Here is a 483,818-nt window from a genome sequence, read left to right as displayed (position 1 = left end):
CACACTAGGCAATTTAATTAATGGGCAAACAGCCCTGTGGTGGATTTTTCCAATAGAGTGGCACGAACGAGTAAGACCCATCTTTGCACATAGCTTGTTGGCACATCACTCTGGCTGCATTACAAAAACAGAACAGAGCCGTATGGTTCCTGGAAAGTAATTCTTTGGCAGGGCTCTAGCCTCGGATGAATCCACATAGAAAAAGTGCTCAGGTGGCCCTTTCTGGTGACAGGGCACGGGGTGGACAGCAGCGGATGTGTGTTGAATGTGTGTGTGTAATGGTGCAAGGTCCTGAGTGGGGAGGGAGGATGCATGCGAATCCCGACAGACCCATAAGCACAAGGTTGTAAATGATTCCTGCTTCCCCTGCTTCCTCTGCTTCCGTAATCCATTCATTTAGCCATCAAATGTGCAGTACCCTGCCTATCTATTGCATACTCAGCACTGAACAAAGAGTTTTGCATTAGTGAGCGTAAAACATGAACTTTTAAAGGATCAAAATAATGTCCATGCCTTTGATAAGCTTCTAGTGCAGATAAGGAAGTCATTTTGCAAGAAGTTATTAACAAATGTTTATTGAGTGTCCATTCTTATGCAGTGCGGGTGCCTGACAAGCTCCAAATTGAAATATTGATACAGTACAGCATAGAAACACAGATATTAAACCCCATTTTATTGACATGGTCAATGTTATCCAGGAGTGCAAAAGTGATGGGGGTGGGGCAGAGGGGGGAAGTGCTGCTTTTAAAACTGCTCCAAGATTGTGGTCAGTGTTAAAGTTGGAATCAACTAAAGAATAGTTCAAGGAATTTTTTCCAGAAGCCTTGGTTTTTTAAAAGAATGGGCAGGAGGACAAACTCCCATCTTAGACGTTAGGCTAATCAGGCATTTGCACTGTTCTCAACATTAGGACCTGTTCTGGGTTGAGAGGCCCCACTACCTTAATTTCAATGTCTCTAAAAAAGTCTAGGTCAAATATGAGCCTTAAGCACACTCAGTGTTTTATGGCCTGCTTAACAGAAATGTCCTCAGCACCGTGGCTGTGGTTTCCATGTTCTTGCCCTCTCCCAGCAAATAACAGGAGCAACCCCACTGAGGACATTTTAAAGAGTCCTAGAATCCCCCTTTTCTATGAAAATGTCTTCAGGAAACCCAAGACTTGTGCTTGTGATCTTTGCACCCCGCCCACACCCATAGTGCATCAGCCCCTGAGAGCAGGCAGGAGGAGCTGCCCAGGCTCCCTGCCAGTGTTCAGCCTGTCCCCTGTGGTCTCCTGTCCCTCCGAAGCTGGTCCTTTGTACCAGTGCGTGCCTTGGCTGCTTCTAGCATCATTTCTCCAGGCATGGACGTTGCCACATAATGCAGATCTGGATCTGCTCACTATCACACAGTGATTACGACAGGAAACTGGAGCAGCGGCAACAGACACTAAAGGAGGAAAGAACAAGGCTACTCAAGGGTGCTTCATTGTTGCCCTGTTCCTGATTCTCTGACAGCGCCAACTCTGCCTATCAGCTTTGCATGCAAACCCAAACCCAGATGTCCATCCAGCTTGTCCCAGAAGCCTTCAAAAAGGCGCTCTGCAAAATTACTCCTACAGAGAGACCAAAACACACCTGGGTTTCACCCTGTCCTTAGCTTGGATTTTATGCAAGACATTTATCCTGTTTGAACCTTAGTTTTCTTATTTCAAAATAAAAAGGTAGGACTGGTGACTTCTAATGTCCTTTTCAGCTCTAACTTTCTATGACTCTATGTATGTAAAAGCCAAATGAAAAAAAATTCAATCAGAAGCCATTAAGAGTTGCTGCCCAGTAGACGAATGAACAGAATCAGTACTGGTATTTTTCAGGTAATTAGCACAGAGGTAGCATAGTGTACACAGAAGAGTCTTGGAGTCAAAGGACCTGAGTTCCAAACCACCAAACAGGCATTGTGCTCTACAGAAGTGGGGGGAAAAAATCATGATTTTGGAGATGAGTTCCAATCCTCGTTCCATTACTTGCTAGTTGTGTGACTTCGTAACCTTGCTGAATCTGTTGCTTCATCAATAAATGAACATAAACAATAACGTACAGGATTATAGTTTAAGATTTAGAGACATAGAGCTTAAGATTTGTTAAACTTTAGACCATTGTGGGAAGTCAATAAACATTAGTTCAGGTAAGTGGTTTTTCTTGGATCTCTTAGAGAAGGAGAACTGACATATTCTTGAGTTCCAGCTTTGTGCCAGAAACTTCTGTGACTTTAACATTTAATTCTGATGAAGTAGCTACTGTTTTTTGAATTTTAACCTAAATCTGCTTTCCTCAGATGTAAAATGAACATAATAATACCTTTCCTACTCAACACAAAGAGTTCTTGAGAAGATTAAAAGAATGCAATATGAAAACGCTTTGCAAATTGTCAATTTTTATATAAATGTGAACATAACAGCTATTGTTTTATTAAACATTCTTTATAATACCATGAAAAGAAGGCTCAATTACACAACTTGCATTTATTCAGATCCTAGTATTTGGCCACTTATTCAGAACATGGTCTCCGTGCTGAGAGGCTGTATCACCAAGGATGCCAAAATAACACCCAGTTAACGAATGAGAATTGTTAGAAACAGCAGAACACAGAGACTTCCAGAGGAGCTAGAATTGGTTCATTGTAATAGAAAGTAGTTCAAAGAGAGTGGTCTGACTTAAAAGACAAAAAGATTTAAGGTAGAGAAATGAGAGAAGGGAAGACATTTTATATAAAGGAAATGGCATGAAAACTGGAACAGAGGCAGAAAAAAAATGCCTCTTTGAAATCTGTGAAGAAATTAGGATTCCTGGTCTTGTAATTTACAGGGACATGAAGTAGTATTAACTCATTCATGCAGTACATATTCATTAAGCAGTTACTATGTGCCAGGCACTGTTCTAGGTGCTGGGGACCCATCAGTAAACAAATTAAAAGGTAACCGCCTTGAGGAGCTTATATTCCTGTGAGTGGGGCAGAGAATAAATATAATAAATTAATAAATTATACAGTATGTTAGAAGGTGATGAGTGCTATGGAAAAAAGAAATAGTAGAGCAGGGTAGGGTGACAGGGTGAGTGTGACCAGGCCGAGGAAGTAGGTGACCATATAAGATAGGCTGATCAGGCTAGATTTCATTGAGAAGCTAATATTTGAGCAAAGGCTTGAAGGAGGTGAGGGGGTCAGCCAAGCAGCTAAACAGGGAAAGAACTTCAGGCAGAAGGAAAAACTGAAGTAGTGGTTCTCAAAGTGTGGTTTCCATCTGGACCAACAACATTAGCATTATCTAGGAGTTTAGAAATGCAAAATTTCTGGGCCCATCCCAGACCTATTGAATCGGAAATTTTGGTGGAGTCCAGCAATCTTTGCTTTAACAGGTTTTCAGGGTTCTGATGTTTTCCAAAGTTTGTGAGCCACTGAGCAAGAGCAAAAGTCCTAGCTGGCTTGTGTCAAGCTTGTGCCAGGCTTGCACAAGGTCAATGTGGCTAGGATGAAGTGAACAGGAGGGAAAGAAGTAGTAGAGGAGGTCAGAGAGGTAGTGGGATGGGGAGGTGGGGGTGAGAAACTGAAGAGATCCTGTAAGGTTTTGTTGGTCATTGCAAGAACTTTGGTTTTCACTCTTGTAACCGAGAAGTTGGCATTTAACAAATGATTATGATTATTGAATCACTACGGAGATGTTTCTTTTTACTTTCTGGTGTATTCGAGTGGCCAGAGGGAAATACCTGAAATTTCTGAATTGTAATCCAGCCTCCTTGATCTCTGATAACGATTCTATACCTATGTAGCCTTTATCTTATGATTGTAATATCCTTGTGACAATACTGTGTGACGGTTGCACAAAACTGTAAATGTAATTAAGAGAGCTGAGTGTGAATGTAGTTGAAAAAAGAAGGTTAGGGTCATGTATGGCACTAAGAGAAAGCTAAAGGATAAAAGCTGGGACCGTATAACTTAGCAAAACCTAGAGTGGACAATGATGGTGGTTAATTGAACGAATTTAAGAAAATCCTTATATTAACTAGACCAAACGTATGTCACTATTGCAAGGTGTTAATAATAAGGTGGTATATGGGGAAAAATACAATTAATACAAACTAAGGTATATAGTTGACAGTAACAATGTAATATTCTTTCATTAATTGTAACATAGGTACTATACCAAAGCTAAATGTCAATGATAGAGGGATATAAGGGACATGGGATTTCTTTTTTTTTGGAAGAAATGAGAATGTTCTTATATTGACTGTAGTGTTGAATGCATAACTATGTGATTATACCAAGAGCCATTGATTATACACTTAGGATGGATTATATGGTGTGTGAATAAACCTGCTTAAAGAAAAAAAGCCTTGTGACTGACCTTCACTTGTACCCTCTTATCCTGTTTTTTCAACTTTAGAGTCTTATGATCACTACAGACAGCCCCTCATGTCTATTAATGAAAGGCCCTGAGTCAGCCCAGAACTAACCCACCCCAATTCCAAAACTATCTTTCCAGACAAAGCTGGATCTAACCAAAATTGGCCTGCCTGACATGCACAGTGGCTTAAACTTTAACCTGTACCTATAGGTGACGTATACCACTATAATACTAAAAATCATGCCCATCATAATATTAAGGCAGCCGTGTTCATACATATATCCTGCAACTAAGCATGTAATCAATCTGCACATGCTCAATAATTAGATCATCTCTAAGCTCATCATCTTGAGCCACTGTGCTCATTATCCTAAAACCTGCCCATCTTTCGATAGTATAAAACTGCCAGAGTTACTGCAGTTTGGGGAGACAGATTTTTGGGCTGATAGGCTACCTGATCTCCTGGTTCACACTTAGAAATAAACTCTTTCTCTCTTTGAAAACCCGGGTGTCTCAGGAATTGGTCATCTGAGCTCATTGGGCAGAGAACCCACCACTTTTGATCAGTACTACTCTGAGTGAAATGAGGAGACACTGAAGGATTATGAGTAGCCGTGACATAATATGATTAGTGTTTTGAAAGGATCACTCTGCCTACGATTAAGAATAGATCATAGGGCAGGAAGGGCAAGAGTGGAAGTGGGAGACCTGGTAAGAGATTTTTGCAGCAATCTAGGTAAGAGATAACAGTGGTGTGATAGTTAGGTTCATGTGTCAACTTGGCCAGGTGATGGTGTCCAGGTGTCTGGTCAAGCAAGCACTGGCCTAATCGTTACTGCAAGGACATTTGTGGCTGGTTTATTAAATCATCAGTCAATTGGCTGCACCTGTGACTGGTTACACCAACAAAGGGCGTGTCTTCCACAATGAGAGAAGGCAATCAGCTGGATTTAACCCAATCAGTTGAAGACTTCTAAGCAAGACAGATAAAGGGCCTTCACTTCTTCTTTGGCTAGCCAGTGAAGCGTTTCCTGAGGAGTTCATTGAACACCTTCATCAGAGATGCCAGTTTTCCCTACGGAATTTGGACTTGTGCATACCCACAGTTGCATGAGACACTTTTATAAAATCTTATATTCATAGATACCTCTTGTTGATTCTGTTTCTCTAGAGAACTCTAACTAATACAAGTGGTTTGGATCACTATAGGTAGTAGCAGAGGTGGAGAGAATGTTTGGAGTCTGGATGTATTTTGAAGAGAGAACCAAGAGGATTTCCTGCCAAAATCATTGTGGGATATGAGAGAAAGATGTTTCTGGCCTGAGACACTGGAAAATTGAGTTGCCATCAACTGAAATGGGGAAGGATACATGGGGAAGTAGATTTGGAGTGGGGGTGGGGAGGTGGGGAAGGTATTTGGAAATGTATTGAGATGTCCACTTAACATCCAAGTGGAGAAGTTGAGTAAGCAATTGGATACATGAGCCTGTATTTAATTGAAGCAACCTGTCATCATGCTTCATATCTTCTGAGTCAGATCCACCAAGATCACTAAGAACTGATTCTGCCTCTTTCAAATCAAGGGTGATATCAGAATTGTAAGTCGTTTCACTGATAATTTTTTTACAGTCTACATATCCAAAAGGTAGGTTTCTTTTCCTGACCAGCTAAAATACCCCCTGGACTCAGTACAGGAGACTTACACCAGAGAAAGAACATCTTGGCTTTGAAAAACTGGGGGTAGCATGGTATTTTGCTCTTCAGACCTTTGGTGAGAATCAATAGAATGCTCTCATACCAAATTTTTATCTAATGTTCTACCTACATGGTAACTGAGGCGCTTTCTCAAGTTAAAAAATGTATGGTAGCTTTAGCTAACCTTGCTCGGAGCACATGACAAGAAGCTCCGATCACAGAGTAGGAGAAAGTGTATGTTACCAAGAAGTCAAATGCCTCACCATAATTAACTGTTTTATCAACTGCTTTGAAAACCTGTCATTGGGAATTTCCAGAAGAAAAAGACTTAGGTTTTCCAGCTGAGACTGTTTGGAACCTGGTTGCTGGGGTTTCTATAAACTAAACTATTATTAAACATTTCCATCACTGAAGGGGGTCATTAGGTGTGCAAGTCCATTTGATTTAAATTCCTATTTGTTTTGATTGTGGGTCTTTATATATATATTTGTGTCCCTAAGACAGAAAAGAAGATAATGACATTTATGGATCTTAAACATGTATTTTCTCAAAGGTTCAAATGAGTAGAATCACTAGGGCTGCAATAAGAGGTAGAAGATTAGAGCCTAAATATTTTGCCTGAACAGTGGCTCCTCATTTTATTTCCCAGCTAATGAAGATGACCAGGGACTGTCTGAGAGAAGCAGTTCTTCCCTTTTATTCATCCACCTGTCACATCTCAATATTTAGTTCTGTTTGGACCCTCATGGCAAGAGGATGAGGGCTGGGAAGTCCAGGGTTCCCTGCCTACAAAGGCAGTTCTGGGGTGCAGACACTGGGTTCAGAAAGCACCGAATGCCTACAGACAGTGTGCTGTCGAGCACTCAGGCCTTTGACAGGGGCAAGGGGGCAGAGAATTTTTTACAGGAGAACTGGCCTATGTTGACTTGGTCCCACCCTGGCTTTGTGCCTCATCTTCTTAACATCTCCTGCCAACTTAGTTCTCAGATATATGCTGGGATTATATACCTGGGATTCTAATTTAAGCAGGTATCTGACCTCAGACCGCCTCAACTCTATTTTGGTTTCAGGGACTAAATGCTTGTGTCCAGCCCCAGCTTTCTCCAGCACCAAACTTAACCTGCCCCTAAAGTCCCCATAGCCAAAGACCCCATGACCCCCTCCTCCTCACTCACCTCAGGCTCAGAGGTTTCCCTTTGCTTGGGCCTGTCTCCCCTGGTGCTTCTCTCTGGAGTCCTTAAGCAGCAACTTCAACTGCTTTGCCTACTCGTTTCTCAAGGTCAGACCCCACAGCACCTTAGCAATGTGTGGTTCTCCAAGCTTGGCAATATGGCCTGTCATTCCATTTCAGGAATAAGAAACCAAAATTATTATAGTTGATGAATAATAACCCCACTTACTCACAGGAGCATTGAGAAAGCCTTCCCCAGGCGAAGTAATTCCAGCCATCCTTCTGACGCCACCGCGGTGATGAATCACAGAGGCTGCCGCCAGGGGCATGGTATTTTGGAGCTATGCACATATGACTGAAGACATAGGACAGGGATGGGGGAGAAAAAGACATAGACCTGCCCAGGGCAAAGGATTCAAAGGTCACCTTTACTCCCCTCCTGAGACCCTGTGACAGCAAAAATATTCCCTTTACGTTATTTGATAGTTGGGAGTGGAGAAGAAAATTCAGCCACTCTCACACACTGTCAAAGCTGTCACCTACTCAGCTAACATCCCCCAATGATAAAAGGCAGCACTTTCTTCTTGTTTCACCAGTATCTTAAAAGTTCCCAATGAAGGTATCTTTATGAAACAAGATAATTACATGTAAAGCACTTGAACAATGCCTGGCACATATTAAGCATTCAATACGTGCTATACATACCGTAAATGCTAGCTGTAATTATTATTTTTTTGTCTCCGGTCTGCAGTAGAATTCAGTGCCATTTGCCACCTCAGACGCCAATATCTTAACACCTCCCACTCAACCCCCACCACCACCAAACATACATCACCAGGTTAGATCTGAAAAACAAAAATCTTAAGCATTATAATCAGATCATTCAGGGTATGCTAGTTAGATTGCTTTAAAAACAAAACAAACAAACAAAAAAAACTCAAAATGAAACTACCCAGGGATGGGGAAATAATTTTAAATGATAACCAAATGTAAGTGGGGACCTTGTTTAGGTCCTGATTCAAAAACCAACTTAAAAAGACACTTTAGAGACAATCAGGGAAATTTAATTACAGACTGGGTATTCAAGGATATCAAAGTACTGTTGTTAATTTTGTTAGGTGAAATAATGGCATTGTAACTATATGAAAAAAAGTCCATATTTTTAGAGACTCAGAGGTTGAAATAACACAATGGCTGGAATTTGCTTTAAAATACCTCAGCAAATTAAAAAAGGGGGGGTGGTGGTGGTAGATAAAGCAAATTGGCAAATACTTGATAATTACTGAACATGGGTGATGGGGATATAGCAGCTCCTTATACTATTTTCTCTACTTCACTGAATTGGGTCTCATACAAAAAATTATAAAATGCTGACCATTAGTCTTTAGGCCTTAATTTTATGACAGCAGAAACTCAAGGCTGTGAGGCCATGAACAACTAACTAATTGTGAGCAGTTGATAGCAATGGATGCCATGAGGGGTGGTTGACACCTGGGCCAGTGGTGAGAGTAATGGGATGTAGAGTGGTAAGAGGTTTGGGTGAGATTCGATTTGTGATCCCCGGGTATATGGGGAGGGGTGGGCAGTAAAGTGAGACCAGCACTGTGGCAAGGACTGGGGAAGAGGAGAGGGTGAAAGATCCAACATAAACAGATGTCAGGTAAACCACCTCTGCTTGCGGGGGGTGGCATCCAGCTGTTTTGCACCCAGGCTCTCCTTGGAGTGAGCCAGTCTCTTTCCAGCAGAGGTGGGCTAGTCTCTCCTTGTAAAACAGAGAGAATTTGTAGAGAGTAAAAATATGGCTTGCCACTTTCCCCAGAGTCCCAATACTCTAAAATGTCAGGCTTGTCTCAACAATGCTCCTTAGGAATGGGCTTGGTGTGGTTTGAGGCGGTTTGGGAAGGGCCCTCTCTGCTTCCTTAATACTTCCTTCCTTCTCCCTTTACCTACAATTCTATTTAAAAGGGCCAAGGTCTCTTATTTAATAGTTTGAGTTAGGTTTACAATGTTAACATTCTTAGGCCGTGACTGCAGCTCAATCCCCCTATGTGGAAAGGACCAAGGTCACATTGTTCCCTCCCCTGCTGGTAACGACCAGCAGGCAATAGAGGGCTCTGGGCACAAAGTTAACTCCCGCCTTCCCAGTGTTGCCAAGTGCTGATTGGCTGAGTCGACTGGACAAACGGAAGGGGATGGAGCCTGTGCAGTCACGAGCCACGCCCACTCACAGGAAACACCCATGAAGACCGAAGGGGGCTGTGTGTGAGGACCTCTAGCTCTTTCACTCGGGTGTCAGGGATGTCTCTCCTCTCCCAGGCCCCATTTACGAAAAAATGTCACATGCTTAACATGTGCCTAGTAACCAAAGACACTCCTTGGGTGCCACCTTGGCCTAATCACTTTCCTTTTGCAAGCCTCAGTTCCAGACTTGTTCAAATGGAGAGAGAGAAGGATATCATACTCGCCTATTCCTCCCACTCTGGAGTTTTATAAGAATTGATAAAATAGCAAATGTCCTTGAACACCTGGCTAAAGATACCTTTATATGTAGTGGGAATGACACCATTTTCTTTACCTATTTTCCTCACATGTCTGTTCCATTAAATATACATGGCTGGGAAGTATAAAGGAATTCCATTTCTTTTCCATTGTATTATTTTCTGACTCAATCAGTTTTTAAAGGAAAGATAGGATGTGCTCTCACTAGCAGTTCAGTGAGCAAGGTTCCAAGTGGACTGAAGTAAAATGATGTTTATCTTTTACGTGGAGCAATGGGAAATAATGTCATCTCTTTGTCAATCTTCCAGTTCCTGCAAGTGGGAATCCTGCAAAACACTGGCCTCACGTAGACCATGACAAAGCATTGAAAGGATAGGGGTTCACCCAGCAACGGCAATTCCCCTTTTATTTTGATAACATCCCCCTTATTTTCTTTGGGGACTTATTCCTCCTGACCCCTCAGGTCCTGGTGAGGCTGTCAATCCTCACCAGGGGCTGTCAAGTCCCTCCCTCACCTGGCTCCACTGGGGAATGTGTTGACCCCCGTTGACCTAGCAGAGCACCATCCTGACTGTTGTCATTAGCTTAGAGGTAGGCAAATGACCCAAGCAGGTCAATGGGGGCTGTTGAAGGCTGGCACTGCATGTCTATTCTGCAGTGTGTCTTTGCTGGTTCTGATCTGGGCTGCAATAGATCCCTGCCCTGGCTCTGAATGGTAGTTCCCACTCTCAAACCCAGCCAGGGCAGCTAGATCCTCAGGTGCTTTGTGCCTGGCCCATTGCTAACCAGACCATAGTCAAGGCTCAAAAGAGATGGAACCTTCTGTGGCTTGTCAAAGCCAGGCCTCAGGCAATACTTTTGGACCTGCTGAAGTAGGGATGAATCAATCTACCTGAGAACTGAGTATCCCAAAAGGAGGACTCCCCAGGAGCAGAAGATTTGGGACTAGTGACCTGGGCTCTGTGCTAAGACCTAAAGATCCTTGAACTGTATCATCTGACTGGCTTTGGCAGATCTCAAAAAGACCCATTTCACCCTTTTTTTTCCAGGGCAACAGATGCCTATGCACAACTATACCTGACTAACCAGGCAGGGACCACGCAAAAGATTTTTTGAAGAAGAAAACGGATGCCTCAAGGTGACTTGTAGTCACCTCTGCACATAGCAAACTCTCATAACTTGTAAGTACTTCCCTCAAGGCCCACAGTGTTTAATCCCTACTGTTTATACTCAAATGTTCTGGATAATAATAGTTTCACTAGAAACAACCCAGTATCCAGAGGTAAAGGCATGGCACTATTTGGACCAGCATGTACTTGGCATGAGAAATACGCTAGGCCTTTCTATAGGGCAGACCAAGAAATATGGGCTTCCCAGATAGGTCAAGAAGTTAGCGCCCTTCAAATTGGTTTAGTGCTGGTGGGGGATGACACTGTGGAGGAGTGCTGCATTTATCTGTCTTAGGAGGACATGGTCTTCTTCACCAAGTAAGACCAACTTACATTTTACAGTTACATGTGGAGTCTTGTGTTGAACTTATTTGACACCGTATTTCCAGTTTATTCCTAAAAGTACTCTTTAGAAATTGGCACCAAGGCAGCTGTCTGTCTGACCTGCCTTGGGTGATTCTACATTTGGGTGATTCCTTCTTTCCACCCTCTTTAAGTGGGTCATGCTGTCTTCCGTCAGGGGGTGATGGAATACATGAATAACGGAACCCCTGTGGATAAAGCCTAATCTGCAGCTGTCTGCACCATCTGCAAGGTGTTTAGGGCTTTCCTGCCAGCCTGTCTCCTGAGGCCTCACACCACAAGGCACTGTCAGGAGTCACATGGCCTCACTTGGACTCCTCTGGCGTTTTAATGCTATAATGCTGATGAAAGCTTGAACCAGTTTATGACCTCCTACTAATAAAAATGTTGGCATGGATGGACCTTTTTTATCCTTTTGGCTGGTGATAAAACAGTCTGCAATTCCAGTTTAGAACCACTTTTGACTCAAGGGGTTTCGTAGCCAGAAGTAAATTGTTTTTTATCTCTCTCCCGGTGGTCATCTGAATTTTATGTTTAAATGTTCTCCTGTCAAAGAAAATATCCCAGATATAAAGTATGACATTTAGCCAAGGTATTCTAGGGAGATAGAGAATGGTATCTAAGTTGGATTAGTTAATGTAAAAATAAAATTATATTCCTTTACTTGGGTTTTGCTTCAAGCCACCTTTCAGGCATGTAATACCGAAAACATTACAGAAGTCAATGGCAGGCCTTTGAATTGCCTGAAATGGAGCAACAATGAGCAATCAGTTATTAAATACTATTTTAAGGGATTCTAACATGAGAAGGCAAAAAAAAAAAAAATCTCAGTTTCCAGCTCTGTCTTCTGGAACACAGCAAATAAGATGAAATAGGATCAGGAAATAGAGCCATATTCATTTAAGAAATGCAGCTAGAAATGGTCAAGAATTCGCATTATCTACGCAGACGGAAGCAATCAGCAGTGAAGGGTAATCAACTGTTCAGATTTGCCCAGGACAAGTCACAGACCACAGACCATGGCTAAAATACACTGTCCAGGTATTTTTATGGGTGATGCATATTACTTGTCTCAATTTCTTTGTCACTTAATAAAAGAAGGGTTAAAATCTTCCCCTTCCCCCTCAGAATTGTTAGGGGAAAAAAAAAAAACAAACTGCCTGAATCCATTGCTAGGCAATTTGCAAATGTGAAATGCTATAAAATTATAAATAATAGCTTTGAAGTGATTTTCATGCAGCTGGTAGATCTTACCTGGCTGACACCAAGGTCTTACTGTGTAACTATGAGAGCTTTCCCTATGGAAAACATAGCCCATTGTGAATAATTTTACCTTTCTTTCATTTCTGCTAATGCTAAGCGACCTCTCAGAACAACACAGGGCAAACTTAGCTCCAATTTTGTTTAACCCTGCTGGATGCTGTCAAATTACAGACTTCTTTTTAGGTAAGCATATTTTTGTGGGCTGTGGGAGACCTGTAATTCTTTTTTGTTGTTTTTTTTTTTTTTTTCATGCAAACCATTTATAGCTTTGGGTGGTGTCAGGTCCACAGGGTGCCTACAGTGGTGTCATGCAACCAAAGGGCTTCCCACATGATCGATCCGGGACACAGTGGAACCAGGGCCCCATCCAAGTGAGTCCCTGTCCACGCGCTCCCAACTCCTGCTGCACACACACCCTCTCCCCAACCAGGGCAGCTGCTTAAGGAGCCTTTTACTTCTCTCTCTGCTTCTGATTCAGAGGTTTCAATTACCAGCCAGGTTTTCTTTTCAACGAGAGAGCTATTGTTTGATTCTGTGCATTCATCCATCCATAAGCACCTCAAATCTGTCTGACTTGCCAGCTTCAGAACCATGGCAACAGCACAGTTTTGTGTAAGAGTCCTAGATTAGGAGGCAAAACCTAATTTTTAGGTCCAGTTGTGCCATGGCTACACTGAGACATCTCAGGCAAATTTCCCAACCTCATAGGACTTCTCTTTCCTCATCTGTTAAATGAAAGGGTTGGATTAAGTGAGCTCCAAAACCCCTCTAGCTTCTAAACTTCTGTGATTCAATACAAGTGTGCTAACAGGTGGGGAAAATGGGACAGATAGGGAAGACAAAGAGAGACTGAGGGAAGGTCCCAGAAATAAGGTGGAACATAGGGCCCTGGGAGAAAAAGTGGCCAGAGAGAGGTCCTCAGGTAAAGGGCTGGCTGACCAACCATTGAGAACAGGCATTTCTGCCATTTCGTTTTAAGTATGGTGTGCCCTGCTGTGCTATGGTGGGATTGTGCTCTTCTCCTACCATCACCCCAAACATTTAGTAAACACGCTACCCACCAGCCATCCACTGGTGGCAATGTGCAGGAAAGAGTGCTATGAAGTCAAAAAAGATAACAGTAAGAATATTGGTTCTAAGGGAGCAACTCAGAAACCCATTAAATTGAAATCTGTTTATAAATGGCTTGTTTTCTTAATAAACAAGCAGAACAACTGAGTTCTATAGTTCTCAGTGGGAGACCCTGAATTTGCCAGGTAGTTCTAACAAATGCAGGTTCTTGAAATTGCTGCACATGGCATGGCTACCCTTGGGAGGACACATGGAAGTGGAAATCACCACTGATGACTGGTCTACACTCCTGGGTCCTTTGTTCTTTATCTCAGGGATCCAGGAACTCTACTGGGATCTGATAGCTCCTCTGATTATAACGGATCTCATTAATTGAAGCAGCCTCCAGAGGAAGATCATTTACTACCAGAACTCTTTAGCTCCTGCTCTTATTGGTGGGCCTGAGTTATTGCTACATCCTTTACGCTAATTAACTTCTTGGGTATAGTACACAAAGGAAAATAACAGTATGTAGTCTGTTCCAGATTCTTTCATCCTGGGGTCCCCAGAATCCCAAGGCTATGCACAATAGTAATAAGGTTCTAAAAGCTGCTTTCAATTTAAAAGTCATATTGAAAATTACGAACTTCACTGAGTCTGCTCCATCCTAGCTCACTATACTTAGCAGGAATTTTAAATGATGCCTGGCCAGAGATTTTCTCAGATCCAAATCTCTGTTGACTGTTTAATCCCACTGTCAGCTACTCTTATATTCCTGACCCCCTTGTCTCTCCAGATATTGGCGTATATTTTGCATTTGGTCTCTATAATTTTTTATTGTGGAAAATTTTAGATATAAATAGAAGCAAAGGGTATTTTAATAAAATCCCATGTGCCCAACACTACTTTTCAATTCATTTGCTGCCTAACTATATTTGCTGCCCAGAACAGATCATTTTAAACAGCCTGCCCCATATACAACAAAATTATTTTTGATAAAACTTATGAAATGAAACAAATAGAATAGAAATGCAGACAGTGAACACTTTCACATTGAATTTCATATATAATCATACCAGTAAAAAAATAAAAATAAATATGACAGTACCAAAAAGGATAAAAAAACCACAATATTTATTCAGCAGTGTTTATAACTCCCTAATAGTTTGAACTTTGATCCTTTTTGTCACTGCCTGATGAAACTATATTTTATGCACATAATTGTCCAGTAACCAATAAGCAAATACCAGTAAAACTAAAATGTTTTTAAAAGGTCCAGTTTAGGCAACTACTAAATCATAACACAGATGTAATGTTTTATTTTCTTGATTCATTCTTCAGTTTTAAAATAATAAACAATCAAGAAAGGAAAATAAATTTCAACTTTAAAGATACTATCCCAAATCAGTAAAATGTTTCACATATCAGCTAAAACCTTCACTTACCAACAATAAAACTACATCTTGTAGTTCATTCTCTATTTTCACGATTTCAATTTTATACACAAACGTTCCAAAAGGTCATACAGAATGGCAGAATTGAAGTAACTCAAGTTCTCATTCTTTGGTTTTTTACAATCACTGTGCTAGCCTAGTTTATTTCGAATCCACTTTTTAAAAGCAGAAACATGTAGTTCTACAGGGTTAAAAATGTGAAGTACAGCAGAAATGAGCTGGGAGGATTCCAAACTATTATGGACTTTCCTTATTGTTTTAAAATTCTCTACAGGCAATGTACCCTTTGATTGTCTGTTCTTAGGGCGAGCTGCTCCCACTGCCCTGGGTCTGCCTTCGCTTCCTATCTTTTAACATGCTGCCTTTTATTGTTGCCCATGTCTCTCTCATAGGGGCTTGGGGCACCATATTTTTCTCATTACTCTGCCCCACCCCAGCCTTTTTCTTAAGGTTCGTCAGTTTCTAGCCTCCTTGACCTTGTTCACACTAACTTCAGATTGGACCAGAAAATTCAGCTTTGACAATTCTGCAAGGTGTATTATTTTCTGGTCATGCAGAAAAGACCTCTCTTTAATAAAACCGTCTATTTTTTTCTTTCTGCTTTCAGATGGATTAACTAAAATAGAAGCTTGTTTCTTTTAAGACATTATCGAAAGCCTCAAGAAGCAGCCAACATATCCAAAAACCCCACCTGGCATCTTTCTACAGAGTGTTCCAAATCTCCAGCCTCAGTAGGCATATTGTCTGAGTCAATGGGTTGATAGGAAACAATTTAACCAGTTGCTTTGCTGCCTTCTAGCAGAGTTGCCATCTTCTGCCTGGAGAAAGAGGGAGTCCTAGCAAACTGATTTCAGCTAATTCCACATTTTAGGGACTGTTACTTTAAATACTCCACAAGTATTTGCCAGAATGCCAAACTGAAAAGAGATTAACACAAATGAATTTTAATAATAGCTGGACATCAATAAAACAAGTTGAGAGCCATGATGTGGACAAGGCAGGTAAGTAGGGCTAGACCAAGACAGATGCTTGCCTGAGGAAGGTACTAATTTGGCACCTCTTCAACCAATACTCTAGATATTTGCTCAATGTTTATTGAGTGAGAGAGGAATATTTTAAATTTTCCATTTGAGATCACTGTCTAGTTTGGTGGGAGTACAACCAAGCTACATTTTAGTTGGTTATGTAAGAGTTCTCTTGTACAGATCTGCATTAACTGACACCCTATATCCAATGTAGCCTATTAATGTTTTACTGTCTACTTATTAATTGGTGCCCTGGGCATCTACCCAGCTGCCACACTCCTTAATCCAGATTTAGATCAGGATAAAGAAAAAAATAATTAGGAGCTTAGGGTGGGAGAGTAAGATAAAGCTTGGTGGACTATGGGCTATTGCCTTGTTTTTTGTTTTTGTTGTTGTCTGTTTTGTTTTATTACTGCTGTGTTAACTGTTATGTTCCACTTTATTGTGACTATACCCTGTAATTTCCAAAGTAGTCTGTGGCAGGACCACTGTTAAGTATGCTAGAGAATTCTGCAAACTAACCTAATATTAGTCTTTTAAAAATTCTTTTTTGGGGTCCTTTAAGTGTGTGCAAGAGTAATTTAGAGTTTGGTGCCTCCAGATTTAATTTGGTATGTCCCCTCAGTCAGTTCTGTATCTAAGCCAATTCACAGATCCATAACCTCTTACTTGAAAGGGAGGTTGGATCATTTTGAAAAATGTCCCTGCAACACTGCAACAAAAATATACTGTAAATCTTCCTAAAAACCTCCTAAAAAGGATCTACATTCATTACTAGACTGGTATACAGGGAAAATTTCTAGACCTGGCTCTGCAGTGGGGCGAATAGTGTTCCCCCACATCCTTGAATTCATTTCTACCTGAACCTCAGAATGTGGCCTTATTTGGAAATGGCCTTTGCAAATATAATTAAGGTAACATTTGACATGAGAGATCATACTAGATTATAGTGGGTTCTAAAAGAGAAAAGAATACAAGAGACACAGGAAAGGAGACCCTGTAAAGACTGAGGCAGAGATGGGGGCTCTGCCGCCACAAGCCAAGGACTGCCAGAAGCCATAGAAGCTGGAAGAGGCAAGGAAGGGTCCTCCCCCAGAGCCTTTGGGGGGAGCATGGCCCCCAAAACACCTTCATTTCAGATTTTTGGCCTCCAGAACTGTGACAGAATAAATTTCTGTTGTTTTAAGTCACCAAGTTTGTGGTAATTTTTTTAGGCTAGCCCTAAGAAACTAATACAGGCTCTAACTTGATGCTAATCCCTGAGCCCCCAAAACCCATAGAAGTCCACCACTCAAAGTGGGGGTTTATGGAGCTCAAGTAATAAATGAAATTTGACCCAAGTTCATCTCACAGGAACGTAATGGGTCTATGGACCCACGCTATGGTCGTTTCCCAAGTTCTTGAATGTACAATTTGAATGGTCATGCTAGGTGTTCTAGTTTGCTAATGCAGCTGGAATGCAAAACACCTAAAATGGATTGGCTTTTATAAAAGGGGGTTATTTGGTTACACAGTTACAGTCTTAAGGCCATAAAGTGTTCAAGGTAACACATCAGCAATCAGGTACCTTCACTGGAGGATGGACAATGGTGTTCAGAAAACCTCTGTTAGCTGGGAAGGCATGTGGCTGGCATCTGCTCCAGAGTTCTGGTTTCAAAATGACTTTCTCCCAGGACATTCCTCGCTAGGCTGCACTTCCTCAAAAATGTCACTCTCAGTTGCTCTTGGGGTATTTGTCCTCTCTTAGCTTCTCTGGAGCGAGTCTGCTTTCAATGGCCGTCTTCAAACTCTCTCTCATCTGCAGCTCCTGTGCTTTCTTCAAAGTGTCCCTCTTGGCTGTAGCTCCTCTTCAAAATATCGCTCACAGCTGCACTGAGTTCCTTCTGTTCATCAGCTCATCTATATGGCTCCACTGATCAAGGTCCACCCTGAATGGGTGGGGCCACACCTCCATGGAAATATCTCATCAGAATTGTCACCTACAGTTGAGTGGGGCACATTTCCATGCAAACAACCTAATCCAAATGTTCCAACTTAATCCCCACTAATATGTCTGCCCCACAAGATTGCATCAAAGACTATGGCTTTTTCTGGGGGACATAATACATTCAAACCAGCACACTAGGCAACTGACAGAATCCCCACAGTGGCTTCCTGACCACAGAGCGATGGCATTTAAGGTAAGAAGGGCTGAGTAGAAACACCTGGAGAACTCACTCCTTATCAAAATAATAAACCAAAAACAATACTGCATCCTTGCAGGGAATTGCTTACATTGAATTCTTTTTGGTAGGGGATGCAAGATGCAGCAATTGTCTTTTACCTTGGTTTCATTGATTTGGCATTTGTGAGACAAATTCTCAAAAAGTCCTTCTTGATTTAATAAAATTTGGTATTCGTAATAATCAGATGATAGTGTAAGACTTACCTCCATTGATTTCTTCCACACATAGATAAGAACTTATAAGAGCATATTCTGGTTGCTCCTAGGCTGAATTTATAAAAGCATTAGCTGATTGCTCCTGAATCTGGCCTCACCTACAAAGATAAGACTGGATATAAAAAGGTGTGGGAGGTGGGAGGAAGAAGATTTAGTTGCTAGGTTGCTCTGGAAAGGATTCTACCAAAGTAATCCATGGGTGTGCCAAGCCAAACAAAAGGGATTTAAAGACCCGTTGAGAGACCGGCTGAGACCTTGGCCCTCCTGAGAAAGCTAAATAATAGTAATAATAGCTAACGTTTATTGAGTACTTACTAGATGCTAGGCACTTTGCTTAGCATTTTCCATGCTTTATCTAATTTAACCTTCACAATAACCATATGAAGTAGGTACTAGCTGAGTAATTTGCCAAGAATTTGTAAGTGACAGAGTTGGAACCACATTGCAGTTTTATCTCCCCAAGAGTTGAGCAGAAGGAGCAAAACAAAATAAGAATATAACGTCAACCAGGCTCAAGGTAAAAGGAATCAAGAGAATGGAGTGAGTAGATGGATGAAGCAACTGAAATCAGGCGATTCAGGAGACAGCACTGGACATGTGAGAGCCACGTGTATCGCAGCAGGGCAGGGGGAGTTTCTGGGTGCACTGTGCAGACAGGAGCCAAGGCAGAATCTAAAGTATCATCCGAGGTCTGGAGGGCACGTGGGCCAGCGAGGCTCTACCGCAGGCCCACATGAGAAGATGTTCCTCTTAGGGTCTCTCGATAACGAAAGAAACACTAGAAGTCACTTTTAAAGACGCTTGGCTTTTGGATTTTGGACTACCCCTCAGAGTCACAAAGAAATAGAGATGTGTTCCTTCTCTGTCCCAACAACCACCAAAGTGGTTTCATTGTGTAATTCTGCATGGTTGATAGATCTCTGAAATACCTTGTATAAAGCTTTGCCATTGCTGGCCGGGTTAATGTAGAAAACATTCAGCTCACTAAATTCTCAGTAACATTTATTTTACAGAATGTAAAACCTGACCTCCTACAAATTAGGTTAGGATCCAGCCTTACACAATAGTCAAGCTGCTTTTAAAAAGTGTGCACATTTAAGTTTGGGGTTAATTAAATAGGATTTTAAATATCTGCTTAATCCAACTCATTGGTTCTTTAGGAATAGCAAAGAACAATAGCTTACATTTTTTTTTTCAGGTTTCATATTGTAAGTCAGCTTAGGGTAGGGAAAGTCTGAATTGGCCATTCTATTTTCAGTTCCACAGCAGGGTGCAAACCTTCCTCCTCTTGTCTGAGTCACTGTATTCTAACCTCAATAAATTAGTGATAAGAGGAAAGGGCACAAAAAGGTTATCAGGAGCCAGGGTTATCTGGTGTATTTGCTCTGCTCTCCCTGGCACCTTTTAGGGGTTGTGAGCACTCTCCTCTTTTCCATCTGTCTTTTTTTTTTTTTTTTTTTTAATTCCTAGTGTGCTTTTAGAATGGGAGCTCAGAAGGCATTTGGCTGAGGAATACTTGGAAAGACCAAACTAGAACTACAGTGGTGTCCAGGTACCCGGTGGCAGCCCCGACTACCAATTAGTGGGAAGTTGGGCCACACAGGGAAATCTCCATGACCACAGAGATGGGCACTAGGGAAGAACAGGCAGTCATTGTCAGGACAATCCAGCCAGGGAAACAGGTGGTGTTGCAAGAGGTGGGTGGAGTACACAGAAGGGATTTTGGGAACAGGAGATCCACGGAGATCCAGACATATAGACAGCGGGTTGTCTGGCGGCTTGGAGCAGGTGCTTTGTACAGGCCCTGTGGAGTAGTTGGGTACTCAGTCTGGTGGAGGCTTGTCTGCGAAGACCTTTCTTGTCATTCTCCATCCTGATCTGAGAGAAGCTGTGGGTGTACCAAGGGCACAGCAGGAGGATGGAGCCCCATCAAGTTGATCCAGCAAGTGGGAAGACTCATAATCATTAAAATGATTTTTAAATTAGGGTTCTTTTTTTCCCTTTGGCCTTCCCAGACTGTGCAGGTGTCATTCAGGAGACCAGCCACCCACTTTAGCCTTGGTGTGGAGATTGGCCTGCAAGGGCTCATCAGAGTTCTTATTTTCTTTTCAGGAGGCAGCTACAAGGAGGGCTGATGCATAGACCAGGTAAAGCAACCCAGGTGTCCTTGGCAATATCTGGTGGGAGGAAAAACACATGGGGAAAAGACTGAACTGACCGCTTTTCTGGGTGAGAAGATATATGAACACATTTTCTACTTCTAGTCTGGTGATGTCTGGACACTTAAGTAATATGGCAGTTACCCAGATCAAGGGGGTGACAGGGAGGGACCTAGGGTACAGAGGTACATGGGATAAAAGGTAATAGAGGGCATATGCTTTATGCCAAGCTTTAAGAATGCTGTAACTTGGGGATTTGTGAAGCCCTCAGTCAAGCAGAAGGATAAATGGCAGCAGGGGGAGCAAGTTTGATAAGAAAGTCTGGTGATCAAAGCAAGGAAGCAAACCCGAGGCTAATAAGGGACACTGAGTATAAAGCTGGGGACCAAAAATCCAGGGAGAAATCTTAGGGAATAAGCGCTATTTGATTCTGGATGGGTGAATACAGAGGGAGGTGGCCAGACAAATATCTGAAGCAGGGTCATGGCCCCAGGCTGATTTTTCTCACCTGTTTGAGGTGTGACATATGGTCAGGCCACTATAGCTAGAGGGACATAGACAGGCACAGCAACAGAATGAAACAAACAGCAGAGTCAGTTTAGTGCTGAGTGTTTTTGTCTGGTTAAAGACTAATTTCCTAGTTCCAAAGGTGGTACTGAGGGCAGGTCTTTTTTTCAAGCCAATCGTTTTAGTTTCCTTGGCTGCTCAAGCAAATACCATGCAATGGGTCGGCTTAAACAATGGGAATTTATTAGCTCATGATTTTGAAGCTAAGGGAAAGAATAAATCAAGACGTCAACAAGGCAATGATTTCTTCCTGAGACTGGCGTTCTGGGACTGGCTGCCAGCAATCCTTGGTCCTTGGCTCCTCTGTCACATGCAATACACATGGTGGCCTTTCCAAGCCTCTTCGGTCTCTTCTGGGTTCTGTTGAACTTCAGCTTCTTGCTTTCTGTTTTCTCTCTCTGTCTGAATTTCATTCTGTTTATAAAAGACTCCAGTAATAGTTTTAAGACCCATCCTGATTGGGGTGGGCTACACCTTAACTGAAGTAACGTCATCAAAAGGTCCTGCTTACAATAGGTTCATAACCATAGGAATGGAATAAGTTTAAGTATATGCTTTTCTGGGGTACATTCAGTCCAAACCAACACACCAATTAAAGACAACTGTTAAACCATAATTACATGGAACCTTGAATAGGGAGTAAGATCTTCTTGGTTTGTACAGGTTAGTGTAATGTTGCAATATTTCCCAGAGTAAATTAAGCAGAGAATAAAAATATATTTGCAAAGCCCCCTTGAGGGACTGGGGAAAAATGTGGAAATATTAAACTTCCCCATCTGGGGAATTCTTGATATTCTCGCAAGCATTGGAGACTACAAATTTAATAGGTCAAGCCTTTAATCTTGGGGCTTGCCCTTATGAAGCTTGTTACTGCAAAGCAGAGGCTAAGCCTATTTATAATTATGCCTAAGAGTCACCCCAGAAAATCTCTTTTGTTGCTCAGATGTGGCCTCTCTCTCTGAGCCAACTTGGCAGGTAAACTCACTACCCTCCCCACATGACTCCCAGGGGTGTAAGTCTCCCTGGCAACATGGGACATGACTCCTGAGGATGAGACTGGCCTGGCATCATGGGATTGAGAAAATCTTCTTGGACCAAAAAGGGGGAAGAGAAATGAAACAAAATAAAGTTTCAATGACTGAGAGATTTCAAATAGAGATCTGAGGTCATTCTGGAGGTTATTCTTATGCATTACATAGATATCCCTTTTTTGCTTTTAGTGTACTAGAATAGCAAAAAGGAAATACCTGAAACTGTTAAATGGTAATCCAGTAGCCTTGATTCTTGAATATGATTGTGTGTAACTATATAGCTTTTATGGTGTGACTGTGTGATTGTAAAAACCTTGCAACTGGCACTCCTTTTATCCAGTGTATGGACAGATGACTAAGAAAATAAAGACAATAAATAAATAAATAATGGGGGGGGGGAGATAGAGGGTATGGGACATTTGGGGTTTTCTTTTTTATTTTTATTTTTGTTCTTATTTTTATTTTTTTGAGTAATGAAAATGTCCAAAAGATTGATTGTGGTGATGAACACTATACGAGACAGCATGAACCACTGATTGTACACTTTGAATGATTATCTGGTATGCGAATATATCTCAATAAAATTGCATTTAAGAAAAAAAAATACAACTATTAAAGGTAAATACAAAAGCAGCTTGATTATTCCCTCTCTTAATCTCCAGATCTAATGGGCAGTAAGGGGGGATTCCCAGCCCAAGAGAGAATAAAGGCTTGCAGCTCTCACACCTCCTGGCAGGGTGCAAAGCATGCTCTCTCGGCAGAGAGGGGATTGTGCCATCCCAGCCTCCTGCAGGCACTGGGGCAGGCTGTGTCCAGATCCTCCAGTCTGAGAAGGGGAAACTGGTGAGTCACCAACTTTATAGAGGGTTTAACAGTAACAGTTCAGATGGAATTCACATTCTGTCACCTCAGACTTCCAGAGAGTAAAACTAGAGATCATCTCTGTCATGGGGCTGCCCAAGTACAATCCTTATCTTTCTGAGTACAGCCAGGTATTCTTAGCCTAGGTCTCCCATGCACAGGATGACCATATCATTTATCATTCAAACTGGATACTTTTGAGAGTGAAAGGGGGCATGATTAATTATGCTGGGAAAAAAATAGGTGTAAATTTGGATGTCTCTGGCAAATCGAGATTCGCTCATGCACTCATTGTGCCACTCAACTCATGAGCAATAACCCAATTCTTTCAGTTTTATTATGAAAAGCTTGTCATGCTTTTAAACTTAAATGTAGCATTCAAGTCTAAAGTAGGGTTGCTAGACAAAACAAAAAAAAAACAAACAAAAAACAAAAACAAAAACAAAACAACCAGGATGTCCAGTTAAATTTGAATTTCAGATAAATAAGTGAATAATTTTTTGTATAAATATGTCCTAAATATTGCATGGGATTTATGTATACCAAAAAAGTATTTGTCATTTATTTGAAATTTGAATTTAACTGGGCATCTACTATTTTATTGCTACTGGCATTCTAGTCTAATGTTAAACAACTGCAATACACCCCAACTTTATCATCTTGCTTACAACATAAGCCCTTTAGTCTTCAGCTGATTTAGGGCATAGTTTGGTTGCCAAAAGGAGAAAGTGGAGGGAGCTGTCCTTGGGGTCCCAGTTACAGAGCTACTGAAATCAGCTTCTTTAAATTTCTCTGGACCAGGGCTAGTTCCCAATGCTTAGTGTGAGCTGGGCTGGCTGCTTCTCCCTCTTTATACTCACCTTTGCTTGATCTCTTAGGCCTGTGGGGCTCAACCCTCATATCAGAATCACCTGGGGAACTTTTAAAAAACCACCTATGCCTGGGCCCTACTCCAGACCAATATAAATCAGGATCTCTAAGGGTGGAACCTGGCATCCAAGTTTTTCAAAAGCTCCCCAGGTGATTTTAATGTTCTAATGAGCATTATAGTCCTATGCCGTCCCTATGAACCCAGTGGCCTCAGTTCTGTTTGATTTCTTTCCTTCAAATACCCTCCCTGTAGTATTGTCAATTTTATAGTCCAGAAGACAGGACTAGGACACATGGTCCATGTCCAGCATGGTGGCATAGATAAGATGCACCCGGAAGGGGTCCTCATCCATCCAGGACTTTGTTCCATGCTAACTCCTGGCTCTAGACAAGCCTCCAACCTGCTCCACCCTCTCTTCATCTTTGATGTTCCCTGTGTCCTGTTTCTCTGTAATTCTCAGTTTGCAGCTGGTCTCCTCCTTTCAGGCCCATCAAAGGTGGGTCCCTTTGGCCTAGACCCAGGAGCCCCTCCAAAGAACTGTCTCTGCAGGCCATCCCGATGCCACTGGCTGCTCTCCTGGGCCACACCCCTCCCTGGCTCCTGTCCCAGAGGACCAACCCCTTGACACTTAGCCTCTAGGAAAACCAGATTCTGCTTTTCCAGAGCAGGGGTGAGCAACCCTTCAAGAATGGTGTGTCAAAGTGCCAATTTCCTTCCAACAAGCTGGGAAAGGCTCTGCTGACAGGCAGCAGGCAGGAGTAAGTAGTGATTTGCCTTCCAACAGTAGCTAGAAGGGCCTGGGAGTGGCACTCTGCCCACACATCACTGAAAATTGAATCTCCTGCTCTCTTTGGAATTCAACCCAATAAGCTCACATCCTTGATTTAGGCAATGACCAACTCAGTGCCCTAAGCAAGGTACAGAATTCATTCATTCATTCATTCACTCAACATTGATTCACTGAACGCCCACCACAAGTGCTATGCTATATGCTGGGTGTACAGCGGTGAACAAAACAAATATGGTCCCTGGAAACTAGGACTCCTGCCATCTCATCACAAATAATTGCAAAGAATACAGAAGAAAACTGGTATGAAAACACTTGAGCAGGACAACAGGGAGACTGAAGGGCCTGAACACGCACACAGTCTTGTCAAATGTGGCATTTCATCCAGTGAACAACCAACTGCACTGATCTCTGTGGCTCAAAGCTGCAAAAATTATTTAATGAAACAATAGTCTAGTGCAAATAGAGCTATTTCTTAAACACAGCACCTGCAAGTCTGTTTAGAAAGAAGCCTCCACCATTCACAACTGTCTATCGAACAGATGCTCCAGTATGTCTCTCACCACCAAGGTTTTAGGCAACAAGACAGAGCAGGCTTGAATGTCTGCAGCATCCGGAGCTTCGCAGGCCACATCTTGTCTGTGCCCAGAGGCTGCTGCCCCTCTCCCCTGTTCTTTTCTCAGAACAGTAATGATTTTTTAGAGGCATAATAAGGAGGGCTTGTGTTGAATTATTAAACAATGAGCACTAAAGAGTATGTTTCTTTTACCTCTAGCTTTTACCAGTCAGTATTCTTGTACTAAGGCAATGATTTGTATAACACTGAAGCAGATTATTTCTTCTTAGAGTATTTTATAAACTTAAAAAAAAATCTCATGCTCTCCCTTCGTTTTCTGAAATTCAGAATAAATTAAATATCGGGGGAAAAAGGGACTAGAACAAAGCACTGCTTTGTTTTCAAACCAGACGCACAACCTGCGCCCCTTGAGATCTAGCAGGCGAGCACGTGGGAGTATGAACTCCCCTCCGCCACCCCCAGTTCCTGAGAATCGTTTTAAGTGGTTATACTAGCATTAACTGTTTTCATTTGTGGGTAACTTTTCATTAGCATTTTTAGCGGTAAACATTTTCTATGTGAAATAAAATATGAGGTGTGACCAATGAAATAATGTCACAGACTTTAAACAAATAAACCAGAATTTATGGAACCAAATGAGCATTATGTGTTTGAAACGGCCACTTTGAGGGTCATATACATTTCTAGGGAGCCACCACTGCTCGTTTAGGTGTAGCTCAGGTAAGAAGCATGAGCTTTGGAGCCAGGTGACCTGATTGCAAATGAAAGTTCCGCCACATTTTGGCTGCGTGATTTTGACCTAGTTGCTGAACCTCTCTCTGAGCCTCAGTTTCCTTGCTGGTAAAATGAGAAAAAGGACATTTAAAAAAATGTACATAAAGTACCTGCACCTCTCAGGTAGTCAAATGAATAGTTATTGATATCATAATTATCACTAATGGCATGTTCTTTTGAATTGCGTTAAAAGATGTTTGAGAATGATTTTTTTGAAAATTCCAAGTCATTTAATGTCAAATTAGGAGAATAAAAGTGGATAATAAATGACTGACAATTCTAGTTTTGGTGGGTAAAAAATTTTTTGTTGCTATAGTTATGAGCCTAAATCTTTATGTGGCTTATATAAGAGACTCTGAAGTCAACTCCAAAAGATGTTTCCAACATATTCTGAACCACCACACTCTTTGGAGTTTGTGCATGGGCTCCCCGGGTGGCCACTTTGAAGTGGATACACCTCCTTTGAATGTTTATGCAAGCTGTGTAGTATTAAACAAATTCTCTTTGCTTTACAGTCACATCACATAAATATTAAGCCCCATACAAGCAGCTTAATTGTTGCAAGTTCGCCTTCCCATTTCCCCCATATTCTGATATATGTCTTTCCTTTTAAAACTGAGGTGTGTAATAACCAGACATTAAAAAAAAAAATGTCCTCCCTTTAATTTCTGAACCTTCATAATAGAAGCAGGAAAATTAGACCCAGTTCCTGCTACCAAAAACGACCATGATCATTTTCAATTTCAGGAGGCTTTCAGGTTTCCATTTCCTCATCTCACCCCAGATGCCTGGCATAAGTGATAGCAGCAAAAACAAAGTCTGTTGCATTTTTGGAATGATATTAATGCTTAAGCAGCCCGGGGACTGCACAGTTAGGAAGGGGCCCCTCCCCCACTATGTTTTTAATCCAAAGAGCACAGAGCAAAAATGCGCCTGAAGAACTTTTTCCAGGAAGAGTCACCCAAATGCATTCTAATCCACAATTATCCCCCTGCTTGCCATTCCCTGCCCCCACCATCTCTGTCTCTGTTTCCCCCAAGGAAAATCACTTTAAGTGTTAGGCAATGATATTACACAATAGAAATATTAACCCAGTGTTTGTCTAGGAAAATTTAAATGGCACCGCTGAACTCTACCCTCGGCTAAATCATGTTATTGTCTCTAAGTGGATTTTAAAATTGCTCCCCCTAGGGTCTTCTAGGGTTTGTAAATATGAAGGTATTCATCCAACCAAAAACATTTTATGTTTATAAGCAATTTAAGATTCAGCATGTCTGGCAATTCACATTATATTTTAAGGGTGTGAAAATGCAGCACTAAATGTGAATCTGTGTGCTGTGTAGGGGAACTTTTGAACCCTTTACTGTCATCTTGAGGCCTTTAAGATGGAAACTCTTGAAGATGTTGGATTATAAAGATCATTCTCTCGTTTCTGGGACTTGAGAACATTATGAGCTTAACAATTGCGAGATCACAAATGAAGGTGCTTTGAGCTCAATGGAAGAAGGGTTTATTGTCAACACAGATAATTCTATTTCTCTAGTAAAATCATACTGTGCCTCTTTTCATTAAAAGATCCGTATTCACCCTTCCCCTCCCCTAGAGCTGATAGGACTCATCCCCTGGATCTAGAGTGGTTGGCAGCAACAGGCATAATGAATCTCGCTGGTGTGGTCAGGAGGTTGGTTACAGGGGAATTGAGCAAAGAAGGAAGCATATTGAGGTTAATGGGATCCAGTGACAAATATGGAAAGAGGGAGGCTAGATTGAACCCTATGGTGTTGGACTGGAATTGAAGGTACTAGTTAGAACCCTTGGGTTTTTAATATCGATAGATTAGATAGAGAAATTGACAGATATATGTGTGGAGTGTGTGCATATGTATAAATATGTATGTATGTGTGTGTATAGGATACAAATAGCCTAGCTTTATCTGTAGAGCATGCTCGGAAGCAAAGACATCCAAATGTAACAAACCCACCTAGCACCCACATTGTGGTTTCAATGTGCCATTCTCCATTAAAAGGAACTAGGGCTCCTTCAAGAAATGGCTGATTCCAAGTTGTGGTAGGCTGAAATATACTCCTCCAAAACATATCTATGTCTTAATATCTGGAACCTGTAAATATTACTTTATTTGGAAAAAGGGTCTTTGCAGGTGTGATTAAATTAAGGATTTTGAGATGAGGAGGTTATCCTAAATGCTATCACAAGTGCTGTCACAAGTGTCCTTATAGGAGGCAGAGGGAAATGACAGACAGAAGAGCAGGAAGCAGAGTGATCGTGGAGGCAGAAACGAGAGGGATGAGGCCACAAGCCAAGGCGTTCCAGCAGCCACTGGAAGCTGGAGGAGAGAAGGAAGGCTTGACCCTAGAGCCTCTGGGAGCAGCGTAGATTTCTGCCCAATTACACAGGTTTGGAAATTCTGGCCTCCAGAACTGTGAGAGAATACGTTTCTGTTATTTTAAGCCACCACGTCTGTGATAATATGTTAGAGCAGACACTGAAAACTAAGATACAGGGCTAGGGCAGGGAATGAACAAAATGAACCTGGAACATCTCCTTGTGCCCGAAAGTAAGGTGATGCACAAAGAATGATGGAGCCATTTCAAAGGGATACAGGAGTCAGCTTGAAGGGTCTCCTGTTGGCCAAAGTGGGGGCAATCAATAAAAATAAATATCAAGAATATTATATTGTAACCCATTGAATAAAATAGGAGTCCTTGAGTCCAAAATGATATAAACAAATAAACAAAAAGGGAAACTCCTACCTCATAGTGTAATGCCGAATAATAAATATAGAAAGAATGATGGAATTAGAAAATCACATTTGGCAACCATCATAGTGAAAATTGATTTAGGCAACAATTATCAATGGATGCTAAAACTATTGGATGGATGTTTGATGACAAACAGGATATTTACGTCATCTCAGTGTATTGCCCAACAGAATATTTATTAATTGCTTACTTAATTAATAAGTTTAAAACAATTAACCTCACTATAGAGAGAGGACAAACACCATCTTAATTAAGTGACCAAATTTAACTTCACCAGTAATGGGACAAATCAACATCATGTGCCCCTTTGTTCTGAGAAGAACAAAACATCACTCTGTGATATTCCTGTCTAGATGCTTAGCCTAAACCTAATCGTGAGGAAATATCAGACAAACCCAAATTGAGGAATATTCTACAGAAGACTGCCCTTACTTTTTGAAAGCATAAAGGACATGCAGAACAGAGAATGGCTGAGAAAGGGTTCCACATTAAAGGAGGCCAAAGAGACATGACAACAAAATACAAAGCACAATCCTGGATTAGATTCTGAACCCATAACGGATGATATTGGGACAATGGTAAAATTTGAATAATGTTTGTGGATTAGATGGCAACATTGTATTAATGTTTCTACTATAGTTCTGTAGGAACGAGTCCTTGTTTTTAGGAAATTCATACAAAATATTAAGGGATAATATTTTAAGCCTGCAACTTTCTCTTAAATCCTTCAGAAAAATAATGTATATAAATACATAGAAAGAATGAGAGACAAATATGGTAAAATGTTAATTGGGGAATCTTGGTGAAGGGTATGTGGGAGTTCTTTGTACTATTCTTGCAACATTTTTGTAAGTTTGAAATTATTTCTAAATAAAAAGTTAACAAGGATCATTTTTCTACTTGGTACCTTATCACTTCTATTCAGAATATTTACAGAATGCCTACAGCATTGTAAAGAAAAATGAAAGGGCACTGGAGAGAAAGATGGTGACTCTGTGTCCCCCTTGGGCAGGTAACTGCAACCTCTCGGAACCTCAGTTTCCTTGGCTTTATTGTTCTCTTTCTATACCTAAAGCAATTGGTTTCACTATTTGGTTTATTTCATATTTTAAAAAGGTACCACCAATGGCATAGTTAAAAATCATCACTAGGTCTGTTGAAAGAGCTGAAAAAGAGTTCAGACTTCAATTAGAAATATGAGCAAAATGGATCTGGGTAGGACTAAGGCAAATCAGGCCAAAGGGTAAAGGATGATGCTGACTTTTGTGCGAGACCAAGGAAGGAGATGTTTATTTGGTGCAGGATCTATATTTTCTGTAGCACACTAGATAATTTAACTTCTATGATCAGTTTGTTTGAACATTATAGGTGCAGGGAGCTTTGAATGGCAAGTGAGATTTGGTAAATTTGTACAGGCTGGGGTGAAATCCCGATACATCCCAGAGTAATATGGACAGATAGTAAAAGAGTATTTGCAGGGCCTCCTCTGAGTAACTGGGGAGAAATGTGGAAATGTTGGTCTTCCCCACCTGGGTTATTGCTGATTTTCTTGGAAACATTGAGGACTGCCAATTTAGTGAGCCGAGCCCTCAATCTGGGGGCTTTCCCCTGTGAGGCTTGTTGCTCCAAAGAAGAGGAGGCTAAAGCCTAACTATAATTGCACCTAAGAGTCTCCCCCAGAGAGCCTCTTTGTTGCTCAGATGTGGCCCCCCTCTCTCTCTAAGCCCATCTGGCAGGTGAACTCACTGTCCTCCCCCCCTACATGAGATGTAAACCCCCCTGGCAGCATGGGAAATGACTCCTGGGGATGAGCATGGACCCAGCACTGTGGGACTGAGAGGATCTCCTTGACCAAAAGGGAGAAGAGAGATGAAACAAAATAAGGTTCCAGTGGCTGAGAGCTTTCAAGTAGAGTCATGAGGTCACTCTGGAGGGTATTATGCGCTATATAGATATCACTTTTTAGTTTTTGGTGTGTTGGAATGGATAGAGGGAAATACCAGAAGCTGTTGAACTGCAACCCAGTGACCTTGATTCTTGAAGACGACTGTATAACTATGTAGCTTGCGCAGTGTGACTGTGTGATTGTGAAAACCTTGTGGCTTGTACTCCCTTTATCCAGTGTATGGACAGATGAGTGGAAAAATGGGGACAAAAATAGATGAAGAATGGGGTGGGATGGAGGGGATGGAAAGACTTAGGTGTTCTTTTTTGCTTTTGTTTTTATTTTGGAGTAAGGAAAAGGTTCCAAAATTGGTTCTGCACAACTGTATGATGGTGCTGTGAATAACTGTACACTGTGGATGAATGTAGGGTGTGTGAATATATCTCAATAAAACTGTATTTTAGAAAAAGTAAATGAACAATGAGGGGAAGAAGAAAATGGGATGTTGGGGTGTTCTCTTTTATTTTAATTTTTATTAAATAAATTAATATTTTATTAAATAAATTAAATTTTGCACTTTTAATGTCTTGCACATAAATATTTGTTAAGTGAATAAATATGCCAGGCTCAATCCTACACATGTTTAGATGTAGCATTTACTTCTCATAAAACCCCAGGAGATATACTGATTTTATAAATGGGGAGACTGAGGCTCAGAAGAATCGCTTGGCAGGTCAAAGGCCACAGAGCTAGTTAGCAATGCAAACGGAAATCAATCCAGTGTTCCTGCCTCCCTGTGAGTTCCTATGGAGACAAATAACGTTTGTGGCTGTTATGGATTGAAATATAGATGCACCTACTCTGGAGTTGATTAACCTCCATGCTGAGTACACCGTCATAGATGTGTATTTCTTTTCTTCCTCCCAATTCCTGAGTCTGTGAACACAAGTCTAGGGTGCTTAACAAAAGATAGAGTCATTGGACGTTGTTTCTTTGCCTCCTCCTGGGGAAATGCTTTAATTAAGTTTTAATCATTACCAGTGGAGTCTGTGTTTCTTTACTTATCCACGCCTTCAGTGAACACTTATTAAACACCAATTGTGTGTTAATGTTAGCCTGATTCACATATGGACGCAAAGACCTCCAGTCATTATCAGAACCTTTTAATCTTTTCATTGGAGTCACAGGAGATTCAGCCTTTTGTCTAAGAACACAGTTACAAATGAGGAACAAACAGCAGAGCTGTGCCTGTATGTTCAAGGTTACATGTTATCATTGTTCCTCCTAAGCAAGGCGTGTAAACCCTTGTAATTGGAAACAGGTTTCAGGTACAATAAACAATGTGCTTCCTTAACTCAGATGCACTAAGGCATTCAGCAAGTTGTTTACCCCTCAGGTATTCCTTATTCAGCAGTTTTCATACAATAGTGATACCTTTACATTCTCTAATGCTCTACCTTCTCAAAGGTAATAAGAAATCGAAACTGTGTGCTGCTTAAATGAATTCATTTGTGTGGAGAACAAAGCCATTTTTATATACCCCGGCAATGTCCATTTGACTAGAAGCCAAAACATTTTACACAAGCAGCAGAATCCATCTCCTGAAATTGATTCAGCTTTTGTCTGATAGGAGGGGGGAGGGAAAAGAATTGCAGTTGGAAGCAGTCCCAATTACAAAAGCAATTCTTTAAAGTGTTTCTTCTCCTGGCTTCACCTTAAATTATGTTAATGGAGCAGTAAAGTTTAGTAAGAACAAACAGAAGTGGGTAAAGGAAAGCTGGGAGTTTTCATTTATTCAGTCAACAAATACTGAGCGCCCGCCATTTGGAAAACACCACATTTACCCTGTGGAAAGATTAGCCAGACAAAAGTTCTGCGTTCAGGGAGGGCATGATACAGCAGGCAAGTTAACAGACATGCACACTCACTGACACACACGCTGACATGCACACACACGAGTATATTACTCTCACTATTCACACTCACTATCTGAACTATTGCTTCCCAGACTCAAGAACTGAATAGATCCTAGATAAATTTTTTAATAAATCCATCTCTACCCAAACTTCTAATTCTTGCTTTCCAAAACTCAGGAACCTCAGATAATTTGTATCTGAACTCTCTATGCAAACAGTCTCCAAACTCAGGAATCTGATTGGAGTGGCTAGCAGGATGCTTGGTACACCTGTAAACATAAATGTTATCAAAGTGGCCCAAATGCCAGGAAGCTTGGAGGATTATGAGATACCTTCCTATAGGATAAATTTCATGGAGAAGTTATTTTAACCAAGCCTTGCAGGATTGTAGAATTTCTTGTCTCTAACCTCAATGCCATTGGGCGATCCTTCTATTTGTCCCTAATTGGCTCTCTCTCCAAAGTCCCCTGGCAGTTCTTCTAAACCTTTCCCTACTCTTTCCAAGTCCCCTATGTTAGGTTCAGAGCCATTCAAGAATCCACACAAATGCAGCGAGTCATGGTTTAAGTAGAGAGTTTAAGGTTTATTAGAGGAAGAAAGCAGAAGAAAGCAGGTGGGAGCCATCAGAAAAGAAAGAAAGGAAAAATGGCTTTGACCCTCTTTCTGAGAGCAGCATTTTTTAAAGGAAAAGCCCACGTTGGGTATTGGAGGGGAAGGTCCTGCTGAGGGTGTTCTGGGCCTCGATTGGGTGAGGGCGTATCAGTTTCTGCTGACTGGTTACTAGCGTTTTAACACACTACTCTTCTTTGGTGTGCACTATATTATCTATGTGGAGGAAGCAGGCCTTTTGGCTTGTTTGCGGTCATTCATCTTTATGGGCATATCTGATCTGGCCTTGTCTGCCTCCTGGAGTCTAGGTGCCACTGTGACTGGGATTCCTAAAACAGCCTTCAACACTTAGTTTATGGCACACCTGGTATTTATGAGATAAGCAGCAAGGCCCGTGGATCAGACATTGCTTCTATATGTTAGACTCTTTTTCTGGGGCCTGACACCCTAACTCTACTGCCCACTCATTCACTCTCAGCAAATGGCATTGCCTCTTACTTCATAGGGAAAATGGACAGGGCCTGGCAGCTGTGAATCACCTCATTTTCCCCACCACATTTCCTTCCCACCAACCTTTCTACATCTTCACTCATCCTTGTCTCATTCCTGTCTGTCTCAAAGGAAGGATCCCCTAGCAGGATGCTTTATTTGTCCTTTGAATTCCATCCTCTCTCACCCCCTGCTCCAAGTCTATGAGTCAGTGGTAAACATCTATCTTTTTTTCTGTCTGCCCGGCGTCCCTTCCTTTTCCAACTCCTCTTCCCCCTTTTCACATGGTTTGGGCTGTCAATAACGTGTGACCCTGCCTTCCCCAGAACTGGGTGGACCCATAACCCAAACAAGGCCAACTCAAGTCTGTTTTGAAGGTAGATGTGGTTACAGAAGAGCAGAGTTAGTTGCATTCTTTCCTGAGCTTGCCCGCTGTGAGATCACTGTATACCTAGCCCTCTTACATGCAGTGAGCCCACCTAAGAACAGGGCTAAGGAGAGGCAAATAATGCAATAAAATAGAGAGCTAATGTACTGACAGCTTTGTTTTTTAAAACCTTGGATTTTTCAGTTATATGAGCCAAAAACATCCCTTTTTATATATGGTTGTTTGAACTGCGTTTCTGTTGTTTGCCATCTAGAATTCTGATTAAACTAAGGTTCTTGCTCCATTAGTCATAACTTGGCTCTCTCCAGTAACTTAGGTCTCTCCCCTCAAAACTAATTCCTTCCTTTCAGCCTATACACATCCTTCAGACTCCACCACTCCAGGAAACTCTCTGATTCTATAGCCACTGCCTGCTCTCACCCTCCTTCCCTTTATATGCACAGGCCAGGCCTGGGTGGTGTCAAAGTTTTCACTAGTCTGTGGCAAAACAAAACAAAACAAAACAAAAAAAGGATACTGCAGCTAGGCTTTTTTTAAAGTTAGGTATATTGAGTTTTAATTTTATACAGCAGAATTCACGCTTTTTGGTTATTGTATTAGTCTCATAGCAAATTAACACACACCTGGTGGCTTAAAACAGAAATTTATTCTCTCACAGTTCTAGAAGCTAGAAGTCTAGAATCAAGCTGTCAGCAGGGCCACACTCCCTCCAAAGCTTCTAGGGAAGAATCCTTCCTCATCTTGTTTTGGTTTGCTAAAGTTGCCAGAAGGCAATATACAGAAATGTGTTGGCTATTACAATGGGGATTTATTAACTTACAATATACAGTTCTGAGCCCATGAAAATGTCCCAATTAAGGAATCCATAGGATGATACCTTCTCTGAAGAAGGGCTGCCGGCATCTGGGACACTTCTGTCACATGAGAAGGCACATGGCTGGCGTCTGCGGGTCCTTCAGCTCCTGTTCCGGTCACCTCCTCTCTGAGCTTCTGGGGTCCTCTCTTAGCATCTTCAGGACTTTTCTCTCTGAGCTCTCTGAGTTTTTCTGTCCTTTGTCCTCTCACAAAGGACTCCAGCAAAAAGGATTAAGACCCGTCTTGAATGGGCTGGGTCACATCTCAATCAAAACAACCTAATCAAAAGGTCCCACCCACTGTAGGTCACCCTGGCAATGCAGGATATGACTCCTGGGGATGAATCTGGACCCGGCATCGTGGGACTGAGAGTATCTTCTTGACCAAAAGGGGGATGCAAAATGAGACAAAATAGTTTCAGTGGCTGAGAGATTTCAAATGGAGTCGAGAGGTCACTCTGGTGGACATTCTTATGCACTATATAGATAACACCTCTTAGGTTTTAATGTATTGGAATAGCTAGAAGTAAATACATGAAACTACCAAACTCCAACCCAGCAGTCTGGACTCCTGAAGACAATTATATAATAATGTAGATTACAATGGGTGACGGTGTGATTGTGAAGACCTTGTGGATCACACCCCCTTTATCTAGTGTATGGATGAGTGGAGGAATGGGGATAAAAACTAAAGGACAAATGGGGTGGGATGGGGGGGATGATTTGGGTGTTCTTTTTTCACTTTTATTTTTTATTCTTACTCTGATTCTGATGTAAGGAAAATGTTCAGAAATAGATTGTGGGGATGAATGCATAACTATATGATCGTACTGTGAACAGTTGATTGTATACCACGGATGATTGTATGGTATGTGAATATATTTCAATAAAACTGAATTTAAAAAAGAAAAGGTCCCACCCACATGGGTGCATAACAGCTCCAAACAGCACATGCCACTTCCGAGGTTCTGGTGGCCCCGACATTCTTTGACTGTGGCAACAAAACTCCAATCTCTGCCTCCTTCTTCATATGGCATGCTCTTCTGTGTACAGGTGTCTATCCCTGTGTCCTTTCTCCTCTTCTTATAACAACATCAGTCATATTGGATTAGGGCCCACCCTAATCCAGTATGACCTCAATTTACTTGATTACATCTGCAAAAACCCCATTTCCCAATAAGGTCACATTCACAGGTACCAGCAGTTAGGACTTCAACATGTCTTTTTAGGGGACACAATTCAACTCATAGCAGATACAGAGTTCTATGAGCATCCAAAAATGTATACAGTTGTGTAACCACCACCACAATCAAGATTTAGTATATTTTCCTTATCCCCATTTCTCTCCCACCAAATTGCATCATGCCCCTTTGAAGTTAATTGTTCCCCCAGACCCTGGAAAACACTGTTCTAATTTTGTCCCTATAATTTTGCCTTTTCCAGAATATTATATAAATGGAGTTATACATTATGTAGACTTTTGTGTCTGGATTCTTTCACTTAGCATAATTATTATGAGATTCATCCATGTTGTTGTGTGTTTCATTAGTTCATCTTTTTAATGTACCACAATTTGTTTATCCATTTGTCAGTTGATGGAACATTGGGTTGTTTTCAGTTTTTGTTGATTATTAATAAACTGCTATGAATATTTGCATACAGAACTTTGTAAGGATATATGTTTTTATTTCCCTTGGGTAAATATCTAGGAGCAGGGTTGATAGGTCATATGTAAATATATGCTTAAATTTATTTTAAAAAAATCCTGCCAAACTATTTTCCAAAATGACTGTACAATTTTACATTCCTACCAGCAATGTATGAGAGTTCAAATTACTCCACCTCCTTGTCAGCACTTGGTATTACCTGGTTTTTGTTGTTTTTGTGAGTTTTGTTTTTGTTTTGTTTTTGCCATTCTAATGGGTGTGTAGTGATATTTCACTGTAGTTTTAATATACGTTTTCTTAATGACTAACAATGTTAAGCAAGCATCTTTTCATGAACTTATTTGCCATCTGTATTTCTTCTTTTGCCCATTTTTAAAATGGGGTTTCTTGTGTTCTCATTGAGTTGTGAGATTTCTTTATATATTCTGGATACATGTCTTTCACCAGATATCTTTTGGCAAATATTTTCTCCCAACACGTGGCATGTCTTTTAGTGACATCCAAAGAACAGAAGTTTTAAATTTTGATGAAGTCCAATTTATCAACTTTTTTTCTTTTATAATTCATGCTTTTCTTGCCCTAAGAAATCTTTGTCTAACAAGTGATTTTGTTTCTTTAAGTTCAGCTAGGCTTACTTAATGAAAAGCATTTTAAATTTATTCTGAGATTTTATTTCTTTCTTTGTTGGATTGAAATATCTTTTTAAAAATAGTAAAACAGTGACAATAAGGATGGAAGTTAGTATTGTCTGTGTGTGTGCACGTGTGTGTGCATGTAAAACAGAGTTGACTGATGATACCATGTTGGTGTCATAGGTCAGGTTCCCCAGGAAACAGATGGAAATTTGCATGCAGGAATGCATGCAGGAATTTTATTGCAGAGTGCTATCAGAAACAACTCCATGAAGATGTGAGAGAAGCAGGGTTGAGGAGAGGGAAACACTGAATTGAGATGTCGTTGCAGCAGAGGCCTCAGCTGACTCCATGGGGAGTCGTGGAGCTGTGATGGCCCTAGAGTAGTGGGCAGGGTCTGAACCTTTGTCCTTCACCCCAACCCCCCACCCCCCATCAAATGAGATAATGTGAGAAACTAATATAAAATGTGATACAGAGGGGGGAAATATTAAATATTTGAACTGTACAAAGTCTTGGTGAGCCCAAGGCAATCCTTCTATAAGAACAAATAAAACAATACCAATTGGTCATTTGTGAAATCCATTCTGTGGTTCTGTGAACTCTGCCGCCTAGCAGCCATGTATCCTGGCAACAGTCTCTGGGCTTCCTGCCTGGTTTGCATCATCCCCCCAGGGTAAGAACATCACTTTTACCTATTCTGTTCTTTCTTACCCTGATGTGAAAAGGAGCATCCATTTTATCTGACTGCAAATACTGTTCTTCTCAGCTGACAGATCTGGGTAAGAAAAAAACTCTCAAGGGGAAAAATTCCCAAGCTGAGTAGTGAATCCAAGGGGATGTGGACAAGGCGTTGAATGAAAATTTTAATAAAGAATATAAATCTTGATGATGTGTGGGAAATGCGATTTTGCTTGTTGTAATTTACATACTTGGTTGTCACCCATGTATCTTCAAGCTGTCTGCCCCACTTCCTGCATCACTGCCAGTCTCAGCAGAAAAGGCAAGCAAAGGCTCAAAGTCACCCACCTCCCAGTTTTGCAAAAACAAATCCAAAGCTCTAGTAGAAGAGTGAGAATTTTCCTTCTCCAAAGAGGTCATCCTGGCCCTTTTAGTCATCTCAGCAAAAAGTGTTCCTGAGAGTTGGCGCTGTCACAAGAGATGAGATCTATTTGCTGTCATATTTTTAATCTGATCCTCTCAAGAGGAGGAAACTAAGGTCATTCAACCAGCTTGTGGCAAAACCAGAATTAGAGCTATAAAATCAGAGCGATCCTTGATTCTCCAGTCTTTCCCACTCTCACATCCAATTAGTTGCTAATTTATGTTATTTTGACCTAAAAATATCTCTCAAATTTATCCCTTATCCCGTACTTATCATTGATGCTGCCTTTGATTGGTGCCACCTAATCTGTTGGACAGGTGCTGTGGCATCATAACAGGTCTCTGCCTTTCTTTCTTCCATTGCCAGTCCATCCTGCACACAGCAGCCAGAGTAATTGTTTTCAAGCATAAAACTGATAACTCGTTTCTCTGCCTAGTTCTTTCAATAGCTCCCATTCCCTTTCATGATAAGGTCTAAATTCCTTAGCAATACATATAAATGCCATCCTTAGGATGACAGCATTTGACTGCAAGCACAAATTAATAGTTTTTTTTAAATGTGATTTTATTGAGATATACTCACACACCATATAATCCATCCAAAGAATAGTAGTTTTAACTCTACGGACATTTATTGTTTTCTTAGCAAAAAGGCTTAAGGTAGGCAGTCTAACCATTGGTCTGGTGATCAGTGATGTTGTTGAAGATCCCAGCACTTTCTCTCCTTTCTCGCTTCCATCCTTGGTGTGTAGTTTCATCCTCAGGGCTCTCACTTGTGGTCACCAGGTGGCTGCTGAACTCTAGATAGCATGCCCTCACTCTCCACCATCCAAAAAAGGAATTCCTCCTGATACAAAAAAAAAATTTTTTTTTTTAATCAGGAATGAAACTTTTCTAGATGTCCTCCACCAGACTTCTTATATCTCTTTGACAAGCCTTAGACCAAGCACTATCATAAAAGGTAAAGGGAATCACTACAATTGGTTGATGTCAATTGTGACATATGCTCTGACCCTGGGCACTCTGCCACCTGAACAAAATCAAAGTTCTGGTAGCAAGAAGAAGGAAAAATGGCTCTTGGGGCACCAACCTACAGGGTGTGCTCCAACCTACAAGGTCCTTTGTGAGTTAGCCTCTACCTCTAGCTTTATCTTCTCCACTGTCCTTCATAACAGCCATTCACTCTAGACACATGGAACCATTCACACTTCCCAGAGCAGGCTTCCATGCCTTCCACATGCTGGTCCCCCTGCCTGGAACATCCTTCTCTACTTTATCCTCTTATGAATTCCTGTCTTCAGGGGAAACTCAGCTGAAGTGTTATTGCCTTTGTAAAGCCTTTCCTGATGATGCAAAGCACCATCAGTCACCCTTGACCTTTCCTGGTCCAGACAGTGCCTGGTACAATCTAGGTGCTCAATGAATCCTTTCATTGTTCAATTGTGCTGCTATTTTCAGCCTTCAGATAATTGGCACTGCTTGCAGCTTGAGTGAAATCATTACTTTCGTCATAGAGCTAATAGATTCCTTAGTATATAAAAATGTAAGAAGCTTTCTCATATGGAATGTGATTTTGAGGGAGCTGAAATACCCTAATGTAAATTTTAGTCTCATAGTATTCTACCCAATGATATCTATGATAAATAATTCCCTTTCACTCCTGCGTGTCTTGCATACTCTTTCTTGCTATCAGGCAAATTATTTTTATGCATGTTATATAGAGATAAGGACACTTAGAAATGCTAATTTGTACTGGGGTTAATACTAGCTGAGGTGTGCATACAGAAATTTATTCAAATGTAAGCAGTGAGATAGAATGGGAAAGATGACAGAATCTGAAGTAGAAAATGATAAACTGTCAGAGTGCAATTAATCGCAGAGTGTGGGAAGCAAATTCAACATAATTTCAGGTGGTAAAGAAATTTAACCTTAAATAACATTAATGTATGAGAAGCTTATTCAGTTTTCAATTCTCTCTATTCTTGTGGAAAAAATTCCCTTTGATATTGTATCTTTAACACCTTTCTAATAGCAAGTGGCTGGTTCATCAGGCTTCTATGTCTAAGACTCAGTGAAGTCTAAGACTCAGTAACTCTAAGAAATCCATTCAGGAATCAGGAGACTGAGGAGACAGAGTAGGGTTGACCTAAACTTAGGAAGTTATTCCTAAACCCCAGGTCCAAAGGACATTGTTTCCTCAAGGAATGATGGCTGAGAGTGATGGAGACTCACCTGGCAGGTGAAACTGAATGGAAAGAAGAGGAGACTGGAAAAAGCCAGATTCCATGAATATCCTACATAGTTGTAACTTGCTGAAATGTAGGTAGTTATAACTGTGGAAAAAGTGGAATAATAGCCGGCTGAAAGTGTGATAATTTGGATAATTTACTAAAGAAGAGTGGGAATAGCAAAAGAAATGAAGGGTTAAGGGTGGTTTAAAGGTTGTCCTTTAAAAAGTGCCTGCAAGAGAGATTCCAAAACGAGCCGAGAGATCACTCTGGTGGGCACTCTTACGCACACTTTAGACAACCCTTTTTAGGTTCTAAAGAATTGGGGTAGCTGGTGGTGGATACCTGAAACTATTAAACTACAACCCAGAACCCATGAATCTCGAAGACAGTTGTATAAAAATGTAGCTTATGAGGGGTGACAATGGGATTGGGAATGCCATAAGGACCAAACTCCACTTTGTCTAGTTTTTGGATGGATGTGTAGAAAAGTAGGGGAAGGAAACAAACAGACAAAGGTACCCAGTGTTCTTTTTTACTTCAATTGCTCTTTTTCACTCTAATTATTATTCTTGTTATTCTTGTGTGTGTGCTAATGAAGGTGTCAGGGATTGATTTAGGTGATGAATGTACAACTATGTAATGGTACTGTAAACAATCGAAAGTACAATTTGTTTTGTATGACTGCGTGGTATGTGAATATATCTCAATAAAATGATGATTAAAAAAAAAAAAAAAAGTGCCTGCAATCCAAAGACACATTAAAAAAATCATACACCATGACCAAGTGGGGTTTATTCCAGGCATGCAAGGATGGTTCAACATAAGAAAATCAATCAATGTATTACAACACATTAACAAGTCAAAAGGGAAAAATCAATTGATCATCTCAATAGGTGCTGAAAAAGCATTTGACAAAATCCAACATCCCTTTTTGATAAAAACACTTCAAAAGGTAGGAATTGAAGGAAACTTCCTCAACATGATAAAGAGCATATATGAAAAACCCACAGCCAGCATAGTCCTCAATGGTGAGAGACTGAAAGCCTTCCCTCTAAGATCAGGAACAAGACAAGGATGCCCGCTGTCACCACTGTTATTCAACATTGTGCTGGAAGTGCTAGCCAGGGCAATCCGGCAAGACAAAGAAATAAAAGGCATCCAAATTGGAAAAGAAGAAGTAAAACTGTCATTGTTCGCAGATGATATGATCTTATATCTAGAAAACCCTGAGAAATCGACGATACAGCTACTAGAGCTAATAAACAAATTTAGCAAAGTAGCGGGATACAAGATTAATGCACATAAGTCAGTAATGTTTCTATATGCTAGAAATGAACAAACCGAAGAAACACTCAAGAAAAAGATACCATTTTCAATAGCAACTAAAAAAATCAAGTACCTAGGAATCAACTTAACCAAAGATGTAAAAGACCTATACAAAGAAAACTACATAACTCTACTAAAAGAAATAGAAGGGGCCCTTAAAAGATGGAAAAATATTCCATGTTCATGGATAGGAAGACTAAATGTCATTAAGATGTCAATTCTACCCAAACTCATCTACAGATTCAATGCAATCCCAATCAAAATTCCAACAACCTACTTTGCAGACTTGGAAAAGCTAGTTATCAAATTTATTTGGAAAGGGAAGATGCCTCGAATTGCTAAAGACACTCTAAAAGAGAAAAACGAAGTGGGAGGACTTACACTCCCTGACTTTGAAGCTTATTATAAAGCCACAGTTGCCAAAACAGCATGGTACTGGCACAAAGACTGACATAGAGATCAATGGAATCGAATTGAGAATTCGGAGATAGACCCTCAGATCTATGGCCGACTGATCTTTGATAAGGCCCCCAAAGTCACTGAACTGAGTCATAATGGTCTTTTCAACAAATGGGGCTGGGAGAGTTGGATATCCATATCCAAAAGAATGAAAGAGGACCCCTACCTCACCCCCTACACAAAAATTAACTCAAAATGGACCAAAGATCTCAATATAAAAGAAAGGACCATAAAACTCCTAGAAGATAATGTAGGAAAACATCTTCAAGACCTTGTATTAGGAGGCCACTTCCTAGACTTTACACCCAAAGCACAAGCAACAAAAGAGAAAATAGATAAATGGGAACTCCTCAAGCTTAGAAGTTTCTGCACCTCAAAGGAATTTCTCAAAAAGGTAAAGAGGCAGCCAACTCAATGGGAAAAAATTTTTGGAAACCATGTATCTGACAAAAGACTGATATCTTGCATATATAAAGAAATCCTACAACTCAATGACAATAGTACAGTCGGCCCAATTATAAAATGGGCAAAAGATATGAAAAGACAGTTCTCTGAAGAGGAAATACAAATGGCCAAGAAACACATGAAAAAATGTTCAGCTTCACTAGCTATTAGAGAGATGCAAATTAAGACCACAATGAGATACCATCTAACACCGGTTAGAATGGCTGCCATTAAACAAACAGGAAACTACAAATGCTGGAGGGGATGTGGAGAAATTGGAACTCTTATTCACTGTTGGTGGGACTGTATAATGGTTCAGCCACTCTGGAAGTCAGTCTGGCAGTTCCTTAGAAAACTAGATATAGAGTTACCATTCGATCCAGTGATTGCACTTCTCGGTATATACCCGGAAGATCGGAAAGCAGTGACACGAACAGATATCTGCACGCCAATGTTCATAGCAGCATTATTCACAATTGCCAAAAGATGGAAACAACCCAAATGTCCTTCAACAGATGAGTGGATAAATAAAATGTGGTATGTACACACGATGGAATACTACGCGGCAGTAAGAAGGAACGATCTCGTGAAACATATGACAATATGGATGAACCTTGAAGACATAATGCTAAGTGAAATAAGCCAGGCACAAAAAGAGAAATATTATATGCTACCACTAATGTGAACTTTGAAAAATGTAAAACAAATGGTTTATAATGTAGAATGTAGGGGAACTAGCAATAGAGAGCAATTAAGGAAGGGGGAACAATAATCCAAGAAGAACAGATAAGCTATTTAACGTTCTGGGGATGCCCAGGAATGACTATGGTCTGTTAATTTCTGATGGATATAGTAGGAGCAAGTTCACAGAAATGTTGCTATATTAGGTAACTTTCTTGGGGTAAAGTAGGAACATGTTGGAAGTTAAGCAGTTATCTTAGGTTAGTTGTCTTTTTCTTACTCCCTTGTTATGGTCTCTTTGAAATGTTCTTTTATTGTATGTTTGTTTTCTCTTTAACTTTTTCTTCATACAGTTGATTTAAAAAAGAAGGGAAAGTTAAAAAAAAAAAAAAAAACAAGGAAAAAAAAAAGATGCAGTGCCCCCTTGAGGAGCCTGTGGAGAATGCAGGGGTATTCGCCTACCCCACCTCCATGGTTGCTAACATGACCACAGACATAGGGGACTGGTGGTTTGATGGGTTGAGCCCTCTACCACAGGTTTTACCCTTGGGAAGATGGTTGCTGCAAAGGAGAGGCTAGGCCTCCCTATGGTTGTGCCTAAGAGCCTCCTCCCGAATGCCTCTTTGTTGCTCAGATGTGGCCCTGTCTCTCTAGCTAAGTCAACTTGAAAGGTGGAATCACTGCCCTCCCCCCTACGTGGGATCAGACACCCAGGGGAGTGAATCTCCCTGGCAACGTGGAATATGACTCCCGGGGAGGAATGTAGACCTGGCATCGTGGGACGGAGAACATCTTCTTGACCAAAAGGGGGAGGTGAAAGGAAATGAAATAAGCTTCAGTGGCAGAGAGAATCCAAAAGGAGCCGAGAGGTCACTGTGGTGGGCACTCTTACGCACACTTTAGACAACCCTTTTTAGGTTCTAAAGAATTGGGGTAGCTGGTGGTGGATACCTGAAACTATCAAACTACAACCCAGAACCCATGAATCTCGAAGACAGTTGTATAAAAAGGTAGCTTATGAGGGGTGACAAGGGGATTGGGAAAGCCATAAGGACCACACTCCACTATGTCTAGTTTATGGATGGATGAGTAGAAAAATAGGGGAAGAAAACAAACAGACAAAGGTACCCAGTGTTCTTTTTTACTTCAATTGCTCTTTTTCACTCTAATTATTATTCTTGTTATTCTTGTGTGTGTGCTAATGAAGGTGTCAGGGATTGATTTGGGTGATGAATGTACAACTATGTAATGGTACTGTGAACAATCGAAAGTACGATTTGTTTTGTATGACTGCGTGGTATATGAATATATCTCAATAAAATGAAGATTAAAAAAAAAAAAGACATAATGCTGAGCAAAATAAGCCAGGCACAAAAAGACAGATATTGTATGTTACCACTAATGTGAATTCTGTGAAAAATGTACAATGTTTTATAGTGTAGAATGTAGGGGACCTAGAGATACCAATTAGTGGAGGGGGAATGATAATCTAATAAGAACAGATAAATTATGGAGGGTAATCTCAATGTTATGGGAATGCTCAGGAATGATTATGGTTTGTAAACTTTCTTGGATATAGTAAGATCATGTTGGAAGCAATAGAGTTATTTTAGGTTTTTTTTTTCTCTTATTCCTTTGTTTTCTTAGGGGTTGTTAATTTTCTTGGGGTATGGTAGGAACATGTTGGAAGCAAAGTAGTTATTTTAGGTTATTTGTTTTCCTTAATCCATTGCTTTGTTTGAAATGTTGTGGGGTTTTTTTGGTTGTTGTTTGCCTGTTTGTTTTTAATTTTTTGATAAACAAAGTTAAAAAATTGAAAAAAAATCAGTAGAAAAATGGGAGTAAAAACTAAATGACAAATAGGGTGGGATGGGGGGATGGTTTGGGTATTCTCTTTTCACTTTTATTTTTTATTCTTATTCTGATTCTTTCTGATGTAAGGAAAATGTTCAGAAATAGATTGTGGTGATGAACGCATAACTATATGATCATACTGTGAACAGTTGATTGTATACCATGGATGACTGTATGGTTTGTGAATATATTTCAATAAAACTGAATTAAAAAAAAAAAAAAAAAAAAAGTGCCTGCAGAGGAAACCCATGGAGATCCCAGGGCATTTCCCTTTGGACCATTTCCCAAGAAATTTGGTCATGGCACCAAGTACAGCCTGCTAGGACTTCTCCTGTGACATCTCTGTTTTTTGTTGTTGTCGTTGTTTGCTTGTTAGTTTGTGTTTTTTACTTTTGCACATGAAAATTGTGTTCTGTAAACCTCAATAGGTCACATTTTGAGATTAGACATTGGAAAACTAGTGACTGCCAGATTTTAAAACATGAGGAGCCTCTAAGTCATCTCAACTACTTTCAAGCAGAAGTAACCCAAATTGAGCTCTCAAAACTGATTGCAAGACTCAATAAAAGTGCGATAGAACCTTGAACTCAAATGGTCTATTTCCACGTTACCAGGTTTAGTAAGTGGCATTCCACTTTCTACAGAATGACAGTGGCTTGGAGCCATTTAAACAAGGCAGGTAGTAGAAATCATTGGCATTCTGCTGCCTGGCAGGTATGGCCAGCAAATGAAAAGACACAGGAAGTGTCTATGTAGACATAGAACAGAACCTCGAGGAGGAAGCTACTCCTATCAATGGAATGAGACTTGGGGGGAGTATATATGCTTATAAGGAAGAACACTAGGGCTCTATATTAAAGAAAAAATTCAAAAAGAAGGAAGAGAGGAAGAAATTGAAACCTCTAGGGTTAAATAGGATGTATTAAGTTGTTTAGACTGTTGCTTCCAGGAATCTCTGCCTAATTTCTTTGAAATATGACTCAGCTCCTTACCCAGAGGCATGTCTGTCCTTGTTCTGCCAGAGCTTTAAAATATTTGCTTAGGCTTAGTTCAGGTGTATCTAGCCATCTCCTTTACAGGCCAAGAATCACAGAAGACCAGCATACTTGGCTCATACACACCTGAAAGAGGGAAGTTTTGATTCTCTTGTGACTTTCTTTGGCCCCGCCATCTGGGGCTGCTTCTGTTATCTTTTGGCTGCCACCATCCTTGTGGTCCTTGGTTTTCTTGGAATTTGCGTGGTTGAGGGCTAGGATCTGGGGGCAGCCTGGGCAGAAGAGGAGGACTGGGTAAACTACTGTGCTTGTTTAACGAAGGGCTGTCTAGCCACTTGTTCTGGTTTACTAATGCTGCCATTATGCAAAACACCAGAAATGGATTGGCTTTTACAAAGGGGGTTTATTTAGTTACACAGTTACAGCCTTAAGGCCATAAAGTATCCAAGGTAAGGCATCAACAATAGGTTAAACTTCACAGAAGAATGGCCAATGGAAAACCTCTGTTAGCTCGGAACGCATGTGGCTGGTGTCTGCTTGCTCCTGGGTTGTGTTTCAAAATGGAGTTCTCCAAAATGTTGTTCTTGGGGCGTTTTGTCCTCTCTTAGCTGCAGCTCCTCTTCAAAATGTCATTCTGAGTTGCTCTCAAAAATGTTACTTACAGCTGCACTGAGCTCCTCCTATTTGTCAGCTCATTTATATGGCTCCAATGATTTAATTCAGACCCACCCTGAATGGGTGGGATAACACCTCCATGGAAATTGTCCAATCAAAGTCATCACTCATGGTTGGGTGGGTCATATCTCTATGGAAACATCCAATCAAAAGGTCACACCCTAATCAAAAAGATTAACCAATCTGCCCCAACAAGACTGAATCAAAGATAATGGTGTTTGGGGGGCCATAATACATTCAAACCAGCACACTGTTTTAGTCAAATACCCCTCTTTCAATTCAGAAAAATTATATGTCCTTCTAAAAATCTCAGATCTGGAGTTGCTAGAGGGTGCCTGGCAAGGACAGTCAGAGCAAAACTACACAGGAGGAATGGTGGACTTTTAGTCTGGCCATCTCCTCTGGGTGAGGCTGTGTTCCTCTTACTCCCTCAGGGTACCCAGTGGACTCCACTGTCAAAACCTCAGGAATGAGCTAATGAACTCATTCACACAGGTGCTATTACAGGTCTTAAAACAAAGGGATTAATGATATTTTTGACATCCAGGCCTATTAGTACCAAGGAGAGAAAGGTGTTTCGGAGGCTAGGAAAGCATTCTCCGTATCTCTCTGATATTGCACCTCATAGGATTCAGCTTAGCAATAAGACTGGCTCTAAACCATGCCTGGCAGAATTTGCTTGATATTCAAAATAAGTACAGAGTCCCCTCTTTTCTGAACTAAACTCATAATGAGCACAATCAAAGCTACCCATTATTGAGCACTAACTAATGTCAGACAGTTTGCTAAGGACTGTATGTTATTTTTATTTTCAAAATTAGATAAAATATCATTTAGGATTCTCTTGATTAATTTGAACCAAAACACAAAGGGAATTTATTGGTCCAAGAAACTGGGAAGTCCAGGCAAAGGGCTGGCTTCAGATATGACTGAAGTCAGACAGTGTCATCAGAACCCAGTCTCGCTCCATCTCTTGGCTCAGACCTGTCTTCCTTTGTGTGTTGGCTTTGTTCTCAGGTTCTTTGTGGCGGCAGGTGGCTGGAGCTGCTCCAGTCAGATAGTATTCCAGTGTCTCTTTTCAGCAAGAAATACAGAGCCACACTTCTCAGGAGCTTCGTCCCAAGCGCTCAGATGCGCTTCCATTAGATGGTGTCACATGCTCAACCCTGAAACAGTCACGTGGCAAGGGGCGTAAAAGACTGTCCTGAGTCATGTGTTGCATTCCTGGAATGGGTTGGTGGAGCAGGTAGGGGTGGAGGGTCCCCAACTGGGTGAGCTACAAAAAAATTTCAAAACCTCTGTGTTAGTATTCCAGTTTGACATATGAGGAATGTGAAGCTGGGGTTTTGAGCAACTTACCCTAGGTCACAGCTAATGATTGGCAGAGCAGGGATTTGAATACCGTATGTTATAGTTAACAAGCCATAATTTTTGTTCCTTTTATTCAGAGGAAATGTGTTTTCTTTTTTTAATAAATAAAAACAAGAATGCATAATTAGAGTAAATCAACTAGTCAATGCCAAGTGTTCCATAATGAAAATCCCCCCTGACTTGTTCTGTAAATTCATCTCAAGGGACAGATTAGGAGCCCTCTAAGGAGATATAACTTTCTTTCCAATATGCCATTGGCCAAATTCTGCTGCCAAGAGAAAGAAGGGGAATGGCAATTGATTAAAGATACAGGACATGCTTTTGACTTCATCGTCAGAATGATCTGAACCAAAAACTCTGCTAACTTCAAGAAAATCAACATATTAAGTGAATTCTTAATATAATTTTGACCTTCTTAGACACTCTGAAGGGGCTCAGTCATTATTGTTTTTGTTCTGAACTCTCAACCACAAGCAGCCATAAAGTCTGTTATTAAGACCTTATCACATTGACTCAGGGCTGTGTCCTAACTAGGGTTGGGAGAGCTGTGGTGTGCTGTCCAGACAGACCACTCAATTTACAGTGAGCAGAGTGTCCTGGACCTGGCACTAATTCACTACTTAACCTCAGGGAAATCACCTAAACTTGCTGGTTCTCACTTTCTTAATCTATAAAATGATGTTAACATTTTCTTTTAGGTATTTATGAAAGTCAGATGTGAGAATGTTCTTTAAAACTCCAGAACAATTTTTAAACCCTAAAGCATTTCACAAATATGAAATATTATCATCCTCCCAATCCCATCATCCATGAACTTCATGGTTGCCTTTTCATATTAAAGCAGAGTCTTAAGAGGCAGGTCTAAATCAAGTTAGAACTGAAGTCTGCAACTTCAACAGCTGATTCTGGACTAGGTAACAACTGCCTATTTAATAAGGAAATAATGGCCCGCTGAAAAACAAAACAAAACAAAATAAAGCAAAACAAAAAACACTAATGTGTTTTATTAGATTGAAATGCAGAAAGAGTGTGATAGAAGTGTGGCATCGAGTTCTGAAACGAAATTAGCAGTTACCAAAACTCTGTATCATCTGTCTCAAAACTTGCGACTTCTAGATCTTTAACTCTTATCAAGGAGATACCCTAGGGTCCTCAGCACCCCAAGTCTATCACCCAAAATATGACCAAATGCTCTCAGCAGGGAGCAGGATGGAAGAATGACAATCAGTTTTACTGAGATCAAGTTAGAGCAGAATAGCAAACTATACCAAGAACAGAGACTTTCAGACACCAAAGTGCTCACTGCTTGGGTAGATCTGTGGCCAGGCCTACAGCTGGGAAGAGGATGACTTCCAGTAATATTGGGGAGCCATCTTCATTCCCAAACCTTCACCCCCTGCCTAGCTTCAGCAGAGCAAAAAGAACTTGAGCCAGATGACCAAAGTTAGTACTTCCTGGCCTTTCCTGACCTTCCTCACTTCTTAAGTGTTGACTGAGCACCATTTGTGTGTTGAATGGGTTGTTTATAGGATTGGAAGCAGAATGCCTACTGTGTTACCAGGTCACAGGCACTAGAGATAGTGACTACGAAGCAGAGGCTTTGACCTTAAGGAACTTCCCAACTCAGGGAAGACAGGTGGCTAGTTGGCCTGCAGAGATAGTGCCTCAACTAAGAACCAAGGAATGGATCAGATCCAGTCCCTTGGACAAGCAGTGAAAGTGAGGGGTATCCAAGGCCAAACAAAGAACACTGTGAGCTGAGGAAGGACACAAGAGACCAGAATGCGTTTGGAACTTTATATACATGTGGCTCTAGCACAAGCACACGTGGCTGAGAGGAGGCTGGAAAAGGAGGCCAGAAAGGTAGGCAGGGGCCAGATCATGAAGAACCTTGACAGTCACATTGTAAAGTTTGCCTTCATCATGAGGGCAATGCAAAGGCATTGTAGGGTTTTAAGCACAGAAGTGACATGATTAGATGTGCATTTAAATAATAACAAGAAATATGTGTACCAAATAAAATTTGGAAAATAAGAAAGTCACAAAAATGTACAATAGTTTTATTGAGTGTCCTGGGCATCCTATAGCTCTAGCAAGAAGTAATTTCTTTATTCTTTCTCCTGCTGTTCTAAAACACCCATTCTAGAATGAAAACCCTACAAAATCCCATAGCTTTTTTTGATCCCATTTAGTAATAAAAATTCTCTCATTTGGATACTGTAAATGTCCTGCCAAGTCTAATATTAAACATTTGATCTTTTATTTGTTTTAAAACTTCCCTCCTCCATCTAGCTAGGATCGCCCCAGCTTGAGGTGGGGAAGGGGTGCATGGGTGTTTTTTCTCTCTTCCTCTTCTACCTGCTAACTGCTCTTTCCTGAGTCAGGGCTTTGGGGAAAGAAAGGGAGCAAAGGGCACAGACACATGTGGCTGACACAGTTGTCATCTGGTGTGGCATTTGAACCTTGAGATCCTCATTCTAGGGACCCCTGGCTATAGTGCCCTCCAGCTCACTTCACCCTCCAGGTGGTTCTCTTGGGTGTTGTCCCTTTTGTGATGGCTCTTGATGGGTCCCATTCATTCCAAAGCCCACCGAGCAGCAAAATGCAGCTCGCTGCCAATGAGTTCTCTCTCTTCATTTGGCTGCCAGGCAGTTCCTTTCAGCTGAGGTTTTACATTGAACTACTCCTGATGACAGTCAGTCATCAGTCCCTGTAGTCCCTCAAACTCCAGGGGAAACATGCCAAGATCTGCAAATGGTTCTCATGAAGTCCCTCATTTTGTTTAAGGTGAAGGGATGTTTCCCGTGGCAGGGTGAGGGTAGGTGGATGGCTTGTGGAATACACAGCATCAGGAACACTCTCTGTAAAGAAACCCTCACTTCTGGCTTCTCATACTTCCCAAAGCATTTTTCTAGCCTCAATTCCATAGCCTGAAGACGAGTGATGGGCTAATACTGGCAGAGCCCATTTCACAATCTCTTTGCATACCCTGCACAGATAAGTGCTCTAGCACTTCATTTTAGGAATGTGAGGTTACCTGCCAGCTTAGGACCTACCACAGTATCTTTAGCCTGTGGAGGCTTGAGATAATTGGAGGAGTAATTTTCTGTAAAAAATAAAAATCACACATAATCTCACCAGATTTTTTCCTCCTTTGAAAACAGTTTGGTGTGTATCCTTCAAAATTATCTTCTGTGCTTGTACAAATATAAAAGATTAGATAGAGATGAGATAGATAGCTATAGATAGATGAAATGATGGAATGGGATAGATGAGACGATGAAAAGAGCTAGATGATAAAGATAAGTAGATTTAGATGAGATAGATGATAGGTAGAGAGAAGACAGAGAGATAGTTTAAAACACAGTTACAAATTATTTGACATTCCTCTCACTGAGAGGTGGAGTTTATGTTTCCTCTCCTTGAAGTGGGCTTGTGATTGCTTTGACCAATGGAATGCAGTGGAAATGAAGCTATGCGACTTCTGAGGCTAGGTCATAAAAGGCCGTGAAGCCTGCACCTTGTTCCTAGGAACATTAGCTCTTGAAACACTGAGGCACCATGGAAGAAGTCTGCCTACCCTGAGGCCACACAGAGGTACTCTGGTCGACAGTCCCTGCTGAACCTGTCCCCAGCATCCCAGCTCGGGTGCCAGACATGTACATAAAGAAGCATCTTGGTAGCAGATCTTGCAGCAAGTCATCCCAGTTAAAGTCCTAGATAACATAAGGCATGTAACGCCAACCATGCTATGTCCTGTTCAAATTCCTGACCCACAGAATCCGTAAGAATAAAATGGTGGTTGTTTCATGCCACTAAGTTTTGGGGTGGCTTATTATATAGCAAGAGATAACAGGAACAGGCAATTAGATATATACATATTTGGAAGTTCATTTAACTGCCAATGGTAAGGATGGATTAGAAGGAGGCAAGATTGGGGGCAGAAAGACAAGGCGAGAGGCTTTGCAGTAATCCACGTGAAAGATAAAGGCCAAATTGAGGTAGTGGTAACAGGAATGGAGAGACAGGGCCCAGCTGAGAAATATGCAGGCTCAATACATCTGCCCCACAGGCCAGTATCAAAAGTATGATGCATAAGAAATGGTAGAAGGTACAGGGTAGCTACCCCTCTTATACTGTGAATGTACGACTCCTTCAGCATATCTTAGCTTTTCGCTATGTGTAGAGGAAGCTTTCCAACCCCAGGCTATGATTAAATGGTTTAGTTCCACACACAAAGGGCTCTGATAGTTAGGCTGTAGATTACATTAATCAATGCATTTCGTTTTATCTTATACGCTTAGTTAAAAGCCTCTTATACTTAGAAAGAAAACATATGCAAAATAATGTACAAATTAGTAGAGCCTTGTCATTTTAAGCTGAGCCCTTACAACCCATCAGTGAACAAAGAGGCCCCTGGATGAGCAGGGTCAGTCCATAGCAATCAGTTTCTCTGGTTCCAGCCTCCTTGCAATAGGGCAGTGGGGTGGGGTGAGAAGGATCAAGTGTACAGAACCACAGAAAGATAGAGAAAAATTGCATCCAGTCACCTCGCTAACACGTTTCAAATGTCACTAGGCTTGGACTGTGTAACAAAATGTGCAGGGAGATACAGTTTTCATTCTTAAAAGGTACGTACATTTGCATAGACAAAGGGCCCAAAGCATACGTGCCCAGAATGGTAAAGGTTATTTTCTCTGGGGAATGAGGTTAATTCTGTTTTGGTTTGTTTGATCCTTTGGACTTTCTTGTGTTTCCCAAGTTTCCTGAGTATATATTACTTCCAACATTTTCAAAAAATGATGTGATATAGAAAATCATTAGGTCCTAGCAATTTCATGTATTTCGCCCATGCTTATCAGTGCTAGGGTCTCCTGCAGGCTCCACCTCAGATCATCCTACTATTCTTCATCTTACCAGACTAGGAGATCACAAATACTACTTCACAGACAAAGTTTAAGAGCCTTCTGATTTTCCATTTCAGAATTCTTTTCTGAGCATGTCTCTTCCTGCGGGACACTGATTACGTGCTTCAACTTGGCGGGCCTGGGCTGGGGGACCTGATCAGCCCCTGGGGAGGGTGGTGGGCACGGGCGACAGCGCCCTCCGCAGCCCCCCGGGCCTGGGAAAGTGAGGCCGGAGGCAGGCCCCATTTCCTCACCCAAAATAACACTGTTAGGGGAGGCTTGCCGGAGGGAACCGCCTTTTCCCCACCCCCTTATCTTGCCCGGACACTCCCTGTTGCCAGTGCAACTCCCATTACCACCAGTGCGCATACATTGTTGCCAGACACCGTTACCGGAGCAACTCTCGCCCCTTTTCAATCAACCTCCGCGCCCTCTCAGAACCAATCCAAGCCTTTAACCTCTACAGCTACCCCGCCCTCTAAACGCCTGATATAAGCTTGTACTCTCCCCTAATAAACTCTCTCTCTCTTGGCTTCTTCACCCTAAAAGAACCGTGTCCCGCCTGTTCCTTTCTCGCCGCCCTCCATACTTTGCACGCCACCCCGCCGGGGACCTGGCCAAGTCCCCCGCCTCGCCCTCGCCTCCGGGAAAGAGCCCCCGCCGCCGGTACCCTCCAAGCAATCCTGAGAGCCTAGGATTTAGCAACCGGCCGCCACCCCCCCCCCCCCCGACGAATCAACTGCGACCGCATCTTCCAACCTTCCCCGAGTGCTCAGGACAGCCTCTGGATCTCCCAGGACCTCTCTACAGTGCAGAGTCTGTGGTTGTGGTGCTCAGGAGCTAATGCCTTGTGTTCCTAAACCATTTCTTTCTATGGCACCTCCTGCATTCCCCCATCCCCCACCCTCCCCTCCAAATGCCTACTTCCTAGGTAGATCTCAGTTAGATGTCAGAAACGGAGACAGTAAATATCAAACTAATTCACAACATTTGAATAGCTAACATCTTTACACTCACTGGGTTTTAAAAGAGGTTGCCCAGTTATATTACTGTGTCTCCACTTGGCGTAGTAAAGCTAGTCAAACGCAGACTTTCACACTCCCATTAAATTCATGTATAGGCCGGTCACAACCTCTTTTAGCCAAGCAGGGAAGGTTTCCTGTCACCAGGCGCCACTGCCATTAATATCAGATAGAGCAGCAGCTAATTCAGTCATGTTGATGGATGTACAGACGGTACCCAGACTCATCTGCAGTCAGAGCTACAGAGCTGGAATGGGAGAAACAAATTTCCTTGTGGCCTGAAGTGCTCCAGGTCACCCCTAGTTACGAAGAAAATGATATGAGTCTCTGCCTCTTCTAAACCAGCTTATCCAGAGTGCTGCGCCCAGTTCAGCCACTAAATAAAATAGGTGGAGACAGACTGTGTGTTGTTTCACCCCATTAGTCCCAAAGAGCTAACTCTGAGCAGTTACAAAAAGCACATCAAGCCTATACCCAACAGGAAAAGAAATGCAGACAAGCTTCTGAGTTCTAGCCAGTGAGCCAACTCAAAATCAAGGCTGAACCTGCCCAAGGGAATACCTTCACTGGGGAAACTTCAGATGATCTGGAGGGTTTTCCGTGGTTTCTTTCTGTGGAGTAGAGGTGGGGATTTTTTTTTTTTTTTAATATGCCAAGATTTCAGTCATTAAACAAACATTTATCAGTACCTACTATGTGTCCAGTATTGTGCCAGCCACTGACACTTTAAACATGAATGTGGCCCAGTCCCCACTATGAAGGAAGCTACAATCTAGGTGGGGGTGGCAGTGTGTACTGTTGCAAATGATTAAACCAACAGTAATAAAATCAAGTCCTAAAAGAGATAATAGGAGAACAGAGTGCTTAAGTCCTCATGCCAAGGCGAGACCAAATGGAATGGGGGTGGGTGCACAGAGGGTTACTGTGAGGCAGGGAGGAGCAGACGACTCTGGAGTGAAGTCTTCAAGGATAATTAGTTAAGCAAGTGGACAAGTGAGGTGCAAGGAGAGGGAGGAGATGAAAGAGAATAGAGCATGTTTATCTACTAAGGATAGTTCCAGCTCTAGGTTTATATATCAGTTTATTTTTCTTTTCTTGCTTGCTCAGTTCTAAAAGTAAAACTAAGTGGGAGCAATATCCTATAATGCTTGAAATTGAAATGGCACAAACTGACCTGTTAATTTCACACAGCTAAGCTCATTCCAATCTTCACTCGTCTGCTGTTAGCCTTTTGGGTTCATACATGTCCTAGAAGACAGATCAGAAAAATGAAAAAATCATGTGAGAGTCAATCCTTTTTAAGCAGTTGGTTTATATTTTATACTCTACTTCCAAAGAGATTCAGAGGAAACAATTAATGTATCTGTTTAACTGATCTGGTTAAAAGCGTTGTGAAAAAGTTGGAAACTAAAAGCTACATTTCAACTTTATTTCCTCAAGCTATCCCTTTCCTCAATTATCCTGGTAATTGGGAGATAATTCTAGAATATGCCACATCCACTCCAAAGCATATTCACAGGAAAAATACCAGAGATGTGGCTCTCTATTCTTTCTCTCTAAATAAAGCCTTCCCAGATGACCTAAAGGCAACCAAAAATATTTTTATATGGCAAACTGAAAATACATTTATTCCTTTTAAACAAATTTTAAAAATTACAAGCAATATATGCTTATGGATTAAAATACAAGTACAAAAGGGAATAATAGTCATTCCCCAATAATCACAGTCAACAGTTTGGTGAATCTCCTTCCATTGTTCATATTATACAACAAAATTATACTGGGGATCATGGCATCTCCACAATTTCCATATTGGAGATCCTCAGAAGAGACAATCTGGAAAGGCTAGGGGAGAAGTTACATCTGCATAGTAAGTCGCTTGTATTTAGATTGATATTGATTTGGCACAGCTTGGAGCTGGAGGTGATTATAGGGTGAGCTAAAGGCCTCCCATGGCCAGCCACGGCAAGCACAACTTGCTTTTTCTATGTAAAAATTCCTTGGAAAAAACAACAACAGTGGAATAAAAGGCAACAATAAAAAATAATGAGGATACTCGTTGTATTCTGATACAGTTTGATCTCCAAGATATGCTGTTAAATGAGGTATAGAAGTATGTATCATACGTTATCATTTGTTTAAAAATCAGGAAAAAATTTGTATATTTGGTTGGTATATGCATAGCCTAAATCCGGATTTAGAAGCTGATTGTTTCTGGGGATAGTAACTGAGTGCCTAGGGACAGATGTGGGAAGGAATCTTTTCCTCCTATGCCCATTTGTACCTTTTACATTTTGAACCATGTGAATGTGTTATATATTCAAAAATAAAATAAAGAAATAATAAGTAAATATATGTTCTCAACATCTCACCATGTCACGAAACATGTATGTAGGTCTATTGCCTTCTTTAATAATAGTCACGTAGAATTCCATTGTATTTAACTAGTTTTCTGTTGTTAAACAGTTAGACTGTTTCCAGTTTTCACCAAGCCTTCTTGCATACACATCTTCTGCTCATAACATGAGAATTTCTGTAGAATAGATTCATGGAAGGGGAATTTCTATATTTGATGGAAAATGGTCCTGAATGACCATAATTTAGCATCCAAACCAGAACACATTTGAGAGAGAAAGTGGGTGCTATTAATTATTATGCTGGGATGACAGGCATAAACCAGGATTATCCTGGGAAAATTGGGACATTTGGTTACCCTACTAATTATTAGTGTAGACATTATTAATAAGAATAAGAGCACTGAAAATTTAAGACACCTCTGCAAACAGCTTAAGAAATTTCAATGATCCTCCTTTTATTCCTCCAAAACCTACTTTATTACTCCCACAGTATTACACTGAGAGTATATCAGTCCTGTAGCCAGTTACTTGTCAGATCTTGTCTTCATGACAGCAAACGAAAGATTTAGAAGAAAAAGAGAGAATTAGCTTCTACATATTTTGCACTATTAAACTTTTCATTTGAAAAGGGTTTCTAAACCAGGAATCGTGGAATAAGGAAACGATATGGGCAGAGAAAAAAAGTGTTTTGGAAAATAGTAATAGAATTTTATCACAAAACATTTGCTTCCTGTAAATCCAGGCTCAGCATTTCCTGATTAGCCCAGAAGTTACACAAAAGCAATGAAAAAGATCCTAGCATATTGAGTTTTCTGAGGGCTGTGACAAGTTCCAGCAGGTCAACTGTCAGGGAGTCCCTGGACTAATGTTGATTTTTATGGCTCAACCAGAGAACATATATTCTCTTTGGAGTCCTGTAAAATGCTTGCAGGTCTTGGCCTACTTCTTTGGTTCCATGTTGCAGGTCCAAAATCTGGAATGCTAGACATTTAGCCTCTGTGAGTGTGGTCTGTCATATGTGTCACTCTCCAAGACAGTTGGGAAAAAGCTTTTTTCGCTGCCAGGCAGGATCAATCTCTGGTGAAAATATGTGATTCAGGAGACGACTGATTGTTCCAAGTGGAAAAGGATAGCCCATCACATACCTTGTATGTGTGTGTTTCCATCCCTCTAGCAGTGCCCTTTGATGTTCATTAAGGATTACATTCCTTTTTCTGCCTGTTATCAGGCTTAGGAAGAAAGCCCTTGACGGGTTAATGAAATGCCCAGCACACTGAAACATCTGTCTTGTGTTTCTCATTGAGAGGCTTTAACAGATCAGCGCTGAGGTGTTGAGAAGTGTGTTTCTAGCTAATGGCAAGATGTTGAAAATGCCTTAGAGCCTTACACTCCACTACCTGAAGGCAACTCCATTCAGCTTTTGTCCGTTGACTGCTAATTCAAAATGTGGTCATGATTGCCTATCCCTCCCGCCCCCCCCCCCCAAAGGCTGAGTTAGCTACAACAACATACCGTTTTCGTAGTAGCAACTATTAACCTGTACCCTGATTTTTTTTTTTCAGGAATGGTGATGGGCTACAATATATAGCACTATCCCCACTTTCTCACCTAGACTTTGTTTTAATTAAGGTGTGCATTGCCAAAACATTTGAGAGGCATTGTTTCTGTGAAATGGATGTTTTTCCCCATCAAAAGGTCTCTGAAAGCTGAAATAGATCTGTTGGTTTTGACAAAGAAAGAGAAGTAAGGTGTTGTTAAATTAAAAAGATAAACAAAACTGGCTGAACAGTGTGTATGGCAGATCCCACTTATGTAAAAATATGTATAAATATAATATGTGTTAGTATATGCCTAGAAGAAATTTGTAAGACTATGAACCATATTATTAATAGCTGTTACGTCTGGAGGTGGGATTGCCAGGGCTTTTTACTTCCTAAGACATCTGCATGGTTTGCTTTTTATAAAATAAGCATCTGTTATCGTTCCAGTCTGAAAGGAAAGGGGGACACAAAAATAAAGTTACTCAGAAGGAGCAGACTGATTTGTATCTTAGTCCTATGATCAAACTAGCTAAGCATTTTGAGCTCAACATTTGAGATGAACATTAACAGTGGGGAATGAACAGACTGTGATGTAGAAGGCAGCACTATTATATATTAATAAACACATATAAATAAATAATATATATAATATAACAAGTATCGTAAATGCTTCTCAGGGCAGAGGAAAAGAACTAATGTCAGGGAGACAGAACGTTCTACAGGTATTTCTCATTAAAAATAAGCTTGTTTAAAAAATAAACTCATTTTATTCTGCTTCAAGAAGTTTTTCAAACTCGCAGAATTATTTGAGAAGAGTACTTGTTTTGGTAACATAATCCAAACCCTTGGTTTAGGAAGATTTCAGATAAAATATGTCAGGCATTAGTTAGTAGTGCCTGACAGCAAATTTTTGATACATAGAGTATAGCAGGTCTAACATGCTATTTATATCTGATCTATCATACTATTTCTCTATGATTTGTTTTTTTGTGTGGTGGACTACAAAATAAATAGGTTTTGGAGATTTAACCTGAGTTCAAATTTCCCCTCCATGCTATCCTTGCAATTTGATCTTGAACACATTCCTCAACCCCTTTGAGCCTCAGTTTTTGGAATTAAATGTATCCTGAAACAATAACTACACTGTTGTGTTGTTGTAAGGATGAAACTAGTAAATATGAAAAATAATCTGTAAAATGTATTTTGCAAACTCTAAAATGCAATGTAAATCTTCTTGCTGTTATTGTTGTTTCCTGTTCGTGGATGAAGGAACGAGTGAGAGAATATTATTCTAGGCTTTAAGCAGAGAGAAAGAGAGAGGGGGACAGAGAGAGAGAAATTGAGGAGGGAGGAGAAGGCCTCATTCTAGTACCTTCAGGTGGGGAGTTTCTTAAGCATGAAAGTGACTCAGGATTTAAAAAAGAAAAAAAGTAAGCAATAGTTGAATGAAGGTCCTAGAATTAGAACAATGCTGCAAAATTCTGAAATTGCAACGCACACGCACACACACACAAATCACATGCAGCACCCTCCATCCCTTAGAGCTCATCTCAACTGTCACAGCCTTTGGGAGGCCTTTCCTGATTTCCCTGGCTGAGTTAGGAACTCCCCCTACATGATCCACAGCAGGACCCCGGGAGGGTCAGTCATGAAGATGGCATGAAAATACTTGCTTCCATCTGACATTCTACTGCTCACCCTACCCAGGGAATCAGTTCTAGGATGTTCTTTGCACAAGGATGGCTTTTAACGGGACTTGGGGTTGGCTCCTGACCCAAGGTGTCCCATCCCATGAAGACCTGGTGCAAAAAAATTATCAGGGCCAATCAGATTCTCTTTCAAAGGAATTCAGATTAATAGTATCAACAAGAATTTGCCTGTTGGAGAGAGGAGCCACCTGCAGAGCCAGTTCCTTTAATGATATGCCCCAGAGTGACAATTCTGTGACCCAAGTCTACTCTTGGTCCCACAGTTAGGAAACAGGTAAAGTCAGGTATTTACTCAAGAATATCTTCGTTATCCTGTACAGGTGGTTTTGGAGTGTGTAAGTCCAAGTAAACTTTTCAGAGAGACGTTTAAAAGCCCTTCTTTTAGAAATAAGTTGATCTGGCAGCTTGTTTTTAGCTAAATACCTGTTGCTTTTTCTTTCCTTCTCCTGCAGCTCTGCCCACTTTTCCACTTCCACATGACACTTCTGATTAGCAATATAGACACAAGTAACGTGAGGCAGCTCAGAACCAAACAGTTCAGATGTGAGTCTGAAGGCCAGGAGAGAGGTGGGGACCAGGGATCTAGATGTGGAGGTGAATAGCAGAACTGTTGATTTAAAAACCATGAGAGTAGATGAGAATGCCCAATGATCACGCACGTGATTAGAAGAGCTTAGAACAAACCTGGTAGATATAAATGTTTAAACAATGGGCAGCAGAGGAGGAGCACTCAGAGAAGAGACCAATGTAGAAGTTATTAGTATTCTTTTTCTAAGAGGTTTGGAAGGTAGAGGCAGAATTCAGGTTGCAGTGTGTTTTAAAGTGAAGGTGAACTAAGAAAGTAGAGCAGTGATTGCTGATAACCCTTTTAAGGAGATTGGTAGAGAAGGAAAAGTGTCCACACAGGCTTGGCATCCTTAATTGCTCCTTTTCCACCCATAGCCAAGACTGCAAGCATCCTATAAATAGGGTCTTGACTCTGGGTGTCAGCACCTTGAGAATTCTCTTTCTGCTCTGGCTCCCATTCAATGTCACAAAACTTTTGGCTCAATCTTTCTATCCCTAACTATAGATCCTTAAATCGCATACATTGCCCCCCTTCTCTGTCCAGTAACTTTGGATTGATACAGTATTTAGCTGTCTCTTTGGTTCTCACTCCATATGACCTGGGATGCTATCTTCAGTTCCTTCTAAAATCCATGTCCTGGGACCCTACCAATTGGGCACCCAGACCCCTGGCTCTTGCCCTCCCTGAGCCTCCCACTTTGCCCAATTTGGAGAAGAATTGGTTTAGGAGAGAGAGTGAGCAGAAGATGGAGAAAGATAAAGTCAAGGGAGGGGTTGTCAGTTGGTTTCACTCTGAGAGAGACTTGAATGTGTTTAAAGGTTAAACAGAAAGAACCAGAAGAGGAGGGGAGGTTAAAGATAGGAGAGTGAAGGCAAAGCTGACAGGGCAAGTTTCCTGAGTGAGTGGGAGGAGGTTAAAGATAACGGTGGAGGCCTTGACCAGAGGACGGGAAGCCTGACCCTTTAAGATAAGAGGGAAGGTGGTCACAGTGAGGATGAGTGCAGTTAAGTTTGTAGAAAGTGAGAATCTGCTAAAAGTGAGGGGTGTGGAGGTTGGGCTGGAGGTTTGAAGACTTATGAGGGTTTGGACCTTCACTCAAGGGAAAGGGAGAGAGAACTAAGCAAGAAACAGAATTATTGAGTAACATTGTGGGACTAGTAGAAGCTGGAGACCCAGCACTTGCAGTGGGGCCTGATACACTACCAAGTAATTTTCTCCAGTGGTGCTTTAGCCCATGAGGACCATCTCTCATGAGTCAGTCTGACCATCAGTCCTGGTGGTAAAGACCAGAGTTCCCAGGACCTGCTTTAGTTCCAGCTCAAGTTCAGATGTCCAATCCTTGTGACACTGGAGGAGTCAGAATGGAAGAAACTAATCTCTGCTCAGCTCATCTCTTTACCTTGTGAAAAGGGAAGTGAATGGCCTACAGGCCATGTACATGAATTTGACAGGAGAATAGTAGGCTACATGGAGAAATTACTCTTTTACATGATCGAGCATCCCCACATGCTACGTATAAGCCCTTCCCTGACTGAGCCCTGACAGAGACCCAGCCTGGTTGCCAGGCTTCCTGCTTCAATCAGAAATTCTGATGACCCTCCCCCGGCTCCTCATTTTCCGGTGGAGGCTGAGCATGTGGCTTTCCTGGTCTGTTTGCCCACAAAGAGCAGGGCAGTGCCCTGAGTAAAATCTATGAGCCATTCTTGAGCAGGCTGCGCTTCATGAAGAGAAGTTTGATTCAAGTGGAGAGCACTCCTGGGCCATTCATAGGCTCCAGCAGGGTTAGGATCTGGTCAGCCCCTCTGAAGCAGGTCTCTGGATCCTGGCCGGTGAGCCGCCTGTAACAGCGCTGCTCAGCATTTTGTTTCCAACAATGTGGCTGGGCCCCTCCATGAGGAGCTGTCCCAGAATGCTCAGGCGCTGAAGGCACAGCTGCCATTGTTCTCTGGGATGAAGGACCACTCTGTACAAGGGTGCCCTGCTTGGAATGTCCTGGCAACTTTGTGGTTACATGAAGCCAAAGTTCCCTTATAGCCTCATGCCCTGTGAGCTCAGCAGTTTCACTGTGCTATTCATTACAGACCAATCTGGATACATGGCTACCTACCCACCATCCCTTCTTGAAGTGATGGAATGCTCCAAATCTACCTCTGGTGGTCATTGTGGAGTAAAAATCATTCTTTTGAAAATATTCTCTTTCTGATTCTTGCTGGTGCTGGGCCTGGCATGGCTGCCAACGCAAGACCTTGCCATGACCTGCATCCTGAGTGGACAGCTGCTCTTCTTGTAGGTTCTTCAACCATATCAGGCTCGCCCCACCCAGCCTGGTCTGGCCTCTAAATCAGGAGCGAATAGAGCAATGTTATGAGCAAAAGGCCAAAGAGTAGTGCCATTGTCCTCAGAAACCAAACTCTGATGAAGCAGTTCTATTCTTGGGCAAAACTCAAAGCCAGGGACCTTCAAGAATTAAGAGAGAAAAATCAATTCTGTTTTTCTTCGTTTGCTTACCATGTGCCAGGCACTGTGGTAGGCATTTTACTTTATTTTAGGCAAATAGTATGTTACCCTATTTAACCTTCATGACTCTCTGGTAGTTTTTACAGTTGTCCAAGGTCATCCAGATAGTAAGTGGCAGAGACAGATACTATCAGCTCCAGTCTGGATTCTTTTTACTGTGCTTCATTTTCTCCATGGAAGATGGTGGGAATGGAATGCTGGCTTCTTTTCTTCTCTTTTTTTTTTTTGACAATCCACTTGTGCCAGTGCTGTGCTTGATGAAGTGGGTACAGCTCTTTGAGGATGAGCTTCCTGCTTCTGACGGATCCTCTTCAAGGCCCTTCAGATTTGTATATAATCTCCACTGTTCACCCCAGTAATCTGACAGCCAAGGCAGAGGAGCTTGAACTCTGGTAGAGAAGTGAGCAGAATTGTTTCTCATTCTTTCAGACATTCATTTGTTCATTCACGTACAGTAACTGAGCCCTCCTCCTTTGCCCCCTGAGCTCCATGGCAATTGCCACACCACCTGCCCCTACTTCCACCTCCTTTTTGTCTCTCTGTGGCCAGCAGAATGTAATGAAAAGACAACTGAGAGGTTATGTGCATGATGAAAAGAAAATAAATTATTTCAGGGTAGCATGCTTTCTGAAATAAGATTTCAGTGTATTAAACAAACAAAAAATGGCCTGGTTGGCCAATTATCTTCTCTGTCCAAGAATTATTTTATTACTTAATTCAACCATAAGGTCCATGTAGCTAACTACCAACAGATAAAAGGAAGAGGGTCATAATGAAGCGGAGGCTGTGCAGTGAAGTCACTGATCCCTTTCCCTGAAGGTTATAACTGTGGGATATGTATAAATTCATGGCTGTATTTGATGCTGTGCCTAAAACATGGTCTCAAAAGCCAGAAATGCAAGTCAGTTTGGCAACAAAATAGCTAGGGAAAATGGCCTGTCTTGGAATCCGAAGATGCTACAGCTGAAGGAGTCTGTTGGTCACCTAGTCCAATCTTCTTGTTTGACAGATGAAAAAACTGAGGCCCAGAGATGCTAGATGAAAGACACTCACATAATTAAGGCAGAGTTGGGTCAGAAACCCAGGCCCCCTAGCTGCAGGTTTGGGGCTTTCCCACTACATCCTAATATTTTGTCTATGGTTTATTTTTGGAAGTTATTTTTGTTTACTCACTTATTTAGTTTGAAATGTCTGTTTTTATTATCTTTTTTGTGGTTGTTTTAAAAAGTTAACAAAAATATACCTATTGTAAAGAAATTAAAAGCTAGTATATAGAGTGAAAAGTAAATCTTCCCTTCACTTCTCCTTCCCAAGTATATTTTTCTCTCGAAGAAACCTCTGTTAATTGGCCAGTGTATATTCTTCCTGATTTTTTTCTATGTGTTGACAAGCATGTACATTGTTTCCTTTTTTACAAATGATATCATATCGTTTTGAGGCTTGCTTTCTTCATTTAACATTTTTTGTATCAGCCTAGGGACCTACCTCATTCTTTTTAAAAATTAAGATATAATTCACAAAACATAAAATTCACTATTTTAAAGTGTACAAATCAGTGGTTTTAGTATATTCATTATGTTTCATATGTTCCCTATATTCACAATAGTTGTCACCCCTATCCAGTTCCAGAACATTTCCATCACCCCCAAAAGAAAAAGAAACCTGCACCTATGAGCAGTGAATCCCAGTTTCCGCCTCCCCACCAACTCCCGACAACCACTAGTCTACTTTCTGTTGGATCTGCCTATTCTGGACATTTCATATAAATGAAATCATACAATATGTAGCCTTTGTGTCTGGCTTCTTTCACTCAGCATAATATTTTCAAGGTTCATCCATGTTGTAGCAAGTAACAATACTTCATTCCTTTTTATGGCTGAAAAATACCACATTTTGTTTATCCATTCATCTGTTGATGGACATTTGGATTGTTTCCACTTTTTGGCTACTACAAATAATTCTACTATGAACATTTGTGTACACGTTTTGTGTGAACATACGTTTTCGATTTTCTTGGGTTCATTCTTTTAAATTACTGCACAGTATTCTATAATTTGAATTTACCATGTAACCATTTCTTCTGTTGATAAGTATTTATGTTTCATTCATCTTTTTTTCTATTATAAATAATGGTGCAATACATATCTCTGTGCATATTTATTTGAGAAAGGTAGTAGAGTGGTGAAGTGAGCACTCTGAATCCTAGCACTGTTACTTAATATTTGTGTTAACTTAAGCAAATTGTTTAATCTCTCTGTATCTCAGTTTCCTCATTTGTAAAATGGGATAAAAATAGAATTTAGCTCACAGATTAAAAAGTAATATAAATAAAACAGATAGGGCTTGACACATGATATATGTTCAATAAATATTTCTGTAGGTTAGATTCCTAGAAATAGAATTGCAAGGTCAAATTATTTATATTTATAATTTTGAAAGGTATTGTTAATTGCCCTCCAATAAGGTTATACAAGCTGTAATGAAAAATGCCTATTTTCGCACACCCTTGCCAATTCTGGAAATCATTAAGCTTTTTGATTTTTTAATTTTAGTTTTATCTATCTCGTAGGTAAGAATACCACATTGTTCCTATAATTTGCATTTCCCTAATTACAACTGAGGTTAAGTATCTTTTAATATATTCACTAACTACTTGTACTTCTGTGAAATGCCTATTTACATCTGAAGGCACATTTTTCTATTGATTTGTAGACTCTATATATAGTTACTAACCTTTGTTATATCTTTTGAAAATATTTCATCTCAGTCTGGTTCTTGCTTTTCAACTTTATTAATGATGTCTTTTGCCATTTTGAAGTTCTTAGTTTTTTTGTCTAATATATCAATCTTTTCCTTTATGATTTCTAGGTTTATGCCTTCTTTGGAAGGCGTAAGGCCTTCCAACCCCAAATGTGAAAAAATATACTTTATTTCCTCCTGATACTTTATAACCCTGTTTTTACATTTAGCCTTTGAATTCATTGGGATGTTATTTTTGTGTATAATGTGAGGTGGAGATTTAACTAATTTTTTTCTTTATGGCTAGTCAATTGTTGTAACCTATTTATTGAAAGTCCATTTCTTCTCAATTATTTGAAATACCATGTTTAATATATGTTTATTGTAGTCATGCGTTCAAAAATGTTTAGTGCCTAGTATGTTCCAGGTACTATGAAGATTTGTAAAATTTTTATGAGCTTTTACAGTATTCTCTATTTTGCTATTACTCACCTCTGGAATAAACAGTCATTGATATCAAAGCCCGCTACATCCACACAAACAGAGAATTACTGAATGTAGCATCCATTTGCATTCTTTTCAGATTACACTTTATTCAACTCATTCTATCCAGACTACACTATTGTAATAATACATGTATAAAATTAGCATTCTTTTTTGCAGACCCCTAAGATGTACCTATGTCTGAGTACATGGGCACATGGCAATTTTGATTGAAAGAAAAAATTATGTGGTTAAAAATGTATGTCCTCCTCCCAGGGATATAAATCTCCCTGGCAATGTGGGACATGACTCCCGGGGATGCACCTGGCCCTGGCATTGTGGGATTGAGAAAGCCTTCTTGACCAAAAGCAGGAAGAGAAATGAAACAAAATAAATTTCAGTGGTTGACAGATTTCAAATAGAGTCGAGAGGTTATTCTGGAGGTTATTCTTATGTATATAGATATCCCTTTTTAGTCTTCAGTGTAGTAGAATAGCTAGAAGGAAATACCTGAAACTGTTGAAATGCAACCCAGTAGCCTTGTTTCTCGAAGACAAGTGTATAAGTATATAGCTTATATGGTGTGACCACGTGATTGTAGAAAACCTTGTGGCTTACACTCTCTTTATCCAGTGTAAGGACAGATGAGTAGAAAAATGGGGACAAAAAAGTAAATGAATAATAGGGGGAGATGGGGGAGATAGGCTGTTTTGGGTGTTCTTTTTTACTTTTATTTTTATTCTTATTTATTTATTTTGGAATAATGAAAATGTTCAAAAATTGTGGTGTGAATGCACAACTATGTGATGATACTGTGAGCAACTGATTTACACTTTGGATGATTGTATGGTATGTGACTATATCTCAATAAAATTGCAAAGAAAAAAAAAATGTGTGTCCTCTTTGTACTTTACAAAAATACTTTGCAACTATCTTTGAGATGGCTCTGATGGGTGAGCACAGCTTCCCTTGGAGAGGAAGCCAAAAGCCTTCCTTTGCAGCCATTGTGGAAGGTGGAAACCCTGCAAAAGGGCCCTCCAGACATCTCACCCTCACCTGCTCACCCACGAGAGAACCCCCTAGTTTCTAACTTAAGGACTCAGAACAGGGCTTTGCAGTCAGAGAAGCCTGGATCTCACTCCAGAGTCTGCTCCTTCTGCAGACGGCAATCTTAGACCAATTAAATTCTACAAGCCTCAATTTCCACATCTACTAGGAGGTGATAATAGTAGCTATTTCATACGACAGTTGGATGGATTAATCAGATAATACACATAAAGGAGTTAATACTGCATATGGAATGTAACTATTATTTGAGTAATGGTTAATAATAACCCCATAATGCAAAATTCTCCAAAAAATGTTATTATTTTCAAAAGTTAGTTTCACTGCTGCAAACTTGGTGTGAATTTCCCCATATTGTGAACTTATTTTGAATCAGTCAAAGGTGCCAGCAAATTATACTCCCTGGATATAGGGTTTCATGCCTTGAAACTTGAGCTCACAGAATGAAAAACTAGCAGGATATGCTCCATATGAAGGTTTGATGCTTATTTAGTTGATTCAAAAGAGTATTCATAATTTTCTTATTGAAATATATGGCAGTTTTAAACACAGTACCCCAAAGTAAACTAAACCAGCAATTTGGCCTATTGCAGAGTTGAAAATTAAATGTTCAAATGATTATCAGAATGTAATGTTTACAAATTTTGTTATACAAAAGATTTACTGATATGTAATTCACATAGCATACAATTCATCTATTCAAAGTATACAATTCAGACATATTCAGAGTTGTGCAGTCATCACAATGATCGATTTTAGAACATTTTCTCCTCCCCCCAAAGACACCATGCACCCATGAGCAGTAACCTGCACTTTTGTAATTATTTTATATGACTTTATTTCTTCTGAAGAAGCTGAGAGAATGAAGGCGATCAAGTATTTGTGACGTTTATTATTTACCTGTTCCATTAGCCATTTCTGATTTTCTTCCTGTGTTCTGGTGGATCTGAGTTACTCCCTGGCATCATTTCCCCACCTCTTTTGTGCTGTTATTGGCAAATATATTACATTTCTTTGTTACTGGACCAGCAATACAATTATATACCCATTGATTTATAAAATTGCTTTTTAAATCGGTCAAAAGAATAAAGGAGAAGAAATATGCATTAAAAAAAAATACTTTGCAACTATTTCTTGTTTTGGACTCTATAGAATTTAACAACCAGAGTGGAAGAATACCTTTGTGGGGCTATGAAGTGGAACTTACCTACAAAAAGAGAAATGGGAAGACTTCCTCCCTACGTGGGACCCGACTCCCAGGGGTGTAAATCTCCCTGGCAATGCAGGATATGACTCCCGGGGATGAATGTGGACCCGGCATCGTGGGACTGAGAATATCTTCTTGACCAAAAGGGGGATGCAAAATGAGACGAAGTAGTTTCAGTGGCTGAGAGATTTCAAATGGAGTCGAGAGGTCACTCTGGTGGACATTCTTATGCACTATATAGATAACACCTCTTAGGCTTTAATGTATTGGAATAGCTAGAAGTAAATACCTGAAACTACCAAACTCCAACCCAGCAGTCTGGACTCCTGAAGACGATTATATAATAATGTAGATTACAAGGGGTGACAGTGTGATTGTGAAGACCTTGTGGATCACACCCCCTTTATCTAGTGTATGTATGGATGAGTAGAAAAATGGTGATAAAAACTAAATGACAAATAGGGTGGGATGGGGGGATGGTTTGGGTGTTCATTTTTTACTTTTATTTTTTATTCTTATTCTGATTCTTTCTGATGTAAGGAAAATGTTCAGGAATAGATGGTGGTGATGAATGCATAACTATATGATCGTATTGTGAACAGTTGATTGTATACCATGGATGACTGCATGGTTAATGTGAGTATATTTCAATAAAACTGAATTAAAAAAAAAGAAATAAAGGGATCAAAAAAAAAAAGAGACAGGAAGAAGTGGGAGCTCTGTCCCTATTTTTAAATTGAAAGAGCAGTGGCTAAGGAACACAAATGTATGTAACTTCTGGTGGGTGGCCTCTCCATTGGCTATATTGTGAAGGGGTCCATCTTTGTCTTCTCTTATCCTTTTCCATTCCCTCCCTCCTTTGCTGGTTTTCTTTCAGATGCCCACATGTTCCTGTCCTCATGGGGGCCCTGCTTCTCATGACGTCCCTCAGAAGGAGTCGATCACAGGTAGACATGGGCTCTGTCCTCATAACCACTCAAGCTTTCAGGCTGATGAACAACCGCCATCTTGAATATTGCTGGTTGCCCCACCAGAGGGGAGAGACCTCTGGAAAGTCTGTCATTGGCAATTAAAAATTCAACCTGAAAATGTCACAAATTACTTCTGCTCACAACTCACTGGCCAGAACTGGTCACATGGCTCCACACAACCATGGAGGGACCAGAAAGTATAACCCTACTCTGTACCGAGAAGGTGAAGAATTCAAAATATTCAAGTGAGCACCTTGAATAAATGCCACAATGGTCTAAGTTAGAGAGAGCTGGAAAGAAACAAGGGAAAAAATAAAGGAGTGGTAAAGAAGTGTCAACATGCTTCTAGGTATCCAGCAGGTCCAGTTGAATTAGGAAGATGTGGCTTCAGAAAGGCATTTCATACTAAGTAAGCCTGGAACAGGATTCCAAGGAAGGCTGTGTTTTCTTAAGAAGCTGGTAGCATTTTGAGCAAAGAGTGCATAAGAATACTGTTCTTTCTCATCAGACATTAATTTAATCCTGATGTGAGGAGTTTGTATAGATCATCCAAATATTAAGTCACCAAGCCAGAAGGTATTTTGAATGCCTTTGAGGAAAGGCAGAGCTGTCTGTTCCTGAATAAATGTCTGCCCAACCCCCACCCTCGGTAAAGACCCTTAGTATGTGTGTGTGCACTTCCGAGAGAGAAAAATCAATACCTTCCTGGAGAGATGGAAATTGAGCTATGTCAAGGCATACATTCATTGTCTGACAGCACCTTTCTGCCAAGGATCTAATATATTGATCAAATTTCCCTAGCAGAGCATCCCTGCAATAAAAAATAGCAAGACAGGCTAATGGTAGGAATGTTGGCTATACATTTTTTTTTTTTTTTTTTGAACTGTCTCCTTTACCAGAAAAATTAAAACTTGAAATATCTATGCAGGGCACTGACCCTCCTGATGAGTGTCTGCAGTTTCTGGCAGAGGTCACAAACAACACGCTCTCTTATCTGTTTCTGCGGTCTACCTGCTCTTTGCTGAGGGTGAGAAATGGTTTTCTCCGTTGGAGCACTCCTGTCAAAGGCAGGGTTCCCCCTGTTCCTCTTCTTTACCCCACCTCTTCTGCCCAACCCCCCTCCTTCGCTGAGCCAAAGTAACATTCCCCTTTTCCCCAGTAACAGCAGCGGTGTGTGGGTGGCTATTTGGCTGCAGCTCTATATAGCTACAGAAGTTGTACCTTTCCATTGTGCACATGCTGTTTTGATTGCTCAAGACCTTTATTATGGTGGTGGTTGTTGTTAAAAGGTCGGGGTGATGATGGAAAGGAGGAGAAATGGCTCTCTGCGTGGCACGGCTCTTTCAGGCATGCTCATTCCCAGCTCAGAGTAATGACACACAAGCATGAGGGGTAATGGCTGAAACTGTTCACCCTTGATGAGACTGCTTTCAGCCACTAAAGAGGAAGGGACATGGAGAAGCACAGGGAGGATGTGCCTGTACTTTTAAATAAACTGCCTTGTGACGCAGAAGGCCTGTGAAACACAGTAGTTATTTAACCCTAGGTACATGGAAAATTACTCACATGATTTTGGGTTTTTTGGATTTTTTTTGGCCTAATGACTCTACTAATCCAAAGGGAAATTATTCCGATTAAATGACTAATCTAAAACACATTTTTCAACTGTGTCTTGGGCAAGGAAGTATCTAAAGAGAGATAATAATTTATTATTTAACATTTCGACAGGTCCACAGAAGTAGGAGTCATTTCAAGTGCAAATAAAGAACTGTGCTATTTTTAACACCTCCTAGATTTTAACAGAACCTAAACCAGGCTTTGTTAGAAGAAAAGACAGGTTTATGGTCTTTTCCTCTCAGGTTTTCAATAAAGATTTGATAATCAAAATAATACGTAAAAAGAAATTTCTGAATAGATGTACCTGTTAAAAGAGAGAAATTCTACAGATAGTTAAAGAAGATTTCAAATAATGTAATATTACTTTGCTATAATAAGGATATTATTTTCCTTTGTATATGAGAAATATTATCCTATTGGGACATATCATTCAATGTGCAACAAATCTAATACAGGGCTTTTAACTTTTTGCAATGTTTTCAAATATTTCATACACACTACTTTATTTGATAAGCATGCATTCTCATCAGATAGGGAGGGAGGGGAATTATTATCCCCATTTTATTGATGAGGACATGGAGACCAAGGTTGCAGAGCAAGATAATAATAGAGTTGGAACATACTTCCCAACAGCTAATGTACTGTAACATACTACATTTTTAGACCTAAAAACTTACCACATTTTTGTCATACACTTACCTTCATTTTCTTTCTTTTCTCTGGGACTGAATTTGAGCCCATAGAAGTCCTTGAAAAATTTTGATGTATAATGTTTTTATCATCTTTCTGAGGGAGTGACAGATGAGGTTTTCTTCTCTTTGTTGTGAGAATGGATTTTATGTTGCAACTTCACAGGCCCAAAAGGGGAGAATTAGCCTGGTTTTGCCTTATACTACTTTCCAGTACCATTGCTTGAAGTAACTTATACTGTGATTAATTTCAGTAATGATGGAGGGATTAACATGGGCATGTCAAGTTAGATTTTCACAACTCCAAAATAAGAGTTTGAGTAATAATACCTTTATGTAACAATCTGCTTCTTATCCCTTTTATTTTTCTTATACTGTGCAGTTTAACTTTTTACTATCGCACATATTTTGTTTTAAAATCTGGTTTCATCAATGTATCATAAATAAATTGAATGTGGGGGTTCTCATTTCTTTTGTATCCCTACATCTAAAATCTTTTAATCTTTAGCTTCCTCCTGAAACTTTCTCCATTTAAAAATATTTCATACTCCATTTTTTGCTGAATACTATGTATTTATTGCCTGCCTTCCACGTTGTCTTCTTAATACTCTGCAAGTGTCCATGCTAATTAATTCCTTCATTTATGCATTTAGACATCTCCACAGCTAACATGTATTGTGCTTCAATAATTCTTGTCACATTGTGCTGTAGTTATCTGTTTCTCCTTCCAGGTTTGAACTCTCTGACGGCAGATACTGTGTGTCTATAATCTTTTCATCTTGGGGAATAGCTGGTACATAGTTGGTGTTTACTGACATGCCAGGTACCTGTCAGGTAATGACTAAATGTTAATTAGTGGTAAAGAAACAACACTGATTTCTTTTACTTTCTGTTTTAATCATTTTTCTCATAAACGAAAGGCTTGAAATATTTAAAAGAATGAGACTCTACCTTTTGGGTGGAGTTTAAAATTGCATTACCTTGCAAGACTCCATTTAGATAAAACAAACAAACAAAAAAACCTATTTTTTGGATGGCTGGATATTGAATCCCCCTGAAGCTATTAAATATTTTATCAATAGGCATAATTTTTTCAGTAGGCTGATATATGCATATTATAATGGTAGGAAACCTTGGGTAGGAATCAATATATACTATATTTTAAATCCTGATAGAAGAAACAGAAAATGACTTTTAAAAGAAATGGATAATTATTTCTATGTTCATTTGAAATTCTGCCTCTGGTTAAAATCAAGTGGCCTTTTTGAAATCATTGGAACAGTAATAACATGCCACTAAATGCTTTTGCTCATTCAATTTTTCATTGGCTTTAAAACCTGGAAACTTTTGAAATACACATCAGGCAGGAGGGTGGTGTGGAGAATGCCTTGAGGTCAGGGCTTTCAGTCTCTTGGTTGCTGTCTGAGGTTTCTGCCAAAGGCCATGAAATATCCCTTCATTAACTGGTTCTTGGTTGCAAATATAATTAAGAACTAGCCATAGTCCAAAATGTTGTGAAAGGATAGCTGTCTCCTGTGGTGGAAAGATAGGGCAAAAGATGCTGCTACTGTAACAGGAGTCCTGTACAATCCCTCTCCTCATTGGTGAGGATTTAATTTAACAAAATGGCTTGGAATAAAGCAGATTTGTGATGCTGGTGGTTTCTGACAGATATCACAATCTTTTGCAGTGCTGGCATGTGCAGGGCATGGTGGCTTGATTCCACGGGGTGGCAAAACCCCTCCCCAAGAACTCTCATGGCAGGCCAGTTCGGTGCACGTTTGTATACACGGTGGCACAGCTATTTTTTTTTAAAGTCATCCCTTCTCTTCCCAGTTGTCCTGCACAGGTCACTCAAGGGTGACAGGAAGTTTACTCCTCCTTGAAGGCTGAAACTGCTGTTGCTGCCACTGCCAAAACAAACCTCAGAGAGACAAGATTTGAACCTGGCTCACTGACTGCTGTCTCTAGACTCTGTGGCACCACTCAGTTTGGGGAAGAAGAAAATACACCTGGTTGCGTTCGAGTCTAGAATTGTAATGAACTTAAGGTGTCCAGATGTATCCTTTTAAAGGGATTGACCCAGTGTTCCAGGAAGCCTTTTGAGAGTAATAAATTATTTACCTTTTCCAAAGGAGATAGGAATAAGAAATCTTCAATTGTGCTCATAGAGATTAGATTTTTAGATAGCAAGACCTTCTTCAAGCAGGGCGGAGGTAGCTGTTTATTTTACACCAAACACATCCTCGGTAGATCTTTGTTTTCACCTAGGTCATTAGTGTATAGTTCTGATTATTCCAAGGTCCCTTGAGCACACCAATTACACTTTGCTGAAGTTGGATGGCGTAGTTAAAAGAAAAATTCAAAACCATCCTGGGCTGGGAAGGAGGGATTTCAAAATACTAATATTTGCCCCTGCAGGATTTGTTACGGCTGATAACCCCTTCCATTATGCAACTCTCCCCTCCTTGGCTCACTATACAGACTTGAACCGTTTGCCAATACTTCTCTTCACAATCCTTGCACTAGTCAAACTGGTCTCCCTGCCATTTCCTGAACATACTATCGAATAAATATTTATCAAGTCCATGCTATGTGCCAGAAACTGTGGTACGTGTTCTACATAAACAGGAGCTCTTGAAGGTAATTCGTAATTATCCATTCTTTTATTTAATCAAGAAATACTTAATGAGTACCTACTATCTGTGAAGGATTCATAGGAATCAACCAAATGGCTGGGGTTAAGGGAAGAGTCTGGAAGAGTGAGAGCATGGCGGCATGGACTGCACAACAGCGTTCCTGGTTCAAATACTCGCTTTTTACTTACTTTCCTTGTAACTTTCATGCCTCTATTTCCCTATCTTTAAATGGGGATAGTAACAGTATTAAGCTCTTAGGTTTTCATCCTGATAAATGAGTTTCTGTGTGCCTGGTAAATAGTAAGAAGTATATAAGTTGCAAGTGTTATTTTAACAAGAAAATGAAGGTATTTTGAATTACTCTCTAGCCTAGAGTATAGCATGTAAGAAGCACAGGGAAAGAGGTGAGGCTAGAAAAGCTAATAGCACTTGGGTTATGAGGGGAGGGAAGGGTATCTTGTAAACATGTGAAGGACTTCCTTGATCTTTCCAGCTGTAGGAAGTCGTTGAAGGGTTTAAGCAGAACAGTGACACAATCACTGTTTGTATAGGCCAGGCTGGTGGCCGTGCAGATAAACCAAAGTGTGTGGGCTGGTAAGAAATCTCGGAGGTAGAATTAATGACAGTTGGTTATGGATAGAAAGTATGAATTAGGAGGAGGAAAGAATGAACAATGATTATCTGGACTAGAAAGGAGCCAGGCTACCTCTTATATCCACGTAACAGAGAGAAATCCAGCATACCTGTGGATACATGAGAATTGACAGGCTTGAGGTGAGAGTTGAGGGAATATTTTCCTAAGACTCCTCGTAGGAAATTCCTCCATAGGAATTGAGTGCACCTGCTAGGAGTGTGCTGGGAAATGAGGGTGTTGGACATTTGAGGAACATGAACATGATCTGAACTACAAGCTGCAGAGAATGAGAGAGAGCATTTGCTAGAGACTTGCTCTAGTGTCAAAACTCTGGTGAGGTTAATGACATTTAATTTTTAATGGCACTGACTGCCTATGTGTGAGGTTTTCTCAGCAGCTCTTGGCCTCTGGAATGCAAAGGAGACATGAATAGCTGAGAGCATTAGGATCAGGATAATCAGATGAAAATAATAATGATACTATGTAACATTTATTGAGGGCTTATTATACACCAAGCACTGTTTCGGTTTGTTTGTTTTTTTCCCAGACTCTCATTCTGTCTCACACACATCTATTTTTTAATTAGAGTGTGCTGTAGCTGCTGTTTGGTTACCTTTTTTCACTTCATGTATCTTGACAATTCTTCTTTCTCAATAAATGTAGACTCATTCATTCAAACTGCATGTTAAATTCCTTCTGTGTGTCAGGCTTTGTATTAAGCTACATCACCCAACAAAATAAAGACTCCTGCCCTCCTGGAGTTTATACCTGTGAGTGGGTCAGAGAGACAGATAATGAACAGCAAAAGTAGACTTTATATTATGTTAGAAGGTGAAGTGCTATGGAAAACAGAAAACGTAGAGTAAGGTAAGAGGGATCAGTAATGGAGTAGGGGCTCCATTTTATTTCCATTGTATGCCTAGGCCTTTTGCCTTGTTTTGTCCTGCCTCACCCCATCCTGCTAAATGACCAGGTGTGGAAGCCAGCCGTGACCATGGCATTGCACCCTGGGGTCCAGGTCAGTCAGACAGAGCCACCTGCGGAGGTCTAGATGGCATGAGGAAGGGAAATTTAGTTTGCCCATTTATAGAGTTCCAGCCAGGAAGGACCCCACTATCCCTCTCCTCTCCCTCTTGTAGCTCCAACATCTATTTCTGTTCTGACATGAACAATTCTATAGATTCACTACAGCATGGTGAAGTTAAGGGCATGGACCACTGTTGATGACTCAGTCCTATCTCCAATGTTGCCATTCTAATCTTCTTTCACAGCCCAGACCCTGGTCAGCAGTGTCTCAGATATGCTAACCCAAATTAGCCAGGTAAGTGTTGCCCATGATTTCCACTTTTGCCCCCACCCACAGTGCTTAGTATCTGATCTGCTCAGCTATCACAGAAGATGCCAGAGAGCAGAACCTGCCCTCAGGCTCAGCAGTATGTTCTGGAAAACAAAGCAGCTGTTTTCTCAGAATGCATCCCTATTTGCACATCTGGCTAGCCTCCTGTTCCCCTCCACAGCAGTCATAGGCAGTGCCCAGGGACATAATCCTTCAGAACCAGGCCAGAAGACCTTCTCATGAGGAATCTCACCCAGACACAGTGGGGCCCACGTGTTCTGACCTTCCCATGGCTCTTGCAGCTTGATCTCCAGACAGGAAATGCACCACAAAAGCCGAAGGGGAGTTAAAAAAGACAGCTCCACATACGAGTTCAGGAAGCTTTGTGTTTTATTGCCCCACCTTTCTCTCACTTCCTGTCAGCTGAACAGAGCAAGGAGCCAAGGACTGAGGCTTCCAAGCCAGGATGTCTTCCTCAGTTAGGGGAATAAAGCCACACCCTAAGGGAAAGAGGCATTCTTTTGACATTATACGCTGCTCCTAGTTTTTATCCCAGCATGATGGTTGGCCTGTGTCTAGATCTTCAGAGAATATGTATCAACTTCTATTAAGAACCACATTTGTTTGGGCTGAGGGAGGCTGCTGATTGAGAAAAATGAGGCCCCTAAAATAGGCCCCTTCACCTCTTTTCCATGGGCCTCTCAGAAACTTTTCTCATCCCCTGCCTTATGAACTTCAAACTTGGTTTCTTAACTGCCATTTCCAGACTTCATTGTATTCTAACGATCTTTTTTTAAAATGCAATTTTATTGAGATATATTCACATACCATAGTCTATCCAAAGTGTACAATCAATGGCTTGCAGTCTCATCACATAGTTGTGCCTTCATCACCACAATCAATTTTAGAACATTTTCATTACTCCAGAAAAAGAGAGAGAGAACCCAAAACATCCTCTACCCTTTATACTCCCCATCATTGACCCCTAGCATTGATGTGGTATATTTGTTGCAGTTGATGAAAGAATAGTAAGATATTACTGTTAACCATAGCCTATAATTTGCAGTAGGTGCTTTTTTTTTCCCATATACCCCTCTATTATTAACTCCTTATAATAGTTTTGTACATTTGTCCTAATTCATGGAAGAACTTTTTAATATTTGTACTGTTAATCACAGCAATCATCCACCACAAGATTTACTGTGTTATACAGTCCCATGCTTTAACCTCTGCCTTTCATTCTGGTGACATAAATGACTCTAAACTTCCCTTATCAACCCCATTTGCACACCATTCAGCACTGTTAAGCACTGTTTCAAGGGCTTTACATACATTATCTCATTTAATTAGATGCAGGCAGTTCTCAAAGTTGTGTGAAATGTACTAATTAATGGCACATTAAGTGACCAAATTCAAGTCAGTAATTAAAAGTTTAGCCGTTTGGCATGTTATTTATATGATTGTTAAATGTGAATTGTGTTTCTCTAGCCTCAAAAATCTGTGGGGAAAATGAGGGCCAAAATAGCAGAACAAAACAAAATGTTTCTCTGGCTCTGTCCTATTCACTCTGAAAAACTCTCCTCAAATTCTTTCCTGCTTGTTCTGAAAATCCACAGAGGTCATGATCTAGTCCTCTTATGTGCACATGCTTTTCCCCTCTCCTGTTTTGGTTTGTTACAGGATTGTCTCCCATGCTACCCCAAGGCCAACATACTGCTGGTAAATGCTTCCAAACATGCAAAGAAGCTGCCAGAGGGACAATGCTCACCAAAGGCACCAGTGTCTCCTTGATGCCGCTGCAGTGGGGTGTGCTCGTCTGCGCCTTCTCTGATCCAGGTGTGGCTGGTCTGCTGTGTCCATTCTCTCTCACGTGTCCACTGTGGCTTGACCCCCTATTTGTGTCTCCCCCACTTAGAATGCAAAGCATCACACTTTGTTTGTTTATTATTTTTTATAAAGATTTATTCACATACCATACAATCATCCAAAGTGTATAATCCGTTGTTCACATTACCATCATATAGTTGTTCCATTATTTTTTAATATTTTCCTTGTACCAGAAAAAGTGAAAGCAAGAATAAAAAGTTAAGAGTAAAAACAGAACACCCAAATTGTCCCTCCTGCCCTATTTTTCCTTTAGTTTTTTTGCCCGTTTTTCTATTCATCCATCCATACACTGGATAAAGAGGAGTGTGGTCCATATGGCTTTCCCAATCACATTGTCACCCCTCATAAGCTACATTTTTATACAATCATCTTCAAGGCTACTGGTTTGTAGTTTGATAGTTTCAGCTATTTACTATTAGCTATTCCAATTCATTAAAACCTAAAAAGGGTTGTCTATATTGTGCGTAAGAGTGCCCACCAGAGTGACCTCTCGGCTCCTTTTGGAATCTCTTAGCCACTGAAACTTATTTCATTTCATTTCACATCCCCCTTTTAGTCAAGAAAATGTTCTCCATCCCATGATGCCGGGTCTAGATTCCTCCCCGGGAGCCTTATTCCATGTTGCCAGGGAGATTTATACCCCTGGGTGTCAGATCCCACGTAGGGGGGAGGGCAGTGATTTCACCTTTCAAGTTGGCTTAGCTAGAGAGAGAGGGCCACATCTGAGCAACAAAGAGGCATTCAGGAGGAGACTCTTAGGTACAATTATAAGCAGGCCTAGCCTCTCCTTTGGGGTAATAGGCTTCCCAAGGGCAAGTCCCGTGATAGAGGGTTCGGCACATCAAACCGCCAGTCCTCAATGTTTGTGAGAACATCAGCAACCATCCAGGTGGGGAAGCCCAACACCTCTGCATTTTTCCCCAGCTCCTCAGGGGGGCTTTGCATATTGCACTTTGTTTTTGCCCACTCTTCTGCAGGTCCTGCTCCCTAGGCTCAGCTGGGCTGGAGGACAATTGAAGTGACAGATGCTATGTGGGATTTAATCATCCCTTCCCGTGACACTTGCTTTGAGCCAGAGTCCTTGAGCCAAACTTGGGAGCCTCACCTCTCTTTACCCTTAGTCAGATGGCTGTTATGATGCCCCTTGGTGCAAATAAAACCTCTTCTATACCCAGACATGCCCAGAAATGTCAACAGGAATCCTGGAGTGAATGTAGCTTAGCTTCTCAAACCAAGAGTACTGCTTCCTATGATATATATTTAAATTAAAATTTGTACAAAGCCTTGTGGCTCACACTCCTTTTATCCAGTGTTTGGATGGATGAGTAGAAAAATGGGGACCAAAAACTAAATGAAAAATAGGGTGGGGGGGATGATTTGGGTGTTCTTTCTTACTTTTTATTTTTTTATTCTTATTTTCACTTTTTCTGGTACAAGGAAACTGTTCAAAAAATAGATTGGGGTGATGATGAATGCACAGCTATATGACAGCACTGTGAACAATTGATTGTACACTTTGGATGATTGTATGGTATGTGAATATATCTCAATAAAATTGAATTTAAAAAAATTTAAAAAAAACTGTCTCTATAGAAAGAAGCTTATCATGAATAACTGTCGGGTTAGTCTGTTAACTGGGCCTGCCACTCAAGCTTTGAAATAACATCTTCTATCCTATAAGAAAGGACTTTCTCCATACACTTCAACTTTAGTTTCTACTCCTTCTAAGCCTGCTACGTTCAATGAGAGGTTTTATTTCAGTCTACAGCCCTTTGGTCAATCATATCCTCTCACTGCAGATAATGCATCCATGCCCAGTAATATTCAGCAATAGTACTTCTTTATTTCTTTTTCTTGTAAGAGTCTCTATCATTAAAGTAATTACAAATGTTTGTACCTACTCCTCACTATGACAGTTTTCACTTTTACCACTGTAAAAAAAAAGGTTGACTGTAGTCATACCTGGGTGTCTTTGATCTAATCTTCCTCCAGGTGTGATACCTTTATCCCTACCCAAAATATCAATCTAAAGTTGGTTAATCAAGTAACCAAAGAACAAATACTTTTCGAGTGCCTCTTATATGTCCTATACTAGCAGAAAACAGACACAAGGAAATTACTTTTTTGGTAATTGTTATTTGAAAATCTTCAAACTCAGAGGATTTAAATCTTCCATTCAAGAAACACTGAATACTCACTCTGTCAGGTACCATGCCGGGCACTAGGAGCTACAGCAGAAAGCAAAACAGATACAATCTCTAACTTCTTCAAGTCGACCTTCTGGTGGAGAACCCAGATCTTAAACATATAATCATACAAATAAATGTATTATCACAAACTTTAGTAAGAACTGTAAAAGAAATTTACAGGGTGGTATGTATGATAGGCAGAGCCTAAACTAGATTGGGCATGGATGGTCCTGATATTTAAGTTGAAGTCTGCAGGATGAATAGGAAGAACATCCCATGCAGAATAGCTCATGCAAAGGCCCTGAAGTAGAAAGGGGCTTGGTGACTCAAGGAAACTGGAGAAAAGACCAGTGAAGCTGGAGCACAGTGAATTAGGAGGAAGGTGGGACCAGATGAAGGGGAGAGAGGGCAAGCGCCAGCTCTGTAGGGCAGGGTAAGATTCTGGATTCTGTCATAACTGGCATCGGATGCACTGAAGGATTTCAAGTAGGAGGAAGGTGTGATCAGATTTAGGTTTTAAAAGATCACTCTGGCTGTTGTGTGGACAATGGAGTAGAGACGGAGCCAGAGTGGAAGAGGGACATCAGCTAGGAAGCTATTATTGCAGTCCAGGTAAGAGATGATGGTAGCTTTAATGAGGCTGATGCCTTAGAGACTGGGAAGAGGGAACAGATTCAAGAAATGATTTGGAAATAGATTCAATAAGGTTCTTTTTTTTTTTTTTTTTTTAAATTCAGTTTTATTGAAATACATTCATACACCGTACAATCATCCATGGTATACAATCCACTGTCCACAGTATGATAACATAGTTTTGCGTTCATCACCACAATCTATCTCTGAACATTTTCCTTACATCAGAAAGAACCAGAACAAGAATAAAAAATAAAAGTGAAAAAAGAACACCCAAATCATCCCCCCATCCCACCCCATTTGTCATTTAGTTTTTATCCCCATTTTTCTACTCATCCATACACTAGATAAAGGGGGTGTGATCCACAAGGTCTTCACAATCACACTGTCACCCCTTATAATCTACATTATTATATAATTGTCTTCAGGAGTCCAGACTGCTGGGTTGGAGTTTGGTAGTTTCAGGTATTTACTTCTAGCTATTCCAATACATTAAAGCCTAAGAGGTGTTATCTATATAGTGCATAAGAATGTCCACCAGAGTGACCTCTCGACTCCATTTGAAATCTCTCAGCCACTGAAACTATTTTGTCTCATTTTGCATCCCCCTTTTGGTCAAGAAGATACTCTCAGTCCCATGATGCCGGGTCCACATTCATCCCTGGGAGTCATATTCTGCATTGCCAGGGAGATTTACACCCCTGGGAGTCGGGTCCCACGTAGCGGGGAGGGCAGCGAGTTCACCTGTCGAGATGGCTCAGTTAGAGAGAGAGAGGACCACATCTGAGCAACAAAGAGGTACTCAGGGGGAGACTCTTAGGCACCATTACATGCAAGTTTAGACTCTCCTCTGTGGTAATGAACTTCATAAGGGCAAGTCCCATGCTCGAGGGCTCAGCACATCAAACCGCCAGTCCCAATGTTTGTGACAACATCAACACCAGTCCAGGTGAGGATGTCCAACACATCTGCACCTTCCCCCAGATCCTCGGGGCTGGGGAGGGGGAGGCTGTAAATATATTTTTTATTATCTGCCCAAATTACTCTGGGATGTGTCACTATTTCACTCCAGCCTATACTAACCTACCGTATCTCACTTCCTATTCAAAGTTCCATGCAATTGTGGTGTTTGAACAAATCGACTGTAGAGTTGTACCGTTTAGAAAATTTAGATCCTGCACCAAATAGATATCTATTCCCTTGGTCTCATATGGAAGTTGAAGTTTTAAAACACAATCAGTTTCAACCTTTACCCTTTGGCCTGGCTTGCCCTGGTCTTAACCAGACCTGCTTCATTCATATCACTAATTGAAGTCTGGGCTCTTTTTCAGCCTTTTTTTTTTTTTTTTGACAGTGGCTGTATGCACTAATACTGACATTCATATCTGCCGAGCTCTAGCTCTGAGTTTCAGGTGTCTCAGAGATATGCATTGTTCCAGAGACCAATCAGGTTATACGCTAGGGGATCAGCATCTCAAAGTTTAGAGATAGGCATTACAATTCAGGGATAGAGTTAACTGCTGTAAGAGCTTACAATCTAGGGACTATTACAATTATTATGTCCACATTAGGCTGTGTTCTAAGATTCAATTCTGAGTTTACACATTGTAGTTAATCCATATTGGTGAGGCATCATCCCTCTCACAATGTTTTCTCCAACACTTTTACTCCTATATATATATTTTCCTACAATTTTATAGAGTTGTATTTACAAACCATACATTTATCCACAGTGTACAATCAGTTGTTCATGGTATCATCATAAAGTTGTACATTTATCACCACAATCAGCACTTGAACATACTGATTACTACAAGAAAAATTGTTTTTTTTTTAGCAACAAGAAAAAAATGATAAAAAGAAAAATGTCATACAATACAATATACTAGTAAGGACAGCAAACAACACCACTACCAAGAATCCCATATTCCTCCCCTATATCCCCCTCTCATATACATTTAGCATTGGCATATTGCCTTTGTTACATTTAATGGAGGTATATTACAATGTTACTTTTGACCATAGACTCCAGTTTGCTTTGATTATGTTTTTTCCTGAATACCCTCCACTTTTCAACTTTCTACATGGTTGACATTCATTTGCTTTCCCACATGCAAAAACATTTTTATATTTCAACAAGGTTCTTTCTAGGGTAATATGAAAAGAAAGTATTAACGGCTATAGATAACTGAATTATTTAGGTTCTGACACAAATAATCAAAAGTTAGTCACCTGTTCAGTGGAGTCAGTACTGTCCCAGTACTTCTCAGCATATACAATTAAACAAGACCCAAATCCCCAATTTATGTGCACATAGAAAAATCACCTTTCATTGTAGTGCATGCCTTGCCTGGGGCTGTGTGGATTATTTCAGGAAGTTCATTTGAAAGTTGCTTTTATTTTTTTCGAGCTGTCATCAGAAACCAGCTTTTAGAGATATACAGAGAGCAGGACCAGGAAATGATGAATGTTTTTCTTAATTAAGAAGCCACTGTCTTGCTTGGTGTCTCCTCCCCCATTCTTTGCTTCTTCCTTGACATTCACTAGCAAGAGCCCGTAGGAGTTATCTTTAAAATACACCTGCCCAATAGACACTCAAATCTATATTCCTTACACACTCCCAGTTGCACTGACATACTCGCCCCTTTATGCAGACACACCCATCTCCCTATCTCCCCGGATCCAACTGATTCTTCTCATGGCCCTCTTTTCCCTCCTTCCACCCAGACCACAGTTCCCAGAATACAGCTGGAAAGACATAAGATGGAATGTACTATAAATTGGTGGGAAGGATAAGCTGGGCATCCCTTACCGGTTTTTCTTAATATCAATCTGTCATGCAAAGGAGAGGAACTCCACTCCCTTAGAGTCAATTCAAAACATCTCCCTGTTTTGATGGGAGTCAGGGCTTTTGGCAGCTTGTGGAGGGGACTTGTAGGAGGGGGTCTTGTCTCAGAGGCCTGTATCCCAGTGTCAGAAGTACTAAAGTCTTACAAGATAGGGATACACTTTAGCTCCAACCTCTAGCTTCCTCTAACTTCTCAAATATGTAAACTTAAAAAGACAAAGGAATTACAAATGTAATTCCAAATGTTGACATTAGTTCCCTCTGGGTGATGAGCTAGAAGCTCATTTTTTCTGCTTCTTTACACTTTTCTGCACTTTCTAAATTCTTTACAATGAGTGTGTATTCATTTGATAATTAAGAGAAAAAAAAAAACAGTATTCCCCTGAGGTTGGGAATTTTTGATTTGCTATCCTTCCCACAGAATGGAATAACAAAAGGCTCTTATGTATCCCAGTAGGACAACGGAATCACAGCGGCAGGCCTGATCACAAGACCCCCACTTCCTGAAGGCTCCAGACTTCTCATTCTCCTAGATAGTCTATTTTTCTTTGCTTGTAGTTCTCTCACTCCAACTGAAGTTCCCAACCATCCCAAGTACTGGAAGGAGAGTCCAAATTCTGATGACATGTTTTTCTTAGAATGGATCTGAATGGATCAAAAAAAAAAAAAAAAAAAAAAAAAGGGCCTCCTTATCACTTGAGAAAAAAAGCATACAGTATATTAACGAACCTATTTACGTGCTATGTGGAGTCTACTATGTTAAGTGCTGTTAAAAATGAATAAAATAAGGATGGTTCCTGTCCCTAAGGAGCTAGCTGCAATTTGGGAAATATTATTTCTCCAACTTTAAAGACATAGTGTTGGCAGAAAACAGTGATTCTTTTTTTTTGATCAAGATGTCTGTGGGATTCTTAAAAGACAAAGCCATACCAAAGTGAACTACAGGATGGCTTGCAGCAATTTTTATAGCCTGGAAAACACACACACACACACACAGAAAAAGCTCTTTTAACTAAACAAAACAAATAATGCAAACCACTATTCCCCAATCGCTTTGATTCAATAACAAAATAACCTGTATCTTACACTTTTTCATTCATTGCAGGGTTGTTTTATTTGTTCTGTTTTGTGGTCAGTCTTAGGCACAGATAAACCACTCCAGCAATTTTAAGCAGCAAGGGCTGAAGAAAGGGAAATAGGTGCTTACGAAGTCATTGGAAGGGCTGGGGGAGTGGGCTGCTGTCTGAGGAATCAGGAAGGCCCTGGAGAAAGTCCTGGCTCCAGGGTGTTGTTCATGCCTCATCTAGTTTGGTCACAATATCACCTTGGTGCCCTGTAACCTAAATATAACTTACAAAGTTTACTACCTCCAACACAGCTATATAAAATATTACAAAAAAAGGAAAGAGTAAACAAAGGAAATTGGTTAATATAGACATAACAAAGCAAGGAAGAAAATTGGGGTAGCTAGAACAGACCTTATTTCTGGTCTCAAGCCCATAGTTGGTATTTAAAACTTTCTTTCACTCCTATCTCATGCTCCCTTTTTTTTTTTTTAACCCTCAGCCAGCTACTCTGTTAGTCATGTTACTGTGCCTAATGGGTTAATTCAAACCTTCATTCTGAGAGTTCTGAGTCCTAGCTGATACTGCCTATATTGGGCTATGTCTTCCAGTAACTTTCACCACTGGACAGAGCAGCACAAGGAAGGTGCCCTAAAGGTTCCCCTTGGTTACAGACCCAAGCGTACCTACCAACCCTCATCTGTAGCAGAAACTCTGTTACCCTTTGAAAATTGAGGCCAGTCACTTCAACAACATAGGAACTCCCTCTTGCTTGTTGGTTTAACATACTGAAGAGCTAATATTGGCTAAACAGCTGTCTCAACTCACTTTAATGGAACCACTGTTGAGTCCCCCAGTTGGAAACAATCTTTCCCTGGTTATTAAGCCTTCTAAACCAGCAGAGAGCCGAGAATCATGAGGAAGGGACATAAAAACTTTGTGATTGGGTCCTTAAGTGTAGTAGTGAGTGGTGATACTCCCATTCCACTCCTTTGCTTTTAGACTCATGTTGTCTGACTGGGAGAGGTAGCACCATATATTGGCTACTGATTAGAGCATCATCTCATTCTATACATAGCATCCTAACTTCTCAGAGTGGTATCTAATAGCCGGTACCATAACTGTCTACAATAGGCTATTCCACCAGTCCATAAGGGCATATGCTATAAGGAATAGGATACATAGTAAGACCAGGCATCTTCCTTTCACTTCTTCTGGAGAAGAAATATTGAGTGGGACACCGTGATGGTGAATAAAAGCATTCAGTAAGTTCACAGATGGTATTGCTGGTAGAAACATGGTTGGAAGAAAGGGCAACTCTATATATAGAATAAGCATCTATTCCAGAGAGAGTAAGTAGCTGTTTATTCTCATCCCTATCCCCCATGATGGAAAGAGATGAATGTAACCAGCCTGCTACCAGATACTTGAATGGTCCGGCCCCATCCAAACTATGGTACCATATTAGGGACTCAGCATTGGTCTCTGCTGCTGGCAGGTTGAAAAATTATCAGTTGGAAGATTAATTTTGATAAGGGGTAGGCCATATTTTGAGCCCTGAATATTCTCCATTCCTGCTCCTACAGCTCTTTATGCATAGCACATTGACCAGGCATTGGGGTGGCTGGGGAAAGAGGCTGACTGACATCCATAGAGCGGGTCATTACATTATGTGTATCCGATTATTGAGAGCCTGCTAGGCAACAGTCATGGGCAAATTTCTTACTCTCTGACCCATTCAGGGTTCTTGGCTACAAACATAAAACCTGACTCTGGTTAACTTAAACAGAAATCAATTTTATTATGTTAAGTAAAATAAAACGGCTGCCTGCAATGGGCATTGCTGGGAGGAACCCCCTTCTGAGAAAGGATTTTCCAGAAAACAAAAACAATTGAAAAAGCAAGGGTTTTCTGAGAATATGGAACAATGGAATGCACTCTACAGAACTGCATATAAGCAACACCTGGTAATAAACCAGTTATAGCCCATGAGCGACAACTTATCAGAGTGGACAAGCAAACCTTACCAATCAATGTGTATCTGTTCCTAACTTTATAGGACCTACCTATGTAAAATAGAAACTTAATGTCAGCCAATCGGAATATTTCCTCATATGCTTCTACATTTGCCTTGCATAAGCTCCACCTTTCTACTCCCACAGTAGAGCTTCTTTCTACTTTCTAGATGAGATGTTCTCTGATTCATGAATCTCTTAATAAAGCTGTGAGATCCTAAATTACATGAACAGTTTTTCTTTTAACAATTAGATGGCATAAGGTAGCTCACAGGATCAATGTGAAGGCAGGTAAAAGAATGTAAGAAGGCCGGAGCCAAAAAAGGCTCATAGCCAACTATTTGGTTAGGACCCTGCCTTTGGAAGTTCAACTTTGGATGCCATTTTCACTGTTGGACTCTTAATCTGTTGCAGCCTCTGCGAATCTGCTCTTTCTATTGCTGTGTATTTCAGTACTTTCTCATGAGGCAAAATCTCTGGCAGAGGCATCTGATTGGCCAAACCTGGGCCACCTGCTCCCTGCCAAGGTGTTGAGATGGGGATAACTGCCCACATTATGCCAAATGGGAGGTGGAGTCTTGCCTTGCAAGACCCAAGGGATGAGGGATTCTGCCATCTAGGAAGATAGCTACAAATGCAGATAGCTAAAACCTGGTGAATGCCTCAGTTTTCTCATCTGTATAATGGAGATCATCATAATTCCCACAGACTCACTGTGAGGATTCAACTAAATAATGCATGCAAAATACAATGAATCTTAGTTTTGTTATTGCTATTGTTTCTATCATTTTTCAATGTTTTATCTCCTTGTCCTGAGGGCTATTCCTGTAACCTTTAATCCTGGATCAATCCAACTCTCTTTTCCCTTAATTCCTATTCTTGGATTGCTGAGAACTGCTGGAGTAACTGGTAAAACCATGCCAGTTGATTCTATCACAAATGAATAGTTTCCAACCTCAAGGAGCCCTTATTGCTATTCACACATCTCCTGCTCAACCCTGCCTGCTCCCATTTTTCCAAGCAAATGGATGACCGGTCTCCTTCTTTAGAGCAATTTGGCCCCCAACTACACATCTGACCTCATCTCTCTTCTGCCCATCTATCTACAAATTCATATATCTGTACCTTCCCCGCACCCCCAACTCATAGGATGTCAGGTCTTTCCTCTCCTCACTCCTCCATCCCCATAGGTTTTCAAATTTATTTGCAAGTCATCTCCTTTAATTTTTTAATTGAGTTGGCATTCACATAACATAAAGTCAATCATTTTAAAGTGAAGAATTCAGTGGCATTTAGTACATTCCCAACGTTGTAAGTCCATTACCTCTATCTAGTTCAAAACATCTCCATTACTCCAAAATAAAACTTGTACCCTTTCAGCAGTTGCTCCCTATCCCATCCCCTCTTCTCCTTTTAAGGGCTAATTCCTTCCACTGTTTATACTCCTGATCCAGTTACCTTCTGCTTTCTCTGAGCCCTTGTTTGAGCTTACATTCCCTGAATTTTCTCTCTCTCCTGGTCTGCTGTGATTTGCAGTATCAAACGCTGCAGAGACACTTTTTCATGCTCATTGTACATCACTAGTTCTGGGGTTATTTAAATAGGACTTGTATTGTTTTTGTAAATTTGACAAATGTACTTTGTAAAAATTGAACACAACCAGAAAAGTGCAAGAAGTAAAAATCACTTGATATCGCTAACTCACAGATAACCATTCTGGACATCCTTCTTGATCCTGTCTATTTAAATGCAAGTATATTTTATGACTGGTTTTACATAAAGAAAATATGTCCCTTTTCTCTTCTGTATCATCCATTTTTCTTTCTACACTGAATCATTCCCATCAGAATACATACATAAAATCATTTTCCCATCTTAAAACACACACACACACACACAACTCTCTGTTATCACATTCCAATCCAGCTATCACCTGACTGCTCCCCTTTACAGAAACATTTCCTGAAAGAATGATCAATTCTCACTATATTGGCTTCCTTTCCTAATCTCTTTACTGTTTGCTCCAGAGCTCTGTCCTCAGACCTCTTCTCTTTTCTATTTACACTCACTCTCTGGGTGATCTCATCAGAGTCTTAATGGCTTTAAATTGCATTTTTACTTGGTTGACTCACAAATATATATCTCCATCCAGGGCCTCTCTGTTGATTTCCAGACTCCAAATTGTCTATTTGACTTTTCCACCTGGATATGATAGGCAGCCTCAACATAGCACGCCCCAAACTGAACTCCTGAGTTCTACTCCTTACCCCAAACTTGCTCTTTTTGCAATATTCCCTGACCCGATTTTTCTAGTTACTCAGGCAGAAAATCTTGGAGTCATCCTTGATGCCACTGTTTTGTTCACACCCCACATTTAATCTATCGTCAACTCCTGTTGGATCTATCTTCAAAACATATTCAGTTTCCTTTTGGTCCAAGCCATCATCATCTCTCCCTTGGATTATTACAAGTGTCTCTACTTACCTCCCTGCTCTTTCTCATCTCCCCTGAAGACTGTTTTCACACAGCAAAAAAATATAAATCATATGATGTCACTTAAAATCCTCCAGGGACCTGAATTCACTCAGTCTGAGTCTTAACCTTGGCCTACAAGGCCCTAAGTAATTGGGCTCCCAGCTACCCATGGGACCTCCTCTCTCTCCCTCTAACACTCTTTGGCCACGTTGACATCCTTGCTGTTCCTCCAGCACACTCAGCACGTTCCAGTTTCTGGGCCTTTGTACTCGCTGATACCTCTGCTTTGAAACCCCTTTGCCTCCCTCCACTCTTCTGCTTCCCCTATATCTCCAACCCATATTCACATAGTTCTCTCCCTCCTTCTTTCAGGTATCTGGTGAAAAAATCACCTCCTCAGTGAGGCCTTTCCTGACTACCCAATGTAAGAAAATTGTATGGCATTCTTTCTATCCTTTATCCTGCTTTATTTTTCTCCATAGCACTTATCCACATTAAACTGTTGCATACTGGTTTTTTTTTTATTGTCTGAATCCTTCCTTTTGACAGCATGCTTCATGAGGTCAGAGACTTTTATTCACTGCTGTATCCTCAGTGCCTAGAACAGTGCCTGGTAAGTAGTAGATGTTCAATAAACATACAATGAGTGAATGAACATTATAAATGCTCTTTTGTAATTTAGAAAATAGTCTAGTTCCTTAAAAAAAAAAACAAACAAAAAACCCTCAAGATGAATGTGATGATTAGGTTCATGTGTCAACTTGGCCAGGTGACGGTGCCCCGTTGTCTGGTCAAGCAAGCACAGGCCTAACTTACTGTGAGGACATTTCATGGACTTAAATCATCAGTAAGTTGATTGTATCTATGGCTGATTACATCCACAATCAACTGAGGGGAATTTCTTCGGCAATAATGGACATTTAATCTAATCAATTGAAGTCTTTAAAAGGAGAAGTGATGAATTCAGCAGTCAGAAGAGAGAATTTCCATCTCTACTTCAGCTAGCCAGCCTCTCCTGGGGAATTCATCGAAAACCTTCATTGGAGTTGCCAGCTTCCAATCTGCCCTATGGAATTTGGACTTGTGCATCCCTGCAGTTGTGTGAGACACTTTTATAAAATCTCATATTTACAGAAATCTGTTGGTTCTGTTTCTCTAGAGAACCCTAATACAGTGAACTTAAACAAAATTGTGCCAAAATAAAACATTTCTAGAAATAACTGAATTGAATCTTTTGAAACCTCATTTGTAAATTCTTTACATTAGATTTTTTCAGGGGAGGTGGTCATTGCCTGGGTACAATTGTCTAAATGTTTTTAGGTTGTGGGAACTTTTGAGAAATGAGGAAAGCTATGGACGCTTTCTCCAGAAAAATATCTATATAACACTCAAAATTTTGCATGTAATTTTAAGGAGGTTGTTCTACTTTGCTAATGCTGCCAGAATGCAAAACACCAGAAATGGATTGGCTTTTATAAAGGGGGTTTCTTTGGTTCACAGTTATAGTCTTAAGGCCATAAAGTGTCCAAGGTAACACATCAGCAATCGGGTACCTTCACTGGAGGATGGCCAATGGTGTCTGGAAAACCTCTGTTAGCTGGGAAGGCACGTGGCTGGCGTCTGCTCCAAGTTCTGGTTTCAAAATAGATTTCTCCCAGGATGTTCCTCTCTAGGCCACAGCTCCTCTTCAAAAGGTCACTCTCTGTTGCTCTTGGGGCATTTGTCCTCTCTTAGTTTCTCTGGAGCAAGAGTCTGCTTTCAACGGCCGTCTTCAAACTGTCTCTCATCTGTAGCTTCTGTGTGTTCTTCAAAGTGTCCCTCTTGGCTGTAGCAGCTTGTTCCTTCTGTCTGATCTTATATAGTGTGCCAGTAATTTAATTCAGACCCACCCTGAATGGGTGGGCCAACACCTCCATGAAAATTATCCAATCAGAGTCATCACCCACAGTTGGGTGGGGTGCAAAGAATTACAATCTAATTAACACTGATAGGTCAGCCCACACAAGATTACATCAAAGATAATGGCATTTAGGGGACATAATACATTCAAACTGGCACAGAGGTCATGGACCCTCTCCAGCCCATCTATTGAACCTCTATTCATTCTATAAATCTATCATATCTTGAAGCTGGGCTGTGCCCCGTATAATCCTGAGTCTGGGCTCCAGTGAGAAAATAATGCTTATTCAGCTTTGTTGGGAAGTGTAGCTTAAGATTGATCCCCCTGCAGGTCACCATGATCACCTGTGTCATTTTCTCAGGCAACACCCTGACTTTATATTTATCATACATAATTCTAAGTTTTAGAACAGTTACTTCGTGATAAGTATAACCATCCCAAAACTTAAAATTATGTAAAATAAACATAAAGTCTTCAGTTTCAGCACTCATGAATTTCTGGATAATAGCTGAACATGATACAGTCTCACTCCTGGTCATCTTACAACATCTGCACAGAGTGAATACAACTTGATATATGCAAAACCAAAATGCTGTTCACTGCTCAGTCTTCTGTAGTCCTTCATGCAATTAAAACCATTTTCTCTAAGGTTACTAATGACTCCCTGGTTGCTAAATCCAATGGCCTAGAAGTCGCCCTACTCAACTTCTCCATGACATTTGACATTGTTGATCACTGCCTCCTTTATGAAACTATCATCTTTTTATTACTTCCTTGACACTACTCACTCCTACTTGTCTTGCTGTCCACTCTGGCCACATCTCAGTCCTCTTCCTTGTCCCATCTTCTTCATCAGGCTCACTAAACAGGATGTTCCCTTGCCCCCTTTTCTATTCCATTCTAAGTTCTCTCTCTAAGCAGACTTAATAGAACTTAATTATCGCTTAAATGTGGATGGCTTCCCAGTCTTCAGCCCTAATCTCTCTTGCCAGAGCTCTTGATCCATATTTCCTACTACAATACTGCATGTCCCATTGATTCCTAATCATTTATACACATCCAATAATGACACAAATCTGCTCCTTTCTTTCATTGTCTCACTACACAGCATCAGCATCTACCCAGTCCCTACAGTTAGGGTCACATGTCACACCTCGCTCTGTCCATCACTATGACTGGTTTGTATTGTTGCATTAACAGTCAATATAATGTAGTGGTCAAGAGCAAGGACTCAGTCAGATTGCCTGGATTCAAACCCAGCTCTATCACTTACCAGGTGGGTGATCTTGAGCAAGATGCCTAACCTCTTATCTCCACATACCCACCTTTAAAACGGGGATGTCTTAGTAGCTGCCTCTTGGGGTTCTTGTGAGGATTAAATAACTTTGTAAAGCACTTAGAGCAGTGTCTGACAAAAAGTAAATGCTACATAAGTGTTTGTTAATAAATTGGTCTCAGTTTTGTCCCCATTCCAGTCCAACCTCTGCTTACAGAGGTTTTTGAGGGCCAGTGTGCTGGTTTGAATGTATTATGTCCCCCAGAAAAAGCCATATTCTTTGATGCAATCTTTTGGGGCAGACATATTAGTGGGGATTAAATTGGAACATTTGGATTGAGTTGTTTGCATGGAACTGTGCCCCACCCAACTGTAGGTTACTTACTGATGAGATAATTTTCATGGAGGCATGGCCCCCACCCATTCAGGGTGGGCCTTGATCAGTGGAACCATATCAATGAGCTCACAAACAGAAGGAACTCGGTGCAACTGTGAGTGACGTTTTGAAGAGGAGCTACAGCCAAGAGGGACACTTTGAAGAAAGCACAGGAGCTGCAGATGAAAGACAGTTTGAAGACGGCCGTTGAAAGCAGACTCTTGCTCCAGAGAAGCTGAGAGAGGACAAATACCCCAAGTGCAACTAAGAGTGACATTTTTGAGGAACTGCAGCCTAGAGAGGAACGTCCTGGGAGAAAGCCATTTTGAAACCAGAACTTTGGAGCAGATGCCAGCCACGTGCCTTCCCAGTTAACAGAGGTTTTCTGGACACCATTGGCCATCCTCCAGTGAAGGTACCTGATTGCTGGTGTGTTACCTTGGACGCTTTATGGCCTTACAACTGTAACTGTGTAACCAAATAAAACCCTTTTTATAAAAGCCAATCCATTTCTGGTGTTTTGCATTCTGGCAGCATTAGCAAACTAGAACAGCCAGTCATTGTGCTAAGTGCTTTATATGAAGAAACTCAATCCTCATAACTCCTTGTGAGGGAGGTGTTATTATCCCCATTTGAGATATGAGGAAACTGAGGCTTTAGTTTACTAGGTCATACAGCTAGTAAGTGCCAGTGTTGGGATTTAATTCATGTCTGTCTGTTTCCAGAGCCCGTGTTCCAAACCAGGAAGCTACACATTGCTGTTTTCCCAAACCTGAGCTAGTCAGTACTTAAACTCCTTCAAAGACCCACTCACTGCCTAGGCTATCATGACTATTCCTCCACAATCTTGTTCCAATTTAACTGTATTTCCTGCAGCTTCCCTCCATCTGCCCTGCCTTTCTCTCAACCCTTCCCTCCTGACCTCCCTAAGTGCTTTACAATGTTATTTAATCCTCACAAGAACCCCAAGAGGTAGCTACTAAAACATCCTTCCTTCCTTCTTTCTTTACTGTGCTCTATCAACACAGGCACCATGATAAATTGGAGAGAACAAGAGAAACAAACAACTTGTCTCAAGAAGCTCCTAGTCTGACATAAATTATTATTGACAATACAGAGCAATCAGGGTTATGTGGGAGCCAGGGAGTCAACCTACCCAGACTGACTTAGGGAAGGGAAGGAGAAAGGAGAGTGTTTTCAAGGAGGGAACATTTAGATACCTTAAAGAATATTCTGGTCAGACAACATCTTGCCTTTCTTTAACAGTCCCTATTCTTTTTGCTTTTTGCTTTTGAGATCCTTGGGGGGTGTTTTTCTCCCTGCCAAGATTGGATTTCAAAACCACCTTCTCTGTGATGCCATCCTCTACGTACTGGTCAGTTGGTTGGTTCTCCTTGTAGATAACTTAATTATATCATGTATTACACTGCTGTCTAGCTATTTGTTTACCTGCCTTTTTTTTTTTTTTTTTTTTTTTTTTTTTTTTTACTAGATTGTGATTTCCTCCAGGGAAAAGACAGAATCTTACTTGTTTCTAGAATATCATAGTGCTCTATCAAGTTTTGTTAAGTGAAGAGTTGTTTGCCCATTCACTAAAGAAAGTCTAAGGCAGAGGCACCTTCTGATTCAGAATAGAACCATTCAGAATATACTTCATAGTACCTAGCAGTATGTTCTGCAGAGAGTAAGTGTTCAACAAAGTATTTGTTGGTGCTTTTAGTGAAGCTCCATTATTGGAAATAGTGCAAGGGATATAGAAACAACTGTTAACTCAATTTCAGTAAATAAACTAACATTTTCATGTCTAATTGCATGGCAGGGCTCTGGATCATTCTTAGGAAAAATGAAGAATTTTTGGTTTTGGAACTAGTATTGAGGATTTCCTTTCTTGCCTAGGTTTGGCAATGGATCCAACATCTTCTGCAAAGTTAACTCATGGAGGTATGGAGCTGCTGGGAGTAGGAGTATGAAGAACATGTCATGGGTCTACAAGAGTTGCTGCCAAGAGTCCACCATTCCTGTCCACAGGGATCTGCAGGGTCAGCAGCCTCTGCTACTTTCATGTCTGGCTAAAGGCCTAGGACTCTCTCTAGCAGTTGCCCCTGGTGTCCGTCTTCCTAGGCACACTTCACATGCAGTTTTGCCTCCTTCCTGGAAGCAAAGCCCTCTTTAGTACCTGTCGCTATCTCCCAGCAACATTTACCTCCAGTAGAGAAGAATCTTTATGGTGGGCAGGCTAGCATGGGGCTGAGATGAGAGAAGTCCTCACTCTTTTTTTTTTTTTTTGGACCTTGATTACCCTTTTAAGAGGGATTTATGCTTTTGTTGTATAGGAAGACTCTTAGGCTATGCCTGTTTTTCATCATGCCTCATTCTTTTCCCAAGTAAAAGACCCCCTACTGGCAGGGAGAAATAAAAGACCCAAAATTGCGAGAGTTAAAGGACAAAGTATACATTTAGAATTGGTACATGGACAGTGAGTCCTCAATAAATGTTGCTATTATTACTATTCAGGGCTCCTCCACCCAGGGCAGGAGCTGGTTTCTGTCCCAAATCAAGCCCCCTAGGACAATCATTCCCACACTCAAAGTAGTGCCTAGCTGTGTGGAAGACTGCCCAAAGATAGTTCAGCCTTGATGTGATATCCATTTCTGGTCTTCCTGCAGGTAGAGGTTGCTACTGTTCCCTACCTAGGGGATTCTTCTTTTTCCCAACGTTGATTTTTCTCTCAGCACCACCAGCTCCCCTCAGGAAGCTGTGTAACATGTTCAGTTGGTATTCCCCAGTCCGGGCTTGGGTCCAGACGTTGTTGTTGTCCTTTCTGGCAGCCCTGGGACTAGACAATTGCATTGAAATTCAGGAGCAGCATGCAAGTTTGGGTACTGCTGTCTTTAATTAAATTCAACAAGCATTTATTGAGCACCTAGAGAGTGCAAAATGCCTTTCCTTAAAATACATTTGGCCTTTAACATTTGGTCTTTCAGCTACTCAATCTGGATAAATGCTAAGCCATTATTCTTTTATGAATAATAAATATTAAAATAGGAAAATGTTTGCACAACTCTGTGTAAATATAAACCTCTTGTGTGGATTATTGTTGCTACAGTATTAATATTAATTGCAATAACAACACGCTGCTTCCCAGGCAGGCGGTAGGGAGCAGCTGTAAGACTAACAGGAGCCAGACGGAAGAGGTCAGGGGAGGTGCTTCCAGCACGTCCGGCCCAGAAGGGGCGGGGCCTTAAGGAATGCACCCGAGCCCCTCCCCTTTCGTCGGTGCGGCGTAGGCGGTTACCATGGGGATGACGTCTAGTGGGCGGGGCGGGGCGGGGTTATGGCGTGGAGGAGGAAGATGGCGGGAGGGCAGTTCTGAGGAGACCTCGGCGGCGGCAGAGGAGGAGAGAAGCGTAGCGCCGCGCGGCGCCGGGGCCCATGTGGGGAGGAGTTGGAGTCGCTGTTGCTGCCGCCGCCTGTAGCTGCTGGACCCGAGTGGGAGTGAGGGGCAAGCAGCAGGATGAAGTTCGCCGAGCACCTCTCAGCGCACATCACTCCCGAGTGGAGAAAGCAGTACATTCAGTATGAGGTACCGGTGGCGGCCGGGGTGTGGGAGGATTCGGAGGGGCAGCGATCTCGCCCGTCCCGACCTCCTCCGCCGTCTCCGGCTCCTGCTGCCTCCCTGCACTCGGGAGGACTTTGACCGAGTGCCGCGGGGAGCCACTGCGGCATCCCCGCCGCGGCCGTCCCCTCCCCCCTCCCCACTGGCCCCGCTGTCCTTCCCCTCCCCCGCAGCCCCGTTGCCGCCGGGGTAACGGATATGCGGACGGCGGGCGGGGAGGAAGGGGCACGGCCGGGGCTAGGGAATGGGGGTGCGAGGGCGAGCCGCAGGTGGGGGGAGTCGCGGGTGCGAGGGCAGCCCCGGGTCGCGGCGGTTGCGTGCTAATCCCCCTCCTTCCCTCACAGCCTGACCTCTTGTCCCCACCCTGAGCGAGCGCCCCCTCGCCAAGGTTAGGTTTTGTTTCTCCTGGCTCACCTCGCACCAGTGAATCCTTCTCTTCTGAGATAAGCCCCTCCAGTGATTTTTTCGAGTCTCTGATTCTGTAGAGTCCACTTGCCCAGCAGTGACAAAGGCTTTGTAACAGGATTGAAACTTGATTTAAATGTATATCACGGGTACAGTGATTACAGTATGCAAACGTATGGTGATAAACTATTCTGATAATAGAATGGGGACTCTTCTTTTGACCGACTGCCTGAAGTACACAAAGTAATCGCATCTTTGGTTTTGGCTCTTGTGTTTTGGAATGGAGTGAAAGGGGAAGAGGAAGGAGCAAAGAGAAGAGAATTATTAAAATTCTCAGGTTTTTCTCTTCTTAGATTTTTGTTATTAAGAAGAAAATTGCTGTATTTTGAACAATGTGCTTTTAAAACATAGGTATGTATTATGGAAATCATGCTTCACTCTCCCCAACCCCCCATTTCTGTGATAACAGTTTCTGGAGAGTATTTATTAGACAGCGATGAGGAACATGCCATTACCTTACATTAATATAGGGAAATGTAAAGATAATGAACCCATTTATATACTTAGAAGGCAAGGTACCTGAAGGACTTTACTCAAGGGGTCATTGTCAGTAGCTGGTGATTCAACTCCTGGATAGAGACTTATCTGTAACCTCCAGGAATTCACATGTGTGTTAAATGAAGGAACAAAGAATACAAAATCAATATGAACACACATATGCCAACTGGATTTTATGAATTAAACTATTTTAGTTCTCTAATTTCTGTTTAAGTCCAGTGATAAGATGCTTAGGCAGTAGCAGGGAGTTTAGTCATGTAAACATTGTAAGAATAGAAGAAAGATAGGGAAAGGGATAAATTAAGGTTAAGATTGTAAAATAAATTCACTTGTAACATAAAAGTATTTGATTATTGCCAGAAATGAAAGGCCTAGAATTGATGCTTTCTTGTCACTTAATTTTCTTATAGTGTTTTGCTACCACATTTTGTAAATAAGAATGAAATAAAAGAATACTAAAATTTCAGCCTGTAGAGTTTTTGATTTATTGTTTCTAATAACATTCTGTCAGTTTTAAAACCTTGGCCAGAGTCCATACAATTTTTTTTTTTTTGCAAGAAAGGTATCGGTCTTTCATCTTTCTAGTAGTAATTTTCAGCACCACTGCCAGTTCTTCATAGAGGCATAAGCATACTGAAGTGACATCTTCCACTTGTTATATAGTATTGTCTGCTTGAATTGGGCAGAAGTAATAGTGACTGGATGTATATACTCTGATTAATTTTAAGTATTGCAGCACTAAACTGTTTCATAAAATTGTATCAATCTGGAATATTTAGTGCTAAAAGGGGAAGCATAAAATTTAGTTTGGAAACGAAATACCCCCTGATTTGTAGTGTCATCTTTGTGGCTGGAGTAACCATGGATTCTGGGATTCCTCATTCACACAGTCCATTTGGGTGCTAGCTCTAAATGGCTCCCCTAGGTTGGTCACAGAGGGACAAAATTCCTGAGCCTATGTGTGACTGAAGTGTCTTTCTTGGGCGGATTCTAAATTGTTTTTTGAAAAATTCGTTCATTGTGATAATTGAAATTTGATTCTGTAGAGAGACCCTAGTGTGTGACTCCTGACCTGGATAAGTGCATTGTTTGGAAGGCAAAATTAAGTAAGGGACACTTTTCCTTTGTGAGTTGGAGCTATTAAAGAAATTTTAATAGGTTTGGAGTCTGTGTTGTGTATTGTTTCTCAAGAGTTCCTTGAAAATAATAAAGAGGCAATAAAAAAAAAAAAGAGTCTTTAGAATCTAGGAATTTTGGCCACTTTAAAACTTTGGGGAATAAAGGACATCCATAAAAGGTGTGTTAGTCTTTGCTAGAGAAAAGAACCTTCTCATAATGCAATAATATATAGTTCCTCATAAAGAAAACAATGTTCTTGAAACACTTTTAGTAGAGGAGACATTTGGATTTGGTTTTTAAGCACTGATGGTGAAATTTTGGTGTACTATTCCTGATTTTTAGCCTTGGGTTTTTTTTAAGGCTGTGCACCAGCATGAGCTTTTCAGGTTCTTTGGTTTTTGTCATTTTGCTATATTAATATTATTTGAAATTAGCAAGGCATTGAGCATTAAACAGAAGCTGAAAAATTTGTTTTACATCTATAATTGTATGCAATCTTATGTGTATACATGGTCACACATTAAGTGCTAGTTCTTTTGTAAGTTAGCCATGGAGTCCTGGGAAATCTTTTTTTGCCTTTCCAGGGATCTCTCCTTTTCTATAAGAATATGGGCGTGGGGCTTTTTAAGCTTCATTCTAGTTCACTGAATGAAGTTCTATGATTTAACTTTTAATGTTTTTTATTCCTTGGATTGTTAAATTTTTTAAAGCTAGTGAGTCATTGATATCCTGAAAATTATTGTAGTTTTTAATTTGAAAATGAGTTGCAGAGTTCATAGATTTGGTCTCCTTAGGAAGAATAATAAAGCATAAAAGCATAGAGCAACATGGAGAAACCAAATAAAGAAAATGTATTTGATCCAAGTTTGTGAATAGTTTTTACAAATAAATACCAATGACCAGAATCTATCCCTTTCCCCAGTAATATATTTGTGTAAATCTTGACATATGAAATAGAGCATCGATAAATCTTTATAGGAACACTTTTTTTAAAAAACTTAGAATCGGTGATTATGTATTTTAGAACTCTATAATTGATTAATCAAGATTAATTTAGAGCAGTTTCAGCCAAATAAATGAATGACCATGTTAATATTTTGCAGAATATTAGCAAAACAAGCAAATATATTTGGTGCCTTAGGCTTCTGATTTGTGTTTTCTTTCCTAGGATCCTGTATTTCTTTGGTTCCTCACGAATCAGGAGTATTTTTTCTCAATATATTCTGTAGTTTTGCAAGATACTAAAATAACGAGGTTGGTAAATTAGAGGATTCTAGGGCTGAAAGGAAATTTAGAGATTATCTACCTTGTATTTTCTGGTAAGGAAACTAAGCTCTGGAAAGGTTATATTACTTCTCTAGGATTTGTGTGTGTGTGTGTGTGTGTGTGTGTGTGTGTGTGTGTGTGTGTGTGTGTATTAGTTTCTTGAGCATTAAATGTGTAAGCACTGGGAGTCAGGTCACATTAGCTTTGTGACTGATGAAATCATTTCTTCTCTCTTGGCTTTAGATTTTTCATCTTTAAATTGAGAGGACAGGACTTCTTGGTTATTAAACTCATTTTCTAAGGACCCATCCCTCTAAATTTCTGTGCTTTTAAACAATTTAATTATATTTAGTATATGAAGAGGACAGAACTTAAAATCTTATTATTGCATGAAGGGTATCCCTTTTAAAAATTTTGGTGAAATTTTAATCTGTGAATGGAAAGTGTCCCAGTTAAACTCTTTTATTTAGCTTAAATAACTAAAAGTGATAGTCATGGATTACTTCTTTGTTGCTGGGTTTGGAAGGGAGAGGTCCTGCATAACTGCACTTCCCTTATTTTCAAGTGTAAGCAGACATTGCTATAACATTATTATGATTTTCATTTATAGAACTTTCCCATGAGAACACTTGTGATGCAAGGTTCAATTTCCCAATGGTATTATCTTGATTAGTTAGGGTTAACTTGCCTTGCTGGGACTTGTTTGAAATTTCCAGTTTGGCCACCCGATGGGGCACAAACCACACTTTTATTTTAAGGCCCTTCCCTTGCAAATGAAAGTACAATATAATATATTTAAGTTAACAGTGTATATGATTGTGTCAGTGAGATGCCTGGCATTTACAAATGTTTCTGAAATGAATGAGTGAATGTTTTGTAAGACAGGAAGCTATAATTGTTCTTTATATCTTTGTGAAGTGTTTTAGGTTTAATATTCTGGAAAGATTTATACTTGTCCATTCATCCCTGAAGGTTGGTTTTCGATCAACTTATGGGTGAAGGCCCAGATCATAAGACCCTGAGAATCTTATTTGACCTGGGGTGACCAGGAAAAATTAGTCCTGGCTTCAAATTCAGTCCTAATCAGGAAAGCATTTGAGAGACTGATTGAGTTATAACGACAAGGGGTTTCAAATATATTTGAGTTGTAGGCCCCAGTGGAGGGTTCTCCAAACTCTGATGGAGTGAGAGAAGATAGTATTAGAACTCAGAGTTATGTTTATTTTTATGTATAAAAAAAGGGAGAAATAAAGTTTTACTAATATTTAATGAATGGATTGATATTGTACCCTCATTTACGAGGGAAAGAGAGGGAAGGATTGATAGTGATTCTGTCCTTTGTTCCCTTTCAAGCAAATGGCAATTAATTCAGTTTATGGATGCAAATCTAAACTAATTTTTGGATATTATTAGTTTTAATGAAACTGACCCTTATAAAATGGATATGACTTTATACTCCTGTAAAGAAACCTTAACAAATAATACCAAATGGCAGAACTGACAGTTTTACTTCTTGTATTGGCTTTTTGTCAGCAAATTACAGATAAAAAAACACTTTGATAAACCTGGCAAGAAGTTGGCCAAAAAATTTAAAAATTAACATAACTCTTTGAAATAAGATTTTACATCCACTGCCATCCACAACGAACTTCATCCTAAGTATATATTATATATTGTGAATATTCTGCCTTTGTGAGGTATATTTTTAGCATGTAGCGGTTATAATCAAGTCTTAAAATCACCTGAATCCTAAATATTGAACCTGACCTTTGAAATACTATATTATGTTAAACTAAGATTTTAAAAATAATGAAACTTCTTAGCTAACTTAGTCTCTAAAAGTATTATTGATGATTATTTTTGAGAGATCAAAAATATTTTCGTACTATTCATAAATGAAAGTAAAAAACATTTTATTTCATCCTTGTCTCATCTTTTTAAAACTTGTTTTTAAAACTTGTATGTTCTATAATGTGCAAAGTAGTAGATGGATGAAGATATAAACAACTGTACATATACTGGAGATGCATAGTAAACTTTTTTTGGAAGGAGTATGCTATAAAAAGTTTGGAAGACTTTACCCAAGTTGTGTGTCTTAACTAAAGCTGGTTTGTGGGTTGCCTGGTATTGAGCTGGTCTTTGGGATTGAGTGTTGTCACAATTCACCACGGTTCTTGCCCAGTTGTATTCCCTTTTTAGTCTTTCCCTTAATAAATAAAAGAAGCCAAGTAGTAAGAACTCATGAACAAATGCCATTAAAATTATTCTTTCATTCAACAATTACTTAATAGGAGTCCTACTATTTGCTACAGGCTGATTTATCATTGAATTCTAGCAGTTTCATTACCTTAAAAATAGAGAAAAAACAAAACACCGTGTTGTGTGTGTTTTGGTTTTGTACTTCATTTAACATCCAGTGTTTTCAAAATAAAAAAATCGTATAGAAGGGAAAGATTGCAGATTAAGGACTTGGAACATGGTTAAAAATTTGGATCATTGTGTAAGTGATATTGAAGACTTTCTCCTTTGCTTTTCAAACTTTTTTAAATGTTTTTTTTTTTTTTAATTTTATTTTGAAATAAATTCAAACTTACAGGAACAGTTGCAAAAACAATACAAACCCCATACAAAGAACTCCACCATACCCTGACCCCCCCCCAATACCCCGATCCACCCACTTTAACATCCTGTTACGCCACCATTTCTTTCTTTCCCTCCCTCACTCCCTATCATCCATCATCTATTGCTCTGTCTTCTGAACATATGAGAGCAAGCTGCACACATCCTTGAACCAACAATATAATTCACATATACATTTCCCATGAACAAGAACATTCTTTTATGCAATCCCATTAAGTGCAGCTAAGAAGTTCAAGACATTCAACATTGATACAAAGCTTACATTCTATATTTCCTTTTTTTTTTCTTAAGTCCCAACTGTGTCCCTTTGAGCTTCCTCTTCTCCATCCTCAGATCCCATCCAGGATCATCCTTGGCATTTAATTGTCATTATCTATTTAGACTTTTTTTTTTTTTTTTCCCAATTGTGGAAACATATATACAGTCAAAATCTTCACATTCCAACCCCTCCCTAGCATTCCATTAGTGGGATTAATCACATTTAGAATGTTGCAATGCTATCACCTTCCCACCATCCATTACTAGAAGTTTCCCTTCACCCCAAACAGAAACTCTATACTCATTTCTTAACTCCCCATTGCCCCTTCCCCCACTTCTCATAACTCATACTCTGCTTTTCATCTCTATGGTCATATTCTCTGATACTTCCTTTGTGTTTACTGTGGGGCTTAAATTTAGCCTCTTAAATCCATAACAATCTTGTTTTTCTTTGATACCAACTTAATTTCAATAGGACACATAGTCTGTTTTCCTATACTCCTCCATTCCCCCACCTTTATGTAGTTCTTGTCAAAAATTACATATTTTACATTGAGTCCAAAACCACTGATTTATCATTACAGTTTATGTATTTTTGATCGTGTAGGAAGTAAATGGTGGAGTTACAAATCAAAAATACAGTAGTATTGGTATTTATATTTACCATGTGATTGTTACTGGAAATCTTTATTTCTTCATGTGGTTTCAGTCATTTGTTAAAGGGAATGCTCAGTTACCTTTAGCATTTCTTGTAGGACTGATGAAGTCCCTCAGCTTTTGATTATCCGCGAATGTTTTCATCTCCCCCTCATTTTTACCCTCCAGTTGTTTGTGAATTTTCTAAGTCTCTGATGGTTATTGACTTCTATTTGTATTCCGTTGTGGTCAGAGAATGTGCTTTGAGTATATTGAAAATTTTTTTTTTTTTAATTTATTGAGGCTTGTTTTATGTCCCAGCATATGGTCTATTCTGGAGAAAGATCCGTGATCACTAGAGAAGAATGTGTGTCCTGGTGATTTGGGATGTAATGTTCTATATATGTCTGTTAAATTTCTCTATATCTCTCTGTCCTTTCTTTGTTTCTCTGTTGGTAGGGCTCCCTTTAGTATCTGAAGTAGGGCAGGTCTTTTATTAGCAAAATCTCTCAGCATTTGTTTGTCTGTGAAAAATTTAAGCTCTCCCTCAAATTTGAAGGAGAGTTTTGCTGGATCAAGTATTCTTGGTTGGAAATTTTTCTCTCTCAGAATGTTAAATATGTCATGCCACTGCCTTCTTGCCTCCATGGTGGCCGCTGAGTAGTCACTACTTAGTCTTATGTTGTTTTCTTTGTATGTGGTGAATTGCTTTTCTCTTGCTGCTTTCAGAACTTGCTGCTTCTCTTCAATATTTGACAGTCTGATCAGAATATGTCTTGGAGTGGGTTCATTTGGATTTATCCTATTTGGAGTTCGCTGGGCATTTATGCTTTGTGTATTTATATTGTGTAGAAGGTTTGGGAAGTTTACCCCAACAATTTCTTTGAATACTCTTTCTAGACCTTTATCCTTCTCTTCCCCTTCTGGGACACCAATGAGTCTTAAATTTGGATGTTTTATTTTATCTGTCATAACCCTGAGATCCGTTTCGATTTTTTTGACTTTTTTTCCCCATTCATTCTTTTGTTCTTTCATTTTCCATTCTGTGGTCCTCAAGGGCGCTGAGTCGTTGTTCAGCTTCCTCTAATCTTGTATTGTGAGTATCCAGAGTCTTTTTAATTTGGCCAGCAGTTTCTTTTATTTCCGTAAGATCTTCTATTTTTTTATTTACTCTTGCAATTTCTTCTTTATGCTCTTCTAGGGTCTTCTTTATGTCCTTTATATCCTGTGCCATGCTCTTCTTCATGTCCTTTATGTCCTGTGCCATGCTCTCATTGTTTGACTTTAGTTCTTTGATTAATTGCGCCAAGTACTGTGTCTCTTCTGATCTTTTGATTTGGGTGTTTGGGTTTGGGTTCTTCATATTGTCTGGTTTTATCATATGCTTTAAGATTTTCTCTTGTTTTTGGCCTCTTGGCATTTGCTTTACTTGATAGGGTTCTTTCTGGATATAAAAAATGTCGCTCTCTAATTTGTCAGATCTACAGCTTGGTGGTGTACACTTTCTCTAACTAGCCAGCAGATGGCATCTGCGAGTCACCTATTCCCCTCAAGTCAGTTTCCCCCAACTTTGTCTTTGTGGTGTGTGGGGATCTGATTCTTGTGGGGTTCAATTGGTGCACTTAGTTTGGGTGTGTTGTTGGTGCTGTCCGCCCTGAATGTGGGGCATGTGTCTGGGTGGTTAGGGAGGCAGGGCAGCTTTAATAATCAAACCTGGTGTTCCTGGAGATTTAAGGCTGTTGCAAGAGTCTAAGCCTTCATTTCAGTCTTGCCACAGATTGTCTCTGCCACAGACCCACAAGTCCTTGGCATTGGCGTAGGGTCCCTGGGGTTTCCGAGTGGGTCCCCCTTCCTAGCTGTGGTCTTCCAGGACCTCTGCTGAGGGAAGGCTGTGCCATGTCACAAGTGCGTGCTGGCACTCCAGGGAAGCCCTGGGCCGCTGGGCTGTGCAGGGGCGTTCCCAGCCTGCTGTAAAGATGGTTGAATTGGGCATGTTAATTTCCCCCTTTTTGCGCAGCTCCGCCTTCCCAGCTCCAGGACGATTAGCTGTGGGTGCACTAAAGGCCACTGTCCATGGCTGATATTGTGGCGTGTGTGTGGTGCTGTGGGAAACACTCCCTGTCACACTGGGTTTCTTGGCGTGGCTCTGGGTTGTGGGTCCGGCCCCAGCTAGGAGTGTTCCCAGCCCGCCGGGGTGATGGCTGCAAGGGGTGCGGTTTCTTTTTCATTTTGGCTCCCCTGGCCCCGAGTCAGTCAGCAGCGGACTACCCTCCACGCTAGACACCGAGAAGTTGGCACAGCCCGCCCCTGATGTGTTTCACTGTGCGGTTCTCACTGTCATAACCGCAGCTGCTCCCAGGTTATTTTTTTATAAAAAAGATATAATCTGTCTCCAAACGCCATCCCATGGTTCCCCCACACTGTAGCGCGGCCGCCGGACGTTTAGCCAGCTCACTCAATCGTTTCATAATGCAGACTCCCAGTTTCACCAAATGCACGGTCCCTGTGGATTTAGCAGACCTTATCCAGCTGGTGCATCACTGGAACTGGTGTTCTGGGTCACTTTCTGGCTTTTATCTAGTATTTTCACGGAGGTGTTTTTTTGCCCTGTCTCACCTAGCCGCCATCTTAGGTTCTCCCTTTTTTAAATGTTGTATGCGTTTAAATTTCAGTTGGTTATAGGGGGAAATTTAACCACCTATTCTCATCATCAAGTAAGTATAAGGACTTATTAGAAAATCTTTTCTAATTGATTATTTGGTAGAGGTCAGAGGAAAGTATAATTAACTTGCTGTAAACATAACTTACAATTTTCATATTCTCTGTAACAAGAGGGACAGTATGTTGATTAAGAAAACAGTGATCTCTTATTATTGAGGGTGGGATATAGTATAAAGACCTGGACCAGGGAGATCTGAGTCCTTAGCCTTGGTCTGTTACTGACTATTCATCCATAATTCATTATCAAGTGATTTTTGAAGATTGAGGAATTAAAATGTAATCATAGAGGAAAATGAAAAGTTTTTAGATTATTGTGTATCTAAGCTAAATTTGTCAAGTTGCGGTTTACAGAGTAATCCGTGTAGTGGGTAGGTTGTTTCCTATACCATACAGCACTGGTTCTAAAACTTTTTGGTCTCGGGACCACTAGAAACCTTTAACAAATATTGAAGATCCCAATATCTATCAATATTTACTGTATTAGAAACTAAAACTAAGAAGTGTGTTAAACATAAGAATATAGAGGCATACCTTCTACCGGCCATGAGAGAGGTGACATAGCATTTCCTGTGGCCTCTGGAAGACTCCACAGTATACTCATGAAAGAATGGGAGTGAAAAAAAGCAAATGAAGTTGTGGTATTGTGAAAATACTTTTGACCTCTTGGGTCCCCTGATAGAATTCTAAAGGGCCCCTGGACGATACTTTGCAAGTAGCTACCTTAAAGCACAGGATTCTTTTCATAAAGTTTGTAAATGGCCTCAGAAAAGGCCCTGTAGCATTATGAAGCACGTGAGAGGCTAAGGGAATCCCACAGGTGAAAATTCTCTGGTATTTGCTGCACAGCAAAGAACTATGGAGAAAAGAAAGTTTGGTTTACCTGGATTTCGAGGGATCCTCAGTTCCACACTCTTTATTTGAATTGAATTAGTGGAAACATGGTTCAGTTTATCATTAAGGAGGAAAGGAATTAACATTAATGTAACAGGTAGGAGCCAGGTGTCACCTGCTTTATATAGTATCTCATTTAATTTTTACTACAAGTTTTGCTAGATAGATGATTTATTATCTCCATTTTACTAATGGGGAAACTGAGGATTAGAGAGATCAGGCAATTTGAGCAAGGCTCCAAATCAAATCTGTCAGGCTATGGGGCTCTTGCTTTTATAAGGTTCTAGTTTGCTAATGCTGCCGGAATGCAAAACACCAGAGATGGATTGGCTTTTATAAAAGGGGTTTATTTGGTTACACAGTTACCGTCTTAAGGTCATAAAGTGTCCAAGGTAACACATCAGCAATCGAGTACCTTCATTGGAGGATGGCCAGTGGTGTCTGGAAAACCTCTGTTAGCTGGGAAGGCACGTGGCGGGCGTCTGCTCCAAAGTTCTGGTTTCAAAATGGCTTTCTCCCAGGACGTTCCTCTCTAGGCTGCAGTTCCTCAAAAATGTGACTCTTAGTTGCACTAGGGGTATTTGTCCTCTCTTAGCTTCTCTGGAGCAAGAGTCTGCTTTCAATGGCCGTCTTCAAAGTGTCTCTCATCTGCAGTTCCTATGCTTTCTTCAAAGTGTCCCTCTTGGTTGTAGCTCCTCTTCAAAATGTCACTCACAGCTGCACTGAGTTCCTTCTGTTTGTCAGCTCATTTATATGGTTCCACTGATCAAGGCCCACCCTGAATGGGTAGGGGCCACGCCTCCATGGAACTATCTCATCAGTTATCACCTACAGTTGGGTGGGGTGCATTTCCATGCAAATCTAATCAGCACCAAAATGTCTGCCCCACAAGACTGCATCAAAGAATATGGCTTTTTCGGGAGGACATAATACATTCAAACCGGCACATAAGGGAATTGTAAATAGCTGGTGAAAGTAGTGGTAGCAATAACAAGTCTTCTTTTTTGAGTACTTACTCTGTCAGACATGGTGCTGAGCATTTTGAAAATACTTTGTTTCATTTACAGGTGGGGGAAACTGAGTCTTAGGTATTATGTAACTGATTGTGTTGATTCTGTTAATTGAAGGTAGCAGAGATGAGATTGTAAGATCCCATTCTCTTAACTCCTGTGTCATACTGCCTTGTGAAAAATCAAACAATCAATTCATTCATTAATACATATATGCATTTAGGCCTGGTTTGACCTGTTCTCTAACAGCACTGTTTTAACCTGGCTAATGTTTTTAGTTCCAGGTCTCAGTATGAAAAGTGTGGCCTGGAGGGCAGATTTCACCTCTGTTAATTTATAGTTCCCTCAAGGTTATCAGTGTAACTATTATTGGGCAGGCAGCTGGTAAGGAAAGGACATCATGAAGATAAGCCATAAGAAAAAAGGTAATAAGATATAGTGATAAGTTTAAAAAGAGGAAGATCAAAGTGGATGCAGCTGTTGCCATGCCACAATTGAGGCATTTGACTCTAGATCATAGGTCATGTTATGTTAGACCTGTAAGGAACTCCAGAGGTTATTTAGCCCAATGCCCTTTTTTACTTAGGTGGCAAGTGAAGTCCAGAGAGGTTAAGCAATTCAGCATCACATGGCTAGTTTAGTGGCTGAGTTAACACAATCACTATGATTCATTTTATTGCTCATTATTTTACGTCTTATACTACTATATGTAAATAATAAATACAAAGCATGAACTCTGGAGCCAGACTACCTAGGTTCATATCCCATCTGCACAACTTACTTGCTGAGTGATCTAGGCCAAGTCACTTAATCTTTCTGTGTTTCAGTTTCCTCATGTGTAAAATGGGGATAATAATAGTGTCCATAGGACTATTGTGAGGATTAAATGAGTTAAACTATGAAAAGTGCTTAGGACAATATCTGGCTTATGATGAGATAAATAATTTGCTGTTAAAATTATTTCTCTTGCAGACCTCCAAGTTATTAAATAATGTTAGGTTAACAATATCTTGGATTCTCTAATTATCTTTGTGAGGAAACTGAGCCTTAAAACTTGTCCCTGTGGGTTTGTTCAGTTCAAGTTTTCTTGGAAAATAGCTTTGTTGATTTTAACTGTTACTTCTGTTATTTGTGACATTTATTTTAATAAACTGTCCTTAACCTTTATGTACATTGTAAGAAAACCAGGTGAGAACAATTATGTAATTGTGACTTGAGTTCTCCTTACAGCTTGTAACTTATATTCATTTCTGTTATAGGCTGTCTCTGTATTCTTAAGTATGTGTAAATGGCCTAATTAAGTTTTTAGTGAATATCTAATTTTAGTTCTTCTCAATTTTCTAGTGAATATTTAATTTCTAAATACATTTTTTATTGTGAAATTTAACATACGTAACAGTGATAACCTTCAAAGTACAATTTAACCAGTAGAGAGCAAATTTCAAAGATTGTTATGGGTGGTTACAGTTCTACAATTTCAGTTATTTTCTTATTGTGAAATACATGCAGAAAGGTGATAACTTTCTAAGTACAATTTAACAAGTAGTTATATAGGTAATTTCAAAGAATGTTAAGGGTTACAGTTCCACAGTTTCAGTTATTCTCTTATTGTGAAATATAAGATATATACAGAAAGGTGATAACTGTCAAAGTACAATTTAACGAATAGGTATAGAGCAAAAAATTTAACCCTAGAATTAGTTTTAGACTTCAAAAAGACCTTCCTAACCTGTTTGTTTCACCAATGAATAAATAAGTCAGGGCAGAGAGGCCCAGAAATGTCCGAGTCTCACAACTGGCTTATAGCAGGGCATGGAATAAGAATTTTGGGCTCCTACTCACTGTTATACCAAGATGAGGCTCATCACTGCTGCATAAACATTTATTTGCTTTAAACTTTATGAAGGAATTTTCTTTTTGAGTTAATGTGGATTTAAATGTTCTTGCTATTGATAATTCAAGTACTCTGCACCAATAAATTTATCTGAATCTAACCAGGTCACATTAACAACTTTAAGAAGTTCTCATGTGTGCCAATTAAAAGACTGAATAAATTATGAGATTCACATCTTAAAAGTGTTGACTGTTATTGTTTACTCAGCTATAGAAAATTACCCATTGCCCAGTTTAAGTATGGTTACAAGTAGAAACCTATCTTGGGTGAGGAGACAGACTGAGGAATTATGGTAAGACCTGAGGGATCAGGTAGAGATGAGAGCAGGACTCAGGAAAGTTGAAAAAGAATTTCTGATTCTTTCTCTGAACCATCCTCATATAATACAAGTTACCAAGCCAAAATCAGGCATATTTGACTAGGGAGAAGATCAGAATATGTACCATGGTAATTTAAATATTCATATGTCCTCTCTCATTTTCTTTCTTTTTTTTAATAATAAAACAATAATGATAATAAAAGCTAACGGTTATTGAATGCTTCTGGTGTGCTAGGCATTTTATAGTTAATCCTTACCCTCTAGGTGTTGTTATTCCTGTTTCAAGAAGGCAGTGAGTCTTCTCATAGGTCCAGAGTTAGAACTATAATTCAAACACAGGTGTGTCTTATATCAGAGCCTAGATTTTTAACATGTTATTATTTTTGTCAGGCATCATGCAAGGTGCTGGAGTAGTAAAGATAAGTAAGAATTATTCCCTTTTTAAAGGAGCTGATAACTGGGTAGTCGTAATCATAGTATACTGTTGATTTTGCAATGGAGAGCAAAGGAATTTGTCTTGAAAGAATTCACAGAGGTGGTATTCAAAGTGGGTACTAGAGGTTCAGTAGAATTTTGTCACATGGTAAAGAGGGGAAAGGGTGTGTTCTACAGCTCTATGTTATTTTTTTATTCTAATAATATATAAACAACCTAAAATTTCCCCTTTTAACCACATTCAAGTATATAATTCACTGGTGTTATATACATTCACAGTGTTGTGCTACCACCATCCATGACCAAAACTTTTTTACCACCCGAAGCAGAAATTCGGTACCAATTAAGCATTAACTCCTCAACACCCCATTCCTATTCCTACCCCGGCCCCTGGTAACTGTATTCTAGTTTTTGACTCTATGAATTTGCTTATTCTAATTATTTCATATCAGTGAGATCAGACAATATCTGTCCTTTTGTATCTGGCTTATTTGCTGAACATGATGTCTTCAGGGTTCATTCATACAGTCACATGTATCAGAACTTCATTCCTTTTTATGACTGAATAATATTCTGTTGTGTGTATATACCAGATTTTGTTTATGTATCTATTCATGGACACTTGGGTTAAATTTCCATCTTTTCTCGATTGTGAATAATGCTGCTATGAACCTTGGTGTTTGAGGTCCCTGCTTTCAGGTTTTTGGATGTATACCTAGAAGTGGGATTTCCGGTTAATATGGTAATTCTGTATTTAACTTTATGAGAATTGCCAAATTGTTTTCCACAGCAGCTGTTCCATTTTACAATCCCACCAACAGTGAAAGAGTATTTCTATTTCTCTGTATCCTCTCCAACACTTGCTATTTTGTTTTTTGTTTTTTTTTTAGTAGTAGCCATTCTAGTGAGTGTGAAATGGTATCTCATTGTGGTTTTGATTTGCATTTTCCTAATGACTAATGATGTTGAGCATCTTTTCATATATTTATTGGCTGTTTGTATATCCTCTTTGGAGAAATATCTATCAAGTATTTTTCCCCCTTTTAAATTGTTTTTTTGGTTTGCTTTCTGGTGTTGAGTTGTAAGGATTCTTCATATATTCTGGACATTAAACTCGTATCAGATATATGGTTTCCAAATATTTTCTCCCATCTTGCAGGTTGTCTTTTTACTTTCATGAAAAAGTCCTTTGATGTACAAAAGGTTTAAATTTTGATGAAGTCCCATTTATCTATTTTTTTCTTTTGTTGTTCATGCCTTTGTTATAAAGTCCAGGAAAAAATTGTCTGATGCAAAGTCCCGAAGATGCTTCCCTATATTTTCTTATAGCAGTTTTATAGCCCTGATTCTTATATATAGGTGTTTGACCTGTTTTGAACTGAGTTTTTTTGTATATGGTGTTAGGTAGGGATCCACCTTCATTCTTTTGTATATGGATATCCAGTTTCCCAGCACCATTGTTGAAGAGACTATTCTTTCTTAATTGAGTGGACTTGGCACCCTTGTTAAAAATCAGTTGGTAATAGAAACGAGGGTTTATTTCTAAACTCTCAATTCATAATCTACCTGTCTATCCTTATGCCAGTACCATGCTGTTTTGATTTTGATGGCTTTATAATAAGGTTTAAAATCAGAATGAGTCTTCCAACTTCATTCTTGATTTTCAAGATGACTTTGGCTATTCTGGGCCCCTTACCCTTCCATATAAATTTGACGATTGGCTTTTCCATTTCTGCAGAGAAGGCTGTTGGAATTTTGATTGGGAGCATTGAGTCTGTAAATCACTTTCTGTAGAATTTACATTTAAAAATATTTAGTCTTCCATTTCATCCACACGGAAGTCCTTCCTGGTTTAAATTTATTACTAGATACTTGATACTTTTAGTTGCTATTCTGAATGGTATTTTTAAAATTTTCTCTTCAGGTTGTTCATTACTGGTATATAGAAACAATACTGATTTTTGCATGTTGCCCTTGCAGCCTGCCTCTTTGCTGAATTTATTAGCTCTAGTGGCTTTGTTGTGGATTTTTCAGGATTTTCTCTCTCTACAGGATTATGTTATCTGCAAATAGGGAAAGTTTTACTTCTTAATTTCCAATTTGGATGCCATTTATTTCTTTTTCTTGCATAATTGCTCTGGCTTAACTTCCAGTTCAACCTGGAATAACAGTGGTGGCAGTGGACACTCTTGTCTTGTTCCTGATCTTAGAGAGCTTTCATTCCTTCATCATTGAGTATGATGTTGGCAGTGAATATTTTTCATAAATGCCCTTGATCATGTTGAGGAAGCTTCCTTTTATTCCTAGTTTTTGATGTGTTTTTATCAAGAAGGGGTGCTTCATTTTCTTTTGTCAATTGAGATGATCATGGTTTTTTTCTTTTGTTCTATTAATGTAGTTGTATAACATTAAATTGATTTTACATTATACCACCCTTGCCTACCTGGGATAAATCTACTTGATAATGGTGTATAATTCTTTCAATGTGCTGTTGAATTTGGTTTGCTAGTATTTTATTGAAGATTTTTGCATGCATATTCATAACGGATTTTAGTCTGTGATTTTCTTTTCTTGTGATAACTTTATCTGGCTTTGGTATGAAGGTAATGTTGACCTCCTTGAATGAGTTAGGAAGTGTTCTCTCTTCAATTTTTTTGAAAGATTTTGAGCAGGACTGATAATTCTTCTTGGAATGTTTGGTGAAATTCACCAATGAAGCCATCTGGCCCTGGGCTTTTCTTTGTTGTTGTTGTTGTTGTTGTTGTTTAATTACTGATTCAAAATCTTTGTTATTGGTCTGTTGAGATCTTCTATTTCTTCTTGAATCAGTGTAGGTAGTTTGTGTGTTTCTAGGAATTTGTCCATTTTGTCTAGGTTATCTGATTTGTTAGTGTACAGTTGTTTGTATTATCCTCTTATAATCCTTTCTATTTCTGTGCAGTTGGTAATGTCCCCCTTTCCTTTCTGATTTTAATTATTTGCGTCCTCCCTTTTGTTTTCTTTTGTCAGTCAAGCTAAAGGTTTGTCAATTTTATTGCTCTTTTCAAATAACCAACTTTTGGTTTTGTTGATTATTGTTTTTTATTCTTTATTTCATTGATCTTTGCTCTAATCTTTATGTTTTCCTTCCTTCTGCTTGCTTTCAGTTTAGTTTGCTCTTCTTTTTCTGGATCCTCCAGTTGTCTGGTTAGATCTCTGATATGAGATCTTTCTTCTTTTTTAATGTATGCATTTAAAGCTCTAACATTCTCTCTCAGCACTGCCTTTCTTGCATCCCATAATATCCCTTGTGATTTTTTTTTTTTGATGCATTGATTTTTTTTTAAGGGTGTGTTAATTTCCAAATATTTGTGAATTTTCCAGTTCTCCCTCTGTTATTAATTTCTAGCTTTATTTCATTGTGATCACAGAATATCATTGTAGGATTTCAGTATTTTTTAATTTGAGACTTGTTTTGTGACCTAACATATGGTCTATCCTGGAAAATGATCCATAGGAACTACAGAAGGCTGTGTATTCTGCTTCTGTTGGGTTGTTGTGTTTTATATATGTCTGTTAGATCATATATAGTGACCTTCTTTGTCCTTTGTAACAGTCTTTGACATAAAGCCTGTTGTATCTGATATTAGTATAGCCACTTGTAGTTCATGATTTTTTCTTCTGTCAGCTCCAATCTGCTGTTGAAACCCTCTAGGGAATATTTCATTTCAGTTTTTGTGGTCTTCGACTCCAGTATTTCTGTTTGGTGCCTTTAAAATTTTTCTAGTTGTTTATTGAAATTCTCCTATTGTTCATTCATTGTTTTCCTGATATCTTTAGTTTTTTCTGTTTTCCTTTATCTCCTTGAGCATATTGAGGATCATTTCTTTAAAGTCTTTTTTCGATATACCCACAGTCTGGTCCTCTTTGTTGATGGTTTCTTGATTTCTATCTTGTTCCATTGGATGAGCCATCATTTTTTGTTTCTTTGTCTTGTAATCTTTAAAATAATCTGTACATTTTAATATTTTAAAGTGTAAATTCTGGGATTTATTCATTGGGCTGTCTGTGCCTTAAGTTTGTATCCAGCTATTGATATGAGAGATTTCCCTTGAGTGCCAGGAGCTAACAAAAACCAACAAACAAATGCAATAAACACCTTTCACAAGTCTTTGCAAATTGGTTGGTACTCTCCTTCAGAGTTTATCCTCTTGTAATATCCTGTATCCTCTCCTATCAAGAAGATCAACCCAAGGCAATGTGAAATGAAAGGTCCTCTTTGTCTTTTGTAATTCTGTGTCTTTTCCTGTGCTTGTGCTGGCTCCTTGCCCTAGGAATTCATTTATAAGATTTTGAATGTCCCCTCTACTCCTTATGAGATGAACTTTCTCCCTCTTTTATGTGTTCTATTTTATGACAAAAAGCAGGTAATCTTTTGCCCCAGGCTGCGTTAACTTGTTTCTTAAACTGCTTTAGCTATTTGCAAGCTCCTTCTGCTTGCAGATCTAGTTCTGGAAGGGCAAGCCTGAAATGAGTTTTCTAGTTCAGTCTTTCAAGCTGCCACCCGATAGATTGGCACTGATGTACAGGCACTCCAGTATGCACATAGGGGTTACTTTGCTCCTTCTGGAACAGGGCTAGGGACCTACAATGAGAGCACAGAGTGACTCCACAATGCGACAGAGAAGGGAGTGGGGGGGTGGGCCAGGATGGGGACCAAGTGCTTCTCCTACCATTTTTAGAGCTGCATGTTCTTGATTAGGGGTGCACCCAATTACTGCAACCCTGTAACTGTTTTCTGGAGTTTTGAGGAAGATGGCTCTGCCAGTTTTTGCTGGTTGTTCAAGGATTCTCGAGCATCGTAGCCATCTTGGTCAACTGGAACTCTTTTCTTAATGCTTTAATGCTGACCTCCTCTCTTCTTCTTCACTTTTTTAAAGATATGTTAATACTGCCTAAACTGGTCTAAAAACCATTCTGTTGCTTAACTTTGCATATATCTCCAGATCTGTTGTTTCTGGTTTTAGAGTTTAGTTGAAATCCAACAGACAAATTGAAGTTCTGGTTTCATTACTTATCACTTGTTAGAACCTTTGGTTCTATCTGTAAAACAGTACAAATGCTTACATTTCTCTGTTATTTGTTATTGAGATATAATATGTAGGTAAAACACCAAGCCTGTATGTTGTAGGTAATGATACTATATTTTATTTATCAAACCAGGCCAGGTACTGACTGCTGTAGGTTTCATAATTGATCCTAGAGTTCCAGTTACAAGGTTGGCCAGTTCTCCAAAGTATTGCCATTGGCAGTCTTCTTCTTAACTGTCTTCTGGGGATGGCAGCATTGGTGATTGTCTTGTTTGGGTAGGTCTAGAACAACACTGTCTCAAAGAACTTTCTGTGATAAAGGAAGTGTTCCATATATGCATTGTCCAGTATGTAGTCACTAGCTATATGTGGCTTCTGAGCACTTGAAATGTGGACAGTGTGACTGAGGAACTGAATTTTTAATTTTAATTAAATTTTTAAATTTAATAGCAGTTTGTGTCTAGTGGCTATTGCACAGGTGTAAGACTTTTGCTACTTTTATAGCCATGACAAGGAGGACAAATAATCCCAATTTAGTTCCCTCTCACTGCTTTGTGTATGTATATACATGTGTGTGTATGTATCTTTCTCGTTCTGGAGCCCTCCTAGGATTTGTGGCAGCAGAGGTCAAGTTCCTAGGCCTGCCTATGCTGTTAAGTGGTGTTGGGGATTGAATCTTGTCCCCTACAAAAGGCATGTTCGGATCCCAACCACTGGTCTTGTGGATATGAACCCATTTGTAAACAGAACCTTTGAAGATGCTGTTAAGGTGTGCCCAGATTAAATGAAGGTAGACTTTAATCCAGTATTACTGAAGTCCTTATAAGCCAGGGAAATTGGACACAGAAGGAAAAAGCCATGGAGAGCAGCTAGAAGCTGGAAGGCAGCACAACCCAAAAGAGAAAGGATTAGATGCTGTCGTGTGCCAGATTGCCATGTGAAGCAAAAGCCAAAGAACCCTAAAGATTGCCAACTGGCCAGAATATACTGACCTCAGAACGAAGCCTCTGAAACAATGAGACAACAAATTCATGTTGTTAGGCCAACCCGTTGTTTTAGCAGTCAGATAGTTAAGACGTTTGGCAATGCCTGTTTAGCCTTGGATCAGGTTTGTTTGTTCATTTGTTTTTTAATCCCCTTTCTGGCTTCAATCTGATTTCTAAAATGTAGGGCAATGTTTCTCAAAGATTGGTTCAATGACCATTTGCATCAGAATTATCTGGATTGCTTGTGAAAATGCAGAGATGCTAACATCTGGACCCTATTAAATTGAACATTGGAACAAGACAGGCAGTATTCTAGTTTCTTCAAGTTATACTTTTCTGTCAGGCCTATGCTTACCTGTGGGTGTTATGGGAGTTAGATGGAGAAAGGAATGGGGATGGGAATTTGGTTGTTTACAGTTCTGTGCCTCTCACCTCTATCCTCTGTTGAGTTTGGAGGCCACCCAGTCCTCCCATCCTTTAATCTGATTTCTTCAGAAACAAATCTCAGGCTCCTGGATGTGGGGTAGGGAGGATGGAGGGTGTGGTGGTAGTGGTGCGAGGGTGGGGGGTGTAGTGTGAGACTGGGAGTGTGGGTTAACTCCACCTTCTAAGGCAACTGGTACTTCTAATTCCTGCAGTGTTCTGGGGTTTAGCAGCTGTAATTGGCTTGCTTCCTATCGGGATCCCCTCGGAAGGTGTTTCAGGTTGCAGCTTTTCAGTTCTAGGTCACTTTACTACTCTCTCTCTGTTTCTGTCTTCCAAAATTTTTTGAAACTCTTACCTACTATCTCCTTCCCTGTTCTCTTTTTCCTAATGGGTTTATGCTTTAAAGAAAAATTCCTGTATTGTCATTTTAGTGGGGCTTGGGGAAGGAAAGGAGATTAACGTGTGTTAAAATCTGTCTACTTTACTGGAATGTTGACCCCACCACTATCCCCCACCCCAAGTTTTTATTAACTTAGAGTTATTTTATCACAATATTATTACAGTTAATTGGAATAACTATGGGAGGCACTTTAAACTACATTTGAGAGTGATGATGTTTCAAGATTTGTCATTGCAAATGAATGTTGTTTTGATTCAGCTATAGTTTGCAATGTACTGCACATGAATATTAGGCATCCAAAAACATTTGGTTTGGTTTGACAATATTTAGTAAGATATATCAGAGTGGAAAAGGGGAGATTATTAGTTGGATTTGAGGTGAAAGCTTTGAACTTTTTATTTTTAATAACAGAAAGTGACTGAAAGGTTATGAAATCTGTCTGATATAAAAGGATGAGAAAGAGAGATTTATCAGAGCATAGTTAAAGACAGTAAACGGAGAAAATAAGAACATATCACATTTGTCCCCTACAGAGTGAGACTAGAGTGCTGAGAATGAATGACATTTTTAGAGCAGTTGCAGGTTTACAGAAAAATCATGCAGAAAGTAGAGTTCCCGTATATCTTCTCCCCACAGTTTTCTCTGTTATTAACATTTTGCATTAGTGTGGTACGTTTGTAACAATTGATGAACCAATATTGTTATAATCATATTATTAACTAAAATCTATAGTTTACATTAGGGTTCACTCTTTGATTCTTGATGGCAACCAGTGGTGTCATCCCAACGCCGCTCTATGCTGAGTTTTCTGGGAAAGTTACTTAGCCTTTCTGAGTCCTGTTTCTAGTGGGTACAATGGGGATGATAATTATAATACTTCCTGGGATAACTGAAAGGATTAAATAAGAGAATGGATGAGAGAACACTTTGTGAACTAGAAAGTAGCAGATACTTCCATTTCCCCCATCCACAGAGCACTGAAGTTAAGAGAGGGGCTTTGGAGCCAGACTGCCTGGGTTTATGTCCCAGCACTGGCACTTAACTAACTCTTTGTTTCTTGAGTAAGTCACCTAATTTCTCTATGCCTCAGTTTCCTCATCTGCAAAATTGGGATACAAAATTAAGGATACCTCAAATGGTTTTAGTGACAATTAAATAAATGAATTAACCATGCAAAGTGCCTGGTTATTAGTAAGCACTGTATCTGTTCTATTTTTTTTTTTTTTAAATAATTTCATGTTTATAGAAGAATTGCAAGAATGATAGATTACATTTTTTGAGTAAACATTTCTTTCTTTTTTTAAATGTTTGATTGTCATAGTTTATTTTATTTTTACAAACTTTTTGTTTTGAAATAATCTTGAACTCACAGGACACTTGCAAAAATAATATGTACTTCATGGGGAGAACTTTTCATGTATTCAGAAAACGTATCTCTATGTTCTCAATGGGTAGAACATATCTCTTCCCCGCTATGTACCCAGAGGCACCAATTTTAACATTTCCCCATCTTTGCTGTATCAACCTGTCTGTCTATATTTTTCTATCTATGGGTTGGTCTGTCTGTCTGTCTGTCTATCTGTCTACTGTTTTCTGAATATTTGAGAGCAGGTTACATGCATTGTACTCCTCGAACACATAATACTTCCTTGAATATTTCCTATGAACAAGGATGTTCAGTTATGTAATTACCTTAAGTTAGTTTTCTTTTTTTTTTATCTTCATTTTATTGAGATATATTCACATACCACGCGGTCATACAAAACAAATCGTACTTTCGATTGTTTACAGTACCATTACATAGTGGTACATTCATCACCCAAATCAATCCCTGACACCTTCATTAGCACACACACAAAAATAACAAGAATAATAATTAGAGTGAAAAAGAGCAATTGAAGTAAAAAAGAACACTGGGTACCTTTGTCTGTTTGTTTCCTTCCCCTATTTTTCTACTCTTCCATCCATAAACTAGACAAAGTGGAGTGTGGTCCTTATGGCTTTCCCAATCCCATTGTCACCCCTCATAAGCTACATTTTTATACAATTGTCTTCGAGATTCATGGGTTCTGGGTTGTAGTTTGATAGTTTCAGGTATCCACCACCAGCTACCCCAATTCTTTAGAACCTAAAAAGAGTTGTCTAAAGTGTGCATAAGAGTGCCCACCAGAGTGACCTCTCGGCTCCTTTTGGATTCTCTCTGCCACTGAAGCTTATTTCATTTCCTTTCACATCCCCCTTTTGGTCAAGAAGATGTTCTCCGTCCCACGATGCCAGGTCTACATTCCTCCCGGGAGTCATATTCCACGTTGCCAGGGAGATTCACTCCCCTGGGTGTCTGATCCCACGTAGGGGGGAGGGCAGTGATTTCACCTTTCAAGTTGGCTTATCCAGAGAGAGAGGGCCACATCTGAGCAACAAAGAGGCATTCGGGAGGAGGCTCTTAGGCACAACCATAGGGAGGCCTAGCCTCTCCTTTGCAGCAACCGTCTTCCCAAGTGTAAAACCTATGGTAGAGGGCTCAACCCATCAAACCACTAGTCCCCTATGTTTGTGGTCGTGTTAGCAACCATGGAGGTGGGGTAGGCCAATACCCCTGCATTCTCCACAGGCTCCTCAAGGGGGCACTACATCTTTTTTTCCTTGTTTTTCTTCTTTTTTTTTTTAACTTTCCCTTCTTTTTTTTTTTTTTTTTAAATCTTCATTTTATTGAGATATATTCACATACCACGCAGTCATACAAAACAAATCGTACTTTCGATTGTTTACAGTACCATTACATAGTGGTACATTCATCACCCAAATCAATCCCTGACACCTTCATTAGCACACACACAAAAATAACAAGAATAATAATTAGAGTGAAAAAGAGCAATTGAAGTAAAAAAGAACACTGGGTACCTTTGTCTGTTTGTTTCCTTCCCCTATTTTTCTTCTCTTCCATCCATAAACTAGACAAAGTGGAGTGTGGTCCTTATGGCTTTCCCAATCCCATTGTCACCCCTCATAAGCTACATTTTTATACAACTGTCTTCGAGATTCATGGGTTCTGGGTTGTAGTTTGATAGTTTCAGGTATCCACCACCAGCTACCCCAATTCTTTAGAACCTAAAAAGGGTTGTCTAAAGTGTGCATAAGAGTGCCCACCAGAGTGACCTCTCGGCTCCTTTTGGATTCTCTCTGCCACTGAAGCTTATTTCATTTCCTTTCACATCCCCCTTTTGGTCAAGAAGATGTTCTCCGTCCCACGATGCCAGGGCTACATTCCTCCCCGGGAGTCATATTCCACGTTGCCAGGGAGATTCACTCCCCTGGGTGTCTGATCCCACGTAGGGGGGAGGGCAGTGATTTCACCTTTCAAGTTGGCTTAGCTAGAGAGACAGGGCCACATCTGAGCAACAAAGAGGCATTCGGGACGAGGCTCTTAGGCACAACCATAGGGAGGCCTAGCCTCTCCTTTGCAGCAACCGTCTTCCCAAGGGTAAAACCTGTGGTAGAGGGCTCAACCCATCAAACCACCAGTCCCCTATGTCTGTGGTCATGTTAGCAACCATGGAGGTGGGGTAGGCCAATACCCCTGCATTCTCCACAGGCTCCTCAAGGGGGCACTACATCTTTTTTTTTTCCTTGTTTTTCTTTCTTTCTTTTTTTTTTTAACTTTCCCTTCTTTTTTAAATCAACTGTATGAAAAAAAAGTTAAAAAGAAAACAAACATACAATAAAAGAACATTTCAAAGAGACCATCACAAGGGAGTAAGAAAAAGACAACTAACCGAAGATAACTGCTTAACTTCCAACATGTTCCTACTTTACCCCAAGAAAGTTACCTAATATAGCAACATTTCTGTGAACTTGCTCCTACTATATCCATCAGAAATTAACAGACCATAGTGATTCCTGGGCATCCCCAGAACGTTAAATAGCTTATCTGTTCTTCTTGGATTATTGTTCCCCCTTCCTTAATTGCTCTCTATTGCTAGTTCCCCTACATTCTACATTATAAGCCATTTGTTTTACATTTTTCAAAGTTCACATTAGTGGTAGCATATAATTCTCTTTTTGTGCTTGGCTTATTTTGCTCAGCATTATGTCTTCAAGGTTCATCCATGTTGTCATATGTTTGACGAGATCGTTCCTTCTTACTGCCGCGTAGTATTCCATCGTGTGTATATACCACAGTTTATTTATCCACTCATCTCTTGAAGGACATTTGGGTTGTTTCCATCTCTTGGCAATTGTGAATAATGCTGCTATGAACATTGGCGTGCAGATATCTGTTCGTGTCACTGCTTTCCAATCTTCCGGGTATATACCGAGAAGTGCAATCGCTGGATCGAATGGTAACTCTATATCTAGTTTTCTAAGGAACTGCCAGACTGACTTCCAGAGTGGCTGAACCATTATACAGTCCCACCAACAGTGAATAAGAGTTCCAATTTCTCCACATCCCCTCCAGCATTTGTAGTTTCCTGTTTGTTTAATAGCAGCCATTCTAACCGGTGTTAGATGGTATCTCACTGTGGTCTTAATTTGCATCTCTCTAATAGCTAGTGAAGCTGAACATTTTTTCATGTGTTTCTTGGCCATTTATATTTCCTCTTCAGAGAACTGTCTTTTCATATCTTTTGCCCATTTTATAATTGGGCCGACTGTACTATTGTCATTGAGTTGTAGGATTTCTTTATATGTGCAAGATATCAGTCTTTTGTCAGATACATGGTTTCCAAAAATTTTTTCCCATTGAGTTGGCTGCCTCTTTACCTTTTTCAGAAATTCCTTTGAGGTGCAGAAACTTCTAAGCTTGAGGAGTTTCCATTTATCTATTTTCTCTTTTGTTGCTTGTGCTTTGGGTGTAAAGTCTAGGAAGTGGCCGCCTAATACAAGGTCTTGAAGATGTTTTCCTACATTATCTTCTAGGAGTTTTATGGTACTTTCTTTTATATTGAGATCTTTGGTCCATTTTGAGTTAATTTTTGTGTAGGGAGTGAGGTAGGGGTCCTCTTTCATTCTTTTGGATATGGATATCCAACTCTCCCAGCCCCATTTGTTGAAAAGACCATTATGACTCAGTTCAGTGACTTTGGGGGCCTGATCAAAGATCAGTCGGCCATAGATCTGAGGGTCTATCTCCGAATTCTCAATTCGATTCCATTGATCTCTATGTCAGTCTTTGTGCCAGTACCATGCTGTTTTGGCAACTGTGGCTTTATAATAAGCTTCAAAGTCAGGGAGTGTAAGTCCTCCCACTTTGTCTTTCTTTTTTAGAGTGTCTTTAGCAATTCAAGGCATCTTCCCTTTCCAAATAAATTTGATAACTAGCTTTTCCAAGTCTGCAAAGTAGGTTGTTGGAATTTTGATTGGGATTGCATTGAATCTGTAGATGAGTTTGGGTAGAATTGACATCTTAATGACATTTAGTCTTCCTATCCATGAACATGGACTATTTTTCCATCTTTTAAGGTCCCCTTCTATTTCTTTTAGTAGAGTTATGTAGTTTTCTTTCTATAGGTCTTTTACATCTTTGGTTAAGTTTATTCCTAGGTACTTGATTTTTTTTTTTTAGTTGCTATTGAAAATGGTATCTTTTTCTTGAGTGTCCCTTCAGTTTGTTCATTTCTAGCATATAGAAACCTTACTGACTTATGTGCATTAACCTTGTATCCCGCTACTTTGCTAAATTTGTTTATTAGCTCTAGTAGCTGTATCGTCGATTTCTCAGGGTTTTCTAGATACAAGATCATATCATCTGCAAACAATGACAGTTTTACTTCTTCTTTTCCAATTTGGATGCCTTTTATTTCTTTGTCTTGCCGGATTGCCCTGGCTAGCACTTCCAGCACAATGTTGAATAACAGTGGTGATAGTGGGCATTCTTGTCTTGTTCCTCATCTTAGAGGGAAGGCTTTCAGTCTCTCACCATTGAGTACTATGCTGGCTGTGGGTTTTTCATATATGCTCTTTATCATGTTGAGGAAGTTTCCTTCAATTCCTACCTTTTGAAGTGTTTTTATCAAAAAGGGATGTTGGATTTTGTCAAATGCTTTTTCAGCATCTATTAAGATGATCAATTGATTTTTCCCTTTTGACTTGTTAATGTGTTGTAATACATTGATTGATTTTCTTATGTTGAACCATCCTTGCATGCCTGGAATAAACCCCACTTGGTCATGGTGTATGATTTTTTTAATGTGTCTTTGGATTCGATTTGCAAGTATTTTGTTGAGGATTTTTGCATCTATATTCATTAGGGAGATTGGCCGGTAGTTTTCCGTTTTTGTAGCATCTTTGCCTGGTTTTGGTATTAGATTGATGTTAGCTTCATAAAATGAGTTAGGTAGTGTTCCATTTTCTTCAATGTTTTGAAAGAGTTTGAGTAAGATTGGTGTCAGTTCTTTCTGGAAAGTTTGGTAGAATTCCCCTGTGAAGCCATCTGGCCCTGGGCATTTATTTGTGGGAAGATTTTTGATGACTGATTGGATCTCTTTGCTTGTGATGGGTTGGTTGAAGTCTTCTATTTCTTCTCTGGTCAGTCTAGGTTGTTCATATGTTTCCAGGAAATTGTCCATTTCCTCTACATTATCCAGTTTGTTGCCATACAGTTGTTCATCGTATCCTCTTATAATTGTTTTAATTTCTTCAGGATCTGCAGTTATGTCACCTTTTTCATTCATTATTTTGTTTGTATGGGTCTTCTCTCTTTTTGATTTTGTCAGTCTAGCTAGGGGCTTGTCAATCTTGTTGATCTTCTCAAAGAACCAACTTTTGGTGATATTTATCCTCTCAATTGTTTTTTTGTTCTCTATGTCATTTATTTCTGCTTTAATCCTTGTTATTTCTTTTCTTGTACTTGGTTTAGGATTGGTTTGCTGTTCATTTTCTAGCTTCTTCAGTTGATCCATTAGTTCTTTGATTTTGGCTCTTTCTTCCTTTTTAATATATGCGTTTAGTGCTATAAATTTCCCCCTTAGCACTGCTTTTGCTGCATCCCATAGGTTTTGGTATGTTGTGTTCTCATTTTCATTCGTCTCTATATATTTAGCAATTTCTCTTGCTATTTCTTCTTTAACCCACTGATTGTTTAGGAGTGTGTTGTTTAACCTCCAGGTATTTGTGAATTTTCTAAGTCTCTGATGGTTATTGACTTCTAATTGTATTCCATTGTGGTCAGAGAATGTGCTTTGAATAATTTCAATCTTTTTAAATTTATTGAGGCTTGTTTTATGTCCCAGCATATGATCTATTCTGGAGAAAGTTCCATGAGCACTAGAAAAGTATGTGTATCCTGGTGATTTGGGATGTAATGTCCTGTATATGTCTGTTAAATCTAATTCATTTATCAGATTGTTTAGGTTTTCAATTTCCTTATTGGTCTTCTGTCTGGTTGATCTATCTATAGGAGAGAGTGATGTGTTGAAGTCTCCCACAATTATTGTGGAAACATCAATTGCTTCCTTTAGTTTTGCCAGTGTTCCTCTCATGTATTTTGTGGCACCTTGATTGGGTGCATAGACATTTACGATTGTTATTTCTTCTTGCTGAATTGCCCCTTTTATTAGTACGTAGTGGCCTTCTTTGTCTCAAAACATCCCTGCATTTGAAGTCTATTTCATCTGAGAGTAATACTGCTATACCTGCTTTCTTTTGGCTGTAGCTTGCATGAAATATTTTTTTTCATCCTTTCACTTTCAGTTTCTTTGTGTCCCTGTGTCTAAGATGAGTCTCTTGTATGCAACATATTGATGGTTCATTTTTTTGATCCATTCTGCGAATCTATATGTTTTAATTGGGGAGTTTAATCCATTTACATTCAACGTTATAACCGTGAAGGCATTTCTTGAATCGGCCATCTTATCCTTTGGTTTATGTTTGTCATATTTTTCCTTTCTGTCTATTAATATCCTTTATTGTACCCATACCGAATCTCTTTAGTACTGAACCTTTCTCCAAGTCTCTCTGTCCTTTCTTTGTTTCTCTGTCTGTAGGGCTCCCTTTAGTATCTCCAGTAGGGCAGGTCTCTTGTTAGCAAATTCTCTCAGCATTTGTTTGTCTGTGAAAAATTTAAGCTCTCCCTCAAATTTGAAGGAGAGCTTTGCTGGATAAAGTATTCTTGGCTTGAAATTTTTCTTACTCAGAATTTTAAATATATCGTGCCACTGCCTTCTCGCCTCCATGGTGGCTGCTGAGTAGTCACTACTTAGTCTTATGCTGTTTCCTTTGTATTTGGTGAATTGCTTTTCTCTTGCTGCTTTCAGAACTTGCTCCTTCTCTTCTGTGTTTGACAGTGTGATCAGTATATGTCTCGGAGTGGGTTTATTTGGATTTATTCTATTTGGAGTTCGCTGAGCATTTATGATTTGTGTATTTATGTTATTTAGAAGATTTGGGAAGTTTTCCCCAACAATTTCTTTGAATACTCTTCCTAGACCTTTACCCTTTTCTTCCCCTTCTGGGACACCAATGAGTCTTATATTTGGACGTTTCATATTATCTATCATATCCCTGAGGTCCATTTCGATTTTTTCAATTTTTTTCCCCATTCTTTCTTTTATGCTTTCATTTTCCATTCTGTCATCTTCGAGGTCACTGATTCGTTGTTCAACTTCCTCTAGTCTTGTACTATGAGTGTCCAGAATCTTTTTAATTTTGTGAACAGTGTGTCCAGAATCTTTTTAATTTTGTCAACAGTTTCTTTAATTTCCATAAGATCATCCTTTTTTTATTTAGTCTTGCAATGTCTTGTTTATGCTCTTCTAGGGTCTTCTTGATTTCCTTCATATCCTGTACTATGGTCTCATTGTTCATCTTTAGTTCTTTGAGTAGCTGCTCTAGGTGCTGTGTCTCTTCTGATATTTTGATTTGGGTGCTTGGGCTTGGGTTATCCATATCGCCTGGTTTTTCATATGCTTTATAATTTTCTGTTGTTTTTGGCCTTGTGGCATTTGCTGAACTTCATAGAGTTCTTTTAGGATTTGTAGACCAATTGAAGTCCTTGTCTCTAATTTATCAGATCTACAGCTTCGTGGAGTACACTTTCTCTAACTAACCAGCAGGTGGCGTCCACGAGCCACCTGTTCTCCACAAGCCAGTTCTCCCCTGCTTAGCCTTTTTGGTGAGTGGGGGAGTGAGTCTTGTGGGGTCCAATTGGTGTACCAAGCTTGCGTGTGTAGTTGGTTTTGTCTGCCCTGTATGTGGAGCGTGTTTCTGGGCAGTCAGGGAGGGGGGGTGGCTCTAACAATCAAATCTCCCTGGTGATCCTAGATTTTTAAAGCTGCTGCAATAGTCTAATCCTTCAGTTCAGTCCTGCCACAGTTTGTCTCTGCCACTGACCCACAAGTCCTTGGTATTGGCGTATGGCTCCTGAGACTTGCAAGTGGGCCCCTCTTCCAGGCCGTGCACCCCGGGTCCTCTGTTGAGGGATGACTGTGCTATGTCAGAGGTGAGTGCCATCCCCCCAGGGCAGTTCTGGGCTGTTGGGCTGTGTAGGGAGGCTCCCAGTCTGCTGAAATGATGGCTGAATGGGGCTTTGTTAATTCACACTGCTCTAGCTTCCCAACTCTGGGACAATCAGCTGAGGTTGCAGGGAAGGCTAATGTCCACGCCCAGTTTTGTGGTGTGTACCTGTTATTTGAAGCACTTCCATCACACTGGGTTGTCTGGGGCAGTTCTGGGCTATGGGTCTGGCGATGGGCAGGAGTGTTTCCTGTCCACCAGGATGATGGCTGTGAGCAGACACTCCCCTTTTCTTGGGAAGTTGTGGTGTTTAGTGAATTTTCTCAGCCACTGGATTATTGCGTTTTGTCTCAGAGCTCTCCTAGTTCTGCTCTTGACTTGACCTGCCCAAATTGCAAGTCTTTGAAGCTTTCTGTATTGGGCTTCTTACAGTAATTGTTTTAGAAAAAGAAAAAAGGATTAAAAAAAAAAAAAAAAAAAAAGGGCCCTCCTCAGAGATCTAATGGGTTAGAGACAAAGCAACCAGGGCCATTAAGGAAAGGTCCACAGGGCAGAGAGATCAGCTTTTCTTCGGGATTTGCATATGTGCCTCAGGGCCCTTCCCCTTTCTATGTTCACCAGAACTCCAAAAATCCTCCGCTTTTATTTTGGAGTTTTTCGTGTTGTTTTTTTTCTATGCCTGTCTCCTCTCTGCTGGGCTGGCTGCTCTCAGATTCTCTGGTGTCTGGTCTCAGTCTATCTATGGTTGGAGTTTGGATCAGTAGAATGAGTTTCCGATAAGGGCTGCCACTGCCGTTCTCCCTTCTCTTTCCTGGAGCTGACAGCCCCTCCTCCCACGGGACTGAGCCTGGCAGGGAGGGGCGCGGGTCCCCTGGCCGCAAAAACTTACAGATTTCGCTGATCTCAGCAGTTCCACGTTTTCATGAGTGTTGTATGAAGTATGCCCGAAGTCAGATTGCTCTGTGGTGTCCAGTCCACGCAGTTCCTGGCTTTCTACCTACTTTCCTGGAGGAGTAACTAAAACATACAGCTCACCAGTCTGCCATCTTGCCTTAAGTTAGTTTTCAAGTCCAAGAAATTTAACATTGATATAAAGCTTACATTCTGCAATTTTCTTGTGTCCCAGTAATGTCCTTTTGAACCTTTTAGATGCTGTCCAGTATCATATATTTCATTTAAGTGTCATTAATTCTTTAGTTTATCTTTTTTTTTGAATTGTGAAAATATATGAATAACATAAATCTTTTCATTGTAACCCCTCCCCCGAAAACCATTCAGTGGGATTACTCACATTCAGAATATTATAGTACCCCCGCCACTATCCATTACTAGAACTGTCCCTTTACCCCAAACAAAAACCCTACACTCATTTTACGTTAATCCCTGTTGCTCCTACCCCCTCATCCCTGTAAACCTGTAATCTACTGTCTGTCCGTATGAGTTTGTATATTCTCTGGTATTTTCTTTGTGGTTACCATGAGACTTAAATTTAGCACCCTAAGTCTATAACAGTCTCATTTGCCTTGATACCAAGTTAACAACTTCGGTGGCATCTATAACTATGTTCCTATACTCCACCATCCTCCCAGCTCTGTGTAGTTCTTGGCACAAATTATTTATTTATACATTATGAGTCCCAAATCCTTCATTTATCATTACATTTTAAGCATATACCCTTTAGATCCTGTAGAAAGTAAAAAGTGGAGTTTCAAACAAAAAATACGGTAGTACTGGTATTTATATTTTTCCATCTCAGAGATCTTTATTTCTTCATGTGGTTTCAACCAGTTGTCTAGTGTCCTTTACTTTCAACCCGTAGAACTCCCTTTAGCATCTCTTGTAGAGCTGGTCTAGTGGTGACAAACTCCCTGAGCTTTTGTTTTTCTGGGAATGTCATAATCTCTCCCTCATTTTCTTTTTTTTTGTGAAGTGGGTTTACTGAACAATCATGCATATAAAATACAGGATTCCCATACACCACCCCACCACACACTTGCGTTGGTGTGGAGAATTTGTTACAATTGATGATAGTACTTTTTTGTAATTCTACTATTTTTAACAGTAGTTATATTTGTTATAATTGATGAATGATTATTAAAGTAGTGCTATTAACTGTTGTCTCTAGTCTGTGTAGGGGTATTTTCCCCCCATATTCCCAACCTATTATTTATTATTATTTTTTTTTTCACGCATGTCTTCATTTTATTACTAATCTAAGGGGGTTGTCGGTCACAAGGTTTTTACAATCACATGGTTATTATAAGAACTGTATAGTTATGTAATCATTATCAAAGATCAAGGCTACTGAATTACTGTTTAGCAATTTCAGGTTATTTCCTTCTGGCTACTCTGATACACTAGAAACTAAAAAGAAATATCTATATAATGGGTCAATAGTCATACTCATTTGTTAAATCATAACTTTTCCATTACAACTCCTTGTCCTTTGATCATTCTATCAATTTTCAGGGATATCTGGACAGTGACTGTTCTAACTTCTTCATTCTAAAAAGGGGTGTTGACATACAGGGTAGAGGGATGAAACTGATGTTCTTGAAGAGACTTGTACCTCTGGGTTTCAGGGCTTATCTGGTATGGAAACAACCTGGAGGCTTTAAGTTTCTGAAAAAATAAACTTTATAAATACAACTTTTATAGAGTCTTAGATAGAGCACAGGGTATTCTTTAGGGTTTTAGGAATACCATTGGTTGGAGCTTGTCATACTTTGGCAAATTGCAGTATCTGACTGAAGCTTGCGTAAGAGTAATTTCCAGAATGTCCTCTTCATTCTATGTGAAATTTCTAAGCCAGTGAAACTTTATTTTGTTTCATTTCTTTACCCCCTTTTGGTTAAGAAGGCACTATCAATCCCATGATGCCAGGGCCAGGCTCGTCCCTGGGAGTCATTTCCCACATTGCCAGAGAGACTTACACCCCTAGGAATCATGTCCCAGGTAGGGGGTATCTCCCTCATTTTTGAAAGAGTGTTTTGCCAGATTTAGAGTTTTTGATTGACAGGTTTTTTTTTTTTTTTAAATTTCAACACTATATATGTCATCCTACTGCCTTCTTGCCTCTATGGTTACCAGTGAGAAATAAACATTTAATCTTATTGAGACTTCCTTGTCTGTGACATGTTGCTTCTCTCTTGTGGTTTTCAGGATTCTCTTTTTATCTTTGGCATTTGACAGTTTGTGACATGATGTGGTGTGGGTCTTTTTGGGTTTACCCTGTTTGGAGTTCTTTGAATATCTTGGATTTGTGTACTCATGTCTTTCATTAAATTTGCGAAGTTTTCTGCCAGTATTTCTTTGAATATTCTCTCTGCCCCTATCTTTTTTCTCCATCTGGGACTCTCACAATGCGTCTGTTGGTATGCTTGATGGTGTCTACAGTTCCTCAGACTCTGTTCACTTTTATTCATTCTTTCCTTTTTCTCCTTCTCAGACTGGATGAGTTCAACTGTCTTCTTCTGCCAGCTCCAATATTCTGTTGAACCCCTCTAGAGAGCTCTGTTTGGTTCCTTTTCTTTTTTAAATTTTTATTAAAAATTTTTTTATTGTGAATTTTAGCCTATATACATAACAATGATAGTTTTCAAAGTACGATTTCACTAGTAGTTGGAGAACAAAAAGAATGTCATGGGTTACAATTCCACAACTTCATCCATTTCTGTTATTGTAAAATATAACATACATACAGAAAGGGGTCATCTCTCGACATATAGCTCAACAAGCAGTCATATAGGTAATTTGAAAAATTGTTATGGGTTACAGTTCCACAGTTTCAGTTCCTTCCTTATTATGCTATACAAGGTATATACAGAAAGGTGAAGACCTTCAAGGAACAATTCAATGAGCAGCTATAGAGCACATCCCAAAGGATGCTACAGGTCAGAGTTCCACCATGTTATTTACCTCCTTCCAGCCATTCCAGTACCACAGCATCCAAAAATATATATATAATTACATAAAGTTTCTTATTCATAAGCCTTCGTTCAATCTTATTTTGTTTGCTCCTACCCCTTCCCCTCACTTAATCTCTTTCTCCATCTTTAGGGTGTCTAGGCAGTGAGAACCCTAACTTGTTCATATTGAAAGGGGGTGTCGACGGTATGGGGAAGGGGCCACATCTGATGATAGGTCTTAAGGAAGCTGTTGCCTCTGGATTTCAGGACTTGTCTGGTATAGACACACTCTGGTGGATTTAAGTTTCTAAAAGGTAAAACTTAGTGAGTGCGTCTTTTATAGAATCTCAGGTAGGGCCCTAGGTATTTGGGGACTACTTTTGGTATGGGCATGGCTCACCATGGCCATTTGGGATGTCTAGATGGAATTGCAGAAGAGACCTCTCCAAGATAACCTCTCAACTCTTATCGTTTTTTTCCCCCCACTTTGGTCAAGTAGGCATTTTCAATCCCATGTTGCCAGGGCCAGGCTCATTCCTGGGAATCATGTCCCATGTTACCAGGGAGATTCATTCCCCTGGGAGTCATGTCCCTCGTGAAGGGGGGACGTTAATGAATTTATTTGCCAAGTTGTGTTTAGAGAGAGAAAGGCCACATCTGAGAAACAATGAGGTTCCCTGGAGGTACCTCTTAGGCATAATTACAGGAGGGTTCAGCCTCCTATTTACAACCCTAAATTTCACAAGAGCAAGCCTCAAGTCGAGGGCTTGATTTAAGTAGTGGGATCCTAACTTGACTTAATATATATTCTATCCCAAGATAAACAGTCATTTTCTTCCATTATCTTCTCTTAGTTGTACAATCATCATCACTCTCAACTTGAAACAGTTATCATAACATAATACCACCCAGAGCTCTTATCAGCTGCTAATTATTCATCCCTAGTTTTAGTGTAGAGTTGGTAAGATATTTCTATTAAATATAGTCATTAATACGTAATGGGTAGTTTTTCTCATACCACTCTGTTCTTAACCCTCTGTATCCTCTAACACTTATTTAGGTTTGCAGTGCCACTCTGTGGGTTACTTGCTTTTAAACACTCATTTACGAACATGTTCACTTTCAATGCATCATTGATACTTATAATTCCATTAACGAACCATAGTCACTTCTGACCATTCCTATACCATTAAGATCACCCTCATTATCACATCTCTACATATTAGATTATTGTTCCCCCTTCATTAGTTTCTGACTATCTCTAGGTCCCATGTATTCTACATTATAAGATACGTATCTTACATTTTTCACAGAGTTCACGTTAATGGTAACATACAATATCTCTCCTTTTGTGTCCGGCTTATTTTACTCAGTGTTATGTCTTCAAGGGTCATCCATGTTGTCATATGTCTCACGATCTCGTTCCTTCTTACTGCTGCATAGTGTTCCATTGTGTGTATATACCACATTCTGTTTATCCACTCATCTGTTGAAGGACATTTGGATTGTTTCCATCTCTTGGAAGTTGTGAACAATGCTGCTATGAACATTGGTGTGCAAATATCTGTTCGTGTCACTGCTTTCAGATCTTCTGGGTATATACCAAGAAGTGAAATTGTAAATCGTACAGTAATTCTGTCTAGTTTTCTGAGGAACCATCAAACTGTCCTTCAGTGTGGCTGTACCATTATACAGTCCCACCAGCAATGAATAAGAGTTCCAGTTTTTCCACATCATCTCCAAGCATTTGTAGTTTCCTGTTTGTTTAATGGCATCCGTTGTGATTGGTGTGAGATGATATCTCATTGTGGTCTTGATTTGGATCTCCCTAATAGCTAGTGAAGATGAACATTTTTTCATTTTTTAGCCATTTGTATTTCGTCTTCAGAGAAATGTCTTTTCATATCTTTTGCTCATTTATAATTGGGTTGTGTGCTGGTTTGAATGTATTATGTCTCCCAAAACTCCATTATCTTTGATGTAGTGTTATGTAGGCAGACACATCAGTGTTGATTAGATTGTAATTCCTTGAGTGTTTCCATGGAGATACGACCCACCCAACTGAGGGTGATGACTCTAATTGGATAATTTCCATGGAGGTGTGACCCCACCCATTCAGGGTGGGTCTGAGTTAGTTCACTGGAGCATTATATAAGCTCAGACAGAAGGAGCGAGCTTGCTACAGCCAAGAGGGACACTTTGAAGAATGCACAGAAGATGAGAGAGGAGCTGAAGCTTACAGAGACATTTTGGAGATGGCCTTTGAAAGCAGACTTTTGTTCTGAAGAAGGTAAGAGAGGACAGACACCCCAAGAACAACTGAGAGTGACATTTTGAAGAGATGCTGAAGCCTAGAGAGGAACATCCTGGGAGAAAGCCATTTTGAAACCAGAACTCTGGAGCAGACACCAGCTACATGCCTTCCCAGCTAACAGAGGTTTTTCGGACTCCATTGGCCATCCTTCAGTGAAGATACCCCCTTACCTTGGACACTTTATGGCCTTACGACTGTAACTTTGTAACCAAATAAACCCCCTTTATAAGAGCCAATCCATTTCTGATGTTCTGCATTCCAGCAGCATTAGCAAACTAGAACAGGTTGTTTGTACTATTGTCATTGAGTTGTAGAATTTATTTATGTATGCAAGATATTGGTATTTTATCAGATTCCTGATGTTCCGGTTTGCTAATGCTGCCTGTTATGCAAAATACCACAAATGGGTTAGCTTTTATAAAGGGGGTTTATTTGGTTAGAATGTTACGGTCTTAAGGCCATAAAGGTGTCCAGGCTATGGTGTCAACAAGTATACCTTGACCGAAGAAAGGCCAGTGGTGTCTGGAAAATGTCTGTTAGCTGGGAAAGCATGTGGCTGGCATCTGTTGATCCCAGGTTGTGTTCCATCTCCTCTCTCAGCTCCTGTGCATTCTTTAAAGTGTCCCTTTTGGCTGTAGCTGCATCTGGGCCTGTGTGGCTGTTTTCAAAGTACTCCAGTGATTCAATAAAGACCCACCCTGAATGGGTGAGGCAACACCTCCATGGAAATAATCCAAAGAAAGGTCTAACCCACAGTTGATTGAGTCACATCTCCATGGAAACACTGAACCAGTAGGTTCCAACCTAATCAACACTAATAAGTCTGCCTCCACAAGATTGCATGAAAGAATGTGGTGTTTTGGGGGGCATAATGCATCCAAACCAGCATACATGGTTTCCAAATATTTTATTCCATTGAGTTGGCTTTCTCTTTACCTATTTGACAAATTTCTTTGAGTTCAGAAGCTTTTAATTTTGAGAAGTTCCCATTTATCTGTTTTTTTCTTTCGTTGCTTGTGCTTTGGGTGTAAGGTCTAAGAAGTGACCTCCTAATTCTAGGTCTTGAAGATGTTGCCCTACATTATCTTCTTGGAGTTTTATGGTGCTGTCTCTTTTATTGAGGTCTTTGATCCACTTTGAGTTAACATTTGTGTAGGGTATGAGGTAGGGGGGTCCTCTTTTATTCTTTTGGATGTGGATATCCAGTTCTCCCAGATCCATTGTTGAAGAGACTGTTACGTCTCAGTTCTTTGGATTTGGGGGCCTTATCAAAGATTAGTTGACTGTAGATCTGGGGATCTATTTCCAAATTCCTCATTCAGTCCCATTGGTCAATATGTATATCTTTGTGCCAACACTATGCTGTTTTGACTACTGTGACTTTATAGTAATCTTCAAAGTCAGTCAGTGTTAAGTCTTCCAACTTCGTTTTTCTTTTTTAGAATGTTTTTAGCAATTCAAGGATCTTTCCCTTCCCAATAAATTTGATAACTAGCTTTTCCAAGTCTGCAAAGTAGGTTGTTGGAATGTTGATTGAAATTGCATTGAATCTGTAGATGAGTTTGGGTAGGATTGACATCTGAACATTTAGCCTTCCTATCCATGAACATGAAATATTTTTCCATCTCTTTCAGTCCCCTTCTATTTCTCCTAGTAAAGTTATGTAAGTTTCTGTGTAGAGGTCCTTTACATCCTTGGTTAAGTTTATTCCTAGTACTTGATTTTTTAGTTGCTATTGACAATGATATCTTTTTCTAGAGTGTCTCTTCAGTTAGGTCGTTTCTAGTGTATAGGAACATTACTGAATTTTATGCATTAATTTGTATCCCACCACTTTGCTAAATTTATTGGCTCAAGTAGCTGTGTTGTTGATTTCTCGGGGTTTTCCAAATATGATATCATCTGCAAATAATGACAGTTTTACTTCTTCGTTTCCAAGTTGTGTGCTTTTTATTTCTTTGTCTTGCCAGATTGCTCTGGCTAGAACTTCCTGCACAATGTTAAATAATAGTCGTGAAAGTGGGCATCCTTTCTCAGTCTTGATCTTAGAGGGAAGGCTTTTAGCCTCTTGCCTTTGAATACTATGCTGGCTGTGAGTTTTTCATATATTCCCTTTGTCATATTGAGGAAGCTTCCTTCAATTCTACCTTTTGAAGTGTTTTTATGAAAAAATGATGCTGAATTTTGTGGAATGCTTTTTCAGCATCCAATAAGATGATAATTTGATTTTTCCTTTCTGATTTGTTAATTGTTGTATTATATTGATTGATTTTCTTACGTTGAACCGTCGTTGCATGCCTGGAATTAACCCCACTTGGTCATGGTGTATGTTTTTTAAATGTGTCTTTGGATTGGATTTGCAAGTATTTTGCTGAGAATTTTTGCATCTATATTCATTAGGGAGTTTGGTCTGTAGTTTTCCTTTCTTGTATCACTCTAATACCATCTGGTTTTGGTATTAGAATGACTTTGATTTCATAATATGAGTTAGGTAGTGTTCCATTTTCTTCAATTTTTTGAGAGTTTAAGTAAGATTGGTGTCAGTTCCTTTTGGAAACTTTGATAGAATTTCCCTGTGAAGCCATCTGGCTCTGGGCTTTTATTTGTAGGAAGCTTTTTGATGACTGATTGAATCTCTTTGCTTGTGATTGGTTAGTTGAGGTCTTCTGTTTCTTCTCTGGTCAGTCTAGGTTGTTCATATGTCTCCAGGAAATCATCCATTTCCTCTAAATTGTCTAGTTTGTTGGTGTACAGTTATTCATAGTATCCTCTTATGATTTTTTAAATTTCTCCTGATCCACAGTAATGTCCCCTCTCTCATTTATTATTTTGTTTATTTGGGTCTTCTCTCTTTTTGACTTTGAAAGTGTAGCTAAGGGCTTGTCAGTCTTGTTGATCTTCTCAAAGAACCAACTTTTGGTTTTATTCATTCTCTATTTTTTTTTGTTGTTGTTCTTTATATCATTTATTTCTGCTTTAATCCTTGTTGTTTCTTTTCTTCTACTTGCTTTAGGATTAGTTTGCTGTTCATTTTCCAGCTTCTTCAGTTCCATTACTTCTTTGATTTTTAGCTCTTTCTTCCTTTTTAATGTATGCATTTAGAGCTATAATTTTCCCCCTCAATACCACCTTTGCTGCATCCCATAAGTTTTGGTATGTTGTGTTCTCGTTTTCACTTGTCCCTGATATTTAGCAATTTCTTCTTTGGCCCACTGATTGTTTAGGAGTGTGTTGTTTAACCTCCAGATATTTGTGAATATTCTAGGTGTTTGATGGTTATTGACCTCTAATTGTAATCTATTGTGATCAGAGAATGTGCTTTGAATAATTCCAGTCTTTTTAAATTTATTGAGGCTTATTTTATGCCCCAGCATATGATCTATCCTGGAGAAACTTCCATGAGCACTAGAGAAGAATGTGTATCCTAGTGATTTGGAATGTAATACTGTTCTAGTTTGCTAATGCTGTGGAATGCAAAACACCGGAGACGGATTGGCTTTTATAAAAAGGGGGTTTATTTGGCTACACAGTTACGTCTTAAGGCCATAAAGTGTCCAAGGTAACACATCAGTAATCAGGTACCTTCACTGGAGGATGGCCAATGGCATCCGGAAAACCTCTGTTAGCTGGGAAGGCACATGGCTGGCATCTGCTCCAAAGTTCTGGTTTCAAAATGGCTTTCTCCCAGGACGTTCCTTTCTAGCAAGCTTGCTCCTCTTCAAAACGTCACTCACAGCTGCACTGAGTTCCTTCTCTTTGAGTCAGCTCATTTATATGGCTCCACTGATCAAGGCCCACCCTGAATGGGTGGGGCCATGCCTCCACGGGAATATCTCATCAGAGTCATCACCCACAGCTGGGTGGGGTACATTCCAAGCGAATCTAATCAGCACCAAAACATCTGCCCCACAAGACTTCATCAAAGATAATGGCGTTTGAGGGACACAATACATTCAAACTGGCACAAATACTCTATATGTGTCTAAGTCTGATTCATTTACCACATTGTTTAGATTTTCAATTACCTTATTGGTCCTCTGTCTGGCTGGTCTATCTATAGGAGAGAGTGATATATTGTCGTCTCCCACAAATATTGTGGAAACATCTGTTGCTTCCTTCAGTTTTGCCAATATTTGTCTCATGTACTTTGGAGCACCTTGACTGGGTGCATAGACATTTATGAATATTATTTCTTCTTGTTGAATTCTCCTTTTTATTAGTATATAGTGTCTGTTCTAGTTTGCTAATGCTGCCAGAATGCAAAATGCCAGAAATGGATTGGCTTTTATAAAAGGGGGTTTATTGGTTACACAGTTACAGTCTTAAGGCCATAAAGTGTCCAAGGAAACGCATCAACAATCGGGTACCTTCACTGGAAGATGGCAAATGGCGTCCGGAAAACCTCTGTTAGCTGGAAAGGCATGTGGCCAGCATCTGTTCCAAGTTCTGGTTTCAAAATGGCTTTCTCCCAGGATGTTCTTCTCTAGGCTTCAGCTCCTCAAAAATGTCCCTCTTAGTTGCTCTTGGGGCATTTGTCCTCTCTTACCTTCTCCAGAGCAAAAGTCTGTTTTCAAAGGCTGTTTTCAAAATGTCTCTGTAAGCTGAAGCTCCTCTCTCAGTTCCAGCACCTTCTTCAAAGTGTCCTTTTTGTCTGTAGCTCCTCGTCAAAATGTCACTCTCAGCTGCACTGAGTTCCTTCTGTTTGTCAGCTCATTTATATGGCTCCACTGATCAAGGCCCACCCTGAATGGGTGGGGCCATGCCTCCATGGAAATTATTTGATCGGAGTTATCACCCACAGCTGGGTGGGGCGCATCTCCAAAGAAACAGTCAAAGAATTACAATAGAATCAACACTGATAACATCTGCCCACACAAGATTACATCAAAGATAATGGTGTTTGGGGGGACATAATACATTCAAACCAGCTCAGTGTCCTTCTTTGGTCTCTTATGACATCCTTGCATTTAGTCAGTTACATCTGAAATTAATATTGCTACCCCTGCTTTCTTTTTGCTGTAGCTTGCATGGGATATTTTTTTCCATCATTTCACTCTCAATTTCTTTGTGTCACTGGCTCTGAGTCTCTTGTAAGCAAAATATTTCTTAATCCATTCTTCCCATCTGTATCTTTTTTTTTATTGAGATTGGTCACATTCCATGCAATTATCCAAAGATCCAGAGTGTTCAATCAATTGCCCATGATACCATCATAAAGCTGTGCATCTATCACCACAATTAATTTTTTTTTGAGTTTTTAGAACATTTTCATTACTCCAGAAAAGAAATAAAGAGAAAGAGGGAAAATAAAGGAAACTTAAATCCTCCCATACCCCTAACCACCTCCCCTCCATTATTGAATCATAGTATTGGTATAGTACATTTGTTATTATTGATGAAAGAATGTTAAAATACTACTAACTGTAGTATATAGTTTGCAATAGGTATACTTTTCTCCCTATATGCCCCTCTATTATTAACTTCTAGTTATAGTGTCATACATTTGTTCTAGTTCATGAAAGAGATTTTTAATATTTGTACAGTTAATCACGGACATTGCCCACCACAGTATTCACTGTTTTATAGATTCCCATCTTTTAACCTCTAATTTTCCTTCTGGTGACATACATGACTCTAAGCTTCCCCTTTCCACCACATTCACACACCATTCAGCACTGTTAGTTATTCTCACAAAATGCTACCCTCCCCTTTGTCCACTTTCAAACACGTAAGTTCAAGCTGGTTGAACATTCTGCTCATAATAAGCAACCGCTTCCCATTTTTTAGCCTTATTGTATATCCTGATAACTTATATTTCATGTCTGTGAGTTTAGATATTACAATTATTTTATATCAGTGAGACCTTGCAATATTTGTCCTTATGTGTCTGACTTATTCCACTCAAAATAGTGTCCTCAAGTTTTCTTCATCAACCCATTTTTTTTAAGACGGTTTTGTTCATACCACATACATTCTGCCTTAATTAAACAATTGATGGTTTCCTGAATAGTCACGTATTTATGTATTCACTACCCTCACCACTATCTATATAAGGACATCTCCATTTCTTCCACAAAGAAGGAGCAAGAGTCAAAGAAGGTAGAGAGACAAAAGAAAAAGAAAAAAGAAAGAGAGAGGAAACCAAACAAACCAAAAATAACAGAATATGACAGCTAGGAAACAACAAAAGGAAAGGTAGCATTAAACTAGAGTGGAATAGAGTCAGACAGGATCACCAATGCCAAGAGTCCTTTGCCCCTCCCTTATGTCCTCCTCTTATATGCATTTAGCTTTGGTATATTGCCTTTGTTACATTAAAGGAAGCATAATACCAAATTTCTGTTAATTATAGTCTCTAGTTTGCATTGATCGTATTTTTCTCACAGTACCTCCCGATTTTTTAACACTTTGCAATGTTGATGTTTTTTCTCCCTTGTGTAAAATCATATATGTACATTTTATCATAATTATTGAGCACTCTAGCTTTCACTGAGTTATACAGTCCCAGTCTTTATCTTTCCTCTTTCCTTCTGGTGTCCCACATGCTCCTAACCTTCCTCTTTCAACCATACTCAAAGTCATTGTTCTTCAGTGTACTTACATTGCTGTGCTACCATCACCCAAGATTATGTTCCAAACCTCTCACTTTTCTCTTCTCCTCTCTGTCTGTAGTGTTCCCTTTAGTGCTTCCTGTAGCGCAGGTATCTTGTTCACAAACTCTGTCATTGTCTGTTTGTCAGAAAATATTTTAATCTCTCCCACACATTTGAAGGACAGTTTTGCTGGATGTAGGATTCTTGGTTGGTGGGTTTTCTCTTTCAGTATCTTAGATATATCACAGCACTACCTCCATGGTTTCTACTGAGAAATCTGCACATAGTCTTCCTTTGTATGTGATGGACCACTTTTCTCTTCTTGCTCTCAGGATTCTCTCTTTGACTTTGACATTTGATAATCTGATTATTAAGTGTCTTGGCGTAGGTCTATTCAGATCTATTCTTTTTGGGGTTATGTTGCACTTCTTGGATCTGTGATTCTATGTCTTTCATAAGAGATGGGAAATTTTCATTGATTACTACATCTGTTATTGCTTCTGCCCCCTTTCCCTTCTCTTGTCTTTCTGGGACACCCATGACACATACATTCATGTGTTTCATGTTGTCATTCAATTCCCTGAGACATTGCTCGTATTTTTCCATTCTTTGCCTTATCTGTTCTTTTGTGTGTAGGATTTCAGGTGTTTTGTTCTCCAGTTCCTGAGTGTTTTCTTCTGCCTCTTGAGATTTGCTGTTGTATGTCTCCATTGTGTCTTTTGTCTCTTGTGTTAATCCTTTCATTTCCATAGATTCTGCCAGTTGTTTTTTTGAACTTTCAGTTTCTACATTATATTTACCCAGTATTTTCATCATACACTTCATCTTTTTTGCCATATCTTTCTGAATCCTTTTGAATTGATTTCACATTAGTTGTTTCAATTCCTGTATCTCAGTTGAAGTGTAAGTTTGTTCCTTTGACTGGGCCATAACTTCATTTTTCTTAGTGTAGGTTTTAGTTTTCTGTTGTCTAGGCATCTGGTTTCCTTGGTTACCCCAATCAGGTATTCCCAGACCAGAAGAGCCTCAGATCTCAGACGGGGACAGTATTCAGTTTCAGGTCTCCCTGAGGGTGTGTCTTAGAAGACTGACACATCCTGTGGCCTGAAGCCACAGTGCTTTTCCTAACTTGCACAGCATGTGGTGCCTGTCAGCTTGTAGCTCCTGTTTGGTATAAGGAGGTTTGGCCTTCTTAGTGCTTAGTTTCTGTTTTGGCTGTTTTCCCCCAGGCCCTGGGGTCTGGTTCTTAATGGGAGGCTGGTAGTAGGGCTGGGCACCACCTCCTTCCTCTTAGGTAAGACAGACCCCTTAGGGGGTTTTCCTTTGCATTTAAGTAGGCCCTTTTTCTCTCTGTCTCTGCTATCTCCACCCTTGTCTGGGTCAGAGAGCTGTGAACTGAAAAGGGCTGCGGCTTTCTCCTCTCAGCTGTGCAAGTTGAGAGAGAGAAAAAGGGAAAGATAGCTCCCCTTCAGTGCGAGTCCACAGTTCCCTCAGCTTTATCCTCCAGCCAGAGATAGCACCCGGTCCTCTGGGCTCTCGCTCCTGGCACAGAGAAGTCTGCTTGTATTGAGCAGCCCACGTTTGTTAATCAAAACCTCAGTTGGAGCTGGACTGAGTTATATTCAGTTGTTCAGAGAGTGCTGCTCTCTTTCATAGTGAGGTTTTGCAGTTTGTGCTGCCATGGGGGAGGGGCTCTTGGCGTGGGTCCACAGTCTTTACTTACAGATTTTTGCTGCAGTCTCAGGCATTCCTCTCACTCCAGGCTGGTGTATGATGTGTGGACAGTCACGTTTTTTCCCCAGCAGTTATTGCAGGTTATTTAATAGTTGTTCTTCATGGTTTATTGGTTGTTCCAAGGGGACTAACTAACTGCCATCTACTTTCTCATATCCCTATCTATATCTTTTAATTGGGGAGTTTAGTCCATTTGCATTCAGTGTTATTATTGTGAAGACAGTTCTTGAATCAGCCATCTTATCTTTTGGTTTTTATTTTTTAGATGTAATTTTTCCCCTCGCTCTATTTCCTTTAAGGTACCCTTACTAAAACTCTTCAATTCTTTGCCATTCTCCAGACCTCTCTCTCCTTTGTTTTTTTCTCAGCCAGTAGATCTCCCTTTAGTATCTCTTGTAGTGTAGGTCTCTTGTTAGCAAATTCTCTCAGCATTTGTTTTCCTGTGAAAATTTTAAGTTCTCCCTCAATTTTGAAGGGGAACTTTGCTGGATAAAGAATTCTTGGCTGGCAGTTTTTCTCTTTTAGAGTTTTAAATATGTCATACCACTGCCTTTTCGCCTTCATGGTGCCTGCTGAGTAGTCACTACTTAGTCTTATGTATTTCCCTTGTATGTGGTGAATCGATTCTCTCCTGCTGCTTTCAGAACTCTCTCCTTCTCTTCACATTTAACAATCTGATCGGAATATGTCTCAGAATGGCTTTATTTGGATTTATTCTATTTGGAGTTCATTGGCATCTATGATTTGTGTATTTGTGTTATTCAGAAAGGTTGGGTAGTTTTCCCCAACAATGTCTTTGAGTACTCTTCCTAGTCCCGTACTCTTCTTTTCCCTTCTGGAACACCGATGATTGTTGTATTTGTGTTCTTTGTGTCCTGTCATTTCCCAGAGATCTATTTCTGATTTTTCAGTTTTTTTCACCATTTGTTTTTTCATACTTTCACTTTCCATGATGCTATCTTCACGTTCACTGATTCTTTTCTCTGCCTGTTCAAATCTAGTCTTATGTCTCAAGACTCTTTAATTTGATCAACAGAATCTTTTCTTTCCATAAGATCTTCTATTTTTAAAACTTACTCTTGCAAATTCTTCTTTATGCTCTTCTAAGGTCTTCTTCATGTCTTTTATATCCTGAGCTATGATATTGGTGTTTGTGAGAACTTCTTTGGTTAATTGTTCCAAGTTCTGTATCTCCTCTGGCTTTTTTAATTTGGGTTATCCATATCCTCTGGTTTCTTCATATGGTTTATGATTTTCTGTTGTTTTTGGCCTCTTGGTATTTGCTTATCTTGATAGGGTTCTTTTAGGATGCACAGGCTTATTTGCACATTTTTCTGTAATTTGACAGAGTTACAGCTTGTTGCAGTGCACTTTCCCTAATGTACCAGCAGATGGTGCTCCTGAGTCACCTTTTACCTTCAAGCCAGTTCTCCCCAATTTTGTCTGTGCAGTGAGTGGGGGTTCAAACCATGTCAAGGTCCAATCAGTGCACCAATGTTCTGCATGCATTGGGGGCTGCCAGCTCTGTCAGTGGGGGGTATGCCCTGTACAGTTTTCCAGGGAGTCTGCCTTAGGACAGTCGTCCTGGCCATTCCCAGGGCTGCAAGTGGAATACTCTAGGGCTGCAGACCTGCATGTCTCCCCCTCCAGCTGAAATGCCACACTAGCCCTCTCTGCAGGGCTCCCACGAGTTCCTGGGATTGGGAGAAGGTTCCTGGCACTTCTGTGTGGCACCCCTCCCTCTAGGCTGTGCACACCACAGGCTTCTGTGGTGGAAGAATTGACGCCATCACAGGCCTGCTGAATCCCCAGTTTCCTCAAGGAAGCTCTCAGCTGTGGTGCTGTGAAGGGTTGTCTCCCATCTGGCTTCAAAGATAGTTGCTCGGCATGTGGAAAACTACCCCCTTCTGCAATTGTGTGCCTGCTGCAATGGCCAGTTTCTGGCATAGGGGCTCTTGGCCATGGGTCTGTGAAGGGTTATCACCCATGTCAGGTACAGAGTCGGGTGCCTGGGGCACGGAAGGATACTCCCCACCACACTTCTCTGCGGCTGTGGCTGCCAGTTCCCCTGTGGCTTTCTGGACTGAACACTCACCTGTCTCTGAACATGGCCTCTAAGTTTCTCCAAGTACACAGGCACTGTTGGTGTAGAAGTCTCTGCCCAGCCGATGGAACCCTGGAGCCGCTGTTCTGGAGCACTTTCTGTCCTTTGTCAAGTGTTTTTCATGGAGGAAAATTTTGCTCTTTCTCTCCTTACCGTCATCTTGGTTCTCCCTGGTTCCTTTCCATGATTTCCATCTCTCAGTTGATATTCTCTTTGTGTTCATCTATTGTTTTCCTGATTTCCTTTAGTTCATTGTTTATGTTTTCCTTTAGTTTCTAAGCATACTTAGGATCATTGTTTTAAAGTCTGTATCTGGAATGTCCCATATCTGATTGTCTTCATATATGGCTTTTAATACTTCAGTTGTCTCCTTTGCCTGGGTCATCACTTACTTTCTTTGTATGTTTTGTAATCTTTTTTGAAAACTGGACATTTTGATATTTTTATATGCTGTCTTTGGAATTTAGACTCTGAAGGGCTTGTTCCTTAAGCTTTTATCCTGCTATTGTCATGACAGAGCTTTCCTTGAATGCCAGGGGCAAACAAAAGAGAAAAAAAGAAGGGGAAAAAAGAAAGACTTCTCCCAGTCTTTGCAGATTTCACCTGTGGGAGTACTCTCTTTCAGAGCTTATCCACATAATAAGTTTAGAAAATAGCTCCAGCCAAAATGTAGGGGCCTCCCTGATCTCTCTGGCATGTCTCTTGTCTTGGGCAAAAGCCTGTGGTCTGAGGAATTCCTCTGTTTGCATGGATACAGATATTCCCTAGGAAACAGTGTCCTTGAAGTCCTGGACACCGCACTGTGTCCTGCAGCCAGCAATCCCTTGCCCCAGGCAGCATGACTTCACTGCTCTCCCACAGAGTTCTGTAGAAGAGCTTGGTGAGCCATATTCTACATGCAAGGTGTGTTCTGGGACTGCAAGCCCCTCAGGTCACCACCTGACAAATTGGGCCAGACATAAATGCTCCCAGAATGTGCATGAGGGTTACTCTGCTCCTTCCGGAACCAGGACCAGGGATGTGCATTGGAATTTTGGGCCTGCTCTACATCGAGTCTGTGAGGTGATAGCAGGGGGACCAGTTCGAGCACCATGAGATCCTACTGCTTTTAAGTAGCCTTTTTCTTGATTCAGTGCTTGCCTTGTTACTATAATCCTTTAACTGTTTTCTGGAGCTTTTAGAATGATGTTTCTGCTGGTTCTTGCTGGTTGTTTAATGTTTCTGTGGGTGGATGAAGCCCTGAAGCATCTCATTCTGCCATCTTGACAGGGCAGACCAACATTTCTCTTTTTTTAATAAGGTAAGTTTATGGTTTGAAATAGGAGTATCTCAGACTGTGCTGTCGTTAGATACTTGCTAAAGGGGACTACAAAATGTTTTCTCTAGGATTTCTTTGCTTAGTATCATGGCCTTTAAAAATTCACTTCTTGATTATTGGAAGATGGCAGACTGGTGAGCTGTATGTTTTAGTTACTCCTCCAGGAAAGTAGGTAAAAAGCCAGGAACTGCGTGGACTGGACACCACAGAGCAATCTGTCTTTGGGCATACTTCATACAACACTCATGAAAACGTGGAACTGCTGAGATCACCGAAATCTGTAAGTTTTTGCGGCCAGGGGACCCGCGCCCCTCCCTGCCAGGCTCAGTCCCGGGGGAGGAGGGGCTGTCAGCTCCAGGAAGGAGAAGGGAGAATTGCAGTGGCTGCTCTCATCGGAAACTCATTCTACTGATTCAAACTCCAACCATAGATAGACTGAGGCCAGACACCAGAGACTCTGAGAGCAGCCAGCCCAGCAGAGAGGAGACGGGCATAGAAGGAAAACAACACGAGAAGCTCCAAAGTAAAAGCAGAGGATTTTTGGAGTTCTGGTGAACACAGAAAGGGGAAGGGCGGAGATCAGGCCTTGAGGCGCATATGCAAATCCCGAAGCAAGGCTGATCTCTCTGCCCAGGGCACCTTTCCTTAATGGCCCTGGTTGCTTTGTCTATTAGCATTTCAATAACCCATTAGATCTCTGTGGAGGGCCGTTTTTTTTTTTTTTTTTTTTTTTTTTTTAAATCCTTTTTGCTTTTTCTAAAACAATTACTCTAAGAAGCTCAATACAGAAAGCTTCAAAGAATTGAAATTTGGGCACGTCAAGTCAAGAGCAGAAATAAGAGAGCTCTGAGACAAAAGGCAATAATCCAGTGGCTGAGAAAATTCACTAAACAACTCAACTTCCCAAGAAAAGGGGGGTGTCCGCTCACAGCCACCATCCTGGTGGACAGGAAACACTCCTGCCCATCGCCAGCCCCATAGCCCAGAGCTGCCCCAGACAACCCAGTGTGACGGAAGTGCTTCAAATAACAGGCACACACCACAAAACTGGGCGTGGACATTAGCCTTCCCTGCAACCTCAGCTGAATGTCCCAGAGCTGGGAAGGGGGAGCAGTGTGAATTAACAGAGCCCCATTCAGCCATCATTTGAGCAGACTGGGAGCCTCCCAACACAGCCCAGCAGCCCAGAACTGCCCTGGGGGGACGGCACTCACCTGTGACATAGCACAGTCATCCCTCAACAGAGGACCCGGGGTGCACAGCCTGGAAGAGGGGCCCACTTGCAAGTCTCAGGAGCCATACGCCAATACCAAAGACTTGTGGGTCAGTGGCAGAGACAAACTGTGGCAGGACTGAACTGAAGGATTAGACTATTGCAGTAGCTTTAAAACTCTAGGATCATCAGGGAGATTTGATTGTTAGGGCCACCCCCCCTCCCCGACTGCCCAGAAACACGCCCCACATACAGGGCAGGCAACACCAACTACACACGCAAGCTTGGGACACCAATTGGGCCCCACAAGACTCACTCCCCCACTCACCAAAAAGGCTAAGCAGGGGAGATCTGGCTTGTGGAGAACAGGTGGCTCGTGGACGCCACCTGCTGGTTAGTTAGAGAAAGTGTACTCCACGAAGCTGTAGATCTGATAAATTAGAGATAAGGACTTCAACTGGTCTACAAACCCTAAAAGAACCCTATCAAGGACAGCAAATGCCACGAGGCCAAAAACAACAGAAAATTATAAAGCATATGAAAAAACCAGACGATATGGATAACCCAAGCCCAAGCACCCAAATCAAAAGACCAGAAGAGACACACCTAGAGCAGCTACTCAAAGAACTAAAGATGAACAATGAGACCCTAGTACGGGATATGAAGGAAATCAAGAAGACCCTAGAAGAGCATAAAGAAGACATTGCAAGACTAAATAAAAAAATGGATGATCTTATGGAAATTAAAGAAACTGTTGACCAAATTAAAAAGATTCTGGACACTCATAGTACAAGACTAGAGGAAGTTGAACAACGAATCAGTGACCTGGAAGATGACAGAATGGAAAATGAAAGCATAAAAGAAAGAATGGGGAAAAAAATTGAAAAACTCGAAATGGACCTCAGGGATATGATAGATAATATGAAGCGTCCGAATATAAGACTCATTGGTGTCCCAGAAGGGGAAGAAAAGGGTAAAGGTCTAGGAAGAGTATTCAAAGAAATTGTTGGGGAAAACTTCCCAAATCTTCTAAACAACATAAATACACAAATCATAAATGCTCAGCGAACTCCAAATAGAATAAATCCAAAAAAACCCACTCCGAGACATATACTGATCACACTGTCAAACATAGAAGAGAAGGAGCAAGTTCTGAAAGCAGCAAGAGAAAAGCAATTCACCACATACAAAGGAAACAGCATAAGACTAAGTAGTGACTACTCAGCAGCCACCATGGAGGCGAGAAGGCAATGGCACGATATATTTAAAATTCTGAGAGAGAGGAATTTCCAGCCAAGAATACTTTATCCAGCAAAGCTCTCCTTCAAATTTGAGGGAGAGCTTAAATTTTTCACAGACAAAGAAATGCTGAGAGAATTTGCTAACAAGAGACCTGCCCTACTGGAGATACTAAAGGGAGCCCTACAGACAGAGAAACAAAGACAGGACAGAGAGACTTGGAGAAAGGTTCAGTACTAAAGAGATTCGGTATGGGTACAATAAAGGATATTAATAGAGAGAGGGAAAAATATGGCAAACATAATCCAAAGGATAAGATGGCCGATTCAAGAAATGCCTTCACGGTTTTAACGTTGAATGTAAATGGATTAAACTCCCCAATTAAAAGATATAGATTCGCAGAATGGATCAAAAAAAATGAACCATCAATATGTTGCATACAAGAGACTCATCTTAGACACAGGAACACAAAGAAATTGAAAGTGAAAGGATGGAAAAAAATATTTCATGCAAGCTACAGCCAAAAGAAAGCAGTTGTAGCAATATTAATCTCAGATAAAATAGACTTCAAATGCAGGGATGTTTTGAGAGACAAAGAAGGCCACTACATACTAATAAAAGCGGCAATTCAGCAAGAAGAAATAACAATCGTAAATGTCTATGCACCCAATCAAGGTGCCACAAAATACATGAGAGAAACATTGGCAAAACTAAAGGAAGCAATTGATGTTTCCACAATAATTGTGGGAGACTTCAACACATCACTCTCTCCTATAGATAGATCAACCAGACAGAAGACCAATAAGGAAATTGAAAACCTAAACAATCTGATAAATGAATTAGATTTAACAGACATCTACAGGACATTACATCCCAAATCACCAGGATACACATACTTTTCTAGTGCTCACGGAACTTTCTCCAGAATAGATCATATGCTGGGACATAAAACAAGCCTCAATAAATTTAAAAAGATTGAAATCATTCAAAGCACATTCTCTGACCACAATGGAATACAATTAGAAGTCAATAACCATCAGAGACTTAGAAAATTCACAAATACCTGGAGGTTAAACAACACACTCCTAAACAATCAGTGGGTTAAAGAAGAAATAGCAAGAGAAATTGCTAAATATATAGAGACGAATGAAAATGAGAACACAACATACCAAAACCTATGGGATGCAGCAAAAGCAGTGCTAAGGGGGAAATTTATAGCACTAAATGCATATATTAAAAAGGAAGAAAGAGCCAAAATCAAAGAACTAATGAATCAACTGAAGAAGCTAGAAAATGAACAGCAAACCAATCCTAAACCAAGTAGAAGAAAAGAAATAACAAGGATTAAAGCAGAAATAAATGACATAGAGAACAAAAAAAACAATAGAAAGGATAAATATCACCAAAAGTTGGTTCTTTGAGAAGATCAACAAGATTGACAAGCCCCTAGCTAGACTGACAAAATCAAAAAGAGAGAAGACCCATATAAACAAAACAATGAATGAAAAAGGTGACATAACTGCAGATCCTGAAGAAATTAAAAAAATTATAAGAGGATATTATGAACAACTGTATGGCAACAAACTGGATAATGTAGAAGAAATGGACAATTTCCTGGAAACATATGAACAACCTAGACTGACCAGAGAAGAAATAGAAGACCTCAACCAACCCATCACAAGCAAAGAGATCCAATCAGTCATCAAAAATCTTCCCACAAATAAATGCCCAGGGCCAGATGGCTTCACAGGGGAATTCTACCAAACTTTCCAGAAAGAACTGACACCAATCTTACTCAAACTCTTTCAAAACATTGAAAAAAATGGAACACTACCTAACTCATTTTATGAAGCTAACATCAATCTAATACCAAAACCAGGCAAAGATGCTACAAAAAAGGAAAACTACCGGCCAATCTCCCTAATGAATATAGATGCAAAAATCCTCAACAAAATACTTGCAAATCGAATCCAAAGACACATTAAAAAAATCATACACCATGACCAAGTGGGGTTCATTCCAGGCATGCAAGGATGGTTCAACATCAGAAAAACAATCAATGTATTACAACACATTAAAAACTCGAAAGGGAAAAATCAATTGATCATCTCAATAGATGCTGAAAAAGCATTTGACAAAATCCAACATCCCTTTTTGATAAAAACACTTCAAAAGGTAGGAATTGAAGGAAACTTCCTCAACATGATAAAGAGCATATATGAAAAACCCACAGCCAGCATAGTACTCAATGGTGAGAGACTGAAAGCCTTCCCTCTAAGATCAGGAACAAGACAAGGATGCCCGCTGTCACCACTGTTATTCAACATTGTGCTGGAAGTGCTAGCCAGGGCAATCCGGCAAGACAAAGAAATAAAAGGCATCCAAATTGGAAAAGAAGAAGTAAAACTGTCATTGTTTGCAGATGATATGATCTTATATCTAGAAAACCCTGAGAAATCAACGATACACCTACTAGAGCTAATAAACAAATTTAGCAAAGTAGCGGGATACAAGATTAATGCACATAAGTCAGTAATGTTTCTGTATGCTAGAAATGAACAAACTGAAGAGACACTCAAGAAAAAGATACCATTTTCAATAGCAACTAAAAAAAATCAAGTACCTAGGAATCAACTTAACCAAAGATGTAAAAGACCTATACAAAGAAAACTACATAACTCTACTAAAAGAAATAGAAGGGGACCTTAAAAGATGGAAAAATATTCCATGTTCATGGATAGGAAGGCTAAATGTCATTAAGATGTCAATTCTACCCAAACTCATCTACAGATTCAATGCAATCCCAATCAAAATTCCAACAACCTACTTTGCAGACTTGGAAAAGCTAGTTATCAAATTTATTTGGAAAGGGAAGATGCCTCGAATTGCTAAAGACACTCTAAAAAAGAAAAACGAAGTGGGAGGACTTACACTCCCTGACTTTGAAGCTTATTATAAAGCCACAGTTGCCAAGACAGCATGGTACTGGCACAAAGATAGACATATAGATCAATGGAATCGAATTGAGAATTCAGAGATAGACCCTCAGATCTATGGCCGACTGATCTTTGATAAGGCCCCCAAAGTCACCGAACTGAGCCATAATGGTCTTTTCAACAAATGGGGCTGGGAGAGTTGGATATCCATATCCAAAAGAATGAAAGAGGACCCCTACCTCACCCCCTACACAAAAATTAACTCAAAATGGACCAAAGATCTCAATATAAAAGAAAGTACCATAAAACTCCTAGAAGATAATGTAGGAAAACATCTTCAAGACCTTGTATTAGGAGGCCACTTCCTAGACTTTACACCCAAAGCACAAGCAACAAAAGAGAAAATAGATAAATGGGAACTCCTCAAGCTTAGAAGTTTCTGCACCTCAAAGGAATTTCTCAAAAAGGTAAAGAGGCAGCCAACTCAATGGGAAAAACATTTTTGGAAACCATGTATCTGACAAAAGACTGATATCTTGCATATACAAAGAAATCCTACAACTCAATGACAATAGTACAGACAGCCCAATTATAAAATGGGCAAAAGATATGAAAAGACAGTTCTCTGAAGAGGAAATACAAATGACCAAGAAACACATGAAAAAATGTTCAGCTTCACTAGCTATTAGAGAGATGCAAATTAAGACCACAATGAGATACCATCTAACACCGGTTAGAATGGCTGCCATTAAACAAACAGGAAACTACAAATGCTGGAGGGGATGTGGAGAAATTGGAACTCTTATTCATTGTTGGTGGGACTGTATAATGGTTCAGCCACTCTGGAAGTCAGTCTGGCAGTTCCTTAGAAAACTAGATATAGAGCTACCATTCGATCCAGCGATTGCACTCCTCGGTATATACCCGGAAGATCGGAAAGCAGTGACACGAACAGATATCTGCACGCCAATGTTCATAGCAGCATTATTCACAATTGCCAAGAGATGGAAACAACCCAAATGTCCTTCAACAGATGAGTGGATAAATAAAATGTGGTATATACACACGATGGAATACTACGCGGCAGTAAGAAGGAACGATCTGGTGAAACATATGACAACATGGATGAACCTTGAAGACATAATGCTGAGCGAAATAAGCCAGGCACAAAAAGAGAAATATTATATGCTACCACTAATGTGAACTTTGAAAAATGTAAAACAAATGGTTTATAATGTAGAATGTAGGGGAACTAGCAGTAGAGAGCAATTAAGGAAGGGGGAACAATAATCCAGGAAGAACAGATAAGCTATTTAACGTTCTGGGGATGCCCAGAAATGACTATGGTCTGTTAATTTCTGATGGTTGTAGTAGGAACAAGTTCACTGAAATGTTGCTATATTATGTAACTTTCTTGGGGTAAAGTAGGAACATGTTGGAAGTTAAGCAGTTATCTTAGGTTAGTTGTCTTTTTCTTACTCCCTTGCTATGGTCTCTTTGAAATGCTCTTTTATTGTATGTTTGTTTTCTTTTTAACTTTTTTTTTCATACAGGTGATTTGAAAAAAGAAGGGAAAGTTAAAAAAAAAAAAAAAAAAAAAAAAAGAAAAAAGACAAACAAGGGGAAAAAAAAAAAAAAAAAAAGATGTAGTGCCCCCTTGAGGAGCCTGTGGAGAATGCAGGGGTATTCGCCTACCCCACCTCCATGGTTGCTAACATGACCACAGACATAGGGGACTGGTGGTTTGATGGGTTGAGCCCTCTACCATAAGTTTTACCCTTGGGAAGACGGTTGCTGCAAAGGAGAGGCTAGGCCTCCCTGTATTTGTGCCTAAGAGTCTCCTCCTGAATGCCTCTTTGTTGCTCAGATGTGGCCCTCTCTCTCTGGCTAAGCCAACTTGAAAGGTGAATTCACTGCCCTCCCCCCTACGTGGGATCAGACACCCAGGGAAGTGAATCTCCCTGGCAACGTGGAATATGACTCCCAGGGAGGAATGTAGACCTGGCACCGTGGGACGGAGAACATCTTCTTGACCAAAAGGGGGATGTGAAAGGAAATGAAATAAGCTTCAGTGGCAGAGAGATTCCAAAAGGAGCCGAGAGGTCACTCTGGTGGGCACTCTTATGCACACTTTAGACAACCCTTTTTAGGTTCTAAAGAATTGGGGTAGCTGGTGGTGGATACCTGAAACTATCAAACTACAACCCAGAACCCATGAATCTCGAAGACAGTTGTATAAAAATGTAGCTTATGAGGGGTGACAATGGGATTGGGAAAGCCATAAGGACCAAACACCACTTTGTCTAGTTTATGGATGGATGTGTAGAAAAGTAGGGGAGGGAAACAGACAGACAAAGGTACCCAGTGTTCTTTTTTACTTCAATTGCTCTTTTTCACTCTAATTATTATTCTTGTTATTTTTGTGTGTGTGCTAATGAAGGTGTCAGGGATTGATTTAGGTGATGAATGTACAACTATGTAATGGTACTGTAAACAATCGAAAGTACAATTTGTTTTGTATGACTGCGTGGTATGTGAATATATCTCAATAAAATGATGATTTAAAAAAAAAAAAAATTCACTTCTTGATTGAGTGTGAGAGATTAGAAAATACAGTTGTTTAGAGATCACTGATACTACGATTTTGCAGTAACCCGATGAGCTTGGGTGTGTCATCTTTAAACTGGGGGTAATCATAAATGTAAAGTACTTAGAACAGTTTCTGGCACATATAAGTTATACGTAAGTATTAGTCATTATTATATATCTACCCCTGGTTATTTGAAACCAACAGTTGAGTAGTAGTCTAGCTGATTGATTTACAATTTTAAAGAGATGGGGTAGTGGTCAGTGAAACTATAATTAGGAAAGAACAATTTGAATACTGTTCATTCAACTATTATATGAATGGATGTTGAAAGAATTTTCCTTTTTTTCCTAAGGTGTGGTATTGCATAAAAGAACAGAAAGTTTATGTTGTTACTTGTTGGTTATTGATGGAAGGAAAAAAAAGATGTAATTTATGTATTTTTGAGTTTCTTTTGTTTTCTGTGGAGATGAAAAACAAAAGAAAATTGATAACTTTTTCTTTTTTCCTTTACACTTTTGTTTGAGAGCCTCGTTAGAATTTCTGAAGTGACTAGTGAGCATACAGTATTAGAGTAGAAAATGATTCAGGGGAAGAAAAGATTGCCAGATGCAGTATTTTGAAGTTCTCTGTGCCAGTTTGGATGTATTATGTCCCCCAAAATGCCATTATCCTTGATGTAATCTTCTGGGGGCAGACGTATTAGTGTTGATTAGGTTGGAACCTGTTGGTTCAGTTTTTGTATGGAGATGTGAACCACTCAAGTGTAGGTGATAATTCTGATTAGATCATTTCCATGGAGTTGTGTCCCTACCCATTATGTGTGGGCCTTGATTAGTTTACTAGAGCCCTATGTAAGTGCTCAGAAAGAAGGAGCTCAGAGCTTCAGCCAAGAGAGAGCAACTAAGAATGACATTTTGGACAGCTGCAGCTAAGAGAGGGCAAAACACTCCAAGAGCAACATTTTGGAGAATGCCATTTTGAAACACAACCTGGGAACAAGCGGATGCCAGCCCCGAGCCCTCTGAGCTAACAGAGGCTTTCCGAACACCAATGGCCATCCTTCAGTGACGGTACCCCCTTACCTTGCACAGTTTAGGGCTTTAAAACTGTAACTTTGTAAGCAAATAAACCCCCTTTATAAAAGCCAGTCCCTTTCTGCTGTTTTTAATAGGGTAGGTTTTATGTAATGTGCATTTATCATACTGTTGCTTGACCAACTTTAACTTTAATTACATTGACTTTAAATTTTTAACAATATATCAATCATTATAATAATGATTTAATGTATATTTTGTTAACTTACCCCATCAAACACACTGTCCCATTAAAGTAGTATCTTTTCTTCAAATTATGTAATTTGCAAATACACACAATATTACAGTACTTAGGTCTTTTTATTCTTATTAGTAATTGAAATTAAGTAAAAATATCATAGGAAAAGATAAACCTTTCAAAGGTTATTAAACACTTAACTTACCAGGTTTTAGTGTATGGCACAGTTATTTATGTAGGTGCTTCAATATTTAGGCATTATATGGAACTTTGATGACTAACTGTAAATAGGAAGTGAAGCAGAGAATTCATAAAACAATTTAAACCTAGGGAAGATGGTAGAGAGTAGTTACTTTGGGTGAGAGTAAACTAATAAAGTTAAATTATAAATATGCTGATTGTAGGTCTGAATGTTTACACATAGAGATGTGTAACTATAATTTGAAAAATTGTATCAAAATATGATTTATTATAATTGAGGTGGTAAAGTATTAATTCACTAAGGGTAAGTATGTAAGGCAGAAAAATAGCTAAGGGCTGAACTTTTCAGAGAAAATCTTGAAAAATACATTGTCACAAGAGTCAAAGATCTTAAGGATGAATGGATTTATCAGCCCTGATACAGCTGTAGAGAAGATAATGAGAATGAGTGTTGAAATTGTCACAATTTTACTGTATTATCTTTTAGGAATAAAAACTTTAACTGTTTTTATAAAGGCAGTCCAGAGATGTTGCTTATGATCTAATAACATGTGACATAAAAACGTTTGCCCAATATATTAGTTATCTATTACTGTACGAGAGATTACCTCAGAATTTAGTGGCTTAAAATAATAGTGAACATTTCTGTGTGTCAAGGCACACAGTTTCTGTACATCAAGAATTTGGGAGCAGCTTAAAGGTTTTTTTCTGATGCAGGGTGTTTCATAAGGTTGCAGTCAAGATTTCAGTTGGGGCTGCCATCATCCCAAGGCTTGACTGAAGCTGGAGGATCCAGTTCTAGCATGACTCACCTACGTAGCTGGCAGATTTGTGTTGGCTTTTGTCAGGAGTCCTCAGTTCCTTACCACTTGAAGCTCTCCATAGGACTTCTTGAGTTTTTTAATGGCTGGCTTCCCTCAGAGTAGATGATTCAAGATAGAGCAGCAGTTTCTTTTATGACCTAGCCTTGGAAGTCACAGTCCATCACTTCTACAATATTCTATTGATTAAACTGGTCAGCCCTATCAATATGGGAAGGGACTACACTGGGGGTATTATTGCTACCAGGAGGGAAGAATCCCTGGGGGTCATTTCAGAGGCTACCTGCCATACCTGACTTAAAAGCTACTGGTTTAGAAAAGTTGTAGAAGTTGAAGGGAGAGTATGAGATAATTGGGAGGCCAAATAAGAGATAAATCTTAGGAAATAAGATCTCATACCAAATAATGGACTATTCCTTGTCTTTTTCTTAAAAGAGACATTGATTATAGAATGAGCCAGACACTTAATAACCATGCTAAGTCTCAGGACTTCAGGAATCATATTTACCTCATAGAGTTGTGAGACTCTTTACACTTCCACCATTTCAATTCTTTCCTTCTAGTTATTCTAATACCCTAGCAACTAAGAAGAAAATTATACAGAGATTTAGTATGTATAATCCTTTGTTAAATTCCGTCTTGTCTTTTGCTACCCCTTCCTCTAGTTTAATCATTTTGCTGAACTTCATGGATGTCTAGGCAGTGACCACCCTTACTTGTTCTTGTCACAAAGGGGTGCTGACATGGGAAAAGGGAACACATCTGGTTGATGTTCTTGGAGAGATTGTTGCCTATGGATTTTGGAATTTAGCTGGCATATGAGTTCTTTGGAGGATTTAAATTTCTGAAGAATAAACTTAGTGAGTGAAACTATTATAGAGTCTCAAATAGGGATCCAGGTATTCTTCAGGGTTTTAGGGACTGCTGTTGACTTGGGTGTATCATACTGTGGTTATTTGGCAAATCTAGCTGGAACTTGCATAGGAATAATCTCCAGGACAGCCTCTTGATTCTATTTGAATTCTCTTAGCCACTGAAACCTTATGTTTTTTGCTGTTCTTTCTCCCCTTTTGGTCAAAAAAGGCATTCTCAGTCCCTCAATGCCATGGTCAGGCTCATTCCTGGAATCTGTGTCCTACGTCGACAGTACATCTGAGGAGTACTGTCCCACATTGTGGGGATGGGGAGAGGTGAATTTATTTGCAGAGTTGGGCTTAGAGAGAGAAAGTCCACATTTGAGTAACAGAAGAGGTTCTCTGGAGAAGACTCCCAGGCATAAATATAGGTGGGCTTAGCCTCCCCTTTACAACCATCAGTTTCACCAAAGCAAGCCTTAGGATTGAGGGCTTGACTTATAAAGTAGGGTGTTCCTGAGTTCACTTAACATATGTTATGTCCATGATAATCCATGTGTATCTCAAACTGTCATCACTTAGTTGGTGTAATCCTCATTTCTCTCCATTTTAAACAGTTCTCATGACCCAACACACCTCATAGCTCTTTTCAGCCCTTGGTTATTTGTCCTCAGTATTTGTGTGGTACTAATATGGTATTCCTATTAATTATCATCCCTAATATGTAATAGGTAGATTTTTCCCATATACCGTTCTGTTATCAACTCTCTGTACTAGTGTCATACCGTAGAAGTAAATCATGCAAGCACCTATCTGTATTTGCAGTGCTGATCTGTGGGATACATGCCTTTCAACTACCTCTTTCAACAATGCTTTTCAATCCTATTCACCTTCAATACAGCTCTGTTAATTATAATTCCATTAACAAACCGTCATCACCCCTGTCCATTCCCATACCTTTGAATTCGTCATTAACATATCTGAACATATTAGAGTATCATTATCCCTCACTAGTTTCTGTCTATCAGTAGGTCTCCAATTTTCTGCGTTACAAGACATTGATCTTCCATTGTTCAGGAAGTTCATAGAAGTGGTAAAATACAATATCTCTCCTTTTGTGTCTGATTCATTTCACTCAGCATTATATCTTCTGGGTTCATCCATGTTACCATATGTTTCAGGACCTTGTTGCTTCTTACAGCTACATAGTATTCCATTTAGGTATAGACCACATTTTGTTTATCACTTGTCTGTTGAAGAACACTTGGATTGTTTCCATCTCTTGGCAATTGTGAAAAATACTGCTATCAAATTTGGGTATATACCGAGAAATGGAATTGCTGGATTGTAGGGTAATTCAATATCTAGTTCTCTGAGAAACTGCCAAACTGTCTTCCACAGCAGCTGCACCATTATACATTCCAACCAGCAATGAATAATAGTTCCAATTTCTCCACATCCTCTCCAGCATTTATTCTTTCCTGTTTGTTTAATGGCAGACATTCTAATTGGTGTGAAATGATATCTCATTGTGGTCTTGATTTGGATCTCCCTAATACCTAGTGAAGATGAACATTTTTCGTGTGTTTTTTTAGCCATTTGTATTTCCTCTTTAGAAAAATACCCTTTCATATCTTTTGCCCATTTTATAATTGGGCTGTTTGTACTATTGTTGAGTTGTAGGATTTCTTTTTATATGCAGGATCTCTCTTATCAGATATATTCTTTCCAAGTGTTTTTTCCCATTGAATTGACCCACTCTTCACCTTTTTGACAAAGTCTTTTGAGGCACAGAAGCTTTTGATTTTGAGTAGTTCCTATTTTTCTATTTTTTCTTTGTTGAAGATACTTTGGGTATTAGGTCTAAGAAGCTACCTCCTATTACTGGATCCTGGAGTCATTTCCTTATATTATCTTCTAAGAGTTTTATTGTGGTGTCTTGTGTATTTGATCCACTTTGCGTTAATTTTTGTATAGGGCGTGAGGTGGGGGACCTCTTTCATTCTTTTGGTTATGGCTGTCCAGTTCTCCCAGCCCCATTTGTTGAAGAGACTGTCCCAGTTCTTTGGATTTGGTTGTCTTATCAAAAATCAGTGGATCATAGACCTGAGGGTCTGTTACTGAACTCTCATTTTGATTCCAGTGATCAGTATGTCTATCTTTTTGCCAATACCATGCTGTTTTGACCACTGTGGCTTTATAGTGGGCTTCAGAGTCCAGAAGTATTATTCCTTCCACTTTGTTCTTCTTTTTTTAAGGATGTTTTTGGCAATTCAAGTCCCCTTTTCCTTCAAAATAAATTTGATAACTAACTTTTCCTTGCCTGTAAATTAGGTTGTTAGAATTTTGATTGGAATTGTGTTGAATCTGTAGATTGCTTTGGGTAAAATGGTGTCTTAATGACACTTAGTCTTCCTAGCCAAGAGCACAGAATATTTTTCCACCTGTTTGGATCCCTTTTTGTTTCTTTTAGTAATGTTTTGTGATTTTCTGTGTAGAGGTCTTTCATGCCCTTGGTTTATTCCTAGATACTTGATTTTTTAGTTGCCACTGTGAATGAAGTTTTTTTTTTATTGCCTGTTCAGTTACGTCATTACTATATTCCTATACATTACTAATGTATAGGAATATTACTGACTTATATGCATTCATCTTATATCCCGCCACTCTGCTGAACTTCTTATTAGCTCAAGTTGCATTGTCGTCACATTCTCAGAATTTTCTAAATACAAGATCATATCGTCTGCAAATAATGACAATTTTACTTCTTCCTTTCCAATTTGGATACCTTTTATTTCTCTGTCTTGGTGAATTGCTCTGGCGAGAACTTCTAGCACAATGTTGAATAATAGTGATGACAGTGGGCATGCTTGTCTTGTTCCCGATTTTAGGGGGAAGGCGTTCAGCCTCTCACCATTGAGTACTATGCTGGCTGTGGGTTTTTCATATATACCTTTTATCATGTTGAGGACGGTTCCCTCAATTCCTACCTTTTGAAATGTTTTTATCAAAAAGGGGTGTTGAATTTTGTTAAATGCTTTTTCAGCATCTATTGAGATCATTATTTGATTTTCCCCTTGTTATTTGTTAATGTGTTGTATTACATTAATTGATTTTCTTATGTTGAACCACCCTTTCATGCCAGGAATGAACCCCTCTTGGTCATGGTGTATAATTCTTTTAATGTGTCTTTCAATTTGTTTTGCAAGTACTTTGTTGAGGATTTTGCATCTATATTCATTAGGGAGCTTGGCCTATAGTTTACATTTTTTTTGTAGTATCTTTTTCTGGTTTTGGTAAACAGTGTTGGTATCAGAGTGATATTAGCGTCATAAAATGAGCTAGCTAGTGTTCCATTTTCTTCAGTTTTTTGAAACTGAGCAGAAGAGGTGTCTATTCTTTTTGTTAAGTTTGGTAGAATTCCCCTGTGAAGCCATCTGGCCCTGGACTTTTATTTGTAGGTAGATTTTTGATGACTGATTGGATCTCTTTGCTTGTGATTGGTTTGCTGAGGTCTTCTATTTCTTCTCTGGTCAGTCTAGGTTGTTCATGTATTTCCAGGAAATTGTCCATTTCCTCTCAATTGTCTAGCTTGTTGGCATACAGTTGTTCATAGTATCCTCTTATAATTTTTTTTGTTTCTTCAGGATCGATCGTAATTATCCCATTCTCATTTCTGGTTCTGTTTATTTAGATCTTCTCTCTTATTTGTCAGTCTACCTGAGGTCTGTCAATCATGTTGATCTTCTCAGAGAACCAACTTTTGGTTTTATTTATTCTTTTTTTTTTCTCCAGCTATTTCAGGTTTAATCTTTGTTATTTCTTTTCTTCTACTTGCTTTAGGGTTAGTTTGCTGATCATTCTCTAGCCTCCTCAGTTATTCAGTTAGGTCTTTGGTTGTTGCTCTCTCTTGCCTTTTGATATATGCAGTTATAGCTATGAATTTCCCTCTTGGCACTGTCTTCACTGTGTTATAGCTATAAATTTCCCTCTTGGCACTGCCTTCAATGTGTTTATTGTACATTTGTTTGTGAAAGATCTGGTTCCTTCGTGGTTATGGTCAGAGGAAGTGCTTTGAATAATTACAGTCTTTTTAAATTATTAAGACTTGTTTTGTGCCCCAGCATATGATCAATCATGGAGAACATTCCATGGGCACTAGAGAAGAAGGTATATCCTGGTACTTTGGAATGTAATCATCTACATATGTCTGTTAAGTCTAATTCATTTATCATGTTATTTAGGTTCTCAATTTCCTTATTTGTCTTCTGTCTAGTTGTTCTACCTATAGAAGAGAGTTGTATATTGAAGTCACACACAGTTATTGTAGATGTGTCTGTTGCTCTATTCAGTTTAGCCAATGTTTGTCTCATGTATTTCGGAGCTCCTTTGATTGGGTGTATGAACATTTATGATTGTTATTTTTTCTTGGTGAATTGTCCCTTTTATTAATACATAGTATCCTTCTTTGTCTCTTATGACATCTTTGCATTTAAAGTCTTTTGTCACCTATTGGTATGTAGGTACCCTGGCTTTGTTTTGGTTGCAGCTTGCGTAGAATATATTTTTCCATCCTTTCACTTTCAATCTCTTTGCGTCGCAGGGTCTAAGATGAGTCTCTTGTAAAAAGCATATCAACAGGTCATAGTTTTTAACCCATTTTACCAGTCTGTGTCTTTTAATTGGAGAGTTTAATCCGTTCACATTCAAAATTATTACTGTGAAGGGAGTTCTGGAGTCAGCCGTCTTGTCCTTTTGTTTTTAGTTGTTGGATCTATTTTTTTCCCTCTCTGTTTTACCCTTAGTTTATCCTAATACTCTTCAGTTCTGTGCCCTCCTCTTGTTTCTTTTATTCTGTTTCTTTTATTCTCTTGTTTCTTTTATTCTCAGTTGGTAGAGCTGTCTTCAGTATTTCTTGCAGGGCAGGTCTCTTGTTAACAGATTCACTCAGCATTTGTGAAAATTTTAAGCTGCCCCTCAATTTTGCAGGAGAGTTTTGCTGGGTTCAGAACTCTTGGATGTCAGTTTTTCTCTTTCAGAATCTTAAATATGTCATACCACTACCTTCTTGCTTCCTTGATGCCTGCTGAGTAGTCATTACTTAGTCTTATGTTGTTTCTCTTGTATGTGGTGAATCACTTCTCTCTTGCTGCTTTTGACAATCTAATCAGTATATGTCTTGGAGTAGGTTTATTTGGATTTATTCTATTTGAAGCTCACTGGGTATCTTTGATTTGTGTATTTATGTTGCTTGGAAGGGTTGGGAAGATTTCCCCAACTATGTCTTAAAACGCACTTCCTAACCCTTTACCCTTCTCTTCTTCTTGGACACCAATGATTCTGATGTTTGTTTGCTGTATGTTGTCCATCATATCTCTGAGATCTGTTTCAAATTTTTTTATTTTATTCACCATTTGTTCATTTGTGTGTTCACATTCTATTGTCCTGTCTTCTAGTTCAGCTGTTCTTTCTTCTGCCTCTTCCAATCTGCTGGTGTGTCTCTAGTATATTTTTAATTTCATCCACAGTGTCTTTTTTTTTTTTTTTTTTTTTTTTAATTTTTGTTGGGTTGTTTAGATACCATACAATTATCCAAAGATCCAAAGTGTACAATTGGTTGCCCCTGGTACTCTCATACAGCTGTGCATCCATCACCACAATTAATTTTTGTTCAATTTTTAGAACTTTTTCATTACTCCAGACAAGAAATAAAGTGAAAGATGTAAAAAAGAAAGAAAAAGAAAAGGAAACTCGAATCCTCCCATATCCCTAACCAGCCCCTCTCAATTGTTGGCTCGTAGTGTTGGTATAGTACATTTGTTACTGTTCATGAAAGAATGTTGAAATACTACAAACTATTATATATAGTTTTCAATAGGTATATGTTTCTTCCGTATATGCCCCTCTATTATTAACTTCTAGTTGTATTGTCATACATTTGTTCTGCTTCATGGAAGAGTTTTCTAATATTTATACAGTTAATCATGCACATTGCCCACCATAGGATTCAGTTTTATACATTGCCATCTTTTGACCTCCAACTTTCCTTCTGGTGACATATGACTCTGAGCTTCCTGTTTCCACCTCATTCACGCACCATTCGGCACTGTTAATTATTCTCACATCTTGCTACCGACACCTCTGTTCATTTCCAAACATTTAAGTTCATCCTAGTTGAACATTCTGCTCATACTAAGCAACCCCTCCCCATTCTTAAGCCTCGTCCTATATCTTGGTACCTTATATTTCATGTCTATGAGTTTACATATTATAATTAGTTCTTATCAGTGAGACCCTGAAATATTTGTCCTTATGTGTCTGGCTTATTTCACTCAGTATATTGCCCTTGAGGTTTTGTCATCAACCCTTTTTTTTTTTTTAAGATGGTTTTGTTCACACACCATACATTCCATCCTACGTAAACAATCAATGGTTCTCTGTATGGTCACATCTTTATGTGTTCACCACCTTCACCACTATCTATATAAGGGCATCTACATTTCTTTCACAAGGCAGGAGGGAGCATCAAAAAAGGTAGAGAGGGAAAAGAAAGAGGAAAAAAAGGACAGCTAGGAAGTACCAAAAGGAAAATTAACCTTAAATCAAAGTAGGGTAAAGAGTCAGGCAACGCCACCAATGTCAAGTGTCTAACATGCCTTCCCTATCCCCCCGTCTTATCTGCATTTACCTTGGTATATCGCCTTTGTTACATTAAAGGAAACATAATGCAATGATTCTGTTAGTTACAGTCTCTAGTTTACATTGATTGCATCCCTCCCCCAATGCCTCCCCATTTTTAACACCTTGCAAGGTTCACATTTGCTTGTTCTCCCTCGTAAAAGAACATATTTTTACATTTTATCACAATTGCTGAATACTCTAGATTTCACCAAGTTACACAGTCCCAGTCTTTATCTTTCCTCCTTTCTTTTGGTGTCTCACATGCTCTGAACCTTCCTCTCTCAACCATATACATAGATATCTTTGTTCAGTGTACTTACATTGCTGGGCTACCAGCAATTGTGTTCCAAACTGCGCACTCCTGTCTTCTCCTGTCACTCTGTAGTGCTCAATTTAGTATTTCCTGTAGGGCAGGTGTCTTATTCACAAAGTCTCTCATTGTCTGTTTGTCAGAAAATATTTTGAGCTCTCCCTCGTATTTGAAGGACAGCTTTGCTGGATATAGGATTCTTGGTTGGCGGTTTTTCTCTTTCAGTATCTTAAATATATCACACCACTTCCTTCTTGCCTCCATGGTTTCTGCTGAGAGATCTGCACATAGTCTTATTAAGCTTCCTTTGTATGTGATGGATTGCTTTTCTCTTGCTGCTTTCAGGATTCTCTCTTTGTCTTTGACATTTGATAATCTGATTATTAAGTGTCTTTGCATAGGCCTGTTCAGATCTATTCTGTTTAGACTATGCTGTGCTTCTTGGATCTGTAATTTTATGTCTTTCATAAGAGATAGGAAATTTTCATTGATTGTTTCCTCTGTTATTGCCTCTGCCCCTTTTCCCTTCTCTTCTCCTTCTGGGACACCAATGATATGTACATTCTTGTACTTTGTTTCATCCTTAAGTTCCCAGAGACGTTGCTCATATTTTTTCTTTCTTTTCTCCATCTGCTCCTTTGCGTGTAGGCTTTCAGGTGTTTTGTTCTCCAGTTCTTGAGTGTTTTCTTCTGCCTCTTGAGATCTGCTGTTGTATGTTTCCATTGTGTCTTTCATCTCTTGTGTTATGCCTTTCATTTCCATATATTCTACTGGTTGTTTTTTTGAACTTTCAGTTTCTGCCTTATATATGCCCAGTGTTTTCTTTACAGCCTCTATCTCTTTTGCAAAATCTTCTCTAAAGTTTTTTAATTGATTTAGCATTAGTTGTTTTAATTCCTGTATCTCAGTTGAAGTGTGCGTTTGTTCCTTTGACTGGGTTATAGCTTTGTTTTTCTTAGTGTAGGTTGTAGTTTTCTGTTGTTTAGGCATCTGACCTCCTAGTCCACCCCAATCAGGTTTTCCCATATGAGAACAGGCTTAGGTCACAGAAGGAGATAATATTTCACTATCTGGTTTCCCCTGATGGCTTTTCTTAGAGGATTGAGATACTTGTGCTTTTCTGCCTGGCAGATCCACCTGTCAGCCTGTCACTGTCTGTGTACGAGGGTGTGGCCTGTGGCTCTCCTCCCCCAGGCATTGGGGTCTGGTTCCGGAAAGACTGAAAGATGGGCAGTTGAGCTGGGCCCCTCCCTTTCCTCTTGGGAAGCTGTGCCCCCTCCAGAGAGGTCATCTGAATATCAATAAATTCTTTGTTTCTGTGACTCTGCTGATCAAAGTGTTTTGATTTTAAAATGGCAGAGGCTGTCTTTACTGCAAAGTGCTGCGGGCTGAGAACCGCTGAGGTTTTCTCCACAGAGAGAGAAAGGGACAGAAAAACTCCCAGGTTCACCCGTCAGCCAGAGATAGTGCCCGATCCTCTGGGCTCCCCATCCTGAGACACATATGTCTCCCGACTCTCCCAAGGTCAGTTGTCACCAAAAGCGTCTGTCTGCTTGTTGAGGATTTGCTGTCTGTATTGAGCATTTAACATTAAAACCCCAGTTGGAGCTGGGCTGAGAGAGTGCTGCTCTCTAGCACTGCGAGGCTTCTGTGAGGGAGGGGCTCTCGGCTCTCAGCACGGGTCTGCAGTTTTACTTAGAGATTTTATGCTGTGATCTTGGGCATTCCTCCCAATTTAGGTTGGTGGATGATGAGTGGACAGTCACATTTGTCTCCCCACTGTTATTCCAGATTATTTGCTAGTTTTTTGGTCATTTATAAATTGTTCTGGGGGTGACTAACAGTCTTCCACTCCTCTCTATGCCGCCATCATAGCTCCTCTTTTCATCCACAGTGTCTTTTATTTACATAAGATCTGCTATTTTTCAAATTTATTCTTCAAATTCTTCTTTATACTCTTCTAGAGTCTTCCTGATTTCCTTTATGTCTTCAGCCATCTTGTTGAAGTTCTTTGGCAGATTTGTTTGTACTTCTTTAATTAATTGCTCCGTATTTTACGTCTCTTCCAGCTTTTTAATTTGTTTGTTTGGCTTGTCCACATTTTCTGGACTCTTCAAGTGCTTTGTGGTTTTCTGTTGGCTTCTGGAAATTTGCTTGTTTTGATATGGCTATTTTAGAAAATGCAGGATTATTTCGGCATTTGTACATAATTTGGGAGAGCTATGGCTTGCTGGAGTGCAGTTTCCCTATCTTACCGGCAGGTTGTGCTCTCAAGTCAGTCTTCCTTGAACTTCTGTGCATTGGGCGGAGTCCAAACCGGGGCAGGGGGTGGGGAACCAATCCGTGTACCAAGTCTTCATGTTCACTGGGAACTGCCTGACCTGGGTCTGCATTGTAGGTCCTGAGCAGTTAAGCATGGATTCCGCTCAAGGCACCTTGAAAATCAAAGGTGCCTCATTCCCTGACTCTGTGCACCTGTGAGTCTCTGGGATGTGGGAGGGGCTTCTGATGGGTTTGTGTGGCCCCATCTCCTTTCCCTGCCCCTTGCTGGTACATTCCCCCAGACTTCCATGGGAGGAGAGCAAACACTACCTCCCAGGTTCCCTCCCAGGAACTCCTGGCTGTTTGGTTGTGGAGGATCACCTCCCCAGCTAACCTCCAGGATAGGTGCACAGGAGTGAAGAGCTGCTGCTCACTCCCTTGCCTGGTGGTCCTCTCGCTGCTGTTGGCCCTGTACATGAACATGGCCAAACTCACCCCATCCCTCAAGTCACTGCCTCTTGTGTTTTTGTCTACCTCCTTTCCACGTACTATGGGGGACCCTTTATGGCCAGTAGCACCCTGAAACTGTGGTCCCAGGCATTCTCTGGCCCTTCTCTAGTTTCATTCACAGAGGAGAAGCCTGTTCTGCCTCACCTATTCCTCCGTCTTCCCGAAAGTCTTCGGGTGTAGGCAGTTTAAGTGACCTATATGTAGATGATTAAAATTTCCATTTTAATCTCTTACTCTGACCTTTCCATTCTAATCTCTTACTCTGACCTGTCTTCCAAAAGGCAGGTCTCTATTTTCAGTTTTCTGTGGACTGTCACATTTGTTTGGATACTTGAAGTAGTTTGTTAAAACACCTCTCTTGCTTTTGCCCATGTTTTTTATTTTATGTTTTCCTGCTTGTTTAATATTATCACAAATCATCCTTTTTTAAAACCTCATTATGCTTTGTTTATTGTTTTACTTCAGTACTTAACACATTGTATTATAATTTACCTACTTACATGTCTGTTGTCTTGTTTGAGTCATATTTGTTTCTTTAGGACTTTGCATAGTGCACGAAGTAGACATTTGATAATGTTTGTTGAATGCATGAAGGTTAGTAACTTCCTAAAAGATGATTTCCTTAACTAATCTAGAAATAGTTATGGTTTGCCTCTTATATACAAGTTACTATATAATAAGGTGGCTAAAACCCTGCCATTATAGTCAAATAGGAAACAAGTGACACAGATAAATAATAAAAATGTAAGGTAAAAATATTGAGTGTTGTAAGTGGTTTCAAATAGAATACTAGAGGACTTCAGAGAAGGGAAAGATGATATTTAGCTGAAGGAGTTGGGAAAGGATAAAGGATATTAAATTTGATCTGGATTTTAAAAGGTGGTTAAGATTTATAAATTTAGTTTTAAAAGTTGGGGGTGGGGGTGGATTCCAGGTGGAGATAATAACTGTAAGCCGAGGCAAAGATAGAAGGAATACTGAGGTCTCCAAAATAAGTAATAAGTAATCCATTTTTGCGTGAGGGCCATGTTGTGAAAATGAGAGTGGTTTTCCCCATTTTGGAAGCTAAGCCTGGAAAGATAAATTTGGACTGTTCTGGATGACTTAGAGGTTAGTGGAGGTGGATGGACTTTATTTTGTGGCCAGTAGGAAATCCTTATAGGTATCTGAGCAGGAGAATCAGACTGGTGCTTTGAAAAGATTGATCTGACAGCAGTTTGTAAGTTGTATTAAGAAAGATGAAAACTTGTAAATGTTAAACCAGTTAAGAATCTGTTGAAGGAGTTCAGGGAAAAGGCTAGTGACAATAAGGAGATAGGAGAGAATGAATACAAAAGAAGTTGTGGTAGTGGAGTTGACTCACCCAGGTCACTGAATGCAAGGGGATAAGAATGTTAATTCCACAAGGGCAGAATTTTGTGTTTTCCTTACTGATGTGTCCCAGGTAACTTAGAACAGTGCCTGGCACATAGTAGGTGCTCAATAAATATTTGTTGAATGAGTGAGACAGAGGTGACTTAGATTGTGAATCTGTGTTTGGGTACTGGAGATGACCTTTACAGACATAAAGAACATGGGAATGCTATTGCCCTGTTTTGAGGCATATAATTTGATTTATAGTACTGTCTTTTGCACTTTATTATCAGGAGTACATTACTCATTTCTAGATGAGACAGAGAAACCAGGTCAGGTGTAACTGACTTGCAGATTATTCACAGACTACTCAGTATTTTTGGTGAAAAAAAATAAAAAGGAAGTACAAAAAGGTGGAAACTGAAAGAGACAATTGGAGAATGTTTCTGGGGTGCTATAGATTAACACATAATGTGTATGTTTAAAACACACACACACACACACTTTATTATTCAGAAGTTCCATTTGGAAAAGTTCAGATTAAAAGGTGTCTGATGGAAATTTTATCCAATTATTAGGTACTGTAAACAGGGGTTATGACTCCTTTAAAGGTTTATGAGAACAGATATTTTTTGCCCTTTTCAAATGTTTGTGTTTACTTTATTGTTTATTAACCAGCTAATTAAATTGCAATGTGCTAATTTGAATGAATGTTGAAGTAAATGAGAAGGACATAGGTTAGATAGTTTACTGATGGAGGTGATCATATTTATAGGATATTATATGTGAGGCTAGTGGTGAGCTGATAGGGAATAGGTGTTTTTCTAGCTTCTGTTCTTTAAAATGGTCTGTGAAACCTGTCTGCATTGGAATATAGGTTAGAGATGGTCTACTGTGGGTCATTAAAAATTAACATAAAAAATTTGTATCGAAGTTCTCATTGAATATACATGTAAAGTTTAAACTATACCTGTCTTGTACGATAGATAAAACTTTTGAAAGTTTTAATAATTGTTTTAGATAGAATAATTTCATAGACCTGGGAGATCCTGTTATTTAAAGTATATTCAAACTGGGATCAGCATTTATTTTCTTAGGAGTCTCTACATTTCCTATGAGAATTAAAAATATTGTGTTTTTATGTCAGTGATCATCTAAGATATAATAGGAGCATGTTTTAGATCATCTGGGTGACCATCTTAGAAGCTAGTAATGCGAGGAGGTTGCAGTACAAATGTTTATTCATTTATGTTTGTTTGGTCATGTTGGCTGTATGTAGTACAGTACTACTTTGTGATGAGCTAATAAGAAGTGAGGCATATCTAATGCATAAATGATGTATACATACCAAGTAAAGGGCCAAATGATGCCGGAGGCCACTGTATGAAGTGAGTTTTGTGGTAGTTCACATTCTATTAGCTAACATACATTGAGCATTTTCTATATTCTTAGGTAGCATTCTAAGTACTTTTTATGTATAATTATAAATCATAATATATTACATTATAGGAATGTGTATGAGTTATTAATCCTCACAAGAGACCTATGAGGTATGTGCTATTACAGATCTTATTTTACAGTTTCTTATTTTACATGAGGAAACAAGTGCATAGAAGTTAATTTGCCCGAGGTTATTATGTAGCTATTAAGTGATAGTTTGTTTTCATACATATTGTCTGACTCCGTAGTTCTTAACCGCTCTGCTATGCTACCTCAGTTAGAGATAGATACTAGGAGAATTATGTGTCCTATTTGACACAAAGTAATATAGGCAATCCGTGATTAAAAGGATGTGTATATCAGCACTGTTTTCATGTTACAAGTTGAGAGTTTGTTTCAACAGAATAGCATCTTTTTTCCTGTCATATTAACATTGTCCCTTGAGTAGTACTGGTTTTGTAATTAGAATTGAATTTAATTTGTAAGATTTTACTGTTATATAAAGTTGTTTTAAGCACCAGGAGCTTTAGTTTGGTTTATTTTTATGCATAGTTCAATAAAATTGTAACAAATAATTCTAACGCTAATCAGTAGAGATACTGATGTAAAGGATTTCTTTGAAGCTTTTGGAATCAATGAAATCTTTTATAATGCACATGAGTACATATTTATTACACAAATTCAGAGTTTTATATAAAGTATTGGGTTTCTTAAAGTAAAACAGCATGGATTGAGAAAACTCTTTGAATATGTTGTTTTGTGTGTTTGATGTACTGCTTCCATCCCAGGCAAGTGCTCTGGGTGACTCATACTATGGACAAATATCCATAGGTACTAATATAGACAATACCTTGTAGATTTTTCCCCCCATTCCCTAGTTCCCATATGGGAGCTGTTATTTTGTAACAGGTATAGAACGATATCCTGTTTATGGAGTTCTGTAGAGACTACTTCTGCCAATAACATAGAGAATTTTATTCAGAGGAAAATTGAAGTAGAAAGAAACAAAAAGAGTTACCATTATTTCATTGTTTGGATTTAAATAAAATTGATTCATTTCATATATATATATATATATATATATATATATATATATATATATATAGTGAATTTTAACATACATACATAACAGTGATAACTTTCAAATACTATTTTGAAAGTAGTTAGAGAACAAATTTCAAAGAATGTCATGGGTCACAGTTCTACAAGTTCAAGCATTTCCATTGTAAAACATAACATACATACAGAAAGGGGTCATCTCTTGATGTACAGCTCAACAAGCAGTCATATAGGTAATTTCAAATATTGTTATGGGTTACAGTTCCACAGTTTCAGTTCCTTCCTTATTATGCAATACAAGGTGTATACAGAAGGGTGAAGACCTTCAGGGAACAATTCAACAAGCAGCTATAGAGCACATCCCAAAGGATGCTATAGGTTACAGTTCACCATGGTATTTGCCTCCTTCCAGTCTTTCCCAACACCCCAGCATCCAAAATACATACATACATACTATATATATGTATATATACACATATAGTTTCATTATTCATAGACCTTTGTTCAGTCTTATCTTGTTTGCTGCTTTGCTGCGACCCCTTCCTTTCACTTAATCTCTTTCTCCATCTTCAGGGGTGTCTAGGCAGTGAGCACCCTAATGTGTTCATATTGAAAGGGGGTGTCAACAGTATGGGGAAGGGGCCACATCTGATAGTTGATTTTAAGGTGGCTGTTGCCTCTGGGTTTTAGGACTTGTCTGGTATAGGAACACTGGTGGATTTAAGTTTCTGAAAAATAAAACCTAGTGAGCAAATCTTTTATAGAATCTCAGGTAGGGCCCTAGGTATTTGGGGACTACTTTTGGTAAGAGCATGGCATACTGTGGCCATTTGGGTTGTCTAGCTGGAGCTTGCATAAGGGAAACCTCTAGGATTGCCTCTCGGTTCTATTTGGGATTTCTCAGTCACTGTGACCTCAGCTTGTTACCTGTCTTTTTTCTCCCTTTTGGTTAAGTGGGCATTTTCAATCCCATGCTGCCAGGGCCAGGCTCATTCCAGGGAATCATGTCCCACATTGCCAGGGAGATTCATTCCCCTGGGTGTCATGTCCTGCGTGGTGGGGAGGTTAATGAATTTATTTGTTGAATTGTGTTTAGAGAGAGAAAGGCCACATCTGAGCAGCAAATGAGGTTCCCTGAAGGTCCCTCTTAGGCATAATTATAGGAAGACTCAACCTCCTATTTACAACCCTAAATTTCACAGGAGCAAGCCTCAAGTTGAGAACTTGATTTATTAAGTAGTGGGTTCCTAACTTAATATGTATGCTATCCCAAGGTAAACGGTCAGTTTCTTACATTATCTTCACTTAGTTGTACAATCGTCATCACTCTCAACTTTAAATAATTATCTTAACATAATATATTCCAGAGCTATTATCAGCTGCTAATTATTCATCCCTAGTATTAGTATACAGTAGGTAAGATATTCATATTAAATATAGTCATTAACATATAATGGGTCATTTTTCTATATTACTCTGTTGTTAATCCTCTGCACCAGTGTCATACCTTATAAGTATATCATGCTAACAGTTATTTAGGTTTGTGTTGCTACTCGGAGGGTTACATGCCTTTAAACAACCATTCATGGAAGTGTTTGACTTCAGTGTATCACTGATACTTATAAACCCATTATGATTCAGTTTTATAATCAGAATGAAGACCGACAGCATTTTTCTCTTTATAAAATCTTAATTTCTTTTTTTAAACTTAATTTTGTAAGTTTTCCTTTAGGAAATTTAATTTATTTTCATTATAGAAATTCTACTTAGTGTAGAATTTCTACTTAGAGATTCTGCTTAATGTAATTTGTTAATCATCTTTAAAGTAATTTTCTCCAAAGAAAATCTTCTGAATTCAAGAACTGTTTTATTGAGCTCATACTGTGTACAAGCCACTCTGTTGGGAATTGATGGTTTCATTTGGTTCCTGATAGCATCATTGGATTTTGGTACACATGACTGTTTTACCCCAGAAGTAGAAGAACTTGGTTCAGACATTCGAGTCTCTGATATGAAATAATAGATTTATTTCCTTAACTGTTCCATGGCTGGATTTATTTGTTCCTTTGTTCTTATATTTTTCTACTATTTTTTCCCCTCAGAGATTTCAATTTACTCTGCTTTCAGCAATCTTCTCTGCATTAACCCTCTTAAAATGTTCTATCAGATAACTGTAATATCGTTGCCATACTCCATTTGTATAGGACTTATTTCACATTTATTTATTTATTTATGTATTTATTTATTTATTTATTTATTTATTTATTATGTTTTACCCCCTTTTTTCTATTCATCCATCCATATACTGGACAAAGGGGAGAATATGAGCCATATGGCTTTCCCAATCATGTTGTCACCTCTCATAAGCTATGTTGTTATACAATTGCCTTCAAGATTCAAGGGTTCTGGGTTGTAGTTTGATAGTTTCAGGTATTTACTGCTAGCTATTCCAATTCATTAGAACCTAAAAAGAGTTATCTACATTGTGTGTAAGAGTGCCCATCAGAGTGACCTGTCGGCTCCTTTTGGAATCTCTCTGCCACTGAGGCTTATTTCATTTCCTTTCACATCCCCCTTTTGGTCAAGAAGATGTTCTCCATCCCACGATGCCAGGTCTAGATTCCTCCCCAGGAGTCATATTCCATGTTGCCAGGGAGATTTACACCCCTGGGTGTCAGATCCCATGTAGGGGCAAGGGCAGTGATTTCACCCGCCAAGTTGGCTTAGCTAGAGAGAGAGGGTCACATCTGAGCAACAAAGACGCTTTCAGGAGGAGACACTTAGGCACAATTATAAGCAGGCCTAGCCTCTCCTTTGCTGTCAGAGTCTTCCCAAGGGCAAGTCCCGTGTTAGAGGGTTCGGCCCATCAAACCGCCAGTCCCCAATATCTGTGAGCACATCAGTAACCATCGAGGTGGGGTAGTCTAACACCCCTGCATTCTCCCCCAGCTCCTCAGGGGGCTCTGCATATTTTTTCATTTTTTTTTTTTTTTTACTTTAATAACTATATCAAAAAAAAATAGAAAAAAATACAATAAAAATATTTCAAACCAATGAAAACAAGGGAATAAGAAAAAGACAACTAACCAAAATAACTACTGTACTTCCAACATGTTCCTACTGTACTCCAAGAAAATAACCTAATATAGCAACATTTGTGTGAACTTGTTCCTATAGTTATTTCTGGGCATTCCCAGAATGTTAAATTACCCACAATAGCTTATCTGTTCTTACTAGGTTATCATTCTCCCTTCATTAATTGCTCTCTATCACTAGTTCCCCTACATTCTATGTTATAAACTATTTACTTTGTGTTTTTCTATGTTCACGTGAGTGGTAGCATATAATATTTCTCTTTTTGTACCTGGCTTATTTCGCTCAGCATTATGTCTTCAAGGTTCATCCATGTTGTCATATGTTTCATGACATATATATACCACATTTTATTTATCCATTCATCTGTTGAAGGACATTTGGGTTGTTTCCATCTCTTGGGAATTGTAAATAATGCCTGCTATGAACATTGGCATGCAGATACCTGTTCGTGTCACTGCTTTCAGATCTTCTGGGTATATACTGAGAAGTGAAATTGCTGGATTGAAGTGTAACTCTATATCTCGTTTTCTAAGAAACTGCCAGACTGACTTCCAGAGTGGCTGAACCATTATACAGTCCCACCAACAATGAGTAAGAGTTCTAATTTCTCTACATCCTCTCCAGTATTTGTAGTTTCCTGTTTGTTTAATGGCAGCCATTCTTATTGGTGTGAGATGTTATCTTGTGGTCTTAATTTGCATCTCTCTTATAGCTAGTGAAGCTGAACATTTTTTCATGTGTTTCTTGGCCATTTGTATTTCCTCTTCAGAGAAGTGTCTCTTTATATCTTTTGCCCATTTTAAAATTGGGCTGTCTGTACTATTGTCATTGAGTTGTAGGATTTCTTTATATATGCAAGATATCAGTCTTTTGTCAGATACATGGTTTCCAAAAATTTTTTCCCACTGAGTTGGCTGCCTCTTCACCTTTCTGACAAATTCCTTTGAGATGCAGAAACTTCTAAGCTTGAGGAGTTCCCATTTATCTATTTTTTCTTTTGTTGCTTGTGCTTTGGGTATAAGGTCTAGGAAGTGGCTGCCTGATACAAGATCTTGAAGATGTTTCCCAACATTATCTTCTAGGAGTTTTATGGTACTGTCTTTTATATTGAGATCTTTGATCCACTTTGAGTTAATTTTTGTGTAGGGTGTGAGGTAGGGGTCCTCTTTCATTCTTTTGGATATGGATATGGATATCCAACCCTCTCAGTTCATATTGGATTTGATCCATACATTATACCTTCCTACAATTTCTGACACACCCTTACTGCTGGTGGCGTTGAGCATCTTTTCATGTGCTTTTTAGCCATTTGTATTCTTCTTTGAAGAGATGTCTGTTCAAGACTTTTGCCCATTTTTAAAACAGTTTTATTGACATATATTCACATATCAAGCAAGCCATCATTTTTTAGTAATGAAAATATTCTAAAATTGATTGTGGTGGTAAATGCATATACTGTAAATATACTAAAAGCCATCAGTTGTACACATTGAATGATAGCTGAACTTTTAGAATCCATTGTGTGAAAAAGTACACTGTGACAAAACAAATTACTGCATTTCGTGGATTCTGGATGCATGTTGTCCTATCCACATGTAATCACCTCTGAAATTGTGGTGCCTGTTACAGACATCATAGTTTAATTGGTACTGTTTTTCTTTCTTAATGGTACATAATGGGATTAGTTTACTATTCTTTTTCTTTTTCCTCCATGTATGCAGTTACGTCTTTGATTTTAGGTCTTTTTTAATGTGGGTGTTTAGTGCTATAAATTTTCCTCTCAGCGCTGTTGTAACTGCATCCCATAAATTTTGATATGTCGTATTCTAGTTTTCATTCATCTTGAGATATTTACTGATTTTCTGCTTTAAGAGTGTGTTGTTTATCCTCCATAGATTTGTGAATTTTCCAGTTCACTGCCTGTTAATTGATTTCCACCTTCATTCCATTATGGTCAGAGAAAGTGGTTTTTATAATTTTATCTTTTTATATTTTTTGAGACCTGTTTTATGACCCAACATATGGTCTTTCCTGGAGAATGATCCGTAAGCACTTGAAAAGAATGTATATCCTGCTGTTTTGTGGTGAAATGTTCTGTATATTTTTTGTAGATTTAGCTCATTTATCTTTTTATTCATATTCTCTGTTTCCTAATTATTCTTCTGTCTAGATGTTCTGTCTATTGGTGAATGTGATTTATTAAAGTCTCCAAATATTATTATAGAGATGTGTATTTCTCCCTTCAGTTTTGCCAGTGTTTGTCTAATGTATTTTGGGACACTGTGATTAGGTGTGTAAATATTTGATTGTTATTTCTTCTTGGTGGATTGCTCCTTTTATTACTATATAGTGTCCTTCTTTGTCTCTTGTTATGGCTTTTGCCTTAAAGTCTGTTTCGTCTGATATTAGTATAGCTACCCCAGCTCTTTTTTTGGTTTTTATTTGCATGGAATATCTCTTTCCATCCTTTAACTTTCAATTTATTTGTGTCTTTGTGTCTAAGATCAGTCATCACTAAAAGCCTCTATGTGCTTGCTGGGGGTTTGTAGCTTGTATTCAGCAGTCCACATTTGTTAATTAAAACCCCAGTTGGAGCTTGGTTAAGCTATATTCGCTTTCTGGGAGAGTCCTGCTTTCTACCACAGTGAGGTTTTGCATCTCAGCCTGCCATGGGGGGAGGGGGCTCCCAGCACAGGTCCGCAGATTTTACTTACAGATTTTATGCTGTAATCTCAGGCATTCTTCCCAATCCAGGTTGGTGTGCGATGGTGGACGGTCATGGTTGTCCCTAGCAGATATTCCAAATCATTTACTGTTTGTTCCTGGTTGTTCATTAGTTGTTCCAGGGAGACTAACTAAATTCCACTCCTCTCTATGCCACCATCTTGCCCCCTTCTGTTTCTGTATACTTTTAAAATGCGGTCTTTTTGGTTCCCCTGAGGTTTATATTACATGCTACATCTGTAACGCACTAATTTGAAAAGATACAAACTTAACTTCAATAGTATTCACGTTCTCTGCTCCCATATCCTTCTGTTTCCCCTCTTTACCACTTTATTTGTTGTTTTTGTCCCACTTTAACATTTTATATTTTACACATCCCTTACCAGGAAATATGCTTTTTTCCTATTCAATTATATTCTGACTCTTATAGGAATTAAATAGTAGAGTTGCATATTTAGCATGTAGTATTATTTGGGTTTTGCATTTACTCTTTTAGTTACCCTTGCTGATGATCTTCATTTCTTCACACTACTCCAAGCCACTTTATCTCTTTTCCTTTCAACTTGCATAATTCCCTTCCGTAATTTTTGTAGGGTAGGCCTTTTGTTGACAGACTCTCTCAGTTTCTGTTTATGTGTGAATATTTTAAATTCTCCCAAATTTTTGAAGGGCAGTTTTGCCAGATAAAGAGTTTTTGGCTGGAGGTTTTTCTCTTTCAGTACCTTTCGTATATCATAAAACTGGCTTTAGTCTCCATGGTTTCTGCCGAGATATCAGCACTTAGTCTTAATTGAGGATCCTTTATATGTGAAGAATCATTTTTCTCTTGCTGCTTTCAGAATTCTCTCTTTATCTTTGGCATTTAACTCTCTGATTAGTATGTGTCTTGGAGTAGGTCTATTAGGATATATTCTGTTTGGAGTACATTGCACTTCTTGAACGTGTAATTTATGTCTTCTGTAAGAGTTGGGAAATTTTTGGCCATTGTTTATTCAGATGTTCTTTCTGTACCTTCTCTCTTTTCCTTCTGGGATACTGATGATGCATATGCTTGTTTCCTTCATGCTTTCATTCAGATCCCTGGGACACTGCTCAGTTTTTTATATTCTTTTCTCTATTTGTTCCTCTGACTGTATGATTTTGATTGTCCTGTTTTCTAGTTTGCTAATTCTTTCTTCTGCCTGTTCAAATCTGCTGTTGTATGCCTTTAGTGTATTTTTAACCTCTGCCATTATGCCTTTCATCCCCATAATTTCTATTATGTTTCTTTTTATGCTTTCAAATTCTGCTTTATGCTCATTTTCTTAATATCCTTTAGCTCTTTATCCAATATTTTCCTTCATCTCTTTGAATTGATTTGGGAGATTTGTTTGAACATCCTTGAATAGTTGTTCCAAATTTTGTGTCTTTTCTGAAGTTTTAACTTGTTCTCTTGAGTAAGCCATATCTTCCTGTTTCTTAATATGACTTGTAATTTTTTGTTCATATCTAGGCATCTTATCTTGATGGGTTAATTCTGAAGGTCAGTTTCTCCCTCTTGTGTAGGGTCTTATTGTCAGTTGGCTTAGTGTTAAAGCTTTTCTTTGATACTTGTTCCAATTTATTCTAGAACTTCAGTGTTCTTGTTTGCTAGTGCTGACAGAATGCAAAACACAAGAAATGGATTGGCTTTTATAAAGGGGGTTTATTTTGTTACAATCTTAAGGCCATAAAGTGTCCAAGGTAAGGCATCAACAAAGGGTATGTTCACTCAATAAAGGCCATTGGCATCCAGAAAACTTCTGTTAGCTGGGAAGACACGTGACTGGCATTTGCTTGCTCTCAGGTTGTTTCAAAATGGTGTTCTCCAAAGTGTTGCTCTTGGAGCATTTTGTCTTCTTTTAGCTGCAGCTGCTCTTCAAAATGTTACTCTCAGGTGCTCTGGAAAATGTCACTCACAGCTGCTCTGTGTCTGGGCCTGTTTGGCTCTTTTTAATGTACTCGAGTGATCCAATAAAGACCCAGCCTGAATGGGTGGGGTAACATCTTCATAGAAATAATCCAATGAAAGGTCTTGCCCACAGTTGATTGAGTCACATTTCCATGGGAACACTGAACCAGTAGGTTGCAAAGTAATCAATACTATTCTGCCCCACAAGATTGCGTCAAAGATAATGGCATTTTGGGGGACATAATACATCCAAACTGGCACATTTAGAATAGTCCATTCTTTTAAAAAGTCAGTTTTATTGAGATATATTCACATACGGTACAATCATCCATGGTGTACAGTCAACTGTTCACAGAACCATCATATAGTTGTCATCACCCCAATCTATATTTGAACATTTTCCTTACACCAGAAAGGATAAAAATAAGAATAAAAAATAAAAGTAAAAAAGAACACCCAAGTCATCCACCCCATCTTACCCTATTTTTCATTTAGTTTTTGTCTCCATTTTTCTACTCACTCACCCATACACTGGATAAAGGGAGTGTGATCCACAAGGTTTTCACAATCACACTGTCACCTGTTGTAAGCTGTGTAGTTATACAGTCATCTTCAAGAGTCAAGACTAATGGGTTGGAATCTGATAATTTTCTGGTATTTTCTTCTAGCTATTCCAATACACTAAAACCTAAAAAGGGATATCTGTATAGTGCATAAGGGTGCCCACCAGAGTGACCTCTCAACTGCATTTGAAGTCTCCCAGCCACTGAAACTTCATTTTGTTTCATTTCGCTTCCCACTTTTGGTCAAGAAGATGTTCTCAATCCCATGATGCTGAATCCATGTTCATCCCCGGGAGTCATATCCTGTGTTGCCAGGGAGATTTACACCCCTGGGAGTCAGGTCCCACCTAGCGGGGAGGGCAGTGGGTTCACCTGCCAAGTTGGCTTAGCTAGAGAGAAAGGGCCACATCTGAGCCACAAAGAGTTACTCAGGGGAAGACTCATAGGCACAATTATAAGCAGGTTTAGCCTCTCCCTTGCAGTCACGAGCTTCATAAGGGCAAGCTGCAAGATAGAGGGCATGGCACACCAAAAAGTCAGCCCTCAATATTTGTGAGAACATCAGCAACAACCCAGGTAAGGAAGTTCAACACTTGCGCATTTTCCCCCAGCTCCTCAGGGGGGCCCTGCATATATTTTTTTATTCTCTGCCCAAATTACTTTGGGATATGTTGCTGTAGAATAGCGCATTTTTAACTGTCCAGAATTTGTCAGCACTTCATCATCTGATTCTTGCCCTGGATATGCATACAATTTTTCAGGTCTTTCTTTTTGTGCAGTTGTTTCACCTCCTTGAATAATGTTCCTTTCTTCAGTTCCATCCCTGAGAATCTTGATTTGTTCCGTTTGTTTTTCTGCAGAATTTTCTCCCTATCTCCTATGACTTGTTTAAATTCTCTGCTTCATTCAATGCCACATTTCCCTTACACTTTTACATTTTGGGACCCGTCGTCTCTTACAGAAGTTCATGTTAACCCCCTCCACCACCTTTTTTTTTTTTCTCTTCTTCTTTCTGTGAGGCTTTTCTACCTCTGATTTCTTCCCCGTTTGTGTATCCTGCTCTGTGTAGCCAGCTTGGGTCAATCTAGAAGGGTGGGTCACTCCAGAAAAGTCAGTTTTGCATTTAGGTGGCCCATCCAATAGAAACTGTATTGAGTGAGCACACTTCTTGCCAACAGTTCTACTGCAGTCCTCCCCACCCAGGGCCCTTTTGTGTGCAGCAGTCCTTAGTGGCTATGTTCAGCGGCTATCTTCTGCCCTTGGTCCCTGCGGACTTGTGTCTCGGTGCCCGGATATGAGTGGGTTTTAACTCACTGCTGTGAGTGCCTTTATATAGTATGTGCTCATGATGGGAGGGACCCATGCCGCTGCCTCTGACTGACTTCCAAGCTGTGTGGGACCAAGTGAGGGGGATGGGAATTGCCCGGTAGGTCTGGGCAGAAATTTCCTACATGATATTTCTTTTTCTTTGATTCGTTGTTTGTGGAATCTTTCTTCAGTCTCTACTGTCCTTCAGATGTAATTTGTCATTTTATTTGCTGAATCTCTGTGTAGCCATTTCAGGGGAAGCTGACATTGCCATGTCGATGACATCACTGCTGTTACTATTTTCTTTTGACTAAATTTATAATCTCTCAGGTTATTTTTCATTCTTTTTCAAATGCTCATTAATTTTTATTTTTAAGGTGTACAGATTAGTTGTGCTCTCTCTTTTTCTTTCTCTCTCATCATGAGGGTTAGATAGTACTTGATTGATATGAAAGTCTATGTTTTAGTTTCCTGGGCCGCTCAAGCAAGTACCGTGAAATGGTTCAGGTTAAACAGTGGAATTTATTCACCCACGGTCTGAAGCTGGGAAAAAGTGCAAATCAAAGTGTCATCAAGCAATGTTTTCTTTTTGTAAACTGTGGCTTTCTGGGGCTGCCTACTGGTGATCCTTGGTCCTTAGCTCCTTGTCACATGGCAGTGCCTGTGGCAGCCTCTCCTGGCCTCTGTACTCTTTTCCATGTTCCGTTGAATTTCAGCTTCACCTGCTCCCTGTAGCTTTCTGCCTACCTGAATTTCATTCCACTTACAAAGGACTCTAGCAATAGGATAAAGACCCACTGAGGTGGGCCACACTTTAACTGAGGAAACCTCATCAAAACGTCCTACTTACAGTTGGTTCACACCCAATTGTAAGGAATGAATTAGATTTAAGTACATGTTTTTCTGGGGTACATACAGCTTTAAACCACTACAGTGTAGTATTTGGATTGTACCCAATTAAAGTTAATTGCAGTATTTCGCCAAATTCTTGATTTAGGGAACCATACGTAGTTTTTGTTTGGATATTGAAAGAAGTGATTGTTTAGCTTCATATGCCTTCAATATGAAGATTATTCATGATTTTATGTATTTGTTTTCTTTCTTTCTAATAGGCTTTCAAGGATATGCTGTATTCAGCTCAGGACCAGGCACCTTCTGTGGAAGGTAAGAGGGATTAATCTCTCAGTCATATAAAATCTCTTTTTAAGGAAAGATGTTTTAAACTGGGAAGTATAAAACCAATATGATAACCTGCCCTATTATGTAAATCTTTTTTTGTTTTCTATAATATGTATTTTGATCATTTTATATTTCAATCGAAATTTTCTTTTATCTATCTCACATTTACCCTGTGATGGATCTCTTATAATGCCCTTATATCACCTCAGGACTGTAAATCAGAGATACTGGTTTAGAGTCAAGGTTCTGATCTGGGTAGTTTTACCCATTGTATCTCTCTCACTCCTTGTATTTCTCTCTTCCTCTCCCTCCCTCTCTCTGTCACTCCCTCCTTTCTTCCTTCCCTCCTTCCATGTGTCCTTCAGTGTATCTGTAGTCCCCAATTAATCTGGGCAATATAGCTTTTCCCTTCTATTTATGTTATATCTTTAGAATGGGCCTTGGAAAACAATGGAGCATGTTTACTCTGTGTATGTGTGTGTATGTGTGCAAGCATGAATATGTAAGCATCTGCACATTCTGGCAGTCATGAAATAACTGACCTGAGAGTGGTAGTTGCCTCTAATTATCTTTATTGATCTTTTCTGTTGTCTCAACTTCTGCTTACCAGCTCATTCTTTATGGGTGAACCTTTGATAGATTTGGAGAGATCTAAGTAAAAGTTGTAGGAATACTTCTGTCAGTAAATAGTTATGAGCTAATTCAACAACTGTTATCTTTTTTTTTTCATTTTTGTGTGTTCTCATTTTATAGATGAGAAATATGAGACTCACAGAAGTTATGTAATATTCAAGAGCCCACATGTAGTAACTGTAAAGTCAAATGGGAAATATAGATAATTTTGAATCTCAAGTGCATGTTTTTTCTGTGTTACTGTTCCCACTCCCATTCATTTGAATCCCAACATCAGTCTATTGTTCATTTGTTCACTCAAAAAATATTAGTTTTCTTCTCTCTGGTAGGCTCTATGAAAGCAATTTTCTCATAAAACTTTTCTTGATAATTTGATAATACTGTTGGGAGATAATTCTTCCTGATTCTTTCATTTCTACAGAAGTCTTTCTGGGCTACTTTTTGTTTGTTTGTTTGTTTTGTTCATCATATAGGTTTGTACTCGTCAACCACAGTCAATTTCAGAACATTTTCATTACTCTAAAAAAAGTAAAAAAAAAAAAATAAAAAGGAACCTCCAAAACATCCCACACCTGTCACCCTCCCCCCATTATTTACATATTTTTTTGCTTTATTTTATTACTCATCTGCCCATACAGTGGATAAAGGAAGCATCAGTCACAAGGTTTTCACAATCACCCAGTCATATGATATAAGCTATATAGTTATGCGATCATAACTGTCGACAATCAGGGCTACTGCATTACAGTTCAACAGTTTCAGGTACTTCCTTCTAGCTATTTTAATACGCTAGACACTAAAAAGGAATATCTATATAATGTATGAGAATAACCTCCAGAATGACCTCTTGACTCTATTTGAAATCTCTTAGCCACTGAAACTTTATTTTGTTACATTTCTTTTCCCCTTTTTGGTCAAGAAGGCATTCTCAATTTCATTGTGCGAGGGCCAGTCTCATCCCTGAGAGTCATGCCCCATGTGGAATGAGGGTGGGGGGAGTGTGGTGAGTTAATTTCCAGAGTTGGCTTAGAGATACAGGCCACATCTGAACAATGGAAGAGGATTTCTGGGGGTGACTCTTAGGCATAGTTATAAGTAGGCTTAGTTTTGCCATTGGAGAAATAAGTTTCATAGGGGCAAGCCTTCAGGTTGAGGGCTTGATGTATGATATTGTGAGCCCCTATTGCTTAGGAGAATAATAGGAATTCCCTAGGTGGGGAAGTTTAATAGTTCCTTATTTTTCCCCAGTCCCTCAAGGGGACTTTGCAAAAACTTTTTTATTTTCTGCCCAAAATATTCTAGGATGTATTGGGGTATTAACATTAGCCTGTACAGAATAACAAGAACTCATTCTCTATTCCAGGTTCCATGTAATTACAATGTTTAAATAAACTTACCAGACAGGTTAAATTAGATGATGTGCTAAAGAAAAAGTAAATTTTGTACCAAATAAATCTCTTTTCCTTTGATCTAACACAGAAGTTGAGTTTTAAAATACAGCCAATATCACCCTTTACCCTGTATTCTAATTTACCTTATTCCTGACCAAGTCTGTTTCATTCATATATCTAATTGTAGTCTGATCTCCTGTTCAGCTTCTTTAAGAGTTGCTGTATCAACAACTATTTCTTGAGTGAGTGCTCCTTTTGAGGTTGGGTATTCTTTTAAAATTTTACATCAGAGTTTTTCAAGAGAGATGAATGACTTAGAAATTATATGCCAAAAATATTCTAGATAATCTCTCTATGAGACACCAAAGTAGAATAGTATGAAGTCATTCTAATGACAAATCATTGGGGTCTTATTTTTATGACATACAATAGATGCTGAAGTTGTTTAATAAAACTATAGATCAATTATTAAAAATCTCATTCTCTTTAATAATGTAGAAATATATATCTTTTATCACTGACCATTGGGAATTCAAAATGTGCTTTCTTCCAACATCTGAAGATATTTTCCCTTATATTTTTCACAATTTTTTTCTTTTTTTTTAATTAGAGAAGTTGTAGGTTTACAGAAAAATGATGCAGAAAATAAGAATTTCCCATATACATCCCCCACTCACATTTTCCCTATTATTAGTACTTTGCGTTACTGTCTTTGTTAAAATTGATAAAAGAATATTATTATAATTGTACTGTTTAGTTCATAGTTTACATTAGGGGCCATTGTGTTTGTTGTCCCATTTTTTTTTTCTTTTTTTTTTTTAATTTTTATTCCAGTAACATATGCAACCTAAATCAATCATATAATTCAGTGGTGTCTAATTATGTTTACATTGTTGTGCTGCCATCACCACCATCCATTGACAAAATTTTCCACACCTCAAGCAGAAACTCGGTGGCAATTAAGCATTAACTCCCTATTTCCCTTACCTTTTAAAAACAGGGTATTGACACTTAGGTATAAATTAGTTTTGTTAATATGTCACTGAATTTTGTGGTATACTGTACTGTATTTAATTCTGTAATATTTAATCTCAAGACACTTAAAATTTATAAAAATATTCAGTTTTTTATTGGTTTATTATATCTTATATGTCCTGAAGAGTGAGTGACTCCTCAAAATCTTTTAACAATGTAAGTAAAATGCAATTACTTGGAAGTTAAACTGATTTCCCCATTCTTTATAATTTGCTTTAATATTCGTTCTTTTGATTTTATTGTCAAGGTAGGGCTAGTTATCTTTAAATTTTTAAAAAGCTTTTCATAGGTGTTTAACAAAGATACTCTGAAATATGTTGAATATTATGGTGATCTTGATTCATCTCCTTCATGGAGAGCATGTTCCTAGTAACTTTTCACTTACTTTCAGCTATTATTGGAGAAAAACTTTTCTGTGAAAGCATGCCGAAAATGACAAATATTTATGGTTAAGAACTTTTTCTTTTATCTCATTGGCAGAGACATAAACTTCTTTGGACTCTTATTATACATGGGGTATTGTAGACTGATAAAGCAAGAACACTTGGGAAGTATTCTGCACTTGTTCTTTCTTTCTACTTTCATTTAAACAGGCTATAAGGCCATGTGGCTTTTGTCTTTTTAAACATGAATTTTGTTTTTTATTTTCTGCCCAAAATATTCTAGGATGTATTGGGGTATTAACATTAGCGTGTGCAGAATAAGAAGAACTCATTTATTGGAATGGAGTTTAAGGAGACAGTATTTGATATAGTGTTGTGGTTAGAAAAAGTTGTTAAAGGGATTGTAACTATGTCCTTCATTTATATTGTTATTCTGTATTAATTGACTGTCTTTTGAATGGTGCTTATTAATTTAGATGATAATTTCTGTATTTCTTTTATTCTTGTTAAAAATTTACTGGCCTTGTATTTCTAGACTTTTTTGTTTAGCAGGTATTCATGAAATAATACAGCATATGCACATTCATCAATAAAGCCCAAGATAGAACTTTAAACTTTTAACATGTTACAAAGAAAAGGAAATATTTATAGGTCTCAATTATTTTTTGAAAGTTGTCTCTTTTCTCCGTTCTCCTTTTTTCCTGCACCTTAAGTTTGAGGAGGCTTAAAACCTTGGTGCCAGAAAGCAAGTTTCTTTCAGTCTTAAAACTTTAATATACTATAAATTAATTAGTGGTTCTCAAATTTGGCTGCACATTAAATTCATCGGGGGGGGGTGTTTTGATAATTACAGATACTTTGTCCTCATCTTAGAGTGATTAAAATAGAATCTGGTTCCAGTCATAGATGGTTTTACAATCTCCCCAGGTGATTCTAATATATAGCCAAAGTTAAAAACTCTGTGTCATAAACCTTATTGAATAATGTTAGATTACTGTGGTTCGTGATAACCTTCTTTTGTTCAATAATTAGCCATTTGTTTATAGGCTTCTTAATTTCATTGATAGTTTGATTATTTTATAAGGTCCTGGGAGTATTTCCCTCCCTGATTATAATACCTAGAGATTTATTTTTAAAATGTTTGTTGTATTAAGGTGAATCTAATTGGTATAATAGATATACCTATTTAAATATGTTAAATGTAACAGCATCATAATTAGAATTAAAATCATTTTTACTCATTTGTTATTTAAGACCGGGTATATTAAAATAAAGTATCTGCCTCATATTTCCCACTCTAGTTTTGTTTAAGGTGGAGTGGATTTATAATTGAAAAAACAAAAGGTGACTTGATATGGATTCTTAGAAGTAAAATGGTTTATTAGATTATAGCATATTAGATAAAAGGAACAATATATGAAAGTTTTTGTCTATAAGAAATCACTACAGATACTATTTTTATAGCAGGAAATTATTTCCTTCTGTCTTAGTAGGGCATATCAAGATAATGGCTTTACTCTTCATTGATAAAGTGGGGTTTTTCCTATTTAAAAGTAAAAACAACTGAAAAGAATTTCAGTATATCAAGAAATCAAGGGGAGGCGGGGCAAGATGGCAGACTGGTGAGCTGTATGTTTTAGTTACTCCTCCAGGAAAGTAGGTAAAAAGCCAGGAACTGCGTGGACTGGACACCACAGAGCAATCTGTCTTTGGGCATACTTCATACAACACTCATGAAAACGTGGAACTGCTGAGATCAACGAAATCTGTAAGTTTTTGCGGCCAGGGGACCCGCGCCCCTCCCTGCCAGGCTCAGTCCCGGGGGAGGAGGGGCTGTCAGCTCCAGGAAGGAGAAGGGAGAATTGCAGTGGCTGCTCTCATCGGAAACTCATTCTACTGATTCAAACTCCAACCATAGATAGACTGAGGCCAGACACCAGAGACTCTGAGAGCAGCCAGCCCAGCAGAGAGGAGACGGGCATAGAAGGAAAACAACACGAGAAGCTCCAAAGTAAAAGCAGAGGATTTTTGGAGTTCTGGTGAACACAGAAAGGGGAAGGGCGGAGATCAGGCCTTGAGGCGCATATGCAAATCCCGAAGCAAGGCTGATCTCTCTGCCCAGGGCACCTTTCCTTAATGGCCCTGGTTGCTTTGTCTATTAGCATTTCAATAACCCATTAGATCTCTGAGGAGGGCCGTTTTTTTTTTTTGTTTTGTTTTGTTTTGTTTTGTTTTTTTTTTTTTTAAATCCTTTTTGCTTTTTCTAAAACAATTACTCTAAGAAGCTCAATACAGAAAGCTTCAAAGAATTGAAATTTGGGCACGTCAAGTCAAGAGCAGAACTAAGAGAGCTCTGAGACAAAAGGCAGTAATCCAGTGGCTGAGAAAATTCACTAAACAACACAACTTCCCAAGAAAAGGGGGGTGTCCGCTCACAGCCACCATCCTGGTGGACAGGAAACACTCCTGCCCATCGCCAGCCCCATAGCCCAGAGCTGCCCCAGACAACCCAGTGTGACGGAAGTGCTTCAAATAACAGGCACACACCACAAAACTGGGCGTGGACATTAGCCTTCCCTGCAACCTCAGCTGAATGTCCCAGAGCTGGGAAGGGGGAGCAGTGTGAATTAACAGAGCCCCATTCAGCCATCATTTGAGCAGACTGGGAGCCTCCCAACACAGCCCAGCAGCCCAGAACTGCCCTGGGGGGACGGCACTCACCTGTGACATAGCACAGTCATCCCTCAACAGAGGACCCGGGGTGCACAGCCTGGAAGAGGGGCCCACTTGCAAGTCTCAGGAGCCATACGCCAATACCAAAGACTTGTGGGTCAGTGGCAGAGACAAACTGTGGCAGGACTGAACTGAAGGATTAGACTATTGCAGTAGCTTTAAAACTCTAGGATCATCAGGGAGATTTGATTGTTAGGGGCCACCCCCCCTCCCCGACTGCCCAGAAACACGCCCCACATACAGGGCAGGCAACACCAACTACACACGCAAGCTTGGGACACCAATTGGGCCCCACAAGACTCACTCCCCCACTCACCAAAAAGGCTAAGCAGGGGAGATCTGGCCTGTGGAGAACAGGTGGCTCGTGGACGCCATCTGCTGGTTAGTTAGAGAAAGTGTACTCCACGAAGCTGTAGATCTGATAAATTAGAGATAAGGACTTCAACTGGTCTACAAACCCTAAAAGAACCCTATCAAGGACAGCAAATGCCACGAGGCCAAAAACAACAGAAAATTATAAAGCATATGAAAAAACCAGACGATATGGATAACCCAAGCCCAAGCACCCAAATCAAAAGACCAGAAGAGACACACCTAGAGCAGCTACTCAAAGAACTAAAGATGAACAATGAGACCCTAGTACGGGATATGAAGGAAATCAAGAAGACCCTAGAAGAGCATAAAGAAGACATTGCAAGACTAAATAAAAAAATGGATGATCTTATGGAAATTAAAGAAACTGTTGACCAAATTAAAAAGATTCTGGACACTCATAGTACAAGACTAGAGGAAGTTGAACAACGAATCAGTGACCTGGAAGATGACAGAATGGAAAATGAAAGCATAAAAGAAAGAATGGGGAAAAAAATTGAAAAACTCGAAATGGACCTCAGGGATATGATAGATAATATGAAACGTCCGAATATAAGACTCATTGGTGTCCCAGAAGGGGAAGAAAAGGGTAAAGGTCTAGGAAGAGTATTCAAAGAAATTGTTGGGGAAAACTTCCCAAATCTTCTAAACAACATAAATACACAAATCATAAATGCTCAGCGAACTCCAAATAGAATAAATCCAAAAAAACCCACTCCGAGACATATACTGATCACACTGTCAAACATAGAAGAGAAGGAGCAAGTTCTGAAAGCAGCAAGAGAAAAGCAATTCACCACATACAAAGGAAACAGCATAAGACTAAGTAGTGACTACTCAGCAGCCACCATGGAGGCGAGAAGGCAATGGCACGATATATTTAAAATTCTGAGAGAGAGGAATTTCCAGCCAAGAATACTTTATCCAGCAAAGCTCTCCTTCAAATTTGAGGGAGAGCTTAAATTTTTCACAGACAAAGAAATGCTGAGAGAATTTGCTAACAAGAGACCTGCCCTACTGGAGATACTAAAGGGAGCCCTACAGACAGAGAAACAAAGACAGGACAGAGAGACTTGGAGAAAGGTTCAGTACTAAAGAGATTCGGTATGGGTACAATAAAGGATATTAATAGAGAGAGGGAAAAATATGGCAAACATAATCCAAAGGATAAGATGGCCGATTCAAGAAATGCCTTCACGGTTTTAACGTTGAATGTAAATGGATTAAACTCCCCAATTAAAAGATATAGATTCGCAGAATGGATCAAAAAAAATGAACCATCAATATGTTGCATACAAGAGACTCATCTTAGACACAGGGACACAAAGAAATTGAAAGTGAAAGGATGGAAAAAAATATTATATGCAAGCTACAGCCAAAAGAAAGCAGGTGTAGCAATATTAATCTCAGATAAAATAGACTTCAAATGCAGGGATGTTTTGAGAGACAAAGAAGGCCACTACATACTAATAAAAGGGGCAATTCAGCAAGAAGAAATAACAATCGTAAATGTCTATGCACCCAATCAAGGTGCCACAAAATACATGAGAGAAACATTGGCAAAACTAAAGGAAGCAATTGATGTTTCCACAATAATTGTGGGAGACTTCAACACATCACTCTCTCCTATAGATAGATCAACCAGACAGAAGACCAATAAGGAAATTGAAAACCTAAACAATCTGATAAATGAATTAGATTTAACAGACATCTACAGGACATTACATCCCAAATCACCAGGATACACATACTTTTCTAGTGCTCACGGAACTTTCTCCAGAATAGATCATATGCTGGGACATAAAACAAGCCTCAATAAATTTAAAAAGATTGAAATTATTCAAAGCACATTCTCTGACCACAATGGAATACAATTAGAAGTCAATAACCATCAGAGACTTAGAAAATTCACAAATACCTGGAGGTTAAACAACACACTCCTAAACAATCAGTGGGTTAAAGAAGAAATAGCAAGAGAAATTGCTAAATATATAGAGACGAATGAAAATGAGAACACAACATACCAAAACCTATGGGATGCAGCAAAAGCAGTGCTAAGGGGGAAATTTATAGCACTAAACGCATATATTAAAAAGGAAGAAAGAGCCAAAATCAAAGAACTAATGGATCAACTGAAGAAGCTAGAAAATGAACAGCAAACCAATCCTAAACCAAGTAGAAGAAAAGAAATAACAAGGATTAAAGCAGAAATAAATGACATAGAGAACAAAAAAACAATAGAAAGGATAAATATCACCAAAAGTTGGTTCTTTGAGAAGATCAACAAGATTGACAAGCCCCTAGCTAGACTGACAAAATCAAAAAGAGAGAAGACCCATATAAACAAAATAATGAATGAAAAAGGTGACATAACTGCAGATCCTGAAGAAATTAAAAAAATTATAAGAGGATATTATGAACAACTGTATGGCAACAAACTGGATAATGTAGAAGAAATGGACAATTTCCTGGAAACATATGAACAACCTAGACTGACCAGAGAAGAAATAGAAGACCTCAACCAACCCATCACAAGCAAAGAGATCCAATCAGTCATCAAAAATCTTCCCACAAATAAATGCCCAGGGCCAGATGGCTTCACAGGGGAATTCTACCAAACTTTCCAGAAAGAACTGACACCAATCTTACTCAAACTCTTTCAAAACATTGAAAAAAATGGAACACTACCTAACTCATTTTATGAAGCTAACATCAATCTAATACCAAAACCAGGCAAAGATGCTACAAAAAAGGAAAACTACCGGCCAATCTCCCTAATGAATATAGATGCAAAAATCCTCAACAAAATACTTGCAAATCGAATCCAAAGACACATTAAAAAAATCATACACCATGACCAAGTGGGGTTCATTCCAGGCATGCAAGGATGGTTCAACATAAGAAAAACAATCAATGTATTACAACACATTAAAAACTCGAAAGGGAAAAATCAATTGATCATCTCAATAGATGCTGAAAAAGCATTTGACAAAATCCAACATCCCTTTTTGATAAAAACACTTCAAAAGGTAGGAATTGAAGGAAACTTCCTCAACATGATAAAGAGCATATATGAAAAACCCACAGCCAGCATAGTACTCAATGGTGAGAGACTGAAAGCCTTCCCTCTAAGATCAGGAACAAGACAAGGATGCCCGCTGTCACCACTGTTATTCAACATTGTGCTGGAAGTGCTAGCCAGGGCAATCCGGCAAGACAAAGAAATAAAAGGCATCCAAATTGGAAAAGAAGAAGTAAAACTGTCATTGTTTGCAGATGATATGATCTTATATCTAGAAAACCCTGAGAAATCAACGATACACCTACTAGAGCTAATAAACAAATTTAGCAAAGTAGCGGGATACAAGATTAATGCACATAAGTCAGTAATGTTTCTATATGCTAGAAATGAACAAACTGAAGAGACACTCAAGAAAAAGATACCATTTTCAATAGCAACTAAAAAAATCAAGTACCTAGGAATCAACTTAACCAAAGATGTAAAAGACCTATACAAAGAAAACTACATAACTCTACTAAAAGAAATAGAAGGGGACCTTAAAAGATGGAAAAATATTCCATGTTCATGGATAGGAAGGCTAAATGTCATTAAGATGTCAATTCTACCCAAACTCATCTACAGATTCAATGCAATCCCAATCAAAATTCCAACAACCTACTTTGCAGACTTGGAAAAGCTAGTTATCAAATTTATTTGGAAAGGGAAGATGCCTCGAATTGCTAAAGACACTCTAAAAAAGAAAAACGAAGTGGGAGGACTTACACTCCCTGACTTTGAAGCTTATTATAAAGCCACAGTTGCCAAGACAGCATGGTACTGGCACAAAGATAGACATATAGATCAATGGAATCGAATTGAGAATTCAGAAATAGACCCTCAGATCTATGGCCGACTGATCTTTGATAAGGCCCCCAAAGTCACCGAACTGAGCCATAATGGTCTTTTCAACAAATGGGGCTGGGAGAGTTGGATATCCATATCCAAAAGAATGAAAGAGGACCCCTACCTCACACCCTACACAAAAATTAACTCAAAATGGACCAAAGATCTCAATATAAAAGAAAGTACCATAAAACTCCTAGAAGATAATGTAGGAAAACATCTTCAAGACCTTGTATTAGGAGGCCACTTCCTAGACTTTACACCCAAAGCACAAGCAACAAAAGAGAAAATAGATAAATGGGAACTCCTCAAGCTTAGAAGTTTCTGCACCTCAAAGGAATTTCTCAAAAAGGTAAAGAGGCAGCCAACTCAATGGGAAAAATTTTTGGAAAACCATGTATCTGACAAAAGACTGATATCTTGCATATACAAAGAAATCCTACAACTCAATGACAATAGTACAGACAGCCCAATTATAAAATGGGCAAAAGATATGAAAAGACAGTTCTCTGAAGAGGAAATACAAATGACCAAGAAACACATGAAAAAATGTTCAGCTTCACTAGCTATTAGAGAGATGCAAATTAAGACCACAATGAGATACCATCTAACACCGGTTAGAATGGCTGCCATTAAACAAACAGGAAACTACAAATGCTGGAGGGGATGTGGAGAAATTGGAACTCTTATTCATTGTTGGTGGGACTGTATAATGGTTCAGCCACTCTGGAAGTCAGTCTGGCAGTTCCTTAGAAAACTAGATATAGAGCTACCATTCGATCCAGCGATTGCACTCCTCGGTATATACCCGGAAGATCGGAAAGCAGTGACACGAACAGATATCTGCACGCCAATGTTCATAGCAGCATTATTCACAATTGCCAAGAGATGGAAACAACCCAAATGTCCTTCAACAGATGAGTGGATAAATAAAATGTGGTATATACACACGATGGAATACTACGCGGCAGTAAGAAGGAACGATCTGGTGAAACATATGACAACATGGATGAACCTTGAAGACATAATGCTGAGCGAAATAAGCCAGGCACAAAAAGAGAAATATTATATGCTACCACTAATGTGAACTTTGAAAAATGTAAAACAAATGGTTTATAATGTAGAATGTAGGGGAACTAGCAGTAGAGAGCAATTAAGGAAGGGGGAACAATAATCCAGGAAGAACAGATAAGCTATTTAACTTTCTGGGGATGCCCAGAAATGACTATGGTCTGTTAATTTCTGATGGTTGTAGTAGGAACAAGTTCACTGAAATGTTGCTATATTATGTAAGTTTCTTGGGGTAAAGTAGGAACATGTTGGAAGTTAAGCAGTTATCTTAGGTTAGTTGTCTTTTTCTTACTCCCTTGCTATGGTCTCTTTGAAATGCTCTTTTATTGTATGTTTGTTTTCTTTTTAACTTTTTTTTTCATACAGGTGATTTGAAAAAAGAAGGGAAAGTTAAAAAAAAAAAAAAAAAAAAAAAAAAAAAAAGATGTAGTGCCCCCTTGAGGAGCCTGTGGAGAATGCAGGGGTATTCGCCTACCCACCTCCATGGTTGCTAACATGACCACAGACATAGGGGACTGGTGGTTTGATGGGTTGAGCCCTCTACCATAAGTTTTACCCTTGGGAAGACGGTTGCTGCAAAGGAGAGGCTAGGCCTCCCTATATTTGTGCCTAAGAGTCTCCTCCTGAATGCCTCTTTGTTGCTCAGATGTGGCCCTCTCTCTCTGGCTAAGCCAACTTGAAAGGTGAAATCACTGCCCTCCCCCCTACGTGGGATCAGACACCCAGGGAAGTGAATCTCCCTGGCAACGTGGAATATGACTCCCAGGGAGGAATGTAGACCTGGCACCGTGGGACAGAGAACATCTTCTTGACCAAAAGGGGGATGTGAAAGGAAATGAAATAAGCTTCAGTGGCAGAGAGATTCCAAAAGGAGCCGAGAGGTCACTCTGGTGGGCACTCTTATGCACACTTTAGACAACCCTTTTTAGGTTCTAAAGAATTGGGGTAGCTGGTGGTGGATACCTGAAACTATCAAACTACAACCCAGAACCCATGACTCTCGAAGACAGTTGTATAAAAATGTAGCTTATGAGGGGTGACAATGGGATTGGGAAAGCCATAAGGACCAAACACCACTTTGTCTAGTTTATGGATGGATGTGTAGAAAAGTAGGGGAAGGAAACAAACAGACAAAGGTTCCCAGTGTTCTTTTTTACTTCAATTGCTCTTTTTCACTCTAATTATTATTCTTGTTATTTTTGTGTGTGTGCTAATGAAGGTGTCAGGGATTGATTTAGGTGATGAATGTACAACTATGTAATGGTACTGTAAACAATCGAAAGTACAATTTGTTTTGTATGACTGCGTGGTATGTGAATATATCTCAATAAAATGATGATTAAAAAAAAAAAAAAAAAAAAAAAGAATACTTTATCCAGCAAAGCTCTCCTTCAAATTTGAGGGAGAGCTTAAATTTTTCACAGACAAAGAAATGCTGAGAGAATTTGCTAACAAGAGACCTGCCCTACTGGAGATACTAAAGGGAGCCCTACAGACAGAGAAACAAAGACAGGACAGAGAGACTTGGAGAAAGGTTCAGTACTAAAGAGATTCGGTATGGGTACAATAAAGGATATTAATAGAGAGAGGGAAAAATATGGCAAACATAATCCAAAGGATAAGATGGCCGATTCAAGAAATGCCTTCACGGTTTTAACGTTGAATGTAAATGGATTAAACTCCCCAATTAAAAGATATAGATTCGCAGAATGGATCAAAAAAAATGAACCATCAATATGTTGCATACAAGAGACTCATCTTAGACACAGGGACACAAAGAAATTGAAAGTGAAAGGATGGAAAAAAATATTATATGCAAGCTACAGCCAAAAGAAAGCAGGTGTAGCAATATTAATCTCAGATAAAATAGACTTCAAATGCAGGGATGTTTTGAGAGACAAAGAAGGCCACTACATACTAATAAAAGGGGCAATTCAGCAAGAAGAAATAACAATCGTAAATGTCTATGCACCCAATCAAGGTGCCACAAAATACATGAGAGAAACATTGGCAAAACTAAAGGAAGCAATTGATGTTTCCACAATAATTGTGGGAGACTTCAACACATCACTCTCTCCTATAGATAGATCAACCAGACAGAAGACCAATAAGGAAATTGAAAACCTAAACAATCTGATAAATGAATTAGATTTAACAGACATCTACAGGACATTACATCCCAAATCACCAGGATACACATACTTTTCTAGTGCTCACGGAACTTTCTCCAGAATAGATCATATGCTGGGACATAAAACAAGCCTCAATAAATTTAAAAAGATTGAAATTATTCAAAGCACATTCTCTGACCACAATGGAATACAATTAGAAGTCAATAACCATCAGAGACTTAGAAAATTCACAAATACCTGGAGGTTAAACAACACACTCCTAAACAATCAGTGGGTTAAAGAAGAAATAGCAAGAGAAATTGCTAAATATATAGAGACGAATGAAAATGAGAACACAACATACCAAAACCTATGGGATGCAGCAAAAGCAGTGCTAAGGGGGAAATTTATAGCACTAAACGCATATATTAAAAAGGAAGAAAGAGCCAAAATCAAAGAACTAATGGATCAACTGAAGAAGCTAGAAAATGAACAGCAAACCAATCCTAAACCAAGTAGAAGAAAAGAAATAACAAGGATTAAAGCAGAAATAAATGACATAGAGAACAAAAAAACAATAGAAAGGATAAATATCACCAAAAGTTGGTTCTTTGAGAAGATCAACAAGATTGACAAGCCCCTAGCTAGACTGACAAAATCAAAAAGAGAGAAGACCCATATAAACAAAATAATGAATGAAAAAGGTGACATAACTGCAGATCCTGAAGAAATTAAAAAAATTATAAGAGGATATTATGAACAACTGTATGGCAACAAACTGGATAATGTAGAAGAAATGGACAATTTCCTGGAAACATATGAACAACCTAGACTGACCAGAGAAGAAATAGAAGACCTCAACCAACCCATCACAAGCAAAGAGATCCAATCAGTCATCAAAAATCTTCCCACAAATAAATGCCCAGGGCCAGATGGCTTCACAGGGGAATTCTACCAAACTTTCCAGAAAGAACTGACACCAATCTTACTCAAACTCTTTCAAAACATTGAAAAAAATGGAACACTACCTAACTCATTTTATGAAGCTAACATCAATCTAATACCAAAACCAGGCAAAGATGCTACAAAAAAGGAAAACTACCGGCCAATCTCCCTAATGAATATAGATGCAAAAATCCTCAACAAAATACTTGCAAATCGAATCCAAAGACACATTAAAAAAATCATACACCATGACCAAGTGGGGTTCATTCCAGGCATGCAAGGATGGTTCAACATCAGAAAAACAATCAATGTATTACAACACATTAAAAACTCGAAAGGGAAAAATCAATTGATCATCTCAATAGATGCTGAAAAAGCATTTGACAAAATCCAACATCCCTTTTTGATAAAAACACTTCAAAAGGTAGGAATTGAAGGAAACTTCCTCAACATGATAAAGAGCATATATGAAAAACCCACAGCCAGCATAGTACTCAATGGTGAGAGACTGAAAGCCTTCCCTCTAAGATCAGGAACAAGACAAGGATGCCCGCTGTCACCACTGTTATTCAACATTGTGCTGGAAGTGCTAGCCAGGGCAATCCGGCAAGACAAAGAAATAAAAGGCATCCAAATTGGAAAAGAAGAAGTAAAACTGTCATTGTTTGCAGATGATATGATCTTATATCTAGAAAACCCTGAGAAATCAACGATACACCTACTAGAGCTAATAAACAAATTTAGCAAAGTAGCGGGATACAAGATTAATGCACATAAGTCAGTAATGTTTCTATATGCTAGAAATGAACAAACTGAAGAGACACTCAAGAAAAAGATACCATTTTCAATAGCAACTAAAAAAATCAAGTACCTAGGAATCAACTTAACCAAAGATGTAAAAGACCTATACAAAGAAAACTACATAACTCTACTAAAAGAAATAGAAGGGGACCTTAAAAGATGGAAAAATATTCCATGTTCATGGATAGGAAGGCTAAATGTCATTAAGATGTCAATTCTACCCAAACTCATCTACAGATTCAATGCAATCCCAATCAAAATTCCAACAACCTACTTTGCAGACTTGGAAAAGCTAGTTATCAAATTTATTTGGAAAGGGAAGATGCCTCGAATTGCTAAAGACACTCTAAAAAAGAAAAACGAAGTGGGAGGACTTACACTCCCTGACTTTGAAGCTTATTATAAAGCCACAGTTGCCAAAACAGCATGGTACTGGCACAAAGATAGACATATAGATCAATGGAATCGAATTGAGAATTCAGAGATAGACCCTCAGATCTATGGCCGACTGATCTTTGATAAGGCCCCCAAAGTCACCGAACTGAGCCATAATGGTCTTTTCAACAAATGGGGCTGGGAGAGTTGGATATCCATATCCAAAAGAATGAAAGAGGACCCCTACCTCACCCCCTACACAAAAATTAACTCAAAATGGACCAAAGATCTCAATATAAAAGAAAGTACCATAAAACTCCTAGAAGATAATGTAGGAAAACATCTTCAAGACCTTGTATTAGGAGGCCACTTCCTAGACTTTACACCCAAAGCACAAGCAACAAAAGAGAAAATAGATAAATGGGAACTCCTCAAGCTTAGAAGTTTCTGCACCTCAAAGGAATTTCTCAAAAAGGTAAAGAGGCAGCCAACTCAATGGGAAAAAATTTTTGGAAACCATGTATCTGACAAAAGACTGATATCTTGCATATACAAAGAAATCCTACAACTCAATGACAATAGTACAGACAGCCCAATTATAAAATGGGCAAAAGATATGAAAAGACAGTTCTCTGAAGAGGAAATACAAATGACCAAGAAACACATGAAAAAATGTTCAGCTTCACTAGCTATTAGAGAGATGCAAATTAAGACCACAATGAGATACCATCTAACACCGGTTAGAATGGCTGCCATTAAACAAACAGGAAACTACAAATGCTGGAGGGGATGTGGAGAAATTGGAACTCTTATTCATTGTTGGTGGGACTGTATAATGGTTCAGCCACTCTGGAAGTCAGTCTGGCAGTTCCTTAGAAAACTAGATATAGAGCTACCATTCGATCCAGCGATTGCACTCCTCGGTATATACCCGGAAGATCGGAAAGCAGTGACACGAACAGATATCTGCACGCCAATGTTCATAGCAGCATTATTCACAATTGCCAAGAGATGGAAACAACCCAAATGTCCTTCAACAGATGAGTGGATAAATAAAATGTGGTATATACACACGATGGAATACTACGCGGCAGTAAGAAGGAACGATCTGGTGAAACATATGACAACATGGATGAACCTTGAAGACATAATGCTGAGCGAAATAAGCCAGGCACAAAAAGAGAAATATTATATGCTACCACTAATGTGAACTTTGAAAAATGTAAAACAAATGGTTTATAATGTAGAATGTAGGGGAACTAGCAGTAGAGAGCAATTAAGGAAGGGGGAACAATAATCCAGGAAGAACAGATAAGCTATTTAACGTTCTGGGGATGCCCAGAAATGACTATGGTCTGTTAATTTCTGATGGTTGTAGTAGGAACAAGTTCACTGAAATGTTGCTATATTATGTAACTTTCTTGGGGTAAAGTAGGAACATGTTGGAAGTTAAGCAGTTATCTTAGGTTAGTTGTCTTTTTCTTACTCCCTTGCTATGGTCTCTTTGAAATACTCTTTTATTGTATGTTTGTTTTCTTTTTAACTTTTTTTTTCATACAGGTGATTTGAAAAAAGAAGGGAAAGTTAAAAAAAAAAAAAAAAAAAAAAAAAAAAGAAAAAAGACAAACAAGGGAAAAAAAAAAAAAAAAGATGTAGTGCCCCCTTGAGGAGCCTGTGGAGAATGCAGGGGTATTCGCCTACCCCACCTCCATGGTTGCTAACATGACCACAGACATAGGGGACTGGTGGTTTGATGGGTTGAGCCCTCTACCATAAGTTTTACCCTTGGGAAGACGGTTGCTGCAAAGGAGAGGCTAGGCCTCCCTGTATTTGTGCCTAAGAGTCTCCTCCTGAATGCCTCTTTGTTGCTCAGATGTGGCCCTCTCTCTCTGGCTAAGCCAACTTGAAAGGTGAAATCACTGCCCTCCCCCCTACGTGGGATCAGACACCCAGGGAAGTGAATCTCCCTGGCAACGTGGAATATGACTCCCAGGGAGGAATGTAGACCTGGCACCGTGGGACGGAGAACATCTTCTTGACCAAAAGGGGGATGTGAAAGGAAATGAAATAAGCTTCAGTGGCAGAGAGATTCCAAAAGGAGCCGAGAGGTCACTCTGGTGGGCACTCTTATGCACACTTTAGACAACCCTTTTTAGGTTCTAAAGAATTGGGGTAGCTGGTGGTGGATACCTGAAACTATCAAACTACAACCCAGAACCCATGAATCTCGAAGACAGTTGTATAAAAATGTAGCTTATGAGGGGTGACAATGGGATTGGAAAAGCCATAAGGACCAAACACCACTTTGTCTAGTTTATGGATGGATGTGTAGAAAAGTAGGGGAAGGAAACAAACAGACAAAGGTACCCAGTGTTCTTTTTTACTTGAATTGCTCTTTTTCACTCTAATTATTATTCTTGTTATTTTTGTGTGTGTGCTAATGAAGGTGTCAGGGATTGATTTAGGTGATGAATGTACAACTATGTAATGGTACTGTAAACAATCGAAAGTACAATTTGTTTTGTATGACTGCGTGGTATGTGAATATATCTCAATAAAATGATGATTAAAAAAAAAAAAAAAAAAGAAATCAAGGAGTGTTTACTTATTATTGCTTTTATTACTCATGCACTCACATGCAGATTCATGGTTATTTTCCCTCATTCATCCTTTGAGAATGAATTTCATGAATCAGTTTAACATTGTGGGAAGGGTCTCTCTATATTTAAAATAAATGTCTTGTAATTGTAATTAGGAAGTGCTAATATTTTGAAATAATATTTGTAATGAATGCTTAAAAACTTATTTTCGTGTAATCCATACCATTTTATAAGGAATCTCGTTTGATATATGTCATTGCCTATTCTGTGCTATCTCTCTTATTTTTGTGTAACTGTTTCTATTTGGAGATATTATATGATTGAGAAGGTGACTTTAAAATTCCATGTTCAAGATTATATAATATGTTGATTTTTAATAGTGCATAAATAAGCATTTTACAATTTATTTTGTTATTCTGTCTGCAGAAAGACTTGTAGAGACAGCAAACATGGCAGTGGAATGAGTATATTAAAGAGAACAGAACTGTGGACATTTTTTTAATGTGGAGGATTGCTATGTACAAAAAATTTATAGATAAGGTACATTTACATTGAAAGCATATTACTGTTTTGGGGAGATATATGAAATGCTGCAGTCATCTTTTTTTAAAATTTATTTTATTTTTATTTTTTATTTTAATTTTTTAAATTTTATATTATTTTGAAATAAATTCAAAGTTATAGGAACAGTTGCAAAAACAATACTAACCCCATACAAAGAATTCCAACCTACCCTGACCCCCTCCCCCGATAGCTCAATCCACCAACCTTAACAGGCTGTCACATCGCTATTTCTTTCCCTGCCTCCCTCCCTCCTTATCTATCATCCATCATCTATTGCTCTGTCCACTGAACACATGACAGCTAGCTGCACACATCCTTGAACATACACTATAATTCTCGTATACACTTCCCATGAACAAGAACATTCTTTTATGCAATCCCATTAAGCGCAGCTAAGAAGTACAAGAGGTTCAACAATGATACAAAGCTTACATTCTATATTTCCTTTACCTTATGTCTCAACTGTGTGCCTTTGAGCCACCTGTCCTCTATCCTCCAATTCCATCCAAGTTCATCCTTGGCATTCAATCATCTATTTAGACTGTCTTTTTTTTTTTCAGTTGTGGGAACATATATACAGCCTAAATCTTCCCATTCCACCCCCTCCCTAGCCTTCCATTAGTGGGATTAATCACCTATAGAATGTTGTAATGCTCTTTCCCACCATCCATTACTAGAAATTTCCCTTCACCTCAAACAGCAACTCCATCATCATTTCTTAACTCCCCATTGCCCCTTCCCCCATTTCTCTTAACCTGAACTCTACATTTCACCTCTATGGTTATGTTCTCTGATAGTTTCTTTGTGTTTGCTGTGGGGGTTAAAATTAACCTCTTAAATCCATATCAATCTTGTTTTTCTTTGATACCACCTCCACTTCAATAGGACACATAAACTATGTTCCTATACTCCTCCATTCCCCTACCTTTATGTAGTTGTATAAAATTACATGTTTTACATTGAGTTCAAAACCACTGATTTGTCATTAGGGTTTGTGTAATTTATATCATGTAGGAAGTAAATAGTGGAGTTACAGTTCAAAAATTATTAACTTCTATTTGTATTCCATTATGGTTGGAGAATGTGCTTTGAGTATATTCAATTTTTTTTTTTTTTTTTTTTTAATTTCTTGAGGCTTGTTTTATGTCCCAGCTTATGGTCCCTTCTGGAGCAAGATCTGTGATCACTAGAGAAAAATGAGTGCCCTGGTGCTTTGGGATGTAAGGTACTATATATTTCTGTTAAAATTCTCTGTATCTCTTTCTTCTTTCTGTTATTTCTCTGTTGGTAGGGTTCCCTTTAGAATCTGAAGTAGGGCAGGTCTTTTATTGGCAAAGTCTCTCAGGATTTGTTTGTCTGTGAAAAATTTAGGCTCTCCCTCGAATTTGAAGGAGAGTTTTGCTGGATAAAGTATTCTTGGTTGGAAATTTTTCTCTCTCAGAACTTTAAATATGTCATGCCACTGCCTTCTCACCTCCATAGTGGCCGCTGAGTAGTCACAACTTAGTCTTATGTTGTTTCCTTTGTATGTGATGAATTGCTTTTCTCTTGCTGCTTTCAGAACTTGCTCCTTCTCTTCAGTATTTGACAGTCTGATCAGAATATGTCTCGGAGTGGGTTTATTTGGATTTATTCTATTTGGAGTTCGCTGGGCATTTATGCTTTGTGTGTTTATATTGTGTAGAAGGTTTGGGAAGTTTTCCCCAACAATTTCTTTGAATACTCTTTCTAGACCTTTACCCTTCTCTTCCCCTTTTGGGACACCAATGAGTCTTAAGTTTGGACGTTTTATTTTATCTATCATATCCCTGAGATCCATTTTGATTTTTTCGATTTTTTTCTCCATTCTTTCTTTTGTTCTTTCATTTTCTGTTCTGTGGGCTTCTAGGACACGGAGATGTTGTTCAGCTTCCTCTAGTCTTGTGAATGTCCAGAGTCTTTTTAATTTGGCCAACAGTTTCTTTTATTTCCATAAGATCTTCTATTTTTTTATTTAGTCTTGGAATATCTTCTTTATGCTCTGCAAGGGTCTTCTTTATGTAGCTTATATCCTGGGCCATGGTCTTCTTGATGTCCTTTAAATCCTTTGCCATGTTTTCATTCCTTGATTGTATTTCTTTGATTAATTCTGCTAGGAAGTTTGTTTCTTCTGATAACTTGATTTGTGTGTTTGGAGTTGGATTCTCCATATCATCTGGTTTTATCATATGCATTGAGATTTTCTGTTGTTTTTGGCCTCTTGGCATTTGCTCTGCTCGACAGCGTTCTTTTAATTTCTAAAAAAAAAAACCTATCTAATTTTTCAGAAACACTGGTGACATACACTTTCTCTAACTAACCAGCAGATGGTGTCTGTGAGTCACCTATACCTCTCAAGTCAGTTATCCACCTTGTCCCCGCACTGAGTGGGGAAATGATTCTTGTGGGGTCCAGCCAGAGAACTTAGCCTGGGTGTGTTGCTGGAGCTGTCTGCTCTGAATGTGGGGCGCTTGTACGGGTGGTCAGGGAGGAAGGACAGCCTCAATATTCAAATCCGGGCGGTTCCCGGAGATTCAAGGCTGCCGCAAGAGTCCAAGCCTTCGTTTCATTTCAGCCCCAGCCCCTGTGTCTCACTGTCCCACAAACTGCCGGACTTAGTTTAGTGTCCCTGGGATCTCCAAGCGGGTTCCCCCGCCCAGCCACGCTCCTCCAGGACCTCTGCTGAGGGAATGCCATGCTATGTCATCAGTGCGCGCTGTCCCTCAAGGGAAGCCCCGGGCCGCTGGGCCAAGCCGGCTCACTTTCAGCGTTATGCAAAAATGGCCGAACGGAGCGTCTCCACACCCCCCTCCTTGCACAGTTCCTCCTTCCCAGCTCCGGGACAACTGGCGGGGCTCTGGGCTGTGGGCACGGCCCCAGGCAGGAGTTTATCCAGCCCTCCTTGGAGTGAGCTGCTAGCTGCGGGGATTCTTTCAGCTTCTGGCTCTCTGCTCTGTTTCCCCGGCCCCTGGGATATCTGCAGCAGGCTATCTTCCAGACCTGACACCGAGAGGCCGGCCCAGCCCCCTCTTGCTGTGTTTTACTGCGTGTTTCCCATGATCACACCTGCAGCCATTCCTGCCCCCCCACCTTTTTTTTTTTATTAAAAGAGCCTGTTGGTCTCCAGATGCCAAACCCTGGCTTCCCCGGATTGCTGCGCGACTGCGGGACTTCCAGCCAGCTTACTGACTCGTTTCAGAATGCAGACTCCCTGTTTCACCAAGTATACAGCCCCTGGGAGCTAGCAGATCTCGTCCAGCTGGCATATCGCTGTAACCGGTATTCTGGTTCACTCTCTGGTCCTTGTCTAGTGCTTTCCACGGAGGTGTTCCTTAGCCCTGTCTCACCTAGCCGCCATCTTCCTGCTCTGCAGTCATCTTTTTAAAGTCAGAATAGGGAAAAGTGAGGGAAAAAATACGTTATTATAAATTAAAATTTATTTCTATATTATGACAGGGAAGAATAAAAGGGGAATAAATATAAGAGGATGGGATGGAAGAAGAAAGCAAAATAAAGAGAGATGAGGAGCACAGAAGGAGAAAATGGAGACATTTAGAGAGAAAGATGGAAGGGCAGGCATACACTTAGAATCAGACTTTCATGGAATAGTTGTTGCAGTTTTGAGGAATTTTTGGAAAATGATGATAAAAACGTTTAAACTACATTGTGTTTTTGTAATTCCTGGCATTAGTTGGCATATTACTTCTTTGTATTTGGGAGAGATGAGATTAAACTACAAACTAGAGTTTCCGTTTCACACTTTAGGCAAGGCAATTTAATATAGATATGAAAATAATACTGCAAGCACACTATTTCTAATAGAAGGGCCCACCCAATCTGGTGCTACAAAGCAGAAACACGTCTCTTAGCGAGAAGGTGATTTATTGCGAATGCTCAAGCAAGGAACTGAGGGGAATCTTCCCAAAACCAGTTCAAAGTGAGGATGTGAGTTTGGGTTTTTAAAGGTAAAGGAAAGAGGTTAGGGGTCAAAAACTAAGGAATGGATGCATGAGCATTCTTGTCAGGTCAGCGATGACATTGGATCTTTGTGAGGAGAGCATTGTCAAATTTCTCAGTTTTCTGTTGTTTCAAGCATATCTTCTTGTCAGCTTCAGTGATTAGATTTAGATATTGATGTACAAGCTCTTATGTGCAGCATCTTCACGACTCTGTTCTTAGCTGACCGCTCAGGAATGTCAAACATGTCTTTTGAGGAGGAAGACACCAATTTAGTGGGCCACAGGGTGTTCTTTTTTTTTCCTCTTTGACATTCTTTATTCTATGTTATTAAAATGATGTGAACACATACAAAAACATGACAAAACATAGGAAAATGCGCACAATCCTTCCACCATATTGTAGCCAGTATTTGAGTTTTGACACAGATGAAACTTCTCTCAAATTTGGTCAATTCCATACATATCTTATTCCCACACTGTCCTGTGCTTTTCCCTTACCAGCCTGTAACTTTCCACTCCACACTAAATCTCTCTCGTACCTTCTGAAGTCCTTATTCTGTACTAAACAAATTACCCTACATCCTTCCCTAGTGAAGGAATAGTGCTCTTTCTTGGCTCACCTGACAGGCCACCACTTCCCCTTTAGTCCTTTACAGTAGAAGCCGATTGTTCTCTCATAACCAAGAACATACCAAGAACAGGAGATGGGTCATACCCTGTTCACTCCTTGAGGTAGTTGTTAACTCCATCAATCCATTACAAGAGTAGGTCTGTGTAAAAATGTCTGCTCTTTTCAAATTAATGCCTTAACACCCTCTTCTCTACCAGCCTGTCTCTGAAATTTACCAACCTGCCAGTTACTCCCCCACACTTACTAAAGATTGTGGCAGCTGATTAGTTCTTCCTCTTACCCCATATCTGATCATCATCCTGAGTGATTTCAAAGTCTATGTGGATAACGTATCTAATACATATCCTCAGAGGTTCTTCGGTCCAGCTCAACTCCAACAAACTTCGCCTTCACTTCACTTTGGCCACTGTCTACCATGTTCAGCACCTTATCACACAGGGTGTTCTTGATGCTCTTCTGTCTGGTTTGCTTTAAAATGTTATCTTATTCCTGTAAGCAGAACTGAGAAGGTCTGGTTAATGTCCTTCTTGGAACTAAGTACAAAGAGTACTGCTAAGATTGGATTAATAGAAAAGCAACTCAGCTAGGGCATTAGAGGATGTAGAGCTGCTTAAGTGAAGAAATTTTTAATAAGCATATTTCCAGCTATTAAAAACAGAACTCTTAACTGTAATATCTGAGTATCAAATTTACAGTGGTAAAGAACAGTGGAAAACAAATTGTATTTTCACCTTTTATTTCATGCTTTTTTTTGTTTGTTTGTTTTTAATTTGGTCTCTCTGTAATTTTATGGAATTAATCTGCTTGGGTAAAATGTTCATATCATTTTTGGGAAACTTTCTGTCCTCCCCTTTCCCGAGGATGCTTTTGAAAGCAGATGTATATAATTTATATGTTACATTTAATTAATCCAGTTTTGTTTTTAGTGTGTGAATTAATTTCACACATGCAAATTAATTTTCAACTGCTTTTTCCATCCTCTTTTTAAAATGTAGTGTTACGTTTTTTTAGAAGCATCAGTATTTTGCAGTTCTTTATTGTGGAAAAATATGACAATCTGAAGTCATAGACTTAAGAAATCATAGACATTTCTAATTGAAAGAGACTTTAAAAGATCATTTTGCCTATTCCTCATTTTAGACTTGGGTAATCTGAGACCAAAAGAGGTGAAGTGACTTGCCTAAGATTGCATGGCTCAGCAATGACAATCAGGGTTACTAATGCTTTATGTGACAACAAAAGGGGATTCAAAGGTTAATCTAACAATGAAATGTAAAAAGACTTTTTTATATTGAGTTTTCATTTTTCTCCAAATGGTGTCATTAAATAAGATTTTAATTGAACATTTCTTTGAGTGTCTGTATTTTCTTTTAAAATTTTGTTGTGGTAAAATATATATATAACATAAAATTTGCCATTTTTATTATTTTTAAGCATATAGTCCAGTGCTAATAATTGCATTCACAGTGTTATGCAATCATCACCACCCTTTCCAAAACTTTTTCATTACCCTAAGCAGAAACTCCATACCGATTGAGTGATAACTCCCGCTTTTCTCCTCTCCCCAGTCCCTGGTAACCTCCAACCTATTTTCTGTCTCTATTAATTTGCCTGTTCTAGATAGTGCATGTAAGTGGGATCATATAATAACTGTCCTTTTGTGTCTGACTTATTTCACAGAGCATAATGTATTTGCCTGTTCTCAATAGTGCATGTAAGTGGGATCATATAATAATTGTCCTTTTGTGTCTGACTTATTTCACAGAGCATGATGTTTTAAGGTTCATCCATGTTGTAGCATGTATCAGAACGTCATTCTTTTTTATGAGTGAATATTCCATTGCATGTATATACCGCGTTTTGTTTATCCATTCATCTGTTAATGGACATTTGGGTTGTTTTCATCTTTAGCTATTGTGAATAATGCTGCTATGGAACATTGATGTACAAATATCTGTTTGAATCCCCATTTTCAATTTTTGGGGGTATATACTTTATGAGTAGAATTGACAGGTCATATGGTAAAGGTATGTTCAACTTTCTGAGGACCCCCAACAGTGTTTTCCACAGAGACTGAACCATTCTGCATTCCCACAGCAGTGCATGAGGTTCCAATTTCTCCATACCCTCACCAACACTTATTTTCTGTTTATTTAATAATAGCCATTTTAGTGGGTACGAAGTGGTATCTCATTGTGGTTTTGATTTGCATTTCCCTAATGACTAATGATGTTGAGCATGTTTTTCTTGTGCTTATTGGACATATGTATATCTTCTCTAGAGAAATGTCTTTTCTGTAAGTCCTTTGCCCATTTTTTTTTATTGTGGTGTTTGTCTTTTTTTTTTGTTGAGAGCAGTTCTTTATATATTATGGATGTTAAATCCTTATTAGATACAAGTTTGCAAATATTTTCCCCATTTTTTAGGTTGTCTTTTCACTTTCTTGATAATGTCCTCTGATGTACAAAAGTTTTTAATATTGATGAAGTCCAACTTATCTACTGTTTCTTTTGTTGCTCATACTTTTGTGTCATGTCTAACAACCCATTGCCAGAGATTTACCATGTTTTCTTCTAAAAGTTCTATGTTTTTAGCGCTTATATTTAGGGAATTGATCCATTTTGAGTGAATTTTTGTATATGGTGGAAGATATCCAACCTCATTCTTTTGCATGTGGAAATCCAGTTTTCCCAGCAACATTTGTTGAAGAGGGTATTTTTTCTCCCACTGAATGGACTTGGCTCTCTTGTTGAAATAATTGGCCATAGATGTTTGGGTTTATTTCTGGAATCAAAATTATATTCCATTGGTCTGTATATCTACCCTTATGCCAGTACTACACTGTTTTGATTACTATAGTTTTCCAGTAAGTTTCAAAAAGAAGTGTGAGTCTTCCAACTTTGCTTTCTTAGAAGATTGTTTTGGCTATTCAGAGCTCCTTATAATTCATAAGAATTTGAAAATTAGCTTTTCGATTTCTGCAAAAAGGCCATTGGAATTTTAATAGGGATTGAATTGAATCTGTAGGTTGCTTTAAGTGGTATTGGCATCTTAACAGTACTAAGTCTTCCAAATCATGAACATGGGATGTCTTTTCCTTTATTTAGATCTTTCATTCCTTTCAGTAATGTTTTGTAGTTTTCAGTGTACTAGTCTTTCATCTTCTTTGTTAAATTTGTTCCTAGGTATTTTATTCTTTTAGATGATATTTTAAATGGAATTGTTTTCTTAATTTCCTTTTCACTTTATCTTTAATCTCCCTATACTATTTTTTTTTTTATTACCCCACTTAGTTCCCAGAAATATTGGGGAAGGTTTTTGGAGTTAGATATATTAGAAAAAAATCATTAGAGAGTTTAGAATAGGAGGAAAGTGAAGAAAGAATAGTGAGGTAAAGCTAGAGTAAATTTAAAACATAAACTAAATACCATTTGGATCCTGGAACAGAAAAGGGACATAAGGTAAAAACTGAGGAAAACTGAGCAAATTATGGACTTTAGTTAATAATAAGGTATCAGTATTGATTCATTAATTGTGTCAAGTGTACCATACTAATGTAAGATATTAATGATAGAGGGAACTGGTTGAGGGGAAATACATGAGAACTCTTTGTATTATCTTTGTGACTTTTCTGTCAATCTAAAACTATTGTAAAATAGAAGTTTATTTAAAAAATGTTACCAAGCTTGGGGCAAGATGGCGGCATAGAGAGGAGTGGAAGCTAAGTAGTCCCCCTGGAACAACTACAAAAAACCAGAAACAACTAGTAAATAATCCAGAATAACTGCAGGGGGACAAACGAGACCATCCACTCATCATACACCAACCTGAATTGGGAGGAATGCCTGAGAGCACAGCATAAAATCTGTAAGTAAAACCTGCAGATCCAAGTCGCGAGACCCCCTCCCCCATAGCCCGAGCTGCAAAGCCTCGTGGTGCCAGAGAGAATCTCTCTCCCAGCAGGCGAATACAGCTCAGCTGAGCTCCAACTGGGGTTTTAAGTAGCGAGTGTGAACTGCTCACTACAGGTACGCATCCCCAAAAAACAGACAGAGGCTTTGAGTGATGACTGACCTGGGAGAGCCGGAGGGTCGCCTTGGACTGGGTCTGAAGGGGACTATCTGTTTCTTTTTCGGCTCAGTGGAGAAAGCCCCAGTCATTTTCAGTTTCCAGGGCTGTGACTCTGGGAAGGGTGGAGACAGCACAAGCAGACAGCAAGACCATTGAAATGCTAATGACCTCCACCTGGGAGGTCTGTCTTCTCTAGGAGGAAAGGGGTGGGGCCCTTTCCATTCAGAACCAGACCCCAGAGCCTGGGGGAACATACCTCCTCACACCAGTGAAGAATTATAGGCTAACAGGCATCACCTGCTGGGCAGAAAAGCACAGTGACCCGAGGCATCAAAGGGTAGAGCAATTTTCTAAGACACACCCACAGGGAAACCAGATGCTGAATATTTCTTCCCTCTGGGACCTGAGCCTGTTCTGGTCTGGGAAAACCTGATTTGGATAACCAAGGAAACCATGCCTAGACAACAGAAAATTACAATCTACACTAAGAAAAACAAAGTTATGGCCCAGTCAAAGGAACAAACGTACACTTCAACTGAGATACAGGAATTTAAACAACTAATGCTAAATCAATTCAAAAAGTTTAGAGAAGATATTGCAAAAGAGATAGAGGCTGTAAAGGAAGCACTGGGCATGTATACGGCAGAAATCAAAAGTTCAAAAAACAACTAGTAGAATCTATGTAAATGAAGGCACAACACAAGAGATGAAAGACACAATGGAAACACACAACAGCAGATCTCAAGAGGCAGAAGAAAACTCAGGAACTGAAGAACAAAACATCTGAAAGCCTACACGCAAAGGAGCAGATGGAGAAAAGAATGAAAAAATCTGAGCAACGTCTCCGGGAACTCAAGGATGAAACAAAGTACAATAATGTACGTATCATCAGTGTCCCAGAAGGAGAAGAGAAGGGATAGGGGGCAGAAGCAATAATAGAGGAAATAATTAATTAAAATTTCCCATCTCTTATGAAAGACATAAAATTACAGATCCAAGAAGCGCAGCGTACTCCAAACAGAAGAGCTATGAATAGGCCTACGCCAAGACACTTAATAATCAGATTATCAAATGTCAAAGACAAAGAGAGGATCCTGAAAGCAGCAAGAGAAAAGCAATCCATTACATACAAAGGAAGCTTAATAAGACTATGTGTGGATCTCTCAGCAGAAACCATGGAGGCAAGAAGGAAGTGGTGTAATATATTTAAGATACTGAAAGAGAAAAACCACCAACCAAGAATCCTGTATCCAGCAAAGCTGTCCTTCAAATATGAGGGAGAGCTCAAAATATTTTCTGACAAACAGACAATGAGAGACTTTGTGAATAAGACACCTGTCCTACAGGAAATACTAAAGGGAGCACTACAGGGTGATAGAAGACAGGAGTGTGTGTTTTGGAACACAATTTTGTGAGATGGTAGCACAACAATGTAAGTACAGTGAAGAAAGGTAACTATGAATACGGTTGAGAGAGGAAGGTGGGGAGCATGTGAGACACCACAAGAAAGGAGGAAAGATAAAGACTGGGACTGTGTAACTTGGTGAAATCTAGAGTATGCAACAAGTGTGATAAAATGTACAAATATGTTCTTTTACAAGGGAGAACAAGCAAATGCCAACTTTGCAAGGTGTTAAAAATGGGGAGGCATTGGGGGAGGGATGTAATCAGCATAAACTAGAGACTGTAACTAATAGAATCATCGTATTATGCTTCCTTTAATGTAACAAAGGTGATATACCAAGGTGAATGCAGATAAGAGGGGGGGATAGGGGAGGCATGTTAGACACTTGACATTGGTGGTATTGTCTGATTCTTTATTCTACTTTGATTTAAGGTTATTTTTCCTTTTGCTGCTTCCTAGCTGTCATTTTTTTTTCCTCTTTCTTTTGCCTCTCTACCTTCTTTTACTCTCCATCCTTCCTTGTGGAAGAAATGTAGATGCTCTTACATAGATAGTGGTGAAGGTGGTGAACACGTAAATGTATGACCATGCTGAAAACCATCGATTATTTACTTGCATGGAATGTATGGTGAGTGAACAAAACCATGTTAAAAAAAAATGGGTTGATGACAAAACCTCAAGGGCAACATACTGAGTGAAATAAGCCAGACACATAAGGACAATTATTGCAGGGTCTCACTGATAGGAACTAAGTATAATATGTAAACTCGGAGGCGGGGCAAGATGGCAGACTGGTGAGCTGTATGTTTTAGTTACTCCTCCAGGAGAGTAGGTAGAAAGCCAGGAACTGCGTGGACTGGACACCACAGAGCAATCTGACTTTGGGCATACTTCATACAACACTCATGAAAACGTGGAACTGCTGAGATCAGTGAAATCTGTAAGTTTTTGCGGCCAGGGGACCCGCGCCCCTCCCTGCCAGGCTCAGTCCCGTGGGAGGAGGGGCTGTCAGCTCCGGGAAGGAGAAGGGAGAACTGCAGTGGCAGCCCTTATCGGAATCTCATTCTACTGATCCAAACTCCAACCATAGATAGACTGAGACCAGACACCAGAGAATCTGAGAGCAGCCAGCCCAGCAGAGAGGAGACAGACATAGAGAAAAAAAAACAACACGAAAAAACTCCAAAATAAAAGTGGAGGATTTTTGGAGTTCTGTGAACATACAAAGGGGAAGGGCCCTGAGGCGCATATGCAAATCCCGAAGAAAAGCTGATCTCTCTGCCCTGTGGACCTTTCCTTAATGGCCCTGGTTGCTTTGTCTCTTAGCATTTCAATAACCCATTAGATCTCTGAGGAGGGCCCTTTTTTTTTTTTTTTTTTTAATCCTTTTTTCTTTTTCTAAAACAATTACTCTAAGAAGCCCAATACAGAAAGCTTCAAAGACTTGCAATTTGGGCAGGTCAAGTCAAGAGCAGAACTAGGAGAGCTCTGAGACAAAACGCAATAATCCAGTGGCTGAGAAAATTCACTAAACACCACAACTTCCCAAGAAAAGGGGGGTGTCCGCTCACAGCCATCATCCTGGTGGACAGGAAACACTCCTGCCTGTCGCCAGCCCCATAGCCCAGAACTGCCGCAGACAACCCAGTGTGATGGAAGTGCTTCAAATAACAGGCACACACCACAAAACTGGGCGTGGACATTAGCCTTCCCTGCAACCTCAGCTGATTGTCCCAGAGTTGGGAAGGTAGAGCAGTGTGAATTAACAAAGCCCCATTCAGCCATCATTTGAGCAGACTGGGAGCTTCCCTACACAGCCCAGCAGCCCAGAACTGCCCTGGGGGGACGGCACTCACCAATTGGACCCCACAAGACTCACTCCCCCACTCACCAAAAAGGCTAAGCAGGGGAGAACTGGCTTGTGGAGAACAGGTGGCTCGTGGACGCCACCTGCTGGTTAGTTAGAGAAAGTGTACTCCACGAAGCTGTAGATCTGATAAATTAGAGATAAGGACTTCAATTGGTCTACAAATCCTAAAAGAACCCTATCAAGTTCAGCAAATGCCACGAGGCCAAAAACAACAGAAAATTATAAAGCATATGAAAAAACCAGGCGATATGGATAACCCAAGCCCAAGCATCCAAATCAAAAAATCAGAAGAGACACAGCACCTAGAGCAGCTACTCAAAGAACTAAAGATGAACAATGAGACCATAGTACGGGAGACAAAGGAAATCAAGAAGACCCTAGAAGAGCATAAAGAAGACATTGCAAGACTAAATAAAAAAATGGATGATCTTATGGAAATTAAAGAAACTGTTGACCAAATCAAAAAGATTCTGGACACTCATAGTACAAAACTAGAGGAAGTTGAACAACGAATCAGTGACCTGGAAGATGACAGAAGGGAAAATGAAAGCATAAAAGAAAGAATGGGGAAAAAAATTGAAAAACTCGAAATGGACCTCAGGGATATGATAGATAATATGAAACGTCCAAATATAAGACTCATTGGTGTCCCAGAAGGGGAAGAAAAGGGTAAAGGTCTAGGAAGAGTATTCAAAGAAATTGTTGGGGAAAACTTCCCAAATCTTCTAAACAACATAAATACACAAATCATAAATGCTCAGCGAACCACAAATAGAATAAATCCAAATAAACCCACTCCGAGACATATACTGATGACACTGTCAAACGCAGAAGAGAAGGAGCAAGTTTTGAAAGCAGCAAGAGAAAAGCAATTCACCACATACAAAGGAAACAGCATAAGACTAAGTAGTGACTACTCAGCAGCCACCATGGAGGCGAGAAGGCAGTGGCACAATATATTTAAATTTCTGAGTGAGAAAAATTTCCAGCCAAGAATACTTTATCCAGCAAAGCTCTCCTTCAAATTTGAGGGAGAGCTTAAATTTTTCACAGACAAACAAATGCTGAGAGAATTTGCTAACAAGAGACCTGCCCTACTGGAGATACTAAAGGGAGCCCTACAGACAGAGAAACAAAGAAAGGACAGAGAGACTTGGAGAAAGGTTCAGTACTAAAGAGATTCGGTATGGGTACAATAAAGGATATTAATAGAGAGAGGGGAAAAATATGACAAACATAAACCAGAGGATAAGATGGCTGATTCAAGAAATGCCTTCACGGTTATAACGTTGAATGTAAATGGATTAAACTCCCCAATTAAAAGATATAGATTCGCAGAATGGATCAAAAAAAATGAACCATCAATATGTTGCATACAAGAGACTCATCTTAGACACAGGGACACAAAGAAACTGAAAGTGAAAGGATGGAAAAAAATATTTCATGCAAGCTACAGCCAAAAGAAAGCAGGTATAGTAGTATTAATCTCAGATGAAATAGACTTCAAATGCAGGGATGTTTTGAGAGACAAAGAAGGCCACTACGTACTAATAAAAGGGGCAATTCAACAAGAAGAAATAACAATCGTAAATGTCTATGCACCCAATCAAGGTGCCACAAAATACATGAGAGGAACACTGGCAAAACTAAAGGAAGCAATTGATGTTTCCACAATAATTCTGGGAGATTTCAACACATCACTCTCTCCTATAGATAGATCAACCAGACAGAAGACCAATAAGGAAATTGAAAACCTAAACAATCTGATAAATGAATTAGATTTAACAGACATATACAGGACATTACATCCCAAATCACCAGGATACACATACTTTTCTAGTGCTCATGGAACTTTCTCCAGAATAGATCATATGCTGGGACATAAAACAAGCCTCAATAAATTTAAAAAGTTTGAAATTATTCAAAGCACATTCTCTGACCACAATGGAATACAATTAGAAGTCAATAACCATCAGAGACTTAGAAAATTCACAAATACCTGGAGGTTAAACAACACACTCCTAAACAATCCATGGGTTAAAGAAGAAATAGCAAGAGAAATTGCTAAATATATAGAGACAAATGAAAATGAGAACACAACATACCAAAACCTACGGGATGCAGCAAAAGCAGTGCTAAGGGGGAAATTTATAGCACTAAACGCATATATTAAAAAGGAAGAAAGAGCCAAAATCAAAGAACTAATGGATCAACTGAAGAAGCTAGAAAATGAACAGCAAACCAATCCTAAACGAAGTACAAGAAAAGAAATAACAAGGATTAAAGCAGAAATAAATGACATAGAGAACAAAAAAACAATTGAGAGGATAAATATCACCAAAAGTTGGTTCTTTGAGAAGATCAACAAGATTGACAAGCCCCTAGCTAGACTGACAAAATCAAAAAGAGAGAAGACCCATAGAAACAAAATAATGAATGAAAAAGGTGACATAACTGCAGATCCTGAAGAAATTAAAAAAATTATAAGAGGATACCATGAACAACTGTATGGCAACAAACTGGATAATGTAGAGAAAATGGACAATTTCCTGGAAACATATGAACAACCTAGACTGACCAGAGAAGAAATAGAAGACCTCAACGAACCCATCACAAGCAAAGAGATCCAATCAGTCATCAAAAATCTTCCCACAAATAAATGCCCAGGGCCAGATGGCTTCACAGGGGAATTCTACCAAACTTTCCAGAAAGAACTGACACCAATCTTACTCAAACTCTTTCAAAACATTGAAGAAAATGGAACACTACCTAACTCATTTTATGAAGCTAACATCAATCTAATACCAAAACCAGGCAAAGATGCTACAAAAACGGAAAACTACCGGCCAATCTCCCTAATGAATATAGATGCAAAAATCCTCAACAAAATACTTGCAAATCGAATCCAAAGACACATTAAAAAAATCATACACCATGACCAAGTGGGGTTTATTCCAGGCATGCAAGGATGGTTCAACATAAGAAAATCAATCAATGTATTACAACACATTAACAAGTCAAAAGGGAAAAATCAATTGATCATCTCAATAGATGCTGAAAAAGCATTTGACAAAATCCAACATCCCTTTTTGATAAAAACACTTCAAAAGGTAGGAATTGAAGGAAACTTCCTCAACATGATAAAGAGCATATATGAAAAACCCACAGCCAGCATAGTACTCAATGGTGAGAGACTGAAAGCCTTCCCTGTAACATCAGGAACAAGACAAGGATGCCCACTATCACCACTGTTATTCAACATTGTGCTGGAAGTGCTAGCCAGGGCAATCCGGCAAGACAAAGAAATAAAAGGCATCCAAATTGGAAAAGAAGAAGTAAAAGTGTCATTGGTTGCAGATGATATGATCTTATATCTAGAAAACCCTGAGAAATCGACGATACAGCTACTAGAGCTAATAAACAAATTTAGCAAAGTAGCGGGATACAAGGTTAATGCACATAAGTCAGTAATGTTTCTATATGCTAGAAATGAACAAACTGAAGAGACACTCAAGAAAAAGATACCATTTTCAATAGCAACTAAAAAAATCAAGTACCTAGGAATCAACTTAACCAAAGATGTAAAAGACCTATACAAAGAAAACTACATAACTCTACTAAAAGAAATAGAAGGGGACCTTAAAAGATGGAAAAATATTCCATGTTCATGGATAGGAAGACTAAATGTCATTAAGATGTCAATTCTACCCAAACTCATCTACAGATTCAATGCAATCCCCATCAAAATTCCAACAACCTACTTTGCAGACTTGGAAAAGCTAGTTATCAAATTTATTTGGAAAGGGAAGATGCCTCGAATTGCTAAAGACACTCTAAAAAAGAAAAACGAAGTGGGAGGACTTACACTCCCTGACTTTGAAGCTTATTATAAAGCCACAGTTGCCAAAACAGCATGGTACTGGCACAAAGACTGACATAGAGATCAATGGAATCGAATTGAGAATTCGGAGATAGACCCTCAGATCCATGGCCGACTGATCTTTGATCAGGCCCCCAAAGTCACTGAACTGAGTCATAATGGTCTTTTCAACAAATGGGGCTGGGAGAGTTGGATATCCATATCCAAAAGAATGAAAGAGGACCCCTACCTCACCCCCTACACAAAAATTAACTCAAAATGGACCAAAGATCTCAATATAAAAGAAAGTACTATAAAACTCCTAGAAGATAATGTAGGAAAACATCTTCAAGACCTTGTATTAGGCGGCCACTTCCTCGACTTTACACCCAAAGCACAAGCAACAAAAGAGAAAATAGATAAATGGGAACTCCTCAAGCTTAGAAGTTTCTGCACCTCAAAGGAATTTCTCAAAAAGGTAAAGAGGCAGCCAACTCAATGGGAAAAAATTTTTGGAAACCATGTATCTGACAAAAGACTGATATCTTGCATATGTAAAGAAATCCTACAACTCAATGACAATAGTACAGTCGGCCCAATTATAAAATGGGCAAAAGATATGAAAAGACAGTTCTCTGAAGAGGAAATACAAATGGCCAAGAAACACATGAAAAAATGTTCAGCTTCACTAGCTATTAGAGAGATGCAAATTAAGACCACAGTGAGATACCATCTAACACCGGTTAGAATGGCTGCCATTAAACAAACAGGAAACTACAAATGCTGGAGGGGATGTGGAGAAATTGGAACTCTTATTCACTGTTGGTGGGACTGTATAATGGTTCAGCCACTCTGGAAGTCAGTCTGGCAGTTCCTTAGAAAACTAGATATAGAGTTACCATTCGATCCAGCGATTGCACTTCTCGGTATATACCCGGAAGATCGGAAAGCAGTGACACGAACAGATATCTGCATGCCAATGTTCATAGCAGCATTATTCACAATTGCCAAGAGATGGAAACAACCCAAATGTCCTTCAAGAGATGAGTGGATAAATAAACTGTGGTATATACACACGATGGAATACTACGCGGCAGTAAGAAGGAACGATCTGGTGAAACATATGACAACATGGATGAACCTTGAAGACATAATGCTGAGCGAAATAAGCCAGGCACAAAAAGAGAAATATTATATGCTACCACTAATGTGAACTTTGAAAAATGTAAAACAAATGGCTTATAATGTAGAATGTAGGGGAACTAGCAATAGAGAGCAATTAAGGAAGGGGGAACAATAATCCAAGAAGAACAGATAAGCTATTTAACGTTCTGGGGATGCCCAGGAATGACTATGGTCTGTTAATTTCTGATGGATATAGTAGGAGCAAGTTCACAGAAATGTTGCTATATTAGGTAACTTTCTTGGGGTAAAGTAGGAACATGTTGGAAGTTAAGCAGTTATCTTCGGTTAGTTGTCTTTTTCTCACTCCCTTGTTATGGTCTCTTTGAAATGTTCTTTTATTGTATGTTTGTTTTCTTTTTAACTTTTTTTTCATACAGTTGATTTAAAAAAGAAGGGAAAGTTTAAAAAAAAAAAAGAAAGAAAAACAAGGAAAAAAAAAGATGTAGTGCCCCCTTGAGGAGCCTGTGGAGAATGCAGGGGTATTGGCCTACCCCACCTCCATGGTTGCTAACATGACCACAGACATAGGGGACTGGTGGTTTGATGGGTTGAGCCCTCTACCACAGGTTTTACCCTTGGGAAGACGGTTGCTGCAAAGGAGAGGCTAGGCCTCCCTATGGTTGTGCCTAAGAGCCTCGTCCCGAATGCCTCTTTGTTGCTCAGATGTGGCCCTGTCTCTTTAGCTAAGCCAACTTGAAAGGTGAAATCACTGCCCTCCCCCCTACGTGGGATCAGACACCCAGGGGAGTGAATCTCCCTGGCAATGTGGAATATGACTCCCGGGGAGGAATGTAGACCTGGCATCGTGGGACGGAGAACATCTTCTTGACCAAAAGGGGGATGTGAAAGGAAATGAAATAAGCTTCAGTGGCAGAGAGAATCCAAAAGGAGCCGAGAGGTCACTCTGGTGGGCACTCTTATGCACACTTTAGACAACCCTTTTTAGGTTCTAAAGAATTGGGGTAGCTGGTGGTGGATACCTGAAACTATCAAACTACAACCCAGAACCCATGAATCTCGAAGACAGTTGTATAAAAATGTAGCTTATGAGGGGTGACAATGGGATTGGGAAAGCCATAAGGACCACACTCCACTTTGTCTAGTTTATGGATGGATGAGTAGAAAAATAGGGGAAGGAAACAAACAGACAAAGGTACCCAGTGTTCTTTTTTACTTCAATTGCTCTTTTTCACTCTAATTATTATTCTTGTTATTTTTGTGTGTGTGCTGATGAAGGTGTCAGGGATTGATTTGGGTGATGAATGTACCACTATGTAATGGTACTGTAAACAATCGAAAGTACGATTTGTTTTGTATGACTGCGTGGTATGTGAATATATCTCAGTAAAATGAAGATTAAAAAAAAAAATATGTAAACTCATAGACATGGAACATAAGGTACCAAGATATAGGACAAGGCTTAAGAATGGGGAGTGGTTGCTTAGTATGAGCAGAATGTTCAATTAGGATGAACTTAAATGTTTGGAAATGAACAGGGGTGTCTATAGCAAGATGTGAGAATAACTAACAGTGCCGAATGGTGTGTGAATGAGGTGGAAAGGGGAAGCTCAGAGTCATATATGTCACCAGAAGGAAAGTTGGAGGTCAAAGGATGAGAATGTATAAAACTGAATCCTGTGGTGGGCAATGTCCATGATCAACTGTACAAATACTAGAAATCACTTCCATGAACCAGAACAAATGTATGACAATACAATTAGAAGTTAATAATAGAGAGGCTTGTAGGGAAGAAGTATATACTTATTACAAAATATATACTACAGTTAGTAGCATTTCAGCATTTTTTCATAAACAGTAACAAATGTACTATATCAATACTATGAGTCAACAATTGAGGGGGGTTGGTTAGGGATAGGGGAGGATTAGAGTTTCCTTTTCTTTTTTTCTTTTTTCATCTTTCACTTTATTTCTTGCCTGGAGTAATGAAAAGTTTCTAAAAATTGAACAAAAATTAAGTGTGATGGATGCACAGCTGTATGAGGGTACCAGGGGCAAGTGATTGTACACTTTGGGTCTTTGGATAATTGTATGGTATCTGAACAATCTCAATAAAAATGAAAAAAAAAAAAAAAAAGAAATCAGTCAATTAAAAAAAAAAAAATGTTACCATAAGGTTGTCTACCATTGCCAGAAGTTAATTGGAAATTCAACTCTGAATTTTATGGAGTTCAGAGCATAGGGGAGAGTATGATTAATTTCTAAATTCACATAAGGTAAATTTATACCACTTTCTCAGAAAAAGGTCAACTTTTACTGATCATGAGAGTTGGGAGAAATTCTTCCTTTGGTTCTTCATGAAGAGTGTTTTCTTTGGTGTGGTGAAAAGTATACCCAAAATTTTACTTAAAGTACAGCAGTGAGTTTCATAAGGCGACTTCTTACAATCCAATGTAATGTAAAAATTTATTCTGTGACCTATAAGGCCCTAAATAATCTGGTCCTGTCCTTGTCCCTGATTTCCCCTTGTACCGTTTTCCCCTTTGTTCACTAGGCTCTAGTCACATTGTCTTTCTTTCTGAACCTAAATCAGGCCAAGCTTGCTCTTGTGTTAGGGGCTTTGCCCTTTCTCTCCTCTGAGAATCATTAGATCATTGCATGGCTGTGTCCTTCAAGAGGCCTTCTGAATATCCAATCTAATATGGCCACCCAGTCACTTTATATTACGTCACCCTATTTTATTTATTTCTTTGCACGGCACTTGTGACTTTCTTATATCTTGTTTTGTTATTGATTGGTTAATTCTCTTTCCCTTTGGAATGTAAGTATTTTGAGACCAAAGGATCTTGTTTTACCTGTTTATTGTTTTATACCAAATATCTAAAATAGCACATAGCTTACATTTTTTCTGGAGCACTCGATGAGTAGGAATAAAATATATGCTTTTGCCTCAATCTTCCTTGAAACCAAAGTACTATTTAGAAACGAGGAGTAAATCAACCTAGCTTGCTTTTTTATTTTTTAACTCTCCTGATCTATCTCCTTATACTCAGAATGTTTCCTTGCTGATTAGATGGCTAAACAAATTGTTTGTTTTTGTTGCTGTTGGTTTCACAGGGCTAACACTGTAATTTCGTGGGGCATGGTCGGAGGTGACACATGCAGCATTTTAGAAAATGTGTGTAGAGGCAGATAATATGAGATCCTTGTTTTACATGTTTTGTGTTTGTGGAATTTTGTTGTTTTGATGCTAAGCATAGTTTCCTTTGATTGCTAAGAAATAGAAAACATGTTCTAAAAACTATTGGTAGACTGTGTATTTACTTTTGCAAAGCACCCAACCACTTTTTATGTTTTTACATGTTTAGTATATCCCCTTCATGAGATAGACATATATATTTGATGATCATTTGTGGATTGTTGGAGGATTTTTTCTTAGATATCTATTTATTGGAATATATATTTTTAGGTTATTTGGATTCACAAGGAAATACCTGTTAATGCTTTGATTCTTTTTCTTTCAGATTTGCTTCTCATTACCTTATGCATTCCTTTTGATGGGGACTATAAATAGTTAATATAGCTGTCTGATACATTTAGCTTAATACAGCTGACTTTTGAAAATTAAATTAATAAATACAGCGAAGGACCTCCAAGATACTGGTTCTCTTAACTCCCTACCCAGTTCTGTGAACAAGTTTTGTTTGGTTGTTTTTGCTTAGGTTCCTTCTGCTTATTTCACTTGGTTACAGAGGTGTTACAGTGTCCCTAAGCTCCTTAGAATTCAGCTCTTAGTGGCATTGAAGATGAAAGTATGCCTGTAAATTATTCATTCTGATTATATGCTTGAATGTACAGGGTCCACTTTAGGCATCTTTTTCCACCTCACCTCTGTCTCCAGATTTTTGTTGCTTTAACAGATACAAGCTTGCTTTTTAGTTCTGGAGGGTGGAATATTGGATTGCGTTTCTAAAATATGTGAAGTACTTTTATGGGGTTATTGTCAAATATGTACATTCATAATACATTAATTTTCTGTCATTTATAATCTTGTTATCCTGTATCATTATCTCTAAAAAAATTATTTGCATGACTCTTCTGACCTAGACATAAAGCTATTTGATGTTTATAATAGGGAAGAGCTGTATCTAATTTGTTACATTTTCATTTGGGCTGTGGCAGAAGAGTAGCTTTACTGCATTCCACCTTTCTGTTATTGTTGTTTATGGGATCTTAGCCATTTGTTGTCTGTTTTCAAAAACAATTCTGGGTTAATAACTGCCTGAGAGGACTATACCAGGGATTTTTAGTGAGTTTAACTTCAAAAAATGAAATGCTAGATTCTTTTATAGCCACTGCAACCTTGTTTTAAGAGCCATAAAGAAATAGGGATGGCTAAAAGTAAAAGTTGAGACAAGGGTCAAGCCAACAAGATAATTATCATCTCTTTAAGAATAATATATTTTATCCTTCAGATAGGATGAAAAGACCTGATTGATATCCAAAACCATGTAATGGGGTTACTTCTGAAGAGTGTGCCTTATCAATTGCTTATTTCATGTTTACACTGGAAAAGGATTACATATTCATTTGTATTGTAGAAATGACAACTTCTAGATAACAAATTGCACCTTCAAAAATAGACTTGTGTATTTTTAAAAGATGCCACCAACTCAATCTAGTTCATTAATAGGAAAGATATATGTCTGAATACTGATAGTATTACTATTTGGGTTGAAGAAATGTCTATTTCTCTTTTGCTGAAAGACACTTAGATGTAATTTAATTTTTATTCCTGGGACATTAGATGAAGATATAAATAGGTAGTAAAATCATGTTGAATACATGATTAATTAAAAAATAAACAGAACTTTGAGTAGTATACAGGCTGGAGAAATTGAAGAAATTTTTTGAAGATAGGCTCATAATTCTTTGTGACATTGCAGAGTTATCTAAAATACCTTCAGAATTTAATATTTTCCTTTTTAAAAGTGTGTCACTCCCTTTAGCGATTGTATGGACAGATGAGTAGAAAATGGGAATAAAAAATAAAGGAATAATAGGGAGGGATGGAATGCTTTGGGTGTTCATTTTTTCTTTAATTTTTATTGTTTTTTTTTTTGCGGTAATGAAAATGTTCAAGAAATTATGATGAATGCACAACTATATAATGGTTCTGTGAACAATTAATTGTACACTTTGGATGATTATATGTGAATATATGTGAATATATCTCAATCAAATTGAATTAAAAATGTGAAAAGTAAGTCACTGTGTCAGTTATTAGATAGCTCTATTATTTGTTTCTTCTTTTGGTATTAGTAAGTTTGAGGGAAGGTCATGAGGAAAAGAGATAATTAAAAACCTTATATCATTCAGCAAAAAAGCTCTGGGAATTATTGGTGTAGCCTCTGTTCTCTAAAGGAAAAGATAACATACCAGATGAATGAATCTGGTGAGTACAAATGGAATTTCCTAGACCAGCTATTAGAAAAGCTAGAACAATTGTTAAAACTAAAAGTTGGCAGGTTTTATTTATTTTTTTAAACTATTTATTGAAAAATTAAAAAAGCAAACAACAATAAAAAACACATTTCAAACAAAACAAAGGATTAAGAAAAACAAATAACCTAAAATAACTACTTTGTTTTCAACATGTTCCTACCATACCCCAAGAAAATTAACAAACCATAACCAAACAATGGAATACAAAAAACAAATAATCTGAAATAACTATATTGCTTCCAACATGTTCCTATCATAACCCAAGAAAATTAACAAACCATAATCAAACAAGGCCTAAGAAAAACCAAATAACCTAAAATCTACATTGAAGTTATTTTTTTTAATGCAAAACTTGTTTTTTTTTTTTACTTTATCAAAAAATGAAAAAAAATCAAAACAAAGCAAAAGAATAAGAAAAACAAATAACCTAGAATAACTGCATTGCTTCCAACATGTCCCTCCCAAAGTAAGGGAAGCTCCTCTTTATGTTCTTGTTTTCTTTAGTTGGGGCAATTTTAGGTGTTTGGTAGAAGAATAACTATGAGAAAGGTAAAAAGAAGCTTAAGAAGTTATGATCAGAGATTAGGAGTTTTCCAGCACTAGAAATGATATCATTGAATAAAAGAAACAGAAATTCCCGTCCTCAAAATGGAAAAGCTACTTTGAAAATCATTTAGAGTAGGAACTAATTATTTCAGGCATACTGAAGAAATAATTAGGTAGTTAATAATTCGAAGAGTAGATAACCTCTATAAGTTTCCTATGGTTGCTATAACAGATAACCCCAAGTTTGGTGCCTTAAAACAATAGGAAATTTGTATCTTACAATTCTGGAGGCCAGAAGCTGGAAATCAAAGGATCAGTAGGGCTGCACTTCCTCTGGAGATACTAGGGGAGAATTCATTCTTTACCTCTTCTAGCTTCTGGTGGTGGTTGATTTCCTTGACTTGTGGCCATAGTCACCCCAATGTCTGTCTTCATCTTCACATCATCTTTCTGTCTGTCCTCTTCTGTGTGACATTGAATTTAAGGTCCACTTGGATAATCCAGGTTATTCTCGAGATTCTTAATTACATTTGCAAAGGTTGTTTTTTTTTTCAAATAAAATAACATTCACAGGTTCCAGGGATTTGACATGGATGTCTTTTGGGGGTCCATTTTTTCAGCCTACCATATCCGTAAATCCAAATTTAAAAAATACATTTTAATGGCCTCTTTCTTTGAATTGTGAACCAGAGCTAGAGGTCCAACTGAGGCATTTGCTTCCACATTCTAAGTATGCCTGCCCACTGTGTTGTGAAAGTGAGCAATCAAATGGTGTTGAAGAAAACTTCAGATATGACTCCCAGAATGTAAAAAACTGGCTAATAGAAGTCAGGCTTGAGTGTATAAAACACAGTTAATGACCATTTATCTGACTCTAATTAGAGTTACCTGCAAAACACTCCAAATCATCCCTCTTAAGAATTTTTTTCTTTATTTCCAGTATCCTTCCTGGGAAAACAAACAAACAAAAACATTTTTCCTAGCACATAGGTTAAGTCTCCTCCCTCCCTTAGCCTTTAAAAGTTTTTTATTATGGCAAGTTTTAAAGATGTACAAAAATGGAGAGAATGTGTAAAGAACAACATTTATCCATCACCCATCTTCAACCATTATCAATACGGTGACTAATCTTGTCTCACCTGTATTCTCCTCACGCCCCCACTCTGATTATTTTGAAGCAAATCCCAGAAATTATATAATTTCTTCTGTAAATATTTTAATATTTATTTCTAAAGAATAGTTCTGCCCCCAACATTATCAGAATACAATTATCACACCTAAAAATATTAACAGCATTTTAATATTTGTATCTGTTAGAGTTCACATTTCACTAATTGTTTTATACTTTTTTTAAAAAAAGATTTATTAGTTTGAGTAGGAATCCAGTAAGATCCTTCATACAATATATTATGATTGATAGGTCTGTTTATTCTTCATTGATCTATAGCTACATCATCCAGTACATAGTCACAAGCCACATGTAGCTGTTTAAATTTAAACTGATTACAATTTAAAAATTTAATATCCTGGTGCTAAGTTGTACTACCTAGATATCAAGTGCTCAGTAGCCACATATGGCTAGGAAGGGGCCATCATATTGGTCAACACTGATACAGACCTTACTATCATCACACAAAGTTCTGTTAGCACTCATCTGTAGATTTTCCCCTCTAATTTTTTTTTACTTGCATTTTCTCTTTTCCTTTTAAAAAATGTAGTATTGTTTTTATTATTTGATGGAGGAAGCTGGTTTATCTTTTTGTCTCCCAGAGACTGGATTTTGCTGATTGTACCTCTGTGGTATACATTAACATGGTCTCTGTTCTCTGTATTTCTTTTAAATTTGCAGATTTATTCCAATTCAGATTAGCTATTATTTGAGACTTAATCCAACTCAGATTAGCTATTATTTTTTTTCCCCAAGAATGCTTTAGAGGTGGCAGTACTATATATATGTGTGTATATGTTGTATATAGAATACTATGTGTTTATATATTTGTTTATATGTGTATATAATATCTGATTGTTTCTCTCTTTGTAGTAGTATTATGCATTGTTGATCAATGCTTAGCCCTAGAACCATTAATTTATTAAGATTTTCAAAACAGTGATATTCTAATGCTATTATTCCTTCTTTGATGACTAGCTGGAATCCTTTTATAAAGAGAAACTTCCCTTCATCAGCTGTATCCTTAGCTACAGATTGTATAGGAAAGGTAGGATAAATGCTTAATTCTTTCCTGTTTTTTCCAGTTTTCAAAATAATAAGTTGGTTGTCTACATTCTCCCAGAGTGACCAATGAAATTTTTTGTATCTCTGAGTCCATATATTTTAACATATAGGGTGTATTTTAGTTCAGTGCAGTTTCTGTTGTTATTAATGATCAAATTGTCTCAACTTTGGCCTGTGGGAGCCTCTTCAGTTAGTTTCTTTGCTGTTTTTTATATTACTCTAGTAGTCTTTGATAGCTTCTCTTCTATTTGATATGACAAAATTTTTCAGACTCATGTTTCCTACTCAAGATCTGGAATAATTTTTCCAAGAAGTCTTTGTTCTTTTAGTGATAACTGAGGAGTCTTCATTACTTTAGAAACTAGTCTGGGCACCATTTCAGAGGTGTAATTGTTACTGTATTAGTAATTATTTTAGGCTTTTTTTTCCCCATATGTTTATATAGTATTTATACATACAGGCACATATAAATATAAATATATAAATATATTTTAAAAATACCTCATTCTTTAAAAGTTTAGATTCATAGTGTACTTTGGGTTTGAAAACGTGTATGTATTCTAGCTGAACAGGTGAACTGTGATGATTCTTAGGGTCTGATAATATTCTTAGGAATGGAAACCATAAGTACAGCTGTTCCAGATTATAGTGTTGAGGGTAGGGAGTCTACCTATGCTGATTAAATTTTCATTTTCTTCCTTGAAGGTTGAGAGATGAAACACAGTTTGTCTCCTAGGAGACTGAGTGCTCATCTGTGGTTCCTGATGAGAAATTGACCAGCAATGTGCTTGTTACAAGAGGTGCAATCAGTGAGATTGGAAAAAAGGAAATTGAGTTTATATTGGTGTGTTATCACATGCAATTAATTTTGCCTAGACACCCGAGGCACATGAATCTTATTAGAGAGTGAAATATCTATACTTTCAATCAAGGCATTGCAAATCTAGTGTGATTAAATATATTTAAGAGTTTCCACAATTGCTGTGCAATCCCATAATATATTCTTATTAGGCTATTTACAAGGAAATCCTCTGGTCATTAAAATTAGAAAATGAAAATAGCTGATTTTGTGCATTCCTTTTTCAAAGGATATAACAGAATCAGATAATTTGTGTTGTAAGGTTTATTATTTATTTTTGTAATCCTATTTTTTCGTATGTGATCTCTACCATCTTAACAGAGCAATGCGTTGTTATCTTTCTAAAAGACAACAGCTTATTTCCGCTTAAGGAAAAAATATATGGTTTACTCTTGATATGGTAAATAAATAAATTAGGGTATTTACAGTAGAGAGGTTTTTTTGTTTTGTTTTTAAACAATACACAAATAACACAGTACATTATGATGATGGTCTCAGGAGCAGTTTATCTGCAATGACCATAAAAGAGTGTTCATAAATGATACAGTAAGAGAATGATTAATAAAGGAGGTGGGATTTGAACTGGGTCTTGAAGCATAGTTAACTAATATAGCTATAGAACGAGCAGGACTTCTGGGTATAGAGAAACAAGAGCAAAACCAAGCGGGGCCAAGTGCATGGAATGTTCAGAGGAGATTTGATAGAACACTTAAAATGAAACAGAGGGCTATTCCACGAGAGTAGTGTGAGCTGTAAGGATGAGGTCAGATTTTGGAGAGGCTTAAATATTTTTAAAAATTGGGCTTTATTTGGTAGACAAGGGGTATTGGCCTACCCCACTTCTATGGTTGCTAACATGACCACAGACATAGGGGACTGGTGGTTTGATGGGTTGAGCCCTCTACCATAGGTTTTACCCTTGGGAAGATGGTTGCTGCAAAGGAGAGGCTAGGCCTCCCTATAATTGTGCCTAAGAGCCTCGTCCCGAATGCCTCTTTGTTGCTCAGATGTGGCCCTGTCTCTCTAGCTAAGCCAACTTGAAAGGTGAAATCACTGCCCTCCCCCCTACGTGGGATCAGACACCCAGGGGAGTGAATCTCCCTGGCAACGTGGAATATGACTCCCGGGGAGGAATGTAGACCTGGCATCGTGGGACGGAGAACATCTTCTTGACCAAAAGGGGGATGTGAAAGGAAATGAAATAAGCTTCAGTGGCAGAGAGATTCCAAAAGGAGCCGAGAGGTCACTCTGGTGGGCACTCTTATGCACACTTTAGACAACCCTTTTTAGGTTCTAAAGAATTGGGGTAGCTGGTGGTGGATACCTGAAACTATCAAACTACAACCCAGAACCCATGAATCTCGAAGACAATTGTATAAAAATGTAGCTTATGAGGGGTGACAATGGGATTGGGAAAGCCATAAGGACCACACTCCCCTTTGTTTAGTTTATGGATGGATGAGTAGAAAAATAGGGGAAGGAAACAAACAAACAAACAGACAAAGGTACCCAGTGTTCTTTTTTACTTTAATTGCTCTTTTTCACTTTAATTATTATTATTGTTATTTTTGTGTGTGTGCTAATGAAGGTGTCAGGGATTGATTTAGGTGATGAATGTACAACTATGTAATGGTACTGTGAACAATCGAATGTATGATTTGTTTTGTATGACTGTGTGGTATGTGAATATATCTCAATAAAATGAAGATAAAAAAAATTGGGCTTTATTTGGTAGACAAGTATATTCCAGTATTTGGGGTTATTTGTCTAATGCAGATTGAATTTAGAGACCATTGTGAGTTCTTTGTTTCACTGCAACAGTATCCCAAAGTAGGCTTGGTGCTGGGGTTTTTTTTTTTTTTTTCCTTTAAATTTTTTATTTTCAAATAATTTTTTAGAGGATAGTCACAAAAATATTACAGAACCCGTATAGAGAACTCCAGTACACCTCCTCCCTACTCAGATACCCAGATGCACCGATTTTAACATTTTCCCACATTTGCCATATTCTCTCTCTCTCCCCCATCTCCCTGTCTCTCTCTTTCCCTTTCTCTCCCACTCCGTCCCTCCCTTGCTTTCTCCTTGTCATCTATTTTCTGGATATTTGAGAGTAGGTTGTATACATCATATACCTTGAATACGTAATACTTTGCTGTACATTGCCTTAAGAACAAGGATATCATTTTTGTATCCATCTTAAGAGCAGTTATCAAGTTCAAGAAATTGTAAAGTTTATAGTCTATATTCCAGTTTTTTTCATATGTCCCAATAATGTTCTTTTGAGCCTTTTCTCTTCCCTTGGTAGATCCCATTGAGGATCATGTTTTGTCTTTAATTGTCATTACCTCTTTAGTTGCTTTTTTTTTTAATTGTGGGACTATATGTACAATGTAAACTTTCCCATCTCTACCATTCCCAAGTGAACCATTCAGTGGGATTAATCACATTTACAATGTTGTGCTACCCTCACCACCATCCATTGCCAGAACTTTCCCATCACCCCAAACAGAAACCCTATACCCATTATTCACTGACTCCCTATTTTCCCTCCATCCCCATAATCTGTACTCTACTTACTGTCTTTATGAATTTGTACATTCTAATTATTTCATATAAGTAGAATCATACAATATCTGTCCCTTCATGTCTCACTTTTTTCACTCAGCATGATGTCTTCAAGGTTCATCCATGCAGTAGCATGTAATAGAACTTCACTCCTTTTTAAGGTTGAGTAATACTCCATTTTATCTATGAACTATATTTTGTTTATTCTTTCATCTGATGATGGACATTTGGGTTTTTTCCACCTTTTGGCTATTGTGAATAATGTTATGAACATTGGTGTACAATTTCGTGTTCGAGTTCCTGCTTTCAGTTCTTTTGGGTATATACCTAGAAGTGGGATTGCTGGTTCCTGTGGTAGTTCTATGTTTAACTTTTTTTTTCCTTCTTAAAAACGGTTTTATTCATATGCCATACAATTCACCCAAAGTGTACAGTCAGTGGCTCTCAATATAATCACAGAGCTGTGATTTCATCACCACAGTCAATTTTAGAACATTTCCATAGCTCCTAAAAGAAAAACTCTGCACCCCTTATAACCCCCGTTATTGACACTTAGCTTTGGTGTGGTACCTTTGTTGCAATTGATGGAACAACATTAAGATATTACTGTTAACGATAGGTCATGGTTTGCATTAGGTGTATTTTTTTCCATTGTCTCTAGTTTGCATTAGGTGTATTTTTTCCCATAGAGCACCCTGTTATTAGCACCTTGTAATTGTGACATACATTTGTTCAAATTCATGGAAGAACATTCTTATATTTGAATAATTAACCACCTTCATTATCCACAACATGGTTCACTATGTTGTATAGTTGCTTGTTTCATTTTCTAACTTTCCTTCTAGTGATATACACAACCCTTAACCTCCCTTTTAAACCCCAATGACACACTCAATTCAGCACTGTTATTTACACACATGATAATGTACCACCGTTGCCTCTATCCATTCCCAAACATTTATAATCAACCTGATTTAAAAATTATTTAAAAATTCTGCACTTAAGCATCAGTTCCCCACTCTCTATCCTCATTCTGTCATCTGGTAACTTGTATTCTAGGTATTAACACCGTGACTTTGCTCATTATATTTAGTTTCATATTAGTAAGATCGCACAATATTTGTCTTCTGGCTTATTTCACTCAACATAATGTCCTCAGGGTTCATCCATGTTGTCACATGCATCAGGACTTCATTCCTTCTTAAGTCTGAATAATATTCCATCATATGTATATACTGCATTTTGTTTATCCATTCATCAGTTGATGGACACTAGGGTTGCTTCCATCTTTTGGCAATTGTGAATAATGCTGCTAGGAACATTGGTGTGCAAATGTCTGTTTGTGTCCCTGCTTTCAGTTCTTTTCAGTATATACCTAGTAGCAGGATGGCTGGATCATATGTCAGTTCTATACTTAGCTTCTTAAGGAACTGCCAGATTGTCTTCCACAGAGGTTGTACCATTTTCATTCCCACCAGCAGTGAAGGAGTGTTCCTATTTCTCCACATCTTCTCCAACGCTTGCAGTTTTCTGTTTGTTTAATAGCAACCATTCTAGTAGGTATGAAATGATATCTCGTGGTTTTGATTTTCATTTCCCTAATATCTAGTGAAGTTGACCATCTTTTTATGTGCTTTTTAGCCATTTATATTTCTTCTTTGGAAAAATATCTATTCATGGATTTTGCCCGTTTTTTTAATTGGGTTTGCCTTTTTTTAAATTTCAATTTTATTGAGATACATTCACATACCATGCAATCATACAAAGTGTACATTCAGTTGTTCGCAGTACCATTATATAGTTGTGCGTTCATCACCAAAATTAATTTTTGAACATTTTCATTCCCACACACACAAAAATAATAAGAATAAAAATTGAAGTGAGAAAGAACAATTAAAGTAAAAAAGGGTGCCTTTTTTTTTTTTTTGGCCCGTATTTTTCTACTCATCCATCCATACGCTGGACAAAGGGAACTGTGGTCCATATGGCTTTCCCAATCACATTGTCACCTCTCATAAGCTACATTTTTATACAAACATCTTCAAGATTCAAGGCTACTGGGTTGTAGTTTGATAGTTTCAGGTATTTACTGCTAGCTATTCCAATTCATAGAACCTAAAAAGGGTGTCTATATTGTGTGTAAGAGTGCCCACAAGTGTGACTTCTTGGTTCCATTTGGAATCTCTCTGCCACTGAAGCTTATTTCATTTCCTTTCACTTGCCCCTTTTGATCAAGAAGTTGTTCTCCATCCCACGATGACCGGTCTAGATTCCTCCCCGGGAGTCATATTCCACATTGCCAGGGAGATTTACTCCCCTGGGTGTCAGATCCCACGTAGGGGGGAGGGCAGTGATTTCACCTTTCAAGTTGACTTAGCTAGAGAGAGAGGACCCCATCTGAGCAACAAAGAGGCATTCAGGAGGAGACACTTAGGCACAATTATAAGCAGGCCTAGTCTCTCCTTTGTAGCAACAGTCTTCCCAAGGGCAAGTCCCATGGTAGAGGGCTCAACCCATCAAACCACCAGTCCCCTATGTCTGTGAGCACATCAGCAACCATTGTGGTGGGGAAGCCCAACACCCCTGCATTCTCCTCTAGCTCCTTAGAGGGGCTCTGCATATTTTTTTCATTTTTTTAAATTAACTTTTTAAAAATTAACTATTAACTATATAAACAAAATTTTTTTTAAAAAACGTACAATAAAAAACATTTCAAACAAACCATAACAAGCGAGTAAGAAAAAGACAACTAACCTAAAATAACTACTTTACTTCCAATGTCTTCCTACTGTACCCCAAGAAAATAACCTAAATATAGCAACATTTCTGGGAACTTGTTCCTACCATACCCACCAGAAATTAACAAACCATAGTCATTCCTGGGCATTCCCAGAATGTTAAATATACCCACAATAGCTTATCTGTTCTTATTGTGTTATCATTCCCCCTTCATTAATTGCCCTCTATCGCTAGTTCCCCTACTTTCATATGACAACATGGATGAACTTAATAATAACTTAAGACATAATGCTGAGCGAAATAAGCCAGGCACAAAAATAGAAATATTATATGCTACCACTAACGTGAACATTGGAAAATGTAAAATAAATGGGTTTGTCTTTCTGTGTTGTCATAGGATTTCTTTATATAATCTGGATATTAAACCCTCGTCAGATATATAGTTTCCAAATAGTTTCTTCCATTGAGTAGGCTCCCTTTTTATCTTCTTGAGAAAGTCCTTTGAAGCACACACAAAAATTTTGAGGAGGTCCCCCTTTTTTTTTAACGTTGCTTGACGATCTTGAAGGTGCGTCCCTGAATTTTCTTCTAGGAGTTTTATGGTCCTGGCTCTTATATTTAGGTCTTTGATCCATTTTGAGTTAATCTTTGTATAAGGTATGAGATACGAGTCCTCTTTCATTCCTTTGGATGTATGAATATCCAGTTCTCCTAGCACCATTTGTTGAAGAGACTGTTCTGTTTCAGTTGTCAAAAATCAATTGATCATAGATGTGAGGGTCAGTTTCTGTATTCTCACTTCAATTCCATTTATGGTCAATATATGGTCATATATAGATACATGATCAATACATCTATCTTTATGCCAGTACCATGCTGTTTTGACCACTGTAGATTTGTAATATGCTTTAAAATGAGGAAGTGTGAGTCCTTCAACTGCATTCTTTTTCAAGATGTTTTTGGCTATTGGGGCCCCTTCCTAACTTCCACATAAATTTTATAATTGGTTTTTCCATTTCTGAAAAGTGAGCTGTTGGAATTTTGACTGGAATTGCATTGAATATGTAAATCTGTTTGGGTAGAATTGACATCTTAATGACATTTAGCCTTCCAATCCATGAACACGGAATATCTGTTGATTTATTTAGGTCTTTTTTATTTCTTTTAGCAATGTTTTGTAATTTTCTGAATATAGTTGTCTAATTTGTTGGCATATAGTTGCTCATAGTATCCTCTTATGAGCTTTTTTATTTCTATGGTGTCAGTGGTTATGACTCCAGCTCTAATTTCTGATTTTATTTGCATCATTTTTTTCTCCATCAGTCCAGCTAAGGGTTTGTCAATTTTATTGATGTTTTCAAAGAACTAACTCTTGGTTTTATTGATTTTTTTTTTCTCTCTCTCTCTCTTTTTTTTTTTTTTTTGTTCACAATTTCATTTATTTCTGCCCTTCTCTTTGTTATTTCTTTCCGTCAGCTTACTTTGGGATTAGCTTACTGTTCTTTCTCTGTTTCCTCCAGGTGTTCAATTAGGTCTTTGATTTTAGCTCTTTCTTCATTTTTAATGTAGGCGGTTAGGGCTATAAATTTCCCTTTCAGCACTATCTTAGATGCATTCCATAAATTTTGGTATGTTGTATTCTCATTTTCATTTGTCTTGAGCTCTTTACTGATTTCTCTTGCAATTTCTTCTTTGACCCACTGATTTAAATATTTAAGAGTGTGTTGTTTAACCTCTGTATATTTGTGGATTTTCCAGTGAATCACCTGCTATTTATATCCAGCTTCCTTCCGTTGTGTTCAGATAAAGTGCTTTTTATAATTTCATCTTTTTAAATTTATTGAGCCTATTTTGTGACCCAACATGTGGTCTATTCTGGAGAATGATCCATGAGCACTTGAAAAGAATGTATATCCTGCTGTTTGGGGTACAATGTGTTATATATGTCTTTTGGGTCTCATTCATTTATCATATTATTTAGGTTCTCTGTTTCCATATTGATCCTCTGTTGAGATATTGTATTTGTTGATGAGAGTGTGTGTTGAAATCTCCAACTATTATTGTAGAGACGTCTGTTACTCCCTTCAGTTTTCCCAGAATTGCCCCTTTTATTAATATATAGTGGCCTTGTCTCTTGTAACATTTTTGCATTTACAGTCTGTTTCATGTGATATTAGTATAGCTACCCCAGCTCTTTTTTGGTTATTGCTTGCATGGAATATCTTCTCCATCCTTTCACTTTCAACCTATTTGTATCTTTGAGTCTAAAATGAGTCTCTTATAGACAGCATATAAATAATTCATATATATATACATATCTTTTTAAATAAATTCTACCAATCTGTGTCTTTTGATTGGGTTGTTTAATCCATTTACATTGAATGTTATTAGTGTAAAGGCACTGCTTACTTCAACCATTTTGTCCTTTGGCTTTTATTTGTCATATCTTATTTTTTTCTATCTCTTATTATCCTTTTAGTTACTCTTACTGATAATCTTCATTTCTACACTTTCCTGCAGGCCTCTGTCTTTTCAGTCTGAAGAACTCCCTTTAGTATTTCTTGTAGGCCAGGTTTCTTGTTAACAAACTCTCTCAGCTTCTGTTTATCTGTGAATATTTTAAACTCTCTCATTTTTGACAGACATTTTTTCCTGATACAGAATTCTTGGCTGGTGTTCCAGTTTGCTAATGCTGCCCTTATGCAAAATACCAGAAATGGATTGGCTTTTTTAAAGGGTGTTTATTTGGTTATAAAGTTACAGTCCAAAGACAATGAAAATATCCAAATTAAGGAATCAACATGAGTATACCTTCACCACAGGAAGGCCAATGGTGTCCAGAAAACCTCTGTTAGCTGGAAAGGCACGTGGCTGGCCTCTGCTGATCCTGGGTTGTGTTCCAGCTCCTCTCTCAGCTACCATGTGTTCTCCAAAATGTTGCTTTTGGGGTGTTTGTCCTCTCTTAGCGTCTCCATAGCAAACTCTGGGCTAGCATCTCCAAAGTTTCAGCAAAAGTCTGCTTTCAGCGGCCGTCTCCAAAATGTCTGTCTTAGCTGCTCTCCAAAATGTCACTCTCAGCTGCTCTGAGGTCCTTCTGTTGTGAGCTCTTTTATAGGACTCCAGTGATTAAATCAAGACCCACCCTGAATGGGCGGTATCCACGTCTCCATGGAAATAATTCAATCAAACATTTTCAGCCACAGTTGATTGTGTCACATCTCCATGGAAACAGTCAAAGGATTCCAACACAATCAACACTAACACATCTGCCCCCACAAGACTGGATTAAAGAACATGGCATTTTGGGGGCCATAATACATCCAAACTGACACAGCTGGTAATTTTTTTCTTTTAGTATCTTAAATGTATTGTACCACTGCATTTTCATGCCCATGATTTCTAATGAGAATAGTACCTCATCTTACTGGGCATCCCTTTTATGTGATGAATCACTTTTCTCTTGCTGCATTCAGAGTTTTCTCTTGGCATTTCTCTCTTGGCTTCTCTTTGGCATTTGACATTCTGAATAGTATGTGTCTTGGAGTAGGTCTTTTCAGATTTATTCAGTTCAGGGTCTGCTGCATTTCTTGGACATGAACATCTGCCTTTCATAAGTTTTAGGAAATTTCTGACCATTATTTCCTTTTCCCTATTCTTCTCCTTTTGGGACACTAATGATGCATATGTTTGTGAGGTTCATTTTATCATTCAATTCCCTGAGACCCTGCTCAGTTTTTTCCATTTTCTCTTAACCATTCTTTTGTCTGTTCTAATTCAGATGCTCTGTCTCCCACCTCGCTGATCCTGTCTTCTTCTTGTTCACATCTGTTGTTATGTGGCTTTAGTATATTTTTAATTTCATCTATTGTGCCTTTCATTCCCATAAGATTTTTTTTTTCTTTGTATGCTTTAAAATTCTGCTTTATGCTCACCCATTATCTTCTTAATGTCCTTTACCTTCTTAGCCATCTCCTTGAATTGATTTAGGGGATTTGTTTGAAGATCTTTGATTAGTTGTTTCAGATTTTGTATCTTCTCTGCCTTTTTAATTTGCTCCTTTGACTGGTCCATACCTTCCTGTTTCTTAATATGGCTCATTATTTTTGCTGATATTTGGATATTGAATCTTGGTGAATTTACTCTGAAAATTGGACCTCTCTCTTGTCAAAGCTTTTGTTGTTGATTGGATTTATGTTAATGTTCTTCTTTCACATTCGGTTCATCAGCATTACCCAACCAAAGCAGGGCCAAAGACCCAGCAAGGGGATACACACCAGTTCCATGAGGACCTGGGAAGAGGGTCAGGTAAAGATGCCAAAAGGCTTTAATTCTGTTTCATAAATGTTTTCTTTCCTGGGTTGCCTAGTAGTTGGTGCTCTTTGTCCAAAAGCCTTTTAGTTGTCTTTTGGGAGGTGTGCTTCCCTGGCCTGCCCAGCAGATTTCACTTTTCGACAGCCTGTTCTGCTCAGCTCTCATAAGGCATGCTGTACTTAGCTCTCTGCTGGTTCCCTGGTGGAGTTCGAATGGTGCACGTTGAAACAATGGTGCTGCAGTGCCTGGCAGGTAGGGTTGAAACCGTGGAACCCAGCAGTGTAAATTTGCTGGCGAAAAGATGAACAGTGCTGGACTGAGGAAGGGCTGGTTTTAGATATGGTCCCATTTATTTTCTGAATTTTTGATTCTCATAATTGTGTCCTTGTCCATGTTGGGGTCTTCCATATGTGTGCTAGCAACAATTAGGACCAAACAAGAGTCTTAAAAAAGATTAGTAATTTTTTATTAGCTGTATAATCCAGAACATGCACAGAAGCAATAATCTTTTTTTCCTGAGGTGAAATTCACATAACATAAAATTAGTTATTTTAAAGTACAGTTTAGTGGCAATTTTTACATTCACAGTGTTACATATAAAATCCACCTCTTCCAAGATTAGGAATTTATGTCAACTGAAAACAAGGCTTAATATAAAAAATTTTTGGAATATGTTTTTGCTTGCTTCTTTTCAATTTACATCACTTTTGGAAATAAATTTCTTTTTTGATTTTGTATTTAGAGTTAAGATTTGTAATTTTGAAGAATTAACAAAAATAACCTTCAGAATCGAATTTTTCCTGTTTTTATAGTATTTGGAAGAAGAAGTAACAAAGTTAGAAGACCTGAACAGATTTTTGTTCACTTTTGAGTAGAATGAAGTTTAATTTCTAAAAAAAATTTTTTCATTTTGAAATAAATTCAACCTTACAGGAACAGTTGGAAAGACAGTGGAAACCCCATACACAGAACTCCAGCATATCCTGACCCCCCTCCCCTGATACCCCTATCCACCCACTTTAACATCCTCTCATGCCACCATTTGTTTCTTTCCCTCCCTCCCTATCATCCATCATCTGTTGCTCTGTCTTCTGAACATATGAGATCAAGTTACATACATCCTTGAACAAACAATATAATTCACATATACATTTCCCATGAACAAGAACATTCTTTTATGCAATCCCATTAAGTGCAGCTAAGAAGTTCAAGAAATTCAACATTGATATAGAATGTTATATAGAATGTTATATATATAGAAAGCTTACATTCTATATTTCCTCTTTTTTCTTTCTTTTGTCCCAACTGTGTCCCTTTGAGCCTCCTCTTCTCCATCCTCAGATCCTATCCAGGATCATCCTTGGCATTTAATTGTCATTATCTTTTTAGCCTTTTTTTTTTCAATTGTGGAAACATACATACAGCCTAAATCTTCATATTCCTACCCTGTTCTAGTTTGCTAATGCTGCCGGAATGCAAAACACCAGAAATGGATTGGCTTTTATGAAGGGGGTTTATTTGGTTATACAGTTACAGTCTTAAGGCCATAAAGTGTCCAAGGTAACACATCAGCAATCGGGTACCTTCACTGGAGGATGGCCAGTGGTGTCCGGAAAACCTCCGTTAGCTGGGAAGGCACGTGGCTGGTGTCTGCTCCAAGGTTCTGGTTTCAAAATGGCTTTCTCCCAGGACGTTCCTCTCTAGGCTGCAGTTCCTCAAAATGTCACTCTTAGTTGCACTTGGGGTATTGTCCTCTCTTATCTTCTCTGGAGCAAGAGTCTGCTTTCAATGGCCATCTTCAAAATGTCTCTAATCTGCAGCTCCTGTACTTTCTTCAAAGTATCCCTCTTGGCTGTAGCTCCTCTTCAAAATGTCACTCTCAGCTGCACTGAGTTCCCTCTGCCTGTCAGCTCATTTATATAGCTCCACTGATCAAGGCCCACCCTGAATGGGTGGGGCCATGCCTCCATGGAAATATCTCATCAGAGTTATCACCTACAGTGGGTGGGGGGCATTTCCATGCAAACAACCTAATCCAAACATTCCAACTTAATCCCCACTAATATGTCTGCCCAACAAGATTGCATCAAAGAATATGGCTTTTTCTGGGGGACATAATGCATTCAAACCAGCACAACCCCCTCCCTGGCATTCCATTAGGGGGATTAATCACATTTAGAATGTTGAAATGCTATCACCTTCCCACCATCCATTACTAGAAATTTCATTCACCCCAAACAGAAACCCTACACTCATTTCTTAACTCCCCATTGCCCCTTCCCCCACTTCTCGTAACCCATACTCTACTTTTCATCTCTATGGTCATACTCTCTGATACTTTCTTTGTGTTTACCATGGGGCTTAAATTTAACCTCTTTATAACAATCTTGTTTTTCTTTGATACCAACTTAACTTCAATAGGACACATAGACTATGTTCCTATACTCCTCCATTCCCCCACCTTTATGTTATTCTTGTCAAAAATTATATATTTTACATTGAGTCCAAAACCACTGATTTATCATTACAGTTTATGTATTTTAGATCATGTAGGAAGTAAATAGCGGAGTTACAAATAAAAAATACAGTAGTATTGGTATTTATATTTGCCATGTGATCATTACTGGAAATCTTTATTTCTTCTTGTGATTTCAGTCAATTGTTAAGTGTCCCTTCCTTTCAGCATGCTCAATTCCCTTTAGCATTTCTTATAGGACTGATGTACTGGTGATGAAGTCCCTCAGCTTGTGATTATCCGCGAATGTTTTCATCTCCCCCTCATTTTTACCCTCCAGTTGTTTGTGAATTTTCTAAGTCTCTGATGGTTATTGACTTCTATTTGTATTCCGTTGTGGTCAGAGAATGTGCTTTGAGTATATTCAAAAATTTTTTTTTTTTTAATTTATTGGGGCTTGTTTTATGTCCCAGCATATGGTCTATTCTGGAGAAAGATCCATGATCACTAGAGAAGAATGTGTGTCCTGGTGATTTGGGATGTAATGTTCTATATATGTCTGTTAAATTTCTCTATATCTCTCTGTCCTTTCTTTGTTTCTCTGTTGGTAGAGCTCCCTTTAGTATCTGAAGTAGGGCAGGTCTTTTATTAGCAAAATCTCTCAGCATTTGTTTGTCTGTGAAAAATTTAAGCTCTCCCTCAAATTTGAAGGAGAGTTTTGCTGGATCAAGTATTCTTGGTTGGAAATTTTTCTCTCTCAGAATGTTAAATATGTCATGCCACTGCCTTCTTGCCTCCATGGTGGCCGCTGAGTAGTGACTACTTAGTCTTATGTTGTTTCCTTTGTATGCGGTGAATTGCTTTTCTCTTGCTGCTTTCAGAACTTGCTCCTCCTCTTCAGTATTTTAGAGTCTGATCAGAATATGTCTTGGAGTGGGTTTATTTGGTTTTATCCTATTGGGAGTTTGCTGGGCATTTATGCTTTGTGTATTTATGTTGTGTAGAAGGTTTGGGAAGTTTTCCCCTACAATTTCTTTGAATACTCTTTCTAGACCTTTACCCTTCTCTTCCCCTTCTGGGACACCAATGAGTCTTAAATTAGGACGTTTTATTTTATCTATCGTATCCCTGAGATCCATTTTGAGTTTTTTGATTTTTTTCCCCATTCTTTCTTTTGTTCTTTGATTTTCTGTTCTGTGATCCTTGAGGACACTGAGTCGTTGTTCAGCTTCCTCTAATCTTGTATTGTGATTATCCAGAGTCTTTTTAATTTGGCCAACGGGTTTCTTTTATTTCCATAAGGTCTTCTATTTTTTTATTTACTCTTGCAATTTCTTCCTTATGCTCTTCTAGGGTCTTCTTTATGTCCTTTATATCCTGTGCCATGCTCTTCTTCATGTCCTTTATGTCCTGTGCCATTCTCTCATTGGATGACTTTCATTCTTTGATTAATTGCACCAAGTACTGTGTCTCTTCTGATCTTTTGATTTGGGTGTTTGGGTTTGGGTTCTCATATCGTCTGGTTTTATCATATGCTTCAAGATTTTCTCTTGTTTTTGGCCTCTTGGCATTTGCTTTACTTGATAGTGTTCTTTCTGGTTATAAAAAGAATCGATTTCTAATTTGTCAGATCTATAGCTTTTTGGCATGCATTTTCTCTAACTATCCAGCAGATGGCATCCGCGAGTCATCTATTCCCTCAAGTCAGTTTCCCCCAACTTTGTCTTTGTGGTGTGTGGGGATCTGATTCTTGTGGGGTTCAATTGGTGCACTAAGTTTGGGTGTGTTGTTGGTGCTGTCCGCCCTGCATGTGGGGCGTGTGTCTGGGTGGTTAGGGAGGCAGGGCAGCTTTAATAACCAAACCTTCCAGGTGTTCCTGGAGTTATAAGGCTGTTGCAAGAATCTAAGCTTTCATTTCAGTGTTGCCACAGATTGTCTCTGCTGCTGACCCACAAGTCCTTGGTATTGGCGTAGGGTTCCTGGGATTTCTGAGCAGGTCCCCCTTCCCAGCCATGGTCTTCAGGGACCTCTGCTGAGGGAAGGCTGTGCCACGTCACAGGTGTGCGCCAGCCCTCCAGGGAAGCCCTGGGCCGCCGGGCCGTGCAGGTGCTTTCCTAGCCTGCTGTAAAGATGGCTGAATGGGGTGTGTTAATTTCCCCCTTTTTGCAAAGCTCTGCCTTCCCAGCTCCAGGATAGTTTGCTGTGGCTGCACTAAAAGCCACTGTCTACGGCTGATATTGTGGCTTGTGTGCGGTGCTGCAGGAAGTACTCCCCGTCACACTGGGACCCTTGGCATGGCTCTGGGCTGTAACTCCGGCCCGGAGCAGGAGTGTTCCTAGCCCACCGGGGAGATGGCTGCAAGGGGCGCAGTTTCTTTCTCCTTTTGGCTCTCCTCTGCCCCCTGGCCCTGAGACAATGAGCAGCAGGCTGTCCTCCACGCCAGACACCAAGATGTTGGCACAGCCCGCTCCTGCCGTGCTTCACTGCGCGGTTCTCACTGTTGTAACCGCAGCCGCTCCTGGGTTGTTTTTTTTTTTATAGAACTAGTATGTCTCCAAATGCCAACCCACGGTTTCCCCATACCACAGTGTGGCCACTGTACTTTCAGCCAGCTCACTCACTCATTTCAGAACACAGACTCCCGGTTTCACCAAATCACGGTCCCTGTGGATTTAGCAGACCTTGTCCGGCTGGTGCCTCGCTGAAACTTGTTCTGGGTCACTTTCTGGCTTTTATCTAGTATTTTTCTCTGAGGTGTTTTTTTTTTTGCCCTGTCTCACCTAGCTGCCATCTTAGGTTCCAGGAAGTTTAATTTTAATAGAGGAATTGATTTTCAAATTAGAACTTTTCCTTGTTTGTCTTTGGACTTTGGAGCTTCTGCCGTTGTCAAGTACTTTCGCAACACTATCTGAAAAGGATTATGGTATATAATAGGACTTCATTTTCCTTTGTTCCCATTTATGGGTTGTGTGTTATGGACTTAGAACTTAGAAGGGTGAAGGTTGTACTTCCTGATTTTACTTTCCTTTTTCTTCTTTTTACCCCAATTGTCCATAAAATCTATACAGTTTTTATTGGAAATATCCCAGTAGAAGCAAAATATTATATGTAGAAACATAAATTCTGGGCATTTGTGCAAACTATTTTAGAAATATTTTAGCTTTTATTATTTAGTAGGATGATATCTTTCAGGGTTTTGATTATGCTCCTGGATAACTTCAATCTGTCTACAAATTTTGTTCTCATGGTTTCTTTTTCTGTCTGTGGAGATGTTGGTGTTGGTGCTATAGTAGTAACATGTTAGTGATGGCAGTGGGGTTTCTTATTAGCATTTCTTATCTAGGTGTTTTAGAACCTGGAATGTGAAATTTGAGTAAAACAAGCAGGTCGAATTAATTTAGAAAAGCTAATTAGACTATTTAGGGCACTATTTTCAGTCAATATAATACTGTTTTTAGATTCTAAGTGAAATTAGAGTTTGATTAAACATGTATTACAAATATGAATTTTCATAATTAAGAGTTAGTAGTTTTTCCCTACTGTTCTGGTGGATTGTAGCATCTGATTTTCACATCATCTATAATTTGCAATACTGGTTCTGAGTGTGATGGTTAGGTTCATGTGTCAGCTTGGCCAGGTGATGGTGGCCAGTTGTCTGGGCAGGCAAGCACTGACCTACAATTACTGCAAGGACATTTATGGCTGGTTCATTAAATCATCAGTCAATGGATTGCATTTGTGTCTGATTACATCTGTTATCAACAAAGGGAGTGTTTTCTTCAATGAGAGAATCCAATTAGTTGTATTTAATCCAATCAGTTGAAGACTAAGGGAGAAGTGAACTTTCATTTCTTTTTCAGCAAGCCAGCCTCTTTTTGGGAGTTCATTGAAAACCTTCATTGGAGTTGCCAGCTTGTGGCCTGCCCTACAGAATTTGGACTCATGTATCTCCACAGTTGCATGAGACGCTTTTATAAAATATCTTGCATTTACAGATACGTCCTGTTGGTTCTCTTTCCCTAGAGAACCCTAATACAAGAAGTATCTTCAATTTGTGTCATTCAGTAAACAGTAGTTACCTACTACGTGCTGTTACAGGGTTAGGACATATACTTTTTAATGTAGTTGATGAATTCTAGTATGTACATGAATTCCTTCAGTTCTGTGGTGTGACTCAATTTAAAAATCTTACCAGTAAATATAAATTTTTAGAATGATTTGTTTTTTAGTTTTAGTTCTGAATTTTTTAGTGAGGATTTTATTGCATGTGATTTTTTTTAACCTATACTCCTGGTGTAAGCAGCTTCTAATTTTAGCCAGTAAATATTCAAACAAAAAATGCCTCAGGAAAATGGAAGTCTGGCTATGACTTTCCTTCATTGTTTTCATGAATGTATTTGAAATATGCAATTAAAAATACCATACATCGTAAAGGTAACGTTTAATTTTCTATGTGGTAGAATTAAACATTTTGCTTTTAAACATAAAAGCAGTTTCCACCGGGATGAAATGGGGTCCAATTTGTTTTTTTAAAAGATTATTTTAAAATTCTTTTCTTGGTATCAGGGTTTTCCAGATATCAAATCATATCATCTGCAAATAATGACAGTTTTACTTCTTCCTTTCCAAATTGGATGCTTTTTATTTCTTTGTCTTGCCGGATTGCCCTGGCTAGCACTTCTAGCACCTTGTTGAGTAACAGTGGTGACAGCGGGCATCCTTGTCTCTTTCCTGATATTAGAGTGAAGACTTTCAGTCTCTCACCATTTAGTACTATGCTGGTTGTGAGTTTTTCATGTATGCTTTCTATCATATTGAGGAAACTTCCTTAAATTCCTCCCTTTTGAAGTGTTTTTATCAAGAAAGGATGTTGGATTTTATCAAATGATTTTTCAGCACCTATTAAGATGACCATTTGACTTTTCTCTTTTGATTTGTTGATGTGTTGTAATACATTGATTGATTTTCCTATGATGAGCCATCCTTGCATGCCTGGGATGAACCTCCACTTGGTCATGGTGTATGATTTTTTTAATGTGTCTTTGGATTCAATTTGCAAGTATTTTGTTGAGAATTTTTGCATCTATATTCATTAGGGAGATTGGCCTGTAGTTTTCCTTTCTTGTAGCATCTTTACCTGGTTTTGGTATTAGAGTGTAATTTGCTTTGTAAAATGTGTTAGGTAGTTGTGCCGGTTTGAATGTATTGTGTCCCCCAAATGCATTATCTTTGTGGTCTTGTGGGACAGACCTTTTGGTGCTGGTTAGATTTGCTTGGAATGTGCCCCACCCAGCTGTGGGTTGTGACTTCGGTGAGATACTCCTATGGAGGTGTGACCCCACCCATTCAGGGTGGGCCTTGATCAGTGGAGCCATATAAAACATGCTGACTCAAAGAGACTGAACGGAGTGCAGCTATGAGTGATGTTTTTAAGAGGAGCAAGCTTGCTAGAGAGGAACATCCCGGGAGAAAGCCATTTTGAAACCAGAACTTTGGAGCAGACGCCAGCCATGTGCCTTCCCAGCTAAGAGAGGTTTTCTGGACGCCATTGGCCATCTCCAGTGAAGGTACCCGATTACTGATGTGTTACCTTGGATGTTTTGTGGCCTTAAGACTGTAACTGTGTAGTGAAATAAACCCCCATTTTATAAAAGCCTATCCATCTCTGGTGTTTTGCCTTCTGCAGCATTAGCAAACTAGGACAGTAGTGTTCCATTGTCTTCATTGTTTTGAAAGCATTTAAATAAGATTGTTGTGAGTTCTTTTTGGAAAGACACCATGTGGCCCTGGGCATTTATTTGTGGGAAGCTTTTCGATGACTGGTCTGTTTGCTTGTGATTGGTTGATTGAGGTCTTCTGTTTCTTCTCTGCTCAGTCTGGGTTGTTCATGTGTTTCCAGGAAATTGTCCATTTCCTCTTCATTATCTAGTTTGTTGGCACAAAATTGTTCGTAGCATCCTCTTATGATTTTTTGAATTTCTTCAGGATCCATAGTAATGTCACCTCTCTCATTTGTTATTTTGTTTTTTTGGGTCTTCTCTATTTTTGATTTTGTCAGTCTAGCTAGGGGTTTGTCAATCTTGTTGATCTTCTCAAATAACCAACTGTTTGTGTTATTTATTCTTTCTATTATTTTTTTGTCCTCTCTGTCATTTATTTCTGCTTTAATCTTTGTTATTTCTTTCCTTCTACTTTTTTTAGGATTAGTTTGCTGTTCATTTTCTAGCTTCTTCAGTTGCTCCATTAGGTCTTCAATTTTAGCTCTTTCTTTCTTTTTGATGTATGCATTTAGAGCTGTAAATTTCCCCCTCAGTACTGCTTTTGCTGCATCCCATAGGTTTTAACATGTTGTTTTCTCATTTTTGTTTGTCTCTATATATTTAGCAATTTCTCCTGCTATTTCTTTAACCCACTGATTGTTTAGGAGTGTGTTGTCTAACCTCCATGTATTTGTGAATTTTCTAAATCTCTGATGGTTATTGACTTCTAATTGTATTCCACTGTGATCAGACAATGTGCTTTGAATAATTTCAGTCTTTTTAAATTTATTGAGGCTTGTTTTATGGCCCAGCATATGATCTATTCTGGAGAAAGTTCCATCTGCATTAGAGAAGAATGTGTTTCCTGGTGATTTGGGATGTAATGTTCTATATATGTCTGTTAATACAAATTCATTTATCAGATTGTTTAGGTTTTCAATTTCCTTAGTGGTCTTCTTTCTGGTTGATTTATCTATAGGAGGAGTGTTGTATTGAAGTCTCCCACAATTATTGTGGAAACATCTATTGCTTCCTGTAGTTTTGCCCATGTTTGTCTCATGTATTTTGGGGCACTTTGATTGAGTGCACAGGCATTTATGGTTGTTATTTCTTCTTGTTGAATTGTCTCTTTTATTAGTACATAGTGGCCTTCTTTGTCTCTCGTAATATCCTTGGATTTAAAGTTTATTTTATTTGAGATTAATATTGCTACTCCTGCTTTCTTTTGGCTGTGGCTTACATGAAATATTTTTTTCCATCCTTTCACTTTCAATTTCTTTGTGTCCCTTTGTCTAAGGTGAGTCTCTTGTATGTAACATACTGATGGTTCATATTTTTTAATCCATTCTGCCTATCTATATCTTTTAATTGGGCAGTTTAATCCATTTTCGTTCAGTGGTTGTTCTAGTTTGCTAATGCTGCTGGAATGCAAAACACCAGAAATGGACTGGCTTTTATAAAGAGGGTTTATTTGGTTACACAGTTACAGTTTTAAGGCCATAAAGTGTCCAAGGTAATGCATCAGTAGTCGGGTACCTTCACTGGAGGATGGCCAATGGTGTCTGGAAAACCTCTGTTAGCTGGGAAGGCACGTGGCTGGCATCTGCTCCAAAGTTCTGGTTTCAAAATAGCTTTCTCCCAGGGTGTTCCTCTCTAGGCTTCAGCTTCTCTCCAAAATGTCACTCACAGTTGCTTTTGAGGCATTTGTCCTATTACCTTCTCTGGAGCAAAAGTTGGCTTGCAAAGGCCATCTCCAAAATGTCTCTGTAAGCTGAAGCTCCCCTCTCAGTTCCAGTGCATTCTTCAAAGTGTCCCTCTTGGCTGTAGCTCCTCTTCAAGATGTCACTCTCAGCTGCAGCTGCACTGAGTTCTTTCTGTTTGTCAGCCCATTTATATGGCTCCACTGATCAAGGCCCACCCTGACTGGGTGGGGCCATGCCTCCATGGGAATATCTCATGAGTTATCACCCACAGTTGGGTGGGGCACATCTCCATGGAAACACTCAAAGAATTACAATCTAATTAATGATGCTGATAGGTCTGCCCACACAAGATTACATTAAAGATAATGGCATTTGGGGAGACACAATACATTCAAACTGGCACAGTGTTATTAGTGTGAAGGCATTTCTTGAATCAGCCATCCTATCATTTGGTTTAAGTTTGTCAGATATATTTTTCCCCTGTTTCTCTTAATGTCCTTTAATGTACCCTTACTAAATCTCTTTAGTTCTGAACCTTTCTCCATACCTCTCCTTTCTTTCTTTGCTTATCTGTCAGCAGGGCTCCCTTTAATATCTCAAGTAGGGCAGGTTTCTAGTTAGCAAATTCTCTCAGCATTTGTTTGTGAAAAATTTAAGTTCTCCCTCAAATTTGAGGGAGAGCTTTGCTGCATAAAGAATTCTTGGTTGGCAATTTTTCTCTTTCACAATTTTAATTATGTCATTCCACTATCTTCATGCCTCCATGGTGGCCGCTGAGTAGTCACTGCTTAGTCTTATGCTGTTTCCCTTGTAAATGGTGAATTGCTTCTCTCTTGTTGCTTTTAGAACTTGCTCCTTCTCTTCAGTATTTGAGAATCTGATCAGAATATGTCTCAGAGTGGGTTTATATTTATTCTTTTGGGGTCCTTGGGCATCTATGATTTGTGTCTTTATGTTGTTTAGAAGGCTTGGGAAGTTTCCCCCAACAATTTCTTTGAATACTCTTCCTAGACCTTTACCGTTCTCTTCTTCTGGAATACCCATGATTCTTATATTTGTGCGTTTTATGTTGTGCATTGTATCCCTGAGATCCATTTTGGTTTTTTTTTTTTTTCATTTTTTCCCTCATTCTTTCTTTTGTTCTTTCATTTTCTGTTCTGTTCTCTTTGAGGTCACTGATTTGCTGCTCAGCTTCCTCTAATTTAGTACTGTGAGTATCTAGGATGTTTTTAATTTGATTGATGGTTTCTTTTATTTCCATAAGATTGTCTGTTTTTTTTGTTACTCTTGAGAATTTTTGTTTATGTTCTTCTATGGTCTTCTTCATGTCCTTTATATCCTGTGCCATGCTCTTGTTGTTTGTCTTTATTTGTTTGGTTACTTGCTCCAAGTTTGTCTCCTGTGATCTTTTGATTTGGGTATTTGGGTTTGGGTTATCCATATCTTCTGGTTTCTTCATATGCTTTAAATTTTTCTGTTGTTTTTGGCCTCTTGGCATCTGCTTATCTTGTTAGGTTTCTTTTAGGATATGTAGGCTTAGCTGAGCAATTATCTCTAATTTGTCAGAGCTACAGCTTGGTGGATTGCACTTTCTCTGACTAACCAGCAGGTGGCGTCTGTGAGCCACCTATTCTCTTCAAGCCAGTCTTCCCCAACTTTGTCATTGTGGTGAGTGGGGGTCTGAATCTTGCAGAGGTCCAGCTCATGCACCCAATTTGTATTGGTGCTGCCTGCCCTGAATGTGCGGGGTTGTGTCTGAGCTAAGGTTAGTAAGGGGGGATGGCTTTAATAATCAAATCTCCCAGGTGTTCCTGGAGACTTAAAACTGTTGTAGGAGTTCAGACTTTTGGTACAGTCTCCCCCTAGTCTGTCTCTGTCTCGGACCCACAAGTCCCTCGTATTGGTGTATGGTCCCTGAGAGTTCCTTGCAGGTCCGTCTTCCAAGCCTTGCCCTCTGCTGAAGGAAGACTGCACTACAGCACAGGTGAGTGCAGTCTCCAAGGGAAGCTCTAGGCAGCTGCGTTGCTCAGGGGCATTCCCAGCCCGCTGAAAAGATAGCTGTATGGTTCATGGTAATTTCCCACTTTCACGTACCTCTGCCTTCCTAGCTCCTGGACATTTAGCAGCATGTGTGCGAAAGGCTATTGCCCATGCCAGATACTGAGACGTGTGTGCAGGTTGTGGGAAACAGTTCCCACCTCACTGGGCTGTGTAGCGTAGGTCTGGGCCGCGGCACCCTGCAGGGGCGTTCCCAGCCCGCTGAAAAGATGGCTCTCTGGGGCTGGTAATGTACCGTTTCGTGGACCTCCACCGTCCTAGCTCCGGGACAGTTAGCCACGGGTGTGCGAAAGGCTGTTGCCCACACCAGATACTGAGATGTGTGTGCAGGTTGTGGGAAGCACTTCCCACTGTGCTGGGCTGTGCGGTGTAGCTCTGGGCCACGGCGCCCCATAGGGGCATTCCTAACCTGCTGAAAAGATGGCTGAATGGGGCATGGTAATTTCCTCCTTTTCACCACCTCCGCCTTCCTAGCCCCAGCACAATCAGCTGTGGGTGTGTGAAAGGCTATCACCCATGCCAGATACTGAGGCATGTTCTCAGGTTGAGTTGTGGGAATCCCTTTCCGCCTTGCTGGACTGTGTGATTCTCATTGCTGGATCCACAGCCACTTTTGGATTTTTAAACAAATCTGTCTCCAAACACCATCCCCCAGTTTCTCCCAACCACAGCGTGGCTGCTGGTTCTCCAGCAGGCTCACTCACTCGTTTCAGAACACAGACTCTCAGTTTCACCAAGTGCATGGTCCCTTTGGATTTAGCAGACCTTGTCCAGCCGGTGCATCTCTGGAACTGGAATTATGGAGCACTTTCTGTCTTTCATCTAGTGTTTTTCATGGAGCCCTTTTTTTGCCATCTCTCCTAATCCACCATCTTAAAAACCCCTCCCCTTTCATTTTGATATTGGTAATTTGTGTCTTATTTTTCTTCCTGATCAGTATAATAAAGGTTTATCAATAGTATTGATACTGTATGTGGTGAATTACTTCTCTCTTGCTGCTTTCAGGATTCTCTGCTTCTCTTCGGCATTTGATAGTCTGATTAACATGTGTCTTCGAGTGGGTCTATTTGTTTTTTTTCTATTTGGAGTTTGTTGGGTTTCTTTGATTTGCATATTTATGTTTTTTATAAAGTTTGGGGAATTTTCCACAATTATCTCGTTTACTAAAAATTTTATTGTTGGTTGTATATATCAAGCTTCTTCAACGTTTAATACTTCCACGTACATGACCTTTTTCTTGATTTGTTGCTTTTCCTCTTACTGCAATCCTTTAACTGTTTTCTATAGCTTTGAGACAGGTGATGGTCCCAGTTGTTGTTTGATGTTTAAAGCTTCTGTGGGGGAGTGGATCCCTGGAGCATTTAACCCCACCACCTTCAGACACTTAAAATCTGTAATTGTAGGTGCTGAAATGCTTGCTTTCTTGCAGCATTGTCCACTAAAGATGTAATACCTGTGCACAGCTGGAGGCTGCCATCTCTATATGTTTTTAACACTCCTTTGAATATCTCTAGCAACTATTACCTGGAGGTCTGGCTCTGGGGGGAGAGTCTCCTCATATAGGATCGACCTTGGTCAGATTTTTCCAGACATGACAGGTCCAGGACCCACCAAGGGGGTGTAATCAGTATCAAGGTTTCCTGGGGATGTGACCTAGCTAGGTGCCAGTCTTTCTGTGAAGCTTCTTAATTCCATGCTTTTCCTGTCCTGCCTAGTCAATGGTGCTTATCAGCCCACTGCTCCGCCAGGCCTAAATTGTTACTGGACCTTTCTCAGCAGACCCTGTGCCTGCCAGGGTTGTGGTTGAGACAGAGGCTGAGGCTTAAGGTAGACTTTAACTATTTCTGTTTTCAAGCTCCTGGGGTCTGAATTCTCTAAATAGCAGTCACTGCTTGTGCTGGGCTTTGCCCCACCCCCTTTTGGGGGATGGGCTGGAGGAGCCACTCCTCAGCCGTTTGTTCCCTGCATGCTGGAAATGTTACGGGTCTCTCAAGCAGCCCTTTTTTCCCCACTCCCAGGAGCATGTTTGAGAAGGCTGGGCTCTGTTTTTTGTAGGGTGATACTGCTGCTGATATCCCAACCCTTGAGGGCTAAATTCTCTGAGCTGGGCACTGTCCCTCCCTTTACTTTGGGAAGATATGCTCTTTAGGGAACTATCTCCTCCACCTGAGTAGTTACTTTGTCTCTCAGTCATTCCTTAATTCCACCCTTGCCTGGGGCAGGGCTGAAAACTGAGAATGCCTGCTGCTTTCTTTAATGGGCTGCTAGAAAAAGAAAGAAAGAAAGAAGAGATAAGAAAAAAATAATTCTTAGAACTAGTCCCCAGCTCCCCCACCTCACAGGTTTGCCAATCAAGCTGGAATTGGTTCTGTGTTCCCTTTTTCTTGGGACATAGCCCTTTTTCAGTATTCTGAGCTCAGACAACTCCAGAAACAGCTCTGTGTTTTTGTCCCTCTGCCTCTACCCTATTGGTGGCAGGGCTGCTATGTATCCCCAGGATTCTTACTTGTTCGCATTGTAGATTTATCTGCCCTTAGAGCTGGTATTCAGCAGTCCAGAGTTTTTAATCAAATCTGCAATTGGAATTTGGTTGAGCTCTTTTTCCTTTGCTCCTAGTAGAGAAGGCTTCTGTTTCACACTGACGAGAGACTCCGAAGTCAGCTGGCTGTGCCAGTTGGGGGGAGGCATCAGCCTCCACAGCATGGGAGAATTTACGTACAGTTCTGTGCTGTGATCTTGGCCTTTCCACTCATTCCAAGTTGGTGTCTGTGTTGTGTCTGGTCATGGAAGCCCCTCAACCCATGTTCCAGACAGTTTCTGGCTATTTACTAGCTGCCCTAGAGGACAAACTAAGTCCCCCCCACCCCCTACCCCCTGCCAAATGTTTTAACTATTACTTTTTTTGGATTAAGATAATGTGATGGGACCTGATAATATAGGTGATGTGATTTGTAAGTTAAGACTTGCCCCCTGCTACTGTTACATAATGGGTGTACCAATCCATTGTCATCTCAGCATTGTTTTTCTCACTTACATTATTAAAAAATTTTTACTTTCTCTGCAGAGATCTAAGATATAAAGAAGAGCCTCTAATGGGTTCACATACAGCATTGCTCTGTTTCCAGTGCATATAAAATAAATGCTCAAGTTATAAAGACCATGTAAGAAATCAAATCATTTTCAAATAAATTTTAAGTGTCAGAATGTATCTTCTTCTTTGTACTGCACAAAACCTCCTGTAACAGTGACATACATAGTAAAGGAATTCTTCCTACTAACTTCATAGGATTATTTTAAGTATATTTTCATAATGGTTGTATGTTTATGTGATCAAAAGGATAATATCCATTCATTTTTATTCTATTTGTCAACAAATAGTCTCCATATATCTACATTTTCCTCCTAATTATTTTAATTACAGCATAACATTTTATTGAAGTGATGTAATTTTTAGTTAGCTGTTTCTCCTTTTGTTAGACATATAAGTTGTTTCCACTCATTTTAACTTACATAACACTATGAGTTTTTTTGTCATGTTTTTTATTGGCTAATATAACGTACATACAAGGAGGTGATAACTTTCCAAGTGCAATTTAATAAGCAGTTAGAGAGCAAATTTCAAAGAACAGTATAGGTTACAGTTCCACAGGTTTAGTCTTTTCCTTATTATGAAATACAACATGTATACAGAAAGGTAATATCTTTCAAAGTATGATTTAACAAGCAGATATATAGGAAATTTCCAAAGTTGTTACGAGTTATAGTACCATAATTTCAGTTATTTCCTTATTGTGAAATATAGCAAATATACAAAAAGGTATAGGTTTCAAATTACAGTTTAACAAGTAGCTATAGAACAATTTTCAAAGAATGCTATGTATTACAGTTCCACCATTTCATTTCTTTCCGTGTAGCTATTCTAATACCCTAGCAACTAAGAGAAAGAAAATTATATAAAGATTCAGTATTCATAATTCTTTATTAAATTCCATCTTGTCTGTTGTCCTCTAGTTCAGTCACTTTCTCAATCTTCAGGGATGTCTAGGCAGTGACACCTCCTAACCTGTTCATGTTGAAAAGGGGTGTCAAGTTTATGACTAAAGGCGACATATCTAGTGGACGTTCTTGAAAAGGCTGTTGCCTCTGGGTTTGGGGACTTAGCTGGCATAGGAGCACGCTAAAGGATTTAAGTCTGTAATGAGTAAACTTTAGTTAGTGAAACTTTTATAGAGTCCCAGATAGAGATCCAGGTATTCTTTCAGGTTTTCAAAACTACTGTTGACTTGGGCTTATCATAGAGTGGTCATTTGGCATTTCTAGGTGAAGCTTCCGTAAGAATAACCTCTAGGACAGCCTCTTCACTCCATTTGAACTCTCAGCCACTGAAACTTCATTTTGTTGCCTTTGTTTTCCCCCTTTTGGTCAAAAAGGCATTCTTAATCCCTTGATGCTAGGGTCCTGTTCTACGTTGTGGGGAGGGGATGAATTTATTTGCAGAGTTAGGCTTAGAGAGATAAAGTTCACATTTGAGCAACAAAAGAAGTTCTCTGAAGTTAACTCCCAGGCACAGTCATAGATGGGCGTAGCCTCCCCTTTAGAACCGGAAGTTTCACCCGAGCAAGCCTTAAGATCAATGCCTTGACTTATAAAGCAGGGATTTCCTAAGTTCACAAAGCATATGTTATGTCCACGATAATCCATCCGTTTCTCACATTTTCATCACTTAGCTGTGCAGTCCTCATCACTTTCCATTTTAAACAATTCTCGTGACCGAAAACATCTTGTAGCTCTTGTCAGCCCTCAATTATTTGTCCCTGGAATTTGTGTAATACTAGTATGGTATTCTATTAATTATAGTTCCTAGTATGCAATATGTAGCTTTTTCCCATATTCCCTTCTGTTGTCAACTCTCTGCTCTAGGGTTATTCCTTAGAAGTATATCATGCAAGCACCTAACTATGTTTGTGGTGCTGATCTGTGGGGAACATGCTGTTCTAGTTTGCTAATGCTACCGGAATGCAAAGCACCAGAGATGGATTCACTTTTATAAAGGGGGTTTATTTGGTTATACAGTTACGGTCTTAAGGCCATAAAGCGTCCAAGGTAACACATCAGCAATCGGGTACCTTCACTGGAGGATGGCCAATGGTGTCCGGAAAACCTCCGTTAGCTGGGAAGGCACGTGGCTGGCGTCTGCTCCAAAGTTCTGGTTTCAAAATGGCTTTCTCCCAGGATGTTCCTCTCTAGGCTTCAGCTCCTCAAAAATGTCACTCTTAGTTGCTCTTGGGGCTTTTGTCCTCTCTTAGCTTCTCTGGAGTGAACCTGCTTTTAAAGGCCATCTCCAAAATGTCTCTGTAAGCTGAAGCTCCTCTCTCAGTTCCATTGCATTCTTCAAAGTGTCCCTCTTGGCTGTAGCTCCTGTTCAAAATGTCACTCACAGCTGCACTGAGTTCCTTCTGTTTGTGAGCCCATTTATATGGTTCCAGTGATCAAAGCCCACCCTGAATGGGTGGGGCCACACCTCCATGGAAATTATCTCATCAGAGTTATCACCCACAGTTGGGTGGGGCACATTCCATGGATACACTCAAAGAATTACAATCTAATTAACACTGATAGGTCTGCCCACACAAGATTACATCAAAGATAATGGCGTTTGGGGGACATAATACATTCAAACTGGCACATTCCCCTTCACCAGCTACTGTCTATCTCTAGGTCCCCAATATTTTACATTATAAGACATTGATTTTACATTGTTCACATAGTTGATGGAAGTGGTAACATATAATATCTCTCCTTTTGTGCCTGACTTATTTCACTCAAAATTATGTCTTCAGGGTTCAACCACGTTGCCATATTTTTCAGGACCTTGTTCTTTCTTACTGCTGCATAGTATTCCATCTTAGGTATATACCATGTTTCCATGTCTTTGCGATTGTGAACAATGCTGCTATGAACAATCCTGTACAAATGTCTGTTCATGTAGTAAAGGAATTTTGACTGATGAATGAAAAAGGGTTTTATTAATCCCCTTAGGTTATACTTATGACAATGTAAAATTAATTTAAATCCCTCGAAAAATATAAAGATATGTTTATTTAATTTCATGAGCCTTATTGTCTCTATTAGTCAGGGTGAGTAACATTAGTTTTGTAACAGATAACCCTAAATTCTGTGGCTTAACATTATAAAGGCTTAATTCTCATTCACACCAAACACAATGTAGATACTCAGGATCAGGACATTCTCCTTGGCAAGTTTCTTTCAGAGAGTGATTCTTGTATTTCTCTCATTTTCAACTTGTGACCTCCAGTGTCACCACAGAAGAGAAAAGAAAGTGAAAGATATTGTGAAGGAAATTTTAATTTCCATGCCTAAAAGTGGAAAATATCACTCCATCCACATTCCATTTGCCAGAACTCTGTCACAGGGCTCCACCTAAATACATGGGGTTTGGAAAATATGGTTTAGCTATGTACCCAGGTAGAAGACAAACTTATATTGGTGAGCACTGACATTCTTTGTCATGGTGATATTTAGTAAACTTGTTTATTTGTCAGAATTGTATGGTTCAATTGGCATTTATTGCTTGCCTTCTTATATGGAATATCATTTTGTTAAATGCAGGGATCAAAAACAAAAGGACTTCATAGATTTTTGGGGGGAGAACAAGAAAATACACATTGAATGACTTTAAAGAACAGTTTTTTGAAAGGTGCGAAATATATGTTTACCGAGCAAAAAATGATTGGAATGGATTGAGCATAGGGAATAGTGAGTTAATACTTGGTTCAAAACTGGTTTTAAATGCAATATTGGTTAACAGAGGAAAGCATAGAATTTTGCAGTTGAAGGATGACGTCTAGTAAGTAGAAGGTTAGCAGATAGATTAGTGAGAACTGAGGGATTGTGTAACAGAATTGGAAAGATAAGTTTGGAGAGGTATGTTAAAGCTCTGTTAAATGGATAAAAGTGTTTGAATTTGATACTGAATAACTATTGATGTATTTTGGCATCTTTCTGTAAGTTTATTTCTTTGGGATGAATAGAGCCTGCCAGAGTGAAAAGGAAAGTGGTTTTATAGGTAGAAGAAAAAAGGGGAGAGTATCTAGGACATAAAGAACAGTCCTTTTTTAATATAAGGAGAAGTTTATTATCTTTCAAGAATTATTAAAAGGAAAACAAACTTAGGTATCTAAACTAAACCAAAGCAGTGTCTTAGAAAATAAACCTGATTAATGAGAAATGACAAACATAATAATATACTGACCATGCTGGGTTGAAGCTGTTGTGTACCCCAGAAAATGCCATGTTCTTTTAATCCATCCCTGTGGGAGCAGACCTCTTGTTGGTAGGAACTTTGATTAGGTTGTTTCAATTGAGATGTGACCCAGCCCATTCAGCGTTTGTCTTAATCCTTTTCTGGGGTCCTTTATGAGAGGATAAAAGGTAGAGACATTTGGAGAGAGTATATATATAGAGAAAAGCCCTGGAGATGCTAAGAGAGAACCCACAGAAGCTCAGAAAGGAGACCACTGGAACCAGAAGTTGAAAGCTACAAGACCCGGGAGTGAAGGACCAGCAGATGCTGGCCATGTGTGTTGCCATCTGATAGAGAAACCCCAGATGCCACGTCCTTTTTTCAGAGAAGGTATCCTCTTGTTGATGCCTTGATTTGGACATTTTGATGGCCGTTGAATTGTAAAATTGTAAGGTGATAAACCCCGTTTGTAAAAGCCAACCCATTTCTGGTATATTGCATTCTGGCAGCTTTAGCAAACTGAAAGATTGACATAGGATAGAATTTCTGAAGACTTCCAAGTTCTAGTATCTAAGCCTTAGGTGAAGCGATAGCCTCTTAACCTTTTTGGGAATTCTCTTTTTTCGTAGAGATATAACATAACATATTTGAGGAAATAAGCCATGGTAATTATCTATCATCAAATAAAAGAAATTTGGAAACTGTTTGCATAAAATAATCTATAAATTAATGTGAGGGAGAATTTTGCATGAATGACATTTAACATATTTCTAGAACAGTGATTTTCAGAGTGTGGTCCCTGGACTAAGAACATCGGCGTCTCCTGGGCACTATTGGACCTCACCCCAGACCTACTAACTCAGAAACTCTGCGTGTGGGGCCTGGCCATCTGTGTTTTAACAAACTCTTCAGGGTATTCTCATATTGCCCTAAGTTTGAAAACCACAGACTTAGAGTATTATTGCCCTTCATTATACCAGCCAGTAAATCAAATCCTATGTGTGTTATTCTTTTCAAGAATTATGCCCTTATGGAGTGCCTTAATTGGTTACATCATCCACATCAGAATGTTTAAAAGGTAGAATTGATCAAAGGGTTGAATCAGAGCATGGTGTGATTAGAAGTTATTAGAATTTAGAAAGAAGTCTCTGCATTCTGCTCTGACATGGTGGAACAATCTGGGTTGTAAGATTTCAGTGTTTTAGATGAATTTATGTTCTTAGTTTTTTCTTTTTGATACCATTTGTTGACATTTAGCCAACAAGTCTGAGAGTGTTGCGTTTGACAGACTGAAGGTGGATTTAGGTAGTTGTTAGTAATCGGTCTATGATGTCACTAGGGGTGGTGTCAGAAGTAGGTCTTTGACAGGTCTTGGGTTTGAGCATGGATGGTTTGAGCATTTCATTCTGCCACTGGTTATGCGACTCATAGTCCTAAAGTTATTGTCCTAATGTATGTAAAATATGTCTTTCTAAGACACAGTATTTTTCCTCAAAAGGTGTAGATACTGTTATATGAGCACTTAAACAGAAAAGTTTAGGGAAGAGTTAAACTTTAGAGTAGAAGTGTTTAAGATGTTACTTTAAATCATTAATTTATATATTCAGTTGTATGTTTTAATTTTATTTAGAATTCCCTCATATTAAGTAAGGACTAAATGAAACTGTTAGGTGAGAAATGGGACTGTACATTTCATATTGGCCCACGGTGTATAATGATCTGATATAAAATTTAACTTAGTTGAACAAAAAGTAATTTTATCAGTTTGATTTTTAAGTTAATTTATAGTTATTAACCTAGTATTTAAATGTTCTTTTGAAAAATCCTGCCCAAGAAAGCTACATGCTTGACTATCAGAATACTGGCCCCCAAATAGAGTTCAGACAGCTTTTCAGTATGACCCAATTGTCTCTCTTGCTTTGCTTTCCCCCTGAAATGATGTTTCCATTTTGAGGATGGGAAGAGCTATGATTATTTATAGACTTGTGTGTTCTGGATGGGTGGTATGTTTATACAGTTCAGTGGAATTATCACGTCTCCCAAGACCTTTAACAGAAATGCATTTCATTTTTTCCTCACTTTTTGTAATTAAAAAAGCAAAATGAATGCATGGGTGAATGGTGAATATCCTTTTTAATTTTATATTTTAACAGTGAAGGTGCCCTATATATATTAGGAATTTTTCATTTTTTTGGTGATAGAGTTTTTGGTAAACCATGTATCTCTTTGTCATTGAAATTTTAAAGTCTGTTTCTGTATCTTAAAGAGCATATAAATTATAAATGTCTGTCCTTCCTCCCTCCACTTTCTTCCTTCTATTTGATAGTTTTTAGGGAGTCAGACCTTATAAGAGCTTAAAGCGTTCATAAATTATTGAAAATTTCCAAATTATATTTTAAAATTCCAAAATTACAGTAAAATCGTTAAGTAATATTTGGTAATACTGCAAAACAACTTTTAAAACTCCTGAAATTTAGCATGTGCACTTACTTTGATGTTATATTACTTATGTAGGTAGCCTTAGAATTGATACTCATAATATTGTAATAAGGCCACTTTGCCACAAAAGGAGCCAAATCAATTGGTACCAAATCAGATTCTTACAGTCAACCTATATATGTAACTGTCCATCTAAGGAACAACTTTTACTTTGTTCCTTTATTCCTTGTAGCAAAACCTCTGTTCATTTTATTCCTTTTTGAGAGCCCCTGGAACCAGCTCCCATCTGGTTACAGACTGGATGCCACAATATAGAAAAATATTGAAGGTATGGCCTACTTCTCTTCTTTTCCTCTTACCCATCATCAACTCCTGGAATATCCTTTCTCTGTCCTATGTCCATTAAACCCTGGTCATCCAAAGCTATATTCGGTTTTCTGCATTCTTTATTATACTAAATTAACAACTTATTTTAGAATCATCGATACTTCTGCCGGGCGAAGCAGTAAGCTTGCCTCTTGAGACATTTGGCTACTTTATGGTCTTGCATCACATGGTTGGAAACGTCTTTCTATCTGGATATCATTTGTAACCACTCTGCTCATCATTCTTTTCTGTTCTTACAGTTCCTATTTTCCCTTCCTTCTACAAACATAGATGGAGAGAAAAAGAGTGAGTTCTCTCCAGAATGTAACGCTTAGTTTAATTAAAAAACAAAACAAAACAAAATCAGAATCATGTGCCAAATCCTGGAGGTGAGAAGATGGTAAAAAAAAATGAGTAAGCCATGGTCCCTATAGAAGAGAAGATTCTTCAGTGTTTAATTCAGTGAGATAAATGTTATAAGGGAAAAGAGAGCCAATTGCTGTGAAAGTAAGCTTTGAGGCAAGTTTGGGAGGAGATAAAAGAGTATCTAGAGGAGGTGACATTTGAGCAGGACCTTGAAGGAAGGCCAGCTTATCCATTAGGCATAGTAAGCAGAGTGTTTACGGCCATAGTACTTTTAGGGTCCCACAAAATGTTTTAATTTTAATTAATTTTAAAGTCAGAATATATAATAATTAATCTGAATAATAATGAATATATAATAATTAATCTGGCCTTGATTATACTCATTTTTAGACAGTGTAGTTGTGTAATTTTTAATGTTTTCCTGTGGTGGAAGTGGCTCATGGAGCAAAAGTGCCTGGGACCCATAAAGTCATAATGTGGCCCTGCCTTGAAGGCTAAGGGTTTATGGGTGTGAAGGGTCTTACTCATATTGAGTAAGAAACTAAAATAATTAAGAAATTAAACCACACGCTCACTTTAAGGAACATTAATGTATATGGTTTCTCTTACACATGCTAGGTGAAGTGCAATGGTAACTAGAGAAATAAACAGGACTTAGCTAGAACTAATAACTACTACTGCATATGCTAAGCTTCTAATAAAGGTGCCATTAATTAGTTAATGAAATAGCCATTGAGTTGAGAGGCAGTACCTACTGGAATATTACCTCAGTTATCATCAGTTTAATATCAACTTTTCAGGACAAAATAAACAGATGTATAAACTGTATACATCATTGCTAACAAAAATGTTAAAATACGGTGATGTGGGGAATACATCTTCGGTTTTAGGATGCACTGTAGGTTATTGGTTCCACAAATCCATTGCCGTAAAACTCACATCTTAACAGATGTAGAATTAACCTCCACAGTGAAACAAAGATTTCTGACCTCAACTTTAATCACTATTATGATTTTGGTGAGGATCCCTAGAAGGTAGCATATATGAATATTCAAGCATAAATTTTTAGAAGTGCTGACATAGTGTGAGGTTAATTCCTTCACTTAAGTGCCTTGTTTCTCATAGGGTGGTCTTGGAGCATCTGGTATGTTTGCTAAAAATGCAGGTTCTTGGTACACATGCTCTAGACTTACTTTATCAGAATGGAACCTGGGATGTGCATTTTTATCATAATTTTTAAGGACTCAAAAGTTTGAGATCTGTTAAATTAGTGTGGATTTTTTTTTTTTTTTTTAAATCTGGCTAATCGTCCTGATGTAAGAGACTGAAGGGATTCAGGAATAGGAAGTTAAGGGTGAAAATTTGAAAGAAAAAGACGTGGAATGATTTGGTGATTTGTGATCCTTCCTTTCCCCACTCCCCTCAGAAAAAGCCCCACCTGTATCCATTGATCCTATATTACTTCAAAACTTTTCCTGTATTGTTGTCCGGAATCATAATTTTCTCTCACTCTTTAATTTTGATTACCCCAAGTAAATTATAAACTCCTTGAAGGGAGGAACCCTTTACATTCTCTTGTAAAGGGCTTCTCATAGTAACTGCCTAACTCATCTTTCTATCTTTCTTTTTTTCTTTTTTCGGTTTTATTAGAGCAGTTGTACGTTTACAGAAAAATCATGCAGAAAGTACAGAGTTCCCATATACCCACCTCTCTCACACAGTTTTGCTGTTACTAACATTTTACATTAGTATGATACCTTTGTTACAATTGATGAAACATTATTATTCTTATTCTATTAACTTTTGTGCTATGCAGTTCTATGGTGGTTTTGTTTTTTAATGGTAACTTATATCCAACCTAATATTTCCCATTTATCCACTTTCAGATATACAATTCAGTGGTGTTGATTGCATTGAAAATATTGTGCCTCCATCATCATCATCCATTGCCAAAACTTTTCTATTACCCCAAACAACAGAAACTGTGTACCAATGAAACATTAGCTTCCTATTCCCTGTCCATACAGGTGTGAGAAACAAACACTATTCCTAAAAAGGAATAAATGCTCACCCAATTGTGGAGAAGAAAAGAATTTATTCACGATCTTGCAAGAATGGGCGCCGAACCAAAATGTGGGGGATTGGTGCACAGAACAATCGACCCAGCAGTATTTATTCCCTACGCCTAACCGCAAGTCCCTCCCCTGGTTCTCCAGTGGCTGGATACTTCAGAGGTTACATTGTATTTGACAAGCCTAACTAGGTGCAAATTTGAAACATGCAGCTGGCCCAAATTGGAAACATTTGAAAAAAAAAGTGTCCTGCACAAACTGGGAACATTTGAAACAAGTCTCCACCCCTTTTTCCTTTGTTCTTTAACTGCAGAGCCAATCTGAGCTAGTTTGGTAACAACTTATGAAGCTATTTTAGGAACCTTTACTCCACCCCAGTCTCCACCTTGCAAGGACAGTGGGTGGATAAACAGGAGGACCAGCCGTGGATTATAGCTTGGCTTCTTGACCCTCTGTCATTCCCTTGAGCTTCCCCCCCCCCCCCCCCCCGCCGCCCCATGTGAAAACTGAACTTAATCTAATTCTCACACAGGGTCCCTGGTAACCTGTATTCTAGTTTCTGAATTTATGAATTTGCACATTTCTCTTACTTCATATAAATGAGATCATATAATATTTGTCTTTTTTGAGTCTGGCTTATTTTACTCCACATGATGTCTTCCCAGGTTCATCCATGTTGTAATGTGCATCAGAACTTCCTTTTTACAGCCAAATAATATTCCATTGTATGTACGTATGGTGTTTTGTCTTTCCATTTATCAGTTGATGAACATTTGGGTTCCTTCCACCTTTGACAGTTTGAACAATGCTATTATGAACATTGGTATGCAAATATGTGTCCAAGTCCCCACTTTCTTTGTTCTTTTGAGTATTTACTTAGGGATTTCCAGGTCATATGGTAATTGTATACTTTTTGAATAATTGCCAAATTGTATTCTGCAGCAGCTGCACCATTTTACGTAACCAAGAGTGTAGGAGGGTTGCTATGTCTCTACATCCTCTCCCACACTTGTTACAGGCATCCTCATGTATGCAGGCATCCCATGTATGCAGGTATGGTTCCAGTCTACTGTAGAAAAGCAAGCCACACGTATTATTTTGTTTCCAAGTACATATAAAAGTTATGTTTACACAATACCGTAGTCTATTAAGTATGCAATAGCATTATGTCTAAAGAAACAATGTTGTACATACCTTAATTTTAAAAGTAGTTTATTGCTAAAAAAATGCTAACCATCGTCCGAGCATTCAGCAAGTTGTAATCTTTTTGCTGGTAAAGGAAGGTCTTGCTTCTATGTTGATGACTACTGACTGATCAGGGTAGTGGTTGCTGAAGGTTGGGTGACTGTGGCAATATCTTAAAATAAGACAATGAAGTTTGTCATATTAACTGACTCTTCCTTTAATAATAGTAAGACCTTATTTGCCTTTTTACACATATGTACAGTGGAGTTCTCCAAAGGCTAGCAGAAGCAAATATGAGTATTCAGCTGTTTTCTATTAAATAAGACAGACATTAAAGAGATATATAAAATGTGAAATATGCCACTCTTCTCATCATTTTTTTTGTTTGGTTTGTGAAATAGTTATTTTTGTGTAAGTTATGTATGTGAACATTTATGTGATTTATTTTTGTAATATTTAAATTAATTGAGAAGTAAATATTTTGATATTTGTTTTAATTTTTATATAAAAAAGAACAAGGAATAATACAGTGCAACTGGAATATGGGGTGCCTGAGGAGGCTATATTGTAACCAGTCTTTCTTCTCTAAAGCAAAAGGTTTTACATTTAATATGGATCCAGACATGATTTTAAAGAAAATTGTTTTTAAAGAGATATGGCTGATGTAGGAGAAGGTTTTTAGAGGCAGGAAATATGATTGAAAAAGTGACACTGGCATATAATGGTAGTGAGGAGAGGGAGCTGATGGGGAGTGGAGATGAAAAACATGTTGATGTGATTTTACAATAATGGAAATAACTGAAATTGTGGAATTGTAACCCATAACATTCTTTGAAATTTGCTGCTTGTTAAATCATACTTTGAAAGTTGTCACTGTTATGTATATATATGTTAAAGTTCACAATAAAAAGCATTAAAAAAAGATATACAAAGTTCCAGTGGTCAAAACAGCATGGTGCTGGCACAAGGATAGACATATTGACCAATAAATTGAGAGTTTAGAAATAGACCCATGCATTTATGGTCAGTTGGTCTTTGACAAGGCTGCCAAGTCCACTCAAGTGGGACAGAAGAGTCTCTTCAACAAGTGGTGCTGGGAGAACTGGATATCCGATTCTAAAAGAATGAAAGAGGACCCTTGTCTCACACTTGTATCAAAATTGACTCAAAATGGATCAAAGACCTAAATGTAAGAGCCAGAACCATAAAATTCCTGGAAGTAAATGTAGAGAAGCATCATCAAGATCTTGTGGTAGGTGATGCTTTCTTAAACCTTACATCGAAAGCATAAGCAATGAAAGAAAATACAGATATATGGGACCTTCTCAAAACTGAAGACTTTTGTGCTTCAAAGATCTTTGTCAGAAAGGTGAAAGGGCAGCTTATGCAATGGTAGAAAATATTTGGAAACCACATATCGATAAGGGTTTAATATCCAGAATATTTAAAGAGATCCTACAAGTCAACAATAAAAAGGCAATGCAATTTAAAAATGGGCAAATAATTGAAGTTTCTTAAGAGGAAATACAAATGGCTATAAAGCACATGAAAAGATGCTCAACTTCACTAACTCTTGGGGGAAATGCAAATCAAAACCACAATGAGATATCATTTCATACTTATTAGAATGGCCACTATTAAACAAACAGAAAATTACAAGTGTTGGAGAGGATGTGGAGAAATAGGAACACTTAATCAGTGCTGGTGGGAATGTAAAATGGTACAGCCGCTGTGGAAGACAGTGTGGGTTCCCTCACGAATCTACGTATATAACTGCAATATGATCTCACAATCCCATTACTAAGGATATACTCAGAAGAATGGAAAGCAGGGGCTGGAGTAGACATTTGTATACCAATGTTCATAGCAGCATTATTCACAATTGCCAAAAGATGGAAACAACCTAAGTGTCCATCAACTGATGAATGCATAAACAGAATGTCGTAAATACATAGAATGGGATGTTGTTCTGATGTAAGAAGAAATGAAGTCCTGATGCATGCAACAACATGGATGACCTAGGAGGATATTACGTTGAGTGAAATAAGCCAGATGCAAAAGGATGTATATAAAGCAAAACAAAACAAAATAAAGTTGAAGTAGCTGGAAGCTGCAGTTGGTCAGTGAGAGAGTTGACCATAAAGTGATATAAGCAGTAATGACTTGAACTTAAATAATAACTACTGAGGGGAAATCTGTCTCCAGAAAACACAAACAGATAGTGAGGATCATTGGGTGATATTTATTCTGTTAGTACTTTTCATACTTTACTATGCATATGTATTACTCTAGGAGCTTGTTAAAGTGCATGTTTTGATTCACCGGGTCTGGGATGGAGTCTGAGTTTCTGCATTACTAATAAGAACCCAGAGAATGCTGAACTTTAGGCATCACCTGATGGGACATAGGCACTTCTGAGTTTGAGAAACATTGCTCTAAGTCATTGATTTACAAGTGAAGTATTGGAAGCTGTGAGAACCCAGTTGATTTGCTCAGGGCTCCCCACTTGGTCTGGATTCAAATCCAGATCTTTGACATCAGACTAAGATGAAATGTCAAAACTTGGAATTTATCACAATAGTCATGAAAATAATAATTTTCAAATTCTTGACTTTCAATCATTTTCCCAAAGAAAGGATTTATAGATGTTTCTGATTAATTCAATTGTTTGTTAGTATTTTAGCAAAAATTTATTTGAGCTTCTGTGTTCTATAGGAGATTATACAATGAATATGACACAGGTTCTGTCCTCCAAGAAGCTTAATGGAGAGTGTCTGAAAGAGGTGCCAAGATTTCCATGATTAGTTCTGTTCCCTGTACTTTAACTTTAGCCAAATAAAAGTTTCCGTCATTGTCTGAATATGTCCTGCCCTATCACAACTCCATGCCTTTGCATATTAAGCCCATTTCCTCCTTTGGCAAGTTCTTTCTTCTTTAAGATCCAATACAAATATCTTTGTCTTCTTGAACCTTTGACCCATTTTCTCAGGTAGATAGTTATTTGTTCTTTGTTCCCTAGTACTCTATTCCTTGCTTGGTTGTGGAATTTATTACATTATTAATATCTTGGATTTATTCAGATAAAGTTGTTAAACTGCCTTTCTACCCATTGGCAGTTTAGAATTATCAGCACTGATTTGCACTATCCAGTAGAAATATAATGTGAACCACATATGCAATTTTAAAATTTATGTAGATGGACATTTTAAAAAGTAAAAAGGGGAAGTTAAGTTTAATGATATATTTTATTTACCTAACACATCTGAAGTATGATAATTTCAGCACATAATATAAAAATCATTGATGAGATATTTAACATTTTTTTGTATTGTCTTCAAAATCGGGTATTTTTTTACATTAGAGCACATCACAGTTGGGACTAGCCACATTTGCAGTGCTCAACAGCCACATGTGACTGAACACAATGGCTACTCCATTGGGCAGCACAATCTAGAGCTTTTTTTTTTAGTGCAATTTTATTGAGATATATTCACATACAGTACAGTCATCCAAAGTGTACAATCAATTGTTCGTAGTATCATCACATAGTTTTCCATTCATCATAATTTTTTGAATTTTCAATACTCCAAAAAATAAGAATAAGCATAAAAATAAAAGTAAAAACGCACACCCAAAACATCTCATACTACTTTTCCCTCCCCCTATTATTCATTTACTTTTTGTCTCCCTTTTTCTAGTCATCTGTCCGTACACTGGATAAAGAAAGCGTGAGCCCCAAGGTTTTTACAATCACACAGTCACACTGTACAAGTTATATAGTTATACAATCATCTTCAAGAATCAAGGCTACTGGATCGCAGTTCAACAGTTTCAGGTATTTGCTTCTAGCCATTCTAGTACACTAAAACTGGAAAGGGATGTCTATATAGTGCATAAGAATAACCTCCAGACTGACCTCTCGACTCCATTTGAGATCTCTCAGCCACTGAAACTTTATTTTGATTCATTTCTCTTCCACCTTTTGGTCAGGAAGGCTTTCTCAATCCCACAATGCTAGGTCCAATCCAAGCTCATCCCTGGGACTCATGTCCCACTTAGTGGGGAGGGTAGTGAGTTTACCTGCTGAGTGGGCTTAGAGAGAGAGGCCACATCTGAGCAACAAAAGAGGTTCTCTGGGGGTGACACTTAGGCACCATTACAAGTAGGCTTAGCCTCTCCTTTGCAGTAACAAACTTCATAAGGGCAAGCCCCAATATCAAGGACTTGGCCTACTACAATGGTATTCCCCAATGCTTGCAAAAATATCAGGAATTCCCCCAATCAAGTCCATTTTGTTCATATCTCTAATTGAAGTCTGATCTCTTTTTCAGCTTTTTAAACATTTACTATATGGGGTAATGCTGACACTCATAGCTGCTGAACTCTGGCTCTGAGTCTCAGGTGTCACACAGATACCTGAAGTTACTGGGACTGACCAAGTTATACACAAACAGCATCTCAGAATTTAGAGATAACCATTACAACTCATGAATAGTTGTGACTGCTGTAAGAGCTTACAATGTAGGAACCTTAACCATTAGCCTTCCACTGATAACCTATGCTGTCAGATTCAGTTCTCAAAGTTTTCACATTGTATTTAGTCCATATTAGTGAGGCATTATAGTGTTTGTCTTTTCAATTCTGGCTTATTTCACTCAACATATTGTCTTCAAGACCCATTCACCTGGGTACATACTTCACAACTTCATTTCTTCTTTCCTCCGCTTGGTATCCCATTGCATGTGTACACCACAGTTCACCATTTGGTTATCAGTCATTGTACCCTTAGGCCACCTCCATCCATTGTGAATCGTGAATATGGCTGCCGTAAACACCAGTGTGCAATGTCTGCTCATGTCCCTGCTCTCAGTTCTTCCAAGTATATGCCCCAAAATGGTGCTGCAGGACCTTATGGCAGTCCCATAGTTAGCTTCCTGTAGAACCACCACACTGCCCTCCAGCTGGTCTGTGCCACTCTACTTCCCTACTAAAAGGGAATAGGTACATCCTTCTCTCCACGTTTTCACTAGCACTTGTATCCCTCTGTGTATTTTCTTAACATTTTATTCACACACAATAGAATCCATAAATTCCCAGTATAATCACATAATTTTGCATTCACCACCACAGTCTATATTAGGATATTTCAGTCTTTTCCCCAAAAAAAGAGGAAAAGGAAAAATAGTAAATATAAAAAGTATATAAAAGATGGAAGGAAAGTAAAAATAAAATACAGTGAAAAAGTCAGACAACAACACCACCACCAAGAATCCCATATCACTCCCTTATATCCCCCGCTTATAGACATTTAGCTTTGGTATATTGCCTTTGTTACAATTAATGGAAGTATCTTTCAATGTTACCGTTAACTATGGACTCTGGTTTGCATTGATTATAATTTTTCCCCCATATCATCCCATTTTCAACACCTTGCAATGTTGACATTCATTTGCTGTCCCTCATTTAAAAACATACATTTGGAAACTTAGTCACCTTCATGGACCGCTTTAGGTTTCACTAAGTTATAGAATCCCAGTCTTCGTCTTCTGTCTTTCCTTCTGGTGCCATACATACCCCTAGCCTCCCTCCTTCAACCATACTCACACTCATCTTTCTTCAGAGTATTTACAGCATTGTGCCACCATCACACAGTATTGTGCCATCCATTTCTGGATTTATACAATCAATCCTGTTGAACCTTCTGTACTCCTTCAGCATCAAATGCTCGATCTCTAACCTCTTTCTCTCTCCTGTTCACCTCTGTTCTCAGCTCTCAAATTTCGCTAATCATAGTTAGTCCATATAGTGAGACCATACAGTATCCATCCTTTTGTTTCTGGCTAATTTCACTCAATATAATATCTGCTGTCAACCATTTTGTATTTTGCATTTTATATGTTATATCTTAGTTTATTTTAATTTTTTTCTCTCTCTTTTTACCCTTACTATAGTCTTCATTTCTACACTCTTCTCCAGACCTCTCTCTCCTGTCTCTTCCTATCTGCCTGTAGTGCTCCCTTTAGCATTTCTTGTAGAGCAGGTATCTTGTTCACAAACTGTCTCAGTGTCTCTTTGTCTGAAAATATTTTAAACTCTCCCTCATTTTTGAAGGACAGTTTTGTCAGTGTTCCAGTTTGCTAATGCTGCTGTTATGCAAATTACCAGAAACGGATTGGCTTTTTTAAAGGGGGTTTATTAGGTTACACATTTACAGTCTGAAGGCCATGAAAATGTCCAGATGAAGGCATCAACATGAGTACATCTTCACCAAAAGAAGGCCAATGGTGTCCAGAAAACCTGTTAACTGGGAAGGTACATGGCTGGCATTTGCTGATCCCAGGTTGTGTTCCATCTCCTCTCTCAGCTCCTGTGCATTCTTCAAAATGTTGCTCTTGGGGCGTTTTGTCCTGTTTTAGCTTCTACAGAGGAAACACTGGGCCAGCATCCCCAAAGTGTCAGCAAAAGTCTGCTTTCAGCAGCCATTTTCAAAATGGTTCTCTCAGCTGTTCTCCAAATTGTCGCTCTCAGCTGCTCTTGCAAATGTTCCTCAGCTGCTCTGAGGTCCTTCTGTTTGTGTGCTCTTTTATAGGGCTCCAATGATTAAATCAGGATGCACCATGAAAGGGCAGAGTCCATATCTCCATGGAAATAATTTACTCAAATGTTTCACACACAGTTGATTGAGTCACATCTCCACGGAAACAATCAAAAGATTGCAACCTAGTCAACACTAATACATTTGCCCCCACAAGAGTGCATCAAACAGCATGGCATTTTGGGGGGCATAATACATCCAAACTGGCACAGCCAGGTATAGAATTCTTGGTTGGCAGTTTTTCTCTTACAGTATCTTAAATATATCATATCATTGCCTTCTTGCCTGCATGGTTTCTACTGAGAAAACCGCACGAAGCCTTATCAAGCTTCCTTTGTACATGATGGATCACTTTTCTCTTGCTGCTTTCAGAACTCTCTCTTTGTCTGACATTTGATAATGTGATTATTGAGTGACTTGGAGTTAGTTTACTCGGATCTATTCTGATTGGGGTATGCTGTATTCTTGGATCTGTAATTTTATGTCTTTCATAAGAAATTGGAAAATTTTAGTGATTATTTCCTCCATTATTGTTTCTGCCCCTTTTCCTTTGTCTTCTCCTTCTGGGACACACATGAGGTGTATTTGTGTGCTTCATGGTTTCATGCAGTTCACTGAGACCCTCCTCATATATTTCCATTCTTTTCCCTGTCTGTTCTTTTGTGTGTAGGATTTCTGATGTCTTGTCCTCCAATTCATGAATCCTTTCTTCTGCCTCTTCAAATCTGCTATTGTATGTCTCCATGTCCACAATCTCTTCTATTGTGCCTTTCATTCCTATAAATTCTCCCGATTATTTTTTTCAAACTTTTGCGTTCTCCCTTTTGTTCACTCAATGACTTCTTTATATCCTTCTTCTCTTTTGCCATATCGTACTTCAATTCATTGATTTGATTTTTTAATTGATTTAGGAGATTTGTTTGATTAACGATTAGTTGTTTCAATTCCTATATTTCAGTTGAAGTGTTAACTTTATTCCTTTGACTGGACCTTATCTTTGTTTTTCCTAATGTGATCTGTAATTTTTTTTCTTTTTTTTTTTTTTTTTGGCATCTGGTTTTCTTGCTTTCTCCCAGTCAGGTTTTCCCAGATCAGACAAGCCCATGTCTCAGGAGGAGACTGTATTCAGTATCAGATTTCCCTGGGGGTGTGACCCGGCTGATTGTCAGACTTTCCTGTGATGCCTCTAGACTCTGTGTTTTTCTGTCTTGCCCAGCAGATGACCCTTGTTGCCTGCAGCTCCCCACCAGGGTAAAGTGGTGTGATGTATTTATTTCCCAGTGGGCCCTGTCCTTGTCAGGGACTGAGGGTGTCAGAAGCCAAGCTTAAGCTATTTCTTTTCCCCCCTACTCCCAGGCCCTGGGGTCTAAATTTTCCAAGGGAGGGCCACCACATGAGCTGGACCCAGGCCCCCTCTTTTCTTAGAGAAGATAAGCCCTTTAGGGAATTGTTTCTTGTATTTGAAGTTTTCCTTTGACTCTCTGACTCTCCTTTAGTGAATTATCTTCTACACTAGATTTTCTCCTTTGTCTCTCTGACTCTGTTAACTCCACCCTTGCCTATATCAGTGCTGACAATTGAAAATGTCTGAGTTACTTAGAATGAGAGAAAAAAAGGGGGGTGGGCTGGAGCAAGAAGTCCGCTTTTCAGAGTTAGTCCCCAGCCCTCCAGTTCACCAGGCAAAAAACGGAATTGGAACCCAGTTCTGTGTGTCCCTTTTCTTGGGGCACAAGCTTTTCCAGTATTCTGATCTTACTGGACTCTAAAAGCCCCTGATTTTTTTAATTTATGTATTGTTTTCTTCCATCAGCCCTGCCTCTTCTCTGTCCTGATAAACCTCCGGTTCCTTTCTTGCTTGCTCCAGGTTTATCTGTGTTCATAGACTGTATTCAGTAGTCCAAATTTGTTAATTAAAACTGCAATTGGAGCTTGGTTGAGCTACATTCCCTTGCTCCTGGCAAGGACTGCTTCTTTTTCCCATAGCAAAGTTTTGCAACTTAGTTGCTGTGCTGGTGGGGGAGGGTCGCCAGCTCTGCAGTTTTAGGGAGCTTTACTTGCAGTTCTATGCTGTGCTCTCAGCCATTCTACCTGTTCCTGACTGGTGTACAGTGTTCTCCAGTCACAGATGCCCCCCTATCAGTTGTTCCACCGTATTTTCTAGTTGTTCCTGGCTATTTACTAGTTGCTTTAGGGGACTAACTATATTCCACATCTCCGTATGCTGCCGTCTTGCCCCTCCTCCCTGATCTAGAGCTTTTAAAGATTTTAAAATCATATCTTTCAGATTTCTGAAACAAGGCACTTTGTTTTCAATATGTTAAGTAAAAATAACTTTCTGTATCTTGATTCAGTTTTCCTTTTCCTTTTGAACTCTGAGTTTCATATACTTTCTCGTGGCTATTTGTATCTTAAGTAATATTCTTTCTTGTCTTAGTTAGATTTCTTAGAAGCTAGTATATTTTTCTCCTGAATATTTTGCTACTAGATGATGTTCAGAGAATTTTAAGTAGATCTGTCTTTTAATTTAATGTTTCAAGAGTAGGCCTTCATGAAACATTAAGTGCTAAACTATTAATATAACAGATGTGATTTTTGATTGACAGCTGTTTTGCTTGGACTCTTCTAAATTATCAACTGACTTACAAACTCACAGTATCTCCTTGTCCATTCCTCAAGTTCAGTCAGTATTGTCCCGGATTTGATGGTTACAGACAGGACAAAAAGCACTATGATAGAGCTATGTACAGAAAAAGAAGCTTTTTTTTTTTTTTTTTTTTTTTTTCACTCAGTGCCTGACATGGCACCATTCCCTGAGTGACCAGTTGCAGAAATGAGAACTGTAATGGTTGTGAATATTTCCTCCTTGGTGTAAGTATGTTTGTATATATACATAAAGCAAATATCATTGTTCTCTTCCCTATCTTATCCCCTTATCATATAAAATAAGTCATATAAACTTTATGCTGCAGTATTTAAGTTATAGAATATTAAGTTTAAGAGTGACTATTATCCAAGGACCTGCACCCTAATCTGGGAAATTTAGTGTGTTTCTGGTTGTATGCAGGACAATTTAGTATTGTTGGGTGAGAATATGACTGTTATTGTTTTTATTTAGAGATTAAACATGGTTTAAGGAGATGTGTATGGGTGCCAGGTTGACAAGGAGTGGACTCTGATGTTAAGTTATTGTGTCATCTTGGCCAGGTTATGGTGTCCAGCTGTTTGTTCAAGCAAGCCCTGGCCTGATTGCTACTGTGAGGATATTTTGTGGATTTCAATAATCAGCAAGTTGATTGCATCTATGGGTGTTTACATCTGCGATCAATTAAAGAGAGTGCCTTCAACAATGAGAGAAGTCTCATCTAAACAGTTGAAGGTCTTAAAAGTAGCAGTGATTATTTCCTCAGTCAGAAGGGAGAATTTCCATTTTTACTTCAGCCAGCCAGCTTTTCCTGGGGAATTCATCAAAACCTTCATTGGAGTTCCCAGCTTGCAGGCTCCTCTGTGGAATCTGGACTTGCTAATCCCCACAGTTGAATGAGCCAATCCTTATAATAAATGTCATAATATTTACATAATACATATATATATATATCCTGTTGGTTCTGTTTCCCAAGAGAACCTGAACTAATTGAGTATTTAAATACTGAATCCATTTCAAATTAGTTTTTCTGTAAGGAGTATAGAAAAATTGACAATTTTCTTTACTGTTTTTCCATTTTCTATTTCACTATTGTTTTTTTTTTTTGCTGCTACTGTTTTTTTTTTATCATCATTTTATTGAGATATATTCACATACCACGCAGTCATACAAAACAAATTGTACTTTCAATTGTTTACAGTACCATTACATAGTTGTACATTCATCACCTAAATCAATCCCTGACACCTTCATTAGCACACACACAAAAATAACAAGAATAATAATTAGAGTGAAAAAGAGCAATTGAAGTAAAAAAGAACACTGGGTACCTTTGTCTGTTTGTTTCCTTCCACTACTTTTTTACACATCCATCCATAAACTAGACAAAGTGGAGTTTGGTCCTTATGGCATTCCCAATCCCATTGTCACCCCTCATAAGCTACATTTTTATACAACTGTCTTCGAGATTCATGGGTTCTGGGTTGTAGTTTAATAGTTTCAGGTATCCACCACCAGCTACCCCAATTCTTTAGAACCTAAAAAAGGTTGTCTAAAGTGTACGTAAGAGTGCCCACCAGAGTGATCTCTCGGCTCGTTTTGGAATCTCTCTGCCACTGAAGCTTATTTCATTTCCTTTCACATCCCCCTTTTGGTCAAGAAGATGTTCTCCATCCCACGATGCCGGGTCTACATTCCTCCTCGGGAGTCATATTCCACGTTGCCAGGGAGATTCACTTCCCTGGGTGTCTGATCCCACGTAGGGGGAAGGGCAGTGATTTCACCTTTCAAGTTGGCTTAGCCAGAGAGAGAGGGCCACATCTGAGCAACAAAGAGGCATTCAGGAGGAGACTCTTAGGCACAAATACAGGGAGGCCTAGCCTCTCCTTTGCAGCAACCGTCTTCCCAAGGGTAAAACTTATGGTAGAGGGCTCAACCCATCAAACCACCAGTCCCCTATGTCTGTGGTCATGTTAGCAACCATGGAGGTGGGGTAGGCGAATACCCCTGCATTCTCCACAGGCTCCTCAAGGGGGCACTACATCTTTTTTTCTTTTTTTTTTTCCTTGTTTGTCTTTTTTTTTTTTTTTTTTAACTTTCCCCTCTTTTTTAAATCAACTGTATGAAAAAAAAATTTAAAAAGAAAACAAACATACAATAAAAGAACATTTCAAAGAGACCATAACAAGGGAGTAAGAAAAAGACAACTAACCTAAGATAACTGCTTAACTTCCAACATGTTCCTACTTTACCCCAAGAAAGTTACATAATATAGCAACATTTCAGTGAACTTGTTCCTACTACATCCATCAGAAATTAACAGACCATAGTCATTTGTGGGCATCCCCAGAACGTTAAATAGCTTATCTGTTCTTCTTGGATTATTGTTCCCCCTTCCTTAATTGCTCTCTACTGCTAGTTCCCCTACATTCTACATTATAAACCATTTGTTTTACATTTTTCAAAGTTCACATTAGTGGTAGCATATAATATTTCTCTTTTTGTGCCTGGCTTATTTCGCTCAGCATTATGTCTTCAAGGTTCATCCATGTTGTCATATGTTTCACCAGATCGTTCCTTCTTACTGCCGCGTAGTATTCCATCGTGTGTATATACCACATTTTATTTATCCACTCATCTGTTGAAGGACATTTGGGTTGTTTCCATCTCTTGGCAATTGTGAATAATGCTGCTATGAACATTGGCGTGCAGATATCTGTTCGTGTCACTGCTTTCCGATCTTCCGGGTATATACCGAGAAGTGCAATCGCTGGATCGAATGGTAGCTCTATATCTAGTTTTCTAAGGAACTGCCAGACTGACTTCCAGAGTGGCTGAACCATTATACAGTCCCACCAACAATGAATAAGAGTTCCAATTTCTCCACATCCCCTCCAGCATTTGTAGTTTCCTGTTTGTTTAATGGCAGCCATTCTAACCGGTGTTAGATGGTATCTCATTGTGGTCTTAATTTGCATCTCTCTAATAGCTAGTGAAGCTGAACATTTTTTCATGTGTTTCTTGGCCATTTGTATTTCCTCTTCAGAGAACTGTCTTTTCATATCTTTTGCCCATTTTATAATTGGGCTGTCTGTACTATTGTCATTAAGTTGTAGGATTTCTTTGTATATGCAAGATATCAGTCTTTTGTCAGATACATGGTTTCCAAAAATTTTTTCCCATTGAGTTGGCTGCCTCTTTACCTTTTTGAGAAATTCCTTTGAGGTGCAGAAACTTCTAAGCTTGAGGAGTTCCCATTTGTCTATTTTCTCTTTTGTTGCTTGTGCTTTGGGTGTAAAGTCTAGGAAGTGGCCTCCTAATACAAGGTCTTGAAGATGTTTTCCTACATTATCTTCTAGGAGTTTTATGGTACTTTCTTTTATATTGAGATCTTTGGTCCATTTTGAGTTAATTTTTGTGTAGGGGGTGAGGTAGGGGTCCTCTTTCATTCTTTTGGATATGGATATCCAACTCTCCCAGCCCCATTTGTTGAAAAGACCATTATGGCTCAGTTCGGTGACTTTGGGGGCCTTATCAAAGATCAGTCGGCCATAGATCTGAGGGTCTATCTCTGAATTCTCAATTCGATTCCATTGATCTATATGTCTATCTTTGTGCCAGTACCATGCTGTTTTGGCAACTGTGGCTTTATAATAAGCTTCAAAGTCAGGGAGTGTAAGTCCTCCCACTTCGTTTTTCTTTTTTAGAGTGTCTTTAGCAATTCGAGGCATCTTCCCTTTCCAAATAAATTTGATAACTAGCTTTTCCAAGTCTGCAAAGTAGGTTGTTGGAATTTTGATTGGGATTGCATTGAATCTGTAGATGAGTTTGGGTAGAATTGACATCTTAATGACATTTAGCCTTCCTATCCATGAACATGGAATATTTTTCCATCTTTTAAGGTCCCCTTCTATTTCTTTTAGTAGAGTTATGTAGTTTTCTTTGTATAGGTCTTTTACATCTTTGGTTAAGTTGATTCCTAGGTACTTGATTTTTTTAGTTGCTATTGAAAATGGTATCTTTTTCTTGAGTGTCTCTTCAGTTTGTTCATTTCTAGCATATAGAAACATTACTGACTTATGTGCATTAACCTTGTATCCCGCTACTTTGCTAAATTTGTTTATTAGCTCTAGTAGGTGTATCGTTGATTTCTCAGGGTTTTCTAGATATAAGATCATATCATCTGCAAACAATGACAGTTTTACTTCTTCTTTTCCAATTTGGATGCCTTTTATTTCTTTGTCTTGCCGGATTGCCCTGGCTAGCACTTCCAGCACAATGTTTAATAACAGTGGTGACAGCGGGCATCCTTGTCTTGTTCCTGATCTTAGAGGGAAGGCTTTCAGTCTCTCACCATTGAGTACTATGCTGGCTGTGGGTTTTTCATATATGCTCTTTATCATGTTGAGGAAGTTTCCTTCAATTCCTACCTTTTGAAGTGTTTTTATCAAAAAGGGATGTTGGATTTTGTCAAATGCTTTTTCAGCATCTATTGAGATGATCAATTGATTTTTCCCTTTCGAGTTTTTAATGTGTTGTAATACATTGATTGTTTTTCTTATGTTGAACCATCCTTGCATGCCTGGAATGAACCCCACTTGGTCATGGTGTATGATTTTTTTAATGTGTCTTTGGATTCGATTTGCAAGTATTTTGTTGAGGATTTTTGCATCTATATTCATTAGGGAGATTGGCCGGTAGTTTTCCTTTTTTGTAGCATCTTTGCCTGGTTTTGGTATTAGATTGATGTTAGCTTCATAAAATGAGTTAGGTAGTGTTCCATTTTCTTCAATGTTTTGAAAGAGTTTGAGTAAGATTGGTGTCAGTTCTTTCTGGAAAGTTTGGTAGAATTCCCCTGTGAAGCCATCTGGCCCTGGGCATTTATTTGTGGGAAGATTTTTGATGACTGATTGGATCTCTTTACTTGTGATGGGTTGGTTGAGGTCTTCTATTTCTTCTCTGGTCAGTCTAGGTTGTTCATATGTTTCCAGGAAATTGTCCATTTCTTCTACATTATCCAGTTTGTTGCCATACAGTTGTTCATAATATCCTCTTATAATTTTTTTAATTTCTTCAGGATCTGCAGTTATGTCACCTTTTTCATTCATTATTTTGTTTATATGGGTCTTCTCTCTTTTTGATTTTGTCAGTCTAGCTAGGGGCTTGTCAATCTTGTTGATCTTCTCAAAGAACCAACTTCTGGTGATATTTATCCTCTCTATTGTTTCTTTGTTCTCTATGTCATTTATTTCTGCTTTAATCCTTGTTATTTCTTTTCTTCTACTTGGTTTAGGATTGGTTTGCTGTTCATTTTCTAGCTTCTTCAGTTGATCCATTAGTTCTTTGATTTTGGCTCTTTCTTCCTTTTTAATATATGCGTTTAGTGCTATAAATTTCCCCCTTAGCACTGCTTTTGCTGCATCCCATAGGTTTTGGTATGTTGTGTTCTCATTTTCATTCGTCTCTATATATTTAGCAATTTCTCCTTTAACCCACTGATTGTTTAGGAGTGTGTTGTTTAACCTCCAGGTATTTGTGAATTTTCTAAGTCTCTGATGGTTATTGACTACTAATTGTATTCCATTGTGGTCAGAGAATGTGCTTTGAATAATTTCAATCTTTTTAAATTTATTGAGGCTTGTTTTATGTCCCAGCATATGATCTATTCTGGAGAAAGTTCCGTGAGCACTAGAAAAGTATGTGTATCCTGGTGATTTGGGATGTAATGTCCTGTAGATGTCTGTTAAATCTAATTCATTTATCAGATTGTTTAGGTTTTCAGTTTCCTTATTGGTCTTCTGTCTGGTTGATCTATCTATAGGAGAGAGTGATGTGTTGAAGTCTCCCACAATTATTGTGGAAACATCAATTGCTTCCTTTAGTTTTGCCAGTGTTTCTCTCATGTATTTTGTGGCACCTTGATTGGGTGCATAGACATTTACGATTGTTATTTCTTCTTGCTGAATTGCCCCTTTTATTAGTATGTAGTGGCCTTCTTTGTCTCTCAAAACATCCCTGCATTTGAAGTCTATTTTATCTGAGATTAATATTGCTACACCTGCTTTCTTTTGGCTGTAGCTTGCATGAAATATTTTTTTCCATCCTTTCACTTTCAGTTTCTTTGTGTCCCTGTGTCTAAGATGAGTCTCTTGTATGCAACATATTGATGGTTCATTTTTTTTGATCCATTCTGCGAATCTATATCTTTTAATTGGGGAGTTTAATCCATTTACATTCAACGTTAAAACTGTGAAGGCATTTCTTGAATCGGCCATCTTATCCTTTGGATTATGTTTGCCATATTTTTCCCTCTCTCTATTAATATCCTTTATTGTACCCATACCGAATCTCTTTAGTACTGAACCTTTCTCCAAGTCTCTCTGTCCTGTCTTTGTTTCTCTGTCTGTAGGGCTCCCTTTAGTATCTCCAGTAGGGCAGGTCTGTTGTTAGCAAATTCTCTCAGCATTTCTTTGTCTGTGAAAAATTTAAGCTCTCCCTCAAATTTGAAGGAGAGCTTTGCTGGATAAAGTATTCTTGGCTGGAAATTCCTCTCACTCAGAATTTTAAATATATCGTGCCACTGCCTTCTCGCCTCCATGGTGGCTGCTGAGTAGTCACTACTTAGTCTTATGCTGTTTCCTTTGTATGTGGTGAATTGCTTTTCTCTTGCTGCTTTCAGAACTTGCTCCTTCTCTTCTATGTTTGACAGTGTGATCAGTATATGTCTCGGAGTGGGTTTTTTTGGATTTATTCAATTTGGAGTTCGCTGAGCATTTATGATTTGTGTATTTATGTTGTTTAGAAGATTTGGGAAGTTTTCCCCAACAATTTCTTTGAATACTCCTCCTAGACCTTTACCCTTTTCTTCCCCTTCTGGGACACCAATGAGTCTTATATTCGGACGCTTCATATTATCTATCATATCCCTGAGGTCCATTTCGAGTTTTTCAATTTTTTTCCCCATTCTTTCTTTTATGCTTTCATTTTCCATTCTGTCATCTTCCAGGTCACTGATTCGTTGTTCAACTTCCTCTAGTCTTGTACTATGAGTGTCCAGAATCTTTTTAATTTGGTCAACAGTTTCTTTAATTTCCATAAGATCATCCATTTTTTTATTTAGTCTTGCAATGTCTTCTTTATGCTCTTCTAGGGTCTTCTTGATTTCCTTCATATCCCGTACTATGGTCTCATTGTTCATCTTTAGTTCTTTGAGTAGCTGCTCTAGGTGCTGTGCCTCTTCTGGTCTTTTGATTTGGGTGCTTGGGCTTGGGTTATCCATATCGTCTGTTTTTTTCATATGCTTTATAATTTTCTGTTGTTTTTGGCCTCGTGGCATTTGCTGAACTTGATAGGGTTCTTTTAGGGTTTGTAGACCTATTGAAGTCCTTATCTCTAATTTATCAGATCTACAGCTTCGTAGAGTACACTTTCTCTAACTAACCAGCAGGTGGCGTCCACGAGCCACCTGTTCTCCACAAGCCAGATCTCCCCTGCTTAGCCTTTTTGGTGAGTGGGCGAGTGAGTCTTGTGGGGCCCAATTGGTGTACCAAGCTTGCGTGTGTAGTTGGTGTTGCCTGCCCTGTATGTGGGGTGTGTTTCTGGGCAGTCAGGGAGGGGGGGTGGCCCTAACAATCAAATCTCCCTGATGATCCTAGAGTTTTAAAGCTGCTGCAATAGTCTAATCCTTCAGTTCAGTCCTGCCACAGTTTGTCTCTGCCACTGACCCACAAGTCTTTGGTATTGGCGTATGGCTCCTGAGACTTGCAAGTGGGCCCCTCTTCCAGGCTGTGCACCCCGGGTCCTCTGTTGAGGGATGACTGTGCTATGTCACAGGTGAGTGCCGTCCCCCCAGGGCAGTTCTGGGCTGCTGGGCTGTGTAGGGAGGCTCTCAGTCTGCTCAAATGATGGCTGAATGGGGCTTTGTTAATTCACACTGCTCCACCTTCCCAGCTCTGGGACATTCAGCTGAGGTTGCAGGGAAGGCTAATGTCCACGCCCAGTTTTGTGGTGTGTGCCTGTTATTTGAAGCCCTTCCGTCACACTGGGTTGTCTGGGGCAGCTCTGGGCTATGGGGCTGGCGATGGGCAGGAGTGTTTCCTGTCCACCAGGGTGGTGGCTGTGAGCGGACACCCCCCTTTTCTTGGGAAGTTGTGTTGTTTAGTGAATTTTCTCAGCCACTGGATTATTGCCTTTTGTCTCAGAGCTCTCTTAGTTCTGCTCTTGACTTGACGTGCCCAAATTTCAATTCTTTGAAGCTTTCTGTATTGAGCTTCTTAGAGTAATTGTTTTAGAAAAAGCAAAAAGGATTTAAAAAGAAAAAAAAAAAAAAAAAAAAAAGAAAACAGCCCTCCTCAGAGATCTAATGGGTTATTGAAATGCTAATAATCAGAAGCTTTTAACCAAGAATGGAAGAAGGGTTAAACTGGAAGCAAGAAAAACAGTTCAGAATCTGTGATAATAATCTAGGAAAATAGAAGAGGCCTAAATTGAGGTAGAGGTAGTAGGAGTGCAGAGCAATAGACAGATTCAAGAAATTTTAAAGAACTGGGAAAGGCACACTTGTATCTGGGAAGAGGGAGGAATGTAGGACAGTTTTCAGATTTCGAGTTTAGGCTACTGATAGCCAGTTTAGGCAACTGCTTTTTTCTTTTACTGTATTAGGGAAATCAGAAAAAGAAGGTATTTTTGAGCAGAGGTAGAATATGATAATAATAATGAAAGCTGATATTTTAAGTGCTTACTTTATGCCAGGCATTGTTCTCAATGCTTTTCATACATTATTACATTTAATTTTCCTAACAATATGTTGAATATAGGTATAATTATTATTTCTGTTGTATAGATGACAGGAACAGTTAAAGAAAGATTGGAATTCTTGTCCAGTGTCAGACAGTTAATGAGAAAGAGACAGGGCCAGGATTTCAACCCATGTAGTCTTGATTCCAGAGCCTTTTCTCCTAACCATTACACTTCCACCTGGCTGAATTCAGTTTTAGACAGGTTGAGTGCTTATGGGGCAGGGCAGGCAAGGGAAGATGTTCAGTATAGCATGTAAGTCTGGAACTCCGTAGGTGGTCTGGGCCAGAGATAGAGATTTTGGTGTTTTCATTATATATTTGGTAGTGGAAGAGTGGGAGTGGATGAACTCTCCTAAGTTCGTAAGAGAACAAAGAGGGCTGAGGTGTAAACACAAACATTTAAACAATAGGCAGTGGACAAAAAATGTAAAAATGATAGCTTTAGTGGGAAGAACTTACCTGTGAAGATTGGTATCTTGGAAACCAAGGGGTTATGGGGAAGGGAGTTTCAAGAACTGAGCAGTCAGTATTGTGAAATGCATTATACGGTCTCAGAAGATGAGGACTGAAAAGGGTCTATTGCCTTAGCAACAACAAAGATGTCATTGGAGACTATGGCAAAGGTTAAGGTTTTATTTAATCAGCACAGCATCTCTTTATTATAGGGGAAATTGGAGGACAAAAAGGTTAACCTCAGAATGTGACTATTTAGAATGTCATCTACATTTTTAAAGGACTTTGAAGATCCTCTAGTTTCAACTCCCATCCATTGCATGAATCCCTTTGTTTTTATTTTGGCTCCATTGAATAATGATTGTTGAAGGACAGACACACATTCAAATATACATACTGTCAGAGAGAATGTCTCTGTTCTATATTCAATAGTTCAAGTTTATTTGAAAACTGATCAAATAGTGTCTTTTTAAATGGTTTTAAATAGATGTGGGTTTCTTTTATGGCTCTCTCTAGACATTTAACTTGTTTAGACTTTTAAAAAATTGATTTCCAATCAACATCAGATTTCATAAGAAAATATTAACTAAATAATTAATGCCTTGAAAGGACATGTATTCCAAACAGAAATAGTCCAACATCTGCTAATTCAATTGGGATGACAAGATTAAACTTGTTCCTTTAATTTTTATTTAAGTATTCAGAATTTTCATTTCAAACATCTTGTAAGTGTATTTATTGAATAGTATTGTGTCACATCAGAATATCGAGTATTTGATTTGTACGTAGTTATTATTTGTGCTTGGTCATTAAAAATTTTATTGATTGATTGGAGAAACTGATCAATCTGACATTCTCAACTTGAACTGTTAACTATTTCACTCAGCTGCAGTATAACAATAATTAATGCTGTTAATAAAACTTAAGTTTTTAAAATTGCCTTCTAAAGAAGCTAGTAAAGAATGAATTATGTTCAGAATAGTTTTATTATATATTCTACTGTATTCTTATTATTTGAAATCTTGTCATCCACATTATGATAAAAACATTTTAAAGGGCTTTGAAGATCCTCTAGTTTCAACTCCCATCCATTGCATGAATCCCTTTTACATTATTACTGAGATGGTCACACAGCCTTCTTTTTATCCCTCCAGGGGTGGGGAGCTCATTAACTCTTGTTCTGGTTTGTTAATGCTGCTGGGAATGCAAAATACCAGAAATGAGTTGGCTTTTATAAAAGGGGTTTATTGGTTACACAGTTACAGTTGTAAGGCCATAAAGTGTTCAAGGTAATACATCAACAATCGGATACCTTCACTGGAGGATGGCCAATGGGATCCATAAAACCTCTGTTAGTTGGGAAGGCACGTGGCTGGCATCTGTGAGTTCTGGTTTCAAAATGGCTTTCTCCCAGGCCATCCCTCTCTCAGCTTTTCTGCATTCTTCAAAGTGTCTTTCTTGGCTGTAGCAAGCTTGCTCCTTCTGTCTGAGCTCATATAGTGCTCCAGTAAACTAAACAAGGCCCACACTGAGTGGGCGGGGCCAGGCCTCCATGGAAATTATCCAGAGTTATCACCTACATTTGGGTGGGTCACATCTCCATGGACACTGAACCAATAGTTTCCAACCCAGTTCACACTAATACGTCTGACCCCACAAGAATGCATTAAAGAATATGGATTTTTCTGGGGGACATAATATATACAAATTGGCATAACTCTCAAGGACCTAAAGCAACCAGTCATGAGTGTCTACAATGTCTGAGACACTAGAGACATGGCAATGAATGAAACAAGCACTTGCCCTGTCTTCATGGAGTTTATAACCTAGTGATTCATGTAAGCACTGTGAAGAAGAAATACAGAATGCTATAGGAAAATATGACTAGATAAGTTACCTTAATATGGGAGGGTCAGACAATGTTGCCTTAAAATATTAATATTATAGCTGACAGTTGGAGGATGAATTAGCTAGGGAAACAGTTGGAAGTTCTTCAAGCAGAGGAAACAGCATGTGCCAAGATCTTGAATTGAGAGCATGGCACATTCAAGGAACCAGAAATAATTAGTGAGAGGGCATTTCCCTCATTTTTGCGTAAACCTAGCATGGCTTCTGTATATTGGGGACTAACGAAAATCTTTAAGGGTTTACACTTTTAGAGATTAGCATTAACAATGGTGAAGCATTTCAATGGCTTTGTAAAAATAGACATCAACAAAATAGGGACAAGATTTGAAGAATATAAGAACACTTGTGAGACATCTATGGCCTGTAAATAACTGGGGAGTGGAGAGTGGAGAATAAAAGGAGATATGATACATTGTTAAACAAGTAAGGACAAGCAGTAATTTTTTGGTATTATCAGTTAATATACTTTACACACTGGTAAGAACTGAGAAAATTCTGGTTATATAAACCCTAATAGAGCAAACGTTTTGACTTAAACTAGTCTCCCCCTCTTTGCCCTGTTTTTCTCTTGGCATGGGAAATGGTTTCTTGAAATAGGGATAATAGAAATTGATACTCTAATTTTGATTGCTAGACTTTTTAATTTTATTTTTTGTTACTGTAACAATAAAATTTCTCATTGCCGCTGTATAAAAATGTAATGGGTTTTTCTTTAACCTTTTTTTCACCTTTTTAATGCAATTTTATTAAATGTACAGTTTTTCACAGTAGCATCCTACAGTTGTACATTCATCACCACAATAAAATTTTGAACATTTTCATTACTCCAAAAAAAAGGATAAAAATAAAACTAAAAAAGAACACTGAAAATATCCCATTCCCCTCACCCCCCCCCCATTATTCATTTACTTTTTGTCCCTATTTTTGTACTTATTATTTGTCCATATACTGGATAAAGGGAATCCACAGGATTTTCACAATCACACCGTCATACTGTATAAGCTACATAGTTACACAGTCATCTTCAAGAATCAAGGCTACTGGACTGCAGTTCAATAGTTTCAGGTATTTTCTTTTAGCTATTCTAGTATACTAAAAACTAAAAAGGGATATCTATATGATGCATAAGAATAAACTCCAGAATGACCTCTCAACTCCATTTGAAATCTCTCAGCCACTGAAACTTTGTTTCATTTCTCTTCCGCCTTTTGATCAAGAAGCCTTTCTCAATCCCACAATGCTGGGTCCAGGCTCATCCCGGGAGTCATGTCCCATGTTGCGGGGAGGGTAGTGAGTCCGCCTGTCAGGTTGGCTTAGAGAGAGAGGCCACATCTGAGCAACAAAAGAGGTTCCCTGGAGGTTACTCTTAGGCACAATTATAAGTAGGCTTAACCTCTCTTTTGCAGTAACAAGCTTCATAAGGGCAAGCCCCAAGTTCAAGGGCTTGGCCTTTTAAATTGGTGATCCCCAATGCTTGTGAGAATATCAGGAATTCCCTAGGTGGGGAAGTTTAATATTTTCATATTTTTCCCCAGTCTCTATAAAGGGGGCTTTGCAAATATTTTTTTATTCTCTACCCAAATTTCTCTGGGATATATTAGGGCTTCACACTTAACTGTACAAACCAACCAGTTCTCTCTCCCTGTTCAAGGTACCATGTAGTTATGTTGTTTGAATAAAGTGACCATAGAAGTTAAATTGTATAATAGTGTGCTACAGAAAATAGAGATTTTACACCGAATAAACATCTCTTCCCTCGGTCTCACACAGAAGTTGTAGTTTAAAAATACAGTCAATATCATCCTTTGCCATTTAGTCTGATTTACCTTAGTCCTAACCAAGTCCATTTTATTCACATCTCTAGTAGAAGTCTGATCTCTTTTTCAGCCTCTTTAACAGTTGCTGAATGGGTTTGATTTTTTTTTTTAATGTGTTGACCTCATATCCTGTGACCCTGACCAAACTCATTTACTACTTCTAGTTTTTTTGTAGACTCTTTCAGACTGTCTATGTAATCAATCATGTTATCTGTCAAAAGGGGCAGTTGTATGTCTTCCTTTCCAATCTATATGCATTTCATTTCTTTTTCTTACATTATTATACTGACCAGGACTTTCAATATGCTGCTGAATGGGGGTGGTGAGAGGGAACATCCTTTCCTTGTTCCCATTTTAGTTGTTCACCATTAGGTATAATGTTAGCTGCATTATAGCTTGTTAGATGCCTTTTGTCAGGTTTTGAAGTTCCCTTTTATTCCTAGTTTGCTGAGAATTTTTAATTTTTTAGATGATTGTTGGGCAAGAGTTTTGCCAAATGCTTTTTCTGTATCAATTGATATGATTATGTGATTCTTCTTTATTCTGTTGATATGGTGGATTATATTGATAGATTTTCACCTAGCTTTGTCTTCCTGGGATCAACCCCACTTGGTGATGGTGTATTATTCTTTTTATATATTGCTGGCTTCAATTATATTTTGTTGAAGACTTTTTCCTCTCTGTTTATGATTGGTATTTGTCTGGTTTTCTTTGCTGTCTTTTTCTGGTTTTAGGATCTGGCTAATATTCACTCTTAAAATGAGTTGGAAAATAGTCCCTCCTCTTCTATTTTCTGGAAAAAATTGTGTAAAATTGTTGTTACTTCTTGTTACTTTTTAAACTGTTTGTTAGGTCTCACCATTGCAACCATCTGGGCCTGAAGATTTCTTTTTTGGAAAGTTTTTAATGAATTCAATGTCTTTAATAATTATAAGACCATTTAGATTGTCTCTTTTATCTTGGTGGGTTTTGGAAGTTTGTGGTTTTTGAGAAATTGGTCCATTTCATCATAGTTGTTCCTTTTTGGACATAAAGTTGTTTATAGTCCTCTGGTACTAATCCTTTTTAATATCTACAGGTTCTGCAGTGATATTCTATATGTCATTTTTACTGTTGGTAATTTGTGTCATCTCTCCTTTTTTCTTTGTCAGTCTTGCTTAAGGTTTTGGGTTTTTTTAATCAATTTTATTACTCTTTACAAAGAGCCAGATTTCAGTTTCATTGATTATTTTGTTTTTTTTGTTTTCAATTTCATTGATTTCTGTTATTTCTGTTATTTCTGTTATTTCATTGATTTCTGTTATTTCTGTTATTTCCTTCTGCTATGGGTTTATTTTGGTCACTTCTAGTTCCTTTATATGGATGCTTAAATTATTGACTTGAGACCTTTCTTATTTTATACTATGTATTTTCTTCTAAGCACTACTTTAATGCATCCTTCAAATTTGGATGTTTTTCACTCTATTCAAAATATTTTCTTATTACTGTTGAAATTTCTCTCGAACTCACAGATTATGTAGAATTGTGTTGCTTGATTTCTGAGTGGAGATTTTGCAGTTATATTTTAATATTGATTTCTAATTCCATCATGATTTAAGAAAACATACTTTGCATGATTTCAGTGCTTTTTTTTAAATGCATTTTTATTGTGAACTTTAACATATATACATAACAATGATAACTTTCGAAGTACAACCTAACAAGTAGTTAGCAAATTTCAAAGAATGTCATGGGTCACAGTTCCACAACTTCAGCTATTTCCATCATTGTAAAATGTAACATACATAAAGGTATTAACTTTCAATATACAGCTCAAAAAGCAGTTATATCGATAATTTAAAAAATTTTTATGGGTTACAGTTCTACCGTTTCAGTTCTTTCCTTATTATGCAGTATAGGATAAATACAGAAAGGTGAAGAGTTTCAAAGCAGAATTCAGTGAGTTACTATAGAGCAAATTTCAAAGAATGTTATGTGTTACAGTTCCACCATGTCATTTACCTCCTTCCAGCTATTCCAACACCCCAGCATCTAAAAAAATATATATATACTTATATAAAGTTTCACTTATCATAGACCTTTGTTAAATCTTATCTTGTTTGTTACTACACTCGTGGTGGATTTAAGTTTCTGAGAGATGAAACTTAGTGAGTGACTGTTTTGTAGAATGTCAGGGATCTAGGTATTTGGGGAATACTCTTGGTAAGGGCATGGCATACTGTGGCCCTTTCAGATGTCTGGCTGGAGCTTGCATAAGAGAAACCTCCAGGATCGCCTCTCATCTGTATTTGGGATCTCTCAGCCACTGTGACCACAGCTTGTTAGCTTTCTTTATTCCCCTTTGGTCAACTAGGCATTTTCAATCCCTTGCTGCCAGAGTCAGGCTCATTCCTGTGAGTCATGTCCCTCATTGTGGGGAGGATAATGAATGTTTGCCGAGTTGGGCTCAGAACGAGAAAGGCCACATCTGAGCAACAAAAGAGGTTCCTTGGAGGTTCCTCCTAGGCATAATTATAGGAGGGCTAAGCCTCCCATTTACAACCCTAAGTTTCACAAGAGCACACCTCAAGTTGAGGGCTTGATTTATTAAGTAGTGAGTTCCTAATTTCACTTAATATATATTTTATCCCAAGATAAACAGTTTCTTACATTATATTCACTTAGTTGTGATTTCAGTGCTTTCAAATTCATTCAAGTTCTTTGATCCATGATATTGTCTGTTTTGGTGAGTGTTCTGTATACATTTCAAAAAGAATAATAACATATATTTTGGTGGTGTTGGGTGAAGTGTTCTTTAAATGTCAATTAGATCCAGTTGGTTAGTGCTTTTGGTCAGTTCTGTGTTCTTGCTGATTTTCTGTCCACTCATTTTATCATTTACTGAAAGAGATGTGTTAAAGTCTTCAACTACAGTGGTAGATTTGTCTATTTCTCCTTTCAATTCTGTCAGTTTTTGCCTCATGTATTTTGAAGCTCTGTTGTTTGGTACATACATATTTAGGAATTTATGTCTTCTTGAGGAATTGTCTCTTTTATTATTATGTGGTATCTCTCTTTATCCCTGAGAATTTTCTTTGCTTGAAGTCTACTTTGATTGATATAATATAGCCTGTCTGTCTTCCTTTTGATTCATGTTTGCATAGTATATTTTTCCCATGTGTTTTACTTTTAAACTGTATCATGATGTTCTGGTTTGCTAATGCTGCCATCATGCAAAATACCAGAAATAGATTGGCTTTTATAAAGGGGGTTTATTTGGTTACAAAGTTACCATCTTAAGGCCATAAAGTGTCCAAGGTAAGGCATCAACAATAGGGTACCTTCAGTGGAGAAAGACCATTGGCATCTGGTAAACCTCTGTTAGTTGGGAAGACGTGGCTGGCATCTGCTGATCCCAGGATGCATTTCAAAATGTTGTTCTCTAAAATGTCTCTTTTAACTGCAGCTCCTCTCCAAAATCTCATTCTTAGTTGCTCTCGAAAATGTCACTCGCAGCTGCTGCTCTGTTCCTTATGTTTGTCAGCTCTTTTATATGGCTCCAGTAATTTAATTCATACCCACCCTGAATGGGTGGGGTAACACCTCCATGGAAATTATCCAATCAGATATCTTGCCCACAGTTGATTGAGTCACATCTCCATGGAAACACTCAATAGGTTCCAACCTAATCAACACCAATATGTCTGCCCCCACAAAATTGCATTAAAGAATATGGCTTTTTCTGGGGGATATAATAAAGCTGAACTGGCACACATGATATTTAAGTTGCATTTCTTGTAGACATCATATATTGGATCACTTTTAAAAGTCCATTGTGACAATGCCTGTCTTGTAATTGATGTGTTTAGATAGATCATTTATATTTAATGTAATTATTATGTTTGTGTTTACAGTATCATTTTCATATTCATTTTTTGTTCCCTCTTTCTTATTCCTGTTTTCCGTTTCCTGTTTTCTTGGATTATTTCAATTCGTATAGTTTTTGGTTTTTTTAAATGATTGCTCTAGTAATTATAGTTGACATACTTAACTTTTCACAGTTCACTTGGAATCAATATTTTAAAATTTAATGTTGGTCACAGAAAATTTAACACCAAATACTTGTGTTATATATTACATATATAGACATTGATGAAACCCACTAAAGTTATAATTTTTTATTTCAACCATCAAACATTTTAAAGAATTTAAAAGAAAAATAACTTATTATATTTAGCCAGATGTTTTCCACTTTTGTTGTATTTTCTTCATTCTTGAGGTTCCTAGTGTCATTATGGTATTTCTTCTCTTCTATCTGAAGAACTCCCTTTAGCAGTTATTTTTCAAGTGGTCTGCTGGCAACAAGTTCTCTTTGTTTTCCTTTCTCAGAGATTATCTTTATTTCACCTTTATTCTTGAAGATACTTTCACTGGATATATAATTCTGAGTTGACAGTTCTTTTCTTTCTGTTCTTTAAAATTGTTATTCCACCTCCATATCTTGCCTCCATGATTTCTTATAAGAATTTTGGTCATTCAAATTGTTGTTTTATAAGTAATTAGTTTTCTCTCTGGCTATTTTCTAGAGTTTTTCTTTATTTCTATTTTTATTTTCTTTTATTTTTATTTATCCAGTTTAATTATGATCTCTTTGGGCATGAATTTCTTTGGGTTTATCCCATTTGGAGTTTATTTACTTTATAGGATTGCTTCCTTGACCCTCTGTGTGTGTGTGTGTGTGTGTGTGTGTGTGTGTACATTATCCTTGATATCCTTTCCAGTTCTCTGGAGTTCAACTTTTTGGTCCTCCAGCCAGATAACTGGTACTTTATATACCCCACTTTGCCTAGCAATTCTGTGACTATCTGAGGCCGACTGGTGAAAGGGCAAGGAGAAAAACAGCAACGGTGATCCATATCTCTCACTGGGGAGAACAGCTCCTTTGACCTAAAAGGAAAGTTTGCCTCCCTTGTATTTTAGCCTCCTGAGGGCCCATGTTGTCACCGCTGTCACTGCCACCACTACCATAGAAATGCTTGGGACTTGGATGCCAGAAAATGGATAATAGAAAAAAAGACAAGGATTTTCCCTCTGAGGAAATCCCCTTCTTGCTCCTTGAGTCAGATTCAGAGGACTTCTGGTGCTCTCTCTGTCTGAATTGATGCCCATTTCCAGGTTTTGGTCTGCACTGAAGCAGATAACAAATAAGAAAAAAAGGAGTAACTAACTGCTGGTTTGGTCTCAGTTCAAATTCCAGTCTTCTTCAGACCACCTGCCCGTTTCCTTTTCAGAGTCCTCATATAACTGCTTCATGCATTCTATTTAGGTTTTATAAATGAATTTGGTGGGAGAGACAGGGAGTGTGCTTACTCTTCAGAACCAGAACTTTTTAATATCCCCTCATAGATCCGCTGGGGGTGGGGGGTGGAGGGAGAGAGGGAGAAAGGAAAGGAGAAGAAAAATGTTGACAAAACAGAGCTATTCTCTAATACATTACCTTGGGTAACCTTTATAAGTCTGTGAGAGAAGATCTTTTCTTGGGGTGGTGGAATTACTTAAAGAATTGTTTGTTTTTTTTGTACAGGAATTACTTAGAGAATTGTTTGTTGTTTTGTAAATAAAATGCCATTCTATCTAACTAGGTTTAAAATATATTTATTTTATGCAGCATAATGGTAATCAGCTTTATGATTTTTATGACTGATATTTCCAACTTAATTCTAATAATCCTATGGTTTTTATGACAAATAATTGTCTTCTTTTATTCTTAGTCATTAGCACTGAATATATACTTATTTTTGAAACTGTTAATATATTCCTCCTCTTAACCATTTCTTCATTCACTTCCCGTTTCAGTAGATAGATTCAGGAATCTAAGTGTTATAAGAGTTCATTGCCCCATCCTACCTCTAGGTATGTGATCAAAAGAATTGAAAGCAACAGATAAATGGGTAAACAAAATATGGTGTATACATACAGTGGAATATTATTCAGCTATAAAAAGGAGCAAAGTTTTGATACATTCTGTAGCATGGATAAACCTTGAACACATCATATTGAGTGAAATAAGCCAGTTACAAGGGATAGATATTACATGATTTCACTGATATGAAGTAACTAGAATATGCAAATTCATAGAGACAGAAAGTAGATAGCAGGTTTGTAGAAGAAAGAGGTTGGGAAAATAGAGAGTTAATGCTTCATGGGTACAGAAGTTCTGATGGGGTGATGAAAATTTTTGGTAATGGTAATGGAGGGTGGTGATAGTAGCACAACATTGTGAATATAATTAATACAACTGAATTGTATACTGGAAAGTGATTAAAATGGGAAATTTGTATACTTTTTATTTTTTTTTAAGGAAAACTAGTAATCTTAATTTAGCCTCTCAGGGTAATTGTAGTTGGCAATAAACAGCTTTTGTCTCAATTGTTATCTTCCCTTGCTATCAAAGGTCCATTGGCCTTTCAGTGTTTTAAGGGTGTGGGAAAGAAAAGTACTTCATTTTAAGGCACTTATTGTTTAAACCTCTTATCCATTCCATTGATAATGCATTGTTCATTGGTACTTATTAGTAGATAAAGGTTCACACATAAATCTATCATTTAGTTTGTAAGTTGCCTTAATAATTAATGTTCTTAAGTGTATGGGTTATCTGATGTTTCTCTAGTGTTTACTATTTTCCACACAGTAGATACTCAGTGAAAATGAGTTGTTTGGAATTTGGATAGTGAAGATTTTTTTATTATTATAATAAGTTAGTGGGAAAGCTTTCTTACAAATTGAATATGAGATGGTACAGAAAGGTATTCTTATTTTAACTGAATTCTACAAAGCAGAAACAGAGATGATGTCAATGCCTGTAGAGAGTGAACAGAGCACAGGAAAACAGAGACCTATTCCATAAGAGGTAGGAAGGGCAGCCAGCCCCTAGAAATCCTCAGTTGCCCTGACTTTCTAGTTCCCATGAAGCACATCTCTGATGGTTTTTGTGGTTGGTTTCCAGGTCTCCAACCAAAGCCCTTATTGTCTGAGCAGTAAACCTTTCCTTATTTAAGATGATTAGAGTATTTATTCTTTGGAATCAGAAGAACTTAATAAATGGGTTTCCACATTTGTAATGAAAAAATCCTAACATGAATTCTAATTTTAAAGTTTGTTATCATAAATTATATCTTTGATAACTTGGTATGGTAGATAGAGCACAGATTTAGAGTCTACCATACTCCAGCTTGAATCACAGTGCAACTGTGTACCAGCTGTGTATTCTTGGACACATCACCACTGATTTTTATTTCTCTATCTGTGAAGCATTTATGTGGTATCCAGCCGGTAGTGTTTTTGAACTGGCTTGTATCAATTCACAAGATCCAGTTGTGGACTAAAGGGAGTGATGTTACCCAGATGGTGGCATGATATGCTCCAGGATTCCATCCCCCCACAGAATTTTTGAACAAAGCAAAAACTGGCAGAGCCATCTTTCTAAGAACTCCAGAAAACAGTTAAAAGGTGGCAGTAATGGGGAAAATGCCGAATCAAGAAAAAAGCAACTTGAAAACATTGGAAAACCTTATGATGCTTTTGTTGGCCTTTCTCCCAACCCTTCCCGCTTAGTGTGGAGCCAGCTGGTGTTCCCTAGGTGTGTCCCTGGTCCTGGTTCAGGAGGGAGCAGAGTAACCTTTATGCATACACAGCGTGCATGTTTGTCTGTACCAGTCTGTCTGGTGGCAGTCTGAAGGACCGAACTAGGACCTTGTCTCTGTCTGGCCAGTCCTGGAACTTGCTCAGGACATAGAAGCAGCTCGTAGGGTAGGTAGAATGCTGTAGGAAAACAAACTGCAGCTACCTGTGGCAAAGGATTTCCAAGACATACGATAGAGCACCAGCAACCTAGAGGAAAGACTGTGATTTCCTGGGAGAAGAGGGGCATTTAGAGTTTGTATGTAAGCAGGGGAATTCATAAGACCACATACACACTCCCAGGGCAAGGTAAGTGTTCAGAAAAGACCAGAAAGGATGCTTTGCTTTCTCATCAGGCTGTTTTTTAGGCTCATTGTAAGGCTGACGAATCTCTAAGAGAATACCATACAGAACCAGTCTACAAAGCAGAGGAAAGGTATTTTCTTTTGTTTCATTTCTTCCTCTTCTTCTTTTTCTTTTTCTTCCTCTCCTCGTCCTCCTTCTTTTTGTTAGCTCTTAGAATTAAAGGAAATTCTCTCATAACAATAGTTGGATACAAATTTAAGGAACATATACTTCAGTGACTAAATTCCAGAGTTAGCACATTAAAATATTAAAATGTCCATTGTGCAACAAAAAATTACAAAGCATGCAAATAAACAGAAAGCAATGATAATAATGTATGAGAAACCATCATCAAGGAGCCCAGACTTTGGGCATACCAGACAGATACTTTTAAAGTACTGTCTTAAATATACTCAGAGAGCTAAAGGAAAACACAGACAAAGAATGAAAGGAAACCAGGAAAATGATGTATTAACAAAATGAGAATTTTAGTAAAGACATAGAGATCATGTAAAGGAACCCAGCAGAAGTACTGGAGCTAATGACGAAAATAACCAAAATAAAAAAATTCCCTGTTGAGGTTCAACAGCAGGTTGAAATAAGCAAAAGAATCTGTAAACTTGGTGATAGGACAGTTGACATTATCCAGTCTGAGGAACAGGAAAAAAAAAATGAATTGAGAAAAATGAACAGAGTTTAATAGATCTATGAGTGTGTGATAGAGCACTTTTACTTTTACTAATACTATATTATCACTATTACTATTACTTTTACTTTTACTATGAAAGGTCAATACTTTATGTGAGTTCCAGAAGGGAAGAAAGAAAGAAAGGGGCAGAAAAATATTCAAAGGAATATAATGGCTGAAGACTCCCCAAATTTAACAATAGACATGGATATATATATCCCAGATACTCAACAGACTTCAAACTGGATGAACTCAAATCTACACTGAGACACATAATCAAACAGTTGAATGTCAAACATAAAGAGAATCCTGAATGCCATAAGAGAGAAGAAACATGTCATATACAACAGATCCTCCATAAGATTAAGTGCTACTTTCTCATCCAAAACCCATGGAGTCAGGAAGGTACGGAATGCAAAGGAAGTGGTGGAAGGAAAAAATTACCAACTGGCATAACTGTCTTTCATAAATAAGGGAGAGGTTAATAATTCCTAGATGAACAAAAGCTGAGGGAGTTTGCCACCACTAGACCTGCCCTACAAGCAATGCTAAAGGGAGTTCTTTGAACTGAAAGGAAAGGACACTAGACAATAGATTGAATCCACATGAAGAAATGAATATCCCCAGTAAAGCTAACTACATGGGCAAATTAAATGTCAGTAATGTTGTATTTTTGTAACTCCACTTCGTGCTTCTTATAGGATCTAAAATGCAAATTCATAAAGAGATGATAAATATCTGGTTTTGAACATACAATGTATAAAGATGTAATTTTTGTGAGAATAGCATAAAGGTGGGTAAATGGAGGGCTATAGGAATGTAGTGTATATACAGTTGAAGTTCACTGGTATCAAGGCAAGCAAGATCATTATAGATTTAGGATATTAAATTTAAGCCCCATGGTAACCACAAAGAAAATATCTGAAAAATATACACAGAAGGAAATGAGAAGAAATTCTAAATGATTTATTATAAAAGATCAATCAAATACAAAAGTAGACATTAATGGAAGAATTGAGGGGAAAAAAGGTATAAGACTTACAAAAACCCAACAGCAAAGTTGCAGAAGAAATTCCTATATATCGGTAATTACTTTAAATGTAAATGAATTAAACCCTCCAGTCAAAAGGCAGAGATTGGCAAAGTGAATAAAAAAGCATGACCAACTATGTGCTGTTTACAAAAGACTCAACTTAAATTCGAAGTAAATTGAAAGTGAAAGGATGGAAAAAAAATACTCCATGCCGGTAGTAACCAAGAGTGCAGTGGCTATGCTAATACCAGAGAAAACAGACTTTAAGTCAAAAACTACTACAAGGGACAAAAAGACTCTGTTTGATAAGATGTTCTGTTTATCAAGAAGAAACAATTTAAACAGATGTGTACCAACAGCCCCAAAATATTTGAAGCAAACACTGACAATTTTGAAGGAAGAAATCGATGGTTCTGTATTAATAGTGGGAGACTTAAGTACACCATTTTCAATAGTGAATAGAACATCTAAACAGAAGATCAGTAAGGAAGCAGAGTACTTGAACAATACTATAAAACTAGACTTAACAGATATTTATATATATCAAAAACATCACCCAACAACAGCAAAATGCACATTCTTCTCAATTGCACATCTGTCATTCTCTAAGATAGAACATATAGTTAGGTCACAAAACAAGTCTCAGTAAATTTTAAAAGACAGAAATTATACTAAGTATCTTCTTTAACCACAGCGGAAAAAGGTAGAAATAAATAACAGAGGGAGAGCTGGAAAATTCACATATGTGTAGAAATTAAAAACTGCATTGTGGAGCGATTTCTTTATGTGTGGCAAAAGCTGTGGCTTGCCTACACCAATAGCCACACTCCTTTATCCTTGCTAATAGAACTGTGATTAGAATGGAATGGAAGCAATCAGCTTTGTGCTTATTGGAGGTGAAGCTGTGTGTATTTGGGGGAGGGGCTAGGCCCCTTCATGGAGCCTGAGGATTGAATTTTGATTGAATAAGCCATTGGTTCTTTTTTTTTTTTTTTTTTTTTTTTTTTTTTTTTTTTTTTAAATCATCATTTTATTGAGATACATTCACATACCACGCAGCCACACAAAACAAATTGTACTTTCGATTGTTTACAGCACCACCACACAGCCGTACACCCACCACCCAAATCAATCCCCGACACCCTCATTAGCATACACACAAAAATAACAAGAATAATAATTAGAGTGAAAAAGAGCAACCGAAGCAAAAAAGAACACTGGGCACCTTTGTCTGTCTGTTTCCCTCCCCTACTTTTCTACACATCCATCCACAAACTAGACAAAGTGGTGCCTGGTCCCCATGGCCCTCCCAACCCCACCGCCACCCCTCACAAGCCACACTTTTATACAACTGTCTTCGAGATTCATGGGTTCCGGGCTGCAGCCCGACAGTCCCAGGCATCCACCACCAGCCACCCCAACTCTCCAGAACCCAAAAAGGGCTGTCCAAAGTGCGCACAAGAGTGCCCACCAGAGTGACCCCTCGGCCCCCCCCGGAACCTCTCTGCCACCGAAGCCCACCCCACCTCCCCTCACATCCCCCCCCCGGCCAAGAAGATGCTCTCCGTCCCACGGTGCCAGGTCTACACTCCTCCCTGGGAGCCACACTCCACGCCGCCAGGGAGATTCACTTCCCTGGGTGTCCGATCCCACGCAGGGGGGAGGGCAGCGATCCCACCTTTCAAGCTGCCCCAGCCAGAGAGAGAGGGCCACACCCGAGCAACAAAGAGGCATTCAGGAGGAGACTCCCAGGCACAAACACTGGGAGGCCTAGCCTCTCCTCTGCAGCAACCGTCTCCCCAAGGGTAAAACTTATGGTAGAGGGCTCAACCCATCAAACCACCAGTCCCCCATGTCTGTGGTCATGTTAGCAACCATGGAGGTGGGGTAGGCGAATACCCCTGCATTCTCCACAGGCTCCCCAAGGGGGCACTACATCTTTTTTTTTTTTTTTTTCCCCTTGTTTGTCTTTTTTCTTTTTTTTTTTTTTTTTTTTAACTTTCCCTTCTTTTTTCAAATCACCTGTATGAAAAAAAAAGTTAAAAAGAAAACAAACATACAATAAAAGAGCATTTCAAAGAGACCATAGCAAGGGAGTAAGAAAAAGACAACTAATCTAAGATAACTGCTTAACTTCCAACATGTTCCTACTTTACCCCAAGAAAGTTACATAATATAGCAACATTTCAGTGAACTTGTTCCTACTACAACCATCAGAAATTAACAGACCATAGTCATTTCTGGGCATCCCCAGAACGTTAAATAGCTTATCTGTTCTTCCTGGATTATTGTTCCCCCTTCCTTAATTGCTCTCTACTGCTAGTTCCCCTACATTCTACATTATAAACCATTTGTTTTACATTTTTCAAAGTTCACATTAGTGGTAGCATATAATATTTCTCTTTTTGTGCCTGGCTTATTTCGCTCAGCATTATGTCTTCAAGGTTCATCCATGTTGTCATATGTTTCACCAGATCGTTCCTTCTTACTGCCGCGTAGTATTCCATCGTGTGTATATACCACATTTTATTTATCCACTCATCTGTTGAAGGACATTTGGGTTGTTTCCATCTCTTGGCAATTGTGAATAATGCTGCTATGAACATTGGCGTGCAGATATCTGTTCGTGTCACTGCTTTCCGATCTTCCGGGTATATACCGAGGAGTGCAATCGCTGGATCGAATGGTAGCTCTATATCTAGTTTTCTAAGGAACTGCCAGACTGACTTCCAGAGTGGCTGAACCATTATACAGTCCCACCAACAATGAATAAGAGTTCCAATTTCTCCACATCCCCTCCAGCATTTGTAGTTTCCTGTTTGTTTAATGGCAGCCATTCTAACCGGTGTTAGATGGTATCTCATTGTGGTCTTAATTTGCATCTCTCTAATAGCTAGTGAAGCTGAACATTTTTTCATGTGTTTCTTGGTCATTTGTATTTCCTCTTCAGAGAACTGTCTTTTCATATCTTTTGCCCATTTTATAATTGGGCTGTCTGTACTATTGTCATTGAGTTGTAGGATTTCTTTGTATATGCAAGATATCAGTCTTTTGTCAGATACATGGTTTCCAAAAATTTTTTTTCCCATTGAGTTGGCTGCCTCTTTACCTTTTTGAGAAATTCCTTTGAGGTGCAGAAACTTCTAAGCTTGAGGAGTTCCCATTTATCTATTTTCTCTTTTGTTGCTTGTGCTTTGGGTGTAAAGTCTAGGAAGTGGCCTCCTAATACAAGGTCTTGAAGATGTTTTCCTACATTATCTTCTAGGAGTTTTATGGTACTTTCTTTTATATTGAGATCTTTGGTCCATTTTGAGTTAATTTTTGTGTAGGGGGTGAGGTAGGGGTCCTCTTTCATTCTTTTGGATATGGATATCCAACTCTCCCAGCCCCATTTGTTGAAAAGACCATTATGGCTCAGTTCGGTGACTTTGGGGGCCTTATCAAAGATCAGTCGGCCATAGATCTGAGGGTCTATCTCTGAATTCTCAATTCGATTCCATTGATCTATATGTCTATCTTTGTGCCAGTACCATGCTGTCTTGGCAACTGTGGCTTTATAATAAGCTTCAAAGTCAGGGAGTGTAAGTCCTCCCACTTCGTTTTTCTTTTTTAGAGTGTCTTTAGCAATTCGAGGCATCTTCCCTTTCCAAATAAATTTGATAACTAGCTTTTCCAAGTCTGCAAAGTAGGTTGTTGGAATTTTGATTGGGATTGCATTGAATCTGTAGATGAGTTTGGGTAGAATTGACATCTTAATGACATTTAGCCTTCCTATCCATGAACATGGAATATTTTTCCATCTTTTAAGGTCCCCTTCTATTTCTTTTAGTAGAGTTATGTAGTTTTCTTTGTATAGGTCTTTTACATCTTTGGTTAAGTTGATTCCTAGGTACTTGATTTTTTTAGTTGCTATTGAAAATGGTATCTTTTTCTTGAGTGTCTCTTCAGTTTGTTCATTTCTAGCATATAGAAACATTACTGACTTATGTGCATTAATCTTGTATCCCGCTACTTTGCTAAATTTGTTTATTAGCTCTAGTAGGTGTATCGTTGATTTCTCAGGGTTTTCTAGATATAAGATCATATCATCTGCAAACAATGACAGTTTTACTTCTTCTTTTCCAATTTGGATGCCTTTTATTTCTTTGTCTTGCCGGATTGCCCTGGCTAGCACTTCCAGCACAATGTTGAATAACAGTGGTGACAGCGGGCATCCTTGTCTTGTTCCTGATCTTAGAGGGAAGGCTTTCAGTCTCTCACCATTGAGTACTATGCTGGCTGTGGGTTTTTCATATATGCTCTTTATCATGTTGAGGAAGTTTCCTTCAATTCCTACCTTTTGAAGTGTTTTTATCAAAAAGGGATGTTGGATTTTGTCAAATGCTTTTTCAGCATCTATTGAGATGATCAATTGATTTTTCCCTTTCGAGTTTTTAATGTGTTGTAATACATTGATTGTTTTTCTGATGTTGAACCATCCTTGCATGCCTGGAATGAACCCCACTTGGTCATGGTGTATGATTTTTTTAATGTGTCTTTGGATTCGATTTGCAAGTATTTTGTTGAGGATTTTTGCATCTATATTCATTAGGGAGATTGGCCGGTAGTTTTCCTTTTTTGTAGCATCTTTGCCTGGTTTTGGTATTAGATTGATGTTAGCTTCATAAAATGAGTTAGGTAGTGTTCCATTTTTTTCAATGTTTGAAAGAGTTTGAGTAAGATTGGTGTCAGTTCTTTCTGGAAAGTTTGGTAGAATTCCCCTGTGAAGCCATCTGGCCCTGGGCATTTATTTGTGGGAAGATTTTTGATGACTGATTGGATCTCTTTGCTTGTGATGGGTTGGTTGAGGTCTTCTATTTCTTCTCTGGTCAGTCTAGGTTGTTCATATGTTTCCAGGAAATTGTCCATTTCTTCTACATTATCCAGTTTGTTGCCATACAGTTGTTCATAATATCCTCTTATAATTTTTTTAATTTCTTCAGGATCTGCAGTTATGTCACCTTTTTCATTCATTATTTTGTTTATATGGGTCTTCTCTCTTTTTGATTTTGTCAGTCTAGCTAGGGGCTTGTCAATCTTGTTGATCTTCTCAAAGAACCAACTTTTGGTGATATTTATCCTTTCTATTGTTTTTTTGTTCTCTATGTCATTTATTTCTGCTTTAATCCTTGTTATTTCTTTTCTTCTACTTGGTTTAGGATTGGTTTGCTGTTCATTTTCTAGCTTCTTCAGTTGATCCATTAGTTCTTTGATTTTGGCTCTTTCTTCCTTTTTAATATATGCGTTTAGTGCTATAAATTTCCCCCTTAGCACTGCTTTTGCTGCATCCCATAGGTTTTGGTATGTTGTGTTCTCATTTTCATTCGTCTCTATATATTTAGCAATTTCTCTTGCTATTTCTTCATTAACCCACTGATTGTTTAGGAGTGTGTTGTTTAACCTCCAGGTATTTGTGAATTTTCTAAGTCTCTGATGGTTATTGACTTCTAATTGTATTCCATTGTGGTCAGAGAATGTGCTTTGAATGATTTCAATCTTTTTAAATTTATTGAGGCTTGTTTTATGTCCCAGCATATGATCTATTCTGGAGAAAGTTCCATGAGCACTAGAAAAGTATGTGTATCCTGGTGATTTGGGATGTAATGTCCTGTAGATGTCTGTTAAATCTAATTCATTTATCAGATTGTTTAGGTTTTCAATTTCCTTATTGGTCTTCTGTCTGGTTGATCTATCTATAGGAGAGAGTGATGTGTTGAAGTCTCCCACAATTATTGTGGAAACATCAATTGCTTCCTTTAGTTTTGCCAATGTTTCTCTCATGTATTTTGTGGCACCTTGATTGGGTGCATAGACATTTACGATTGTTATTTCTTCTTGCTGAATTGCCCCTTTTATTAGTATGTAGTGGCCTTCTTTGTCTCTCAAAACATCCCTGCATTTGAAGTCTATTTTATCTGAGATTAATATTGCTACACCTGCTTTCTTTTGGCTGTAGCTTGCATGAAATATTTTTTTCCATCCTTTCACTTTCAATTTCTTTGTGTCCCTGTGTCTAAGATGAGTCTCTTGTATGCAACATATTGATGGTTCATTTTTTTTGATCCATTCTGCGAATCTATATCTTTTAATTGGGGAGTTTAATCCATTTACATTCAACGTTAAAACCGTGAAGGCATTTCTTGAATCGGCCATCTTATCCTTTGGATTATGTTTGCCATATTTTTCCCTCTCTCTATTAATATCCTTTATTGTACCCATACCGAATCTCTTTAGTACTGAACCTTTCTCCAAGTCTCTCTGTCCTGTCTTTGTTTCTCTGTCTGTAGGGCTCCCTTTAGTATCTCCAGTAGGGCAGGTCTCTTGTTAGCAAATTCTCTCAGCATTTCTTTGTCTGTGAAAAATTTAAGCTCTCCCTCAAATTTGAAGGAGAGCTTTGCTGGATAAAGTATTCTTGGCTGGAAATTCCTCTCTCTCAGAATTTTAAATATATCGTGCCATTGCCTTCTCGCCTCCATGGTGGCTGCTGAGTAGTCACTACTTAGTCTTATGCTGTTTCCTTTGTATGTGGTGAATTGCTTTTTCTCTTGCTGCTTTCAGAACTTGCTCCTTCTCTTCTATGTTTGACAGTGTGATCAGTATATGTCTCGGAGTGGGTTTTTTTTGGATTTATTCTATTTGGAGTTCGCTGAGCATTTATGATTTGTGTATTTATGTTGTTTAGAAGATTTGGGAAGTTTTCCCCAACAATTTCTTTGAATACTCTTCCTAGACCTTTACCCTTTTTCTTCCCCTTCTGGACACCAATGAGTCTTATATTCGGACGCTTCATATTATCTATCATATCCCTGAGGTCCATTTCGAGTTTTTCAATTTTTTTCCCCATTCTTTCTTTTATGCTTTCATTTTCCATTCTGTCATCTTCCAGGTCACTGATTCGTTGTTCAACTTCCTCTAGTCTTGTACTATGAGTGTCCAGAATCTTTTTAATTTGGTCAACAGTTTCTTTAATTTCCATAAGATCATCCATTTTTTTATTTAGTCTTGCAATGTCTTCTTTATGCTCTTCTAGGGTCTTCTTGATTTCCTTCATATCCCGTACTAGGGTCTCATTGTTCATCTTTAGTTCTTTGAGTAGCTGCTCTAGGTGTGTCTCTTCTGGTCTTTTGATTTGGGTGCTTGGGCTTGGGTTATCCATATCGTCTGGTTTTTTCATATGCTTTATAATTTTCTGTTGTTTTTGGCCTCGTGGCATTTGCTGTCCTTGATAGGGTTCTTTTAGGGTTTGTAGACCAGTTGAAGTCCTTATCTCTAATTTATCAGATCTACAGCTTCGTGGAGTACACTTTCTCTAACTAACCAGCAGGTGGCGTCCACGAGCCACCTGTTCTCCACAAGCCAGATCTCCCCTGCTTAGCCTTTTTGGTGAGTGGGGGAGTGAGTCTTGTGGGGCCCAATTGGTGTCCCAAGCTTGCGTGTGTAGTTGGTGTTGCCTGCCCTGTATGTGGGGCGTGTTTCTGGGCAGTCGGGGAGGGGGGGTGGCCCTAACAATCAAATCTCCCTGATGATCCTAGAGTTTTAAAGCTACTGCAATAGTCTAATCCTTCAGTTCAGTCCTGCCACAGTTTGTCTCTGCCACTGACCCACAAGTCTTTGGTATTGGCGTATGGCTCCTGAGACTTGCAAGTGGGCCCCTCTTCCAGGCTGTGCACCCCGGGTCCTCTGTTGAGGGATGACTGTGCTATGTCACAGGTGAGTGCCGTCCCCCCAGGGCAGTTCTGGGCTGCTGGGCTGTGTTGGGAGGCTCCCAGTCTGCTCAAATGATGGCTGAATGGGGCTCTGTTAATTCACACTGCTCCCCCTTCCCAGCTCTGGGACATTCAGCTGAGGTTGCAGGGAAGGCTAATGTCCACGCCCAGTTTTGTGGTGTGTGCCTGTTATTTGAAGCCCTTCCGTCACACTGGGTTGTCTGGGGCAGCTCTGGGCTATGGGGCTGGCGATGGGCAGGAGTGTTTCCTGTCCACCAGGATGGTGGCTGTGAGCGGACACCCCCCTTTTCTTGGGAAGTTGTGTTGTTTAGTGAATTTTCTCAGCCACTGGATTATTGCCTTTTGTCTCAGAGCTCTCTTATTTCTGCTCTTGACTTGACGTGCCCAAATTTCAATTCTTTGAAGCTTTCTGTATTGAGCTTCTTAGAGTAATTGTTTTAGAAAAAGCAAAAAGGATTTAAAAAAAAAAAAAAAAAAAAAAAAAAAAAACGGCCCTCCTCAGAGATCTAATGGGTTATTGAAATGCTAATAGACAAAGCAACCAGGGCCATTAAGGAAAGGTGCCCTGGGCAGAGAGATCAGCCTTGCTTCGGGATTTGCATATGCGCCTCAAGGCCTGATCTCCGCCCTTCCCCTTTCTGTGTTCACCAGAACTCCAAAAATCCTCTGCTTTTACTTTGGAGCTTCTCGTGTTGTTTTCCTTCTATGCCCGTCTCCTCTCTGCTGGGCTGGCTGCTCTCAGAGTCTCTGGTGTCTGGCCTCAGTCTATCTATGGTTGGAGTTTGAATCAGTAGAATGAGTTTCCGATGAGAGCAGCCACTGCAATTCTCCCTTCTCCTTCCTGGAGCTGACAGCCCCTCCTCCCCCGGGACTGAGCCTGGCAGGGAGGGGCGCGGGTCCCCTGGCCGCAAAAACTTACAGATTTCGGTGATCTCAGCAGTTCCACGTTTTCATGAGTGTTGTATGAAGTATGCCCAAAGACAGATTGCTCTGTGGTGTCCAGTCCACGCAGTTCCTGGCTTTTTACCTACTTTCCTGGAGGAGTAACTAAAACATACAGCTCACCAGTCTGCCATCTTGCCCCGCCTCCCGCCATTGGTTCTTAAAAGTGTGGTCCAAGAATACCTGAAAGTCCCTGAGACCCCTTCCAGGGTTTCTGCATAGCCCTCCCTTTTTCCAAAGACACAAGTGTATGAAGTTGAAATTTTTTCATGTATTTCAAGCAAGACAATATATCATAATGGATTGAATGCAGAAGTGTAAAAGAGAATCCAGCTGTCTTCTATTAAGCCAGGCAGTAAAGAGATATACAAAAAGGTAAAATAATGCCACTCATTTTAGTAATTTTTTGGGGGGGCGTATGGATATTTTTCTTAAAAGTAGTTTTAAAAAAAAATTTTTAATGTCATGGTAATTAATTACTATCATTTTAAATGAATTTTTAAACAATTTTTAAAATTTCTGTTTTATTTTTAATACAGCAAATATCAACAGCTATAACAAACATAAAAAAGCGTGTTAGGATCATCATCAATAACCTTAAAGGGTATAAAGGAATCCTGAGGACAAAGAGTTTGAGAACTGCTGGCCTAAGCCACTTATGATCGTTTTCCCTCCTTTTGATGGTGATTTTATTAGGAATGTGACAGAAATCTAGAAAATGAGACCTGAACTGATACGAACTACAGAGAAAGTTTTCTTGCTGATAAAAAGGAGCTGCATGGGAAGAAACAGTCTCTCTTCTACTCCACTGGGTTGATGTGTATGCATGTGATGCCTGGAGAAGCTACTGCCATCTTTGATCTAACGTTACAAGGCTAAGGACAAAGCCAACACACTGTAGATTGTGGAGTGGAGAGCAGGAAAGAATATGTGTCCTTGAAGACATTGTGAGCCTCTATGCAACCAATCCAGTGCCACATATCTCTGGATTTCCTATTTTGTGAAATAATAATACTCCCCCTACTAGATCATAAGATCCATGAATGCAGGGTTTTGTTTTGATATGAGTTATGTGTGTGTGTTTTGTCTGTTTTATTCAAAGTCGTATCTCTATCCTCTAGAAAATTGCATGGAACTTAGTAGCTGATACTTAAATGTTTATTGAATAACTGAATGAACCACCAGAGAGTTAGTTTTTAAATATTTATCAGCACACCATTGTTTCTAGCATTACAGCATGCTTTCATTAAATATTATTTTCTCCTTTCCTTTTCTCTTTGTCCTTTTCAAAGAGAATCAATATCTAGCATACTTAATGTAATCAGGAGTGGTGAAAGAAAACCTTATCAATAACTTTTAACTTGAAGGCTGTTGTATCCTCTAGCTTTATCATTTTCAACAGTACTAAAAACAACCTTCTCTAGAAAAACAGATTATAAGTTGGAGAGAGTGTGATTTTCTTTTTGTTTGTTTGTTTGTTGAATTTTATTTTGAAATAATTTCAAACTTACAGGACCAGTTGCAAAGACAATGCAAACCCCATACATAGATCTCCAGCATACCCCAGCCCCCCTCCACCGATACCCCAGATCCACCAACTTTAACATCCTGTCACTCTACCTGTTCTTTCTTCCCCTCTCTCCCTCCTTCCCTCCCTCCTTTGCTACCATTCATCATCTGTTGCTCTGTCTTCTGAACATACGAGAGCATGCTGCACACATCCTTGAACAAACAATATAATTCACATACACATTTCCCATGAACCAGAACATTCATTTATGCAATCACATTAAGCGCAGCTAAGAAGTTCTAGAAATTCAACATTGATACAAAGCTTACATTCTATATTTCATTTTTTTCTTATGTCCCAACTGTGCCCCTTTGAACCTCCTCTCCTCCATCCTCAGATCCCATCCAGGATCATCCTTTGCATTTAATTGTCATTATCTATTTAAACTGTCTTTTTTTTTTTTTTTTTCAGTTGTGGAAACATGTATACAGCATAAATCTTCCCATTCCAACCACACTCCCAAGCATTCTGTTAGTGGGATTAATCACATTCACATTGTTGGAGTGCCTTCACCTTCCCACAATCCATTACTAGAAAGTTCCCTTCACCTCAAAAAGAAATCCTACACTCATTTCTTATTAACTCTCCAATGCCCCTTTCTCCACTTCTTGTAACCCATACTCTACTTTTCATCTCTATGATCATATTCTCTGATACCTTCTTTGTGTTTAATGTGGGGCTTAAATTTAACCTCTTAAATCTATAACAATCTTGTTTTCTTTGATACCAGCTTCTCTTCAACAGGACACATAAACTATGTTCCTATACTCCTCCATTCCCCCACCATTATGTAGTTCTTGTCATAAATTACATATTTTATATTGAGTCCAAAACCACTGATTTATCATTACAGTTTATGTATTTTAGATCCTGTAGGAAGTAAATAGTGGAGTTACAAATCAAAAATATAGTAGTCTTGGTATTTATATTTACTATGTGATCTTTACTGGAAATCTTTATTTCTGCATGTGGTTTCAGTTAGTTGTTTAGTGTCCCTTCCTTTCAGCCTACACAGTTCCCTTTAGCATTTCTTATAGGACTGATCTGCTGGTGATGAAGTCCCTCAGCTTTTGATTATCTGGGAATGTTTTCATCTCCCCCCCATTTTTAACCTCCATGTGTTTGTGAATTTTCTAAGTTTCTGATGGTTATTGACTTCTATTTGTATTCCATTGTGGTCAGAGAATGTGCTTTGAATAAATTCGATTTTTTTAAATTTATTGGGGCTTGTTTTATGTCCCAGCATATGGTCTATTCTGGAGAAAGTTCTGTGATAACTAGAGAAGAATGTGTGTCCTGGTGATTTGGGATGTAATGTTCTATACATGTTTGTTAAATTTCTCTCTATCTCTGTCTCTTTTCTTTTTTAATCTGTAAGTAGTGCTCCGTTCAGTATCTCAAGTAGGGCAGGTCTTTTATTAGCAAAATCTCTCAGCATTTGTTTATCTGTGAAAAATTTAAACTCTCCCTCAAATTTGAAGGAGAGTTTTGCTGGATAAAGTATTCTTGGTTGGAAATTTTCTCTCTCAGAATTTTGAATATGTCATGCCACTGCCTTCTTGCCTCCATGGTGGCCACTGAGAGGTCACTACTTAGTCTTATGTTGTTTCCTTTATATGTGGTGAATTGCTTTTCTCTTGCTGCTTTCAGAACTTGCTCCTTCTCTTCAGTATTTGAGAGTCTAATCAGAATATATCTTGGAGTGGGTTTATTTGGTTTTATTCTATTGGGAGTTCGCTGGGCATTTATGCTTTGTGTATTTATATTGTGTAGAAGGTTGGGGAAGTTTTCCCCAACAATTTCTTTGAATACTCTTTCTAGACCTTTACCCTTCTCTTCCCCTTCTGAGATACCAATGAGTCTTACATTTGGACGTTTTATTTTATCTATCATATCCCTGAAATCCGTTTAGATTTTTTTTTATTTTTCCCCATTCTTTCTTTTGTTGTTTCATTTTCTGTTCTGTATTTCTCAAGGTCACTGAGTCATTGTTCAGCTTCCTCTAGTCTTGTACTATGAGTATCCAGAGTCTTTTTAATTTGGTCAACAGTTAATTTTATTTCCGTAAGATCATCTATTTTTTTATTTACTCTTGCAATTTCTTCTTTATGCTTGTCTAGGGTCTTCTTCATGTCCTTTATATCCTGTGCCATGCTCTTCTTCATATCCTTTATATCCTGTGCCATGCCCTCATTGTTTGTCTTTAGTTTTTTGATTAATTGCTCCAAGTACTATGTCTCCTCTGATCTTTTGATTTGGGTGTTTGGGTTATCCATATCATCTGGTTTTATCATATGCTTTAAAATTTTCTGTTGTTTTTGTCCTCTTCGCATTTGCTTTTCTTCATAGGGTTCTTTTAGGATATGAAGGATTATTGAAACCCCAATCTCTAATTTGTCAGATCTACAGCTTGGTGTGGTGTACACTTTCTCTAACTAACCAGCAGATGGTGTCTGCAAGTCACCTATTCCCCTCAAGTCAATTCTCGCCAACTTTGTCTTTGTGGTGTGTGGGGGTCTGATTCTTTTGGGGTTCAATTGGTGCACCAAGTTTGGGTGTGTTGTTGGTGCTGTCCTCTCTGAATGTGGGGTGTGTGTCTGAGTGGTTAGAGAGGGAGGTCGGCTTTAGTAATCAGACTTCCTGGGTGTTCCTGGAGATTTAAGGCTGTTCCAAGAGTCCAAACCTTCAGTTCAGTCTCGCCACAGATTGTCTCTGCTGCTGACCCACAAGTCCTTGGTATTGTCGTATGGTCCCTGGGATTTCCGAGTGTGTCCCTCTTCCCTGCTGTGCCCTTCTTAGGGCCTCTGCTGAGGGACAGCTGTGCTATGTCACAAGTGTGTCCCGTCCCTCAAGGGACGTTCTGGGCCTCCAGGCCATGCAGGGGCATTCCCAGCCTGCTGTAAGGATGGCTGAATGGGGCCTGTTAATTTCCCCCTTTTCACACAGCTCCGCCTTCCCAGCTCCAGGACAATTAGCTGTGGGTGCACTAAAGGCTGTTGTCCACGCCCGATATTGTGGCATGTGCTCATGTTGCTGGAAACACTTTCTGTCACACTAGGTCCCTTGGCGCATTTCTGATCTGTGGTGCCTGCGCCAAGCAGGAGCGTTCCCAGCCACTGTGAAGATGGCTGCAAGGGGTGTGGTTTTTTCCGTTTTGGCTAACCTCTATCTTCTTTGCTCTGAGACAATTAGCAGGAGGTGTACAAAAGGCTATCTTCCATGCCAGATATTGAGGCGTTCGTATAGCCTGTTCCTGCTGAGGTTCACTGTGTGGTTCTCGCTGCTATATCTGCAGCCGCTTTGGGGTTTTTTAAAAAAAGAACTAGTCTGCCTCCAAACACCAATCAATGGTTTCCCGACACTGCAGTGCAGCCACCGGACATTCAGCCGGCTCACTCACTCATTTCTGAACACAGACTCCCAGTTTCACCAAGTGCACAGTCCCTGTGGATTTAGCAGACCTTGTCCAGCTGGTACATTGCTGGAACTGGTGTTCTGGGTCACTTTCTGGCTTTTATCTAGTATTTTTCACAGAGGTATTTTTTTGCCCTGTCTCATTTAGCCACCATCTTAGGTTCTCCTGTGATTTTCTTTTAAATTCAGTGTACTGGGATGTTTCATTTGTAAGAACACCGATACATTATATTTCAAAGAGGATTATTACAAGTTTGAAGAATATAGTGTTTTTTGAATTTTGAAAAATGATTATGAGTCATAACACTTGTTAACATTTTCTTGAAAATGTTTTCCTAAGGAATGAAGAGAAAATAAGTTTTAGTTTTAATTTCTTTTTCATCCGTTTTCCCCTTTTCTGGGTTAATAAGGAAATGATTTTATAAAAAACATTTCAATATTGTATATGGTTGTGGGCTGATTTTCCTTCTCATTTACTCAAAAGGTATATTATGGATGCTTTGATAACATAACATTTTCCATCATTATGATGGTTTTTCTGCAGTTTTTCTTGCCATTTTTAATCTAGAATAAAACATTTTCTAAAGCTTTTCTTTTATAGTTTTTTTCTTTCACCTTCAGAATATATCATAGTAGTCATTATGACCTTACTTTCTTTACCTTCATCCAGTTTAAATAAAAGAAAAAGCAGCTGTATTTCTGAGGTGCATAGCTGATTGTTTTGCAGCTCCCAAAGGAGAGTAACTAATTGCTGAACATCGAGGAGATAAAACAGAGATTCTTGTCTGTGTGAATTTAATGTTACAAATCAGTGAAAAATAAGTGTTTAGTATTTTAGTCCTGTTATTTCCAAAATTATAATGTGGGGTAGGAATAGTGTTTCATCCCCATATGTGTTTGAGAATATATAAAGGAAAGATTGAATTATGTTGCCACTTCTGGTGAATATCAGTTGACCACATATATGTGGGTGTATTTCTGGGCTTGCTGTGTATTCCATAGGGTCCATCTGTTTGTCATTACAACACTTGTCTTCATTACCATAGCTTTATAGTAAGTCTCAAAATTTTAAGTCTTCTAACTTTATTCTTCATTTTAAAATTGCTTGGTAATTCTAGGATGTTTGCATTTCATATAATTTTTTAAATCTACTTGTCAGTTTTTGGAAAAAAAAACAAACAAAAACAGCCTACTGGCATTTTGATTGGGATTGCATTGAATCTGTAGATCATTTGGTGGAGAACTGATGCATTAACAATGTTGAGTATTCTAATTCATAAATGTAATATATTTCTCCATTTGTTTAGGTATTCTTTAATTTGTCTCAGTAATATTTTGTAGTTTTCCATGTACAGGTCTTACACATAGTTTACTAAATTTATCCCTAAGCATTTCAGTATTTCATATTTTTGGTGCTATCATTATTGTCAATGCTTTTAAATTTCATTTCTTATCATTTGTTGCTAATATGGAGAACTACAACTGAATCTTATGTATTGTTCTTATAATCTGAAACCTCATTAATTCCACTTCTTTGTTCTACCAGTGCTTTTGTAGATTCCTGAGTATTTCAACACACACATCGTATTGTCAGTGGGTAAAAAGTTTTACTTTTTTTCCTTTCTGATCCATATGCCTTATATTTATGATAATTTTATAATATTATAAATATTATCATTTTATAATATTATAAAGTATGAAACATTTCTTTTTCATATATGTATCTTATATCTATATCTATATCTATCTGTATATATCATATTTAATCATTAGTAACTTCATTAATTTGGAGTAAAGTAACTCTTTGGTATCGCTTTTCTAACCAAGCCAACCATTCAAAACATGTGTCTTATATTAGTACCTAATAATAATAGTTGGAATTTATTTATTAGAAAATGTGTTTCTAATTTGTACAGAAAACTGAAGCTCTTTTAAGCATCTTCTAAGCTATCTTGATTTCCCTACTGTAGTTTAAAATTCAAGACAAATGTTTTAGCAAGATATTTTATATTAGTAAATTCACTTTAAAAGCATAAACATTAGTTTTATACGTAAAATAGCAATAACAGAGAAGCCAAACCTACTGATAGCATTTAAGGAGTTTCCTTTTCTTCTTCCATAGTTGTCACAGTGCATTACAGTTTTTATGTATTTCCTGGAAAATTCAATAATCCAGAGGTAGAATAATTTAAACAAACCGATAGTTTAATTTATAGTGGCAGACTCTGTATCCTATAAAATACAAAGAGCAGAAGACGGCAGTAATCACTGAAATAAATCTCAGCAGCATGTCTATAATTTTAAGTGTGTAAAGGGTGATGAGCTCGTCTTTCACAAAGATGATTGAAAATTGCTTCCATCAAGGAGGAAGGAGAAAGGAAGAGTTAATGTCTAAGGGGAATAAATGTGTTGCCCGTAAGTCTGGACCACTTATAAATACAGAAAGCAATGTAATGATAGTATCATCTGTATAGAAACAAGGGATCTTAAAAAAGAGGAAGGAAATAGTATGAGTTAAAATAAGATTGAATCTTCAAGTGAAAGTTGAAGATTTATGGCATTAATTAACATTTACTTATAGACTCAGATGCTAGCCCTGGCTGGCAGAAGATGGAATGGGATGGAAAAGGAACTTTGGTTATAAATAAGAACAGAAGACATGATAAAATTAAAGATAGTAATTAGCTTGGAAAACTAAACGGAGAAAAGAATCCTTTTCTTCGGAATTATATTGCTAAATTTTTTGGTTCTCTTTCGCACAGTTTCATTGTAGATGCAAAAATGATTTGGATATGAAAATTTACCGTAAAGCATTAGATAGTATTAGTGTCTCCCTATTCTTATCCTCATCTTTTCTGAAAGTTTTAGCAGTAGATATCAATATTACCATAAGTCTTTATTTTGAATTTTTAGCCTGTGAAACTTGCCTGATTTTTTAATCTTCCATATGTATCTATTCCTTCCTTATTTCATTTAGAGGTTTTTAGGGATTACCCCATTGCCCATTTGGTCGCTTCCTATCTTAATTAAAACAATCTGCTTGGGGTGAAGAGGTTTGAGTGACTGTAATTGTAACTGAGAATTGACCCATTTTTATTTAATACATCCCAGAAGAATGACCTTCCATAGGTTGTGCCTCTGAAATGTCTCAGTTTTACAGTAAAATTGTCAGAGCATTCAATTATTCTTTTTAGAAATGCAATAATTGCCAAATCACAATCTTCTGGTTTGACCCCAGTTCAACAAAGACAGTATGAATGTACTTTTAAAGAGTCCTCAACAACAGAAAGTTAAGGTTATGGGTAATGATTTTAGATAGACATGATAAATCTGGAGCTAAAAAATAATAATTCTCATGTGTGAACTCTCAGAATTGAATCTGAGAGTATAGGTTATCAGAGGAAGGCTTATGGTAAAGGTTCCTAGATTGTAAGCTCTTAGAGTAGTCACATCTATTGATGAGTTGTAACAGTTGTCTCTGTATTCTGAGATGCTGAGCTATTTGTGTATAACCTGGTTGAGCCCTGGAACTTCAGGTATCTGTTTGACAACTGAGACTCAGAGCCAGAGTTCAGCAGTTATGAATGTTAGCATTACTCCATACAGCAAATGTTGAAGTAGCTAAAACAGAGATCAGACTTCAGTTAAAGATATGAATGAAATATCTTGATTAGATATTAAATATCTTGATTAGATACTTGATTAGAACTAAGGTAAACCAGACTAAAAAGAAAAGGATGATAAAATCTGTAGCACATTATGTAAATTAACTTGAATGGTCACTTTTTTCAAACCGTAATTACATGGAACCTGGAATAGGGGGTGAGATCTCACTGGTTTGTACAGGTTAATGTGAAACCTCCATACATCCCAGAGTAATTTGGGCAGAGAATAAAAAGTATTTGCAAAGCCCCCTTGAGGGCCTGAGGGAAAAGGTGGAAGCATTAAACTTCCCCATTTAAGGGAATTCCTGATATTTTTGCAAGCATTTGGGGACTACCATCATAGTAGGCCAAGTCCTTGATCTTGGGGCTTGCCGTTATGAAGCTTGTTACTATAAAAGGAGTGGCTAAGCCTACTTATAATGGTGCCTAAGTGTCACCCCCAGAGAACGTCTTTTGTTGCTCAGATATGACCTGTCTCTCTCTAAGCCCACTCAGGAGGTAAACTCATTGCCCTCCCCACTACATGGGACATGTCTCACAGGGGCATAAATCTCCCTAGCAACGTGGGACGTGACTCCTGAGGATGAGCCTGGACCTGGCATCATGGGACTGAGAAAGACTTCCTGACCAAAAGGGGGAAGAGAACTTAAACAAAATAAAGTTTCAGTGGCTGAGAGATTTCAAATGGAGTTGAGAAGTCATTCTGGAGTATATTCTTGTGCATTATATAGATATTGCTTTTTAGTTTTTAGTGTATTAGAATAGCTAGAAGGAAATACCTGAAACTGTTTGAACTGCAATCCAGTATCCTTGAGTCTTGAAGACGATTGTATAACTATATAGCTTATATGGCGTGACTGTGTGATTGTTAAAACCTTGTGGTTCACACTCCCTTTATCCAGTGTATGGACAGATTAGTAGAAAAAAGGGGGACAAAAAGTAAATAAATAATGGGGGGAAAAAGGAGTATGAGATGTTTTGGGTGTTCTTTTTACTTTTATTTTTATTTTTATTCTTAGTTTTGTTTTTCAAGTAATGAAAATGTTCTAAAAATTGTGTTGTGAATGCACAACTGTATCATGATACTGTGAATGGTTGTACACTTTGGATGATTGTATGGTTTGTTAATATATCTCAATAAAGTTGCATTAAAAATAATTCTCAATTTGATATAGAAGCATTAAGCTTTAGAATTTGATAGAAGTACCAGATATTATAGAATTACCATGTTTTAAAAGTAGCTTAATGATTTAAGGAAAAAAAATAGAATATAGTATAACTGCAGATTTTGTAGAGAGAATATTGTAACGACAGCAGAATCCGAATTTTCAATCCTGGATCTGCCACTTATGTTGACTCTTGACAAGTCACTTAATCAGTTTGACCCTCACTTCTCTCAGTACAAAATGGTAATTGGAGTACTGACATTTCAAGATTGGTGTATGAAGATCCCTAGGACAGGACCTAGCATATTATAGACACTCAGCAAATAGTTGACTCTCTTCTAAAAAAAAAAAGTAGAGCAGTTGGAAAGTTGGAAAGTTGAGGTGACCAACTTTAAAGAGGTAGTGCTGAAAACATTAGAATTGTCACTTTAGTTGCATTTCTAGTGAAAAAAATTAGCCGAGTGGAAGACTAATTTTCTTTTTTTGTAGTATGTATAGTACTCATTTCATCAACTACATGTCATTTTGTATTGTTAGGAATTTGAAATATGTCTACATAATCAACATATTGCATTTTTGCTGAAAGAAAGAAATCTCTTCTACTTTTAGTATGCTCCTCCAACAATGCTAACCATATATTCATATATATGGTCAACAAACCCATTAACATGTATTTTAAACTGTACTTTAAAATTTTCCTTTATGTTCACAACTGCTGTTTCTGTAGTTTTCTTGTAGTACTATTTTCCACCACTCAAACCTTCTTTCTGTTCTCAAATATGCCAGACTTTCTTTAGGGGCTTTGTATTTTCTATACCCTTTGCCCTCAAATCTTTGCATGGCTAGCTAGCTCCTTGTAATTCAGCTTCAGCCCAAATGCCACCCTCTCAGAAAGGTGTTCTCTGACCACTCAGTATAAAATCACTCTCCTTGTACTTGTTACACTGTCATATCACCCAGTTACATTTTCTTCGTAGCTCCCTTTACTATTTGAAAGTGTCTTTATTTACTTCTTTATTCTTTCTATGGAATGTGAGTTCCTTGAGAATAGACTCCTAGTATGTCTTATACTTTATAAATGACTTCTTGTGGAAAAGTTAATATCATTAATTTGACTATTATGTTCTTTTCCTATGTCTAATGTATTTGTTGTATTCCTGTAATTGATGGTTATATGATAACTCGTACTCATCCCTACTTTTGTAGATGTGTGAAATTTTCCACAATGAAAAGTTTTTTATAGGTCAGGGGCAGTTGTAACTGAATTATTGCCAAATGGGAACAGGGTTTCTCTTTGGGTTGATGAAGAAGTTTTGGTAATGGATGGTGGTGAGTATAGCACAATATTGTGAATGTAATATCACTGAATTGTACACATGAAAAGTTAAAATGGGAAATTTTATGTTGCATATTTGTTACCATGGTAAAATTTTTTTAATTTTGTATGAGGGATAAAACTAAATTTATGTTATAGAAAAATACTTTCAATAGCCGAATAGTTATTTTTATACTTGACAGAAGCTAGGAAAAATTTACTAGTATGCCAATCCATTTTAACAATATATAGGACTCATTTACATTTAATACAGAATGATGAGAGACCAAAGTTTTTCCTGTACTCTTTTCCTGTCTTGCATTTAAAAATACCTCTGTAAGAATGGGCTCTTTTCTTCCCTCAAGATTTTTAGGTCTTCCTTGTTTTAAAAAGTATTTTGTTTTCTCTTCCTCTTCCCTCTTCCTCCCCAGTCCCACACTCCTGAACAATTCAGTCAAAAAGCCATTAGTTAGGGAGATTTGGACAGGGTTGGGGGTGGGGAAAGTGAAGGTGGACTGCTGCAGCCATGGGATATTTTTTATACATTGAGGATTGCTCAGATAAGTAAATATGTTGAAGACAATGAGAGCAAGGTTTCTAACTTTTAGAGAAGGAAGTTACAGGTATGGAGAGGGAGAAAACTTGAATGAACCCTGTAATGCCAAATTGGCATTGGAGGTAAACTCACAGTTTTCAACCTGTATAGATAGATATGGTATGTCGGCATGTATGCATTTATTCTTTAGCTCTGTCCACTGAGATAGCCTGGGACCCAACACCCCAATAATGATAAGTACATCAGGCATCCAGAATTGGTTTTCTAAATCCAGTCAATTCTGCTATAACATTTGTTTTGAAAACAAAATTTGTTCCAATCTATTTAATATATTAGGGAACAGATGGAACACTGTGTGAATTTCATGATTATTAATGCAATTTCGTCCTCAGGAAAACACTATATGAACTTAGACACTGCACTCAGCTGAACTGAGCTGTGTAGAAATACGCAAATTGCACACATGTACATACCTCAAACATCTACCAGTTATTTCAGTTTATTGCTTGTGTCATCCCCATCTGGTTATTAAAACTCTTTCTGATTTCATATAACCCTCCTTCCACCACTTCACAATAATAAAGTCACATCTGTAAGCTAACTTCATGTTAATTTTCAAGGTAAAGTGTCATGTTTATTGTAGTATTTATGTATTTTTAACGTGTAAAACTGGTGACATTTTAATTAGGTTCCTATCTTTTTTTTCTTTTTAAACGTACCTGACAGAGGTTTTGAGTGTTGTGCCCTTAACCCCATTTTCCTCACAACCCCTGTGGTTTTCATTGCTTGACTTTGAATAGTGCAGTGATTTTTAGGAACATGTATGTCACTTTATAGAACTGACTGTATGTACCTTTCTTCACTGATTGAAGGGCTGCAGGAGAGGAGAGTACAAGATGGGCCTGGAATATGTTTTTGTGCTAGAAACTAAGGAAATGCTTGAAAAATGATGGGGATACGTCAGAAGGACACAAAAACCAGATTAAAGGGGCTTCTGTTGTGCAGACCTGGGGCATTTTGAGCATCAAAGTGAGTAATGTAGTAACAAATAAAATTGGGATCCAGAAGTCCATATGGCTATAAATAAATAAATGAGTAAATTTAAATTTTGCCAGTAAATAGGATATTTACATGGTCTCAAATTACTTCACAAAATATTTATTAATTGCAAAGGGGAAAAATGAAAATTTATTAACATTTAAATTTTTCAGGAATAGGATATTAATATGGTCTCAAAGAACCTCCTCACAAAATTCTTATTAATTACAAAAGGGAAAAATAATTGATTTACAGTGGAGAGAAACTTACCACTTAAGGCAGCATCTTCATCAAATAATCAAAGTTAAAGTCATCAGTAATAGGACATCTAAATTATGTGTCATCTGGTCAAATGCAGTGAGAACAGAGTAACGCTCCTGTGATATTTCTGCCAAAAGTGCATAACTTGAATCCAATCATGAAGAAACATGTTGCTAGTAAACTTGGTAAGCTCAAATTGAAGGACATCTTACAAAATAACTGCCTTGAAATCTTCTAATGTCCAGGTCATAAAAGTCAAGGAAAAATTAAAGAACTGTTTTAGATCAAAGAAAACTAAAAAGACATGACAGCTAAATACAACATGTGATTCTGCACTGGATCTTTTTGCTCTAACGCATAGTACTGGGACTTTTGGAGAAACTTGAAAAGGGTTTGAGGATTTGAGGTATAATATCAGTATTAATTTTCTTGTTTTGTGGTTATGCAGGAAATGGCATTGTTTCTAGAGATAATTTGAGGGTGATAAATCATTATTTTAGTATCTTACTCTCAAGTGGTTAAGGCAAATAAAAGATTTTTTTCTATTGTACTTATAACTTTTCTGTAAGTTGAGATTGATTGACAGGTAAACTTTTTTTTATAAAATATTTTTTCTGTACCAAATTTTTTTAAAGAATCTGCAAATTCTAGGTAAGAGAGAATTCCAAAGTTCCTCTACACAGGGAGCTTACTATTAAGTTTGGAAAATAAATATTAAATAACAATATAGACTTAAAAATAAGACTTAAATAACGTAATACACAAAATGAAAAGAATTGTCATAAGGCAGTAATACTTGCTGAATCTCTAAGTGTTTTTAAAAACTGTGGTTCTCATCAGTAAAAAGGTTTCCAGCATGTCCTTTTAGTGAATGCATATTTATTTGTGCCTATTAATATGATGTTCATTATAAAAATAAATAAGGATGAGGTGAAATTAGCAGCATTTTAAAACATAATTTATATTCTTTAATAGTACAAAGCCAGTTTTTTTTTTTAAATGAGAACAATGTGATAGAACGTACTTAATTTTTTCATTGACATAATTTACAGGCCATACAATTCACACAGTTAAAGTATAACAGTCATTGCCGTTTTTTTTTTTTTTTTGGACTTGAATTATGTCTTTTTATTTTTATTTTATTTTATTTTATTTTTACATTTTATTTTGAAATAAATTCAAAGTTATAGGAACAGTTGCGAAAACAATACAAACCCCATACACAGAACTCCAGCATTCCCTGACCCCCTCCCGATACCCCGATTCACTAACTTTACAATGTGTCACACCGCTATTTCTTTCCCTCCCTCCCTCCCTCTCTTCTTATCTATCATCCATCATCTATTGCTCTGTCTTCTGAATATATGAGAGCTAGCTGCACACATCCATGAACAAACACTATAATTCACATATACAATTCTTATGAACAAGAACATTCTTTTATGCAGTCCCGTTAAGCGCAGCTAAGAAGTACAAGAGATTCAACAATGATACAAAGCTTACAGTCTATATTTCCTTTTACTTATGTCTCAACTGTGTCCCTTTGAGCCTCCTGTCGTCCATCCTCAGATCCCATGGGTCATCCTTGGCACTCAATTGTCATCTATTTAGACTTTTTTTTTTTTTCCTCTCTATTGTGGAAACATACATACAGCCTAAATCTTCCCATTCCACCCCCTGCCTAGCATTTCATTTGTGGGATTAATCACATTTAGAATGTTGTAATGCTATCACCTTCCCACCATCCATTACTAGAAATTTCCCTCAAACAGCAACCCTACACTCATTTCTTAACTCTCCATTGCTCCTTCCCCCATTTCTCTTAACCCATATTCTGCTTTTCATCTCTATGGTCTTATTCTCTGATAATTTCTTTGTGTTTACTGTGGGGCTTAAAATTAAATTCTTAATTCCATACCAGTCTTTTTTTTCTTTGATGTCAACTTAATTTCAATATGACACATGAACTATGTACCTATACTCCTCCATTCCCCCACCTTTATATAGTTCTTGTCAAAAATTACATATTTTACATTGAGTTCAAAACCACTGATTTGCCATTAGAATTTGTGTATTTTATATCATGCAGGAAGTAAATAGTGGGATTACAATTCAAAAATTACTGACTTCTGTTTGTATTCCATTGTGGTCAGAGATTGTGCTTTGAATATATTCAGTAGTTTTTTTGTGGTTGTTGTTTTTTCATTTTGTTGAGGCTTGTTTTATGTCCCAGCATATGGTCCATTCTGGAGAAAGATCCGTGATCACTAGAGAAAAATGAGTGTCCTGGTGATTTGGGATGTAAGGTTCTATATATGTCTGTTAAAATTCTCTATATCTCTTTCTCCTTTCTTTGTTTCTCTGTCAGTGGGGCTCCCTTTAGTATCTGAAGTAGGGCAGGTCTTTTATTGGCAAACTCTTTCAGCATTTGTTTGTCTGTGAAAAATTTAAGCTCTCCCTTGAATTTGAAGGAGAGTTTTGCTGGATAAAGTATTCTTGGTTGGAAATTTTTTTCTCTCAGAATTTTAAATATGTCATGCCACTGCCTTCTCGCCTCCATGGTGGCTGCTGAGTAGTCACTCCTTAGCCTTATGTTGTTTCCTTTGTATGTGGTGAATTGCTTTTCTCTTGCTGCTTTCAGAACTTGCTCCTTCTCTTCAGTATTTGACAGTCTGATCAGAATATGTCTCGGAGTGGGTTTATTTGGATTTATTCTATTGGGTATTCGCTGGGCATTTATGCTTTGTGTATTTATATTGTGTAGAAGGTTTGGGAAGTTTTCCCCAACAATTTCTTTGAATACTCTTTCTAGACCTTTACCCTTCTCTTCCCCTTCTGGGACACCAATGAGTCTTAAATTTCAACGTTTTATTTTATCTAACGTATTCCTGGGATCCTTTTTGATTTTTTCAAATTTTTTCTCCATTCTTTATTTTGTTCTTTCATTTTCTGTTCTGTGGACCTCTAGGACACTGAGTCGTTGTTCAGCTTCCTCTAATCTTGTATTGTGAGTATCCAGAGTCTTTTTAATTTGGCCAACAATTTCTTTTATTTCCATAAGATCTTCTGTTTTTTTATTTAATCTTGGAATATCTTCTTTATGCTCTTCCAGGGTCTTCTTTATGTCCCTTTTATCCTGCTCCATGGTCGTCTTCATGTCTTTTATATCCTGTGCCATGTTTTTGTTCCTCAATTGTAGTTGTTTGATTAATTGTGCCAAGTACTGTGTCTCTTTTGATATTTTGATTTGGGTGTTTGGGATTGGGTTCTCCATATCATCTGGATTTATCATATGCATTAAGATTTTCTGTTGTTTTTGGCCTCTTGGCATTTGCTTTGCTTTATAGGGTTCTTTCAAGTTGTAAAAAAAAAATACCAATCTAATTTTTCAGAAATACAAGTTGGTGGTGTACACTTTCTTCAACTAATCAGCAGATGGCGTCTGCAAGTCACCTATATCCCTCAAGTCAGTTCTTCCCAACTCTGTCTCTGTGGTTGGTGGGGAAATGATTTTTGTGGGGTTCAATTGGTGAACTCAGTTTGGGTTTGTTGTTGGAGCTGTCCGCCCTGAATGTGGGGCATGTGTCTGGATGGTTAGGCAGGCAGGGCAGCTTTAATATTCAAACCTGCCAGGTGTTCCCAGAGATTCAAGGGTGTTGCAAGAGTCTAAGCCTTCATTTCAGTTTTGCCCCAGATTTTCTCTGTCGCTGACCCACAAACCACCGGCATTGATGTAGCGTCCCTGGGTTTTCTGAGCGGGCCTCCCTTCTCAGCTGCAATCTTCTAGGACCTCTGCTGAGGGAAGTGCACTAGCAACTACGTCACTATTGTGCGTTGTCCCTCAAGGGAAGCCCTGGGCCGCCGGGCTTGCAGGGGCGCTCTCTGCCTGATGCAAAGATTAGCCTATGATTCTTGACTAGTGTAAATTCTGAATGAAAGGCAGGTAGTAGAGGTGGGCCCCACCCCTTTCCTCTTAGTGAAGATAGATGCCTTAGGGGGAGGTCATTAGCATTTCAGTGGTCTCTCTCTGCCTGTGCCACACCCCTGTGTGGGTCACAGAACTGGGAACTGAAAATGCCTGAGGCTTTCTCCACTGAGTCGAAAAATGAACAGCGCTAGTCCGAGGTGACCCTCCGGCTCGCCAAGGTCAGTCGTCACCCAAAGCCTCTGTCTACTGGTTGGGGATTCGTACCTCGCTAATTAAAACCCCAGTTGGAACTCAGCTGAGCTATATTTGCTTTACTGGGAGAAAGCTTCTCTCTGGCACCACGAGGCTTTGTAGCTTGGGCTGTGGGGGAGAGGTCTCCCGATTTGGATCTGCAGTTCTTACTTACAGATTTTATGCTGTGATCTCGGGCAATCCTCCCAATATAGGTTAGTGTATGATGAGTGGACGGTCATGTTTGTCCCCCTGCAGTTTTTCTGGATTATTTACTAATTGTTTCTGGGTTTTTTTTCAGTTGTTCCAGGATGACGACTTAGCTTCCACTCCTTTCTATGCTGCCATCTTGGATCCTCTCTCATTGCTTTTTATTATATTCACAGAATTGTGCAGCCACCACTGCAATCAATTTTAGAACATTATTATCACTCTCACCATAAGCCCTATACATGCCCATTAGTAATCATTCCTCTCTCCCCATTCCTTCTGCCCCAGACCTAGGCAAACACTAATCTACAGATTTGCCTGTTTGTCTCCTTGTAAATAGTGACCACAGAATAATGATGCTATATATGGTTTCTAATGTTGATGCTATAGATAAAGATGTGGTCAGCTGAAAAGGAAAAAAAATGCATTCTGAAGAACTTACTTTTTCCTTGTTTCCTGTAGACATACATTCTTCATTTAACTGAATTCTTATTGAAGCCTACAAATGAACCTCTGAACATAAGAGGGGATGGAGGGTCATATCCTAATAAGTGAATTCCAGACAGTTTTTTGTTTGTTACTTTTCAATACAAAGGAATGTTTATGTGTTTTTAATAAACTTTTGAAATACAGCATTAAATAGTTGAATTGCTGACAGCTTAAAAGCAGTATGAGCAGAAGAGTTTTAATTATAAGAAAAAATATCCTACTCCCTCCAAAATAAAACCATTTTAGTAGGAAACTGAATTTAGATATCATAGGCATATTTAGTTAGAAAATATTTGAATTTTTTTTTCATTAAAATGGTAACAGAATTGATTTTAGTTTACAAGAGATAATAGACTATTAAAAGATCTATTCAGTCTTTTTGATATTGTAGAAATTTGTAACTACTAAAAATATATATAAACTGATAATTCTTAGTGCATTTCTCTTTTCTGCAGGATTCCCGTGGGGGAATATTAAGTATGTAGAAATTACCTGTGGCTTCTCATCGTATATATTTTTGATGACCTTTTTAATATAATTTCCACGTGGTCATTGCAAATAGTGGATTATAAAAATTGATGTGAATTAAAAAAATTGATGCGTAGGTATGTTTTCTCTCTTTCCTTCAGAATGTATGGTCATTTGGTTTATGATAAAGTTTGGACTCAAGACTTGGGCTCTAATCCTAGCTAAAGCTGCGAGAATGCAATATACCAGAAATAGTATATTTGTTTTTACAATGGGGGTTTATTAGTTCATGGATTTACAGTTCTTAGGCCATGAAAATGTCCAAATTAAGGAATCAAAGGATGATACCTTCTCTGAAGAAAGACTGATGGTATCTGGGTTTCCTCTGTTACATGGGAAGGCACATGACCAGTCTGGTGGTCCCCTCTGGGTTTAGCTTCTGATTTCTATGGCTTTCTCCAAAAAAGTCTCTGGGCTTCTGTCTTAGCTTCCACCTGGGGACAAACTCTGTATTACATATGTTAGCTTTTCTGAGCTCTCTCTCTGTCTCTCCCTGAGCTCTCTTAAAGGACTCCAGTAAAGGATTAAGACCACCTTGAATTGGGTGGGTCACATCTCCATGTAAACAACCTAATTAAAAGGTCCCACCCACAATTGGTCTGCCCCTACAGAGAACATAGTCTTTTATGGAGTATGTAATAGATTCAAACCAGCACAATAGTTAGGTGTATTTCCCCTCTTTCTTTCAGAAGGTATGGTCATTTGGTTTATGATAAAGTTTGGACTCAAGACTTAGGCTCTAATCCTAGCTCTGCCACTTATTAGCTCTGTGTCCATGTGCAAATTTTTTAACTTCTTTAGGCTTCAGTTTCCCAGGTTTAAATTGGGTTAAAAATATTACCTGCCCCATAGTTTTATTATAAATATTAAATAGATAATCCAGACAATTTACATTGAGTGCATGGTAAGTATTAAGTAATTACTAGCTATGATTTGATTCTCCCAGCTTCCCCATAAAGGCATCAAATCAGACATTATTATTTTCGTTTTACGGAAAAATTCAAGTGACTTATTCAGGCTCATGTATCTATTAATTGTTAGGAATTGGGACTTAATCACTGTTTTGATTTCTCCAAGTACAGTATGCCTATTTTATTTAAGAATATTTAAACCAGTGAGAGGACAGAGTAGGAAATTTAAAGATAAATTTTTCAGAAACTGTGAATAAATGACCTCTTTGGGCAATCTGTTATGCATCTTAGAAATAATTGCTGGTATTTTCTTAAAAGCTCCTTTTTAAAATTGTAAATAAGCTTTTACTCTGACTTTTATTATCCTGATAATCAGATTTATGTAAAAAAGATGCATGGGTAAGATTTTTTTTCACCTAGCATTACTTAAAGTAGCAAAAAATGTAAAAATAATATAAATTCTAAGTAATACGAAAATGAATGTCCACATGAGAGAACATTATGAAGCCACTGACTTTATAATTTTAAAGAATATATAATAACATGGGGAAGTACTTCTAACATAATATTTTATAGATATAAACTACTTGCACACAGATCATGATCCCAATACAGCACTTACAAATGCATGTATATTCATAAACAAAAGACTGTAAGAAAGTATGCCAAAATAGTGGCTGAGAATGTCATGAGTGGTAGAATTACTGATGATTTTTTATAATGAAAGCTTATTACACTTATGACAAGCAACTTTTGTTTTTTAATTTTCACTTAAATGTAGCAAGCAGAAATTTGACTTAAAAGTAAGATTAACTATAGAGAATTGTTTAGAGGGCTGTGTAAACACTAAACACTATAGTCTGTCCTGTTCCTAATTGTCTAGGAAGATCTGCTTCATTTATAGAAGATTCACAGATCTGTTTCTGGACTTCAGGTAGCCAGAATTGATGCTTCTGTATGAAACCTTCAGGTCCCAAATGATATTCATATCTGTTATATTTTACTTTTGGGGAATGCCACCTGAGTTTAGATTGGAGAAATGACTAAAATTACCTTTATATAATTCTTCCTTACTGTGAGAAGGATGAAAGAAGAGGATTTTTTTCAATAATAAGAATCAGCTATTTGACGCTGCATGATTTAGGCATATTACCTTTTAATAAAGTTAAATAGAAAATATTAAATGTGAGGCCAGTAAGTCTGAGGAGCACGTAAACTTTGCTACAAAAACTAAAGGCTCTTATACCACTGAATCTATTCCAGCCTCTTAGACATTTCAGATTCCTTTCTTCCAGGACTAGAGCCATATCTCAGTGTTCTTAAGGTTTCAAGTTATTGTCTTTCATAGTGTTTCTTTGAATCTTGCCTAAATAAAAAAACTTAACGTCCCTTTATGTGGATAAAAATTCTATGTCTAAAGATTTCATTAAGCTCAGAAAAGAAGCAATGCTTTCTCACTGGCTAACATTCAATAAGTTTGGTCAACAGCAGTCTGCTAGGACTAATTTGTTCCAGGCATCCTGAAACTGGAAAGAATTACAGTTGTATCCCCTTCTCTTTATTTCAGAGATTTTGGCATTCTGAAGCAGTGGTTCTTAACTTTCTTTAAGGTAAATGAACCACGTTAAGTATTTTAAGAAAAATGCAGACTATTTCCCAGGGTCTGTGACATTTTATATCCAGTTTGAGAAGGAATCCCTTTATAATCATCTGTGAATCTTGGGTTAAGAATACCAGTTTTAGGGGTATCTTTGCTTTTCTTTGTCTCTGTTTTTTGTATGTCTTGGGAACTCTTATAGTTTCTGTGCTTTTCTAAAAGAGAATTCCCACTCTGTTGCTTCTTAGAAATATTATCTTAACAAATGGTTTATATTTTAATATCTATTTTCCTTAATTAGTGCTTTTTAAATGTTAAACAAAATGTTTAACTTTCTTATGAAAGAGTGAGTGAGGTACTAAAAATGCATTTGCAGGGTTGAACATAGGGCAGGTGTGAGTTGGAACCCTGTATACATAGAGCATGTCCTTCTGTTTTGTCAAGGAGCAAATCATTACCTTCAGTTTGACAAAGTAAAAGTAGGATTAAATGCCTCTTACTCTTTAAGGTTAGTCTGGATTAGAAATTATTATTAAGTATGAATTGAGTAACAAGTACATGCTAATATTAGGCCCCTAGAAGGAATGTGGGAACCAAAGACTATATAGAGTCCAATGACCTCTTGGCACAAAATAAAAAAGCGTGCTAAAAGACATTTAGATAAATTGAGCATGTAATAACTGTGTCACCTGAAGAGAATGCAGTTTTACTAAGGAGTTTACTTGTTTGGTTTTAAGCTCTAAATTGTATAATAAAATTGTGTAAACATAGAAGTAGGCCTGTGCTGTCTCAGCTTTTCTTAACAAGTACTGTAATTCATCTAGAGACAGATATCCTAAATATAGGTAGAAATTAAGTCACCTCCTTGGTTGGATAATATGTTCCAATTTAGGTATAGTAATGATTATCTATTGAGTTCTTTCATTGCAAGCAACAAAAGTTGAATCATTAAGTAAAAATGGGGATTTATTGAAGGCTTATATGGTAGTACATATAATTGAAAGAATACAATAGCCAGATCTCAAAAAAGAAAAAAGCAGGGTAACTGGTCCTCCCTATGAAACTACTGCTCTTAAACAATGTGTCTCTAATTATCTGTTGCAGAAGATCAGTTTTGTAAATTTTTAGTTTGTCACAGATCGATACTTTTGTAAAAATGCAATAAAAATTAATATTAAAAAATAAAATGAAAAAGGTATGTAAGACCTCATATATTGAAGTACATTATATTTACATTTATATAATCAAAACAAACATGGAAAAAAGAAAAGAATCACAGAAAAGGCACATGTGTATCGAAAGTGTGTGTCTAGCTGATTAATATATTCTCCATATAATCATCATGTTCAAATCACCCATATATTGCAAAAATTGTCATGGTAACACTATCTCCTCATTTGTAACTTTGGATGAAAAATACTTTGCTGGCTTTTTTTGTTCTCTGAGTTGACCTTCCACATCATAAGGTAGTGACTGAATACATTTGAGCTGCGATATCATTTGAAAGTGGTAGTTGAACTGCCTTCTTTGCTGCAGATTCACTCACATTTCCAAACAGACATCTTGTTTTTATTATTAATGTGCCAAGCATTGTGCTTTACTTCATCATTATACCTCCCATTGAAGTTTCATTGTACCATTTCACAGATGAGGAAACTGAGACCCAGAAAGGTTGACTTACTTGACCGCCCAAGCTCATGGCACATGGGGGATAACAAACTGTTGGGCAGAGTGTGACCCTACTCCCTGTCCCATGCAGCCCAGCCGCCATGGAAAGATCCTGTAGACGGTGGTGACGTTGTTGTGACGTTGTTGTACCGGGCAAGCATGAAGGGCCTGTGCTGTGTGTGCTGAAGGTGGCGCTGCAGCCACTGGAGCGTGAGCAGTGCATAGCCCCAGACATCTTGATGTTGTCTGCTGCATGTTTTTTAGACTTAGCAGCATAAAGTGCTAATCTGTAAAAAGTACAGTTTGAAGTATTGACTCTGAAGTGTGTATCTGTTGGTCTTTTGATTCAGTGTTCGTCTAAAGAGTTCTTTTGGTTTTGAGCATATTACTATATTTATATGTAAAATACTGCTTAGTTTTGATGATTTTTCTACTTCATTTGCCAGCATATCTCTGCAGATCATCTTGAGGCAGTCTTTTGTTTCAGTGCTCTCTTACCTTCCTGGATTTGTGTTTTCTCGTAGATTTTTTGGCCCCTGAAGATTTCTCTAACTTTCTTTGAGTTATGAATTTAGAGGAATGTTTTCTAAATTTTATCCAGGAATTTTAAAGTTTTCTGTACTGTGAAGGTTCCTCGGAGTTTCTAGACTGCTTTGTTTCCAGAAATGAAAGCCTTAGTCCCCTCACCCTCATCTCAAAATAGTCTTATTAAAAAGTACATCAGACCATTTTACTCTTCTGCTTACAATGTTTTACATAGATAGCCGCCTTCCTCTGGCCCCTCCCTCTTTGTTCAGCCCCATTTTACATTCCATTCCATTTCTCTTGGTTTGCAGTACTGGGTTTCTTTCTCAAGTCACTCATGCTCTCAACTCCCACATACTATTCCTTTCATGTCCCACATCCCTCAGTTCCTTCTTTATATCTCAACTGAAGTGTGACTTCCTCAGGAAGGCTTCGTTGACCACATTATGCTGGGTTAGTGCCTGTTGTCATTCTCCTCCAGCATCCTATGGTTACCTTACCATGTAAATTGCTTAATATCTGTTTAATGCCCGTTTTCTCTCAGTGGTCGGGAGCTATGTTTATGTTTGCCTGCTTGATCACTATAACCCTAGCCACTAGCACAATGCCTGGCACATAGTAAACATTTAAAAACAAGTTTCAGTTTTTAACAATGGTGATGGAGGCACAACTTTGTGAACATAATTAACACCACTGAATTGTATATTTGAATTTGTATAAAATGGGAAATTTTATGTCGTGTATAAGTTACTAGTACAATTGCTCTAATAAAAAGTTTGATGTTGAATATATTACATTGATATTTAAGATTCATATTAGACTTATAGGAGTATTTGGGGAATTATATTAAAATTAAATCATTCTCTTGAGTAGGTTTGAATTGTTTTTTATTTTTTAATGTTTGTCTTCAAATCCTAGACAATTTTGAATGAATCTTTTTTTTATTTTGAAATAATTTAAAAATTAAGTTGCATGAATAGTAGAGGTTTATGTGTATGCTTCAGCTTTCCCTAATGTTAATAAATTACTTAAACATAGTACAATTATCCAAATCAGAAAATTAACCTGTTGATGGAATACTATTAACTAAAATATAGACCTTATTAGAATTTTACCAGTTTTCTCTTATTGCACTTTTCCATATCAGGATCCCATATTGCATTTAATTGTTATGTCTCTTTAGTCTCCTTCAGTCTGACAGTTCTTCCAGTCATGACGCTGAGTACTGGACGTTATTTTGTATAATATCTCTTTTTGTTTTGGGTGACATTTTCTCATTATTAAATTGAGGTTATAATTTTTTATAGTTTTTTGTCAAGAATACCATAGAAGTGATGTTGTGTCTTTAACAGCGCATCATTTAAGGGGGCACATGAAGTCAATATGTTTTATTTTATTGGTGATGTTAACCTTGATCACTTGTTTAAGCTGGTGTCTGCCCAGTTTCTACATTGTTAAGTTATTATTTTTTCCTTTGTATTGATTACTATCTTTGGGGGTACTTTGAGACTGTGCAAATATCTTGTTGTGCCTTAAATTTTCACAGAGGAATGGATCTTCCCTGCAACAGTTATTAATGTGGTATTTGCCTAATGGTGATTTTGCATTTCTCTCATTCCTTCTGCATTTATTAATTAATATTCTTCTATAAGGAAGCTGTCCCTTCTTCCACATTTGTTTTTTTATTCATTTATTTATATCAGTGTGGACTCATCGATATTTATTTTATTCTAGGGATTGTAATCTAATACTATCATTATTTATTTTGCTGCTCAAGTTGTTCCAGCTTTGACCATTGGGATCATCTGTGGATTGGCTCTGTTTCATTTTGACATGCCCCCCCCATCCTTTTGCAAGAATCCTTTATTTCCTGGTATCACAATATATTCCAAGTTAATCTTTTATTTTCTGTGCCCCAGCCATGGAATCAACCTCTTTTCCAATCAGCTTTGATTCCTCTTATTGGAGAAAGATATTTAGAAACCAAGATCTGGGTGGTTTCTGGCCTCTGGCTACGACAGAGCTAGGAAGTAAATGTGTGTGTATATTAATGCATGCATACACACATATCTATTTTTATTTCTGTGTCTGTATGTATATTAGCCATGTGTTCACACTGATACCTCTGATTCCAATCTAACACACAATGTTCATGCTAGCCCTTCTCTGAAATTTTCTGGTCTCCTATTCTGTGTCTGAAATTTACTTGGTGTTCCTTTGATGCTTATAGTCTTAGGAGATACAGACTAGTAAACAATAATTTAATGTTTTAAGTGTACTCAGGGTAGTTCTGTCCAGTAATGTCTCTAAGAAGGGTTTTTTAAGAGGATAAAAATATGAGGGAACTAGAGAGAGAATGTGGATATGGATGTTGTGGTTGAGAGAAGAGATAGTTTGGGGGGTGCTTAAAGAGAAAATATTTGGGCAGAACAGCGTACGTTAAAGTCCAGAGATTAGAAAAGCATGACTGGTTCAGGGAGCTGAAAGTAACTCAAGATAGCTATAGAGTTTGAGATATAGAATGATTAAAGCTGAAGAGAAATAGGGTCCAGCGCTTGAAAGACTTTATAAACTATGTTACAGAGTTTGAACGTTATCCTACAACAATATTGAAGTGTTTTAAGCATTCTTTACTTGTTCCTTTCCACAGTGGAAAACCATGTGTAGCATAACCTTTCATTATTAGACTAAAAAATGCAAAATTTTGTTTATATTTATGTGTATCCCATGTACTTCTACAAGGGTTTTGAGGTGATATATTTTGAGTCTTAGAGAAAGGAATTTAGCTATTCTTGAAAGTCAGTGAATGTGTCAGTGAAACATTGAGCATTATTTTCATCCCTTTTCTTATCTGTCACATGTCACCCTACCCACACCCCCATGTTTTGTTTTAAGAGAGATGGAGCTATAAAGTATGCCTTTGTTACTTAGATGGTAAATTTGTCTATAAATAATTAAGAGCCAAAAATGTAATTTTACATTGAAAATTAGTTACGGTTTTTGAATTTTGTTGAATATACTATTTTTCTTAAGGAAATAGAGTCTTTACTGCCTGACCAAAAGCTATCTAAGTGATTTTTAAAATTGCATTTTAGTAGCCAATTCTATGTTTCCTTAAGTTCATAGCTTTATATCGTCTTCCTTTCTTTTCTCATCTTTCTCTGTGTGATTCTTGGATGCATTTGTCAATTTTCTATCAGTCATTGAAAGGTTATCTTTGTCAGTTAATTGACTGACTTTCAGGTATAATTTGAAGACCACTGAAAAGCCCTAGAATATAGAGAAGGGGAACATATATACCCCTGGCAAGGAAATTTGAACTAGGAACTTAATTTTTTTTTGTTGGTATATTGCTGTGAGATTAGAATAAAATTTGGCAATTTTGGAGAAATTTTTCAACAAAAATGCAGTTTATGGATCTTAAAGAGTAAAAGATACCTTGATTTTTTTTTTCAATACCTTTTTTGTTAAAAACCTGTGTATCCCAGCTTTTTATATCTGCCTGGAATATTGAGTCATGTTCATCACAAATGCATTCTATCTTTAGCTATATGCCTGCCACTTCAGAGAGAAATAAGATAGTTACATAACTGTAGTTCTTTGAAAGCTTTTTACCTGGAATAAATAACCAAAGTGGTTATAATTCTTATGGTTCATTTTTGTACTCATCTTTTTTGTGTTTTTTTTTTTTTTAAATTGAGATCTCAGAAATAATCCCTCTTATTCAACTGAATTTCAACAAAAGTGTCAAGAAAATTTAGTGGGAAAGTCTTCTCAACAAATTGTGCAGGGACAATGGATATACATACATCACAAAACAATATTGGACCTGTACCTCATACTGTACATAAAAATGAGCTCAAAATGGATCACCGATCAAAATAAAAGAGCTAAAACTAAAAACTCTTAGAAAAAAATATAGCAGTAAATATTCATTATCTTGTATCAGGCAATGATTTCTTAGATACAACACTTAAAACACAAGTGATGAAAGAATACTAATAAATAAAATGAACTTCAAAATTTTAAAGTCTTTTTCTTCAAAAGACGCCTTTAAGAAAGTGGCAAAACAAACCACAGACTAGAAGAAAATACAGACGTATTAGATATATCTCACAAGATACTTGTACTCAGAATACACAAAGAATACGTACCAATAAATAATAAAAAGAGAAATCATCCCATTTTAAAATGTGCAAAAGATATGAATAGATATTTCTCCAAAGAAGATAAAATAATGGCCAATAAGCACATGAAAAAACATTCAATATTATTAGTCATGGAGTTGCAAATCAAAACCACAATGAGATACCATTTATTTCACACTCAGCATGATGGCTACAATCAAAAAGAAAAACAGTGCTAAGTGATGGCAGTGATGTAGAGAAATTGGAACCTTCACATATTGCTAGTGGGAATGAAAAATGGGTGCAGTCACTTTGAAAAACAGTTTGGCAGGCCCTCAGAAAGCTAAACATAGATTTACCGTAGGAATCAGCAATTTCACTTCTATGTATATATCCAAGAGAAATGAAAACTTATCTCCACACAGGCTTGTCTCATACTTATCTTTGCAATGACAAAACTGATAATTCAGTTAAACTGCTAACTATTCATCTTGGACCATCATCAGATATTTTATATTTGCTTTGTTTATAATAACTTCAGTGTTATTAATATATATGATCTGTTGTCTTTGGAAGAGTGAAAAAGAGACTGTGATTGTAGTAGTTCAGCTAAAGGTGGATTAATTAGATAAATCTGATGAATAAAGAGGCTTTAAATAATGGCATAAACTTTCATATATATAAAATAATTAAGCTAACAAAATTAGCAAATAGAAAACCTTCGGTAAAGAATAGATAATTCTCTTGAAAATATCATATATATATATTCTTATTAATTTTGTCAGGCTGGTTAAATGAAGAACAACGCTGGAAAAAAGTCTGTTTTGCTTATTTTTGTTTGTTGTTTTTTGTTTTGTTTTGTTTTGGTTTTTGGTCCTTTGTATTCTCTCTTGTGGGGCTTATAGAAATATAGTCAGTTTTCAAACTAAGATCCATAGAAGACTTTCCAAAAAATACATGCAAGCAAGGATAATTTAGTGGAATCAATTTCCGAATCTTCTGAATATACTAATTCCTAATATTGAACTGTCTGAGAAATTGTCTCCAGTCAAGGAGTCCCTTTCAAATTGTTTTTCCGTGTCTTGATAAAAGAGAGGCTTGTTTCTTACTCAGAGTTTTGCAATGATGCATTGCCTTTCTGACCCATAAACAAAGGAGTGCTTTGAAACACTTATATGTACTAAGAAAGTGAATGATTAACTGCGTAACAAATTCTTTTGCAAGTCAGCTTGTTTCCAATTCTTTGCTTTTAATGAAATTGAAGGAACATGTAATTTTCAGTTTATATATTAAAACTAATTTTTGAAAATAGATCACTGTGTTTTTGAAAATACTTGGAAGGAGTTTTAAGAATTGACATTGCTACAACAAATTTCCATTCTGATTTACTTAATTATGTGAATAAGCTTTCTCACCACTTACACTCACATTAATGAAAAATAGGGATAAAAGTGATTCTTGGTTGTCTCATTCTACCATGTTTGTAATATTCTAGCAAATAATATGATATTTATCATTGTAGCAAATAATGGATACATGAACTAAAGGCAGGGGGAAACTCTTTCCACTTAAATATGAGAATCATTTTTAAACTACCAAAAACATTTTACTTTTTTATGTTTAATATTTTTCAAAGTTTATTGCATATTTATGTTGTTATGATGAAGTGTGTTCTAATAGTTGTAATGATAGCCGCATCTAGAAGAAATGTTAATATTTAAACCTCTATGGGTTAGGAAAGCTTTGTATTTAAATTTTAATTTATATACATATTTAATAGCTAGGACTATGACAGGATGATTAATAAATGACTTTTAAGCACAAAAATATATTAGGGTAAAATTATGTAGTGTAAATAGAATGGAACTAGAAGTTCAAGAAGAAAAATGGAATGATATATAATTTCCAACTCTTGAAGAGCTTGTTTATGTATTTTATAATAAATGATGGCACTGCTGTTTTATCTTTACTTTTTTTTCATAATCTATATAACAGTTTGTGATGCTTAGGTTCATGTGTTAACTTGGCCTTGTGATGGTGCCCAGGTGTCTGGTCAAGCAAGCATGGGCCTAACCATTACTGCAAGGTCGTTTTTGGCTGGTTAATAAACCAGAAGGCAGGTTTATTAAATCATCGGTCAGTTGATTGCATCTGTGGCTGATTACATCAACAAAGGGAGTGTCTTCCACAATGAGAGAATTCAGTCAGCTGGATTTAATCCATTCAATGGCTTTTAAGGGAGAAGAGAGAGAACTTTCACTTCTTCAGCCAGCCAGCCTCTCCTGGGGAATTCACTGAAGACTGTTATTGGAGTGCCAGCTTGCAGCCTGCCCTACGGAATTTTCTTCAGCTAGCCAGCTTCTCCTGGGGAGTTCATCGAGGACCTTTTATAATTTACATATGTCTCCTGTTGGTTCTGTTTCCATAGAGAACCCTGACTAATACACGGTTGTATACTTGTGTGATTATTTGATTAAAGTCTGTTTCCTCAGGTAGACAGTACTCTCTCATAGCAGGGTTTATGCATATTTTGCTTACCATTTCTCCCTAGGACCTCAAAATGCGGGGTTCACAGGAGGTACTCAATATTTGTTGAATGAATGACTCCTGATTTAGTTCTTGTTCTACCACACCAATGGTTTTGGAGTAACGTTTTTACCTTTGAAATCTTCTTTGCCACATGCTTTATATAATTCATCTACCCATCTGTTGATGAACTAGCATATAGAAAAAAATTGAGTGTTATTCCTAGTTTGTAAATCAGTCTAAAAAAGAAAACTTTTTTTTTTGTTAAAAGCATGAAACCAATAGTGTTAAATATTCTTTTTGTATTTGATGGAGCCTAGTAATGTGTTTAATTTTTATTCATCAGCTCTCTTTTTTACGTGTAGGAGAAACTAAATTGTCAGAAACTATTGTGTATGGAATATAATAAAATGCAAAGAGGTGGTGGTGATGCTATTAAATTTGGCTCCTCTCAATCTCGTGTTCCACAGAATACTGTTCCTGGAGATTTTAATAGCTACTCTGTATCCCTTTCCTTTTCCTCCCTCTGCCATTAGAACTCCACCTTCACTCTCCCACTCCCAAGAAGGGTTGTATTCTTAAAAGTAACTCTGGGAAACACGATAAACTAAATCCCCTTCTCCTAGAGTAACAATGGATATTAGCATAGTGAAGCATCTTTTGCCTTAAAGCAGAGTTTCTCCTTGGCACTGTTGACATTTTGGGCTGAATAATTCTTTGTTGCGGGAGAGGGGTTGTGGTGGTGGTGTTTGTAGTGGTGTGGCATTACTGGATGTTGAGTGGCTTCCCTGGCCTCTACTCAGTAGACTCCAGTTACACCCTCCCAGTGCGACAACCAAAAATGTCTCCAGACATTGCCAAGTGTCCCTTTGTTTCATTGAGATATAATTCACATACCATAAAATTCATCCTTTTAAAGTATATAATTCAGTAGTTTTTAGTGTATTTACAAGATTGTACAATCGCCACTACTATCTAATTCCAGAACATTTTCATCACCTCCCAAGATGTAACCTTCTTCTGGCAACCACTGATCTACTTTATGTCTTGTTGGATTTGCCTATTCTGGAAGTTTTAGATAAATGGAATCATACAATAGATGGTCTTTAGTGTCTGGCTTCTTTCACTTAGCATAATGTTTTCAAGGTTTATCCATGTTGTAGCATAAATTAGCAGACTTTATTCTTTTTGTGGCTGAATATATTCCATTATATGGCTTTATCATGTTTTGTCCATTTGCCAGTTGATAGACATTTGGGCTATTTCCACTTTTGGGCTATTATGAACAATTCTGTTATAACCAATTGTATACAAGTTTTTTTTTTTATGAACATATGTTTTCAGTTCTCTTGGGTATTTACCTAGAAGTTGAATTGCTGGATCATACGGTACTTGATGTTTAACTTTTTGAGGAAATGGCAAACTGTTTTCCAAAGCAGTTGCACCATTTTACATTCCCAATCAGTAATTTATTAGAGTTCCAATTTCTCCATATCTTCTTCAGGATTTCTTGTTGCCTGTCTTTTTTATTGTAGCCATCCTACTGTGTGTGAAGTACCATTTCATTGTGGTTTTGATTTTTATTTCCCTAATGACTAATGATGTTGTGTTGGATTGAGTCTTTTTTCTATGATTATACCTGTGAATATTAATTTATGTACATATTTTTCATAAATGGGATTATGCTGTACATACTCTGCTACCTAATATGTATTTTAGATTTTTCATGTATACCAGTATGTGTCTATATCATCATTTAAATGGCTGCATAATGTTATGTAACATCATAATTTATTTAGCCAGTCCCCTTTTGTTGGCACCAGTTTGTTTTCTTTATCACTATTGAAAATAATGGTACATGAACATCCTTGTAGAAACATTTAATTTGTGCAGAGATTTCTTTAGAATGTATTTCCTACATACGGGGTTTTTAGATCATAGGCAAATACATTGAATATTTTGCTAACTACTGCAAAATTGTCTTCCTAAAAGGCTATACAAATTTACATTGCCTCCAACAGAGGTAGAGTGTTCATTTACCCTCACCATTGTCAAAATATCACTATTTAAAAATTTTTTCCAATCTAATGATTGTAAAACTATATTTCTTTAATTTGCGTCCATCTGACGTCTAGGAATACTCATTGTATAATCCATTCTTTTCTCTTTGATTTGAAATGCTCCTTTATCTCAGTCTTAAATGTCCATAATATATCTAGGCAAATCTGTTTCTGGAGTCATTTTTCTGTTCTTTTCGTCTTGTATTTCTATTTCCTTTACCATTAGTATACTTCTAACTACAGTAGTTTACAGTATCTTTTCAAACTTGAGAGGACAAGAACATTGTCCTTAATTTATTTTTCTTAGCTATTCTTGCAGGACATCTTTTATTTATAGTTATTATCCTCCTCCTCCTCTCTTAGCTATTACTTCTTACTGTTGTTGTAATCTTACTCTGCCCTCTTCTGATTTGTGGCTAAGTTATGTGTGAACTACAGTACTAGATAATAAACTGCTAATATTTTAAATAAAACAGGCTCTAAGGTGAGGAAGTTAAGGATTCATAGATTGATTCATGGGTAAATTCATTCTTTAATATGTACAGTTTATATTACATATGGTTTAGTTCCACAGAGGCCTGAATTGTTGTTTCTAGATTGTTGATAATATTTTAAATAGTTGATGTTGCTAAATATGCAACTTCTTTATAAACATTAATTTATGTTAAAATTATTTTAAGAACAGAAGCTATGTTTAAATCAGTTTGCTAAGCAACTTTGTCTAATTCCATCACCTCATATTATTGAAAGGAGTCTGTTAATAGGGAACAAAGTAAATATTGCCAAACCCATGTTTTGCTTGTGGGTTTTTTTTCCTAACAATACAATAAAGAATAAAATAAAAGTGAGATAATGTAGGTAATTCAATAGAAAAGCCCATTGCTCTTCTTATTTTAAATCACCTATAACTAGCTGCTGTTATAAAAGCAGCATCTGTTGCCATGGAGCTTCTTTAACCCAAGGTCTTCTTTAAAAAAAGAAAAGTTGTGTCCTGCTTTATGTTTTGAAAAAATAATTCTCAGTGGCCTTGGACAGCTATAGTCTTTATTGTACCTAAATTGCTGAGCTTACATGAGGAACTTAAGAGGCCTTCCCTTCTTTATTGCAAAATCAATAGAATATCCTGCATTATCTGCTCAGGTCTAAAGCATATGAAATAGAGAAGTAGGTATGTATAAATAAAATCACGGTTTTGTGCAGTGTTAATTTTTTATTACATTTTTGTAATTCAGATTAATGTAATAGACTCAACATGCTTTTTAGAACTTCACTTTAAGCTTTTTTCTTTACAATATCTCTCAGAGTATGAATGTATATGTATACATATGTATGTATGTATGTATGTGTATGTCTGTATATCCACATTATTCAGGGAAATACCATTTCCCTTATTCCTAGACAGGTGCATTATTTAAGATTTTCTGAGATTGCAACTAAGATTTGGGGTACCTGAGGGACAGAGGAGCCTATGCTCTGTCTGGACAATTCAACTTAATCTGCCCCATAAATCCAGAAATGGCACAGTTCTATATTATGGCTAGCATTTGGAGAGTCAAGTCAAATCTCACTGGGAAACAAAAACACCCTTTTATGCTTGGGGACTTAAGAACTACATATATCTGTACATATAATGTTAAGTAGATTGTTATGCTATATGACAAAAGTCACAAAGAGCATCCAGCCTACCGAGACATATATTGATTGTTAAACAGTGTTTATAAAATATCTGGATTTTTGGCTTCTCCTGAAAAATTAGATCATCTGACAATTAGATGATCTGATCATGTAGGCTCCATGTCATGACATGAAGCAACTAGATGGACATGTCCTCTCCAGTTTGTCATAGTCATATCTATTTTTATCCTGAAGGTGTTAGTTGCCATTTATCACCCTACTAGCACAATCACCCACTTGTTCAACTCATTTATGTTATCTACAGTTTTCATTTCCTGGCTGCTAAAACAAATACCATACAGTGGGTTGGCTTAATAACAGGAATTTATTGGCTCAAGGTTTCAGAGGCCAGAAGGTTTGCTTCCTCCTGTGGTCGGTATCTTCTGGCTGGCAATCTTTGGTGTTCCTTGGCTTTTCCTCACATGGCAATGCACATGCAGCGTCTTCTTTCTCTTCTGAGTTCCACTGACTTCCAACTTTTGGCTTCTCCTTATGGCTTCTCTCTTTGTGTCCAATTTCCTTTGCTTATAAGGACTTCAGCCATATTGGATTAAGGCCCACTGTCATTCAGTTTGGGCACACTTTAAATAATAACATCTTCAAAGGTCCTATTTATAAATGGATTCATGCCCACAGGACCAGGGGTTGGGACGTGAACATGCCTTTTGTGGGCGACATGATTCAATCCCCAATACCTACACTGCTTCTGAAGATTTTCCTCATCTAATTTGTACCCAGTAGTCCATTCCTTTCTCTGTATCTGGTGTAGCTGAAGAAAAAATAAGTGGATAACAATTTAACAAGAACAGTCATCTCATTTTCTCCAGAAACATCTTACATATTCATACATTCATACCTTTGCTATTGTGTTTTTTTCTTGCCTGAAATATTTAATGTACTCACTACTGCCCCTCATATCTGAATCCTACTTAGCTCCACCAACACCTTGAATCTTCCTTGATTACCCCTATCTACAGTAGTTTCTTACTTTTCTGAAGTCTTAGAACATTTATTTTCTCTACCATTAACTTACTGTTTATCATAATGTCTTAGAATTTTGGTGATAACGAAGAGCTAAGAGATCATCTCATTCACACCACTCTTAGAGTCCACATAATAAATTTGTTTAAACTTATTATAGTAGGGATTTAGAGAGTCTTATTCAATTAAAGAAAGGTTGTATTCCTTTGATGAGTCCTTTGAAGAGTCTTTTCTTAATATGCTTCACAATTCGTTTTTCGAGAAGTACAGAGTTGTATATGACTAAGAAAGTAGTAACTTTAATTTTTATTTCCATGGTTTTCCCAATTGGCTTTCAGACATTAAATTTAAATATTTTTTCCCTTGCCTTTCAGTTACAGATGAGGACACAGTAAAGAGGTATTTTGCCAAGTTTGAAGAAAAATTTTTCCAAACCTGTGAGAAAGAACTTGCCAAAATCAATACATTTTATTCAGGTGAGTTGTCCTTTTGGTACTTTATGTAAGAGATGTTTTCTGCTTCTAGAGAAGAAGAAATTCTAGCATGTAATTGTTTAAACCTCTGGTCAACATTTTTTTATCAAGGCTTGTTTCCTTTGCTGTACTGCACGCAAGGGATATTTTTTTTAACGGGTATGAACACATTTGGTACCTCAGTGTTTAAGCCTTATGTGGTCATTGCCTAGATTCTCTTGTAGTTACAAGGATTTCAGGCCTTCATTATGATAGAGCTTCACAATCTGTAACCCGATCCAAAGCTTTAAATAGTCAGAAACTTGATTTTATTGTTTACCAGAGCAGAATCACACAATTCCAGTTTATCAGTTATATCAGTTTTCTGTATTCATTACCTGCAACTCTCATATCTGTCTCTCTGGAGTGGTGGTCTCCAGAGTGAGATCTACAAGATACTTTTGGAGTGCAGGAAGAAAATATTAGAACTTCTTTTTATTTATGTCTGACCCTTTTACATTTTCTGAGTTTTATATATACATATGTTATAATGTACATAGATGTATTACTAAAACAATACATGTCAATAATTTATAAATAATGAAAATACAAGATTTTTTTTGGAATTTTTATTGTCTTAATAATGAAAAATTTTCAATAATGAAACCCTGCTCCAGAGCACTGCCTTCAGACAGCAAGATTCCTTTGAAGCTAGTTGATAATCATATTGTTTCATGAGTACGGAATCGGTACAAAGTGAATTAAATTCAGAGGGACATTTCATCTAGACTTTGGAAAAACCTTACTCATAATCCCTGTTGCACTATTGAATTTACACCCTAATAAATAACTGGAATACCTGTCAAATAGTCCATCTATTCCTTGAGTAGTAAATGGATAAGCAAAAATTGTTACCATATAAGTTTTTAGATTTGTTTTCCAAAAGATAAAATTACTCTAAATTTTCCCTTTTTATACTTAGTATACAAGTCACATTCCTGCTTATATTGTTATTGAATTAGAGGAAATTTTAATTTTCTTTTATATCAGCCATGGTTATTGAGAATATAATCTCATCTCTTGGTGAAGAATTTAGAAATATCATAATCTTATTGCTTGCATAATCATAAACTGAATGTTAGAGTGGGCTAATCTAAGGATGAATTGTTTCATAACCACTTCACTAGTTTCTTTTCAGATGATGATTTTTTTCCTAAGTTGTTCATAAATTCTGGAAGCATCTTATTCAACATGTCCTTTCTGTGTGCCTTCAGTGCAGGCTAATCATTCTGTTTATACAGATGACATAATGGGAGAAGGCAATAAGAAGGAGTTGCTAGAAGTCGGAGGCTGAATCCATTATTCTCTTAGCTCCCTATTGTTCCTTCCAAATCAGTATTTCTACATCTTCCTGTAAAAATGTATCTTCTTCTAAGCATCTACTATGCTATAGAGATTTCACTCTGCCATTCCTGTTTATTTATCTCCTGACCTCTTTGATGCTCATTGAGAACTTAGACACCTGATTCCCAATCTAAATCTCCACCTTAAATTTTTATATCAGCCTGGATGACTTCAGTGTCCATGTGGACAACCCATTTTTAGTTTTGGTCCACTTTGGCCGCATACTTCTATGGCTACATCCATCACTCAGAACTGCTCTCTTCTAAAATATTAAACTCTAATATATGAGCCAATGACCGCATCTCCTAGCCTTTAAGCTTTCTACTCCCCTGCTTTAACTTGTTTTTCCATCTCACAGAGCTCAATACTTTGACTCCCTTATTTTATTCCAGTCTGTCATGCCCCTCCCAGATTCACTTCCTTCTCCATCAATCATTTTAACCACTTTGTCCCCTGTGCTTTTAATACCTTTACCCTGATTGCCTTATATTGCTTCTGCATAGCAAAACTCCAACCGTGGACCAGTCCAGCCTTTTACTTTCATCATGCCTGCTCTCTCCCCACCACCACCCCAGGGGTGCTTAGGGCAATTGGAAAAAAAAAAAAAAATTGTACAGCAGCACAAATTGGAACCGCTATAAATTTATTATTGCACCCTCAATGGTACCCTGAAAGCTGTCTGTTGTTCCTAATCAGTACTCTTTTCCATGCTCCAAAGTGCCTTTTAAAATCTTTTATCATGCTCCTCAGTTCTCTAATCCCACATCTTCCCTTTCATGTTCATTTTACCCCCTGCTTTACAAATACAAATAAAGGCCATCAACTCCTGTTGATGTGTAACACATATACAGATCTATGCCACCACCACCCCTCCCAATACATATAGCCATTCTCACCCTTATTTATATTCCTGTAATATTTGTGAAAGAGATATCTCTCTTTGGTCCATGGCAAATCTCTACAACTATTGAGTGAATTCCAGCTCCTCGAGGCCTTGCTCTAGTGATTATTTCCTCTAAGAATTATTGAATAAATGTTTAACTTCTCTTTTATTTGCTCAGCCCCCTTATCAAGTCACTCCTTTTAAACAAAAAATATCTAAACAAACAAGCAAATTTCTTACCCCTGCATTTATGACTTCTTCCTAGGCAGAGGGAATAGTTTGTGCAATAGCACAGAGCTATGAAAGGGCATGGCATATTTGCATGTCTTTTTTGCTAGGTTGCAAGTATCTGCAAGGCAAAGAGAGCATAGCAATATTATTTGAATCCATGCAAATGGATAGTTTTTATGCAAAGGAGAAATGTGGAGAAGGAATTGCAGTATTCCAAGGGTGAAGATAATTTCCACAATTAGGAAGTAAAAGGATAAAGATGATCCAGAAGTGTAGATAGAGAAAGAGGGGGCAACCATGTGGAAGGAGGAGGAGGACATGAAAAGAGGAGGCATTTTACAATGGAAACAAGGATTTAGACTGAGAAAAGGCTATTGGATATCATCTAAGGCTGTAAATGAAAAAAATATAAGGTCAAGTTTGCTAGCATGTGTTGGGGAAAGAGTCATGTCCCCCACAAAAGAATATAACTACTTGTTAAATCATACTTTGAAAGTTATTACCTCTTTGCATATATGTTATAATTCACAATAAGGAAATAACTGCAACTGTGGAACTGTAACCCATAATATTCTTTGAAATTTGCTAACCTCTTGTTAAAATTGCATTTGGAAAGTTATTGCTTCTATGTATGTATGTTATATTCCTTAATAAAAAATATGATTGAAAAAAGGTAAGGCAAAAACATATTGACATATTTTCCTTTTAATTCATATTTCAAGTTTTCTGCTGTGAACATTTCCATCTATACTCTTGAAAGAGAAATTTTACACGAATAAAAAAATTGTACAAAAAAAAAAAAAGGCTTTTTTGGGTCCCAACCCCTGGTCCTATCGGTGTGAACCCCTTTGTAAATAGGACTTTTAGGAATATTATTATTTAAAGTGTGCCCAACTTGAATGAAGGTGGACCTTAATCCAGTATGGCTGAAGTCCTTATAAGTAAAGGAAGTTGAACACAGAGAGAGCAGCCATGGGGAACAGCCAAAAGTTGGAAGTCAGTGGAACTCAGAAGAGAAAGGAGAAGATACCACTTATGCATTGCCATGTGATGGAAAAGCCAAGGAACACCAAAGATTGCCAGCCAGCCAGAAGATACTGATCCTGAAAGGAAGCAAACTTCTGGCCTCTGAAACCTTGAGGCAATAAATTCCTGTTGTTAAACCAACCCATCGTGTGGTATTTATTTTAGCAGTTGGGAAATTAAATAGCATGATATGTATGTTTTTGAAGGATCTTTGTTCTCAACTCTAAATGGATAATTTAGATTACAAAGAATAGATAATGTTTCTTGGTTTACAAAGAAAAATAAGTATCTTCACTTAGCAGGAGACAAATACTTTTTCTATTTTGATTTACAGCAAAAATTTATATACATTATGACCTAGTATACATATGTAGATGTGTTTTATGTATGTTTGTACCTATTTTTGTATATATACAAAATATTTAAAAAATTTTAAATGTTTTCATGAAACAATATTTATCCTTACTGCTTAGTATGCTCTATTTTCCATATTTTTTTCTGTTTCTATTTCAGTTCTTAAATGCTGATTATGATCCACTAGATTGATTTCATGGCCCTCTATTAGATTACAACCCTGTTTGAAAAATTGTGTCTTAGAATGTATTGTATCTTGGTCACTTTTCCTAAATAGATTTAGTCTTGTTACTGTTAAAAATGTGGGGACTATCATTTAATGAATAGCCGTTTTCTATGTGTATTGGCAGGACCATTCGGTCATATCTCTTGATGTCCTAATAGAGTAAGTAGGAGTTGATAGTTTCCAGACTGACTTTTTGCCAGTTCAGGAAGTAATGGGTAATATGAAGACACGAATGACAGAAATAGAATTTGGCATTTCTCCTAGACAGTATTGTCTTTCTCTTTATTTAACTTTCTTCTCCAAGAGAGGTTGTCTTATAGACTGCAATCCTCAGATACCAGGGCACATGAAAAACCATAAATAATATAGGGGTAAATTCAGCTTATAAATCCACCTCCACCCACCTACATCTCACAAATTATTTAATAGTCAGCTAAAAGAGGGGTATTGAGGATAGATTGGAACTGAAAATTAGAGTCTCTTACTATTCAGTTTTTAAATAAGATATGTCCTTCACTGAAACCTTTGAAATACCCAAAACTATTGTGCTATTTCTAATCGCATATCGCACCAAAAAAAAAGAGCTGAACATACAAACTATGGTGGTTTGATGCCATATGTACCCCAGAAAGACATATTCTTAAGTTTAATCTATTCCTGTGGATGTGGACCCACTGTAAGTAGGACCTTTTAAGTAGGTTACTTTAGGTAAGGTGTGAACCACCTCATTCAGGATGGGTGTTAGTCCTCTTACTGTAGTCCTTTATAAATGGAATGAATACAGAGAGGAAGACAAAGCCATGGAAGCAAGAAGCCAAAAGCAGGGAAACCCAGAAGAGAAGGGCGAGACCAGCAGACGCTGCCATGTGACTTGCCATGTGGCAGAGGAGCCAACGATTACCAGCAGCCGGTCTTCAGGAAGAAAGCATCGTCTTGAAATGAACAAATTAAATCCTATCCCTCTAGGGTTCCACATTTGAAGTATCAGAAACTGTTTTCAATTTTTCAGAAAACCTAATGTATTTTATTGCTCTTAATTTTTTTATTACATATTAAATGCATATTTACTTAGATTTATAGATAAAAGGTTTCAGTACAGTATTTGAAACCATGGGAGGAGAGAAGAATTTTTAATAGGAGGGGTCTTTTTGGTGTAAACCATACTAATCACTGACCTAGAAGTCTCCCAGATCTCTTCTAGCACTAAAAATGGTGTCAGTCCTGAAGCCTGTAGTGTTAGAAATCTTCTTGTTTGTCGTGACCAGTAATGTCCTTTTCCATTGATAGATACTGATCACTTCATGTTGGAGTATCTTTCTCTTTTTCTGACCCTGTTTGCCTTCTGTCTCCATTTAAAATGCTTAACTTCTAAACAGTGTTTGTTATGTGCCTACATAAAAAAGTCTTAGACTATATATGTTGCTTTTAATATTCCTCCATTAAAACAGGCAGGCCCTTTTTATTGGTTGGAATGTTTCAAATAGCTAAATGCTTTTTCGTTTCCAGATAATTTAAGCTTTTCCTTGACCTTCCTGATTTTTTGTTTTCAGTTATTATGTTGGGCACCTATAGCAGCGTTATGTGCTTTTCCTTTCTTTACCAAAATGGAAGAAAAGGAGGAAGGAAAGTGCAGTAGTGTTATATAAAGTGGAAAAATTATGTCAATAGAAACATTTTTTTTTCAGGCTTAGTATAAATGCAAGACCAATTGGATAATAGTTACCCAGAACTATACCTATTCTATATTATTCCTTTTATCCCTATAATCTTGTTATATGTAGTGTCTTGTTATATATTTCTTTTTCTTTGTTCATTATTACTATATATTGTTTCTATAAAAGGAATTTGTGGCAATGTATATTTTATATGCAGTGAATGGTTGTATTTAAAAAGCCATCCGTTTGTGTAGAATGAAACATAAGCACCTCTTTCACTAAAATACTAAGTGATCTTTTTTTAAGATATGTATCAGTTTCCAATATCTAAACTATAGCTTGATCACTGGCTTTGCTCTTTGCACATGTGTGTGTTAAAATGTAGATTCAATATATATTTAATTATGTAGGGTAACCATAGATCTGTAATATTGTTTAAAATTCCCTTTGTTTTTACTAGCATTTCTTCCTACATCATGATTCTCTTGAGTTCATTACAGTAGAATCATTTACTTAGGAGCTATTAAAGGATTAGCAGGAGGAGTGAGGGGAAGTGAAATTTAACAACAGTCTTACTTCCTTGTAAAATAACACGTAACACATCTTATGAAAATTAAAACCACATTTACTTATGTACTATCCACAATAAATTTTTTCTTCATTTTGTTAAAAAAAAATAGTGATCAATAGGTTTCTATAAAAACAAGCCACATGAAACAAAACTCATTTTCTTTCTCTCTTCCCTTCTCTCTCCCTTCTTCCCTTCTTCTCTCCTGTCTTGCTTTTTCTTTCTAAGACAGGAAGAAAAGATGGGTAATATCCATCCATAGTCCTGGATAACACAGTTTCAGGATGGCATCTTCCCAGGCAAGCAAGGTAGAATGTAAATTAGTGTTTTTTTTCAACTGCAGGTTACAACCCAGTAAGTGGGTCAGGAAATTGAAAATCTGTCATTGCAGATATTTGGAAAAATATGAATCGTATATAATAGAATTAAAAATGTCAGAGTACATCAAATGTAGTAAAGATTAGATGTGTTATTTTATGAAAATATTTTTCAGTTTTATTGCTACATCTAACACTACTTATATATAAACTGAATTGATATATAAAATGCATATCATACCGTGGGCCACAAACAAAATTATTCAAAGGCACTGTGTGAGATGAATAGTATAGTTAAGGGGATTTTGTAGCTGTTTCAACAACTATGTCCAAATGTATTAATTAATTAATTAATCCTCTTTTCTACCTAAAAGGAAGTCTCTAGTGACATAACATAGGATGCTGTTCTTGGCCCTTTTACATTCAACATCTTCAGTGATAACTTGGATAAAAGTATATTAATCAAGATTAGAAAATTTGTGTATGACAGACACCAATGCTAGGTCATAAAATTAGAGTTTAAAATTATCCCAGGAGGCTAGTATTGTAGTGCTAAATCAGGAACATAAAATTTAGCAAATCTGCATGTAAGTTTCTTCACTTGGGTTTAGAAAAAATAATGTCAGTTATACTTATCAAAGGACTTGGGAGATTTAGCTAAAAAATATCTTGCCGTTTTAGTTGACTGTTAGCTCAGCATTAGCCAAAAATATGTAAATAAAATGAAAAAAAAAGTATTGTTCATCTGTACTGGTAAAAGTGTGACTGTTACTGGAATATTAGGTACATTTGTCAGGGATGATTAAAGGAGTTTCCTATACTGTGTGAAAGGTTTATTTCACAAACTAGTATCTTTTCTAACTCCAAAACTCTCTCATTCTTAATGAGATTACCTTATGAAAATAACTTCTCACAAGACCATTAGAAAATAGAACATTTCCACGTTATCTTTCTTCTTCCAGAGCACAATTAAACTGTAGTTTTTTGTTTTTTTGTTTTTTTAATTTCAAGACAGGAATGCTGGGCTCTGTTTATATACTGGCTGGTTTACTGGTTGAATAAGACAGTCTTTGCCCTTGTGGAACTCTCTAATGCAGGGGATAAATAATAAACAAATAACTGTGTATTAAGATATCAGGTAGTGTGTTACCCATGGGAAGCACTGTTTAAAGGGATCAGCCAAGTTGCAGTTACAGCAAAAAAAAAAGTAAAGGGAAAGTTGAAAGAGGTCCTGAAGATTGGCCATGGATGCAATGGAAGTTTAGGGAATCTGGAAGGGATGGGAGATTGAGACAAATTAGGGGATTTAGATCTTGACAGAGAAGAGAGTCCATTTTAGAGATAAAAGAGGACCTGAGAAGCTTGGATTTCCTTGTGGACTGAGATAAGCAAAGAGATAAAGTATGTTGGAATTAATGATTCCCATGGAAAAGTGAATAATGGGTTCTTGTTACAGGTTCCTTTTTAGGATTAGTCTCTTGGATAGTTGAATTTCACATACTTGGTTTTTCACCAGCTCTTGGGGAAAGTTATGGGAGAAACAAACTCTGTCCTTTTATTTTCTTGCTGTTACAGAACTGTATTCTATCCAAATCACTCTTAAAATGGCAGTTATTGAGTAAAACTGTTACTACAGAATAAGCACTAACCACTAGAAGATCCTCCTTGAGGTCAGGGACCTCTTTACTCCTTTATCCCTGGCACCTACAACAGTGGCATGACACATAGTATATATTTAATAAATATTGTACAAATGAATATGTGACTTAAAGAAAGAGATGGATGGATGGACAGAAGGAAGGGAGGGAGGGAGGCAAGGAAGAAAGGAAGACAAAAGAAAAGAAAGGAAATGAAATACTGGATACATTCCTACCTTTTAATAGAACTGTTAAGTTGTTTAATGGATAGGCTCTTTGTCCTTGAGAAGGAAGTGGGATGAAAAGAGTGTGTGGGCCTTCATTAGGAGTATTGTAGCCCAGCTTCCTATATTAAGTGGAATAATGAGCAAGATGATTTCAAGGCACCTTGCAATCCAAGAAGTCTATGAGTTCTTCTATATATTTAATCATCTATATAGTCTGATAGGACAGGAGATATTAGACTCTCTCTTTCTTCTTGGCTGAAATGTTAGGATTAATTAAATATTTACTTGCCTTTTTCACCCCTAGTGAGAATGTAAGATAAAATCACCAGTGATTTGCATCGGACTCATAGGTGATAACAGTCCATCTCGTGATGGAATAGAGGAAAGAGAATAAAACAAAGAAAGAGAATGAGAATGTAACATAGCAATCCAACTTCTCTCTGAATTGGGTACTTGCATTGTATTTACATTTTTTAATCTTTTTTTAAAAAAACTTTTTATTGAAGTATATAAAAAAGTAAAAAGACATAAGTATGCAGAGCAATGAGGTTTTACAAATTGAGCACATTTTTGTGACTGTGCCCCAAGAAACAAAACATTACCAGCACACCAAGAGCCTCCCTCATGCTCCAGTTATTACCCTCACCCAAGAATAACTATTATCATGACGTCTAACATCATAGGTTGCTTTTGCACCTTTCTAATTGCTAGCAAAGTTTAACACTTTGTAATGTGTTTACCGAGTATATCTGTTACATTTATAAAAAGTTTATGTGCAGTATGATACTTAGTATGTTAGAGTTTTGCAAATTACTGTAACTGACTTGAAGAAGTATTAGCTTTACTTGGATAGACAGAGAAGGATTGAGGAAAAGCCTCCAGAAGAGGTAACATTTAAATTGGGTCTTTGAAAATACATTGACATTTGCCAAATGCTTCTGGGGAAATATGTTTGGCAGTGGGGGTGCAGGGAGCTGCAGGGAGATGTAGTTCCAGACCAAGGGAAAAATAACCAGATACATGGTGATGTTGAAGTACACAGTGTATTTAGGGGCAGGGAGATTAATGAACAATCTGCTGAGTCTGGAATTCTAAGAAATTAAGGAGTGAATTGGTGATTAAACAGAAAGTGGAAGAATAGGATGTTTTAGTCACACATGGAGATTTTAGACTTCAGTATTTGAGGTTTAACAGTTCCAGTTGATAAGAATTCCAGATAAAAGCAGACTAAAAATTGCATGTAATATAACAGAACTAATTATCTTGAATCCTCTATAATGGTCAACATTCTTATAAATTTATATCTAAGATAACACTGAGGTCCATAAATTGAATCAGCAAGACAAGTAAACAATAAAAATATTCTGAGATATTTTATCAAAAATGGTTCTACACTGCATAGCAATATAATAGCTTTGCTATTCTGTAGATAGCTTGTAGTTTTGAAATAAATATTTTCTAAAAATAAAAAATATCTGGTAAAAACAAGAGTTCTTGTTAGCCCTTATTTAGCTCTTTGAATAACACATAGGTACTTTGAAGCTTCTCAATGGTTATTAGAAATTTTTATCAAATACTTTATTATATGAGAGCCTTTGCTGTTTTCATATGTTGTTATAATAATCTGTTCTTGTATTCAATACATCTCATATTGATTTACTGACATGAATAGAAATTGAAATTTATTACCAAAATAGGCGGCTTTCATCAATATTAATAAAATTGCTTAGAAATATTCATTTTCAGTTTTTGTCAGTGTATTTGTAGATTTCCATTCATATATCAAAGTACATATTTTAGGTACACATGTATCTTTTTCCAGGTTCTGTGCAGTTCCATGTTTGAATTTTTTGGATATCTGATTACTGAAAAACTGTGGTATCATTTCAGAATAGATTTGAGCAGTTGATATCAAAAGCAGTGTTTCTCATACTTTTAAAACATATGCCCCCTTTTGATAAGTATGAAAATTTCATACTATTGCTGTGTAATATTAAATATTAATTTTTTCAAACTCATATGCTTTATACTCCACTGCCCCTACCCACCTAGGGATTCTCATATGCCCTTCTAGATGTCATTGCTCATAAGGACAAAAGAATCCCTAGTTTAAAGAAAAGTAGCAAAATACAGCTGAAATTTTTATTTTCTCTTCTTTCCACATAGGAATTTAGATTACTAGAGAGAACTTTTTTCTAGTATATATTCATTTGTTCATTTAACAAACATGGATTGAGCCTACAATGTGCAAGCTCTTTATGATACATATATGAAGTTGAGAGAATCCTTGCCTTCAGAGAGCTCACAGTTTATTAATGAAGCTAACATATAAACACTACGTATGCATGTACATGGTCCCTTGAGAGCCCTAAACAGGGAGTTTCAAATTGTGATTGAGAGTTGTTAGTTAAGAAAGACTTCACAGAAAGTCTTGCATAATGAATTAGGTGTTTGCCGGGTGAAGTAGCATTCGTCTCTATGACTTATTGCTAGCATACACAATGTAACAGTTCCTCTTTCTTTATGTGTTTTTGGACTGCTCTTTCAGTAGTCATTTTTCTGGTTTGCTAATGCTGTTATGCAAAACACCAGAAATGGATTGGCTTTTATAAAGGGAGTTTATTTGGTTACAAAGTTATAGTCCTAAGACCATAAAAGTGTCCAAACAAAGGCATCAACAAGAGGGTATCTTCACTGAAGAACACCGATGGCGTCCGGAAAACCTCTGTTAGCTTGGAAGGCACGTGGCTAGTGTCTGCTTGCTCCCAGGTTGTGTTGCAAAATGGCATTCTCCAAAATGTCAGCATCAGCTTTCAAACGGCCATCTACAAAATGTCTCTCTAAGATGCAGTAGCACTGAACTCCTGTCTGAGCTTTAATAGGGCTCCAGTAAACTAATCAAGGACCAAGCTGAATGGGCAGGGCCACACCTCCATGGAAATAATCCAATCAGTGTTATCACCTACAGTTTAGTGTGGGTCACATCTCCATGGAAACAACCTAATCCAAAGGTTCCAACTGAATCAAGACTAGTATGTCTGCCCCCATAAGATTTCATTAAAGAACATGGCATTTTGGGGGACATAATACATCCAAACCAGCACAATCATGTAATTATGGCTCTAAATGATTATAAAATTTATGTATCAAAAATGCTATCTAAGCTGAACAGTTAACAGAGCCATATATTAATCCTTTTACAATAAAAACTAATCATTCATATTACCTATTATATTCTGGCTTTTGGCTCTTAGTAATTACCTAAGGCTTGAATCAGCAGACTAATTTATAGTTGATCTTAGAGAAATCCTGCCCTGTTCCATTATATATGTTTGTATACTGCATGTAATATATTTTCAAATGACTCCTAAGTGGTTAGGACATAAATACTTGTTAAGTTGTTTGAACCTAACTAGTTAATAAATGGAGTTTTTAGGTATTTCTTTTGGACTAGGAGCATCAAGAAAAGATTACTGAGACAATGAGAGCATATATGCACAAACACGTGTATATGCAGATATATCTAATATATTTTTTATCTTCTTTGATGGTCTTAGACTCTTCTTGTAACACCTATGTTGTAGAATTAATGAGATGTAGTGGGAAAGGCAGCACATTAAAAATCTAGCATTCAAATTCTAATCCTGTTTCTGTACTTAACTGATAAACTGGAGACGTTTCTTAATATGTGGCCTTTATTTCACTTACCGTAATGTCTTCAAAGTTCATCCATGTTGTAACATGAATCAGTACTTGATTTATTTTTATGGCAGAATAATATTCCACAATATAGATATAATATATTTTGTTTATCCATTTATCAGTTAATGCACCTTTGAGTTATTTCCACTTTTGGGGGCTGTTATGAATAATGCTGCTATTAATATTCATTTACAAGTTTTTGGGTAGACAGATGTCTTTATTTATTTGGGTATGTACCTAGGAATGGAATTGCTGGGTCATATGGTACTCTAGGTTAACCTTTTTGAGAAACTGCCATACATTTCTAAAGTGACTACATCATTTTAAATTCACACTCTTAATAGCTTTTTAAATTATATTTCTTCATCTGGGAAAATAAAGAATATACTTGGAGTTTTGCAGGGATGGCAGTATGGGGGTAGACTGAAAGGAGGGTGCTACACTACAATATTTTTTTGTACTCAGTTCGACATATTTCATGTGGCATTTTTTCCCTAGAAATTCTAGGGAAGCAAAGTTGAATAATTAGTAAAATTTCAGAAGTCAGTGAGAACTTCTGACAGCTTTTGTTATCTTGTTGATTTAACAATTCTGTTTTAATTCTTAACAGAAAAACTTGCAGAAGCTCAGCGCAGGTTTGCTACACTTCAAAATGAACTTCAGTCATCACTGGATGCACAGAAAGAAAGCACTGGTGTTACAACACTGCGACAACGCAGAAAGCCAGTCTTCCACTTGTCACATGAGGAACGTGTCCAACATAGGAACATTAAAGACCTTAAACTGGCATTCAGCGAGTTCTACCTCAGTCTTATCCTGCTGCAGAACTATCAGGTACTTAGATTCTTACCTTGGAGAACGAAACCTTTAAATAAATGAGAAATTCCAATAAATAGAATTACTTTGAGCTATACTAATGGGCCAATCCAAGAAGGAAAATCCTTATCCTGTCATTATTCTTGGGGTTCTTATTGGGATTCCAGGTGTCTTTATTGGCTTAAAAACAAAACAAAACATGTAAGAGGTGGTAAAACAATATTAACAAGACTTCTAATTTTGACGATCAGTTTTCTAAAAACTTTTTGTACCATATCCTAGAGTAGAATAATAGTTTGCTTCCTTCTTTTAGAGGCAGCTCTGGTAGTGTTGAGCAGAAATAAAGAATACTCAACCAATGTTGGCTATTTGAGAGCTTTTATATTGCTCCAACCTATGGCAAAATTTCCACAAAACAATTGAACAGTTAACTTTCTTGCAGCTGATACCAAGAATACAAATGCTCCTGACTTTTCCTTCCAATTTATTATTCATAGACTGCAATGTAACAAAATTAGAAAAAAAAAAGATCTTGAGACTGAAAATGTAGGCTATTATAAGATTTCAGTCAGTATTTTTAAAACCCAATCTGAAAAATTGAACTTCCATGTATGATAAATTATGGAAATGCAGAGCTTTTATTCATTTATAATTCTTATAAATTTGTGTATAATTAAATCTATAAAGAATTTCATTGAAAACCAGATTATTTGTTCAGTAATAAGAATTTAAATAGGCAAAAGCATTTCCCTAATCTTTGGAAGTCTTATGCACTATTCTTTTTCCATTTTATTCTTATGATCATTTCACGTAATCAGAGGTTAGGATCATCATAGGATTATACACTATGTATAAACTAAAGTATTACCAGGGGTAAATATTGGAATTTTAAAATAAAAAGTAATTAAAGTCTCATGTCTGTGTTAATGTAGGTTGTTAATACATGTAATTTACTTATTTCCATCCTTTCTTTTCATAAGTCTAATTTCTTCTTTGGTGATTTAATATTTTATCATTCCAAGAAGAAACTATTTGGAAAATAATTTTAGAAGAATAGAAAAGTAATTATATTAGATGTCTTTTTATATAACAGAAAATTCCTTTGCTTTGAAATTTATCCATTGCTTTATAATTTAATTTTTATAAGAAATAAACAAAAATGTTATTTCTTTTTCCTTATAATGTATAAAAATATTAACATTTCATATCCTTGTGTGTTACAGGAAAATAAATTTTCTTTTTAAATTTTCCCAGCAGGCTTAATTTTGGGTCATTTTAAAAATCTCCTTGGGAAAACAAAAGTAATTTTTAATCATAAAAGTTTTTCTTTATCCTCTATTCTTTGGGGCAGTCTATTCTATAAGAATAAGGGAACAAGAAAAATCAGTTAAAAGCAGTCTCCAAGTCATTGTGTATGCAACCCAAGAACAGTTTCAGATGATTTATTAAAGTATGAAAAAAATATGTAAGTAAAAAAAGAAGCAAGCCTATTTGGAGTGAGTGCTATAATATTTTTACAGATGGGGATATGTGATCAAACTTGAGAGACATCTGATTTACAGAGCCTTGCAAATCCAAGGTTCCCTGCTTCTTTGCATGTTGGGCAGATAGCAATGGAATTTGAAAATGTAGAAAAGTATAGCATTTTGATACTGTGAGACTTGAGGGAAGATAGGGGTTTCTACCTATTACCAACAGAGCCCTGTAAGTATGATCGCTTTTTCTTTTCTACTGATTCTTCTTTACATTCCCATCTTCCATGCTGATGTGGATGTGCTTGCATGATAGGGGGGAAATGCACTGCTGTATTTGTCCTTCAGAAAGCAAAGAACTAATAAATGTGTTCAGTGTATGATAAATCCAAAATATTTTCTGAAAGTATTTGTCCAAATCTTTTGACCAAAGCAGCAAAATAATATAAATTAGCTATTTTGGGAACAGTTTTACATAGAAAAGTGGAAATAAAAATATTTAGAGTTTAAGGACTTGAATTAATTTACTTGGAAGAGAAATGATAGCATTCATAGTTCAGAGTTCTTTGTGTTACTAATAATTAGCATGCAACTTTGAAATGAATAAAGTAAGAAGAGTCATCCTTTTAGTAGTGATTACTTTTATAATGATAGCATTGCTGTTTCCCTAGGTATTCAATCTCCATCCAGTTAGCTCTGTTGATATATAGTGCTTGTTACTTTTCATCTTTTTTGATGGTGGTAGAAATTATAGTAGTGTTCTCATTTCTTTCTGTAGAATCTGAATTTTACAGGGTTTCGAAAAATCCTTAAAAAGCATGACAAGATTCTTGAAACACCTCGTGGAGCAGACTGGCGAGTGGCTCATGTAGAAGTGGCCCCATTTTATACCTGCAAAAAAATCAACCAGCTCATCTCTGAAACTGAGGTACAATAATTCCATTTAACTACCACACATTTTTTTATAACATCCATGTCTAATTTTTAATGAAATAATTCCTTGTTTCTGTTCTCCTTTTAGAAGTAGTTAGCTGCTAGCTTTGAATATATATATAGCCTTAATCGTGATTTTTTTCTTTTTGCTTTATCAGTAAACATTCACTAAGAGGATATCAGAATACCATACATATAAATGGCACAGAATTATTTGTGTATCACTCACATATAGTATAACCTGTGACAAAATTTAACAACTTGTCTTTCTAGGCTGTAGTGACCAATGAACTTGAAGATGGTGACAGACAAAAGGCTATGAAGCGTTTACGTGTCCCCCCTTTGGGAGCTGCTCAAGTTAGTATTTGCTTCACATTTGTTGTTTTTGCCCACTTAATAATCAACACAATCTGTTTAGCTGAAATAATATACTGGTTTCGTTACATTTTGAAAAAAATATATTTCAGCCAGAGTTTATAAGTAGTTGCTTCTATTGTTATTTTTGTTTTTAAAAAAGTTAGATATCAGATCTCACTTCACAATGAAATATAATGTCTTTTCACCTTTCCTTTCTTACCCTATATTCCCTCTCTTGCTTATGCTTACTGATATGCTAACTTCTTGGTCTCACCAAATGATTAAGGTGAGATATTTATTTGATTAATATGGGGGGTTGGATTTGCTGGACTACTACGTAACTTCTTCCGAAACACAGTAGTTATACCATGGAAAAAAAGTTTGTTAAATGATCTCTGTACAATAGTTATACCAAAAAGAGGAATCATTAAGTGATATCTTCTGTGTTAAAGTGATAAAATAAGTCTCAATAGCTTTTAAATGATTTAAATCACATGAAGTGTATTGTCTGACCAAAGTGAAATGGAAATCAATAACAGAAAGTGCTTTCTCAAACTGATGAAAGAAATCTATGAAAAGCCTACAGCTAATAAAACTAATGGTGAAACACTGGATGCTTTCCACCTAAGACCAGGAACAAAAAGGAATACCTGTTCTTACCACTTATGTTCAACACAGTATTGAAGATTATAGACAGTGCAGTAAGGTAGATAAAGAAATAAAAGGAATCCAGATGTGAAAGGAAGATGTAAGGCTTTTAGTTTTTCCAAATGACATGATTTATGTAGAAAATCCAATGGAATCTACAAAATAACTACTAGAACTAAAGATTAGCAAGGTTGAGAATATAAGATCAATACACAAAAACCAGTCATATTTCTATATATTAGAAATTGCATTTTTAAGATGTCATTTCTTCCTAAATTGTTCTATAGACGTGTTCTGGTTTGCTAAAGCTGCTGAGTGCAATATAACAGAAATGGACTGCTTTTAACAATGAGGATTTATTAGGTTGCAAATTTATACAGTTCTCAGGTCATGAAAATGTCCATATTAAGGCATCAAGAGGAAGATACCTTCTCTGAGGAAAAGCCTATGGCATCCAGGATTCCTCTGTCACATGGGAGGGCCCATGGCAACATCTCCTTGTCCTTCTTCTCCTACGTTCTGGTTTCAAAATGACTTTCTCCATAATGTCTCTGGGCTTCTATCTCTCTTAGCATCACTGAATTTCTGTCTCTGAGCTCTCTTAAGGACTCCAGTAAAGTAATTAAAACCTACCTTGAATGGGCGGGGTCACATTTCCATGGGTATAATCTAATCAAAAGGCCCCACCCACAATTGGGTGAGTCACATCACCATGGAAACAACTTAATCAAAAAGTTCTCACCCATAATAGCTCTGCCTCCACAAGAGTGGATTTAAAGAACATAGTCTTTTATGGGGTATTGTGATGGTTAGGTTCATGTGTCATCTTGGCCAGGTGATGGTACCCAGCAAGCACTGGCCTAACTGTTACTGCAAGGACATTTGTGGCTGGTTTATTAAATCATCAGTCAATTGGCTACAGCTGTGACTGATTACATCAATGAATGATTGTGTCTTCCACAATGAGAGACTGCAGTCAGCCAGACTTAATCCAATCAGTTGAACACTTTTAAGCAAGATGTCTGATAGAAGACCTTCACTTCTTCAGCTGACCAGCAAAGTGTTTCCTGAGGAGTTCATCAAGGTTGCCGGTTTGTTGCCTGAGGAGTTCATCGAACATCTTTATTGGAGTTGCCAGTCTACTGCCTACCCTACAGAATTTGGACTCGCGCATACCCACAGTTGCATGAGACACTTTATAAATCTTATATTTATAGATATCTCTTGTTGATTCTGTTTCCCTAAAGAACCCTAACTAATACAGGTATATAACAGATTTAAACCAGCAGAAGATGCAACACAATCCAACTCAAAATCTGAGCAGGCTATTTTTGACAGAAATTGGTAAGCTAATTTAAAAATTTACATGGAAATGAAAGGACTCAGAATACCCAAAACAACTTTGGAGGAACTAAGTAGGAAGATTAACACAACCTAGTTTCAAAGTTTATATTGAAGCTGTAATCAAGAGATTATAGTACTAATGTCAAAATAAGCATAAATTTCAATGGAACAGAATAGATAGTCCAAAAATAGAGCTACCCATTTGTGGACACCTAATTTTTGATAATGATGCAAAGACAATTCAGTGGAGAAAAGATTAGTCTTATCAAAAAATGATGCTGCTACAATTACATGGAACTTTGAATAGGAAGTGAGCTCTGGTAGGTCTGTATAGATTAGAATGAAATAGCAACACATTCTAAAGTAATTTGGGTGAAGAATAAAAATATATATCTGGGGCCCTCCTGAAGAGCTGGGGGAGGATGCAGAGGTGTTGGACTTCCTTACCTGGATTGTTGCTGATGTTCTCACAAACATTGGGGACTGACAGTTTGATGTGCTGAGCCCTCTGTCTTGGGGCTGGCCCCTATGAAACTTGTTGCTGCAAGGAGAGGCTAAACCTGCTTATAATTGTGCCTAAGAGTGTCCCTCAGTGCCTCTTTTGCTCAGATGTGGCCCTCTCTCTCTAAGCCACCTTGGTGGATGATCTCGCTGCCTTACCCCCTACGAGGGATCTGACTCCCAGGGGTATAAATCTCCCTGACAACGCAGGATATGACTCCGGGGGATGAATCTGGACCCGGCATCGTGGGATTGAGAACATCTTCTTGACTAAAAGGGGGATGCGAAATGAAATAAAATAAAGCTGCAGTGGCTGAGAGATTTCAAATGGAGTCGAGAGGTTACTCTGGTGGACGTTCTTATGCGCTATATAGATAATACTTTAGAGGTTTTCATATATTGGAACAGCTAGAGGTAAATACTTGAAACCACCAAACTCCAACCCAGTAGCCTTGACTCTTGAAGATGATTGTATAACCATGTAGCTTACAAGGGGTAACAGTGTGCTTGTGAAAACCCTGCGGACCTCACTCCCTTTATCCAGTGTATGGATGGATGAATAGAAAAATGGGGACAAAAGCTACATGAAAAATAGGGTGGAATGGGGGGGGTGGTTTGGGTGTTCTTTTTTTATTTTTATTTTTTATTCTTATTCTGATTCTTTCTGGTGTAAGGAAAATGGTCAAAAATGGATGATTTTTGGTATGTGAATGTATCTCAATAAAACTGAATTTAAAAAAATGGTGCCGAAACAATTGGGTTTCCGTATGGGAAAAAAAAATTCCATGCATACTTCACACCATATACATAAATTAATTGTAAATATATCATAAACTGATGTGTGAAATCTAAAAGTACAAATTTCTAGAAGAAAATATAGGAGAAAATCTTAGTGACTTTGGGTTATGCAGCGATTTCTTAGGAATCACACAAAAGCACTTCTTCAAAATTTAAAACTTCTGCTTTTCAAAAGACACCATTAGAAGAATGAAAAGAAAACAGACTAGGAGAAAATATTTGCAAAACTTATCTGATAAAGGACTTGTATTCCCAGCTGGGGAATTCCTGATATTCTCACAGGCATTGGGGACTACAAACTTAATAAGCCAAGTCCTCGATCTTGGAGCTTGCCCTTATGAAGCATGTTATTGCAAAGAAGAGGCTAAGCCTACTTATAATTGTGCCTAAGAGTCACCCCCAGAGAACCTCTTTCGTTGCTCACATGTGGCCTCTCTCTCTAAGCCAGCTTGGCAGGTGGACTCGCTGCCCTCCCCACTACGTGGGACATGTCTCACAGAGGGGTATATCTCCATGGCAATATGGGACATGACTCCTGGAGATGAGTCTGAACCCAGCATTGTGGGATTGAGAAAGCCTTCCTGACCAAAAGGGGAAGAGAAATTAAACAAAGTTTCAGTGGCTGAAAGATTTCAGATGCAGTGGAGAGGTCATTCTAGAGGTTATTCTTATGCATTATATAGATTTATCTTTTTAGTTTTTAGTGTATTAGAATAGCTAAAAGGAAATACTGAAAGTGTTGAACTGCAATCCAGTAGCCTTGATTCTTGAAGACAATTTTATAATTATATAGCTTGTACAGTGTGACCATGTAATTGTGAAAACCTCATGGCTCGCACTCCCTTTATCCGGTGTATGGACAGATGAGTAGAAAAATGGAGACAAAAAGTAAATGAATAATAGGGGTGGGGGGTATGGGATGTTTTGGCTGTTCTTTTTTACTTTTATTTTTATTTTTATTCTTATGTTTTTTGGAGTAATGAAAATGTTCAAAAATTGTGGTGATGAATGCACAACTATATGATGATACTGTGAACAACTGATTGTACACTTTGGATGATTTTATGGTATGTGAATATATCTGAATAAAATTGTATTAAAAAAACTGATTATCACTGATGGATGCAACATGAATGACCCTCAGAATAATTATACTGAGAGAAAGAAGCCAGACCGAAAAAAAAAAAAAAAGTATATACCATATGATTCCATTTACTTATGACTAGAAAATGCTAACTAATATTAGTGACAGAAAACAGATCAGTGAGGGTAAGGCCAGGTGGGGTAAGAAGGAGGGGTTACAAATGGATATGAGGAAATTCTTGGCGGTAATAGGTATGTTCATTATTTTGATTATGGTGTGATTTCTTAGTTGTTTACACATATCAAAGCTTATAGAATTATACACTTTAAATATATACAGTTTATTGTATGTCAATTATATTTCAATAAAGCTGTTCAAAATAATAAAATTAATTTTATTAAGTTTAGGAATCCATGTAAAGGCAGTAAAGCTAAAGGAAACATGAAAATGGTTATTTCTGGTCAGAGGGGAAGGTTATTGTTCAGGGAAAGGTAGAGACTTCAAAGGTAATGTAATGTTATGGTTCTAAAGACAGATGATAGGATAGGGTGTTCACTTTATTATTTATTTTCTAAACGTCCAAATACATTATACACGCTTTTATATATGTGATGTTTATACAGTTTAACCAACATTAAAAAAAAAAAAAAAGACAAATGATCACCTTCCTTCTGGATACTTTAATTCTAAAACTGACAATACAGGTAGGTGCCTGTTATTGTTAAATAAGGAGTCTCAATGCTTTTTTCCCCTTAATGGACTATTTTTTAGAGCAGTTGTAGGTTTACATAAAAATTACACAGAAAGTACAGTGTTCCCATGTACCACCCCCAAAACACACAGTTTTCCCAACAAACATTTTGCATTAGTGTGGGATGTTTGTTACAATTGATAACCAGTATTATTACAATTATGTATCTGACTGAAGCCTATAGTTTACATTAGGTTTCATTCTTTGTGTTGCCCAGTTCTATGAGGGTTTTTTTAGTGTGTGTGTGTTTTTAAAAATTTTTATTATGGTACACATATACTACATAAAATTCCTCATTTTAACCCTTTCAAATATACAATTCAGTGGTATTAATTACAGTCACAATGTGTGCTACCATCGCCATCAATGCTTTTTTTGGTTAGAAGGTTTTAGAAAATATTTAAAATTTCTTAAGTTCCACTTCTAACAACACATTTTTATAGCATTCATAGCAAATAATTTGAGTCCCTAAAGTTACCTTTCTCAGTGTTTCTTACCCCTTTACTTTTAAAATCTCAGATTGTTTATTTTAGAAAACAGTAGTTTTAAAAACCACTTTCTAAACATAAAATTAAATTATAATAGAGAAAAGTGTTTTTTGAACCTACACACTCAACTTGAAGATTTTGGTACACTAGTATCTTGAGAATCTCTATCTTGAAAAATTCATATTCTGTTACCCCAGTATAATAGTTGAGTATAATCAGAAAATGGGTGCTCTTACTTTTACCATTGTCTCTAATTATTCATAGTACCAAATATATAAATTGCAATTGATTAATGTTGAGTTTCAAAATTTAAAGATGTGTACATTGTAAAAATAAAATTGCATCTTATATCTCCCCTATGAGAAAAATTCAGAATATAAATAAGTTGATGTCTGTAATTATAATCTGTCCCGTGATTCATTCGATTTCTGTAAAAGATTTCAAATAACTGGCAACTCTATTCTGGTATTATGAGATGATGAAGGATAATTTTCTGGTTGAGATTTATAAAAATTCTTTTCTTAAGATATTTTTATTTTCATAGTAGACCTTTGACTGAGACCTTTCATCTAATTTATTATAGCACATACTAAATGTAATCAATTTGTTACCCTATATCCAAAATGTTGTTTTCCTGTCCACAGCCTGCACCAGCATGGACTACTTTTAGAGTTGGCCTATTCTGTGGAATATTCATTGTGCTGAATATTACCCTTGTGCTTGCCGGTAAGTAGTTTAAATTTCAAATTAATTTATTCTTAGTTTAATATGTCTATATCATGTTCTGTCCCTCTGTAAGAAATTAACCATGCAGCTATCAGATCTACTGAAAGAGAAATCTGGTTTTGTTTTCTTTTGTTTTGCCCTTTAGGTATATTTATCCTTTAAAATATTTCTAGTTTAAGGGTCTTTTTCCTTCATCGTTTCCAGTTTTTATGTACAACTTCATAATTTTTCAGAGTTCAGTTATCAAGAACCTTAGACTCCTTGATCACAGATGATATTAAATAAGATATTTAAAAATTCATGCACTAAAGCTCATGTACTTTATTAGAGAGCCTGTCACTTCCTTTCCAGAACCTATTTAGAGGCACTTTGCATGTAGTTTTAAGAAGCTTGATTATATAATTTCCTGTTCTATAGGCATTAAAAGTTAGAAGAAGCTAGAGAGGATTGCTATAAGCAAGTGCACTCCCACCATCAAGAAATCATGTAACAGTAAAGGAGTCATAACTTCACTAAACCTCCCAAGAGTTTGACATACCCCATAGGCAGCATTTGACATTGTTGATGACTCCTCCTTGCAAGACTTTCTTTAATTAGTTTCACTAAGAAACCACACTGCTGATTTTCCTATTAAATAAAACTTTGCTGGCAGTTCTTTTCTGCCTCCTTTGCTAGCTCATTTTGTGTGTGTGTGTTATCTAAATGTTGGGAGTACCACTGGGCTCAATCCTCAGTTCTCTGTTGACTTTCCTTTCCAACGCAGTCAATCTTATTCAATCCTGTGGCTATAAATATTGTCAATATGCTAGTGATTCCCTAATTATCTCATCTTCCCTCTGAATAATATCTCATTGGCTACTTCATTGTCTAACAGGTATCTTAAACTTACATGGACAAAAGAACCCTTGATTTTTACCCCTAAGTATGGCATCACCAGAACACAACAAGCTCATTCACATCTAAGAGCCTTTGCAATTGCTTAGAAGGGTCTTCCTCAAGTTGTCTACATGACTTACTCCGTCATTTCATATAGGTCTCTATTCAAATGCCACCTCCTTAGTAAAGCCTTCCCTGATCAACCTACTCTAAAAATAGCCTGTTCTGCCCCTTTCTGTCCCTTTAGCCTGCATTGATTTTCCTCAGAGCACTTGTTATTACATGACATTATTTACATATTTGATTTCTTATCTGTTTTCCACTGGAACGTAAACTCCTCAATGCCTGAGCTTTTGTCTCTCCTGTTCACCATTGTATCCTAGCACCTGGAACAGTGCCTGGGACATAGTAGGGGATGAAAAAATATTGGTGGAAGTTTGAATGAATGGAAGAGAAGAAAAAAAATGAAATTAAATGATATATCAAAAACAAAAAAATCACACACAGAAAGTCTAGGACTTTTAATTTAAGGGCATGTAATTCTGTTATACCTCAAGAGTCTGTGTATTATATAATAAAAAATAATTGTGTTAAAATATTGATTACTGAATCATTAATGAGGAATTAAATTCTGCTCAATGAAGTCTGCAAAGAAACATGATTTAGAAATAAATGTTACTATATAAAATATCCATTACATTCTGTTTGGAGTTTTAGTAATTATGATAGTGCCTGAACAAAGATTTTTATCACTGCCATAATTACTAGAATTTGAGTTTCTTGATCATAGGAACTCTGTCTTTTCATTTTTTAATTTCAAGTTCCTAACAGTGCCAGACATATAGCAAATGTTCAAGAAAAAAATTTACTGAACTCATTATTACTCATAAACATTCTTCTTAATTAAGACTGTCAATTAGACGTTATCAAATTGTGACCCACATTGTAATGGCTTTAGGGAGCATGTGAACTTTACCTATTAACAATGTTTTCATTTTGCATTTTTAAAATTGTTCTTCCCACTCATTACTAAATATCAGCTCTAAGAATTACTGTTTACTATAACCTCATGATTTAATGTTGATACAATTTATGGTCTTACTTTATTCTAGTCCTGTTTCTGCAGGCTGAATACAGTCCACTTATAGAAAATATGGAAATATAAAACGAAACTAGATTGTCAGGCTAGGTATTGTGGAAAGAACACTGACTTGGATTCAAAAGGCCTGGGGTTTAGTCCCAGCTCCACTATTCGTTAGTTGTTTTGGTTTTAAGGACATGACTTCTGTGAAACAGTTTCTTCATCTGTTAAATGAACTTAATGCCTTAAATTGGCAGGGTTGTCTTGAATTCATTCCCCCATCCATTCATTCAAGAAGTAAATTTTATGTGTGTCACATAATTACGCTTAGTATCACTGAGTCTTTGCTAGGTAAGAGAATCCCTTCCCTTACGAAGCTTATTGTGTTAGGGCTATTAAGTCATATATTTAAAACAAGAAGAATACACTATAAAATAAAAAGTTTTAAATGTTCTAAATAGTTCAGGGGAACAAGTGCTTACTTTTCACTGAGGGTTTCAGGCAAAGATGTTATGGAACAAGTAGCATTTATACTGGAATTGATGGAATAAAAGGCAAAGAGATTCAGTTGACCAGAGGGGCTGGTGTTGGAGGAGGGAGTGGATTTTGTAGGAGAGAAGTGGTAAATTCGCCTAGGGTGAAGAGAGTATTAGATGACAAGAGTGAAAAGATAGCTTGAGATCAGCTCATCAAGGATCAGCTAAGACGTATAAGTAAAACTTGTTTATAATTACAGAGCACTGCATCAATATAAGGTATTTATGGTATATATGGTGGGGGGGGGCAGCTCTTTCTTTAGGAAAACACCTATTTGTGAGTGGAATTTTTTATTTCCAAGGAGATAGTGATGGTATCATAGAAAAAAATAAGCTTCTGCATTCTTGTTGTGTTAATGAACTGGAAAGAGTTGGTTTCTATTTAATTCAGGGAAAATTGAGGTTTTGTTCTCTTTGGTAAATATAGACTATGCTTTCATGAGACAATCTGTTTTGTTGTTTAATGGTTATGGTTTATGCATTTAGTGTTGTGCATTACGTTCTCTCACCTCAGAACCCTTCTTTGTTTGATCTACGTGTGTGTGTTAATGGAGGGGGAGGGTAAATTATAGCTGTCTATCCTTATTTCTCTCTCTATGGGTGCTGGAAAAATAACAGTGTTGAGAATTAGAGAGAAACACAGCAGTGGTAATGCATGTGCAAGCATGATTATCTACAAACATTTCATATCAAAAACTAATGTGCGTAATTGTTTTAGTTTCTCAAGGGGACACAGTCTGGTGTGATTTGTTTGAAAATCCTATGTTCCAGATATTTCATTTCATGAAGATGAAAAATTGCCTGTACAACATTATACTTTTTAAAAAATGTGTTTCTTTCATAGATTCCTAGTAACCATTACTTAAAGTAATTTGATACAATAATGACGTACCATATTTCATATATTGTTTTGATGAAGGTCAAAAAGTTTGACCATTTATAGTGAATACAGGGGTGTAAAAAGCAGGCACCCATACAATTGAGGTAAGAGTATTGATTGTTGCAATCTCTTTGGAGGATAATTTGGCAGATATCTGTAATATATTTAAATATGATCCATCTGATGAAGCAATTTTATTTCTTGAAATTTATCCTACAAATATACTTGTACATTAGTGCAAAGACATATATATGCAAGGAAGATATTCATTGTCATTTTATTTATAATAGCAAAATCCTAGAAACCTCTGAAATGTCCACCGATGGGGAACTGTTTAAATAATTTACATTATAATGGGATACTGTGAAGATATTAGGATGAATGAGGTAGTGGTGGAAGTGAAAAGTTGTACAGCACTTTGGAAAATCATTTGGCAGTTTTTACCAAAGTTGAATATATACTAATCTATGACCCAGCAATTCCACTCCTAGGTATATATACAAAGAGAAATACCTACAAATGTACACTAAAAGATATATGAGACTATCCATAGCAGTACTGTTTGTAATTGCCCCCAAATTGGAAGCAACCCAAATGTCCATAAACAATGGAATGGTATACAGTGGAGAGAACAGACTACAACGACATACAACATGGGTGAATCTTAAAAGCAAATGCTTAGCAAAAGAAGGCTGACACAAAGAGTACATTGTTTATATAAAGACCAAGAAACTGGTAAAAATTTATAATATTAGAAATTAGGATAGTGTTCACTCTTGAGAGGTGGGTAGCAACTGGAAAGGAGTATGAGGGTGGTGGACTTCTGGGATGATGGTAATGTACTGTTTCTTCTTGTGGTGCTGGTTCACTTTATGAAAATGCTATATGCAAGTGATACTTAAATTAAAAATTTACATTAAAAATGATAAAGATAGCTCTATCTGTGAGTACTGATATGTGCAAATCTCACTCCAGGATATGTTAAAAAAGAAAGATACAGAACAGCATGTATAGTATACTCCAAATTGTAATTGGTGAGTTGTTTGTTTTGTTCTTAAACATTTTCAGTGTATGTTTATATATACGAAGAATTTCTTGAAAGATAGATGAAATTATTAACATGATTTCCTCTGGGGGAACAAACTGGGGATCTGGAGTGAGAGGAGGCTTACTTTTCATATCTTGTATAATATTTGAGGAATTTTTTTTTCCATATACATATATTACTTATTAAATTTTTTAAAAAAGTTTCCTTTTACAAAAACTGATTTGGAGAGAGAACTTTTAAGTTTGTAAATTTTAAAACAACTGTTTGCTTTGTTTTTTTAAAGCAGAAACATTTGGTTTGTATTCAACCTAGTCCCATTGTTGCATGCATGCTCTAGAGCCAGACTGCCAGGGTTAAATCTTTGCTCTGCTACTTACCATGTGTTCCAGTTTGCTAGAGCTGCCATTATGCAAAATACCAGAAATGGATTGGCTTTTCTAAAGAGGATTTATTAGGTTATGAATTTACAGTTCTAAGGCCATGAAAGTGACCATACTAAGGTATCAACAGCCATTCACTGAAGAATGGCTGAGGGCATCTGGAACACTTCACACCTCTGTTAGCTGGGAAGGCACATGGCTAGCATCTGCTAATCCTTTGCTCCTGGGTTCTGGTTTCAAAGTGGCTTTCTTCAAAATGTCTCTGGGCTTGTCTTAGCTCCTCCAGGACAAATTCTGGGCTTCATCTCTTAGCTTAGCATCTCCAGACATCCTTCTGTCTGTGTCTTGAAGCATCTCCAGGCATCTCCAAGCATCTCTCCAAAAGTCGCTCTTAGCTGCTCTGAGTTCCTTCTGTCTGTGAGCTCTCTTATAGAACTCCAGAGATTTAATTAAGACCCACCCTGCATGGGCAGGGCCCACACCTCCATGGAAATAATTCAGTGAGAAGTTCCACCCTAATCAACAGACTAATCAGTCTGCTCCCACAAGATTGCGTTCAAGAATATGGCTTTTCTGGGAGACGTAATATATCCAAATGGACACACCTTATGACTTTGGGCAAGTGATACTAACCTGACTAAACCACAATTTCTTTATGTATTTACTGAGGAACCCTATTTATACAGTTGTTCTGAGAATTAATTGGATTATACATGTAAAGCACTGAGCACACTGCTTAGCTCAGAATAAATTCTTGATAAATGTTAACTAATTTTTTAAATTAAAAATTTATAAAGCCATGAAAAGTTTTTAATGGGACCATGTATGTTTTTTTTCCCTTGGGCGAGTAAATTGCAGAGACAATATGCTGTTCTTTAAAAGAAATTATTCTTTTGGATGGATTGTATGGTGTGTAAATAAATCTCAATAAAATTGCATTAAAAGAAGGAAAAAAAAGAAATGAGACTAATTCATTTTATTTTTAATTTCCTGGAGTTTTTCATAATGACCTTGTTAGCAAGAGTCATTGTGGGTTAATCCCTAATAAATCCATAAAAGGTTGCTCCAGGGAGATCATGCCAGAAAGAGCTCGTTGTCTTGCTTACCTTAGGTTTTAGATTTATGTGCAATTTGAGGTTTCTGAACTTTGAAGAATAACTTGATTATTTTCAGGTAAGTTTGACGTGTGTTTTTGAAACATTTGTAAACTAATCTGTTCATTAACTTAAATGTAATCTTGTTTTTCATTCAGGAGAATGTCTGTAGTATTTATTGTTTTACAAAGGTCCTAATCTTTTGTTGTTGGTGGTTGTGTTAGTTTTGTGTTTTGTTTTTGTTTTTGTTTTTTTTAAATTAACTTTTCTAACTGTGCAGTTCAAGGATCCTGTTTTTTTTCAGGATCATTAAGTAATTGAAAGCTTAGAGATCCTCTAGTTCTTATGTTATCAACTAGTACTTAGGTTTTGTAAATATGTATTTAGGTTTTATAAATATATATAGTATTTTCCTCCTCGTGGCCATTTTCTTTATATGTAGAACAGAATGCTACTAAGGCTAGAGTCAAGAATATTTGAACTCTAACCCAGCAATTTGGCTTTCTTTTGTCTATGGTCACAGGTGTTCAATAGAATTAGAAAATTTGGTGTACTAGAGGATTCCATCACTACCACTACTAAAACAGTTCAAAACATATGCCTAACAAAAGAATCAATTATTCTATCTTTAGATGTATTTACTATTTTTAATCTATTTTTTTTTATTGAGGTGAAATTCACTTAACATAAAAGTAACCATTTGAAAGTAAACAGTTCATTGGCATTTAGTACAGTCACAGTGTTGTACAACCACCAAATATATCTATTTCCCAAACATTTTCATCACTCCAAAAAGAAACTCAGTACTTATTGAGCAGTTACTTTCCATTTCCCCCTACCCTCAGCCTCTGGTACCATCAATTTGCTTTCTGTTTCTATGGATTTATGGATTCTGGATACTTCATATAAATTGAATCATATAATATGTGGCCTTTTGTTTGTGTGGCTTCTTTCACTTAATATGTTTTCAAGGTTCACCTACACTGTAGCATGTATCAGTTCTTCATTCCTTATTATGACTGAATAAAATTCCATTGTATGCATATATCAGAATTTATTTATCCATTCATCCACTGGTGGACATTTGGATTGTTTCAGCCTTCTGGCTGTTGTGAATTGTGCTGCTTTGAACATGTATCTACCTTTATTTATTTGAGTACTTGTTTCAGTTTTTGTGGGATTGCTGGGTCATATGGTAGTTACATTTTTAACTTCTCGAGGAACCTTCAAACTATGTTCTGCAGCAGTGTACTATTTTTCATTCCTGCTAGAAATGTACAAGGGCCCTGATGTCTCTACGCCCTCGCCAACACTTGTTATATTATTATTATTATTATCGTCATCATCATCATCATCCTAGAATGTGTGACATGGTATCTCATTGTAGTTTTGATTTGCATTTCTCTAATAATTTATGATGTTGAGCATCATTTCATGTGGTTGGAGAAATGTCTATTCAAGTCCTTTGCCCATTTTTAAATTAAGTTGTCTTTTTGTTGTTGAATTTTAAGAGTTTTTTTTTTTTTTAACATATTCTGTATATTGGACCCTTACCAGATACATGATTTGCAACTATCTTCTCATATTTTGTAGATTGTCTTTTCACTTTCTTATAATATCCTTTGATGTGCAAAAGTTTAAAATTTTGATGAAGTACAATACATCTGTTTTTTTCTTTTGTTGCTCATGCTTGTATCATACCTAAGAATCCATTGCCAAGTTTAATGTCATGAAGATGTTTTCTTCTAAGAGTTTTATAGTTTTTGCTCTTATATTTAGGTGATCCATTTTGAGTTAATTTTGTACATGGTATGACGTAGGGTCCAATTTCATTCTTTTGCACGTGGATGTCCAGTTGTCTCAGCATGATTTGTTGAAGAGACTATTCTTTCCCCATTTAGTGGACTTTATATCCTTATCAAAAATCAATTGGCCATCAATATATGGTTTTATTTCTGGTTTTATTTATGAGTTTATTCTATTTAATCCATTTAATTTCCTTCAGCAATGATTTATAGTTTTCCTTGTACAAGATTTCTTGGTTAAATTTGTTCCCAGATATTTGATTCTTTTAGTTGCTTTTGTAAAAGGAATTGTTTTCTTGATTTCCTTTTCATATTGTTCATTGCTGGTGTATAGAAACACAACTGATTTCTGTGTATTGATCTTGTATACTGCAACTTGGCTGAATTTATTACTCTAGTAGTTTTTTTGTTTTGTTTTTTGGGGTTTTTTTGAGGAATTTTTGGGATTTATATTTGTTTTGTTTTCTGAGTGTTGTAATATGGGAATATACTATCTTCACTTAGGAATCAGGATAACCTCCTAACGAATCTTCTTGCTTCCTTATCTGTTCCCTTGCAGTCTGTTCTTCATGTAACAGCTATACTAACCTTTGAAATCATTATTCAGGTCCTGTCACTTTAGGTGCAAAACCTTCCATTGGCTTTCTACATCAAAGTAAAAGCTTAAGTCTTGACAAAGCGTCTTACCACCAGTCTCTACCTGATCAGGTCCTACCTGATCTGTCACTGACAAACATTTTTCCTCTCACTCTTTCTAGTTGCAGTGATTTTGGCCTCCTTGTTGTTCCTGAAGTATACCAACTCATATCAATCTCAGAGCCTTTTGTACTTTCCCTCTACCTGAATTCCTATTCCTCCAGATTTCGCATGATTCATTTTCTGTTTCCTTAAGATCTCTGCAAATGCCATCTCCTGAGAGAAATCCCTGACCACCCCATGAAAAATTGGCACCTAACATCATCCTTTATCTCTTTAGCCTATTTTTTCTTCCCATAACTTACCACTATCTGATATACAGAAAGAAGTTTCCTGATTCTGAATAGACTTAAAATCAAAAATATTAATTCATTGAATTTATGAACAGGTAAGGATCTGCCTCTTAAATAGAACTTGAATTGGTAGAGAAGAAGAGCAAGGCCATTTTTAGGTACAGGAAACAACATAAGCAAATGAGAAAAAGTAAATTTGTTAAAAGGATAATAACATTCTTCTGCAGCTGAGAATTAATGTTTAGGAACACTGTGAGATAAGTATGGATAAAGTGAGTTGGATATCAGATTGTGAAGAACTTGAATGCCAGGCTAAGGTGTTTGCACCCTGAAAGTATTGGAGACCTGTAGAATAATAATGATACTGAAGATTTGTATGAGCAATTGGGCAATAGAATGTAGTAGTTAAAAGTGTGGACTTTGGAGCAAAACTGTCTGGGTTCAAATCCTGGTTATGCCCTACACTACCTAAGTTACCTTGAGCAAATTGCTTAATCTCTCTGTATTTTAGTTTCCTAATCAATCAAATGGAGATAACTGTTTTTATCTCATGGATCCATTCTGAGAATTAAAAGAATTAATATATGTAAAATATCTACAAAAATGCTTAGCACTTGGAAGTATTCTGTAATAAATATTAATTATTGTCATTTGTATGACATAAAAAATTTTTCACATTGCTCTTATGTATTCCATTTCTTTTCATTTTCATGGCAATTTTGTGAAGTAGATTTTACTATTTCCAGTTTAATGATGGAGAAAACAAAGCCAAAGGAATTGTGTCATGCTAGAAATCCCCAGCTGACAGAACTGATATTATGATTCACCATGACTCTCTGTAATCTAAGAAACTAATGGAACAATGGATTGACATGCTGAAATTCAAGTTTTAGGAAAATTATTCTGATGAAATGCTGCTGGGTAAAGTGAAGAAGAGAAAGAATCTAGAACAGGATTATTAGAATCTTGAAATAATCAAGGTTTAGGTTTTATTTATGAAAAATTCTATGCTAGGGTTGCATCATTGAGAATGAAAAGACAAAGGAGACATTTTAGATTTCATATCTAACCAATAAATTAATATTCTTTCAGCTGTATTTAAACGTGAAACAGAGAGAAGTGTGTGGCCCTTGATAAGAATCTATCGGGGTGGCTTTCTTCTGATTGAATTCCTTTTTCTACTTGGCATCAACACATATGGTTGGAGACAGGCTGGAGTAAATCATGTGCTCATCTTTGAACTTAATCCAAGAAGCAATTTGTCTCATCAGCATCTCTTTGAGGTAATCAAAACAATGCGTAAAGTTCCATGAATATAGTTTGCATTAGCTATATAGTGGCTTTAGTGGGTACTGGAGTCCATCTTCTACTGGAAGAAATTTATTGACTTTAGTAACTAAACATTTTACTTACTGTTCTAGTTTGCTAATGCTGCTGGAATGCAAAACACCAGAAATGGATTGGCTTTTATAAAAGCGGGTTTATTTGGTTACACAGTTACAGTCTTAAGGCCATAAAGTGTCCCAAGTTAATGCATCAACAATCGAGTACCTTCGCTGGAGGATGGCCAATGGCGCCTAGAAAACCTCTGTTAGTTGGGAAGGCACGTGGCTGGCATCTGCTCCAAGGTTCTGGTTTCAAAGTAGCGTCCTCCCAGGACGTTCCTCTTTAGGCTTCAGCTCCTCAAAAATGTCACTCTTAGTTGCTCTTGGGGCATTTATCCTCTCAGCTCCTCTGGAGCAAAAGTCTGCTTTCAAAGACTGTCTCCAAAATGTCTCTGTAAGCTGACGCTCCTCTCTCAGTTCCAGTGCATTCTTCAAAGTGCCCCTCTTGGCTGTAGCTCCTCTTCAAAATGTCGCTCTCAGCTGCACTTCAAAATGTCACTCACAGCTGCACTGAGTTCCTTCTGTTTGTCAGTTCATTTATATGGCTCCAGTGATTTAATTTAGACCCACTCTGAATGAGTGGGGTAATATCTCCATGGAAATTATCCAATCAGTCATCACCCACAGTTGGGTAGGGCACATCTCCACGGAAACACTCAAAGAATTACAATATAATCAACACTGACACATCTGCCCACACAACATTACATCAAAAATAATGACGTTTTGGGGTCATAATGCATTCAAACCAGCACACTTACCTTTGTTTCGTTAAAAATATTTCTGTGTAGACATAGGGGACTGGTGGTTTGATGGGTTGAGCCCTCTACCACAGGTTTTACCCTTGGGAAGACAGTTGCTGCAAAGGAGACGCTAGGCCTCCCTATGGTTGTGCCTAAGAGCCTCCTCCCGAATGCCTCTTTGTTGCTCAGATATGGCCCTGTCTCTCTAGCTAAGCCAACTTGAAAGGTGAAATCACTGCCCTCCCCCCTACGTGGGATCAGACACCCAGGGGAGTGAATCTCCCTGGCAACGTGGAATATGACTCCCGGGGAGGAATGTAGACCTGGCATCGTGGGACGGAGAACATCTTCTTGACCAAAAGGGGGATGTGAAAGGAAATGAAATAAGCTTCAGTGGCAGAGAGAATCCAAAAGGAGCCGAGAGGTCACTCTGGTGGGCACTCTTATGCACACTTTAGACAACCCTTTTTAGGTTCTAAAGAATTGGGGTAGCTGGTGGTGGATACCTGAAACTATCAAACTACAACCCAGAACCCATGAATCTCGAAGACAGTTGTATAAAAATGTAGCTTATGAGGGGTGACAATGGGATTGGGAAAGCCATAAGGACCACACTCCACTTTGTCTAGTTTATGGATGGATGAGTAGAAAAATAGGGGAAGGAAACAAACAAAGGTACCCAGTGTTCTTTTTTACTTCAATTGCTCTTTTTCACTCTAATTATTATTCTTGTTATTTTTGTGTGTGTGCTAATGAAGGTGTCAGGGATTGATTTGGGTGATGAATGTACCACTATGTAATGGTACTGTAAACAATCGAAAGTACGATTTGTTTTGTATGACTGCGTGGTATGTGAATATATCTCAATAAAATGAAAATTAAAAAAAAATATTTCTGTGTAATGGTCAAAATAAAAATAACAGTTTTCTCTCTTTTTGTCTTCCCCATTCCTTACCAGATTGCTGGATTCCTTGGGATATTGTGGTGCCTGAGCCTTCTGGCATGCTTCTTTGCTCCAATTAGTGTCATCCCCACATATGTGTATCCACTTGTCCTTTATGGATTTATGGTTTTCTTTCTTATCAACCCCACCAAAACTTTCTATTACAAATCCCGGTTTTGGCTGCTTAAACTGCTGGTAAGTCCAGAAACTTGTGTACTATTTTTAGAGTGGTATATAGGTCATTGGCTTTCTCTAGGGTAAAGGCAAGGCTGCTGGATTGCACAACTCCAGAAGTCACAACTCACATTGTAGTCTATGTGAGTGGTGCCCTTTCTCCAGGGGCAAAGAATACAGCGTGGCTCGTACCCACGATGTTGTGTAATGCAGTCGCCCCACGAAAAGCACTTGTGCATTTTTTTTCCTCCTAAAATGGAATTTGAAGTAGCTAGATGTTGAAATAATTTTGCAAATTGTAATCATTCATTACTTCATAATACAGATTATTTAACCAATTACAATAACCTGAAGAACCTTATGTTTAATTTTTTTAAGTTAGTAAAACAATTGTTATTTTCATGTTAAATTGATACAAATAGTCAACCAAATAATTTTATTATATGAAAGATTAGTTCTCAAAAAGCAGTAGGAATATCTTGCCAGATCACCAAGATTAATTTGGGAAACTGACTTTGATTCTTATTTAGAATAAGAAATTCCATTTCTTCTTAAACTTGACGTGTTTCTTAATGATTTCAAAATCATGCAGGCTCAGCATGAAGATACAGAATTTCCTGCAAAAACGGTAGCTGTACTTTTTTGTGATAGTGTAAAGATAGCTCTAGGAGGGGACGTCTGCTTACTCCTAAGTTAAACCAACTCTATTTTGAGAAACAATTGGGAATGCTTTCATATAATTATTTCTTAGATTATGAATTGCAACTACCAATAAAGTAAGGATTAATGATTAAAATGACCAATCTACACAAGCTTTTAGAATTCCCATAATTATTTTCACAACTCTTTTTCACATTATAAGTCTACCACGTTATAAACTGTAGTTTTTATTTCTTTTTCCTTTTGTATGCCTGTTTGGGTTAGCAGAAGTTTTTTGTTCTTAGTATTACACTAACTAAATTTTTTTACCTGAAGACATAAAATATGACTTTCCTATTAAAAAAAATAGTAAGCACTCAGCAAATGAAAGGCAATACACATCCCAACTAACACAAGAATTTATAGAAATTAGGAAAAGAAAATGTTCCAAATCTCCTTGATTTTTTTTTCTAGAGTTGATTATTTATTTCTGTTTTTTATGAGAATTTCACCTTCCACCAGAGTTTGTATTACAAATTCAGAATCTCCTGACTCCCCTCCAATGTCGTTGAAAAAAAAAAAGTGAATTTGGTGTTTGTAGAACATAAATGTACATGTATATTTGGATCAGTCATAAGTATACCATCACCTTTAATACATTTTGTTATCCCCTAGCAACATGCTTTTTAGAGATTTTGAGACAGAAGAAAAATTTGAGCCGTTTCTCTCTTCAGAGTTATACTAAAAAAAATTTCCAGTTAGTATAGTAGTATTAAGATTACCTTTCTTATTTGAAATTGTGTCATTTCTTTACTAGATTTTTGTGAAGTTCATAAGGTTTATTATATGCATAAAAAATGTAGCCGCCTTTTGGTTCCAAGAAATACCTTTCAGATTATAAACACCTGTTTTTTCCTTTCTCTACTAATGTGAAAATTTTTTTACTTTATTTTTAAATGATGTTTTGAAAGATTCTGAAAATTCAGGTGTTACCTATGGTTGCATCATTACAATATCAGGATAATATAGTTGAGTACATTATGTGCTAAGTGAGTATTTCCCTTGTGCATTCTTCTTTGTTTAAATAGCAAGCTGTGATTCATGCATGACCAGTTACTCCTATTAGCAGAATGATTCCCCATTGAGTAAACATTTATCTGTATATCTGTAGTGTTTTTTAACAAACAAGGAGTTGTGGATAGAATAGGTTGGCGATGATGGTATAAGAAGCAGGAGTAATAGAATAATAAAATGCACTATCAGAAGCAATAAAATACCAAAAGAAGCATTGTGATTTGCTATTTTCGTAAAATAGTTGTAAATAAGCAGAATGCTATCTTAGTTTTTTCAAAGCCTCATCCTAAAGTAAACCTACATTTTTTTCCCCTTCTTTTTTTCCCCTTCAGTCACCAGCTAAAATACAATTCAATTCTGACTCTACCCAGAGTTAGGCCAGATTCCATAGGTTAAGGGAAGTCCTGTACACATCTGCCCTCAGACACCAGTTGCAAGTTTGTTACCGTACCAAGGCAGTGGATTCTTTTGGCTGATGCGCTTGAATGACCAATTCCTGAGACACCAGTGTTTCAAAGAGAAAGAGTTTTATTGCTAGGTGTGAAGCAGGAGAACAGATAGCCTATCGGTCCAAAATCTGTCTCCCAGAACTGCAGTAATTCTGATAGCTTTATAGCATCAAAAGATGGGCAGGTTTTAGGATAATGAGTACAGTGGCTCCAGGTGATGTAATTAGAAGTGATCTAATTATTGAGCATGCACATATTGAATACATGCTTAGTCACAGAATGTGTGTAAGAAAATGGTGGCCTTTATATGATGATGGGCATGACTTTTAGTATTATAACAAGGTATAGATGACTTGTAGGTTAAAGTCTAAGCTACTATGCATGTCAGGCAGGTCCATTTTGATTAGATCCAGCTTCGGTTTTCAAGATAACTTTGGACTTGGGGTGGGTTAGTTCTGGGCTGACCCAAGACCCTTCATTAATAAACATTAGGGACTGTCTTTAGTGGTCATAAGACTTTGAGGTTGAAAAACTGGATAAATGGGTACAAGTGAAGGTTAGTTACAATGTTTTTGCAATCACAAGGGCACAAGATAAATGATATACAATCATTATCAGAAATCAAGGAAGCTGGGTTATAATTCAGGTTTCAGGTATTTCCCTCTGTCTAATATACCAGAAAGTAAAAAGGAATATCTATATAATGATTCAGTAATCATAATCAGTCCTTAAATCCTAACTTCTCAGTTACAACTTCAGGGATTCCTAGGGTCAGCTTCAGTTCTAACCAACTGGCTACAAATTCAGGGGGTTCCCACCACCCCCATGGGCTTGATAATTCTCTAGAATGACTTACAGATCTCACTGAAAATAGTATACTTAAAATTATAGTTTTACTGTATATAAAAATACATTTATCAGTTAAACCTGTTAGTTACTTGATAGAAGATGTGTAACTTTGATCAAAACTAGGGAAATATAAAAATTAAACTCAGAAAAAATGTTATTATTCATAAGTCTCAAATATAGAAACCAAGGCTTCATCTTCTTAATTGTTTATCCGCATTAACTTAGAAGATGATGTTTAGGAAGATGAAAGTTTGTAATAACTTATTAGTGGCTTTTTGTGTATGTGGGTAAAATATCAGGTATCCAGAATAGTCTCTAGCTTTCAATAATGCTATCACTCATGGATCATTTCCCCTTCTAGACACTGTAGCTCCACAATATCTGACATATAGTAAATACTTAAATACTTTGTTGAATACATAAAGAACTATAATTATATTTTTTTCTTCATTAATAGTATTACACCAACATTTATGTCTCCCTCCTTCCTTTTTTCTTCTCTTTTCTGTAAATTTTCCCTTCCTTCCAATTTTTTTTTTAATTTTTATGCCTCTCCCTTCCTTTTCCAATCCCATCCCTCCATCCCTTTGTTTCTTATTTAATTCATTCTTCTCTTCTGTTCTTATAGAGGTTTTCTGTATTAGCCAGGTTTTGCGGCTGGGTTTGGCAACTTATGAGAGTTATGGCCATCTGTCCCATGTCAGTTGAAAAGAAGATATGTGCCTTAGGCTACAAATTCATAACAGTCCATGACCAGAGATTGAATTAGACTAACTGATCTTTTGATGTTAAATCCTAAATTTACCACTTGTCTCTGTATCTTTGAATCCTTTAAGTCCATTCTACACCCTAGAGTTTCTTAAAACATTACATAAACTGGTACCGGAATCCCTTTGTGCATAGATGACTAGCATCCCCAACCCACCCCCTCACCCCCCCAAAAAAAAGAGTTTGGTGTGTCTGGAAGCTTATGATTGCAAATGTTATAGCCTTACTCTATAAATGAATGTAAAAATGAATATGAAAAAAATCCCATCTATTGATTTGTCTCTCTGGCTTATTGTACTTAATGAAAAAGAGATCGAGCCATAAATTCAAAATATATCAGCTCCCCAAAATAATATCTCAGAAGCCTGCATTGTGCCCCACAGATACCTGGTCTAGCATCCAAAGCTCCAAGCAGTATCTGTCATATGTATTTGACACCCAGGATTGATTCATAATATAGCCATTCATGTCCCTGAAATAGTAAAGGGAAATATTTAGAGTAAGGGGAAAAAATGGCAGAATTTGAGGGAAAAGAGAGCCATTAGACACCCAGGCTGAATATTCTACTAAATGAGTATGACTGGATGGCAGGGAAGCTAAGGATTTAGAGGCATTTTCTCAGAACTATTGCTTAGTCAGAATTCCTTATTTCAGGAGTCCATTTTCTACTGTAATGAGGAGGGGTCTGACAGGATGGGGATTAAAGATGCCTTTATCCCGTTTTTCATTTCACAGAAGGCCTGTCCATGCAGTCTGCACAATTGAGTCTGGTGACTGCTAATCCTTCCCTTTTCTGCAATGCAGGGATTTCCCCTTACAGTGGTAAACAGGCTTCCATAGAAAGGGTCAAGATGAGTTTGTTGTAGGTCCTCTGTAAAATGGAGATATAAATAGTACCTAGCTCCAAGAATTGTTATAAGGTTTAGGTGAGCTAATGCATATATAAGCACTTAGAAAAATATACAGCATGGGCTAGTGCTCAATAAATTTAAGATATTATATCATTGTTTTCATAACAGAGTGAGGGCTGATTTTTGTGGCCCAATATCAAGATAGACACAGTCATCACTATAGCATCAGTGAAACACAAGTGACTTTGATTAGAGGACAAGAGATGCCTTCAGAATGTGTACAACCTTTCCCTACCTATCCTTTGTAGGCAAAGAAGAGCTTTGTATTTAGGCAGCTAAGGTGGGAGAAAGTTACAGAAATTATATCATAACCCTTGGATCTCCTGCAGAATTCACCCTAGACTTCCTCTCAGTGCTTCTGTCTTCTGTCCCTCCCTATGCTTTAAGCTTACACTCTTCCTCTTTCTCTGCTTTCTATTTTCTAACTGTAGCTGCTCCTTTCTTTTTTTTTTTTTTTCTTTGTTTCCTTTCTTAGTTATCCATTCAACTCATTACACTCACTACTAATTCTCAACCTAGCCCCTGTTACCACGTCCTTTGTTTGTGATTGGTTCATTGGTCTCTATTTTATCAGCTAAACCAGTCATGCTGCATGGTCAGATGTGAATTAGAGAAATTTAATAGGACTTTTCTTGTTTTTGTGTTTTCTGATTTTTTTCTTTCTCCCAGTTTCGAGTATTTACAGCCCCCTTCCATAAGGTAGGCTTTGCTGATTTCTGGCTTGCCGATCAACTGAACAGCCTGTCAGTAATATTGATGGACCTGGAATATATGATCTGCTTCTACAGTTTTGAGCTCAAATGGGATGAAAGTGGGGGCCTTTTGCCAGATAATTCAGAAGGTAGGTTAAGAATGTGCATCCATACTACTGAACTGTCAACATAAACCAAAAAATATTGGGAATGATGACTGAGAAAATTAATTCATGGTGAAAACTCATCTAATAATATTACAAACTTAATTAAATGTATTTGGCATTCTTTTAGCAATCTCTTTATCTGATATAATTTGGCTCTTAAATTATATGTTATAATTTTAGCCATCCATTTGCCAAGAGATTTACATCTTACACATAAAGAATCCTAAGACTCAAAGTAAAGGAAAAAAAAAGTTCTGGTACATTGGTGGTTGGCACTTTAGTTGGCACTAAAGCATTGTTGGCACAAATGCTTTAGTGCCAACAATTTGCCATCACAGTATTGTTTTGTAATGTTGTATAGAGTTCAATAATAAAAAATGTTGATTATTTAGCCTTAGAGCAAGGGCTCTGAGAAAGTCATTATAGATTGTTTTTTAATTCTTATTTGGGACCTTGTTTTTCTTCTGGCTCTTTTTCCTATGCTTAGCTCATGCCAGTTATTAAGGAATTTTGCCTCAAATGATAAAGACGTAATTTAGATAGATTAACAAAGGTTGATGAAGCCAGTGCCGACACATTTTAATTGATTGCCAGAGGAGCACAATTCTGTGTAGGTTGATCACAGAATTCCTCGAATTCTAAGGCATTCTTTGATTTTAAAAAAAAGAAAAGTGCAATAGTATGAACAACCTCTGGTGGATTTATTATATTGTAATGGCTTGGAGTTCATGAAATTGACTAGAGCCACCAGTGAACTTTGTAGGTTTTCAGGTGTTTCAAATTACAGGGCCAGCCAGGTTTTTTTTCCTTTAGTTAGTTAGAGACTTTTCCTGTAGTGTTATCACATACTCCAAGACAGATAGAAATATGAAGGCAAATAGTACCAGCTATATATTTTGCATTCTCTCCCGGACTTATCTACCACTAAAAAGATTGAGAATATAATAGTTGGAAAGAAGAAAGTGATTCTGAAACCAAGACTCCCCGTTTTTATGGACTTGCTAGTGGTTACACTAGATGGCTAAGTGATGTGTACAAGTTATTTTTATCATTGTAACTTTGTCTTCTTTGAAATCTTCACAGAGCCAGAAATTTGCCACAAATATTCATACGGTGTGAGGGCCATTGTTCAGTGCATTCCTGCTTGGCTTCGCTTCATCCAGTGCCTGCGCCGATACCGAGACACAAAAAGGGCATTTCCTCATTTAGTTAATGCTGGCAAATACTCCACAACTTTCTTCGTGGTGACGTTTGCAGCTCTTCACAACACTCACAAAGGTATTCTATGAATCTGTTTCTTACCCTGGTTACTTTTTCATTTGTCATGTGTTGTTTTGGTTTTGTTTTTGTTTTTTTAACCATTGTAGTTGTGGTTCCTTTAGTTATACCAGTTTGTTATGTTGTGTCTGTTTGTTTTTTACTGTGGTAACATATTCAACATAAAACTTCCCATTTTAACCACTTTCAAGTATACAGTTTAGTGGTATTAATTACATTCACAATGTGTGCTACCATTACCACCATTTACTACGAAAACTTTGCCATCACTGCAAACAGAAACTCCATACCGATAAGCATTAACTCCCATTGCCCGCACACACACACCCATGCCTCTGGTAACCTGTGATCTACTACCAGTTTGTTCTTGAACACAGTTTTAGACTCATTCCAATAACAATTACCATTTGAAAAGAAGCAGAGTCACCCAGAATGGAAAGGATTTGTGACAATGTTTGAAATCCTGAATTGTGTTTAATGGGCTCTATCTATGGGTTTCGTTTGTTTTTTTAGACTTCCTTGTTCATTAATGAGGTTGGGAAATAATAGGTGAAAAAGATCCCCTCTGGCAATCATGTATATTTTTAATCGCTTTCCTTCATCAAGTGCAAGGGTTGTTTCCAGCCCATTTAACTGCAAATCTAGTTCTCTGATCCCTCTAGTTTCTTATTTCCATGGCAACCCGTTATAACTTGAGGCTGCTCTTCTGTCAGGAGGAGAAAAAAGCTTTTAGGTTCTGAGCCACATGCAGTCACTCTGTTTGAATTATTAACCTTTTTCTGAGAAACTGTCAATCACAGATCTCACTTCCTTTTACTAAAATGTATTCCTTCTTTGTCTATTTAAATTAACATCAACCTACACCTTAGAGGCTATACTTTCTCTTCTGTTAGTGGAAAAGAAATGTTACTAATAGAAATTATTAAAGCTATTTTTAAATACTTTGGTGACATTTTTTTCAGTGATTTTTTTGTTTGTTTTGTTTTTTGTTTTTGAGAGAGGCTGTATTTTAGGAGCCTTAGCTAGTGCTAGAAAACTGCTGCTTATCTAAACTATGTTTGATGGTCATGAAAGATGTATAGGGCATTGTTTTAATATGCCTTGAAATTTGTTCCAGCAGAACATGTTATAACATACTTCTACTTTTTGCAGTAGATCCAACTGTTGGAATAGTATTGATAAATGTGGCCAATGATTTTACCACCCTGTAGACACTTTTGTTAAATGCTGTAATCTAACTAAGTCCCTCAGTGAAGCAAACATCCCCAGAGCTTTTATATTTTTAACTCTTGCTAAGGAATGCTGTCATTTAGTCCAAGCGTGCATCATGATTCAGAAGGTTGTTACTGGAGAATTTATTAATCAGGCAACTGTTTTGATACATAGGGATGTCTATGACTCCTTTTACTGAATTATTAAGAACGCTTTACTTTTCTCCCATCCTGAGTAAAAATGAATACTGCTTTTTTACTGTTTGTTTTGGATGAATATTTTAAGACTTATTATATCATTAAATAAAGTGATACCATTCAGTAAGAGGCTGAATATCTGAATTTCTCATATCAACAAACACATCAAAGCTAGAGAAACAATGATTTGAATAGTATTGTGGTCTTTAGACATTTTTTGCTCATGTAACCCTTTTTTTAAACTATATTACCTCTTGCACATTTTTAAGTTGACGTGAAATTTTTCATCTTAAGTTTAATTACAAAGGGTGTAATTTCCAGGGTATTTTAAATATTCACATTTCAAAACGAAACTGCTAAATCTTTCTGTTAACTGTATTGAGGTAATATAAATATAAAAAACAGTTTTATAACCACCATGTGATATATTTTCTTTTAAATGAAGAAATTCCACAGTAGCCACAAATTTTACATCCCTTTCACACTGAATTTTATTTTTATGTAATATATCTTTATTTTAATGACTTTTGTCTGCTACATATATATGTAAATTAAATTGAATTATTGTTTATTTCATGTCACTATAAAGTGCTTAGAAATTAATTTGCTTTCCTTTCTGGATTTTAATCATTATCATTATCCTGATAATTTTCTATAATTGATCAAAACAACATTACAAAGTTATAAATTTTAATAAATAATTATCACACATAATTTCTTAATGGGATAAATTTATATTATTTATTGTTATTTCCTTTTTTAGTTCTTATGTAAGTAAATTCTGAGATGAGGATGGAAGAAGTTTGGTTTTTGCAGTGTTGCCCAATTTTTTTAATAACTTTCAAGTATGCACCCCAAAAAATGCATCGTGGTCTTTCATCAATAATTATTTTTAGTGATCTACCAAGTTTTCTTTGTTGAAAACGAATTAGAAATAACCTGAATGATCAAGGATTTGTTAACCAGTCAGTAGAGTCATTCTTTCTGGGCAGTATAGCAAAAATGCCTGAGTAGGACTTATCATATGGTTATTAATTTTAGAGACTTCTTGTTAATCTCAGTATATGTTTGCCAGTATGGTATTTTTTAATGAATTGCTTTTATCTTATCACGTTCTTTAAATGTACTTTTAACAAACTCTTGGAGCTGCAGATTCTGTCATCTAATTTATGGAGAAGAATATCTGCCCTATACCCTAATTAGAAAACCAATCAGCCAAATCAGAACAAGTTTTAACTTCATATTGACATGTTTATATACATTTCTTTGTAAACACCTCACTTCTTAATTCTAAGTTAGGTAGGTGGTTTTATTGAGTATTTATCGAGAATATTCTGTGTACCAGACCTGTGCTAGGCACTAGAGATAACGGCAACAAACAAAACACAAATCCTGCACTCAAAAGTTTATAATCTCGTGGTGGAGGAGGAGGGGGGTGGGGGATAAACAGGAGAAAAACTTAGCGTTTAAAGAGATGTGCTATGGACTAAGCAGTGTAACAGAACAGCCACAGCACAAATTCTTAACCCAGCCTGTAGGCCTTGGGGTGGGAGGTTTAGAGAAGACTTCCCAGAGGTAGTATGTAAGCTATACCTTATTATCTGTATTAAGTAAGGATCATTCCAGTTATGCCATTATGTATCTTGTCCAGTTTCTGAGTGGTAGAAGTGATAACTGTTTTCCCAGTCTGTTCATCTTCAGCCTAGGGCTTTTTCCTTCAGAGACAGCCACCTCTTTAAAGTGGAGATAATAGTACCTATTCTTTTTACTTCACAGGTTTGTTGTAAGAAATAAATAAAATAATGCACATGAAATCACCTATAAACTCTAAAATGCTAAATAAATGAAAATAAAAATTCCCTCTGATGCCTAGAGCCTGATATATGTATGTCTTCCTTTAAGGCAAGTCTTTTTAAGAGATACTGTTATGATTGCCTTGGGTGGAGGTAGGGTAGGTGTTGTTTTGGGCAAATATCAATTAGGAATTTGTTTGGCTTTTTGCCCAAGTAGCACAACAATTTACTCATTGAACACAATTTATGTTGCCAGTCTTTTTTTTTTAAAGCATGTTTAGAGGGATCATTGGTTATATATCTTAATCATATTCCTAAGAGTCAAAAACCTTTTATAAAGTTGCTACATGTGGAATATTTATGACTAAAAATTGTTACCAAGAAACCTTAAACAGAGGGGTAAAAATGGGAAAGACAACTCAGAGGGACCAATGCTTGAAAATTTGATATTGCATGATGATCAAAAGTGGAGTTTGATTTCTGTTGTTTTCTTGGGCAGTAGTCCAAGAGAAAAGGCATCAGAAAACATGGATTTTAGAAATAGTCATTGAGCTTTTATAAAGAATAGATTCAGTGTGGTTAATCAAATAGATAGTTTTCTATTAAATGTTATGCAAACTGTTGCAAAGGACACATTTTATGGAGTGAGGGAGAGTAAAAGGATGGTGAGGTGACCTTATTGAGACTCAGGGATCTGCCTGCAGCAGTTACCATAGTAACAGCATTATTAGGGACATTTTCAAGGTTATTTCAACGGTTATGTCTCCTATTATGCTGCATGATTTCTGAGAATGGAAGTGTAATAGTTAACTCTGTACCTAGAATCAATTTTCAGAAGGTGAAAGAGGTGATTTAGGCAGCCCATTTTAGAGAATTAAGTATGATATATTGCAGCTGGCCCTCCCTCACCTGTTGTATTAAGAAGGAAACACATTATAAACATTTTAGTATATTTTATTTTCCACCATTGATTTTAGCAACCAAAGAATTTAGCTGGCAGCCAATCTTCATATTTTAAGAATTCACATTTCATTACAAGGCTAAATTTGAATCTAACTCCTACAGGTTTTTTGTTGGAAATGGGATTGGAGTAGGCAGGAGAGTGTTTGAAATGGTTTTTTGTGTATCCTTGAGGTTTCTTGGCTTAGGCCAGGAAAAGCCTGTGGGAGGTACAATAATAGAAAAAGCCGTTATGTTGTTATTTCTCACCCATTGATGAGGGAGTGTACTTCCTTAGATTTTCTATTTTTTTTGTTTGTAATTTCTTACATTTCTTCGAAAATATTCTTAAATTCTTTGTGGATTTAGCTTCTTGCTGTTTTCTAAATATAGAGGGGAAATTTTTCTTTTAAAAATACTTCCTATTTACATTAGACTTTTTTGCTAGCATTTGCCAGGAGTCTTTCAAAAATACTTGGAAAAAAGAGATTCTCTGCTCACTTAAAAGCAGAGTTCATTTATCTTTGTTTGTTTGTTTGGCTGTTTTTCAGTGCCCAGATCCCTTCCTAGAGCCTTCTTGTTTAATATTCCCTAAAGGGTACCATGCGCGCTAATGAAGATTCCTCAGCAGTAGTTCAATGCCTTCAATACAAATAGTCGTTTCATTGTTTTAAATTGAGCACACATAGTCCTTAAGTGCTTCCTCTCTGGGATATGGCCGGTTTGTTACCCTCTTTCTACCTTGAATAATAGGCTGTTATGCCAGGATTTTCAAATTTTAATGTTGTTCTATAGTAGAAATGCAAATTGTTTTTTAATTCTCCAGGGAAATTTTTTAAAAACTAATTTGGATAAATGCTTTCATTCTTGGCTTACTATTTAAAATAGCTGAAATCCTTAACCCTTTTGAAAACTTAATGTATTTTGGTGTAATTTCTCTCTCTTAAAATAATGTAGAAAATAAATTTATTATTTTAGTATTCATCATTTGACAACATTGGTTTAAGTCCTGCTGGTGTTATAAGACCGAATATAATATTGTTTGCTTCAGATTATTAATTTAACTTTAATTCAACACATCTTTCTTGAGTGGCTTCTATCTACTTGGCAATGTGGTAATTTTAAATAGTTTTATAATTATTACATTAACAATCCCATTTATCTTCTTTGCTTGAGAATATATTCTTCATTGCTTAAAAAAAAAGCTTTAAAAGATAACACATAGGCTCACACCCTGATGCCATTTTGGTTGTCTTTTCTCTAGTGCCCTTTGATTTCTTCATTGCCTTTAGAACTGACAGATGTAGTTTGGTATCATTTCTCTGCACACAAGTTGTGTTGCTTTTGAAACATTTCATGCACAAAATCTTAAATACAGTCAGTACTATTTTATTGCTTGAAGTTGGGAAAGGATCTATGATGTTTATAATAAGCAACATTGAAAATGATTTATGAATTCAACTTATGGAACAGTTTGTGTTATTAGAAATTTAAAGACAATTGTTTGAAAATACAATTTAATTTTTCATTTTAATTTATATTATCATTTATATATAGTTTTGCTTGATGATACTAGTGAAAACCAAGGAAAGTTATTGTCTAGGTGTTTTCAGCAAAAGGAAAAGAAAGAGAAAAAATGAACAGCAGAGTGTACTATGAGGCCTTGAGTTCCTGCTGAGTATATGGCACTCTCTGGGTAGCGTAAGTAATAGAGTATAAGTGAATCTCTTTCCTTTAGAATTTTACACCCTAATACAATAAGTGTACTGATCAGTTATTGCTACATAATAAATCACCCCAAAACTCAGAAGCTTAAAACAATAATTTATTCTTGCTTATTAGTCTGCAGGTCAGCCGAGATTGACTGAACCGAACTGGACTTAGCTGGGTGGCACTGCTTCAGGCTGGTGTTGTAGCTGGGCTTGGCTCCTCACCGCAGGTTGGATTCAGATCTGTTCATTTTGGAGCCCAGGCTGAGAGGGCAGTAGTTACCCAGGGTAATCTCTTCCCATGACACTGGCAAAAACAATTACTATTGCACAAACACAGTTTAAACCTGTGCTTGCTTCGTTTCTGCAAACTTTCCATTAGCTAGTAGTCCTAGCCAAGCCAGAGGAAGTCTAGTCTGCCCAGCATGAAGCAAAGCAAGTCACTAAGCTCAGCATCAATGGGGCAAAGTAGTCTACTCCTCTCATGAAAGCAGGGTTCAGGGGAAAGGAAGTGAATATTTTTTCATTGTAATTTATAATCTATGACAATAAGAAAAGACAATTAAAACTCTGATTTTTAAAAAATTGGCAAAGATACAGATAATTTTGCAGAAGAAATAAACGTGATATTAGACATGAACATTTTTCAGCTTCACCAATAGCAAAAGAAATGCCAGTTAAGTAATATTTAAGCTTATGCTGACAAGGATATGGAGAGATGAACACTCATTCTGTTGATAAATGTATAATGGTAATTGATTCGGCAGTACTATCAAGAGTCTTAATATCATTCACCTTTTAACCTAGTAATTCCCTTTCCATAACTTTTTTCTGAGAAAGTAATAAGAGAAATGGGTAAAAATGAATATGTTTGCAGCATTATATAGTAAAAACTGGAAATAATCTAATAAATGCCAGCAATAGGAGAATAGTTAAATTATAATAACTGTATAGTGACTGGAATATTAAATTGTGCCTTGTAAAAGGTAATGCAAAGTACCTTATAGATGAAGAATAATGATATTATTAAAAACTATTTATTGAATACTTTTATGCACCAGGCACTATTTTAAGAATTTAAGATGTATTAAACTCATTTGATCCTCACAGAAACCCTATGAAGCAAGCATTTGATCCCCATTTTACATGTGAGGCATTTGAGTTCAGAGAAGTTAAATTACTTGCACAAAGTTATACAGTTAGGAAGTGGGGAACCTAAGATATAAATCTGAGTACAAACAATGTAACTCCAAAATCAAATAGTAAGTAGGTGACAAAGCTAAAATTCACACTCAGGCCTCATAATTATTTTCACTCTACCTTACTGCCTTCTAGCCTTCTACATTTATAAGATGCCATGAGCTAGTCCTATGGTAAAATGTTAAACTCAAGGTAAGCAGAAACAGAAAGATCAGGCATGGTAGTGTGATATCCATAGAAATGCCAAATAAATTCATGTTTGGGAAAGCACAAAGTTCTATTGTGGAGAATAATTCAAACTGTAATTTGATGGGGATAGACCTGCTCTCTGATCCTCTGGCTCTAATGGCCATGTTCATGGATAACCAGAGGCACTACCAGGAAATTGCACACTCTTGTTCTAGTAAGAGCAATATGAAGTCAGCCCCAATATGAAAATACATTCTTTCTACCAGAAAATTGGAAGTCATTCCTGAATTAAAGAGAAACAGAAACTAACATATAACATAGTAAGTATTCTTCCAAGTGATGGGAGAATGGTTGACATGATTAATTTTCTTAGAGTTATATTCTTTTTTAGGGCCTCAAAATTCACTTTTTAAGAAATATCAGGGATAATTAGGGTACTTTTTAAGCTGGCTGACTATTTTCTTAATATATATTGTTAATAAGCAAGGAATGTTACCAGCATGCTTCTTAGAACACGTGAAACAAAATATGAGAAGAAAGCCATTGAGCTAATACTTAGTTTCACTGATATGTTGAATGAGGGGTAAGATGTGGTTTTCATGGAAATCTTGAGAATGAAGAAATTTTCTTATACCTAAAGCAATTATTTTCTTCACATACATATTAAAAAAGTCAAAGATCTACCTACTATTTAAATATTAAATCGGTGTGTTGCATTTGATTTCTTTGTTTCCTCTTATGTGGGGTTCTCAGGGCTCTCTGTAAATACTTTTTAGTTGTCTCTGAACAGTACCCTAGAGCATAATACTGTTTGCAACTATTTTATCATTACCAGAAAGGAAGAGCTACCAAACAAAGTTTAATGCACAACGTGTTTCACAGTTGGTGTAGAAAAGACAGAACCACTGAAGAACAGTGAGCTGAAAGTTTAGGATCGTTTACCTAGTCTTGATACCAATTAAAAGCAGTTGGTTCTCTGCCCAATGCGCTCAAATGACCAATTCCTGAGATGCTGGGTTTAAAAAAGAGGAAGGGTTGATTGCTAGGTGCGAAGCTGGAGATCAGTCAGCTTATCGGCCAAAAAATCTGTCTCCCTGAACTCCAGAAACTCTGATAATTTTATAGTATCAAAAGATGGGCAGCTTTTAGGATAACAAGCACAATGGCTCAAGATGACAGAGTTAGAGATGATCTAATTAGTGAGCATGTGCAGACTGATTACATCCTTAATCATAGAATGTAAGAACATAGTGGCCTTAATATGATGATGGGCATGATTTTTAGTATGTAGTGAGATATAGGTTACCTAAAGTTTAAAATTTAAGGTACTGCACATGTCAGGCAGTCCAATTTTGGTTGATCCAGCTTTGTCTGGAAAGATAGTTTTGAAATTGGTGTGGGTTAGTTCTGGGCTGACTCAAAGCCTTTCATTAATAAACATCAGGGGCTGTCTTTAGTGATTGTAAGACTCTAAAGTTGAAAAACAGGATAAGGGGGTACAAGTGAGGGTCAGTCACCAGGTTTTTACAATCACGAGATAAAGGCTATATAGATAGGCAGTCATTATCAGAGATCAAGGCAGCTGGATTACAGTTCAGAGATTTCAGGTATTTCCCTCTGTTTATTCTAATATACCCTAAAGTAAAAATGAATATATAATGTTTCAGTAATGATAATCATCCCCTAAATCCTAACTTTTGTTATAGTCTTCCTTTTCCTTTTAACCAGTGGACACGACTAAGTCTATTTCCTTCCTCAAGAACTGAAAAAATTTTGATATTTAATGTTAATTCTAAAATTTTTTCATTAAGCTTTCTATAGGAGAAAGTGGGATGTCTTCATCTAGAAAGCCAGATACATCTCTCTGCAAGTAAGAATTTTAAAAGCACCATCTTAATAAAAGGTGCTATTTTGTGTTGAAAAAGAAAACATTAGCTTTGGAGTTAAGCAGATCTGGGTTAATTTAACCACTTACTAATTGTGTCACCGGGAAAGTGACTTAACTTCTTTGCATTAAAGGTCTCTGTTCCAGTTTGCTAATGCTGCTTTTCTGTGAAACACTAGAAATGGATTGGCTTTTATAAAGGGGGTTTATTTGGTTACAAAGTTAACAGTCTTAAAGTGTCCAAGGTAAGGCATCAACAATAGGGTACCTTCACTGGAGAAAGGCCATTGGCATCTGGAAAACCTCTTTTAGCTAGGAAGGCATGTGACCTGTGTCTGCTTGCTCCCAGGTTGCATTTCAGAATTTCATTTTCCAAAATGTCAATGTCAGCTTTCAACAGCCCTCTTCAAAATGTCTCTCTAAGCTGCAGCAGCAAGCTCCTTCTGTCTGAGCTCTTATATAGGCCTCCAGTGATTAAATCAAGACCCATCTAGAATGGGCGGGGTCCATATCTTCATGGAAATAATTTACTCAAATGTTTCACCCACAGTTGATTGTGACTTGATTGAGTCACATCTCCATGGAAACAATCAAAAGATTCCAACCTAATCAACACTAATACGTCTACCCCCACAAGATTGCATCAAAGAACATGGGGTTTTGGGGGACATAATACATCCAAACCAGCACAGTCTCTCATTGGTAAAATTAAGAAAAAAAATTTTACTTCATAAGTTTATTGTTAGGGTTAAAGAAGACAGTGAAAACACTCTATAACTGGTGGTAATTGGTTGTTGATAGCCTTTCCATGATCTGTGCCCTGAAAGTGTCAAAAACTCATATGCTGAATAATAGAAGGGTTTTAAAGATGTGGAGGAATTTAAAATAATTATAAGTAAATATCTGGATAAAATGGGTAATTTATTTTTAAGAAATTATAAGTTAACAAAATAAATGCCAGAAGACATAGAAAACCTGAATAATAGGCTAACAACCATGGAAGGAATAGGAAAAGTTGTCCTTAAAACTCTGAAACCTATCAAACCTTCAAGGAAAAGACAGTGTGTACCATTTAAACTGTTTCGAAACTTAAAGAAGGGGGGAAGCATCTTATTTCTTTTTACAAAATCAGCATAATTCTGAAAAAGATAGCACTCAGTAAAAACTACAGCCCAATCTTACTTATGAATATACATATAAAATTTTTAATATGTTAGGAGCTACAATCCAGCAGTTTGTTAAAAAATTAATATGCCATGACTAAGATACTTTAGGAATGCAAAGACATTTTAAAACCTTAAAAATTGGGTTTTACCATACCACTAGACTAAAGGAGAAAAGCCATGTGATTATCTCAGTAGATGCCAAGATGACACATACTAATTTTAGAAAAGAATATAAGGATACTTCTTAAATATAGCAAATACTATTAAAAAGAATATAAGAATACTTCTTAAAGGTAGCAAATATGATATATAGATATGTCTATGTATCTGTATCTCAGACCAACAGCTAGAATCATGATTAGAGGGGAAACAATCTCATTAAAATCTAGACTAACATAAGGATGTCTGCAATCAAAAGTTATTTAACATTCTTCTGGAAATGCTGACCATTATTATTATACAAGAAAATGAAATAAGTAATAATAAAGAAAATAAATGAATGTTATCAAAATTTATAGATAATATGGTTGTCCATTGTTCTGTTTTTGTCCCTTTGTGAATTTTTTAAGGTGAGCGTGTAATTCTTTTATAAACAAGAGAAAAGTTATTTTCATTTTGAAAAATAAATTAAAAGGGTTGGCCTAGAATTTCTAAGGTGCCTTCAACTCTTTATATTCTATTATTTTAGTAGAGGTGTTTGGCAATATATAGTACATATGACACATTATTTGATTTTGAGCCTGATAGCAACCCTGGAAAAAAGTAGAATAGATGTTATTCTCATTTTTTACATAATAAATCAGAAAGGTTAAATTACTTGCCAAAGTCACACGGCAATGGCAAAACCAGAATTTTCACACTGAATCCATTACTTTTTCTAAAATGTTTCCAACAAGGCATCCTGACCTAATGCTATGATCCTCAAACTTTGAGGTGTAAATGAATCAACTTGTCTGCTCATTTAAAAATGCATAGTTCTGGGCCACTCCCACTCTGATTCTATAGGATTAGGATGATGATCTAAAAGTTTGCGTTTTTAAGAAGCTCCTCATAGTGCTTCTGCTAAAAGATGATTTAAATATTAGTAGAATGTAAAAAATGGGGTGTATAAGCAGATATGGAGACAAGTAAAACTGGGTTTGAAGACTGCTTCCTCCTACTGTACTATTTGCCAAGATCTTTGGCAGTAAAGCAATGAATGGTAGAGTGGCAACTGAAAAATATTGGATAAAAGTAAGAGGCTTTGGAATTACATGCAACCTGGGCATGTTACCTGATAATAATAATACCTACTTCTTAAAGAGATTCTAAGAGAATACACGTAAAGTTTCTTAGGAAGAAATGAGAAAGGGCAGAGACAGACCAGAAGTATTACTCTAATGGAAGTACCAACACAGAAACATCAGGAAAGGGAAACCCAGGGTATCCCACCAACAGAAAGATTCCCTCCTCAATTTTTATTTTGCCTGAAGTCTTTAAAGACTATTTAAACTTTTTTTTTTTTTCATTTAAATCTTAAAGTGGATTGGTGCTGCAATTGATGAGTTGGTTCCTAGATTAAATATTTGAATAGGTGTTTCAGAACTCTGAATCCTTATGGCAAAGTGTGAGATAATATAGGTTTTATTCAACTTCTAAAAATACCCAATTTGAAAGAAAAAGTCAAGTGAAAGTTTCCATAAAAAGGTATTATGGTTTTGGACTCTTTACCTCTGAGATTAAGAACTGGTTCAGATGGCTTTTATAGATCTGATATGTTATACTGGTGTAGAATATTGGCAGTCTGTGTGGAAAATGGTGGAAAAGCACTTTCCCTCTCTATGCTTGTCTCCATATTATATATATTCTTATTCCATTCTTTTAGGTCTGTTAACGAACTATAATGTGGAATATATATTGCTATTATTATATTTCTACCTTACACTTTCGTGTTCTGTATGTTTTATTCAACTCTAATTACTATATTCTGCCAATCACTGAAGAGATTATTTTGTTATTGAGAAGCCAGTAAATAAGTGTTCCAACCCAGTTTAGCCCTAAGACTAAAGAACACATCAGGCACGGAAGTGGACATGGGCTCAATTGGGATTACTTACAGAAGATGACAGTTTCACAATTGCAGCCAGCCATGGAAAGTGAACTGCACAGAAAGAGAGGAATGCCAGAGAGGATAGCTTATAAAGACTTAGGTCCACAGGGTGTGACAATGGAGTTTCAGCAGGGTCTCATGAGATTTGGGTATTAACAGTGATCGGAGGAGGGGCGTTTTAATGCTTTAACATACATTCTTCTGCCCCACTCCCGGGGGGGGGGGGGTTGTTGACTTTGACATCTGTTCGCATCATGTAGGCGGCTGAGTGCACTGAAAATGGGGGAGGGGGCGGGGCCCTGGATCCTCACAAAGGATCTACACAAATAGTAAATTGATTATAAATATAATTTAATAAGTGAATTACCTTCTTGACTGCATTCATCACATCCATTTTATTCAACATTTACAAAATACCTATACTGTATAAGGGACTATGCTAGATGCTAATCATACATAGATGAACATGATTTATGTTGCCTTTAAGATGTCCTCTTGGAGGTAAGGGAAACAGACAAATTACAATAGAACATGAAAAATGTGATAATACTGTATTACCAGTATTCTACATAGAGTGTGTATAGGGTACTGAGGTAATTCAAAGAGGGAGTGGTTAACTCAGTGAAGGTTTTGAGGAACAACCAAAATTTTTTTTTCGTTAAAGGTTTATTTTGAGGTAATTGTAGGGTCACATGCAGTGTTAAGAAATAATACAGAGAGAGATTCCATGTGGTGTTTACACAATTTCCTCCCAATGGTAACATCTTGCAAAAGTATACTACAGTGTGACAACCAGGATATTGACATTATACAGTCAAAATACAGAACATCTCCTTCACCACATGGATCCCTTATGTTGCCCTTTTACACATTCAGCCTTCATTTCTCCTGTCCTCACCCTCTCCTTAACCCCTGACAATCACAAATCTTTTCTCTATTTCTATAATCTTGTCATTTCAAGGTGTTATATAACTGAAATCATATAGTTATGTAACCTTTTGAGATTGACTTTTTTCACTCAGCAAAATTCTCTGGAGATTCAATCAGAGAATGAATCAATACTGTGTATTAATGGTTTATTCCTTTCTATTGCTGAGTAGTATACCATGGCGTAGGTGTACCAGTTTGTTTAACCATTCGCCCACTGAAGGACATCTGGGTCGTTTCCAATTTGGGGGCATTATTAATGAAGCTTCTATAAATATTCATATGCAGTTTTTTATGTGAACATGAATTTTCATTTCTCTAGGAACAATGCCCAGGAGTGCAATTGCTGGGTAGTTATGATAATTGCATGTTTAGCTTTTAAAGTAATTGCCAAACTGTTTTCCAGGGTGGCTGTACCATTTTACATTCACATCAGCAATTCATGAGTAATCCATTTCGCCACATCTTTGCCAGCATTTGGTATAGTCACCATGTTTATATTTTAGCCATTCAGATAGGTATGAAGTGATATCTCATTATGGTTTTTATTTTGTTGAACATCTTTTTCATATGCTTGTTTGCCATCTGTATATCTCTTCAGTGCAATGTCTATTCATGTCTTTTGCCCATTTTCTTATTCGATTGTCTTTTTTTTTTTCATGTAAATTTTTTTTTTTTTTCATTTTTATTGAGATTGTTCAGATACCATACAATTATCCAAAGGTCCAAAGTGTACAATAACTTGCCCCTGGGTACCCTCATACAGCTATGCATCCATCACCACACTTAATTTTTGTTCAATTTTTAGAAACTTTTCATTACTCCAGACAAGAAATAAAGTGAAAGATGAAAAAAGAAAAAAAGAAAAGGAAACTCTAAACCTCCCCTATCCCTAACCAACCCTCCTCAATTGTTGACTCCTAGTATTGATATAGTACGTTTGTTACTGTTTATGAAAAAATGTTGAAATACTACTAACTGTAGTATATAGTTTGTAATAGGTATATAGTTCTTCCCTATATGCCCCTCTATTATTAACTTCTAATTGTATTGTCATACATTTGTTCTGGTTCATGAAGTGATTTCTAGTATTTGTACAGTTGATCATGGACATTGCCCACCATAGGATTCAGTTTTATACATTTCCATCTTTTGACCTCCAACTTTCCTTCTGATGACATATATGACTCTGAGCTTCCCCTTTCCACCTCATTCACACACCATTCAGCGCTGTTAGTTATTCTCACATCTTGCTACCAACACCCCTGTTCATTTCCAAACATTTAAGTTCATCCTAATTGAACATTCTGCTCATACTAAGCAAGAGCATCTGCATTTCTTCCACAAGGCAGGAGGGAGAGTCAAAGAAGGTAGAGAGGCAAAAGAAAGAGGAAACAACAAAAAAAAAAATGACAGCTAGGAAGCAGCAAAAGGAAAAATAACCTTAAATCAAAGTAGAATAAAGAATCAGACAATACCACCAATGTCAAGTGTCTAACATGCCTCCCCTATCCCCCCCTCTTATCTGCATTCACCTTGGTATATCACCTTTGTTACATTAAAGGAAGCATAATACGATGATTCTATTAGTTACAGTCTCTAGTTTATGCTGACTGCATCCCTCCCCCAATGCCTCCCCATTTTTAACACCTTGCAAGGTTGACATTGCTTGTTCTCCCTCGTAAAAGAACATATTTGTACATTTTATCTCAATTGTTGAATACTCTAGATTTCACCAAGTTACACAGTCCCAGTCGTTATCTTTCCTCCTTTCTTGTGGTGTCTCACATGCTCCCCATCTTTCTCTCTCAACCGTATTCATAGTTACCTTTGTTCAGTGTACTTACATTGTTGTGCTACCATCTCCAAAAATTGTGTTCCAAACCACACACTCCTGTCTTCTATCACCCTGTAGTGCTCCCTTTAGTATTTCCTGTAGGGCAGGTGTCTTGTTCACAAAGTCTCTCATTGTCTGTTTGTCAGAAAATATTTTGAGTTCTCCCTCATATTTGAAGGACAGCTTTGCTGGATACAGGATTCTTGGTTGGTGGTTTTTCTCTTTCAGTATCTTAAATATATCACACCACTTCCTTCTTGCCTCCATGGTTTCTGCTGAGAGATCCGCACATAGTCTTATGAAGCTTCCTTTGTATGTAATGGATTGCTTTTCTCTTGCTGCTTTCAGGATTCTCTCTTTGTCTTTGACATTTGATAATCTGATTATTAAGTGTCTTGGTGTAGGCCTATTCATATCTCTTCTGTTTGGAGTACACTGCGCTTCTTGGATCTGTAATTTTATGTCTTTCATAAGAGATGGGAAATTTTCATTGATTATTTCCTCTATTATTGCTTCTGCCCCCTTTCCCTTCTCTTCTCCTTCTGGGACACCAATGATACGTACATTATTGTACTTTGTTTCATCCTTGAGTTCCCGGAGACGTTGCTCAGATTTTTTCATTCTTTTCTCCATCTGCTCCTTTGCGTGTAGGCTTTCAGGTGTTTTGTTCTCCAGTTCCTGGGTGTTTTCTTCTGCCTCTTGAGATCTGCTGTTGTATGTTTCCATTGTGTCTTTCATCTCTTGTGTTGTGCCTTTCATTTCCATAGATTCTACTAGTAGGTTTTTTGAACTTTTGATTTCTGCCGTATACATGTCCAGTGCTTCCTTTACAGCCTCTATCTCTTTTGCAATATCTTCTCTAAACTTTTTGAATTGATTTAGCATTAGTTGTTTAAATTCCTGTATCTCAGATGAAGTGTACGTTTGTTCCTTTGACTGGGCCATAACTTTGTTTTTCTTAGTGTAGATTGTAATTTTCTGTTGTCTAGGCATGGTTTCCTTGGTTATCCAAATCAGGTTTTCCTAGACCAGAGCAGGCTCAGGTCCCAGAGGGAAGAAATATTCAGTATCTGGTTTCCCTGCAGGTGTGTCTTAGAAAATTGCTCCACCCTTTGATGCCTCAGGTCACTGTGCTTTTCTGCCCAGCAGGTGACCCCTGTTAGCCTATAATTGTTGACTGGTGTGAGGAGGTATGGCCGTGTTCCCACAGGCTCTGGGGTCTGGTTCTGAATGGAAAGGGCCCCACCCCTTTCCCCCTAGAGAAGAGAGACCCCTCAGGTGGAGGTCATTAGCATTTCAATGGTCTCGCTCTCTGCTTGTGGTGTCTCCACCCTTCCCAGAGTCACAGCCCTGGAAACTGAAAGACTGGGGCTTTCTTCACTGAGCCAAAAAAGAAACAGATAGTCCCCTTCAGACCCAGTCCAAGGCAACCCTCCGGCTCTCCCAGGTCAGTAGTCACCCAAAGCCTCTGTCTGTTTTTTGGGGCTGCGTACCTGTAGTGAGCAGTTCACACTCGCTACTTAAAACCCCAGTTGGAGCTCAGCTGAGCTGTATTCGCTTGCTGGGAGAGAGCTTCTCTGTGGCACCACACGGCTCCGCAGCTCGGGCTATGGGGGAGGGGGTCTCCCGACCTGGTTCCGCAGGTTTTACTTACAGATTTTATGCTGTGTTCTCAGGCGTTCCTCCCAATTCAGGTTGGTGTATGATGAATGGATGGTCTCGTTTGTCCCCCTGCAGTTATTCTGGATTATTTACTAATTGTTTCTGGTTTTTTGTAGTTGTTCCAGGGGGACTACTTAGCTTCCACGCCTCTCTATGCCTCCATCTTGCCCGAGTCCACCTGTCTTTTTTTAATTATTGAGTTTTGATAGCTTGTTACATATTTTAGACATTGGTCCTCTGTCAGATAATATTTGCAAATATTTTCTTGCAGTTTTCGGCTTGTCTTTCTTTTTTAAAAAAATAATTAAGACCTTTTTTTAGTAGTTTTAGACTTACAGAGTAATTGAACAGATGGTACATAAAATTCCATATACCTACTTATCCCACCCCTATGTGCCCATCCCCATACAAAGTTTCCTGTATTAATACCTTGCATTAGTGTGCCACATTTGTTAAAATTAATGAACCAATATTAATACATTATTTTTAACTGTGTTCATAGTTTATATTAAGGTTCTGTCTTTGTGTTGTGCAGTTCTGTGGGTTTTGAAAAATGCGTAATTGAGTTATCCATCATAATGGTTTCATACAGAATAGTTTCACCATTCTAAAAAGTCCCATACTCCACCTGTTCATTCTTCCCCTCCCTCCTTCCAAAACCTTAGCAACCTCTGATCTTTTTACTCTCTCTATAGTTTTGCCTTTAAAATGTCATGTATTTGGAATCATACAGTATATAGCCTTTTCATACTGTCTGCTTTAACTTAGCAATATGCATTTAAGATCCTCCAGGACTTTTTGTGGTTTGATATTTCATTTCTTTTTATCACTGAATAATATTCCATTGTATGAATGCATGGCAGTTTGTTTATCCATTCACCTATTGAAGAACATCATGGTTGTTTTCAATTTGGGGCAATTATGAATAAAGCTGCTATAAACATCTATATGCAGCTTTTTGTATGGGTATGAGTTTTCACTCCAATTGAGTAAATTTCTAGGAGTGTGATTGCTGGATAATATGGTATAACTCTGTTCAGCTTTGTAAGAAACTGTCAAAATGTCTTCCAAAGTGGTTGTACCATTTGGCATTCCCACCAGTAATGAATGACAGTTCATGTTGCTCTACTTCCTCTCCAGTATTTGGTATGTCAGGTTTTTTTCTTGTTCTTTTTGTAGCCACTGTAATAGGCATTGAATGGTATTTCATTGTTTTAATTTGCAATTCCCTGATGACATATGAATTTGAGTAGCTTGCCATCCATTTATCTTCTTTGGTGGGATGTCTGTTCAAACCTTTTGCCCATTTTTAAATTGGGTTATTTTCTTATTGTTGAGTTTTAAGAGTTCTTTGTATATTTTGGATACAAATCACTGGATAATATTTGCAAATATTTCCTTCTAGTTTGCAGCTTATCTTTTCAACAGGGTCTTACACAGAGCAAAAGTTTTTAATTTTGATAAAGTTCAGCTTATCAATTTTTCCTTTTGTGGGTCATGCTCTTGATGTTAAGTCTAAGAATGCTTTGCCTATCCCTAGATCCCAAAGGCGTTGTATGTTTTTCTTGTAAGAGTTTTACATTTAAGTCTGTGATCCATTTTGAGTTACTTTTTGTATAAGGTCAAGGTTCATTTTGGGGGTATGAATGTCCAATTGCTCTAGCAATATTTGTTCAGAAGGCTATCTTTCTTCCGCTGAATTGCTCTTAACACCTTCAAAAATCAGTTGGGCATATTTGTGGTCTATTTCTGGGTTTTCTCTTCTGTTCTGTTCCATTGATTTATGTGTCTATCCTCCTGCCAGTACCAGTCTTGATTACTGTAGCTGAATAAGTCTTAAAATTGGGTAGACTGACTATTCTCACTGTGTTTTTTTCAAAATAGCTTTTGTTATTCTAGTTTTTTGTTGTTTTTTTTTTTTAATTTGCCTTTCCATATAAATTTTAGAATAATCTTGTCTATAGCTACAAAAGAATCTTGCTACAATTTTGATCAACCTCTATATCAATTTGGGGAGAATTGATATCTTTTCTATGTTGAGTCTTACAGTTCACGAACACATTGTATTTGTCCATTTATTTAGATCTTTTGGATTTCTTTCATCAACATTTTGTAGTTTTCAATATACAAGTCTTGTACATGAATTTCTTTTTTAGAGAGAAAGATAATGATGTTATTGTACTTTTTAAAATTTGGTGCCCATGCATTTGTTGCTAGTAGATAGAAATAAAATTGATTCTTGTATGTTTATCTTGTATCCTGTGACCTTACTGAATTTGTTTATTCATTCTAAGAGTTTTTGTGTAGAGTCCTTGAGATTTTCTACATAGACAATCATGTCATCCACAGGTAGGGCCAATTTTATTTCTTCCTTTTAGTTATTTATGGCACAGGCTACCAGTGCTATGCTGAATTAGAATGAGAGCAGACATCTTTGCCTTGTTTTCATTCCTAGAAGGAAGCATTCAGTCTTTTGCCAGTACGTATAATGTTAGCTGTAGGACTTTTGTAGATACTCTTTATCAAGTTGAAGAAATTCCCTCTATTTCTGAGAGGGCTTTTTAAAAATCATTAATGTGTGTTGAATTTTGTCAAATGTTTTTTGTGTCATTTGATATGATCATGTGATTTTCTTCTTTAGCCCATTAATATGATGAATTACATTGATTTTTGAATTCTGAATCAGCCATGCATCCCTGGAATAAGTCCCACTTGGTCATGGTGTATAATTCTTTTTATTATACATTCTTGAGTTCTATTTACTAATGTCTCATTAAGGATTTTTGCATCTGTATTCATGAGACAGATTGGTCTGTTTTTTTTTTGTTTTGTTTTGTTTTGTTTTTTGGTACTGTCTGTCTAGTTTTGGTTTCAGGACACTAGCTTCATAAAATGAATTGGAAAGTTTTCCCTCTTCTTCTGTTTTCTGGAAGAGATTGTGTAGAAGTGGTGCTAATTCTTCTTTAAAAATTTGGTAGAAACTATCTGGGCCTGGAAATTTCTTTTTTGGGAGTTTTTAAAGTACAAATTCAATTTCCTTTATAGTTATAAGGCTATTCAAATTATCTATTTTATATTGGGTGAGTTGTGGTGATCTGTGTTTTAAGAGGAGTTTGACCCATTTCATCTAACTTGTCAAATTTACGTGTGTAGAGTTGTCCGTAGTGTTCCTTTATTATCCTATTGATGTCTGCAGAGTCTGTAGTAATATCTCCTGTTTCACTGTTTCATTCCTAATATTGGTAATTCGCGTCTTCTTTTTTTTTTTTGTCAGTATTGCTAGAGGCTTATCAGTTTTATTGATCTTTGTCAAGAGAAAGCTCTTCGTTTCATTGATTTTTGTCTATTTTTCTCTTTTCAACTTCTTTGATTTCTGTTCTAATTTTTACTATTTCTTTCCATCTGCAGGCTTTGAATTTATTTTGATCTTTTTCTAGATTCATGAGGCAGGAGCTTAGATTACTGGTTTGAGACTTTTTCTGTTTTGTAATGTATGCAATTGTATGTATAATGTATGCGTGATGGTATATATTTTCTTCTCAGCATTGCTTTAGCTATGTCCCACAATTGTGAATATGTTGTATTTTCATTTTTGTTCAGTTCAATGTACTTTTTATTTGCCTTGAGTTTTCCTCCTTGATCAATGGATTATTTATTAGTGTGCTTAGTTCCCAAGAGTGTGGAGATTTTCCCATTATCTTTCTGTTATTGGTTTCTAATTTGATTTTATTGTAGTTGAACACACTCTGTATGATTTCAGTTCTTTTAAATTTGTTGAGGTTTGTATTAAGGCCTAGAATATGGTCTGTCTTGCTATATGTTCTGTAAGCACTTGTAAAGGAAGTATATTCTGTTGTTGTTAAGTGGAGTGGTCTTTATATGTCAGTTATATCCTGTTGTTTGGTGGTATTGTTGAGTTCTGTATCTTTCCTTATTTTCTGCCTATTTGTTCTATCAGTTTTTGAAAGGGGAGTGTTAAAGTCTTCAGTTATAATTGTGGAATTATATTTCTTCTTTCAGTTCTATCAGTTTTTGCTTCACGTATTTTGCAGCTCTGTTCTTTGATATGTATGCATTTAGGATTGCTACACCTTCTTGGTAGATTGACTCTTTTATCGTTATATAGTATCCCTCTCTGTCTCTGGTAACTATCTTTGCTCTGATTCTACATTATCTAATATTAATATAGGTACTCCTGCTTTCCTTTGATTAATGCCTGCATGTTATATTTTCTCCATTCTTTTTCTTTCATTCTACCTATATCATTATATTTGAAGTGAGTTTCTGGTAGACAGAATATAGTTGGGTCATGGTTTTTAATCCACTCTGCCAGTCTCTTTTAATTGCTGTATTTAGAACATTGACATTTAATTTAATTATTTATATATTAGGGGGTTAAGGCTTCCATTTTCTTTTTTGTTTGTTTGTTTTCTTTTTTCTGCCTTCCTGTGAGTTACTAAAATATTTTTTATAATTCCATTTTGAGTTAGCTGTAGCATTTTTGACCATGTCTCTTTGTATAGCTTTTTTAGTGATTTCTCTAAATATGCATTGTATAAACATGGTATCATAGCCTACCAGTGTCATCATTTTAGCAGTTTGAGTGAAGAACAGAAAGCTTACATCCCTTCCCTCTTCCCCATTTATAATATAATTTTTAAAAATATTTCCTCTGCATACATTTAGAACCACCTTATACAGTGTTATAGTTTTTTTCTTGAACCATCAAGCATAATTGAGAAAACTCAAGAGGAGAATGAAAACTTATTGTATTTACTTATATTTTTGGTTACTCAATTCTTTCTTCCTGTTGTTCCAGAGTTCCCTCTTTTAATGTTTTCTTTCTGTTTGAAAATTTCCTTTAGCCACTCTTTTAGGGTAGATCTGCTGACAACTTTTCTTAGTTTACCTTCATCTGAAACTGTCTTGATTTCCTCTTATTTACTGAAGGATATTTTCACAAGGTATACAATTCTGGGTTGACAGTTCTTTTCTTTCATTACTTGATAAATATTGTGTCACCTGTTTCTGGCTTCCAGAATATTTGTGATGAGAAATCCTCTGTCATTTGAATTGTTTTTCCCCAGTAGGTAGGGTGTTGTTTCTGACTCTCTGTCTTTAGTTTTCAGGAGCTCAATTTCTTGTGTTTGGACATGGACTTTTTATTCTATTTAGAGTTTATTCTATTTGGGGTTTCCATTGTGTTTTTCTTCTCTTCTATTGTGCCTTTCATTCCCATAAGTTCTGCCATTTGTTTTTTCAAGTTTATGAATTCTTCTTTATGGTCACCCAGTGTCTTCTTTATATACTTTGTCTCTTTTGCCACATTTTCCTTCAGCTCATTGATTTGATTTAGGAGATTTGTTTGAACATCTTTAATTAGTTGCTTCAACTCCTGTATCTCATTTGAAGTGTAAGTTTGTTCCTTTGACTGAGCCATGTATTCGTTTTTCCTAGTGAGACTCGTAATTTTTTGTTGTCTGGGCATCTGGTTTCCTTGATTACCCCAATCAGATTTTACCAGACCAGACGGGCCCAGTTCTCAGGAGGTGGGTGTAATCAGTATCAAGTTTCCCTGAGGATGAGACTGAGCAGGTTGTCTAACTTTCCTGTTGGGTTGCTTGCATCTTTTTGCAATTGTGAATAATGCTGCCATGAACATCAGTGTGCAGATATCTATTCGAGTCCCTGCTTTCAGTTCTTTGGGGTATATACCTAAAAGTGCGATTGTTGGGTATTATGGTAATTCTTTACTTAACTTTCTGAGGAATCACCAAACTGTTTTCCAAAGTGGCAGTGCCATTTCACATTCTTAATAACATGTATGAATGTTCTTATTTCTCCACATCCTCTTCAATGCTTTTTATTTTCCTTTTTTTTTTTTAGTAGCCATTCTGTTGGGTGTGAGATTGTATCTCATTGTAGTTTTGATTTGCATTTCCCTGATGGCTAATGACATTGAGCATCTTTTCATGTATTTATTGGCCATTTATATATCTTCTTTGCAGAAATGTCTATAAAATGTGTTTGTTTTTTTCTCATTTTTTAATTGGGTTGTTTGTCTTTTGGTTACTGGGTTGTAGGAGTTCCTATATATTCTGGATATTAAACCCTTATTGGATATGTGGTTTCCAAGTATTTTCTCCCATTCTGTAAGTTGTCTTTTTCACTTTCATGATAAAGTCCTTTGGTGCACAAAAGTTTTTAAGTTTTATTAAGTTCCATTGATCTATTTTTCTTTTGTTCTTAGTGATTTTGGTATAAAGTCTAAGAAACCATTGCCTAACACAAAGTTCTGAAGATGTTTAACTTTGTTTTCTTCTAGGAATTTTAGTTCTTATATTTAGGTCTTTGATCCATTTTAAGTTAATTTTTGTATACGGTGTGAAGTAGGGGTCCACCTTCATTCTTTAGCTTATGGCTTTCCACCTCTCCCGCACCATTTAAGAAACTTTTCTTTCCATACTGAGTGGGCTTGGCACCCTTGTCAAAGATCAGTTGGCCAAAGGTGTGAGGGTTTATTTCTGAACTCTCAATTCAATTCGATAAGTCTATATGTCTGTCCTTGTGCCAGCACCACTCAGAAACAGCCAGTTTTAAGCCTCAATAAAACACTCACTGAATTTGAAGAGATCAGCTGTATTCAGTTGTAACGTGAAAAAACAAAGAATGGCTATACAATGTTGGATATATATTATTAGAGATTGTTCCTGAAAGGCAAGGAATGTATATAAGGGGTTTCATTTACTTTTCTCTCTTAAGAAACAAAGATTCCTCATATAACTATAAGTCTGTTATCTGACTTTTTCACATCCAACTTCATATGTGTTTTCAGGGGCACCTTATGTGTAAGAATAGGCTGCCCAGAACCCATGTTGCCTTCCCAAATAGTCATTGGAAGGTAAGGCGTTATACAGATAACACAAAAATGAGTAAAACACCAGTATTGCCCTCAATTCAATTCAGCAAATATTAATTGTGTCTCTGCTACATGCAGTGTGATGCATAGGTCCTAGAAAAATGCCAACATGGGATCTTCCCTGAAAGGCATTACAATTTAATGGAAAAAGACAAAAACAGACAGTTTACTATAAAGTTAGAATTTTCAAAAATTGCTAAATAGCTCACAGTCTTATAGGAGAGAGTATGTGTATATACTTTTGATTGGCTTATAGTCAATATAATATATATATATATATATTATAAGCCAATCAAAATGTTTTTATGAGAATAATAAATATCATATGAAGGAGAGATTACCTTATTTCAAAAATTTAACTGTGTTGTTTTTTCCTTTGCTATGTGTATTATTAAATTTTAACTTATCTCAAAAATGTTAACTTGAAAAGGAGTCTTGTGATAACTCTCATTGCTTTTCTCAAGCACCTAACTCAGTACTCTTACAGACCACCTTATTTCTACTACCTTGAGAAAATTGAGCCTGTCAGGAGTCATTTTCCCTCAACTTCCTTCTACTTACAAACTTAGTTAATCCACACTTATTCTCACCACTTTTTTCCCAGTCTTGGGTGACAGTGTGTCCCTCCCCCTGTGCTGTAACTCATTTCTTCCAGTCTCATTCAGGATCTTGCTCTAACAGTCATCCCTTTTCTTTCCTATATCTCCAAACTCTTCATCATTACTGGCTCCTTCCCTTCAGCCTCTATACGTGCTCAAGAGTCTCTCACCCTAAAAAGACTTCCCCCAACCTCACCAAGCCATCTGGTCTAGTCTCTTTCCCTTTTCTCATTTCAACAGCTCAACAGTCATCTGTCTATATACTCCACTCTTATAGCTACAGTAACTTCATATTTAAGGCATATTTATAAATGTACATACATATAGGATTAGGATTATATCTTGAAAAGGGGATAAGGAAAAGCTCTCTACAATTGTACTTACACATTATATTTTTATTTACTTTATCTCTCTCCTCTTTTACACTTAGCCCTTTATGGTTCTTCAGTAAACCTCCATTCCCTAGAATATACCCAGTTACCCAGTAGACATTTAATATATGTTTGTCAAATATACAAGTGGGCAGATTTTTATTTGGAGTTAACCTCAGGTATTATATAATAAATAATGCAGCTTACATTAGAAACTCAGTAAACATCTGTTGAATAATTTAATTCCTGTGTACTACTTTTTCTTTTTTTATCATAAAAATAATATAGCAACATTAAAGGCTTGTTTGAATCATCTGTAAAATATCACCACCCTAATAGCATCTATTCTTTGCCCATTTTCTTCTTTTTCCTTCTTTTTTTAATTATGCCACAAGTAAAGCATGCATATAGTCTCACTGTAAAAGAAATTAAAAAATACAGAAATATGTAAAAAGATGTGCCTCCTTAATAATCTTACTCTCCTCAACAGAAAAACACCTGTCTTTTTTTAAGTTATGTTTTTCCACAGTATCTTGCGTTTTTTAATGTTACTTCATAAATTTATAGGACTCTTTCTCCATTTCAGAGTGGAGATGCACCTAGAGAAACAACTCTGTCTAATACAAAAAGTTTATTGGATGAGGATTTCTAATTCTGGTTCCCCCATTTATCCTTAGGTCTAATGATTTCCATTTTTGTCTGAATCATTTTAAGATTATGAAATTTTCTATAATCACAAAGTTGGAAAAAGGCAGAGTCTGCATTCAAACCCAGATCTTCTAACTTCATATCCATTTGTCTTTTCACTTATTGTCTCTCTGAAATTCAGTTTCCCTAACCATAAAATAGAAATAATGTCTGTCTTGCCTGCCCTGAAGGTCAAGGTGATACTCACCTGAGGGAGTAATACTTGTGACCTCACATATTATCTAAGAAGCACTAAGGGTTAGGGAAATATCTATATCCATTAATTTTTCAGAAAGATTATTAATTTTGTAATTCAGTATTTTATTCTTTTAGGAATAGAGAATGCACTTGTTAGATGCTAAACTCATTCATAACTCAGCATGTCTGTAAAGGTTTAGACTTTGAAAGCTGTGTCCTGTCAGCCTGCTTTATTTATTTTCATATTGAATTTCAGGTTAAAAACCACTAAACTATTCCTGAGTAGAAAGGTTTTAGTTGAAAAAAATCCATTAGCTTTCTTTTTACATGGTGCCACTTTTTTCATTTTTAAAATATCTTTCCTGAAGCATGGTTTTCTGATTTCTCTCTTAGCACTTTTCCTGACATATTCTGCTTTATCCTTCCTATGATGGCTATAGGTACAAAACAGTAAGAATTAATTTATTTTTTGTTTTGTTTTGTTTTAGATTCAATTGCTTCCGTTGCCATAAATGTGCCCAGTATGAATTATGCTTTGACAGTGGCAGGTGTGTAATAGATAGAAGCTTAGGATAGAATAGCAATGACTTGATTTTTTGTGATACTGAACAATACTAAAGGGGGTAACAAGGTTAGCCAAGAGAGAGTAAGATTTAATTGCTTGCCTAGAGTGATAATATCTTTCCAGTACATTCTCTGAATACCAATGAAGGCAGATGATTTCAGGGAGTCAGACTCCCCATTCAGGAGAAGAGAAAGATGAAATAAGGGGAATAATTAAAAGGAGACCAAAATGTAGCATATATAGAACAGGTATATGGTAATCATTGTTTGAATAAGTCCATAAGATAAAATGTTACTTACTCAAAAGATTCTGGAGCAATATTTGTTTTTTTTTTTAAATGTTAAGAAGTCCTAATGTATGTTTCGTAGACATTTTTAACTATTTTTAACACCTCCCCATCTCCCTTTATATCATAATTTTAACTCTTATTTCTTCAGTAGTTAAAGTTGGAAAGAAAGTCAGCTTTCAGTAGTAAGACTTGATATTACCTATAATCATTGGAGAAAAATTCATTTTGTTACTGCCTACTTAAGATAATCTATTACTCTATGCTTATGTCCTCACTTTTATTGGCAAATAAAAGTTTACTGTTGGGAAAATTAAATGGGATAATATGTGTAAAGAACTGGCACATAGTAAGCATTCAATGAGAATAAAAAGCTGCTAATGTAACTTACAGTTAAGTGCTTGTATTTATCTTTTTGTTTCAATCTTATTTTGAAAATATGAGAATGTGAGTGTGAATTTTATTAAGTTGCTGAATTTACTGAAGTTTGCTTTGCAAACCTTAGTAGATGAGTTACAGAATTTTTATAATGTGGCCATGGTGCTAATTGTTGAACAGCACTACTCAACCAGACCCTGTATCTGTCTGTAGAATGAAATAATCAGGTGTGTTGGAACACATCCAACTGAACTTAGATAGTAAGTACATATTTTATTAGGCTTTTTAAACTGATAATTCCTATTACACATACTGTCATATATTATTCAACCCAGTTTGTTTTTCAGAAGAAAAGTTTTTTGTGAAAATAGTTTAAACCTGAATATGACTGTTCATTAGAATCACCTGTAGACAATTTTAAAAATACCAAGTTGTGTTCCTCATCATTGGCTTTCCAGAAGAAGGAGCCAAACTGGTATGCCGGAAAATGTTTAACAAAGCAGCTCTTGGGTGGGGGTAGGGAACACTGATTTATAGTGTTTACCAATTTCCATGGTGTAAATACTTCCAACATGGCCAATTTTAAGCTACTAAAATGATAATATTGAATGCAGAATTGGGAAAAGATGCTCAGTAACACACCATTGGCTAGAATTTCCATTATACTGATATAATAAACATACATAACCTCAAGAGAATAGATGATAGTAAAATTTAATAACATAATTAGGAGATAATAAATTCTGAGTTATTTATTATCTTTAATTAATTGTAAGTTTATGTAATTTAATTTAAATAATGGCTGTCTTTATCAGCTGACTTACAAAATTTCTGAAAATCAGCTCTCATAAGTTGATACGAATTGACTCCAACACATCATTGGAGCTCTGAAGTCTCTGTATTTTTTTTTTTTATCTTCATTTTATTGAGATATATTCACATACCACGCAGTCATACAAAACAAATCGTACTTTCGATTGTTTACAGTACGATTACATAGTGGTACATTCATCACCCAAATCAATCCCTGACACCTTCATTAGCACACACACAAAAATAACAAGAATAATAATTAGAGTGAAAAAGAGCAATTGAAGTAAAAAAGAACACTGGGTACCTTTGTCTGTTTGTTTCCTTCCCCTATTTTTCTACTCATCCATCCATAAACTAGACAAAGTGGAGTGTGGTCCTTATGGCTCTCCCAATCCCATTGTCACCCCTCATAAGCTACATTTTTATACAACTGTCTTCGAGATTCATGGGTTCTGGGTTGTAGTTTGATAGTTTCAGGTATCCACCACCAGCTACCCCAATTCTTTAGAACCTAAAAAGGGTTGTCTAAAGTGTGCATAAGAGTGCCCACCAGAGTGACCTCTCGGCTCCTTTTGGATTCTCTCTGCCACTGAAGCTTATTTCATTTCCTTTCACATCCCCCTTTTGGTCAAGAAGATGTTCTCCGTCCCACGATGCCAGGTCTACATTCCTCCCCGGGAGTCATATTCCACGTTGCCAGGGAGATTCACTCCCCTGGGTGTCTGATCCCACGTAGGGGGGAGGGCAGTGATTTCACCTTTCAAGTTGGCTTAGCTAGAGAGACAGGGCCATATCTGAGCAACAAAGAGGCATTCGGGAGGAGGCTCTTAGGCACAACCATAGGGAGGCCTAGCCTCTCCTTTGCAGCAACCGTCTTCCCAAGGGTAAAACCTGTGGTAGAGGGCTCAGCCCATCAAACCTCCAGTCCCCTATGTCTGTGGTCATGTTAGCAACCATGGAGGTGGGGTAGGCAAATACCCCTGCATTCTCCACAGGCTCCTCAAGGGGGCACTACATCTTTTTTTTTTTCTTGTTTTTCTTTTTTCTTTTTTTTTTTTTTAACTTTCCCTTCTTTTTTAAATCAACTGTATGAAAAAAAAAAAAGTTAAAAAGAAAACAAACATACAATAAAAGAACATTTCAAAGAGACCATAACAAGGGAGTAAGAAAAAGACAACTAACCTAAGATAACTGCTTAACTTCCAACATGTTCCTACTTTACCCCAAGAAAGTTATCTAATATAGCAACATTTCTGTGAACTTGCTCCTACTATATCCATCAGAAGTTAACAGACCATAGTCATTCCTGGGCATCCCCAGAACGTTAAATAGCTTATCTGTTCTTCTTGGATTATTGTTCCCCCTTCCTTAATTGCTCTCTATTGCTAGTTCCCCTACATTCTACATTATAAGCCATTTGTTTTACATTTTTCAAAGTTCACATTAGTGGTAGCATATAATATTTCTCTTTTTGTGCCTGGCTTATTTCGCTCAGCATTATGTCTTCAAGGTTCATCCATGTTGTCATATGTTTCACGAGATCGTTCCTTCTTACTGCCGCGTAGTATTCCATCGTGTGTATATACCACATTTTCTTTATCCACTCATCTGTTGAAGGACATTTCGGTTGTTTCCATCTCTTGGCAATTGTGAATAATGCTGCTATGAACATTGGCGTGCAGATATCTGTTCGTGTCACTGCTTTCCGACCTTCCGGGTATATACCGAGAAGTGCAATCGCTGGATCGAATGGTAACTCTATATCTAGTTTTCTAAGGAACTGCCAGACTGACTTCCAGAGTGGCTGAACCATTATACAGTCCCACCAACAGTGAATAAGAGTTCCAATTTCTCCACATCCCCTCCAGCATTTGTAGTTTCCTGTTTGTTTAATGGCAGCCATTCTAATCGGTGTGAGATGGTATCTCATTGTGGTCTTAATTTGCATCTCTCTAATAGCTAGTGAAGCTGAACATTTTTTCATGTGTTTCTTGGCCATATGTATTTCCTCTTCAGAGAACTGTCTTTTCATATCTTTTGCCCATTTTATAATTGGGCCGACTATACTATTGTCATTGAGTTGTAGGATTTCTTTATATATGCAAGATATCAGTCTTTTGTCAGATACATGTTTTCCAAAAATTTTTTCCCATTGAGTTGGCTGCCTCTTTACCTTTTTGAGAAATTCCTTTGAGGTGCAGAAACTTCTAAGCTTGAGGAATTCCCATTTATCTATTTTCTCTTTTGTTGCTTGTGCTTTGGGTGTAAAGTCTAGGAAGTGGCCGCCTAATAGAAGGTCTTGAAGATGTTTTCCTACATTATCTTCTAGGAGTTTTATGGTACTTTCTTTTATATTGAGATTTTTGGTCCATTTTGAGTTAATTTTTGTGTAGGGGGTGAGGTAGGGGTCCTCTTTCATTCTTTTGGATATGGATATCCAACTCTCCCAGCCGCATTTGTTGAAAAGACCATTATGACTCAGTTCAGTGACTTTGGGGGCCTTATCAAAGATCAGTCGGCCATAGATCTGAGGGTCTATCTCCGAATTCTCAATTCGATTCCATTGATCTCTATGTCAGTCTTTGTGCCAGTACCATGCTGTTTTGGCAACTGTGGCTTTATAATAAGCTTCAAAGTCAGGGAGTGTAAGTCCTCCCAGTTCGTTTTTCTTTTTTAGAGTGTCTTTAGCAATTCGAGGCATCTTCCCTTTCCAAATAAATTTGATAACTGGCTTTTCCAAGTCTGCAAAGTAGGTTGTTGGAATTTTGATTGGGATTGCATTGAATCTGTAGATGAGTTTGGGTAGAATTGACATCTTAATGACATTTAGTCTTCCTATCCATGAACATGGAATATTTTTCCATCTTTTAAGGTCCCCTTCTATTTCTTTTAGTAGAGTTATGTAGTTTTCTTTGTATAGGTCTTTTACATCTTTGGTTAAGTTGATTCCTAGGTACTTGATTTTTTTAGTTGCTATTGAAAATGGTATCTTTTTCTTGAGTGTCTCTTCAGTTTGTTCATTTCTAGCATATAGAAACATTACTGACTTATGTGCATTAACCTTGTATCCCGCTACTTTGCTAAATTTGTTTATTAGCTCTAGTAGGTGTATCGTTGATTTCTCAGGGTTTTCTAGATATAAGATCATATCATCTGCAAACAATGACAGTTTTACTTCTTCTTTTCCAATTTGGATGCCTTTTATTTCTTTGTCTTGCCGGATTGTCCTGGCTAGCACTTCCAGCACAATGTTGAATAACAGTGGTGATAGTGGGCATCCTTGTCTTGTTCCTGATGTTACAGGGAAGGCTTTCAGTCTCTCACCATTGAGTACTATGCTGGCTGTGGGTTTTTTCATATATGCTCTTTATCATGTTGAGGAAGTTTCCTTCAATTCCTACCTTTTGAATTGTTTTTATCAAAAAGGGATGTTGGATTTTGTCAAATGCTTTTTCAGCATCTATTGAGATGATCAATTGATTTTTCCCTTTTGACTTGTTAATGTGTTGTAATACATTGATTGATTTTCTTATGTTGAACCATCCTTGCATGCCTGGAATGAACCCCACTTGGTCATGGTGTATGATTTTTTTAATGTGTCTTTGGATTCGATTTGCAAGTATTTTGTTGAGGATTTTTGCATCTATATTCATTAGGGAGATTGGCCGGTAGTTTTCCTTTTTTGTAGCATCTTTGCCTGGTTTTGGTATTAGATTGATGTGAGCTTCATAAAATAAGTTAGGTAGTGTTCCATTTTCTTCAATGTTTTGAAAGAGTTTGAGTAAGATTGGTGTCAGTTCTTTCTGGAAAGTTTGGTAGAATTCCCCTGTGAAGCCATCTGGCCCTGGGCATTTATTTGTGGGAAGATTTTTGATGACTGATTGGATCTCTTTGCTTGTGATGGGTTGGTTGAGGTCTTCTATTTCTTCTCTGGTCAGTCTAGGTTGTTCATATGTTTCCAGGAAATTGTCCATTTCCTCTACATTATCCAGTTTGTTGCCATACAGTTGTTCATAGTATCCTCTTATAATGTTTTTAATTTCTTCAGGATCTGCAGTTATGTCACCTTTTTCATTCATTATTTTGTTTGTATGGGTCTTCTCTCTTTTTGATTTTGTCAGTCTAGCTAGGGGCTTGTCAATCTTGTTGATCTTCTCAAAGAACCAACTTCTGGTGATATTTATCCTCTCTTTTGTTTTTTGGTTCTCTATGTCATTTATTTCTGCTTTAATCCTTGTTATTTCTTTTCTTGTACTTGGTTTAGGATTGGTTTGCTGTTCATTTTCTAGCTTCTTCAGTTGATCCATTAGTTCTTTGATTTTGGCTCTTTCTTCCTTTTTAATATATGCGTTTAGTGCTATAAATTTCCCCCTTAGCACTGCTTTTGCTGCATCCCATAGGTTTTGGTATGTTGTGTTCTCATTTTCATTCGTCTCTATATATTTAGCAATTTCTCTTGCTATTTCTTCTTTAACCCACTGATTGTTTAGGAGTGTGTTGTTTAACCTCCAGGTATTTGTGAATTTTCTAAGTCTCTGATGGTTGTTGACTTCTAATTGTATTCCATTGTGGTCAGAGAATGTGCTTTGAATAATTTCAATCTTTTTAAATTTATTGAGGCTTGTTTTATGTCCCAGCATATGATCTATTCTGGAGAAAGTTCCATGAGCACTAGAAAAGTATGTGTATCCTGGTGATTTGGGATGTAATGTCCTGTATATGTCTGTTAAATCTAATTCATTTATCAGATTGTTTAGGTTTTCAATTTCCTTATTGGTCTTCTGTCTGGTTGATCTATCTATAGGAGAGAGTGATGTGTTGAAGTCTCCCACAATTATTGTGGAAACATCAATTGCTTCCTTTAGTTTTGCCAGTGTTTCTCTCATGTATTTTGTGGCACCTTGATTGGGTGCATAGACATTTACGATTGTTATTTCTTCTTGCTGAATGCCCCTTTTATTAGTACGTAGTGGCCTTCTTTGTCTCTCAAAACATCCCTGCATTTGAAGTCTATTTCATCTGAGATTAATACTACTACACCTGCTTTCTTTTGGCTGTAGCTTGCATGAAATATTTTTTTCCATCCTTTCACTTTCAGTTTCTTTGTGTCCCTGTGTCTAAGATGAGTCTCTTGTATGTAACATATTGATGGTTCATTTTTTTTGATCCATTCTGCGAACCTATATCTTTTAATTGGGGAGTTTAATCCATTTACATTTAACGTTATAACCGTGAAGGCATTTCGTGCATCAGCCATCTTATCCTTTGGTTTATGTTTGTCATATTTTTTCCCTCTGTCTATTAATATCCTTTATTGTACCCATACCGAATCTCTTTAGTACTGAACCTTTCTCCAAGTCTCTCTGTCCTTTCTTTGTTTCTCTGTCTGTAGGGCTCCTTTAGTATCTCCAGTAGGGCAGGTCTCTTGTTAGCAAATTCTCTCAGCATTTGTTTGTCTGTGAAAGATTTAAGCTCTCCCTCAAATTTGAAGGAGAGCTTTGCTGGATAAAGTATTCTTGGCTGGAAATTTTTCTCACTCAGAATTTTAAATATATCGTGCCACTGCCTTCTTGCCTCCATGGTGGCTGCTGAGTAGTCACTACTTAGTCTTATGGTGTTTCCTTTGTATGTGGTGAATTGCTTTTCTCTTGCTGCTTTCAGAACTTGCTCCTTCTCTTCTGTGTTTGACAGTGTGATCAGTATATGTCTCGGAGTGGGTTTATTTGGATTTATTCTATTTGGGGTTCGCTGAGCATTTATGATTTGTGTATTTATGTTGTTTAGAAGATTTGGGAAGTTTTCCCCAACAATTTCTTTGAATACTCTTTCTAGACCTTTACCCTTTTCTTCCCCTTCTGGGACACCAATGAGTCTTATATTTGGACGTTTCATATTATCTATCATATCCCTGAGGTCCATTTCGATTTTTTTCAATTTTTTTCCCCATTCTTTCTTTTATGCCTTCATTTTCCATTCTGTCATCTTCGAGGTCACTGATTCGTTGTTCAACTTCCTCTAGTCTTGTACTATGAGTGTCCAGAATCTTTTTAATTTGGTCAACAGTTTCTTTTTTTTTTTTTTTTTTTAAATAATTAATCAAACTAATTTAATAGTTTGGTTACAAATGCAAATATGATTTAATGAAACATGTTTTTTAACTCATGTTAATGTCTTAACATGTCTTATTCTATTTAATTTTTTTTTAATCATCATTTTATTGAGATATATTCACATACCACGCAGTCATACAGAACAAATTGTACTTTCGATTGTTTACACTACCATTACATAGCTGTACATTCATCACCTAAATCAATCCCTGACACCTTCATTACCACACACACAAATAAAACAAGAATAATAATTAGAGTGAAAAAGAGCAATTGAAGTAAAAAAGAACACTGGGTACCTTTGTCTGTTTGTTTCCTTCCCCTACTTTTCTACACATCCATCCATAAACTAGACAAAGTGGAGTTTGGTCCTTATGGCTTTCCCAATCCCATTGTCACCCCTCATAAGCTACATTTTTATACAACTGTCTTCGAGATTCATGAGTTCTGGGTTGTAGTTTAATAGTTTCAGGTATCCACCACCAGCTACCCCAATTCTTTAGAACCTAAAAAAGGTTGTATAAAGTGTGCGTAAGAGTGCCCACCAGAGTGATCTCTCGGCTCGTTTTGGAATCTCTCTGCCACTGAAGCTCACCTCATTTCCTTTCACATCCCCCTTTTGGTCCAGAAGATGTTCTCCATCCCACGATGCCGGGTCTACATTCCTCCCCGGGAGTCATATTCCACGTTGCCAGGGAGAGTCACCTCCCTGGGTGTCCGATCCCACGTAGGGGGGAGGGCAGTGATTTCACCTTTCAAGTTGGCTTAGTCAGAGAGAGAGGGCCACATCTGAGCAACAAAGAGGCATTCAGGAGGAGACTCTTAGGCACAAATACAGGGAGGCCTAGCCTCTCCTTTGCAGCAACCGTCTTCCCAAGGATAAAACTTATGGTAGAGGGCTCAACCCATCAAACCACCAGTCCCCTATGTCTGTGGTCATGTTAGCAACCATGGAGGTGGGGTAGGCGAATACCCCTGCATTCTCCACAGGCTCCTCAATGGGGCACTACATCTTTTTTTTTTTTTTCCTTGTTTGTCTTTTTTCTTTTTTTCTTTTTCTTTTTAACTTTCCCTTCTTTTTTAAATCAACTGTATGAAAAAAAAAGTTAAAAGAAAACAAACATACAATAAAAGAACATTTCAAAGAGACCATAACAAGGGAGTAAGAAAAGACAACTAACCTAAGATAACTGCTTAACTTCCAACATGTTCCTACTTTACCCCAAGAAAGTTACATAATATAGCAACATTTCAGTGAACTTGTTCCTACTACATCCATCAGAAATTAACAGACCATAGTCATTTCTGGGCATCCCCAGAACGTTAAATAGCTTATCTGTTCTTCTTGGATTATTGTTCCCCCTTCCTTAATTGCTCTCTACTGCTAGTTCCCCTACATTCTACATTATAAACCATTGTTTTACATTTTTCAAAGTTCACATTAGTGGTAGCATATAATATTTCTCTTTTGTGCCTGGCTTATTTCGCTCAGCATTATGTCTTCAAGGTTCATCCATGTTGTCATATGTTTCACCAGATCGTTCCTTCTTACTGCCGCGTAGTATTCCATCGTGTGTATATACCACATTTTATTTATCCACTCATCTGTTGAAGGACATTTGGGTTGTTTCCATCTCTTGGCAATTGTGAATAATGCTGCTATGAACATTGGCGTGCAGATATCTGTTCGTGTCACTGCTTTCCGATCTTCCGGGTATATACCGAGAAGTGCAATCGCTGGATCGAATGGTAGCTCTATATCTAGTTTTCTAAGGAACTGCCAGACTGACTTCCAGAGTGGCTGAACCATTATACAGTCCCACCAACAATGAATAAGAGTTCCAATTTCTCCACATCCCCTCCAGCATTTGTAGTTTCCTGTTTGTTTAATGGCAGCCATTCTAACCGGTGTTAGATGGTATCTCATTGTGGTCTTAATTTGCATCTCTCTAATAGCTAGTGAAGCTGAACATTTTTTCATGTGTTTCTTGGCCATTTGTATTTCCTCTTCAGAGAACTGTCTTTTCATATCTTTTGCCCATTTTATAATTGGGCCGACTGTGCTATTGTCATTGAGTTGTAGGATTTCTTTGTATATGCAAGATATCAGTCTTTTGTCAGATACATGGTTTCCAAAAATTTTTTCCCATTGAGTTGGCTGCCTCTTTACCTTTTGAGAAATTCCTTTGAGGTGCAGAAACTTCTAAGCTTGAGGAGTTCCCATTTATCTATTTTCTCTTTTGTTGCTTGTGCTTTGGGTGTAAAGTCTAGGAAGTGGCCTCCTAATACAAGGTCTTGAAGATGTTTTCCTACATTATCTTCTAGGAGTTTTATGGTACTTTTCTTTTATATTGAGATCTTTGGTCCATTTTGAGTTAATTTTTGTGTAGGGGGTGAGGTAGGGGTCCTCTTTCATTCTTTTGGATATGGATATCCAACTCTCCCAGCCCCATTTGTTGAAAAGACCATTATGGCTCAGTTCGGTGACTTTGGGGGGCCTTATCAAAGATCAGTCGGCCATAGATCTGAGGGTCTATCTCTGAATTCTCAATTCGATTCCATTGATCTATATGTCTATCTTTGTGCCAGTACCATGCTGTTTTGGCAACTGTGGCTTTATAATAAGCTTCAAAGTCAGGGAGTGTAAGTCCTCCCACTTCGTTTTTCTTTTTTAGAGTGTCTTTAGCAATTCGAGGCATCTTCCCTTTCCAAATAATTTGATAACTAGCTTTTCCAAGTCTGCAAAGTAGGTTGTTGGAATTTTGATTGGGATTGCATTGAATCTGTAGATGAGTTTGGGGTAGAATTGACATCTTAATGACATTTAGCCTTCCTATCCATGAACATGGAATATTTTTCCATCTTTTAAGGTCCCCTTCTATTTCTTTTAGTAGAGTTATGTAGTTTTCTTTGTATAGGTCTTTTACATCTTTGGTTAAGTTTATTCCTAGGTACTTGATTTTTTTAGTTGCTATTGAAAATGGTATCTTTTTCTTGAGTGTCTCTTCAGTTTGTTCATTTCTAGCATATAGAAACATTACTGACTTATGTGCATTAATCTTGTATCCCGCTACTTTGCTAAATTTGTTTATTAGCTCTAGTAGGTGTATCGTTGATTTCTCAGGGTTTTCTAGATATAAGATCATATCATCTGCAAACAATGACAGTTTTACTTCTTCTTTTCCAATTTGGATGCCTTTTATTTCTTTGTCTTGCCGGATGCCCTGGCTAGCACTTCCAGCACAATGTTGAATAACAGTGGTGACAGCGGGCATCCTTGTCTTGTTCCTGATCTTAGAGGGAAGGCTTTCAGTCTCTCACCATTGAGTACTATGCTGGCTGTGGGTTTTTCATATATGCTCTTTATCATGTTGAGGAAGTTTCCTTCAATTCCTACCTTTTGAAGTGTTTTTATCAAAAAGGGATGTTGGATTTTGTCAAATGCTTTTTCAGCATCTATTGAGATGATCAATTGATTTTTCCCTTTCGAGTTTTTAATGTGTTGTAATACATTGATTGTTTTTCTTATGTTGAACCATCCTTGCATGCCTGGAATGAACCCCACTTGGTCATGGTGTATGATTTTTTAATGTGTCTTTGGATTCGATTTGCAAGTATTTTGTTGAGGATTTTTGCATCTATATTCATTAGGGAGATTGGCCGGTAGTTTTCCTTTTTTGTAGCATCTTTGCCTGGTTTTGGTATTAGATTGATGTTAGCTTCATAAAATGAGTTAGGTAGTGTTCCATTTTTTTCAATGTTTTGAAAGAGTTTGAGTAAGATTGGTGTCAGTTCTTTCTGGAAAGTTTGGTAGCATTCCCCTGTGAAGCCATCTGGCCCTGGGCATTTATTTGTGGGAAGATTTTTGATGACTGATTGGATCTCTTTGCTTGTGATGGGTTTGGTTGAGGTCTTCTATTTCTTCTCTGGTCAGTCTAGGTTGTTCATATGTTTCCAGGAAATTGTCCATTTCTTCTACATTATCCAGTTTGTTGCCATACAGTTGTTTCATAGTATCCTCTTATAATTTTTTTAATTTCTTCAGGATCTGCAGTTATGTCACCTTTTTCATTCATTATTTTGTTTATATGGGTCTTCTCTCTTTTTGATTTTGTCAGTCTAGCTAGGGGCTTGTCAATCTGTTGATCTTCTCAAAGAATCCAACTTTTGGTGATATTTATCCTCTCTATTGTTTTTTGGTTCTCTATGTCATTTATTTCTGCTTTAATCCTTGTTATTTCTTTTCTTCTACTTGGTTTGGATTGGTTTGCTGTTCATTTTCTAGCTTCTTCAGTTGATCCAGTAGTTCTTGATTTTGGCTCTTTCTTCCTTTTTAATATATGCGTTTAGTGCTATAAATTTCCCCCTTAGCACTGCTTTTGCTGCATCCCATAGGTTTTGGTATGTTTGTGTTCTCATTTTTCATTCGTCTCTATATATTTAGCAATTTCTCTTGCTATTTTCTTCTTTAACCACTGATTGTTAGGAGTGTGTTGTTTAACTTCCAGGTATTTGTGAATTTTCTAAGTCTCTGATGGTTATTGACTTCTAATTGTATTCCATTGTGGTCAGAGAATGTGCTTTGAATAATTTCAAATCTTTTTAAATTTATTTGAGGCTTGTTTTATGTTCCCAGCATGATGATCTATTCTGCAGAAGAAAGTTCAGTGAGCACTAGAAAAGTATGTGTATCCTGGTGATTTGGGATGTAATGTCCTGTATATGTCTGTTAAATCTAATTCATTTATCAGATTGTTTAGGTTTCAATTTCCTTATTGGTCTTCTGTCTGGTTGATCTATCTATAGGAGAGAGTGATGTGTTGAAGTCTCCCACAATTATTGTGGAAACATCAATTGCTTCCTTTATGTTTGCCAGTGTTTCTCTCATGTATTTTGTGGCACCTTGATTGGGTGCATAGACATTTACGATTGTTATTTCTTCTTGCTGAATTGCCCCTTTTATTAGTATGTAGTGGCCTTCTTTGTCTCTCAAAACATCCCTGCATTTGAAGTCTATTTTATCTGAGATTAATATTGCTACACCTGCTTTCTTTTGGCTGTAGCTTGCATGAAATATTTTTTTCCATCCTTTCACTTTCAGTTTCTTTGTGTCCCTGTGTCTAAGATGAGTCTCTTGTATGCAACATATTGATGTTCATTTTTTTTTGATCCATTCTGCAATCTATATCTTTTAATTGGGGAGTTTAATCCATTTACATTCAACGTTAAAACCGTGAAGGCATTTCTTGAATCGGCCATCTTATCCTTTGGTATTATGTTTGCCATATTTTTCCCTCTCTCTATTAATATCCTTTATTGTACCCATACCGAATCTCTTTAGTACTGAACCTTTCTCCAAGTCTCTCTGTCCTGTCTTTGTTTCTCTGTCTGTAGGGCTCCCTTTAGTATCTCCAGTAGGGCAGGTCTCTTGTTAGCAAATTCTCTCAGCATTTCTTTGTCTGTGAAAAATTTAAGCTCTCCCTCAAATTTGAAGGAGAGCTTTGCTGGATAAAGTATTCTTGGCTGGAAATTCCTCTCACTCAGAATTTTAAATATATCGTGCCACTTACCTTCTTGCCTCCATGGTGGCTGCTGAGTAGTCACTACTTAGTCTTATGCTGTTTCCTTTGTATGTGGTGAATTGCTTTTCTCTTGCTGCTTTCAGAACTTGCTCCTTCTCTTCTATGTTTGACAGTGTGATCAGTATATGTCTCGGAGTGGGTTTTTTTGGATTTATTCTATTTGGAGTTCGCTGAGCATTTATGATTTGTGTATTTATGTTGTTTAGAAGATTTGGGAAGTTTTCCCCAACAATTTCTTTGAATACTCTTCCTAGACCTTTACCCCTTTTCTTCCCCTTCTGGGACACCAATGAGTCTTATATTCGGACGTTTCATATTATCTATCATATCCCTGAGGTCCATTTCGATTTTTTCAATTTTTTTTCCCCATTCTTTCTTTTATGCTTTCATTTTCCATTCTGTCATCTTCCAGGTCACTGATTCGTTGTTCAACTTCCTCTAGTCTTGTACTATGAGTGTCCAGAATCTTTTTAAATTTTGGTCAACAGTTTCTTTAATTTCATAAGATCATCCATTTTTTTATTTAGTCTTGCAATGTCTTCTTTATGCTCTTCTAGGGTCTTCTTGATTCCTTCTATCCCGTACTATGGTCTCATTGTTCATCTTTAGTTCTTTGAGTAGCTGCTCTAGGTGCTGTGTCTCTTCTGGCTTTTTGATTTGGGTGCTTGGGCTTGGGTTATCCATATCGTCTGGTTTTTTCATATGCTTTATAATTTTCTGTTGTTTTTGGCCTCGTGGCATTTGCTGACCTTGATAGGGTTCTTTTAGGGTTTGTAGACCAGTTGAAGTCCTTATCTCTAATTTATCAGATCTACAGCTTCGTGGAGTACACTTTCTCTAACTAACCAGCAGGTGGCTCTCCACGAGCCACCTGTTCTCCACAAGCCAGATTCTCCCCCTGCTTAGCCTTTTTGGTGAGTGGGGGAGTGAGTCTTGTGGGGCCCAATTGGTGTCACCAAGCTTGCGTGTGTAGTGGTGTTGCCTGCCCTGTATATGGGGCGTGTTTCTGGGCAGTCGGGGAGGGGGGGGGTGGCCTCTAACAATCAAATCTCCCTGGTGATCCTAGAGTTTTAAAGCTGCTGCAATAGTCTAATCCTTCAGTTCAGTCCTGCCACAGTTTGTGTCTGCCACTGACCCACAAGTCCTTGGTATTGGCGTATGGCTCCTGAGACTTGCAAGTGGGCCCCTCTTCCAGGCCTGTGCACCCCGGGTCCTCTGTTGAGGGATGACTGTGCTATGTCACAGGTGAGTGCCGTCCCCCCAGGGCAGTTCTGGGCTGCTGGGCTGTGTAGGGAGGCTCCCAGTCTGCTCAAATGATGGCTGGAATGGGGCTTTGTTAATTCACACTGCTCCACCTTCCCAACTCTGGGACATCAGCTGAGGTTGCAGGGAAGGCTAATGTCCACGCCCAGTTTTTGTGGTGTGTGCCTGTTATTTGAAGCACTTCCGTCACACTGGGTTGTCTGGGGCAGCTTCTGGCCTATGGGCTGGCGATGGGCAGGAGTGTTTCCTGTCCACCAGGATGATGGCTGTGAGCGGACACCCCCCTTTTCTTGGGAAGTTGTGTTGTTTAGTGAATTTTCTCAGCCACTGGATTATTGCGTTTTGTCTCAGAGCTCTCTAGTTCTGCTCTTGACTTGACGTGCCCAAATTGCAAGTCTTTGAAGCTTCTGTATTGGGCTTCTTAGAGTAATTGTTTTAGAAAAGAAACAAAGGATTATAAAAAAAAAGAAGAAGAAAAAGGGTCCCTCCTCAGAGATCTAATGGGTTATTGAAATGCTAAGAGACAAAGCAACCAGGGCCATTAAGGAAAGGTCCACAGGGCAGAGAGATCAGCTTTTCTTCGGGATTTGCATATGCGCCTCAAGGCCCTTCCCCTTTCTAATGTTCACCAGAACTCCAAAAATCCTCCGCTTTTATTTTGGAGTTTTTCGTGTTGTTTTTTTTTCTCTATGTCTGTCTCCTCTCTGCTGGGCTGGCTGCTCTCAGATTCTCTGGTGTCTGGTCTCAGTCTATCTGTGGTTGGAGTTTGGATCAGTAGAATGAGTTTCCGATAAGAGGCTGCCACTGCAGTTCTCCCTTCTCCTTCCCGGAAGCTGACAGCCCCTCCTCCCCGGGGACTGAGCCTGGCAGGGAGGGGCGCGGGTCCCCTGGCCGCAAAAACTTACAGATTTCGCCTGATCTCAGCAGTTCCACCGTTTTCATGAGTGTTGTATGAAGTATGCCCAAAGTCAGATTGCTCTGTGGTATCCAGTCCACGCAGTTCCTGGCTTTCTACCTACTTCCCTGGAGGAGTAACTAAAACATACAGCTCACCAGTCTGCCATCTTGCCCCGCCTCCTCTGTATTTTTTTTTAACCAGCTAAGTAATCCTGATGCAAGCAACTGCCAACCAGTTATTTTTCTGAAATTTCCACATCTGATCATAAGACTAAATAAGGCATTGCATACTCAGACCCAATGTCTTTTCCATCCTCATTTCAAATCGATAACCCATCTCCTTACATTCTCAATATTTCATCTGCGTTAGACTTAGATTACTTGCAGCTTTTCAAACATAACCTTGCCACTTTCCAAACCCCCATGCCTTTTTCCATTATCTTCCTTCAGCTTTAATAATGACCTTGCCTCATCTGCCTGACTTATTCAATACTATTTATTTGTACTTCTAGAAATAACTCAAATGCTACTTCCTCTTGTTTCCTACCATTGGAAACATCCCCATTCTCCTTGATGTTCTCATAGCACTTTGTTTATGCTGCATTTGAGCACTAAATGTCATCAGTAACACTGATATAAATTTTCTAAAGGATGCCTTCCAGTTGTCCTGCCGCTTAACATATTAATACCCAAAAGGGACGTGGAGTTTTTCTATGCCTTTGGGAAACTGACCAAAATTCAAATTTATATTTGAATTAGATGTCTTCCTATTTGTTTTTTTCCTGCTGATTCTGAACCATATTAACAGTTATACACTGATATCCTACACATAGAGAATGCAAATAGCATCATAATTCCTCTGGAACTACCAAAAAGGAATATCATTAAAGAATATGAAAAGCATTTAAGAGGTCAAAAAGATATATATTAACCCAGTTTGCCAAATTATTTTATTATCTGAATTCAGTCTTTTCTTTATAGTGTTCCCAGCATGAAGTCAAATAAGACCTTTGTATCAATAAACAACCTCTAAAAGAAGCAAAAATATCATTCTTTGCTTTGTGACTTGAGAGAAATTAGCTTTCATATTTATGCATATAAGGGTAAATTCCTCATCACTCTGTTCCTTTCTGGCATTTTATCTAAAAATTAGAATTATCTGATTGCTTTACAATAAGTATTAACAAGATCTATGTGTATGAAGGAAATGTTTTTTCTAAAAAATAAAAAATTAAAAAATCCAAGGATTTCTTGAAGGAAAGACAATAAGGCACACATTCCTTTTTACTAAGGGATTTTTTTTTTCCATCTTTGACCCTATGCTGCCACCTGATGGCAAAAATCAGATGACATCTTTCTAAATATTTGAAACCTCATCGAAATTATCTGAATTTTTATATATTTATGATAAAGCCTCCAAAACTCCAAATGCATATTTGTGCAGATATTATTATGTATTCAGTAAATGTTTGATAGTTACTTTGGGCTTCAGGAGAATCAGTTTTATTATTTACCTTTGTTAGACGATAATCCTACTGAGGTTTCTTTAAGTCTTACTGGAGTGCTATGAAGAATCTGTTTTTTAAATTAGTTTTATGTAAAGAATTTTGTTTAAATCTAGTAATTTTCTTATCCCTTTCCTTTTCTTTTTCAGAACGAGGGTCACTCAGATACCATGGTATTCTTTTATCTGTGGATCATCTTTTGTATCATCAGTTCCTGCTATACCCTCATCTGGATCTGAAGATGGACTGGGGACTCTTTGATAAGAATGCTGGAGAAAACACCTTCCTCCGGGAAGAGAGTTGTCTACCCCCCAAAAAGTATGTACAAAGAATGTTTAAAAAAAAAAAAAAAATTCAGGTGTACCACCAGCTAAATCCCAATCCCAACCTGATACAATTAGAAAAAAAAATAACTGTAATTATCAAAAATATTAATTCATTCAATCAGCAAAAGTGTATCAGATGTTTACTACATGCTAGGCATTATAGGAAATAAAAACATAGTAAAATCCAGGTTCTTAAGACCATAAACTATATGCCTACACAGATAAGTAAAAATATAAGTGTTACAATGTGATGCAGACTGTAATAGAGGAACAGAGGAATGTACAAGTTGCTATAATTTATCATTTATTTTTGAAGATGCAAATGACCCAAGATGCCCTCTCTCTTTTGTCTAGCTTGCAACTCTGATCCTCCTGTTAAGAGATAGTTTTATTACTTTCTCTAGAAGCTTTTCTTCATTCCTCTAACGTATTTAGCCATTCATCCTGATCCCATTTTACCCCTATTTAAACCCTCTGTTACAGCAGTTATCCCATTGTATTATAATTATTTGTTTAGGTGTCCATACCCGTCGCTGCCCAGCATAGTTCCTAGTATATAGTAGGCTCCATAAATGTTAGTGGAATGAATGAATAAATGCTTGACTGAATAAGCAGTGCTATAAAAACACAAAGGAAAGGGAGTGCCTGACTGCTTGGGTGAATAAAGAAGGCTTCTGCTTTCATTTACTTCCATCATTTTTTGTTACAAGCAAGGGCCAATTTAATCAGAAAATATTGATAATTCCTAAGAAATGATCTTAGGAGTTTATCTGTGTGTAAGTACAAGGAAGAGAGAGACTGAATTAAAAAGTTAAAAGTATCTTTACTCAGATGTTTTAGAAAGGATAACTACCATGATTAGAGCTTGAAAGAAATTAAACAGTGAATTGGTGAATCTGGGAATCCTGGCAATGTGACTTTTAATTCTGCTTTCTCACTAACTAGCTATATAACTTTGGGAACCAAAACTACAGAGGGTTCTCTTCTATAAGTGAAGGTGTTGAACTAGGTTATCTCTTCCATTCTTTCCTAGTTCTAGAATACCAGGAGGAGGTATGGATGGTTCTCTAATCTTTTATCTATGTTGAATGTCACCAATGCCTCAAAATTGTACTTTGAAAAGTGTGTGAATGTATAATATTCAATTGGTGAGTAGGAAAACACTGTTTTCAAGCATGAGGGATTGAAGATAAATGACAAGTAGATATGCAGAGTAACTTCAAATGACCAAAGCAAATGAAGATGAAAAGGGGGAAATTCATTGACAGTCAATTTGTTTTAACCTACACTATGGCAATAATCCCAATGTGCAGATTATAATATGTGACAAGACACTAGACATATCTTTATAAATCTCGTTTAAAAAGAAAATCAGTAATGGTTAACATAAGTCAGGGAACAGACATGAGCTCAAGTACTTTTGAGCTCACCAAATGTGTGTGCTTTATTCCTCCTTATACTTTTCTTGGCTTACTGAGAATATAATACGTTTGTTTTTGTTTTTGTTTTTTATGATGGTTGCTTAGATGAACTGTTTGTATCTTTTTTGTAAATGTTAATCCATTTTCTCCTTTAAATAGTTTCGAACAGTTTGGTTTCTATGTAATAAATTAGTGAATAGAATCTTTCAATCATTTTCCTATTATATATTTTAATGATCCTAGAAGATAAAGTGTGTTTCTTTCATTATAATTTCCACCAGTTGTGATAAGAAAAATGTTCAGCTTGATCACCAAATCCTTTTAATTTTAAAAAGGCTAATATTGGAATAAAATTTATCTAGCTTGAAAAGGGAAGAACAAACGTTTATGGAGTCCAGTGTAGCTTCATTATAAAAACTAAAAACACAGGAATAGGAACCTTAAAATCAGTTCCTAGGGATTAACAGTGTATAATATTGAGCACCAACACCCAGAATCAGGAAAGCATTTTGTTATCTCCCTATTCAAACTTAACTTTTCTATGCTTCTTGACCTCGAGTGAGTATATTCCTTCCATTTTTTATAACATTCAGTTCCCATGTCTGTCAACTGTGGATCAGCTCTACACTGACTATCAAAGGCACATGAAATTGCAGTTCTTTATTTAACCCTTGACAATGAGTACATTGAATGTGGATTTTATCCAAAAATTGCATTATCACTTTATTGGGAGGATGACGGAGAAGTTACAGGGAGTTATGTGTTAGTATTTTAAAATCTTCATCTATCATGATTAGCCATCAATGGATAATGTCTAGAAATGATGCGTCAACATATAGCAGTATACACACATTATTTAGAAATATAGCATGTAAATATTAACAGAATTAACCACAATATTGAAAATATCTCTAAGGAATGGGAATAAAAAGTGGTAAGGGGGACTTCTGTTTTTTGTTAATGACCTGGTATCATAACTAATTTACTTTGTTAAGAAGTTTTAATAAAATAATACTGTGGCTTACTACATAACATTCCTATTTCCTAAAAGATGTCACAACTTGATATACAAATACATATGTTTAAAGAGCTAATATCCCCAGGGATTTATTAAAAGGCAAATTCATGAATTACATTTCTGGTCTTTTGGCGGTTTTTATACTTGGACTTTTGTGTAGCTAAAACTGAACTAAATCTTGGGTACTGGTGCCTGGAATTATTAGTTTAACACTGTCTTTCCCATGTAAAAATGGAACATTTCCTAAATTCAACCATGTTTGCAAAATCCAAGCTTAATTTCATTTACTGACATCAAAATGCAAAGTTAAACTTCCTTCAAATGTAGGACAAAGCAATTTGAAAATAAAAGTGCAAATAACACAGTTAATAAATATGCTAATTTTTCTAATTAGCTGTTGATTCATTGGTATTTCATGTATGTATTAGAATAGAATCTCAGTCAGATCAAGGATCTCATCTGGCTTGTACTTCTTGGGTCTACAAGAGAGCCTGGAAAACAATATGGGAATGAAATGAATTTGTTAATTGAGTATTGATATGTAGTAAAACTTCATTCTGAATATTGTACCATTTATGAAAAAACTAAATTGGTGGAATCTCCAAAATATAATATATACTTCTTTCCAAAAAAAGAAAAAAAATTTTAATGTAACTCTTTTTTCTCTTTAACTTGTGCTTATTGGTGAGTAATGTGCGAGTCTTCTTGTTGCTGTGATAAGCATGCTTATTTGTGAGACATATGACAGTAAGTAAGCACAATCAATTTGCTTATTGTTCCTCAGGCCTATTACTACTGTGCCATTATAGAGGATGTGATACTGCGCTTTGCTTGGACTATCCGAATCTCAGTTACCTCCACAACTTTGTTGCCCCATTCTGGGGACATCATTGCTACTGTCTTGGCTCCCCTTGAGGTCTTCCGGTAAGCAAACTACTGGAAAGTTTATCAAAGATTCTTTTTACTTGAAAAAATTTTTTTCTTTGAAAAATTTGAGTTTTCCAATTTCTCTCAAACTTCTCATCAGCTTCAGAGTTGGAAAATTCTAATTCAGGAACTTAGAGGTTAATTCTTACAAAGTTAAAGTAACTATTGATGATGGCACAATCCTTTTAGAATTAGATTCCGTTGGAAGGGTCATGGATGGAAATTGGAAGGTAAAAACTTAGAACAGAAATTAAAACCTTTTGAGAATCATTTCTTACAATTTGGCCATCTGGATTATTTGGCCCAATTTCTCATTTAAAACAATAAAAATGCCAGATAAAATGTTTTTTAAATCTTCTAAAAGTATCAGCAATCTAACAAGATAGCCCAAAATTTAAGTGAAAGCAGGAATCCCAAGGAAAGCAGAACACTAATGCCACTTTTTGCCCTAAAGCAATTTGCCAGACTTGGAGACTGAAATTCAGTAGTGATGACCATTTCAAATTTGTGTATACCTAATAAGATAGCTATGTAAAGCAAAAGTTGACATTGCTAAAAAGCAGAAGTAGGCACATTTACAATTACAGTGGAAGATTTTAACATACTTCTATCAGCAGTAGATAAATAATGGCCAAATTGGCATATATAGAACGCTATATCCAACAGCTACTAAATACACATTTTCTTAAATGCATATAAAATAGTTGCCAAAATTAATCACATATTGGGCCATCAAGCAAGCCCAACAATTTTGAGAGCACTAAAATCACAAAAAAAACTAAAAATTTCCAGATGTTTAGAAATTAAGCAGTACACGTCTAAATAATCCATGAATCAAAGTTGAAACTTCAGTGGAAATTAGAAAACATTTTGAACAGAACAAAAGTGAAAATGTGGCTAAAGAAAAAGTGGAATGCAACTAAAGCCATGTTTAGAGGAAAATTTAAAGCCTTAAATGTGTATATTAGAAAAGTATATAGCTCAAAAAAGTAGAAAAATTTTAGAACAGCAAATCAAACCCTAAAGAAAGTAGAAAGAAGAAAAATAAGGAAAGAATGTAAATTAATGGAAAAAAGGGAACATGCAATAGGGAAAATTAATAAAACAAAAGCTAGTTTTTTAAAAAAGACATACTGATAAAATATCCAATCAAGATTGAGCAAGGAAAAAAAAGAAAAAGAAGGCACAATTTGCAAATATCAAATAGGATTTTTTTTTTTAAAGAGTAAGACAATATTATCAGCAACTTTATGCCAATAAATTTTAACGTTTGGATAAAATGGACAAATTCCTGGAAAAGTAGTCTGCCAAAACCAATAAAAAGGAAATAGAAAATCTGATTGACTTGTACCTATTAAAGAAATTAACTCCATAGTAAAAACTTGCCCAGAAGAAAAACTCCAGGTCCAGTGAATTCTTCCAAATATTTGAAGAAGAAATGCTATCAGTTTTACATAAAACCCTTCCAGAGAAAAGGACAAGCCAAAAAGGAACACTTCCCAGTTTGTTTATGTGCCAGCATGACTTTGATAGCAGAACAAGGACATTCCAAGAAAGGAAAATTAAAGTCCACTCTATCTCATGAACAGAGCTGCAGAAATCCTGAACACATATTAACTAATAAATCCAACAATATAAACAAAAGATATAACATAACAACCAAGTTAATTTCATTTCAGGAATGAAGATTCAATATTGAAAAAGGGATCTGTGGATTCACCACCACATGAACAGAATAAGGGGAAGATATTTCAAAATATTAAGAAAAACCATTGATAAAATTCAGTACCTGTGCTGGTTTGGATTTATTATGTCCCCCCAAAACGCCATTATCTTTGATGCAGTCTTTGTGGGCAAGAAACTATTGGTGTTGATTGGGTTGGAGACTTTTGATTGGATGTTTCTGTGGAGATGTGATCACTCAACTGTGGGTGAGATCTTCATTAGAATATTTCCATGGAGGTGTGGCCCCACCCATTCAGTTTGGGCCTTGATTAGTTTTACTGGAGCACTGTATAAGCTCAGACAGAAGGAGTGAGCTTGCTACAGCCAAAAGGGAAACTTTGAAGAAATGTACAGGAGCTGAGAGAGTAGCTGCAGATGAGAGACAGTTTGAAGATGGCCATTGAAAGCAGACTCTTGCTCTGGAGAAGCTAAGAGAGGACAAACACCCCAAGAGCAACTAAGAGTGACATTTTGAAGAGGGAGCTGCAGGCCTAGAGAGGAACGTCCTGGGAGAAAGCCATTTTGAAACCAGAACTCTGGAGCAAATGCCAGCCACAATGCCTTCCAGCTAACAGAAAGTTTTCCGGATGCCATTAGCCATCCTTCAGTGAAGGTACCCCCCTTACCTTGGACACTTTATTGCCTTAAGACTGTAACTTTGTAACCAAATAAACCCCCTTGTAAAAAGTCAATCCATTTCTGGTGTTTTGCATCTGGGCAGCATTAACAGATTGGAACAGTACCCATTTATGAAAAAAAAACTAAAGGTTATGTACAAAAAACATAGAAGTTCATATTTAATGTTAAAATACTAGAAGCTTTCCCTGCAAATCAGGAATGAGACAAGTATGCCTGCTCTTTTACTTCTATTTTACATTGTACTACATTGTATGATAAGTATAGCTAGTGCAATAAGGGAGGAGAGCATAAGGGTTGGAAAGGAAGAAATAAAACTGTAATTATTCACTGATGATATGATTGCATACATAAAAAATTCAGAAGAATTTACAATAAACTATTAGAATGAATATTGCAATGTCCCTAAAGATAATTGATCGATGTAAATATAAATTAGTTGTTTTCTAAAATCCACCCAGAAACAATTAGAAAACCATACTATCTTCAATACCATCAGAATATATCAAATACCTAAAAATAAATATAATGAAAGATGTATATATGTGTGGGAATTGATAAGCCAGTTCTTCAATTTATGTGGAAACACAAAGGGTCAATAATAGTCAATACTGTCTTGAACAAATTTGAAGGCGTTACACTTGAAGATAGCAAGACTTATTATAAAGCTATTGTAATGAAGACAGTGTGTGAAAGAATACACACATAATCCACTGCAACAGAATAAAGAAAGTCCAGAAACAGATCCACACATACATTGACTTCCTGCTTTATGACAAAGAAGGTTACATAACAGTGGCAAAAGGGAGGTCCTTTTAAATAGTGGTAAGTCAACTGGATATCCACATAGAAAAAAAGTGAGTCCTAACTCCTGAATACTGTATGCACCAGCTTAATTCCAGATGGATTGCAGAGCTAAATATGAAAGGCAAATCAATCAACTCCTAGAAAATAACATAGCAGGAGGCCATAAGGCAGCTTCAGGTGTATGGTAATGTTCTATTTCTTATCCTGGATGTTAGTTACAATGGTGTGATCGCTTTGTGATAATCAATTATATTAATTTCCTGGCTGCTAAAACAAATAACCATGTAATGGGTTGGCTTAACAACAGGAGTTTATTGGCTCATGGTTTTAGAGCCTAGCTGGCTTGTTCCTCCCAGGGTCAGTATCTTTTGGCTGGCTGGCCATCTTTGGGGGTTGCCTTGGCTTTCCCTGTTACGTGGCAATGCACAGTGGCAATCTTGGTCCTTTCTCTTCTGGGTTCCATTAATTTCCAGCTTCTGGCTGTTCCCAGGGCTTCTTTGCTTTCTGTGACAATTTCCTTTGCTTATGAGAACTTCCAGCCATATTGGATCAAAGCCCACCTCATTCAGTTGGGCTCCCTTTAATACCACTTTCAAAGGCTCTATTTACAAATGGTTTCACACCCACAGGATGAGGGGTTAGGACTTGCACTTGACTTTTGTGGGGGGCATGATTCAGTCCCAATATTGATCAGCTATACACTGATTTGCACTCTTTTCTGTATGTATACTTCGGTTAAAATGCTTATTTCAAACAACAAAAAAAAAAGAGAAAGGCTTACTTTCAAAGAAATGGCAGTTCGACTCACAGCTGACTTTTCAACAGCAAAAATGAAGCCAGAAGTCATTGAAATGAATATCTAGTTTACTGAAGAAAATAACTGCTTACTTAGAATTCTGTACCCAGTGAAAGTATCTTTCACAAATAAGGATGAAATAAAGATATTTCAGACAAGGGTATAGCATACTTCTGAATCAGATGGGCAAACACTGTCTGATAATATATATTTGTAGTCCTAAAATGTAAAGATGGAACCTGGAAACATAAAAATAAACCTGAAGATAAAGGATGAACATGTAGACAGTGTACTTGCTGATATTAATGCTCTCCAAACCATTTGTCAGCCCTCCTTCCTTTCTTCACTTTCCCAAATGTCTGGATTAAGGACATGAAACTTTCCATCACCACCACCTTCCCTTTCCACTTTCTTTCTTTTCCATATATGCTGCTTCATAAATAAACATTTTTCCTAGTCAAAAAAAGTAGCTCAATAGTTTTTATTCTTGATAACTTCACATCTTTTTAAAAAAATCATTTGCATATAATAGAATCAGAATGTTTTATATCCCATTAAAGAAGAAAAAGAAAAACCTCCTTTGGCCTTCTTTCTCCCTCCACCTGTTCCCCATTTTTCTGCTCTCCCTCAAAGCAAACTCTTCAAGAGATGTCTGTATTCGCTGTCTACACTCTCATTCTCCCCCATTCTCTCTTTAATTCAACTTAAGTCTTTATTCCTAATCTTCAAATTAAACTACTTCTGTTAAAAATGTATAATAACAGCAGCAAACACTGATATAGTGCCTACCTGTGTACCTGGCACCTTTCTAAGCCCTTTACATGTAATTAACTTACTGATCCTCACAACTGTCTTAAACAAGAGGTACTATTATTATCCCATTTTACTGAGGAGGAAACTGAAGCATAGATTAAGTAAACTCATCCAAAATTCATTTTAGCTAGTAAGTGGTAGAGCCATGATTATATAATCCACCCAATTCTCCCAGAGTCTATACTCTTAGACCATACTGCCTTCCATTTTGCTAAATCCAGTGGTCAGTTCTCTATCCTTATCTTATTTTCCTCTCAGCAAAGTACGTCATTACTTCTCAGAAACTATGTGTTCCTGTCTCTTCCTGTTGCTTTTCATCTCCTTTGCTAGTTCTTCCTCATCCAAATGTGTAAATGTTGAGTACTTCACAGGTTAATCATCTGCGTCTTCTCTCCTCCGACACTCCTTCTAAAGCCCGTGACTTGAAATATTGTCCTTTTGCTACCCTCCAGCCCTAGCCTCTCCCTTGAATTGCAGGCTCATGTCCAACTATTTACAGAAATATCTATTGGGATGTCTGATGGGTTAGCTCTGCCCTAACAGGAACAACCCTAATTGGCTCTGATCTTAATAAATGATGCCACCATTCTTTCATAAATAAATCCCTAGTCTTTCTGCTTCTCATCACCTCTGTTATTACCACCAAATCCATCATCTCTTTCTTGGACTTCTACAACAGCCCCCTACTAGGTATCCTTCAGCTGTTCTTGTCTCCCTTTGATCTATTCACAGTGCAGCAGAGTGATCTTTTTAAAACAAATCACATCATTCTCCTGCTCAGACCTCTCGTTGTTTTTCCATCACACTTGAATTAAATCTAAACTCTTCACTTTGACTTATAAGGCCCTATGTGGTTCAGGCCCTTTTATACCTCTCCAACTTTATTTCCTGCCGTTTTAACCTCGCTGTTCCGGTTTGCTGATGCTGCCGTTATGCAAAATACCAGAAATGTATTGGCTTTTATAAAGGGGATTTATTTGGTTACCAAGTTACAGGCGTAAGGCCATGAAAATGTCCAAGGGAAGGCATCAACAATAGGGTAACCTTCACTGAAGAAAGGCCATTGGCGTCCGGAAAACCTCTGTTAGCTCGGAAGGCACGTGGCTGGTGTCTGCTTGCTCCCAGGTTGTGCTTCAAAATGGCATTCTCCAAAATGTGTCAGCTTTCAATGGCTGTCTTCAAAATGTCTCTCTATAATGCAGTGAGCATCAGGGGTCCACAACTCCAAGCATCTCTGAGCTAAGCCAGCCAGCGTCTGGGTCTGTGCCAGTGTTTTTTAAAGAACTCCAGTGATTGACTCAAGACCCACACTGAATGGATGGGGCCACACCTCCATGGAAATATTTCAGTCAGAGTTATCACCTATAGTTGGGTGGGTAACATCTCCATGGAAAACAACTTAATCCGAAGTTTTCCAACTTAATCAACACTAATACATCTGCTCACACAAGACTGCATCAAAGAACATGACATTTGGGGGGACGTAATACTTCTAAACCAGCACACTCACCTGCTCTACTTCAGCCCCACTGACCTTCTGCTATTGTTTCAATATAGCAAAGGACTTTTCAACTTAGAGCCTTTTATACTTACTATTTTTTCTGCCTAGAACACTTTTCTCCTGGGTTTTTACATGACTTGCATCCTGGCACATTGAGGTTTCTTCTAGATGCCATCTCTTCAGAGAAGCCTTCCTTAACCAATCTTATCACATCATGCTCTATCTATCCCCTTTCCTGATTTATGTTTTCCAGAGCACTTATATTTAGCTGAATGTTTGGTTACTTGCTTACTACACTGTCCTCACCAAAGAAATTATGCCCCTTCAGGGCATAATTGTCAGTCTCATTTAGTGGCCTTTCTCTATCACATAGTAAGCAGTAAATATTTGTTGAATAAAGTGAAAGAATCCTTTTCTTTTGCCTATTCCATTGCTTTATTTTCCCCCATGTTTTCCTATTTGTTTTAATATTCTAGACATTAATCATTGTGTGGAAACTTGATATACTGGGACGGTTTACAGGTAATAATAATATGTTCAAATTTATTATAATTAGTAATTGGGCTAATACCTTCTGACATAAACAAAATATTTTTGAAGTAATTTTGGATGTTATAAAAATGCTTATGCTTGCTCTCCCTATTTGCTAAGGCGGTTTGTGTGGAACTTCTTCCGCCTGGAGAATGGAACATCTGAATAACTGTGGTGGAATTCCGTGCTGTGCGGGACATCTCTGTGGCCCCCTTGAATGCAGATGATCAGACACTCCTAGAGCAGATGATGGACCAGGATGATGGGGTACGAAACCGCCAGAAGAAACCGGCCATGGAAGTACAGCCGAGCATATCCCTGCGACGACCTCGCCTCGCTTCTCAGTATGTATGCCTTCTGGTTCTGTGAGGGATATTTCCTTCAGCTTTTAACATGGGATAAATGTTAAGAAGCTATCCAGTTGAACCAGTTGAAAGGGGGTGATATTCAACCATTTTCTACCTACAAAAACCAACATAAATAGCACTTCCTATGATCCAGCCTATGCAGTGTTTTAATGAGCACATAGAGTAAACTATCATTAATGCATACCTACTATTTGGCATTAAAGATACATCGTCTGGGGGAAATATTTGTTGGGAATGATTTATTTGAAAGAACGCATTTTCAAAAATTGTTTAGATGTTTTGTATAAAAATTTTCAGGTTATACACCTTAGGAATCCTGGCTCTGCTGTTCCATCTGTGTACCCTTGACCAATTTTACTTACTCTTTCTATATATCCCTTATCTATAAAACGGGACTTAATATGGTCCCAGCTTATAGGGTTGTTAAGTGGATTAGATTCATTATTACATGGACTTAGACCATTCTCACAGAGAAGAGCTCAATAATTATAAGCTATTATTACTTTTATTTGCTTATTAAATACCTACAACAGTAATTTCGGCAGTCACTGACTTGTATGTTCTTAGAAGTAATAATCGTGTAGGGTAATATGGTAGATGCATTTGAAATTTAGAGACAGTAGATAGCACAGTGGATTGGAATGAAGGGGCATACTTAACTTGCATAACCAGGTTTTCAAGGGATTAAAAGAGTATTTGGATAGGCTAGAGGAATGGTATGAGTAAAGACATAAGGTGGAAGAAGGGCAGAAAGAAAAATCATGTAACTATAGTTGTTACCTGAGAAAAATTTAGTTGAATATATGATGTATGATTGTAGGAAGACTGAAAAGTTCAACCTTGATCTTGTAGGCAGTGAAGAGTCACAGAGAATTTTTTCATACGAAAAATGACGGCATGAAAGTAGTATTTTAAGGAAGTTTTTAGTAGTATTTGTGCAAGACATTGGGGAAAAGGAAAATTGAAGCCCAGAAGACCATCTAGAAGGCGCTATTGCAAGTATTAAGTAATGGGACAATGAGAATTTGGATTAGGATGCTTACAATAAGACTAAAAAGAATGTAAGGAAATGTTTTTGAAAGAAGTTAAAAAGCAGGAGGTGGCCCACTGGTTACAGGGAGCAGAGTAGAAATTCGCTCAGAACTTTAACAAATATAAGTAACGGAGTTAGAGATTGGAAGTTCTTTGAGGAGGGAGAAGATACAGAAAAGAAAAACAGCACAGGGAACTGAGTCTTAGGGAACAAACACAGGCAAGATATTAAACATGAAAGAAACAAAAGGAACAGAAAAAGAATGATCAAGAAGGTCAATAGGAAAAGCATCAAAATAAAAGCATGACATTATTAAACAAAGGGAAGAAGAGTTGAAGAAGCTGGGGTGGGTATGGGAGTAGCAAGGTAAGTACTACAGAGGACTGAAAGAAAGACTGAAAGACTGTGGTTATCTTCATTAAGCTCCTAAATGTGAAAATCTAATCCTTACTGGTCACCATCAGAGGGCAAACTAAACATATATACAATTTTCTGCTTCAGAAAACAAGGAAGCTCTTTGGCAGTAGACTATTACGCCCGGTTTCACTTGTTCAGTGAAAAAACACTGGGAAACGGGATTGCAACCAGAGGAAGACATTTAGAACAGTGGAGCAGGTTATGTGCAACAGAGAGAACAGGAAATTTAAAATAAGATCTGAGTTTGAATACTATGATTCATGCAACCTTTAACACATCCTTAACCTTTTTGAATGTCAGTTTCCAGCTCTGTCAAGCAGAAATAATACTACCTATTTCACCAAATACCAGTTTCACCTCATGGAACTCATGAGTTGCAAAATATTTTAAGATTATCTGATTCCATTTTTCATCTAATTCAGGGATCTCTTCTACAGCATCTTGAGTAGATGGTTATCTTAGGCTGATTGACAATCATCAGTGATAATGAAGTTCATTTTATATGAGACAGCCAATTTTATTATTCAGCTGTTATATTAATAGCTTATTATGGGCTGCAAAGTGCTTCATATAACTTCAACCAGTTGATCATGGTTGGGCTCTCTTAACATAATGTGGAAGGAATCTTGTCCCTTTTTCCACAGCATACTTTGCCAACTTTTTGAAGACAAACAACTGTCATGCCTCCCCTTAGGTCTTATCTTCTGCTGGCTGACTCTTAGTTTTCCTTGTGTACCCCAAATGGCATTATTTCTATCATCCTCATGCTTATATTTGTTTAATGCATTACTGATGATTTTTACATCCATTTTCTCATTTAGTCTTCAGACAATCCATGAAGTAAAGGTAGAATTAGGTGAAATAGGCATTATTATTCCTGCTTTACAGAGGTTGAAGCTGACCCTCAACAAGGTTAAAGATACATATCATAAAGATAAAGTCAAAATAATACGAGTGGTATATGGGAATCCTATATTTTATTCATAATTGTTCTGTAAACCTACAACTTCTCTAATAAAGAAAAAATCAAAGTCAGTACTTAGTATTCCAGATTTACTACTCTCTCCACGGCACACGACCTACCATTGTTCTTGTTGCCTTCCTCTGGTTGCAATCTAGTTTCTTAGTGTTTTTCCGCTAATACCAGAAAATGAATGTAAGACCCCAGGAATAACCCAAAGATTCTACAAGAAAGCTATTAGAGCTAATAAATGAATTCAGTAAAGTGACGGGGTACAAGATGAACACATCAAAATCAGTGGTGTTTTTATATACCAGCAATGAACAATCCGAAAAGGAAATTAAGAAACCAGTTCCATTTACAATAGCAACTAAAAGAATCAAATATCTAGGAATAAATTTAACCAAGGATAAACTTGAACATGGAAAACTACAAATCATAGCTGAAAGAAATTAAAGAAGGCCTAAATAAATGGAAAGATATTCAGTCCTCATGGATTAGAAGAATTAATATAGTTAAGATGTTGATATACCCAAAGCGATTTACAGATTCATTGCAATCCTGGTCAGCATTCCAACAGCCTTCTTTGCAGAAATGGAAAGGCTAATAATCAAATTCATATGAAGGGGAAGGGACCCCAAACAGCCAAAACCTTCTTGAAAAGAATGAAGTTGAAGGACTCATATATCCCAATTTCAAAACCTATTACAAAGCTACAGTAATCAAAACAGTGTTGTACTGGCACAAGGACAGGCATATAGACCAATGGAATAGAATTGAAAGTTCAGAACTAAACCCACATATCTATGGCCAATTGATTTTTTTATAAGAGTGCCAAATCCACTCAATTGAGGGAAGAATAGTCTCTTCAATAAATGGTGCTGGGGAAATTGGATTTCCACATGCAAAAGAACGAAGGTAGACCCCATACCTCACACCATATTCAAAAATTAACTCAAATTGGATCAACAACCTAAATATAAGGACTAAAACTATGAAACATAGAAGAAAACATAGAAAAATATTCTAGGACATTGTATTAGGCAATGGATTCTTAAACTTTAAGAGCATAAGCAACAAAAGAAGAAATAGATGAATTGGACTTCATCAAAATTAAAAACTTGTGAATCAAGGATATTATCAAGAAAGTGACAGAAAGTGGGAAAAATATTTGGAAGCCATATATCTGATAAAGGGTTACCATCTGTAATGTATTAAAAACTGCTACAATTCAACAAATAGACAAACAACCCAGTTAAGAAATGGGCAAGGGACTTGAATAGACATTTCTCCAAAGAAGATATAAAAATGGCCAATAAGCATATGAAAAGAAGCTCAATATCATTAGCCATTAGGGAAATGCAAATCAAAACCACAGTGAGATACCATGTCATGCCCACTATAATGACTATTATTTAAAAAATGAAAAAAATAACAAGTGCTGGCAAGGATGCAGAGAAATTGGAATCCTAGTACATTGCTGTTGGGAATTAAAAATGTGCAGCCTCTGTGGAAAACAGTTTGGTGGTTCCTCAAAAAGTTAAATTTGGAACCACCATATGATTCAACAATCTCTTTTCTAGGCATATGCCCAAAAGAATTGAAAGCAGTGTCTTGAACAGATATTTTACACCTGTGTTCATAACAGCATTATTCACTATAGGCAAAAGGTGGAAGCAACCCAAATGTTCATCAACAGATGCGTAAACAAAATGTGGGATAGACATACGATGGAATATTATTCAGCCTTAAAAAGGAATGAAGTTCTGAGACATGCTACAATGTGGATGAGCCTTGAAGACATCATTTTGCGTTAAATAAACCAGACACAAAAGGATAAATATTGTATGATCTCACTTGTGTAGAATATACAAATTCATAGAGTCAGAAATTAAAATACAGGTTACCGGGGACAAGGATAGACATGGGGAATGGGAATTAATTCTTATTTGGTACAGAGTTTCTGTTTGTGGCAACAGAAGAGTTTTGGTATTGGATGGTATTGATGGTAGCACAACATTGTAAATGTAATTAACACCACTGCATTGTATACTTTAAAGTGGTTTAAATGGGGTATTTAGGTTGTATATATGTTATCACAATCGAAATTTTAAAATAAAGAATGAAGTTCTGATACAAACTACAACATGATAAACCTTGAAAACATCATGTTTATGTGAAATAAGTCCAACACAGAAGGACAAATACTGTGTGATTCCACTTATGTGAAATAACCAGAATATGCAAATTCATAGAGACAGAAAGTAGAGTACCCATAAGGGGTGAGAGGGAGGGGGAATGAGGATTAATGCATAGTGGCTACAGGGTTGCTGTTTGAGATGATGGAAAGCTTTTGGTAATGGATGGTAGTGAGGGTAGCACAACATTGTGAACCTGATTAATGCCACTGAATTGTATGCTTAGAGTGGTTGAGATGGGAAATTTTATTTTGTGTATGTTTCTACCATTAAAAAACAGAGAGAGAGACAAAAGTTACAGTGACTGTTAAATGCAAGTCATGGTCCTGGACTGGTTCTAATAAGGGAAGAGAAAATACTCAAAAGGACATTATTGGGGCAGTTGAAAAAATTGGAATATAGACTATAAAATTTATATCAATGTTAAATTTCTTGAACTTGGTAACTGTACTTAATGTGGTTACATAAGTGATTATCCTCATTCTTAGGAAATACATATGAGAGTGTTAAATATATAAATATATATGGTAGTATTAAATGACTAAGGAACATGATGTATGCAACCTACTCCCAAATGTTTAGAAGATAGATACTTGGATAGATAAAACGAATGTGGCAAAATGTTAAAGGTTGATAAACCTGGGTATCTGGGTGGGGGTATATTGGAGTTCTCTCTATTGGCTTTGTATTATTTTTGCTACTGTCCTATAAGTTTGAAATTATTTCAAAATTAAAAAAAAAAAAGAAATAGTCCAACCAGTGCAGTATATAGTGCCTATGTGGGATTTATGTTTAATGGAGGTGAGATTAGAAATGTCATTAATATGAATGTGTCTATATTTCAGTAATGGACTAAGTGGTTTTTTTTTTTTCTCCTTTATTACCACTAGATCCAAGGCTCGTGACACTAAGGTATTGATAGAAGACACAGATGATGAAGCTAACACTTGAATTCTCTGAAGTCTTGATTAACATCTTGGTTTTCCTACTCTACAATTCTTTCCTCGACCAATGCAACCTCTAGTACCTTTCCAGCCGAAAACGGAAGACACAACACATTTTCCGAGCTCTTCCAGATCGGATCCTATGGACTCCAAACAAGCTCACTGTGTTTCCTTTCTTTTCTTCTGGTTTAATTTTAATTTTCTATTTTTAAAACAAATATTTACTTCATTTTGCCAATCAGAGGACATTTTAAGGAACAAAAACATAGTATCTTACAGATTGTTTACAATCGCAAGGACACAGATACCTATCAGGATGAAGAACAGGCACAGCTAGGACCCTCTGGTGGGATGGTACCGAGACATCTCGGCTTCTGCTTGACCCGGTTTTGACTGCTTAAAACCGGATACTGGTTTTTAAATTTTTTTTGTCAGTTTATGTGGAGAATTTTTTCCTTTTCTTCATACCCAGCGCAGAGGCACTGGCTGCACTTGCAGGGAAAGTGCAACTTAGAGCAGTACCTTCATTCACGAAGCTACTTTTTAATTTGATGTAACTTTTCTTATTTTGGGGAGGGTTGCTGGGTGGGTGGGAAATATGATGTCTTTGTTACATATAGTTTTATCATTATTTATGAAACTTAACCGTAAGAGAATGCTATAACTCCTGTGCAATGAAGGTGATAACAGTAAAAGGAAGACAGGGGAAACTGTCATTGGATGGCATTTATGAGGGTTCAATCCCGCAATACCTCTTTCATGAGACAACTTGCACCAGTTTGACTTTTTATTTCTTTTTAATTTTTAAGCCAAAGTTTCTATTACTGGTTTTTTTTTTAGTAACTGCTGTTTTAGAATCCTGAACATATTTCTCATAACAGGGCATCCACACTCTTATCACACAAGTTGAAATACATGTAAAAGGTTTTGATAATTTTTTTTTTTAATTTAAAGGAGCAGATATGGAAAACATTTGCCCCTATTTCAGCCATAATGACAGAAATTATGCCTTATTATGCTTCAGCATGTAGGGTAATTTCAGTGTAACCTTTACTAACTCTGAATTAGAAGACAGAGCTATTTCAGAGACTCTACACTTCCATTAAATAGTTTTTCTTCTGGGTTCACCTACTTGAGCCAGAGTTTGATCAAAGTAGAAGTCTGTCATAGGGTAACCATATTTTTGAGCACATAGAACAAATTATCCTTCCTCACATTACATTGATTAAAATAGACCTTGGCAGCCATTTCTCCCAGGAGTTTTAAGGAATGAACATTGAATTTCGTGCTTTCCCATCATAGAAAACCTGCTTTTCAACATTTTGGGTCTAAAGTTGTTAATACATAAAAAATATATTTCTTAGAAATTACAGACTATCATGGTCTCCATACAGTGCACATTTTAACTCTTTGTCTCATTTTTTCCCTTTGTTCCTAAGTCATCCAAATAAGCCCTAAAGCCATAAGGGATTTTACTTTCTTGAATATGGTCAACATTAAATTTAGCATTTCTTACCTAACAAAATTAATGTAAATACCAGGAAAAAGTAAAGTGTGTTTTAATTCTTCCCCAGATCCAGATGAAGATTTCAAAGTATCCATTTCTATTAGATTTATAGCAGTTGTCACACTGAGTGGTTAACATTGTTCACTTTTCTGTTCCTGATTATTCATGCTTTCAGAGTCAACATCAGTGGATTCACAAAAGTAAATTACTTGTCATTTTCAGCTTAATTTTTGCCAAAGGAACAAATAAGTAGAAAGGACAGCTATTATCACTTTCTTGGTCTTAAAAACATGTGGTTGCTGTCCTTTAATATGCCTTTGTCATTAGCCCTTCTCGTTATTACCAACATTCTGTCAATTAACTGACAGTTTGTTTTAAAAGGAGTTTTTCAATCTTTATTCTAACAATCTTCCAAAATTTGTTCCCTTTCTGAATCGAGAGTCTCTTTTTCCTGAAAAATCATCCAACTTGGTGATTTTCATTGCTTTTTTGTGCTTTGCCAAGCATGTCCCTTGGCCTAAAAACTGAAAAGGAAAATTTTTAGTTACTGTTTTTTTGTTTGTTTGTTTTCGTATTTAGTTTAAATAAACTGAATCATTTATAATAATCAGTGATGACAATTTAGTGACCCTTGGTAGATTAAAGTTGCATTATATATATTTGGGATTTTTTTTTCTAACTATTCTATTTTGTACTTTAAAACTAGGGGGGAATTCCCACTGGTCTGTCAAGAAATAGCAGCAATTATTACCGAGTATATAGATAAGTTAGTGGGACAGTCATTTCTTATACAAATAAAATTGGTGGTACTAATGTATATCCAGAGCCATTTGAATTGCAAACTTCATTCTCAGTTAGGAAATCTGTACGATGACACATGTAAACTATTACAGTTGACTTCTGGTATTTGAATTCCCCAATGTTTTTACTTCAGTATCTCTTATGGCCATTTTGGTCTTTCTTCAACTGTTAGAATTCTAGGCCCTAATCAGTATTATTTTTTTTAATAGATAATACAATATTAGAAAGTATTCCTTTTCTGATGTGTTTGTCATATTGGCATAATCTGTTCAAGAATGAAAAGGCTTAGGTAACTTTCAGCTTACCATGATAGATGCTCAAATATTTAGTTAAACATGCAGGTTTAGATTCCTCTTAAAACTATAAAAGAAAAGAGAACTCTTCTCACGAGGAGAGTTTGAGAGGGAGAATGTACATTTAAATTTTTTCCTTCAAAAAAGGCCAGTGCATTTTTCTCTCTAAGTTTTATGTGCCCTAGAATTTCTACAAATTCTGTGTCCTGCCTAAAATTTTATTGGAGACTCCTGTACATTGAAGCTCTCAATGGAACCCTTAGGAAATGAATATCACAGAGTCATTTTTAAAGGCGCAGCAATCTAACCAAAGGTAAAGTTCATCTGATTTAGGTTTATAAATTCTAGTTTTATTTTTATTTGAGAAACACTCAACTTATGATAACAATTAAAATAATCCCCAAAGAAATGAAAAGGTAGTATAAGAAAAAAAAGGGAAATTCATTTTTCATTTTTTTTTAAGATGATATGGAGAACAGTGATGTGTCTAGAGAAATTAGAACACCTAGAAAAGTGGTTTATTTTCTATGCCACATTAGTGGCTATATTTAAGGCTGCTTTTGCCATTACAATGGAATAATTGATGATTCATACTATGCAGAGACAATAAAATGATCAAAGATTAAATATTATTTAAGATATAATGGTCATTTGTAAGACTGGGAAGAAGTCGAAAATCCATGTGCAACTTTCTTTTCCAGTGTCTCCCATTTGACCTCTTATGCAAGCTCCTTAACTTCCGATTTAGCAGTGGTGTGAGAGGACAGGAGTCACCTCCGCAGTAGCCATGTATAAACCCTTAAAGAAGGAAAATGGGCAACATTCTAAACAGAGTTCTGAGATTTTTAACTGAGCTTTTACAAGATGTAGGTAACTTGTTAATATTTGGTATCCTTCCACCATGGTTTGACCAAAATACTGTCATGTTAACTCAAAAAGCAGTTCACCCATCTCCTAACAGGTAAACTAAGGCAAGATAAGAATTATAAAAAGTAACTTATTACTGAGTTTTAAAGTCATCAGAGTAACAGGCATTTAACTGAAGAAAAATTAAATCATTCTGGAGATAGCAGAGAAGAGTAAGAGGGTATTGGACCTTAGCAGCAGAAGTGGGGCAGTAAGGAAAAGTGTGAGCTTGGTGACATGGAGCTGATGCCTTTCCATCTCTTCTTTCAGTGGTTATTATGTTGCTGTTAGAAACCTGCCTTTATTTTCCTACCATTTTTCTCAATTACTTTGCATTATTTGGAAAATAGTTCTTAAAACCCAAATGCAGTTTTGTAAGCAATGACTAGAAAAGTGTCTTATTCTAAGGAAAAGAATTTAGAAAACCGTATGCATGGCATTATTTTATTTAAAAACTTAAAAGATTCTCCGAAGTGATTGCACTTTATTTGGTAGACAGATTTCATATTATAATTGTTTTTTTAAAAATAGTTTGCCTAATTCCCTAAAAAAAAAACAAGTACTTCTTACTATATAACATAAATTTTTAAAATTGAAATAGCTTCTCAGACTAAAAAGTAAGTAATCATGTTGAATCCATGGCTGATTCAACTACAAAATCACCAGACTTTTCTCAAATCTATCAAAAATCCAATGTCATTACAGATAAGATCTTTAGTTATGGGGTGAAGACAATAGAAGTTCTGGTAGAACTTTTGAAAAAATTAGGTTAAGGAAAATAAATTTATCAGTTTAGTTCATTTTCCTTTTCTGGTGAGTCTAAATTTTATTTCTTGCTTGTGATCATTGACTGAAGCAAGGAAGATTAAAGTAAGATTTTCTAAATTATTTAAACACATATTTCTGCATTTCATGTATCAGTCTTGATAGTAAATCCTAAAGGCTCCCAACTTTGCGGTGTATTTTAAGTCAATACAATGCCAGAGCACAGTGGCAATGTGAATGAATTGATTGATTATATTAGAGCATTAGAAATTTGTGCTAGTCAGTATTACCAAACCATTATTTTAATCAGCATTAAACCACTCTCTATACACAAAATAGCAAAAAAGTAAAAGCATCTCACTGGATTTGGAAGAGCTTAATTTAAGCAGTATGCAGAGTTTGCCTGGGAATGGAGAGGAGACCGCTGATTTTTGTATGGCTCATAATGTCTTTCTTGTATGAATTGTCAGAACTCTAATAATTGAATTACCCCATAAAAACAACCTTCCAGAACGTATTTGCTTACTTTTGGTGGAAGAAGAAGTGAGAGGGGCCAGATGAGGGTTCATCTGGAGTAGAGAGAATCATACTAAATTTCAACTTAAGTATGTTTCCTTGTTGCAAACCTTTGGTTTATTTTTATATTATATCAAAGCCTTCTTCAGTTTTTTGTGGTGCCATCAACCTAAGGAGGACAATCAAATAACCTATTGTTGGCCTTGGATTCAGTATGTCTACTAAGTACTTATACTGTCTCATCATCAACCAGTTAATTGACTAAACTTAACCATGTTACCTTAGTTCTCCCTATGCTTTTCCCTGTATCGTCACAAATCAAAGGGAAGACTACAGCACTACCAGAAAGCTGTGGACTTCTAGGGGCAAGGATCCATCGTAATATCCCTTGATCATTATCTCTGAAATCCCTACCTGCACTTCCCTGATTGTCCTGTCACAATACCGTCATGGTGGAAATAGGAAAAAAGATTGTGGGAAATCCCTAAAGAATAGTTGATCATGACATTACTCTTGAACTGTAAAATAAAATTGTGAGCCACTCACATTTCAGTTTGAAGAGCAAAACTCTTTACCTTTTATCACATTGTAAAGATTAAATTCTTGCTGTTTTACAAATTAGCACAGAACCTTGTGTCAATGAAGAGTATTTAGAAGAGGAATAAGGTGAAAAATGTATTTGTCTTTTCAAACCCTCTCCCTCTACTCGTGTTTCCTTCACCTCCTACCACACTGTGTTGGTCAAATGATACTGTTCTCTGAAACTCTGAGCTATAGTTGTCAAAAGTAACTATGGAATGTGATTAGTCCTCTGTGGGTGCTGCTTTCTTTTTTTTCCTCACTTTCTTTCTTTCTTGCTCTCTCCACTCTGAAAATTGGAAAAAGTGACGTCAAAGAATTGATGCTTGCTTGGACTCATGTTGTATCTGTGACTATGCTATTAACTGTCTCCTTATTCCTTATATGGGTAGAATTCTTATAAAGTATGGAGTTCCCTTCTTAATAAGTAGGTTAAATGCACAATGTGGTACTGTTTTATAGTTTCTAGATGGCTGTATAAAGCAAAAAGTTAATGTGGTTATGTGTTTTTAAAAAAAAAAAATAAGTGGTTACAAAGTTCTGTCCTTTTTTTCATTATTACAAGCTCTCTGTTTTCCAACAGTTTGCTGACTCCTTTGTCTTTGGCGAATGGTATGTGTGAGACTGTTTTTTCCTCAGGGTTTGTTGGATTCCCGAACATGAAACTAACTTGTATATGGGTTTAGGGCAAACAGATTTCAAGGGTGAAATTTTTAAATACTACTTTAGCAAATCAAAAATTTTAAATGGCCTCTTTTATTTAGGTAATATATAAGATGTGACTAAAGCAATGTGATTGATGCTCAAGTCATTATTTTTACTCACACAGAGAATGTCTCAAGTATTACATGAAATTTCATGTTCAATTGTAGGTTAGAGAGCTAGGCACCTGTTATCACTACATATCCATGCCCTGCGTGAGAACTTAACGCTTTCTGCAGAACTATCTGTATTTAATTATTACTCCATATATCAGTCTAGGCAAATTTGAGATTAATCCTAAAATGCAAAGAGAAAAATGTTTTATTGACTAAAGCATCAAAGCCTTTTATTTTAATGACAAGCTCATTACTATATATTTCTGTCTAGGCTAAACCAGGATATAATATGGAGTTTCCAGGGTAAAGTCAAGCTAGGCTGTGAATACGTATGAACCCCTAGATACTCAATACATTTTTCTGTGATTTGATAGTAATAATACATACTCAACATTTGCATGCCTATAGTATTTTATATTTTCCAAACATATAGCATCTCAGATGAATCAACTGCCCTTTATTCACTTTGTAATGAAGACCCAGAACTAGAGCAGCTGATTCTATAATCCCAGGATTCTAGGGAATCAGTTTCTCTTTTATCCATCTAAGACATATTCAGAAACCTTGGACTTTATTTAGTGAGCTGCATTTCTATATAGATAATTTTTATTAGATCTTTTTCTAAGTTTATGAGAATGATGATCACCCTTACACCTTCAGTTTCACTTCTCTTTCGAGCTTCCCACATTTTCCCTTAGAGGAATTGAGGTGTTTCTTGTATTTTTTAAAATTAATTTATTATGTATTTACTGAGTTCCTATTATATGCTAGACATTACTTTATCACTTTGTTTTAGTTGGAAGTAGTTTCATTATCATTTTATGGAGACAAGGAGAGAAAGGTGATAAAATTATTTCTTGACTACTTAGATCTGAGACCACTACCAAAAAGCCACACTATCCTATTACTAGATATCAGTGCCCCAGGGTGAACTGAATTTTCTGTATCAGTTAAGAGATTCCTCTTCACCCAGCCCAAGCAGATATTAAAGCCTATAATTCTGATTTCATAATCATTCTTTTTTTAATTCTATTTTACTGAGATATATTCACGTACCATACAGTCATCCAAAGTGTACATTCAGTTGTTCACAGTACCATTATACAGTTGTGCATTCATCACCACAATTAATTTTTGAACGTTTTCATTACTGTGAAAAAAAGAATTAAAGTAAGAAAGAACACCTGAAAACATACCACTACCCCCATCCCTCCCTATTATTCATTTATTTTTTGTTCTCAGTTTTCTACTGATCTGTCCATACACTGGATAAAGGGAGTGTGATCCACAAGGTTTTCACAATCACATGGTCACACAATGTAAGCTATATGGTTATACAATTGTCTTCAATAATCAAGTCTACTGGATTGCAGTTCAACAGTTTCAGGTATTTCCTTCAGCTATCCCAATACACTAAAAACTAAAAAGGGATATCTATATAATTCATAAGAATAACCTCCAGAATGTCCTCTCAACATTCTGGAAAAGAACAAGAAAAAAAAGTGATGACTAAAACAAAATTTCAAAAATACAATAAAAAGGTTAGACAACAGCACCAACACCAAGAATCCCATACCCCTCCCTTATATCCTCTTACATACATTTAGCTTTGGTATGTTGCCTTTTTTACAATTAATGGAAGCACATTACAATGTTACTGTTAACTCTGGACTCTAGTTTGCATTGATTGTATTTTTTCCCCAGTACCATCCCATTTTCAACACCTTGCAAAGCTGACATTCATTTGTTCTCCCACATATAAAAACATACTTATATTTGTACATTTACTCACAATCGTTGACCAGTCTAGGTTTCACTAAGTCATACAGTCCCAGTCTTTATCTTCTATCTTTCTGGTGTCATACATACCCCTAATTTTCCTCTTTCAACCAAAATCACAATCATCTTTGATGAGTATACTTACAATATGGTGCTACCATCACCCAGTATTGGGCTATCCATTTCTGGGTCTATGCAATCAATCCTTTTGAACATTCCATACTCCTTCAGCATCAAATGTCCAATCTCTACCCTCTATCTCCTGATATCTTCATTTCTACACTCTTCTCCAAACCTCTCTCTCCTGTCTTTTCCTACCTGTCTATAGTACTCCCTTTAGTATTTTGTACAGAGGAGGTCGCCTGTTCACAAACTCTCTCAGTGTCTGTTTATCTGTAAATATTTGAAACTCTCCCTCATTTTTGAAGAGCAGTTTAGTAAGATATAGAAATCTTGGTTGGCAGTTTTTAAGTATCTTGAATGTATCATACCATTGCCTTCTCATCTCTATGGTTTCTGCTGAGAGATGCACATTTATTGAGCTTCCCTGGTATGTGATGGATCGCTTTTCTCTTGCCGCTTTCAGAATTTTCTCTTTGTCTTTAACATTTGACAATCTGTTTAGTAAGTGTCTTGGAGTAAGCCTATTTGGATCAATTCTGTTTGGGGTGTGCTGCACTTCTTGGACCTGTAATTTTATATCTTTCATAAGAGTTGGGAAATGTTCATATTACTTCCTCTGTTACTCTTTCTGCCCCTTTTTCCCTTCCCTTCTTCTGGGACAGCTATACCAAGTATGTTCATGTGCTTTATGTTGACATTCAGTTCCCTGAGACCCTGCTCATATTTTTCCATTCTTTTCCATAGCTGCCCTTTTGTGTATAGGATTTTAGATGTCCTTTCCTCTAGTTCACTTATCCTTTCTTCTGCCTCTCCAAGTCTGCTGTAGTATGTCTTCATTGTGTTTTTCATCTCTTCTATTGTGCCTTTCATTACCATAAGTTCTGCCATTTGTTTTTTCAAGTTTATGAATTCTTCTTTATGGTCACCCAGTATCTTCTTTATATCCTTCATCTTTTTTGTCATCTTTCAACTCATTGATTAGATTTAGAAGATTTGTTTGAACATCTTTAATTAGTTGTTTCAACTCCTGAATCTCAGTTGAAGTGTTAGGTTGTTCCTTTGACTAGGCCGTATCTTCATGTTTCCTGGTGTGGCTCATGATTTTTTTGCTGTCTAGGCATCTGATTTTCTTGATTAGTTTATTCTGAAGGTTGTTTTCTCTCTTTTGCCTAGGGTTTTCTTGTTGGTTGTCTTTGATCTCTATCTTTTTCTCTCACTGACCAGTTGTCAGATTGGCTCTGCCCCCCAGTCTTCCTCCCAAAATCAGGCACCCACCATGACCTGCCACAGGGATCGGAGGTAGACAGTGGACACTCCAGCAAGTTCACTGTGTGTGGTAATACAAATCTGCTAGTTTCCAGTGGTGCTCTCTTCTTCCAGCCAGCAAGACCTGGGTTCGTTTTAGAGCCCTGCTTTAACATTTGGGTCTTCCATGTATCTCAGCCAAAACAGGGCTGGGTTTCCATACAGGGTGTGTAGACCAGCTCCTGTGGTCCTAAGAAAGGATCTGGAGCATCTTTTTAAGCATTTCAATTCCCCTGTACCTTCCACACTATCCAGCAGATGGTGCTGTTCAGTAACTTAATCGTCCTCAGAAGCTGCGTTGTCTCCAAGCACAAGCTGTATCTACACAGGTGAGCTGAAACTTCAGGATTCCTATGCCCTCGCTTTACCAGCCAAAATCTGGCTCAATGTAGGGCTCCACCTGTGGCAAAGTACTCCCTCAGCTGACCCAGTACACCAGCCATCCCCAAGGCAAGGGAACAGCCACCAACTGCTGCTTCCCTCAAAGGTGGGGGAAGGCCTTTCAGACCCAGGGCTGGAAACAGTCTCTGTCCATTTTCTCAGTCTCTTTATCCCTCACTGACTTGGGCCTTGAAATTTCCTCCCCTGTCTCCCAGGTCTTCAAGTAGTGAGGCTGTATCTCACTGCTGCTGGATATTTTGTACTGTGTGTCCATGGTGGGAGGGGTCCTTTCTGCTGACTCTGTGCCTCTCCCACACTAAGACTGGGTGAGGGGGAGGGAAGAGGACTGGCTGGTCCAGGATGGAAGATTCCTACCTGATATTTTTTCTCTTTCTTGAATTTGGCATTTCAGGGTCCTTCTCCAGTCTATGTCCTCCTCCAGAGTTTCAAACAATTAGGAATTGGCCTTTTTTTTCATTGAATCTCTGAAGAGAAGTTTTCAGTAACTGTTTATGTCACCATGTTGATGATGTCACCCCTTAATTCATTCTTTTAAAAATAAAAATATTAGATTCATCAATATTTGGTTCTTAAGAATTTCCTATTGCCAAACACAATTTATAATCTGTCACTGGTTCACTTAATTAAGAATGTCTTACCTGAATGGGGGAAGTTTCCCACACAATAATTAAATTGAAATGGTATCATTAAATAACCTGTTAGCATTAAAGTTCAACCATTGTTTACCTTTATAAAAAAAATTTTCCCCTAATCTTAAATTTTATATTGACTGCATAGCTGAATGGTAATGATGGTTTAGCATTCTGCCTTGCTCCAACTGGGGAAGCCCAGTGACTTCTTTTCTACATACGTGACTAGAGTAACCAAAGTCAACGTATGATTTTTGGGGGTAGTTTGCTATGCTACTTTACTTACTTATACTAACTTTCTAGGTAAGGAGAGAACTAGGTAAATTAAGAGAAATAGGAGTGTAACAGAAGAGAAGAAGAAGCAAGTTAAAAATATAAACTCCCAAACCTTGGCCTCTGTACTAAATTTCAAAATTACTATATTATCTCATTCTCTGGTTGAAGTAAATCAAATTTGCTTATTTGTGGTTTCTCAAACACTGTCTTCTAACTAGACAGGCAAATAAAATAAAAAAAAATTCAGTTAAACAGGGCTTCTGTATCCCTTCTATAAGAAAATATCAAAGATAATTTAGAAGCATCAGTTCTCCAAAGATCACACCTGTCAGCTATTGGATTAGACATTCTTTTCTGCCCTTTCATAGATGCTTTATAAAAATGTATTCCCTCCCTGAGCAGCCCTCACCAGAAGAATTTTTGACTAAGTTGTGTGCCCTGCCACCAGCTATGGAGCCTGTGAGGACACCCTGGTTTCCTTCTGTGGAAATGACCCAGTCTTGACCACACTCAAACTCCAGTAATAATACAATTCAGGGAAGAGGAGACATTCTTTTTCTGACTGTCCTCCATTGTCACCAGGAGAATACAAAATCATTTTTATTAATTTTAAATGCCTAGTAAATTGTAGGGTCTTAATATTTGTTAAACCAAAGGGTAACTTCAGGAGCCTATCAATAGATGAGCTGCTGAGTAAATTTAGAAGGTAAATTTAGGAGATAATTGGCTTATTTGATCTGTTATAGAAGCTACGCCTCTTACAAATGCTTACTCATTGCTAAATTCAACAGTTTCTTCCTCACTTTGTTACTTGTGAAATCTGGTTCTGATGCTGTCCTCACTGGGGCATTAGCAAATGCTTCTTTACCCTGTGGACTTTCTGTTCTGTCCCACAGAGAACAGACTAGGTCCCTCAAGGGCAGAATAATCATGGCTGACACTCATTACCTGCTCCGGCACATCTCGTTAGCATATGTTATGTAGTATTAGCCATTTACAGAGAAGAAAACCAAGATGCTTAATGACTGGCCTTGGACACTGCAGTAAGTACTGAATCTGGGATTCTCTCCCTTAATGAAAAAAAAAACAAAGATATGGGGAAAAATTATTTTCCAGTTTGGCAGCCAAAACTAGGAAGTGAGTTATGAATTACTGTTTCTTTCCAAAGCTAAACTTGGTCAGATTGGGAATACAGCCCCCAATCCCAAACACTCATACACACACACATGCACACACACACACAAATAACCATCTGTTCCTCAACAAACTGGATCTCATTGATTGCTGCTTTTGGGGAATTGCCTCTGCCCCTGCAGGAAGGACAGTTCTTAGGAAAATTTTTAAACGATGACAACAAACATAGCTACTGCTTTTCAGGAGTCCTCTTCCTTGAGTCAGTCATCCTCCTTAATTCCCCTTCCCTCAATTCTAATCTCCCCTCTTGTGCTGGTTTGGATATATTATGTTCCCTAGAAAAGCCATATTTTTTAATGCAATGTTGTGGAGGCAGACTGATTAGTCTGTTGTTCAGAGTGAACCTCTGATTGAATTATTTCCATGGAGGTGTGGAACCCTCCCATTAAGGGTGGGTCTTGATTAATTCACTGGACTAAAGAGAGCTCCAGAGCTGACGCTGATGCTTTGCCAATGCTTAGAGACTCTTGGAAATGCTGGGAGATGCAGACTGAAGAATGTTTGGAGATGCCAAGCTAAGAGATGAAGCCCAGAGTTTGCCCCAGAGAAAATAAGAAAGGACCCCCAGATGCTTAGAGAGAAATGTCGTGGGAGAAAGAAGCAAGGATGCACAAGAGCTAGGAGAAACCCAGAGACATTTTGGGGAACACCATTTTGAAATGCAACCCAGGAGCAAAGGAACAGCAGATGCCAGCCATGTGCATTCCCAGCTGACAGAGTTGTTCCAGACACCATCAGCCGTTCTTCAGTGGAGGTATCCTCTTGTTGAGACTTAGTTTGGACACTTATGGCCTTAGAACTGTAAATTTGTAAACTAATAATCCCCTTTATAAAAGCCAATCAATTTCTGGTATTTTGTATGATGGCAGCATTAGTAAACCATAACACCTCCCCTCTATTCCATTTGTTAAAACTCACCAGTGGTGAATTGGGGTTATGAATTGGAGGAAGGCAAGCACTTGCAATGCAGCAGGTATTAACAATGTAGGGAGGAAATAGTAGCTATAGAGTAAAGAGACTGAATGGCTATTGCTAAGTGACATTGATGAATGCTAAAGATAATCAATAGTTGAGGGCAAGTACCAGGCAATTGAAAGCCAGTTGTAAAAAACTGAGGGCCTATTTGATTGCCTACAGAGATGCTCTCTTCTCACACAGTGGGAGAGAAGAGAAAGCTTACGACTTTGCAGAGGCCCAAGCCCAGGACTTATTAGAAAGGCAAAACTCAGTTAAAAACCCAACCGAGGCAGGGCTATTATTCAAGGCCAGGGCCCCAATTGGGAAAACCTGGACTCTGACAACACATCAAATGGCAACATCTGGTTGGGTACCCCGAAAGAATTCGATGCCTCAAGACCCTTGGAATATTCTGAGCCTATAGACGGCCTTATTCCCCTCCTCAATAACATTTCCCATCCCCATTTCATGATAGAAGACAGTGGGAGGCCTCTCTTGTGCAAAGCAACATGTGCACCCTCGGAACCCTCTGTGACTCAACTCAGGACATGCTGGGCCTGCTAAGGGAGAAGAGGGACTGGACATTAAAGGAGCTGTGAGATGCAGTAGCATATAATGACAGGAGCTGAAGGAGACTCTACGGTGCTTGAAAAAAAGTGGCTAGAGCATAGGATTGAATAGAGAAGAATTTTTAACTTCTCAGTGCTCCCCCAAGATGCAGAATTTAACTCCCTAGCAAGGACCCGAGCATTTACCAAAGTTGAAATTCCAGGATTTCCTTGGCAGACAGCGGATGGAAGGGATTAAAAGCCTCATGGAAGGGGGTGTGCTGGAATGGATACACTATGGCCAGAAGGCCAAGACATACCAAGGTCATGAGAATGGTGAGTTCGGAGGTGACTCTTCTCTGGGCTGATGATAGGAGATGCCTTTACAGAACTGTTTTGGCTGATAGGGCTCTGAAACAATAGAGGTCTGGTGGCAACACATAACCACACCCAAAACTAGGCAGCTGTAGTTATTGTAATGGCTGGCAGGATCAGAGTGGTGGCCAAGAAGGTCAGAACCACAGAGAGTTACAGGAATGTTACTACAACACAGTGTCCCTAGAGACAAAATATTTGGGCAGTCACTTAACTTGTACTACTCAGCTTGCACTAACAGAAGAAATGGAAGATGGATGACTGGGAAGCTAAGGGCACAATCCCTTGCCCAATTTCTAATCCTGAGACAGTTTTCAGACCCAGAACTATTGACTGAGAGGTAGGTGTGTCCCCCCAAGGAAGAACACTGCAATAACATGGCAGGTATACATGGTAATTAGTCCCCTAGATCTTCCCCACAGGGACCTATCGCTATTTATTCTGGCTGGTAATTGTGCACTGGGGAAAAGAGAATCCCTAAATGTTTTGAGGACTATTGGACATAGGATCGGAGTTTTCAATTATGCCCAGCAAATATATATACTGACAGTTTTGAGGCTGTTCATGATTTGGGGAATAATGGAAAAAAAGCAAAAATAAAAAACAGCTCTTATGTTAAGGAATTTCCAGATGATATACTATTACCAAAGGCTTTGGCTATAATTAAAATTCCTGGTAATTCTTGGGAAAATATGGAGGAAAGCACTGACAACCATTATGGCAGTTACTGCTGCAAAAATGCAGTGACAAATTGTAGTTGTATTCCTATTACTATAATGACTTTTGAACCAAACAACTCTATTGGAAACATGGGAGGAAAAAAGGGAAAAATGCTGGTTATGTTTTATAAGCCTGCAGTTAAATCATGGTTTCACCCTAATGGTAAACCAGTCCTCCCTTCTTGCCTCCAGGAAACTGTTTTGGAAATTATTCATAATATGTCTCACTAGAATACTGATAAAATGGTAAACTGAGGAAAGTGGTATTTCCAGAAACTATCCACTAAAATAGGTATGAAAATATGCTACAATTGTTTAATTTGTCCTAAGCATAATCCAGGAAAATTTTTCGAGAGTGCTCAAGGACATTTTTCCCTTACATACTGGACCTTTTGAAATTTAGCAATTGAATTTTATTCAAATATCCCATCCCAAAGCTATAAATATGTTTTAATTATGATTCGTATGTACTCCCATTGGCTGAAGCCTTTCCCTGTAGACAAGCTACTGTGGCTACCATCTCAAAGGTATTATTAGAAAAAATAATTCCAAATTGGGAAATTCCCTCAGAACATCACAGTACCCGAGGAACCCACTTTACAGAACAAATTATGAAAACAATATGCAAAATCTAGACTATTTTGCAACATTATTTGTGCCTATATCTCCAATCATCAGACTTAATAGAAAGAACAAATATTGTAATTAAAACTCAATTAGGAGAGTCAGGGCAAGATGGTGGTATAGGGAGGTGTGGAATTTAGTTAGTTCCCTAGAGCAATTAATAAGTAGCCCAGAACAACTAGAAAATAGTCTGGAACAGCTGATGGGGGATATCTGTGACCAGACAACATTGTACAGTAGTCTGGAATAGGTGGAATTGCTGAGATTGCAGCATGGAACTGTAAGTAAAGCTCCCCAAATTGTGGAGCTGGTGACCCTCCCCCACCAGCCTGACAGGCTGAGTTGCAAAACTTTGCTATGGGAAAAAGAAGCAGTCCTTGCTGGGAGCAAGGGAATGTAGCTCAACCAAGCTCCAATTGTGGTTTTAATTAGCAAATTGAGACTACTGAATACAGGCTACGAGCACAGATAAACCTGGAACAAACAGGAAAGGAACCTGGAAGTTTACCTGGCAGAGGGAAGACAGGGCTGACAGAAAAAAAATACATAAATAAATAAATACAGAGGCTTCTGGAGTCTGCTGAGCTCAGAATACTAGAAAAGGGCTGTGTCCCAAGTAAAGGGGCACACAGAACCAGGTACCACCTCCGGTTCTTGCCTGGTGATCTGGAGGACTGGAGACTGTCTCTGAAAAGGAGACATCTTGCTTTTTCCTTTTTCTTTTCTCTCATTCTAAGTAGCTCATTAGAGAAAGCCTCAGTCAGCTTCAGTTGTCAATACTGGCCCAGGCAAGGGTGAAGTTAAGTTAGAGAGTCAAAGGAAAAACTCAAGTGTAGGAGACAATTCCCTAAAGGGCTTATCTTCCCTAAGAAATGGGGGGGGGGGCAGCACAAGTGGCGGCCCTGCCTCAGAGAACTCAGACCCCAGGGACTGGGGGGGGTGAGGGGGACAGAAACAGCCTACACTTGGCTTCTGACACCCTCAGTCCCTGGCCTGGACCGGGTCCACTGAAAATTAAATACACTATAACTCTTTATGCCAGTTGGGAGCTGCAGACTGACAAGCACCCCCTGCTGGGCAGGATAGAAAAAGCACAGAATCTAGAGTCCTCACAGGAAAGTCTGAAAACCTTCTTGGTCTCAGCCTCAGGGAAACCTGATACTGAATACAGCCTCCTCCTGAGACCTGGGCCCATCTGGCTTGGGAAAATCTGATTGGGGTAATCAAGGAAACCAGATGCCTAGACAACAAAAAATTAGAAATCACACTAGGAAAAATGAAGAGATATCCCAGTCAAAGGAACAAACTTACACTTCAACTGAGATACAGGAATTGAAACAACTAATTATTAATCAAACAAATCTCCTAAATCAATTCAAAAATCAAATTAATGGCAAAAGAGATGAAGGATATAAAGAAGACATTGGGCAAACATAAAGAAGAACTCAAAAGTTTGAAAAACAATTGGCAGAACTTAAGGGAATGAACGGCACAATAGAAGAGATAAAAAACACAATGGAGACATACAACAGCAGATTTGAAGAGGCAGAAGAAAGGATTCATGAATGGAGGACAGGAAAAAGAACAGATAGGGAAAAGAATGGAAAAATATGATCAGCATCTCAGGGAACTGAATGATAACATGAAGTGCATGAAAATACATGTCATGGGTGTTCCAGAAGGGAAAAAGGGCAGAAAGAATAATGGAAGAAATAGTCACTGAAAATTTCCCATCTGTGTTGAAAGGCATAAAATTATAAATCCAGGAAGTGCAGCATACCCCAAACAGAATAGATCTGAGTAGACCAACTCCAAGACACTTAATAATCAGATTACCAAATATCAAAGACAAAGAAACAATTCTGAAAGCAGCAAGAGAATAGCAATCCATCACATACAAAGGAAGCTCATAAGACTATGTGCGGATGTCTCAGTAGAAACCATGGAGGTGAGAAGGCAATGGTGTGATATATTTAAGACACTGAAAGAGAAAAACTGCCAAACAAGAATTCTATATCTGTCAAAACTGTCCTTCAAAAGTGAGGGAGAGTTTAAAATATTTTCAGACAAACAGACACTGAGAGAGTTTGTGAATAAGCTACCTGTTCTACAAGAAATGCTAAAGGGAGGACTATAGGCAGATAGGAAAAGACAGGAGAGAGGGGTTGGGAGAAGAGTGTAGAAGTGAAGACTACCGGTAAGGATAAAAAGAAAGAGGGAAAAATAAAAATAAAATAAGACATACAAAATCCAAAAGATAAAATGGTAGACAGTACACATTATGTTGAGTGAAATTAGCCAGAAACAAAAGGATGAATACTGTATGGTCTCACTAATACAGACTAACATTGATGAACAAAATTTGAGAGTTGGGAACACAGGTTATCAGGAGATAGAGGTTAGAGATCAGGCACTTGATGCTGAAAGAGTACAGAAGGTTCAACAGGATTGATTGTATAGATCCAGAAATGGAATGGACAGCATAATAGTATGCAAGGGTAACACAATATTGTAAGTACTCTGAACAAAGGTGAATGTGAATGCAGTTGAATGAGGAAGTCTAAGGGCAAGTATGACACCAGAAGGAAAGACAGAAAATAAAGATGGGATTGTATAACTTAGTGAAAACTAGAGTGGTCAATGGTAGTGATTAAATGTACAAATATAAGAATGTTTTCAAATGAGGGAGAACAAATGAATGTCAACATTGCAAGGTGTTGAAAATTGAATGGGATAGGGGAAAAATACAATCAATGCAAACTAGAGTCTATAGTTAATAGTAACTTTGTAAGATGCTTCCATTAATTGTAACAAAAGCAATATACCAAAGCTAAATGTCTATAAGAGGGAATATAAGGGAGTGATTTGGGATTCTTGGTGGTGGTGATGTTGTCTGACATTATTTTTATTTTTCTTCTATCTTTTGTATTTTTATTCTTCATTTTTCCCCATTTTCCTCTTTCTTTGGGGAAGATATGGAAATGACCTCATATAGATTGTGGTGGTGAATGCATAATTATGTGATTATACTGGGAATTATTGATTGTTTACTTAGGGTGGATTGTATGGTGTGTAAATAAAACTATTAAAAAAACAGAGGGATACAAGTGCTGGAGACAAGGTGGAGAGAGGGATGTCTGTTGGTAAGGGAGTAGAATGGCGCAGCCCAGCAGGATATTGTGGGTTCCACAGGAAGCTAACTATGGGGTTGTCGTATGGTCCTGCAACCTCGCTATTGGGTGTATACTTGGAAGAACTGAGAGCAAGGACATGAGTGGACATTGCACACTGGTGTTTATGGCAGCCATATTCACTATTCGCAATGGACGTAGGTGGCCTAAGGGTACATCGACTGATAAACAGAATGGTGAACTGTGGTGTATACATACAATAGAATACCAAGCAGCAGCAAGAAGAAATGAAGTTGTGAGGTATGCGCCTAGGTGAATGGACCTTGAGGATGGTATGTCGAGTGAAATAAGCCAGAACTGAAAAGGCAAACGTTTTAACGCCTCACTAATATGTACTAACTATAATGTACAAACTCTAAATTGAATCCAAAAGTATAGGTTATCAGGGGAAGGCTTGTGGTAAAGGTTTCTAAATTGTAAGCTCTTATAGCAGTCACGTCTATTCATGAGTTGTAATGGTTATCACTGAATTCTGAGATGTTGAGCTGGTCGGCCCCTGTAACTTCAGGTATCTGTGTGACACCTGAGACTCAGAGCCAGAGTTTGGCAGCTATGAATGTCAGCATTACCCCATACAGCAAATGTTTAAAAAGCTGAAAAAGAGATCAGACTTCAATTAGAGTTATGACTGAAATGGAATTGATTAGAACTAAGGTAAACAAGACAAATGGGAGAAGGATGATATTGACTATGTTTTAAAACCTCAACTTCTATGTAAGACCAAAGGAAGAGAAGTTTATTTGGTACAAAATCTATACTTTCTATAGCACAGTATATAATTTAACTTGTATGTTCAGTTTATTCAAACATCATAATTACGTGGAAACTTGAATATGGAGTGAGATCCAGTTGGTTTGTACAGGTTAGTGTGAAACCCCCATACATCCCAGAGTACTTTGGACAGAGAATAAAAAGCATTTGCAAAGCCCCCTTGAGGGCCTGGGGAAAATGTGGAAACATTAAACTTCCCCCCTAGGGGAATTCCTGATATTCTCACAAGCATTGGGGACTACCATTGTAGTAGGCCAAGTCCTCGTTCTTGGGGCTTGCCCTTATGAAGCTTGTTACTGCAAAGGAAAGGCTAAGCCTACATATAATGGTGCCTGAGAGTCACCCCCAGAGAACCTGTTCTGTTGCTCAGATGTGGCCTGCCTCTCTCTAAGGCCACTCAGCTGGCAAACTCACTGCCATCTCCCCTAGGTGGGACATGACTACCAGGGGTGTAAATCTCCCTGGCAATGTGGGATATGACTCCTAGGGATGATCCTGGACCCAGCATTGTGGAATTGAGAGAGACTTCCTGACCAAAAAGGGGAAGAGAAATGATAAAAAATAAAGTTTCAATGGCGGAGAGATCTCAACTGGAGTCAAAGTTCATTCTGAAGGTTATTCTTATGCATTATATAGATATTCCTTTTTAGTTTTTAGTACTGGAATAGCTAGTAGGATATACCTGAAACTGTTGAACTTCAATCCAGTATCCTTGATTCTTGAAGATGATTGTATAACTATATAGCTTATACAGTGTGACTGTATAATTATGAAAACCTGTGGCTCATACTCCCTTTATCCATGGTATAGACAAATAAGAAAAAGGGGGGGACAAAAAGTAAATGAATAAAAGGAGGGAAAAGGGTGTGGAGTGTTTTGGATGTTCTTTTTTATTTTTGTTTTTATTCTGATTTTTATTTTGGGGGGTGTTCTAGTTTGCTAATGCTGCCAGAATGCACAACACCAGAGATGATTGGCTTTTATAAAAGGGGGTTTATTTGGTTACACAGTTATAGTCTTAAGGCCATAAAGTGTCCAAGGTAACATATCAGCAATTGGGTACCTTCACTGGAGAATGGCCAATGGTGTCCAGAAAACCTCTGTTAGCTGGGAAGTCATGTGGCTGGCATCTGTTCCAAAGTTCTGGTTTCAAAATGGCTCTCTCCCAGGACATTCCTCTCTAGGCTGCAGTTCCTCAAAAATGTCACTCTTAGTTGTACTAGGGCTATTTGTCCTCTCTCAGCTTCTCTGGAGCAAGAGTCTGCTTTCATCAAGCCATCTTCAAACTGACTCTCATCTGCAGCTCCTGTGCTTTCTTCAAAGTGTCCCTCTTGGCTATAGCAAGCTTGCTCCTTCTGTCTGATCTTATATAGTGCACCCAATGGGCAGGCCAAAACCTCCATGGAAATTATCCAATCAGAGTCATCACCCACAGTTGGGTGGGGCACATCTTCATGGAAACACTCAAAGAATTACAAACTAACACGGATAGGTCTGCCCACACAAGATTACATCAAAGATAATGGCGTTTGGGGGGACATAATACATTCACAGGGGGTAAAGAAAATTTTTAAAAGTTTGATTCTGGTGATGAATGCACAACTATGTGATGATACTGTGAACAACTGATTGTACACTTTGGATGATTGTATGGTATGTGAATGTTTCTCAATAAAATTGTATTTAAAAAAACACAATTAGCTACCCTCCCTCCTATGTGGGACATGACTTCCAGGGGTGTAAGTCTCCCTGGCAACGTGGACATGACTCCCAGGAATGAGCCTGGCCCTGTCACCATGGGATTGACAATGCCTTCATGACCAAAAGGGGGAAAATAAATGAAATAACATAAGAGTCAGTGGCTAAGAGATTTCGAATAGAGTTGAGAGGTCATTCTGGAGGTTACTCTTATGCAAGCTTCAGTAGATACTGCAAATTGCCACAGTATGCCAAGCCCCACCCAACAGTATTCCTGAAAACTCTAAAGAATACCCTGGGCTCTAAGACTCTATGAAAGTTTCACTTATTGAGTTTATTTTTTCAGAAACTTAAAGCCTCCAGATTGTTTCTATGCCAGATAAGCCCTGAAACCCAGAGGTGCAAGTCTCTCCAAGACCATCAACCAGTTTCATTCCTCTACCCCATAATGTCAACACCCTTTTTCAGCATGAAGAAGTTAGAATGGTCATTTCTGAGATATCCCTGAAGATTGAATGAATGATCAAAGGAGAGGGAGGAGTTGTAATGGAGAAGTTGGGATTTAACAAATGATTATGACTACTGAATCATTATATAAATATGTCTTTTTAGTTTCTAGTGTTTTAGAATGGCCGGAAGGAAATACCTGAAATTGTTGAACAGTAATCCAGTAGCCTTGATCTTTGATAATGATTGTATAACTACATAGCTTTTATCTTATGACTGTGTGATTGTAAAAACCTTGTGATTGACCCTCTCTTTATCCAGTGTATAGTTAGATCAGTAATAAAATAAAGCCACACATGGGGGAAAAAAACTCAATTAGCTAAATTCATGGACTTTCTCAATCTACCATGGCCAAAAGCTATACCTATAGTCTTATTAAATCTAAGAGCCACTCCTTTTGGAAAACTTGTTATCCCCATTCAAAATTATAACAGGGAAACCTATGAAAATAAACTCTATAATATATAAGCCTTGGCTTATAAAAGGAAATATGCTAATCTATTGTCAGGAACTAATCAAAACCTTAAAGAAAATTGAAATCTTGGTAGAACAATACTTTTACAGCATGCTCCCAGGAATGAAGATATTCAAAATAACAATCTTCAGCCTGGCAATTTGAATATTGAAAAAGACACCTCCATAAAGGTGCACTCAAACCTCAATTGAAAGGATCCTATCAGATTTATTAAACTAACCCAGGTGCAGCTAATGTAGAAGGTATTGATTCTGGGATTCATATTTCTCATTTAAAGAAAGCTCCCAGCCCTGCGTGGAAATCCATTCCTACTGGAGACCAAAGCTCAAAATTACCAAGGACAAGAAGTAGAGAGCACTGATGTAGACAGCTCTCCCAAGACCCAGGGACAGGCCTGTGTAATTAATACTTACTGGTGATCTTAGGCTTAAGTTACCCAGAAGCATCTGATGTGAACAGCTAACCCAAGAACCTGGACAGACCTGATTTTCATTAGACTGAAATGATCTCAATAATGCTGCTATAATGTTCATTCCTATTAGCTCTCTTACTCACATTTTTATTCCTTCCTCACCTCTTCTTTTGTACTCCAGTCTGCTTATGTCCCTCCCATAATGAAACCTACTCCTTTAACCTCCTCATTCTCACACTTATCCTCTCTTTCTGGACCTTTGCCATTCACCATCCTTTTTTCCCAGCCATTCAAAAAGCTGCTGACCTTGGCAATCTTTCAAATTGCTCGATCTATGCTACCTCCCTACTTATGCTAATGAGCCAAACCCTCAATCTTGCAGCTTGCACTTATGGAACTGTTTCTGTAGTGATGATACTAAGTCTAATTAAAATTAATGCCTTAGAGTCACCCCTTGAAAACTTCCTTGTTGCTTATATGTGGCCTCTCTCTAAGCCAAACTACAAATAAACTCACTACCTTCCCCCCACCCCCCACCCCCAAGTGGGACCTGACTCCCAGGGATAAGCCTCCCTGGTGCTGAGGGATTAATACCAAATGTTGATAAGCAATGCTTTCAGAGACAGATCTTGATCAGAAGGGGTAAATGTTAAAAGAAATGAAACAAAATCGAGTTTCTATGGCTAAGAGTTTTAAAATGGAGTGGGGAGGTCATTCTGGAGGTTACTCTTTTGCAGAAATCAGTGAGATATTACAAACTGCCACAATAAGCAAAAGCCTCAAGTGACAAAATTCTTGGAAACCCTGAGGACATCTGGACACCATAAACAAACCACAAAGAACTGTTAACTATCTAACCTGAAGGACAGCTAGAGTACTCCAAAGATCCACCAACCACAAACGACTTGAGTAATCTTTTCCTTTAAAAACCATGGCCTGAAAATGCCAAGATGGGACATGGTTTGGGTTGTTTCCTGAATCTGTGCTCCCCAAATTGCAATTCTAAGACCCCAAATAAATGCCTTTATTGCCTTGCAGCTTAGTTTGTTACTTCTAGGTTGACAAGGTCAATTTTACTCTTTTCTCTAATTCTGAATGTTACCTGTCATCTCTTTTCAACATTTTGTAGGACACAAAGGCCCTTAAAAGTCTGGCCCCTGCCTGTCCGTCCACCCTCATCTCTTTTCTGCCCTCAGAATGGAAGTTCCAGGAAGGTAGGTCTCCCCTCTCCATGCATGAGGTTGACTCTCCAGGGAATTCTCCCCTCCTCCCTTCACCTGTGCAGTAGGTCCCAAAACAAACACTACCTCTTCACTAGCTCCCTCAAAATAACAATCTTCAGCCTTGCAAGTCTCACTTGCCCCCTTATTGCCCCTTATTGCCCCAGTACCCCCATTAGAGCACTTTTTATCTGTATTATGACTGGTTACTTGTCATTCTTTAACCACCATCCCCAAATTTCCTCCCATTCTAAATTGTTGTCAAGGGCAAAGATGCTACCTATTTTTCTATCCTCAGTGTCTGATCAAAATGCCTGGTAGACACTTACAAATATTAGTCGAATAAATGAGGTGACTTGTTAAAAGAAAACTTTTGAAAGAGGGAATGAATAATCATGACCGATACAGCTATAAGATGAACATGTGTCAGAGATTTCAGTTAATTCATTAATTAGAGAACCAGTGAGACGTTACAATCAGTTCAAAAGAGAATCTAAAGAGCAGACAAATATGTAAACATCTGGAGTGCTAAAAAGAATTTACAAGTAAATACAAGATTGACAAAACTGGTCAATATTCAATTGCATTCCACTAGACAATTTATACATTTTTATGGAGAATAATAATTTGCATTGTAATCAGTTTTTATACAACCCACAGAATTGTAAAATAGCTCAGATAAGCTGGAAGGTGCACTAGACCATTTCAAAGTCTTTCACATTTTCCCCCAAACTTTAATTAATAGTTAGCTTCCACTTCCACCCAAAATTTTGTGTTTATTTATCAGGTCATTGGACACAATTTTTAAAAAATGTTCTAAATGTTTAGTTCTCAATATCCTAGAGAAACATAACCTGGAGACTCAATACTCTCTGAGGCTGTTAGCTGAAGCCCACAGCCAAGTATAGGTGGTAGGGGTAGATGGAATCCATCAAACACCACAGTTCTAATAGGGTGGGGTGGGAGGGACGGTTTGGGTGTTCTCTTTTATTTTTATTTCTTATTCTGATTCTTTCTGGTGTAAGGAAAGTGGTCAAAAATAGATTGGGGTGATGAAGGCATAACTATGTGATGGTACGGTGAATAGTTGATTGTACACCACGGATAATTGTATGGTATGTGAATATATCTCATTAAAACTGAATTTAATTTAAAAAAAAGTAAATCAACAATGGGGAGAAGAGGGGAATGGAATGTTTTGGATATTCTTTTTTATTTTAATTTTTAGTTTATCTTTTGGAGTAATGAAAATGTTTGAAGATTGATTTGTGGTGATGAAAGCACAACTCTATGATACTATGAACAACTGATTGTACACTTTGAAGGATTGTATGTTCTGTGACAATAACTCAATAAAATTGCATTAAAACAACAACAACAACAAAATCATTCTCTTTTTCCTCTAAATCTTCACAGAAATGGCCCCAGTTCTTAATTATAAAGTATGTGATAGGGCAAGTTCCCTTCAATCTTTTTATCCCCACCTTCACTGTCCACCCCACACAAGGGGTCTTTTAGCAAAATACCTTGAACTCTGGGAAAGAGTCAATATTAGTAAGAGAAAAGATTTTTGATTTTTGTTTTGTTTTTGGCCTTAGATTGTCCATAATGAAGAATGAGTAAAAGTTAAATTCCCCTTTCAGTAGATTGTAGGGGTCTACTAATCATACTGTTCACCACTGCTCTCCTAGGCGAAAAGGACAAGTCTCCCGGGCCCTGCCAGCTCTCAAGGCTGCTGTGAAAATAGGGAGGTCCGGATGAGTAGACTAGAGGGGCTGCTCTGTGTGGACTGATAAGCATCTTGGGGGGAAAGTCACTACACATGAACCATAGCCTTCCTAGACATGGCTGCTTATAGAAGAGTGCTATGGGAACAATGGGGGAAGCAGTGGTTTTATACATAAAATTGGTGCCTTCAAGTGTTTGAAAACAACCAAACATTGGCAATGGGCTTTCTAGCAATTGTGCAGAATACACTCTGGCCTGATCCCTGACACACTGTCCTTCTAGGAATCCTTAGGGCTCTGTTCTCCTTGGCCCCGCCTCCCACAGGATGCTGAGACCCTTTCCCAGAACACTCTGGAAAGGGCCACTGTGTCGCAGCAGCCTCAGCACATTAAACAGATGCTTCTGCACATAACCCCAGCTGTCCTCCAGGGCTCCTTTGGGTGGCATCTTCCCTTGGGAGACCCTAACCTCCTTCACATCCTACTCATCCCTTTGCCCCTCCACTTTTAAACTGGTTTTGAACCCAACCTCTTGAGTCAGTAGCCCCTTGTCTTTTCTTTGCCAGCTGATCCTTTTATTATTTCCACAGATCCAAAGTTTGCAAAAATTTTTGTCCAACAAACCAACTACATTTATTACGTAACAATTCTCATCCCCATGACAACTGATATTGTCATACTTAGTTGATACAATACCAGTCAAAAGCAAAGACACTTCTCATGGGTAAATGTATAATTTCCATTAGACTTCTTTAAATATTGGAAATCTCTGTGGCTCCCTCCCCATTAGACACTGGGGACCCCAGGTTGGGAACTTCTGTTCTGAGGGCTAATGTGGAGTGGGTGCTGGACCAAGTCTCCCCGTTTCTCCCTTTTCACAGATGGGAAAACTGAGGCTGCTAGTTTTGATATAAGTTGGTGTAATCAAATTGACAAAAAAAAAATCAGAGTGGAAATTGATATTTAAAAATCTTTATTCTTTGGTCTTTTACCTGGATGCTGAGTCTCTACACATTATCCTATCTTTCCTCATAGCACTACAGTTTATAAAAAATAAACAGAAAACAAAACCGGAAAAAAGCTGGAATCAGCTACCACTTGCCCCCTGAGGAAGCTGTGTCTGTGGGATCTTGGAGTTGGCTGTAGAGCAACTGCCCCACTTTCCCCCTCAGTCAGGAGGCCTTGACTATGATGGCAGGAAAACCATGGGAGGTCACCTGGCCCAGGTTGTCCCATAGTGTGTTTCCTGGAACACTAACTAGTTCCCTAGGATGTGAATTGCCATTTTGAGGGAAAAGGCTTCTGTGGTCAATTACTTGTGAGAAAGGCAGCATTAAACAAAGGTAAACTGGTTTTGTTTTGTTTTTAATTTAGGACTTCCCTGAGCCTTTAAAATGCCTTTGTGTCTAATAACCTGCTGGGAGAGTGAGATATGTATCTCTCCAACTTACTAGAGCTGAATTATCTTTTTCATAGGAGCCGTATTAACACCTCACGGGACCATGGGTTTCCAAGGAACTTAGTTTGGGGGATGCTGGTCTAGCCGAGGACCCTCATTTCCAGATGAGGAGACTGAACTCCATGGAGGTAGAGTGACCTTGCTTGGCCCCGCAACTAGATGTGGCCCAACCAGGGCTGAACCCAAGTTGCCAAAGTCCAATCCTGGGCTTTTCAAATATGGGTCTTTTTCTTAATACCTCACCACCACCCCCCCCCCAGCTTAATTTAACCTGGGAACAAGCTTTCCAATAGACCGCGGAGGTGGATGGAATTCTGTTCAGCAAGGCTGCCTCTGAGGCTCGTTCTTGTCTTCAGCAAGAACTCCCAGGCTGGTAGAGTCGGGAGGGAATGGGGAGGCAGGGACCCCCACAGGATTTGGCACTGCACAGTCCAGGGACCAGAAAGTGCTTCGTTTCGGGTGTCCTCAGGTTACCATAGACATGGGGAGCCAGTCTGAGGCAGAAAACTCTGAAGGCAGCTTCCTCATAGACAAGAGCAGAGCTCACCCCAGGCCTGCAGACTGGGCCTCCTCTGGTGGGCTCCCCTCAAAACCTGCATGTTCTGGCAGCTGTAACTCATCACCCAGCATGGCACAGCCTGGGTCATTGGAGGCCACTGGGCTGCAGATGCTGGCAAGGGTTCCCAGTTGTCTGTCCCCACCACAGCAGGGATAATGTCTCCTGGAGGAAGAGAGGAGCTTGACAAGAAGTAAACCCAGTCAGAAGTGAGGGGTAGGCAGATACTCCACACCACCCTCCCACTTTGTTTGAGGCCTTGGTTAAGGCGCCTGCCAAAAGCAAGGCAGACTAGAGCTGGGCTCCCTGGAAAAATCAGCCTTGGGTGCCCAGCCCAGAGAAGGGACGCATAAAAGACAGAAAAATAAAGGGTTGGGGCAGTGATGCTGCCTTCCATTCTGCTAAAATGTGCTGCTTTTCCCTCTTTCCCCAAAGCAGCTTCTGAGACTCTGATAAGACCCTGCTCCCCACACAACACTGAGTCACTCTGCTTGGCAGGTTAAGAACTCTGTGGCAAAGCCAGACCTTCTCCCTCCCAGCTGCCCCAGAGAGTTGGGGCTAGGTGCCCAGTGAATCATTGTCCTTCCTGCTTGCGGTGACCATCCCCAGGGCAAGCTTTGTTTCCCCTTAAGCATTAGTGGGTGGGCTCTAATTTAAGAGGGAAGAACCCTTCAGTCACACCTAACTAGGAGCAATGGTCTGAAAAGCCTGCCATGAAACAGAAATGTGTTCCCAGGCCTGGAGTGGGGTGGGCACGTAACTTACCAGGCTTGTAACTGGGATTTAGCTTCTTCTCCTGCAAAACCTGACTTGGGGGGGGGTGGGTTGTTGGCCGAGATTTAAAGACTGTAAGGAGCTGCTCTAATGCACGTGCTGCTGTCTGCCTTTCACGGCAGGAGGACAGAGGCAGGTGGCAGTGTTTTAACTCTTGTCCCTGTGGACATGAGAAAGGAGCTGTGAGGGGAAGGAGGTCCAACACCTAAGACCCCAGCACACTGTTCCTAGGTGGAGAACCTCCTGACAGAGTTTCTTCCACAACAAAAAAACATTTCCTCTAATTACCTTCATCCACCTGATCACTCTCATACTCAGGCTGAGCTAGACCTTCCACCAAATTAGTGTCCAGATATCTTCTCGGAGAGCGACTTCTTGGAGATTGCAGTGTAAGGAAAAGGAGGGAAGGGGAGAGTCTACTTGAGCTTAGGGTTCCCTCTGGTTCTCGAAGGTAATGGAGGGAAATGTTTGAGCTAATCCAGGACTTACTTTTCAAGCCCCACCAACAAAGAAGTGGGGGATGAAATGGGAATAGGTGGGCCACGTGAACAATAGTTCTTCATACAGAGACTGGTTGGCCGCACAACCCCTTGACACGATCCTTTTCTAGTCGCAGACACCCTTCAGAGGCAGGCAGACCTGCTTGGAATCCTAAGACTGCCATTTACCAGCTGGAGGACCTTAGGCAAATTTATTTAGCCTTTCTGAGCCTCAGTTTATTCATCTATAAAATGGGGATGATCATATCAACTCTTAGGATTGCCTTGTGAATTAAACTAGGTAAAATATGCAAAGTCAGCTTGTTTCCAAACTCCAAGGCCTTAACCACCGCACTCAAAGACCTTACGGACTTGCAGAAGAAACAAAGAAAGAAACCCACCCAGGAGAAGCTGCAGACAGTGAGTGATGTTGGAACATGGGGAAGGGGTATTTTACTCAGGCTCGGGGCTGGTCATGAGGTCCCCCCGGGTAGGGAAGGAAGGGATATTCCAGGAGAAAGTATATGAACGTGTTCATGGAACTGCAAGCAATGTGATGTGAAAGTAGCATGGGGGAGCACACAGGGTGTGGAGGAAGTGAGACCAGAGATGAGGGAGAAGGTGGACTGAGAAGCGTTCAGTGCTGTGAGCCAAAGTTGTGAAGCACATTCTGATGGCCATAAGGAAGGCATGATCAAATTTTAGAAGGATCACTGGGTAGCTGTAAAGAAGAAGGGATTGTAGCAGTGCACACAGAAGGCAGGAAGGCAGGGTTGGATGCCAGTTCAGTTCCTGGATCCTGGCATCTGTACTGAGGTAGAAGCAGTGGAAATGAGGAGATAGGGGTGGCTTCAAGAGATGGGAGTGGGGAAGGATCAGCTGTCTATGGAGTGTGAGGAAGAAGAAATCATGTTGCAGGCTTGGATGATGGATGATGCCATTCGCTGAGAGAGAGTTCAGAGAAGAGTAAATGATCCATTCAGTTCCCAACATTATCACATTTAAAGGGTATAAACAGGTGGAGATGTTCTCCACTCAGCACATAGTAGGAACTTTATAAATATCTGCTGTACAAACATGGGGCCCAGGTCTGGAGCTCAGCAGAGAGGCTGCCTGAGGGTGCACAGGGAAGGTTTGGAAGCCTTGGGTTTAGAAGATATCCCTCAAGGAGTCTGCACAATGTCGGGGTGGGCAGGCCCTGGAGAACAGAGCAGGGGCAACAGAGAAGCTGAGAAGGAGCAGGCGCAGAGAAGTGAGGATAACCAGGAATGAGAGAGGTCATGGAAACTGAGGGGAGGGATAGATCCAAGGGGGCTGAGTGACAAAAACTGAGAGACCAGCAGCGCCTCAAATCCTTAGGGCACGGAACAGTCACAATGCAGCTGCAAAGATTATAGCTGTGGTTTTCTGTGTTTTTTAGATATAATTTTAAAACCATAAAATTATCCTTTTAAAGTGTGCAATTTAGAGAGTTTTAGTTTATTCACAATGTTGTGCAATCATCATCACTATCTAATTCTGGAATACTTTCATCACCCCCAAAAAGAACTCTCCACACCCACCTCAGCCTCTGGCAACCGTTAATTTACTTTCTGTCTCTATGGATTTGCCAATTCTGTACATTTCTTTTAAATATGTGAACTTTTGTTTCTGGCTTCTTTCATTTAACATAATATTTTCAAGGTTCATCCAAGTTGTAGCACAAATCAGTAAACTTCATTCTTTTCTATGGCTGAATAATCCCATTATATGCATATAGCACATTTCCTTTATCCACTCATTAGCTGATGGACATTTGTTTGTTTTTTCCACTTTTCGTTATTATGAATAATGGTGCTATGTACCATTATCTGTGTGAACAAATTTTTCAGTTCTCTAGAGTATACATCTCACAATGGAATTGCTGGGTCATTTGGTAACTCTATGTTTAACTTTTTGAGTAATTGCCAGATTGTTTTTCAAAACAATTGCACCATTTTACATTCCCACCAGCAGTGTATGAGGGTTCCAAATTCTCCACATCATTGCAAACATTTGTTATTGTCTGTTTGTTTATTATTATTATTATTATTGCCATCCTAGCGGCTGTGAAGTGGTATCTAATTGTAGTTTTTATTTGCATTTCCCTAATGGCTTATGATGTTAACATCTTTTCATGTACTCATTGGCCATTTGTATATCTTCTTTGGAGAAATATCTATTCACATCTCTTGACAATATTTTAGTTTGATTACTTGTCTTTTCATTTTTTAGTTATAATTCATTATATACCCTAGATACAAGTCCCTATTAGATACATAATTTGAAAATATTTTCTCCTATCCTCTGTGTTGTCTTTTTACTTTCTTGATAGTATCCTTTGAAACACAAATGTTTTATAATTTTTATGAAGTCCAATTTATTTATTTTTTCCTTTGGTTGCTTGTGTTTTTTTTCTTTTTTTTTTTTTTTTTTATCATCATTTTATTGAGATATATTCACATACCACGCAGTCATACAAAACAAATTGTACTTTCGATTGTTTACAGTACCATTACATAGTTGTACATTCATCACCTAAATCAATCCCTGACACCTTCATTAGCACACACACAAAAATAACAAGAATAATAATTAGAGTGAAAAAGAGCAATTGAAGTAAAAAAGAACACTGGGTACCTTTGTCTGTTTGTTTGCTTCCCCTACTTTTCTACACATCCATCCATAAACTAGACAAAGTGGAGTTTGGTCCTTATGGCATTCCCAATCCCACTGTCACCCCTCATAAGCTACATTTTTATACAACTGTCTTCGAGATTCATGGGTTCTGGGTTGTAGTTTAATAGTTTCAGGTATCCACCACCAGCTACCCCAATTCTTTAGAACCTAAAAAAGGTTGTCTAAAGTGTGCGTAAGAGTGCCCACCAGAGTGATCTCTCGGCTCGTTTTGGAATCTCTCTGCCACTGAAGCTTATTTCATTTCCTTTCACATCCCCCTTTTGGTCATCCCACGATGCCGGGTCTACATTCCTCCCCGGGAGTCATATTCCACGTTGCCAGGGAGATTCACTTCCCTGGGTGTCTGATCCCACGTAGGGGGGAGGGCAGTGATTTCACCTTTCAAGTTGGCTTAGCCAGAGAGAGAGGGCCACATCTGAGCAACAAAGAGGCATTCAGGAGGAGACTCTTAGGCACAAATACAGGGAGGCCTAGCCTCTCCTTTGCAGCAACCGTCTTCCCAAGGGTAAAACCTATGGTAGAGGGCTCAACCCATCAAACCACCAGTCCCCTATGTCTGTGGTCATGTTAGCAACCATGAAGGTGGGGTAGGCAAATACCCCTGCATTCTCCACAGGCTCCTCAAGGGGGCACTACATCTTTTTTTTTTTTTTTCCTTGTTTGTCTTTTTTCTTTTTTTTTTTTTTTTTTAACTTTCCCTTCTTTTTTAAATCAACTGTATGAAAAAAAAAGTTAAAAAGAAAACAAACATACAATAAAAGAACATTTCAAAGAGACCATAACAAGGGAGTAAGAAAAAGACAACTAACCTAAGATAACTGCTTAACTTCCAACATGTTCCTACTTTACCCCAAGAAAGTTACATAATATAGCAACATTTCAGTGAACTTGTTCCTACTACATCCATCAGAAATTAACAGACCATAGTCATTTCTGGGCATCCCCAGAACGTTAAATAGCTTATCTGTTCTTCTTGGATTATTGTTCCCCCTTCCTTAATTGCTCTCTACTGCTAGTTCCCCTACATTCTACATTATAAACCATTTGTTTTACATTTTTCAAAGTTCACATTAGTGGTAGCATATAATATTTCTCTTTTTGTGCCTGGCTTATTTCGCTCAGCATTATGTCTTCAAGGTTCATCCATGTTGTCATATGTTTCACCAGATCGTTCCTTCTTACTGCCGCGTAGTATTCCATCGTGTGTATATACCACATTTTATTTATCCACTCATCTGTTGAAGGACATTTGGGTTGTTTCCATCTCTTGGCAATTGTGAATAATGCTGCTATGAACATTGGCGTGCAGATATCTGTTCGTGTCACTGCTTTCCGATCTTCCGGGTATATACCGAGAAGTGCAATCGCTGGATCGAATGGTAGCTCTATATCTAGTTTTCTAAGGAACTGCCAGACTGACTTCCAGAGTGGCTGAACCATTATACAGTCCCACCAACAATGAATAAGAGTTCCAATTTCTCCACATCCCCTCCAGCATTTGTAGTTTCCTGTTTGTTTAATGGCAGCCATTCTAACCGGTGTTAGATGGTATCTCATTGTGGTCTTAATTTGCATCTCTCTAATAGCTAGTGAAGCTGAACATTTTTTCATGTGTTTCTTGGCCATTTGTATTTCCTCTTCAGAGAACTGTCTTTTCGTATCTTTTGCCCATTTTATAATTGGGCTGTCTGTACTATTGTCATTGAGTTGTAGGATTTCTTTGTATATGCAAGATATCAGTCTTTTGTCAGATACATGGTTTCCAAAAATTTTTTCCCATTGAGTTGGCTGCCTCTTTACCTTTTTGAGAAATTCCTTTGAGGTGCAGAAACTTCTAAGCTTGAGGAGTTCCCATTTATCTATTTTCTCTTTTGTTGCTTGTGCTTTGGGTGTAAAGTCTAGGAAGTGGCCTCCTAATACAAGGTCTTGAAGATGTTTTCCTACATTATCTTCTAGGAGTTTTATGGTACTTTCTTTTATATTGAGATCTTTGGTCCATTTTGAGTTAATTTTTGTGTAGGGGGTGAGGTAGGGGTCCTCTTTCATTCTTTTGGATATGGATATCCAACTCTCCCAGCCCCATTTGTTGAAAAGACCATTATGGCTCAGTTCGGTGACTTTGGGGGCCTTATCAAAGATCAGTCGGCCATAGATCTGAGGGTCTATCTCTGAATTCTCAATTCGATTCCATTGATCTATATGTCTATCTTTGTGCCAGTACCATGCTGTTTTGGCAACTGTGGCTTTATAATAAGCTTCAAAGTCAGGGAGTGTAAGTCCTCCCACTTCGTTTTTCTTTTTAGAGTGTCTTTAGCAATTCGAGGCATCTTCCCTTTCCAAATAAATTTGATAACTAGCTTTTCCAAGTCTGCAAAGTAGGTTGTTGGAATTTTGATTGGGATTGCATTGAATCTGTAGATGAGTTTGGGTAGAATTGACATCTTAATGACATTTAGCCTTCCTATCCATGAACATGGAATATTTTTCCATCTTTTAAGGTCCACTTCTATTTCTTTTAGTAGAGTTATGTAGTTTTCTTTGTATAGGTCTTTTACATCTTTGGTTAAGTTGATTCCTAGGTACTTGATTTTTTTAGTTGCTATTGAAAATGGTATCTTTTTCTTGAGTGTCTCTTCAGTTTGTTCATTTCTAGCATATAGAAACATTACTGACTTATGTGCATTAATCTTGTATCCCGCTACTTTGCTAAATTTGTTTATTAGCTCTAGTAGGTGTATCGTCGATTTCTCAGGGTTTTCTAGATATAAGATCATATCATCTGCAAACAATGACAGTTTTACTTCTTCTTTTCCAATTTGGATGCCTTTTATTTCTTTGTCTTGCCGGATTGCCCTGGCTAGCACTTCCAGCACAATGTTGAATAACAGTGGTGACAGCGGGCATCCTTGTCTTGTTCCTGATCTTAGAGGGAAGGCTTTCAGTCTCTCACCATTGAGTACTATGCTGGCTGTGGGTTTTTCATATATGCTCTTTATCATGTTGAGGAAGTTTCCTTCAATTCCTACCTTTTGAAGTGTTTTTATCAAAAAGGGATGTTGGATTTTGTCAAATGCTTTTTCAGCATCTATTGAGATGATCAATTGATTTTTCCCTTTCGAGTTTTTAATGTGTTGTAATACATTGATTGTTTTTCTGATGTTGAACCATCCTTGCATGCCTGGAATGAACCCCACTTGGTCATGGTGTATGATTTTTTTAATGTGTCTTTGGATTCGATTTGCAAGTATTTTGTTGAGGATTTTTGCATCTATATTCATTAGGGAGATTGGCCGGTAGTTTTCCTTTTTTGTAGCATCTTTGCCTGGTTTTGGTATTAGATTGATGTTAGCTTCATAAAATGAGTTAGGTAGTGTTCCATTTTCTTCAATGTTTTGAAAGAGTTTGAGTAAGATTGGTGTCAGTTCTTTCTGGAAAGTTTGGTAGAATTCCCCTGTGAAGCCATCTGGCCCTGGGCATTTATTTGTGGGAAGATTTTTGATGACTGATTGGATCTCTTTACTTGTGATGGGTTGGTTGAGGTCTTCTATTTCTTCTCTGGTCAGTCTAGGTTGTTCATATGTTTCCAGGAAATTGTCCATTTCTTCTACATTATCCAGTTTGTTGCCATACAGTTGTTCATAATATCCTCTTATAATTTTTTTAATTTCTTCAGGATCTGCAGTTATGTCACCTTTTTCATTCATTATTTTGTTTATATGGGTCTTCTCTCTTTTTGATTTTGTCAGTCTAGCTAGGGGCTTGTCAATCTTGTTGATCTTCTCAAAGAACCAACTTCTGGTGATATTTATCCTCTCTATTGTTTCTTTGTTCTCTATGTCATTTATTTCTGCTTTAATCCTTGTTATTTCTTTTCTTGTACTTGGTTTAGGATTGGTTTGCTGTTCATTTTCTAGCTTCTTCAGTTGATCCATTAGTTCTTTGATTTTGGCTCTTTCTTCCTTTTTAATATATGCGTTTAGTGCTATAAATTTCCCCCTTAGCACTGCTTTTGCTGCATCCCATAGGTTTTGGTATGTTGTGTTCTCATTTTCATTCGTCTCTATATATTTAGCAATTTCTCTTGCTATTTCTTCTTTAACCCACTGATTGTTTAGGAGTGTGTTGTTTAACCTCCAGGCATTTGTGAATTTTCTAAGTCTCTGATGGTTATTGACTTCTAATTGTATTCCATTGTGGTCAGAGAATGTGCTTTGAATAATTTCAATCTTTTTAAATTTATTGAGGCTTGTTTTATGTCCCAGCATATGATCTATTCTGGAGAAAGTTCCGTGAGCACTAGAAAAGTATGTGTATCCTGGTGATTTGGGATGTAATGTCCTGTAGATGTCTGTTAAATCTAATTCATTTATCATATTGTTTAGGTTTTCAATTTCCTTATTGGTCTTCTGTCTGGTTGATCTATCTATAGGAGAGAGTGATGTGTTGAAGTCTCCCACAATTATTGTGGAAACATCAATTGCTTCCTTTAGTTTTGCCAATGTTTCTCTCATGTATTTTGTGGCACCTTGATTGGGTGCATAGACATTTACGATTGTTATTTCTTCTTGCTGAATTGCCCCTTTTATTAGTATGTAGTGGCCTTCTTTGTCTCTCAAAACATCCCTGCATTTGAAGTCTATTTTATCTGAGATTAATATTGCTACAACCTGCTTTCTTTTGGCTGTAGCTTGCATGAAATATTTTTTTCCATCCTTTCACTTTCAGTTTCTTTGTGTCCCTGTGTCTAAGATGAGTCTCTTGTATGCAACATATTGATGGTTCATTTTTTTTGATCCATTCTGCGAATCTATATCTTTTAATTGGGGAGTTTAATCCATTTACATTCAACGTTAAAACCGTGAAGGCATTTCTTGAATTGGCCATCTTATCCTTTGGATTATGTTTGCCATATTTTCCCTCTCTCTATTAATATCCTTTATTGTACCCATACCGAATCTCTTTAGTACTGAACCTTTCTCCAGGTCTCTCTGTCCTGTCTTTGTTTCTCTGTCTGTAGGGCTCCCTTTAGTATCTCCAGTAGGGCAGGTCTCTTGTTAGCAAATTCTCTCAGCATTTCTTTGTCTGTGAAAAATTTAAGCTCTCCCTCAAATTTGAAGGAGAGCTTTGCTGGATAAAGTATTCTTGGCTGGAAATTCCTCTCACTCAGAATTTTAAATATATCGTGCCACTGCCTTCTTGCCTCCATGGTGGCTGCTGAGTAGTCACTACTTAGTCTTATGCTGTTTCCTTTATATGTGGTGAATTGCTTTTCTCTTGCTGCTTTCAGAACTTGCTCCTTCTCTTCTATGTTTGACAGTGTGATCAGTATATGTCTCGGAGTGGGTTTTTTTGGATTTATTCTATTTGGAGTTCGCTGAGCATTTATGATTTGTGTATTTATGTTGTTTAGAAGATTTGGGAAGTTTTCCCCAACAATTTCTTTGAATACTCTTCCTAGACCTTTACCCTTTTCTTCCCCTTCTGGGACACCAATGAGTCTTATATTCGGACGTTTCATATTATCTATCATATCCCTGAGGTCCATTTCGAGTTTTTCAATTTTTTTCCCCATTCTTTCTTTTATGCTTTCATTTTCCATTCTGTCATCTTCCAGGTCACTGATTCGTTGTTCAACTTCCTCTAGTCTTGTACTATGAGTGTCCAGAATCTTTTTAATTTGGTCAACAGTTTCTTTAATTTCCATAAGATCATCCATTTTTTTATTTAGTCTTGCAATGTCTTCTTTATGCTCTTCTAGGGTCTTCTTGATTTCCTTCATATCCCGTACTAGGGTCTCATTGTTCATCTTTAGTTCTTTGAGTAGCTGCTCTAGGTGGTGTGTCTCTTCTGGTCTTTTGATTTGGGTGCTTGGGCTTGGGTTATCCATATCGTCTGGGTTTTTCATATGCTTTATAATTTTCTGTTGTTTTTGGCCTCGTGGCATTTGCTGAACTTGATAGGGTTCTTTTAGGGTTTGTAGACCAGTTGAAGTCCTTATCTCTAATTTATCAGATCTACAGCTTCGTGGAGTACACTTTCTCTAACTAACCAGCAGGTGGCGTCCACGAGCCACCTGTTCTCCACAAGCCAGATCTCCCCTGCTTAGCCTTTTTGGTGAGTGGGGGAGTGAGTCTTGTGGGGCCCAATTGGTGTACCAAGCTTGCGTGTGTAGTTGGTGTTGCCTGCCCTGTATGTGGGGCGTGTTTCTGGGCAGTCGGGGAGGGGGGGTGGCCCTAACAATCAAATCTCCCTGATGATCCTAGAGTTTTAAAGCTGCTGCAATAGTCTAATCCTTCAGTTCAGTCCTGCCACAGTTTGTCTCTGCCACTGACCCACAAGTCTTTGGTATTGGCGTATGGCTCCTGAGACTTGCAAGTGGGCCCCTCTTCCAGGCTGTGCACCCCGGGTCCTCTGTTGAGGGATGACTGTGCTATGTCACAGGTGAGTGCCGTCCCCCCAGGGCAGTTCTGGGCTGCTGGGCTGTGTTGGGAGGCTCCCAGTCTGCTCAAATGATGGCTGAATGGGGCTCTGTTAATTCACACTGCTCCCCCTTCCCAGCTCTGGGACATTCAGCTGAGGTTGCAGGGAAGGCTAATGTCCACGCCCAGTTTTGTGGTGTTTGCCTGTTATTTGAAGCACTTCCGTCACACTGGGTTGTCTGGGGCAGCTCTGGGCTATGGGGCTGGCGATGGGCAGGAGTGTTTCCTGTCCACCAGGATGGTGGCTGTGAGCGGACACCCCCCTTTTCTTGGGAAGTTGTGTTGTTTAGTGAATTTTCTCAGCCACTGGAATATTGCCTTTTGTCTCAGAGCTCTCTTAGTTCTGCTCTTGACTTGACGTGCCCAAATTTCAATTCTTTGAAGCTTTCTGTATTGAGCTTCTTAGAGTAATTGTTTTAGAAAAAGCAAAAAGGATTAAAAAAAAAAAAAACAAAAAAACGGCCCTCCTCAGAGATCTAATGGGTTATTGAAATGCTAATAGACAAAGCAACCAGGGCCATTAAGGAAAGGTGTACAGGGCAGAGAGATCAGCTTTGCTTCGGGATTTGCATATGCGCCTCAAGGCCTGATCTCCGCCCTTCCCCTTTCTGTGTTCACCAGAACTCGAAAAATCCTCTGCTTTTATTTTGGAGTTTTTCGTGTTGTTTTTTTTTCTATGTCTGTCTCCTCTCTGCTGGGCTGGCTGCTCTCAGAGTCTCTGGTGTCTGGTCTCAGTCTATCTATGGTTGGAGTTTGAATCAGTAGAATGAGTTTCCGATAAGAGCAGCCACTGCAATTCTCCCTTCTCCTTCCCGGAGCTGACAGCCCCTCCTCCCCCGGGACTGAGCCTGGCAGGGAGGGGCGCGGGTCCCCTGGCCGCAAAAACTTACAGATTTCGCTGATCTCAGCAGTTCCACGTTTTCATGAGTGTTGTATGAAGTATGCCCAAAGACAGATTGCTCTGTGGTGTCCAGTCCACGCAGTTCCTGGCTTTTTACCTACTTTCCTGGAGGAGTAACTAAAACATACAGCTCACCAGTCTGCCATCTTGCCCCGCCCCCCCCACAACTGCTTTTAAGGTCGTTGGCCCATGTATTCCTTTTCGATTTCTCTTCCTCTCCCCCATCTCCTCTTTCCACGTCCCAACTCCACCATTTCTTGAAGCGCACCTGGTTGCTTGTGTTTTAGGTATCATATCTAAGAAACCATTGCCCAGTCTAAGGTCATGAAGATTTACTCCTATTTTTCCTCTGAGTTTTTTGTTTTAGCTCTTGCTAGATCTTAAATCTATTTTGAGTTAATCTGTGTATATGGTGTGAGATAAGGATACAACTTCATTCTTTTACATGTGCATATCCAATTGTTGCAGCACTATTTGTTGAAAAGATATTCTTTCCCACTATTCGTTGAAAAGATACTCTTTCCCACTTGAATTTCCCAAGGCACCCTTGTTGAAAGTCAATTGACCATAAATGTGAGGGTTTATTGCTGGACTCTCAATTCTTTTCCATGGATCTAAATGTCTATCTTCATGCCAACACCACATGGTCTTGATTACTGTAGCTTTGTAGTAAGCTTTGAAAGTAGGAAGTATAAGTCCTCCAACTTTGTTTTTTTTTTCAAATTGTTTTGGCTATTACGAGTCCCTTGCATTTCCATATGAATTTTAGGATCATCTTATCAATTTCTGCAAGGAAGTTGGGACTTTGATAGGAGTTGCATTGAATCTGTAGGTCAATCTGGGAGTCTTACCATCTTAACACTTTTTAGTCTTCCAATCCATGAACATATCTTTTCATTTATTTAGATCTTCTCTAATTTCTCTAAACAATTTTTGTAGTTTTCAGTGTAGAAGTTTTACACTTATTTTGTTAAACGTATTCCTAAGTATTTTATTCTTTCTGATGCTATTGTAAATGGAATTGGTTTCTTAATTTCATTTTTGGAATGTTCATTGCAAGTGAATAGAAATACAATTGATTTTTGTATATTGATCTTGTATTCTCCAACCTTACTAAACTCATTCAATATTTTTTAGTGAATCCCTTAGGATTTTTTATATACAAGATCATGTCATCTGCAAAAAGAGATAGCTTTACTACTTCCTTTCCAATGAGGATGCCTTTTATTTCATTTTTCTACCCTATTGCTCTGGCAAAAACCTTTAGTACAATGTCGAATAGAAGTGAGGAGAGCAGAGACCTTGTCTTCTTCTTGATCTTAGGGGAAAAGCATTTAGTCTTTCATCATAAAGTATGACGTTAGCCACTGCTTTTTGGGTAGCTGCCCTTTAACAGGTTGAAGAAGTTACCTTCTATTTCCAGTTTACTGCAGTTTTTTTAATCATGATGAGGTGTTGGATTTTGTCAAATGCTTCTTCTGCATCCATTGAGATGCTCATACAATTTGGTATGGTGTATTACACTGATTTTCAGGTGTTAAACCAACTTTGCCTCCTGGAATCAATCTCACTCAACCAAGGCATACAATACTTTTTCTATGTTGCTTAAGTTGGTTTGCTAGTATTTTGTTGATGATTTTTACATCTTATTCATAAGAGATATTGGTCTATAAGTTTTCTTTCATTGTAATGTCTTTGGTTTTGGTTTCAGGATAATATTGGCGTTCGAATGAGTTAGCTGGTATTCCTTCCTATTCTATTTTTTAGAAGAGTTCATGAGGAATCGGCGTATTAGTTCTTCTTTGAATATTCACTACTCCCACCTAGTTTTTAAATTACTAATGCAGTTTATCTGTTTTTTGGTCTATTCAGATTTTCTATTTAAGTCGGTTTTGGTAATTTGTGGTTTTTCTATGAATTTGTCTAGGAATTTCATGTAGGATATCTAATTTGTTCACATACAATTTGTTCATAATATTCCTTTATAATTCCTTTCATTTCTGTAAGGTTCATAGTAATGGATCTTCTTTCATTTCTTATTTTTAATAATGTGAGCCCTGTCCCTTCTATTCTTAGTCAGCCTAGCTAAAGTTTGTCAATTTTGTGACTTTTTCAAACATCCAACTTCTGGTTTTGCTGATTTTCTATATTCTATCTGTATCTCATTTATTTCAGCAATAATCTTTATTATTGGCTCCTTTCTGCTTGCTTTGAGTCTAGCTTGCTTCTCCTTTTCTATATTGTTAAAGTGGAAAATTCAGTTATGATTTGAGATCTTTTGTCTTTTTTTAAATTGGCATTTACATGCATAAATTTCCCTGTAAGTACTGCTTTAGTTGCATCCCGTAAGTTTTGGTATGTTGTGCTTTTGTTTTCACTCATCTCAATGTATTTTCTAATTTCTCTTGTGATTTCTTCTTTGTCCCATTGGTACTTAGCAGTTTTAAAAGTCTGTAGATTGTTTTGGATTTTTCAACATATAAAATATGTATTCTGTAAGTAATAGTTTTATTTCTTTTTTAAAATTTGTTATACATTTTATTTCTTTTTTAGTGTTATTGTACTGGCTAGGATTTCCATTACAATGTTGAATAGATTATGATAAGTAATAAGTGAACATCAATATTTCACCATTGAGTAGCTTTGGGTTTTGGTAGATAAGCTTTCATCAGAATAAGAAAGTTTAGGGGTCTCTTTTTATATATCCATTCTATTGCATTGATCTGGTTGTTTACTTTTGCATCAGTTCCTTTTAATTATTATAGCTCTATAGCTTACTTTCATATTTCATAGAACAAGTTCCCTCTTCTTAAAAATTTTTCTTGAATATTTATGCTTATATATGGAGTTTTTACTAAAATTTACATTAAGTCTTTAATTTCCATAAGATCATCCATTTTTTTATTTAGTCTTGCAATGTCTTCTTTATGCTCTTCTAGAGTCTTCTTGATTTCCTTTATATCCCGTACTATGGTCTCATTGTTCATCTTTAGTTCTTTGAGTAGCTGCTCTAGGTGCTGTGTCTCTTCCGGTCTTTTGATTTGGGTGCCTGGGCTTGGGTTATCCATATCGTCTGGTTTTTTCATATGCTTTATAATTTTCTGTTGTTTTTGGCCTCGTGGCATTTGCTGAACTTGATAGGGTTCTTTTAGGGTTTGTAGACCTATTGAAGTCCTTATCTCTAAATTATCAGATCTACAGCTTCATGGAGTACACTTTCTCTAACTAACCAGCAGGTGGCGTCCACGAGCCACTTGTTCTCCACAAGCCAGTTCTCCCCTGCTTAGCCTTTTTGGTGAGTGGGGGAGTGAGTCTTGTGGGGTCCGATTGGTGTACCAAGCTTGCGTGTGTAGTTGGTATTGCCTGCCCTGTATGTGGGGCGTGTTTCTGGGCAGTCGGGGTGGGGGGGTGGCCCTAACAATCAAATCTCCCTGGTGATCCTAGAGTTTTAAAGCTGCTGCAATAGTCTAATCCTTCAGTTCAGTCCTGCCACAGTTTGTCTCTGCCACTGACCCACTAGTCCTTGGTATTGGCGTATGGCTCCTGAGACTTGCAAGTGGGCCCCTCTTCTAGGACGTGCACCCCGGGTCCTCTGTTGAGGGATGACTGTGGTATGTCACAGGTGAGTGCTGTCCCCCAGGGCAGTTCTGGGCTGCTGGGCTGTGTAGGGAGGCTCCCAGTCTGCTCAAATGATGGCTGAATGGGGCTTTGTTAATTCACACTGCTCCACCTTCCCAACTCTGGGACAATCAGCTGAGGTTGCAGGGAAGGCTAATGTCCACGCCCAGTTTTGTGGTGTGTGCCTGTTATTTGAAGCACTTCCGTCACACTGGGTTGTCTGGGGCAGCTCTGGGCTATGGGGCTGGCGATGGGCAGGAGTGTTTCCTGTCCACCAGGATGGTGGCTGTGAGCGGACACCCCCCTTTTCTTGGGAAGTTGTGGTGTTTAGTGAATTTTCTCAGCCACTGGATTATTGCCTTTTGTCTCAGAGCTCTCTTAGTTCTGCTCTTGACTTGACGTGCCCAAATTTCAATTCTTTGAAGCTTTCTGTATTGGGCTTCTTAGAGTAATTGTTTTAGAAAAAGAAAAAAGGATTAAAAAAAAAAAAAAAAAAGGGCCCTCCTCAGAGATCTAATGGGTTATTGAAATGCTAAGAGACAAAGCAGCCAGGGCCATTAAGGAAAGGTCCACAGGGCAGAGAGATCAGCTTTTCTTCGGGATTTGCATATGCACCTCAAGGCCTGAGCTCCGCCCTTCCCCTTTCTGTGTTCATCAGAACTCCAAAAATCCTCTGCTTTTATTTTGGAGTTTTTCGTATTGTTTTTTTTTTCTATGCCTGTCTCCTCTCTGCTGGGCTGGCTGCTCTCAGATTCTCTGGTGTCTGGTCTCAGTCTATCTATGGTTGGAGTTTGGATCAGTAGAATGAGTTTCCGATAAGGGCTGCCACTGCAGTTCTCCCTTCTCCTTCCCGGAGCTGACAACCCCTCCTCCCACGGGACTGAGCCTGGCAGGGAGGGGCGCGGGTCCCCTGGCCGCAAAAACTTACAGATTTCGCTGATCTCAGCAGTTCGACATTTTCATGAGTGTTGTATGAAGTATGCCCAAAGACAGATTGCTCTGTGGTGTCCAGTCCACGCAGTTCCTGGCTTTCTACCTACTTTCCTGGAGGAGTAACTAAAACATACAGCTCACCAGTCTGCCATCTTGCCCCGCCTCCCCTACATTAAGTCTTTAAATTAATTTGAGGGAAATTTTCAGTTTGATGGCATCCAATAAACATCCAGGAGCATTGAGTAATGTTTCTCCATTTGTCTAGGTCTTCTTTCATCTACACAGTAAAGTTAAAAAAAGATTTCATATGGTTTGTATATATTTTTAAAATTATGAAATATGTTTTACATACAAAAGTTTATATATATATTCAGTATAAAGAATAATAAAGTGAATATCCATATACTTACATTCCAACTTAATGTAACATTACCCATGCCTTTGAAACCCCCATGTCCTTTTCCCCAATTGCATCCAATTGCATCTTCCTTCCTTCCCACACCAAGGAGGCTACTACCCTGAATTTGGGTTAATAATTCTCACATGTGTGTGTGTGCCTAAGGGACATGGAATTTAATTTTGTCTATTTCCTCCTTGACTTGCTTTGTTTACTCAACGATATTACTGGGAATCAGCCACGTTGTTTTGTGTAGCTATAGTTTGTTCATTTTCATTGCTATATAGTATTTCATTGTACAAACATTCCAAAATTATCCATTCTACCTTTGATGATCTTTTAGGTAGTTTCCAGTTATTTTGTTTTATAAACAATGTTGTTATTAACATTCTTTTAAATGTCTTTTGGGGTAAAGATTGTTTCTAGATGGGCTATGTGTTATTTTTCTGACTGGAATTTTTCTTCTTTTCAATTCTTTCTCCTACCTGGTTAGGGCTGGTATGTAGGGAAACTAGATTTTTAATATTTATCTTGTGTCCAGACCCATTTAATTTGCTTGGAATTTTCATGGTAAACAATGATATCATCTACAAATTATAATTATATTGACTCTTCCTTTTTAATAATTATACATTTCAGAACATATAGGCTATTGTTAAATGAATACAGTGATGGAAAACATTCTTGTTCGGATCCTAATTCTGATGGGGACTACCCTGAAATTTCACCATCTTGTAAGATGTTGGCTGTTAGATGTTGAATTTTATTTTTATCACGTTAAGGAAGAAACTTTCTACTTCTAGGTGCAGTGTTTAATTTGGTCAAATAACTTTTTAACTTTCATTGAGATAATCATACTTTTTGATTGCACTGTTGGTATGATGATTATGTTACTCTATTTTGTCATAGTCTACCATGTGTATCAAGACCCTCATTAACATAGTACTGAGCACTTTCTGTCTTTCCTCAAGGTCAAAAATTGTCACAAATGTGACTTTGGGTCTCAGTCATCCTCCTCATCCTCATCCTTCCTCATTTTATAGATGAGAACATTGACTTGGCCAAGATGACAGGATTATTGAAAGACAGATTAAAGTCAGGTATCCTCTTCTTTTTTTGATGACAGCTTCTTATAGGCAGGCATGGAGGGTAAGAGGGAGAGTATTTGTATCAGTTAGGGTTCTCTAGGGAAACAGAATGAATGAGCAATATCTATGAATATAAAATTTATAAAAGTGCCTCACGGAACTGTGGGTAGGCACAAGTCCATATTCTGTAGGGCAGGCAGCAAACTGGCAACTCCAATGAAGATGTTCGATGAACTCCTCAGGAATGAACTGGCAACTTCAACGAACTCCTCAGGAAACGCTTCACTGGTCAGCCAAAGAAGTGAAGGTCCTCTACCTGTCTTCAACTGATTGATTGGATTAAAGTCTTCAACTGATTGATTGGATTAAACCCAGCCAACTGCTTTCTCTCATTGTGGAAGACACGCCCTTTGTTGATGTCATCAGTCGCAGCTGCAGTCAATTGACTGATGATTTAATAAACCAGCCTTCTGGATTATTAACCAGCCACAAATGTCCTCGCAGCAACAGTTAAGCCAGTGCTTGCTTGACCAGACAGCTGGGTACCACCACTGGGCCAAGTTGACACATGAACCTAACCATCACAGTATTCAAATATTTTCCTAATCCCAGTCATTTCCCTATGATTAGGATTACGAAATGAAAAGCTGCAGTTTGGCTTCAAGCATGGCAACAGATACCTGGCAGAGTCAGAGTGAACACACGGTGAGTGGGCATCGAAAGCAGTGAGTCATTATCTCCAGGGAGCGTCACTGACCCAAGCCTGTAGACTTCCTGCTTCCCAGCCTTGGGGAGTGGTGCAGGCTGAACCCGACCTGGTAAGAGCCACACTTCTGTTCTCCTTCTGCCTCAGGAGACTCGAGCTGGTGTGGCAGAAGAAAGCACTGTGCGTGCGTGTTTATGTGTATACGTGTATTGGAGTGTGGAAGGAGACAGCAAGAAAACAAGGAGACTGCTACTTGGTCTTGACCTAGTGGTCAGCTTGTCCGCTTTCTCAAAGGGGCATGTTCCCGACCATGTACCTCTGGTGTCCTCTCCCAGCCTGTTTTTCCACACTTCTTTCTCATTTTCCTCTCCCTCCACCATGACCTCCAATTCTTTTCCTGATTGCCATTTTGCCTCCAAATTTCCAGTCTCACTTGGAATTGAAATGTAAGGAATTGACATGTCATTGAAGTCTGTGATCAATGACCCTTTTTGGAAGAGGGAGGTGGGCAGGGGCAAGGAGGCCTGGGCATCAGCTATATATGGGGGTCAGTCAGGAGGCCTGGGGGCTCACTCTGGCCCTGCCAGTGACTGACTTTCTCAGGGCCTGGGACAGGACTGGCCATACTGAGTGAATGAACCAAATCTTTCAGAAATGCCCTTAATCCTCTTAACATGCAGTGGCCTTCTCTCCTCCTATTAGGCATCCTTACCTGATGGGAATTTTTTCCTTTCATAACCATTTTGCATTCAGTCAATACCTTGTGCTTATGTAGTGGGCACAGTGTTCAGTGTCAGGGGCACAGACAAGGATCGGGCATGGTGCTCGTCTCGGGAAGCTCTCTGTGAAGTGGGGGACACAAGCATTAGATGCTTACAACTGACTGTGGTAAGTGCTGTAACAGAGGGGAGTCCAGGTGCTCTAATACAGGTTGAGAGGACTGTGTAGGATGTTAGGAAAGGCTTCCCTGAGGAGGCGACATTTAAGCTGAGCAAGGAAGGCCTAATGGGAGTGTGCCAGTTTGAATGTATTATGTCCCCCAAAACACCATTATCTTTGATGAAATCTTGTGTGGGCAGATGTATTAGTGTTGCATAGATTGTAATTCTTTGAGTGTTTCCATGGAGATGCTATCCACCCAACTGTAGGTGATAACTCTGATTGGATAATTTCCATGGAGGTGTGGCCCCACCCACTCAGCATGGGCTTTGATTAGTTCACTGGAGCACTATATAAGCTCAGACAGAAGGAGCGAGCTTGCTACAGCCAAGAGAGACACTTTGAAGAATGCACAGGGGCTCAGAGAGGAGCTGCAGATGAGGGACAGTTTGAAGATGGCTATTGAAAGAAGACTGTTGCTCCAGAGAAGCTAAGAGAGGACAAATGCCCCAAAAGCAATTAAGAGTGACATTTTTGAGGAGCTGAAGCCTAGAGAGGAACGTCCTGGGAGAAAGTCACTTTGAAACCAGAACTTAGAGCAGTCACCAGCCACATGCCTTCCCAGCTAACATAGGTTTTCCAGACGCCATTGGCCATCCTCCAGTGAAGATACTTGATTGTTGATGCATTACCTTGGACACTTTATGGCCTCAAGACTGTAACTGTGTAACCAAATAAACCCCCTTTATGAAAGCCAGTCCATTTCTGGTATTTTGCTTAATGGCAGCATTAGCTAACTG

General features: G+C 37.9%; 1 protein-coding gene across 1 annotated transcript; it reads left to right on the top strand.

Annotated features, from left to right (window-relative positions):
- The first annotated feature begins 96,511 nt into the window (after positions 1-96,511).
- Positions 96,512-437,482, top strand: XPR1 (xenotropic and polytropic retrovirus receptor 1). Its single transcript, XM_037825237.1, is given in 19 exon segments — positions 96,512-96,741; positions 180,703-180,754; positions 336,528-336,629; positions 349,446-349,669; positions 351,902-352,051; positions 352,330-352,413; positions 358,672-358,753; positions 368,535-368,725; positions 370,529-370,708; positions 376,047-376,218; positions 377,320-377,514; positions 403,735-403,739; positions 420,648-420,723; positions 420,726-420,814; positions 424,042-424,181; positions 431,114-431,147; positions 431,149-431,169; positions 431,171-431,337; positions 436,861-437,482. Coding segments are annotated over 19 exon segments (2,094 nt in total). The 5' UTR covers positions 96,512-96,672; the 3' UTR covers positions 436,922-437,482.
- The last annotated feature ends 46,336 nt before the right edge of the window (positions 437,483-483,818 follow it).

This window comes from Choloepus didactylus, chromosome 2, assembly GCF_015220235.1.
Source record: "Choloepus didactylus isolate mChoDid1 chromosome 2, mChoDid1.pri, whole genome shotgun sequence".
NCBI classification, from domain to species: Eukaryota; Metazoa; Chordata; class Mammalia; order Pilosa; family Megalonychidae; genus Choloepus; species Choloepus didactylus.
Note: the sequence above shows the minus strand (reverse complement) of the source record. Positions and strands in the feature narration are given on the sequence as shown.